The following is a 572,585-nucleotide window of genomic DNA, read 5'->3' as shown; positions in this document are numbered from 1 at the left end:
GAAGGCATTAATGTATTTTACTTTTGATCTTGGACCTGACTGCAAGTCTCAAAAATTCACTAGAGTGCTAAGGATGTATGTGGTTAACCTGCCTTGTGTAGGATCACAAGGAAAAGTATGAATTACCTATGGTCCCTTCTAGCCTCAAGTTCGCTGAGACAAGTAGACGGTGAAAGTTAAAAATAACTACTGTCTGTCTGCATTCCATTATTAGTGTCCAAATTGAAAAATGCAAAAGAATTTTGAATTTAAGGGTTTGAATAAAGTTGAGGGTTATGATATCTACTACGGACTGAATCGTATCCCTGCAAAATTCATTGCGAAAGTCCTAACCCCCACATGACTGTATTTGGAGATGGACTTTAGTAGGTAAGTAAGGTTAGGACAGGGCACAGTGGCATATGCCTGTAATCCCAGTGACTCCAGAAGCTGAGGCAGGATGATCTCGTGTTCAAAGTCAGTCTCAGCAATTTAGCGAGGCCCTAAGCAACCGCAGGGACACCCTGTCTCTAAATAAAAATACAAGAAATAAATAAGGGCTGGGAATGTGGCTCAGTGATTAAGTGCTTCTGGGTTCAATCCCCAGTACAAAAAAAAGGGGGGGGGGGGGCGGTAAGTAAGGTTCAATGAGGTCAAAAGGGTGAGGAATTAATTAATCCTATAAGATTAGCGATTTTATTTATTTATTTATTCATTTGGTGCTGGGGATCAAACCCAGGGCCTTGTGCTTACAAGGCAAGCACTCTATTAACTGAGCTATCTCCCCAACCCCATGATTTTATCTTTAAAAACAAAAAGAAAAACGCGTTCTCCACCATGTGAGAACACTGAGAGAAGACAGTCTTCTGAAACCAGGAAGAAATCCCTCACCCAAAATCAACCATGCTTGATCTTGGACTTCCAAGCTCCCTTAACTGTGAGAAAATAAAATTCCTATTGTTTAAGCCACCCAGCCTGTAATATTTTGTTATGGCAGCCCAAGTTAACATAATGGTTTCCTTGTTACTTGATACATTTTATAATGTTTATGAGTTGACAAACTATTATATTAATTTTGAAGAAACCATTGTCCAGAAGTTGAAACTAGTTCTCCAAAATCAGTGAACATAGTAGAACCTGACTCCACTTCAGTTCAAATTCAGCATGTGATGGAGGCAGAAGGTATGCATACAAAAATGACAAATAAAATACAATACTTGAGTTGACATAATTTATACCACTAATTAACCCAGAAAAAATATGCTTAAATCATAAATTTAGTTTTTATTTTGGAAAAGAATCTGTATATTGAAGGAGCCATGATCTGAGTAGACCCTTCCCAAGATTTTGATCCAGATGCGTTAGCTACTGTATGCCACCTAGTCAAGCAATAAAAGATGTTTGGGGCTGTAGGGTAGAAGCTCAGTGTAGAGTGTTTGCCTGGCTTACACAAGGGCCTGGGTTTTATCCTCCACACCACAAAAGAAAAAAAAGCAGATGCAAATGAGGGAGAGGCTCGAGGCCAGTCACCAGGACTTGGTGAGACCCTATCTCAAAAATATATTTTTAAAGAAGCACTAGGGGCTGGGCACACCTGTAATCCCAGCAGCTCTGGAGATCGAGGCAGGAGAATTGCAAACTCAAGGCCAACCTCAGCAATTTAGTCACACCCTAAGCAACTTAATGAGTACCTGTCTCAAAAAAAAATTTTTAAGGAGTTCGGAATGTAGCTCAGTAGTAAAGCACCTCTGGGTTAAATCTTCAAACCAAAAAAAACTGGGGATGTAGCTCAGTGGTAGAGCACTTGCCTTGCCTACCATGTGCTAAGCCCTCAATTCCCAGTACTGCCAAAAAAACAAAACGAAAAGACAGGCTTTTGTGCACACATGCACACCCACCCACACACACACATAAAACCTCCATCAAAAATATATGAGCAGGGGATTAGGTTGTGGCTCAGTGGTAGAGCACTTGCCTAGCATGTGTGAGGCACTGGGTTCCATTCTCAGTATCACATATAAATAAATAAATAAGTAAAATAAAGGTTCATTGACAACTAAAACATATATTTAAAAAAAAAAAAATATATATATATATATATGCAAGAGGAGTTGATTCTTGAGTCACCCTCGCACAGCCTAGGTGTTGCCAGCAAGTCATACACTGTTCTGGCCCACCCTACTCTGTAATACTCAAAGTCTTTTCTCTTTGAGATGCTTAAGGAAATGGAGACCTTTACCTTCAGGCAGAAATTGCCCAACTCATGTCTCTCATCAATACCTTCTATTCCAACAAGGAAATTTTCCTTCAGGAATTGATCTTGAATGCTTCGGATGCCTTGGACAAGATTCACAATGAGAGCCTCACAAACCCTTCCAAGTTGGACAGTGGTAAAGAGCTGAAAATTGACATCATCCCCAATCCTCAATAAAGGTCCCTGACTTTGGTGGACACAGGCATTGGCATGACCAAGGCTGATCTCATAAACAACTCAGGAACCATTGCCAAGTCTGGTACTAAAGCATTTTTGGAGGATCTTCAGGCTGGTGCAGACATAACTTTGGGCAATTTGGTATAGGACTTTATCCTGCCTATCTGGTGGCAGAGAGAGTGGTCGTGGTCACAAAGCATAATGATGATGAACAGTATGGCTGGGAATCTTCTGCTAGGGAACTCTTCACTGTATGAGCTGATCATGGTGAGCCCACTGGCCAGGGTATTAAAGCCATTCTCCACCTAAGAGGAGAGGTGGGTCAAAGAAGTGGTGAAGAAGCGCTAGCAGTTCATAGGCTATCCAATCACCCTTTATTTGGAGAAGGAACGAGTGAAGGAAATCAGTGATGATGAGACAGAGGAAGAGAAAGGTGAGAAAGAAGAGGAAGATAAGGATGATGAGGAGAAACCCAAGATTAAAGATGTGGGCTCAGATGAGGAGGATGACATTGGTAAGGATGAGAGAAAGAAAATAAAGAAGATTAAGGAGAGATATATTTATCATGAAGGACTGAACAAGACCAAGCCTGTTTACCAGAAACCCTGATGGCATCACTCAGGAAGGATATGGAGACTTTTACAAGAGCCTCACTAATGTCTGGGAAGACCACCTGGTAGTCAAGCACTTCTTCATAGAAGGTCTTTTGGAATTTCAGGCATTGCTGTTCATCCCACAGTAGGCTCCCTTTGACCTCTTTAAGGACAAGAAGAATAACACCACTAAACTCTATGTCTGTCGTGTGTTCATCATGGACAGCTGCGATGAGCTGATACCAAAATATGTTAACTTTATTCATGGTGCTGTTGACTCTGAGGATCTGCCCCTAAATATCTCCTGAGAAATACTGTAGCAGAGCAAAATCTTGAAAGTCATCCGCAAAAACATTCTGAAGAAGTGCCTTGAACTCTTCTTTGAGTTGACAAAAGACAAGAAGAACTACAAAAACTTCTATGAGGCATTCCCTAAAAATCTTAAGCTTGGAATCCATGAAGATGCTACTAATCGGCGACACCTTTCTGAGCTGCTGCAATATCACACTTCTCAGTCTGGAGATGAGATGACTTCTCTGTCAGAGTATGTCTCTTGCATGAAGAAGACACAGAAGTAATCTATTAAACATAGAGCCGGTGGCCAAATCTACTTTTGTGGAGCATGCGCAGAAGAGGGTCTTTGAGTTGGTAGACAATGACTGAGGCTACTGATGAGTATTGCATGCAGCAGTTCAAGGAATTTGATGGGGAGAGCCTGGTCTCTGTGACCAAGGAAGGTCTGGAGCAACCTGAGAACAGGAGGAAAAGAAGAAAATGGAAGAGGGCAAGACAAAGTTTGAGAACCTTTGCAAGCTCATGGAGGAAATCTTGGATAAAAAGGTTGAGAAGGTGACAATCTCCAGTAGGCTTGTGTCTTCACCCTGCTGCACTGTCACCAGCATCTATGGCTGGACAATCAATACGGAGCGGATCATGAAGGCCCAGGCACTTTGAGACAATAATACAATGGGCTACACGATGGCCAGAAAGCACCTGGAGATCAACCCTGACCACCAGATTGTAGAGACACTGTGGCAAAAGGCAGAGACAGACAAAAATGACAGCCTGTCAAGGACCTGGTGGTGCTGCAATGTGAAACTTCACTTCTCTCTTCTGGCCTCCCCCTTGAGGACCCTCCAGACCCACTCCATTCACATCTACCACATGGTAAAGCTAGGCATAGACATTGAGGAAGATGAAGTGACAGGGGAAGAACCCAGCAATGCTGTCCCTGATGCGATACCCCCTCTTGAGGGTGATGAGAACGTATCTCACATGGAAGAAGTAGATTAGGAGTTGCCACTGAGAAATCTGCCCTCTGTATAGTTTCCCTTGGCTCCTACAGTAGCCTTGAATGGCCCTTTCCCACCTGGCTTCCTCTGCTGATTGATGTTCTAGTGGCTTTTCTCCTGTCCTTGTGTCTTAAGGCAGGAAACAAGGGCCTTAAACCCCCAAACCCTATCTAGTTTGGCAACGGGGCTGGATGTTGTATAGTATTTTTGGTTGTTTTACTTTGTTCCAAAATTAAAGTATGTAAAATAGAGAAGATGCAGTTTTATACAAAAAAAGAAAAAAGAGGAGTTGAAGGAAATAAGGTAACCGTGAAAGAGAAAAGCACAGACTGGAAGGACAGAAAGTCAGAAAGTCTTCTTCAAAATTGGAAGAAATAAAGTTGTGTTCTTATGGAGTAGAAGTTGTCCCAGAGACTTAGTTTCACATACTCTTATCTTCCTAGCTTCCAAACAAACATGCAAGTGGCTCTTCCTCTCTCTCAGGAAACTCAAACAAACTCTGTGTCATTTGCAATGGAAATTAACACTTCACAATCACTGTGTGTTAATAACTGTAAAGACACCAAGTTCATGACATATTTCTCATATTTAATATCTGTTTAAATATATTAGACTATATAATAATTTTTCTGCATCTGACTATATTAATTATATATTATATAGCACTCTGAGTTATATAACATAAAGACATTTATAAGTAGGTAAACATTAAATTGGCAGTGTACATATTAGTAACTGAACATTAACAAAATAATAATAACCAGATATTATTTAATGGGAGAGTCTAGTATTTCCTGATAATCTTGCCTTTTTAAATTCCTCCAGTAAAGTTTATAGCCAGCAAGGACAAATACACTGATCATAATGATTACCCCTCCAAAGACATCATAGACACTAGGAAATATGTGTAACACTAGAAGCTGCAGGACCATAGCTACCACAATCTCCAGATGCTGTACTGTGCTGACCAAAGCTGGATGGAATTTGTCCAAGGCATAATAAACTCCTAAAAATGCCACAGTGGAACAGACGCATATAGCAATGAGATAACTCCATGTTTCTCCATCTAATGGAATGATAGGTTCTTGAAGAACAAACATAGTAGATACTCCCCAGATTGTCCCAGTCCAACCGAAGGTAAACAGGGCAGTCCACATGCTGATCTTCTCCCTGATGGACCTGTATACTATCATAGAAAGAGCAGTGGTCAGTCCAGCCATCACAGTCATAGTGTACCCAAAGGCTTCTTTCCAGGCATTTAACAAAGAATTGTCTTCATCTACAATATTGGGGATCATGACAAGACAAACACCTAAGATGCTGCAAAAAACTGTAGCCATGTCAACATAAGCCATTTTCTCATCTACAAGTAGAAATGCCAAAATGGCACTGAACACTGTGGTTGTGGCTCTCCACATAGTGGTGCCATTGCTGGGAGGAACTATTGAAAATGATGTATAAGCACAGGTAATAGAAATGACATTGCATACACCATAAAAGAAGAGCCGTAATCTGTATCCACTGGGTCCAAAGGGAGGCTCCTGGTAGTAACACACAACTAAAACAGATAAGACCTGCAAGACAGAACGGATAAAAATCAGTTCTAAAGATGGAACTTTAGAACGGTCAGAAACAAGCCTAGTGATAAGAGCCACACATCCATGAGCCAAAGCAGATCCAAACAGCACTATCCACATTTTTCGGGATTGAAAAATATTTTTTTCTGCAAAGCTCTGGAATTGTCCAATCTCATTAGTCATTGGGTCTTCTGTTGGTGGAGGCTGAGGATCCATGGTTCCGAAGAAAGTTCTACCTTTTCTTTTCATTTCGCTCAGCAGACCTTTCTTTGGATTTTCTTCCATAAAATTTCCATAGTCTTCATTGATTTCTTCATATCCATCTTCCCCAGGCTGGGGATAATGAGAAGTATATTTCACCATCACTGTGTTGGGATGTATTTTCACCCGTTTTTTTACTGGATACTTTTTGGATGGAGAAGTATCCATTTCTTCAATCAATTCTATTAAAAATAAAAGAGACAAATGTCATATTCATTCCATTGAAAAAAGAATTTCTATTCTGATAATATGCACCACTTCAATGACAGAAAGTAGAGGTTATAACAGGAGCCTAGGAAAAAAAATATAGGAAAAGATGATCTGGGACTGGGGTTATGGCTCTGTGGTAGAGCGCTTGCCTAGCACGTGTGAAGCCCTGGGTTGGATCCTCAGTGCCACATAAAAATAAAGGTACTGTGTCCATCTATAACTAAAATAAAAATTTAAAAAGATGATCTGGCACTATGCTTATCACATCTAAAGAACACAGTGGAATCATTCACCCTTCTTCACTCACATTAGATTTGTCCCAATTTCTCATCCTGCTTGTTTTTCATTTATTTAGCTCTGTTTCTCAGCATTACATAACATACTGATATTTTTTCCATCCTACTCATTTCTCTACTCATCCAAAAACACAGAGAAATAAATAACAACTTAGACCAAACTTCTATTTTTCATTGTGACCAGTTGTCTGTATTATAAATTATAAGTGGATGAGTCCAAAGTGTTTTGTGCAATCAATTATAAGTTATAGTAATTTCACTCTATGCTTGCCATATATTTTCAAATATAAAAATACACTGAAATTAAAAAATAAAATGCATTTAGTAGCACATGCATTGTTGGTAAGAATAAAAAAATGTACACACTTTCTGATAAGTAGTTGGGCAACATATGTTGAGATTTTAATTAGAAATGATCCTGTACTAAGCAATATCACTTTTATGATTTTTACCATGAAAAAGTGATTACAAGATGCTTTTTACATTCTGAATAAAAAGAAAAGAAAAAGAAGAGAAGGGAAGGTAAAAGAAAAGAACTAGTGGTTGTGATGATGTGTACCTATAATCCCAGCTACTTGGAGACTGAAGCTGGAGGATTGCAAGTGTAAAACCAACCTGGGCACTTAGTGAGATCCTGTCTCAAAATCAAAAAACTTTTAAAAGAGGGTGGGTTTGTGGACACCCTGGATTCAAACCAAATTACCACCAAAAAAAAGGGAAAAAGATAAGAAAATTTATTTATATTTCCTTACATAACAAAATTATGACTGAACATCAACAAAAGAAACTAATAGTGTTTGGGGTAGTACAAGGAAGAAGAATAGAAGAAAACCATTTTGCAGTGTACTTTTATATATTTTTTTTTGAGTCATGGTATTGTTAAAAACTAAAGAAAATTTTCATCTATTATTTAAGAAGAGAGCATATAAAAAGTATGAGGAAATGTATGCAGGAGAGGTCTTTGTAGCTAACAATAATGAATCTTTATACAGTGGAATAGTATGCTATGGATCCATTAAAAATGACAACGTGGATCTTTACTAACATGGAAATATGTCTACCACATCTTGTTGAGGAAGAAAAATATCACTTTATTTTGTTAAATAAGAATTAAAGAAATAATGCCTATAAAAAAAGCCACAGTGCCAGCACACCATAAACTCTCAATAAATATTAGCAATAAATCTGATTTGGGGCTGGAGCTGGAGCTCAGTGGCACAGCGCTTGCCTAGTATGTGTGAGTCCCTGGGTTCAATCCTCAGCACCACATAAAACTAAATAAATAAAATAAAGGCATACTGTCTACCTACAACTACAATTTTTTTAAAAATTTTGATTTCTTTTCATCTATAATTATCTTATAGATGTGTTTTTACTTTGGGTGATTCTTTTAGACCAGTATTTGCTCATTCAGTTATCTTTCTTTCCTTCCTTTCTTCCTTTGAAAAAATTCCTAATTCCTTTCCAGTGACTCCTCTTTTCCCCACTATAAGATAGGAAGGGAAAGAGAAGAAAAAGAAAATTTTTTTTTGTACTCATGACTCCCTGGACCCTTGCCAAAACTCATCAGTTCCAGGATCTTAAACCATGGCCCAGAAATCAAATCTAATTCTGTTCTTTGACACCATCTGGATAACCAACTGTTCTATTCTATTTACTCTTTTTTTCTTCTAAAAGGGACTGCCTTTGGCTGGAAAGTCATGGGGAAAAAAACACCACCATCTACATCTATGCCTCCAAGTCCTTCAGTCTCCTAGCATGGACCCCTCCCTTGTGACCCTTCCAACATGCCCCTATCAGGCTAATCTGACTATTCTTTATCTCAAACTTCTAGAACATTTCCGCTTCAACTCATCGTTTCACTTCAATAAGCTCAAACTGAATTAATAGTCCTGATCTCTCAAGTAGATTTTCCTCATTTATATTTGTGACGTCCCTCAAACCAGAAACCAAAGAATACTCTGAATTATCATTTTTGCCATCACACTCCCATTTGGTCATCAAACTTACTGTTTTTATCTTTGAAATATTTATCAGATTTTGCCTTTTCCTCCAACACTATTTTACCTTTATGATTCTGGGACAAGTTATTGTCAATTCCTATCTAAAGTAACTGCATCCTATTACAGTTGTATGTGAAAGTAGCCCTTGAAAAGCTCATGTGTTAGAAACATGTCCAATGTAGTAAAGTTCATAGATGAAATGATTAGATTATGATGGTTGTAACCTCATCAATGGATTGATCCATTTGATGGGTTATTAACTTAAATGGACTACTGGGTGGTAACTGTAGGCAGGGGGAGCAAGGTTGGAGGAAGTAGGTCACTGGGCATATGCCCTTGGGGATTATATCCTGTCCCTGGATCTTTGCTCTTTTTCTCCTTCCCAGCCACTATGAGCTAGCAGCTTTCTTCCACCATGATTTTCTTCCTCATTTCAGACCCAGAGCAATAGAGCCAGCTGACCATGGACTGAATCTCTGAAACTGTGAGCTGAAATAAACTTTTCCTCCTCTAGTTATTCTTGTCAGATATTTTGGTCACAGTGATGAAAAGTGAATTAACACAGAAACTGATATTGAGAGTAGGATCATTGCTGTGACTAACCTGATCATGTGATTCAGAAGCCTCTGGTACTGATTTATGGGAAGAGTTTGGAAAAGTTCAGATACACAGGCTGGAGAAACCTCAGAATCTTGTAAGCAAAGCTTACAATTCTGTTGAGAGCTCAGAAGACCAGAATACAGATAGGAATGCAGACGGTAAAAACTGTGCTCATGAGGTTTCAAAAGAGAACGAGGACTCTTGGGAATTGGAGAGAGGCCACATATGATACATTCTAGCAAATGACTTATCTATATTTTGTTCATGTCTTGAGACTTTGCATATGAGACCAAATTTAAAGGTGATGATGGACTTGTGAATCTGGTAGAGGAAATTTCATAGCCAGCACAGCATACAGGCACTGGCAAGAGTATTGCTGGATGTTTTTTTGCTAGGTTTACTATGTGAATAAGCAGCAGAAAGCAGAGAAGATTTTTAAAACTTGCAGTTTGACCATAAAGGTGTGTAAAAACCTGGATCCCAGGAAGTTATGGTTATTGAAGAAATTACCATCACTAAGAAGAAGCTAAGTACCTTGTACAGAGACAATAGAAAATATGCCTTGAAGGAATCTCAGCAATCAGCAAGACCATACCCACAGCAGGCCCAGGAGTAAAACCTCTTCCTCTAATAGAAGACCATGGGGGCAACTGCTCACACAGGCGTTCCTAGAAAGTTATTTCTCCAGAATTAGTTTTACTGCTTTCAGTTGCCCAGGCACTCAGAGGCCATGGTCCAAGGAGATCTGGCTACTGCTTTATCTGGTAGTATATCTTCTTGTCAATCACATGGTACTGATTCTGCAGGAATGCAGGATGCTGGAGTTTTAGGGTTACAAAGACTTCAACCAAGGTTTCAAAGAAAGACCTGTGAGGCCTGGCAAAATGTGGCAGGGTCTAAATCCCTTGAGCAGCCCATGAGAAAGAAATGCATGAAACTGTGAGAATTAAACCAACACTGGAATGAAGACCCCAGGGATTAAGACATGCCAGTAATGTGGAATATCTGCAAAGAAAAGCTTTTGGTTGCAGAGAGAGCCAGCCTAAGAAGGGAGGCCACATGGGCTACAACCAACAAGGCAACAAGGGCAGGGCAGCCCAGGTCCTTTGGAGTTCATATCTCACCACCGTGTACATGAGATGACAAACAGGGATTTACAGGACCTAATGTTTACCTGTCTGAGTTTTGATCTTGTGCTGTTTCTGTGCCTTCTTTTTAAGCACTTATTCCTTCCTTTTGGAATGGGAATGCTTACTCTGGGCTACTATATATTGGATGCATGTAACTTGCTTTTGATATTTTCAGGGCCTCAGAGCCAAGAGTTTGCTTTGAGTCTTGGGGAGACTTTGGACTTAAGACTTTTGAGCAATGCTGGAACTGTTAATACTATAAGGACTCTTAGACATGGACTGAATGCAATTTGCATTGTAAGATGGACATGAGATTTTAGGGGTAAGGGTAAACTGTTATGGTTTGGATATAAAGCATTCCCCAAAAAAGCCCATGTGTTGGAAATATGATGTCCAATGTAACAATGTTCAGAGATGGAATGATTAGCTTATGAGGGTTTTAGCCTCATCACTGGATTAATCCATTTGATTAATCTATGTGATGAATTAATAATTTGAATGGACTACTGGGTGGTAACTATAGGCAGGTGGGGCAAGGCTGAAGGAAGTAGGTCACTTGGGGTGCGTCCTTGGGGATTATTTCTTATCTCTGGGTCAAGCTGCTCTTTCTGTTTCCTGGTTGCCATGAGTTGGGCAGCTCTCCTCTACCACACACTTCCACCATAATGTTCTGCCTCATCTTCGGCCCAGAGCAATGGAGTGGCCAACTGTGGATTGAATATGAAAAACTCTGACCCCAAATAAACCTTTCCTCCTCTAAGTTGTTCTTGTCAAGTATTTTGGTTACAATAATGAAAAAATGCATCCTAACTAGCCTCTTTGAATCCCAATCTTTCTCTAAAATCCATCTGTATGTTCCCACTGTCACATTACTCTGTCTTTAAAACATTCAAACAAATCAAAAACTTCCCTCAAGGCTTTCCTATTCAAGAATCTAGAGTTCGCTACAGACCTACTCTCTACCTTATCAAATTTCAACTCCTCTGCCTAGCTCCCAATACCCTGCCTAATATAGCACCTATCAATACTTAGCTCCTTAACACAAACACTTTGATCGGAGCAATCAGTCTAGTGGCCTCCCTGACCTCATTCTATGTGTGCATATTTTATTTCCCTAAGCCTTTATTCTCACCGACTCCCTTCTGCTGGAACTTTTTAAACACTGCTCATCTTTTAAGGTCCAATACAAATTCTATCTTTAGAAACTAGCCTTTCCTGACCTCTCCACTCACTTGTTTCCTCCTTCTTCTCCTCCTCCTCCTCCTTCTTCTTCTTTGTTTAAACATCTGCAGTTGTTCTTCCAATCTAATTTTCATAATCTAATCACTTTGTTATCTAGTTGACTCAACTCAGGGCAAGTTTTGTTTCCAGTTACTAAACTCAAATATGCTATGTCATATCTCCGTTCCTTGATGGACAAAAATTATCTTCTTCCTAACTTAGATTCCATAACTTTCCATTCACCATTCATTGTTGAATTTTTATCTTATATTCATTCAAAGCTTTCCCTTGCCCACTGCAGGCAGATCTATAGGTCCAGCGACACGAAGCAGGGGCAGCTGTGGTCTGCTATTTCACTCCTCCTATTCTCTCCCATTGAAGGCCATGGGAAGGAGATATATTTCTCTCAGATGCTTCTGTCTCATTCTTTTAGGTTCTATCTCCCCTAGTGTACTGGCAAAGGGAGGAAAGAAATGGAAAGGGACATATGTCTCATAAGTTGGCTGCTGTTATATAATGAATTTTTGATGTATAAATTTAGCTAGACTGAACTACAGTTCCCAGTTACTTAATCAAACACTAATCTAGGGCTGAAGATGTTGCTTAGTGGTAATGTGCTTGGCTAGTGCTGACAACAAACAAAACAAAACAACACTAATTGAAGTAACACTATGAAGGGCTTTTGCAGATGTGGTAAAAGTCCCCAATCAGTTGACTTTAAGTTTATGAAAAATAGACTATAGTGGGAATAGGCCTGACTCAATCAGGTAAGTCCTTTAAAACAGTACTAGGCCTTTCTTAAATTCAGAGAGTCAAAATATTGATGCTCTTGGAGTTCTAACCTGCTCACAATATATCTTTTCTTACTGCTTGTGGACAAAAAGCTTCAGACATACTTATGGGCTTCCAATTTGCTTTCTGCCCACTTGCCTGACTGAGGATTGAACCCAGGGCCTCTAGCATATTCAGCATCAACTAGCTCCTAATATCCCCTTCCCACCCACCTGCCGGCCCAGACTTCAGAGTTACTCATCCAGCCCCACAATTGCATATGCCAATTCCTCATAATGAATCCCCTGCTGGTTCTGCATCTCAGATTGAGCCCGGATGCTGATACCTGTTGGAATTCTCCCTCTGCTCAGCTCTTTGTTTCTCTGACATCCTCTAGGTTGCAAGTATGCAAATGCAGTTTATCTCAAGTAAATTCTCCAGGCTCTCCTCAATGCACACATCCCCAATATGGGAAAACTGTATCCTGAGGCTTATAGTCCACAGATTTTTGCTGTTTGGCCTGCTTGCCTGTTGAGAAGCTCTCTTGGGAAGACACTAACAGTATTTTCTTAGCCCCAGGAAACTCACCTCTCCCTGCCACTCTAAACAGACATGATAAGGATCACTTATCACTGAACTCCTCTCATACTTCCTCTGTGTTCAGGAAAGCAAAGGGCAATTAAAATGTGCTATCTAGGCAGTCTTCCAACTGGGGAATGAGAAGGCACACCCAACAGTTACAAATAACTAGTGACCTTCGCGTCAGTCAGCTTAAGCAGGGAACATCCCTCTCTTTTCCCCAATACGGAAAAAACATATTCTTCTTAGAATAAAGTCCCATGACTGCTAATATGATCCCTGTGACAGATGTACCTTCCAGAGAGAACCACAATAAGTATGTTTGGGGTTTTATATATTTTTAGTTGTCAATGGACATTAATTAATGTATTTATTCTTATGTGGTACTGAGAATCAAACCCAGTGCCTCACACATACTAGGCAAGTTCTCTACCACTAAGCCACAACTCCAGCCCCATGTTTGGGCTTTTTTAATGTTTGACATATTTAGAAGGAGAGGCAGGAAGGCGGGAGATCCGTGTCCCCTCCCATTGAAAGTAGATAGGCTTTCAAGACTGGTTCAGCCAACAGAATATGGCAGAAGTGGCACACTGATCTTCCGAGACTGGGTCCCAGAACTGTTCCTTCCTGGCTGGAATACTGATGCATGGAGCCCCGAGCTGCTGCATAAGCAGTTTGACTGCTGAGGTCACAATGTTGTGAGGAAGCTCAAACGCACCCACGTAGAGAAACCACATGAAGAGGCTGTGAGAGTACAAGAAAAGAAAGAAATGCCTGGTCAGCCCCAGTTGCTACAGCCACCTGCTATTCCAGCCACCTACCTAGCTGCAAGTACATGAGATGCCCAGAGTCGGAATCCCTTACCCATGCCCTTCCCAAATCCCTGATCAGCAGAAATCACAACAGATAATAAAGTACCTGTAACTAAAAACATTCTACCAATTGAGCTACATACCCAGCCTTCTCCCCAATATTTTAAAGAATAAAATAGGAAGGTGAATATTCTTCAGTGATAGTTAAAAGTAGAAGACCTCTTAGGAAATGATATCTAGTCTTTGTAATGTATAAAGCTGCTCCCCCGCCCATCAGGTACAACTATTTTCCCTGCCTCCCAACCACTTGTCAATCTGAGAACATCCTGGCTAGCTATTGGTTCATCAGTCAGCTTGCAAGTATCCTTCTCCCATATTGGTCCCCTGTTAGCCCAGCAGAATTCAACTGTTTACTGTAGCTTCCCCGCCCTCTTTTTCCTTTCTTCTGTCTGTCCTACTCACTTTTCTCTATCCTCCTGGCTTTCCACTCTCTCTAGTGCACACCCTTTCTTTTCCTTTCTATTTTCCTCTCATTTTCTCTCTTACCCTGCAGGGAGACACTCTGTTTGCTTAATAAATTCCCTTATGTGATTTCCCGGGTCCGGCGTGGTTTCGTGGAATTTCCTTACAGTCTTAATTGATTGATTTTGGAAAGTAGAATATTTTGTCCTCCTTTTGTGGGATCCTTCTGAAGCAAGAAGAAAGTCTTATTCAACAAACTCTTAGGCATTCCTGAGTTTCTTTGTTAGTCCAGTAACATATATTAAACTAGCATTTGTATTGTATAATTTGTGTTCATTTCTCTCAGTAAATTAGTTTATAACAGATTCCAGAATTTCTCAAAGATGCTACCATTATATTGAGTCCCACTGATGCAAAAGTCTTCCAATCTAAAGGGATATATACAAATTTTCATCAGTCTCTCAAGTATTCATCTAATTCCTGGCTTTCATGAATAAGTTCTTGAAAAAAACCTGGAATCCTGATGGGCTTTTACATTTTGCACATCTTTGAGTCTTTCAACTCAATTAATAAAACCAATTGTGGTACCATACACTTAGCACCATGGTAGGTGCTAGAAATATGAAAATAAATAAAAGAGATAATCTCTGTTCTCATAGATCTTACAGACTAGTAGGAAAGATGAGATATAAGTTCAAATGTAGTATTTTAAGAAGTGAATAAAGAAAGCCAGGGAAGTACAGGGAGCTGTTGGAGCACAGGCAAAGATTGTTTTCCAGGTGGAAAAGGCACCTGAATTAGAACCTTAAGCATATGTAATAAGCAGTCAGGTAAAAAGAAGAGGAAACCAAAGAGAGAAGAAATTTAAGAGTGAGAAATATTGGCTTTTAGTTCTGGCTCTGCTCCCAAGAAGAGTAATAAGAATTATGTCTATTTTAAGAAAGTTTGGGATGATAATTTGTGTTTTTTGTTTTTTGGGTTTTTTTTTTGTTTGTTTGTTTGTTTGTTTGTTTGTTTTTGGCAGTGCTAGGGATTGAACCCAGGGCCTTGCACATGCTAGGCAAGTGCTCTACCACTGAGCTGTATTCCCAGTCCACAATTTGTCTTTCAAATGATTTCACACTTCTAAGTGTTTCGATACCTCTCCCTCCCATGCAAGATCACTTTTGTGGTTGAGTGATCACAACTTTCTGGGCACTGCTTAAAGTATTCAGACCAACGTGCCACCTTCCTCACAGGGTTCCTTTAATAGGGGTTTACAGAGGGAGGGTCCTCCAAGGCACAGGGCTCCATTTGGGCCAAAGAGACCAGCTTAGTCAAATAGAGATAATATGAAATAGAACCAAAGGCCAGGCTGGTGGCGCATGCCTGTAATCCCAGTGGCCCACAGGGCTGAGGAAGAAGGATTACAAGTTCAAAGCCAGCCTCAGCAAAACTGAGGTGCTAAGCAACTCAGTGAGACCCTGTCTCTAAATAAAATCAAAAATAGGGCTGGGATGTGGCTCAGTGGTTGTGTGCCCCTGAGTTCAATCCCTGGTAACCACCCCACAAAAAAGAAATAGAATCAAAGGAGAAGCCTGCCTAAGTACAAATGTATCAACATGAAATGCCAGAAACAAATGGATTAAAAGGGTACATTGTTGGGCGTCCACTTGAACAACAGGCACAATCCGACAGGCACAATCCAGAATGGAAAACATAAAACCAATATTTTTGTCCACTATCTCAGTTTGAATCCTTAGGACAATCCTCTAATAATGGCTGCAGCAAACAGCACTGGTAATAACTTCACCAGAAACTATGCCTCCAGATTGACACCTAAAGTTGTAAAATCCTTTGATATAAAGGTTAGCCAGCACTCTGCAGAGGAACAGAATAAGTGTGGGTGGGTATATGGAGGAGGGAAAGAGGGAGGCAGGGAGGAAGAGAAAGAGGTGAGGGAGGGTTTTAGAATGGTGAAATAGAGATGGTCACTTTCTTGGCTCTCTGTGGCATGAAACCAAGAAAGCAGTAGGCAAGTTCTCAGCAAGGTGAGTGAACAAAAATAAAGGGGGGAGGATACATTACTGGAATTTAATACTGGATATTCAAAGCAGATTGGGGACTCAAGAGGTTGGATATAATAAAATAAGGAAGAAATCCCCAGGGCCACAGCCACTGCCGCAGCCAGAGGGACCAGCAAGAGAAGTCCCTCCATGAGCAAAGTAGAGGGATAAGGGAATAAAGGAATATACATTTCTAGGAGGCTTGAAGTGTGTCTGGGTAACAGAGTTTAGAGATCAAAGACAACACTCTACTAAACTCAAAGAAACTGCCCAGCTAAACTTCTCCTTATGCTGGAAAGAAGCCGAATCTATCCCAACTGCTTGTAGTGGACAGAGGAAAGAACCATTTTGCAGCTTCAACATGGGGCCAGCAGCTGGAGAAGCTGATTTCTGGCAAACCTGAGTTTGACCCAAAATATAGAAGCTGATTTCTGGCAAACCTGAGTTTGACCCCAAAAACCTGGTAAACCCACACTGCATGACACAGTGTGCCTAAGTGACCAGGAAAAAATAAAACACTGAGAGAGGTTTACACAAGGAACAACTGGTTGTGGAAAGGCACCCAGCTCTCCCTCTCCAGCTCCAATCTAGCTGCTTACAGAATCTGGCCAGGAATTTGAAAGGGCGGGAGCAGGAGAGATTGATTTTGGAGACTAAACCAGAGACCAGGGAACATAGGGTCCACAGGTGATGTAGTAGATTAATAATTGGCTCCTCCATCACATGGAAGCCAGGGGAGATTTTTAGGGTACAGTCTTCCAGTATGGACTGGCAATTGCTGGTTATGGAGGTGCACTGACTTAAAATCTTCAGATCAACTGGCATTCAGCAAAGAGGTGTTCTGCTTATGGGATTACCTCTCCCACTATAGCAACCCCACCCTGAGGGTGCAGCAAGCATCAACTCCAGATGACCCACCTAAAACTGCTGAGAAGGGAAGCTGAGAATATTTTGAACTCCAACAGAAACAATTATTTAACTTTTCATCAAGATCTTTTTTTTTTTCCCCTTTTCTTGTTTAATCATGACCTTAATTGTTCATGGATATTTATACATATTCATATTTGGTTTTGTTTCTCATTTCTAGCATCTTTTTTTTTTTTTTTTTTTTTTTTTTTGCAGTACTGGGGATTGAACCCAGGGCCTTGTGCTTGCAAGGCAAGCACTCTACAACTGAGCTATACCTCCAGCCCCCTCATTTCTAGCACTTTTGATGCTAGTTATTTTTCATGGATTAGTTTCTTAAGGACTAGAATGTTTGATTAGTATATTTCAGTTTTGTTTTGTATTCTTTTATTTTTATTTTTTATATTTTTACATTATGTATATAAATGCAAGTGTGTATATATATATGCGCATATACATGTATGTATGTATATATGTTTTTTCTCTCACCTCTTTCTCTTGATTCTTTCTTTGTTTTCTTTTGCTAACAGCCAATCTCTGGTGTTCTTGTTTTGACTCTTACTTTAATTTTTTACTTCTATCATCTCTCCTCCTCCCTCATAATTATCACATCATATAGCACTTCTGTTCTTTCCCTGTCCACCATTTGAAATTGTAAACCTTTTTGCAAACTTAGTGTTTTTATAGTAAGCAATAACTGAACATATCATTTCTCTTGATTGTGATAATTAACATTGTAGATGTCATAGTAGGAACTATTTGGTTTAATGTTGAATATTGTTTGAATTGGTTGTTGTTATTATTTGTCTCCCCTGAAATGGTGAGGTACTGGAAACATTCAGGGACACTGTAAGTCCACAGTATAGAAACTCTACTGCCTCATATTCATAGTGTTAGATGGGTAGACACAAAAAAATGTGAAAAAGCAAGGGAAAAAAATCACCCCCCCCAAAAAAGATACTTCAATAACAGAATTCATCAACACCATAATGGAAGAAATGTCAGAGAAGGAGTTTAGAATATACATAGTTAGACACCTGCAAGGTAAGAGATGATGTAAGGAGTGAAATCAGAGGAAAATTACAGGAAGTGAAAGATCACTTCAATAAAGAGAGATTCTGAAAAAAAATCAAGCAGAAATCCTCAAAATGAAGGAATCATTAAATCAAATTAAAAATTCAATGGAAAGCATCACCAATAGACTAGAACACTTGGAAGACAGTTTCAGGCAATGAAGACAAAACATATGATCTTGAAAATAAAGTTGCTCATGGAGAAAAGATGTTAAGAGACCATGAACAGAACTTCCAAGAAATATGGGATAATATGAAAAGATCAAATTTAAGATTTATCAGGATAGATGAAGGCTCAGAGATACAAACCAAAGGAATGCACAATCATGTCAATGAAATAATATTAGAAAATCCCCACTAAGGCACATTATTAAGAAAATGCTTAACATACAAGACAAGAATAGAATTTTGAAGGATGCCAGAGAAGAACAAGTCACATTTAGAGGGAACAATTCAGATCTCAGCTGACTTCTTAACCCAGACCCTCAAAGCTAGGAGGTCTTGGACTAATATATACTAAGCTCTGAAAGAAAATGAATGGCAGCCAAGAAAACTATACTCCAAAATGTTGAACTTCAGAATTTATGATGAAATAAATCCTTACACAATAAACAAAAGTTGAAAGAATTCGCAGCTAGAGAGCCTGCACTACGAAACATATTCAATAAAATATTTCATGAAGAAGAATTGAAAAATAAAAGTGAAAACCAGCAAAGGGAGGAACTACATTAGAAGAATAGTCAATCAAAGGAGAAATTAATTCAAGTAAAAACCAAAAATAAATGAAAATGACAGGGTATAAATTTCATTTACCAATAATAACATTGAATGTAAATGGCCTAAACTCATCAATCAAAAGGCATAGACTGACAGATTAGATTAAAAAACAAGACCCAATATATGCTGTCTCCAAGAGGCTCACCCCATAGGCAAAGACATCCCCAGACTGAAAGTAAGAGGATGGGTATCATTCACATGGATAGTGTAAATAAGCAGGGGTTTCCATCCTCATATTAGATAAAGTGGACTTCGAGCCAAAGTTAATCAGAAGGGATAAAGAAGGACATTCCAAACTGCTTAAGGGAATTATATACATCAAGAAGACTAAGATCATAACTATTTATGCCCCAAACAATGGAACACCTACTTAGATCAAACAAATCCTTCTCAATTTCAAGAATCAAATAGACCACAACACAATAATTCTGGGCAACTTTAACGCACCTCACTCATCACTAGATAGATCCCCCAAACAAAAACTAAATAAAGAAGCTACAGAACTAAAAAATACAAATAATAATTTAGGCTTAACAGACATATATAGAATATTTCATCCATCTATGACTGAATATACTTTGTTCTCAGCAGTACATGGATCATTCTCTAAAATAGACCATATCTTAGATCACAAAGCAACTCTTAGCAAGTACAAAAAAATAGATAATATGGGGGGGTTTGGAGTGAGCGAAGAATGCGGGAACTTTATGTAGAAGGAAATGTGACGGAGGGGGGTATGAAAAATGGTGGAATGAGACAGACATCATTACCCTATGTACATGTATGATTACATGAATGGTATGAATCTACATCGAGTACAATCATAGAAATGAAATGATGTACCCCATTTGTGTACAATGAATCAAAATGCAGTCTGTAAAAAAATTAAAAGATAAATTTTAAAAACAGAGATAATGCCTTGCATTCTATCAAATCATAATGGGATGAAACTAGAAATCAACAGTAAAATAAAAAAAATAGAAACTACCCCATCACCTGGTGATTAAATAATATGCTACTGAATGACCAATGGATAGTGGAAAAAAGCAGGAATGAAATTTTTAAAAAATTACTTAGAGGTAAATGAGAATAGCAACACAACATATCAAAATCCCTGGGACACTATGAAGGCATTGCTAAGAGGAAAAATTCATTGCATTCAGCTCATTCATTAAAAGAATAGAAAGTCAACAAGTAAATAACCTAACATTACATCTAAAAGTCCTAGAAAAAAAAAGAACAAATCAATATCAAAAGTAGTAGAAGAAAGGAAATAATGAAATCAATGAAATTGAAACAAAAAAAATCAAAGAAACAAAAAGTTGGTTCTTTGAAAAAATAAATAAAATTGTTAAACCCTCTGCCAAGGTAACAAAGAGGAAGAGAGAGAAAACTCAAATTTCTAAAATTTGTGATGAAAAAGGAAATATCACAATGGACACTACTGAAATACAGACAATAATAATAAACTATCTTGAAAATTTACACTCTATAAAATAGACAATTATGAAGACATCACAGATTTCTAGAGACATATGACCTACCCAAATTGAATCTGGAGGACATAGAAAATTTAAACAGATCAATTTCAAGCAATGAAATTGAGAATGACATTGAAAGTCTACCAAGAAAGAAAAGCCCAGGACCAGACATATTCTCAGCCAAGTTCTATCAGACCTTCAAAAAACTAACACCAAACCTCCTCAAATTATTCCATGAGATAGAAAGAGAGGGAACCCTTCCAAACTCTTTCTATGAAGCTAGTATCACCCTAATACCAAAACCAGACAAAGACACATCAAGGAAAGAAAACTTCAGACCAATATCCTTGATGAACATAGATGCAAAAATTCTTAATAAAATCCTCACAAATCATATACAAAAACATATTTTAAAAATAGTGCACCATGATCAAGTGGGGATTGTCCCAGGGATGCAAGGTTGGTTCAAAATAAGGAAATCAATAAACATAATTCATCATATCAACGACTTAAATACAAGAATCACATGATTACCAAACCCAAGGCTAACATCATTCTAAATGGAGAAAAATTGAAAGCACTCCCTCTAAAACCTGGAACAAGACAGGGATGCCCTCTTTCAACACTTCTGTTTAACATAGTCCTGGAAACTCAAGCCAGAGAAATTAGATAGAAGAAATTAAAGGGATACAAAGAAGAAAAGGAGACTTCTATCGCTATTTGCCAATGATATGATTCTATATTTAGAAGACCCAGAAAACTTCTAGAACTCATAAATGAATTCAGCAAAGTAACAGGATATAAAATTAATAACCATAAATCAATTGCATTCCTATATATCAGTGATGAATCAAGTGAAAGAGAACTTAGAAAAACTATCCCATTCACAATAGTCTCAAAAAAAAAAAAAAAAACTATTTGGGAACCAATCTAACAAAAGAGGTGAAAGACCTCTACAATGAAAACTACAGTACACTAAAGAAAGAAATTGAAGAAGAACTTAAAAGATGGAAAGATCTCCCATGTTCCTGATAGGCAGAATCAATATTGTCAAAATGACCACACTACCAAAAGCACTATATAGATTTAATGCAATTTCTATTAAGGTTCTGCTGACATTCTTCATAGAAATAGAAAAAGCAGGCAAGAAATTCATTTGGAAAAATAGAGGCCCAAAATAGTCAAAGCAATCCTTAGTGAGAAAAGTGAAGCAAGAGGCATCACAATACCAGACCGTAAATTATACTACAGAGCTATTGTAACAAAAATGGCATGGTATTGACACCAAAACATACATGAAGACCAATGATATGGAATAGAAGACAGGACAAACCTATATAAATACAGTTATCTCGCACTAGATAAAGGCACCATAAAGGTACATTGGAGAAAAGACAGCTTCTTCATTAAATGGAATTGGGAAAACTGGAAATTCATATGTACCAAAATAAAATTAAATCTCTATCTCTCACCCTACACAAAACTCAACTCAAAGTGGATCAAGGACCTACACATTAGATCCGAGACCATGCACCTACTAGAAGAAAAAGTAGGCCCAAATCTCCATCATGTTGACTCAGGAACCAAATTCCTCAACAAGATTCCTAAAACACAAGAAGTAAAATTAAGAATCAATAAATGGGATGGATTCAAACTAAAAAACATCTTCACAGCAAAGGAAACAATCAAGAACATAAGAGAGAGCCTACAGAATGGGAGATCTTTACCACCTGCATCTCAGATAGCATTAATCTCCAGGATATACAAATAACTCAAAAAAAACACCAAAGGGAAAAAAAAAAAAAAAAAAAAAAGAATAACCCAGTCAATGAATGGGCAAAGGGACTGAACAGACACTTCACAGAAGAAGAAATATATGAAAAAATGGTCAACATCTCTAGCAATTAGAGATATGCAAATTAAAACTACACTGAGATTTTCATCTCACTCCAATCAGAATGGCAATGATCAAGAATACAAGTAACAATAAATCTTGGTGAGGATGTGAGGAAAAAGGTACACTCATATATTGCTGGTAGGACTGCAAATTGGTACAACCACTCTGGAAAGCAGTATGAAGATGCCTCAGAAAATTTGAAACAGAATTACCATTTGACCCAGTTATCCCACTCCTCAGCATATACCCAAAGGACTTAAAATCAGGAGACTACATCAATGTTGATAGCAGTTCAATTCACAAAAGCTAAGCTATGGAACCAACCTAGGTATCCTTCAACAGATAAATGGAAGAAGAAAATGTGGTACATGTACACAATGGAATATTACCCAACCTTAAAAAAGAATGGAATTGAAATTATGGCATTTGCCAGTAAATGAATGGAACTGGAGACTATCATGCTAAGTGAAATAAGCCAATCCCCCAAAAAAACAAAGGCCGAATGTTCTGATATGTGGATGCTAACACACAATACAGGGATGGGGAGATTAGAAGTTTGTTGGATTAGACAAAGGGGAATGAAGGAAAGGGAGGTGAGATGGGAATAGAAAGACACTAGAATGAATAGGACATAACTTTCCTATGTTCATATATGAATTCTACATCATGTACAACCACAAGAATGGGAAGCTATATTTCAAGTATGTATAATATGTCCAAATACAATCTGGGGGCGTGGCTCCAGGAGGGTGCTAGGCTCCTGGAGCCTTGGGTCTCCCTTGCTGTCAGAAGGCAGCTGGCTGACCTTTGTTCTTTTGAGACAAAGCTCTGAACTTGGGTCCTTCTGTTGTTCAGGTTTCTGGACTTGGTTGGAAAACAGCTATGAATGATAATATGCTACAGTTTCATGAAAGAAGCTGGAAGAACTACTTGAGCAAAATAAGGAAATAAAACAAGAACATGGAAGATGTAGAAAAGAACATCCAATAAAGAAAAGCAGCAAGGAAAAATCCTAAGGTGGCACAAGGGGATATCTCAGAACCTCAAGGAAACAATAGTGCAAGAGATGAGGAGGAAGGAAGAGGGCTCCAGAGGCAGCTCAGAAAAAATAATCTTAAGTATTTTCAGCATAAAAAAATGGAATTGGGAGATAGGGTTGTAGCTCAGTGGTAGAGTGCTGGCCTAGCCCGTGTAAGGCACTGGGTTTGAGCCTCAGACCACATAAAAATAAATAAACAAAAAGAGGTATTGTGTCCATCTACAACTAAAAAAAAAAAAAAAAAAAAAAAAAAAAAAAAAAATGGAAATTGCTCAGTATGTAGCAGAGATGCTGGAACATTGGGGGAAAATTAACAATAAGTAAATTTAAAAAATGAGAAAATGAGGCAGTTATTAGCTTCAGAAAAAATGAAAATGTGGAGGAAAACAGGTTGCAATGCATTAGTTGGCTCTGTAAATAATATTGATATTGGCAGTGTAACATTGGCCATTGGTTTAACAAAAATATATATATAATTAGGGCATGGGGTAAGAAAAATAAAGTTGAGATAGGTGAGAGATATTTAGACAAGGATTAAAGTTGACAAATTAACAAATATTGGTATAAGGGGCTGGAGATTTAGCTCAGTGATAGAGCAGTTGCCTAGAATGTGTAAGGCCTGGGTTTTATCCCCAGCACCAAAATAAAGAAAGAAAAGAAAAATGGATATATACATACAATTTTTCAAAGATATGGAGAAGAATATTAGTGAAACTAAATAAGTTGAGGGTGGTAATCTATAGGGATAAGACTGGGTATTGAGAAAGTAGGCATAAGAGAGACTTGTTTTAATCACAACTAATACTGTTTGACTTCTAAAATGATACACTTGGTTGTGCTTATTTCTCTGTGTGTTCTCCTTTCATAAAAAAGTTTATTTTTAAACTTTTAAAAAATCACACTCTACTGTCATGTATAACTAAAAAGAACAAATAAAAAATTTAAAAAAAAAAGAAAGAAAGAAGTGAGGGGAGAGAGACAGATTGATGTAAGGAATGGGCTCATAAAATTTTGGAGGCTGGCAAGTCCAAAATTTCCATATTAAGTAGCAAGATAGAGACCTAGAGAAGATCCAGTATTGCAGTTCCATTTCAAAAACTATTTGCTGTGGGAGGTTAGTGTTTTTTTGTCCTGCTTTGGTTGTCTGATTGATTTTGTTGTTGTTTCCAGTACTGGGGATTAAACTCAGATCTTCAGACGTGTTAAACAAGCACTCTGCCACTGAGCTACATCCCCAGCCCAGTTTTGCTCTATTTAGGTTTTCAAATTATTGGATGATGCATACCCACATTATAGCAGGCAATCTGTTTTACCCAAGGACCACTGGTTTTATTTTTATTTTTTTCTTGCTTCTTTTTTCCACATTTTTTGATTGGTGCATTACAGTTGTACACATTGATGGGATTTTTTTTGTTATATATTCACACATGCATACAATGTGACATACAATTTGGCTAACATAACTTCTCAGAATTTCCCTCTTCCCTCTAACCTCTCACTCTTTGGTCCCTTTGCTCTATCAAATCTCCCTTTGATTTTTAGGAGATCCACCCCATCATTGTTTTTTCCTTCTTCCTTTCTAGCTTCCACATAGAAGAGAAAACGTACTGCTGGGCCCTTAACCTTCTCAGTTTGACTTATTTCACTTAACATGATGACAACCACTGATTTAAATGTAAATCTCACCTAAAAACATAATTACAAAACATCTAGAAAGATGTATGACCAGCCAAGTTGACACATAAAATCAATCCTCATAACCTTTTCCCCTACTTATCCTCCACATGTAGAGAAGTTCTGGATATTCCAAATTCCTGGGAATTCTTTGATTCTGCCATGCTCTTTCCTTTTTTGGTACCAGGCATTGAACTCAGGGGCACCCAAACACTGAGCTACATCTCCAGCCCTATTTTTGTATTTTATTTAGAGATAGGGTCTCATTGAGTTGCTTAGTGCCTCGCTTTTGCCAAGTCTGGTTTTTGAACTCTCCCTCCTCCTGACTCAGCCTCCTGAGCTGCTGGGATTACAGGCGTGTGCTCTGCCATGCTCTTTCATGTCTCTGGGATTTTACGCACACTGTTACTTCTTTATGGAATGCTCTTTCTCTGTGTGTGTGTGTGTGTGTGTTTCACCTACTTAATTCCTATTCATTCTTCAAAGTCCACATTAACTATTACCTTTCAGAAGAGTCCCTAGCCCCACTTCTACCCAATCTGAGTTAGATGTCCACACCCAGGTGCTAACATCGTATTGTCAATTGTAGGATTTTTCATATGGAATCACAATTGTATTTTTAGCTTTCTCTCTGTGAGGGTTCAACTGCAGAGACCACACATTACTAATTTTTTTTATTCGTTGCACCTAGCATAGTACTCGGGAAGAGATGTGAGTTCAATAAGTGTTTTTTTAATCAATGCATGGATCAGTTTTTTTTAAATGAAGCAAATTTAGATAGAGAACAAAATATAAGGGATATAAATAAGTGAATTTAAGTGGTTAATAACTCAAATAAGAAATCTTATTCATTAAAACACATTGAAGTCCTTAGTAATAATTCCAGAATAAAACTTCAGGGAATACTTTTTGGCTATTCACAGAATTTGTATATTTAGCTTCTCTAATGCTTGATACTATTTCTGAAGGTAGATCTTCCAGATTTCCTTTAATATTAAGTTCCTCAAGTATAACTGAACTGCTCCCAAAGTAATATGTATGGGCTTTTCAAAATTAAAGCATTTGCAATCAATTATGAAGCACACTGGAAATCCACATCCTTCAGCAACTCCAGGCTGACTTTAAGTTGCTAGTTCCCTGCTTCCCAGTGCACACCTCACATTGTGACCCAGTCAAGTGAATCCCAGCACCCGAAATCCACAGTGGCTCTGCTTCAGGACTTCCCAGTGGTTCAGCATCTGGGTTGACTTAGAACAAGCATCTGATTCAGGCCTTATTTACCACCATCAGATTTCTAAATAAGAAAAAGACACTTTGTTTATTCCTACTACAAAAGCAATATATGATTATTATTAAAAAAAATCATAAACATGGGAAAGCAAAGAAAATAAAAATCACTCATAATCCCTGCCACTTGGATATAACTATTGACCCTTTCATGAATTTGTTTTTCAAAACTGGTATGGAAACAAGGTATACTATTTCACTGTTTTTTATTTATTCCACGTTTTCCTATGTCATTAAATATTCTATAATGTTGTGTGTGTGTGTGTGTGTGTTTTGTGTGTGTGTGTGTGTGTGTGTGTTGTGTGTGTGTGTTATGCCAGGATTTAACCCCTAGCGTGTGCTAGGGAAGTCCTTACCACTTAACTGTATCTCCAGTTCTATGCTATCCCTTTTAATGGCTGGCAATGAGCTCTGAACACAACAGACCATTCATTAATTTCATCCTTTTGATAGCTGAAAAGCACATGGGATGACCAACTACAGCCACTCCCTTCTTTAAGGATAGACCACACCACAGGAAAAGTCACATGTGAAGTGAATGCATAGCCATCTCCTAGTTTTTCCTTTGAATGTAAATACTTTTTTTTTTATGATCAGGGGAAGATTTCTACTGTAAAATAGAAAAAAAGAAATCAAGAATATTCATGTTTGCCTCTTTGTTCTGAAAAAAATTAGCTGTGACTAAAAGTGAACTAAAGTGTCCTCATTCATGTTTTGTGTGTTTATTTAGGGTCAATACACTGTTTTGATAAGGATTTGAGGCAACCATTCAGTTAAAGGAAAAATGAAACCACAAGAAATATCAAGCACAGATGCTCCAGAGCTCCTGGGATGTGCTTTTTGGATTGTACAGTACTGACTATGGCTCTAATTATAATAATAGCTATGTTTATTTAGCACCTTCTCTGTGCCAGGCATGTGCTAAGAACTTTATTTATTCATTTAAAGGTCAAAACAGGAGCTGGGGTTGTGGCTCAGTGGTAGAGCACTTACCTGGCATGTGTGAAGCAGTGGGTTGGATTCTCAGCACCGCATATAAACAAATACATAAACAAATAAATAAAATAAAAGTCCATGGACAACAAAAAAATAAAGGTCAAAACAACTCTACGGTGTACAGTTGCAATCTTTTTTTTTTTTTTTTTTTCCTCCCAGTTCTGGGGATTGAACCCAGTGTCTTGCCTTGCACATTTGAGGCAAGCACTCTACCACTGAGCTACATCCCCAGCCCTGTAATCATCTATTTTATAGGCAAGGAAATAGATTTTGAGAAGTTGAGTGACTTGACAGTGGGTGACATCCAGTTGATAGTAGAGCCAATGTTCAGATCAGCCTTATTGTAAAGCCTGAGCTCTTCCATACCTACTGCAAAGCAGCCATCCGTGGTAGGCAGAATAACCCCCGACCCCAACCAATATGTCTACCTTCAGATTCCCAGAACGTGAGAATATATTGCCTTATGTGGCAAAGGCAATTAAGGTAGCTGACGACATTAAGGCTGCTAAATTAGCTGATCTTAAAACAGGGGGACTATCCTAGATTATCTGATTTGACCCTTATAAGAGGAAGATAGAAAAGTCAAGGCAAAGGCAGAGTGACCCAACCTAAGGACTCAACCTGCTGCTGCCAGCGCTGAAGTTAGAAAGGAGTTGTGAGCCAAGGAATGAGGGCAGCTGCTAGAAACTGGGAAAGGAGAGAAAATTGATTCTTCTTTGGAGCTGGCCAACCCCCGGGTTTTAGCCCAGTGATATCCATGTTGGACTTCTAATCTACAGAACTGCAGAATACATTGTGCTGTTTCAATTCACCATGTTTGTGGTAATTATATACCATCATTCTGTGAATGTCTGAAAATCAGACAGAAGACCCACAGTTGTAGACAAAACAACTTCAGGTAAACCCATGATTTTACTTAGACTTTTTTTTTTTAATCTTTTTTGGTGCTGGGTATTGAACCCAGTGTCTCACACATACTAGGAAAGCATGCGATCACTGCACTATACCCCAAGTCCTGAATTTTCTTATTTTCTGAAGTATCTATAAATGAGACCACAAAGATGTGGGTCAAGAGATACAGACACGATGATTTTAGCCTGCAATAAAATGATTTGCTTGCTTGCTAGGCCCCTGTAACCTTGTGAAATGCCTGAGGTTTTTTGTTTTTATTGTTTGCAGTTCTGGGAATTTGATCCATGACCTCTTGTATGTTAACCAAGTGCTCTCCCATTGAGCTATACCCTACCCCTGAAACATCAAGTTTTCAACATCTGTTTTTAAAAACTACATCCTCCTGTATCATCTAGAAAAAAAGTGAATTGTAAAACATGTTTCAATACCTAAATGAACTGGTTTACTGAATGTAGTTATTGAAGAAAGATCTTTGGTTGGATGTCACTAAATTAGAATTTTGCCTCATTTTCTACCTGTGCATACATGACATGACATTTCTTCCTTCCTACCTTCCTTTCTTTTTTTTTTTCCCTTTGTTTCTTTCTTTCTTTGTGTGTATGTGGGGGCAGGGGGCAGTTCTGGGGATTGAACCCAAAGCCTCACACATACCAGGCAAGCCAAGCACTTCATCACTGAGTTACATAATTTTTCTAAACTTCAATCTCTTAATCTGTCGAATGGGCTGATATTACCAGGTTAAAAGATGGTTAATAAAGATTTAATGATATGACAGGTCAAGAGCACTACTCAGTGCCTGGCACAGAGTAGGTACTCAATAAACACTAACTTTATCACTTTGTTAGTTAAATACTATGCAGATTTTGTCACTGACATTGAAGAAATGCTGATTTTTCTCTGAGCTCTCTTTCTATAAGAAGAAGCTTTCATACAGTTTATGAAATGCTACCAATATTTTAGATTAGAAATAAAGGATAAAATCATGCATTCTAGGAATTACATATGAAGGTCAAGTTAGAAACCTCCTCCTCCAGAATTTCCAGTGATTTGGAAACTTTTGGTTTCTTATATTCTATCTGATCCAAAAGGCTGGAGTGATATTTGTTACTACAACTAAACCTTGTCAGATACAGAGATACATTGGCATACGATGTAACATTTAAAAAATGAAACTCATTAATCAACAAACCTCTCTTACTTCTTAACAATATTATTTTAATACAAATGTTAAAGCATTCATATTTTGAAGTTTATGAAAGAGTATTCACTCATATATAACGCCTGTCTAATGTATCAAAGACTGACAATAATACAATGATCTTTAATGGCCTTAGTTATTAACTGTTTTCTTGATAGGATATGGTATAACAGTAATTCACTATAAACAATTTGCCTACATTTTGTTTTGATGTGGTTATTGTTTGGGGAAAAAAAAAACAGTCTACAATACATCAAGAAACTGAGAATGAATTTTTTTTAAAGAATCAGCTGGGTTGGGTTGGTAACCAAACTTTGGTTAGTAACATAGGATTTCCTTAAAGATGAATAGATGGCACTTTGAGCTCATACTGAAAGAATATACATCAACTGTGACAAATAAAGATTTATAACCACCAATTAAGAGTCTGAATAATTCCTCCAAGCAATCTTTTAGAGGGGACCTTTTAAAACTTAGGTGATTATTTAGATAATTCTCTGGAAATGCAGTTGTCAAGACCAATTTATTTCCTCATAATTCTCTTGCACATCCTGTCCACCTCTCAACCACTTCCACTCAAATCTTCATCTAGGCTCCTCTAACCTTGGGGGAAGAGGGAAGGAACAGAAAGCAAGAACTAAAATTCACTCAGACCTCTGCTTTTTAACTTGCTCCTTCTGAGAAGACTAACAGACACAAGGAAGTCAAGGACTATCACACTATGACTCCACTTCTTCCCACATCCATGCTAAGCAGGATTTATCAGCACATTTCAAGATTTCTGGGTGTATTACGAGGCTCCTTTAATCAGTCACATCCACTCTTCAATAGGTCCAGACACCATCTAATGGGAATAGGCCAAAGCATAGCCTCCTTTGTGACCTGTGTATTCCATGGAGAGACTTTAAATTTGTATTTGTATTCCTGGCACACAGAGCACACTTAATAAATGTTGACTGAGCAAAATTACTCAGTCATGAACTGCAGCAATCTACCCCTGCTTCTTGAACTTTGTCCCATCCTGTTGTCAGCTATTGTTATGGTTTGGATGTGAGGTATCCCTCAAAAGCTCACATGTGAGGCAATGCAGGAAGGTCCAGAGGAGAAATGATTGGGTTGTAAGAGTCTTATCCCAATCAGTGAATTAATCCCTGATGGGACTAATTGAAGTGGTAGGGTGTGGCTGAAGGAGATTGGAATTGGGGCATGGTTTTGGGAGGTGTACATATATATATAATATATATGGAAATAGATATATATATTTTTTTATTTTTAATCTGGCGAGTGGAGTCTCTCTCTGCTTCCTAATCACCGTGATATAAGCTGCTTCCCTCCACCACCCTTTCCCTCCATGATGTTCAGCCTCACCTTGAGCCCTGAAGAATGGAGCCAGCCTTCTATAGACTAAGACCTCTGAAACCATGAGCCCCTCAAATAAACTTTTCCTCCTCTATAATTGTGCTGATCGGGTTATTTAATCACAGCAGTGAAGTAGCTGACTAAAACAGCTATCATAGGCTCTCTACTCATTCTCCCATTTCCATCCTGGCCTTGCCTTTGATATTGTCCTGACAGTGTTAGCTTTGCCACTCCACTGCATTCTGACTCTCTGTGCTGGGAACACTGGTTCCAGATCCCTAAGGAACCACTCTTCAGTCTGCAGAGGACTTCCCTGGACTCTATACTGGTCCCTTGCTGATTCAAGTTGATCAGAAAGGTCCAGCCAGGATTCAGGAGGAGAATCAGCAACTGTACAAAGTTTGGGGGTTGAGAAAACTCTCATTTTAAGATATATCATTGTATCAGTCAACTTTTTGTTGATGTGACCAAAATACCTGAAAAGGACAACTTAAAGGGGGAAAAGTTTATTTTGGCCCAGTTTTAGAGGTTCAGTCCACGATAGGCTGACTCCATTCCTCTGGGGCCCGAGATGAGGCAGGACATCATAGCAGAAGGGTATGGCAGAGGAACACTTCTCCATTCATGGCTGGCCAGAAAGCAGAGAGAGAAAGAGGAAGGAGCCACAGGAAAGATGATCACTTCCAGGATGCATCCTCAGTAACCCACTTCCTCCAGGTACAGCCCACCTGCCTACAGTTAACCATCCAGACAGTCCATTCAAACTTAGGTTGGGCTGATAGGTTATAGTTTTCATAATCCAATCATTTCACCTCTAACCATTCCTGAATGAACACAGAATCTTTTGAGGGACACTTCATCTCCAAAGCATAACAATCATTTAAGAAACTGCAATCTGAAAACAGGCTTTGAATCCCATTATTCACACCTCCTTGTCATGTGAAGCAGATCCCAAACTGCACAGCATGGAAGAAATAAGGAAATAGCAATGGAATTGGATCAAATGACTGGGGTAAGGGAACTCACTGAAAGGTTGGATGTATCTGGTATATTAAAGATAAGTTATTAGTTTGCACCAGTTCTTTCTATTTTCAAAATGTTTTTGTGGCTAGAATTAAACATTCTTGGAATTCACTTAAGAGCAATAAATGTAAGCATATTCATATTAGAAGTAGTTTATAAAATATGGAAAGTGTCTATTTCAAAGTAAGTCTTCTTATTATTTACCAAAATATTATGACATATTAAATATTATGACCATATTAAAAGTGATTGCTTAATTACTTAGAATTTTACTTATAATAGCCAGACATGATTATATTCCCTATTTTCGATTTTTCAGAGTTAAAAAGATAAAACTGTAGACTGGATTTTAAATTGGCTATAAACTGGGGGCTTTCCCACACAACTGGGCATTGAACCCAGGGATGCTTAACCACTGAGCAATATCCCCAGCCCTTTTTCTTTCTTTCTTTCTTTTTAAATATTTTTAGTTGTAGATGGATGCAACATCTTAATTTTACTTATTTTTAACGTGGTGCTGAGGATCGAACCCAGTGCCTCCCACATGCTAGGCAAGCTCTTTACCACTGAGCTATAACCCCATTAACCCCCCTTTCTATTTCTTATTTTGGGACATAGTCTTGCTAAGTTGCTGAGGCTAACCTTGAACTAACCTTCTGCCTCAGTCTCCTGAGTAGGTGGGATTAAAGGCACCTTGCCCAGCAAATTCTGACCTTTATATAAACATTATTGAGCAATAGGAAACTGACAATTGGTTCAAAATTGGGCAGGACATTGGACCAGGTGAGGTAGCCTATGCCTGTAGTCCCAGACGCTCGAGAGGCTGAGGGAGGGAGATTGCTTGAGCCCAAGAGTTGGGAGACCAGCCTGGGCAGCATAGCAAGACTCTGTCTCTTTAAAAAAGTTGGGGGAAGGAGCTTGGGATGTAGCTCAATGGATGAGCATTTGCCTAGCATGCATAAAGGCCTAAATTTGATTCTCAGTACTGAAAAATAAAAAATAGTAGAATATGAAGTCCTTTACTCTATCCCTGAGCTTCCTGTTCTTGAGAAAAAAAATTACTGAGTCAGAAAGGACAAGCTTGTTGCATTCTGCAATCTGGCTTTGGCCCTCTGACCCTAATAGTCTGATAGGATGCAGCTCTGTCTTATTGAAACATTGGCTAACTTTTGTTTCCATAGCCACTGACAGACCTCCTGACCTTGATAATCATCTTGCAAATACATCTTCTTGCTTAGAAGAACTGGGGGAGGAACATGAATGAATTAATACAAATCTATCATCCTTGTACCTTGCTGGTGACAGGTCAGTGGTGACATCCTATATAAGGATGGCTCCCCGCAGGTTTAACAGATGTACAATAATACTCAGAACTAGACGACAGCTTGCTTGATCCAGGTTAGAAAAAATTCAGGGCACACCAGGCTGAAGAAGCTCTTTCACATTCAGCTAAAGTCAGCTTAAACAAGGGTCATCAGGGTGAAAGAGAACTCTTATTCTGGACTGAAAAGCAGAAGCTTCCCCAGAGAGTGTGGGTCAAGGCTGCTTTAAGGGAGTTGAGCTAGGTTTATGCTGGGGGCATCACCAGCCGAGTTGGGGGTGAAGACTGCATATCAGTTGAACTAGGAAAGGTAATAATGGACTCCAGGGTGGAGGAGACTTGGAGGAGCAAGTGGTATGTCATCTAAGAGGCTGATCAGGAGAGTTGGGCTGAGCCGAGCTACAGGAGAATGGGTCTATCTGGGTTGTAGGAGGGGAAAAAAAATAATAGCAAAGGGACTTGTAGATGAGAGGAAGTAAGGAGAGAGGCCGGATGGGATTGGGCAAGGAGAAGAAGTGAGACGGGATGCACCAAACAGGAGGGCTGGCCCAAGTTTGAGTTGAAGACTTGGTGACAGTTGTAGAGCAGAAAGTTAGGGAAGGGACATCCAGGAGCTGCCTATCAACTGTGCAAGAGCTCCAAAGTCAACAGCTAGGGGCTGGGACTGTAGCTCAGTGGTAGAGTGCTTGCCTTGCATGTGTGAAACACTGAGTTCAATTCTCAGTACCACATAAAAATAAATAAATAAATAAATAAATAAAACAAAGGTATCGTGTCCATCTATAGCTGAAAATATTTTTTAAAAAGGTGAACAGCTAGCCCTAGAAGGAAAAAGACTCAAAAAAAAAAAAAAAAAAAAAAAAAAGGAAAGAAGAGCAGAACCTATTGAAAAGGGGAGGTAGATATATGAGTTATCAATCTGGTTAGAGTTGGGTTAAATATTCAGTTCTTCATCATCTTGAAAGCAGCTGAACCTGTTCATTGATGAGTGAAGCCTGAATACTCACTACTCAGTGGTTACTGAGCTCAGTAGACCATGAACCTTGCATTAACAGGAAAGGAAAAGGTTAAAAAGGCCTATGTGGCAGTTTTCAAACAAGTTGGGCGATTTGGCTTGTGTGAAGGTGATGATGCCTGATTTGGAACAGAGCAATTTATGTTGTGATGCTTTGAAATCCATCCTGGCACTGCTGAATGTGTTGGCTGGCAGCTAAGAACTTGCTGGAATGCAAGTGTTTCACCGTTTATAATCGACATTTCCCCTTCCAGAAAAGAGGTTTTCTAATCTCTTAAGTAGTGGATTTACCAATTTGCATAAAATATGCCATTCTCAACGAACACATATTTATCATTTATCACTTTCCTACTATCTTTAAAATAAAGTTGTTTTAAAAAGCAGATTCAGTTTGCAATCAATCAGCACCTTTAAATTCAGCTATGCTGGGTGAATCTGTTCAGGGTGAGAGGGTGCCATCACTAGAAGGGGGGGCATGAACAAAATACTCCTTTTCTATTTCATGATCTTTTTTGAATGTATCAAAATGGGCAAATCGCCAATTAGGTTTGATGCTCATTAAGTGTAAAAGAAGTTGCTGGGCTATTCCAATATGCCCGTTAAAGTTGTACTTCTTGGTTGCTTATCATTTACCTTACTATTATGAGAGAGCATCAAACAGCCCAGCTGAGTTCAAAGAAGCTTTCCAACCCTCCACAACCCCAGGATCAACAGAGCCTGTTCCGGAATCCATCAAACACTACATATACCACCTGCTTGAATTTATCCTGTTCTTGATGCTGTTTATCTATGTGAATGCCAAGCCTGAAATCCTTCTTGGGGGTCAAGACTTATGGAAATGCTCAATGAATCAGTTCAAAATTTTACAAATTTAGTTTGATTCTTCACAGAATAGATAATACTCACTAAAATTACAACTCAGTCACCTCTTCCCATATATCATATTTCATTAAAAATCACTTAGGAGGGGCTGGGGTTGTAGCTCAGTGGTAGAGCCCTTGCTTAGCATGTGTGAGGCACTGGGTTCAATTCTCAATACTACATATAAATAAACAAAAGAAAGGTTCATTGACAACGAAAAAATATTTTTTATAAAAACCCTTAGACCATTAAGAAATGGTCATCAGATCCTCTCTTCTTTCAGAACAAAACATACGCCAATTTTTAAATGAAATGATAGCATCTGGTTAGTTAAGTAGTCTATCTAGATTTATTAACATCACTCCGCTCCTCTAATGTTCATAGGACAACACACACATATACACATAAATGTAGTATGTGGTTTAAAGGGGCTAATAAGGGTTGTTTTTTGTTTTTGTTTTTGTTTTTGTTTTGTGTGTGTGTGTGTTTGTAAATGCTACTGCAAAGTTGAAAAGAGACTTTACCAAGGACTGTATAATATAAAGGACAAGTGTAATATCATCAAAAGTTAACTTTGCTAGCAACATGTATCAAAATTTTAAATGTGTGAACTCTTTGACCTGGTCATGCCATTTCCAGGAGCAGCTTCTGAGGTCATTATAAAATACAGAAAAGATACATGAACGAATATTCATCATGGCTTCCTTTACACTATGAAAAATTGGAAATAACCTAATTACCCAACAATGGGGGAGGGGTTAAATAAAACCATCAATGTAATTCTAAAATGATATCCAAAAGGATAATATATATGTATGTATATATTTACATAAGAAACTTTCGATGGCATATTGCTGAGTAAAAAGAAAGGTATAAAAGAGTATTCATGGTGTGGTTTTATTTATATAAAATAATTTTTGTGTCTATGCATATACAAGCATATAGAATTTCAATTGCTCAGTATTTTCTTCTTTTTATTTTTTCTATATACAAGCATGTATTTACCTTTTCTATATATAATCATCTATTTAAAATCAGAAGAAAAACTATTTTCATCCAGGAAAAAATGAATCACTACTCTGGATTTTAGTTAGACAAGAATAGTCACCCAGAAAGCCAACTGTAGCTCTTGTATTTCTGTGCCTTCTGTGGGGAAAAAAAAAAAAAAAAAAAAAAAACTGTGGATAAACAGACCATGTTACAGAGGAAATTTGAATGAATGGAATCCAAACCAAAACAGAGGTGAAAGACTTCACAAACTGAAGAGGTTGCCTTTACTGTTGTGTTTGAAAGACTTCAATGTGTGCATGTGCATATGGTACTATATTTTCATGACTAACCAAAATATAATGTAGATTCCAAACGGCAGCAAGGAATATAACGTAATTACCATTGGCTTTTCTTACATAAGTTACCACCCCATAAATCTTCACGTTAATGTGGAAAAATATGACCTGAACAGATGGACTTCATGCTGTTCTCCAAAACATGCACAGATTTCTAATCTTCCGGACCAGGAAATGAAGTCAGCACTAAAGCAGGAGACACCATCACCCAGCTCCTAGAATTTCAATTTAAGAAGAAGCTAACAAAAGCAACATTTCCCTCTTTAGAAACAGAGTACAGTGACATGTTTAGTTCTTAATGGAATGTGGTTTTTTTTTTTGTTTTGTTTTGTTTGTGGTGCTGGGGATTGAACCCAGGGCCTTGTGCTTACAAGACAAGCACTCTACCAACTGAACTATAGCCCCAGCCCGGAATGTGCTCTTGATATAATAAAACATAGTAGAATATTTGTGGCACATGGATGCTAGTTGTCTGATTTCTGAACCCTACCAATTTTGGAGAATCCTCTCAAAGTGGTTCTTGGCAGTGTTTGGCTGCCTCTACCCTTGATCCTCTGTTTCTTAAGGAAGGCACATCTAGGGCTGGGGATATAGCTCAGTTGATAGAGTGCTTGCCTTGCAAGCACAAGGCCCTGGGTTCAATCCCTAGCACCACAAAAAAAAAAAAAAAGACACAGCTCTGTCTAGTTAAATCTTCATCTCATTAGCCCAAGGCGTCTTTTCCATGAGAATCTTCATAGAAGCAGTTTCATAAATAGATCCCCTTTGGGCTGGAAAACCCAATAAAGGACTCTTTACAAGTAATTAACAATTTTGAGATCTGAATTTCTGCTCCACAATTTTCTAGTTGTTTAATTTAAGACTATGAAGAGACTGGTGGGATGGTCTGAGAAGAAACTGGGACCAAGGAGGTGACTGATGGGTCAGGAGATTGGTTACATAAAGGGAGAATGAACAAAAAAATATATTGAGTGGGGCTGGGGTTGTAGCTCAGTGGTAGAGTGCTTGCCTCGCACGTGTGAGGCACTGGGTTCGATCCTCAGCACGACATAAAAATAAATTTTAAAAATAAAGGTAGTGTGTCCACCTATAACTAAAAAAATTTTTTTTAAATATATTGAGCATAATGGGAGCCAGATTATCACCATCAGAAAAGGAAGTTACAAGGCCATTCATTTACAATTTGAGATGATTAACTACTTAGTACTGAACAAAGCAATCTCTGGCAAACTCGCACTCATGCTTACAACCCTCCTGATGACCTACTTAGAGAAGGCTCTCTGAGCTCTGAGACCTTTTTTTTCAGGGCTCTGTTACTGTCCTTGGCATTCTCTTATCACTGGGCATTGTGTGTATAAAGGTAACCCCGGACAAACTGTTACCACTCCAAGAACAGGGATTACATCTCTCTTATTTCTTAGTATCTCCAGGTCCTAGCTCAGTACTAGACCCAATAAATACTGGTAGAACAAATGAGCCCTGTGGTTTAGCTGGTCTACTTTGAAGAACATCACCCTCCTAACTGAAGACCTCTCATTCCAGATCTAATTAATTGTGCTGCTGAGGTTTAGTTGTCACAATTCTACAGCCTAAATTCACTGTGCATCTCCTAACTCTAAATTAAAGGAGTCCAAGAAGTAATGAAGCACTATGAGAATCTGGCTGCTGTCCATTACCATACTCAACAGCTTCATTCACCTTGGATATCCTCATCCCCGCTCAGAACAGTGGCTGAGTCAGAGTTACACAGACACCAGAGGTTTAAAAAAATGGAAAAATTAGATCACCAAATATTTCTTCTTTCTTTCATCAAGTTCTTAAAAAGTCCAGCAAAGTTGCTGATACTTTGGTGTCTGAAATTAAAGAGAGATACAAAAGGAGTAATTTTATATTGTCAGAAAAACAAACACACTTTAGTAAAAATGGCAGGCTTGTGGGTTGAGTTCATAGGTAGTTATACATGTGAAATAGTATCAAGTGCACATAAAGTCTTTTTTAAATAACTTTTTAATTTATTTTTTTATTTTTTAGTTGTTGATGGACTTTTATTTTATTTATTTATATGTGGTGCCAAGAATCGAACCCAGTGCCTCACACATGCCAGGCAAGCGCTCTACCACTGAGCCACAACCCCAGTACCTCAAAGTCTTTTTCTCTGCACATAAAGTTTTATACTATATATGCCAAGTGATCACACATAATTCCACTACAGTTGATTATAAGTGAAACAATTTAACATACGTCATGTAAGTGATCAAAACTTAAAATATATGTGGGGCTGGAGATATAGCTTAATTCGTAGAGTGCATGCCTGTCAAGCACAAAGCCCTGGTTCCACTCCCTAGCATGGCAAAAAAAAAAAAAAAAATATATATATATATATATGTATATATACATATACATATATATGTGTGTGTATGAATATATGTATGAATAAATATATGTATACATATATTTATTCATAAATAATGTGTGAATAAATATATGTATACATATATTCATACATACCTATGTGTGTGTGTACAGATATATAGATATAGATATAGATATATAGATATATATAAAACATTTAAAAGGCAAAATAAAGTTTTGGTTCAGAAAAAGAAAAAAAGCTCTGAAATCTCAGCTCATCTCTGACATTTCCCTACCTAGTGGAGGGTAAGTACAGACCAGAAAGTAAATGGATGAAATCTGAAGAAGGAGAAGGACTGAAGTGCTTATCATTCTCCTTCCCACATCCAAGCCAGTGGCCAGGAGACAGTAGTGTCAAGGCAATAGCTTTGCTATTTAGAGAATCTGTTGCTAAGAGGTGAATAGCAGAAATAAATTTTTAAAAAGCATAGTGTTGGGAAAGGAGATAGAGCCTGATTTTATAGTCCAGATATGCAGGAACATAAAATAAAAAGGAGGATATAGCTGTGGTCCACAATATCCTGGAACAGCAATTTACCAACGTTTAAGTTCTAGGGTACAAGATGGTCCCAGGCAGGGAAATGAAACAAGACGGTCATCACCAACACAGTTTTTGAAAGTGTTCAGGAAAAAAGTGCTCAGTTAGAATACGATTAGTGCCATCACCATTTCTCTCATCAACAAATTTCAATTACAAAGTGGAAAAGTATATTTTTATATATGTCAAAATTATATGTCACCAGGAAGCAGATTTTTTAAAAAATTATATATATGCATATAAATGTGCATATACATATATATAAATTGTCAATGGATCTTTATTTTATTTATTTATTTGTATGTAGTGCTGAGAATCGAACCCAGTGCCTCACACATGACAGGCAAATGCTCTACCACTGAGCCACTAGCACAGATGTTTTAGCACCTAATATTTGGGAGAAACTAATCCTCATTGTTATAATCACAAACCATTACATTGTTAGATGTTATGGTTTGGATATGAGGTGTCCCCCAATAGCTGCTGTGTTAATGTGGGGATATTCAGAGGTAAGGTGATTGGATTGTGAGACATATAACCTAATCAGTCCATACTAGTTTGAATGGACTGACTGGGTGGTCACTGTAGGCAGGTCTTTGAGGGGGCGTGGGTCATGCCCTGGAAGAGTTCATTTTCCCTGCAGCCCCCCTCCCCCTTTCTCTTTCTGCTTCCTGGCCGCCATGAAGTGAGCAGCTTTCCTTTGCTCTGTCCTTTGGTCACAGTGTTCTCCCTCATCTTGGGATAAGAGCAATGGAGTTGGCCACCTATAAACTAAAACCTCTTAAGTCATAAGCCCCAAATAAACTTTTCCTCCTCTAAGTTGTTCTTGTCAGGTATTTTGGTCACAAAATTTAAAAAAGCTGACTAGGGGCTGGGGTTGTGGCTCAGTGGTAGAGCTCTTGCCTAGCATATATGAGGCACTAGGTTCGATTCTCAGCATTGCACATAAATGAATAAAATAAAGGTTCATCAACAACTTAAAAATATATATAAAAATACGTTAAAAAAAGCTGACTGACACACTAATACAACAACTACAGAGATGAGTTGAGAGATCTGAAGCATAAATATAAATGCTAAGTTAAAAGATAGTGAAAAATCCAACCATTCATTTGAATAAAAAATTTATGAAAACTAGTGTTATAAGTTCCAATTTAAATTATATTTGGTTATTGAATATATTTACGTTTGCATATGGCGTCATGATTTCCTAAGTCTATTCCTTTGAAAAGACTCAAAATTATGTTAAGGCGTTTTATAAATTCATGATTTGTGGTCTACGGGTATAACTCAGTGTTTGAGTGGCTATCAGGGGTGAGGTCCTGGGTTCAATCCCCAGCATGGCAAAAAAGAAAAAACAAATACAAAATATGTGATTTGTTCATCTATTAACAACCTGCCACTCTTCCAGTAATGTGCTCCCCTACCCCATGAATTTGTCTGTTGAAACCTAATCCCTAATGTGAGAGCATTTGGAAAGGAGCCTTTGGGAAGTGATCTGGTCACAAGGGCAGAGCTCTCACCCTTTCCACCACATGAGGATACTGCAAAGGGACCACCATCTATGAACTAGGAAGCAGGCCCTCACCAGATGCCTAACATGCTGGTGCCTTAGTCTTAGACTTCTCAGCCTCCAGAACTGTGAGAACTAAATTTCTGTTGTGTATAAGCCAACCACTGCATTATAGCAGCCTGAATGAACTAAAACACTCCCAAGTTTTATTTTATCATGCAAATGAATCCACTAACTCCCATTTTAATAGCTAAAACAGAAGTATCAGTCACATTAATCAAATGAAATCAGTGTGATTGTTGGGCCCTCTTCTTTTGGGCTCCTCTGCTTGATACTACCTACTCCAGACAAGCTGACTAACAGGTCTACTAACACAAATAGATAAAGTCTATTAGAGTTTGTTCAGAAGCAGAATTGGTGACTGGATAAATGCAATACAACTACCATGAATAGGTAATCACAAAAGAAAAAACATACACGACAAGTAAACATCTAGAAAGATGCAGTTTCTGTAAAAGACACAGACATAAGAAATAAAAGAAAAACGCATTATCTGTTTTGCTTTTTGGATGAAGATGGCTAATTATTTCTAACATAAATAAGCAAAGAAGCTAGAACATCATGCACTGTTGGTTGCAAAGCAAATTGTTACAAAATTCTTGGGAAATTAACGTGGACCAAAATGTAAAATGTGCATGCTCCTTAACTCATTAATTTCATATGAGAATTCATCATAAGGAAATAACACCACTGGATGAGGTAAACTGAAAGAATGTTCAAGACAGCATTGTTTTTATTAACCGAAAGCCATTAATAATCTAAATGTACAAATATGAGGTTTTGATTCATTCAAAACTTCCCGTAACATTCCAATGAGCTGACACATCTTAAGTGAAAAATAACAGAAAGAATATGTATCATGATTCTGTATATGATATATTAAATTTAAGATCACATTATCACATTTCTAAAGTGAAAATGCATTTTATACTTGATAACATCTTAGATTCAATGAAAGGTATGAGTATTTATGAATTTAATAATCTGGGAGTATTTACACCAAACTAATATTTGTAGTGGTTACCTATGGAGACAGGCTCGCTAGGGCATTTTTAATTTCTACTCTGATTTTTTTCCATTCCTTATAATTAGCTATATTTAAAATATATCCTATAAAAATAACAAAATTATTCCCATTGAGCTATTCTAAAATGGTTTTAAACCCCAGGAAAAAAAATACAGCATAGTTCATCAATACCTAAATAACCATTCTTTTGTTTTTGGGGGGGTTAAGTAATTTTGATTCATAATGGATAATACAAAAAATGATGTTTTATTTTTAAGACATTTGATCAACCTTATATAGACACATTCTTATGGATAAGTGACTTCTTTTTCAGAACCTCAGTGACATAAATTCTCAGTGTGCTAAATAGTGAACTTTACCACATTTTCTTTTAGCTACAAAAAAAAATAAAATAAAGAGTAGCTCTTGTCTGCTTATGCCTGTAATCCCAACAACTGGGGACACTAAGGCAGGAGGCCAGCTTGGGAAATCTAGCAAGAACCTGGGGACTCAGGGATGTAACTCTTTGGTAGAGCACCCCTAGATTCAATTCCCTGTGAAGAAAAATAAAAAATAAAAAGCTCCTTTTGAAGATCTGGGGTTGTAGCTCAGTGGTAGAGTGCTTGCCTTGCATGCATGAGGCACTGGGTTTGATTCTCAGCACCACATAAAAATAAATAAATAAAATAAAGGTATTATGTCTCTCTACAACTAAAAAAAATTTTTTTAAAAAAGCTCCTTTTGAAAAAGGATGCATACTAATAATTTTAAAATACTACAGGCTAACCAGCATTTTAAGTAAAAATACTTTCATTAAGTACTTAAAAATTAAATACCTCACACTAAAGGATTCAAACTAAGTAACATATATACTCCTCATATAAGATAGGATTATGAATATATGGGCTAAAAATAAGTACTTCTTAGGAAGGAATCACTAATTGAGTTTTATCTAGCAATGAACCAAATCCAACTAAAAAGGGAAATGGGGGAATAAACCTAGAGTTTAAAATGTAACCTCTTTTACAAGACCATAAAATATGGTATATTAGTTTTTATTATAGAGGATACAAGACAGATACATGTGCCTGAAAATAAAGATATTTATTATGTAAGATTTGAAATGTTCTGTAGAGCACAAAATACCTAAATACAAAGTTAAAAATTTTTAAATGAAAAAAATTACAACAAAAGTAATATAATCCTTACTATAAAGAGTTCTTAAAACGTAAAAAGTATGTAAGAATACCAATAGAAAAATAAAGATCTGAGTTAGCAGTCACAAAACAAGAAGTAAATATTTTAGTTGGGTGCGTGATATATATATACCTGTAATCCCAGTTACGAGGGAGGTTGAGGCAGGAGGATCCCAAGTTCAAGTTCGACCTGGGCAACTTAGCAAGCTGTGTCTCTAAATAAAAAATAAAATAGGGCAAGGGATATAACTCGATAGTAAAGGATCCCTGGGTTCAATCCCCAGTGCCAAAAAAGAAAGAAATATGGCCAAAAAGATGTATGAATAGGTGTTCATTTTCTGTCTGGCCAGTTGGGAAAGACTTTTAGAAGACTGATAAACCCTAATTTTGGTGAAAGTATGGGATTACTAGCACTAATTCAGTGTTTGTAGTGGTACATGTTGGTATACATTTTCTTTAGCACAATCTAGATATAGTATTATTCCAATAAATATTTCCTGAATATCCATATATGTGGCACTGTTGTAGAAGCTAAGAAGAATAATACAGAGGAGAAAAAGAACATAAGGAACTGAACAAACTAATATATCAAAAAGAAGTACCTCTCTTTGAAACATCAATTTCACATCTAGGAATTTATTCTAAGACTATAATCAAACAAGTGCCCAAACGATTGTTCAATGATGCTATCTGCACGAAAACACAATCTAATGTCCATCAACACATGAATGAATACAGAAAATGGATATATATACTATATATAATGGAATGCTACTCAGCCTTTAAAAAGAAGGAAACCCTGTAATATGCAACACATGAATGAAACTTGAGACATTATGCTAAGTGAAATAAGCCAGTCACAGATGGACAAATACTGCATGAGCCCACTTATCTGAAGTATCTAAAATGACCAAATTCATAGAAAAGAGTAAAATGGTGATTACCAGGCACTGGGAGGCAGGGAGAAATAATTAATAATAATAATAATAATTAATTAATAATTAATAGGCAGAAAATTTCAGTTAATCAAATGAATAAACTCAAGAGAGCCACTGTACAAACGCTGCACCTACAGTCAGCAATAATGAAGTGAACACTTAAAATTTCAAGGGGGCAGAACCATAATAAAAATTTTGAAAAAGATGGTATTTGCAGAATTGACTCTAATACAAAAATTGGACATAAAAGCTCATGATTATAGAAATACATAAATAAATATGTTCTATCCACATAGTGAAATGCAATCCTTGTAACAAACTAGTTTTATGATAACTAGTTTATGCAATATTATGCAATCCTGTAATGAACTAGTTATTACAAGGATTGCATAATATTGCAAACTAGTTTTATGATAACTAGTTCATTACAGAATTGCATAATATTTCACTATATGGATAGAACATATTTATTTAGGTAATCCCATAATCATGAACATTCATATCTAATTTTTTGCTATTCTAATCAATTCTGCAAATACCATATTTTTCATAAAAGTTTTTGTCATGGTAAGAACACTCAACGTAATTCTACCCCCTTGAAATTTTAAGTGCACAAGGCAGTATGAAAAATTATACAGTGAAAATTTAACCAAAAGGAGACTGATCCACTTAAAATGCATGTGTGCTCATCTAAAAGAAAATCTGTTTACAATGTTTTTTTCCTGGTTTTAACATTTCTCCATTATCTAAATTTCTCAAAATGAGCATGCTTTTTTTGACAAAAAAAAAAATCAATGCTTTGAAAAATACAAATATAATCTTTAAGAACTTCACAAACCACATACCACATACATATATTACATATTGGCAATTTTCTTCATATTGCAAATTTCTATAAGATTATGCAGATATTGCTCTTCAAATTAAAATTTACATTAATTCTTTTTTGCTTAAGCTCCCTTGGAGATTTTTTTTTTTTTCACCAATATGTTTTACATGTTCCCCACTCACCATACTGGGAATTGAACCCAGGGTCTCTATAACACTGAGTTATATCTCCAGCCTTTTTTATTTTATTTTTGAAACAGGATTTCATCAAGTTGACTAGGCTGGCCTCGAACTTAGGATCCTCCTGCCACCATCTCCTGATTTGCTGGGATTGGAAGTGCGCACCACCACCATGCCCAGCTTTCTTTGCTTCTTTCTCTCCCCTTTCCCTCTTTTCCTTGCATCCTAAACAGGGACTCTACCACTGAGCTACACCCTAGTCCCTCTAGACTAGCTTTGCTCTGAATATATACTTAAGTATATGTACTTAATTGCTCATCTAAATATCAAGCACTTGAATCCACAGGCCCTGTGCCTTTTGAACAGATGATTATGAAAATTAATGGTACTAAAGAATCCAGAAACACTAGAGGTGTCAAAAAAAAAAAAAAAAAAAAAAAAACAAAGATGGAGCCGGGCATGGTGATGCATACCTATAATCCCAGAGGCTCCGGAGGCTGAGGTAGGAGGTTTGCAAGTTCAAAGCCAGCCTCAGCAATTTAGTGAGGCTCTAAGCAACTCAGTGAGACCCTGTTTCTAAATAAAATACAAGAAAGGGCTGGGGATGTGGCTCAGTGATTAAGCGCCCCTGAGTTCAATACCCGGTAGCAAAAAATAAATAAAAATAAAGATGGATTACAAAAAGTTCTGGAAAACGTGTGCCTTGTGGTCCGTGATGGCTTTGAAGAGGGAAGTGCGTTATGTTTATGAGCATGTACACATATATGTTGCCTACATATATGTGAGGGTATATATAGGTAATCAAGCCTGCTATCTACATGCTTTATCGGAGTCTCCAAGGTGAGTTACATCTGCCTTCAATGTTATCTTAGGGAAATCGGTGTCAACCCATCTGCAAAGGATTTCAGTGCCTGGCTGGCTCCACTCTATCTTGGATATGGACTATTTTGAGCAAAGGTGCAGATTAGAAGATAAGGCAGGCCGCGCGCGGCTCAGGAAGTCAATCCATGAGGCACTTCAGCACCACGGACACGGGCAACCCTGATCAAAGTCCTTTCCGTCGGAACAGGAGGCAGAGCTCAGGAGCCCCCCACCTCCGCCCTGGTCCCCCGCTCCCCAGCCTCTCCACCCCGCACATTACTATCTCCTGGCCTTCTCCCCCCGGCACAGTCCGTCCCGCCCCTCTGCGAGCCAGGTGAACGTTTGGACCCAGATGCGGGTCCGCACAGCGCCCCACCTCCGAGGCGGGACCCTTCTTCTCTCATCTCCTCTCAAGGCAGCGAAATGGGCGCACACGGCGTAAAATTCTACACCAGAGGACCCTCAGGGAAGATTCGCGTTTCCCTCCCCGTGGCTGGAGGAGGCTGAGCGGACTTGCCCTGGGCCTCCGCCTCCACACCCGGCCATAGCTGGGCCCTTCCTCCTCCACTCCTTCCTCTTGTCTCTCCTTGGCAAAAGATTTCTACACACTGCTTATTTATCCCGAAAATCTCAAGCCACATACAGTGGCGTTCAAGAGTTATGAACGTGAGGCAAGAGAGTAAAGGCAAAAACAAATTCTTGGCCGTGTTCCCAAAACCATTCAGGTTTTTTTGTTTTTGTTTTTGTTTTTTTAATTGTGTTTGAAATCGATCCCACGACGCCACAGGGACTCACCCTTGTTTGGGTAGGTTCCTGGGCGAAAGGAAAGCAAAAAGTTCCTGACCTTTACCATGGAGCCTGGGGGAGGGCCCAATACCTGCGACGGTGGCAGGAAACGGGGAGCAGGAGATGGAGCCAGTTCTGCCTTTACCCACTGGTGTTCCGGATCTCCACCAGAGCGACCCGGAGATCTGGGACTGCGGGACCCCACGCAGGCGTGGTGCAGACACCCCGCGCAGGTTTACAAAGGGGGCGGGGCCCTTCGCTCCCAGCCCGGCCTTTACCCCCCAAAAGACGAGCTCTGCCTCTTAGCTGTCAGGGCTAAAGGCGGGTTGGGAGGTTCGGGGTCCGCTCCCAGGCAGGGTAAAGGTCCCAGTCCGTCCGCTGCTGCCGACGGGCCGCAGGAGCCCGATTACCTGCGTGTGGCGGCGAGGAAGGTGCGCCCTAAGCTCCAGCCGGGTCTGCCGGGGACCGCGTGCCTGGTGCAGCCTCCGAGCCACTGAGGCCGCGGCGCACTCGGCAGGGAAAACCGCGACCGGGGCTGCCAGGAGAGGCGAGGAGCAGAGGGGCGCCGCCGGCGCGGACACTGCGCCTGCGCTCGCCACTGCCCCCACCCCCACCCCGGCTTTTGCGGGAGTCGAAGACTGCTGGGGGCGTCCGGGATTAGTGCCTAGACTGTGGGGGCTTTTACTTGCGTGGGGGGTGGGGGAGTCTAAGGCGCATAACCCACACCCTGGGAGGGGGCGGGTTTGAAGCAATCGCCTGTCAGCCGGGAGGAGACAAGGAGGCAGTCTCCGTTTATTTCCACCCAACAGTTTGCGTTTTAAAGTCGAGTCCTTAAAAAAAATGTGTCCAGCAACAGTAAATAGCACCCCTGAAAGGCCTTCCGTCATCCCTGAGTAAAGCAAAATCCTCAAGCCAGGTCTCTATATCCCAGTACCAGGTCAAATGAATACAGCCTTCTGGAAACAGACCTGGTCATCAAAGCATTGGCTTAGATGAGTCAAAGGACAGGCAGGAAGGCCATGACTGTAGGCCAAGCAGACCGGGCAAGGCCTGAACAAGGGTGCTAGCTGTGGGAAAAGACGGGCAGTTCCTGCTGATTTTCCCTCTGTCCCTTCAGATCTACCCTCCACCCTGCTCTGTGACTCAGGACTCACCTTTATGGACCACACCACATCAACTGTCCTCTGACTTAAGTGGGTTTTGGCAAGTGGGAGGCACTTGCAGGAGATCAAAAGGCAGGATATTATTCAGGTCGGTCTCTTCACCAGCAGTGGGCCACTCTGTTAGCAGTGCTATACTGTTCATCTGAAAACCAGTCCTTCAATCCTGTGACCCTCTCCTAGAGTTCTCTTCTTCAGGACTGGGGTTGGTAAGGGCTTCCAGAGGTTTCCTTTAACCCTGTCCTAGACCCCACTCCTCCTCCTTTTCCTCCTTTTTCTGGACCCAAGAATGGCCTACCTCGGGGCTGCATCCCCAACTCTTTTTATTTTTTGTTTTGAGATAGAGGCTCATTGAATTGCTCAGGCTGGCCTCAAACTTGCATTCTCCTTCCTCTGCTTCCCCAGTTGCAGAGATTACAGATGGTATACCCCTGCACTTACCCTGTCCACACTTCTAAAAAGTAGTCCTTTTATTAAACTCCCCTCATCTATTTCACTTTTTTCCTACATTTCCAGTAAACTATCATGGATTTTAGTTCATCTGTAGTTGACAAGATCATGAGGAAAAAAAAGATATGTTAAAGAAACATGGGCCTTTTTTCTTTTTTTCTTTTTTTTTTTTTTTTTAAGGTGAGATGTCTTTTACAACCATCTTGACAGTTTCTTTGGCTCTAGGCAGTGGTCATGTTAAGTGGTCTTTCCACTGGGTCCCCTAACTCAAGGGTGCCAAAGACAGTGAACAAACCCAAGAATAGAATTCTGGCACTTGCAAATCAATGTGTTTACAAAAGGGCTAGAGACTTCTGAGTGTTCAGCATAAACCAATTTTGTATGCCTTTTATGTCAGGAAACATCTAGATCTTTAAGGAGCAAGTTCTGGTGCTCTCCTAACTGCCTCTGGGCCCGATTTTGAATGAGTCAATAGTCCTAGGACACTTAAAAGAGCCCTGGGAAAAAAGGAGAGAGAGAGAGAGAGAGAGAGAGAGAGAGAGAGAGAGAGAGAGAGAGAGAAAATGCACGCCCTGGGCACAGCTTATAATAAATGTGCATAAGGAGAAGCTGTTGAGTGACGCAAATATTGATTGAGAGTCTTCAGTTGTTTCTGTAGAAAACCTAAAGAATGTTCCCGAAGAGGAAAAAATAAAAAATAGAGTGAGTAACGGCCGTTGGTTAAATTGTCCCTAGCACTGCATTTCAACTTAGTCTGAATCCAGAACCTGACCATTTATTTCTCAGGCTTGACTTGGTAAAACGTACCCAAAGAACACCCAGGCGTGGCTGTTTATAAATAGTTATTGTCCAAGTAAACACACTATTTATTCTGAATACAAATGAGTCCAGAACAGAACATTTAACATATATTTTTGGACTTCCACTCTTTCTAAGAGGAAAGATCATTTACAGTTCAGACAGGCAATAGTTGTGCTGATCTAGGTAAGGAATAGGGAAGCAAAAGGAACCTCAGAAGGCTGGACTGATCTGCAAGGCTCAGTTCGATTTTATGTTTCTTTTAGAGGGAGGAAGGGAGAGAGGAAGAGAACCAGAAGCATTATGAAGATGAGAATGAGGAAAAAGAATAATCTGACTTGAGGAGAAAAGCTTTCTGGGAGTTTTGAGAGAATAACACTAGGGATTAGCACAACTGGCATTCTGAGTGACACTGAGATACTAAGAGATAGGAAAGAGGATTTTTAGACTTTTTGTTATGTGTAATAACTGGAATTCTTGGGCTGGAGTTGTAACTCAATGGTAGAGTGCTTCCCTAGCACATGTGAGGCACTGAGTTTGATCCTTGGCACCACACAAAAATAAATGAAAGTATTGTGTCCTTCTACAACTAAGAAAATATATGAAAAAATAAATAGATGGAATTCTTTTGTTAAGGACTTTTCTCTGTTAAAAATGCAAACTAAACAGAGTTTAGAAAAGAAATGTATTTGGCTTAATAACTGAAAAATCCATGAATGGGTAACATACAAACAATATCATTGAGAGATTCTTTCTTTTCCTATTTGTTGATGTCAGAGAGTCTGTCCCCCGCAGTGATCTTTCCACCTCCCCAGCTTTCCTGTGTTCAACTTAAAGCATCCTTGTTGCTAATCATTCCAGGAGAAACAAGCATTCAATACCCAGGAGTTCCAATAAAATCTCAGGATTGGGTCTCATTGGCAAATTCTGAATCAAAAGACCCTACCATTTACCTTAGTCCAGAGACCAAGAATGAGGGGAAGAGTCATTCTACTGAAATGACTACTTAGAAGAGTCTACTACTACTTAGAAGAGTCATTCTAAGAAAAAGCAAGGTTCTATCACCAGAAGAGACATATAGTGATGGTCAGATGAAAAAAAAGAAAATGCCTACTGTAGGCACCTCCCCAAAAAAATTCAGTGAAGATTTATATTGCTTTAATTTTTTTAATTGTTTAGTTGTAGATGGACACAATACCTTTATTTTATTTATTTATTTTTATGTGGTGCCGAGGATCGAACCCAGTGCCTCGCATGTGCTAGGCAAGTGCTCTACCACTGAGCCACAACCCCAGCCCTGCTTTAGTTTTTTTAAATCCTCCTGACTCGGTCTCCTGAGTAGCTGGGATTCCAGGCATGCTCCACTATGTCCTGCCAAACTAGTGTTTCTTTTGAGAAGGACATCATGTTGACATGAGCAGCACAACAGTTGAAATGCTCTTTTAACCTAAAATAATAAGGCAAAATGTTTTACTGTTTCCATACAAAGAGAAATCAGAAAACATCTTTAAATGTATTTCAGTCTGCATTCCCATGTACTCAGAGCTTTATTTAAGAAAGGAGGCCCCTTTTCTGATTCCAGCAAACAACTCAAAGCCTTGAATATGTTTCCATAGTTCCTGGTTACTATTGTGGAAATATTGGTTTTCTCCATCAGTACCACCCACTTTACTATCGCAATCAAACACAAAGCTCAGTACCTGTAGCACTCCAGGCTAATCAACCAAGAATTTGTCTGTACACCCACATGGAAAGGCAGAGAGCGATACCCCATTTCAGGACCATCCATACTTTTATCAACTTCATATACTTGGCACAAGGCCAGGTGCTGTGGTACAGCCTATAATCCCAGTGGCTCAGGAGTGTAAAGCAGGAGGATCACAAGTTCAAAGCCAGCCTCAGCATCTTAGCAACTAAGTGAGACTCTGTGTCAAAACATAAATAGGGCTGGGGGTGTGGCTCAGTGGTTAGGCGCCCCTGGGTTCAAACCTCAGTACAAAAGAAAGGAAAAAAAAAAAAAAAAACTGGCACAAAAACACAAACTTTGAAATGAGAATGAGGAGGAAACTTGCTCTTACAAAGTTCAAGTTCAAGCCTTAGTCTTCAAATTACCTATAAAAGTAAGGGCAGCTGAGGTTGCAAATTAGTGCAGCCACTCTGGAAAGCGCTGTGGAGATTCCTTAGAAAACTTGGAATGGAACCACCATTTGACCCAGCTATCCCACTCCTCGGCCTATACCCAAAGGACTTAAAATCAGCATACTACAGAGATGCAGCCACATGAATGTTCATAGCTGCTCAATTCACAATAGCCAGATTGTGGAACCAACCTAGATCCCCTTCAATTGATGGATGGATAAAGAAACTGTGGTATATATATATACAATGGAATGTTAGCCATAAAGAATAATAAAATTATGGCATTTGCAGGCAAATGGATGAAATTGGAGAATATCATGCTAAGTGAAATAAGCCAATCTCAAAAAAACCAAAGGACGAATGATCTCAATGATAAGCGGATGATGAAACATAGTGGGGGGTTGGAGGGAGGTAAGAATGGAGGAAGGAGGGACTCTATAGAGGGAAAAGAGGGGTGGGAGGGCTGGGGGGGAAGGAAAAAATAGCAGAATGAATCAAACACTATTATCCTATGTAAATGTATGACTACACAAATGGTATGCCTTTACTTCATGTACAAACAGAGAAACAGTATGTATCCCATTTGTGTACAATACAAATAAATTTTAAAAAAAAATAAGGGCACCAACATTAAGCATGTTTTCTATTTTCCACCAATTAATTATTTCTCCATCACTACTTACTACTCTACCAGTACCTTTGCTCAAAACACCATTTACTATCCTGTAGATTCCTTATTAGAAAGAGGATAATAACCTACAGTCATGACCACATAGTGATATTTTGGCCAATAAGGGACTGCTTATGCAATGTTATATACCACATTACCTAGGTGTGTAGCAGGCTACACAAGCTAGCTTTGTTTAAGTACACTATGTGATAGTCACATAATCGCAAAATTGATTAATGATGTATTTCTCAAAATATATCCCTATCATTCCTAATATTAAATAACACAAGACTGTTGTACACAGCCATTATGAGAATTAAATGAATTAATAGATGTGGTTAAGATAATGTCAGGCACCAAGGAAGTGCTTAATTTATGATTATAGGGACCAAAGAGTAAATCCTTCTAGGGACTAAGTAACATGAAATGAAAGTGCTAAGCAACTCAGTGAGACCCTGTCTCAAAATAACATACAAAAGAGGGCTGGGGATGTGGCTCAGTGGTCGAGTGCCCCTGAGTTCAATTCTCAGTTTCCCCCCGCATCCAAAAACAATAGGCAAAAAATTTGAAAAGGCTTTTCCTTAATGGTGCAGACCATTTCTAAAGAGCATGTCAATAGAGAGTAGATATTACTTCAGCCTCAAGACCAGAAGGAAATGTGAATATAGTGTTGATGGATCTTTTATGTAATCTATCACTATTTAAACCTGATAATTAAAATAATAAATGCATTTGTGATTAAAAAAAACTTTCAACAAACTAGGAACAGAAGAAAACTATCTCAATATAATAAGGGCCATATATGAAAAAATTGCAGCAAATACACTCAGTGGTAAAAGACTGAAAACTTTTCCTCAGGAACAAAAGAAGGATGGCTGCTTTTGCCATTTCTATTCAGTGTAGTACTAGAAGTCCTAAATGGAGCAATTAAGTAAGAAAAAATGCATAATACCTAACTTGGAAAAAAAAAAAAAAAGAAATGAACTTATCTCTATTCACAGACAACATGCCCTTAAATGTATGAAACTCTACATATCCACAAAACCATGTTAGAACTAATAAAGAAATTCTGCAAAGTTCTAGGATTCAAAACCAAGGGAAAAATTTAGTTGCATTTCCATACAATAATGGTGAACAATAAGGAAAGAAAAATAAGAAAACTGTTCAATTTACAATAATATCACAAAGAACAAAATATTTAGGGATAAACTTAATTGAGAAACAAAAGACTTGTAAATCAAAAAGTATAAAATATTACTGAAAGAAATTAAAGATACAAATAAATAAAAAGATATTCCATGTTCATGGATAGTAAGACAATGTTAAGATGTCAGTACAAACCAAAGTAATCTACAAATTTAATACAACCCTATCAAAATTCCAAAAACATTTTGAAGAAATAGAAAAATCCATCCTAAAATTCATGTGGAACTTTAGGGAACCCTGAATACGCAAAATAATCTTGAACACAGTTGAAATTCTCACACTTCCTGATTTTGAAACCTAACAGAAAGCAACAGTACTCAGAATAGTGTGGTACTGACATCACAAAGACAACATACAGGCCAATGGATTAGCATAGAGACTCTAAGGTTGGTGAGATAGCTCAGTTGGCAGAGTGCTTGCTTCACAAGCACAAGGCCCTGGGCTCAATCCCCAGCACCAAAAAAAAAAAAAAAGAGAATCTTGAAATAAACCCTCACAAACATTATCAAATGATTTTTCAAGAAGGGTGCTAAAGCCATTCAATAGGGAAAGAACTGTTCTTTCAACAAATGGTACTGGGAAAACCAGATATCCACATGCAAAAATGTTAGTCTGGACCCTGTTCTTATACCATATACAAGAATTAACTTAAAATGAATCAAAGACCTGCATGTAAGAGCTAAAACCATTAAAGACCTGAATGTAAAAACTTAAACTATAAAACTGGTAGAAGAAAACTTGGGGAAATGCTTTATGACATTGGATTTGACAATGATTTATTTATTGGATAGAACTCAAAAGCACAGACAACATGGGAAAAAAATAGACCAGTTGGACATCATCAAATTTAAATGTGTGGGAGCTGGGATTGTGGCTCAGCGTAAAGCACTTGCCTGGCACATGTGAGGCACTGGGTTCTATCCTCAGCACCATAAAAATAAATAAATAAAAAATGAAGATATTGTGTTCATCTACAAGTAAAAAAATATTTAAAAATAATTAAATGTGTGGATCAAAAGACACTATCAATGCGAGGCACAGTGGCACACACCTGTAAACTCAGTGACAGAGGAGGTTGAGGCAGGAGGATCACAAGTTCAGGGCCAGCCTCAGTAATTTAGCAAGATTTTGTTTCAAAATAAAAAGTAAAAAGGGCTGGGCATGTAGCTCAGTGGTAGAGCACCCCTGGGTTCAACCCCCAGTACTGCAAGGAGAAAAAAAAGACAATATCAACAAAGCAAAAAAGCAAACCATGGAATAGGAGAAAATACTTGTAAATCATGTATCTGATAATGGATTGATATCCAGATACATAAAGAACTCTACAACTTTACAACAAAAATAAACAACCGAGTTTAAAAATAAGCAAAAGAGCCATGCGCGGTGGCACACTCCTGTAATCCCAGTGGCCTGGGAGGCTGAGACAGTGGCTTGGGAGGCTGACACAGCAAAAGTGAGGTGTTAAGCAACTCAGAGAGACCCTGTCTCTAAATAAAATACAAAAGAGGGCTGGGGATGTGGCTCAGTGGTACAGTGCCCCTGAGTCAATACCCAGTACACCCCCCACCAAAAAAAATAGGCAAAAAATTTGAAAAGGCTTTTCCTTAAAGAAGACACACAAATGGTCAATAAGCACATGAAAAGAAGTTCAACATCACTAATCAATAGGCAATGCAAATCGAAACCACAATGAGCTACCTCTTCATTCCCGTTAGGAGTGTTGTTATAAAACATAAAATAAGAAAGGTTAGCAAGGATATGGATAAATTTTACCCTTGAGTATTATTGGTAGGAATGTAAAATAGTGCAACCAATGTAGAAAAAAGTGTGGTGAGTCCTTAAAAGATTAAGAATTACCATAAAATTACAACACGATAGAGAAATTCTGAGTACATACTCAAAAGAAAAAAAGGCAGGGACTCAAACAGATATTTGTACACCCATATTCATAGCACTATTTGCAATGGTCAAAATGTGAAAGTAACCCAAGTGTTCACTGATAGATGAATGAATAAACAAAATGTGATATGTACATACAATGAAATGTTACTCAACCTTAAAAGGGGATAAAATTCTAACACATACTATTGAACATGCATGAACCCTAAGGTGGAAGAAGCCAATCGTGGAGGGAAAGTTATCAAATGATTCCATCTATGTGGGATACCTAAGAGCAGCAGTCAAATCCATACAGACAGAAGTAGAACAATAGTAGCAGGGGATGGGGGTGGGGAATGATAACTCAGTGTTTAGTGAGGACAGTTACAGCTGGAGAAGATGAAAAAAGTCTGGATATAGATAGTAGAGATGCACAGATATAGTCTGGATATAGATAGTAGAGATGGTTGCACAAAAATATCCTGTATCTTTTTTATTTTTATTTTTGATAAGGAAAATGTGATACACAATGGAGTTCTACTCAGCCATGAAAAGAATGAAATTATAGCATTTGCTGGTAAATGAGTGGAACAGGAGAACATCAGGCCAAGTGAAATCAGCCAGACTCAGAAAATGAAGGGTTGAATGTTTTCTCTCACATGAGGAAGCTAGAGAGAAAAAAGGAATAAAAAAGGGATCTTATGGAGATGGAAGGGAAATCAGTAGAGTAGAACCGGGGGTTCCAGGGGGAAGAAGGAGGGGAGGGAAGAGGCAGTACTGGGATTGAAATGGAGAAAAATATGTTATATGCATTTATGAATATGTTAAAATGAACTCCACTATTGTGTATAACAATAATGCACTAAAAAATGTGAATATACTTAATGCCTAAGGAACCATATACTTAAAAATAGTTAAAATGGTCAGGAACAGTGGCACATGCCTGTAAACCCAGTGACTCTGGAGACTGAGGCAGGAGGATTGTGAGTTCAAAGCCAGCCTCAGCAATTTAGCAAGACCCTGTCAAAATAAAACATAAAAAGGGCTGGGGATGCGGCTCAGTGGTTAAGTGCCCCGGTTTAATCTTTGGAACAACAACAACAACAAAAAGTTAAAATGGAGCTGGGGGCTAGTTTAGCTGTAGAGCAGGTGCTTAGCATATGAGAAGCCTGGGCTTCAATCTCCAAAACTGAAAAAGAAAGAGAATAAAGGGGTAATTTTTGTGTTGAATATATTTGACAACAATACAAAATATTGACTTAAAATGCAAATGCATGAACATGCTGTCAAACATATTTACCACCCACAATACAGAGCACTCCCAGAGAAAAATACAAGCTTACCAAAAAAAAAAAAAAAATCTTTTTATCACATGAAGATCATCAACAGGGAGAGACAAGTAGATTCTCTCTCTCTCTCTCTCTCTCTCTCTCTCTCTCTCTCTCTTAGGTTGAATAATCAGTTTAATATTTTGGGTGCCTTTTTTTTTTTTTTTTAAGTAGGCAGATACTACAATAGTACCCATGGGGAAACTGCATATAATGAGGTTTGATAGTATAGACAGGTGTCAAATCTCAGATCTTGATTGATATTCTTTGTGGCGATTTTTTTTTTTAATTTTGACACATTGTACACAAATGGGATACAACTATCATTTCTCTGGTTGTACACGAAGTAGAGTCATACCATTTGTGTATTCATACATGTACACAGGGTAATGTTTGTCTCATTCTATTCTCTTTCCTTCCCCTGCCCCTCCCATCCCTCATTTCCGTCTACACAATCCATCCTTCTTCCATTCTTCCCTTACCTCCCTGCAGATTATCTCTTGGCACTACTTGGTTCTCGCTGGTTCTAGTCTCACTCAGGAGCCCCCTGACATCTGGGTGGGACACCATGAGGATTCCCAGCCCAGGTAATCTGCCCGAAACGTCTAGCTACAAGGTCACATTGCTGCCACCATGTTGACCTTCTAGCCAAACCAACTAGCAGCATCGGCTAGTTTCTAGATTTCTCATGGTGCATGCAATGAGTTTCAGATGCCTGCCATACCATTCTGGAGTCAAGAGGGTCAGGAGTGTCAGCTGGGCCCTCATTCTGCTTGCCTGTACCCGCTTCTCTCCCCTCTGCGTTCCCATTCCGTGTTGGTGCGAAACAACCCCATGAGGCTTTCTCCTCCAGTATTTCAAACAGGGAGTAGAATCTAAACCCAAACTACTTAGAGCTTTCTCCACAGTCTATTCACTGGAATTTCTGGGTGGAAGGTTAAAGTCATAACTTCTTCTCACTGTCTTTTCCTCTCTTTATTCAAAAACACTGAATTTTCACTTTTTTTTTCTCTCATTAAATTCCTCTGTTTTTTTTTTAAGAGTCCTAATCCCACCCCATTCCCCCAGTCATTGGTAGTTACTTTGGTCTGATCATACAGAAAGTCATATAAATAGAAATACAAATAAGAGCATGTTGATTTATTCTTTTAAGGGAAATACATTGATATGGGTAATAAAGGAATATGATTACTCGGGTAACTGGATAGCCTAGAATTCCAAGGCAGGTCTTATTTGGTTGCTAAAATCATGGGATCAGGACCCAGTTTTTGTGTCTCAATTCTTCCCTGTTGCTGGTTCCATTCTTGGCAGTTCCAAGATGACTGGCAGAAGCTGCTGGGCCCGCATGCTTCCTCGTTCACATGAGGGGAAGAAGAGCACTTCTCTGCCTCCAATTGTTAAAGTCCTGAATTCAGTCTGGTTCAACCTGTGTTTGCCTGATCCAGTCATTGTGGTGACTGGGATAGTGTTTATTTTCTTAACAGAAACACTGTACCTCATATTAATATTCGGTCTCTAAATCAGAAGAGAGTAGCAGAAGGTCTTCCTGGAGCACCTGGATTATGGGAATAAATATGAGAAACCATTACCAAGAAAAGGAGGAAATGAGTGTTGGTTGACTTAAAAGAGCAAATATCCACCACTTCTGATATGTAGCAGATAAGATTTGACTTGCTGCTCAACAAGCATTCATTAAACAGAACACTAAAAAATAAAAAATACAATCAGAAACTATTTAATCTTGGAAACTCTTCCCCAGTCTCTACTTCTCTATTGATATCCTTTCCTCTGGGAAGTTTGACTTAAGTGATTTCCTAGCACCTGCACTTGATGCACCTAAATTTATTCCTGGGAATCATCTACTCATATTTGATGACGAAAATACAAACATACGGCAAGTGGGGGGTGGATTATAGTCAGCTTTCTGTTACTTTAACAAATTTCTTAAGATAATCAAGTTAAAAAGAGGAGAGGTTTATTTTGACTCAGTTTTAGAAGTTTCAGTTCATGGTCAGTTGACACCATTTCTTTCTCTTTTTCTTTTTCTTTTTTCTTTTTATTTTTTGGTTCTAATTAGTTATACATGACAGAAGACTATATTGATGCATTTTGATAAATCATACATAAATGGAGTATAATTTCTCATTTTTCTGATTGTACATATTGTAGATCACATTATTCATGCACTCATATAGGTACATGAGGTAATAATATCTGTTTCACTCTTCTATCCTTCCTACCCCCATACCTCTTCCCTTCCCTTCACTCTCCTCTACTTAATCTAAAGTCACTTTATTCTTCCCTAGCAGCCCCCACCTTATTGTGAATTAACCTCCACATACCAGAGAAAACATTTGGCCTTTGATTTTTTAGGTTTGGCTTATTTTGCTTTGCTTGATATTATCCAACTTTATCCATTTACCAGCAAATGCCATAATTTCATTCTTTAAGGCTGAGTAATATTCCATTGTGTATATATACCACAGTTTCTTTATCCACTCAACTGTCAAAGGGCACCTAGATTGGTTCCACAGTTTAGCTATTGTGAGTTGAGCTGCTATAAACATTGATGTGGCGGCATCACTGTAGTGTGTTGATTTTAAGTCCTTTGAGTATAAATCAAAGAGTGAGATAGCCACGTCAAATGGTGGTTCCATTCCAAGTTTTCTGAGGAATTGCTTTTTGAGTCTGTGGTGAGTGGTATATCATGGTGGGAACACATGTTGGAGCAAAAACATTTACCTCGTGGCAGCGGATAAAAGAAAGGAAGAAGCAGGGACTGAGCCCCACTATCCCTTTCAATGTCATCCCCCAGTGACTGGAAAGCCTCCCACAAGGTCCCACCTCTTAAGGTTTCTAGTACCTTCTAACAGCACCACACTGAGTACTGATCCTTTAACACGTGGTCTAGGGGACACTGAAGATCCAAATTATAAGGGGTCATTCTCTCTTCTGAGAGGAGAGAACCACCAGGTCTAGGCTCTTTGGAGTACTGGGGTACAGGAAGCTCACTCTGCCTTCCAGCTTCTGCTACTCCACCCCTTCACTTCATCACCACCCTCTCTTTCTCTCTGTAGTACTGGGGATCAAACTTGGGGCCTTGCACATATACCATTGAGCTACACCCCCAGTCCCTTCTGCACCCAACCAGCCTGCCCACAAATTTCTTATATGCATTATAACTTTCTCTTTCCGTTAATCCCCAAAGACTTTTTCATTTTGAAACTTAAGAAGTAACTGCTTGTGCTGGGTATTTTATATTATATGTAATAATAATCAATGTGATAAAAATTAAAGTGAACTCCGCTGCAGCCATAAGGTAGTTTATGAACCACTTTAATGATCTTTAAGAGATGGAGACATGCAGACTGGCAGTCTGCCCACACAGCAGGTGGTGTTGGGCACAGGCTCCTGACTAAGGATGAAAGGCCTGAGTGCTATTGTTAGTTCTGCTGCTAGGTCACTGTGTGACCTTGAACAAACCAATTAACCCCCCCCCCCAACTACCAGTTCCTCAACTTTAAAGCGGCACAGCTAAACTTAAGGTTCTCTAAGCTCTTTTCACCTCCAGCACTCTAAGATTTTCTAAGAAATTGATTTTGTCTTTAACAGTTCACACATGAAAAGTTATCAGTAAAGAGTTTTTATTTTTTCTAGAGCAGGAAAGATTGCCAGGAGATACTCATTCAGGCTTTATGAGGTTAAAGAAGAGATATAAGTACATACAAGGTAGGGGGCTGCAAAGTCATCTGGATCTTTAAGGACAAGATCCTGATGGATTCTGTACAAGGAAAAATCATTCAGTGAATACTCATCAAAACACAATAAGGAAAACGTTATTAAAGCATGATACCCATTAAAGCATAATAAGGAATACTTCATTCAGAACCATTTTGATAAGTGACAAGCAATGAGATTTTGCAATGGTGGAGAGAGATTGGGTTCAATTCCAAATGCAAGTGGGAATTTACAACCAGGGAGCAGAATGGGGGTCAGCAGATGGAAAATTACTAGGAGGAAACATGAAGGGCCAGGGGAGACTGTCCTAACCAACCTAACAGGATTCTTGCTGCAAACAGGCCTCCGTCATCAGACATCACATAGGAGATGACCAAGAATGAGAAGCCCAATCAGATATTGAGAGCGATCAGATATCGAGGCTGGGGGTTCTTGCTGAACTGACTTACAGGGTTCTTTACTAAAATTGGATTTTACAAGAATACACAAAGGGGCCTAGGGAAAGGTTCAGGAACCTGACTGAAGTTGAGCCATGCAAAGAATCTTTGTCAGCCCTGAACCTTCTCTAGAGACTCCAGTGAACCTCCAATAGGAGACATGGTCTTGAGAGGCAGCATGGATTGAACTGCAGGAGTCCTCATCCTTTTGAGGCTGAAGAAAGGATGAATTTTCTAAGTTCCCTGGATTCTCTTCTGAAGCTCTTCAGAGATTCAGGTCTCTCTTGAGACCACCTGTTTTCTAGAAAAGGGCCCAACTAGGGAAGAGCATCCAAGGATTTGTCCAGCTCACCTCAGTTGAGAGACAAATAGAACCAGGCACAGTAGAACACACCTATAATCCCAGCTAGGCAGGAGGATCACAAGTTGAAGGTCAGCCTGTGCAATTCAGCAAGACTCTAAAGAGCTAGGATATAGCTCAGTGGTACAGCAGTCTGGGCTTAGTCCTCAGGACTGCAAAAGAAAGGAGAGAGAGAGAGAGAGAGAGAGAGAGGGGGGGGGGGGGGGGGGGTAGGAGGGAAATAGAAAGCATGAACTAACCTTCACTCTCTCTCAAAATCTCGCTTAAACTGCGCATAGTGGTGCATATCTGTAATCCCAGTGACTAGGAAGGTTGAGGCAGGAGGATTGCAAATTGCAATTTAGATAGGTCCTATCTCAAAATAAACAAATATAAAAATGGTTGGGGATGCAGTTCAGTGGTAGAGCACACCTGGGTCCAATCCCCCAGTTCTGGGGAAAAAAACAAAAACAAAACAAAAACTCACTTAAAATAACCAAGAGGGCCAAGCACAGTGGTGCACACCTGTAATCCCAGAGACTTGGGAGGTTGAGGTAGGAGGATTGCAAGTTTGAGGCCAACCTCAGCAACTGAGGCCTTGTCTCAAAATTTAAAAAAAAAAAAAAAAAAAAATAGAAAGAAAGAAAGGCAGGGGATGTGGCTCTGTGGTAAAGTGCCCATGAGTTCAACTCCCAGTGCCAAAAACAAAACAACAAACAAGAAGGGATTTAAAAAACAAACAGGGCTGGGGCTGTGTAGCTCAGTGGTAGAATGCTTGCCTTGCACTGGGTCAAGCACTGGGTTCAATCCTCAGCACCACATAAAAATAAATAAAGATATTGTGTCCATCTACAACTAAAAATATTTAAAAAATAAAAATACTGGAGCTGGGGTTGTGGCTCAGTGGTAAGAGTGCTTGCGTGGCATGTGTGAAGCACTGGGTTCAATACTCAGGACCACAAATCAATAAACAAAATAAAGGTCCATTGACAACTAAAAATTAAAAAAAAAAAAAATAAAGATACTGTGTCCATCTACAACTAAAAAAAATTTTTTTAAGCAAACACATGAATCCATAGGAACTAAGAGAAAAGGCAGAGATAAGTCAATGTTGGAAGTTAGAAAAGGCCTTAGCAAGTGCTGAATCAGCTTAGCAGACTGGTTTAGCAGATTAGTAAAGTAATCCTAAATCAGTGATGATGAAAGGTAAGAAACAACCTGATTTCCACCTCAAAACCCAAAGTGCTCAGAAATTGGCAGCACCAGACACCCCTCTGCCAGTGTGGTGGCACAAAAGGTTGAGATAAAAGGGATTCAAAGCTCTTTTGGGAGGCTGGCAGGTGCCCATTCCTCTCCCCAGTTCATGAAGCAGGGAAGTGCTCTCCCCAACCCCAGTAGAAGACGGAAGGCCTGAGTGTTCTTGGAGAAATGTTCTTGGAGAAGAATGATCTCAGTATCTCTGCACTGAGAGACATCGGGCACACCTCAGGACAGGGAGATGCAGGTGAAATCTTAGAATCCCAAGGACAAAGAACATCTTCAAGTTGTCTAGAAATAAAACAAAGGTATGACATGAACACTTGCATCCTGAGTATTGAAACCATCAGCCTTCTTCTTCCTCTCAACTCCTAGAGCACTAATAGCCAGACCTGACTTGTCCAGGAGCCTAGAAAAGTCTTCTATGAGCATTCTGACAAGTTCAAAAGAAAGCCTTAAAATTCTAACATAGTAACTTTCCAAATGATTGGTTCTGCTAGACCAATGTACAGAGAAGTCCAACCTAGGCTCTCAAAACTTCCAATTAGTTTTTTTAATGCCCAATCCTTAAATAAAAACAGAGGCCGAAGATCACCATCCATCTGAGGAAAGCCTTCGCGAGACCAAATTAAACAAATAGGTGATGCTAACTTTGAGGCAACAGACTATCTAGGGAGAAGAAAATAGTTTTTTAAATCACCAAATTCCTCAGAGAGATGGATATTACATCAATGAAGGAGAAAAATGGTGTGTTTATAAGAATATTTAGAGAACACAAAAGAAGTCTTGAAAATTCGAAAGAGTAGAAATTAAAACAGTAAAAAGGTGGAAAGAGAGAGTCTCTCGTCAACAAAAGAACAAAAATGTGGAATGTAGGACAGAAAAGGTAAGAAAATTAGATGATGTAATCAAAAAATTCAATACTCACAGAGTCCAGAAAAAAAGGAACAAAGAAAACAGAGGGGAGGAAATATTCCTCAGAATAATTCAAGACCATATCCCAGAAGTTGCAGATTGAAAAGGACTGAGAGAGTATCCAGCATACTGCTCCAAATTAGACCCACATCAAAGCAAACTGTAGTGAATTTTAGAATCATGAGGACAAACAGAACATCTTCAAGCTTCTGAAAAGAAACCAAACTTTGGAAAAAAAAAAAAAAAAAGATCATATGAAAAAAGATCAGGAATCAGAATTCTTAGGGCTGCTCATCAAGCCCCTCCCATGTGCACAGAGCTTCCAATAAAATTTCTTTGGTGCTCTTTACTTTTGTTGTTGTTGTTGTTGTTGTTATTGCTGTCCTAGAAATTGGTAAGTGGAAAGTGCTAAACTACTGAGCTGTGTTCTCAGCCTAAGTGTTCAATTTTTTTTTTTTTTTTTTTCTAGTTCTGAAGATCAAACCAAGGGCTTTTTGCATGTCAGGTAAAAGCTCAACCACTGAGCTAGACCCCCAGCCCTTTCAATGTTTGTTGGTGTGTGTGTGTGTGTTTGCTACTGGAAATAGAACCCTGGGCCTCATGCATCTTAGGTAGGTGCTCTACCACTGAGCTATATCCTCAACGCCCCCCCCTTTTGAAAAATATCTTTATTAGTTGTTGATGAACCTTCATTTATTTATTTGTATGCTGCGCTGAGAATTGAACCCAGTGCCTCACACATGCTAGGCAAGTGGTCTACCAGTGAACCACAATCCCAGCTCCCCAAACCCCTTTTAATGTTTTATTATGAGACAGGGTCTTGATAAATTGTTCAGGGCCTCATTAAATTACTGAGGCTGGCCTCAAACTTGTGATCCTCCTGCCTCAGCCTTCCTGTAATCCCTGGGGTTACAGGTGTGCACCATCACACTCAGCTCCCTGTACTCTATTCTTAACTATGAATCAAAGATAGAGCCAAAGAAAATTTGCAATGATGATTATAAAAGCTGAAAATTTGAACATAGTCTAAAAGCTGAAAATTCCCTCCCTTCCCCAATACTCCCTGATGAGCCAGAACAAGAAGCTGCTGCTTGCTCATCCCTCACTCCTCCCTTCCACCCCAGCTCCAATACCCCACTTGCTCCTGCCCCCACCCCAATCATATCCCTCTCCATCTCTCTCTGTCCTCCCGCCCACCCGCCCCACGCCACACACACTTAATTTGAGGGCATGCATCATGCTGCCTTTCTTGAGAGCAAACATTGTTAATTATCTCCCTGCCCAGGAAATAGGCAAAGATCCCAAGGGCTCAGGCCTTGCCAGTAGGGAGCTGCACTTCTTTCTGGACAGAGTCAGACCAGATTTAGTGACAAATTCTAAATTGGTATGAGACTTTCCCATTTCCTTGAAGCATAATGCTCCATTGATTGCAAGCTGAGTCATATATTGAGCCTACTTCTCACACTGTCAGCGGGAAGTGTAATTCCTGAATGACTCCCAGCAGACATTTATAGATTTTTCAGTCTGTTGAGTTATAAAAGATAACCAAAGTCTTTTTTTTTTTTTTTCCTGAAGGCCTTTAAATAAATCTTGATCTCAACTACTAAGTCATTGAACATAATTACATACAACACACTGGGAATAATCTGCATAAAAACAAGAATTGAGGTAATGAGGATAAAAAAAAAATCCAAGCCAGTGTGCAAGGGAACAAAGAACAGAGGGCTAAGGACTGAAGTTCCACTTCCCACTTTGCTCTTGTTTAAGAGGTAGAAGAAAGAAAAATAACTATACCAGGGAGGTCAGAGAATGGAATGAGAAGAGGTTAAGGTACCAGGATAGGAATCAAAGACAGAGAATACTTCAAGAAAGGTGGTAGGCAGAATGTGATGTTTTGGTGCACACACAGTGCCAGTCCATACAGTCTCAGTTCTTAAAGGGCAGGACTCCTGACTCTAATTGTCTGAGGACTTTTGGCTGCTGGAACCCACTCTATCTCAGCAGTGTTAAGCCAGAAATGCTGGGAAATTAATGCTTCCTCATCTTCATCCTGATGCAGGAACCCCCAACCAAGGACTGACCAGAGGTGGTGTATAAATACTGCACATACCTTCCCTCTTAGCATAGCTGTGAGCTCATTATGTGGGGACCCTCTGAGTTCCCCAGAAGAATTAAACTTCAGTTACTCACAGTGGTAACTGACATTGAGGGACATGTAGAGCAGCCAGGGCAAGATGGGGAGTGAGGAAGTCAGCTCAGGACCAGAACAAAAGAGCACAGAGAGGGACTTCTGGTAAGGTCAACTTCCTGGTTGACATAGGTACTTGTGGACACAAGCAGGTGACTCAATCAGACAGAACATACTTGTGCTCCTAAGCAAGGGATCCAATAGAAAAACTAACAGACACATGGACACTAGAGCATCAATCAATAATAGTGAGGAGCACGTGGACAGGGAGAAGATAAGGAAAGGAGAAAATTCCAGAGACCATAAAAAGAACAGGCCCAAACTTCTCCCACTGGATTCCCAGATCTGGGGCCCCTTCTCTTCTGAGAAGTCTCTCTGTTGCTTTTGCAATAAACCTGCTGCTTGTTTGCTATCTCTATGTCCTGTTCTTTGATTCTTTGCTGAATGAAGACAACAAACCCAGCACCCCTAGATGGTAACAACTTGACAAAACACCATTTACTGGTTTCTTTACCTTTCCTTTCTTACTCCCGTATGCTTCTTATAGCATCTCCAAAAGACTGGGTTAAGGAAAAATCACTAATAAGATAACCTAAAGACCTTTAAGAAATCAAGGTCAGTACAATAGAAAAGGCAGAAACCAAACTGCTAGATTCTAAGGCAAGAGTTGAGATGAAGAATTGGAGACAGAAATTGAAAACAGTTCTTTGAAAAAGTTTAGCACTTAGAGGAAGAAAAGCAAAGACAGCGACTCCACTGGAATCTCTTTGGGGTGCGGGGGAGGGGGGGTCAGACCCTGTGAATCAGACAATCCCAGTATTTTTCATTTGTTAATGATAACCACTAGGGAAGGGCCCAAAGTTAAGAAGTTAAGCTGAATGAGAATTATGATAAAGAAAGAGAAAGCTCAAAGTTCAGAAGGAACCCTCCCTTGAAACAAACCTTTCAAGGTTAAGGCAAGATACAAGATACAAGAAAGGAATTTCCTGTTCTTAGAGACTTTCTTAGAAACTTTTTGTTTGGAAAGGCTCATTCTGGAGCAGGGCAGAAGAACATTCCCATCCTGGCTCCCACACAAGACCACAATTACATCTCCTAACTTGAGGCATATGTAGCCCTAGAGGCACATGAAGACTTTCCAAGGGATTAGAAAGCAACAGGATTCTAATATAATCAATTTTCAGATCCTCAATTTCCTTAAAATTTTTTAAACGAATGATTAATATGGGTTTGTATCCTGCAGGCTCGTCTTTCCTATTCTACCATCTCACAGTCATTCTTACAAAAGAGAAGCACACACCTCACTCATCCTGAGTCTCACTCTGCACCAAAAAGGTGTGTGTGTGTGTGTGTGTGTGTGTGTGTTTGATATTTTGGTGTTGAGATAATGTCTCACTGGAATACAATTATTTTTGTAAGCAAGATGTTTTCAATTCTTTAATCGCAACAAAATTGGAGAAGGTCTGATTAAATTGTCAGCTGATAGTGCAACAAAAGAATTGTCAATAATATGTCATATGACTTTCTAGCATAAAACAAGCAGTATTTGAAGCTGGGTGACATTTGTTTATGACAAAATGTCAACTATTCCTATCATTTTCTTAATATAAGTATTTTTCAGTGTTCACATGTATATAAACAAACAAAAAAGGAATATGATTGATGCTGGATGCTGTCTCATTCCAGAAACAAGAAGTTTTCACCCAGCTGGGCAGGTGGTGCACACCCATAATCCTAGCTACTAAGGAGCTTGAGGTAGGAAGATCCCAAGTTTGAGGCCGGACTGAGCAACTTAGAAGAATCCTGTCTCAAAGTTAAAAATTAAAATTAGAAAAGGCCAGCTGGGGATGTAGCTTAGTGATAGAGTGCCCCAGTTTGAATCCCCAGTACTGAAAAAAGTTTTCATTCATACATTTATGAACCAATTTTTAAAAATAAACTTCTAGGATCCAAGATGGCGGACTAGAGGGTGACTGCATCTCCAGTCGCTCCAGAACCCCGGATTCAAGAAGGGGAGGCATTGAGAGACTCTGACTAAAATAGAGCCTCAGGGTGAGTCTCCCCTACCCAGTGAAGCAGTGAAGCGCTGCCTGGGCGGCAGGCCCGGATTTGGGTGGCTTATTAGAGTAAGGCCTAAAATAGAGCCTCGAGGTGAGTCTCCCCCACCCGGTGAAGCGCTGCTCGGGCTGCAGGCCTGGATTCGGGTGGCTTATTACAGTAGGGCAGAGCAGCTAGAGTCCTCCCCAGGCAGTCCTGCGCACTCCGGCGGTGGGCTCCTCCCACAGGGCCAGATTCTCCAGCATCTTGGAGCAGGCCCCCCAGTGAGAGCCTTTCTGCACAGAACCAAGCTTCAAGTCCCTGAACCAGGGCAGCGAGTTCCTGCCCACAGGTTGCTTCAAGGACCAGGACAGGGCAGCCAGGAACTTCCCCAAGCAGCCCGCAGCCTGGCCCCCTCCGGCGGGAAGCACCTTTCCAGGCTAGCTTCTTGGAGCAGACACTCCAGTGAGAGCCTTTCCACACAGAGCCAGCTCCAAGTCCTAGAACCAGTAGAGGACTAGGGGCAGCTTTCCTTGGAAGCACTGCATTATCAAGTTACTCCAAGACTTCAGGCTACTGAAGGCAGGAAGGTGATACACTGGAAATCTACAGGGACACTATAAGCCAATAGAAGAATTCTGAAATATCACAAAGTCCCACTGACATCTGACCAATATGAGAAAACAAGGGAAGAAAATGTCCCAAACAAACCTAGATACTATATCAATAAAACCCAATGACAGCACAGCAGAAGAAATGTCAGAAAGGGAGTTCAGAATGTACATAATTAAAACAATCAGGGAAGCAAACGAGGAGATGAAAGAGCAAATGTAGGTATGAAATGATCGCACCAATCAACAGTTAAAGGAGCAAATACAGGAAGCAAGAGATCATTTCAATAAAGAGTTAGAGATACTGAAAAAAAACCAAACAGAAATCCTTGAAATGAAGGAAACAATAAACCAAGTTAAAAACTCCATAGAAAGCATAACCAATATGGATGAAATTGGAGGATATCATGCTAAGTGAGATAAGCCAATCTCAAAAAACTAAAGGACGAATGATCTCACTGATAAGTGAATGAGGACATATAAGGGGATGAGGACATAGGAGGGGTTAGCATAGTTAGGGTTAGGTTTAGGGTTAGGGATAAGGAGGGTGGTAAGAATGGAGGAAGGAAGGACTGTATAGAGGGAAAAGAGGGGTGGGAGGGATGGGGGGGAAGGGGAAAAAATAACAGAATGAATCAAACAACATTGCCCTATGTAAATTTATGATTTTTAATTAAAATAAATAAATAAGCTTCTATCTTATTAATCAAATTATTTCCAATAAATTTTAATTTTTATGTTTGATATTATTTACCAAAGTTGTGATATATTTATGTTGGGTTCTCAAATGTGCACATATATTAATTTTCTTGGTAGCATAATCAGAATAAATTTTTAAATAGCTAAAGTCTAGTGGTCATAGCAAATGTTTTAAACTTAATTTTAGTTTTATAATATATTATTTTTTTTTGTAAAGAAATATGGTAGTGTTATCAATAAATATTTCCAAGCATAAATAAATTCTGGGGGCTGGAGTTGTGGCTCAGTGGTAGAGTGCTTTCCTAGCATGTGTGAGGCACTGGGTTAAATTCTCAGCACCACATATAAATAAATAAAATAAAGGTCCTTCAAAAACTCAAATATGTATTTAAAAATAATAATAAAAAATTAAAAATAAATAAATTCTGTGGAGGAAATGAAATAGAGATTTAAGTTCAAGGAGTTAAAAAATATAAAATTCTTGCTGAAAAAGTTGTTCCTGTATTTTAAAATGAATATTGATTGGGGAAGATATTGAATTACTATGGTATATAGATTCTACAAAATTCACTGAAAAGAGTAATATAACAATTTATCTTAAAATGATACTATTTAGCCTGGCATCGTGGTACATGCCTGTAATCCCAATGACTTGGGAGGCTGAAGCAGGAGGATTGCAAGTTCAAGACGAGTCTCAGCAACTCAGTGAGGCCCTAAGCAACCTAGAGAGACTTTTTTTCAAAATAAAACATAAAAAGGGCTGAGGATATAGATTAGTGGTAAAACTTCCCTGGGTTCCATCGCTAGTACCAAAATATGTGTGTGTGTGTGTGTGTGTGTGTGTGTGTGTGTGTGTGTGTGTGTGTATTTACAAAATATCAGAAACTATATCCTTTATCATGATTAAAATTACCAGAAAAATTTTAAATGTCAAGTTATAATATGCAAGGGACACATAGTTTTCAAATTATTTTGGGGAATAGCTAAGTCAAAATGTTTGAAGAACACTGAGTTAAGATTCTGCAAGGCAAACACATTTTTATTTTGCTTTCTTTTATTTTTAAGTTAACCAAGGCTCAAAAGGACCACAATCACCAAAAATCTCCTAGTACTGACAACTGCCCTTTGGCTCTGAGGATAAACTTCTTGGCATTGAAAGCTATATGTACCCATTCAAACTCCATTGGCCTCATATCTGTCCAGCCATCTCCCTCCCCTCTCATTTCCTACTCTGCCTCCTCCCTCAATTTCAAACTGAAGCCAGTAGGCATCCTTGCAACTCCCCCAAGCCACCACAGTACATCGTATCTCTAGGCCTTTGCTTGGCATGACCTTTGCCCCTCACTACCCTCAGTTCCCCTTCTCCACCCAGCAGGGATTTTCTCCCAGAAATCGTCACTCATAACTGGCCCTTAATTTAGGGCAACACCATCCCAGTTTTCCCTGACTGAGGAGTTTCCTTGGTCAGAGGAAACCAAGTGTTAAATTCAAGACAGTCAAAGGAATCACAATTTGGCCTGGGGAGAGTGGCCCCAGTCTTCTCCCTGCTGAAAGACCTGCAGAAGACAATCAATCACTCTTTCATAGTCCTAGAGCACTTTCTTAAAATAATAGGATCCAAATTCTTCAAACATTTGAGTTACAGTGTTCTCAATTACCTGCTCATACTTCAAATAGCAGTTATTTTGTGATCTTAAGTCTCCCCTAATTAATTGAACTCATTATGCTTGCATATTCAATTCTGTCAATGTATGCCTTAGAGCATCACTTCGAAATAATTTGTCTATGAAGATTCAGGGTTCCTAGTCTCCTAGGAATAACTTTGAGAGAAGCATGATAAGTCTCCTGTGAATATGTGTATCTGGGTTTTGGGGGAAGTGGGAGATGAAAAGGTCAATTCAAAGACCCTAAGGAAAGTTCCTAGAATTTTCATAAAATGACATGTAGTCAAGAGCAGAGAAACCAAAGAGATGTGTTATCTGATTAAACTCCACTATCCAATTTGTCCAATCAGTACAATTCAATAAGGTTTTCTTCTTTTTTGCTGTGCTGGGGATTGAACCCAGGACCTGGGGCTTGTGAGGCAAGCACTCTACCAACTAAGCTATATCCCCAGTCCCTCAGCAAGGTATTTTTAAAAGTCTGTAAAGCAACTTGGTTTGGAGCACAGATTCTGGAGCTAGGCAGCCTGAGTTTGAATTTTATCTCAAACTAGCTATGTGACCATGAACTAGCCGTTTAACCTCTCTATTCCTAAATTTCTTCATTTGTAAAAAGGGGATAACACTAGAGGCTACCTCCTAAGCTTGTTTTGAGGATTATATGAATTAATATGTGTAAAGTACTTGGAAAGGAACTGAGAACCTAGTAAATGATATACGAGTATTTGTCAAATAAGTCTATGTGAAGTACCTGGAGCATGAAAAGCAACCTAAGAAACAGAAACTATTGTTGTGTTTGTAGGCATTCTTTCTGAGCTGGAATCTCTAAACTTCCAGAGAATAACTGGATTCAACAGAAGTTCAGGAATTATTGAACCATGAGAACAGATTTCCTCACTCTCCATAGAGAGTCCTTTGTTCAAATTGTCTAGGGTTCACTGAGAAAAGATTTGGTGAGGTCAGGTTTTTTCTTTTCCTTTTTTTGAATTGCTAAGAAAATCTGACAATGGACAACAGAAATGTCTTCAAAAAATTGTTGTGTATTAGCCAAGGTGCCATCCCACAGCTTTCATCCCAAGAGATTCGTTTTCATCATTGTTCTGCTTGCCCAGGAAGGGAGGTCGGAATATGCAGCATGGTTCCGAGTCCAGGTCAGCAGGCAGCCTTCCTCAGCAGGGCTCCCTTTGGTACACAGGGCTGTGAAACCAATTTTGGGTTACCATGGTAACCAAGGGAGCTTCTAGAAAATTTTCTAAGTGAAACATTCATCAGGACATCAACTGGCATAGCCTGGGGGTAGGGGTGGGGGAGGAGAAGGCCAAAAATATACTCCTGTCCCTGACTCCTTCAAATCTGTGGTGAAAAAAGTGTAGAAAAATCATTGAATTATTTCTTCAATTTTTAAATATGCCCTTTGTTTGATGGCTTCACATTTTAAAGCTTCCAAAATCAGATGCCTCCATAGATAAGTTCATTTACTGTTAGAGGGTCCCCTGAAACAAATCTGTTATTATTAATGGATCAGAAGGTGTCTTGCAATCTATAACTTTTTGGAACTGAAGAAATTTGGGATGCTGGTGTGCCAGGTGCCATGTCAGAAGCACATACAAATGACAGCAGGGAGCGAGAAGGGGAGGAGGGAGAAGCACCATTACAGCACTCAAGCTCCCTGGGAAACTTTTTGCAAGCTCCTGTCTTTGTTTTGAATTATTTGGACACAGAAAAAGATACAGGATTCTGCCAGTGGGATGCAAATCAAATTGCCTTCTCTTTCTCTTTTGATCAAGTAAACATAGCACACCAACTTTACCTTTACCTTGTGGTATATAGATGCCAGGGTGACCAGTAGAATAGGGATTGGTGGTGGCCAGGCTTCTGCATATTGAGGACCAGCATGTGAGCATTCCCTGGCCCTTCTAGGTCCATGCCCAGGCGGCAGGGACAGACCTGGTTGAGGGGGCTCTATCTGAACTGCCAGCTTTTAGCATGGCAACTCAGGGGCATGATCACCTCTAGCCAAATGAATATTGAGCCCTATAATGGGGACCCTTATACATACTATTGTGTCTGCACTACATTCTTGCTTAGGGACTGTAGGGATAGTACTGTCTCAAAACCAAGAGCAGCAAACACAACACTTTCCATATCACACTTAAACTGTTCTAAGAGCCTTACATCATTAGCTCATCTAATCTGAACAATCTCTTTATAGTAGCTATCATTATTATCTCCACTGTAACAATGAGGAGATTAAGACACAGAGAAGTAACATAACCTACTCAAAGCCTCCGCAATTAGTAAAAAACTGAGATTTTACTTGATTGGACTTCAGGAGGTAAAGGTGGGAAGAGCTTATGTTTAATTTTAACATCTAGCTGCTCAGGTGTGGGATCAGGTGGAGCCAGTGTTCTTGATTCTCAGGCCACCACATATGATCAACTGCTGGTAGACAAAAGAGAAACCCTCTCCTTTGCATACTTTATAGTTCCCCTTCACAATCTGTAACAGAAAACTGACAAACAGCTGCTGGAACTCAAAAAACAAACAAAAACACCTCAAATCCACGCCTGACAAAGAAAATGTTCCTGGAGACAGAATGTGAACTAGGGAAGCTGTCAGTCTATAGATCTTGATCCTTTGTTCCCCGCCCACAACCCTCTGGGCAACTGGCATGTTGTTGTTCTGCCCCCATCCTATTTCTTTGCAGGTAAACAAAAGAAATATCATTGATCTGGAAATACTTGAATAAGGTCTTGAAGGATGAGGAGGAGTTTTTTAGAGGGAGTTTAACAAGGGGAAAAAGTGGATTCCAGGTAGAAAGAAATAATAAGAGCTATTTCTAGACTGAGAAGCAGAAAGAAAACATAGACTTTGTGGATCTGGGAGTAGTTTCATGTGACTAGAGCATGGATGCAAAATGAAGCTGGAGAGTTTAAGTTGGAGAGTAAGATGCTCTGATTTGTGTTTAGAACCTTCACCCTGACAGCTGCAAAGAGGGGGTGAGAACCAATGGGGAGCTGCAGGCAGGCCAAACTGCTTGAACTAAAGCAGAGATTCCAGGGAGAGAAGGCAGAGGTCCCAATGATATTCAATTGGTGGAAATGACAGTGTTTAATGATTAGAGAGGAAGTGAAAAGGAGATTGAAGAATGAGTAATGTTAGAAGCAACTGAGGAAAATAATCTAGAAAGTGGTACTACTGGTGGTTTTTTATTTTGTTTTGTTTTTAAATTTTTTTGTAGTTGTAGATAGACAGCATGGCTTTATTTTATTTGTTTATTTTTGTACGGGTGCTAAGGATTGAACCTGTAATGTACAAAGCTGCTCCCCCCGCCCCGCCCTTTCCGGTGCAGCCATTACCCCGCCTCCCAACTACTGTCAGTCTGTGAACATCCTAGCTAGCTATTGGTTCATCAGTCAGCTTCCAAGTATCCTTCTCCGTTATTGGTCCCCTGTTAGCCCGGCAGAATTCAACTGCTTCTCGGTAGCTACCCCGCCATCTTTTCTCATGCTTCTCTCTCTCCTACTCACTTTCTCTATCCTCCTCGCTTTTCCACTCTCTCTAGCACACGCCCTTTCTCGTTCCCTTTCTTTTCCTCTCATTTTCTCTCTTACCCTGCAGGTAGACACTTTGTTTGCTTAATAAACTCCCTTATGTGATTTCCCGTGTCCAGCGTGGTTTTTGTGGGATCCCTTACAGAACCCAGTGCCTCACACATGCTAGGCAAGTGCTCTACTACTGAAGCACAGCCACAGCCCCTTGTTTTGTTTTTAATGTTGTTTCAATTCTAGAGTTTTGTTTTTGTTTTTGTTTAGGTCTTTGTTTCTTTGGATTTTGTGTGGATGTGTGTGTTCGGTTGTGCTGGGGAAGCAGCCCAGGCCCTCATACATGATAGGCAGGGACTCTAGCACTCATCTGCCCTCCCAGCTCCTGGTTCTGAACTATTATGATTGAATTGTTTCAACCTGCTGCGAGCAAATTCTGTAGAAATGTTTCACTCATTCTGCTCTAGTCCTCTAGTAACTGAGATGTCTCCTAGAGAAAACAGAGAACCCATCTTTGAGGAAACATGGGGCTGGATTTCATAGGCAGTTTCCTGTGGCAGTGTCAGGTGGGACATAGCCTGTGCTGCCCCTAAGGTGCCCGATTCCCAGGCACTGGTACCTCTCTCATGGCAAGATCTTCCAGCTGGTGCTTCCCTTCTTCAGTCGTTCAGCCTTTAATTGACTCGATCCTCAGAAGCAGGCACCTGTGGGCATCTAGTCAATGTCCCAGAAGACAGAGCAGTATCTTATCAAGGCAACTCCCTATCTCCAGATGGGAGGGAGAAGTGGCAGATGGGTGTCAGGGAAAACCGCTCATTAGGTCAAGGTCACCCTGGGGAGAGAAGCTGTGGATAACCCAGTGCTCAGAGGCTTTGTTCACAGCGAGCCACAAGGGTTGATTTCAGAGGTTGGAAGCTCTGTTTCATGCCGCCTCCCAAGGCACAACACCTGTGGTTCAACAGGTAAGAAGCAAGATCTTTGACTGGAAATCCAACTGCCTACAGGGACAAGACAAGAGTGAAATGGGCTGAAGCAGACCAACATCCTTGGAGTATTTGTGCCTCATCTAAAAGGGGTAGCTCCCCAGCTGAGGTCATGTAGGAACACAAGCCAGGGAAGGAAGAGCTGCCAACTTTTCAAGAGAAGGCAGAATTTCAAATTTTTATAAGCCATCTCCTGATTTTTGGATGTTGACATTTAATGCATTTTTAAAATGTTGAGTGAGCCAAATGAAGTTTGCCTGTGGGCCAGATTTGGCCCTGTAGCTACCAATTTGCAAATTCTCCTCTGCAACTTGGGTCTTAAACTCTGAATTTCAACCCTCTAGAACTAGAGCAGGAAAAAGCCTGGAGCCACCAGGAAGCTGGAAACAGGGAGATAGGTTCATTTAATCTGAGAGGTCACTAATTCAATTCCTAACTGCATAGAAGGGGAAACTGAGGCTTGGAGAGAGGTGCTCAAGGGCACACAGTTAGTTCCAGGCAACAGTGCTTGTAGCAAGATCAAGGAGACTCAAGTCATGACTTTACACAGCAGTATACAAGTAAATTAGTGTCCTCATTTACTTGTATGTTCTCCATTCAGTAGTTGGTGGCTATGACTCCTATGTATGTCCTCAACTGAACCCTGGATTCTTGCTATTGAGCCTGGGATTGTCCTGGCTTCATCTGGAGTCTCTGTTCCTCCCTCTTGCCTGGAGCTCGTGCCATTTCTAAATCTGTTGGCCCTGAGCCCCTGGGCTCCTTGGCTGCACCTGTCCAAGCCCATGTTGTGCTGGGTGTGACACACAACTAGTCAAGAGCAAAAACAGGAATTGACCTCAGTCTGTCTGAGTCCTGTGCTCGGCCCATGCAGATACACTGCTTCTCAGTATTAACATCTCCCTGCAGAAAGGAAAGGGAAGTTTGAATGTCATTTTGTACATGCAAACTATAAAATGAGTGAGTGCATTTTGATTTTGCTCTTTCTTTCCCTTCTTTTTGGCAAATAATCAGAACCTACTTATCCAGTAGGCACAGCAAGCACAGCATCTAGGATCCACAATACTTTTAAGGGCCTACAAAAATACTTTACTTTTAATTTCTTTTAAAATCATAAATATAATAATGAATATATAAAACTGAATTGAATGTATTTAATGTCACTGAACTTTATATTTTTATTGTTGTTTTTTTTAAATAGTAAAATTAATAGATTTAGTTGGGCATGGTTACACACACCTGTAATCCCAGCTATTCAGGAGGCTGAGGCAGAAGGATAGAAAGTTCAAGGCCAGCCCTTGGTTGACTTAGCAAGACCCTGTCTCAAGGCAAAAAATTAAAAAGGGGCTGAGGATGTAATTCAGAGTAAAGTGCCTGGGTTCAATCTCAGAACTGAAAAAAAAAAAATAATTAGCCTGGATTATATTCATCTTTATATGAGCACAGATATAAAGTAGAAATTTTAACATTTTTTTCTGTGGAAAAGGGACTCACAAATTCATTATTTTCCAGAGCTCATGAAAATCAGAGTTTGACCCTGAGTATTTGGATAATTCATATTAATGACAAGTTTTGTACTAATGGACCAAATCATAAGAATCGTACTTGTCTCACTTGTTCCTGGCTGCAAGGCCTGACTATGAAGGTTACACACTCTAACCCAGGTTTCTACGACTTGCTACCTGCTGACAGCTACAGAGGTCATTCAGGTGAGAAGCGGAGTATAGTTGTTCTAAGAGACTTGTTTTGGTCTGTTGGCAGGTCTTTTCTTATTTAGCACAAAAGAGACACTTAGAGAAGGTCAGTTTCACTCCAAAGGGGTTTTCTGATCATTTTCTTTATTAAATCCATCTTTCTCTTTGAATTTCAAAACAGCCTTCTAGTGACATCCCCCGACATGGCTTTTGTTCCCATCCAATCCAGAATGCTCTTCGGAAATACATGTCTCCCTGGAATAAGATTATTCAGTGACTTCCATCATTTTCATTATTTCAAAAGCTTGATTTTTGCAGTTTGGATGTGGAATCCCCTACCTCACCCCCACCCCAAGGGTTCATATGTAAAAGGCTTGGTCCCCAGTGCAGCGGTGTTCAGAAGTGGCACTTTTGGAAGTGATTGGGCCCTGAGGGCTCTGACCATCGATGAGTTCAAAGTCAAATGAGCCATTAGGAGCTGGGATCTAGTTGGAGTAGGTAGGTCACTGGGGGGTATCCTTAAAGGCTATGTCTTGTCCCCAGCCCCTCCTCACCCCCTCTGCTTGTTGGTTGCATGTGGTAAGCAGCTTTGCTCTGCCACACCATCCCAACCATGATTTTCTACCTCACCACAAGCCCACAGTGATGGGACCAAGAGATCATGAACTAAAACCTCTGAAACCATGAGCTAAAGTAAATCCCTCCTTTCAGTTGTTTTTCTGAAATATTTTGTCACAGCCATGGAAAGCTAGTTAAATTATTGATGGAAATTCCACTTTTCCTCATGGAAATGCTTTATAAAGTAACTAAAAATTTCCTTGGTTTGACCTGGAATGGTACCAGTAAATTAGTAAATGTTGAGAAAACAAACGGATTATTCTTTCGGATGCAATGAGGTCTTTCACCCATGAGCCCTTGGGGGAAAGATCATGAATGGGTCCTTGGAAGTGAGCAGGTGTGGGGATGCCTGGGAGTGTCTCTGCAGTTTGTCTCAGCATTCTAGGTGGCAATGCCAGCCAGCCAGAGAGAAATTACTGACTAGCTGAGCACAGGAGAGGGGGTGGGGGAAGATGAAGAAACATCACATTAAAATTCAATGCAAAGTGAAAGCTTGTCTTGAGCAAGGGTGAATGACTCAGCAAGAAACCTGTTTCCAGGATTGTAGTTACTGCTCTCTGCAATTTCTATATTAAAAAGAAAAGCAGAGTCTCATTATCTGCTGGAAGTAATTCCACTACTCACCAGATGGCAAATAAGCAACAAACACATTTCCTAGAATATTTTTTAAACCCTAAAGTGAAAGCACTGTTTAGGGTCATAAATGCTTGGCACATTTGGTCATTGACAAAAATTTGGCCTTTGGCAGAATGAAAGAAGTTTCCTGTTGTTTGTTTAATTTTGATTTTGAGAGTCTTACTGTGTTGCCTGGGTTGGCCTCCAACTTAACGATCCTCCTGACTCAGCCTCACAAGTAACTGGTTTTACAGGTGTGTGCCACCACACCTAGCTCAATTTTTAATTTCATTTCTAAAGTGTATTTATTCATTGTTGCAATGCATAGTTATCATTTCACATTCCTACACTCAAACTCCTTTCTTCTGGTAGCAGTTAGACCACACAAACACATACCAATTTTCATAAGAAATCAGCACTTACCCACATTTAATCCATTCTTTCCTTAATTGAAATTATATGTAATAATTTCTATTATATACACGCACATCACATATAAATGTCTGCTCTATGCTATTCTGGACATTGGGGTTATAGCAGTGAATAATAAAAGTCCTCAATGAAACATTCAGTTGGTCGTGGTGTAGGAAGGCATGTGACCTGACTTGTCCATTAGCATAACACTTAGCCACTCATTCAGTAACTGGTTCAGAAATCTGCCTGTCTTGCCTGTGTTCCTTAAAACAGAGCCCAGGATTCAGCTGTAAGAAACACAGAGTATTTTATTTTATTTATTTATTTTTGGTACCAGGGATTGAACCCAGGGATATTTAACCCCTGAGCCATATCCCCAGCCCTTTTAATTTTTTATTTTGAGACAGAGGCTTGCTAAGTGGTTTAGGGCCTAACTAAATTGCTGAGGCTCGTCTCAAACTTGGGATCCTCCTGTCTCGGCCTCCTGAGTCACTGGGATTACATGTGTCCAGCAACATGGAGTATTTTAAAGTGACATCTATAAGGGAGCAAGATAGACAAGGGCAGGAAGCCAAGCGAACACTTGACATTAATTGGCCTGGTTAAAATCAAGACTTGGCCTGGTTTTGTATGTGGAGGAGAAACCTTGTCTCTGAAACACAAATTGCACTCAGAGTTGTTTCTGCTTTGAGACCAGGGGATTGGCCTTTTGTGGTTCCTGATCTGTCAGTCTTCTGGAGAGGGAGGCATCCCTGGGCTCTGAGGCTCTCAGCAGCCAAAGGCAACTCTCATTAGTCAAGGTCACAGGTCTAAACTCCAAGCCACAGTCTGAAGGCTGCTGTGGATGGTGGGAGGAGGGGTAAGGAAGGGAAGGAGTGCACCTGAGGACAAAGAGGATCTGCATGGAGCACCAAGGCATTTATGACTACAAGTGCTCCAACCAGGTTAATCTTAGATTCGATTCTGGAACTTCAGTTAGAACCATTTGGGAAAATAATCTCTCCTTTTGCTCATCATGAAACTAGTAGGATGCCTGCATGGAACTGTTTGTACTCAGGTTGGGAAGAGTCAACTGAGAGAAAGCAAGAATAATGCAGAGACAGAGTCCTAGTGACATTTTTTTGAGTCTCAGACCAGCTGGACAAATAGGCAAGTGGCGTTGGCTACCAGTGATGTCCAGTCAAACAGATTGTGAAAGTAGTGGAGCCCGAGAGCACCAATGTTTAAAATGGGAGCCAAGGAAGAAGTACTTGTGGAAGATGCTGAGAGGTCAGAGAGGTCAAAGTTGAAGAAGAGGTTGGGCCATCTTCGGGGAATTAGTTTTATGAAATATTTTCAGGTGGCACATTCCCTCCCTGACCTTTTCTTTTTTTTTTTTTTGGTGCTGGAGATTGAACCCAGCATTCTCCCACTGAGTTACATCCCCAGCCCTTTTTAAATTTTATTTTGAGACACAGGATATCTAATTTGCTGAAGCTGGCCTTGGACTTATGATTTTCCTGCCTCAGCCTCTGAGTTGCTAGGATTATAGGCACATATTACCAGGCCTAACTCATCCCCTCTTTTTCTAGATCTTCTAGGATTGTGAAAGAGGCATGCCCATCTTCACTTCCAAGCCAATACCCTCTTCTTGGAAATTCTGACCCCTTGCCTAGCTATTGCTAGCTTTTATGCATTATATGATTCCATCTACTATGGTTGTAAGGAAATCCCACGAAACCACGCCGGACACGGGAAATCACATAAGGGAATTTATTAAGCAAACAGAGTGTCTCCCTGCAGGGTAAGAGGGAAAAGAGAAAGGAAAGAGAAAGCGCGCGCGCCAGAGAGAGTGGAAAGCGAGGAGGAGGAAAAGCAAGTGTGTAGGAGAGAGAAGAGAGGAAAGATGGCAGTTGAATTCCGCCAGGCTAACAGGGGACCAATATCGGGAAGGATACTTGCAAGCCGAATGATGAACCAATAGCTAGCTAGGATGTTCACAGATTGACAAGTGGTTGGGAGGCGGGGAAAATGTTTGCAACAGAAAGGGCGGGGAAGCAGCTTTATACATTACAATGGTCACAAGAGATTAGAACTAATAGAAACCAATCTAAATGCAACCAAATTCCCTATATAATCTGAACTGAGGTCACTAATAATCTCTGATGGATATTTGAATAAAAAGCCACAGATTGTAAGCCCGAAGCAGCAGAGACATAAGCCAGTACCACCACCAGTAGGCAGTTAAAATAAGGGAGAAGAGGCATCTTGGGAAGGCAGAAAATACTCCTCACAGAGAAACAGGTTAATGATACAGATACAAAACACAGTAAGAAACCAAGAGTCACAAAACTTCATGAGAATTGATGGATAGCCTCACATCTGCCTTCTCTTGTTTCAATCCTGTGTCACCAGCTTAGCCTCATTTTCTGCCCTTGGAAGCATTAGATGTGGTCCATTGGCCTCCATGCCTTCATGAAAGCTAATTCAGATCATCTTCTGTTTTATTATATGTCCTCCTGAAAAATGGGACAAAATGCCTATCACATGTATCTGGTCCATAAAACACACATGTATTACATTTGTATACATGTATAGCAGATTGAATCATTGGTACCAATTCTTTACTCCTGCCTGTATCCACACTCTGCCATGTGACTTTGCTGCTCCTTCTGTTAGAAACAGAACCTTCTCTTTACTGTGAACTCAGCTTCTTGACTTGCTTTGATCAAAAGAATGTCAACAGACAGTATAGTGGCATATACTTGTAATCCCAGCAGCTCCGGAGGCTGAGGCAAGAGAGTCATAAGTTCAAAGCCAGCCTCAGCAACTTAGCAAGGCCTTGTCTCAAAATAAAAAAATAAAAAGGACTAGGGATGTGGTTCAGTGGTTAAGCGCCCATGGGTTCAATCCATGTTATCAAAAATAGCCAAAAAAAAGTTTAAAATCTGATTATGCAGTTGGGCTTGCCCTCTGTTCCTGCCGTGAGAAGAACTGCCCCCAGGTAACTACTGCCCTGACAGCCTGAGCCTGAGAAGAAACACATGTGGAGCATATCTGAGCTCTACTCTTAATGAGGAGTCAAGAACAGGTGAGCCCACAGCTTGAGGCAGAACCAGCCAGCCAAATCCAGCCAAGATCAACAAATTCCCAGACATAAAAGCATTAATAAATGAGTTTGGAATAATTTTCTATGTGGAATTATGTGACTCTAACTCACTGATTTATACACTGAGCATTTCTGGAACATTCCAACCTGGCAATGTTATCACACCCTTCATACACTTACCAAAACTCCTTGGCCTTTCCCACCATTCATAGTGGAAACTGTGAGGTGAGCTTGTGTCCCAGCTGTTAAGAGGCTCTGCCACTCTATGAACTTCCATTCTCCTCAGGGGTTTGCTCTAAAATCCTTTTTTTTTTTCCCCTTCCTTACTGGAGATTGAACCCAGCGGTCCTTCACTCCTGAGTTACCTACCCACAGTCCTTTTTATTTATTTTTATTTAAGGTCTCCCTAAATTGCCCAGGTTGACCTCAAACTTGCTATCCTGCTGCCTCTATCTCCCAAGTGACTGGGATTACAGGACTGCGCTACTGTGCCTGGCTAAAATCATTATTCCTCAAGCCCATGACTCAACCCACTGTGCTAGTCAGCTTATTGTCACTATAACACACACCTGAGATAATCAACTTATAAAGAAAAAAGGTTTATCTTGGTTTACAGTTGTAGAGGTTGCAATCTGTGATCTTGGCCCTATTTCTTTTGGGCATGTGGCGGCTCATTATGGTGGGAGCAGGTGGAGGAGAAAAACCACTCACTCTCATGGGCAGGAAGGGAAAGAGGGAGGAAGAGGATGTGGCTGGGGTGTCACTATTCCCCCATGACCTGAAAATCTCCTACAAGGTCCACCTCTTAAAGGTTCCAAAACCTCCCAATAGCGCCATGCTGGAGACCAGGACTTTACCACATGGACCTTTGGGGGATACTGAAGGTCCAAACATAGCACTCATTAAGGTGGAGCTTACCTACAGAAGTTGCTAAATTTTGAAATTTAGTAGCAAACCAGTGCCAACTACCATCTTTCTGCCACGGGCCAGAACGAGCCCATAGCACCTTCTGTACTTTTCTGCTCTGGGAACCAGTGGGCAACCTTCTTTTTTTCCCCCACTGGTCAGACAAGATCTATAATTATTAAATTGGGGGACCAGACAGCCATTGTTAACCATAGTGAGAGCAGTTGCAGAGGAGTAAGTCAGAAATCAAACTAATAGATTAAGCAAAAATGAGAGATGAGGAAGTGGGTACGTGAGCATCAGGTCACCATCTCAAACCTCCCCGTGATTCTCTCCCTTCCCAGCCTGGACTCTTTTCACTTCATTCTGTTTCTCACAACTAAAATTAATAAAGTGTTCTACATTTTGCAAAGCCATTTTTAGGCAGAAAAAAAAAACCTCATTTAATTGTCACTTCTAAAAGATAGGTAAGAAAACCACCTGACATTAACAGGTAATTTACATAAATTATCTAATTTAGTTCTCAAAGTCATGAAGTATGTTTTATAAAATGTTATGTTGTCTCCATTTTCCAGTGGAGATTAAGAGAGTTTGAGTGACATGCCTAAGGTCACCCAGTGGGTTAACAGGAGTGAGACAATCAGGAACCACCAGGGTGGGACACAAGGCTGGAACAATGAAATAAACCCCTGGGCACAATAAACTGTCACTCTTCATAGCGCATGTTTCCTCCACTCTTGTGCTCTTTTCAACAGATCCTCATAAAAACCACAGAAGATAAATGTTTGCACATGATGAAATTGCAACTGGGGGACCACACTACCCCACCAAAAAAAATAAAAATAAACCCTTTAGTTTCACTTATTTCTTGTCAACTTAAAAATCACTAATCTTGGAGGACACACAGCAGGGCAATACATTATTAGTTTCCCACTAGCTTCGATGTAGGTAACACCTCTGCTATGTGGGTTATGATGATAATGATTGCCTAGGTTCCTTTGCAGGGACTTGAAGGCCACTTTTGATGAAGAGCATTGACTCTTCATTTGAGCCTGCAGATGTCTGGTGGGTGATTGGAAGGGAATCTGTCATTATATATGTCTGTGCCTTTTGCTCTTAGCTTCTGGGTCAGGCTCTACCTGTAGAAAGGTTGATCACTTGTTGGAGCTGGTATGTTTTCTCCTACCACGCCTTTACACGCCCTTGTTCCTTTACTGTAGGTATCACAGTCCAAGCACCCGAAGTCCTTCAGCCCCATCATAAGACCCAGATCAAGGCGCCAGGCTAAGAGGTTTGCACAGGATGAAGGTGCCAGCTACAAGAACCCCAAGAAAGTTGATCATGAATGCCTGGTGGTTCAAATCTTGCAAAAGAACAAACATCTTTTGGAACTTTGTCCCTGGCTAATGGAAATTACCAGACTTTAGCTCACCCCAGCAAATCAATAAAAGCTTGTGTTGCCCTTTGTTCAGAGAGCAGCCTGGTCCCTTGATTAATGCTGTCTCCCTTCAGCTGAAGCCCCAATTAAAGACTTGTCTCTTTACTTGTGCTCACTTGACCCTATTTCATTTCTATTTTCACCAAGTCAAAAGTTTCTGTCTCTGATATCAGAAGAATTGAACCAGAACTGAGGACTTGTAAATCCTGGTTAGTGTTCTTGCCTCTGCATATAAAAGTGTCCTCCCAACCCAATGTGTCCAGTTCTCATCAGTACTCAGTAATCAGAGTCTTATTTCCTTACTTCAGAAGACAGATTAAGTGAGATTAAGGTGCCAGAAGATCTAGGATTGGAATCCAAACCTCGTGACTCAAGTTGAAGGCATGTTCCGGAGTACCAGGCTGCCACAGTTCTTGGCAGAGACTAAAAATTCTTTTGCTGAGGCAAGAATATTTGTTCTACAAGGTCAGCCACACTGTAAGAGAAACCCTGCCTGGTGACCATCCAGTGTATCCTCATTTGCACATCTGGAATACCCCTAGAGACTCTCATCAGCTTTGGAGAACCCCAAGTTCTGTACCCTCTGCCACTTCTTGGAGTGTCAGAGTGATCGTGTGTTCTACTCGAAAGAGAATTTGGACAGAATGAAGGCCAGTTTCTGTGCTGACCTGTCAGTTCTGCCCCCAACTACTTGCTGGCAGCAGCCTGAATGCAAGCTGCCTGCACTTGCTCACAACCCCTGTTGGCACTGTGTTTCATCCGTCTCAAGGAGCCAGCAGGCGGGGGGCCAGAAGATCCCATTAGGGAACATGAAACATGCCTCACCGCTCCTTCGTTGCCATCAAGAAGACTGAATTAACCGTCAATGAATTTCTGGAAGTAGAGAATAGTGCCTGAACCAAAAGTTCCAGAGAAACCCTCGTTTGTTTTTTGTTTGTTTGTTTAAAAGATGATAAAATCCAAATTTGAAGAGAGTATAAAGTTTCAAGTTGTTGCTCACCTGGCTTTCTGAGTGATGCCTTTTTCCACACCCCACAGTTTGAAAATGTTATTTCTGAGACATTCTCCAAATATTAACAATATTTTTCTGGGGCCACTTCGTGATGCATTAGAAATCAGAATAGAACTTAAAAATTTTGGAACTGAGAAATTTTTTTTTTTTTTTTTTTTTTTTTTTTTTTTGACTGGGGATTGAACCACTGAGCCACATCCCCAGCTCTTTTTCGTATTTTTTTATTTAGAGACAGGGTCTCACTGAGTTGCTTACAGCCTTCCTAATTTTCTGAGGCTGACTTTGAACTTGAGATCCTCCTGCCTCAGCCTCCCAAGCCTCTGGGATTACAGGTATGCACCACCATGCCCAGCCCCAGAATTAGAATTTTCAACTATATTTTTGTTTTTCTTAAATAACAATGCCAAAAGCTACCTCCTTACATCTAGACAACTGAGCCAGTTCTGTTGAGATTCTCCTTTGTGAATGTCCCCAGTATTCACAGACTCCCCGACAATCATTCTGCACCAGAGTGGTTCATTGGTTACAACTGACGACTCTGTCTTGACATGTCATTACCACCCAAAGTCCACAGTTTATGTTAGGTTTCCTCTTGGTGTTTGTTGTACACCAACAACACCAAGAAACACTTGGTAATTTCTGTGGATCTTGACAAATGTATAATGATATTATATACAATATGATAGTATCATACAGAGAAGTTTCACTGCTCTAAAAATCCTCTATGCTCTGCCTACTCATCACTCCCCGATCCCCAATTCCTGGCAACTGTTTCTTTTACTGTCTCCATAGTTTTGGCTTTTCCAGAACGTCATATGGTTGAAATCAAACAGTGTGTAACTTTTTCAGATTTCCTTCATTTGCTTGGCAAGATGCAGTTAAGATTACTCCATGTCCATTCGTGGCTAGATACCTTATTGCTCCTTAGTGTCAAATATAGTTACATCGTTGGAACATTGCAGTTTATCTTTCCATTTATCTGCTGGAGGACATTTGAGTTGCCTCCAAGTTTTGGCAATTATGAATAAAGCTGCTATAAAAATCTGTGTGTAGGTTTTTGTGTAGACATAAATTTTCAACTTATTTGGGTAACCACCAAGGAGTGCAATTGCTGGATCATATGGCAAGAGTATGTTTAGTTTTATAAGAAACTCCAAACTCTTTTCTATGGCATTCCTTCCAATAGTAAGTGAGGGCTCCTGTTTTTCCACAACCATGTGCTTTGGATTTTGGTTATTCTAATAGGTATGTAGTAGTATCTTGTTGTTTTAATTAGCAAATCCCTAATTCCTTAATATGGTGTTCAGCATCTTTTCATATGCTTATTTGCCACTGTATATCATCTTTGGTGGGTGTGTTTTAAGATCTTTGGCCCATTTTCTATTGGATTTTTTATTCTCTTATTATAGAGTTTTAAGAGGTTTTTTGTATATTTCGGATAAAGTCTTTTATTAAAAGCGTCTTTTGCAAATACTTTTTTCAGTCTGTGGCATGTCTTTATTTTCACAACAATGTCCCTCATGGAGTAGAAATTTTTTATTTTAATGAAGTCTAGCTTTCAATTCTTGTTTTCATTGACTATGGCTTTGGTGTTGTATCTAAAAAAAAGTCTGCCCTGCTCAAAGTCATCCAGGTTTTCTCCCATATTGTCATTGAAGAACTTTATAATTTTCTGTTGACTTTTAAGTCTATGGCCTATTTTGATTTAATTTTTTGAGAATATAAATTTCTGTGTCTAGATTTGTTTATTTATTTTGCAAGTGGAGATCCACTTGTTCCATAACCATTTTTTGAAAAGGCAATCTTAGTTCCATTGCATTCCCTTTGCTCCTTTGTTAAGGCGCAGTGTGGGCTTGTTTCTGGGCTCTCCGTTCTGTTCCACTACTCTGTCTATTCCCTCATCAGTACCACATTGTCTTAGATTACTGTAGTTTTACAGTAAGTTTTTTTTATTGTCTTTTACTTTTTTTTATTTTTAAAAATTTTTTTACAGTAAGTTTTTAAATTGGGTAGCACCTGTTCTCTGATTTCATTCTATTCCTTCAATGTTGACTATTCTGGATCTTTCTCTCCATATAAAGTTAGTTCGTCAATATTCACAAAATAATTTGCTTGAATTTTATTTGGGGTTGTGTTGAATCTATGCATCAAATTGGGAAGAAATGGCATCTTGGTAATACTGAGTCTTTACCTCCATGCACACAAAATATCTCTCCACATTATTGTATGGTTTTCCTCATATAGATCTCATATAAATATATATTGTTAGGTTGATTCCTAAGTATTCCTTTTTTTTTTTTTTTTTTTTTTTTGGTGCTAATATAAATGGCGTAATGTAAATTAGTTCCTGAAGCATGTTTTGCTTTGTTTGTTTATTTGTTTTTATTTCTTTCACACTTCTTTTGGGTTTCTACACAAACCATCATGCCATCTAGGAACAGAACCAGTTTAATTTCTTCCTTCTCAATCTGTATACTTCTCCTTCTTTCTTTTTCTCCTTCTTTCTTTGTTTCCTTTCTTTTTTTTTTCCTCCCTTCCTTCATTCCATCTTAATACATTACTGAGGATTTCCAGTCAATTGTTGAAAAGCCGTGGTGAGAGACATTCTTCCCTTGCTCCTGATCTCAGTAAGAAATTTTCAAGTTTTTCATTAGTAAGTATGATGGTAACTGTAGGTTTTTGTTGATGTTCTTTATCAAACTAGGAAAGTTGCCCTCTATTCCTTATTTTTTGAGAGTTTTTATCACAAATGGATTTTGGATATTTTCAAATGCTTATTCGGTACCTATGACTGCCTACAAACCAAGGAGGGAGGCCCAGAAAAGGCAATCCTACTGACATCTTGTTATCATACTTCTAGCCTCCAGAATTGTGAGAAAATAAATTTCTCTTGTTAAAGATACCCAGTCTATCAGTTTATGATGCTTTATTGTGGCAGCTCTAGATTTAATCTTAAATTCTTTCCAGCTCATGACACTCATTCATTGACATGTTGTCAATGTCTTAGTTGCAGTGATATGTTGTCTTTGTTCATGTCAATATCTAGCATCAAATTATTAAGAAATTTAAATACAGCTGAGCACAGTGATGCATGCCTGTAATCCCAGTGACTCAGGAGGATGAGGTAGGAGGATCCCAAGTTCAAAGCCAGCCTCAGCAACTCAGCAAGGCCCTAAGCAACTCTGTGAGACCCCTCTCTAAATAAAAAATAAAAAGGATTGTGGAGCTCAGTGGTTAAGCACCGGGGTTTAATCCCGAGAATCAATAAGTAAATAAATAATTTTAAAAATTTAAATACAGGGGCTGGAGGTGTAGCTCAGTGGAAGAACACTTGCCTCACACATGCAGGGCACTGGGTTTGATTCTCAGCACCACATAAAAATAAATGAATAAAGATATTGTGTCTATTTACAACTAAAAAAGTATTTTAAAAATTTAAATACATTCTAATAAGTTTTATCTCATATAAGTCCAACCATAAAGATTTTATAAGTGTATTAGGCATTTATACATGCAAATGTTATATTGTTAAGACTATTTTCAACATTCATGAATCACAACAGAATTACCTGACCAGGAGCATTGGTGTGCACCTTTAAAACCAGCAGCTTGGGAGGCTGAAGCAGGAGAGGATCATAAGTTCTAGGCCAGGTTCAGCAACTTAGACCCAGTCTCTAAATAAAAAATTAAAAGGGCTGGGGACGTAGCTCAGAGGTAAAGCTCTACGGGTTCAATTCCCAATTACACTCCCACACACAAAAAGTAGAATTACCTCCTTACGATTGATTATGTGTAATGATTAGTAAGATATTCCACAGACTAACATTTAGGTATATACATTCCAATCCATCTTCCTACTACCTGTTCACTTCCATTGCCAGGTTCTGTAGACAACTTCATATAGTGATTCATCTTCTACCCTGAATCTTCATCTCATGACTCCAGTTGAGTAAGCATTGTGGGTAATAGAAGTTTCCCTGGAAGATGTTGCTAACCAGAACAAGTAATAGCTTACTATTTATGGAACTAACTGAGGGGAACATAAATATACCTCACTAAATACAAACTAAATCCACTCCCAACTCACCTTTCCTTTAACTGAATCCCCAATGTACTTTTGAGCACTCTTACACTACACGATTCAAGAACTGTGACAGGAGAATTTCAAATGGAAAGAGATGTTAGTCTCTTATTTTTCAAGGCTTACCACAATACATGACTATAAGAATACTACTGGGGTTCTTCCTAGAGTTCTGGAAGTCCTGAAACTTGTACTTTAATGGTTTCACAATAAGTCAGCCTTTGCCATTGTAAGAATCTCATGCCTGAAGCTAGTCAGGAATATACAAGATGGTCCTCTGTGTTAGTCAGCTTTCTCTCATTATAACAAAACACCTGAGCACTTAACTTATAAAGATGAAAGGTTTATTTTTGGCTCATGGTTTTGGAGATTCCCACTCACAACTGAGTGGTCCCATTTCTTTGGGCCTCTGGTGAGGCAGCACATCATGGTAGAGCAAATTGTTCACCTCATGAGCCAGGAAGCAAAAGAGGAAGAGGAAGAGACCAGGGTCTCATAATCCCTTTCAAGGTCATGCCCACAAATGATATAAAAACCTCCCACTAGACCCCAAATCCACTGTGCCTCCCAATAACATCAACCTGGAGACCACACCTTTAACACATAGATCTTTGGGGTCATTTATACAAACTATAGTGTACTCTGACCTGTTTTCTCCTACTATTTACCTTATGATGTTTTTTTCTCACTCAGATCAATATTTATTCCACTATAACAGTATCCAAATCAATGGATATGTCAAGAATTTCTGCTTTTTATCTTTACCCATACCCTCTTTCTGTCTTCCCCCTGAGCCTTTCGAGTTTGCCTCCTGAACATCCCTCGCTATTCTCAAAATAGGATGTGACATCTTTGTCCCTCACTTTCACACTTGAACAGACCCTGACAGGAGAAGAATCATGGAGGAATCAGAGTCCAGATGACCAAGGATGGGGACCTTAGCTAGAAGCAAAACAGCTTGTCAGGAGGAATAATTGACTGGGTTTAAAATGTGATCTTCTTTTTCATTTATTTTATTTTAAAATTAATCTTACACTTACAAAAAAAAAATAATGTAGATAGTATTAACTTGGAAAATAAAAATCTCTGTCACTCCAAAGCCCTAATCCTTTACCCCAAAGTTAATCATTAATCATAGTTAGTGATTTCTTGTGTGTGTATTTGAAAGATTAGTTTAAAGGGAGAGATGATCACTCTGGCTTGAGACACATTAAGTTGAGAATAATGATGATACAGCTTGGTGGCAATGTTCCAAGAAACAGCTAGATATTTTAAATAGGCAGTTGGAAAAGTGAGTACTAACAAGGTAGATCTAGACTTTTTGTTTGTTTGTTTTGCATTGCTAAATGATGTGAGAGAGAGAAATGAGAAGTGGGGGTAAAGAGGCAGACAGTTCTTATCCCTAGGGAACACCCATATTTAGGGGATGACCAAGGAAAGTGGGTCTCTTGAAGGAGACAAAACCAATAGTCAGTAAAGTGAGAGAAATTAAGAAATGCTTTTGTGTTTTAGTGTCATGGAAACTTTGCTTCCCTGTGAAAATACAATATACAGATAGCTAACAGCCAATAATTCTACTGACAAGAAAACTTGGAGCAAACACACTGTTTTCTGCTGTATTTTATTGCAGAACTTTCTGCTCCTTGAAGTTCTCTTCAAGCCTCAGCTTTTATATTCTGCTCTACCACAAATGTGAACACTTCCCTCCTGTTCAATATGGTAGGAAGTCTCCTAAGGTGGTCCCTGATGGTCCCCAACTTGTGATATTCAGAGCTGTGCATAATTTCCTCCTTGGAGTGTGAAACTTAGTGATTTGATTCTATGGCATAGATTATGGGATGCCACTTCAATGATTGGGACAAAGGTCATAATTTGGTCTTCCTAGCAGAATCTCACTATTGCATTTTGTGTTGATTTTTTTTTAAATTTAAACAAATGGGATACATGTTGTTTCTCTATTTGTACATGGAGTCAAGGCATACCATTTGTGTAATCATAAATTTACATAGGGCAACATTGTTTGATTCATTCTGTTATTTTTTTCCCTTACCCCCACCCCTCCCACCCCTTTTCCCTCTATACAGTCCTTCCTTCCTCCATTCTTACCACCCTCCTTATCCCTAACCCTGACTCTAACCCAAACACTAACCCCTCCCTCCCCCCATTATGTGTCCTCATCCACTTATTAGCGATATCATTCGAACTTTGGTTTTTTGAGATTGGCTTATCTCACTCAGCATGATATTCTCCAATTTCATCCATTTGCCTGCAAATGCCATAATTTTATCATTCTTCATGGCAGAGTAATATTCCATTGTATATATATACCACAGCTTCTTTATCCATTCATCAACTAAAGGGCATCTAGGTTGGTTCCACAGTCTGGCTATGGTGAATTGAGCAGCTATGAACATTGATGTGACTGTATCTCTATAGTATGCTGATTTTAAGTCCTTTGGGTATAGGCCAAGGAGTGGGATAGCTGGGTCAAATGGTGGTTCCATTCCAAGCTTTCTGAGGAATCTCCATACTGCTTTCCAGAGTGGCTGCACTAATTTGCAACCCCACCAGCAATGTATGAGTGTACCTTTTTCCCCACATCCTCGCCAACACCTATTGTTGCTTGTGTTCTTGATAATCGCCATTCTAATTGGGGCGAGATGAAATCTTAAGGTAGTTTTGATTTGCATTTCTCTTATTACTAAAGATGTTGAACATTTTTTCATATATCTGTTGATTGCTTGTACATCTTCTTCTGTGAAGTGTCTGTTCATTTCCTTAGCCCATTTGTTGATTGGATTATTTGTATTCTTGGTGTAGAGCCTTTTGAGTTCTTTATAGGTTCTGGAAATTAGCACTCTATTTGAAGTATGAGTGGCAAAGATGTTCTCCCACTCTGTAGGCTTTCTCTTCACATTACTGATAGTTTCCTTTGCTGAGAGAAAGTTTTTTAGTTTGAATCTATCCCAGTGGTTGATTCTGGCTTTTATTTCTTGTGCAATGGGAGTCCTGTTAAGGAAGTCTGATCCTAAGCCAACAAGTTGAAGGTTTGGACCTACTTTTTCTTCTATAAGATGCAGGGTCTCTGGTCTGATTCCGAGGTCCTTGATCCATTTTGAGTTGATTTTTGTGCAGGGTGAGAGATAGGGGTTTAATTTCATTCTGTTGCATATAGTTTTCCAGTTTTCCCAGCACCATTTGTTGAAGAGGCTATCTTTTCTCCATTGCATATTTTTGGACCCTTTGTCTAGTATGAGACAGTTGTATTTCTTTGGGTTTGTGTCCATGTCCTCTATTCTGTACCATTGATCTACCTGTCTATTTTGGTACCAATACCATGCCGTTTTTGTTACTATTGCTTTGTAATAGAGTTGAAGATCTGGTATTGCGATACCCCCTGCTTCGCTCTTTCTACTGAGGATTGCTTTAGCTACTCTGCCTATCCAAGAACATGGGAGATCTTTCCATCTTCTAAGGTTTTCTTTAATTTCTTTCTTTAGTGTTCTGCAGTTCTCATTGTAGAAGTCTTTCACCACTTTTGTGAGATTGATTCCCAGGTATTTTATTTTTTTCAATGCTATTGTGAATGGGGTAGTTTTCCTAATTTCTCTTTCTGAAGATTCATCACTTATGTATAAAAATGCATTGGATTTATGAGCATTGATCTGGTAACCTGCTACTTTACTGAATTCACTTATGAGTTCTAAGAGTTTTCTGGTGGAATTTCCAGGTTCCTCTAAATCTATAATCATGTCATCAGCGAACAGGGATAGTTTGAGTTCTTCTTTTCCAATTCGTATCCCTTTAATTTCTTTGGTTTGTCTAATTGCTCTGGCTAAAGTCTCAAGAATGATATTGAATAGAAGTGGTGAAAGAGGGCATCCCTGCCTTGTTCCAGTTTTTAGGGGGAATGCTTTCAGTTTTTCACCATTTAGAATGATATTGGCCCTGGGCTTAGCGTAGATGGCCTTTACAATGTTAAGGAATGTTCCCACTACCCCAATTTTCTCTAGTGTTTTGAGCATGAAGGGATGCTGTATTTTTATCAAATGCTTTTTCTGCATCTATTGAAATATCATGTGATTCTTAACTTTAAGTCTGTTGATATGGTGAATGACATTTATTGATTTCCAGATGTTGAACCAACCTTGCATCCCTGGGATAAAACCCACTTGATCGTAGTGCACTATCTTTTTAATATATTTTTGTATGCAATTTGCTAAAATTTTGTTGAGAATTTTTGTGTCGATGTTCATTAAAGATATTGGTCTGAAATTTTCTTTCCTCAATGTGTCTCTGTCTGGTTTAAGTATCAGGGTGATATTGGCTTCATAGAATGAGTTTGGGAGGGTTCCTTCCTCTTCTATTTCTCCTCTTTGAGGAGTATTGGAATGAGCTCTTCTTTAAAGGTTTTGTAGAACTCGGCTGAGAACCCATCTGGTCCCGGACTTTTCTTTGTTGGTAGGCTTTTGATGACCTCTTCTATTTCATTGCTTGAAATTGATTTATTTAAGTTGTGTATGTCCTCCTCGTTCAGTTTAGGCAATTCATATGTCTCTAGAAACTTGTTGATGTCTTCGAGGTTTTCTGTTTTGTTGAAGTATAGATTTTCAAAATAGCGTCTAATTATGTTTTGTGTTTCACTCATGTCTGTTGTGATATTTCCTTGTTCATTCCGAATTTTAGTGATTCAAGTTTTCTCCCTCTTTCTCTTTGTTAGTGTGGCTAAGGGTTTATCAATTTTGTTTATTTTTTCAAAGAACCAACTATTTATTTTGTTAATTTTTCCGATTGTTTCTTTTGTTTCAATTTCGTTGATTTTGACTCTGATTTTAACTATTTCCTGTCTTCTACTACTTTTGGTGTTGGTCTGCTCTTCTTTTTCTAGGGCTTTGAGCTATAGTGTTAAGTCATTCATTTGTTGATTTCTACTTCTTTTGTTAAATGCGCCCCATGAAATAAATCTTCCTCTAAGTACTGCTTTCATAGGGTCCCAGAGATTTTGATATGATGTGTCTTTGTTCTCGTTTACTTCTAAGAATTTTTTAATTTCCCTTCTGATGTCTTCTGTTATCCATTCATCATATAATAGTGTATTATTTAATCTCCAAGTATTAGAGAAGTTTCTGTTTTCTATTCTGTCATTTGTTTCTAATTTCAAATCATTATGATCTGATAGAGTACAAGGTAGTATCTCTATCTTCTTGTATTTGCTAACAGTAGCTTTGTGGCATAAGACATGGTCTATTTTAGAGAAGGATCCATGTGCTGCTGAGAAGAAAGTGTATTCGTTCTTTGTTGGATGGTATATTCTATATATGTCGGTTAAGTCTAAATTGTTGATTGTGTTATTGAGATCTATGGTTTCTTTATTCAATTTTTGTTGGGAAGATCTATCCAGTGGTGCGAGAGGTGTGTTGAAATCGCCTAGTATTATTGTGTTGTGGTCTATTTGATTTCTGGAATTGAGAAGGATTTGTTTGACGTACATGGATGAGCCACTGTTCAGGGCATAGATGTTTATGATTGTTATATCTTGCTGATTTATGCTTCCCTTAAGCAGTATGTAATGTCCTTCTTTATCCCTTCTGACTAGTTTTGGCTTGAAGTCCACATTATCTGAAATGAGGATGGATACTCCAGCGTTTTTGCTGTGTCCGTGTGCATGGTATGTTTTTTCCCATCCTTTCACCTTTAGTCTATGGGTATCTCTTTCTGTGAGATGAGTCTCTTGCAGGTAGCATATTGTTGGATTTTTCTTTTTAATCCATTCTGCCAGTCTATGTCTTTTGATTGATGAGTTCAGGCCATTAACATTCAGGGTTATTATTGTGATATGATTTGTGTTCCCAGTCATTTGACTCATTTTTGTTTTTTGACATGATTTGGTTTCTCCTTTATGTGGCTATTCCTTTAGGCTAGTTCCTCCCGTTGCTGATTTGCATCGTTGTTTTTCATCTCTTCCTCATGGAATATTTTGCTGAGAATGTTCTGTAATGCCAGCTTTCTTTTTGTAAATTCCTTTAGCTTTTGTTTATCATGGAAGGATCTTATTTCATCGTCAAATCTGAAAGTAAGTTTTGCTGGGTATAAGATTCTTGGTTGGCATCCATTTTCTTTCAGGGCTTGAAAAATGTTGTTCTAGGCCCTTCTAGCTTTTAAGGTCTGGATTGAAAAATGTGCTGATATTCTTATTGGTTTCCCCCTGAATGTAATTTGATTCTTTTCTCTCGCGGCCTTTAAAATTCTGTCTTTATTTTGTATGTTAGGTATTTTCATAATAATGTGCCTTGGTGTGGTTCTGTTGTAATTTTGTATATTTGGAGTCCTATAAGCCTCTTGTACTTGGTTTTCCATTTCATTCTTAAGATTTGGGAAATTTTCTGATGTTATTTCATTGAATAGATTGTTCATTCCTTTGGTTTGTTTCTCTAAGCCTTCCTCAATCCCAATAATTTTTAAATTTGGCCTTTTCATGATATCCCATTATTCTTGTAGATTCTGTTCATGATTTCTTACCATCTTTTCTGTTTGGTCAACTTTGTTTTCAAGATTAAATATTTTGTCTTCAATGTCTGAGGTTCTGTCTTCCAGGTGTTCTATTCTATTGGTTATGCTTTCTATGGAGTTTTTAACTTGGTTTATTGTTTCCTTCATTTCAAGAATTTCTGTTTGTTTGTTTGTTTTTTTTTCAGTATCTCTAACTCTTTATTGAAATGATCTCTTGCTTCCCATATTTGCTCTTTTAACTGTTGATTGGTGCAATCATTTAATGCCTGCATTTGCTCTTTCATCTCCTCCTTCAATGCCTGCATTTGCTCTTTCATCTCCTCATTTGCTTCTCTGATTGTTTTAATTATGTACATTCTGAACTCCTTTCTGACATTTCTTTGTGTCACTGGGTGACACTGGGTTTTATTGATATAGTATCTAGGTTTGTTTGGGACATTTTCTTCCCTTGTTTTCTCATATTGGTCAGATGTCAGTGGGACTCTGTGATATTGCAGATTTCCTCTATTGGCTTATAGTGTCCCTGTAGATTTCCAGTGTATCACCTCCCAGCCTTCAGTAGCCTGAAATCTTGGAGTAACTTGATAATTCAGTGCTTCCGAAGAAAGCTGCCCCTAGCCTGCTACTGGTTCTAGGGCTTGGAGCTGGCTCTGTGTGGAAAGGCTCTCACTGAGGGGCCTGTCCGAGAAGCTGGCCGTGTGGGAGGAGCCCACCGCTGGAGTGCGCAGGGCTGCCTGGGGAAGACTCTAGCTGCCCTGCCCTACTCTAGTAAGCCGCCTGAATCCGGGCCTGCCGCCCAGGCTGAGCTTCACCCGGTGGGGGATACTCACCCCGTGGCTCTATTTCAGTCCAAGTCTCTCAATGCTTCCCCTCTTGAATCCTGGGTTCTGGAGTGACTGGAGATGCAGTCACCCTCTAGTCCGCCATCTTGCATCGCCCTGTGGAAAGAGCCTGCAGCCGGAGAGGTCAGGGCCGCCTGGAGAAGTCTCTGGCTGCCCTGCCCTGGTCTCAGAGGCTGCTTGTGGGTCGGAGCTCTCCGCTGGCTTGGGGACTTGTGGCTGGCTCTATGTAGAAAGGCTCCCACTGGGCAGTCTGCTCCGAGAAGCTAGCCTTGAAAGGTGCCTACTGCCTGAGGGTGCCGAGCTGCTTGGGGAAGTCCCTGGCTGCCCTGTCTGGTCCCTGAAGCTACTTCTGGGCTGGAGCTCACTGCGCTGGCTCAGGGACTTGGAGCTGGTTCTGTGCAGAAAGGCTCTCACTGGGGGGCCTGCTCCGAGAAGCTGGAGAAGCTGGCCGTGTGGGAGGAGCCCACCACTGGAGTGCACAGGGCTGCCTGGGGAAGACTCTAGCTGCCCTGGCCTACTCTGATAAGCCGCCCCCATCTAGGCCTGCCACCCAGGCCAAGCTTCACTGGGTGAGGAAGACTCACCTCGTGGCTCTATTTTAGTCCGAGTCTCTCAATGCCTCCCCTTCTTGAATCCTGGGTTCTGGAGCGACTGGAGATGCAGTCACCCTCTAGTCCGCCATCTTGGATCCGTGTTGATTGTTTTGATGAAGTAAGCAGCCAGGAAGGAGAAGCAAGGAACTGAAGTCAGCTTCTGGCTAACAGCCAGCAAGGAACAGAAGCCCTGAGATTAATAGCCCTATGGGAACTGAATGTCACTAACAACCACTGAATGAACTTATCCTTCAGATGAGAGCTACAGACCTCTGGCCAATGGTCCAGGAGAATAATGCTGAGACTCAAAGTGAGACAGTGGCAGAAGGAAGGAAGGACAGTGGTGTATACAAAACTAGACCAGCTGGACTTGATGATCAACTGGATGGCGGGGGATGACAGAGAGAAGTTGACCAGAGCTCCCAGGCAGAGAGTAGGGATGTCCACTAAGCAGTGGTACACAGGAACCTGGCGGGTTTGGGGAGATGGCTTAGATATTATAATCGTGTTCTTAAGCTAGAAAAATAAGTTTACATTTTCCTTGTCTGTCCAAGATGGGTCATGGGTACATGAAATGTAATCTACGTACACAATTTTCTCAACATTTATACGTTTGAACTTTACCATGTTAAAATTTATAAATATAAAAAGTTAATAGGTAGATCATTTAAACTGACTTAAAGAAAAGATGGCGAGAGAGAGAGAGGGAGAGGGAAGGAAGGGGGGTAAGAGGGAGAGAGAAAAAAATAAATATTAAAAACAATAGAGTTGGGTTCCGTGGCACACACCGGAAATCTCAACTACTTAGGAGGCTGAGGCAGGAGGATGTCAAGTGTAAGGCCAGCCCTGGGTAATTTAGTGAGACCTTGTTTCAAAATAAAATAAAGTTTTTAAAGGGCTGGGGATTAGCTCCGTGGTAGAGTGCTTGCAGTGGTACTAATCACAGTACCACAAAAAGAAAAAGAGAAAGAGAAGAAGAAAAGACAATAGAAGAAATGAAGGCAAATGCAAGCATAAAAATTTAAAGCAGGGCTGGAGTTGTGGGTCAGTGGTAGAGCGCTTGGCTGGCATGTGTGAGACCCTGCGTTTGATACTCAGCACCACATATAAATAAATAAAATAAAAGATCCATTGACAACTAAAAAAAAAAATTTTTTTTTTTTTTAATTTAAAGCAAAGTGGAGCACGGGGAGCCTGAGTAGCTAAAGTTGCTTTGTTGTTGTTGATATTGTTCACTGAACCCAGGACTTCACCCATGCTAGGCAAGCATCTTATCACCTAGTCACGTCCCTAGCACTTAAAATCGTTTCTTATTTTGAGACAGGATCTTGCTAACTTGCCTAGCCTGACCTAAACTTGTGATTCTCTTGTATCAGCTTTCCAAATAGCTGGGATTTCAGGCATGCTTTACTACACTAGGCAGTAGCTAGAGATTTTAACGGGATCCTGTGCCCTTGCCACTGGAGGTCCTGAGTCAGCTTGAACTCCCAACTACAAGGACAGACCTATTCTATAGTAAGAGACTTAGGATATTTCATGGTAGCAGTATCACCAGAGCAGGGTTACTGTGGAAGAATCTGCAAACCAGATGGGCCAAAAAAAGAAAATGCCAAAAAATGGGCCCAATTTAGGGGAAGCATCCAAGTAGGTTCCAGTAAACTTCTGTGGTGCAAGGCTGGCTTGGCATCACTGGTTGAGGTGGAAACAGAGTGGACTTTGTAAAATTAAGTGAATAGCCCTTATTGACCTCAGAGATATACTCACTTCTGCCACCTACTCATCCTGCCTCTCCTTTCAGGTGTGAATAGCATCTGTGTTCTGCAACTGAGACCTTACGTTAGCAAAATGTATTTACAGGAGTGAGTTGCTGGTATATTTAACAACTAGATCCCAAGGACAGGGATGGGGAGAATTACTGATTTGTAGCACTTGCAGTTATCTATCATGTAAATAATCCTGACTTCAGCTTGACATCATAGAACACAGAGTGGGGGAGAGATGTGTGCAATTAGTTTTTATGAACTGGTGGGAGCTGGCTCCAGCATGCCAGGGTGAGGCACTACAAAACATTTTGCTGAACCTAATCATCTCTTGGAATTCACATCCCTAATTCTTCATATGTTCTAATGGTTATAATGCACGTCTGTGGCTATTTGCACAGCATACCACAACTTCTTTGGTTATTTCTCTTCCCTTACTCCCAGGACTTTCCCACCCGCTTCCCCTCTTTTTGGTCTTTCTAAGTGGAAATCACAGGCCACCCCGTTACCTTGGGGGTAGATTCAAGACTCAGGCTAAGATGATCAAATTCTCTCTGCTGGGCATAGAAGATTGAAGTCAAATCATTATTTAATGCTAGTTTCCCAAAAGTGGATATCTGAGATACCCAGAAGTATGGGAGCCCCCTCCCTTTGTGACAACAGTATGTTCCTAAGTTCCTTCCACTCTGTGACATAATATATTTTTTCTCCTATAAGTAAAATGTCATTGTGAAAATAGAGAAAATGGTATTTTTAAAATTCTAACTAGAATTTCAGTCAAAGGTCATGTCTGGTTAAAAAGGAAATCAGCAAGTACCAACTATAAGCTCCCGGCAAACTACAAGTTTCTCTATATAATTAGGGTGATTGAAAGTGCATGTTTTGCGTTTACACTCCTGAAATTATTCCACATTCCATGCTTGCAAAAATGCTGGGCTAGATAATGCACACTCTTCCAAGAGGTGTTTGGACTGGCAAGCCACCAATTGGTCCAGCCCCCTTTCTTCCCCTGTTCCTGCTTATAAGCAGAGAGGGACAGGAATCCCTTTGGCTGCTGGAGGAGGTATGTGATCAGCTGGCTCAAAGTAGCCACTGTGAGCTCTAGTTGAGAAGGACTTTTGGATTTCATGAGCAGTGTCACAGGCAATTCATTTCTTATGGAACAACTATGGATTAGATTAAAAGGATAATGTGTTATGATAAAGTAACATTGCAAAATTGAATTTGCAACCGTTTCACTGATTATGTTGGCTCTTGGCCATTACAGCCATGTCCCGCATTTGATGACCAGGTCATGTGCTTCACACATTGATCTATTCTGGTTGCCTATTGACAGTTGAGTAACAGCAAACATGGTATTCCCTCTGTCTTCCTATGTCTTGCCAATTAATTGTTTTTAGAAATGTCAATGGAACTGGGGCTCCGGAGGCTGCCTAGGGGAGGAACGGCGAGGAGAGCTGTGTGGACTCAGGACACCCGGGCCTGCCCTGAGGAGGAGGAGCGTGGCCGCTTGGATTCGGAGTGACTATACCAGAGCTACAGGCAGTTGCCAGAGGAGAAGCTGCGCAGTGAGCTGTTTGGACTTAGAGCGACCGCTTCTGAACCCCGGGGCCTGCCCTGAGGACGAGGAGGAGGAGGAGCACGGCTGCTTGGATTCGAAGTGACTGAACCAGAGCTACAGGCGGTTGCCAGAGGAGGGGCTGTGTGGCGAGCTGTTTGGACTCAGACCACTTCTGAACACCGGGGCCTGCCCGGAGGAGGAGGAGGAGGAGGAGCGCGGCAGGGCGTTTGGACTCGCAGTGACTGCATTGGAGCTCCAGGCGGCTGCTCAGAGGAGAAGGCGAGTGGTGAGTTGTTTGGACTTAAAGTGACAGCTCCTGAACACAGGGGGGCTGCCTGGAGGAGAAGCGCGGTGGGTCACTTGGTCTCCAGTGGCCGCACCAGAGCTCCGGGCGGCTGCCCAGAGGACGCGTGCAGTGGGTCATGTGGATTCAGAGCCACTCAGAGTGACCGCTCCTGAACACCTGGGGGGTTACCTGGAGGAGGAGGAGGAACAGGGAGGGTCATTTTGACTCGGAGTGATTGATTGCCCCGGGCTACGGGTGGTTGGTGGGAGGAGGAGGCACGCAGTGAGTTTCTTGGACTCCTAGTGACCGCACCGGAATACTGGGCGGCTGTCTGGAGGAAGAGGCATGTGGAGGGTCTCTGGGACTCAGAGCGATTGTACGGGGCCCCAGGTGGCTGCTCAGAGGAGGGGCCGCATAGCCAGGCGATTAGGTGCAGAGCAGGGTCCCAGGATCTAGGAGGCTTCTTGGTGGAAGAGCCGCACAGAGATAGGCTTAGGGGCGGAGCGATGGTTCCAGGCCTGCGGGCAGATTCTCTGAGGAGGGGCAGCCTAAGGAGATTCATCTGCGAAGGGTGAGGCTCCCAGGCCCGGAGGTAGGAACTTTGCAGAGGAAGGCAGCCCAGCCCAGGCGGTAGCTGTAAATTGAGGGGAACCTCTAGGAGGGAACTGACCAGCGAGACCTCCCCACCGGGTGAGTCTTCCCTGCCGGGAGAGGTTTCCCCACAAGGACGGTAAAACCAGAGACACAGGCCCAAACAGGCCTTGCCTCAGCCTGCAGCCTAGTTCCCCTTTGGATGACCATTGGTCAACAAGTGGAGGCACCTCTGCCCACTAGCAGGGAATATACCCCACCTGAAGGCCACCACTCCTAGAGAGGCAGATTCCTTGTGGAGCACTGCATTATCAACTTCCTCCAAGACTTCAGCCTACTGAAGGCTAAGAGGGGATATATATAGGAATCTTCAGGGACATTGTAAGTCAATAAAGGAAATCTGCAATATCTCAGCAGTCCACTGATACCTGAACAATGTGAGAAAACAAGGAAAGAAAATGCTGCAAACAAATCTAGATGTTACATCAATAAAACCCAATGACAGCATGGCAGAAGAAATGACAGAAAAGGAGTTCAGATTGTACATAATTAAAATGATCAGGGAAGCAAACGATGAGATGAAAGAGCAAATGCAAGCATTGAATGATCGCACCAATCGACAGTTAAAAGAGCAAATACAGGAAGCAAAAGATCATTTCAATAAAGAGTTAGAGATATTGAAAAAAAAAACCAAACAGAAATCCTTGACATGAAGGAAACAATAAACCAAATTAAGAACTCCATAGAAAGCATATCCAGTAGGATAGAACACCTGGAAGACAGAACCTCAGACATTGAAGACAAAATATTTAACCTTGAAAACAAAGTTGAACAAACAGAGAAGATGGTAAGAAATCATGAACAGAATCTACAAGAACTATGGGATATCACGAAAAGGCCAAATTTAAGAATTATTGGGATTGAGGAAGGCTTAGAGAAACAAACCAAAGGAATTAACAATCTATTCAACGAAATAATATCAGAAAATTTCCCATATCTGAAGAATGAAATGGAAAATCAAATTCAAGAGGCTTATAGGACTCCAAATACACAAAATTACAACAGACCCACACCAAGGCACGTTATAATGAAAATGCCTAACATACAAAATAAAGACAGAATTTTAAAGGCTGTGAGAGAAAAGAACCAAATTACATTCAGGGGGAAACCAATACGGATATCAGCAGATTTTTCAATTCAGACCCTAAAAGCTAGAAGGGCCTGGAACAACATTTTTCAAGCCCTGAAAGAAAATGGATGCCAACCAAGAATCTTATACCCAGCAAAACTTACCTTCAAATTTGACGATGAAATAAAATCCTTCCATGATAAACATAAGCTAAAGGAATTTACAAAAAGAAAGCCAGCATTACAGAACATTCTCAGCAAAATATTCCATGAGGAAGAGATGAAAAACAAAGAAGCAAATCAGCAAAGGGAGGAATTATCCTAAAGGAATTGTCAAATAAAGGAGGAGCCAAGTTGTGTCAAACAAATAAATAAATAAAATTTTAAAAATGAACCAAATGACCTGGAAACCAAATCATATCTCTATAATAACCCTGAATGTTAATGGCCTGAATTCATCAATCAAAAGACATAGACTGGCAGATTGGATTAAAAAGAAAGATCCAACAATATGTTGCCTGCAAGAGACTCACCTCATAGAAAAAGATACCCATAGACTAAAGGTGAAAGGATGGGGAAAAACATACCATGCACATGGACTCAGCAAAGAAGCTGGAGTATCCATCCTCATTTCAGATAATGTGGACTTCAAGCAAAAGTTAGTCAGAAGGGATAAAGAAGGTCATTTCATGCTGCTTAAGGGAAGCATAAATCAGCAAGATATAACAATCATAAACATCTATGCCCCAAACAGTGGCTCATCCATGTATGTCAAACAAATCCTTCTCAATTTCAGAAACCAAATAGACCATAACACAATAATACTAGGTGATTTTAACACGCCTCTCTCACCACTGGATAGATCTTCCAGACAAAAATTGAACAAAGAAACCATAGATCTCAATAACACAATCAATAATTTAGACTTAATGGACATTTATAGAATATACCATCCAACCAAGAGCGAATACACTTTCTTCTCAGCAGCACATGGATCCTTCTCTAAAATAGACCATATATTATGCCACAAAGCTAATGTTAGCAAATACAAGAAGATAGAGACACTAGCATGTATTCTATCAGATCATAATGGATTGAAGTTAGAAATAAATGAAAGAGTAAAACACAGAAACTATTCCAACATCTGGAGATTAAACAATATGCTATTATATGATGAATGGATAACAGAAGATATTAGGAAGGAAATTAAAAAATTCTTAGAGGTAAATGAGAACAAAGAAACATCATATCAAAATCTCTGGGACACTATGAAAGCAGTACTTAGAGGGAAATTTATTTCATGGAGCGCATTTAATAAAAGAAGTAAAACTCAACAAATAAACGACCTAACACTACAGCTCAAAACCCTAGAAAAAGAAGAGCAGACCAGCACCAAAAGTAGTAGAAGACAGGAAATATTTAAACTCAGAGCTGAAATCAATGAAATTGAAACAAAAGGAACAATACAAAAAATTGACAAAATAAATAGTTGGTTCTTCAAAAAAATAAACAAAATTGATAAACCTTTAGCCACACTAACAAAGAGAAGACGAGAGAAAACCCAAATCACTAAAATTCGGAATGAACAAGGAAATATCACAACAGACAGGATTGAAATACAAAACATAATTAGAAGCTATTTTGAAAATCTATACTCCAACAAAACAGAAAACCTTGAAGACATCAACAGGTTTCTAGAGACATATGAATTGCCTAAACTGAACGAGGAGGACATACACAATTTAAATAGACCAATTTCAAGTACTGAAATAGAAGAAGTCATCAAAAGCCTACCAACAAAGAAAAGTCCGGGACCAGATGGGTTCTCAGCCGAGTTCTACAAAACCTTTAAAGAAGAGCTCATTCCAATACTTCTCAAAGTATTCCATAAAATAGAAGAGGAGGGAACCCTCCCAAACTCATTCTATGAAGCCAATATCACACTGATACCTAAACCAGACAGAGACACATTGAGGAAAGAAAATTTCAGACCAATATCCTTAATGAACATCGACGCAAAAATTCTCAACAAAATTTTAGCAAATCGCATACAAAAACACATTAAAAAGATAGTGCACCATGATCAAGTGGGTTTCATCCCAGGGATGCAAGGTTGGTTCAACCTTGATCAGGAAATCAATAAATGTAATTCACCATATCAATAGACTTAAAGTCAAGAATCACATGATTATTTCAATAGATGCAGAAAAAGCATTTGATTAAATACAGCACCCCTTCATGCTCAAAACACTAGAAAAAATAGGGATAGTGGGAACATTCCTTAACATTGTAAAGGCCATTTATGCTAAGCCCATGGCTAATATCATTCTAAATGTGGAAAAACTGAAAGCATTCCCCTAAAAACTGGAACAAGGCAGGGATGCCCTCTTTCACCACTTCTATTCAACATCGTCCTTGAGACTCTAGCCAGAGCAATTAGACAAACCAAAGAAATTAAAGGGATACGAATTGGAAAAGAAGAACTCAAACTATCCCTGTTCGCTGATGACATGATTATAGATTTAGAGGAACCTGGAAATTCCACCAGAAAACTCTTAGAACTCATAAGTGAATTCAGTAAAGTAGCAGGTTACAAGATCAATGCTCATAAATCCAATGCATTTTTATACATAAGTGATGAATTTTCAGAAAGAGAAATTAGGAAAACGACCCCATTCACAATAGCATCGAAAAAAATAAAATATTTGGGAATCAATCTCACAAAAGAGGTGAAAGACCTCTACAATGAGAACTATACAACACTAAAGAAAGAAATTAAAGAACACCTTAGAAGATGGAAAGATCTCCCATGTTCTTGGATAGGAAGAATTAATATTGTCAAAATGGCCATACTACCTAAAGTGCTATACAAATTCAATGCAATTCCAATTAAAATCTCAATGATGTACCTTACAGAAATAGAGCAAGCAATTATGAAATTCATCTGGAAGAATAAGAAACCCAGAATAGCTAAAGCAATCCTTAGCAGGAAGAGTGAAACAGGGGGTATTGCAATACCAGATCTTCAACTCTACTACAAAGCAATAGTAACAAAAACGGCATGGTATTGGTACCAAAATAGAAAGGTAGATCAATGGTACAGAATAGAGGACACGGACACAAATCCAAATAAATACAATTTTCTCATACTAGACAAAGGGGCCAAAAATATGCAATAGAGAAAAGATAGCCTCTTCAACAAATGGTGCTGGGAGAATTGGAAATCCATATGCAACAGAATGAAACTAAACCCATATCTCTCACCATGCACGAAACTAAACTCAAAATGGATTAAGGACCTCGGAATCAGACCAGAGACCCTGCAGATTATAGAAGAAAAAGTAGGTCCAGATCTTCAACATGTCGGCTTAGGACCAGACTTCCTTAACAGGACTCCCATAGCACAAGAAATAAAAGCTAGAATCAACCACTGGGATAGATTCAAACTAAAAAGCTTTCTCTCAGCAAAGGAAACTATCAGCAATGCGAAGAAAGAGCCTACAGAGGGGGAGAATATCTTTGCCAATCATACTTCAGATAGAGCACTAATCTCCAGAATCTATAAAGAACTCAAAAAACTCTACTCCAAGAATTCAAATAATCCAGTCGACAAATGGGCTAAGTAAATGAATAGACACTTCATAGAAGAAGATCTACAAGCAATCAACAAACATATGGAAAAATGCTCAACATCTCTAGTAATAAGAGAAATGCAAATCAAAACCACCCTAAGATTCCATCTCACCCCAATTAGAATGGTGATTATCAAGAATATGAGCAACAACAGGTGTTGGCGAGGATGTGGGGAGAAAGGTACACTCATACATTGCTGGTGGGACTGCAAATTAGTGCAGCCACTCTGGAAAGCAGTGTGGAGATTCCTTAGAAAACTTGGAATGGACCCTCCATTTGACCCAGCTATCCCACTCCTTGGCCTATACTCAAAGGACTTAAAATCAGCATACTACAGAGATACAGCCACATCAATGTTCATAGCTACTCAATTCACAATAGCCAGACTGTGGGACCAACCTAGATGTCCTTCAATTGATGAGTGGATAAAGAAGCTGTGGTATATATATACAATGGAATATTACTCAGCCATAAAGAATGATAAAATTATGGCATTTGCAGGCAAATGGATGAAATTGGAGAATATCATGCTAAGTGAGATAAGCCAATCTCAAAAAGCCAAAGGAAGAATGATATCGCTAATAAGTGGATGATGACACATAATGGGGGGAGGGAGGGGTTAGTGTTAGGGTTAAAGTTAGGGTTAGGGAGGGGGGCAAGTATGGAGGAAGGAAGCTCTGTATAGAAGGAAAAGAGGGGTGGGAGGGGTGGGGGGAAGGGAAAAAATAACAGAATGAATCAAACAACATTACTCTATGTATATTTATGGTTACACAAATGGTATGCCTTTATGCCATGTACAAACAGAGAAACAACATGTATCCCATTTGTTTACGATAAAATTAAAATAAAGAAAAAAAAATATAAGATATCTACAACTCAGGGGAATAAAAATGTAAAATGTTTTATTAAAAAAAAAAGAAATGTCAATGGAAAACATTTCAAGTTTCTGCCTTTGAATTCATTTTATAAATATTGAATTAGCCTCTTTTCATTGTAGATACTCATATTTAATACAAAAGAGCAATTAAAGTGTATAAAACAGTGATGGGAAGAGAAATAGTGATGGCAAAAATTATGACAAAGTTCTCTACTTCATATCATACTTCATATGTTTCTACTTCATATCAGTTTGGGCATCTAGTTGAGGCTGCAGACCCAATGTGGACAGCGCTGTCTCCTCTGTGTATGTCCTTAAAGCCTGGGCCAGGGGAGCAATATCCATCTACTTCTGAGTGGAGGGACTGCTCTTACCCCTCTGGCTTCAGCCACGCCACCCTCCCCAAGTCCATCAGCACGTATGGGTGACTCTAGCAACTCTTGCACGGATGCAACTCCTTTCAAGAGACAAAGCAGAGGAGCCTGCCTACCCATTTCCACCCAGCCTAGACTTTGCTGTTCCTTTGGAGCTGCGTTTTTGACTGCTTATTCTTACTGCCGCTGCTCAAGACCACAGCTACGGTCACTGTGAGCATATATTCTGCTGCTTCCTCAAGTAAGAGTCCCTTCCCGGTCTATCAGTCACTTGACTCAAGAGGAAAAAAGGGAAGGAGTCCATCTTTTCATTACTTACAATTGTCAAACGCACCATTGAATATTACTGAAAGAAGTGATTGTTATGATTCTAGATAGGCATGACTCTGTACCTCCCTGACAACCACCAAAAAAGAAAAGAAAAAAAAAAAAGAAAGAAAAAAGTCTGGTTCTCCTTTTGTAAAGTTTCTCAGTAAATGATATCACTCTCCATCAAGTTGCACAGTTAGAAATTACAGAGTAATTAGTATTCAATTACCGTGCCTCTTGGAGGTCAGTTTACTGCCAAATCATCTCTTAAAGACACCTACTGTTTGATATCTCCTCTAATAAAACACTAGTCTATGCTATCTTCCATTCTAGCCTGACCTACATCAAGACTTTTCAAAAAGCCAGGCACAGTGGTGGCACATACCTGTAATCTCAGTAACTCAGGAGACTGAGGCAGAAGGACCACAAGTTTGAGGCCAACCTCAGTACCTTAGTGAGACCCTTAGCAACTTTGCAGAACCCTGTCTAATAAATAAATAAATACATAAATAAATAGATAAATAAATAAATAAAGCTGGGCATGGTGGCTCATGCCTGTAATTCCAGCAGCATGGGAGGCTGAGGCAGGAGGAAGATCACAGGAGGCTCAGGCAGCCATGAGGCTGAAGCAGGAGTTCAAAGTCAGCCTCAGTGAATTAGCAAGGCCCTAAGCAACTTATTGAGAATCTGTCTCAAAATAAAAAAATAAAAAGTGCTGGAGATATGGCTCAGTGGTTAAGCTCCCCTAGATTCAATCCCTAATACCCCAAAATAAAATAAAATAAAATAAAATGGACTGGGGATATAGCTCAGTTGGTAGAGTGTTTGCCTCTCAAGCACAAGGCCCTGGCTTCAATCCCCAGCACCGTAAGAAAATAACATAAAAATAAATAGAATAAAGAGGGCTAGGGGTATAGCTCAGTGGTAAAAGTGTCTGGGGTTCCATCCCCAATATCCAGGAAGAAGGAAAAAAGAAAGAGAGAGAGAGAGAGATTTCTCACATCTACCTTGAATTCATCATTCACACAGCAACTAGTGATCTTTGTAAATCTGATCAGATCACTCTCCTGTTTACAACCCTTTGGACTTTCACTGTTGTTAGAATAATAATAAAAAGTGAGACAAATATGGTCAGGTTCATCCCTCACGTTCACTAAACTGGATCAAAACCAGAAATGGAGGTCCACATACCAAATTTCTAAACACTAAAAGGCTATAAAAACAAGTTCATGGGCTGGGGTTGTGGCTCAGTGGTAGAGCACTTGCCTAGCATGTGTGAAGCATTGGGTTTGATTCTCAGCACCACATATAAAGAAATAAATAAAACAAAGGTTCATAACAACTGAAAATATATTAAAAAAAAAAAAAGCTGATGAATAGATCTAAAAAAATACATAGTATCCTCCTCTTCTGACCAACCCATCTTCATGACTCCCTAAAAGTTCAGGTTTGCATTTTGAATTCTTAGACATGAAATTTCTGACCCAGGCAGAGCTAAGCCCCAAGCCCCAACTCTGCCTGCTTTCCTTCCTACCCCAGGTTCTATTCACTCTCATGGGGTCTCACATACACATATGCAGTCACCCAAGTCTACGTGTTCCACATTTCTGATAAACAGTGTCCTTTGAACAACTTTTGAGCCCACGAGTGTGTATTCTAGTAACTAGGTCCACATTCAAGAGAACAGACCAGGGACAAGGCTTGCACAGACGCCAGGCCCAGGGACACATGGCCAAGGGATTTCAGAGTGCCTTGAGTATGTTCTTAAAAGGAGGGTGGTGCAGGCTTGAGGTGGGTATGAAAATTCCTCACCCCATTGGAAAAAGTGCGGCTAGAGAAGGGCCAGTGTGGATACAGAGCTGTTGTCTGCATTCTTCTATGACCTTCTGCCTTTTATTCATACGGGTTTTTAGTTCCTTCAAATCTCCATGTTCCCTTTGGTTACAGGGCCTTTGTACCAGGGGTTACCTCCTCCTTGGCAACTCATCTTTTTCAGGTCTCAGCTAAAACGTCTTTTCCTTGAAGTTCTTTCTGATAGTCCTCACACCAGTCAGGTGGCCCCATTCTATAGGCTCACAGAATCCTGTACTTTTACATAGCACTAATAACAATTCTAATAGAATTACTTACCTAGTATTTATATCATTACTAAGTTATTATATAAGTAGTTATTATATATTTAGTGGCTTAATGCTTTCATCCTCTGCTAGAATGTAAATCTCCAAGAGAGAAGGGACACTGTGTCTATCTCCCCAACACCTAACATGGTGCCTTACATATAATAGGCACTCAAATATATTTGTTTGTTTGTTTGTTTTAGTTGTTGATGGACCTTTATTTTATTTATTTATATTCAGTGCTGAGAATCAAACTCAGTGCCTCACACATGCTAGGCAAGTGCTTTACCACTGAGCCACAACCTCAGCCCTCAAATGTATTTGTTAAATGAATAAAATCGTGCCTTGTGGGACTGTCTCCAGGCTCAGGTTTTCCCTGCCTTGTCATAAGGGAAATCCCATTTAAGATTCACATTTATCTTGGTCTCAGCCTCTGAGAAGCACAGGCAGATTCTCAATGTCATGGACATTGGCCTTAAGGCTGCCCCATTCTAGGTCTAGATGTTTGCTCCTGGCACTTATTCTTAGAGACCATTCAGTGAAAAGGATCATTCAATGCGTTAACTTTAAGTCAAAAGAATCTTTTCAGAAACAAAACTTAGATGCAGTTATCTTATTATTATTATTATTATTATTATTATTTTGGTATTGGGGATTGAACCCAGGGATGCTTTATCACTGAGCTAAATCCCCAATTCTTTTTATTTTCTATTTTGAAACAGGGTCTTGATAAATTACCCAGGCTGGCCTCTAACTTGCAATCCTCCTTCCTCAGCTTCCCCAGGAGCTGGGATTGTGGGCATGTACTACTGTGCCCAGTTGCAATTATTTTAATAGATCTTTCATCAGTTAAATATCAATGTTAGTATTTTAATGTCATCCCTTTATGTTATATGTTGTAAAATATTAAATGCAACTGTTTTACAGATTAGGAAATAAAAAATGATGTTTGCAATTCTGTTTAGTTTTCTAGAAATAAATATATCAAAATAATAATATAATAGTATTGTTCAGTTTTAAAACTTTTGTGATTCTAATAGTGCATGTTTACTATAGAAAATTTGGAATGAGTGGAAAAATATAAAGAAAATAAAAATTATCTATAATTTGAATACCTTAAGATATCTACTGTTAATGTTCTTGTGTACTTTCTTCTATTGTTGTTGTTATCCATATCATATAATTTTTAGAAAGAACAAAATAATATGCATTTAATTTTGCATCCTGACTTTTTTTGTTTTGTTTTGTGATTGTGGAAATAAATTGGTACTCTTTGAAGTCAATTGAAAATATTGATACAAATTTAGAACTGATGCAAATTTTAAAATCACTTCCACCCAGAAATTCCATTTATCCTCCAAATGTACATCTGTGTGCTTGAAAAGGTGGATGTATAAGAGGGTTTTCATAATGTCCATATGGTACATCCACACAATGAAATACTATTCAGTCTTAAAAAGAAAGTAAATATATAGATAAAAATTCCTAAACTTGGCTGTTGGGGGGGTAAAAAAAAAGGTAAACACAATACAGTGCTCATAGAATGCCCTCATCCATGGGCACAGGATATTTCTAGAATCCTACATAAGAAATCTATAAAAGTAGACATGCCTGTAATGCATGACTGTAATCCTAATTACTCAGGAGGCTGAGGTAGGAGAATCACTTGTGCTCAGGAGTTGAAGATCAGCCAACATAGTGAGACCTGTCACAGAAAATCTAAAAAAAAAAAAGAAATTTGTAAAATTGAGTTTTTTGGGAAGGGGTGTAGGGATCCAGAATACACACACACACACACACACACACACACACATATGTCTCCTTGCACAATGTAGTTTTTTAAATGACGTGCAGGTATATTACTTTTTTAACTAGAAAAGGTTAAAAATCTATAAAGAATCTGCAATTCTAATATTCATAAATATTCATCGTTAATATTTTGATATATTTTCTACTAGTCCTTCATTCTGTGTGTATATCATACAAAGCCATGTATATGTTCTGATAAAGAACAATCCTCAAGATAATGTCAAAATTGATATGAAACTATATGTATATATATTCTATTTTTTTGGTATGGGGGGATTGAACTCAGGGGCACTCAACCACTGAGCCACATCCCCAGCCCTATTTTGTATTTTATTTAGAGATAGGGTCTCATGGAGTTGCTCAGTGCCTTGCTGTTGCTGAGGCTGGCTTGAGATCCTCCTGCCTCAGTCTCCCAAGCTGCTGGGATTACAGGCATGTGCCACCATGCCTGGCTATGTATATATTCTTATATACTAATTTCTACCATTTGCATTCTCATAGTGTGATTTTTTATATCAATGAATATTCTTTGTAAACAGGCTACTTTGAATAGCTATTAAAAAATGTGCACATACATACATGTACATGTGCGTCATTTGTTTCTTTACTGTTTTTCTTTTTGACTAATAAACTGTAATAGATACCTTTGCATATAGTCAATTCTACTAATTCATTTAATTCCATTTTGAATTACTTTTTTAGTATGAATTCCTCTAGTTAGAACTGCTTGGAATTAATAGTCTTTACATATGGTTAAATTATTTTCCAGAATGTCTGTATCACTTTACCATTCCAGCTGTGTAAAAGCTTAGCTATTTACTATAAAATTTATTTTTCTAAATGAAAATAGATTTGTTGTTTTTTATCATACAACTTAGATATACTAAATATACAAAATCCAGAAACTACAGTAAAGTTGTAAAAAGGAAAATTGAAGTCTACTTCAGTAGGTAGAGATACGTATTGGTAACACTAAGCTATATATTCTAGATTCTTATATTTGTACATACTAGTATGTATTAACCTAATTTTGTTTAACAATGTATCTTGGGTTTCTTTCCAAGCCAACAGATTACATGGAAGTATTACATCTTTTTAACAGGTACCTAGTCATCTAACATAAGTATATACTGTAAATGGCTACCGCAGATTGTGTCCCCCAAAAAGCAGACTCTGAGATAAAGTTTAACAGGCAGGCTATTTAGTAAGTGTCCTTGGCATCGACATCTGTGGAAGAGAAGGGAAGGAAGCAGATTTGAACAGAGAGAGAAGTTAAACTGGGCCACAAGCCCAATACTAGCCTCAGGGGACTTCACAGGCAGTTCTGGAACTGGAACACCCCCTCAGAGTTATCCCTAAGTAGTCAGAGATGACCAGGTCTCTTTATGCTGGCAATGACCATTGGATAGGGATCATCCTGGGAAGCTTATGTCTCTCTGCAGCTGAGACAATCCCTGAAGGGGCTAACAGCATTCCCACAAATTGGAGTAATCCTTCACTGAAGGGGGATCTGGGCAGCACATCACAGTGTCCACCGCAGTCTTGATTGGGTCAGATCTATTTCTTATGTGTCTTCTAGGAGCATCAACACCAGGATTAGGGTGGGGTATATTTTTCTGTAGGAAATTCAGAAAAGTAAAGTTAATGGAACAAATTATATTCCCTGTCACTGCATCTAGTTTTAGAGCCACAACTGATGCTCATTTCTCCCCCCGCCCCCTTGTCCTCCAACCATTCTTGATTCTTCTTTTCCTCAGCTATTACCTCTACTGGTCTCAGTGGATTACCTGGTGGCATGACTCATAATCTTGTCCATGAAGGGTCTGAATCCTTGGTCACCATGTCTTTCTCAGGTTGGGGTTGCTATACTTGTCCACTTATGGTCAAAAAACTGGACTGGGGCAGCAGAAAGTGCCTCGTTGGACCAACTGAATGCCAAATATATTCTTCCATGCCTCTATTGCATAACTTTCTTCTGATGCCAGAATAGCAACTCTTCTTTTGGTCCTCTGGTTCCTGGACATGAAGAACTAAAGGTTCCACCTTGGCAGACATGACTTGTAACTCAGTGGGAGTTTGACTGTGTTCCCTGGTAACATTGTATTCCCTTTCGGGGGTCCTGCATCTCCAACCCTGCCATGCTCAGACTTGGGAGAAAATTATCCATGGATCTATTCCATGAGATCCAAGTCTTGGTAGCAGAGACACTGACAGTTTTTATTCTGAACACTTTTCCAGCATGTTCATATAATGAACAGATTAAGAAGATACAGTGTATGTCTTCTATGTTAGATTTCCATTGCTGAGACAAAATACCTGAGAAAATAAACTGAGGAAAGAGTTATTTTGGTTCATGGTGTCAGAGGTTTTGGTCCATGGCCACTTATTTTTGTTGTTTCTGTGCACGTGTGGTGGTGGTGGTGGGTGGAGGGTGGGAGAAAGAGAGAGAGAGAGAAAGAGGGAGAGAGGGGCCAGGGACAAAACATAGCACCCTGTACCCTGACAGCAAGGAAATGCCCCTCAGGACCCATTCCTTCCAACTAAGGCCCCACCTCCTAAGTTTCCATACCTCCCAATATCTTAGTAAACTTTGAATCCATCAGTGACTTAATCCACTCAAGAGATCAGAACCCTCATCATCCAATCACTTTCCAAAGGCCCCACTTATGAACATTGCTGCCTCAGGGACAAAACCTTCAACACATAAGCTTTTGTGGGACATTTAAGATTCAAAATAACATCAAAACAAAAAAGGTTTGTTTACTGTCCAGTATAAAAAGATAAAATCTCCCTCTGAGGAAAAGTTTGGACTTCTCGTTTTTAAAGTACTTTTAGTTGTAGATGGGCACAATACCTTTATTTTATTTATTTATTTTTTATGTGGTGCTGAGGTTTAAATCCAGTGCCTCACATGTGCTAGGCAAGTGCTCCACCACTGAGCTACACCTGCAACCCCAAGTTTGGACTCTTGATAAAATATTTGAGAATGCATACTGGTGGGTACCAGTGAATGAACTTGGGCACTCAACCACTGAGCCACATCCCCAGCCCTATTTTGTGTTTTGTTTAGAGACAGGGTCTCACTGAGTTGCTTAGTTCCTTGCTGTTGCTGAGGCTGACTTTGAACTGGAGATCCTCCTGTCTCAGCCTCCTGAGCCTCTGGGATTATAGGTGTGTGCCATGGCATCCTGCTCAAGTTTGAACTCTAGATAAAATATTTGAGAATTCATGAGTTTCTGTCTAGACCATACCCCATCTTCCCTGTGATATCTAGAAGGCAAGAGCGACTAGTACAAACATAAAGGTCATGCTGCTTGCATGATGAGGATCAGTACCCTTGAATCCTTTTGATCTTTTAAAAATTTTTCATTATTATTATTTATTTGTTTGTCTACTTTTTGGTACCAGGGATTTAACCTAGGGGTGCTTAACCACTAAGTAACACCCCCAGCTCTTTAGGGTCTCACTACCTTGCTTTGGGCCTTGCTAAGGCTGGCTTTGAACTTGTGACCCTCCTGCCTCAGACTCCTGAGCCCCTGGGATTACAGGTGTTTGCCACCATGCCTTCCAACACTGTTGCAGTGGGAATTAAGTTTCCAATATGTACTTTTTAGGAGACACATTTGAACCATAGCAGAGTGAAACTACTTTATACCATTTCCATGACAATATTATTTTTAAATTTTTATCTTGACTAGGGGAGGGGGCAGTTTTACAGATTTCCAGTTGGTCTTCTCCATTATGTTAGTTATTACTTAATAGGTCAATGACCCACCCAGTGAGGAGTTTGTGCCAACTATAATAGAGTACATCTATTCTGATTATATATTTGGGAGCTGGAGGAATGACCAACATGTGGGTCTGCAGACCAGTGGATCTACGTGACCTTAACCATGTGCCTTAGTCCTTTGGGGCTGCTATAACAAAATACCATATAATGGGTAGCTTATAAATGATGAACATTGATTTCTCACACTTTGGAAGCCTGGGAAGTTCAAGATCAAGGTGGTGTCTGGTGAGGGTCTGCTCCTCATAGACTTCATGTGGTGGAAGAGGTAAGGGTAGTTTTCTCAGGTCTTTTCTATAAGAGTACGCATCCCTTCATGAGGTCTCTTCATGATCTTAGCACCTCCAGAGGCCCCACCTCTTGATACTATCACATTAGGGATTGGGTTTCAGCATTAGAATTGGGAGTGGGGCACAAACATTCAGACCTTGGTGTCATACACCGCCCCATATGTACTTACTCTAACAGAGGACCATGATGATTCTTTTGGTCTCTGAGTATGAATATCAATTTGGATCCTATAATCTACGGTCCTTGAAATGTTTAGGGATTCCCAAGTTCCCAGTTATTTGAGTAAATGGCTTTAGGTCCAAAGGTTCTGAAACAATCTTTGGGGAAGTACTAAGGAAATTGATACTATGTACATTCATCATGGTATTTCAAGTTCCATCTTTCAGGGGATCTGTCTTTCTTTGAGTCATGGTTTTAGATCTAAAAACAGAAAACTTGGAAACATGTCAAGGAATAATTATTTTAATTGAGGAGACTACTTCAGTCTCCTGGTTATATTCAGTCTCCTAGAATTCATCTAATGGTACAAGATGAGTAGTACCCTCATTAACTGCCCATTTATTTTTGCCTTAGGAAAATATATTAATTATCTCCACAGTATTCTCTGTGAGTCCCTTTCCCCTCGCTGCACCTGGGACCTAATAGTAATTTTCCAACTTGACTTCTGACAGTTAATAACCACTACGTGGCCTTGATCACTTTAGGATCCTGTTATCCCTATTGCTATCAATGAATCTCATTCTTCCATGGCTTCTTTTACCATCAGTTCTGGCCTACAGAGAGTCACTACTCAAAATCTTAGAGACTCTGGTGCCCCAACAGCAGCACATTTTTTTCTTTTCTTTTCTTTCTTTCTTTCTTTTTTTTTTTTTTAACCATGATGATGGGAATTGAACCCAAGGCCTCATGCACGTTAGGCAAATGCTCTACCACTAAGCCATGTCCCCAGTCCAGCATAACAGTGCATTTCTACTAGCCTTGAAATGTGTCCCACGGTCTTATGTAAACTAATCATCTGGTGGGTTTTCCATCTTTATAAGTATATGTTCTTCAGCATTATCAACTTTCTGACTTAAACTTATTCCACTCTCTGCCATGGTAATGGTGGTATTTAATCTCACTTGATGTGGATCATCACTTTTTTCATGCTTCTAGAACCCAGTCCCACTCACTCTTGGGGGTCTTGATATAGTTTTAAATCCTTAGTTACTGGGAGGGTATTTCCAAATCTACTTCTCCCTTGTGCAATCTGATGTTCCTTTCATTATTGTTAAGTGCCCTCAAATTTAATCCTATACATTTTTTCCCTAGTTTATGCTGCCTGGGTATTGAAGATTCTTTGGGATATAGGTCCTTCCCTGAATTATCATATCTAGCACATTGAGACTTAAAGCTAGTTAAGTCCTCCTGGACAGAGAAAACTTAAGAACAAATTTTGAGGGCAAAGGGGAAACACTTATTATTTTGATAAGAAGACAGTTCTGAATCATCTCTGAGCAATGGGGGAACCATGTCTGGAAATGTCCTCATCTGACGTGTTGAGCCCCATTCTTTCCCAACTAAGGCTCTGCTCTTGGCTTAATGAACCTGTCTTGACTGGGGTTTAGCTATTCTGACTGAATTCATTCTTTGGCTTATTCTGGACTCCTACTTCAGGATATATATATATATATATATATATATATATATATATATATATATTTTGGTTTTTTTTGTGAGCTACTAAGAAATCACTTTAAGCTTTCACTTGGAGATTAGTCACTCTCAGCCTTCCATTATCTTTTTTTCCAGTCCATTCATCTGGCTAAACAATATAATCTTAGTCACCATGAGCTACCATAACACGATGCCATAGACAGATTGCTTAACCAAGAGAAATTAAGTTTTCACAATTTCAGGAACTGAGAAAGTGCAAAATCAGGGTGCTTGGCTCACTTTGTTCCTGGGAAAGGCTCTTTTTCTGGCTTGCAGATGACCACCTTCTTGCTTTGTCCTCACAAACCTTTTCCTCAACGTGTGCACACAGGGACAGAGCTCTCTTCCTCTATCTTTAAGGCCACCAATCCCATTATATTAGGGCTCACTGCTACAATCTAATTTAACCTTAATTACTTCCTAAAAGCCCTATCTCCTAATAAATCACATTTTTAGTCCAGAGAACTACCCAATTCCATTGTCCTTATAGTTACTACTTTCCCATACCAGTAAATATATACCCTTCCACTGGTGTACGACCCCACTAACCACACATAAAAATTTCAACACCTGGCCTGTAATCTTGTGATAGGGACCCTCAGGTGGGCATCTAATGGTCATACCCCCAAACCCTATCTTATTGCTTGCTTCTTCAGACCTTACTCACCCTCAACAGTCACAGACTGGGCTTCCTGGGAAGCTTACTACATGACATGAACAGGTAGAGTATTTAGAGAGTGCCCTCGGGATTTAAACACTTGTAGAAAAGTGGGAAAGAAAGCAGGACTGGGGAGAGAGATTATGCAGGTCCCAACGGGAGTACTGGAGGTTCAAATCGACCATTATAGTTGTCCCAAGTTGTGCTAAGATGGCCAGTCTCTTATATTCCCGCTTCAATCAGCAATCATTATGTAGACCAGGCTGATAATGCAGCCTGCAAATGCAGCAGTCCTGAAGGTACCAAAGACTCAGTTAACAGCAGGCTCAATAGCTGAGACAAATCCTTACTTGAAGGGGGATCATGACAGCATATCACAATGTTCATGAAACATTTAAATCTCTTGTTGCTTTTGTTTTCATAGCAGGGAGAAAATTTCCATTCCCATGGTGGGGAGGGGAGATAAGAGCTCAGTCTCTTACTCTCCAGGGAAGTAGGAATAATTTCTCTAATAGATGAAATCAAGAGAAGGAACCAAATTTGAAAGGCTAAGTCCATTCTGGGCTTTTTGTTCCTGTCTCTGTTTCTGTTTGGTAATTTTTTTTTTTTTCTCATCTGTAGGATTTAAAAGTTTTTCTATTCCTCCATGTTATAAGTTTATGGGGCAGACCCAAAATCTATGAGGTTGTTCAGTCCTGCTTTTGACTGAATGATATATTTGGTTGTGGGTAACAAGTACATTTACTGAACCTAACCTCTTTCTTTAATTGGTTTTATCCAATGTAATTTTTATAAATTTCATTTATTGTGAAAATTTCAAACATGATCAAAAGGAAAGAGAATAAATCAATGAATACCGTATATATTTAATACCATATATATATTTAATGCCATATATATTTAAATATATTAAATTAAGTAAATATCAGGATTTTTATACTTGCCAATATTTTGATTTCTTCCTGTCAAATTTTTAAATCTTATTTTTCATTTGTTTCCATACTTGGGAATGGAGGAACACTATATTATCTTAAACATAAAAACCAAAACAAAAAAAAAACACTGAGAAACTTCATATGAAATCTGGATTTGTGACAGCTCTTGTGGTGATTAAACAAACAAACAAAAAGGATCTGGCAACATGGCCAGGGTGGTGACTATCAGCTGGCTCTGAGAAGCAGCTGCTGGCTTTAGTCTGAGTGTGAGCTCTCCTCTTTGTCACAGCGTCCACCGCTCCCAGTGTGGAGGCCTAGTGCCACTTCACCACTCATCATAGAGCTTATGTTGTTGCTTGTATTATATCTGGTTCCCCTTCCCACTTTTTAATGTTACCTCTCTGGCTTCTGAAGACCCTAGCTCTATAAACAGCTAATTTTAGTTTACCTCAAGACCAGATCAGGTGATACATGATCAGTGTGTAAGTGTTTGCAGCAGCTTTACTATAAGACAAAAATTGAATACAAACATCCGTCAGCAGGTAAACTGACAAATTGTGGTACAATTATACAAATACATCTACAGCAGTACTGAGAAGGAATGAACGTTTAATGCAACGTGGATGAAACTCAAAATAATTATATTGAGTAGAGAAACAATACAAAAAAGCAAAACCAAACCAAACCTAGTACATGATGTACTATTCCATTTATATAAAATTCTAGAAAATTCAATTAACCTATTGTAACAGAAAGCAGACTAGAGGACAGACAGCAGATGCGTGGTTGCCTAGGAATGGGATGAATAAAGGGAGAGATGGTTTACAGAGGCCAGTTAGGCAACTTTTAGAGATGATAAATTCATCATCTTGATTGAGTTTGGTAATGGTTTAATGGGTATGCATACACATCACAGCTCATCAAATTATACACTTTAAATATATGTGGTTTATTATGTTAATCCTATACCAATAAAACTGTACCAAACAACAACAAAATAACAAATGTCTGCCATAAATGGTACTAGCTACTCAAGTAGCTACCAAGTCTACCCAAGTGTCATTGACAGGAAGTATTTATATTTAATTTTTATTCACTGATTGTTTCCATTGATTTAGACGGAAAGGCCTGGAATTCTGATCCTGATAACTTGTTATTTTCTTTCCTAGGATCATTAAGATTAAAGAGAAAACCTAAAGGCTTTTGGACGGATAACAGTGGCTGCCTCTGGGGAGAACTAAGAGTAAAGGGATAGGCAAGTGTTTTAGTCAGTTTTGCTGCTGTGACTAAAAGACCTGACAAGAACAGTTAGAGGAGGAAAAGTTTATTTGGGGGCTCACAGTTTCAGAGGTCTCAGTCCATAGATGGTTGATTCCATTTCTCAGGGTGAAGGCCCTCATAATCCAATCATTTCACTTCTAAGCCTCCTTGTACTGTCTCCTTGCACTGTGAGCTTTTGGGGGACACCTAACATCTAAACCATAACAGCAACTAACTTTTTGCTGTTTCAACAGGGTCATTCATATGCATGTGATATTTATAATAAAAGTTCCTTTAAAAAAAAATAAGCCTGGGACTGGGGATATAGCTCAGTTTGTAGAGTGCTTGCCTGTCAAGCACAAGGCCCTCGGTTCAATCCCCAACACTGCAAAATAAAATAAAATAAAATAAAATAAGCCTGGTTATAAGATACATGCAATACAAGGTTATAGGAAATCATTTGAATGTTTTCATAAAATATTTTAACACAGAGATGATTTACATAGGTGGGAAGGGTAAACATCTGGTAATGATGAGGAATTAAGAAACTAATCATCTATTAAATCCAGGAAAACAGGTTGAATATTCCTGCTGTCAGGCTCAGAGAGGAATGCTTTTGTTGCAATTGTTCATTCTCTCATTTTCATATGTACACAGTAACATTTATTTTATTGTTAACACTTTTCAATCCAGGGCTAGATAGAGTACTTGCCTATTATGAATGAGGCCCTGAGTTCCATCCTCAGCACTACAAAAATAAGTAAATAAAAATAAATAAAGATCAATCCATACTTCCATTCAGTTTCACTGAGTAGTAGACAATGCCTTGGAACTTCTGAGGGAAAGAAGATTCAAACTCAGTTATACTGACTGACTAAACCTGAGGTTTTGTTTCTTCTCTTTTCTCCTCTCCTCTCCTCTCCTCCCTGCCTCTCCTCTCCACTCCCCTCCCCTCCCCTCATCTTCCCTCCTCCTCCTCCTCCTCCTCCTCCTCCTTCTTCCTCTTCTTCCTCCCCACCCTTTTTTTCTGTGATACTGGGGATTGAGCCCAGGAGATACATCCTTAGCCCTTTTTAACTTTTATTTTGTGACAGGGCCTCGCTCAGCTATCAGTTGGAATGGTTTCTCTGTCTTATGGAAACAATGTTTTAGACACTAACTTGATATAGGATGATTCCCAAAAGTGGGCCAGGCCTTTTGAAATAAGGTGGAAATTCCAAGGACACCAAGAAACTTGGACTAAGCAAATAAATGGTCATTCTACTAATACTTTAATCTCTACCTTAAATACTGTGTAAAAATCCTTAGTTCCTACCCACATTAGTTCCAGTCCTCTGCCTGTGAGATTTCTTTCCTTTTCCTTTTAATGTCTGAGTAGTTCTGGTCTTCTACATTTTTAGGGATAGAAATTTGCCTGCAACCAGGTTATTTATTCTAAAAGGAAAGGTAATTTGGATACCTCTTATTAACAACATTAGGGCAGAATTGATTTGTCATTTTTAGAAAGAATTATGTTTTGGTTTTGAGTATTTAAAAAAAAAGGAAAAAAATTTATGATTTCACCCTATTATGGTCTGGTAGTAGGACACCATGGCATATTACTGCCACCAATTGGCAGCACATCTTAATTGCAAGAGTAGAAATAGGAAAATCATTTCTGATTTTTGCAATGTAAGCAATGGCAAATGTCCTGTAACCAAGTGAAAAAATATTAAGAATACTTCATTTGGGAAAGAAAAATGAGACAGTTGTCATTATCCCCAAAACACAGGGTTTGTAGAAGTGATAAAAGTGAAGAGATGAGGAAGCATGATCAGATGACAGGAGAGCTCTCTTTGGTCTAAATATTCGGTGTCTGCTTCAGGAACTATATCTGCAAAAGAGTAGTAGAAAGGAAGAGTAATTCATAAAAATGTTCCTGTAAAATGCATTTCTGTGAAAGGAACTTCACCATTATCATCATCAAAAGTTGATTGAATATCTTTAATTTTGAGCCAAACTGTAAGGTCAATGGAACAACTGAATTGTTTTGTGAGCTAAAACTATATAGAGAGAAAAAAGGCAAAAGTTCAGCCAAAATTTCAAGGAATCATGCTCTCTATATGGTCCCAAACTAGTTCTTTATGTTATAAAGCAAAGTTTTTCATGTTATTGGTTAATTATATTAAATACATTGTTAAACACATTATGATTTGGTATATATGCAAGGAAAATATCAGAGGCAATTCAAGACAACAGTCTATAAAAAGTCTTAAAAATAAACCACAGGGCTGGGATTGTGGCTCAGTGGTAGAGTGCTTGCCTTGCACGTGCGAGGCACTGAGTTCAATCCTCAGCACCACATAAAAATGAGTAAATAAAATAAAGGTATTGGTTCATCTATAACTAAAAAATATTAAAAAAAAAAAAAATAAACCACAGAAACCCCGTTGCGGGCTGGCTCAGTGGTAGAGCACTTGTTTAGCATGTCTGAGGCACTGGGTTCAATTCTCAGCACCACATATAAATAATAAAATAAAGGTTCATCAAAAACTAAAAACCAAAAAATTAAAAAAAGAAACCCCTATTCAATGTCTACCAATTTCACAGAATATGGAATGCATTTTTCTGTTTATAATATTAAATGTCAACTTTGGATGAGGTGGGCCAAGAGACTAAATTGAAATAAAGGCCTAATGCGCATGTATCTGAAAAGACATATCCTTCTTTTTGATATTTCAGTCATATCTATGGCTTGTTAATGAAAAAAGCAGTGTTTGAAAATCTTTGCCAAGGGATTTGGAATCTTAAGAATTTCTTAAAAAGCAGAGGCTTCTGGGAAATATGTAATTCTGCAACTAATTCATCATGTTATGGGATCTCTATTACTTAATTTTACCAAATAGCTAAAGAATGAATGAATCTGCCCTTTGCTTACATTTGATTGATTAGACAAAATCTGCTAGTATGAAGAATTTGTGACAAAACAGAGATAAATTGGAAAAAGATCAAGGAACTCCTTGAATGTCATTAAGTATTTTAGACAATATTTTATAATCCATAGAAACCACAGAGAACTTTTGTGTAGGTATACAATATCACATTTTTTAAAAAGGGAGGAAAATGAAGGATCTTAACTGTTCTGGCAGCTATTACAATATTGGAGTAAGGCAGTGGGAGGAAATGGGGAGGGAAGGGCTTTGATGAAGAGAACTGCAGAAGAAAAAGCAAGGGATTTGAATGAGTATATGATGGGACTTTTTTCAAAGAAGACTCAAGTCTGGCCTCACAATTTAGAGTCTGAGGACTACGTAATTATTTTACAAACACCAAGTAAGTGTGAGGGAAAAATAAAGTAGTGCTGGGTTTCTACGTACTCAGAAAGTTGATTACTTATGCTCTTGGATAAAAAAAAAAATTTTTTAAAGTGCTAGGCTGGGGGATATAACTCAGAGGTATAAGCACATGCCTCAAGAGGCCCTGCCTGGTTCAATTTCTAGCATGAAGTGAGGGGTAAATGGCTAAGGGGGAGAAGGGAAGGTAAAAAATTCTTAGCAAAATAATATCAATGGATTTTTTTTTTGCGGGGGGGGGGGGATACTAGAGATTGAATTCAGGGGCACTCAACCACAGAGTCACATCCCCAGCCCTATTTTGTATTTTATTTAGAGACAGGGTCTCACTGAGTTGCTTAGTGCCTCACTTTTGCTGAGGCTGGCTGTGAACTCATGAGCCTCCTGGCCACTGGGATTATAGGTGTGTGCCACTATGCCTGGTCAGATGGATCTGATGGTGGTGGTAACTGGGGATTGAACCCAGGACCTCACACATGCTAGGCAAGCACTATACCACTGAGCTATACCCCTAGCCTTCTCATTTTTAAATTTTGGACAGGGTCTCCCTACGATGCCAGATTGGCCTTGAATTTGTGATGCTCCTGCCTCAGCTTCTGGAGTAACTATGATTACAGGTGTGCACCACCATACCTGGCTACAGATGACATTTTTAAGTATTAAACAGTTTAATACTCAACAATCCTGTGAGATAGGTTCTATTGCTATTTCCATCTTACAGATGAAGATATGGAGACACACAGATCTACCCAAAGTCATACAGCTTTCCAGAACAGCCTGGTTTCAGAGACTATGTTCTTAATCACTATACCATGCTGAAATCATAATGTTATTAAGAGATTAGGACATTCAAATAAGAGAGATGAAATTTTATTTTATTTTCCAGTACTGATGATTGAATTCAGGGGTGCTCTACTGTAGAACTACATCCTCAGCCCTTTTTTCATTAATTCCGCTTTTGAGGCAGGTTCTTACTACATTGCTGAGCCTGCTTCACCCTCCCCAGTAGCTGGTATTAACAGGCGTGTGCCACTGAGCCTGGCTGAGAGAATAAATGATTTTAAATGCTTGATTTTGCGCTGGAGTTTTCTGGAAAGTACCTGTAAGGAAAAATAAGGAACAAAGATTAATTTTGGGCAGACTCTCTAAGAGAAAGAATGTAGAGAACAGAGAGCTACGGGTTGAACTACATGATGAAAGAGTGAGGTAGAGTTAGAAAAGGAATCAGAGACCCAGTAATCCAGATAGGTACAGATCCAGGGAAGTGACTCAGGGAAAAAGGTTTCAAGGAAGGGATGGGGATTGATGAAGGCTGTGACTGCTTGTATTGAGACGTGTTTACTGAGAAGGAAGGTTGATAGTAACTGGAGGGAACTGACAGAACTGATTTTTTTTTTTTTTAAGACAATGGACTGAAAAACAGAAAGGAAGAAGCCAGATAATAAAATTCTGAAGATGTAACGCCACAGGAAAGTAGCGTTGGAACAAGGAACTGGGAAGGCATGACATACATAATTTGGGCAGGATTGGCTTTGGAGAGAAGGGCAGGGGGAATGCCTTAATTTGGTGAGAATTTCTGAAATCCTGATCAGGATCATGGCTACAGATATCTGAAGATGGAGAGAATGTCAACCCATTACTGGAATCTCACACCTTTGAGCCCTGGGAACTAGATGAAGTCATCCATTAGCTTGGCTTGGGACTGGCACGTTTAACAAGGAAAGCTAGAAACAGGCTTTGAAGAGTAACAATAGGAAGTCAACCAGAGACTAGTAAATATCTATCCATAAAGAGTATATCTAAAAATCTGTGAAAGTCCAGTCACACATTCATACCGACTTCCTTCAGTGAGAAGCCACCACACACCCTCCAACTCTCAACAGAAACCAGAAAGCCGGATGACTTTAGAGACGAGCCCTCAAGCATCCCAGGGGGTTGCGCGGGCATAAGGTCACACTGGAAGCGGGGCTGGCTGTCCTGAGGGAGACTGGGTCATAAATGGGGCTGATGACCTGGGAGAGTAAGGATTCACTTCTGGAGTAAAAAGTTCTAAGCAGGTGAAAGGCAGAAGCCATGGTCAAGGCGAGGCAGGTGGAGAGCAAGGGCGGCCCTGAGGTCCGACCGAAGAGCTGGGTCAAGATCTCTCGGCGGTGGCTACGGCCCTTCCCGCACCCGAGGGCTGGGAGCCCCGCGTGCGTTTCAGAACCACTGACAAGAGGCGCAGGCTGCAGGAGAAGCCGAGCCTGCTTCCCAGCCTAGCTGCACTCCCTGCTCACTCACTAGCCAATGCTGCCGCCTTATGCAGAGCCGGCACCACGGAGAATCCGCCTCACCGAGGCAGGACGACGCCACTCGGCCTGGAGCGGGCAGTGTTCCGTCTAGAGCCGCGGCGAGGGAAGACCCGAACGGTTCTGGGGACCTGCGCCCCCGGGCTCGGGGGCAGCCCCTCCCCAACAATAAATCGCTGATACAAAGCTTTAAGCTCGGGCTTCTCCTTCAGTCCGGGAGGGGCGGGAGCAGGGCAACGCGCGGCCGCTCCCTCCCGCTCCGCAGCGCGCCAGGCGGGCGGCGCGCACAGGCAGCGGGAGACGGGAGTGGCGGGAGGGCAGTGCGAGCCCCCGACCTGGGGAGGGGCCAGGGTGAAGAACCGGGGGCGGGTTCCTTCCCAGGTCTCCGAGAAGCTCTGAAAATGGCGGGCGGCAGCTCTGCGAGCGGGACGCGCAGGCGCCACAGTGGCTGTCCTTCCGCCCGCCTCGGGCGGCCCTCGAACCGTCCACAGCGGCCTCATCCAGAGCTATCCGCTGCTCGCAATTGGCCGAGCTGGGCGAGCGCTCCATGCGGGGGCGGAGCCGCCACGCTGCGGCCACGTTTCCCGCCCCGCTGGCGCGCGTGCGCGCAATCCCCTCAGGAAAGCGTTTGCGCGCGCCCCCGCCGCGGCCCCCAGCTCGCGCCTCAGCTCCCTCCCCTTTCCGGGCAGGCCCGTCCTGTCAGCAAGGCAGTGAGCACCGCGGCCAGCAGAGGGCGGTCCGGACCCAAGTCTGCAGCGGCGCCATTGGCGTGTGGAAAATGCCACCAGATGGCGGGTTAGGATTGCAGCTCCGTTGAAGGCGCGGCCCCCGCTCCCGAACCCCCGGCGACCACCCCGTAACAACCCCCCCACATCGGGAATAACACACCGGAGACTTTTGGGGGGAAACTAGGTCGACGGCCGGCAGCGCCCGGATGGGCAGCTGAGGTGAGTGCGGGCGGCGGCGACGGCGGCGGGGGGCGGGAAAGAGGGGGAATGCGGCGGCAGCGGCGCGGGGGCTGGAAGCGCCGATCCAAGATGGAGGCCGGGCGAGAGCTAAAGAGCGCGAGCGGGGAGCGGGCGGGCCGGGCGCGGGCCCCGCGCGGGGGAGGGAGGCCGCGCGGGCCTGTGCGGGGCGCGGCGGTCGCCGGCCGTCCGAGCTCCCGGGGAGGCGGCTGTGGGCGCGGCGGGCACCCCAGTGCTCTCCTCTCTGCCCACCCCTCCCGCTGGCCCCGAAAATTGTGCCCCCGCCCGCCCGGGCACTACGGCGACAGGCGCGGAAGCCTTTGTGGCGCGCTCGGGCCCGCCGCCAAGCCCGCCCTCCGCCCCCCCGCCCAGGCTCTCGGGACTCGCCCGCGCCCGGCGGGGCCGGGCCGAGGCGGGCTGGCGCGAATGTCTTCCGCCGCCCGCCGCCCTGCGTTTCTGCGGTGTTTTAGCGGCGGCGGCGTCACATGACAACGAGCTCGCCTCCGCGGAGGGGCCTGGGGGTCGCTCGGCGTGGCAGCCGGCCCAGGCCTCTCGTTGGCCGGGTGGGGCGAGGGCTGCTGACCCGGGGCGACCGGGCGTCGAAGCCGGGCTTTCCCGCTATTTGCCTTCCCCGCCCCCGACGGGGGCCTCCTGGCGAAACGTGTCCAGGCCCGAGCTCTGCCCCGCTAGTTTGCCAATCCCCCGGGAGACGAGGCCAATAAAAGTTGTTTTCCCTCCTTTCTCGGGGTGGGGGCGGGGTGAAGAGCTGGGAAACTGGAGAGCCTGGAGTTGGACCCGAGCCCCACTTGCAGGGTCCGAACTGCGTGCTGCTCGTGTGCTGTAGGGACCAAGAGATATTCATGTTTTTAGGATTGTCACGTCCCCCCGTCTACCTACATTTGAAATGTTATCGATTCTCTTCACATTGCATGCAGTCGTGCCCCAGGCGTATAAGTCATGGGATGATTTTGGAAGCTCGCAGACGCACAACAGTGCTGTTTGTGATAGCTGATTATCTGCTGTTAAAGTTGGTGTAAAGAGGGTGGATGTAGTTTATCCTTTCTGGGGGTTGTGACTGGAAACGACTTTGTTTTGCAGTTTAGCAAAATTAGCGTTTGTGCAAAGTACCTAAATTGTCATGAAGTTGTGTGACTTTTAACTTATCTGGAATTTGACTGTGACTTCCTACCTTGAGTTTTTTGTATTTTAAGAAAATTGCCATCTCTGATGAAGCACTTATGGAAATGCACAGAACAGCGAAAATAAGAACGACTCATTTCTTGTGTAATACGTTGTAACATGTTTTCTATATTGTGTGAATTCAGACTAAAAAAATTTGACCAAAGAGGGAAATATTAAAAGACCCAGAAATGTTATTTCCTTGCTTTAGTTTTTTAGAGTGTATCCCAAATTATTATCCAAAGTTCTAGGAAATGTACAGATGTTTTGCTAATTTTTTTTTCTTTACATTTAAAAGTGTACTTTGAGTTAACCAAGTTTATTTAGACAAATGGTCTACCAATGGTCACTTTTACAAGAAAACTACTTTCCAGCAGAATACTTTCTGTATCCACTTTAGTTTTAACATTCTGAAAAAGTTAGAGGGAATTAAATAGATGTGAAATACGGAAAATTTGTTACTAGGATTACCTCTGTGAAGAGAGTGATACAATTATTGTTGATTTGAATGGCTCTTCTACAGCTTTAAGGGAACTGTAGCAGATGGGAGAGGGAATCTGAGCTGAAGTTATTTGGAACATCCGCATGGTTTGTAGTCTTAAGGGATTTTACTTTTAGAGTCTTACTTACCTCATCTCTAAAATGGGGGTAATATAGTGGGTGTTTATCAAGATGTGTGAAAAAGCCTTTTTAAAGTGTTAGAACTTAAAATTTATACAAATTCATATAGTTGTGATATATTTTCCTTGATTGTAGACCAGTATAACTTCATAATCTCAGTGCTATATAGGGAGATATAATGCACTCTGGAGAAATATACTTGCCTTTCCCCTTTTCTTTGTCTTATATCCTTACTGAGAAGTGTGTATTAGTTTTGTCTTGATGCATAACAACACAAACTTGGTTGCTTAGTAGCCATTTATTTCAGTGTCTATGGATCAGAAATCTGGGTGTGGCGTAGCCTGGCTCTATTCAGTTTCAGGATGAAATCAAGGTATTGTGTGTGTGTGTAGCTGTAATTCTCATTTGTGACTCAGGGTCCTTTTCTGAGGGCACTTCTTGTTGGCCGAACCAGTTTCCTTGTGACTGTGTGACTGAAGTCGCCATCTTGCCAGCTGTTGACTAGGGACTGTGCTCTCAGTTCTTTGCTATGTGGCCACATAGGCAGCAGTTTACAGAGTGGCTATTTGCTTTTATGATGATAACCAGGAACTATTCTTTCTGACTCTTCTCTCACCTCTAGACTCCTCTTTAAGACTATTTAAAAGTAACCTGACTAGTTTAGGTTTACCCAGATAATCTTTTTGCCAAATTCAACTGATCAGTGATCTTAATTACATAGGCAGAAATCTTTTTGCCATACTACAGTCATAGGAAATCTGTTTCATTTTATCTACAGATCTCTCCCACAATTAAGGGAAGGGGATTATATAAGTGTGGGTCATTAGTTGGTCTAAGAATTTTGCTTACCTTGGAGAATGAAGTATCTTCAAGTTTGCCTCGTTAGAGGACATAATAAGGACAGGGCACAGGCAGAGCAATAACCCCCTACTTGATCTTACTTAATTTCTTTACGCGTAATTATTTTGTCTTGTCTTTTCTTAATTTCTTGGTACCTCAGCTTAAGTGACTCCTTCTGTCTAAAGCATTTGATTGCATTGAGAGGAAATTATAAACAAAAACTAAGATTAAACAAATTTAAGGGGGAGGAAGACAGTGGGAGAAAGATGTAATTCTTGTTCCTAGATACTTGTTGTTTTACCCATTTGATATGTGATACTGAGTCTTAGAAAAGTTAAGTGATTATAATGCTTTAGATCACACTTTGGTTAAGTGACAGGTACATTCACATACTCATTGCATCAGACAGTTGTGTGATTGGTCCAGAAGCTTGGAGAATTCTTAGGAAGAATTATTGGAAAGTACCAGAGGTAGCAGAAGTTTAGTTGTAGTACGTGCCTTGACAGTCCAAGGAATATCATTTTCAGGAAGAGGCAAATATAGGGGACTGGGGATCTGACTCAGTGGTAGGCACTTTTCTAGCATGTGCATGGGTTTGATCCCTAGCAGCAGCAACACAAACACACCACACAGGCAAGTAGGGTAGTTGTAGCTAAGGATACCAAGCTTTAAAGAATTTAAGTAGGAGTTAAAATTGTTAGAGCCATGGTTGCTGGTATAACTTGGAGGCCCTGGTTTTGATCCTCAGCACCACCAAAACCTTTTTTTTTTTTGTTTAGGGAGATAACTGCTTACCTTAATATAGAGATCATATAGTAGGGACTTGGTAAATTTTTTGTTGACTGAAGAAAAATAGAATTCTTTGAAATTCCAGTGATTCTTGCTACTGTAGGACTCTGTAGAGAAGTAGGAAGCAGAGACCTAAAAAAGATACTCTTGTATAAGCCATAGAGTGACATGATTCTTGAGGTAGGATTACAGTTGTGTCTCCAGAGTAGGAGGACTTGGTTTTCTCTCATTTTGCTAATTAAGAGGACAGGATCCCAGCAACCACCTTAGTGCTGAGAGAAACCAGTATTGAAAAATATATGATGCTTTTAAAATGAGCTTTAAGTAGGTCATAGATAGATCAATTGGTTTTATGGAACCTTCTCCATATAAGACATTTCTTTCCTCATGTTTTTCTTTTTCTGAATCTCTTACCAAACGCTATTTGAAGAACATCTCAAGTCCTGCTTTGTGTAATCCTTTGTGCTATGGGCTTAAGTTATACTTCAGTTAGTTGCCCAACTACTCAATGGAATTTTGCCATAATTAAACCAATAGCAATTTCTTTCTTTAACTTGCTAGAAGCTGACAGTTGCAAAAACATTTTGCAGTGTGACTTCCTATAAACACATAAAATAAAAGGTTTTGTGAAACAATTTTTAACCTTTATTCAGGGCATGCTAATAAAATTCTGATCTTTTTTTAGTTAAGAATGGTGGTTGCAACTAGTGATACATTTCACAGCAGCTCATATCTTGGAAATGTGTTCATTTGTAGTCTCATTAGTAATCAGGCAAGTGCAAAGTAGAACCATGAAAAGTAATCATTTCACTTTGATCAGATTGACAAACATTAAAAAAGTTTGATAATATCAAATGTTGTCTAGAATGTGGAAGAAATTATACTACCACTTTTGGAAAGAGCGTAAATTGATAATCTTTTTATGAAAGAGTTTCTTCTTTTTTAATAAAGTTGAAGATACATGTACTTCAAACCTAGTACTTTATATTTCTGATGATGGAAAATCTTGTTCTGCATACCAGGGTATGTGAAAATGTTCACAATAGCCTTATTTGCGGTAGCTGAAGTTGAGAAATAAACTAAGTGTTCTTTCATGGTAGAATGGATAAATAAATGGTGCTTTTCAAAAGTTAAAATAATCTTGGTTCTTGAGATAATCCAATTTAGCATATTCTCCTTTTATATTTTGTTAGAAGACCTTGTACATTTTTTTCCGTATTGTTTTGTAGTTTTGTCTGTCAGGTTCTGGTGTTAGGATTTTAATGACCTCATAAAAAGGGTTAGGGAGTGACCATTATTTACTGGAAGAGTTTGTATAATATTTGTCTTAATTGCTCCTTGGATGTTAGAATTTACCAATGATAACATCTGGATCAGATTTTCTGTGTGGGAAAGTTCTGGTAACACATTCAAATTCAGTTTTAGGGCTATTCAAATTTTGTTTCATCTAGTGTCAGTTTTTTGTCACGTATTTTATTTTTTAAATTGTACATTATATCTAATTTGTTGACAGAAGTTGTTTGTAGGTTTCCCTTGTTATCTTTCTCATGTCCGTAGGATCTGTAGGGTAGCTCTTTAATTTCTGATGTCATTTATGTATCAGGGATTGAACCCAGGGTCACTTACCCACTGAGCCACATCCCCAGCTTTTTTAATGTTTTATTTAGAGATGGTCTTGCTAAGTTGCTTAGGGCCTGGCACAGTTGACGAGTCTGGCTTTAAACTTGCAGTCCTCCTGCCTAAGCCTCCCAAGCACTGAAATTATAGGTGTGCACCCACCACACTCAGTTTATGTGTTCTTTTTGACCAGTCTAGTGATTTAACTTTATTTTTTGAAATCAACTTTGCTTATTTTCTCTATTGTCTTTCTATCTCATTGGTTTCTGCTCTTTTGATTTTCTTTCTCCACTTCCTAAGTGAAGCCTTAGGTCATAAATTTTAGATATTTCTTGTTTTCTAATGAAAACATTTAAAGGTATAGATTTTCCTCTAAGCACTGCTGCATTCCACACATTTTAACATTTTAATATATTTTTATTATTCAGATATAAGTAGTTTCTAAGTTACTTTGCAGTTTCTTTTATCTGTGAATTACCTTAAAGTGTGTTGTTTAATTTTTACTTGAGATTGTTTTTATTGGTGCTTTTCAATTTTGCAGTATGGTGGGTTTCATTGTGGCATATTCACACATACATAACACAGTTTGATGAATTTCATTCCCCAATAACCCTTGCTACACCCCTCTTGCACCCCTACCCTTTCCCTCTACCCCAGTGGTCACCCTTCTGGTTTTTGGTATCTGTTTCATTTCTTTTTTTTTCCCCTCTGCTTCCACATGTGAGGGAAAGCACACAATACTTTTCTCTATGAGTCTGGCTTATTTTGCTTAAAATTACAGTCTCTAGTTCCATCCATTTACTTGCAAATTACATAATTTTGTTCGTTGTGGCTAAATAAAATTTCTGTGTGTGTGTGTGTGTGTGTGTGTGTGTGTGTGTAAAACATTTTCTTCATTCATGTGTTGATGGACACCTAGGCTGATTTCATAACTTGGCTATTGTGAATTGTGCCGCAATAGACATGGGTATGCATGTATCTCTAAAGTAGGCCAACTTTAGTTCTTTTGGTTAAATACCAAGTAGTGTATAGCTGGATCATATGGTAGTTGTATTTTTAGCTTTTTGAGAAATCTCTGTTCTGATTTCCATAATGGTTGTACTGATTTACATTCCCACCAACAGTGTATGGAAGTTCCTTTTTATTTGGAATTGTTTTTGATATCTTATTGATTTCTAACAATTTCACTTTGAGGCCACTCTGCATGGTTTTAATTCTTTTGAATTTATTAAACCTTGGTTTATAGGCCAGCATATCTAGTTTAGTATTGAATGTATTGAAGGAAAATGTATGCTGCAGTTGTTGGGTGCAGTACTTTGTAAATTATCAATTAGATTATGATGTTTTGATAATGTTTTTCAAATCATCTGTGTCTTTACTGATTCCCTTTTTTGGGATGGGGGTCTTGTTGTATCAGATGTCGAGAGGAATGTTAAAATATCCAACGAGGACTGGAATTATTTCTCTTTTCTGTTAGTTTTTTCCCTCATATATTTTGAAACTGTTACAAGACCCAATTTATGGATTTTTTTTTGTCATTTTGATAAGACCTGTTTATCGTTATGAAATGTTTCTCTTAGCTCATGGTAAAAATCTGTGTCTTGAAGTCTGCTGTATCTGGTATTAATACAGCCACTCCAGTAAGTCTTTTTGAAGTTTCTTTAAAACATGTTTCATTACATTTAAAGAATATCTTTTGATGGCAGTAAATAGTTCAGTATTGCTTTTTTTCTTCCTACCCATTCTACCAGTATGAAAGTGAAATCTCTCAGTTATGATAAACATTGTGTGCTAATGCCTGTCAAGAACTATGAAGTTCTGGATTTTCACCCTGCTTGCACACTACCAGGTTAAGCTGCCATAGTTTAATGATTGCTGGCAGAAGCCATGAGACTCTTAAGTCAGATGAAGAATAATGCTTTATAGCAGTAGCCATAGAATTGGCATTTGCACATGGCAGTAGAAGGAGGTCCAGGTAAAACCTGCCCAGGCAGTGGTTACATTACAAGAGAGAACTCCCAAGGTTAGAGGAACTCAGATCTTTCATAATGGATAGTTAAGTATGCCTTTTGTTCTGAGGGAGACCCTATAGCTCTTCCTAGTCTGTTTACTAGGGAGTTATTTCCTCTGTTTTCAAGATGTGCAGGAAACTGAAAAACTCAAATATTGTCAAATTAATTTTCTCATTTTTTTAAAATTTTTAAAATTTGCTCTAATTGGTTATGCATTACAGTAGAATGCATTTTGACACTTTGTATATAGATGGAGCACAACTTCTCATTCCTCAGTCTGTACATGGTGCCGAGTCATACCAGTAGTGTAATCATACATATATGTAGGGTAATGGAGTCTGTTTCATTCTGTTATCCTTCCTCTCCCCTCTGCACAATACAAAGTTCCTTCATTCTTCCCTACCCACCACCCACTATGGATCAGCATCTACTTATCAAAGAAAACATTCTTTGGCTTTTGGTTTTTTGGGATTGGCTTATTTCACTTAGCAAGATATTCTCTAGTTTTATCCATTTACCTGAAAATGCCATAATTCCATTCTTCTTTAAGGCTGAGTAATATTCCATTGTGTATATGTACCACATTTTCTTTATCCATTCATCTGTTGAGGGCATCTAGGTTGGTACCATAGTTTAGCTATTGTGAATTGAGCTGCTATAAACACTGATGTGGCTGTGTCACTGTTGTATGCTGATTTTAAGTCCTTTGGGTATAAACCGAGGAGTGGGATGAAGAATAATGCTTTATAGCAGCCAAGTTTTCTGAGGAATCTCCATACTGCTTTCCAAAGTGGTTGCACCAATCTGCAGTCCCACCAGCAATGTATGAATGTACCTTTTCCCCCACATCCTTGTCAACACTTATTATTGCTTGTCTTCTTGATAATTGCCATTCTAACTGAAGTGAGGTGAATTTTCTCAATTTCCCCTATGTTATTTGCTTTTTAATTTTTCTACATCATCCCAATCTGGTTTTCCTACATTATCTATGCACTGTATTTTTCTATGGATTTTCTGTTCTCACCAAATTGGTTTGCATACTTGGGTCCTTTCTTCCTACATGTCTTTGGTTCTGGTGTGTGTAAGAAAAATCTCATTGAACATTTGCTACATACCAATAAGCATTTTACAATAATGCTGCAAGGTAATTATTGTTATGCTGGTATTATTCCTGTATTAATAAATTTAGATTAAATTTCCCAAGTTTGTAATTAAGAACACATTGTGGAGAAACTTGTAGTATCTAATTTTCAATTTTAGTGTTAAGTACAAGTAGTGTTTGCCTTAAAATTTTTTAAGCTGTAATCTAAACTTTTGTATTTCCTGAACACTTGATATAATTCACAAACAAAACAAAACAAGTGTACAGTGAACTGTAGGATCTGTGTAAAATCTTTCCTCATAACCTCAGCGAACATTTACCCTCTTTGCCACCTATTGAGTTTATTGTTGTCATGAGGGTTAGTATACGATGGTGGTTCAAAGGCACAATATCCTGTATAATGTTTGAGACTAATTGTCCCAAGGTCACATGGCGAACAAATGATAGAACTAGCATATGAATGCAGGCTTAGTTGTAGAACCCTTAAAAGGTCATTATTCTTTCAGTGTCATTTCTGTATGTTGAGTTCCTTTGCATTTTGAAGTTTACTTCATGGAGATTTGGTTTTCTTTTCTACTTCTCATCTAATAGTTGTGTTATCATGGATAAGATATTAAATTTGTGGAGACCTCAGTTGTCTCATTTCTCTTTTTTTAAACTTTTTTAGTCATCAATGAACCTTTATTATTTATTTATTTATATGTGGCGCTGAGAATCAAATGCAGTGCCTCACATATGCCAGGCAAGCACTTTACCACTAAACCAAAACCTCAGCCCCAGTTGTCTCATTTCTACCATAGAAGTAGTTAAGATTCTTATTTCAAAAATATTCTTCAAAATTATTTATTTATTCATGTGGTTCTGAGGATCGAACCCAGTGCCTCACATGTGCTAGGCAGGCACTCTACCACTGAGCCACAACTCTAGCCCTCAAAAATATTTTTAGAATTGACAAAGATTGTGTATATTTAATGGGGTGCATATGATGTTTCGATATGTATATATAAATATACAACTAATTATATATATTGCCTCTTAAGTCCCCCCTCCCCTCGTGAGAATCCTTCAAATCTACTATTAGGGTTTTTCAAGTATACTTGTTACTAACTATAGTCACCATGTTGTACAATAGATCTCTTGATTTAGTTCTCCTATTTCACTGGAATTTTGCAATATTAATTTTCCCAGTCCCCACTTCTACTCCCCAGCCTCTGGTAATTACCAGTCTACTCAGCTTCTATGAGTTTGAGGTTTTTAGATTACACGTGAGATCATACTTTATTTTTGTCTTTCTGTTCCTGGTTTATTTTCTTTAACATAATGTTTCATAGTTTCCTCCATGTTGTCTCAAATGACTGGAATAGTTAAAGTTCTGTCACATACCTTTATTTGTGCGTGTACTAGGGATTGAACCAAGAGTGCTTTACCACTGGGCTGCATTCCCTGCCCTTTTTATTTTTTTGTTTTGAAACAGTGTCCCCCAAAGTTGTTTAGGGCCTCATGACTTTGCTGAGGTTGGCCTAAAACTTGGAAGTCTCCTGTTTCAGCCTCCTAAATCTCTGTGATTACAGGCATGTGCCACCATACCCCACCTCAAATGTTTGTTTTTAAACAAAAATTTTTTTTAGTTGTAGATGGACACAACACCTTTATTTATTTATTTATTTGTATGTGGTGCTAAGGATGGAACCCAGAACCTCACATGTGCTATTCACGTGCTCTACTACTGAACCCCAACTCCAGCCCTCAAAGAAGTTTAAGATTGCCTACCTCTGAGAATATAGGGAAAAAACAAACCTGTTTTTGTTTTCTCATCAATCAACATAGAAGATTTATATGCTCCCTAGTATGTGGGGATTTCATCTTACCAATGACCAATCAATTAATTCTGCAGTGGACACCAACTGGATATCTTCTTATTCAATTCTGATACTACTTATCAAGAGATAGTGTCAGATCCCACAGGTTGTGGTCTTAGTTCTGTAACAGTGGTCCACTTTATGGTTTAAACATAACCCTTGCTGCTCTGCCACTGCAACTCATTTTTAAAATGAACATGTTTCTTTCTCTTCCTCTCTCCCTGTTCCTCCCTAATCTCAGGGGAAACAGGATTACCTCTTCTCCCCGATTCTAGACAGTTATCTGCCCCTGAGTACACACCCACCATAGGAATGAACTAATCCAGACTTTGGGGATGGTACCAGAAGATCTCAGAAATGACTTTCTCCCAAATTAACAAGTGAATCATAACTCCAGACAGAGAATGTAGCCTTTGCATCACCTCTTTCAAAGTCCCCTATTCCTGCTGATGGGCAGAATCACAGCCTTCAGGGCAGGAGTTCCCCTTTGCTAGCAAAGTAATAAGCCTTCTTTTTCCTTTTTCTGAATTTCCTTTCTCAAAACTGTCCTCATTAGATTAGCATCAGGGACAAGGGCTGAACTTTTGGCAACAGTTCTACAACACTGTCCCCACTACTTTCAGTGCCAGTTGCAAACTATAGATTGTTTTCCCTGTTCTTCCCATGACCTTCTCCTTAAGTTTGATTTGTTGGCTCACAGAACTCTGGGAAGTTCTTAGTTTATTGGTTACAGAGGATACAATTGAAGACATGCACAGGGCCAGGCATGTGGGAAGGGATATGGAGCGTCTATACCCTCTCTGGACTTGTCACCTTCCAGAAATATATGGAGGACCTGTTTGGCTATCTGGAGGCTCACCTGAGCTCTCTTTTGGGCTTTTACAGAGGGCTTCATTATTCATGATTGATTACATCATTAGCCCCTGGTGGTCAGTTTGACTTGAGCGCCTCTTCTCTCTTGAGGCTGAGGAGTGAGGTTGAAAAACCCTAGTCCTCTGATAAAGCCATGGGCTTTTCTGTAATTAGCCTCCTTTCTGAAGCTATGGTAGGGGCTGACAGGCCACCAGTCGTTTCATTAGCACACAAAGACATCACTTTGGAGATTCCAAGATTTTAGAAAAGACCAAATACATATTTTGCATTACTCAGTGTCTGGTAGTGGGCAAACTAAAAGTTGATAAAATATGTAGCTTCTGCTCTTTAAAAATGTCTACTTTGTTGAGAGTGGTTAAAAACCAACCAAACAGGTCTGGGGTTGTAGTTCAGTGATAGCGTTTGCCTAGCACTTGTGAAGCACTGGGTACATCCTCAGTACCACATAAAAATAAATAAATAAAATAAAGGTGTTGTGTCCATCTACAACTAAAACACACACACACACACACCAAACAAAAACCTCAAAATAATAAAACGAAGTATTGTAGGTGTGGGAAGGTAGATTCAGGATACTTTTGCAAGCTTCAAATACAAAGGTAAGAGGAAATACCCTTCTGTCAGGCCCTCCCTTTACATAACAGTAGATTGATTGGTTTTGTGTGTTAGGAAGTGACAAACATGAGTCAGTTTTTCAGCAGTCTTTATTTTCTAATCAAGATAACATTAATAATTAATTACTACCTGTACTGTTTTCTTTGGCTGTATGTAAAGATTTCTCTTCATAATTGTCGAATTAGTTTAAAGGTCAAGGTGTAGATTGAGACATCACTATCTCCTCAATCTTAGAAAGGCAAGGAAAAAAGTGTTTTTTACATAATCAAGTATGAATATGACTTACATCTTTCACGTAAGGTACCTGATAGCCTTTCTTATTGTAAAGCTCAGTTGTCCCTGATTATGTCAGTTAAGTTTTTCCCATCTAATTTAGTATACCTCATTAATCTATCTCAAATGAGAGGTACACTTCCTCTTTAACTATTTACAAAGAAAGCAAGCATGCAGAAATTCTTGTGACTTAATGCAAGGTATAAAAGTTAAAGAACATTTGTGTTCGCTTGTAGCTTAAATTAATTTTGGGGAAGAAAGCGCCTTACATTATAAACTGCTAGTTACAAATTAAAGAGCTTAGATGTTCACAGATTAAGAAAGTAAGTATGGTCATGTAATACATGACTAAGAAAGCCAGTGTCAAAGACAGTTTGTCAAATTGTGTCAAATTCAAACTCTACCTTTTTAACTCTGTAAACTTGAGCAAATTCCTTAACTTTTTTTAAAAAATATTTTTAGTTGCAGATGGACACAATACCTTTATTTTGTTTTTTTATTTTTATATGGTATTGGGAATCAAACCCAGTGCCTCACATGTGCTAGGCAAATGCTCTCCCACTGAGCCAAAACCTTTTTAAACCTATTTTCTCATCTGCAAAATGGAAATAAGAAGAGTATTTCTCTCTCATGAGCTCTTGTAGGGGTTAAAAAGTTAGCTGTCCATTGCTAGACTTTTTTGTATTGTACATAGATCCAAAGTACATTGATCTTAAACTTGAAAGGTGAATACAGTTATAATCTAGATAAATGGTAAAATTACTTACCAGAGGGAAAGAATTTGGGTTCACCATAGAACTAGAAACAGAAATCCTAATGAGAGTGATCAGAGGATTAAGAACTCTACCATTTGAGTGATAAAGATAATAAGTAGTATTTTCTGCTTATTGTTAAGTATATTTAAAAATTTAGACTCTTTAAATATGTTCTGAATCCTGGCAAGACTCTGTAATACTTTCTTGATAATTAAGTTTTTAATGACTTTATCAAGGTTATTTATGAATATTAGGCCTTGCGTGGATAATCCTGCAAACAAAAGCAGTAGGAATCAATCTTTACCCAGAGCAAAATGTACTTTATAAGTTACCTCCTAGAGTGAGTTCCTGGATAAAATAAGTGCCTTTTTCCTCATAAAAATGGGATACAGAGAACAAAATTGTGGTTAACTGTTTTCTTTTAAATTTGGGTATTTAAATTTTTATTTTGTAAATATAAGGGTAGCATGGTGTAGAAGAGATAAGTCTAATACAGGGTACTAGATCACAAGATCCAAGTTGGAGTCCTGCCCCTGCCCATGGCCATGTGCATGTTAGGCAAGCATTCTGTCACTGAACTACTACATCCTAGCCTGAAATATGAATTTTAATTATAGCTGTGCCACTAACTAGCTTTGTGTGTTTGAGTCATTACTTCTCTGGGCCTCAGTCTTTTTATTTTTAAAATTAATGTCTTGGATGAAATAGCAGATTTCTAAGATTCCTATAAATTTAGTTCCTGTGAAAATAGTCATGACATCTGTCTGAATTAAGTAATGCAGTTTTTGATTTGAAAGTCTTTCATTTTCAAAGACATAAGTGTGATATTTTGCTTCTCTGTACCTCCTAGCTGTGTATTAGAATAATTCATGCTTTCCCCTAACTGGTAAGTCTGTAGACCAAAGACAGTGTTGATACCTAGTATTTATAGTTTTTGGTGCCAAATGTAAGAGTGTGTTTTCTTTATTTACTTGATGAAAAAGAGATTAGAAAATGATCTCATATAATTTATTTGTTGTGTCATTTAATAAGCATTTATTGAATATATACAGTGAACCATACACTGGTTATTAAAAAAAAAAAAAAAAAAGCACAGTTCTTGCAGTTCTGAAGTATAGAGGAGGCACATTAAGACTCACAACCCTAAAACTACTTCCCCCCAATTCCTTTTCTGATAGCTTTATTACCTCACTTTTCCACCCAGGGTTCATCTCTTTCTTTTGTGCTTCAGTGGTACACTGGGCCAGGACTGCCGAGGTTAAGATACCTTTTCTCAGTGTTAATAGCGAGGAAGTGGTGAGTTTGAATACAGCTTTTAATGCCTCTAAAGTCTACTCTCAAGCAGTTAAAAACAAAAAATACCAGGAGTTCATTGGCTTGACTGGAAAAAAATCACATCTTTATTTTCTCAATCTCTAACTGAAAATTACCATTTTCTTCAAATTCGAATGTAAACAAAAAAAAATCACTGTTGTATTTGTAGTGCCTGTTATTTTCATATTATATTACTGATGTTGCATATAACTCAAAATATAATTTTTCCTAAACAGTACATAAAAATTAGATAGATAGCTCTAGTCTGTATCCCAGATACTGGGGAGGGGAGAAGACATGCTGAGGAAAGAGAACTGAATTGCTTGGGGCCAGAGTTTGAGACCAACCTGGGCAACGCAGACCCCATCTCCAAAAAAACTTAGCCTGTTAGACAGATCTGGATATAGAATCTGGCAGTCTGACTTCCTTTATGCTCCCTTTATAATATAATCTTTTATGATATATTTTTTCCCAAATGTATGTACAGAATATAGGTTAATTTAAAGGTAGATTCTGAAATTGAATTATATGCTTATCTTGCTTTCTGAAACAGGCAAATGTAATTTCAAAGTCATTTTGTGGTGAGTTGAGTTTGGTAATGAGGCCCTCTGGCTTTTCCTAATCATCATAAAGTTGGCTCTCCCTGCCTTTGGTTTCATTCATGATTTCAACCAACATTAAATTGAAAATATTTGAAAGAAAAAAATTGTGTACCTTAAATAATGTGTGTTTAGTCTTTACATTATATTATATATTACAGATAATCTTAGAGATTATTTAAAGTATGTGGGTATATGTGTGTAAATTTAGTTTACAAGTAGATATGTCATCTTGAGTTTCTGAAATATAAGGAGGGGGACTATCCTGGCACCAATCTCCCCGTGGATACCATGGGGATGACTGTATTTGAATAACAAGCTTGTGTTAACCTCGTATGGTCTGTTCCTGGAAATCCAGAAGGGGAAAAGTGTCTTTTTGAGTTCCATTCTTAACCATATTCAAACTAAACTGGTGGTAGATGAGATCAAAAGGAGCAACAGACTATCATTTCTCAAGTATCCTTTACAGACATAGTGCTTAATGTTTTAAATACATAACTATCACTTATTAAATATAGACTGCTTATTAAGTCCTTTGAGTGGTTTAGATTCATTACTTATGTTATTTAATTTGTATATAGCCCTTCAGAGAACATTGTTCTCTCCTCTTCCTCCTTTCCCCCTTTTTTCCCCTCCCCTTCACTTCAAGGATATAGTGGTCATAGATATAGGTGAGAAATGAGATGGAGATTGTACTGAAGTTATCACTGATGCCAATTCACCTATTACCTCTTTGCAGCTTCTCCAAGTTGTAAATTTGTTCGTTTAATTTTAGTTATATGTAGGGAAATAAGGCTGACAAGGAATTCGTCCTCATGCGTGAGAATAATAATCACATAAGTAAAAATAATCATCTACTGTGATAAGTGCTATGAAGGGAATAAATGAGGTATTTGATGGGTAATAATATGAGTTGTATATAAGTATATTAGTGAATCAGGAAAGACATCTGAGAATGTGAAATGTAAGCTGAGACATACACAGAACTTAGCTAAGAATGGTCCAAGCACAGGGAAGAACAAAGAATCTGCAACACAAATAGCTGTGGTTTTTAGGAACTGAGAAAAGGCAATAGTTACTGGAGGGAGTATGATACAGGAAGAGTCTGATGGTATTATGAAGTTAGAGTGATCGGCAGAGTCAGGATTATGTAGGTATATTTGGGATAGTTAGGACTTTAGAGTACGTGTTTATTATAAGTGAAGTGTAAAAACTGTGGGAGAGTTTTAAGCAGAAGAATGTTTTAAAAACATCCTATCTGGCAAATGTATCCTGGGGTTATACAGTGCTTGCTGAGCATGCATGAGGCCCTGGTTTGATCCCCAACCCTGCATAAAAACAAACAAGACTGAAAAATCCTTCTAGATCTGTGCATCTCAAACTGATTTTGTTTCCTGGGGGGTATTTTTGTAATGTCTGCAGATAGTTTTGATTGTCATAACTTGGGGTGGTGGATGCATTGTTATAATTACTGGCATCAGTGGATAGAAACCAAGGATGCTAAACATTTTATTATATGGAGAACAACCCACTTACAATAAATAACTGTCGAAAACTTCAGTAGTGCCAAGGTTGAGAACCCTTGCTTTCTCTGTTCTTTGAATATTGGACTGGGCAAGGAGGGTATGGAATAGGAAAGGGGAAGGTTAAGTTGTTGTGGCAAATATGTAGTGTCTTGGACTGTGATAGTGATAGAGGTGATAGTGAGAAGTGTTCCGATTCTGAGTTTTGGAGCTACGCAAATGAGAAAAGGCGAGTCAAGGATGATCTCTAGAGCACTTGTCTAACGTGTGAGGCACTGGGTTCAATCCTCAGCACCACATAAAAATAAATTTTAAAAAATAGTTATAAAAAAATGTACATATTAAAAAAAAGGATGATCTCTAGGTTTCCGACTGGTAATTAAGTGAATGATGGTGCCATCCTAAAATGGGGGAAGTACTGAGGGGAAGCCCAGGGATGAAGGGTTGTGATTTATAAAGTCTTACTTCATTGAGTCAAGTTGCTATTAATAGAGGACACAATACTATTTTAGTACTGTTAAAAAAAATTACCATGTACCTTATTGTAGTAGTCATGTACAGTCTATAATTGCTGTGAAATCTTTTATCTATTCCTATGGTTTGACAGTTTCTTCTGCCTTCATTTACATTGCTTATTAAATGACAGGATGCCCTTTTGCAGGTATCCCAGTAATAAAACATAATGCAACTAAATCTACTTGTAGCTGTTCTCCTATCCCATAAATCACTTTATTGTTGTTTTGCAAGAATACATGGAATTGGAATTATTTCTAGAATAATGAATGTCTGATTTGCTAATCTCATTTTTCTATCTTTATGTGGTAGCTTTTCAATGCCAAATTATACAGTCATATTTTAAAAAAGATTTTAAAGGTAGTTAAACTCAATATGCATGGAACCAACAGTGCATCAGCTTATTGATGATATTTGGTCAAGCTAGACAGAATTTAGAAATAGGAAATAATTCTTTTGTCACCTTCAGACATATATATATATATCTTTTTCCTAATTCTTGATGACTGATTTGATTAAGATTTTTGGATAAAGGTTCATTAAGAAATTTGGAAGCTTCCTTAGTTGATTCAAAATGTTGGAAAAAAATCGTAGGATTTACATAGTAATGTTGAGGAACATCTATATTTGCAATTATAATACTTTAAGCATTTGACTGGTTCCATTTGGAAACTTTCTAGTTTTGTGAAGAAAGAAATTTGAATTGTCAGCCAGAAGTGTTCCATTTTCTAAAATAAGAGCAAGAAGTAATATTTTGCTATAGACCTATTCATGATATTTCAAATATGCTGACCTTTTAATGTTTTTTGAACATAGATATTTGACACTTTTGTTTTCAGTTTTGTAGAATATAGCCTCCTAGTTCGTTTCTTTGTCCTTTCCTTTCTCTCTTTTTCCTCTTTTTGTTGGGGATCAAACCCAGGGCTTCAGGAGTGCTAAACAAGTAGTTCACTGATTGTACTTCCAGTTCCCCTCTAGTTTTGGTATCTCTTTGTTCCAAGTATCACCTCTTCATGTTTTATTTTCTTACCTTACCTAGAACTTTATCTTTAGATAAGTAAATGCTTTGCATCTTTCTGTCTTTGTTGCATATGTCTAAACAAAAGCCAGCTACAAATCAGTTTCTAAGTTCTGTGTTCTTGGCCTTGAGCCACTGAACACAGTTGGAAAAAGTAATAGTCTTGTATACTGGAGCCACTAAATATTTGTGCCCTCCAATTTTAATTGTACCCTCTGCATTACCCAGTAATCCTCTTTGATTCCCAGTCTTTTCTTATTCTTCATAGCAATTATTTAAAAACTTGTAATTCTCTGTAGCTTCCTTACCGCACCCCTTCTCTTTTTCTCAGTAGATGATTTCATCTATTCACTGAAAAACTTGGATTTAGTTATTTTATTTCTGGAAGAAGTAAAAAAATTATTGAAATGAGAGCAGGAGAACACCCTGATGTTTACTATGTCTATCCCTTGGAGACATATAGCAGATTTTGTTCTAAATTTTAGAAAAAAAAATTGAAAGATACATCTTTGTGAAAAAATGATTGAATGTTCCATGAGCTAATTTTAGTTCAAAATCACTTTTTTTTAATTATAGTAAAGTTCTTGGAGTAGTTTTATCTTAGAATTTGAGATTAAAAGAAGTTCTTTTATGTTTTATAAAAGGTACCAAATAAATGTGTCAGCTTTTTTGTATATAACATATTAATATGTGGAGTAAAATATACTACTCAAGTTTGATGGATAGTTACTCATTAACTACCTCCCAGTCCAAGAATATAAATACTTTCAATATCCCAGGAGGTTCTCCATGTTATTCTCCCTTCTGCACTCCCACTCTAGCTTCTCTAGTCAAAGTTAATTTTGTATTTTGCTGTCTGGTGGTAGAATTTGCTGCTGCTTTTTCTTTTTGGTACTGGGAATTGAACCCAGATGCATTCTACCACAGAGGTACATCCTCAGCCTTTTCAATTTTTTTTTTTTTTTTTTTTGGAGACAGTGTCTCACTAAGTTGTTGGGACTGGCCTTGGACTTGCAATCCTCCTGTTTAACCTCCTGAGTTGCTGGGCTTATAGGTGTGAATCCCCATGCTTAGTCTTTTGGTCAATATGATGTCTATGAGAGTCATCCATATTGTGGCAGGTATCAGCAGTTCAGTTTTTATTGCTATGTAGTATATTACTGTAGGAATATGCTTTTGTGTGTGGATGTTTAGGTTACTTTTAGTTTTTGACTATTACAGTAACATTACTGAGAACATTCTTATGCAAATCTTTTGGTGAATATATATTCTCATTCTTTTGCATACATGTACCTAGAGTGAAATTGCTCTCATAATGTAATTCTTAATAATACTTTATAATGGAACTTAATTATTAACGACCTATTCCTGCCTATAAGCAATTTTATTCTTTTGATAAAGAATATAAAAAGAATTATTAGGTTTTTAAACAAGATTCTAAAGGAAGATACCTCTTTGCTTTCGTTTACATACAAAAATTGACATGGTGGCACATACCTATAATTGCATCAGTTTGGGAGGGGAGGCTGAGGCAGGAGGATTGCAAGTTCTGGGCCAGCCTCAATAACTTAGTGAGACCCTGTCTCAAAATAAAAAATAAAAAGGGCTGGGATATAGCTCAGGGTTAGAATTCCCCTCCGTAACTCCTAATACTGCAAAAACAAACAAACAAACAACCTATTTGGGTCTGGGGTTGTGACTGAGGGGTAGAGGGCTCATCTAGTATGTGTGAGGCACTGAGTTAAAATCTCAGCACCACATAAAAATAAATAAAAGTTATTGTGTCTGTCTACAACTCAAAAATATTTTTTAAACCCCTATTTGGCTCTCTTAGTACTTCCAACATTATTGTTTATAAACCTTGTATTTCCATCTGTGTATCCAAATTCTGAGCATTTTTATTACAGTCTGTCCTGATCTCTTGTTTATGTTTTATTATTTGGTAAAATGAGGACTTTTTCTGCTCCTAAGACTGCAGAAAATAATTATTGGTTTCCCTGACAGAAACTTAAGTCTTTCATGGATTGGTTGTGTCTAAAGAAGAAACTACTGGGTTAAGATATCAGTGACATGGATTTTAATCCAGATTAGTTTATATACTAGCAGTGTGTCCTTTTGTAAATTAATTTTATCTTACTGCCTCACTTGTGTTTTTTTCTTTTGTGGGGCACACTTTGTATATTTGTAGATTTGTCAGTATCATTCATCCAGTTTGTAAAACATACGAAATATAAGTTGCTTTTAGAGATAACACAATAGTGTCTCTAGGGAAGGCTGACTGCCTGTCAGATCCTGATGAACTGTAGTTCTTAGAATTATGATTAGAGATTAAATTTATTATTTACATCTAGAAGTGATTAAAGTTTCAGGTGAATTCAAGTTTGAGGAATGAACTAGGGTGTCATATTTTTGTATACATTGAGAAATTAACTTTTAAATGAAATAGACTGCCCATGCTGACCAGTCAGTGCATTTTCCTTTTGTATGGAGACCTATATCAGATTCAGATTATAATCTGAATACTGATATACATCCAGAATGAACCCAAAACAAGTTGGATCATTTTTAGTTATTGGTATTACTGAGCTCTGATACCTGATAAATCTGTTGGCAATGTAGTAAATCTGGGTCAGGACACTCTCCAGGGACAGTGTTGGAGACAAACTGCCAAATGTAATTTGAATGAACATCCTCACTATTCAGTTAGTTTGGTTTTAGCTTCATATAGTCATGAACAATATCTGGGTCTTGCTTCCCATGCCTCCCTTTTTGGATTTTATGTATGTATTTCTCCTACAGTTTATCTTATACTTTGTAATGTGAATCCATTTTTCAATTTTAAAAGAACCTTTTTGGTGTGTCGCATATACTGGTTCATGTATGGATTTGATTTATTCTTTAAAAGTTGAGAAAGATAAATATTGTTTCTGGTGTATTCTCACTTGTGAATGTATGGATTTTGCAGTCTAGTTTAGATTTCAGTATCTGCTCTGCCATGTATTTAGCTGAGTTTCATCCATCCTCATTCATCCTCATTCTAGCGGTACCATAGTCCAGGTCTTATTTCATCTTGTCTTTCTTTCATAGATATAGGGAGGTATAATTTATATAATGTAAAATTGGTAAGTTTGCAATTCAGTCATTTTTAGTTAATTTGGAAAACTCTACAACCATCACTATAGTCTAATTTTAGAATATGTCTGTCTATGTAGAAGATCTTTGTCCGTTTGCAGTCACTTCCAATTACTATTCCCACCTCTAAGAAGTACTGATCTTATATTCTATCCATATAGGTTTGCCTTGTTTTGGGATAATTGGAATAAAACAATATATGGTGCTTTGTATTTGACTTATTTAACATAATGTTTTTAAGATTACTCACGGTATTGCATGTTTTGTACTTTATTCTGAAGAATATTCCATTTTCTTAATCCACTCTCCAGTTGACAGACATTTGGATTTCTAAATTTGGCTATTAAAAATACTACTACTATGAACATTTATATAAATTTTGGTATAGTTATGTTTTCATTTGTCTTCTGAAGGTACCTACGATTGGAATTTGTGGGTCATATAGAAATTCCATAATAATTTAAGAAACAGTCCGACTGTTTTCTAATATATTTGTAATATTTTACATTTCTACCATCAATATGAGGTTTCATTTACCCTCTTTTTGTTTTAGTATTTAAATGTCTGCTTGATTGGATTTTAGTATCACATAGCACAATAGCTGCTACAATGAAACAAGAATCATAGCATTACAGGATTTTACTACTCCATCTAGAAAAATGCAACTTATGTCACATAAAAATATAAAATTAATAATTCAAAACAGATTAAAACTTGATGAAGGTAGGGCAACTGTGTGACGCATTGTAGAGCGCTTGCCTAGCATGTGTGAAGCACTGGGTTCGATCCTCAGCATCATATGAAAATAAATAAATAAAAAGATTTTATATGCATCAACACCAAAAAAAAAAAAAAGGTTTTAACTAGACAAATGTGATTGCTTAAAAGGTTTCATTTATTGTTCTAAAGACTGTCAAAATTTAGTATATAAAAATCTGATTGTGGAACATTTCAGATGTGCAGATGAAGACAAAAGTGTTTTAATGAATCCCTACATATTTAACACAGCTTCAGAATTGTCATTCCAGTTTTTTTAGAGCAGGGGCTGTCAGCATTGTGGATTGAACTCAGGGTCTTTGGCATGTGAAGCAAACACTTTACCACTGACCTCTAGTATCTGCTATTTATTCACTTAGGATTGTCCAAAGGATAAAATGAGAACAAAAAGGTACACAGATTATGTTGGTAGTGGTGGTGGGGTGTAGGTGTTTGGGCTGGGTTAAAAGTATTTTGTGGCTTTATGCTCCATGCATTTACAAAGCAGAGTAAAGGGAAATGGGGAAAACAGAAAACAACTATATTGTGTAGGCCTTTTGTATACAATTTATTGTGATAAACCATTTGGTGCATGTTATTTTCATCCTAAATTAAGGCTTAGAAACTTGGAGTCATTTATAAAAGATGTATATTGTTATCCTCACTGCATGTGAGGAAACTAAGGCTTGAAAAGTGTACCATTTTTCTCCATTTGGTTGAGTAGATTGGTTTTATTGCATATATGGCTTTTATCTATTTTTGAAATTAGTTGCTTAAATAAAATGATTTATTTAGTTACTGTTTCCGAGTTTTCTGTTTTTTTTCTTCATGGCAAACTTATTTCGCATTAAGTAGTTTCTTCTGGTCCATGGTTAGAGTGGGGGAAGGTGCTATTACCTGAATCAATATTAAATGAATTGAAGTATACACATTGCCATCTTATTGCAGTATATACAAAGTATAATGATGTTCTAAATTCTGTACTGTGGAAAGGAAGCAAAATACAGTGTAGGATTAATTCAGGATAGTGGCATGTAAGAGGAGAAAATGTGTACTTCTGAATTCTAGGACTGGTGCCCTGTAATTGGAGCCCTGAAATAGAGATTAAGGAGAGGATAAAGGGGAAATAAAATAACCTGAGGAAGTGAATGATAAAACAAGTGTTTTAATATCTATTTTCTGGAATATTATTATATATATTCAGACTCTAGTACTGTGAAAATTGTTCTTTGAAATATGTATTTTTATAAAAACTTACATTGTTTTGGGTGAACCTTTATAGATTTAAAAAACAGTATTCAGAAAGAAAGGAAAAAGAACAAAAAAATCTAGCAAATTTCTAGTGATATATAGACCAAAAAAATATTGCTGCTTCATTTGATACTTTTCTGGAATTCAAAACTTTCTTTGATTAGGGAAATTTTTATTTAAACTTATAGAAATAACCATATTCATCTTTATAAATGATACTGTAGCCATAATTTCCTATATTACAAATTTGTCTCTAGGGTATTTATAAAATAGGTATGCGAAATACACTTATGCTTTGAATAACTATCAGGGTTTACCACACATTTTCAAAGTGATTTTTTTTTCTTGCTTGTTGATGGACCTTTATTTTATTTATTTATTTATATGCATGCTGAAAATCAAACCCAGTGCCTGACAGGTTAGTCAGTGAGCAGTGAAACTGTCTCAGTTGAATATTTGATAGTTAATATTGGTTTTCTAGCATTATCTTTTACATTTTCTTTTAACAATTTGAGGTGAAATTCACATAGCATATAATGAACCATTTAAAATGTACAGTTTAGTGGGATTTATTGTAGTTATTTTGAAACCATCATTTCTTGTTTTGGGATGTTTTTATTACAATAGAATATCCTGTACCCACTAAGGAATTGTTCCCCATTACCCCTTAACCCTCAATCTCCTGACAACCTCAAATTTTCTGTCCATGGATTTGCTTATTCATGATAGGTCAACCTGTTGAAACCATTTACTATGTGTCTTACATTATGCTTTGTATAATGTTTTTGGGGTTTATCCAAGTTGTTGATGAGTCAGTATTTCATTCCTTTTTTAGGCATGAATACTATTCCAAAGGAATTAATACTATTCCATTGTATGTATATACCACATTTATTTATCTCTTGATGTATCTTTTGGCTATTGTGGATGATGCTGCTATGAAACATTTGTGTACAAATTTCTGTGTGGACATATGTTTTTATTTATCTTGGGTATATTCCTGGGTGTGGATTATTGGGACTTGTGGTAATTCTGTGTTTAATTTCTTGAGGAACCACCAGATTGTTCTGAACAGTGGCTTCACCATTTTATATTATCACCAGCAGTGTACAGAGTTCTTACTGTACCACATCCTCACTATTACTTGTTACTTTTTTTGTTTTTATTTTTTTAAAAATGACCATTTTGATTGGTATGAAGTAGTAGCTTATTGTGGTTTTTAACTTGCATTACCTTAATTACCTGTGATGTTTAACATTTTTATGTGTGTTTTGGACATTTGCATATCTTCTTTGAAGAAATGTCTTCTCAGGTTCATTGCCTGTTAAAAAAAAAAAATTTTTTTGTAGTTGTAGATGGACAGCATGCCTTTATTTTGTTTATTTTTATGTGGTGCTGAGGATCAAACCCAGTGCCTCACATGTGCTAGGCAAGTGTTGTGCCACTGAGCTTCAGCCCCAGCCCCTCATTGCCCATTTTAAAAAATTTCTTTTTATTTTTTCTTTTTCACTAACCTTTAGTTTTGCTTTGTTCCCTTGGAGAATTATGAATCAGTTTACCCAACACGTATGCTCAGCTGCTTTTAGGACCATTCAATGTATGTAGAGACATAAATATACAAATGTACATATTCATATCCATAAGTATTATATACAGTTCCAAGTACAAAAGAAGTAGACTGAAAGTTGGACACCTTCATGTTAAGTAATCGGTAAATAATAAAATAATTTTCATTTTTAAAATATTACATAAATTGGAAGGTAAGTGTAGATAGGTATGTATCTCTGTGGGTGTTTAGGATCCATTTGTTCTGTGTTTTCAATTTTTTTGTCCCCCTAATAACTTTGACATGTAAGAATGAACTTAGACTTTAGCCCCGCTGTACTGGAAAATGCCCAGGGTGACCTTAAACTTGGGGCCATTAACTGTCGATTCTCCTGCTTCAACTTAAGTAGTTGGAATTACAGGTGTGTGCTACTGTCCCCTGTACATGTGTTCTTAAACAAAAATATTTAGTGAGTTTTGTTGATTTCCCCTTTTAATTAAAAAATTCAACTGATACACAAAACCATATAAATTATACATATTTAAGATGTAATATATGATGTTTCAATATGTATATATTGTATAATGTTTAAATCAGGGCAAATATCTTTATCATTTCTGCAGAGTGAAAACATTCAAAATCCTTTCTTACAGCTTTTTGAGGGATACTGTACATTATTATGATCTATAGTCATCTTATTGGGCAGTAGCACTCCAGAACTATTTTTATCTAACTACTACCCATTAATTTCCCCACTCCCCCCAACACTTTTCCTAGTTCTGGGAGCAACTTTTTCTGCTTCAACATATGAGTGAGGTTATGGAGTACTTATATTTTTGTGCCTTATTTCACTTAACATGATGATCTTCAATTCTTTTCATATTGTAAATGATAGGATTTCATCTTTCTTATGGTGAAACCATACTCTATTGTGTATGTTTACCATATTTTTCTGTTCCTCCATTGATGGACATTTAGGTTGTTTCCATTTCTTCATTAATTGTGAATAGGTCTGCAGTAAGCATGGGAGTTCAGATGTTTCTCTGATGTACTGATTCTGTTTCATTTGGATATTTATACTGAGAAGTGGGATTGCTGGATCATATTGTAGTTCTGTTTCTGAATTTTTGAGGAACCTCCATACTGTTTTCCATTATGACTAGTACTAATGTACATTTCTCCACTAGTTCCCTTTTTTTTTACAAATTCATCAGCAGTGGTTATCTTTTGCTTTTGCTTTCTTGATGATAGCCGTTCTTACTGCATTGAAATGATCATCTCATTTTGGTTTTTATTTGCATTTCTCTGATTATTAGTCATGTTGAGCATTATATACCTATTTGTCATTTACATGTCTTTCTTCCTTTGAGTAATGTCTGTTTCTCATTTTTTATCAGTTTTTTTTTTCTGCTGAGGTTTTTGAGTTTCTTCTGTGTTCTTGATGTTAACACTTTGTCAGATGGTTAGATTGCAAATATTTTCTCCCATTCTATAGGATGTCTCTTGACTCTTGTTTCTCGTTGTATACAGCTTTTTAGTTTGTAATAGTCCCATTTGTCTGTTGTTTTTTTTTTAAATTGTTTTCTGTGCTTTTAGAATCTTGTCCAAAAAATCCTTGCCCATGCCAGTTTCTTGAAGCATTTCCCCTATGTTTTCTTCCTGTAGTTCCCTAGGTTTTGGTCTTTAATCTATTTCTTTAATCTGTTTTGAATTTTTGAATTGTTTTTTGTAACTGGTGAAGAGATAGGTGTCTCACTTCATTCTTCTGCATGTGTCTGTCTAACTTCCCCCCACCGTTTATTGAAAAGACTGCCTTTTCTCAGTGTGTATTCTTAGCACCTTTGTTGAAAATCAGTTGGACATTGATATATGTGGGTTTCCTTCTAGGCTCACTTACTCTGTTTCATTAGTCTGTTTTTATGCCACCTTAGAAATACTGAACAATTTTCCAGTCTGTGAACCTGGGATGTCTTTCCATTTATTTAGTTCCTAATTTCATTCGGCAGTGTTTTGTACCTTTCAGTTTATTAATCTTTCACCCTCTTAGTTTTTAAGTACTTTAATTTTTGGATGGTATCATAAGCGGAATTGTTTTCTTAATTTCCTTTTTCAATTCTTCATTGCATATTGTATGTAGAATCACAACTGATTTTTTTATATTGACCTGTATCTAACTACTTTGCTCCATTCATTTATTAGCTTAGTGGTTTTGTGTGTGTGTGTGTGTGTGTATTCTTTGGGATAACCTGTAGAAAGGATCATGTCATATTCTAATAGAGATATACTTCTTTCCAGTATGTCTTTAAATTTTTCTTTTCTTGCCCAGTTGCTCTGGCTAGGACTTCTGTCCAGTCCAGTATGATGTTGAATAGCATTATTGAAAGTGGGCATCCCTGTTTTGTTCCTGATCTTGGAAGGAAAGCTATTAGTCATTCACCATTGTGTATAATTTTTGGGATTTTCATAAATTCCTGTTATGCTATAGTTCTATTCCTTGTTTTCTGATTATGTGTGATTTTGTTTTATTTGGAATCAAAAGGTGTTGAACTTAATTTTGTGTGTGTGGGTGTCTATTGAGATGATCATGTGAAAATTCTTCATTCTATTAACATGTAGTCATTGATATTTTTATGGTGAACCATTCTTGCATTTCTGGGATTTTTCCCGTTTGTCATGGTATATATTCCTTAAGGTGCTATTATGTTTTGTTTGCTTATATTTTGTTGCGGGTTTTTGCTTCCACATTTGAAAGATATCAAAGAATTTCAAGGGATTTTTTTTTTTAATGGTTTTCATATTGGCATTATGTTCCTGGCATGAAATGTGTTAGGAATATTAGGAACTATTATTTCATTGTTTTCATTTTCTAGTTTCTAAAAGAGTTTGAATAGAATTGGTGTTAACATCTTTTTTAAATTTTTTAAATTTAGTACAATTCACCAGTGAAAACTGGTCTTGGACTTTTTTTTCTCTTTTTTTGGTGTGTGTGTGTGTGTGCGCGCGCGCAGGGAGTTGAGGGTGGCAGCAGTGGTGAGTTTTTGATAATCCAAAGAATAATTAATTTTCTTTTTATAGGTATTGAAATTTTCTTAAGTTAGTTTTGGTAATTTCTGTTCTAGTACTTTTTTTTTTAAATTTTTATCTAAATGATCTAATTTGCTGTACAGTTGTTCATGGTTTTCTCTTACATTTTATTATTCCCACTTTTTGATCTTAGTTATTGGCATCTGCTACACTTTTTTCTTAAGTCTAGCTAAAAGGTTTGCTAATTTTGTTATCTTTTACAGAATCAACTCTTTATTGACTGTTTTTTTTCCATATATATATATATATATATATTTATCTCTAGTCTAGTCTTTATTATTTCCTTTTATCGCTGCCTTTGGGTTTAGTTTGCTCTTTTTCTAGTTTGGTAAGTTATAAAGTTCAGTGAGGTTCTCCTCCTGCTTCTGTCCATTTCCTCACCCCCGCCCCCCTGTTTTTCTTCCTCCTCCCTTTTGTGGTGCTAGGGATGAAACTCAGAGCCTCATGCATTGTTTGCAAGTGCTCTACCACTGGGCTACAGCAGCCAATTTCTCCTCTTTTGTTATGTCACTTTTACAGCTGTAATTCTACCTCTGAACACAACTTTTGTTGAATCCCATAGATTTGGAGTTTTGTGATATCATTGTCATTAGTCTGAAGTTGTTCTAACTTTACTTGCTTTGATCCATTGCTATTTTAAGATTGGTTTATCTTGTAAAATTTTCAGTTTTCCTTGTGTTGTTGATTTTTAGGTTGATTTTATTGTGATTGGAGAAAATACATTGTGGAGTGTAGTGATTTAAATTTATCTGAGTTTTTTGTTGCCTAACATATGGTTTATCCTGGGTGATGTGCACCCCCTGCTCCCCCAGTGTATTCTTGCGAAGAGCGTGTATTCTGTGGCTGTTGGGTAGAGTGTTGTAGATATGTCAGGTCTAATTGGCTAATAGTATTGTTCTTTATCATTCTCCTTTGCAGATTATTTAGCCATTATTGAGAGTGGAGTTTTGAAGTGTCTAAATGTTGAACTGCCTGTTTCTCTTTATGGTTCTATCAGTGTTTTGGGACTTTATTACTTAGTGTATAATTGCTTATAATCATTATAGCTTTTAAATGAATTAACCCTTTTTTGTTTTGTCTACGTTTTCTCTTTTTTCCCCCTGGTACTAGGGATTACACTGAGGGCTTTCTCTACTACTGACCTATGTCCTCTGTCTTTCCTCATTTTGAGACAGTCTTGCTAAATTGCCCAGGCTCCCCTTGAACTTCCAATCCTGCCTCAGCCTCTCTAGTAGACGGGATAGGTGGACATTACCATATCCATCTTGTCTGCTGTGAATACTGCTACCATAGCTCTCTTTTTGTTAGAACTTACATGATGTGTATCTTTTCTCATCCTTTCATTTTGAAGCTATTTGTATTTGATTCTATTGTGAATCTCTTGTAAAAACATCGTTTAAAAAAAAATCCATTCTGCTAACTTTTTTTTTTTTTTTTTTTAGACAGAGTCCTCCTGAGTTGCTGGGGGTCTCATTAAGATATTGAGGCCAGTCTTGAACTGTGTGATTCTTTTGCCTCAGTCTGCAAGTCACTGGGATTACAGGCTAATCTTTGTCTTTTAATTCATGGGTTTAAATTATTTTCATTCAAAGTTTTTGCTGATAAGGAAGAACCCCTTACTTTTTTATTTGTTTGGTTACTCTCCTGTTCCCCTATCTTTGTGATTAGCTGGTGACCAGTCAGGTCTTTGAGTGTCTGAATCTATTAAAGGGACAAAAGGGTTTTGTGTTTTAAATTTCTTTGGCAGATACTGCCCAATAAGCCACTTTGGCCCAGTAGGGTTGAAACAATGGTTAGTTTCTGTGCAGATGTATAGGTTTCTCAATGATTTACCAGGCAGATCAAAACACACAGCCCAGATTTTGGATAGAGTATTTATTCCCTATTTTGATACTAGTAAGCTATGCCAGAAATGTGGGCTACTGTTTCCATACATGCCTGCTACATAGCTGCACCCTCAGAATGCTTACAACTATATAAAACATAACATTTCATCAAAGTTAACCAGTACCTTTATTAAGTCCTCTTATGGACAGTGCAAGTGATCATTTAGTCTTCACAGTTCTGGAATACAGTAATAATACTCATTTATCTGTGGGGGCTGTATTCCAATACTGCAGTGAATGTCTGAAACTGAGGGTAGTATTTAGCCTTATTTTTTCCAATTCATGCATATGATCAATTATATTTTATAAAATAGTACCCATAAAAGATCAACCACAATAACAATATCAGAGTAGAGCAATGAGGACTGAGGTTGTAGGTTAGTTGTAGAGCTCTTGCTTAGACGGGGGTAAGCTATGGGTATGATCCCCACGAATGCAAAAAATAAAAAACAAACATACCCAAAAAAGGTACAATTATAAAAATATGCTTTAATAAAATTGATTGTGGTATCTCTTTCTCTCCTGTTAGTGTATTTTCACTTAACAAAAGCACTCTATGACTGGCTTTTCTTTGTCATATCTGAATTACCGGTACCACTACTGTTGTTCTTTAAGGCTGTTGTTAAATTAAAGAAGAGTTATTTGATCACAAGCACTGCAGTACCATGCAGTCAATCTCATAAATTTTGGGATTTTTCTTTTTTCTTCTTCTTCTTTTTTTTTTTTTTTTTTTTTTGGTACCAGAGATTGAACCCAGGGATGTTTAAACACTGAACCACATCCCCAGCCCTTTTAAAAATATTTGGAGACAGGGTCTCACTTAGTTGCTTTTAAGACCTCACCAAATTTCTGAAGCTTACTTTGAACTCGAGATTTTCCTGCCTCATCCTTTTGAGCAACTGGGATTACAGGTGTGCCAGCTCAATCTCATAATTGAGATGGCTGCGTATTTACAGCATGGATATGCTGGACCAAAGGATGACTCACATCCTAAGTGAAATGGAGTGGGACTGTGCCGGATTAGATCATACTACTAAAATGTGCAGTTTTGAAATCTGTTAATTTTTTATTTCTGGAATTTTTCATTTTAATAATTTTGGACTACAGTGACTATGAGGGTAACAAATTGTGAAGAACAAAACCTTGGATATCTAGTTGATAACTGATAGCTCTTGCCAGATTAGTAATTATTTCAGTGGAGGAACTTTTTCTTTGAGCATCTTACTCTGACAGCTTCCATAATATCACCTCAGCCTTTATTTTCATATGTTGTTACTTCATATAAACAATTTCCTAGCCTAAAATCTGTGAATAAACCTGAAAATTAAAGTGAATTTTAAGTTCAATTTTAAGTGAATTTTAAAATTTTTATTTGTGGATTTAATTTAGTAATTTATTCTTGATCATTATTGGAAATAATTTTGACAAGTAGTGATTTTTATTTCAAAAAATATAAAAGAATAAACTTCATTTTGAACTTAATTGAATTTGACTTGTACATTATAACTGTGGGGGCAGAAAAATAGCTCCTCATATTTTTGTGATTTAAAAGACTTCATTTGAAGAGTCAGGGATTGAAAAAAGGGATTTATAAAATGATTCAGAAGTAATCACTACCTTTTATTGAGTGACTTCTGTATTCTAAGAACACTAAAGGATGTATTCGATGGTCTATTTTAATCCTCAGAGCATTCCTATAACAGGTATTTATTTTTTCAGTTGAGAAAATTGATGCTCAGAGAGGGTAAGTATATTTATATTCAGGGAACATACCAGCTGTTAAGTGGCAGAGGTTTGGTCCTTCTGGCTCTTTTTACTTTACTGTGATATTTTTTGATTATAGGATATAGATACTTTCAGGTTATATCCGAAAAGGGTAGAAGAAGCACTACTTATTCTCTAGATACTATTTTTCTATGATGAAGTAATGGTTCTTTCTTAATAGGATTTTTATATTTATCTATATGCAAATTTGCTCTTAAGGATAGAATGGGGGTGGTGGTCTGTCAGTGACAGTGTAAATTTTAATCAGGAATCAAGTTCATGGAGAAAAACCAGTTTGCATAAAATTTTTTTAATGTCTTCTGAATGTATTGGTTTTTTTGGATATTCAAAAGGACTAAAGTTTGCAGAAGATGCGCTAAATCAGTAGGGATTTTTATGTCTGTTTAAAATATTTGTGATAACAAAATGAATCAAACAACATTACCCTATGTAAATGTATGATTACACAAATGGTATGCCTTTACTCCATGTACAGAGAAACAACATGTATGTATTTATTGTTTACAATAAAAATAAATTAAAAAATATTTGTGATAGTACGTTTATGTCTTTTGAATTGTGTAGCTCTAAGGATCTTTTGAATTAATTTAGTACTGTGAGCTTATTTAACATGAGAAAATTGCATTAGTTTGAAAGGTTAACTTCTAATTCTTTGGTATGCTGAGATTAGAAACCTGGTTTAGTGATCCTTTTTCTTTAAATGTTTTATTGTTCAAGATCAGGAATACAGAATAACATGAGCATCCAGAAATTATTATTTTTTTATAAACACCTCCCTAGGCAAAGCTATCTACACAGAAAAGAAACAATTTGAAAAGTATACTAGAATGAGGAGCTGTAAGGACTGTCACATGATAGATGTGTAGAAGAACATAACAGCATAGAAAGGGAAGAATAAATGTGTCTCCAGTAGGCAGTCAATTTTGAATATTCTAAAATAAATAAGCATTTGCATGCAAGAGGAAGAGTGAAAGGTTGTAACGTTGTAACAGGTATAGGATTTCCAAGGTGGTGGAGTAGATGTGACATGACTGCTTGGGAAGGTCATTATTTTTTAGGCTTCATCAAACTACTTGCAATTAATTTCTTACTGGTTCCTCTGAAGATATTTTTCTTTCAGAGAAACCAGGTATATAGAGACTTAAAGATGACAATGAATCAAAAGCCATAGTGTCATTTTGTTAATTTTAATTTAGAGGTTGTCAATCTAGTGATTGGGATTGTGTTATATTTGTATCATCCAAAGTTTTCCCAGATAGCATATATTTATTTATGTCTGTCTCTGGTAGACCAGAATGTTTTTATGTAGTGTTGGAGTATAAAGGAGGATACTATATTTTGGCAAAAATTACCCAGGTGATTCTTCTGCATTAGCTGTCTTCTTATTCCCCCCAAAAAGGGATTAAAAAGGGAGGGAAGTGTCAAACTAAAATCTGTCAGAGACAAGAAAATAATTTGGTAGGATTTAGGTAATCAAGAGAGCAGCTTTAAAATAAGGGCGAGTTGAAATAAGTTAATGTAAAACTGAAATTAAGGGGCTGGGAGTAGAGTTAATTGGTAGAATGCTTGCCTGGCATGCACGAAACCCTGTAACACACACGAAGTGGGGCAGGTGATGGTAGTATATATTGAAAGATTAGAAAGTTCTTTTGAGGCATTTTGCTATAAACATGAGTAAAGAAATAGTATGGTATTTAGAGTAGAAGATGGGCTTAAGGGAAGGTTTTTAAAAGATATCGAAAACATGTTTCTGTGCTGATATGAGTGATGTAGTATAGTGAAAATTGTGAGGAAAAGTTTTAGGAATTGTGGAAAATACTGTCTGACAAAGTAACTGGAAGAGAGTTGAAGCTTGTAAATAGGTGCTAGTGATTAGGTAGATGTGAAGTTTTAAGCTTGTGGAAAGTTTTTAGATGTTCTCAGTTTTCTCAAAAATGGGAACTGAGTAAAAATGGGTGCAGATTTATTGGAGGATTGAAGAGATTAAGCGAGGGTAAAATAATCGTTTAGGGTAGTGAAAAAGTAGATGACGACTCATTATTTTTTCAGAAATTTATAAAATAAAGTATGAGAATTTCCCTTCATTTTTTCCCCCTTCTTCCTAAAAGGTAATCACTATTAATGGATTTCTCTGTATCTGTATCCGTTTTTTTCTATCTACTTACAAACATATGCATATAGATGATTAAAAAATGAGATATAACTGGATTTGGTAGTGGATTAAATAATGACTCCCAAAAGATAGGTCCACATTTTTGTTGCTGAAACCTGTGAATGTGACTTTGGACAGTCTTCTCCGACTTTGAGGTTCTTAATTCAGTAACAAGTTTCCTTATATGAGAAGACATGTAGAAAAACAGGCTATAGGATGACCCCAAAAGGAAAAGGCCATGTGAAGATGCAGGCAGAGATTGAAGATATGCAAACCACAAACCAAGGACCGTCTAGAGCCACCAGAGACTGGAAAGAGGCAGAGTTTTTTTTCTGTACAGAGGGGAACCCTACTGACACCTCGATTTTGGACTTATGGGTCTATTGGATTGTGAGAATAAATTTTTATTAAGGCACCAAATTTGTGTCAGTTTGTCACACTAATCCAAGAAAATGAATATAGTCTCATAATAATATGAAATTGCTAAACTCACAAAATGTTGGTATTATATGATCATTAGGAAACCACTTTTGTCATAAACTGTAATTCTGACCACTTAAAATCATGGTTTCCAAATAAAACGTCTCATACTACTCTTCTATGCTTCAATTTCTGATTTTTGTTGTATTTCAAACTCAGTTTTCTGTGTGTGTATGTGTGGATTTAATACTTGAAAGATTACTTTTACCATTTACTCACAACTTTTAGGAAATCGTATTTTATATTTTCTTCAGAAAAATTATGTTGTACTTTTTAATGTAAGAAATGCAACTGGGTGCATTGTCACATACCTGTAATTCCAGCTACTCAGAAGCTAAGGCAGGAGGATTAAAAGTTGGAGGCCAGCCTTAGACCCTGTCTCAAAATTCAAAAAAAGGGGACCGGGAATACAGCCTGTTGGTAAAACACTTGCCTAGTATGCATGAGACCTTGGGTTCGACCCCTGACATTGCAAAATAAAATAAAACAAAATAAAACCCAAAGGACTGGGGATATATCGCTCAATGGTAGAACAACTTTGAGTTAAAATCTAAAGACATTCAATGCATCTTACATGGTTTTAAATGAAAAGATAAATAAAAGAAAAAACTTTTTGCTCCTTTATAGGTTTTACAGAAAATATTATCTGTGAATTGAACAGCAACTTAATCTTCATTCTGAAATTGATGAATTAACTTCATTGAGAAACTCTAGTATAAACTACCTCTCCTGACACTGAGGATTTGATTCATATTATTCTTTTAAATAATTCTTATACTCTTAGGATGGACTATTGCTCCTATTTTTATAGGTCTGTGAAAGACAACCCAGATTCGATAGTTCTCCCTTAAGTTACTCTTCAAGTGTAGAGTAAATTTAATTTGAAATGTAAGTTGAATGAATTTTGTTCAAGTCTTGAAAAAAATTTTTTTTAATTTCTCTTTTTTCTTAGATTTGGCCAGAGAGTAAAAAAGGACATTGCCATAGAATTAAAAAAGGCAAAAACTACTTTGGAGATGGTCCATAATTTGGCAAGTCAACAGTATTTAGAAAAGAAAGCGCATGAAGTTAGCTTTAAAATTTCTTGTCTTGAGCTGGGTATATAGCTCAGTTGGTAAAGTGCTTGCCTTGCAAGCACAAGGCCCTGGGTTCAGTCCCCAGCACCGCAAAAAAAAAAAAAAAAAAAAAATCTTATTGGGTGTGAACATGGTTATGAAGACTGAAAAACATTGAAGGAAGTGAAGACCATCAGGTCACTGTGGTCAACAGATGATGAGAAAATGATTGGTTAATTCTCTAGATAGGAACATTCTTTGATTGTGTGGATAAACAATTAGAATGAAGAATATTTAAGTATTTGAATAAGGTAGTAGTCTTAGCAAAGGTCCTATCTTCCTTTAAAATCAAGTAGTCTAGTGAGACATTAAAGAAAGACATTTATAACAAAGTGGGTTGATCTTTCCAGTAAGACAACTGGTAGGCAAATCTGGTGACTATAAAATCTATAAGCACCAGTATACAAACATTAGAGTGTTTTCCAAACTGTTCAGGTATTTAATGTAGACAAAATAGGAAATAGTTTCTTAATTCTTCACTGTAAAACAGGTGTGATTGAATTGATACAGGAGCCCAAGAATAAAGATTTTTGCTGAAGAGTCTCCGTGGGAACAGCATCTTGGCCAACATTTGTTATTCTCAAACCTTCTAAAACAATTCTGCACAATGGATTTTTAAAAAGAAGAACCCTTGCCAGGCACAATGGTGCATGCCTATAATCCCAGCGGCTCAGGAGGCTGAGGCAGGAGGATTGCAAGGCCAAAGCCAGCTTCAACAATTAAGCGAGGCCCTAAGCAATTTAGGACCTTCAAAAGGGCTGGGAATGTGACTTAGTGGTTAAGTACTCCTGGGTAATCCCTGTTACCAGAAAAAGAGAAAACGACCCCCAATTTTATAGGAAACTGCAGTCCTTGAAACAATGGATTCCCATGCCTTATTTAGGTAAAATAACAGGACAAGCAAAACCATGTGTTTGTAGATAATTCATTTACTATTTAAATATATGAAACAGAATTCCAAGAAGAAAAAATTATGGCTTCAGAAAATAAGCATTCATCTTAAGAAAAATTACTTTGCAACTATTGTTCCAGAAAGATCTTGAGGTGTGGGTAGCAATTACTAGTCTTCAGGAATTGATCTGAAATATAACATCAGGAGGCAGGAGAGTTAGGAATTTAGGTTTTGACTTTGTCACCTGTTATTCAGTCTTGCTGCAGGACAGTGGTAAAAGTGCTTACCTACCATGTATGAAACAGAACCTGGGTTTGATTACTTAGTACAGCTGTAAAAACAAACAAATTTGGTGGGATAAATCATGCAACTCTTGTAAGTCACAGTTTCATTCTTTGTAAGTTGATAATATGCCCCCCCCCTTTTTTTGGTGGTGCTGAGGATTGAACCCAGGACTTTGTGCATGTGAGGCAAGCACTCTACCATCTGAGCTATAGACCCAGCGATAATATGCCTTTTAATGGAGAATGTTTCTGAAAGGGATTTGTAAGTCACCAAATAATATGAAGAATTTTAAAAATATGCTTGTAAAGATTTCAGGTGAAAAGTTGGGGGAAAAGGAAAAAAGTATTTTAAAAAGTAGAGTCTGTCAATATTAATGCATCTAATTTTGAAATTTCAAAATAAAATTCTAAAAGTTCTAAAAAAATTATTAATGCCAGGATGGATGTTATGTATAGAAAAACTTGACTCAACTGTCAACAAATATTTTTCTTCAGCAAATGTTTATGAACAACAACAAAAATGAACAGGACCTGTTATCAGTTCTAAAGGATGATAATGGGGTTTTCTTATAATAATTAAATTGTATATTTCATAAGAAAACAGTAAATATGACTGTGGCTATATGATTTGTGTTAAATGTACTTTATTCTTATTTAAACATTAGCTGTGCAGTAAGTACAATTACTATATATAGTACTTCTAAATCCTTTATTAAAATTAGGTATACAGCTGGGTGTGGTGGCACATGCCTGTAGTCCTATGGCTCCAGAGGTTGAGGCAGGAGGATAGAGAGTTCAAAGCCAGCTTTAGAAAAGTGAGGCACTAAGCAACTCAGTTGGACCCTGTTTCTAAATAAAATACAAAATAGGACTGGGGATGTGGTTCAGTGGTCAGGTGCCCCTGAGTTCAATCTCCAGTATCAAAAAACAAACAAAATAAATCCAGATATATACTGGGGAATGACAATCAGTTGATGAAATTTTGGTTTATTTTCTATTTCTCCCTGTTGGAGAACTCCAGATTTTACAGTGTAAATGAATGCCCAAGTAGGCATTTATAAAAAAAGTATATCACATTGTGGCAGTAGGTGGTAATATTTGTGAAAGAAAGTATTTTTGTTTTGTTTTTTAAATATCCTTAGGTTACTGACATTATAAAAAACTGGAGTGTTAACATCTGATATCTGATGCCCACCTAATTTACTGAATCAAAATCCACCTTGGCTGTACATCAGAATCATCTGGGGAGATTAAAAAAAACTGATGGCTGGACCCTGTCTCCTGGAGAATCTGATTTAATTGGATGGGTGTTATGGTAGTGAGACTTAACTGTTTTAGATTCAGACTGAGAGTTTGTGATTCGTTTGGAGTGGATCCTAAGATTCTGCATTTCTAACAGGTTCTCAGATGATTCAGATGCTTCTAATCCAGACCACCACACTTTGAGAACTGTACCCTGGCTGGGGTTGATAAACTACCTGCTTTGTTTGGGAGACAGGTACAGACTAAGTTCCTAATAAGCAAGATATGAAATATGGTAAGTTTCAAAGTATAATTTGTAGAAATCCAAAAGTTAAAAGGGTATCACTATGTTTACTATGAGTCTAAAATAAACTTTACAACAGTAAAATCCCAAACAAAAACCAATAATATACCAAAAGAGTATCCTCAGAGATGTTCCATGGCAGATGTTCTATCAGCCTTCAGCCCTCCTTACACTTTCGCTTTTATCAAGTTTATTGAGGTATAATTTACATATATAAAATTTACTCCCCCCCCCCATTAAAGAGTTTAGTTTCATGAGTGTTTTTTGGTACTGCAAATTGAACCCAAGGTATTAGGCATACTAAGCTTGCACTCTACCATTGTGTTGCACCCTCAGTCTCTAGTTTTGTGAGTGTGTGTTTCCAGGGGCACTCTACCACTGACCTATATGCTTTACTTTTTTTTTTTTTTTTCTTTTTTCTTTTTGGGTACTAGGGTTTGAACCCAGGGGCTCTTAACTACTGAGGCACATCCCCAGCCCTTTTTAAATATTTTATTTAGAGACAGGGTCTCGCTGAGTTGCTTAGGGCCTTGCTAAATTGCTGAGACTGGGTTTGAACTTGATCTTCCTGCCTCAGCCTTCTGAGCCACTGAGATTACAGGCATGCATTGTGCCTGGCTCCTTAGCCCTTTTAATTTTATTCTTAAGAGATTGTATCATTAAGTTGCAAAGACTGGCCTCAAACTTGAAATTCTCTTGTCCCAGCCTTCTGAGTAGCTGGGTTTATAAGCCTGCACCATTTGACAGGTATATCAGTAGCCATCAACAGAAAGAAAATGTGGAAAAGTTTTGACAATTTCCTTATGCTGTATGTGGCGAACCCTTCCTCAATCAGGTCCTGGTGTCCACTGATCTTTTTTGTACCCTGTAGTTCTATCTTTTATAGAATGTCTCAAATTGAATCGTCCACTGTGTGCTTTTTGATTCTGGATTCTTTCACTTATCATAATACAGGTTGTTCACTAAGCATGTGTTGTTGTGTTTATTAATACTTCATTTCTTTTTAAACATTTTTATTTTTTTGTAATTTGTGGTGCTCGGGATCAAACTTGGGGCCTTGAGCATGGGTAGGTAAGTGCTCTACCACTGAGCTACATCTCCAGCTCCATTCTTTTTTTTACTTTTGTTTTTAAATTTAAAAAAAAAATATTCTTAGTTGTAGATGGACGCAATACCTTTTAAAAATTTACTCATTTATATGTGACACTGAGGATCAAACCCAGTGGCTCACATGTGCTAGGCAAGTGCTCTACCACTGAGCTACAACTCAGCCCCTGTTTTTACTTTTTTAGGTTCTCAGCAAAATTGGGCAGAAGTGCCCTTCTTCCTACATGCACAGCCTCTCCAATATTAACTAAGTGATACACTGTTATAGTTGATGAATCTAAAATGACACATTTTTATCATTGAAAGTCCATAGTCCCCCCCCCCCCCTTTGGGGTGCTGAGGATTGAACCCAGGGTCTTGTGCATGTGAGGCAAGCCCTTTACCAACTGAGCTATATCCCCAACCCTGAAAGTCCATAGTTTTATCTTAGGGTTCTCTCTTGGTAGTATACATTCCATGGATTTTGACAAGTATATATCATGAATCCATCGTTATAGAATCATGGACAATAGTTTTGCTGCTTTAAAAGTCCTCTGGGGGGTCTGCAGTGGTTTATCCTCAGTACCACATAAAAAATAAAGGTATTTTGTCCATCTACAACTAAAAAAAATGAAAAATCCTGTGTTATCCATATTCATCCTTCCTGTACCCCCATCCCTTAGTAATAACTGATCTATTTATTGTGTTCATAGTGTTTCCTTTTTGAGAATGTTGTCAGCTGGAATCATATGACATATACAGACTTTTCACATTGGCTTCTTTCATTTAGCAGTATACATTTAAGGTTGCTTTTGACTTTTATGAATTATAGCTGATTTATTTTTAGCACTGGAAAATACTCTGTTGTCTGGGTATCTCACAATTTATTTTTCTATTCACTTGATCCTTAGACAAGAAACACATTTTGATAATTATGAGTATAGCTGCTGCAAATTGTATAGGATTTTGTGGATGAAAGTTTTTAACTCATTTTGGGTGAATTCCAAAGAGTGAAACAGTTGGATTTTATAAGAATTTGTTTAGTTTTGTAGGAGAAATGCCAAATGAATGAGGTGTCTTCTGGTCTTTTTGCCCATTTTTAAAATTTGGGCTCATTTTTCTTGTTGGGTTTAAAATTATGTTTTGGATAGCTGCTCTTTATTATATATGCCATTGGCAGATATTTCTCCTTTTCTGGGGCTTGACCTCTCATTCTCTTGACACTCTTATTTTGAAAAGCAGAAGTTTTTAACCTAATATCCAATTTAATTTTTCATAGATAGTGCCTCATATACTGTTTTATCTAAAAAGTCATATCCAAACCCAAGATTATCTAGATTTTTCCTGTTACTGTCTAACAGTTTTATATTTTTGCCTTTTATGTTTAGATCTTTAATACATTTTGATTTAATTGTTTGAAGAATATAAGGTTTGTGTCTAGATCATTTTTCTTTTCTTCTTTTTTTTTTTTTTGGCATGTGGAATCCAGTTTTGCCAACACCACTTCCTCCCTTTTTCTGGAAATACCCTCACAGACACACCTAGAAGTGTGCTTTACCAGTTTTCTAGGCATCTCTCAATCTAGGCAGGTTGACAACCAAGATTAACATCACAGGTAATGTACATGGTGCTAGATTTTTAATTTCAATTTTCACTTGTTCATTGCTGGTATATAGGAAAGCAGTTATTTTTGTATATTAATTTTGCAAGTGTCACTTCTTAGTTCAGGAAATTCTTTTTGTCTCTTGAATTTTTTAAATAATTTATTTGATATGATTTATTGTAAACAAATGGGGTACAACTTGTTTCTCTGGTTGTACATGAAGTAGTGTTGTAAAATTTGTGTAATCATACATGTACATAGGGTAATGATGTTTGTCTCATTTTGTTATTTTTCCTTCTACCCATCTCTCCCACCCTCTTTTTCCTAGATACAATCCATCCTTCCTCCATTCTTGCCTCCCTCCCATTCCCGTGTTATGTAGCATCATCCACTTATTAGAGAGATCATTTGGCCCTTGGTTTTTTTGAGATTGGCTTATCTCAGCATGATATTCTCCAACTTCATCCATTTGCCTGCAAATGCCACAAATTTATTCTTCTTTATGGCTGAGTAATATTCCATTGTGCATATATACCAGAGTTTCTTTATCTATTCATCAATTGAAAGGCATCTAGGTTGGTTCCACAATCTAGCTACTGTGAATTGAGCAGCTGTGAACTGCTCATTGATGTGGCTGTATCTCTGTAGTATGCTGATTTTAAGTCCTTTGGGTATAGGCCAAGGAGTGGGATAGCTGGGTCAAATGGTGGATCCATTTCAAGTTTTCTAAGGAATCTCCATACTGCTTTCCAGAGTGGCTGCACTAATTTGCAACCCCACCAGCAGTGTATGAGGGTACCTTTTCCCCCACATCCTCGCCAATGTCTATTGTTGCTTGTATTCTTGATAATCACAATTCTAATTGGCGTGCATGGAATCTTAGGGTAGTTTTGATTTGCATTTCTCTTTTTACTAAAGATGTTGAACTTTCTTTCATATATCTGTTGAGTGCTTGTAGATCTTCTGTGAAGTGTCTGCTCATTTCCTAAGTCCATTTGTTGATTGGGTTATTTGTATTCTTGGTGGAAAGTTTTTGGAGTTCTTTATATATATATATATATATTTTTATCATGTCCTCTATTACCTATTCTTTTTTTTATTTTTTATTTTTATTTTTTATTTTTTTTATTGTAAACAAATGGGATACATGTTGTTTTCTGTACATGGCGTAAAGGCATACCATTTGTGTAATCATAAATTTACATAGGGCGACGTTGTTTGATTCATTCTGTTATTTTTTTCCCTTCCCCCCACCCCTCCCAACCCTCTTTTCCCTCTATACAGTCCTTCCTTTCTCCATTCTTGCCCCCCTCCCTAACCCTGACTCTAACCCTAACACTAACCCCTCCCTCCCCCCATTATGTGTCCTCATCCACTTATTAGCGATATCTTTCGAACTTTGGTTTTTTGAGATTGGCTTATCTCACTTAGCATGATATTCTCCAATTTCATCCATTTGCCTGCAAATGCCATAATTTTATCATTCTTTATGGCTGAGTAATATTCCATTGTATATATCTACCACAGTTTCTTTATCCATTCATCAGTTGAAGGACATCTAGGTTGGTTCCACAATCTGGCTATTGTGAACTGAGCAGCTATGAACATTGATGTGGCTGTATCTCTGTAGTATGCTGATTTTAAGTCCTTTGGGTATAGGCCAAGGAGTGGGATAGCTGGGTCAAATGGTGGTTCCATTCCAAGTTTTCTAAGGAATCTCCACACTGCTTTCCAGAGTGGCTGCACTAATTTGCAGCCCCACCAGCAATGTATGAGTGTATCTTTTTCCCCACATCCTCGCCAACACCTGTTGTTGCTCGTATTCTTGATAATCGCCATTCTAATTGGGGTGAGATGGAATCTTAGGGTGGTTTTGATTTGCATTTCTCTTATTACTAGAGATGTCGAACATTTTTCCATGTTTGTTGATTGCTTGTAGATCTTCTTCTGTGATGTGTCTATTCATTTCCTTGGCCCATTTGTTGATTGGATTATTTGCATTCTTGGTGTACAGTTTTTTGAGTTCTTTATAGATTCTGGAGATTAGTGCTCTATCTGAAGTATGATTGGCAAAGATTTTCTCCCACTCTGTAGGCTCTTTCTTCGCATTGATGATAGTTTCCTTTGCTGAGAGAAAGCTTTTTAGTTTGACTCTATCCCAGTTATTGATTCTTGCTTTTATTTTTCGTGCTATGGGAGTCCTGTTGAGAAAGTCTGGTCCTAAGCCGACGTGTTGAAGATCTGGACCTACTTTTTCTTCTATAATTTGCAGGGTCTCTGGTCTGATTCTGAGGTCCTTAATCCATTTTGAGTTTAGTTTCGTGCATGGTGAGAGATATGGGTTTAGTTTCATTCTGTTGTATATGGATTTCCAATTCTCCCAGCACCATTTGTTGAAGAGGCTATCTTTTCTCCATTGCATATTTTTGGCCCCTTTGTCTAGTATGAGAAAATTGTATTTATTTGGGTTTGTGTCCGTGTCCTCTATTCTGTACCATTGATCTCCCTTTCTATTTTGATACTAATACCATGCCGTTTTTGTTACTATTGTCTTGTAGGAGAGTTGAAGATCTGGTATTGTGATACCCCCTGTTTCACTCTTCCTGCTAAGGATTGCTTTAGCTATTCAGGGTTTCTTATTCTTCCAGATGAATTTCATAATTGCTTGCTCTATTTCTGTAAGGTACATCATTGAGATTTTATTTGGAATTGCATTGAATCTGTATAGCACTTTAGGTAGTATGGCCATTTTGACAATATTAATTCTTCCTATCCAAGAACATGGGAGACCTTTCCATCTTCTAAGGTTTTCTTTAATTTCTTTCTTTAGTGTACTGTAGTTCTCATTGTAGAGGTCTTTCACCTCTTTTGTGAGATTGATTCCCAAGTATTTTATTTTTTTCGAGGCTATTGTGAATGGTGTAGTTTTCCTGATTATTCTTTCCAAAGATTCATCACTTATGTATAAAAATGCATTAGATTTATGTGCATTGATCTTATATCCCGCTACTTTTACTGAATTCACTTATGAGTTCTAAAAGTTTTCTGGTGAAATTTCCTGGTTCCTCTAAGTATATAATCATATCATCAGCAAATAGGGATAGTTTGAGTTCTTCTTTTCCTATTCCTTTCGCTTTAATTTCTTTGGTCTGTGTAATTGCTCTGGCTAGAGTCTCAAGGACGATATTGAATAGAAGTGGTGAAAGAGGGCATCCCTGCCTTGTTCCAGTTTTTAGGGGGAATGCTTTCAGTTTTTCACCATTTAGAATGATATTAGACATGGGCTTAGCATAAATGGCCTTTACAATGTTAAGGAATGATCCCACTGTCCCTATTTTTTCTAGTGTTTTGAGCATGAAGGGGTGCTGTATTTTATCAAATGCTTTTTCTGCATCTATTGAAATAATCATGTGATTCTTGACTTTAAGTCTATTGATATGGTGAATTACATTTATTGATTTCCTGATGTTGAACCAACCTTGCATCCCTGGGATGAAACCCACTTGATCATGGTGCACTATCTTTTTAATATGTTTTCGTATGTGATTTGCTAAAATTTTGTTGAGAATTTTTGCGTCGATGTTCATTAAGGATATTGGTCTGAAATTTTCTTTCCTCAATGTGTCTCTGTCTGGTTTAGGTATCAGTGTGATATTGGCTTCATAGAATGAGTTTGGGAGGGTTCCCTCCTCTTCTATTTTATGGAATACTTTGAGAAGTATTGGACTGAGCTCTTCTTTAAAGGTTTTGTAGAACTCGGCTGAGAACCCATCTGGTCCCAGACTTTTCTTTGTTGGTAGGCTTTTGATGACCTCTTCTATTTCATTACTTGAAATTGGTCTATTTAAATTGTGTATGTCCTCCTCGTTCAGTTTAGGCAATTCATATGTCTCTAGAAACCTGTTGATGTCTTCGAGGTTTTCTGTTTTGTTGGAGTATAGATTTTCAAAATAGCTTCTAATTATGTTTTGTATTTCAATCCTGTCTGTTGTGATATTTCCTTGTTCATTCCGAATTTTAGTGATTTGGGTTTTCTCTCGTCTTCTCTTTGTTAGTGTGGCTAAAGGTTTATCAATTTTGTTTATTTTTTCAAAGAACCAATTATTTATTTTGTCAATTTTTTGTATTGTTTCTTTTGTTTCAGTTTCATTGATTTCAGCTCTGAGTTTAACTATTTCCTGTCTTCTACTACTTTTGGTGCTGGTCTGCTCTTCTTTTTCTAGGGTTTTGAGCTGTAGTGTTAGGTCGTTTATTTGTTGAGTTTTACTTCTTTTATTAAATGCGCTCCATGAAATAAATTTCCCTCTAAGTACTGCTTTCATAGTGTCCCAGAGATTTTGATATGATGTTTCTTTGTTCTCATTTACCTCTAAGAATTTTTTAATTTCCTTCCTAATATCTTCTGTTATCCATTCATCATATAATAGCATATTGTTTAATCTCCAGATGTTGGAATAGTTTCTGTGTTTTACTCTTTCATTTATTTCTAACTTCAATCCATTATGATCTGATAGAATACAAGGTAGTGTCTCTATCCTCTTGTATTTGCTAACATTAGCTTTGTGGCATAATATATGGTCTATTTTAGTGAAGGATCCATGTGCTGCTGAGAAGAAAGTGTATTCGCTCTTGGTTGGATGGTATATTCTATAAATGTCCGTTAAGTCTAAATTATTGATTGTGTTATTGAGATCTATGGTTTCTTTGTTCAATTTTTGTTTGGAGGATCTGTCCAGTGGTGAGAGATGTGTGTCAAAATCACCTAGTATTATTGTATTATGGTCTATTTGGTTTCTGAAATTGAGAAGGATTTGTTTGACATACATGGATGAGCCACTGTTTGGGGCATAGATGTTTATGATTGTTATATCTTGCTGATTTATGCTTCCCTTAAGCAGCATGAAATGTCCTTCTTTATCCCTTCTGACTAACTTTGGCTTGAAGTCCACACTATCTGAAATGAGGATGGATACTCCAGCTTTTTTGCTGAGTCCATGTGCATGGTATGTTTTTCCCCACCCTTTCACCTTTAGTCTATGAGTATCTTTTTCTATGAAGTGAGTCTCTTGCAGGCAACATATTGTTGGGTCTTCCTTTTTAATCCAATCTGCCAGTCTATGTCTTTTGATTGATGAATTCAGGCCATTAACATTCAGGGTTATTATAGAGATATGATTTGGTTTCCCGGTCGTTTGTTCATTTTTTAAATTTTATTTATTTATTTATTTATTTGACATGACTTGGCTCCTCCTTTATTTGACAATTCCTTTAGGATAATTCCTCCCTTTGCTGATTTGCTTCTTTGTTCTTCAACTCTTCGTCATGGAATATTTTGCTGAGAATGTTCTGTAATTTTGGCTTTCTTTTTGTAAATTCTTTTAGCTTTTGTTTATCATGGAAGGATTTTATTTCATTGTCAAATTTGAAGGTAAGTTTTGCTGGGTATAAGATTCTTGGTTGGCATCCATTTTCTTTCAGAGCTTGAAAAATGTTGTTCTAGGCCCTTCTAGCTTTTAGGGTGTGTAATGAAAAATCTGCTGATATCCGTATTGGTTTCCCCCTGAATGTAATTTGGTTCTTTTCTCTCACAGCCTTTAAAATTCTGTCTTTATTTTGTATGTTAAGTATTTTCATTACAATGTGCCTTGGTGTGGGTCTCTTGTAATTTTGTGTATTTGGAGTCCTATAAGCCTCTTGAACTTGATTTTCCATTTCATTCTTCAGATTTGGGAAATTTTCTGATATTATTTCGTTGCATTGATTGTTCATTCCTTTGGTTTGTTTCTCTAAGCCTTCCTCAATCCCAGTAATTCTTAAATTTGGCCTTTTCATGATATCCCATAGTTCTTGTAGATTCTGTTCATGATTTCTTACCATCTTCTCTGTTTGTTCAACTTTGTTTTCAAGGTTAAACATTTCGTCTTCAATGTCTGAGGTTCTGTCTTCCAGGTGTTCTATTCTATTGGATATGCTTTCTATGGAGTTCTTAATTTGGTTTATTGTTTCCTCCATGCCAAGGATTTTTTTTTTTTTTTTCAATATCTCTCTTTATTGAAATGATCTTTTGCTTCCTGTATTTGCTCTTTTAACTGTCGATTGGTGCGATCATTCAATGCCTACATTTGCTCTTTCATCTCATCATTTGCTTCCCTGATTATTTTAATTATGTACATTCTGAACTGCTTTTCTGTCATTTCTTCTGCCATGCTGTCATTGGGTTTTATTGATGTAACATCTAGATTTGTTTGCAGCATTTTCTTTCCTTGTTTTCTCACATTGTTCAGGTATCAGTGGACCGCTGAGATATTGCAGATTTACTCTATTGACTTATAAAGTCCGTGAAAATTTCTAGTATATCCCCTCTTACCCTTCAGTAGGCTGAAGTCTTGGAGGAAGTTGATAGTGCGGTGCTCCACAAAGAAGCTGCCTCTCTAGGGGTGGTGGCCTTCAGGTAGGGTATATTCCCTGCTAGTGGGCAGAGGTGTCTCCACTTGTTGACCAATGGTCATCCAAAGGGTAACTAGGCTGCGGGCTGAGGCAAGGCCTGTTTGGGCCTGTTTCTCTGGTACCGTCCTTGTGGGAAAACCTCACTTGACAGGGAAGACTCACCTGGTAGGGAGGTCTTGCTGGTCAGTTCCCCTCCTAGAGATTCCCCGCAATCTACAACTACTGCCTCGGCTGGGCTGCCTTCCTCTGCGACGTTCCCAGTGGTCTGGCCCTACCTCCTGGGCCTGGGAGCCTCACCCTTCGCAGATGAGTCTCCTTAGGCTGCCTCTCCTCAGAGAATCTGCCCGCAGTCCTGGAACCTTTGCTCCGCCCCTAAGCGTGTCTCTGTGCGGCTCTTCCACCAAGAAGACTACTAGGTCCTGGGACCCTGCTCTGCACCTAATCGCCTGGCTATGCGGCCCCTCCTCTGAGCAGCCACCTGGAGCCCCATACAATCGCCGAGTCCCAGAGACCCACCGCATGCCTCTTCCTCCAGACAGCCGCCCAGTGTTCCGGTGTGGTCTCTAGGAGTCCAAGTAACTCACTGCGAGCCTGCTCCTCCTGCCAACCGCCCGTAGCCCTGGGCAGTCACTCCAAGTCGAAGTGACTCACCGTGTTCCTCCTCTTCCTCCTCCAGGTAGGCACCCGGGTGTTCAGGAGCGGTCACTGTGAGTCGCTCCGAGTCCACGTGACCCGCTGCACGCCTCCCCCGGGCAGCTGCCCGGAGCTCTGGTGCGGCCACTGGCGACCAATCGACCCACCGCGCTCCTCCTCCAGGCAGCACCCCGGTGTTCAGGAGAAGTCGCTTTAAGTCCAAATAACTCACCTCTCTCCTCCTCCTCTGAGCAGCTGCCTGGAGCTCCAACGCAATCACTGCGAGTCCAAGCGACCCGCCGCCCTCCTCCTCCTCCGGGCAGGCCCCGGTATTCAGGAATGGTCCCCGAGTCCAAACAGCTCGCCACGCAGCTCTTCCTCCAGCAACCGCCTGTAGCTCTGGTATAGTCACTCCGAATCCAAGCAGCCACGCTTCTCCTCCTCCTCCTCCTCAGGGCAGGCCCTGGTGTTCAGGAATGGTTGCGCCGAGTCCAAACAGCTGGCGAGCAGCTCCTCCTCTGCCAGTCGCCTGTAGCTCTGGCGCAGTCGCTCCAAGTCCAAGCACCTTGCTGCACTGCTACTCCTCCTCCTCCTCTGCACAGGCCCCGGTGTTCAGAAGTGGTTGCTCTGAGTCCACACAGCTCTCCTCGCAGCCCCTCCTCTGGGCCGCTGCCCGGAGCCCCAATGGTGGCTCCGAGTCCCAGCGCTGTGCTGAGCGGCCTCCTCTACGAAGCTCCCAGTTGTCCGAGTTCACTGCTCCAGCGGGGGGAGGGGCGTCTTGCTGGCAGCTCTACTTCACAAAGTTCCCTGCGTTCTGGGAGGACCGCCCCATCCGGGACGCCTCCCCAACGGGAGAGACTCACCCGGCTGCTTTGAGTTGGTCCCAAGTCCCTCAATTTCTCCTCTTTTGAATCCTGAGCCCTGGAGCAACATGAAATGCAGCCACCCTCTAGTCTGCCATCTTGAAACCTTTCGAGTTCTTTATATATTATGGAAATTAGTGCTCTATCTGAAGTATGTCTGACAAAGATTTTCTCCCACTCTGTAGGCTCTTTCTTCACATTGTTGCTAGTTTCCTTTGCTGAGAAAATGCTTTTTAGTTTGAATTTATCCTAATTATTGATTCCTGCTTTTATTTCTTGTGCTTTGGGAGTCATGTTAAGGAAGTCTGGTCCTAAGCCGACATGATAATGATTTGGACCTACTTTTTCTTCTATTAGGTGCAGGGTCTCTGGTCTGATTCCAGGTCCTTGATCCATTTTGAGTTGAGTTTTGTGCAGGGTGAGAGATAGGGGTTTAGTTTGATTTTGCTGCGTATGGATTCCCAGTTTTCCCAGCACCATTTGTTGAAGAGGCTGTCTTTTCTCCCTTGTATGCTTTTGGCACCTTTGTCTAGAATGAGAAATCTGTGTTTATGTGGGTTTGTGTCTGTGTCCTCTGTTCTGTACTGTTGATCTACCTGTCTATTTTGGTGCCAGCACCGTGCCATTTTTGTTAGTATTGCTCTGTAGTATAGTTGAAGTTCTGCTTTTGTGATACCCCCTGCTTCCCTCTTCCTGCTAAGGATTGCTTTAGCTATTCTGGGTCTCTTATTCTTCCAAATGAATTTCATGATTGCTTGCTCTGTTTCTGTGAGGTATGTCATTGGGCTTTTAATTGGAATCGCATTGAATCTGTATAGTGCTTTTGGTAGTATAGCCATTTTGACAATAATAATTCTGCCTATCCAAGAACATGGGAGATCTTTCCATCTTCTAAGGTTTTCTTTAATTTCTTTCTTTAGTGTTCTGTAGTTCTCATTGTGGAGGTCTTTCACCTCTTTTGTTAGATTGATTCCCAAGTATTTTATTTTTTTTTTGAGGTTATTGTGAATGGGATAGTTTACCTAATTTCTCTTTCAGAGGATTTATCACTTATGAATAAAAATGCATTAGATTTATGAGTGTTGATTTTATATTCTTCTACTTTACTGAATTCATTTTTGAGTTCTAGAAGTTTTCTGGTGGAATTTTTTGGCTCCTCTAAATATAGAATCATGTCTTCAGCAAATGGGGATAGTTTGAGTTCTTCTTTTCCTATTCATATCCCTTTAATTTCTTTGGTCTGTCTAATTGCTCTGGTTAGTTTCAAAGATGATGTTGACTAGAAGTGGTGAAAGAGGGCATCCCTGCCCTGTTCCATTATTTAGGGGGAATGCTTTCAGTTTCTCTTCATGTAGAATGACGTTGGCTGTGAGCTGAGCATAGCTAGCCTTTACAATGTTGAGGAATGTTCCTGCTATCCCTATTTTTTTCTGGTGTTTTGAGCATGAAGGGTACTGAATTTTATCAAATGCTTTTTCTGCATCTATTGAAATAATCATGTGTTTCTTAACTTGAAGTCTGTTGATAAGGTGAATTACATTTATTCATTTCCGGATGTTGAACCAATCTTGCAACCCTGGGATAAAGTCCACTTGATCATGGTGCACTATCTTTTTTTTTTTTTTTTTAATTAAAAATCATAAATTTACAGAGGGCAATATTATTTGATTCATTCTGTTATTTTTATCCCTTCCCCCCCACCCCTCCCACCCCGGTGCACTATCTTTTTAATATGTTTTTGTATGCGATTTGCTAAAATATTTTAAAGAATTTTTGCATTTATGTTCATTAGGGATATTGGTCTGAAATTCTCTTTCCTCAATGTGTGTCTATCTGGTTGTGGTATCAGGGTGATATTAGCTTCATAGAATGAGTTTGGAAGGGTTCCCTCCTCTTCTATTTCATGGAATACTTTGAGGAGTATTGGAATGAGCTCTTCTTTGAAGGTCTTGTAGAACTTGACTGAGAACCTGTCTGGTCCCAGATTTTTCTTTGTTGGTAGGCTTTTGATGACTTCTATTTCACTGCTTGAAATTGATCTATTTAAATTGTGGATGTTCTCCTGATCAGTTTGGGTAGATCATATGTCTCTAGAAACTTGTTGATGTCTTCGAGATTTTCTATTTTGTTGCAGTATAGATTTTCAAAATAGCTTCTAATTACGTTTTGTATTTCAATAGTGTCTGTCATATTTCCTTTTTTATCCCGAATTTTAGTAATTTGTTTTCTCTCTCCTTCTATTTGTTAGTGTGGCTAAGGGTTTATCAATTTTGTTAATTTTTTCAAAGAACCAACTTTTTATTTTTGTCAATTTTTTTGTTTTGAATTTTTGACATATACAATTGTATTATCTGAAAAGAGTTTGATGTTTTTTCCCTCCCCCCTCTGGGTACCTTTTATTTCTTTTTCTTGTCTTAGTATTAACTGAGATGTCTATTACATTGTTGAAAAGGAGTAGTGAGAGGGGTCATCTTTGCTTTGTTCCTGGTTTTAGTGGGAAGAATACTGTTTTCCCTGATAACTGATATTAGCTCTAGCTGTTTTGTTTTGTTTTGTTTTGTTTCAGTGCTGGGGATTGAAGCCAGGGCCTTGTGCTTGTGAAGCAAGCACTCTGCCAACTGAACCATGTCCCCAGCCCTCTAGTTTTTAAAACACATCGTATGGTATATATTACATAATCGTATGGTATATATTACATAAAAGTTACCATCTTACAGTTCAGTAGTGTTTACGTATATTCAGTTTGTGGTGCAGCCAATCTCCAGAATTATCTTCTATCTTGCAAAACTGCAACTGTACTCTCATTAAACAACTGCATTTTTCTCTCCACACAGCCCTTGGCTACCACCTTTTTACTTTGCCTTCATGAATTTGATTAATCTTGATTCCTTATATAAGTGGAATTATATAGTGTTTGTCTATTTGTGATTGAATGACCTAGTATATATCCTCCAGGTTCACTATGATGTAGCATGAGTCACATGATTCAGAATTCTATACTCTTTCTACGACTGAATAATAAATTCACTTTATGTACCATTTAGTTGTTCATTCGTCTATTACGGTATGCTTGGGTTGCCTTTACCTCTGGCTCTTGTAAATAGTGCCTCTCTCTTTTGGCTGCAGTGTTGCTTACCTGTAGTCCCAGCTGCTCCAGGGGGTTAGGCAAAAGGATTGCTTGAGTCCAGGAGTTCAGGGTCAGCCTAGGCAACCAGTGAGACCATCTCAAAAAAAAAAAAAAAAAAAAAAGTTTCTGTAGATGTGGATGTACAAAATATCTCTTTGAGATCATGCTTTCAGATCTTTTGAATGTGAATGCAGAAGTGGAATTACTTCTTTCAGCAACATTTGTATTTTTCAGTATGTTTTGCTTTTTTGATTTTATTCCCATTTTATCCTTCTTATGGTATTGTAAAATTTTTAAATTTCCTTTTCAAATTGTTCATATTTAGTGTGCAGAAATGCAGTTGACTTTTGTTTCGTGATTTTGTATCCTGCATTGTTGGTGAATATTTTAAAAGTTTTTATTGTGTGTGGAAGCTTTAGTTTTCTCCATATAAGACCATGTCATCTGCAGGGATAATTTTACTTCATTGCAATTTGGATGCCTTTTTTATTAGTGGGCTTCATGTTACTACAAGATACATGAGACAACTAATTTATAAAGAGAAAAAATTTATTTAGCTCACAGTTTTAGAGGTGCAAAGTCATTGCGCCTGCAATGGCTCAGTTTTGCCACAGGTGGCAGTTGGTGGCACATTGTGGTGGGAGTGAGTGTAGTAGCCAGCAGTTACAACATCTTGATCCAGGAAGCAAAGAGACAGAGGTCAGGTCAGGGTCCTGCAATTCCCTTCATCAGCATACCCTAATGACTTAAGGACCTCCCTCAGGGATCTGCCTCCCTAGATAGATCCATCACCTTCCAGTAGCACCTCCACACCAAGGCTTTATTTATAGTAGATCCTTTGCACCAACTCCCAAACTATTAAATGATATTCAAACTATAGTGCCTTTTATTTTATTTTCCTAATTGTTCTGACTAGGACTTCTACTACTGTGTTGAATAGAAACAATGAAAGTGGACATCTTTGCTTTCTTCCAGGTCTCAGAGGAAAGCTTTTAGTATTTCACCTTCTAGCATGCTGTTAATTGTTATTTTTTCATAGTGCCTTCATTATGTTGAAGAAATTTCTCTTTATTCCTCATTTTCTGAGTTTTTTTTTTTTGGGGGGGGGCGGAGGGAATCATAATGGTGTTGAATTTTGTCAAATGCCTTTTCTGTAGATGGTTTCCCTCTTCATTCGGTTATTATGTGGTATATTGCATTGATTGATTTTGTGTGTTGAACCATCCTTGTATTGCAGGAATTCTCTTTGGTTGTTGTTGTTGTTGTTGTTGTTATTATTTCCATCTCATTTGTTTGTTTTAGTGGTGCTAGGGATAGAACTTATCCATGCTAGACAAATGCTGTACCGTTGAGATATATACCCTCAGCAGATCTACAATATAACTGATGGGCATAATTTTAAATGGACATACATATATTTATTTACTACTAGTTAAATTTTGTTGCATTTAGTTATTAGTATTATTCTGTGTAAGTGTAAATCATTCAAATCCTTCATTTTTGAAAAAAGTTATGAACTGATGATGTGTCTGCTTAAGATTGAACAATATTTGTTTTTGTCAGTTCACATGAAAAGGTAAATGAGAGTTTATCCCATTCTTTTTTACTTGGGGCTCAACTTTGCTTCCTGCTGCATTAGAAATACCCTCTCCCTCTTGCCTCAGATTTTTATAAATATTATCTGTTAGTCTATTTTTCTTATATAATCTTTCACACTTATTCGTGTTCCTACTTAAAAATATGTAAGGGTTTTGTGGTGAGGATCGTTACACACATACTTTTTTCAACTCACTTTTTCACACATAATACCTTAGAGGGAATTTCCCCCATGTACAGTATAACTCTAATTCTTTGCGTGGCTCTATAATGAATGCTTCATGTTGTTACATAAAACTTGTTGAGCCATTTCTATATTTGTGAGAATATATTCCTTTTCTTGTACTTGGTCATTTTAAATAATATTGAATCTTTGAATATGTGTCATTACTTCATGACACTTTTATATCTGTGGAATAGATTTTCAGAAGTAGAATTTCTGGGTTTAAGAGTTTTTATAGTTTTTTATTCCTGTAGATGTTATCAAATTGCTGTCTCCAAAAGTTGTCCACAAACATGTGAGAATTGTTTCTTCTACATCCCTGGTAGCAATAGGGTGTAGCTTTTATAAAAGTTTACTAGGCCAATAGATTAACATTTAATCTCATTGTTATTTTTAATTTGAATTAATTTGTTATTTTTAATTTGGATTTCCATGGGTTATACACATTTGGTTTGTTCTTTCGTGAAGTGTTGTTTGATATCCTTTGCCTGAATTTTATTTGAATTGTCTTTGAAAGTATAAAAGCTCATTACATTGTAAAAACATTAACCATAATCCAGCAGTGGTGGCACAGGCCTATAATGCCAGCCATAAGGGAGTCTGAGGTATGAGGAAGATCACAAGTCCCAGGTCAGTCTGGATAACTTAGTGAGATCCTGTCTCAAAATGAAATTTGTAAAAGGATTGGAGATATAACTCAGTTCCCCCAAATAAAATTGTTACCTATGTTACATATTTTCCCTTAATTTTAAACATTCATCAATAACTTTTAATTTCAAGTTGTGAGAAGTGTTTTCCAGGCTTTCTTCATGGAGTATGTTTATTGCTTTCAATTAATATTCATCTTGAGTTTACTCATTTATTTTTTGTATGTTGGATAACTGTAAGGCATCTTCTTTTTTCTAGAAGACTACCAGCATTTAAAAAAACAAATTAAGTCGTTTCCCAGTGACTTGAGAGATTACATTATTTTATTTAAAATTTTCATATTTATAGAGATCTTTTTCTCAATCGAGTACTGTTTTATCTCTTCATGTATTCCTATATCAATACTATCTTATTTTCTCTGATAATCTATTTTGTTCTTTGTAGCAGTTTCCAACTTCTAATCTTTGACTTTCCTTAGCAGTTTTTTCTATATATTAACTTGATCACTTTTCCCCTTTAAATAGTAAGACCTCTTTGGATTCTAATTTGAATTACATGAAATTAATGAATTACTATAGGGAATAGTTGACCCTTCTGTGACACTGCTTCATATGATAGTGTTTATAACTTTAAATAAAAATGTAGTTTCTTCAGGTAAGTGCCTACTTATTAAATATATTCCAAAGTCTTATGTATATACTGTTGCTGTAGGGAATATTTTAATTCCATTCTTCTTTCTTATATTTTTTAACAGTCCAGTTGGTCAACTAAAACAAAATACTTTAGACTGAGTAAGTTTATCAACATAATTTATTTGGGACTGGGAAATACAGGATTAGGGCACTTGCAGGTTCAGTTACTTGTGAGGGCTTAGTCACTAGGTGCTTTCTTGTGTCCTTAATTGGTAGAAGGAACAAGCAACTCCCTTTACTTAAAAATAAATAAATAAATAAATAAATAAATAAATAAATAAGTAAATAAGTAAATAAATAAAATAAAGACAGTAGTTCTTTTCATTAGGGCAGATCCCTTATAACTTAATTACATCTCAGAAGTCATTGGATTTTAGATTCAAACATAATAATTTTTTTGGGAGCGGGGGCTACGACCATTCAGATCATAGCAGTTATTCTTTTTCTTATACAAAAGCTGTTGATTTGGGAGGGATACCAGGGATTGAATTCAGGGATATGTGACTGCTGACCCATATTGCCAACCCTATTTTGTGTTGTATTTAGAGACAGGGTCTCACTGAGTTGCTTAGTGTCTTGCCATTGCTAAGGCTGGCTTTGAACTAGCAATTCTCCGGTCTCAGCCTCCCAGCCACCGAGTACAGACATGTGCCACCATGCCTGGCTAAAGCTGTGATTTTTGTGTATTTCTCATTTTTGCAACTATCACCTACTGAATGGATAAACAACGTGATATATTTATGCAGTGGAATATTATTTAGCCACAAAAAAGGAACGATGCATTGATGCATGCCACAATATGGGTGAGCCTTTGCTAAGTGAGCCAGGCATGGTTGCATGCCTGCAGTCTAGCAATCTGCAATCAACCCAGAGGTTGAGAGGGAAGGATTCCAAGTTAGAGGCCAGGCTGGAAAACTTAGCAAGGTCCTAACACCGCCCCCCCCCCCCCCCAAGGAAAAAAGAGAGATTGAGAGAGAGAGAGAGAGGGAAAAAGATGGGGATGTAGCTCAATGTTTGAGTGTTTCTGGGTTTAATGCCCAGGAAACTCCCACCCCCCCAACCAAACTGTGAAGCTAAACACAAAAGTTCTTATAGTGTGTGATTCTATTTATGAGAAATACATAGACTAGGCAAATTCAGAGAGATGGGAAGAGGAGGATAGTGATGATGGATCATGGGATATCTTTAGGATTATGAAAATGTTTTGGAATTAATGATAATAATATACAACCTTGTGAATATAGTAAATATTGATGAATTCCATAGTTTAAAGGATGAATTTTATGGTATATGAATTATAACTCAATAAAAAAATGAGTGACAGTAGTTGTATCAGGGTTGAATTTGGCATTAGATAATAGAAAAACAGGCTTCATTGATTTGATAAAAGAGGGCTTTATTTTTCCTGCATAATATGCAGTTATAGTCTTTTTGTAGTATTAATTCACTGGTACAATGATGTTTCTATGATCAGTTCTTGACCTGTCTCTCATGTTTGCAAGTGGCAGTAGTAACTACAGACATTGGAAAAAAGAGTTTAGGAAGTGAACAGTGATTGTACCAGGAACTGGAAAGACTGTCCCATGCCAAATGGTTCTTTTGTGGAAGTTTTTTAACACATCAGTTGAAAATGCTGTTTCCATTTTATCTGATACATTTAGAAGGAATGAAAATTTTCAGTTTATAGGTTTTCTTTTTGTGGTCACTTCTGAATTCTCATGATACTGTTTATTGTTGTTAGGCTCATGTGTGGACTATAGTGAATGCCATCTCTACAGGTCAAGGGAATCTTTGCTTTGGTAAACAACAATAGCAGCAAACCCCAAAATAGAAAAGTATTTCTGGCTATTTGAGTGACACTCCAGAAATATGCTTTATTGATATTTGAATTATATGAACCAGTTTATGCCACATTTTCTACCAGCTCATAAGTCACTGAAGAGTATTAGTATATAACTTTATTGTTTTGGGTTCTGTACTTATGTCAGTGAATGATGATCTGTTCTTCATTTTAGTACATTGCTTTCTTATTAAACTTTTTCTTCAGGAACTTTCTTTTTTTTTTTTTTTGGGTGCTGGGGATTGAACCTAGGGCCTTGTGCTTATAAGGCAAGCACTCTACCAACTGAGCTATCTCCCCAGCCCCGGAACTTCCTATTTTTAGAGCTTTTATTTATTGTCTATCTTAAAATTTTCATTAAACCTACCAAAGGAATTATCTAGAGATAATGTTGGATCTAGACAATAGCTTTCAACCTTTTATCCCTGTCCTCCTGCATTTGTAAAGATAGTAGGTTTTATTGAGAACCAGAATATGAGCATTCTTATAACAGGTATACAAAGCATGTTGAAGAGAAAAAATATGACATATGGTATATACAACTTTTTAAGTTGATTGATTGCAGTGTTGGGGCTCATACTCAGGCTTTATACATGCTAGGCAAGCACTGTACCACTGAGCTAAACACTCAGGCCCCATTTTTATTTTTTAGGAGATGAGGTAGGGGATGTAGCTTACTGGTAGGACACTTGCCTCGTGTGCTTTAACATAAATGATTAAATAAATAAAATATTTTGAAGAGTAAAAAGTCTTGAAGATTTAGAACCTCTTGTTTTTAAATATATATATTGACAAATTGTTAGCTGTACATATTTATGTTTATGATGTATGGTAACGTTATATCTCTCCTCTCACCCCACCCCCCACTTGTGCTGGGGATCAAACCTAGGGCCTTGGACATGCTAGGTCAGTGCTCTGCCATAGAGTTATGTTTCTCAGCCAGTATACTGATTCTTCCTGAATAATGTGCTGGGGATTGAACCTGGGGACTTATACATACTAGGCAAGCGCTCTACCACTGAGCCATACCCCAGCCTGGTGCAATGTATTTTAGAACTCCAGAGCCAAACCAACCAACCCATCCATTATCTCAGACATTTTCTATAAGGAGATTTGGAAATCTTCAACACAATTGAATACTAATATTCAATAACACATTGATCATTCGCCATGATCAAATGAAATTTATCCTTGGGATGCAGGTATGGTTGAACATTCACAAATGAATAAATATACTTACCAAATTAACAAAATCAGGGCAAATATAATATGATCATATGATGGTTTTTTCATATATTGCATTAGCTATAGAAAATATTTGATAAAACTTGATAACATCTCCCAATGAAATAGGTATAGAAGGATTATACTTTAACATTCTAAAGGCCATGAATAATAATGGAACCAGAGTTTGAAGATCATACTCAATTCCCTGCTTCTGCTTGTGCATGGGGTCTGCGTAAGGTCGCAGGCCTCTGCGGTGAAAAAATGTTGCAGCTCTTAGTGGTAGGCCATGTCCTTCAGTGTTGACCAGACTCCAGCAGCTCACTGTCAGTTTTTTCTTTCTGGGTTCATGTCTTATAAATTCAAAGAATGAAATCCACAGACCAGGATGAGTGAGTATTAAGAGTAGGATTTATTGAAGAATGGAAACAGGAACAGAACTTTTGTGGTACAAGGGGGATTCGATAAGCAGATTTTCTCCACTGAGTGTGCTAGTCTTGGGGCTTATATAGCACATGGGAGCACTGCTATTGGTCCAAATTTATGCTGATTAGGGTTTGAAAATCTTCTAATGCTGTTGGACAATTCTTGAGTTCCAACTTCCATTCAGGTCTGCCCCATTTCATTTTCTCTCAGTTAGGAAGTGGGAGGTTGAGGTGATTGGATGGGGCTGTAGTGCTGCTTGGCTTGCCTGAGTGCTGGCATTTGTGCTTCAAGGCCCACCAGTCCCTGCAGGTGGGCTTCATGGAGCCTTGTTTGCCACCTGGGACAGACACTCTGCTGCTCCATTGCTGTGCCGCCACTTCTTGGTAGGGATCAGTAGGTCAGCTGTGCAGCTTGTAGCAGGGGAGCTGTGTCAGTAAGATCATAGGTAACATTATATTTAGTGGTGAAAAATTTGGACTATTGGAACACTTTCCTGTGAGATCCAAACAAGACAAGGGATGCTTTTATTTATTTATTTATTTATTTATTTATTTATTTATTTTTCCCAACATACTACTTTACATAATACCAAAACAGTAAGGCATAAGAACAAAATAAAAGGTATCCAGATAGAAAAGGAAGAAGTGGAACTGGTCACTGTTTCTTGACAGTACAGTTTTATATATAGAAAACCCTAAAGAATCAACCAAAAATACTGTTGAAACTGATAATTCAGTAAAGTGGTAGGATACCAAATCAGTATGTAAAAATCAGTAGTTTTTCTACATTAACAATGAATTTTCCTAGGAGGAAATCAAAAGAACTACAAAATCAAGGGAAACCACAAGACATGAGTGAAAGAAATTGAAGAAGACAAACAAATGGAAAGATATTCTGTGTTTGGGTTGGAAGACTTACTGTTAAAGCGTGTTATCCCAAGCAGTATACAGATGATATAGATATGTCAAATGAATTTTCATCGTATGTGTGTGTTGTCATCTTAGTCTTAGAAACAGGAAAGTTAAATGTGCTTTGTTATCTTTTTAATCAAAAGTTCTTTTTTGTGACACAGATGATTTCCCAATCTTTTTTAGAATTGCAGCCCTTTTGTCCAAACAGATTTTATGAAAAGAGAATAAATAAAACCAAACTGGAAATGTGGTAGTTGAAATGGAATGGAAGTCCCTGTCAGAATTCCAGTGTCTAACCAGGCACAGTGTCACAGAGCCTCCTCAGAATTACTTCTGGAATAGTCTGAATACATATAAGATAAAAACAGATAAACAAAATCCCCTCATACCTGGAAAATCCAGCCAATATTGAAACTGCTGGCAATATCAATTAGCATTTATCCCAGCATGTACTTATACACATGATTGTAATTCAAAGTTCCAGTTAATAAAAAAAGACAAAAGCAAAAATGAGTTTTTCCAGGTCTTTTTTCTTTAAAGGATTGTACTTTTATTCTGATGAATTATGGTTCTTATGAGGGATTAGGGGTATAGCATGTTCAAAGCCCTAGGTTTAATCCCCAAGCAGCACCTTTAAAAAAAAAAAAAAAAGTCAAAGTGCTGTTTGAATCCAAGAATTCTGCAAGAGCCTTACCAGCGTAGTTTTAAAATCACTTAATTATGAATCAGTGTTTTTCCCTGGCTTTGCTACCTTTTCACTTGATATTGACCTTGTACATCAAATTCAGCATTTATTTAATGAGAATACTAGAAGCTTTTTGATGGGAAAGGCAAGAGGGTATTGGTCATTTAGGTAATATTTTACCATGGATATTTCTGTTAATACTGAATGATACTATAAAATAGAAATATCAGCATTTATTTAATGAGAATACTAGAAGCTTTCTGATGGGAAAGGCAAGAGGGTATTGGTCATTTAGGTAATATTTTACCATGGATATTTCTGTTAATACTGAATGATACTATAAAATAGAAATGATTAGGAAATAATTTGACTGGATTACTGGCATTTGCATAATGAAGTCATTGAAAAAGTGTGATATATTTTAGTTATTTTTGTGCTCTTATTAAGTGCCATAATTTTGTTAGTTGACTGTCTTTTAAGTATTAAAGTTGTTAAATGGGTAATTTAATACATGTATTGTGCCTTAACAGGCAGACTACTCTTTGAAGTGAAAGTAGTAATTTGTAAATGTGTTTTTTCCCCTAGGTAATAAGAGGCCGAATTATTTTCATAGTAACACCCGTCTGAAGTTAAAAGGAGTGTCAGTTTTTCAGTTCAGGCCTTTCTCTGTCAACCATAAAACTTATAATATCAGTTGTAAAAAGTATGTAAAATACAAGGAAGATGAAAAAACTCATGACCCAATAGGTAAACACTGTTAACATTTTCATTTAATTAAAAAGAAAATTGTGTATGTGTTATGTGTGTTGTAGTGTCAGGCTAATACACAAAGAGGGAAGGTGAATACACTTTGTTATCTTTTTAATCAAAAGCTCTTTTTTGTGACAGATGATTTTCCAATTATTTCTTATCATTGCAGTCCTTTGTTCAAACATTTTATGGAAATAGAATAAATCAAAACTGGTACTGTGATAGTTGAAGATGGGATGGAAATATAAAAATCTCTGTTTGGCATTTCTTCTGAACTGTCTTTTGAGGCATAATTGAACTCTAGAACTTAGTATAAGAAACATTAACCTGGGCACAGTTGTTCACACCTATAATCTTGTTACATGGGATGCTAAGGCAGGAGGATCACAAGTTTGTGGCCAATCTGGGTAACAGGGTGAGAAGTGACACTCTGTCTCGGGAAAATAAGAACATAGTTGGAAAAATTTTTCTAACATTTTTTAATGGCTGCAGAGTATTCCATTATATGACATCTGTGACAACCGTGGAGGGGTTCTGCTTACAAGATTGCCTTGTAAGAGTTCTGCTTTGAGGAATGTTAGTTGACATCCTTCAGCACCAGAGCCTTTGAGATTTGCTGCATCACTGATCCATGGTTGCATTCTCCCTGTTTATTTTTCCCAAGTTACTGAGCACAGCAGGGCGCCAGCTTCTGCCATTTCTGCTCAAGGTGAGACTTCTCTAAGGACAGTCTTTGTATATGAGGTCTGTTAGACTGGTAGACCAGAGCCGTAGTGGTTTGAGGCTGTTCTTAACTCTTCTTTCTTTTCTCATTTCACACAATTGACAGGCCTGGATCATATCCTGAAGTCTTTCTCTGCTCATTCCTCTTGCTGTATCTTTCTTTATTTTCCCGTAGGCATTTCTCATGATAAATTATTTACATTTGTAACTCCATCTTGGTTCTGCTTCCTGGAGAACCTAAACCAACACACATCAAGTTTTTTCTTTTTTCTCTCTCCTTTTTCTTTGCAGACTGAGGATTGAACCCTGGGGCACTGTACCACTGAGCTACGTTTCCTGTGCTCTGTCTCTTTGCACCCCCTTTTTTTTTTTTGAGATAGGATCTTGCTTAGTTGCTGAGGCTGGCCTTGAATTTGCCATTCTCCTGCCTTGGTCTCTACAGTTGCTGGAATTACATGGGAGTAACAGTATGACCTTGCCTGAACAGTTTTTTTTTTTAATATATAAATATTTTAAGAAGTTTTAATACATACCCATGATTTTCAAAAGCATAGAAATGCACCTAATGAAAAGTAAACTACTTACCCTTTCTGTAAAACTTCATTAAGTCATCTTCATGTGTTCACATCATATTCTCACTTTCGTCTTAATCTCTTGATTTTACCAACTTTTAACTATTATCTTACTATTCTGAAAGATTAAGGGAATTAGTGTATCATTTCACTTTTTTTTACAAAGATTTTGTTCACCAGCAGCATTATTCTTACCTTGCAATAGCTTACATTTATCCTTAGTTATAGAATTAACTATAATTTAGACCATGTTTTGACTAAAATTGTTTTTAATACTTACAAATTGGTAATATCATTTTCTGTACTACATAAATGTAATTTAGTCCTGAATCAAGTGATTTGGTTGAATTTACATAGGAGGAATATAATGGCTCGTGTCTTAACTCTGCCAAAGTGTTCAAGTCTCTAGGGTCTCATCTGTCTTTGTTCCCTTTTTTTCATTTTGTATTCAGTGATGAAGAGCATAAGCCACACTTCATGGGTTTGAATCCCAGCATCAACAATTACTTATCATGTGATCGTGGGCAAGTTTAGTGACTACAAACTTAGTGTAACAGTTCACATAGTTGTTTTTGATACTGCTTTAACAAATTACCGTAAACTTAGTAGCTTACAAGGATCTTTTTTTTTGCGGTACTGGGGATCGAACTCAGGGCCTTGTGTTTGCGAGGCAAGCACTCTACCAGCTGAGCTATCTCCCCAGCCCGCAAACTTAGTAGCTTAAAACAAAATCCTTGCATAATTTCATACTTCTGTAGGCAGAAGTTCAGTGGGCTAGGTTGGGTCTCATTCAGAACTCATAGGGCCTAAATTAAAGTGTCTGCAGAGGCTGGTTATTTTTAGGAGGTTCTAGGGGGAGAATCAGTTTCCTTGATGATTCAGAGTGTTGACAGAATTGATTTCTGTTTGGTCAACGGACTGAAGTCCCATTTGTTCGCTATTGGTTAAGGGACTGGGGGGCCCTGCTTATCTTCTTTGTTGAGCTTGTTTCTTTGGTGTATGGTGCCTTCAGTTCAGAACCAATAGTGCAGGATGAAGTTACTCCCAAGCTTCAGATTTCTCAGCCTCTTCTGTTGCTTCTTGTTAACTGAGTCTTCTGCGTTCTTCTTTCTTTCTTCAGGGTCAGTGTGATTATACTGGGCATACCTGGATAACTTCAATAATATCCTTATTTTGAAATCTACTACCCTTTTGCCATGAAATGCAAAATATATGAGTGTAAAGATGGGGCAAAAATATAGGGCCCCAAACCCTGCTTAGCACAATCCCTCTGCAGGCCTCTGTGAGCCCTATCTGTCTCATATATAACATGTATTCACCCTATCCTAAGATTGCTAAACCATCTCACCCTAATATAGTTCAAAGTCTAATCTAAATGAAATGTAGGTGAGTCTATCTGTGGACCTGTGAAACATTTTAATTCCTCCCAAAGTACAATGTTGGGACCGTTGAAGACATTCTGGCTCAAAAAGGGAGAAGATATAAAGAAATGAGTTAAAAGTTCCAAGCAATTGAAAAAATCTACTGGAGAAACTTCAGTAGATGTCAAGACTTGGGATTAACTTTATGATTTGCAGCTTCACCCTTTGGGCTTGCAGCTGAGCCTTCTCTCTGAATACTTTTATGTTTTTTTTTCCCCCATTTTTTGTTTTTCCTCAGCTTTATTGATTCTTGGTTGTCCATCTGTATTCATGAAAGAAAGATTAAGTCCATCAGTTTAGTAACTGGACTGAAATTCTCTGCTGCAGGTCTTTCTTTGTGGCATGTGATAGGCTTAATTCTCAAATACTTCTCAAAGAAGTATCCTCAAAGAAGTCATACATTAAAAAAAAAAAAAAAGGTTGGGGAGGATACCACTCCCAAATCAAACAACTGATTCTTCTTGTATGTTTACCACTGATATCCATGCAGTGTACAAAGGTACATGTAGTATATCTGTGGTATTGAAATTTATTGCAGGGGGTTAGGGGCCAAAAAAAATCTGAAACAACTCCTTTGATTTGGTAATGGAAAGAAAGAAGTGTATGGTTGCCCTAAGGTGTATGGTTGACTAGGGTATTGGCTTTTAGGTACCCATAATTGCCAAAATAATCATGCCTCATCTGAGGAGTAGAATACCTTAATGTTCATGTGCTCTGCTTTGCTTTAAGGCACTTTTATTTAGAAAGTAGCCTTTGACTTTAAGAATTGTGTTCCATTGTATAATATTCTTAATAATCACACTCATCCTTACTTTTACTTCTTTCACTTCTTTTCACTTCTTTCCGCTTAAAAAAAGTGAAATCTCAACTATTTTATCCTCTTCTATGGTTTTATTTAACAATATATATTTAAATATAAATGTGTATATGTGTATATTTTTAGTTGTAGGTGGAAACAATACCTTTATTTTTTTATGTGGTGCTGAGACTCAAACCCATTGCCTCACATGTGCCAGGCAAGTGCTCTTCCACCAAGCCTCAACCCCAACTCCTCTTCTGCAATTATGTTGCCTTCATAGGTAAACCAGTTTCTCATTTGTTGTTCATGTTCAGCTGATTTTATTTTTGTTTTAAATCTAATGGTGTTTTGCTTTGTTGGAATTGTTACTTGCTGGGAAACTGGCATAGCTAAGACTGAGTCATCAAACTAAGAAAAGGAGGATTGTGAGATGATAAAAGAAGTATTAATTTGTGAGGATGAAATGTTGATTACAAACCATATTTTCTTACATAAACTTTGTGGATAATAGTCAATGGTATAAAATATAGTCAAACTGTCTGAATTAGAACATTGTTTTCACAACTTGCTGTCATTTCTGAGCCACAGTTTCACTTGTCTATAAAACGGAGATGATAATATTTACCTCATGAGAATACCTATGACTGAGTCTATGTAAATTACTTAGAAGTGCTTAAGAGATAATAGTTGTTGGAATTAATATTGTGCTTGAATTTTGAATTCAGTGTTTGATTATGTTTTAAGTTTGTGTAAGTACAAGGCATATGGAATTGAAAAAAGGGGTGAAATTTTTATATTGAAAGGAGAAGTATAGTAGAGATGGAGTAACATTTGGGACTAACAGAATTATCTGGGAAGTTAATGAATACTTCATTAATAAAACAATACTTCAGTCGTTGAGCCACCTTCTAAAGTGCTTATACAATGTTTGGGGCCATATCAAGGCATTGCTATGGTTGCTAGTTTTCTTACTAAACAGCCATGAAAGCAATTTATCTTTGTCATTCTTACTATACTGATTTCCTAAATTTCTTCTTTAGTATTAAAAGTAGTCCCCAATTTTTAAAATGTCTACCTTGAAGTTTTGGAAAACTTAAGTTAAGGTGTATATGAAACAAAATCTCCTATCACAAAGTCTCTTAAGTCTGTCACACAAAATATTTTTCTTTCTAGTGTTTGAGTGTTAGAGTATAATTATTAGTGATTTGAGTGTTTTATCTAAATATCCTGTAAGTTTTTATTTTCTTATTAAAGCCACCTTGAGTAGTAGTATTTATGCATTGTTTATTTGAACTTATTGGTTGATTGTAGTTTTCGAGCTTGATTGCTCAATACTATTAAATTTTATTTACTATGTTTTTAATTGTGTATATTCAGTAAGTATAATGAATACATAATACTGTGGAAAGTATTAGCTTTGAAATTATTTTAGAGAGACAAGTTTTTTGAAAAGTTTCTTACTGTAGAACTGAACACTGTTCAGATGACTTTGCTGGTAAAGTCTGATTGGTTGAACATCTCTTTATGATGAGTTTTTTGGGAAGAGATATATGTCTTCAATGAATTGTGAAGAGAATGAATTTTTTGAAAATAGTCAAATGCTTTTGTGTATATTATTTTCATGGAGTAGTCACACATACACACAAATTATATATGTTGCAAGGCATTTTTATACTACATTTAGGCTAATTATCTCATTACTATGGTTGCATGATAATTTGCTAGTATATTATAGTACATACTCTTAATGGTCCATTGCTAAATATAGTCCTGATTATTTTTCTTTACTGTATCAATTTTATGCATTAATAAACATGTTTAACTATTATATGTTATTAATTGAAGGCTTCACTTTGAATTTATAAACCATGTTAGCATTTCCAGAGGTCATGAATATCAAACATCCTTTTTGTTAAGAAGTTCCTCTCTTAAGGTAGTTGAATTTTTCCTTTGATTTGGATAATGGGCTGTGTTGAGCTTTGGTTGTTAATTGATAGATGTGGTATCCTCTCTGTGAGAGCTTTTAAAATGCATAACGCGTATTTCAGAAAGCAGCTGTTGCTATGGCAACTCTCAGGTCACTTGCAGCTCAGCTTACATGATTGGCTGCTAATGGAGTCTAATATGCTTGAGAAGAGAACTGAGGAAATGAAAGAGGGTTTTGAAGGAATCCCCTTAAACCTCTTGAAGTTTAACAGAATAGCACACAAAAATTTAACACTTTATGTTAAACAGTTTTGCTGGAGGCAGTTTTATGAATGATGAAAGTAAGTCTGGACAGATGTTCAGAAAAAATAATTGTAGAATCTTCTTAAGAATGTTGGAATCTTTTATGTTGCCACTTTTCCGCATTTTTCTGTTTGTTTAAAGAATCACTTTCACAGCTATCAGTAACATTCTATGCTCTACCCTCTGAAGCTTGAATCTCAGAGGAGTTAATTGGATTGAGTAATGAGAAAGCTGTTAATTCTGCATGTCAGAAAGACTAGTAAAATCAGAAATAGTATCTAAATTTACTCTGGCTACCTGAATTACATTAGAGACACCTCTCATTTGGATTCTTACGGTAGCCCATGAATACCTGCCTCTCTTTTAAGGGCATTTGGATGATATAAAGGGAGGTAGTGGTATATGCTTTGGATTTTAAGTAAGTGAAATCAAGCATAATTAAGAACTGCCATAAGAAAAATTAATAGAGCCATGCAAAATGGCACAGTAATAGTCATTAAATGACAGTTTTCACCACTATCTCTTTTGCAACTGTAGTGCTAAGATGGAGGCTGTTCTGCCAACTTTGGCAAGTAAATAATAGCAAATATTCAAATACAATTATGAATTTATAATTCAGATGCAGTTTATTCAATAATAAATTAAAGGGCTGGGGATATAGCTCAGTTGGTAGAGTGCTTGCCTCGCAAGCAAGAGGCCCTGTGTTCAATCCCTAGCACCGTTAAAAAAAAAAAAAAAAAAATTAAAATCACCCACAGTAATAATTTGACTTTGAAAACCATCTTCAGTTGGTTACTTCAGTAAGCATAGGAAATAGGCTTAAGACATGTAACTTATTATAAGTATCTGCTGCTTTTACTTACTAGAGCTTTAAAAAATTAGATTACAGAGGTGTTGAAACTGATACACTATTAGTAGTAGTAGTTGGTATGTTTATAGCTACATTTGATTTTGATTTTGCTAACAAAAGTGACTACTGACAAATTACCCCAAATGCAAATTTTTATCAAAATTACCTTGCATTTATTATTTTCTTTTAAAGGAACACTCAAAAGTGTTAAAAGAAAAACTTCATAATAGATTTACATAGAAAGTGAGGTGTTCTATTACTTCTTTAAGAAAACACCTTTGAAGTTAAGTAAGTGTAAACACTAATGACCAAAATCCAAGAAACTATAATCAGTATGAACTTTTGGGAATATATTTTTAATTATTTTGCTTTAAAATGATAGTGTCTAGTGACCCGGTGGAGATAGGTCCTAGAGACCTTATATCCTGGTCTGCCTTTGGCAGTCCTAGTAGTACTGGATTATGCTGTTGTCTCATATAATTTTTTAACAATAGTCCCCTTTTATATTTAACACCGGGAAATAGAAAGAAAAGTCTAGGAAGTTAACTTGTAGACCTGCAATTTCAGATAGCCACTAATGTTTTCAAACATTTCCTTTTTAGTTCTTTCTGTGTGTATTAGTATATATAAAACGTATAGGAGAAGTCATTCTTTATATATAAATCTTATATATATAAGTCTATATTTTGGTTACTTTCCTTTTCTGTTGTATCATAAGCACTGCATGTTTTGTTCCTCTTGAACTTTATTTTAATGGGTATAAAAATTTTTGGTAGTGATTACTTTCAGTTTAGTACATTAGGTTATTATAAATAGTTCAGGGCATGTGATTATTTTAAAATGTAAACATATTTGCCTATTTATATATTTCTTATGTACTTATTTATTTTTTGCTTTATTACTGGTTCTTTTTTTGGGGGATGGGGTACAGGGGGTTGAACTCAGCCACATCCTCAGCCTTTTTTTGTATTTTATTTATAGACAGGGTCTCACTGAGTTACTTAATGCCTCACTTTGCTGAGGCTAGCTTTCAACTCTGGATCTTCCTACCTCAGCCTCCCAAGCCACTGAGATTACATGCTTGCACCACTGCGCCTGGCTTTATTGCTGATTCTTGAGGAATTTCTAAATAAAAGATGATTTATTTCAAAGTTTGAGATTTTATATATAATGTGTGTTGCTTTCTAGAAGAACTTTGAATTTTTTTACTGTTAAATTATTTTATTACTTGTGGGGTCTCAAGTGCAGAATTGAATCAATCATGACTATACTTCCTTACGAAGAGTAATTATTGACTCCTTCAAGATCTTGCTTTCATATTACCTTCTTTTATTATTAATGTTCTCCTCTCATACGCATGAATATTTTGATGTGCTTGAGACACACATTAGTTTATTTGTATTCATTCTTGTAGGATTGTCCTATTGTGAGGATCTATTTCCAGTCACACAATAATATGGATTGGCATTCCTTTGTTTTTCACCTTTTACCCCCTCATTGACCACTGTTCTACCCCAATTTTTTTGTGATAAAATCCACTAAGATGCCATCTTAAACATTTTCAAATGTATAATTCAGAAGTGTTAAGTATATTCATATTGTTGTGCAAGTATCACCACCACCCATCTCTAGAACTCTTCGTCTTGCAAAACAGAAATACCATACCCATCAAGTAATAACTCCCTAGTACCATCCTGACCCCAGTCCCTGGCATCCACCATTCTACCTTCTTTCTCTGAATTTGATTACTCAAAGTACTTTAGATAAGGGGAATCATATAGTGTTTGGGTTTTTTGTGACTGGCCTATTTCAATTAACAAAATGTCATCAAGGTTTATTCATATTATAGTTTATATTAGAATTGCCTTTTTAAAAGTGAATAATATTCCTTCGTACATTGTGCTTTTCTGTTGATCTGTCAGTGGAGACTTGGGTTGCTAGAGCTATTGTGAATAACATTACTTTGAATATGGGTGTACAAAAATCTCTTAAAAGACTGCTCTTTGACATATACTTAAATAGAATTGTGGGACCAAAATGGTAATTCTATTTTTAAGTTTTTGAGGAACCAGAATACTTTTTTCCACAATGGTTGTACCAGTTTTCATTCCCACTGACAGTATACTAGGATTCCAATTTCTCAACACCCTTGTCACTCCTTGTTTTTATAGGCATAAGATGTGCTATTTTGCTGCCGCCATTATCCTGCCTCCCTCACACCACTTTACAACCCAGATTGTTAGCCAGTGAACCTCCTAGCCAGTAAATGGTCCAGATGGTTAGCCCACAAACCTCCTCGCCAGTCATTGGTCAGTTGTTATTAGCCTGTGACATTCCACTGCTGAAGAATGGCTCCACCGCCATTCCTTTTCTCTCCTCCTCGTGCTCGTTCTCGCTCTTGGTCTTGCGGAGTGCGCTCTCTCTCTCTTTCTCTGTCTCTCTGTCTGTCTCTGTCTCTGTCTCTCTCACCCTGCGCGGCAGACACTCTGCCTGTCCACTTAATAAAATCTCTTGCATTGGTTCCCGCGTCTGGAGTGGTTTCTGGGTGCTTTTCAGTTATTTCCTGCTCTTTTGGGTAGTATCTATTCTAATATATGTGCGATATCTTACTATAATTTTGATTTTTCTTTTTCCTGTACTAAAGTACTTTCATGTGCATATTGGTCACTTGTTTTCATTCTTTCGAGAAAGTATCTCCAAGCTCTTTGTCAATCAGTTTGTTTAAATTTTCACAAAGTCCAGTTGGTCTGCTTTTTCTTTTGCTGCCCTGACTTTAACGTCATATCTAAGAAATCATTGCCAAATCCAGAGATGTGAAGCTTTTGGCCTCTAAGAGTTCTACAGTTTTAGATTTTACATTAATGTCTTTGATCCATCTGAGTTAATTTTTGTATATAGTCTTTGGTAAGACTTTAATTCTTTTGTATATGATCAGATTTTCTGATCACTATATGTTGAAAAGGATGTCTTTTTCTCATTCAATGTGCTTGGCATTCTTAAACAATTTGAACATATATTTGAGGGTTTATTTGTGGGCTTTTTCTATTTCATTAGTCTATATGTTTATATGATAGTACCACATTACTTTAGTTATTGTAGCTTTGTGTTGAAATCTAGAAGTATGAATTTTCCAGCTTTGTACTTCAAGACTCAATTTCTTGTTCTTCATTTTCAAGATTGTTTAGGTTATTCTTGATCCCTTGAGATTCCATATGAAATTTAGAATGGATTTTTCTATTTCTGCAACAAATGTTATGGGGATTTCGATAGAGGATTGCATTGAATCTGCAGATCACTTTACATATTGATATTTTTAATAATATTGTCTTCAGTTCAGGGTGTGTTTCTGTTTATTTGTGTCATCTTTAATTCTTTCTACAGTATTCTGTAGTTTGTATTGTACAAGTCTTTTCACCCTTTTTATTAGGTTATTTATAAGTATTTTTTTTTTTGTTGCTATGGTAAATGCTATTGGTTTTGTAATTTTTTCTTGAGTTTTTTCATTGTTAGTGTGTAGAAATAACTGATAATTTTTTGTTCATTCACTTTGTATTCTGATGCATTTATTAGCTTTGAATGGTTTTTTAAAGAGTATTCAGGGTTTTATACATACCATTATCTATGAACAGGCATAATTTTACTTCTTCCTTTCCAATTTGGCTGATATTTTTATTCTTTTTCTTACCTGATTGCTCTGCCTAGAACTTCTGGTACTATGTTGAATAGAAATGGCAAAAGCAGGTATGTTTGTCTTGTTCCTAATCTCTGAAGAAAAGCTTTTAGTCTTCACCATTGAGTACGATGTTTGCCATGGGTTTTTCACATATCACCTTTATTATGTTGAAATTCCCTTCTGTTCCTAGGTTGCTGGGTGTGGTTATCATTCATAGGTGTTTAATTTTGTAAAATTTTTGTGTATGTTGAGATGATCATGTGATTGCTCATCATTTTGTTAATGTAGTATATTGCTATTGCTGTTTATTGATTTTCATATTTTGTATTCCAGGATTACATCCCATTTGTCCTAAATGCACTTTTGCAGTGTTTTGTTAGGCAACATAGTGAAGTGGTTGTGCTCTAGATATGTTAGCTTGAATCCTAGCTATGTCTTTTAGTAACTGTAGTATCCTGGGCTTCATCACTCAGTGCCTCAATTTTATAATTTTGAAAATGGGATTAAGAGTAGTTCCTTCTTTTGTAAGAATTAGGCAAATGCTGTATTTTTAATTTTTTTACTTTCCCCCCTTCATGCTGCAGATTGAAATTTGCCTTGTGAATACTAGGCAGTTGCTCTACCTCTGACCTACATCCTCAGCCTATTGTGAGGCTTGGATTAGTTTTTATGTGTATAGTGTTTAGAACAGTGATTGTCACACACTAAATACTATAAAAAGTGGGTTATTACCAAATTAAAAAAAATTCAGCTGGAATTTTGAGTTGAACTGATACATTTCTAGAAAAATCACATCTTGAGGTACCTCATCTAAAAGCATAAAATAACTCCCCATTGATCAAAACTTTTATGCATTTTAATAGAATAAGACTTTTTTCTTCTTGGTATTCACTATTCTTGATTACTAGTTTGTTCTTAGCCAGGGGTCAGTATTGCCACAGTGTGGGAAATTTGAAGATGACCAGAGACATTTTTGGTTGTCACAACTTGGAGATTATTACTACATCTAGGGGGTTTAGGCCAGGGTTGCTGCTAAACATCTTAATATGTACAAGCTAGGCTCTTTAAAAAAAAAAAAAAAAAAAGTTAAGATATCAGTAGGACTAATATTGAAAAACTGTTTAAGAGATAAGGTTTTTGTTGACATTATGAATGATCTTTAACTTTTGATTGGTTATTGGGCAATATTAATGATTTTCTGTTACATTGCATCTGGGAATTTTGCTGAATTCTTTAGTCTTAATCATCTGATTTTTCTTTATAGATGATCTGGTCTCTCCCTTATGACTCTTATGTGTGTCTCTTTTAATATTGGCCATTTAACTCTTTGGTTACCCAGCAGTAATGATAATGGGCATTTTTGTAGTGTTGTCAATCTTTTGCAGCAAGTTCAAAGTTCAAACAACGTAGGAGGATGCCACTCTCATTTCACCTTGCCATCCTTGAGTATTATCCCTTAACACAAGCTTAACTGTTGGTCAGAGAAACACAATTTAAAGCAATAATGACATGATGTCTGCATTTCACTGGTGATGTTGAAGAATTTTTTTTAAAACCACATTAGCCATTTTTCCTTTCATTTGCCAGTTCCTTCCCCCTTTAATATTTTTCAAATTTGTAATATTTTTCTTGGTGTGTTTTATGTGCAGATTTTTAATTGTTATTGACACTTGTGTGTTTTTCCTTTGTAAGATTCTTTGTTGGTCTTATGCACGTGAGCTAATTGCATGAAACATTTTCCTGAGACTTTACCTTGTGCAATCTTTTTACTTCCTTTTGAGACTTTTCCTAGTGAAACAAAGGTTTTCTTATCAGTCCTTTTTCCTTTGTTCTGAATCACTCCCCTGAGGGCTGGGTGGGTGGTGGTGCAGCTCAGAGAGAACTTGCCTTGCTTCTGTGAAGCCCTGGGTTGGTCCCCAGCATAAAAACAAACAACTTCCCTGAATCATTCACATGACTTCAGATGCAACCTCTTGCCCTGATGTACTAAAATTGAAGGTGATGATCGTTATTTCTCAACTTTGTGCAATGTACCCCCCATAATTTCCACAGAGTTTAATATATAAGTGTCTCAGAACCACTGGAAATGTAGCACTGAGGTCAACTTGTTAAGTGGGCAGGGCTGCAGGTTTCCTTATCCCTTCTTAAGTTAGTTTCAACTTTTATGTTGATGGTTTACATATAATTATCTTTACACAGGTTGTATGCATTAAACAGAAAAGAGTTTTCTGCCATAAGAAAAACAAAAAAGCAATAGTTGAAAATGGATACAATCATACTAATCCAGTATGAGAAACAAGACTTTGCCAGTTCACATGTAGTTAAAGTCTAAGTCAAGATTAGAGTCCATGTTTCCAGAATCTCAGTTTCTCAATTTCCTGCACATTCATTACAAGGTACTTTCTACCTTGGTATTAGACATTTCTGATAGGGTGATTCCCTTCAATTCTTGAAAAACAGAGCTCCTTGTCTTTACCCATTTTCCTATTAGGATAATGCTTCCCTCCCTAAATTTTCATCTTTACTTTTTTTCCTCCCTCCCTCCCTCCCTCCCTCCCTCCCTCCCTCCCTCCCTCCCTTCCTTCCTTCCTTCCTTCCTTCCTTCCTTCCTTCCTTCCCTTCCTTCCCTTCCTTCCCTTCCTTCCCTTCCTTCCCTTCCTTCCCTTCCTTCCCTTCCTTCCCTTCCTTTCCTTCTTCCTTTCTTTCTTCCTTTCTTTCTTTTTTAAATGTTCTACGACCATTCTCATGTGCGGAATTTAAAAGAAATCATGTTGGGGCTGTGGTTGTGGCTCCGTGGTAGAGCACTTGCCTAGCATGTGTGAGGCACTGGGTTTGATTCTTAACACCACATAAAAATCAATAAATAAATCACTTTTTAGTTTACTACATCAAGTTCATCTGCTTAGAACTACCAGTATGTATGTACAAACACACACACACACACACACACACACACACAAACTCATCTCTTCTGTTACTTGTTCCTGCCATCATGGTTGAGTCCTTTAACATCTCTTGACAGCACTATTATAATAGCTTTATAATTGCTTTCTTTATAGCTAGACTTTAAAATCTTTGTTCTTTCCTACATCTTACCTGAAATAAATTTTTATAAAATATGACTTCACTGTACAAAATGAAGTCCTAAGTTCCCTGGATGGACACTGAAGACTTCTTTGTAAATGTGTGTGTGTGTGTGTGTGTGTGTGTGTGTGTGTGTGTGTGTGTGTGCGCGCGCGGTTATTTAGTTGTAGATGAACACTACCATTATTTTATTTATTTATTTTTATGTGGTGCTGAGGATTGAACGCAGTGTTTCATATTTGCTGGCAAGTGCTCTACTACTGAGCCACAACTCCAGCCCCATTGAAGACTTTTAAAAACAATTTTGAGTAGGTTCTGGGAAGTGTTAATATGTAGTATATGTATCTATAAGTTTTTAGTAATTTGTTATTGTCTGATAAGATATTTAGGTCCATACAACTGGGAGGGAAACAGTTTTTTCTTATTACATATACAGTGTTCTGTTAACTAGTAAGTATAGAGAAAAAAGGAATAAAAGTTGAAAGGAGTAATTTCACTGTTCAGACATAAATTAGTGGTCTCCTCACCCCTCCTTCTCCTCTCCCCCCACCCCCTCCTCTCTCCTCCTCTTTTTTTTTTTTTTTTTTTTTTGTACTAGAGATTGAACCTAGGATGCTTAACCACTTAGTTTTATCCCCAGCCCTTTTTTATTTTGAAACAGTCTGGCTGAATTGCCTGGGCTGTCCTTTGAACTTCTGATCCTCCTACCTCAGCCTTCCCAATTGCTGGGATTGTAGTCATGCACCACTATGCCTGGTGATTAGTCAACATACCCCCCCCCCCCCGTTTGTTTTATTGGTGCATTATAATTGTACATAATGATAGAATTTATTGTTATGTATTTGTGCGTGTACATGATATAACAATATAATTTGGCCAGTATTCCAAGTGTTTTCTCTCTCTTCCCAGTCCTTCCTCAGGTCCCTTTCCTCTTCTCTACTGATGTCCTTTTGATTTTCATAAGGGGGACTGCCCCCCTTTTCCTTTTTCCTTATTAGCCTCCACATATAAGAGAAAACACAACCCTTGACTTTGAGTTTGGCTTACTTCCCTTAACATGATGTTCTCAAGTTCCATTCATTTTCCTGCAAATGAAAAATGACATAATTCTTCTTTATGGATGAGTAAAACTCTTGTGTATATAATACCACATTTTCTTTCATCCGTCTACAGGCATATAGGCCGGCTCCATAGTTTGGCTGTTATTGATTATGCTGTAAACAGATATGAATATATTGCTGTAGTATGATGACTTTCATTCTTTAGCATAGGAGTGGTATAGTTTGGTCATATGGTGTTTCCGTGTGTAGTCTTTTGAGGAACTTCAATACTGATTTCCATAGTGGTGGTTGTACTAATGAGCAATCCTATCAACAGTACATCCTTTCCAGCATTTATTATTGTTTGTATTCTTGATGGCTGCTGTTCTCACTGGAGGTTGATATCTCAATGTAGATTTGATTGCATTTCCCTGATTGCTATTCATGTGAACATTTTTTTTTTCACAAATTTGTTGACGAATTTGTATTCTTTTGAGAAGTATCTGTTTAATTCATTTGCCCATTTATTAGTTGGGTTTTTTTTTTTTTTTTGGTGTTTTTTGAGCTCTTTACATATTCTGAATACTAATCCTCTGTCAGAAGGGTAGCTCGCAAAGATTTTCTCCTGTTCTGTAGGTTTTCTCTTTATAATTTTGTTTCTTTTGCTGTGCAGAAACTTTTTAATTTGATGCCATCCCATTTATTAATTCTTGGCGTTATTTACTGAGTTCTAGGAGTTGTATTGAGAGAGTTGATGTTTGAGCCTATGTGCTGAAGTTTTCTTGTAGGAGTTGCGTCATTTCTGGTCTGAATTTTAGGTCTTTTATCCATTTTGAGTTGACTTTTGTGCAGGGTAAGAAATAGGTGTCTACTCTGATTCTTCTATATGGATATCCAGTTTTCCCAGCACCATTTGGTAAAATGGCTGTTTTTTCTCTGACGTATGTTTTTGAACATTTGCCAAGGATCAGATGACTCTGTATGTGTGGATTTGTCTCTGTATCTTCTATTCTGTACCATTGGTATATGTGTCTGATTTTATACCAGTACCAAGCAGTTGCCATAGCTCTGTAATATAATCTGAAGTCAGGTATTGTGATTCTTCCAGCATTGGTTTTTTTTTTTTTTTTTTTTTTTTTTGGTCTTAGAATTACCATGACTATTCTGGGTGCTTTATTCTTCCAAATGAATTTTAGGACTGTTTTTTCCTAGTTCTGTGAAGAATGTTATTAGTATTTTGATGTGGATTGCATTGATTGTATAGTCATTTTAACAATATTGGTTTTTTTTTGTTTTGTTTTGTTTTGTTTTTGCAGTGCTGGGGATTGAACCCAGGGCCTTGTGCATGTGGGGCAAGCACTCTACCAACTGAGCTATATCCCCAGGCCGATTTTCCATCTTTTTATTCAATTTCTTTCTTCATTCTTGTATAGTTTTCATTGTAGGGGCTCTTTCGCTTCCATGGTTAGATTTAGTCCTAGATATATTATTTATTATTTGAGGCTGTTGTGGATGAATGGGATTTCGTTCCTGATTTTTTTTTTTTTCTCAGTAGATTCATGATTAGTGTATTAGAAACCTATTACTTTTTGTGTATTGATTTTGTAACCTGCTACTTTGCTAAATTTGTTTAGTAGCTCTAGTAGTCTTCTGGTGGAGCTTTTTGTATCTTCTAAGTATAGGATCATAACCTGCAAACAGTGGTAATTCAACTTCTTCCTTTCCTATTTTTATCCTTTATATTTCCTTCTATTGCTCTGGGGCTAGAATGTCTAGTATCGTATAGAATAGAAGTAGTGAGAGTGGACATTCTTGTCTGGTTCCAGATTTTATTGTATTTTATTTCATTTTATTTTTTGGTATTGGGGATTTAACCCAGGGGTGCTTTACCACTGAGCTACATCCCCAGCTCTTTTAATTTTTTTTATTTTGAGACAGGTAATATTTTTCTAATATTTTTTGGGCCTCGATAAGTTGCTGAGGCTAGCCTTGAACTCGATCCTCCTTCCTCAGCCTCCCACGTCACTGGGATTACAGGCATTTGCCACCATGCACAACTGGTTCCAGATTTTAAAGGAAATGCTTTCAGTTATTTTCCACTCACTGTGATGTTGACTTTGATTTGTTAGGTATTCCTTGTATGATGTCCAGGTAGGTTCTTTCTATCCGTAGTTTCTTAGTGTTTCTATCATGAGTGGGTGTCAAATTTTGTCAAAGGCCTTTTCTGCATGTATTAAGATGACGTAAGTGATTTTTGTCCTTAATTCTACTTATGTGATGAATTACATTTATTGATTTGTATATGTTATTCATGCATCCCTGGGGGAAAAATCAACTTGATTATGTTGTATAGTCTTTTTAATGTTATTGAATATGACTTATTGAATATGATTTGCTAATATTAAGGATTTTTGCATCTAAATTCATCAGGGATATTGTCCTCTAATTTTCTATCCTTGATGTGGCCTTACCTAATTTTTGATGTGAGTGTGATACTGGCTTCATAGAATGAATTTTGAAGTGTTCCATCCCTTTGTGTTTCATGACATAATTTGAGGAGCATTGGCATCAGTTCTTCTTTAAAGGTCTGGAGGAATTCAGCTGAGAATCCATTTGGTCCTGGGCTTTTCTTTGTTGGAAGACTATTTATTATTGCTTCTATTTCCTTGTCAGTTATTGGTCTGTTTTGTGTGTTTTATTGTTTCAGTTCAGTTAGGTTGTATTGGAAATGTATCAATTTCTTCTAGGTTTTTCAAATTTTTAAATCGTAAGTTCTCAGAATAGTGCCTAATGAGCCTCTGGACTTCTGTAGTGATTTCTTCTTTCTCATGTTTAATTTTATTAATTAGTTTCTTCTTTCTGTTAGTGTGTCTAATGGCAAATCAACCTGGTTTATCTTTTCAAAGAACCACTTGTTTTATTCTTTTTAATGTCCCCCCCCTCAATTTTATTGATTTTTGGCTCTGACCTTAATTATTTCCTTCTGTCTATTGGTTTTGGAATTGCTTTTTAAATTTTTTTTTATTTTTATTTTTTTATTTTGAAGTGCCTTGAGATGTATCATTGGGTTCTCTATTTGGGATCTTTCTGGTTTTCTTTTGTAGATACTTATAAATTTTCCTCTTAGAACCGTCTTCATAGTGTTTCAGAGGTTCAGTCTCTTGCAAACCACATACTGTTGGGTCTTGGTTTTTAATACATTTAGTCATATTATGTCTTAATTAGAGAGTTGAGACCATTTATACTTAATGATATTATAGAGAAATGTTTATTCCTACCATTTTGGTTTTTTTCTAATGTATAATTTGATCCATTTTCTCATTTGCTTAGCTACTTTTCAAATAAGATTTGTTCATTTGTGAGCTCTGTTTTTTTTTTTTTTAATTTCTTGATGTGTTTCATTAAGTATTTTCTTTAATGCCATCTTACTCATAAATCATGCTAGGTTCTGCTTATCTTGGAAGGTTTTTAATTTCTTATTCAGTTCTAAAGAATAGCTTTGCTGGATATAAGAATCTTGGGTCACCATTATTTTCTTTCAATATTTTAAACACATCGTTCCAAATCTAACTGGATTTTAGAGTTTGTGATTAGAAATCAGAAGTGATTCTGATTGGCTTGCCCGTAAGTGGGACCTTACATTTTTCTCTTGAGGCTTTCAAAATTCTATCCTTGTTCTGTATTTTAGGCATTTTAACTATAATGTGTTGTGGAGAGGTTCTTTTTGGATCTTGTCTATTTGGGGTTTTGAATGCATCCTATATCTGAATGGCTGCCCCATTCTCAAGGTCTGGAAATTTTCCCATTATTATTTTTCTGACAAGGTAGTCAATTCCATAACTCTTCATCTCACAAAGCTCTTTAATTCTAGTTATTCTTAAATTCGATCTCTTAATTTTGTCCCAGAGTTCTTGTATATTCTGGTCATGGTTACTTATTTTCTTTTCTTTAATACTGTCTCAAGTTCAAGTCTGGCCACTTTCTCTTCTAGCTCTGAGATTCTATCTTAACCATGGACTAATCTCCTTAAAGAGACTTTCTACTGAATACTTTATTTGATTTATTGTGTCTTTCATTTCCGGGATTTTTTTGGTTCTTTTTCAGTATCTCTCCTTATCTCCTTACATTCATATCCTGTATTGACTTTCTCGACTCATTTTTTTTCTCGACTATGTTCTCTTGGAATTCAAGATCATTTTTATAATCACTTTTGAATTTTGATACTTCATCCACTTTTTATCTTTGGAGTCAGTTGCTGGTGCATTCATTGTAAACACTAGGAGGTATGTTACCTAGTTTTTTCATATTTCTTATATTCCTGTGTTGTGTTTTTATATATCTGTTGGGATGAATTTCTCTTCCATTCTTAATATGTGGACCTTTTAAGGGCACAACCTTCTCTTGTGAAAGTGTCCTAGATTGGTCTAAATTGATACCTTTCCTAGGTATGATATCTTTGTTTTAATTATTTCTGTTTTTGCTGTAGAAGTGGATGTTCATGAGTGAAACCTCAAAATCTCTCTCACTGGGGGGTTTTCACTAGTTTGGGGTTTTTGTCCCTTCTGTTCTTTGTAGTAAAGTATAACTGATGTTTGTGGTTAATTTGTAGTGGAGGAAGGTACACTGCATTTTGGCTGGATTTAGTTCATTAGCAGAGTGTGTACCTTGTGAACTTGTAGTGTCCCTGTGGATATCCAGCACATCACTGAAAGGGGGGAATTAAACAATAGCAGTTGCCAAAGCAAACAACACATAACATTAAAATAAATAGTGCCTACTATGACATCTTCAAAAATAATTTCCACAGAAACAGGAATCGTGGTATCATAAGTTGCCAGTAGCAAAACCAATAAATAACGGTGAACTAGATCTCACATTAAACAACAGATGTCGACTATGTTATCCATATTACTTACAACTGCAACCAAATGAATATGGGGGTAAGAGTTATATAAGCCAAAAAGTTCTAAAAGGTGGTAAAAATACTGTTCATTTAGACACAATACAATGTAATAGAAAGGTAGAAGAAAGTTTAGAATGTTCAGACTACGAACAGATTGCAAAAGAGATTGAACAAGTAATGGTTGTAAAGGAGGAGGAGAGAAAAAACGAAGAATAGAATATGGCTGTTAGCAGGACTTCTGCTAACAGGAGAGAAGGAGAATCAAACAAAACAAAAACAATAAATCAAAACCCCCAACCCTCAAAAAATGAGAGAATGAAAAGTACTGTAAAAGCAATGCTAAACATGAGAAGAAAAAAAAAAAGAACCAATTATATGTGTGTGTGTGTATGTATATATGTATATATATCTCCACAAACCAATCAGCACAGCAAAGTCCACCAAAGAAAAGGGAATCAAGATTCTTAATGAAATAATGGAAGAATTATCTCCACTGAGGAGGTCAAAACAGTTAACAAGGATGGATGGTTACTGCCTGAGTCCTTCTGTCCTTTGAGTTTTTTCGTGGGCTTTATACTGGAGTCCTGGAGGTTATTAATCCCTACCCCTTTTTGTGTTGTCTCCTCAAGTTTCTGTTTATTAGGCCTAAAACCGAAACTGGTTGAAATAGCCCCCAACTTACCTTCTTACCCCAGTGTAAGGTTGGATGAAATGGGAGGTACTATTGATTGGAGATTTTTCAGGAGACACCAGATCTTTGCACTCCCAGGATGGTACTGCTGCAGAGTTCTTTGGGTTCTGGTGGCTGGGGCTTAGGTCTAATCAGGTTTTAGGGGCTTTGATGGGTGGTATCTAGTCTGGAGAAGTTATATCACATGCTTCTAGATTCCAACAAGTGCTTGGAATTTGGATCTCAGAAGCTTCCTGGGGATTCTACTCATGGAGCTAGGGGAGCCAACCCTCCCCCACACATTCTGATGCCTCCAAATATGGCCTTCTCAGGCTTAGTCTCTGAGTATTTTCACACCCACCTGTTCAGTTTTCCAACCCCCTTCAGCTGTTCTCCTTGTGAGCTGCCAGATTCAGAGCAAAAGTAAGTTGCATTCCCCTCCATTTCTTTTCTTTTTTTTCTTTTGACTTTAATTCCCTTGGGTACAATCTTCTCTGTGTCTCTTTCACTCATGTTCTGCTAGGTAGGCCATAGAGTAAGCTCTTGCTGGGACACTGTTGAATGTTTTGCTGTGTTCTCCTGGCTCCCAGTATAGCAAGTATGCCGAATAAAGAAAAGAGACACTATCAAGGTGGCTCCTGCCTCAGCTCTCTGTCAGTTGATAAATAAAGAGCACTTTTCAAACACCAGTTCACTGTATGTCCTCTGGATCAGCCAATTTCAGGCTGTTTATCTTACTTTCTACAGAGTTTTCCATGCTACATTTGTCCCATGTTTCCTTCTTTGTTATGCTGCCAATTACTGACTTGGTTCTAAAGTATTCTTTCTTGTTCTTTGTTCAGTGCACCCAAATTTCTGGGTCTCTATGAGATTAACTGTCCAATATTGAATTTCAGTCATTTCTCTCTTTCACTAACCTCACTGACTCCCGCTGCTTAAGTCCCAAGTTAGGGAGCAAGTAGGAATGCAGCCTTCCTCTACTCTGCCATCTTGATGCTCAATACATCAGTTCATAGTTAACAGTTTCTGCAGACCCTATTTTAGTCATTTTTTCCCCCTCTGTAATCAAAAGACCTGACAAGAACAATTAAAGGGAGAAAATTTATTTTGGGCCTCATGATTTCAGAGAACTCAGTCCATAAATGGCCGACTGCATTCCTTGGGGCCTGAGATAACACAGAACATCATGGCAGAAATATGTAGTGGAGGAATAAGACTCGACATGATAATCAGGAAGCAGAGGGAAAGAGAGTAAACTCAGCTCACAAAATATATACCCTAAAGACATGCCCCCATTGGTCCCCATTGTCTAGTTTATAGTCACTAATCAGTTAATCCCTAAATGGGATTAATGTACTGATTGGGTTAATACTTTTGTAATCCAGTCATTTTACCTTTAAACCTTCTTGCGTTGTTGTACACATGAGCTTTTGGGGGACATAATACCTAAAACATAACACGACTATAAAAAACCAAAAGTCAAATGTTTTCACTGCTGTGTGGGAGCTAAACCAAAATAAAGGGAATTGAGGAAGGAGAGAAGGTCAGTAGATTAGACAAAGGAGAACAAAAAGAACGGAGTGGGGGATAGGAATAGGGAAGACAGAATAAATCTTAACAAAATTTTGCTGTGTACAGATATGAAAATGCCTAAGTGAATCCCACCAATGTGTCCACTCACAAGAATGGGATCCTAATTAGAACAGGATATATCCCATGCTTGTATAATTTTATCAAAATGAATTCTATGTTGTGCATAAATAAGAAGAACCAATTAAAAATAGAAAAAAAACAATTCATTTTAATAGGCATAGTGTTATCTGTAGCAATATCCCTGTGCATTTTATTATTGATTACTTTGATTACTTTGCATTTTATTATTGATTAATGATCTGGGACATCTTTTAATCCAGTTATTTACCATCTAAATATCTCCTTTGGTGAATGGTGTCTTTTAACAATTTCATTCAGGTAGGAAAGTTTTTAATTTTAATGAAGTCCAACATACTTTTTTAAAAAAAAGAATTTGCTGCTTATGTTTTGTACATAAGTTTTAATTTTTGTATTATTTTGGATGGAATTTTGATTTTCCAACATTTTAATCAGTTTGTATATAAACACATAACTTTTTCAGTTTTTTGTTGATTCCCTTATTGTAGATTTTATTAAAAGATACTGTTTAAAGTGAAGATGCAACTAAAATAATGAATAAAATGTTTCAGGAAGGAAATGATGTGAGCAGAGACTTGACAGTGTGAACCATAAAGGTGCTTGCAATGAACTAAAGTAGTTTGGTAATAAAAGATGTAAATTACAGTATTATGAGAGAATGGATGTGAAGCTGGGGAGGAGCCAGTTGTTAAATTTTGGACCTGTTACACTTAGGAATTTGATTTTTATCTTAGTAATGATAAGTATTTAAAGATTTTAAACTAGGAGCTTGTTTGACTAAATTATTTTAAGTCACTAGCTGTAGGGAGGAGGATTGAATTGAGAAAGTAAGAGAAATTGGAGACTACTGAAATACGTGGGGACAGAGGGACCTTTTTTAGGGCAGTATGAATAAGGTTAGAGAAGAGATGGATTTACATTACATTTTATTGATGAAATCAGCAGTATTTGAAGTAGAAGGGGGAGTCATGGCTGATTTAAGGGTTGGAGATTCCCACTTGGGTGACTGCATGATTCAGTGAGATGAAATGAGTAATTTGAAAACAAAACCATAATCTATCTTTTTAATTAAATCTGTTTTTGATGGGGCAAGGGAGGTAGGGTACAGTTGAAAAGCTCAGTTTCTGGTCATCATCAAGATGATAATGTTGCATCTGAGAAAATGTGCACAGGAGTCAGTAGTGAACTCAGGATCTAAAATAAAGATTTTGAAAGTCATCAAGTATTTATAAATTAGCATTAACAACCTTTGTACTGCTTAACATAACTTAAAAGATCACGTTGTGGTTATTGAAAGCAATTTACTGATGCTTGAAGGTAAGGATTGGTTGGTTATTTGGGAAGGTAAAGGGAAGGGAATATTTCCCAAACTCAGGTGACTTGGTAATTTCTGTTTTGGTTAAAAACCAAATCTGTGGTTTTATTGTTAGTTGTAACAGCAGTAATAAATTTTTACCATGGAAAATTTCAACCAGAGTAGATGGAATTGTATAGTTACCCCTTAGGTACTTATTATGAAGCTTTCCTTAAGTACCTTTTATGGAGTTTAGCAACTCCTGGCTAAATATTGTTTAATCCATACACCTTTCATCCTGTATTTACTTGAAGTGAATCCTGACACGTCATCTGTAAATATTTCAGTATTGATTTCTCGAAAAGATAACTTTAAGAAACACCTAAAACATCAATAATAATTCATTAATATCTTGAAATAATTCCTATTGATTTTTTTTTCCCAAAGAGTAATTTCAGTGGAAACTTGGGGGTCTAAAGTAAGATCTTCTCTTCTTTTAAAACTAGAGGGAATGAAAAAGGAGATGGAAGCTGCTTATATGAAAGCAGGGAAAACAAGAGTGTGGTTCCTGTTAAGGAACAGGAAGTTACAGTCTTTATATGTTTTATCCGATAGGGACAGTTGAATGGTGTATAGGCGTTGGGAAGGAGTAAAGAATGAAATATTGACATGGGGGCATGTAGCAAGAACAAGAAGTTTATCTTGTTTCCTGAAATACTATTAAAGGATAAAGAATGAGAGAGAGGCAAAAAATTGAGCATTTGAGCAGATAATTTCTAACTAATAACCTCATTTTATTATGCTAGGTAAGAGCATAAATGCTCTACCATGAGCTACACCTTCAGCCTGCATGGGGCATTTTATTATGAGCTCCATGTACAATGCCTGCCATTATTAAAAGTCAGAATAGCTGGGTGTGGTGGTGCATGCCTGTAATCCCAGGGACCAGAATGAGGCAGGAAGATCCCAAGTTCAAAGCTAGCTTCAGCAGTTTAGCAAGGCCCTGAGCAAGTTAGCAAGACCCTGTCTCAAAATAAAAAAAGGCTGGAGATGTGGCTTAGTGGTTAAGCGCCCTGGGTTAAATTCCCAGTTTACCCCACCACCAAAAACAAAAAACAAACAAAACCTACCAAGGAATGCCTGGGGCTTTCAGAAGCTAAAAAGAGTGTGGTGTAGCAGGGGATACTCCCCTAGAGGCTCCCAAGGGAGCTTTGGCTCTACAACACATTGATTTTAGACATCTAACTGCTAGAACTATGTGATGATAAATTTATGTTGTTGAAGGCTCTCCAGTTCATGGTACTTTGTTATGGCAAAACCTTGGAAACTAATGCAAGGGAAGAGCCTTGGATATACAAAGTATAGTATAAGATATTAAAGAAGAACTCTACTTATCTTGTTGTAGTCTCTTGACTTTCACCATTCTTTGTTTAGTAATTTTTGTAATGAGACTGAACATGTGTTGGCATTTTCAGGCATATAAAAATATTACTGGTTTCAACAGATGAGTTTATTTTTCCTGACAAAGACTTTTTGAAATTTTATTGTTTAGTACATTCTTGTTGTATTCTGTAGGATATGCAGATAGTTTTGTTTAAGTGCAGTTTGATTACAGTGAGTAGAGTAGTTATTGTAGTTTTGACATGCAAGAGCTAGAAATTCTATTGGGTAAGAGAGGGGAACCTAGATAGCACTAATTCCTAGGATTAATAAGTGAATTACCAAGACTAAAAGAAAATGTTTTGAGCCCTGGGAAGAAAGTTGTAAGGTCATTTGATAAAACACTTAACCTATTTTTCCCTTCAGTTTCTTGACTCTTTGAGTTGTATTTTAGTGTACAGTGTGGGAGTTAAGAGTTTTTCTTCTTTACTCTGAAATAAACCAGTCTTTTTAAAAAAGTTTTTATTGATGTATTATAATTATACATAATAGTTGGATTCCTTGTGACATATACATGCATAGAACAGTTAGATCAATTTCATTCCCCAGTACTTCCCTTTTCCTTCCTTTTTTCTTCCCCTTCTCCTTCCTTCTGATCCCAGTCCTTTATTCCACTGGTCTTACTTCTGTTTATTTTTAATAGGTACATTATAACTATACTTAGAAATGAGATTTATTGTGCTAGATTCACACATGCAGGTAGTATAATTTGGTCAGTGTCATTTCTAAGTACCTCTTCTTTCTCTCTCCTTCTCCCTCCTCACTTACCTTTGAATCCCCTTCCTGTACTCTACTGTTCTTCCTTCTATTTTCCCTGCGGTCCCCTTTTAAAAATTACTTTTGAAAATAAGGTTGTAAAAATAGTACAGAGGTTTCCCTGTTATCCTTTTTCTGTCCTCTCCAAATGTCAGTATCTTATATAACCACAGTACAGTTACTAAAACCTGAAAATTAACTGACCTACTAACTTCAGTATAAAGATTTTATTCAAATTTTACTTCTAATAATTAATTCTCATTAATATTCTTTTGTTTCTGGTTGTAGGATCCAATGTAGGATCACAGTGTTTGTAATTGTTATGTCTCTGGGACAGTTCTTCAGCTTTTCTAAGTGTTCATGACCTTGGGATCTTTGAAGAATTCTTCTCAGTTTTTTTGTAGAATGTTCTTAGTCTGGTTTATCTGATTAAATTAAGATTATGAATTTCTGCCATGATACCACAAAAATGAAGTTGTACCCTTCATTATCAGAGTAGAATACCCTTGTGGATACTTACATTATTGGTAGTGTTAACTGTAATCACTTGGTTAAGGAAGGAGTCTGCTAGGTTTCTCCACTGTAACATTACTTATTTTTCCTTTTATAATTAATGAGTATCTTATGAGATACATTTTAATTTATTTATTTTAATTATTTGTTTTTTAAATTTTACAGATTGCATTTTGATTCATTGTACACAAATGGAACATCATTTCGTTTCTCTGACTGTACACAATGTAGGTTCATACCATTTGTGTAATCACACATGAACACAGGGTAATGATGTCTGTCTCATTCCACAATTTTTATTACCCCCCCCCTTTCCTTCTCATAATCTAAAGTTCCTCCATTCTTTTCTCACTCCTCATTATATGTCATCCTTAACTTATCAGGGAAAACATTCAGCCTTTGGTGTTTTGAGATTAGCTTATTTCACTTAGCATGGTATTCTCCAGTTCTATCCATTTATTTGCAAATGCCTTAATATTATTATTCTTTATGACTGAATAACATTGTGTATATATACCACAGTTTCTTTATCCATTCATCTGTTGAAGGGCATCTTGGTTGGTTCCACAATCTAGCTATTGTGAATTGAGCTGCTGCAAACATTGATGTGGTTGCATCTCTGTAGTGTGCTAATTTTAAGTCCTTTGGGTATAATCGAGGAGTGGGATAACTGGGTCAAAAGGTGGGTCCGTTTCAAGTTTTCTGAAGATTCTCCATAGTGCTTTCCAGAGGCTGCACCAATTTCCAACTCTACCAGCAATGTAAAAGTGTGCCTTTTTTCCCACATACACACCAACATGAGATACCTTTTTATTGTGCATAAATTTCTTACTATACTTTTTGCTCATCCATTTTAGTATTCACTAATGAACCTCACCTGAAAAAGTTACTGTTGCATATCCATTGATGATTTTCACATTTCTATCATTCCTTCTATACTCTTAAAGTCTGTGATAAGAAAGAGCTTTCTCTTCTCCCTCATTTATTTTTATTCAGATATTCATTTATATCTATATGGACTCAATTCTCTTATTTTATAGGTTAGAGTCCATTATAGTTCAGATTTTTCTATAGATGTAATGTTTTTCAGATGTTAAAGTAAAATGTTACTTGATGCTGGAATAGTTTTGAGAACTCAAATACAACTTTCTCTATTTAAAGTAACAATACAAAATTAGGTACTTCAGTTATTGTTCAGTGAACAATATTATTCACAATTGTAGTTATGGAAAAACGTACTAAATAGATCCACAAAATAATGAAATTTATATCTTTTCTCTGACTTGGACTTCATTTTTCTTTTTCTTCCTTTTTTTTTTTTTCCCCCCTCTATTACTAGGGATTGAACCCAGGGTGCTTAACCACTGAGCAGTATCCCCAGCCCGCCTTTTTCAGTGTTTTCTTTTGAGGCAGGATCACGCTAAGTTGCTTATGGCCTTGGTAAATTGCTGAGGTTGGCTTTAAACTTGTGATCCTCCTGCTTCAGCCTCACTAATTACTGGGATTACAGCTGTGCCCCACTGCACTCAGCTTAGACTTTATACACACACACACACACACACACACACACACACACGGACACAATGCCTTTATTTGTTTTTTATGTAGTGCTGAGGATCAAACCCAGTGCCTTACACGTATTAGGCAAGTGCTCACTGAGCTACAACTCCAGCCCCCTGAATTTCAATTTTAAAAGTTCATTTATATGTAGGATTTATTAACTCATTTCTTTCTGATCTTGGTCCCAAAGATTTTGTTCATTTACTGTGTTGTCAAACTTAATAGGCACATTTTATTCTCTTACAAAATTTAGCCTGCTTATCACAGACTGTATTCTTTTCTTAGTGAGTTTTAAGTTTCTTAAGATTAGTTGTCATATTTTAAACATTTTGTGATAATATCATTGTCATGCTTTTGGCATTCAGCAAATGTTAAATTCCAGTGGAAGTTTATGTGATGGAGGGGGCCAAAAAAAATGATCTTGGTTTTTAATGATTGTCTCCTCCCCTTTATTCTTGAGACTATAGCACATAGAAAATAATTTTATAATGCATGCTGGGTTAAAAGAAGTTTATTACATTGTTCTTGTTTCAGAAGAATTAATATTATAAAGCCATTTTTGCAAATTAATCTTGTACAAAGTGAGTTAATTGAAGATGAAGATAGTGATTGTGTAGAAAGGGTGTCAGTTAAACTTTAAAATTTGAGCTATAAATTATAAGAAAATCTTGTTTAGTAATTTTAATTTTGTATAGTTAAACTTCTTGTCATGTATTTTTATTAAATTTTGTGTTTTTTCAGGACTGTGGTACGATGGTAGTGGTTTTTACACTTTTGAAATGATTTATATATGAAAATCATGGGGTTATGTAAATTTTGGTAAGGAATTTTGGTTTTTGCGATTATATTTTAAGAACACATTTTCTCATAACTTTTATTTTTTTCAGACTCCCTTTAACAGTAGATTTTTTTGTTGTTGTTGTTGCTTTAGCCAAGGACATATTTAGAATAGTTTTATTGTTCTGCTCATATAGCTACTACATTGATGATGGGCCTTTCTTTCTTTCTTTCTTTGTTTCTTTCTTTGTTTCTTTCTTTCTTTCTTTCTTTGTTTCTTTGTTTCTTTCTTTCTTTCTTTCTTTCTCTCTCTCTCTCTTTCTTTCTTTCTTTCTTTCTTTCTATATCTATCTATCTAATAGGCATTTCTTGATGAAACTATTAGTTATCAGACAATTTTCATTTGTACAAGTACGTAGGTCCATTAGTAAAATATTTTAGAAGGTTATAATTTTTTGCTGAGGGGAGGTTTGTGGTAGTGGTAGTGTTCAAATTTGGGTAAAATTTAATTTTTAAAAATCAATAGTTTTCTTTAAAAAGCACATGGAAATATAAAATCTAGTAATTTTGACAGGTTTGTCAGTTTTTTATTTGCATGTATTCTTTCATATTTAGTGTGAGGCAATTTGGAATAAGGCAAGTTAATTCCCATGTGTTTCTTTTTGTTTTTGTTTTAACATACTGTTTTTTTAAAAATTTTTTTTAGTTGTTGATAAACCTTCATTTTATTTATTTATATATGGTACTGAGAATCGAACCCAGCGCCTCACACATGCTAGGCAAGTGCTCTACCAATGAACCACGACCCCAACCTCATTGGGTTTCATTCTTAACTCATTAGCTATTTTAAAGACTGATGACATGTTTAGTGCACTTAAAATTTAGAGCAGTCCAATCAATAACATTTATTTCTGATCAGTTGTATGATTTATAGAGTAGAACAGCTTTTGATATAAGATGATTGGATTAATATAGAAAATTGAATGAGTGTCCTTATCACAAATCCACATATTAAATTCCTTCAGTCTTCCTTCGGCTTTGATCTTGATCTTTTAGTTCATATCAGATTCTTTTCTCTGGACTCAGTTTTCATTTATAATGTTCTTTCTGTTAGGTTTATTATTTTGGATTTGACTTTTGACTTCAGTTTCTCATCAAGACTCATTTGGATCTGTTCAACTAATGGTTTTAAATTTTTTCTTCCTTTTCAGATAGTACACCTTCCCTAGTTGGATTCCTAAAACCCAGCTTATTATCTTGGCAGTATTCTCCAGACTGGAACTAGGGGTGGAGATTGCCATAATTTCACTTCCTTTTGTAGCTGTAACAGTTGATAGATTTCAAGAAAAAATTTTAGTCAATTAAAAGGTAAATTATAAAATTGGTGGTTATGTAACTAGTTAGAAATCATGAGATGATCCCATTTACAATAGTATTAAAAACAAACTTACTAATGAATTAGTAATTTATTTCTCCCCTATTAATTAATATCAAGAGGCATGATCTATCTCCCTTCCCCTCCCTTTTGTGACCTTGGGGATGGAACCAGGGTCTTGTGCATGCTAGGCAAATGCTGCATCACTGAAATGCATTCCCAGACTCTATACTTTGTTTTATATTTGCTAATTATTAAGCCCCCTTTCTGTTTGTCAGGTACTAGCACTTCAGTTCCTTAAGAATAGAAAGAGAAGACAGTTCTCCAAAGTGTTCATAAATCTCCTGACCAGATAGAAATGCAAATAAATCACTAACAATGTGGTGAATTATCATGAACCTAAAGCTGCTTAAAAAATAAAGTTGATTTTGCAAAACAGTAGAATGATATAAATAAGGAACTGAATTAAATTTGTAACACTCCATTTAAAAAATACAAATACAAATGCATCAAAAAATGTGTATTAAAAAAAGCACAAAGAGTGTTACAGAATGGCATGTATAGGGTGGTATAAAAACTTGTAAGTGTGGACTGGAGTTGTGGCTCAGTGGTAGAGCGCACCCTAGCATGTGTGAAGCCCTGGTTTCAGTCCTCAGCGCCATATAAAAATAAAATAAAGGTATTGCGTCCACCTACATCTAAAACAAAATATTAAAGAAAAAACATAATAAAAACTTGTAAGTGTGAGACCTAATACAGCCTAGATTTCAAGCTTAGAAATTTCCAGTTTGCTCCAGGCAGAGTGGGGTATGAAGGGTGAAGTAGAATTTGTATATATACGGAAGTGGTAAGGAGTGAGTTTTCTTAGAGGAATATTTAGTGCTTTGGAATTATTATGAACCAAATAATGGGAAAGAAACAAGGTTGAGGTGGTAGGAGAGAGTTAAGGTTCTTGGTGCCTTTTATTTTTTTTGGGTGATGGAATATAAGAAGGTAAATTTAGAACAATACTGAATTAAAGAACGATGTGGCTAGTGTGTTTATGAGTGTTTGTAGCTGAGATAATGTGTAGGCAGCATTTGGGGAAAAGGTATGGCTACAGTGGCATTGCATTTTCAGAGATTAATGTAAAGCCTTGGGAAATACTGGTGAATAAACAGTTCAGAGCTCTTTGGACATGTCGTATTTTTTTGCTTTCATTTTTCCTTAAGTCCAGGGACAGTCATCTGTGTTGTGGGACCGTATGTGTATTTAAGGTCACTTGGAGAGGAGGCCTCTCAGTCTTGCCACTCCATCGTGGATGTATTGTGTTCTTTTTCTTAACCCGTTAAGCCCTGTGCAAACCCCTTCCTCAACTTTGAGAGTCACAGCTTTAGTGGATCAGTTTTTAGGAATGCATCCATCAGCTGTTTTTGTTTTTTGTTTAAAAGAAAAAGTTGATAACTTTGGTTACTTGCAATTCTAAGAGTTCTAATGCTTAATTTTGTGTACTCTCCTTAAACCCTCTCCCCCCCCCATTTCTGGGATACATTGTGGTGTTTTGGTACATGTATACAAAGTATTATGAGCAAGTCAGGGTAATTAGCATATTCATCACTTTAAACATCACTTCTTTGTGGTGAGAACATTCAAAATCCTGTTACAGGTATTTTGCAGTATACAATATGAAATTGTTAACTATAGTCACCCTCCTTCCATTGTGTATGTATACTGCATTTTCTTTATGGACAGTTAGGTTAATGAAAAAGAGTGCAGATATCATACTTATTTTATTTTCTTGGGATTGTGTGACAGTTTTGTTTTTAATTTTTTGGAGAAATCTCTGTATTGCTTCCATAATGGCTGTAGTAATTTATATTCTCACCAACAGTGTAAGGGTTCCCTTTTTCTACTTCTTTTCTAATACTTAATTCATTGTCGTACTTTTTCTTTCTTTCTTTTTTCATTTTTTAATAGTAACTATTTTGACTGAAGTGGGGCAGTATTTCCTTGTAGTTTTGATTTGTATTTCTCTGATGACTAGCACACATGTTTTTAATTAAACAGATGTTTACTGGGTTTTAGACACTATTAACAGAACAATAAGTAAAAAGGGCTAAAAATACCTGCCCCTCAAGGAGCTTACATTCTTTTATCTGCTCTTCCTTCCTGTACTTAAGAATACTCATTAAAGAGTTCGAGGTATTCTTATAGTCACTCTCCACAGCAACTATAATGAAATATGACTTTTTAAATTATTCATGTTTGACAGATAAGAATGCCAAGGCACAGGGGGTTTTAGAACTAGAAAGTAGCATACTTAGTGTAAGTACCCAGGCAGTCTGGCTCTAGAACTCAAACTCTTTAATCACTCTGTTCAATTTCTTTTTGATTTTAAGGTTTATTATTACCAAGAGATTGTATTACTAGCATTTTACAATAAATGGTTAGGTGAGATAGTAGAATATGATCTAACTTGTAAAGTTCTAACAAATGAACTTTATCGCTGTCCCACTGAGCACATGATTAAATTTTGGTTAAAAGTATCCTGTGTGTTTAATATTTGAGAGTTTCCAGATTAATGTTATCAAAAGATTTACCACTCTCCCTTTTCTTGTATCTTAATGTTGCCTGGTTATTTGGGTTACCTTTTAGTGTAAATTGCTATGTAACTTGAAAGATCTAAATCTATTCTGGCAGTCATTCCTGAAAGAACTACAAAATCTTTCTCATTCACAGGTTCAGTTTTACTGGGAAGAGACATTGAAATGTTTTCTGGGTTGAATACTATTTCCACTTTGATATTACAGAGAATTTAAGTATATATTCATGTATATTATATTGGACAAAATTTTTTCTCTTAATATACTTAATTTGATATCATAAACATATGTGACAGTCACAATTCAAGCAAAAATTGTTAGCAACCATATTACTTCTATGTAGCTACATAGTACCACTTAACAGAAACTGTTGAAAAGCATCTTCTCAATAATCTCATTGTCACTGTAATGATTGATTTGCTTAGCAAGTTTTGTGGTGCCCTACTACCACCATCACCTGTGTATTTTGTGTGCATGCTTATGCTGCTATGAAAGTCTTTATTAAACACAAGTCTTGAATTAATAACATTGTTATATAGTCTTTAACTTGATAGTGAATTCCTGTGATAGAACCTAGTGATTTACAAATAAAACTGCATGTAACTGTAAATAATCTGTTTCCTTTAAATCTTGCTTTTGATTCAGTTAATAACCATGTGTGAAACTATGAGTGTTATACTATGAAATGATTAGGCTAACAGTTGTATTCTGAATCATCCCTTTACCCCTTGTGATTTGTGATGTGGTACATGACAGACAAATATTCCTTGTTTTAGTAAATGGAGTATTGTGTCTGTGTTTGCATATGCTTATGAACTCTTACATACACTTAAATCTATCCAGGGCCATAACATTGAGTAAGGAACAAAGGAATGTTAAGATATGAGGGCGTAAATTAGCTAGCATGTTAGATGCTTTAATCTGATACATTTTTTACTTTTTTTATGACTGTTTTTTGGAGCAATTTCAGGTTCATAGCAAAATTGAGCAGAAGGCAGACTGATTTCTCTTATAACCCCTGAGCCCAGCCCAATCTCTCCTACTATGAACAGTTATCAAAGTGGTACCTTGTGATTAGAACCTACATGGACATGGCATTACCACCCAAAGTCTGTAGATTTGAGTTTGAATTCACTCTTACTAAGGTACATGCTATAGGTTTTGATAGCTGTATTACATATCCACCATTACAGTATCATTCAGGAAAGTTCCACTACCCCTGCCATCCTGTAACCACTGATCTATTGTTTCCATAGTTTTGTTTCTTTGAGAATACCATATAATTGAAATCTTGCAGTATGCACCCATTTCAGATTGACTTCTTTCACTTAGTAATATGCATTTAAGATTCCTCTTCTTTTCATGGCTCAATTGCTCATTTCTTTTAAACAACAAATAATAATCTGTTGTCTGGATGTACTACAGGGTGTTAATCTATTCACCTACTGAAGGATATCTTGGTTGTTTCCAAGTTTTGGAAATTATGAGTAAAGGTGTGGTAAACTTTCTTGTGCAGGTTTCTGGGTGGATTCAACTTATTCGAGGGAATATCAAGTAGTGAGATTATTGGAGGTACTGATTGATTATAGTCTATGTATTTGGCATATCACTTTATTTTTAAATAATTTTTATTTTTTTTTTCAATTAACAGGGTTACCTTTGTGGTTGTTTTAAAAATTTTGAATTATACAGAACTTGATTCTTTTGCTGCATTGTGGAACAACCTCTCTAGCAATGATTACTTCAGAGTTACCAGTGTTACAGTAAGTATTAGAATTTTCTTTCCTGTTTTAAAAAGAAAGATGGGTATAATATATGTATTACAGGGTTCTCTTTGATGAGACACATTAAATATGTTCTTTTATGTTAAGACAGTATATTTGAAAATTTAAGTATTAGGGTATATAATTACCATATCCATTCATGTCCTTGCTATGAGAATGCCAGCATGTTCTCTAATATTGAACAAAAAATATGTTAAAATCCTATATCTGGGCTCAATAAATTATGACCCACGAGCCAAATCTGGCATGCTGCCTCTTTTTGTAAATTGTGTTGGATTAGAGTGACACTGGTTATGCTTTATGTACTGTTCTTTACATACATGTTAGGGATGCTTTGTACTACAACTTATGATGATGAGTATTATCTCAAAAGCCAATAAGTATTCAGTCTGGCCATTTACATGGAAAAGTGTATTAATTTCCACCCTCTCCTTGTTGTCCTTTAAATCGTTCATTAAGATTCTTTCTTTCCCCCAAGATTGAGATTGTTGAACTATTCTGATTACTTGAAGTAATCTAAGGGAATACCATTTGGTATTTTTGGTGACATCTCCTTAATTTTGTAGGACACATTTAGAATTGGAGTTTCTTTCTGAATCTCTGGGAAATGTGTTAAAAGTAATAGCAGATACTGTTCATTTCATTGCTACAAATCAAGTATACTTTGGCTCTATATGATAACGATGGTTCAGCTATAATGAAAGTGATGAATTTAAACTTTTGTGTTATTACTGATTCTGTTCATCTTTATACTTCTTTTCCGATGGACAAACTTCTGATTACTCTTCTGGCTTTCTTTTTTCCCACAGTTCCAAGAAATAAAACTTCCAAATTCCTTAGCTGACCTGAAAGATGGTCAATACCTTCCTCTCTTCTTTCTCTCTATTCTAGGAAATAAAATTTAAGTCTTTTCTACCTACTTAACCTCACCCCTCTATATCCCTTGACTTGAATATAACACTGATTTTTGCAGTCCCCACATTGTGTTTTTATACACTTCTTTCCTTGTCTTTCCAACACATTGTCCAGCCATATATGTCTTAGTTGAAGTATTCTGCCTCAAGCAAAACTTCTTTGAACCCTCAAATTTGGGGTAGATGTCCTTCTGTACTCCTACATTTCCATATGTTTTTTTCCTTTCACCATACTTAAAATAATATTCCCTCTCTTATTGTTTCTGATGCAACTCCTGAACTGCATTTTTGTGTCTCATTTTTTTGTATGGTATGCTTCTGGCACACACCAATACTAGACAGGCCCTCATGTTAATAACTGATAAAATATGAAACAGGTTATATTTAAATTGTGTTAATATTTAAAGATGATGTTTTGATGTTTAGTGTCATTATGCTTAGTAACTGAAATATTTTCAGAAAAATGTAAATCTGTGATGTCCATAGGTATTTAGTGGGAACTGGATAAATAACTCTGGTTTAAATTTGTCATCTAGAGATAAAGTTGAACACTAATAAACATGATTTTCTGGAAATTTTGTGGTTGTGTCATGGTGACAAAATACCTGAGACAATCAACTTATGAGGAGGACAGGTGGATTTTTGGCTTACAGTTTCAGAGGTTCTAGTCCATGATCACTTGTCCTTGTTGATTTGGTGGAGATCATAGTAGAGAATATGTGATTGAGCAAACTACTTATCTCATGGCCACCAGGAAGCAAAGACAAAAAGGAAGGGGCTGTAGTCCCACTATTCCCTTGAATGGCATGCCTTCACTGTCTCCCACTAGGCCCCCCTGTCTCTTAAAGTTCCATTACCTCCCAGTAGTCACAGGGTTGGTGACCAAGCCTTTAACATATGGGCCTTTGGGGACATATGTCCAAACCATAGTGCCTGTTTTCACTGTAGAGGAAAAAAATCTTCAATGTCTACCATTTGTAAAGTAAAGATAATATGTGGATATATTGTTGGAAAATAGCTATATTCATTCATTTATATGTTGTTTATGATTGCATTTATGCTATGGCACCAGAGATCTGAAGACCTACAAGTCTAAAATATTAATCGTTTAATCTTTTAAGAAAAGTTTGCTGAATCCTGAATATCATTTATAATATTTTTTACAGTTTTAAGGAGAAGATTTACAAGTAAAGATTAATATGATATGAGAGTGTTATGGCAGTAGTGTGTAGAATGCTTGGATAGGGGAGATGATAGAAGCAGGGAGATAAATTGAGATCATTTTGGGGAGTGGTGATCATGAAATTAATAATCATGGAAAGAATGAGTGATAGATTATTACACTGAGAAGGATGGCTGGAAGGACTTGGGTTAGCAGAAGGCACAAGAGGAAAAGAGATATAGTTATGAATTTGAATAAGAGAATAATGGTGACGATAGGAAGTTTGTATAGTAATTTAAAACACGCACTAACTTCAAAATCAGTTTTTTTCATTTTTAAGAATTAAAATTAACACATTAATTATACAGATTATTGGGATTCATTGTGGTATTTCCATACATGCATATGTTATGCATCAGTCATGGTCATCCATTCTCCTTCTACCTTGTACCTCTTCTCATCTCTCCCTCTTCTCCCTTTCCTCCCTCTCCTCCTTCCCTGCTTTGAACTAATTTTAAATGTGGTATTCGTTACATGTGAGGTGGCTTTCAAAGAAGCACACATACAAGTTAATAACCTTGAATTAGAGATCTGAAATGTGGTCAGGTCTACTGATAAGGTATCCAAGCAATTTCATAGAAATTATACATTAAGTGGAAGAGAGCTACAATGGAGGGAAGAGCCGATACCAAGAACTAAGCTTTAAGGAAGCAAAACAAGGAGGGATTGAGACTAAGAAGAATAATAGTGAAGCAGATTGCAAAAAGTAGATTGCAAATTAGGTTTACTCTTGCTATTACTTGTATCCTTCCTGCTTTTTGTAGTTTTATGCAGGTCCTTAATAGAGTTAGTAATGTAGAATTTAGTGAAGAGATTCTTGTTCATGTGATCTGTCCTTTTTCAGTGCCATGTTGGAGCCAGCCTTTATTGTGTTGAGAGCCAAAATTTTCAGGAATTTGCAAGCCCGTTAAATACAACCATAGCCATTATAAATAATGTCAAATGACATAAGCTTAAAATTAAATCATACTAAAAATAAAAATAAGTATTTAAAATTCATCACTTTCTAATTGTTTTGGATATATCATGATTGAGGTTGTAATTTACTTCTGTTATACATGTATGGTGGAAATATGGTCTAATGATATACCGCTTTTATCACTTCTTAACTCTTTAGGCCACTTTGATAGTTTGAAGTTGGCTATGGGGAGTATTTGTACCATGAAAATGAGCACATACCACAGATTATGATTTATTGTTTTATTTATTGTCTGTGGAGTTAAGAAAATGATAGAGTTGTTGTTAAGAATGTGGTTTAAACTTAGAGGTGTGTTAGATAGTCTTTAGCCTTACATTGTGAATAGCAGAAGAAAATCAAGGAAATATTATTCTACTATTGAGAATTATTATCTGATTCAGCAAATAAGTTGCTTGCAGTATTGACTAATGAGTGAAGTTCCAACAGATATCTTTCTCAATTCACTTACATCCTGTTCATTAAAGTGAAGAACAAAAAATATGACTTTCATGGCAAAACTGGTTTAACATCAGTGCAACTGTAAGTTAGATAAGGATGAAAGAGTTTAGCAAAACTTACGTAAATCATTTTGTGAGAATTAGATTGCTATGTGGAATTTACAGTAACGAGTAATGTATATTATTGTTTGTTGACTGCATTCTATGAATCCTTTATATTGATAATATTTGTAACATTTACAATAACTTACTTTTTTAAAAGAGTTACTTGGTAAACATTTACTAGCATACCTCTGACTTTAAGGATTTTATAAAATTCCTCCCAATCCTTCATTTTATATGGAAGAATTTGTCTTTTGCAGTTGTATTTTGCATTTATATTTTATCTATAAACTGCCATTTCCACAGTCATTTCCTTCTAATTTTCCTCTCTGGGAGTTATTTCATTCAATGTTAATGGAATATTAGGCAGGAAGGATAGCATTTTTGGTGTAATGAAGTTTTTCTGCAAGTAGAAGTATTAACCACTTAATCACTTATAGTTAGTGATACAGCAGAAGGTAAGGAAAGTAGTAGACTAGAACCGCATTGTATTTATCAATTAATTTGTTTACTAAAATAATATAACATTTTCTAGGGATTCAACTAATGAAACTACTGCCCATTCTGATGCTGGCAGCGAACTTGAAGAAACAGAGGTCAAAGGAAAAAGAAAAAGGGGTCGTCCTGGCCGGCCTCCAGTATGTATTTTACTTGTCTTCTTTGTTTCTTAAATTGTCATGACATAAATAGGCTTGGTATAAGCTATTTGCTAATTCTATTACTAGTGCGGTTAACTTTTCTATTATTATTTTAAAAAATTCCAGTGAAGCCTTAGAAATTTTTGGAAACTTTACTTTGTAAATTAGCTTAGCAGTGATAGAAAAATGAAATTATCATAGTATCTTTTTTTGCCCTCCATATTTAGTGATTCATTTGAAGGTTTAGAAATAGTTCTGACATTTGAATGGGGCGTACTTATTTAAGACTCCTGCTTTTCACCTGCAATTCTTGATTACTTTATTTTTTTTAATTCTTGATTTTGTATGTGCTCTTATGTGTGCAGTTTGATAGTACTAGTTTGAAGATCTGGATTAGATTCAGAATATAGTCTTATTGATACATGATTGAGAATTTTTGAAGACCTTTTCATAACCTCCTTTGAGGATATCTGTACATGTATTAAGACTTTCAGTTATTTAAACATGCATGAACTTTTCAGAGATAGCAGTAATAGTATGCTAAGAGATTAAGGGTTGTAGCATTCTATACTCATGAGTGACATGATCTGCTACTAATAAAGTTTTTTTTTTTTCCTATTTGATGGAAGTTCTTATGAAAAATTTTAGCCTACTTGTATAGGAGACATAGTGTATCATGACCCCCCCAACAATTTGTCCATTATTTGTCTTCAACAAGTACTATCATGACCCCTCCTAAACCTCTACCATAATACCCATTGTCCATCTTCAGCCATTCTGAGTATGACCAGTCTTATTTAATTTCTCTGCCTCTTCCCTTTCTTTCCTTCTCATGCTATTTTTAAGGCCACCCTAGACATATTCCATCTGTATATCTTTTAGTATTATTATTGTGTTGGAAAATCCAAACCATGCTTTTCCTCTATTTTTACCATAACTGCCAACACAGAAGACTTCAGTGATCTCAAAAAGTTTAGGAATTTTTTCCTTACCAGTAAGCAAGCAAGTATTTTGTAGAAGCAGACTTCAGCTGGGTAACTTGTAATCCGGTTTAGTTCTGACACCACCTACCTAGCAAGCATGATGACCCCAGTCTACTGTCTGCCTGAGGATAGTATCAGATCCCACAGGCTGAGGATTCAGTCCCCAGACTCCCATCACCAACAGTTAGATGCTCCACGTTGTTTTGCCTGTGCTTCTAACCCAACTGTCTATAAATTGGGCTTCTTTTACCCCTTTCCTCTGATTAATTTGCTTGAGCAGCTCACAAAACTCAGGGAAATACTTAGCTTTACCAGTTTATTATAAAGGATATTATTAAAAATGCAGATGAAGAGAACCATAGGGAGAGATGTGAGAGAAGGGGCACTGAGCTTTAATACCTACTGAGGTGTGCCACCCTCTGGGAATCTCTGCATGTCCTACTGTCCAGAATCTTTCTGAACCCTGTTCTTTGGGGGTTTTATGGAAACTTCATTGCATATCTAATGCTAGTAGACTGGGTGGGGAAACCCAGCAAGGACTGTCTGCTTCATTATTCTTTCTCACCTCTTTGTGCAGCATTCCTCTCTCCAGGGTATGGGGCAAGAACCCTCTGGAATGAGATGACAGTCTTAGGACCTACTACCGGGCAAGGATAATTTAGATTGGGAATGGAGGTGGGCAGCTCCAAGAGAGGAATGCAAGGGAAACAATGTTTCTATGACCTGCTTTAGGGAACAGAGATTCTACTTTCTATAGCCTGCCTCAAGGTCAGAGATATGATATCAGGAATAAATGAAAACAAAAAAATATTGATCTTAATACTATAGTTACTTTAAAAAAAGTAAGGAATTACTTTCTTTTAATCTTTTTTTTTAAACCACACTATTATTAGTATCACACCCTGAGATAACATTATCTTATTAATATAACCAAATAAACACTTCTACAGTTTATTGGTTAGAACCATGATGCGAATTTTACCCACCTGTTGTAATTTATGATTATGTTGTTTTAACAGTTATTGTAGGTAGATAGATATAGAAGTTTTTCATAGTGAGTCAACAGTATTCTTTGATACAATTGTTCAATCATTACTTTTCTGTTGGAGCTCTTAATTACTTATTTTTCAAGACAATTGTTTAAAAAAAAAAAGATGGAAGGCAAACTTCTTCCATTTGACTATATACTTGTTACACCTGGTTTTATTTTCCACCTTTATTTAGTGAAATTGCAGCTACATAACCTAATAGATGAATAGGATGAACTTTGGAAAAAGTGTCGGAATAACAAACAATATAGACTTATGTTAGTTATTCCTCAATTCATATATTCACACTCAGTAGTTCACAAGACTATCTACTCCTTTTCATGATCAGGGAGACAACACAATACGACACTACCTCTTGAGTTGTTACCTTGGGCTTTGCATTGAGTGGTGGTTTTTATGTCATTTAATCCTTACACCACTGCTATGAAGTAGCTCTTTGTGCATCTTACACAGCAGAAAACAAACTTTAAAAGGGGAAATTGCTTAAGATCACACACAGTGAGTAGCAGAATTAGGATTTGAATGCCTATCCCAATTCCCATACTCTTTTTCTTAAGAAAGACAGAATACCAATCTGTTAATATTGAAAGAAATTACTGTCAGAATGATCATGTTTGACTCATGCATCAGGTACTTGTTCTGAAGAATGATGGGACATTTTCTGTCAACTAGATCCTTTTTGAATAAATGCAGTTTGATTATATATTACTTTGTTTAGCTATGTTTCATTACATTCTTTATTTATGACTTTCCCTCTTCTGCTTCTTTACTTTAAAAATTTTTAATTGACACATAATTTTATGCATTTATGAGGTACAATGTGCTATTTCAAACATGTATACAATGTGTAATGATAAAACCAGGGTAATTACTGTATCTAGTTCAATTTGGTAAGTTGTGTGTATTCAGGTAATTTTCCATTTATTGCTTTTTAAAAGGGGTTTATCTAATTAGTGTTTGTTAATGGATTACTTTTTAAGGGTACTTATTCTACCTGTTTTTATTCATTTGGTCAAGTGTAGATGGTGTAAGGGTGTACTAACAGGAACAGTTTTGCTTTCCTTATTAACATATTCTTAGGGGTTCTTATTTTTAGGGGACATTTCAGTATTGTTTTTAAAAATAGGCTAATTTTTCAGAAAATTTTGTTGCTGCTAGTCCACCTCTTATTTGTTGTTATTGTATCTCTTTATGCAAATAATTACATACCTCAGAGACATTGCAGATTTGGTCCTAGACCACCACAATAAAGTGAATCATACCAATTTTTTGGTTTTCCAGGACATGTACAGATTATGTTTATACTAGATTGATGTGTGTTAAGTGTGTAATAACATTATGTCTTAAAATGTATACTTTGGTTAAAATATTTTATTGGGGAAAAATTCTAAGTCATTTGAGCCTTAGTGAGTCATTTTGCTTGTGTTGTTGGAGGATCTTACCTACCTACTGATAGCTGCTGACTAATCAGGATGGTGGTTGTTGAACCAGATTGGTGATTGCTGTTGAAAGTGACTCTGTAAATTTCTTAAAATAAGATAATAATAAAGTTTGTCACTTCAGTTGACTCTTCCCTTAATGGACAATTTCTTTGTAGCATTCATTGCCCTTTGTTTTAGTATTTTACCCACTCTTTCATAATTGGAGTCAGTTCTCTCAAACCCTGCCATTGCTTTATCAACTAAGGTTTTTTAATACCAAATCCTTTGTTGTCATTTAAACAGTGTTCACAGCATTTTCTTTCTTTTTTTTATATATATATATTTTTTAGTTGTTGATGGACACAGCACCTTATTTATTTATTTTTATGTGGTGCTGAGGATGGAACTCAGTGCCTCATGTGTGACAGGCAAGAGCTCTGCCACTGAGCCACAACTCCAGTTCCTGTTCACAGCATTTACATCAGAAGTCATTTCAATCTCTTGAAAATCTTTGCTCATCTCTAAGTAGCAAATCCTCAACTACTAAAGTTTTATCATGAGATAACAGCAATTTATTCACATCCCCAGGTTTCAACTCTGATTGTTCTTATTATGTCTAGCACATCTACAGTGATTTCCTCTGCAAAAGTCCTCAACCCTGAAAACCATCCATTAGGGTTGGAATTAACTTATTTTAAACTCCTGGTAATGCTGGTGTTTTGGCCTCCTCCAGTGAATCACATATGTTCATAATAGAATGTATGATGGTGAATCCTTTTCAGAAGGATTTTGATTTTGCCCAGATTCATCAGAGGAATCATTCTGTGTGGCAGCTCTAGCTTAAGTATTTCTTAAATATAAGATTTGAAAGTCATAAATACTCCTTGATCCACTGACTGCAGAATGGATGTTATTAGCAAGAAAGAGAACAACATTAATCTCATTGTAGATTTTCATCAGGGTTCTTAGATGACCAGGTACATTTCAATGGGAAGTACTAATTAATGGGAAGTACTAATTACAACCCCCCATCCCCCCCCAAAAAAAAAAAAAAAAAAAGCAGTAGGTCTGAACTGTGGGCCTAAAACATTCAGTAAACCATGCTATAAATAGATGTGTTGTCATTCAGGTTTCATTGTCGTATTTATAGAACATTGGTACAATGGGTTTAGTATAATTCTTAAGGACCCTAGGATTTTCAGAATGGTAATTGGGCATTGGTTTCGTCTTGAAGTCACCATTTGCATTAGTCCATAGCAAGTCAACCCATTCTTCGAAGCTTTGAGTGCAGGCATTCCCGCATCCTCCAGCATCTTCTTCCAGTTATAAGGCTATTTCGTTTACATTGGAAACCTCTTGTTTAGTATAGTCATGTTCATCAGTGATGTTTTCTAGATGTTTTTGGTAACTTGCTACAGATTATACATCAGCCTTGCTTTACCTTGTGCTTTTATGTTATGGAATTGGTGTCTTTCCTTAAAACTTATCAAATGGTGTCCTCTAGTATCACACTTTTTTTTTTTTTTTTTTTTTTTTTGCAACTTCCTTAGTTCTCTTGGTATTCATGCAATCTGAAGAAGGTTAGGGCCTTGCTCTGTATTTGGTATCTATCCTGGAACCAATTTTCCACAGATACTTAGGGATGACTATACTATCATAGACAGCAATTAAGCCCTATGGAAATAGGGAGTACACAAATACATACATGTACAACCAGAAAAGGTAACCAGGTTGGGGTGAGGATTTATAATGGATTTTTTAATTGTAAATACCATAGTTAGGGGAGGCCTTAATGAAAAAAATGACCTGAGCAAGAACTGAAAGAAGTGAAGAGAGGAAGCTATATTGATAATGGGGGGTTGGGGGGGGCACACACAACAATTAAGATTTTGAAACAGATCTTAAGACAAAGAACAAGCCTGAGAGGTTTGAGCAAAAACACGGGTTAGCTGAAACTATTTTCACAGTTTGAATTTTAAAAAATGGCAGATAACATTTTCAATTAGAATAAAGAGAATTTACTAACAGACTGGATACAGACAGAGAAAGAATGAATCAAGGATGACTCCAAAGTTAATAATCTGAACAACTACAGGGAAAAACCTGCCATTATGGAAGAGATGGGAAGAAGACAGGAAACTCGGGAGTTTAGTTTTTTAAATATTTTAAGCCCATTAAAGATCTAAATGAAGGGCTCAACAGGTATCTAAATACAAGTCTGCAAACAAGGGGTAAGGTCTAGATCAGAGACAAATCTGCAAGATGTCAAGTTTGTCATGAGATTGGATGTAATCACCAAGGAAGTGTTGTGTGTAGACAGATAAGATGTTTTATCAGTACAATCACAATGTTATAAGCATGATACACATAGTGTTTTTATGGGATACATGTTGTTTCTCTATTTGTACATGGAGTCAAGGCATACCATTTGTGTAATAATAAATTTACATAGGGTAATGTTGTTTGATTCATTCTGTTATTTTTTTTCCCTTTCCCCCACCCCTCACACCCCTCTTTTCCCTCTACACAGCCCTTCTTTCCTCCATTCTTACCACCCTCCTTATCCCTAACCCTAACCCTAACGCTAACCCCTCCCACCCCCCATTCTATGTCCTCATCCGCTTATCAGGGAGATCATTTGTCCTTTAGTTTTTTGAGATTGGCTTATCTCACTTAGCATGATATTCTCCAATTTCATCCATTTGCCTGCAAATGCCATAATTTTATCATTCTTCATGGCGAAGTAATATTCCATTGTATATATATATGCCACAGTTTCTTTATCCATTCATCAATTGAAGGACATCTAAGTTGGTTCCACATTCTGGCTATGGTGAATTGAGCAGCAATGAACATTGATGTGGCTGTATCTCTGTAGTATTCTGATTTTAAGTCCTTTGGGTATAGGCCAAGGAGTGGGATAGCTGGGTCAAATGGTGGTTCCATTCCAAGCTTTCTGAGGAATCCCCATATTGCTTTCCAGAGTGGCTGCACTAATTTGCAACCCCACCAGCAATGTATGAGTTTACCTTTTTCCCCACTTCCTCGCCAACACCTGTTGTTGCTTGTGTTCTTGATAATCGCCTATTGTAAATTCTTGATTGGTTGAATCCAGTATGGATAAGGAGGGTCAACTGTGTACATATTACTTAATGTGCTTATTGTCTGTCTCCTTCAACTACTAGGCAAGCTGCATAAAGGAAGTGATTTGTGTGTGTGTGTGTGGTTTATTTACTAGTGTCTGACCTTTATTAAGTGCTCAGTAAATGTTTATTGAGTAAATGATTAAATCAGCACTTTTTCCTTACCCTGGTGTTTAAGAAATCCTTTTATTTTAAGATAATTTTAGATACAGAAAGATTCTAAGAATTTTACAATTTCAAGACATTTTCTGTATGAATTTCCCAAAAGTTAGTACTTTTTTTTTTAACATTTGCTTTATCATATTTTGATTTTTGTGCATGTACTTGTGCACAACTCTTTCTGTGTACGCACATTGGCTAAATAAGTCTATATAGTGTATATAAAACGTTATGTACCTATTATATTTTTGAATTGTTTTAAAGTAAGTTAGACATGATGCCTCTTTATTTCTTATACTTTAGTATGAATTTCCTGGAAATCAAAAATATTCTACATAATAATAATGATGATAGTACGGTTAGGCAAATGAGGACAATATTGACATAATACTGATCCTGTACTGGCCTCATTCAGATTTTGCTACTTGCCCTACTGATACCTTAAAAAACACTCCATTTCCCCACCTAACTTTGAATTCAGTAGTTTCATGTTGCTTTCAGTTGTCATGTAAGTTATTACTTCTATAACATAACTCATCTTGGATCTCTTTGCTCTTGTGTTTATTAAGGATTTTGTTCTCCTTGTCCTATTTTAAATGAGAACCAGTACTTCTGGATCTTCCAACATTATTGAACTTTCATATTGCCATACACTGAGTGGGAGAGGTAAATAAAAAGATGCAGTTCATCATTTTTTTATATTCTCCTGTATGGATGAAGAGACACATGTTTAAAAATATAAATGTGGGACTGGGTTTGTGGCTCTGTTGTAGAGCACTTGCCTAGCATGTGTGAGGCACTGGGTTTGATTCTCAGCACCACGTGTAAATAAATGAATAATTTAAAGGTCTATCAACATCTAAAAAATAAAGAAAGCACCAATTGTGGATTTCACATTATTTTTAATGACTAGAGAGAAGTACCATAATTAATCAATTCCTTATTATTCACTATTCTAAACCAGGCTGACATAAACTATCTTACAAATCAATTTAGCTTCAAAGCCACTGGTTTTGTTTATTATAAGTTCCTAACAGTGGAGTAGTCAGAAAGTTAGGCCCATTTTTTTCTCTGAAGCTGTCTTTTTTTTTTTTTTTTTTTTTTTTTAAATAACTCTTTTTGTGGTCCTGGGGATTGAATTCATGGCCTCCTGCATGCCAGGCAAGTGCTTTTACCTGGGATCTATATCCCCAGCCCTTTCTAAAGATTTTGATATGTATCATTTACCATCACAGAGCAATATATATGACATTGCCCATTTTACCTTTACTTGTAGTGATTGTAAATCTTTGCTAACTTTTAAATGGTAAAGCTTTCAATAATTCCTAAAATATTTGTCAATTGTGTTTCTTTTGTGAATTCTGTATTCATCATTTTCTGTATTACCTTTTGTTTTTCATTTTTCAAAGAAACAAAAAGCCTCTTTACAAAATAATTTTTATAGCTTTAAAGTATATGTACTTTTGATATTATATTTGTCAGTTGAACTTTCATCTCCTTATCTCCTGTCAAACTAGCTTTATTGACCTATTTTCTTATTTTTAATTTTTCCTTCTGATTAGTGCCAGACTTCCATTAATAAATTAATTTGTTTGGTAAGCACTACCAGTTCTCCCAGAAAACACAGAATTAAAACCTGAGTCACTTTCCAATTTTCCAACCCCCAATTTTCTTTCATAAATCTAAGGAAATGCCATATCTCCTTTTTTTACAAAACAGAACAACTCAGTATCTTTCACATATTTCCCATATTGCATATTTCTCAAGTTCTTGTACTTAGGTCTTATTTTATTAGAATTTGCATCATTACTTCTACTATTATTCTTTCTTCTGTTTTACTCTTTTCTGTTTTTTAATGCTATCATGTTCAGATGGCAGGCAGTGCTTTTTCAAACTACCTTACAATGTAATGTTTTGCTATATTTCTTGAATCATAATCAATAGAATACATCTCTCTTGTCCTTCTGTGTATGGCTTTTGCTTTTCCTACTTCCTACATTTGCGCATTGATGTTCTTTTCTTTCTTGAATCCATTCTTCCTGAGTTATATCTAGCTTATCTTAATAATACTCATATTACTATTTTGTGAAACAAGTAAGTCACAACTTACAGGTCATTTTTCTGTGTATGTGTGTGTGAAACATTCCCTGGTGACTAATACTAAAGATAATTGTTCCCTTCTTAAATCCTTTCAGCACTTATCTTAAATCAAATGAAAGGTATTTTTCACAGATTTTTTTTCTGTACCTGATTATGTTCATCTCTTAATCTTTTATACATATATATACACTTTTTAAATCTTAATCTTTTAATCTTTTATACATTTATACACACACACACACACATAGTGTTGTACATGGGCACAATACATTTATTTCATGTACTTATTTATATGTGGTGCTGAGGATAGAACCCAGTGCCTCACACTTGTGCTCCACCACTGATCAACAACCTCAGCCCTTCCTTAATCTTTTAATTATATGTATGTAAACATTTTGTAGTAAATTATCCCAAACATTAATATACATTTTTGGGGAAAAATAGGGTTTTTAAAAACACATTCATAGTTTATGAATAAGGTACACAGGTTGTCTGTGTATTTGTGTTTCTTAAAATTCCTAAGACAATAATTGCACATTAAAACTGTAATTTTCTTAGAGCTTTCGGATAGAGTAATTTTGGATAATTTTCCTACCTTTACTTAAAACAGATTACCAGAAACTCGGATACACATGTAAATTACATAGCTTATAGTTGTAGTAAAACAGTTTTTCGAATCATTATTCTAAATTCCAAGGTTAACTTACATAATTTTCATAAAGGTATATTGTGACTTCCTAATTATATGTAAGCTTTTAATGAAATTCATTACTTAATATGTTGCAGCAGACTTTGTTTCAAATGTTATAATTTTATATTCCTAAATAGTCATTGGAATCTTTTTAAAAACGTTTTTATTAGTGATTATAGTTATACATAATATTGTGGTTCATTTTGACATGATCATGTATGCATGGAATATAACTGTCCCCAGTACTTTATGTTTACCACCCTCCCTCCTCACTCTCTTTCCTCTACTCTGCCGGCCTCCCTTCTGTTCATTTACTGGTTTCTTAATTGGTGCTTTATAGATTTACACAAAGGTAAAATTCACTGTGGTATATTCCTGTATGTGCATAACATAATGGTCAACTTCATTCTGCATTTCCTCCCCTTTCCCATCCCTCCACCCTCCTTCTTTAACAGCTTCCTTTATTCCTCTGATCTCTCTTCTGTTTTCATGGGAACTGCCTCACCCCTTTAAACTTATCTTGGTCTTTTGCATATGAGAGAAAACATTCAGTCCTTGACTTGCTGAATCTGGCTTATGTCACTTAGCATGATGTTCTCCAGTTCCATTCATTTACCATCAAATGACATAATTTCATTCTTTAAGATTGAGTAGAACTCCATTGTTTTATATATATATATATATATATATCTCACATTCTCTCCATCCATTCATCTTTTGACAGGCACCTCGGCTGATTCCATAACTTAGCTATTGTGAATGGCAGCGCTGTAAACATCAATAAGCCTGTATCACTGTAGTATGCTGATTTAGTTGTTTAGGGTAAATACCAGGGAGTGGGATAGGTGGGTCATGTGGTGGTCCTATTCCTAATCTTTTGAGGAACCTCCATACTCCTTTCCTGAGTGGTTGTAGTAATTCCCAATCCCACCAACAATGTATGAATGTTCCTTTCCACCACCCCCCCACCAGCATTTGCTGTTATTATTTGTATTCTTGATAATTGCTATACTGACTGGTGTGAGATGAAATCTCATTGTAGCTTTGATTTGAATTTCTCTAATTGTTAGGGACATTGAGTTGAACATTTTTTCATGCATTTGTTGGCCATTCTTATTTCTTCTTTTGAGGAATGTCTCCTTAGGTCTTTTACCCCTTTGTTGAATGGGTCATTTGTTTTATTGATGTGAAGTGTTTTGAGTTCTTTATATGCTCTGGATGTTAACCCCTATTGGAGGATCAGCTGGCAGAGATCCTCTCCCATTCTGTCATCTCTTTCTTCACAGTTGTAATTGTTTTCTTTGCTGTACTCAAGCTTTTACATTTGATGCTGTCTCATTTTTTGTTCTATGGTTTTATTTCTTGAGCTGTAAGGGTCTTGTTAAGGAAGTGAGTGCCTGCACCAGTGTATTGGAGTATTGAGCCTGTTCCCTCCAGTTTCATGTTTCTGGTTTAATTCCTAGGTCTTTGATCCACTTGAGTTGACTTTTGTGCAGGGTGAGAAATAGGGATCTAGTTTCATTCTTCTATATATGAGTATCCAGTTTTCCCAGCACTATTTGTTTATAAGACTATCTTTTCTTTATGTATATTTTTGGCACCCTTTTGAATATCTATGTAGATTTGTCTTGTGTCTTCTCTTCTAGTCCATTGGTCTTCATGTCTTTTAATACCAATACCATGCTATTTTTTTTTTTTTTAACTATGACTCTGTAGTATAATTTGAGGAGCAAATATATGATGCCTCCAGCATTAATCTTGCTTTGAATGACTTTGGTCATTCTGGGTCTTTTTTTATTTTTACTTTTTTGGTACCCAGGGATTAAACCCAGGGCTACTCAACCACTGAGCCCCTAGCCCTTTTTATATTTCATTTTGAGTGCCTTGTTAAGTTGTTTAGGGCCTCACTAAGTTGCTGAGGCTGACTTTGAACTTACAATCTCCTGCCTGTTTCCCAAACTGCTGGAATTACAGGCGTATACCACCATGCCAGGCCTGTTATTTCAAATGAATTTGAGAACTGTTGTTTTCTAGTTCTGTGAAGAATGTCATTAGTATTTTGATGGGGGAATTGCATTGAGTCTCTAGTTTTTGGTGTTATGACCATTTTAACAATATCAATTCTGCTTTTCCATGAACATGGGAGATATTTCCATATTCTAGAATTCTCTTCTGTTCATTCTTTCGCTGTTTTGTACTGTACTGAAGGTTGTTTAGCTTTGTGACTTCCTAGGCGTATATAATATTTTCTGTGAAATTCATTACTTAATATGGTGCAGCAGACTTTGTTTCAGATATTTCAGTTTTGTTTGACTAAGGTTGTCAGTAACATCTTTTTTTCTCATTGTTTTCCCTTGGAATTAGCTGTAGCAGTGAACTTTCATTTCTGTATTACTAGTCCTATGGACTGAAGACATTTTACTTACCCCATTGTTTATGGTATATAAGCACAAGTGTTTCTTCTTCAACACCATTTTACAGAATTGTATTAGGATGCGAAATGTACACCTTAAATACTACAGGTTCTTTGAAAACCTTGTCTAGTACCAGGTAGAAAGATCAACTTTTTTATGTGTCTGATACATAGTGACTATATGATGAATAAAGAAATAAAAAAGTGTTCAGTGAATGCAGAAATATTTTCTAGTAAATTATATTTTGTGGATTGAGTTTTTGAGGTGACATTGGGGATTGGAATAGCCACAGAAGTGTTTCAAGACACTAAATTTCTTAGAACTGGCTTTAAAATTTGAAATATGTTGCTTTGTTGAATCTTGTCTTTTAAAATCCTTTCACAGAATCCTTTAAATGATTAAAGATAACATCATATGGACATTTGTAATTTGTCTACTTTTCTGTTTGTACTTACCTTTTAAGTAAATTTTTATTGACGAAAGATTGCTGTTTTCTTTTATCTTCCATTTCAGAACTGTTTATTAACGGTTCCTAAATCATTTGTTACTTAGCGAGAAATGTCCCTTGGGGGTCAGGAAATTGGTTGTATATGAAAGGACTGAGCACATAAATATGTTGAGATTAATGGGAGCCAAGGTATTTGGTGTTGTAAAAGGGGATTCAAATCTGGAAAAAGTTAGAATGAACTTGGTATTTGATTAATATTGGCATCAGCAGTGAATTTAAGGTTTTCTCTATATGTAAGTGGATACAGAGACAATATGAGTGTGGGTGTGTATGAGAGAAACACTACTGAAAGAGCCTAGAAAATCTTATCTCAGTAGCAGTAAGCATACTTAGCATCCCTGTCTTGGTTTCTTTTTCAGAGGGGTTGGGTTCCGGGAAGAGGCTGAGTCAAGAACATTACAAGTTAAAAGTCAGCCTAACTTGATTTCTAAATAACATTTGGCACTAAAAACAATCAGCACTTCTTAGAGAAATTACTGGTCTTAGGTCTTGGCCAAAGAAAGTTCAAAATGTGCCTGGGACATCTTTGTGTAATAGAAATGAAGAATGTACTTCATGAATGATATGGACTTGTCAAGGTGACACAGAAGCCACTTTGAATAAGACCCTTTCTGTGAAAAATTGAGAATAAAACTGAATAATGCTAATAATAAACTGTAATCCATTGATTAAAGTGAGAATCCCTGGGCCACATTGACATATATAAGGGGAATGCCAAGTAATGAAAGCAGAAGGATGGATGGAATTAGAAAATCTCCATTTGTTAGCCATCATCGTAATAGCTTATTTAGGAACCACTAGATGGATCTCAAAACAAGTAGAATATTGTTCAGTGAGATATATTTACCAATTTTATTCTTATCATCTCACAAAATACTTGTAGAATTAGAAAGTGAGAAAGAGTAACTTTATATTGGAAAAATCAGGCATATATTTCTTTAACCAAGATATTAAAATTAACATGGATGGTGGCGCCTGCCTCTAATCCCATCTGCTCCAGTGGATGAGGGAGTACAATCATAAATTCAAACCAGAGTCAGCAACTTAGTAAGACCCTGTCTTAAAATAAAAGGCTGGGTCTGTGGCTCAAGGGGCTAAGTGCCTCTGGGTTCAATCCCTGGTAACCCCCCCATAATATGGTGATTAGGCTGATTCATGTCATATTTGTTCTGATAAAGGATGTACATAGAAAAATGGACTGCTATTTCTCCAATATCCTTGCTGAAAATACATAAGTGAAATCTAAGCTTGGAGAAACTCAGACTAAACTGAGGAGTACTGCACAAAATAATTGGGCAGCATTCAAAAATATGTTTAGTTTTAAAATATTCCCCCATGCTTAAAATAAAACAGTTTAACCATACTGTAAAAATCCCGATATCCAACATGTTCTAGGCATGTATTGTGTGTCAAGCTGTATTTATATAATCTTTATCAGGAGAGACAATACTTTTCCCATATAACAGATGTAAAAAAAATTGGGCACAGTAGAATTAAGTCACTTGCCTAGGCTCACTAGGAAGTTGCTGAATCACATTTATTATCACATTTTTTTTCTTTTTAAATTTTATTTTGAGACAGGACCTCTCTTTGGTTAACCTTGAATTTGTGATACTCTTGCCTTTGCCTGTCTTGCGTGTCTAGATTTCAGACATGTACCACCATACCTAGCTTTGCTGAGTTTTAGTCTTTTCTTTCTCCTTCTTATAAGTAAATGTTTGCTGAATAAATAAGTGAACAAATGAACCATGAACTACGAACAAATCAGTGTATCGGGTGAAATATTTAAACTTATTAGTTGTTGAAGTATTTCTTAAGTTGTGCTGCATTTTTTGCTGAAGGTATATACATAAGTTTCTTTCTTTTCTCTCTTTTTCTCTTTGCAGTACTGGGGATTTAAACCAGGGGAATCTCTAACCGTTTAGTAATACCTCTCAGCTTTTGATTTTGATTTCAGAGGCTTTTTTGGGTGTTTGGGGGTACTGGGGATTGAACCAGGGCCAGGGCCACTTTACCACTGAGCTATATCCCCGGCCCATTTTATCTTTTTATTTTATGATTTTAATTTTGAGACAAGGTCTTGCTCAGTTGCTGAGGCTTGTCTTGAAGTTGGGATTCTCCTGGCTCAACGCCCTCAATTGCTGGGATTACAACCATGCACCTCTGCATGCTACTGCAGGGTATTCTTTTGATGATGATAGGAGGTGTGAGAGGACTTGGATCTATAGGATTTTCTTGAGTTTGTATTATTATATAAAGTATACAGTATTTACATGTATATTAAGTGCTGGTACTTTTTACTCTATACAATTCATATAACTGGAATCAAGATACACAGTTGGCCCTCTGTATCAGAGGACTCTGTCTAAGGATTTGACCAATTTCGGATTGAAAGTTTTTTGAAAAAATACAGTATAGAAACTACTTATGTATTGTATTAGGCATTATAAGTTATCTAGAGATGATTTAAAGTATATAGGAAAATGTACATAGGTTGTATGCAAATACTACCCCATATAAAGGAATTGAATGTAAACCAATACTAAAACGCTTCACTGATACCAAAGTTCAACTCTGGACCACCTCTAGTGCTCTAGAAAAGCTTCTTTGTGTCCTTTTCATTCTGTGTTTTCTATACGTACACCTGCTGTTCTGACTTTTTCAAGATTAGTTCTCCATGCTTTTGAACTTCATGCAAATACATTTGCGGTATTTTGTTTTGATGACTTTGACTCATTGTTAGGTACAGGAAACTTATTTGTGTTCTCAGTAATCTGATCTTGTTAAATGCTACCTAGTGTTCCATTGTACAAATATACTCCTATTTATTTAGTTATTCTGTTGTTTATGAACATTATTTTTCCAGTTTTGGGTTATTATACATAAAGGTACTATTAACATTCTTATACAATTCTTTGCATGGATATTACTATGCATTTTGTTGGAATATATCCTGAGGAATAGAATTAATGATTCATAGGATGTATGTGTAAATTAATTGAGCACTTCTGAAGAAAAAATCCAAAATGATTATTTCTGTATCCTGCCAGCAATATGGAATGAGTCCTTGTTTCATATTCTTACCAACAGTTGATTTCATCAGTCATTTCTATTTTAGCCTTAGTTTTATTATTATTATTATTATTATTATTATTATTATTATATTTCAAGTACCTTACAGTTATACACAATAGTAGAGTTTATTGAGACATATTCATATATATTTATGACATATTTTGTTCCAATTGATCTCCTAGTACTTCCCCTTTCCCTCCCTCCGCCCTTGCCATCCTTCTTGTTCTGCTCTTCTGGTCGTCCTTCAACTTATTTATGAAAAATAAACACAGCACGTGTATACACACACACACACACACACACACACATTTTCCATTGCTACATTATAATTACACATGAAGTGAATATCAGTTTGATATGTCTATATATAAGAATATAACATAATTTGTTTATTCCCCAGTTCTTCACCTTTCCCTCCTTTATTCTCTTCCTCTGCCCCCTACCTTTACTTTGCTACTTTCAGGAGATTCCCTGTTTTTCATTCCCTTTTTCTCTCTAGCTTTTGCATATGAGAGAAAATGTGTGACCTTTGACTTTATGAGTCTGGCTTATTTTGCTTAGCATGTTCTTTAGTTCCATTCATTTACCAGCAGTGATATAATTTCATCCTTCTTTATGATTGAGTAGAACATTATTTTTTTGTATTAAAAATCATAAATGAGTAGAACATTATTGTGTACATATACCATATTTTCTTTATCCTCTGTCAAAAACCTAGTCTTGTTCTTATAACCTGGCTGTTGTGAATTGCGCTGCTATAAACATTGGAATCCTTGTATCACTATTATAGCTTTTCTGGTGTAGTGTGGTATCTCATTTTTGTGTTCATTTGTATTTTTCTGATATTAAATGTTACCAAGCACATTTTTATAATAGCTATTTTTACATTGTGATTTTTTTTTTCCCTCAAGCTTCTCTGAGAAAGTTTCTCTGTATATTTGTAATCCAAATTGATTCCAGCATTGTGTTTTTGAAAATTGGTCATTCTGAAATGTCCACAGAATTTCAGTGTCTCTAAAAAGAGATAAAGCAATAAGGAAGAAGTGCAAAGCTGGAAGACTTTCATTATTAGATTTCAGATCTTTCTGTAAACCTACAGGAATGAAGGTAAATTGATACTGGCACAATGACAGATCTGTGTGACACTCGCATTCAGAGACACGTCAACTCATTTATGATAAAGACTCCTAATTCAGTGGGGAAAAGATGATTCTTTACAAAAATGATGCTGGACCAGTTGCTTTCCTGTGTTTAAATTCTCTGTAATTTTGATTAAGGCTATCTTGTTGATTATTTTCCTTTGTGTTCTGTTTAAGAAATTGTTGCCAAGCTCAATCCCCACGCCCTTTTTTTTTTTTCTGCTATTTCTTGTAGGTCTAGTTTTGTATTGAGTTTATTTTGTATGTAGTGTGAGGTAAGGATAATAGTCTTTGAAATATTTCAATCTTTGAAATAAATTGCAGAGATCATGACCCATAATCCCTACATAATTCATGGTGTATTTTCTAAGAGCAAGAACATTCTCTCATCTAAGTATTATAATTATCAAAACCAGGAAACTTAATATTAAAGAATATCATTAAGTAATAGCTATACACATAGCTTAACAGTTGTTTCAAGATGTCTTTACATCTATTTTTCTAGTCCAGGATTTAACCAAATACATTATTTGTTTATTATGTTTAATATCTGCTATCTTCAGTAGTTCCTTGTTTGGTCTCTGATTTTTATCATCTTGATATTTTTGAAAAATATGGAAAAGGCATTTTATAATAGTCCTCAATTTATTTGTTTCTTCCTGATTAAAGTGGGACTAATACATAATTAGCAGTTGCCTCTTAAACATGAATTCCATGAGTAGAATAAGTCTAACTGTATGAGACAATACATAGAAAGAGACATTCCCACTAGGTTGAGACAAATATCTACTTGTTTTTGAAATAATTTCCTAGGCTACAATATTTGGGGGAGATGAGTTACTTTATTCATGATACATGAGGGAAACGATGTAGGATTAGGTTTTAGAGATCTGTGTTGAGCTATGTCTATGATGGAGCTAGCATGTTGATGTGACAGCCTGTTTTTGGGTTCCCACCTAATGGACTGGATTCAAGGAATGAATTGAGGCCTGAGGATATAGCTCAGTTGGTAGAGTGCTTGCCTTGCAAGCACAAGGCCCTGGGTTCAATCCCCAGCACCGCAAACAAACAAACAAAAAAAAGATAGAATTGATAATGGTGGAGTAGAACACTGGAAACTGGTTACTCTCTAGGATAGTAAGGTATTAAGATAGAGACTCAGTAATTCACATTTAAAAAAAAAAATTTTAATTTTTCAAGTGTTGGGGATCAAAATCATACTAAGCATTCTTCCCCTGAGCCAAAATATTTTTTGGCAGTGTAGGGATCAAACTCAGGGCCTCATGCATGCCTCGCAAGCATCTCCACTCTTAAAATTCTTGTTTTATAAACTCTCCACCTCCAAGCTGTAAACAAACGTGATTTGCGTGGGATAAGTAGCTTTCTCAGAGAAGCTTGAGAAAAACTCTTGAGGGTTCTCAGAAATGCAAAATCATACTTCTAAAGTACAAGCTAATGATTGCATTTGCTCTGTTGTATTATGATCCTCTCTCTTCCTTACTCTATATATTAGGAACAGTCTTTCTGAATAACACTTTCTTTGGTCTTTCTGTTTCTTTTACTGTGTAGTAAAATCTTATGTAGGAGGAAAATGTTCTTGTGATAGTGTAGATAAAATATAGATAGGCTCTAATTAGAACCAGTTGGTTTTTAATTTCTTACATTCTTTTCCACCTTTATAACTCATGCTAAAAGGTCCACAGATGAGATCTACAATTTTTTAACCCCTTTTTCATGAGGGTTTTCTTCATACTGCATATATACTGTACATGTATATTGATGTATGGTGTTTGCAAACATTCTTACATATACATAGGTTTATTTGTTGCAGTATTATTTGTAATAGTAAAAAATTGGAAGCAAAATAAATGTCTATCAACAAGTTAATGGATGAATAAGTTAATATTCTAAAATATAAGCAGCCTTCAAGAAAGAACCAAGACTTTAAGTACTTCCATAGTGGAGTACAATATTCATTGGTAGTGAAAATAGAATGCTACAGTACTCTGCATAAACAAAAGTAATAGATAACATGAATAGACATGTATTTGTTTCTGTGTTTAAATGTCTCTGGAAGGACATATAAGAAATTAGTGTTGCTTGCCTTTTAGGTAAGGAATTTTGTGGCTTTGGAACTGGGCTGGGAAAACAAGTTTTCATAGTGTAATTTTTATCACCCATTGAATTTTGAAGAATTTGAATTTATAATCTACTTAGTAAAGAAAAATAACATTCTTTAACATCCTGTCTCCACGAATACAGTGCTACTAGGAAGATATCTGTTACTCTAAAAAGTGAGCACAGACTTAAGACTTATTAGAAGGGACTGTACTCTGAAGTCCATATAAACAGGATGTATGTATTAAAGCATGATGTTTTAAGACACCTTTAAGTAGATCAGTATGCAGAATTATATTCTGTAACGAGGAATGTGGTGTAGTAAATGATTAAATAGGTTAATAATTGATAACCTCACTTGCCATTCCAAGGAATTTGGATTTTAACTTGATGAAAAGGTCACATAGTAAATAAAGATTAGATTTGTGTTATAAAGGTTATTGTGATTATAGTATTAGAGTGACTCTATCCAACAGAAATAAGTTATAAATCACATGCAATTAAAAATCGCTAAATAGCAAATGAGTGAAATTAATTTTAATTATTTATCTAATTAATATTTGATCATATATTCAGTTTTGATTTCATTATGCAATCAATATAAAGTTATGAGGTATTTTATATGCTATTTGAGGCTAGTGGTTACCAAGCTGGACAATGTAGGTATGATATAAAGAATTAGTACGGGTTCAGTCAGAAAACCGTCATCACCAATAATTCAAACAGTGAACGTTTAAAGAATTATTAATTAATTAAACATCCTTAATCATTTGTCATTTGGGAATGGCAGATTAAGACAGCAGTGACAGATACCACTGTATACCTGATAGAATGGCTGAAATCCAAAAAGCTGACATTATGAGTTTCCTGACAAGTATGTGAAGCAACAGAGTCACATTCATTACTAGTGGAAATGTAAAATGATACTGCCACTTTAGAAGATAGTTTGGCAGTTTCAGAAGAAACTAAACAGTCTTTCTGAACATTCCAATAGTTGTACTCTTGTGTATTAACAACTGATTGTAAAATTATGCACATACACACAATATAAAATTATTTCTACACAAAGACTTGTTTGTGAATGTTTATAGCAGCTTCATTCATAATTGCTAATCATTAACGATCAAGATGTTCATCATTAGGTAAGTGGATAACAAAATGTGGTACATATTATTGAGCAATGGAAAGAAAATGACCTGTTCAGCCATTAAAAGACATGGATAATTCTTAAAATACGTATTGGTCAAGTGAAAGATGCCAGCCTGTAAAGGCTACCTACTATATGATTCCTGGGAAAGGCAAAAACTATTGTAAAGATTGTTTGTTTAAAAAACTTAGTAGTGGCAAGGGGATGGGTTGAATGGATGAAGCACAGGTTTTCTTTTTGTTTTTTGCAGCACTGGAGATTAAATCCAGGGCCTCATCTATACTAAACAAGTGCTTTACTCTTGAGCTGTATCCCATCTCTCTTTTTTTTTTTTTTTTAAATCTTTTTACATTGTTAATGAACCTTTATTTATTTATATGTGGTGCTAATAAGTGAATCCAGTGCCTCACACATGCTAGGCTAGTGCTCAACCCCAGCCACAACCCCAGCCTTCCCATCTCTTTTTTAAGTTTTATTTTGAGATGGGGTCTTGCTAAGGCAGGTCTCAGTCTTGTGAGTACAATTGGGATTACAGGATTACACCCTTCCTCGCTAGCACATGAGGGTTTTGATGTGGTAGAACTCTTCATGGTGATATCATAATTGAGAATACAGAATGCTGTGCATTTGTCAGAGCCCACAGAGCTTTACAATACAGTGAATGAATTTTGTTATCTATAGTATGCCATACATGTATTTCCTTGTTTTGTCTACCTTAGGACCTAGAAGCAAAGACACTTCAGTAACAAAGAGCAAAACCTAGTGCCCAGATCTTCATCTCTAAAATCATTCTCTATTTAAAGGAACCATGTCTTTTTGTAGTATTGGTTAATTCTAGGACTGGGGCAGGGAAGATACAAGGTGAGCTGTCTGAAGACAGCTTGTAGGTCACTTAAGTAATCAAAGGTTAAAAGACAAAATAAAAAACCCACACTCGATGATAGGGAAATAATGAACACAGAACCAACTGAAATTGTTCTTAATGGACAAAACTTGAAAAAAAATTTAAAACAAAGAAAAATGATGTCAGACTATATCCCAAAGTATAAAATAAATGTTGATGAGTCCATATTGATTTAAATGATCAAATAAATAAGTGATTAAATATAAATGGATGACTATAGACGTGGAAGTAAAATAATTTATGGAAATTGACTCTCAAGGAGGTGGAGCTTAATTCTTTACTCCTTAAGTGCGAACTATGTTTAGTAACTCTATTCCAAAGGGTACAGTAAGATAAAGGGAGGAAAAGTTACTTTACAGTGGAGAAACCTAACAAAGACCACAACAGATAACTGATTAACTTCAACATCAACGATGATATATCATGTTAATAGTATATGTCATTTAATGTTAAGTTAATGTATCCTTAATATGAGATGATAAAAATGACACCTTATTTTTTCTGTCTTTTCCCAGGCTTATAATCCTAGTCTAGTAATGATAAAAATGCTAGACAAATCTAAGTGAAGGACCTTTAGGAAAATACCTGATTATTATTCCTTAGAACTGCTGAAGTCATCAAAAATCAAGAAAAGCTAAGGAACTTTCCCAGATAAGAGGAGCTAGAGAAAAGACTTGATGACTAAATGTAATATGGTGTCTTGGATGACTTTCAGGGGGGCAGAAAAAGGTCATCTGGCAAAAAACAAGAAAACCTGATAAAGTATGGATTTTTGTTGGTATATCAATATTGGTTTATTATTTGTATCAGATATAATATACAACTATGTTAGTAATAGAGGTTACTATATGTGAGATGTATGGCAATTGCCTGTGCTATCTTTATACTTTTTTTTGATAAATCTAAAACTGTCTAGGAATAAAATTTATTTAAACACTAATCAGTTAATCTTATATTAACCCGCCTACAACATTGGTTTTAGGTCCATTAACTACTAAGGGAAGTGAAGAGAGTACTAATGAGGAGCACAGTAATACCAAATATAGGGTGTAGGTATTGTAACCAGGAATAGAAGCCCTCCATTTTATCTTTTGTAGTTTCTCAGTGCCCTCCTCTGTTTTTAAAGCCTGATACTGCAGTAGATGGTAAAAAAGTAATGTTTCCAGGGTCCAAATCCAGAATCACAAAACAAGACAAATAAGGGTGGATTTGGAGACAAGGGGCCTTAGATAATTGGAAGAGGGCTATAGAGAGAATGAAGTTACTCAAAAGAAAATATTATGATTGAGATGAAAAGATGCATGAGAAATACCTGTGGGTAACACTAACAGGTAAACAATACAGTACAGGGAAGGAAAAGGTATCTGAAAGATAAGGAAGAAAACCCTGTCATCTATTAAGAGAGTTTTAAGACTGTCTGTTGCATTTAGCAACATTGATGTCATTGATGTGTTTGGTGATGTGCAAAACATGCAATTAATATAGATAGGAATGAATAAAATTATAGAATTGGATACAGTGACCCCGAAACTGTTTTTCCAAATTACCCTTGACTCTTGATGAGACATAGATATGGTATAACTAGTATTAACTTAAGAAAAAATTGGGGGTAGAGGATGATAGTACGTTAATTTAAAAAAATATAAATTTCATCAGGGCAATAACATTTCTATTTTCTTTATTGTTGTATTCCCAGTACCTGAAATAGTTGCAGATATGTTCATTCTGTATTTGTTGTATGACTAAGAAACATTTGAATATTTCAGTACATGGAAGAGTTGAATAAATGATATTTCTCTGAAATATTTTATTGAACAAGATTTCTGAGGAAGTAGGAGAGCATTGAGGATGGTTTAAGAAGGACATGTCAAGAGTGGGCATAGTTAAAACATAGCATTGATATTATTTTACAAAACTAATTAGTTTTTAAACTTTATTTCATACTCTATAGGTGTAAATTTGTTTTATTGTTTGCACTATATTTTTATCATTGAAAACAATATGTAAAGCTTTTTTTGGTTAGGGAGTTACCTTATTTTGCACTTTTTAAACCACCAATAATCGACAGTATGTTTATTTTTTTTCTATTTGATATTTATTTGCTATTTTTTTCATTTTCCATTATGCACGAAGATACTTAGGTAATTTATGAAACAGTTATCACTTTTAGAACAAAGGCCAGTTTACATTAGTAGTGTTTATGAACATCTTTCACAGGATCAAACATAATTTGAGATCATTTTTTATAAAGTAAAAAGTAAGCTTGCATTTCATGTCATTTTTCTTTATCTTTTAATTTAGTCTACAAATAAGAAACCTCGAAAATCTCCAGGAGAGAAGAGCAGAATTGAAGCTGGAGTGAGAGGAACAGGCCGTGGAAGAGCTAATGGGCACCCTCAACAGAATGGTGAAGGGGAGCCTGTCACATTATTTGAAGTGGTGAAACTGGGGAAAAGTGCAATGCAGGTAAATTTAAAGTGTTTTTGCTTGTTGTTTGGTTTTTGTTTCATACATAAAGTGAGATAGCCAGTAACCAACTTGGAATGTCTTAGTGTATATATTGACACTTCATATACTTTTTTTTTTTTTCTTGCTGAGGATACTGGAGATTGAACCCAGTATCTTATACTTGCTAAGCATACACTCTTCCACTGAGCTGTATCTTCAGCCCCTATACTTTTGATTATTGTAAAACTATATATTTTATTCTTTAAGGTTTTTGATTTGGTTTGGTTCATAAAGAGCATTGGGAAAGACATTTTGTTTAATAGTAAGATATACCTTAGGTTGTGTTCAGTAAATTGACCAGTGTATAATAGGAGATGCCATACAGGGTTTTTATTGCCTCATTAGAGTTTTTAAATTTGATTTTATTATAGAGTACTTGTCAGAAGAAAGGGTGATCTTTTATAACCTTCTTTCTTTCTTTTATCTCTTCTCACTTACTCAAGAGATATTTTAATTATTCTGTAAGAGTATTATTTTATAAGCTGCTTACTAATTCTCCATAAGCATAAACCATAATTATTTCACTATTTCTTGAATGTCTTTATATGCTTCACTATTATAAAATTTATTATTCATTATTCATTTTTGTATCTCTGCATATGTTTTCATTTTAAAATAGAAGTGAAATTATTTGGTTAAAGAGTAGTGGTTTTTTGTTGTTTGTTTTTTGTTTTGTTTTGAGGCAGTACCAGGGCTTAAACAGAGACTTGCACATGGTAGGCAAGCTCTTTACCACTGAGCTTTATCCCTAGTCCTTTTTAAGTTGGTGGCCTAGAATTTGGGATCCTCTAGCCTCAGTGTCATGAATAACAGGGATTATAGGCATGCATCACCATGCCCAGTTAAAAAGGGTTTTTGTTGTTGCTTTTTAAAAGCAGTATTATACAGAAATTTCTCTGCAAGGATTTAAACTAGTTTACCTTTCACTAGAAGTGTAGCAGAATGTCCATACTAGAATACTAGTGCTAACAATCAAGTATTTTATATTTTAAAATATAAAATGTGAAATAATGTGAAAAATTGGTAATTCACTATTTTAATTTGAACTTTTTGGTCACCAGTGATTGACATTATGTTAAATCTATTTGATAGTTGACCATTTTATTTCATTTTTCCAGTAAGTATTAAAATCATTTAGGTAACTTATAAAACAGGAATCACTTTTAAAACTAAGGCAGGTTTTCATTAGTATACCTTTTATTTTTAATCTGTATTTCATTCTAAGTCCATAAAGGAGCTTAGTGTTTATTGCTTTTTCTGTAGGTTGTCAAATTGATATGTACAAGGGTCTTGGAATTTGTATACTGAGGGAAGATTGTGGAGTAGTGGTATGATTCTAAATGGTAAATGCTGAATCCCCAGCTATCTAAAACAGGTGACAATCTGAATTACACATGTATAATTTAAAAAGAGATGAAGTGATCTTTTGCCACTTTAATCCTTATCATTATATCTAAGAGAAAAATTGTTAACAAGCTACAAAAATATTAATTTTTGAGATTTACTTTAATACTTCCCACCTTTATGTAGAAATACAAGTAATAGAAATATGAAAGAAGTGTTTTATGTACAATTTTAATAATTTCACTTCAGTATTTTACTTTTTATGTGAAACTTAATTGTTCCAGATATTTTTATATTGTAATGATAATTTTAATGCATATTATATTTAAATTGAATGCCAACTTTTTATATGAATGAAATCTTATCATTTGTATATGGAACAAAATATTGACCAATAGAAATTTTTTTGTTTTATCCACATGTTCTGTTCTTCATCCAGATTACTTTTCCCTAAGAAAACTGTTTGATACTATTAATTCTTTTACTTAAAAATCTTTGGGCCATATTTTCTGAATGATAAGAATTAATAATCAGAACTCTAGAGACTTCCATAATTTGGTTTTAACCTACTTTTTCAAGTTTTCCTGACTATTCATCTTTTGAAGTCTACTCTGACCTTTAAAAAAAAAAAAAAAAAAAGAACTTTTTCTGTGATTTAATATTATATTTTTCCTACGGGGCACATTCACATTAATCTAAAAACTTACCCAATTTAGTTTTTCACTCAATAAATTTGTGAAAGTTGTTGCTGAGCACAAAGGGGATGCATGTTTAAAAAACTAACAAGTGTCTTCCATTGACAGAGGCACAGCAATTTCACTGTTTTGCATCCTGACAAGGTAAAATAATATTAGCTGAATATTAAAAAGAGAAGATAAGCAGATATCATTGTATTCAGTAATAAATGTTTCTGTGGTGTATATAGAAGAAAACTACAAACTGAGGCAGAATTTTTCTTAGGATAGAGAAGGACATATTTACATAAAATTTTGGTACTTGTTTGTTAAAATTGCATTATGAAGAATAGTGGAATAGACTCAGGCTCATTTCATGAAGCCACAGCCTAACGTTAGTCCCCGTACCTATAAAGGAGTCTGAAGAAAGCCACTGTTAACTACTGCAAAGGCTTATATTTATGGTGACCATGTTTTTCAAGTTGTCCTTCACTTTCTTTTTATGCCTATTGCCCATGAAGTTATTTATTAATATAGACTCCTTAAATACTCAGACGGATCTTAGTTTGGATTATAATTCATATTAAAATTCAATTTTTAAGAAATCAAAGGATGATGAAAGAGAGAAGACAGACATAGTCCTCATAACCAGCCCTTGATTGAAATGACTGCTAACTTGGTGACAGGGTCTGTGAAAATTTCCATTGTTATTTTAGGAAAGGAAGATCTAACCCTATGTTGTATAATCTGAGTATGCAGTGGCAAGCTCAGTAGCAACAGGTAACCATAAAAACATTAGATAGAGGGCAGAGAAATAAGAAAGTACTAGAAGAAAGTTAGAAAATATGTAAGAACTGTTTCAGAGACTTTGGTATGGAGTAGATGGTTCCAAAATAGGCCAGAGGAAGAGATCAGAAGGAATTAAAGAGACAACCAGTTTTGAACAAATAGTTTAAAAAAAAACTTCTAGATAGGGCTGGCACTTGCCTAACATATGTGAGGCACTGGATTTGATCCTAAAAGTAAAGAAATAAAAGTAAAGAAATAAGACAAAGGTATTGTCTCCTTTACAACTTAAACAAAAGAACAACAAAAAAGAAAAACTTCTAGAGAAATTTCCTTAAATCTAAATTTTTTTCTGAGGCGTGAGCAAGAAAAGTGAAAAGAATCACATAGCTATACAGAGTATATTATGACCACAGAATATTGAGGAAATCTTAAAAGATTTCATTAAGGTTTGTCTTATTGTGTTCTCTGATTACAATGTAGTTAATATTGAAATACACAATAAAATAAATTCCAATCATATTATACTTGGAAGTATAAAAATGTACTTTTTAAATAACTTGAGTTGAGAAGGAAATATATAGTGATGAAATGTCAGTGTATTAATGTTAAGTGACAGCAGTAGAAACTAGCAAAAGAAAAATGAAAAACCTGAAATAATTAGTAAGAAAATAATAATGAAAGTATAAGTAAAAGTCAAAGAGAAAATGGTAGAGAAGGTCAGCTGAATCCAAATACTTGAATTTATTAAAATTTTAAGATATTGAGGTTTTATTTTAGGAATAAAAGAATGGGCTAGGTGCAGTGTGCATGCCTATAATCCCAACAATTCAGGAGTCTGAAACAGTAGGATTACAAGTTTGAGGCCAGCCTGAGTGAGAACCTGTCTCAAAAAAATAAAAAAAATTGAAAGGGATGTAGGTATAGCTCAGTGGTAAAGCACTCCTAGATTCAGTCTACAGGACTGGTAGGAGGGGGGAAGGAATGCAAGAATGGTGATGTTAGAAAATATTTTGTACTATAATGTACCAAATAATCATATTACAGTAGAAAAAAACCCTATACTTACCTGAATTGATATACAGTGTTTAGAGAAATCATTTGATAAAGTAGATCTGACATTTATGATAAACAAATTTTGATGAATTGGGAATAAGATTGTACTTCTTAGCCTAGTGAAAATTATTTTCCCCCAAATCTGTAGTTCACGTCATGTCATTTAAAAAAGAATTTTTAGTTGTAGATGGACACAATACCTTTATTTTATTTATTTAATTTATTTATGTGGCGCTGAGGATTGAACCCAGTGCCCCACACATGTGAGGCAAGCTCTCTACTGCTGAGCCACAACGCTGGGCCCTACATCAGGTCATTTTTAATAATGAAATGTGGATGTAGTCCCAGGATCCAGCATTATCAGTATTCTTTGTTATTTACTGGAACCCATAGCCAATAGATTAAAGCAATAATAATTGTAAAATGATTATAATAATATTCAAGAAGAGTTGTAACAATTGAAACAAAGATGGAAAGGAAACAATTGTTTATATTGTAATTTCAAGAGAAACTCCAGATTATGAGATTGTTCAGTATAGTTTCTGGATAGAAAATTAGCATTTAAAAAATCAGTATATTTCTGTGTAGTAATAATAACCAATTAGAGCAAGTAACCAGAAACAGCAACTTGTTCAGTTCAAGGTAAAAATAAAAATTAAAAATCACTAAAGAAAAATCTTAGAATTCTGGGTAGAGTGGAATAAAATACTATTCTATACCCATCTATCATATTGAGTAATATAAAAAAGGTCTGACAACACCACCAGGAAATAAGCTATGGAATAGCACCCAGTACAAGTCAAAATCTATTTAACTACTTTGGAGAAAATTTTATTAGTATCAGGGTAAGTTGAATGATCAGGTTTCATTCATTCAGTAAATAATGAGTCCTACATTGTGGTAGGCATAACCTCTCTATCTCCTTCTACTCCCTTTCCCCCTTCCTCTCCGCATTCCCTCCTCTCCTTTCTACTCTTTAAAGAAAAGCAATTTTTAAAAGACTACATTTTTTTTAACCTTTTTTGTTGTCCTGGGGATCAAACCCAGTGTTTCATGTATGCTAAGCAAGTGCTCTACCACAAACCATATCCCCAGTCTTTGTAGAGAAATTGTTTTTTTACATGTTTATAAAAGAGGTCTACATAAGGAATGTTTATTGCTTATTTGTAGTGGCCAAAAAATTAAAAGTATAAATGTCTATTAACAAGAAAATTTGTAAATAAAACATGCCATAGTCAGATATTTAAATTCTCTATAGCATTTGGAAGTGAAGTAGTGCTATAACTGGGAAGTAAATGAAGGTTCAATATTAACATTATGGTAGATTTCAGAAATGCATTTTAGGGAAAAAATGCAAGTTGTAGAATGATGCTTAACATATGATAGCACTTACTTAAGATAAGCACATGCATAAGGTATTTTAACACCATGTTTTAGATAAGGGCTACTAACAGAAGATAGGATAAAACTAGACCTCGAAGGTATATGTAGTATGTATGTGTTGCTTTTAACTGAAAACGAAGCAAAAAACCAAAATAAAGAAAAAATACGGTAGCAGAATATTAAGAGTTGCTGAAGCTGGGTGTTTTATATCTTCACCTTTATCTTGTTTAGTTTATTATTTGAAATAAAAGTAGATGTTTTTGAGATGCCTCCCTAGAGTTGGACTTACGTTGTTAGTATATTTGAAAAATGGCCATATTTCGTGTCCCTTGAAAGAGACATGGAATGTGAAGACTTTGATTTAGTTTCGTATGAAAAGGCCTACTAACATTAGTTTATCCATCATTCCGCAAACTCTTGATTCCTACAACTATTTATGACCATTCTGTTTTTCAGTCTTTTCTCCCTATCAAAATTATAATGAATCAGACTTACTACTTAAGATAATTATGCATCCCCTGTACTCAGAGTTTGTGCCAGATAGTTCTTAAATATAGTTCTACCCTTATGGAACATAGCTTATGGAAAACATATTAAAAGGTGTTATTGATACTTTAATAAAAAAGACAGAAACTAGTTGAGTTGAAAACACTAAAAATTCGGGCTGGGGAGATAGCTTAGTTGATAGAGTGCTTGCCTTGCAAGCACAAGGTCCCAGGTTCAATCTCCAGCACTAAAAATAAACAAACAACAACAAAAAAACAAACCACTAAAAATTCATGTAGACCTGCCTAGAGGATAGGATTGTGGAAGTCTTGCCAGAATATGTATGTATGTATGTATATTTTGGCATAATAAAAAGTCACGGGAGTAACAAAACCACTTCCCAATAGAAAATAATGATTTGCAGGGAGAGAGTAAGCCTGGGATCAAAGACACCTGTTATAAAGCTTTCTAATAGGTCCAATTAGTAAGTAATGAAGGTTCAATTTTACAATGTCAGTGAGGATGGAGAGAAAATGACAGACTTTATAAATATTAAGGCTGTGAAATGATTCTGAAAGATAAGAAAAAGGAAGGAATCTGAGGTTATCCCTACTTGTTTGACTTGGTATATTCAGTGAAATTAAGTTTGCATGTGTGTAAGCATTTGAGGATTGACATGAGATAGTTTGGCTTGGAAATTTTGACTTTTTTAATACACTAAAGTCAGCTTTTTTGATACTATGACTAAAGGACCTGACCAGCATAATTGTAGAGGAAGAAAAGTTTATTTGAGGGTTCAGTTTCAGAGCTGGCTCCATTCCTCATGACTTGAGGTGAGGCAGAACATCATGGCCTAAGAGTGTGGCAGAGGGAAACAGCTCACATCATGATCAGTAAGCAGAGGGAGATTCCACTCTCTAGATACAAATGTATGCCCAAAGCCATGCCCTGATTCCACCTCCAGCCACACCCTACCACTTCAGTTTAATCAGAGGATTAAATCACTGATTGGGTTAAGACTCTTAAAGCCCATTCATTTCTCTTCTGAACCTTCTTGCATTGTTTCCCATGTGAGCTTTTGGGGGATACCTCACATCCGAACCATAACAGCCACTAAATATATGTTGAATTTTGGGGCATTCAAGCTTTTCTTTAATTTAATTGGTGTTTTTTTTGCTATAGTTGTTATGAGTTAGTAAACACTTGATTATTCATTCTGTAATCTGTTAGTATTTGCAATTTGTACCCCTAGATATCAACTTAAAAAGTTCATTTGTTCAACAAATATCCATTGAAAACAATTATTCCAGGGATTGAGTTAGGCACAACAGATAGAATATGAAATAAACTCACCTGATCCTTCATGAACTTTCCAGTTTTTGTAGGAAGAAAAAAAAAAACCCATAGTGATCAAATGGTCTATAATTTATAATTACAAATTATTGGTTAACATATTGATTAAAGCTAAGCTAACTCCCTTTGATCTTTTGTACTGATAGTATCAGCTTATGTGAATAAGGAATTGGTGTTAGCTGAACAAAATTTACCTAGTGAGTGAGACAATTTGATCTTCCATTTGCTTTTGACTACCAACTTTGAAGGTAAAGCTAACTTTGTCCATTTAAGTATGATTGTAAAAAGAGAGAGATGTCTTAAGAGGATGATCTGTGAGTACTAGCCATTCTTTCTCCCATAAGGAGGTAGTTCTGTTCTAGTGTCAAAGATTAGTATGGATATTTATAGTGACACTGATTTCTTCTAGTCTCCAACTTACAAATGTATTAGATATCAAATCTCTACATAGCAAATAGAAAGGAATTTGCGCCATGATTTAACTGGGCATGAATTTACCATGTGTCTACACTAAGGAAAATCAAAAGCAGTAGTGGGAGTATTTAAAGCTCACCTGTTCTGTTTGAGCTGACAGTTATATAGTAACTGTTACTGGAGATGTTTCTATTTCGGAACCATTATTAGAATAGACAAAAGTGTTCATAGTACCTTTTTTAATGTTCATTGATGGAAAGACCTAAGATTTTCAAGAAGTATTTAAGTGGCTGAAGAATGTTTAAGAACTGTAATTATAATAGAAGCTACTGAGAATTTTGAAAGAACAAATATACTCTTGACTGAAATGAAACTTCATTACAAAGATGAATCAAAGACTTTGAAGAATGGAAATACTGCAATGAAGATGAGGAGTAAAACTTATAGACTAAGCAAATATAAGTACTTGAATAGAATTGATAAATATATGAGAGTATAACAAAAGAATGTGTTTATAGCTATTAGTGTAAAATGTTAGGTATAAGATTTAAAATAATAAAATAATGTAAACATTTAGATTCAATTTAGCTGAGGATAAATGTGGAAAATTGAAAACAGCAGTTGTTTAAACAATATAGAAGCTTATTTGTCTCATGTAAAAGATCATAGGTGATCTTTTCCATGGGGACAGGTGGATTGTCAAAAAATTGAAATTGTTAATATCTTTGTGATCATTGGCATACATAATCATAACTTTAGCAGCTGTTCATTTTGATGTTTTAAGGACTTTATAGAAGGATGAAACTGCTAAGGCAAGACAATTAAAAGACTCTGGGTCCTTATTTTAAGCTCTCTGAATATCCTCCTGCCCTCTCTAATTCTCTTTGCTTTGACTTGAATCAGAGCCTAATGTTCCTACTACTGGTGAAAAATAGCCATATTACACCTTACCTGTATCATGAACAAATGTTTATGCTACAACTGGGGTGAGGTGTTGTGGGGAAGTGCTGTGGTCATAGGCACTGGGCTCTTGAGGTGAACTGCTCCATTCTGAACTCTTTGTTTCCTGCTAGAAACATATGCATGAGTGGAAAGACTGATGAACCCTAGAGAGCATATCTTTGTGGATGTGAATTGCCTGTACAATTCCACCTACAGCAGAAAGGGTATTTGAAAGCTCACTGGCATAAACTGGTATCATTTCATTGTTGGCTGAACCTAATGGCATTCACAATTTGGAAAAAGAAGACCTGAGCCTATGACATAATGCCCTTGCCACAAAATATTACTGCCAGGATGTTGTGTCTTTAAACAGTTCAGGGATGCTGATAGTCATTGACTCTTTTGTGGTGGTTACTGGCTATATTCCAAGTACACGGTAGTTGTGTACTATGAGCATCCCACTATCAATATCAGATGATAGCAGAATACCTCTCAAACGGGCCTTGATAAGGTTGGCATTGCTAACTCTGCCAATATTGAGAGGAGAGCTTAGGGTTGAATCACTCTTCCAGACTGGTAGCAATCTCAATATGCAGTTGTATGGAGACCCCTTGCTGGTAATCTCAAAGTGAATCAGAAATCAACCACTATTCTCCAACCCAAACCATTATGAAACATTTGTCAGTTACCTTCAGTGTTTTCTTTCTGGTGGTCCTTGTGGTCATTGTTGTTGGCATTGTGATCATCATAAGGGAGAATTTGGGAGTGTACCAAAAGGCAGAGATCAGGGAATAGAGGAGTTGATGATAATATAACTAGGCATAGGTCTGTAGTAGGGAGGGTAAGCTCGTGTTCAGAATAACTTCAGAGTGATACTTGATTATTGGCTCAAGGCAAGTAATACTGTTATCTGTCAACACAAATTCTCTTCTTTCCTTTTCATCCCTCCAGCTCAGTAGTTTGGATCCAGGCTTATTTCTATTTGTAGTTTCATTTCCCAATCTTCCTTGAAGAGCTATTTCTAATAGTTCTCATTGGTCAGTAGCCAAGAAGCCTGACTCTGGAATTAAGTGAAGCCAGGCACAAGAGGTCTCCATTGAATGATATTTTTGATTATGTAAGATGAATATATGTTGAAATTGCTTATTGGTGGTCATTTCAAAGCTATGGAATGAATACCTTTGAAGGCTTAAATGAGAAACAGTGCTTCTCTTTTCTGGGTTTAAGTTATCTCTATTAGCTTTCTCTAGTTAGAAATGAAAGTCATGTTCATCTTGCATTAGCTACTTTATTGTGGTCGTTTTATTAAGAAATTTGGCTTTATTTGGACTTTCATGATGACTCCATTTATTGTGTATGAAACCATCAATGGCTTCTCACTTAAAAGGAAATATTATTTGTTCTTACACACATTTCATTTTGGTGGGGGGGTTGTGTGCTTGTTTTTTCAGAAGAGACTATTGATGATTAGTGATGTTTATTATATAAAAATGTTTGTACCTATTTTATCTTAGTTAAATGTTTATGACTCAGTATAAGAAGTCTAATGAAATTTAAACATGAGGAAAGTATAAAGCTAAGAATAGAGTTTAAATTTGGATAAGATTATTTAAAAAGCAACATAAAAGCTAACACTACTTTGGGGAGTCCTGATAAGAGGTTGCATCACATGCAATAATTGGAATGTCCCAAGTACAAATTGGATAAATGAAATGATTATATCAATAGTTTGTGTTATCAAATTAAGGCATATGTCTTGGAGTTAATGCCATTTTTAGGAATGTTGTAATACTGCATAGCCCCTGGCTTCCCTGAATTGATCTTATTTTTGTTTAACAAGTATTGTTGATTCTCTTTAGAAATTCAGCTTGGTTACCTTTAAATTTCTTTCATTTTAGATTCCAGTCACTTCTTTCATGTCTTAAACTGATATTTGGAACTGGTCCAGGATATTTCACGATAAGTTTGGTACCATGTCACTATCACTTAAATCCAACTCTTCTAGATTATTTGAGAATAAAAGAAAGTAAGTTCTAAATATAAACTGCATTTCTCCCAGTCATTTGTTTTTTAGTTAAGTAGCATTTGACTAATTTTTTTCTGTTTCTCAAAGATATATGTATAACTACATGTATCTATTGATTTTATTAAGCCTGGTAGACAAATGAATTATAAGCAAAGGAAATTATCTTTTACTATTTCTTGAACAATGTGTTAAAAATAGTTTATGCGAAAAGATGTTAACAGAAAACTATTTGTCACATTTATGATTCTTCCTTGGATTTAACTAATCTTTTTCTCTTGCTTTGACCAAATAACTTGTGACTAATATAGACAAAAAAAAAAAAAAAATGTTAACACTTTAGTTTTGACTTTCCCTTACTTTCTTAGAGTGAAATGTATAGTATATACAGAATGTTCTCAGGCAGAAGTTTTAAACTATTATTTCATTTCATGGCTATTTGAAAATCCTCAAGTGATAGATTAATTTTAAGTATGAATTTATGCTTTTTTACATAATTAGGAAGTCTCTAACTCTGTGGATATTTTAACTTGTCTCAAATAATTCTAGTAGCTACATGTATAGTAAAACCATATGGTATTAAAATAATTAAATCAGTAGCTTATCACAGTAGATGATATCTCATTCATGTAAACATCCAATACCAGAGTTAGTGGTAGGTATCTTTTCTTCATAGGATGCTTTAGGTATCCAAGCTCCTCCAGTTTTTGTTGCTTTTACCTGTAGAGCTCACATGTTGTTACATTCATTTGGTGGAAGGCTAGAGACAGTGAAGAAACAGCATCTACTTCTTGGAAGCCTTTGGTCCCTCTGTTTTCATTCCTTTTGATGGGTACTTACTAAGTGAGCTGAGTAAAGTAGTGGCTGGGCATTTGTTTCTTTGTTTATTGGTACATGCTATGAAAGGGAGAACACATAATTGTCATACTTTTAGGTAGATTGTCAATTACTTTTAGGTAGAGAAAAAACATGCAGTAAAATTTTGCTTTTGTTTAATTTCCACAAAACACAGTAAATTATAAAGTCTTCAGATTAATGAGAGGGCCAGAGCATTTACTTAGAGCTAGTTTTAAAGGAAGTTAGAAACTCTAGGAATTTTCCTTGCCTGAATTCAATTACATTTAAAGGTATCTACCATTTTTCTTCAGTTTAACTTTTAAAAACACAAATTTGTGACTTCCTGATGTTAAGCCTTTGGCTTTAAATTAACTTGGGGTTTTAGATAGTATTAATTCTTTTTATGATCTCCCCTAAGCCATCTTCCAAAGTCATATAATCCTCATGTGTATTACACTGTATGCAGATAATTGAGGGCAGATCAAGTAAGTAGAGAGATAATTGTTGTTTTGTGATTGATTACCATATGTGTGGATATGTACATAAAAGATTGTGTATATAGTGATTTTGTTTCATTGAGTAATTTTTAGGAAAAATGATCTTTATGTATATACTTATGTATTGATATTATTTATGAACCTTTAAATATATGATTTTTACTACTATGAATTGAGAAGAAGGGTCCTAACATTTTAGTGCTTCCAGCCTAAGGACCCTGTTTTTACTATCAGTTAAGAATTGAAATACAGAAAATATCTTATGAATAAAGCTATATTCAGGTAAGTGAGATATCTTAAGATTTTTTCCTCAGTAAATTTGGATTGAGTGTGCTTGTGCATTTTTTCACTCTTTGCATATGCTTTGATTATAGATAAAACAGAACTCTTCCAGAAACAAACCCATAGTTTGTTTTAGACCACTAAAGCAAATTGAATGTATGTTGATATAATTCCTTACTATTTTAGAGGGGTTAGTCCAAAGCCTTCAGAATAGGGAGACTAAAGAAATTTCCTCCTACTGGAGAGGACCTAATGCAGGATTTCTTTTCTTCCTTCCTTTTTTTTCTTTCTTTTTTTAAAAATCAGTACCAGGGGTTGAACCAGGAGGCTTAACCACTGAACCACATCCCCAGCCCTTTTAAAAAAGTTTTTTGTTTTGAGACAGGATCTCTCATTTGCTCACTGCTGAGGCTGGCTTTGAACCTGTGATCCTCCTGCCTCAGCCTAAGAATGTGAATTGTGCCAGGACTCCTTTCAATAGTTGTAGTTCTTTGAGAACTACTGGAAGAATTTTTTTTCTCCTTTTTTAAGATGTTATTGAGAGTCCCAAATTTCTTGAAACAAGACAGTCAAATTTGGAATGCATATACTGGTATTTATAAATGTCATTACTGTTTGAAGCATCACTGGACTAAGATATGAATGTCTCCTAACTGCCAACATGAAGTACTATCTGAATAAACATTTTTAAGAACATTAGATACCCCCTTATTCCATATTAAAACTTCAGCCTTTACCCATCACTCTGGCATGCCTGCCTTGATAGTGTTTGCTAGTGTTTCTCTGTGAAATCTCTCATTTACTAACATTGAGCTTGATTATATTTAGATCCTTTTTCCTGTTCATCTTAAACAAACCTGAGCATTATTAGTTTATGATTTTATCTGTATTTTAACTAGAATTATTAAAACTAGAGATATTAGAACTAGAGATAACAGCAGGGTTACTTTGTGTGATATGACTCATATGCAATATTTATAGCCTAATATTATATACTTGTTGAGGTTGTTTATGACTTCAGATTAACTCGGGTGTATTGGATATTTTTAATTCCCTTTATTATTTTCCTTAAATCATTTTCTGTGGAATAATATTGTATAATTTAGGTATTTTGGTCTTAGAAAACATTAAAGGGAAATATTCTATGCTTTCAGAGTTTTTTACCCTTTATGACAGCAGCTCATCCATTAATAACAAGATAGGTATATTTTCACTACACTGGTCTGTCATTATTTATGCTAAAATACCTACCTATGTATCTTAGATTTGTCTGCTGCAACATCATTTTCTGGTCATGCAGAGCCAGCTGTTTCACATTGTTTTCCATACTACATACAATAGCAAATTATTTTTCACTTTTTAAATACTGGTATGATTCTTAAAAAGTTGTTATTTTAAAATTCTTTTAGAAGTTTTTGGTTCATAAAATATTTTTGGTGTTTAAAGTCTTTATAATTACAGAAGGAATTGTTCAGTGCTGTATTAAAATGAAGGAGAAAAAATAACTAGGATAAGATAAGCTCCAGCTTTTTTGCAACTTGAGCAGAAATTATAGATAGCCTTCCATTTGTCATTGAAGCCAACCACAGTGCAGGGCAGTTAAGAGTACTGGTAGGAGTTTGAAATGATGTACTGTGAGATTTAGTACGTATTTTACCTCGCTTAATATTGATGGCACCCTTTTTCATCCTATAAAAGTGTCCTAGTTTGTATAGTAAATTGTAATGACACCCATTAATTAGGTAAGGAGATAAAACAAGATACAGAAAGACTTTACAAAACTAAAGTTCTTGATGAGGATGGAGAGACACTTAACTGAAGTGTTATAGGATAAATGGACAGGGGCATGAGATTATACCAGGTAGTGTGGAAATATATGATTTCAAAGATGTAGTGGTTCCTAGGTGTGTACAACGTAGATGTAGTGTTTGAAGTAAAAATACTGACGATTTTAAGATCTACAAAAGTAAAAAAATTGTGAATCTTTAGATACAGGATGTATCTTTAATAATACCAGAATGCCTCAGGTTGATACCTCTCATTAGGATAGAGAATTCTGAGTACTAATAAACAAGGCTCCCATGACTGAAAGGGGAAGGAAAAGTGACTTAGGAGGCTAATGTATCATAAGAAGGAAGAGTCTTGGGACTGGGGATATAGCTCAGTTGGTAGAGTGCTTGCCTCATGTGTACAAGGTCCTGGGTTTAATCCCCAGCATCACCCCCCCCCCCAAAAAAAAAAAAAAAAAAAAAAAAAGAATATAATCTACCTGTCAAGAGTCTTGAAGATTGATTGGAATATTTGAATACTAAGAGAAACAGGATAACTTGGATATGATAGACAGTAGCTAGGAGACAACAGTAATCACAAAGTACTTTTTTTAAAAAGTAGTATTTTGAGACCATTGAGAGAATAGCCAAGTTTCAGTTAAGGCCAAGGAGATTTTGTGAACTTTTGAATTTGTAGAGGCATTTTATAGTGAATTGTTTGTTCACTGTTTTCAGTTAGATGTTTTTAGTATAAATAGTTGAGAAGGAATATCAGTGAAAGAATGAATTAAGAAAAGGAATCAAGAGCTGGATGGTATTTTAGAGTACAAGAATGAAATAGGATAACTGCTTTTAGTGGTCATAGATGATACAAATTACAGAGTCATCTTAAGAGACTTATTGTCTTGGAAATTCAGAATAAATTAGCCTTAAAATCAACAGTCATGAAGGCATTTTTAGCTTCGATTGACTTACGTGTGATCCCCAGTATCCTATAGTGGGAAAAAACTTGAACTGTTCGAAAACAACAAGAAAACTGTCATTTTTTAGCTGAGCTGGTCATGGGCAAGCCCTGAACATCTTACACTCCTAGTATCCTTATCAGTATTGATGATTTTGTCCATCAGGATTGTGAGAATCAAATGATGTATCTTGGCGTATTATTGTACAAATTAATTTTATATTTGATTAAATACAGAAAAATCATGATAATTTCAGCTCAATTTCAGTGGGTTTAATGTACCTCTGGTCCTATAGATGTTATTTTTTTAAATTTGTAGGCATTGTATTGATTTATACAATACATCATTAAAATTAGGTTAAATCTAGAAAAAAGTTTTAAGGAGAAATATTCAGAGTAAACGTGTTTTCAAATTTTGTCAAATATATGTGATGTCCCTTATCATATTCTTTTAAAATGTATTTTAGAAAATTTACCTAAGGAATTATAATAAGATGCTCAGGTTAATCAAAATAACACATTTGGATATTCTTTCTTTTATTCTTTTAAATATCATTGTCAGCCTCATTTGGATGTAACTTTTTTTTTTACAATAAGTCATTTAATAGTAAACATGATATCAAAGAGCAAAGAACTATGACTGTCTATTCAGAAACTGAGTTATTTTTTTTAAATTTTTTTTTATTGTAAACAAATGGGATACATGTTGTTTCTCTGTTTGTACATGGCATAAAGGCATACCATTTGTGTAATCATAAATTTACATAGAGTAATGTTTGATTCATTCTGTTATTTTTTCCCTTCCCCCCACCCCTCCCACCCCTCTTTTCCCTCTATGCAGTGCTTCCTTCCTCCATACTTGCCCCCTCCCTAACCCTAACTCTAACCCTGACACTAACCCTTCCTTCCCCCCATTATGAGTCATCATCCACTTATTAGCGATATCATTCGTCCTTTGGCTTTTTGAGATTCGCTTATCTCACTTAGCATGATATTCTCCAATTTCATCCATTTGCCTGCAAGTAACTTTCTTTTGATATCATTATATCTTTCTCCCCCATTTTTTGGTACTGGGAATTGAACATGGACAATATTCCACTGAGCTACGTATTCACCCCTTTTTTAAGAAGAAAGTTTGTTTTTGAGATAAGTTCTCACTGTACTGCTTAGGGCTTTGCGAATTTCCTAAAGGTCGACCTTGAACTTTTGATGCTCCTGCCTCAGCTTCCAAGTCAATGGAATTACAGACTTGTGCCACCACACCTAGTGATAACATTATATCTTGTAATTAATGAGGTTGTATGAAGAAGATTGGTTACTGAGAATTGTTCACCGAATTCTCTAATACTAATATATGTAAAAAAATTCAGTAATATTTCTTTTTACTTTTTGTTTTATTTATTGACAACCATTTGCTCATCTTTCAGATTACTTTTTGAGATTTGCTGGTTTGTGAAATATAAGCATATTGGAATCACTAATTTATATAATCCAAACTTGAAGTCTGACATTATACCATTAACAACCAACAGAGGACCTTTTTTTATTCCTTTTTCCTTTATCAGCTCCCACTGTTAGGTCTCTGAGAAACAGGTGGTTAAAATAATTCGTATTGAAAAGCATCTGTTCAATGTGAGACAAACTCCCTCTACTCTTCTTAAAATATGGTGAACCTGTCCCAACAGTATGATACATACACTCACTATAGTTTCTATCCCTCTTTTTCTCTCCCCTCTAAAAAATTTTTTTAAGTGTTTTTGTTTCAGGAACTAAGTCAAGCACTTTTTAAGTCTTCCGCCTTTGATAGTAAAATATGTATTATCAGTACAGAGTAGATTTGCTAAGAAGACAGCAAATTATTTCCTATTGTGTGCGTAATTTAAAGAACAGCATTTATTGCTTTTCAGTTTAGACTCTATATACTTTTTTCACCCAGGTAAAATTTTTATTTTTTAAAAATTGTTCTTATTAATGCATGATCGTTATGCATAATAGTGGGATTCATTTGGATATGCTCATACATGTATGAAATATAATTGTCTCCGTTTCAGTCCCCAGTACTTTATGTTTACCACCCTCCCTCCTCACTTCCTTTCCTCTATCTCCCTTCTGTTCATTTACTGGTTTCTTAATTGGTGCTTTATAGATTTACACAAAGGTAAAATTCACTGTGGTATATTCCTGTATGTGCATAACATAATGATCAACTTCATTCCGCATTTCCTCCCCTTTCCCATCCCTCCACCCTCCTTCTTTAACAGCTTCCTTTATTCCCCTGATCTCTCTTCTGTTTTCATGGGAACTCCCTCACCCCCTTTAAACTTATCTTGGTCTTTTGCATATGAGAGAAAACATTCAGTCCTTGACTTGCTGAATCTGGCTTATGTCACTTAGCATGATGTTCTTCAGTTCCATTCATTTACCATCAAATGACATAATTTCATTCTTTAAGATTGAGTAGAACTCCATTGTTTTATATATATTTATGTCACATTCTCTCCATCCATTCATCTTTTGACTGGCACCTCGGCTGATTCCATAACTTAGCTATTGTGAATGGCAGCGCTGTAAACATCAATAAGCCTGTATCACTGTAGTATGCTGATTTAGTTGTTTAGGGTAAATACCAGGGAGTGGGATAGGTGGGTCATGTGGTGGTCCTATTCCTAATCTTTTGAGGAACCTCCATACTCCTTTCCTGAGTGGTTGTAGTAATTCCCAATCCCACCAACAATGTATGAATGTTCCTTTCCACCATCCCCCACCAGCATTTGCTGTTATTATTTGTATTCTTGATAATTGCTATACTGACTGGTGTGAGATGAAATCTCATTGTAGCTTTGATTTGAATTTCTCTAATTGTTAGGGACATTGAGTTGAACATTTTTTCATGCATTTGTTGGCCATTCTTATTTCTTCTTTTGAGGAATGTCTCCTTAGGTCTTTTACCCCTTTGTTGAATGGGTCATTTGTTTTATTGATGTGAAGTGTTTTGAGTTCTTTATATGTTCTGGATGTTAACCCCTATTGGAGGATCAGCTGGCAGAGATCCTCTCCCATTCTGTCATCTCTTTCTTCACAGTTGTAATTGTTTTCTTTGCTGTACTCAAGCTTTTACATTTGATGCTGTCTCATTTTTTGTTCTATGGTTTTATTTCTTGAGCTGTAAGGGTCTTGTTAAGGAAGTGAGTGCCTGCACCAGTGTATTGGAGTATTGAGCCTGTTCCCTCCAGTTTCATGTTTCTGGTTTAATTCCTAGGTCTTTGATCCACTTGAGTTGACTTTTGTGCAGGGTGAGAAATAGGGATCTAGTTTCATTCTTCTATATATGAGTATCTAGTTTTCCTAGCACCATTTTGTCTAAAAGACTATTTTTCTTTTTCTTTTTCTTAAAATATCATCAGTTTAATATTTATAAGTCATAATATAATTTGTCAGAAATTCTAAACATTTCTAAAGTTTAGAGTGACCATAAATCCAAACAATATTCCTCAGAGGCTTCAACTGACTAAATGACATTCCACTGGGAACAATGGTCAAAATGTTCTGAGGCCACAGCCCCTGGCCTACCTGCCAGTGACCTTTCCTCCTGGCTGCACAGCCTTGAGTGAGGGAGCAAGCCCCACCCACACAGCCAAAGACACCTGCAGTGATAGGTCGTCTCTCCACTACCACCAGCTCTGGGCAAATGGGGAAAGACTTCCAGCCTCACTGCTTTCCCCTTTCTTAGACTGTAGGCACAGCAACCAAGGCAGCTGGGTCTAAAATGTAAAAGGTAGTCAACCACCACCAGATGTGTTGTTCACTGGACACCAGCAACTGAAAGCCTGGAACCACCCAGAGAACCTCCTCGTATATACAGGAACTGAATATAGCACCTCAGGTGTTTCCTAGTGAATGCTGTTGGGATGGTCCTCTTCTAAATGTAGGCAGTCATTTCCTGGCTGGTTCTGTGTGGGTCTACTTAAATCAATCATGGTCTGGAAGCTTCCTGAAGTGAAATGGCAGAAAATTCCAGTCACCAGTGGCACTAGGCAAGGTACGGGAGATATGGGGAAAGTAGTAGTGTGACTGCCACACCCAGATAACAGACAGTCCCTGCAGCCAGCAAACCATTCTTGAATGAAGACTACTCACAAAAAGAGCTTAAGAGTGGTAGGAAGTGGGGGTGTGTGTTGAATGCACAGACCAACACTAGGAGCACGGAGCGCAAACTTAACAAGTTCATGAACTGCATTTCTGTTCCCTGCTTCAATTTTTTAAACCAAAACTTCGTTTTCATTTAGATGTTAGATTTTACTAGAATAATTAAATTGCAAAGTAGAAAAATAAAATACAAGCATATAGTTCTGCGAAGTGCTTAGGCGTCTTCCCTGCTAGGAATATCTGTGGGCCTCCTATCTCACCAACACCTGTGCACACTTTGTGGCCTATTTCATTAATATGCAACTATAAGAATGTGGAACAGAAGAACAAAATTAAGTTTTGTATGAGCCTTTTGGTGGACAAGTTACCCAAGGACTGTTTATTGACCCCAGCACCTAAGATGGTGCTACAATCCTTGAGAACAGGCCGTCTTCTTCATCGACAGTCGGCATCACAGGATGATTCACAAGATTTGAGAATCAGTGGTGGCTTTCACTCAGATCACCTGAATCTTCTCATAAAGTAAGACTTTTTTGATGGAATCTGGCAGAGGCTATGAGGGAATTACATGAAGTCAGTGTTTGCCAAGAGCTCTTCCAATGGCCACGCACAAACTCTGCCACAGGTGCTCAGGCTGTGCCTTTGGTTCCTGACCACCCTCCTGGAGACTTGGGGTGAAGAGTAATCATCCCCTATCTTTTCCTTAAGGTGTATTTTTGGTACCTTCTCAAATATCTAATGACTGACTGTGGATTTGTCTTCGTGTCTTCTCTTCTTTTCCATTGGTATTCATGTCTTTTTTTTCTTTTCTTTCTTTCTTTTTTTTAATGCCAGTAACAAGTTGTTTTTGTTATGATGGCTCTGTAGTATAATTTGAGAAGCAAATATTATGATGCCTCCAACCTCACTCTTAACTCAGGATTGCTTTGGCTATTCTTGTTCTTTTATTCGTTCAAGTGAATTTTAGTACTGTTTTCTTGTGGTTGAACAATATCGTTGGTATTTTAATGGGGATTGCATTGAATCTGTAGATTGCTTTTGAAAATATGACCATTTTAATGATATTAATCATTCCTATGGAGAATTAATACATAATTGGCAATGTTACTTATACCTCTTATGTATTAATTGCAATATGCACATAGTTGTTTCCATCTTGTAAGGCCTTCTTCATTTTCTTTTTTAGGTATTTTATAATTTTTATTGTTAGAGTTCTTTCATCTCCTGAGTTAATTTGTTCTTGTTTATTTTTTTAATTGAATGGAATGATTTATTGATTTCTTTTTTGCAGATTATAGGAAATCTAGTGTGTTCTTCTTGCATCCTACTTTTGTGTGTTTTTATCAGATCTAAAAGTCTTCTGCTGGAGTTCTTGGGTTCTCTTGTTATAGAATCAGGTCATAAATCAGCAGAGATAATTTGATTACTTCTTTTCCTATTTTTCTTCTCTTGCCTGATTGCTCTGGCTAATGTTTCAACAACTATATTGAATAGGAGTGCTCAGAGTAAATATCCTTTCCTTGTTCTTGATTTTAGAGGAAATGCTTTCAGTTTTTCTCCATTCAGTCTGATGATGTTGTCTTTGGGTTTGTTGCAAACAGCCTTTATGATGTTGAGGTATGTTTCTTCTATCTCGAGTTTCTCCTGTGTTTCTAACATAAATGGGTGCTGAATATTATCATATCCTTTTCTCTGCATCTATTGAGATGATGTTGTCCTTGGTTCTATTTATGGTATGAATTTCATTTTTTATTCTTGTATATTGAACCAACCTTGCATCCCTGGGATTAATCCAGCTGTTCTTGTTATGTACTCAGTGTGGTTTTGAATGTGGCTTACCAATATTTTATTAAGGATTTTTGCATATATATTCATTGAGGATATTAGGCAGTAATTTTCTTTCTTTGATATGTCTTTTTTGGGTTTTGTATTTTTTTCTTTGATGTGTCTTTTTTGGTTTTTTGAACCAGGGAAACACTGGTTTCATAGAATGAGTTAGGGATTAATTCTTGCCTTTCTATTTCTTAGAATAATTTGAGGAGATTGGTGTTAATGCTTCTTAAAGGCCTGGTAAAACTCAGCCAAGAATCCATCTGGTCTTGGGTTTTTATTTCTTGGAGGCTTTTAATTACTGCTTTGTCTCATTGCTTGATATTGGTCTGCTTAGATATTCTATTTCCTCATGGTTTAATTTGGGTAAATTACATATTTCTAGAAATTTATCAATATCTTGGTTTTCCTATTCACTGTAATATGAATTTTCAAAAATAGTCTAATGATTGGATATCAAAAAGTATCTGTTGGTATCTCCTCTGTCATCTCTAATTTTGTTGATTTGGGTCTTTTGATATTTTGACTAAGGGTTTATCAATTTTGCTTACTTTTGATAGACTGCTCTTGGTTTCATTGATTTATTGTATTTTTTTATTAATTTCATTTATGTTAGCTCTAATCTAAATTAGTTTCTTCTATTGGCTTTAAAATTCGTGTGTTCCTGCTTCTCTAGGGCCTGGAGACATAGCATTGAAATGTGTTTTTGAGGTCTTTATTTATTTATTTTTTTAATGTTAGCCATGAGTGCTATAAACTTATTTCTTAATTCATGGTGTTCCAGAGATTTTGGTATGTTGTATTGCTGTTCTCATGTGATTCTAGTATTGTTTGGTTGTTGTTCCATTGTTTTAAGTGATCCATTCCTTATTTAACAGAGTATTGTTTAATCTCCATGTGCTTATGTGATATCTATGTTTTCTTTTGTTGTTTTCTGACTTTCTTTTATTATGATATAACTCATGTTTTGGGAAAGATTCTGTAAATTGCTAAGAAGCAATTGTAGTCTGCTGGATGAAATATTATACTGATGATTGTTAGGTCCATTTGGCTTATAGTATTATTTGTGTCTGAAGTGTCTTTATTGATTTTATATCTGTGTTTTAGTCAGCTTTTTCATGCTCTGACTAAAAGACCTGACCAGACCAATTGTAAAGGAGGAAAAGTTTGAGGGATCATGGTTTCAGAGGTCTTAGTCCATAGCTGGTTCCATTCCTTGGGGCTTGAGGTAAGGCAGAACAGCATGGCAGAAGAGCATGGCAGAGGGAAGCAGCACACAGGGTGATCAGGAAGCAGAGAGAGAGAGAGAGAGAGAGAGACAGACAGACAGACAGACAGACAGACTGACTCTATTCTCCATATACAAATATATACACCAAAGCCACACCCTAAACCCCACCTCCTCCAGCCACACTTTGCCACTTTATTTACCACTCAGTTACCCTATCAGGGGATTAATTCATTGATGGAGTTAAGACTCTCACAACCCAATCATTTCTTCTCTAAACCAACTTGTGTTGTCTCACATGTGACACCTCACATACAAACCATAACAGTCTGGATGATCTGTTTTTAGAGGGGTGTATTGGAATCACGAAGTATTACCGCATTGTGATTGTAAATTCATGAAGTATTTGTTTCATGTAATAAGGTGCATCTACATTTGAGGTAGAAATATTTGTAATTGTTTTATCTTGTTGGGTTTTTCCCTTTAGCAGTATGTGTTTGATTTTTTTTGTTTCTTATGATTAATTTTTGCTTAAATTTTTTGTCAAGATGTAGCCTTTAAAAAAAAAAAAAAAAAACTTCCATTTGTAGAGAATATTTCTTCCATCCTTTTGCTTTCAGTTGGTGAATATCTTTGCCTCTAACAAAGTAAGTGTATTGGAAATAACATATGTATGATGTGTTTGTTTTTGTTTTTGTTGTTTTTTCCATATGGTGCTGGGGATGGAACCCAGGACCTTGTACATGCAAGGCAAGCACTCTACCACTGGGCCACATCCCCAGCACTGAGTCTTAGGTTTTATTCCATTCATTGTTTCTAATTGTAGAGTTTAAACGTTTACATCAGAGTTACTATGGGAAGATTATTATTTCCAATCTTTTTCTTTTGTTTCATAGTTTTAATTCATTCTTGTATTTCATCTGCTTCATGCACTTCTGGAAATCTATACCTTTGAAAGTTCTGGGGTTTTCATTTCTCTTTGCATAATATTTCTTTCGGTATTTTCTGTGGGTAGGTTTAATGCTCATGAATTTTTAAATTTTATCCTTATCATGGAAAGTTTTTATTTTTCCTTTCATTTTAAATGATACTTTGCTAGATATAACAACCTTTGTTGGCAGTTGTTTTCTAATTGATTGTCACATTCCATGCTGTCCTGTGTTTTTAAGTTTCTGAGTTGAGGCATTTGAAGTAAGTTTTATTGGTCTACCTGTAACTATCATCTGATGTTTTTCTTTTGCATGTTTTAATATTCTATTCTTATTCTCTGTATTAGGCATTTCGATTACGACATGGCTTGGAAAGATTAATTTTTGATTTTGGCTTTTTTAGTGTCCTGTATACCACCAGTATGTGGATGTTCATCTCATTGCTAGGGTTTGGAAAGTTTTCTGGTATTATTTCACTGCAAAGGTTCTTAATGCCATTAACGTGTATATTTGTGTTCTTTTCCATCCCAATGACTGTGAAGTTTTGTTTCTTAAATCTTGTTCCCAAGTTCTTACATATTTTGATCGTGTTACTTTCCTTATCTTACCTTATGTGTCTCTTGAATATTCCAGCTTGAATACCTTGTCTTAAAGGCTCAGGATTCTGTTTTCTCTGCAATCCAGTACATTGGTGATATTTTTCAAGTGAATTTTTTATTCAACTTCATTTTGTCTTTCTTTTCTGGAAGTTCTGATTGGTGTTTCTTCAGAATCTATTCCTTTATTTAAATGGTCATTCGCTTCTTGTAATCACTCTCTGCATTTCATTCCTTAATTCATTTCTCACATCTTCTTTGAACTCATTTATTGCCTTAATAATCAATTTTTAAAAGCTTTTCTCTGGAATTTCATTCCCTTTCATAGTTGTGTATCCTTTGTTGAGGGATTGTAAGTTTTCTGGGGAAACTTTTTTCCTCTCTCTCTGTTTGCAGAGGTCTTGTATATGCACATCTATTGAGATGGATTCCTCTTCCTCTCCTGTGGATATCCTATGGAGTGTAGTTGTCTGTTTTGTTGGTATCTCTAAGCTTCAATAAATAAGCTCCGTGTAATTCAGTTGTTTCATCTGCCATTATCTCTCAGTTTGGTGCTACAGAAGTGCTAAATTATTCTTATAGAGCTGTTGTAATACTGTGGGGTTTACATCCTTCTTATATGTTGTAGGAGTAGGGAATTGATGCCTGTCTCCAGTGTTGCTACTTGGGACTTAGTGTTTGATTTAGCGTTTTTTTATTTTTTATTGTAAACAAATGGAATACATGTTGTTTCTCTATTTGTACATGGAGTCAAGGCATACCATTTGTGTAATCATAAATTTACATAGGGTAATGTTGTTTGATTCTTTCTGCTATTTTTTTTCCCTTCTCCCCCACCCCTCACACCCCTCTTTTCCCTCTATACAGTCCTTCCTTCCTCCATTCTTACCACCCTCCTTATCTCTAAACCTAACCCTAACCCTAACACTAACCCCTCGCACCCCCATTATATGTCCTCATTCGCTCATCAGTGAGATCACTCGTCCTTTAGTTTTTTGAGATTGGCTTATCTCACTTAGCATAATATTCTCCAATTTCGTCCATTTGCCTGCAAATGCCATAATTTTATCATTCTTCATGGTGGAGTAATATTCCATTGTATATATATGCCACATTTTCTTTATCCATTCATCAATTGAAGGGCATCTAGGTTCGTTCCACAATCTGGCCATGGTGAATTGAGCAGCTATGAACATTGATGTGGCTGTATCTCTGTAGTATGTTGATTTTAAGTTCTTTGGGTATAGGCCAAGGAGTGGGATAGCTGGGTCAAATGGTGGTTCCATTCCAAGCTATGGAGGAATCTCCATACTGCTTTCTAGAGTAGCTGCACTAATTTGCAACCCCACCAGCAATGTATGAGTGTACCTTTTTCCCCACATCTTTGCCAACACCTACTGTTGCTTGTGTTCTTGATAATCGCCATCCTAATTGGGGTGAGATGAAATCTTAAGGTAGTTTTGATTTGCATTTCTCTTATTACTAGAGATGTTGAACATTTTTTCATATATCTGTTGATTGCTTGTACATCTTCTTCTATGAAGTGTCTGTTCATTTCCTTAGTCCATTTGTTGATTGGATTATTTGTATTCTTGGTATAGAGTTTTCTGAGTTCTTTATAGATTCTGGAAATTAGCGCTCTATCTGAAGTATGAGTGGCAAAGATATTCTCCCGCACTGTAGGCTCTCTCTTCGCATTGCTGATAGTTTCCTTTGCTGAGAGAAAGCTTTTTAGTTTGAATCTATCCCAGTTGTTGATTCCTGCTTTTATTTCTTGTGCTATGGGAGTCCTGTTAAGGAAGTCTGATTCTAAGCTAACAAGGTGAAGATTTGGACCTACTTTTTCTTCTATAAGATGCAGGGTCTCTGGTCTGATTCCAAGGTCCTTGATCCATTTTGAGTTGATTTTTGTGCAGGGTGAGAGATAGGGGTTTCGTTTCATTCTGTTGCATATGGTTTTCCAGTTTTCCCAGCACCATTTGTTGAAGAGGCTATCTTTTCTCCATTGCATATTTTTGGACCCTTTGTCTAGTATGAGAAAATTGTATTTATTTGGGTTTGTGTCCATGTCCTCTGTTCTGCACCATTGATCTACCTGTCTATTTTGGTACCAATACCATGCCATTTTTGTTACTATTGTTTTGTAGTAGAGTTGAAGATCTGGTATTGCGATACCCCCTGCTTCGCTCTTTCTACTGAGGATTGCTTTAGCTATTCTGGGTTTCTTATTCTTCCAGATGAATTTCATAATTGCTTGCTCTATTTCTGTAAGGTACATCATTGAGATTTTAATTGGAATTGCATTGAATCTGTATAGCACTTTAGGTAGTATGGCCATTTTGACAATATTAATTCTGCCTATCCAAGAACATGGGACATCTTTTCATCTTCTAAGTTTTTCTTTAATTTCTTTCTTTAGTGTTCTGTAGTTCTCATTGTAGAGGTCTTTCACATCTTTTGTGAGATTGATTCCCAAGTATTTTATTTTTTTCGATGCTATTGTGAATGGGGTAGTTTTCCTAATTTCTCTTTCTGAAGATTCATCACTTATGTATAAAAATGCATTGGATTTATGAGCATTGATCTTGTAACCTGCTACTTTACTGAATTCATTTATGAGTTCTAAGTTTTCTGGTGGAATTTCCAGGTTCCTCTAAATATATAATCATGTCATCAGCAAACAGGGATAGTTTGAATTCTTCTTTTCTAATTCGTATCCCCTTAATTTCTTCGGTTTGTCTAATTGCTCTGGCTAGAGTCTCAAGGACGATGTTGAATTGAAGTGGTGAAAGAGGACATCCCTGCCTTGTGCCAGTTTTTAGGGGGAATGCTTTCAGTTTTTCACCATTTAGAATGATATTGGCCATGGGCTTAGCGTAGATGGCCTTTACAATGTTAAGGAATCTTCCCACTATCCCTATTTTTTCTAGTGTTTTGAGCATGAAGGGATGCTGTATTTTATCAAATGCTTTTTTGCATCTATTGAAATAATCATGTGATTCTTAACTTTTAGTCTGTTGATATGGTGAATGACATTTATTGATTTCCGGATGTTCAACCAACCTTGCATCCCTGGGATAAAACCCACTTGATCATGGTGCACTATCTTTTTAATATATTTTTGTATGCGATTTGCTAAAATTTTGTTGAGAATTTTTGCGTCGATGTTCATTAAGGATATTGTTCTGAAATTTTCTTTCCTCAATATGTGTCTGTCTGGGTTAGGTATCAGGGTGATATTGGCTTCATAGAATGAGTTTGGGAGGGTTCCCTCCTCTTCTATTTCATGGAATACTTTGAGAAGTATTGGAATGAGCTCTTCTTTAAAGGTTTTGTAGAACTCGGCTGAGAACCCATCTGGTCCCAGACTTTTCTTTGTTGGTAGGCTTTTGATGACCTCTTCTATTTCATTACTTGAAATTGGTCTATTTAAATTGTGTATGTCCTCCTCGTTCAGTTTAGGCAATTCATATGTCTCTAGAAACCTGTTGATGTCTTCGGGGTTTTCTGTTTTGTTGGAGTATAGATTTTCCAAATAGCTCCTAATTATGTTTTGTATTTCACTTGTGTCTGTTATGATATTTCCTTGTTCATTACGAATTTTATTAATTTGAGTTTTCTCCCTCTTTCTCTTTGTTAGCGTGGCTAAGGGTTTATCAATTTTGTTTATTTTTTCAAAGAACCAACTATTTTGTTAATTTTTCCGATTGTTTCTTTTCTTTCAATTTTGTTGATTTCGGCTCTGATTTTAACTATTTCCTGTCTTCTACTACTTCTGGTGTTGGTCTGCTCTTCTTTTCTAGGGTTTTGAGCTGTAGTGTTAAGTCGTTTATTTGTTGATTTCTACTTCTTTTGTTGAATGCACCCCATGAAATAAATCTTCCTCTAAGTACTGCTTTCACAGTATCCCAGAGATTTTGATATGATATATCTTTGTTCTCGTTTGCTTCTAAGAATTTTTTAATTTCCCTCCTGATGTCTTCTGTTATCCATTCATCATATAATAGTGTATTATTTAATCTCCAAGTATTGGAGAAGTTTCTGTTTTTTATTCTGTCATTTATTTCTAATTTCAATCTATTATGATCTGGTAGAGTACAAGGTAGTATCTCTGTCTTCTTGTATTTGCTAACAGTAGCTTTGTGGCATAGAATATGGTCTATTTTAGAGAAGGATCCATGTGCTGCTGAGAAGAAAGTGTATTCATTCTTTGTTGGATGATATATTCTGTATAAGTCGGTTAATTCTAAATTGTTGATTGTGTTATTGAGATGTATGGTTTCTTTATTCAATTTTTGCTTGGAAGATCTATCTAGTGGTGAGAGAGGTGTGTTGAAATCGCCTAGTATTATTGCGTTGTGGTCTATTTGATTTCTGGAATTGAGAAGGATTTGTTTGACGTACATGGATGAGCCAGTGTTCGGGGCATAGATATTTATGATTGTTATGTCTTGCTGATTTATGCTTCCCTTAAGCAATGTGTAATGTCCTTCTTTATCCCTTCTGACTAGTTTTGGCTTGAAGTCCACATTATCTGAAATGAGGATGGATACTCCAGCTTTTTTGCTGTGTCCGTGTGCATGGTATGTTTTTTCCCATCCTTTCACCTTTAGTCTGTGGGTATCTCTTTCTGTGAGATGAGTCTCTTGCAGGCAGCATATTGTTGGATTTTTCTTTTTAATTCAATCTGCCAGTCTATGTCTTTTGATGAGTTCAGGCCATTAACATCAGGGTTATTATTGTGATATGATTTGTATTCCCAGTCATTTGACTCATTTTTGTTTTTTGACATGATTTGATTTCTCCTTTATTTGGCTATCCCTTTAGGCTAGTTCCTCCCGTTGCTGATTTGCATCATTGTTTTTCATCTCTTCCTCATGGAATATTTTGCTAAGAATGTTCTGTAATGCTGGCTTTCTTTTTGTAAATTCCTTTAGCTTTTGTTTATCATGGAAGGATCTTATTTCATTGTCAAATCTGAAAGTAAGTTTTGCTGTGTTTAAGATTCTTGGTTGGCGTCCATTTTCTTTCAGGGCTTGAAAAATGTTGTTCCAGACCCTTCTAGCTTTTAGGGTCTGGATTGAAAAATGTGCTGATATTCTTATTGGTTTCCCCCTGAATGTAATTTGATTCTTTTCTCTCGCGACCTTTAAAGTTCTATCTTTATTTTGTATGTTAGGTATTTTCATAATAATGTGCCTTGGTGTGGTTCTGTTGTAATTTTGTATATTTGGAGTCCTGTAAACCTCTTGTACTTGGTTTTCCATTTCATTCTTCAGATTTGGGGAATTTTCTGATATTATTTCATTGAATAGATTGTTCATTCCTTTTGTTTGTTTCTCTAAGCCTTCCTCAATGCCAGTAATTCTTAAATTTGGCCTTTTAATGATATTTCATAATTCTTGTAGATTCTGTTCATGATTTCTTACCATCTTCTCTGTTTGGTCAACTTTGTTTTCAAGATTATATATTTTGTCTTCAATGTCTGAGGTTCTGTCTTTCAGGTGTTCTATCATATTGGTTATGCTTTCTATGGAGTTTTTAACTTGGTTCATTGTTTCTTTCATTTCAAGGATTTCTGTGTTGTTTTTTTTTTTTTTTTCCAGTATCTGTAACTCTTTTGAAATGATCTCTTGCTTCCCGTATTTGCTCTTTTAACTGGTGATTGGTATGATCATTTAATGCCTGCATTTGCTCTTTCATCTCCTCCTTCAATGCCTGCATTTGCTCTTTCAGCTCCTCGTTTACTTCTCTGATTATTTTAATTATGTACATTCTGAACTCCCTTTCTGACATTTCTTCTGCTGTGCTGTCACTGGGTTTTATTGATATAGTATCTATGTTTGTTTGGGACATTTTCTTCCCTTGTTTTCTCATATTGGTCAGATGTCAGTGGGACTCTGAGATATTGCAGAATTCTTCTATTGGCCTATAGTGCCCCTGTAGATTTCCAGTGTATCACCTCCCAGCCTTCAGTAGCCTGAAATCTTGGAGTAACTTGATAATTCAGTGCTTCCAAAGAAAGCTGCCCCTAGCCTGCTACTGGTTCCAGGGCTTGGAGCTGGCTCTGTGTGGAAAGGCTCTCACTGGGGGACCTCCTCCGAGAAGCTGGCAGTGTGGGAGGAGCCCACCGCCGGAGTGAGCAGGGCTACCTGGGGAAGACTCTAGCTGCCCTGCCCTACTCTGATAAGCTGCCCCTATCCAGGCCTGCCGCCCAGGCCGAGCTTCACCTGATGGGGGAGACTCACCCCTTTGCTCTATTTTAGTCTGATTCTCTCAATGCCTCCCCTTCTTGAATCCTGACTTCTGGAGCAACAGGAGATGCAGTCACTCTCTAGTCCACCATCTTGGATCGTCCCGTGGAAAGAGCCTGCGGCCGGAGGGGGCAGGCCGCCTGGAGAAGTCTCTGGCTGCCCTGTCCTGGTCCCAGAGGCTGCCTGTGGGTGGGAGCTCTCCGGTGGCTCGGGGACTTGTGGCTGGCTCCGTGTAGAAAGGCTCTCACTGGGTGGTCTGCTCTGAGAAGCTAGCCTGAAAGGCGCCTCCCACTGGAGGGTGTTGGGCTGCTTGGGGAAGTCCCTGGCTGCCCTGTCCTGGTCCCTGAAGCTGCCTGCGGGCAGGAGCTCGCAGTACTGGCTCAGGGACTTGGAGCTGGTTCTGTGCAGAAAGGCTCTCACTGGGGGGCCTGCTCCAAGAAGCTGGAGAAGCGGCCATGTGGGAGGAGCCCACTGCCAGAGTGAGCAGGGCTACCTGAGGAAGACTGTAGGTGCCCTGCCCTGCTCTGATAAGCCACCCCTATCCAGGCCTGCCACCCAGTCCGGGCTTCACCCGGTGGGGGAGACTCACCCCGTTGCTCTGTTTTAGTTCGAGTCTCTCAATGCCTCTCCTTCTTGAATCCTGTATTCTGGCGTGATAGGAGATGTAGTCACCCTGTAGTCCGCCATCTTGGATCCTGGTTTGACGTTTTTGTCTCCCCTATTCTATGTTTTAATATTGTTGAAGTTTAATCAGTATTGGTTTGTGCATGAAGGAAGATGTGCTGTCACTTTCCTGACTTGTGGGTATATTTCCGTCTCAAGAGTCTCTACTCTATGAGCTATAGTGATTCAGGCCCTTCCCGGCTTTTCTCAAATATAGGAGAAACAAGCAAAAGCTATGATCATAGTGATATTGCATTATGATAAATTTATGTTGTCTACTGTGACATGTACGCTTTTAATTATTCCACGAAGAGGAATGGCAGGATTAGCATTTAATAATAGCACTAACAGCAAATAATCATTGACCAGATCTAGGATAAATGTAAACAGTAGGTATCAACTGTGCTGTCCCAAGTATGAATAACTTCAACAGTGTGAATGATGGGGCAGTAATTATATAACATAAATTATTGTTAAAGATAATATAATTGTAGTTCATTAAGAGGAAAGACAGTGGGGACAATGTAAACAAAAGTTTAAAATACTCAAAAGACAAACAGGTACAACAGGAGAGTTTCAACAATGATTCTAAAGAAGGAGGAGTAATTGCCTCCTTAGGGCAGTAGGCAGCGGGTCAGTCTCATAATCTGAAGAAGGAGGATTAAAATGGAATTGAAAGAAATAAGCAAACGAGAAATAGATAAGCAGTAAACTTGGCTGTTAAAGGAAGAAAGGTGAGAAGGAGTACTAAGAGAGAAAAACAAGAGCCAGAACTACAAGTCAAACCAAAACATATTAACAGAAGACTTTACCCCTCTAAGGTCCAAACAAGGTGAAATAACCTGTTTTGAGGAAAGAAAAGTAGAAAAATTATAAAGGAAGAAGAGAAAAAAAGTGATAAAAATGAATAGAAAAACATGAGAGCGTCTGTGTTTCACTCACACAACTAGAACATACACCCCCACAAGAATATGCACTTTGACACATGCTCAATTGAAAAAGAAAAGAATTTTTTTCTGTTCCTTCACAAATTCAGTCTTCTTGTGTTGTCCCTTCCCTGCACAGTAGGCCAGAGCCATGCCTTAATGATTGTATACATTTCAGATGTATTCTTTCCTATCCTTAGTTCAAAGCACTTGAATTTCTGTCTCTGATTCTTATGTTAAGTTTAGGTGAATTCTTTCTGTCACCCTTCTTGCTGGGGAGCAATATTTGTGCTCAGAACAAACATATTTGTGCCCAGTCACAGAACATCTAGAAATGGCACCGTCCTCTACTCTACCATCTTTTACCTCTAGTTGGTGATAGCAATTTAAATGTCAGTTTAATGTTAATATTGCCACCTTATCCTTTCTACAAGTTACCAAGTATTGATTAATTTCCATGTTTTTTATAAACAATTTTATGTACATGATTTTTTTTAAAAATCAAATGATATTTTGATCAACATAGCAATCCCCTGCCCTGCACTCTTTACCCTGAGTCCACCTGCTTGGAGGAGTTTTTTCATTTCTTTAAACTATCCCCAAGTATTAGATGATTATTTACTGTTTTTATGGGAAGTGGGTGGGTGGGGGCAAGGTGGTAGTGCTTGGAACCCAGGACCTCATGTGTGCTGAGTATGCACCCTAACTTATTGCTCTTTTTGATAGCATTGTGCTAGTGTCTTTGGTGAACAGAAAATATATCTGATGCTTTTGTAAAGCATATGCAGTATAGAGGGTAGGATTCCCCCCTACTTCAAAGTCAGGTGTATGTGGCCATCTTCAGTAAAATTACTGGGCATTCAGTGATTTGGAACATGTCCTAAAAGTATGTGATATTTTGTGGAATATAAAGAGAATAAGTATATCTCCAGAGTATTGTGGAGGACAGAGTAATTTATTGTGGAGACAAGTCCTTCTGAGTCTCATCTACCAAAAGTCATCCTTTTGTGTTGTCCTCTTGAGTGTATTAAAGCCTATTAATTGCTTTTTGGGAGGAAGGGATACCAGGGATTGACCTCAGGGGCACTAGGCCATGGAGTCACATCCCCAACCCTATTTTTTAAATTTTATTTAGAGACACAGGGTTTCACTGAGGTTTTTAGCACCTCACTTTTGCTAAGGCTGGCTTTGAACTCGTGATCCTCCTGCCTCAGCCTCCTGAACTGCTGGAATTATAGGCGTGCACCACAGTTCCCACTGGGCTTTGTTATTTGCTTTAAACAACATAATACAGCAAAAATGATAAGGCAATTCCGTGATTACGTTATGTTGTGAATGATTGTCTTGCTAACCTACTTTCTCTAGGGGTTCTATTTGCTGGCTTGACAATGTGACCGTGTTGGAGAAGTGTGTATGACATAGAACCATGGATGATTTCTTGGCCCTGAGGAGCCCTTCTTTAGCTATCAGTAAGCAGAATATCAGCAGCTTCAATTCTGTAATAATAGAGAAATGAATTCTGCCTTTGACCTATAAATTGATTCTTTCCCATTTGAACATCCAAATGAGAATGTTGAGAATACATTGCAGCAAATAACACCTCCTCTCCCCCTGCGATGCTGCGATGGGATTGAACTCAGGGCTCAGTCTAGGCAAGCACTCTGCCACTGAGCTAAACCTCCTCAGGGAAAACCTTGACTGCAGCCTTTCAGAGAATTCAAGAGCTGTGTCAGACTCTTGAACCTGCAGAAATTGTAAGATAGTGGGTAACCTGTACACTTACCTATATAGTGGCAAAGAACAGGAAAATTGACATGGTGCTAAAGCAGTGCTGTGGAGGTTTTTTTTTGTTTTTGTTTTTTTTTTTTATTCATTCTAGGTTAAAAAAAAAAAAAAAAACTTGCATTGAGTGATTTCTCCTAATTGAAGTAAATGGTTTGTGATGAGACATTGCAGTTTCCTCAGGGATGTAGTATTCTAGTTTATTTTCTTGGTAGGGAAAGGAATTTCCATTACATTCCCTTTAGTTATTCTTTCCATAATGACCTTTCCCCAAGGGTCAGTAAAGCTGATGTGGGAATTCTGCCAGTTGCCAAGTATGTCTTTTGCAATTATATATTCAGAATTGAGGAAGTAACCACAGAATGAGTATGTAGTTTGGGGTTCAAGTTCATTGGACTTCACTTATAACCCAGTCGCTGTAAAACCCTAATTTAACTGGTTGATCACAATCGTAGTTTGAATCTCCAGAAACTTCATTTCAGACAGTGTCCTATTAATACATGAAAGGTCCTGATGTTTGCTTTTTAACAATGTATAGTACCTCTAATTAAGGGCTGTAAATTCTTTTGAGGAAGTATTAGAGGAAGATACATGGCATGTAATTGCAGCTGTTGTTGGGGTCCTTCTTCAAGGTACCTTGTCTCAGTCATAGTAGAGTCTATGAATTGACCTAGATCTTAGAAACTATGTATCTCGTAAGTCGGGATTCTAGCTATCAGACCTAGAATTTCCCTTGTTATTTAATATATACAGTACTCTAGTAGACTGCTTTTGTTACTGGGGGCATTGGTAATTATCTGTTGCTGGAGATCTTTGTAGACTAACATTCTAATTATCAGTATATATATATTGCCCTTTACAGATTATACATCCACTTTATTTTTGATGGTTAAGTGTAGTAATTTGGAATGTTTTACCTTGGGATTTCATTATCTCCATTGAAATCTAGAAGCTCTTTTTAATGACCATATCCCATATAGTTATACCTGGCTTACAAAAAAAAAGTAACCATAGAGCTATATACAGCTATATATGTACTTCCTTCCTTCACTAATAACAGTTTTCATTGCTTTTTGGTCCTTTTTGTAGAGCACAGTAGAGGAGTAGGGGTATACACGTGCAGTTTGTGCATGATACATTCAATCTTCTGGGTTTGTAAGGTATTTCTTCCCAGTTTATCAACGTGTACTTGTCCTCCTGGAACATGCTAATTTCACCTCAATTATGAATCAAGCGTCAACGAGAGCTGGGTTACATCTGCCCATGGAAAGAGGATTTTCAAGCTAAGAAAGGCCCATCTTCTCAGACACTGGAAAGGAAGGAACTCCATAGGTATGGGAAGCTTGAAATTACTTGAAAGTGAGCAAGAGTTGTTCAAAATCATTAGTTTCATCTAAGACAAAACACAGTTCTCTGTTCCATGTTTTGGGATCCCATTCATTGCCAGTTCAAATCATAATTTTCCAGATGAGAGAAGCTTGGTGAGACTGAATTAACCACTCAGTTGAAATTTTAGGGGTTCGGTAGTTAGCTCAGTGGCAGAGTACTTGCCTAGCATGCACAATGCTCTGAGTTTGGTCCTTGGCCCTGGGGGAAATTTTTTTTAGCTTGATTTTCAGCAGTTTTTAACCCCATAACTATAAGGAGGAAGAGATTCTTCTAGGACAATCATGGAAGTTTTTTGATTCTCAGATTGTGATTTAAGCTGAGAGTTAATGGAATTGGGCTTGTCATTTGCTCTATGTAAATGCTATAATGTACGTAATAGGATCTATGTTACACTAATGCCCTAACAGTCATTATTACTGCCATAATCAAATACACCAGGCACAAAGCTCCCAAAGTATGTGCTTGAGTTGGCACTTCATTATAACCAACCACAGGTAGCAACTTGGTTAACTTTCGAAGTTTCTATACTACATCCAGTTTTCCCTGACAAGGAGCTTAGCCCTGTCTTTAACCCCAAGGGTATGACTTAGCTACTCGAATCTCATTTCTACTGTTTTATCTCCGGGAAATAATTATTTATCAGTCTGAGTTCAGTAAGGAGCCATTCATTTGAGTTGGTAAAACTTATTATAAATAATCACTAAATTACAGAGGAATAACTATATGTAATAATCTGAGGATAATTCTAAAAGGCATTATAAGGTTGAAGCACATTTCTCAAGGAAAGACATATTTGAAAGGGGGAGGCCCTACTCCCTCATGCTGAATTTCCTACTCTGTTGGAAAAAGTAGAATTGCCATCCCTTGGATGGTAGAGTTCACTGGATTGCCTTGGCTGAAACTGGGTAGCAATTGCTGGGTAACAGGAAATAACACTTTGTGGTGGTACTCTTGTTGAATATAGTAGACAGTTGTAGAGAGATGGGGCACTTGCTGCCATCATGAGACCTGGAACATACCAGTGTTCCTGTTCAGATGACTGTATCAAAAAGGTAATCATCAGTCCCAGACTGGACAGAAGGTCAGTGAAGGACTGTAAACTCTTGGCATGAGGCTGAGGTAGACCAACATAGTATTTCCTTATCTATACTCATCACCAATAGACTATACAGTAAGAGCAAAAAATGCAAAACTTAGCATATCAGAACCAGGAAGAGAAGTCTCTTACCTTGTGTAGTATCCTTCCACAAGTTATACTGATAAAATTTACATAGTTCTTAATGTGAAGGGAAAATGCTTACAGAACAGAACTGATATTGAAGGATAAATTTGGAACTGAAAAGCAGTAGATTGATAATAAATTCAGAGACTTTCCTTATGTTTGGTGTTTGTTGGCTATTCATTTATCTTAAGAGGTATTGATTGCTTAAGGTGAACAGAGAGCCTACAAAGTGGGAGAAAATCTATACCACATGCACATCAGATAGAGCACTAATCTCCAGAATTTATAAAGAACTTAAAAAAAAATCAATAAATGGACTAAGGAACTAAATAGACACTTCACAGAAGATATATGATTGATCAACAAATATATGAGAAAGTGTTCAACCTCTCTAGTAATTACAGAAATGTAAATCAAAACTACTATAGATACTATCTCACTCCTGTCAGGGCAATGATCAGGATTTTGGATAGCCCTAGTCTAGTCTAAAGTTACAGGCTTCTCTTTCAAGAACTAGGGCTATAGTTTCCAAAATGTTTTTGAAATTATACTGTGTACCTTTCCTACCCCACAAAAAAGGGCAGTCCATATTGGAATATTATGTTTCTTAAGATGGAATCTTAGACCACTGATTTAGATTTTTTAATAAGTATGGAATCTGTAAATTAGAAGTACGTGTATGTATGTATGTATGTATGTATTTATGTAGTACTGGAGTGGATTGGGCCTTGTATATGATAGGCATGCACAGTACCATTGAGACACACTTTCAGTCCAATTATAAGTAACTATTTAAAGTTCTAAGTTTCTTCTTCAAAAGCACTGCTTTAGCTATATTTTGCAAACTTAGATGTTTTCATTATCCTTAATTTAAAATATTTTCTAATTACCAAATATTTGAGAATATTTGTTATCTATCTCTAACTTGAATCTGTTATGCCCAGAGAACATGTTCTTTGTTATTTCAAGCCCTTAAGTACTTAAAAGATTTGATTTATAACCTGTTTTGGTGAGTTCTATGTGTGTTTAAATGTGTATTCTGTAATATTTGGTGTTATGTTTTATTCGTATTAGTTTGGTCACGTTAATTTATAATTTTATTCAAAACTATATAGTTATTGTTTTGGTCTCTTTGCTTCTTTCTTCAGCTACTAAGAGATGTGTATTAAAAATCTCAGTATGTAGGCTGGGACTATAGCTCAGTTCATAAGGCCCTGGGTTCAATCCCCAGCACCTCCAAAAAAGGAAAAAAAAACTCAGTATGATTATGAATTTGTCATTTTGTGGGGAAAGGGATACCAGGGATTGAACTCAGAGGCACTTAACCACTGAGCCACTTCCCCAACTACCCCTATTTTATATTTTATTTAGAGACAGGGTCTCACTGAGTTGCTTAGCATCTTGCTTTTGCTGAGACTGCCTTTGAACTCGAGATCCTCTTGCCTTAGCCTCCTTAGCCACCTTGCCTGGCATGAATTTGAATATTCTTTTAGTTCAGTTTTTGTTATATGTGTTTTTAGGCTTGTTATATGGTATATGCAAATTTAACATTCTTAGCCTCAATAAAGAATGTATCATTCTGTTATTATGGAATATGTTTGATAATATTCCTTGGTCTTTCTGTTTTGTCTGATACAGTGTAGCCATATTCTTACTGTCAACGTTGCATGATATATATTATTATCCTAATATTGTAAACTATCTGCGCACTTATATTTAAAGAGTATCTCTTTAAATATCATGTGATTGAGTCCTTTTTTTTTTTTTAAATAGCAACGTTCTTTATAATGACAACATTAGTGAACTATTTAAAATCAGTATGTTGTATTGGGCTCAAATATAGGGCCTGGGAAGAGGCATAATTAAACTCTAATAGTTCTCAGACTCTTATAAAAGAGGAAAGTTTTTAGGGGAGTGGTGCTGCTATAATACAGCCTAAAGAAGCAGAAAGTTGGTAAGAAGCTTAAACTAGGTGACTTCCAAGGATTAATTACTGAACGTATGAGGCTAATATAATTCTTCCTCTATAATTTACTTGTCCTGTAACATGTCTGCATGGTGTCTGGGGCTTGCTATTCAATCTAACAATTTTTTCTTTCAAGAAGAGTATTTAGTTCATTTGCTTGGTTTTATTTGCATTTTTCTGTAGTGTTTTTGTTTTGTTTAGAAGTTTATTTTGCCTTTATTTGGAAGATTTAATATGGGTAGGGACTAGATAAAAAATTCTGGTTGGACAGGTTCTTTTATGTTACTTGTCTGCTATTTCTAGTTTGTTTTGTATTCAGTACCTTTGTAGTAAGTTTTAGTATTTCTAATGCAAGTTCTAGAATACTAGTTTTTCTCAGAATGTTTTGAGCTCTTCATATATAACTGGTGGAACTATAAGTCATTACTGGGAAATTAAAAATTATGTCACCATGTTCAGATTGCTTTCACAGTGCTGGACCCACATAGAAATGCAGAAACAGATTTTTCCTCAGCTTTTTGCCTGTTTTGTTAATTAGGTCTCATGAAGCTTTTTAGCTTGGGCATCAAGTCTTAAAAGTTGCTCTATTTACTCACTAGTTCTCAGTGTTATCCTGAACTGGTGATGGGACCTAACATTCAGCAGAGCTGAATTTTCAACAGATACCATGATTCTTTCTTCTTTTTTGTCTTTTTTTCTCCTATTGTCATAATATTTTTCTTAATTTCTGTTCACTTTTAAAATAAAACTTTCCAGATTCTTGTGTAATGAGGTAGAGAGATAAGATTATGTACAAAAAAGTCTTCTGTTTTTACTTGGAAGAAATGGAAGTGGTTCTTCTCAATAAAAGAAGGGTAACCCAGCCAGGATGGAACTAACTTAAAAGGACTAAAAATACCTAGTATTGGTTAGGACTTGGAGCATTTGGAAATCTACATTGCTCCTATATTGTTGGAACTATAATTACTATACTTGTTTTGGGAAATTGCTTGTTATAGTCTGCTAACCCTTGACAGATATATTCTGTGTTTTAACAAGTCTGCTGCTGGTTATATATAAAGTAGAAAAGAATGTGTATGTTCATCAGAAGATGTGTACATTTATGTTTATAACAATTTTGCTTGTAATTATCCTAATCTGAAAACGACTTCATGTCTATTAACAGTAAAATGAATAATAAATTATGATACATTTATGAAGTAAAACACTAAGCAGTACAAAATAGGAATTACTAATATGAAAAATAACATAACTGAATTTTGCTAATATAACTTTGGTGGAATGAAATACAAAATATGCCAAACCAATTTTTGGTAAATAACTGTCAGAATAATAGTTACCCTTTGGACTGGAAATGATTACTTATAGGAAGGTATCATGAAGTAACATGTTTTAATTCTGGAAATATATTCTATCTTTATCTTGTTTATTATGTAGCTGTATTTTTCAAAATTTATTAAGTTATAAGTTAAGATTTATGCATTTTACTGTACACAAACATACTTCAGTATACATGTAAAATTTTTAAAAATGTTTGTTTTTATATATTTACTGTGATCCCATTTCCAACTCCCACCCGAGATTATCCCAGTTCTGCCAACTAGGATGCCAAGTAGAATCTCATAAACTTGCCTCAGGAGTTAAAAAGATCTAATACTTTGTTGAGATAGCACTAAATCTTTTTGTTGTGTTGCTTTTTAAATTCAGAACATGACATTTATGTCATTTTTTATATCCTGTTTTTTATTTTATTTTTTCTATTTAGTTATACAAGACTGCTGAATGCATTTTTATTCATTGTACACAGATGGGGTACAATTTTTCATTTCTCTGGATGTACACAATGTAGAGTCACACCATTTGTGTAATCATACATATACATAGAGTAATGGTGTTTGTCACATTTCACCATCTTTCCTCCTGGCCCCCCACCCCGCCTCCTCTTCTCATTTCCTTGTACACAATCCAACATTTGACCATTCTTCACGCACCCTCCCCATTATGTATCAGCATCCACCTATCAGAGAAAACATTCAGCCTTTGGTTTTGGGGGATTGACTTATTTCACGTAGCATGATATTCTCCAGCTCCATTCATTTACCTGCAAATGCCATAATTTTATTTCACTTTATGACTGATTAATATTCCATTGCATATATATACCACAGTTTCTTTATACCTTCATCTATTGAAGGGCATCTAGGTTGATTCCATAATGTAGCTATTGTGAATTGAGCTGCTATAAACATTGATGTGGTTGCCTCACTGTAGTATACCAATTTAAGTCCTTTGGGTATAAAAGGATGAGTGAGAATAGCTCGGTAAAATGTTGGTTCCATTCCAGGTTTTCTGAGGAATCTCCATACTGCTTTCCAGAGTAACGGCACCTCAAGTTGTAGTCCCACCAGCAATGTATGAGTGTACCTTTCCCACCACATTCTCACCAACACCTATTGTTCCTTTTATTCTTTTTTTAAAATTTATTTTTATTGTAATCCTTTTATTCTTGATAAAAGCCATTCTAATTGAAGTGACATAAAATCTTAAGAGTAGTTTTGATTTGCATTTCTCTGATTACTAGAGATGTTGAACTTTTTTAAATATATGTGTTGATTGCTTGTATGTCTTCCTCTGTGAAGTTCCTTAGCCCATTTATTGATTGGGTTCTTTGTATTTTTGGTGTAAAATTTTTTGAGTCCTTCATAAATTCTGGAGATTAGTGCTGCATCCGAAGTGCGTGTGGTATATATCCTGTAATTTTAAAAAACATTTTCCTTATTAAGTCTGTACTTACCTTGAATTTATTCTTGGTATTTTTGTGAATAAACCTTTCTTCCATTTATGTTGTCTAGTTATTGTCTAAGCCTTATTTTTTCATTTTTTTAAAATCAGTGACGTCAGTTTTCCGTTATTAATCTGTTGAATCATTGTAGTAGAGCCTTAAGTTTTCTTATTTGTAGCGAGACTTGTTTTTATTATTAATTTACTAATATTTGCATTAAGTCAAAGGTTCAAACCTGCATTGAACGACTAGAGTGGTATCCTTGCTTTGTTACTTGTTTAGTTTGAAATGTACTAAGTATTTCAATAACAAATGTTTTTCAGTCTGTTTTCTCTTAGTAGATTCCATCTTACTCTGGTTTTTGTAGAAAATTTTTTTATTAATATTGTCTTAATTTTATCAGATACTTCTTTTAGGTCTAATGATTCAAACATTTCATTTTTGTTATTTGTTGATGAATTTGATCATTTGATTTCCAAATATTGAACCTTCTTATTTCTGAAAAAATTCATTTTGTTACATACGTTCTGCACTCTTGATTTAGTAGGTTTTCTCAGAAAGCTTATATCTATAAGGAGTAAAGTTGGCTTAATTTTGAGGTTGTTTTTATAATATAGTTTCCATATAATTATATTTGCTTGACTTGAGGGGATTGGTAAAATCAGGTTTGTTTTGTGGTGTATTGTGAATGAATCTTTGAGAACTAGTAATGTACATTTTATTGACCTTTTAAAAAAAGAGTGATCTTTGCTTTTATTTGGCTACAGAGAAGTAGTATCAGGTAAGTAGTTTTCTTATTCAAATAGACCCACAAACAAACTTTTTTGAAAATTTATTTGCTTTGATATCAAAATTTTTTGAAGTTTTCATTTTTATATTTTTTTTTCCACAGTCTGTGGTGGACGACTGGATTGAATCATATAAACAAGACAGGGACATCGCACTTCTGGATTTAATCAACTTTTTTATCCAGTGTTCAGGATGTCGAGGTACAGAATATTAAATAAACAATGTACATTGAGCCTGTCAGCCCAGCAGTGTGACTTTTTACTTCACGTTCACTAGTCAAATATAATTCTTCTAGAATTATGTACTCATCTTTTTCTGATAGAGAAAATGATTGTTAAATTATTTAAGGATATTCATTTTCATTCTAGTTCCATTTTGCTTCTATAAAATAACACATTTCTGAAATTTTTTTTAAACTTTGGGGAGGAAATATCAGATTCATGCAATAGCTTCTTGAATTGATATTTTAGATCATAACATTTTGCTGTTTTTACTCATTTTTGTACATAAGTTTCATGTTGGAAAATGTGGTAATTGCTAACATTCACTATTTTGTGTATTTGCAAACATTTTGTTTGTCATTTTATATATAAATAGTTGAAACTATTGTGATTTGCTGAAAACAGTATCATAATTGATCTTAGGTTTACAGTTTGTTGGAAATTCATGACAATTTGTTTTTATCATTTTAACAGGTAATTATTAGATACATTTCTCATCTAGAATAGGTAGAACTTAGATTAAAAGAGTATAATTTTTAAAGGAGTCTTTATTGTGAGGCATAATGAAGCAAATACATGACTTGTTCAATGAAATGTTTTGAGTAATAAAACTGAATACTATTTAATGATTGATTAGATATGCCAAACTCTGTGCTTTTCTAAACTACATTAGCTAATTTAACTGTGTTAACAGCCCTATCAGGCAGTTGTGATCCTTATTTTTATAGACCAGAATCTGAGATTAAAGGTTTTAAGTAAGTTTATCTGGACTCATATAGTTAGTGCCAAAATAAAAATTCAGAGTTAGGCAGTTTCATCTATTGTCTGTGTCCCTAACCCATAGGACCATGAGAATAATAGGGAGGGACTGCTGATCCAGCTGGGCTATACCTGTATGTATAAATGTAGGGAGATGGTACAAAATAACAAAACACAGCCTAGAGGAAGCAGACCCTAAAATGAATATAAGTCCATTTGAAGAGAAAGGCAAAAAGTAACAGTGTGCAAAAAGACTTTCAGACACAAAAGCATAGTTGACTGCAGGTCTGAACTTTAGAGCTTAGAGACTGGCAGGGTGTGGGAAGAGATTAAGCTACTTAAAAAGTAAGCAAGTTGATTCATTTTACTCAGGTAACATAGGTGGAACAACCACTGATAATGCTCTTTACATATATTATCTCTTCCATTTCAAGAGTTCTGGGTTTTAATTTTTTAAACTAGTTAGGTAGTCTTTAATTTTACTTCTGGGGCTGGGATTGTGGCTCAGTTGTTGAGCGCTTGCCTAGCACATGTGAGGCACTGGGTTTGATCCTCAGCACCACATAAAAATAAACAAACAAAGGCATTGTGTCCATCTACAACTAAAAAATTTTTTTAAATTTACTTATGCATGGCTCTAAAAATAATTTTTAAGTGATATGATAAAAGTCTTTATACTTTTTGTCTTCTAATTTATCTCCACACAGTAGATGACTCCTAACTACATTATTACATGTCCTCCCATCTATTTTTCTCTTTAGCCTTCTAATTTCCATACCTATAAGTTGAAAATGCATACTATTTCTTCTTCACACCTAATAAATAAAACACGTTGGTATATAGAGAGCTTTCATGTTCCCTTTTAGAAAAAATACAGCAGTTTTGCAGTCTTTTAGTGTATATACAATAATTTAACTATTCCTTCTATTAACAGACCATTGCATTATATTTATTTTTTGTTATTATAAACTATGTATTTATCAAAATTTTCAGTGAGTCTAATGATTTAAAAATGGTATCAGTGTGTTTTTTTAAAAAACTAATATGAAATTTATATAACAACCACTTTTAAAGTATTAAGTTTCATAGCATTTAGTACTTTGATAATATTTTACAACTGTCTTAGTGTGGGTGGCTATAACAAATTATCATAGATTGGTTATCTTATTAACTATTTTCATGAACTGTTGTGAGGGTTCTTTTCCAGGCTGTTCATTGCTGACTTCATATTGTATCCATGTACTCTCTGGGGTACCTTTTATAAAGTCACTAATTCACATAATCTAATTACTCCCATAGTCCCTACCTCCTAATAACAGTGCATGGGGACTTAAGATTTCAGCATAAGAATTTTGGGGAGGACACATAAAGAATTTTTTCTTACCCTGTATTTTTGAGGATTAGACATGTTGTAGCGTGTATCAGTAGTTCATTCCTCTTATGATTGAATAATATTCCATTGTATGTATTATATCAAATTGTTTGTGAGTTCATCTGTCATTGAACATTCAGGTTTTGAACATTTTCTATTACCTGGTGCTATTGTGAATACTGAAACAAAGCATTCATGAACAAGTCTTTGTGGTATAGCTACACAGTGGGCTTTTGTGGCACTGTAAACAAATAAAATGAGGATTATCTCTGCTAACTTGAGTTAATACATTTTAAGGGCAAAGTGCAAAAGAAAATTTGAAGTATACAGCTTCCCCACCCCCACCCCTAAGAAGGGGAAATTGGGATATATACATGTATCTGCTCCTACGACTAGAAAGAGATATAGGAAGAATAAACTTGATTTTAGTACTGAGGATTGAATCTGGGGGTGATTAACCACTGAGCCACATCCTGAGTCCTTTTTATTGTTTTATTTTGAGACAGGGTCTTGCTAATTTGCTTATGACCTAGTCTCCTAAGCCACTGGAATTATAGGCATGTGCCACTATGCCTGACTGAAAATCCTTTTTGAATAGTCCTGACTTTTGGTACTATCTCAAAATTTTGCATACTTAACAAAAAGAAAATGGGAATCAAGAAAGATAAAGGTCCTAAAACTGAATGCAAGCAAAACAAATGAATTATACCATTCCATGCTATAAATAAACTACACTAAAAAAAGAACTGAAAACTTTTATAAAGCAGGCACAGTATAGTGAAGGCCAACAAAGGACAAATGAACTGTATTTCTAATACGTTGAGGTAAGATTTGTTTTATATGAGCCTTTTTTTATGCAGATTAAATTTCCAAAATGCAGGTTCTTGTTTTATTGTATCAGCTCATTTCCCCCTAATGCTGCATAAGATCCAATAACTAATCGATCTTTAAAAAAAGTGTCCTGATAGAAGAGGGACTATTAAGGAATTGGAAGGTCTTGGGAGGAGGATAGAAGGGAGGATTGGATATGATCAACGTATGATATGTGCATGTATGGAAATATCATAGTGAAACATTTTAGTTTGTACAATTAATACAATAATAAATAAAAATGACTTGAAATAGGAAGAGTGCAAGGGCATAGAGGGACTTTTTTTTTTTTTTAACCATTAGCTGGAAGGGATACTACAACCATTGACAAGACAAATGGAACATCCTACTATGACTGAATAACATGGGCAGCCCCTCCTTCATTTTCTTCAGTATCATTTTCTCATCTTGGATCTTGAACTCTAGGGTACAGCAGTATTGGTTTCCCACTTTAGCTAACTTAGACTGCATCAGAACCACTAGTTGCCTCCCTAACTGCCCATGCATCTGTGGTCTCTTCACTGACGTCTCTTCCTTTAGAATGATTTTTGTTTACTGTTGGAGTCTTCAATCAAAATGGACCAACTTACTCAATAATAGCATATATTCAGTATCAATGAATAAGGAATGATGGCAAAGGAAAAGTCTAAAACCTGTTAACCTTGTGTTGCATTCTGAAGTTGTATAACTTCATAAGTGTTTATAAAATAAATTATGAGAAAGCTTCGAAGACTTGTCATAGAACTATGGGATATATTAATATAATTATGCTTGAAAAATGAATGTTATCCCTGTTCAAAAGTATTATCATACTTACTAAATATGCAGTATTGATGCAGGTATACATATATTTTGATATACACCAATAGATAACTGATTTAAATGTATGTATCAGGGGTATTGATAAATATCTTTCATTGACAAATGTGTTTTTACATGAAGTACATGCTTGAAAAGTGATGATTAGAAATAACCTTTCGTATTTGGGTACAACAAGTAATATTTCTATTTTGCAGTGCTTATTTTGACTTCCAAATGCCTTAGGAACTTCCCAGGAGTGCAGGATTGCACCTAGGAACAGTTAATCAGTTTCCTGAATTTTCCTAATTTATAGGCCCATTAAGTGTCTCCCTAACTTTTTTGTGGCACCTCTAGGCCAGAAGAAATAGTTTCTTTTATGAAATAGTTATATCCAAACTATTTATGTCCTCACAACTTAAAATGACTGCTATTCAAGAAAGTGATATATATAATTGAGATAAAATTAAAATTATGTTACTCTCATATAACCATAATTTATAATGTATGTATTCACCTATTAGACATTGTATAAGTCCCCAAACTTCGGATTCACTCTCCTTTTTGGTTCCATATTTGTTTTCTGGCAGTACTTGTGAAAACTAAGCTCCCTAAAGACTGGATACTATCAGAAGGAGCTTAATTAGGTTCCAGTTAATGACAGTAGTAATGGGCTATATAACACATTTCTAATTCTGATTTTCTTTCCTTATTTCATATCCCTACTGCAATACCTATGATTTATTGTCTCCTCCCAAATAAATAACTTGGAGTGGTATCCTTGTCTCAGTGTGTGTACCCGTGACTTAGAAATTAACAGGTGTTTATTATGTATTAATCAGTATTCTATTTAGAATTAATGAACTTATCTCTAAACATGCACAGGATATATAGATGGTTCACTCACTTTTCTTTATTTTTATTTATTTATATGTGATGCTGAGAATCGAACCCAGAGCCTCACACATATTAGGCAAGCTCTCTACCATTGAGCAACAACCCCCACCCTCACTTTCTTAAATTCTTTTAAATTGTGACATTTTACATATATAGAATATGTAAGTATAGATTATATAGTTTAATATATTATGAATTCCAGTGTTACCAGTACTCAGGTCAAAGAAAAGAATATTTCCAGGACTTCAAAGAACCTTTCCCTCTCTGTTGAGTGACCCTCCCCATCAGAAGTTTACATTTCCCACAGAGAGAAGTGCTACCTTGATTTTATGAGAACTATTTCTTTGCTTTTCTTTATAGCTTTAGAATTAGTGGTTCTGTCCTTAAATAAAATAGTTTTGACTGCTTTTCTCTTCGTATAGTTGAATCTACCTACTCTTTTGTTTTACTTTTTCTGCTTAATCATTATGTTTATGAGATTCATTTGTTTCTTGTAAGGCCCCCAAAAAGGAAACCCCAACTCTGTCCCATGGATGGACGGCAACCCCAATCAACCGCAGGAGGCGTCACTTGATGCAAACCGCAAGAGGTGTTTATTCCAGCGCGCTGGGACCCAACTCAAGGAGTCGAGTCCCTAGCAGAAAATCTTGTAGGTTTATGAAGGCAGAAACCACACATCGGGAGGGGTCGCACATGAAAGGGAAAAGGGGGACAAAGCTGCCGGGAAATTTCAAAGGGGGTCTGGGTTTGCTGATAACATACAACATGTTTCACAATGTTTTACAACAGGGCGTAGATTCTGGTCAATAGTTTCTGGTAATCATTCTGTTTGATCACTATCTGGCTATCTGGCTCAATTTACCCTTTTATTCTCTGTTTGGGGCTGTTTCTTGGAACAGTTTTAAGGGCTTTGTTCCCATTCCTGGGAGGGTGACCTTAGGGAGTTAAGATAACTGGGAGGGTGACCTCAGACAGCTTAAAAAAATGTCCATTCTTTCACTTGTACTGTAGTTATTTATGTACATTGATGGGACAAAGACAATGCTTTGTTGTTGTGGTTTCTCCTGTGTATTGTAGAACAGTTAGTCATATCTTTGACCTGTAACCATTAGTTACCAATAACATATTTCTCTCCCAGAGTTTTGACAATCAAAAATGTCTATAGAGGTGGCTAAATGTCCCTTGAGAGGCAAATTGCCCTATTTTGAGACCTCTTTATTTATAAAGTATCCATTTTGTAAGTAAACCAGTTTATTTATACTTGTACCCTTGAAAGTAATTGGATTGTTTCTAGCTTTTAGATACTATAAACAATATTACTATTAACTGTCTTTCCTACATGTTAATTTGGTGTTCCTGTACAAGATGCTTGAGTTTGTGTACTCACAAGTCAAAGAGGTGGGCTGAGAAAATACAACTTCTAAATAATGTCCTAATTTTATTGAAGTGGTTGTAATCACTTTTAATGCTCTAACTCGTCAGTATCACTGAAATCCGATGACTTCATATCTTTGCTCAAATCTAGTATTGACAGTATTTTTAGATTTGTCTTGGGAGGTAGGTTCTGAAGTATCACATTGTGGTTTTAATTTTCATTTCCTTGCTTGCTTTTGAGATTGTGTACTCTTTCACATATCAATTAACCATTTTACTCTTGTGATGTTGGTCTTTTTCTTTGTTGATTTGTAAGATTTTTCTGTTAATACCAGTCCCTTGTTGAAAACACACACACACACACACACTCTTTTCCTACCTTGCAGTTTTTTTCCCTATCTTTGTCATAATTTGATATATTATCCCTTGAAGAAAGTGATTTCCATCTGTTTTGTTCTCTATTATATCTCTAGCACCGATAAATATTTGTTGAATGAATGAATGAGTCTACATTCTTAATTTTAAAACATAATGAAATTTGTTAGTCTTTTACTTTATGTGCATTTTGTGCCTTATGTAAGAAATTCTCATTTGTTTTCCTTCATTTTTTTGCAGTTCTAAAGATTGAGTCCAAGAGCATTTTACCACTTTTATATCCCTAGTCCTTTTTTTTTTTTTTTTTTTTTTTTTTTTTTCTGTTTTTAATATGATAGTGTCACCAAGTTGTCAAGGCTAGTATTGAGCTTCTGATCTTCTTGCCTCAGCTTCCCAGGTTGCTAGGTGTATAGGCATGGAACTCCACATGTGGCTTATTGAAGAAATTTTTTATACCATAGTTATGAAAATGTTCTTTTTTTTTTTTTTTAACTTCTAGTTTATATGAAGTTTAGTTATACACAGTTTAACCTTTAAAACTTAGGTCTTTATTCCATCTGGAGTTAAGATGTTTTAAGTGAAGTTCTTCAGTTTTTTTTACTATTTATACAATAATACCATTAGCATATACTATTTACTTACAGGAAAGTCTTCTGGATTCTCTATTCTAATAATTGAATTGTTAGATTTAAAAACTCTGACTAGAAAATTCTTGCTGTGCATGAGAGTTTGTGTGTTTTGTAATTAGTTCTATCAATTCGCTTGTTGGAATTTAAATAGAATTTTATATTGAATTTGTGTATCAGGGTTTCTCAGCTTGGATAGACACTATTGACATTGGGGGCTGGATAATTCTTTGTTTTGTGGAAAATTTCTCCATCATAGGCTATTTGGCCAGTGTCCCTGGCCTCTACCCACCAAATGCCAGTGGAAAATCTTCCATACCATCATTGTTCATATTAAAGTGGTTGGCAGGTGGAAGAACAAAGAATAATGATACTTTTATACATCAGTGGGTGGTGAATTTACATTGTTATAAAATCAAATCTTGTAATTCATGGTCATTTTATTTCTCCATTTATTTAGGTTTATTTTCTTTTACTATTTTATAGGGTTGGGGGTGAAAAGGTTTTATACATCTGTTATTAAATTTATTTTGGGACTTTCACTATTTAAAAATAGCTCATTATAAGTAGTGTGTTTTTTCAGTAGACTTTAATTTTTAGAGCTGTTTTAGACTTACATAAAAATTAAGCAGAAAGTACAGATAGTTCTCATATTCCTTCTACCCCCATTTTCTTTTATTAAGATCCTGCAGTTACTGTAGTAGTTGATGAAATAATATCAATACATTATAATCTATTGAAGTCCATAGTTTATATTAGAATTCACTTGGTGCTGTAATATTCTTGAGTTTTCACCAATTCATAATACACCATATGTACTGTTACAGTATCTCATAGGATAGTTTCACTGCCCTAAAAATATCCTATGTTCTTGCAGATCTCTTCTCATTCTCCCATCAAATTTTAAAAATTATAACTCAGTTTGATTTGCTAATATATATTGTTCAGGATTTAGTGTGTGTACACTTATTGTTTGTTCATTTGTTTATGGTACCAGGGATTGAACTCAAGGCCTTGTGCTTGCTTGGCAAGCACTCTCTACCAGTGAACTACATCACAGGATCTTTTTTTTTCTTTTTTTTTATTGTAAACAAATGGGATACATGTTGTTTCTCTGTTTGAACATGGAGTGAAGGCATTCCATTTGTGTAATCATAAATTTACATAGGGTAATGTTGTTTGATTCATTCTGTTATTTTCTCCCTTCCCCCCCCTCCCACCCGTCTTTCCTCTCTATACAGTCCTTCCTTCCTCCATTCTTGCCCCTCTCCCACCCCCCATTATGTGTCATCATCCGCTTATCACTGAGATCATTCGTCCAGGATCTTTTTAAAAATTTTAAAATTCTGAACCTAGGTAGGGTCTCCTAAGTTGCCCAGCCTGGCCTCAAGCTTCTGATCCTTTTTCCTTGACCTTCTAAGTATCTAAGATTGTGGGCATAGACCACCAATCCTGGATATATCTATAGTTATCAATGAGATTGCCTATACTTTCCCCTTTTTATTTTTTCCATTTTTATTATCAAGGCTTTGTTATCTTGACAAAAATGAATTGTAAAAATATCCTTTTTTTTCTGATTTTAGGAAGTGTATGTGGGATTCTGCTTATTTCTTTTCAGAATGTTTTGTAGAAATTCATGGATTTGGGCCTGAATTTTCTGTTGTTGGTGTCGTTGGAAAATTTTAAAGTACTGTTTTATTTTTTTAAATGATTTAGCACTATTCTAGTGTTTTATTATTTTGACAAGGCATATTTTTCTGCATAATTCTCCATTTTATCTCTATAGTTTATGAAGTTGTTTATATATTCCTTTATATTTTAGATGTATTTATAGCTCCTTGTAATGTCCCTGTTCAGTAGTTTGATTTAAAATATTTTCTAATTTCCAATTATATTTATTATTCAACTCATTAAAAGCACTTTTTAAAATTTACAAACATGAAAGTTTTCTGGTTAACCTCTGTTATGAATTTATGGATTGATTTTCCTACCTTCCTTCCTCCCCTGCTCCCTTTTTTTCCTTCTTTTCTTCCTTCCTTTTTTTCTTTCTTTCTTTTTTTGATTTGATGTTGGAAAAAATGGTCTATGTAGTTTCTTTTTCTTTCTTTCTTTTTCTGTACAGGTATTGAACCCAGGGGTACTTTACCACTGAGCCACATCCTCTAACCTTTTAATTTTTTATTTTGAGCCAGGGTCTCACTAAGTTGCCTAGATTGTCATTGAACTTGTGATTCTCCTGTCTCAGCCTCCCTAGTTGAGTTGCTGGGATTACAGAGTTATTTTAAGAGGCATCATCAACTTTGGCAAGTGTTTATGTGCCCTTGAAAGTCCTACGTATTATGCATTTTTTTAAGTTGTAGGTTGTCCAGTGTTAAGGTGGTTTTATTAATTTTGTTTAAATATTTTACCCCTATTTATTGTTTGCTACTTCTGACAGTTCCTGCATGTGTATTAAAATTTCACATCATGATTTTAGATTTATATATTTGTCCTTGATTTTATTTGAATTTTAATGAGGCCTACTACTTTTCTTGTTTCTCTGGCCTAGCCTTTCTAATCTTGTTCTTTTGTTCATGCCTCTTATGAACACCATAAAACTGAATTGTGTTAAATTCTGATTGAAAAGTCTTAACATGATATCTACTATCTTACCAGATTTTTAAGTGTATGATCCAGTATTATTAATTATAGTGCTATGTTTTATAGTAGATTTCTATCTTTATTTTTTTCTGTATTTCAGATGTATCTGACATCACTTCTGCCCAAAGAACAGCATTTAGAAATTCTTTTGAGGTTTTGCTACTGAAAGACTTTATAGAACCTCTTCTGAATTTTGTTTATTTCTTAAAATATACTTTGATATACATATATGCGCAGTTGTTTTCATTCAGCAAATTGAGAACATTGCGCCTTGCAGAGAATTCAGAATAAACATTTTTCACTTTCTTAATATTACTTTTCCTAAACTTGAGTGTTTTCTCTTTGTTTCTCTTCTGATTTTCCCTATGTTGCGTTCTAACTCTTGAATATATTGCTTTGGATTGATGTCTTCCAACAGTTCCAAAATTTCTTGATTATTATCTCTTTAAATATTACCTTTTCCCATTTTAGTTCTCCTTCAGGAATTTTGTTTAAACTTTGCATGTAGTCGTCTATGTACATTTTCATATTTTCAGATTTCTGTGCTTTCTTAATATCCATCCCCTACATCCTCCAGTTTACTTATTTTCTTTTCATCTGTACCACTCCCTTAAGCTTTCTTATTTCAATTGATGTATTGTCTATTTCTGTAAATTATAGCTACTAGGTTCCTTGCAAGGAGAGAGAATTCCATGGAATTTTTTCTTTGTACATACTCAATCTTATATATTCCTTTTAAACATTGTTTTACAATTTTTACCTGATAATTAGAATGTTTTAAGCCTTTGTGAGCTTGTTCCTAGTCTTGCTTTTGCTTATTCTTTTGCATGTTTGTTTCTTTCTTTTTCTTGGTATGTTTTCATTACTTTTTATTTCAAGCTCTGTTTTCTTCTCTCATTTATTTGAAACGTAGGATAAAGGTGTATTTCTCTAAGAAGGGTATTGCCCCAGGGTACTACCAGCTAAGGCCATTTGCAGTTTATTATAGAGTTCAGTGTTTTCTGAATCAGAATATATCAATTTAGGATATTTTTGAGACTATCAGTTTTTTATTTTAAATTTTCAGATAATGTTTGTCTCCTTTTATGCATTATGAAAAACACTGTGTTCTCTAAAATGAGATATTATATTTCTGGTTGTTTAGCCTGTACCTGAGGATATAATACTTTGATGTCCCTCTTTATGAGTTTTTTCACTTTGATTCTTTCCATAAGAACTCCCATCTCAAGAATGCAGACAGAGCAAGTGTCATCAGAGAAAAAGTGATTTTGATAATTCTTCTGTATTTTGAATTTGTACTTTTAATTATTTTTATTCGAATGGTTTCCTAATGCTTTATAAATTTACAGGTGCCTTTCAAAATGTTTTTTGTGTGTGTGTATGTGTGTGTGTGTTTAGATTCTTAGCATTTCAGGAATAAGATTTACATGAATAATATTGTTTGTAATACTATTACAATAATCAGTACCTACATATATTATGCATTTAAAGTAGTTTCTTCCTTTGGATGATGGTGTGAGAATGTGTGTTTAAACTATAAGTCATAGCTTTGAACTTTTTAAAATTTTTTATTTTTTATGGAAATGAGTGATTTTGAAACATGCACACTTTTTTAAATAGCATCATTTGCATATTTATCTTTTTTTGTAATTTCATTCATGGAGTTTGAGTTTTTTGAAACTACTTGAAAGCATCCATTGCAGTTAATGTAGATACCTATATAAAACTTCAGGGAAATGCAGCACAACTCCTCACCCCTTAAGTGTGGCTGTCCATACTATCTTTCTGTAGAGTACAGTAAGGAAAAAAGGGGGAGAAGTATAATTGTATAGTAAAGAAAATTAACAAACTACTTCAACTGCATGATCAAAATTAATAATCAGACGTGTGTAGTCATGGTTATTGCACATATCTTTTATTTGGATATGATAAAAACCATACTTTCCCCTTTTGGTCATCCATTCCCCCAAAGTGTAACACCAACAAGAAAATAAAACATAAACCCTGTCTAATAAGGAGCAAATCATCAAAGAACTCCAAATTGGAGGACAATGTGTAAAATATATAACTTCTTTTTAAAAAAAATTTTTTTTCAGTTGTGGATGGGCATACTACCTTTATTTTATTTATTTTTTATGTGGTACTGAGGACTGAACCCAGTGCCTCACATGTGCTAGGCAAGTGCTCTACCACTTAGCCACAACTCGAGCCCATACCTGTTATTTTTAAAATTTTTGTATCATCAACAAACAAGTAGAGTCTGAAGTAAGATCAGAAATGAAAGAGGAGACTTTAAAACTAATACCCCAGAAACAGAAACAATCATAAGAGAATACTGTAAACCATCATACACTCAGTTCTCCAAAGAATTGGATACCCTAGAAGAAATGAATAAATTCCTTGAACTTTGCAATCTACCAGAAATGAGTTACGAAGACAGAAAATCTGAACAGACCTATAGCAAGTAGTGAGATTGATTCAGTAATAAACGAAGAAAAGCCCAGCACCAAATGGCTGCACTGATGAATTCTACCAAATATGCAAAGAATAATTAATACCAATTCTTCTCATTCTCCTCTAAAGAATTGAAGGGGCCAAAATGCTTTCAAACTAATCTTTAAGAGGGCAACATTAACCTGATAGCAAAGTCAAAGATACCACAAGAAAACTAAAAGCCAGTATCTCTGATGACTATACAAAGTAATTCTCAACAAAAGACTTAACAAACCAATTTAACAGCATATTAAAAATAGCTGTACATCACAGTCCTGTAGAATTTATCCATGGGATACAAAGATGATATGTGAAAATCAGTTATGTGGTACACCCCAGTGACAGAAGAAAAGATAAAAATCACATTATCTCAATAAATGAAGGAAAAATGCTAAAATTCAGCACCATTGGGAATACCCACCATTCCGGACTTCTATTCTGCATAGTACTGGAAAACCTGGCCAGAGCACTTAGGCAAGAAAAAGAAATAAAAGGCATCTAGGTCAGAAAAGAGGTAGTAAAATTTTTCCTGAGTGCAAATGACATGAGTTGCATATAGGAAACTATAATGACTGTGCAGAAAAGAGTTGATAAATGAAATTGCCAAAGTAGCTGGATACAAAATCACCATGTAGGAATTAGTTGCATTTCTGTATCCTAATAGTGAACTGTCTGAAAAGGAAATTAGGAAGTATTCCCATTTGCAATAGCATCAAAAAGAATAAAGAACTTAGCAATGAATCCAGAAGTTAAAGACTTAATCACTGAAAATTATAAAACATTGATGTGGGAAACAAAAGAAGACATAAACAAATGCAAATGTATCCTGTATTTATATATTGGAGAAAACAAACATATCCTGTATTTATGTAGTAGAAGACTTAATACTGTTAAAATATCTGTACTTCCCAAAGTGATCTACAGATGCAGTGCAAATCTTACCAAAACTCCAATGGCATTTTTTATAGAAAGAGAAAAAACAAGTAATAGAATCATAAAAGGCATTGATTAGCCAAAATAATCTTCAGAAAGAAGAACAAATCCGTAGGTACTACTCTTCCCAATTTCATAGTATGTTACAGGAGCTGAAGGTTTAACTTAGTGGTAGAGAACATCCCAGCATGAAGCCTTGGGTTTAATTTTCACACATCCTACTCAGAACAAACAAACAAATACAAAGCCACATTAAATAAGTCAAAATGGTTTTGGCATGAAGGACAGAATAGCTAGAAATAAATCCACACACAATACGGTGATATAATCTTTAACAAGAGTGTCAAGGATGCACAATGGGGAAAAGAAACGGTGTCGGAAAAATTGGATGTCCTCATGCATACAAATTAAATTGGAACCTTAATCTTATGTCATTTATAAAAATTGACCAAAAATAGATTAAATGCCTAAATGTAGAACACAAGACTGAAATGAGAGGAAAACAGGGAAATCTTCATAACATCGTTCTTGCCAGTAAAATCATAGACTCAAAAGCTTATATAGCAAAGGGGCAACACTCAACAGAGTGAAAAGGGAACTTATGGGATGGAAACTAATATTCATAAACTATATCATATTAGGGGATAATATTCCAAAGTATGTAAGGAACTCCTTTATCTTAGTAGCAGGAAAAAATAATAACTCAATTAAAAAATGGGCAAAGAATTCAAATAGTATTTCTTTCTTTTTTTTTTTTTTTTTTTTTTGGTGCTGGGGATTGAACCCACGGCCTTGTGCTTGCAAGGCAGGCACTCTACCAACTGAGCTATCTCCCCAGCCCTCAAATAGTATTTCTATAAAGAAGACCACACAAATGGTTTTCACGGGAATATGAAAAGTTGCTCAGCATCACTAGTGATTAGGGAAATGTAAATTAAAATCACAATGAAATATTCTCACATCCATTAGACTGAATATTACCAATAAAACAAAAGAGAACCAAGCACATGTGTGATCCCAGTTACTTGGGAGACTGAGACTTGAAGAGTGCAACCTTGAGATCAGTTTTGGCAACTTAGTGAGGTCTTGTCTCAAAAAATAAAATGGACTGGTGTATAATTTAGTAGTAGAGGGCTGTTGGATTCAATCCCCAGTACCAAAAAAGTGAAAAAATAAAAGACAAGTATTAGTAAGGATGTGGAAAATTAGAAAATTAGAACCCTACATATTGGTGTGAGTAAAAATGGAAAACAGAATAGAAATTCCTTTAAACATTAAAAATGTAATAGCTTAAAGTACTATCTATATCCCCAGGTTCATTGCAATATCATTTACTATAGCTAGGATATGCATAGCAACAAGTATCCCTTGAAGGATGAATGGATAATGAAAGTGTAGTAAATGCAAACAATAGAATATCAGGTCTTAAAAAAGAAGGAAATCCTGTAATATGTGACAACATGAATGGCCATGGATGATGTTATGCTAAGTGAAATAATATAGTCATGCATCAAATACTGCATGATTCCAATTGTATGAGCTACTTAGCTCATAGAAGCAGAGAGCAGAATGGTGGTTGCCAAGGACAGGGTAAAGAGGAAATGGGTAGCCGGTTGCTTAACAGTGCATATAAAGGTTCAGGAATGCAAAGTAAGTTTTAAAGATCTGTTGTACAACTTTGTGCCTATAGTTAACACTATTGTACTGTACACTTAAAAATTTGTTGGATTTAATAAAAAATAAAGGTTTTCAAATCTGAGAAAGTATCACAGTTTAAAGGCACTTCTACAGTATAAGTAGACTTGATGAATATCACCTTTTGTGGTATTTTGGATGGGATCCTGGAACAGAAAAATGACATTAGGTAAAAACTAAGGAAATACAAATAAAAGTACAAATTTTAGTTCTTACTGGTGTTACTAATATTGGCTTATTATTTGTGACAAATGTACTGTAACAGTGTTAGATAATAGCAGAAAGTGCACCTGGATGTGGTGTATGTGGGAACTCTGTACTCTCTTTGTAACTTTCTTTAAGCCTAAAACTATTGTGAAATAGGAAATATATTTTTTAAAAAGTGAGAATTTGGTTGTTGAAGGAAATTCCCTGAGATTAAAATATTAATAAACCCAGCCAATTAATGTTTTTCTCATTAATCATATACAGAAAAGCTTGACAAAATAGAAAAAGATATTCTAGGTAAAGGATGAGTTAAAAAATTTGTGCCACATGAAAAAATTCATGTGAGAAACTTTATGAAAATATATTTGATGTTATTTGGGACCTCTGTTGATAGAGCCTTAAAAATTATTTTTAGATGTAGATGGGCACAATAACTTTAATTAATTTATTTATTTTTATGTGGTGGTGAGGTTTGAACCCAGTGCCTTACTTGTGCTAGGCAAGTGCTCTCTACAAGTGAGCTAGAACTCCTGCCTTATTGACAGAGCTTTGAGGCACAGGTTGAAGGAATAGTACTTGGTCATCTGTTTGTAGTGGGGGAGAGGGGACTACCACAATATCTTAATCTCAAATATTTAAATCTTAAATTGTATAACAAGTCAAATATACAGTGTTATCTAAGAAGTAGGATACATTGACAAATAGATACTTGTTTTACAAATCATTCAGTGTATCATTATAGGCAAATCTTTGTGTCTTTTTTCTTCCCCCTTAGAAATGAAACCTGTCTTTCCCTTTATCTCAACATTTTACTCATAGTCTCATTATTAGAAGAAAACGTTCAGCCTTTTATTTCTAATTTTTATGATTCTATACCATGCTATGAATGGTATCAGCCTTCTGTGTTTTGGGATGGGGACAGAGTGGGGTACCAGGCATTGAACTTGGGCACTCAACCACTGTGCTACATCCCCAGCCCTATTTCGTATTTTATTTAGAGACAGGGTCTCACTGAGTTGCTTAGCATCTCGCCTTTGCTGAATCTGGCTTTGAACTCTCAATCTTCCTGAGCCTCCGGAGCCACTGGGATTACAGGTGGGTTCTACTGCGCCCAGCAGTGTTGGTGTTCTGTAGAACCATTCTTTATTGTAGCCATTTAATTTCTTCCATCAGTCCTGTACAACTAAAATTCTTTGGTTGATACTTTTCCTTTAATGCCTACTTATTGCCTTTCTGAATTCTCAAATTCCTTTAAGAATTTTAAGAAAGGTCCCCAAATTTGGGGCCTTTCTCTAAAACAATGTAAATAAATATTTTCATACAGTTTCCAAAGATTAATAGATACTTAGGAATCTGTGTACCCTGTCTTTAACCATATTAGTATTAGTAATAGAACTGAGGTAGCAAACAGACATTTTAAAAAATAAATATTTTCTTTTCCTCACTATCATTTTTTCTGATTCTTCTCTTACATGAACAGCATTAGCATTGAAGATGAGAATATTCAGTAATAAGGGTTCGAAGGTTTGGTAGAAATACTTCAGAGATTGTTGAAAGGAATAGATCTAGGACAGTGCTTAGTTTGGGCCATGAACTATATTAGCATGGCTGAACCCAGTTCCACAATTTGATATCCTTATATTTACTAAAGTTATATATTCTTGGTGTGGATGGAATGACCCTGTACAGTCTTGAAAGACTAGTAAACACATATTATATGCCAGTAAGTGATATCTCTTTTTTGAGTGTTTAGTTTTATTTTTTGCTTATCTTTTACAAAGGAAGAAATGTATTCATTTTTTTTTACAGGGATTGTTACAAAGTACAGGCTGCCATCTAGAGACAGACTTATCACTGGAGATGTAATCACAACAGTTTGAATTTTTAAGGCATTCTAACTAATTTGCAAGTTTTCAAAATGTATTTTTATAATACCTTGAGATAATCCCCCAATTTTTCCATTTACTACCCAGAGAGATCACATATATCTCAAGATATTTATGATTGAAATGCTCATTGAAAGGCAGTCAAGTGTGTGTCCTTTTCTCTTAACTTTCTCCAAGTACTCCTCAGATCTTCAGATAGATATATATAGATATTGAATTACTGGGTCACTGAAGTTCTACATTTCTTGTAAGCAGTTGTTTGTTTTAGTGAATCCTAAACTTTAGTAGTTTTGGCACTTCCCTTTACTAACCAAGATTTACTCTGGCAATTCATTCATATTTATAATATTTCTGCATTTTATTTTGATTTATAGTGTTCTCTACTTTTTACTTTACTAGGTAAAGTAAAAATGAAAAAAGGTGACTACAAAAAGCTGTCCTCTCATATTCTTAGATTATCTTTGTAACTTAGCACATTAGATTTCACTTATGAAAATTCTGTATTAAAGCTTTAAAATAAAAAGTTGATCCATACATGGAATAGTTATTTGAAACATATCTACTATTCAGAATGCTCTTTGCTCAATGTGCTAGGCGTTGTTAGTGTACTTCAGCCACACCCAGGTTTCAGTAATTTGAGTGAGCTATAATGTTATATCATAAAAACCATAAACCTAAGAAGTTGTTATTTCAATATTTGGAACAAGTAGTTTTGCTGCAGAGTTATGTTCTGCCTGCTTCTGCTTCTGCTTGTACTGGTACCCACTACTACTTCTGTGTATAGTTAGGATTCAAAGAAGACTAGCCTTACAGAATAGGGAGAGGGAGAATTAAAAGTGAGTAAGGAGGATAGGGTAAGAGTGTTCTATGCGCTTTGTGGTTCATTTGTGTGTGGGGAGTGCATTTTGCTGGTTCCTTCTTGGCTTTTCTGAAATTTAGTTCTTCATTCACTTAAATTATCCCTGTGGTAGATTACAGGTGTTTGGACAAGGGTAGTTAGTATTATTGGACCTAATCTCTGTTCTGGAGGCTATAGGTCTGGATGGTAGAAAAACTATTAGGAATGACTTTTCCTGGTCCTGGCATTTATAAATAAAGAAGGAAAAAAATATAAAGAAACAGAGAAATAGTCTCATTCTCCAAACAGTATTAGCCTAGAAAAGTTCATACGCGGCAATTTGGCTTCCAGTAAGGTCAGGTTAAGAACTAGAGCTTTTTGCTTGATTCCAAAATTGACAGAATAATTTATCAAAAAAATAGCCTCTTGTTTCTTGGCCTTTTGGTTAAGGTCAAAGGTAAAAATGAATGACCAAATTAGGGAAACCTAATATCTAATACTAACTGGAGCATCTTGTATGCTGTAGGCATAATGTAAAATATTTTATTATCTCATTTAATTATCCTTATTTCTTTAACAAATTTTTTAATGCCTCCTGTATGTTAGGTTCTATTCTAGGCTTTAGGAATTACAGTAGTATCTTTGTTCTTTAGTGGTACCATCACCACTTTAAAGATTTAAAATCTCAGGTTGAGGATGTAGCTTAGTGGTGGAGTCCCAGCCTTGCATTCAAGAGGCCCTGAGTTGGAACCCCCCACCCCCCAGCACCACACACACAACACATGACTGAGTACAGAGATTCCGTTTAGAATAAACAGCAAGAAATTTAAAATGAAATAAAAATAAAGGTAAGAAATCTGAGTTTCCTGGAGATCAGGAGATTTTTCCATTGTGCCATGTTGTAGTAACTGGTAGAAGAGAATTACTACTTTGTGTCATTCCAAAGACTCTAAACCACTCTAAGATGACTTTTTGAGGGTTCTGCTCTATGTTGTGATAACTCTATCCATAATTGCAGTCTTTTTAAATTATCCCTAATCAATAATTATGCAAGCACATGTTTTCCAGTCCTATTTTCATATTGCTTTCAATTTTATCTTTTGTATCCTGTGATAGCATATACATAAACACACAATTTTGCATTTCTGGCAAACTTGGGTTAAACATTCTTGCCCCTACCCTCTAATGAATGCATGTTGATAGTGACTACATAAATGCCCCATAGGCAAGGTTTTTGTTTTTCCTCTTTGGTACTGAACTCAAGGAAGCTTTATCACTAAGCTGTATCCTCAGCCTTTTTATTTCGTATTTTAAGATAGGGTCTTGCTCAGTTGCTTAGGACATCACTAAATTGCTGAGGCTGACTTCAAACTTGTCATTCTCCTGCTTCAGCTTCCTGAGTTGCTAGGATGACAGGTGTATACCACTGTGTCTAGCACCCATAGGCAAGGTTTAAGAACTGTCATTCAGATTCATCTTTAACATTTTTTTGAAATGGCCTAATGCAATATTTTGTTTGAGTAATATATTCATGTAGTTCAATTTTTTAAATGCAAAGGATATGCAATGGGATGTCATCCTTCATTCCTGAGCCTTAATTACACTTTTCTGTTTCCCTGGCAACCAATTTTGGCAGCTAGTTATATATCTTTTCAGAAATTTTTTAATGCATGCACAAAATATATATCAGTATCTCTCCTTTAATGTGTTATGACTGTATCCTACAGATCTTTCCAGATTAGTTAAACTCCATGGATTCCATTGCCTTCGATAGCCAATAAAGAGCAGTGGTTAGTTATAGTCAGTCTGCCTGCACATAAACTATAGATGAGCTACTGAGAAACAACTTTTGTAAGTTGCTAAACTTTTACGTGCCTGAGTTTTCTTATCTATAAAGTGGGAAAAATAATAGCAGTTCTTCGTAGGATTATTGTAAAGGCTAAATGTATTAACATTATGTGCTTCTTAGGAGGGAGTAAGCCCCAAATGTTAGTTGGTGCTCCCAACTATTACTATTATTATTATTTCTTTTATTTAATCAGATATTTATGGACATTGGAGTTTTCATTCCTTTTTTCAAATAGTTCTCAAGGAATAACCTTGTATATTCTTTATTTTGCACACGTGTTTATGGATGTTTTGCCATAAATGTAATCTCAGGACCAAAGAGTATCTAAATTGTGAGGCCAGGCACGGTGGCGCACACTTGTAATCCCAGTGGCCCCTGAGGCTGAGGCAGAAGGGTCACGCATTCAGAGCCAGCTTCAGCAAAACTAAGATGCTAAGCAACTCAGTGAGAACTTGTCTCTAAATAAAATACAAAATAGGGCTGGGAATGTGGCTCAGTGGTGGAATGTACCCCTGAGTTCAATCCCTAGTACCCCTCCCCACAAAAAAAGTATGTAAATTTTGAAATTTTGATAGACATTTCCAAAATTGCATACCACAGAGGTTGTACCAAGTTATGCTTTCCCTAGCAGCTTAACAAAATTTAAGTACATAATAGTAGCTTTCTATTGTTCACTGCTAATTCTGGAATTATTTGTTAGAAAAGTCAATTTCACAATTCTTCCTTTATTGGAAATATTATCTTGTCAAGACTGCCTATTCAGACAGCCTTTTATGTTTTTATATAAATTATGTATGTTGGTAATTAATTTTTTCAGCATTCTCATAGATAACTTGTTACTGTTTAAGAGATTAAAATGTAATCTCTATTCTTTCCCACTGTTTTCAAATATTTGTTTCTTTGAATGTATATAATTTCACATCTTTGTCTTTATCCATAATCTTATGATAAACTTCTATTAGAAAATGTGTACCTTTTGAGAACCAAAAATGTAAAAGTGAAGTGAGATTAGCTCTTTGAGTGATAATCCTGAGTTATAGACAACACATTTTTTCCTTTTTTTTTTTAAACCTTTTAAAGAGAGCTTAATAGTAAGAGAGAAGAATAAAAGATGTTAGCTGTTTTTCATATAACTGAAGGAATGAAAAGTTTAATAAGTGGTGGTTTCTACCATACGTTTCTCTTACAGATGTTCACAGAATACAGTGGAGAGGAGTATGATGCTATAGAAATCAATATAATGAACAAATGCTTTAAATAGAAAAGATTACTACTATGAAAGCAGGACAATTTGGTATATCAACTAAGAGATGACTGATGTTAGGAAAAAGTTTTAGTAGAGTCCCAGGATCCAGCTGGAAAAGAATGAATAGTTTGAAAGTAAGTAAGTAGACTTATCTTTGGAATAGTCATTGTAGCAGCACAAGGATTTTCCTCTTAAAAAAAAAAAAAAAAAAAAAAAAAAAAAAAAACCTCAGTATTCAGTTTTTGTTTATTTTCAAAATTATGGTTTTTAATATTAATGTTTATTTGTATATGAATAATCACCTTTAAAGATGTTAAGCTTGAGGTTGTCTTTTCATAGTACTTTCGATACTAGTCATTTTGTTCCTTCTTGTTTTATTACATTAAATTAATGCAGGAAGGTAGTCCTCCCTTTATGAAAAAACATAACTAGGTTATTCAAAATGTAGGTAAGACTCCACTGTATATGATGGCTGACATAATGGGCATGAAAATAAGAGTTGAGCATTATTTATAGTTGAATTATTAACAGTAACATTTATAAGTTATTACTGAAGCCATAGAATTAGCATTGTCCTTTTTCTTAGGATTAAAAAAAATCAATTTTACCACATTATTTACATACATTAAAATTTACACATTTTAAGTGTATAAATTAATGACTGTTTACATTAATTTCTTTTTGTTACTTAGTAGTAGTACCCCCTAATTTAATTATTCTGTTGGATCTCTATGCTTAATTTTCTTTGATGGAAGATACTTAATTCAAATAAATTTGCAGTGACCTTTCATTTACAAGTCCTTCTTTTCATCAGTGTGTTTGCATTTCTCAAGAATAGATAACCTAGGAATATAATTCCTGAATCATTTATGAAAATATCCTTGAAATTATGGCATTACACTATTACCCTTTTCACCAGGTGTGGTGGCACACACCTGTAATCCCAGTGAGGCAGGAGGGTTGCAAGTCAACCTTGGCAACTTAATGAGGCCCTGAGTAACTTGGTAAGACCCTGTGTCAAAATTAAAAATAAAAGGAGCTAGAGGTGTAGCTCATTGGCAAAGTACCCTGTTATTCCCCAGTACCAAAAAGTAAAATAAAATGTTGAATAATTTTAAAAATAGCATTAACCCTTTATTATCTCTGTTTTTGTGATTTAAGAATTTGTGAACAGCTTAGGTAGGGAGAATCTGCTTCACCACATCTATTAAAAAGTTGTAGTCAAGTTGTAGGACAGGGCTGCGGTTACTTAATGCTTGTCTATGGGAGGACCCTCTAGACTTATTCATGTTGCTTTGGGCCTCTGTTTACTGCCTGAGTCTCTTCATAACATGCTTCCCTCAGAGCTCTAAAAAAGAAAAGGTGTGATAACACAACTGCTTTTATGATCTCTTTTCCAAGTCACACATAGTCACTGCCTCTTTATTCTGTTTGTTAGATAAGGGTCACTAAATTCAGCCCATAGTTAGTAGAAGAGTACCTTACACCTTGAATAACAAAAGTTGGGGGATTATTGGCCAGGAGATTATCTTGGAGGTGGAGTACCACAGGCATTAAAATAAGAATTGTCAGAATGTTTAAAATGATATATATTAATGTGTATCTGAATATTTCTGAAAGGTGAACTCATGAAAAAAATGAAATATTTTTATAGACATTTTGGAACTTTGAAACAAATTAATGCCTTGTTTTTCAGATTCCAGGGAGAAATGAATGGAAAAACAAGAAAATGTTCACTGTGCATCTCTCTCTTTTTTTTTTTTTTTTTCTTTCTTTGCGGGGAGGTGTACTAAAGAATGAACCTGGATACAATACATTTTACCACTAAGCTACATTCCCAACCCATTTCATTTTCTAGTTTGAGACAGGGTCTTGCTTATTTGCTGTGGTTGGTCTGAAGTCTGTGATCTTGCCTGAGCCTCCTGAGTTTCTTGGCTTACAGCTATCTGCCACCACACTCAGCACTGTGTATCACTGTGTAGCTTAATAAAAAAATTAGCAACAAATACATTTTATATACAGTATAGCATTTTATGTTAAAGTATGATCCTTCTATACCTAATTTATTCAGGGGTTTTGTCATGAAAAGGATGTTGAATATTATCAAGGTCTTTGTTGCAACTATTGAGATGATCATGCAGATTTTATCCTTGATTCTGTTTACGTCCTGTGTTATGTTTATTGATTTGTATACGTTGAACCATACTTGCATTCCTGAAATAAAGCCAACTCGGTCATGATGTATGACCTTTTTAATGTATTGCTGAATTCTATTTGCAAGTGATATTTTATCTAGCATATTTTCATCTATGTTCATCAAGGATATTGGCTTATCATTTCCTTTTTTGTGGTGTGCTTATCAGGTTTCAGTATCAGGGTAACACAACCTTGTAGAATGAGTTTGGAAGGGTTCTTTCCCTTTTTTATGGAGTAGTTTGAGCAGCATTGGTATTCTTTAAAAATCTAGTAAAATACAGCAATAAATCTGGTCTGGTTCTTGGCTTTTCTTTGTTGAGAGACTTCAGTCTCATTGCTTGTTTCTGATCTATTTAATTTTTAATATATTTTCCTTGTTCAATTTTGAATGTTATATGTTATTTAGAAATTTATCTTTCTGGATTTTACAGTTCGATAACAATTTTAAATCATATTTCATAGTGATTGGTATTGACTTCAGTGATGTTATAATTTGTTTCACAACTTGTTCTATTGTAGTTTCTCCTTTTCCACTTCTAATTTTATTTATTTGGGTCTCTTTTTTTTTCCTTTGTTTATTTTGCTAAGGATTTTCCAGTTTTATCTTTCATAGAATCAACTCTTTTTTCACTTATCCTTTGTATTGTTCTTTTAGCCTCTGTTTCATTTATTTCTTCTCTGATCTTCATCACTTCTTTCCTTCTATGAGTTTCTCCCCCTCCCATTTTGTTTTTCTGGGACCTTGAGATGCATCATTAGGTTATTAGAGGTTTTTCTGTACAATGTAGGCTCTTACAGTTGTAAACTTCCCTCTGATAACTGGTTTCCCTGTATCACATAGATTCTGGTATGTTGTGTTTCCATTTTCATTTTATTCTAGGAATTTAAAAATTTACTCCCGATGAAAAAGAATGCCCCCCATTTTCTTCTGTGACTCACTATTCATTCAAAGTGTATTCTATCTCCTCATGTTGTATAATTTTTATAGTTTCTCTTGATCTGTGTTACAATTTCATTCCATTATGATATGATAGAATGCAAGAAAATATTTCACTTCCCCTCTCCTCCTGTGGTACTGAGAATCAAATCCAGGAACATTCTACCTCTGAGTTGCTTCCCCAGACCTCTTTGTTTTATTTTGAGTCACATTCTGTATGTGTTGCCCAGGTGGCCCTCAAACTTCCAATTCTCCTGCCACAGCCTCCCAAGTAGCTGGTACTACACATCTGTGCCGCTGCTCCCAGCTTCAAATTTGTTAAGACTTGTTCTTGGCCTAAAATGTGATGTACTTTGGAAAAACCTTTCATGTTTTGATGAAAAGAATGTGTATTCTGATAGTATCGGGTAGATTATTCTGTAGATGTCTATAATTCCCTTTTATCTATAGTATAATTTAATTCTGGTGTTTCTTTGTTGATTTTTTTTTTTTTTTCTTCATTGATTAGCTGTCTTTTGGTGAGAGTAGGGTATTAAAAATCACTGACTGTTATTCTTGGAACCTCTCTCTTCCACTATGTGCAATAGTGTTTTTTAATATAAAAACCAGATGCTCTTATGTTCAGAGCATATAGATTTATAACCATTATATCTTCCTAATTAATGGATTGTTCTCTTCATTAATAAGAAATGACCTTCTTTGTCTCTTCACCAAGTTTGGCTATATGTCTGTTTCATCAGATATGCATATAACTACTTCTGTTAGCTTTTACCTCCATTTTCTTAGAACATCATTTTCTATCCTTTCGCTTCTGTGAGGTTAGTCTTTGCTAGTGAGGTTAGTTTTTTACAAGCATCATACTACTGGGTCTATTTTAAAAACCAGGCATCCAGTCTGCTTCAATATGTTTGATTCTGTCCTATTTCTTGTTTGCTTATCTTCTAGTGAGGTTTATTCTTTACTTTGTTCTCATGATTGTGTTTATCTTGCTTCCTTTTCTGGATTTAGGATTCCTTTAAGTGTCTTCTGTAATGCTGGTATAGTGGTCATGAATTCCTTTAGTTTATCCTTTTCTTGGAAGGTCTTTATTTTTCCTTTGATTCTGAGGGAAAACTTTGCAGGATATAGTAGTCTGGTCTGCAGTTATTTGCTTTTCAGGATTAAAATGCATAATTCCATGCCCTCCTGGCCTTTAGAGTTTCTGCTATGTTGTATCTGCCTTTATATGTGACTTAACATTTTTCTCTTGCAGCTTTTAATATTCTTTCTTTGTTCTATACTTTTGGCAGTTTAGCTGAATTTGTCATGCAGAGGTTTTATGTTTTTCTGGTCATGTCTGTTTTGGGTTTTAAATACTTTTTGTAGCTGAATATCTATTTCTTTCCCAATATTTAGGGATTTTTCCTGCTATTATTTAACTGAATAAGTTTTGTATACCTTTGCACTGTAGCTTGTCTCCATTGTCTCTTCTGATATGTTTGTTTGATCTTCTAATGGTGTCCCATAGATCTTGTATGTTCTGTTCATTTTTTTCTTATTTCTTTCTTTATTGCTGATGGAATGTGATACTTCATCAATCTTGTCTTCAAGCCCTGATGGTATTTTCCCACTTCATCTAAGCTGTTGGTGAGGCTATCCACTGAGATTTTTGACTTACTGAACTTTTCATTTCCAAAATTTGATTCTTTTCCAGAATCTGTCTTTATTGAAGGACTCTTTCATATCCTGCATTGTCTTCCTTAATTCACTCAGCTATTTATTTTATCATCTTTGCATTAGTTGATTCTTTTTTAAACAATTCTTTTTAAAAGTTAATTCTTTGACCTTTTATCCCCTTTGTTATCTTTGGTATCAGTTTCTAGATAGTTTTGAACTTTTAGAGGAATCATGTTGCATTGTTGTCATATTCCTTTCTTTTCTCTATGAAGATTTGTGAATCTGTTATGAAGAACATCTCTTCCATCATGTTGTGATGATCTTTCAGTGAGACAGATTTTTTTGATGATGTGCCCTGGAGTATCAGTTTGTTGCATTTAGCTCCAAATGGACTAGGTAAATAGTGTTTGGAATTCTTTGTGAATTCTCAGGCTATGATTAGTGACTTTTGCTGCAGTTGAACTCAGAAACTCAGGGACTTGCTTTCTTTGTAGGTCTCAGTAGAGTAGGGTCTCTCTAGTAGTTCATACAGGTGTGTTGTTGACAGTGGAGTATTTGAGATGCACACTGTGATTACTCCACAGTGTGCAGTTTGAAAGGTTTCCATGAGAGTGACTTAAGGGAAGGTAGGTCTTTTGTAGGTGTGGTGTCAAAAACAGTGTGTTATTTATGTGTGCTGTTGTGGGACTGAATGTCCAGGAGATGGACATTAGATCCCTGTAACCCTGCCTACTTTGGGCCAGGTCTTTCTGGACTGTCAACTGAGGACATTTTTCTCATATATTCTTTTGCAATGATTTGAGTGGGACTAGGTTTTCCCTAGAGTAGGCTGTGATTTCTCTGAACAGGAGCAGGTTTAGGTTAGTGACAAAACCTGCCATGAATGGAGGTGCCAAACATGAATTCTCAGAATGACTTAGAAAAAAAATAATAATAATAACAGTAATAACAACATAAAAACAAGCCAGGTGTAGAAATACAGAAAAGAAAACAAGTAAAAGAAACAATGTCAGGCTGGGGATATAGTTCAGGTGGTAGAGTGCTTACCTCTGCAAGCACAAGGACCTGGGTTCAATCCCCAACACCATAAAAAAAGAAAAAAGAAACAATGTCTACAACAAGAACAATGGAAAAGTGTAAAAATAATACAGAATTGACTAAAATGTTAAAAATTGTTAAAGGTACAGTTAATAAAAAGATAACATGATACTACAGAAGGAGAAATTGGGACGAAAGAAAATTTTCAAACAGAAAAATATATAATCCAGTTAAGACATATAATAAAATAGCTGTAAGGAAAATGAGAAATAAAAATTAATGATAATAGAAGTTAGAATACATGGGTGAGAGGAAGTTCCTCCTAGCCTGTACTTGGATTGAAGATGCTTCTTTCCAGAGCTTTACTGTTGGAATCTGCCATGTATTGTGTGGGTAGTGTGTCCCAGCTGAAATCTGTTGTTTCCTATCAGCTCACATTAAACACATTGGGTGGTATTCACGCTGTGCTTTGTGTTTCTTACCAGGCAGATTCAGGGAATGTTGTCTGTGCCAGCATTGTGTTCTCTCCACAAGTTTTTCGTATGTGCCCCCAGGTTCATGGTGAATGTTGGAGCCTCCACAAGCCCTTCTTGCTTTCAGCAGTTTTGTTATAATATAGATTTATATGGCAGAACTCTAAACTTGAGGCCAAACATGAAAGATATTCTGTGTAACCATTTTTTAAAAAATATTTTTTAGTTGTAGATGGACACAATATCTTTATTTTATTTATTTCTTTTTATGTGGTGCTGAGGATTGAACCCCATGAGCCAGGCAAGCACTCCACCACTGAACCACAACCCTAGCCTTTTTCTGTGTAACCTTACTGACTTTTGCAGCATTATAGTCCATAAAATCTATGTGTGATTAATATGAATGGTTAATCATTTAAAATTTAATTTTAATTATTTTAATTTTATAATATTTTTGAATGTCAGTTTACTTATCTAGGGTGCCACTAAACAACAACTAGCAAAATAGTAGTTATACAGTAAATACGATAAAAAAAATTTTAAAAATGTATTATGTATTTATCTGTGGAAATCTATTTCAAATTGACAGGATAATTCATAACCCAGAGAGGGTTAACTTTGATTGACTTACGTCGTTAAATCAGTTTTTGTTTTTGGGTGCTTGAATGTCTTCCAGAGACAGCTTTTATTTGTGATTATTAATTTTATTTGTGGCCTCAAATTTAATTTCAGATTTCCTCTTTAATTTTAAATCTTGCAAAATTAAGCTTGTATTGTAATGAGTAAATTATCTTCATGATTTTTTTGTCATTAACATAAATTCACAATACAAAAATTTCCCTTTTTTTTTTTTTTTAAGAAGTTACATGTTTGGAACAAAATCTTTAAATTTTTTTTTTTCTTCTTCCCTAACTTCCAACCTCAACTTTGTTATCTTTACTCTTGGATATAGGGAATACCTGTTATTGATACTTGATAGATTAATATTGATAAATTCAGCATCCTGTAGTGAATTGAATTTAATGTGCCAATATAGTCGTTTAGTTTGGTTTAGTTTTTTTTTTTTGTTTTGTTTTGTTGTTGTTGTTTTTTTTTTTTTTTTTTTGAGGTACTGGGAATTTAACCCTGGGGGTAATCTACACCTGAGCTATATCTCTAGACCTTTTAAAAATGTATTAATTTCATTATTTATTTATTGATTTATTTTAATGGGGCTTGAACCCAGGGGTGCTATACCATGGAGCTATAAATCCAACCCTTTTTTATTTTTATATTTTTTAGTTTAAGAGAGGCTCTAAGTTGCCTTATCTTTTCTTGAACTTGCTGTCCTCCTGACTCAGCCTCCTCATTTGGTAGGATTGCAAGCATGTGCTATTGAGCCCAAACTTTTTTTTAATCCTTTGAGACAGGGTCTTACTAAGCTGACCAGACTGTCCTTGAACTTGTGATTCTCCTGCCCCAACCTTCTGAGTAGCTGAAATTACAGACATTCACCACTCTTATTGGTTATTACTCTAAATGAAGGCTACACTTTCTTGACTTCTAGTAACTATTCTATTGTTCCATGCTCTTTCTTATAAAAATATGGTGCATTTTAGAGACACTTCCCTCTTTTTCTTTATTTTCTTTTTTTTAAGCATAAAACAATAGGATTTATTCAAGTGAGAAGAAAAAGAGGTAGAGCTTGTAAAAGGTGGGAGGAGACCCAATAGGAGTAGTTCCCCTCTTTTCTTGAATGTTTTTTGAATTGGAGTTGATAATTTCTGACAAGAAGTCTGTCAGAGATTATAATTATTTTCTGATTAATTCTTAGAGTCTTAATTTTGTGATTTTTTAAAACTTGAATATTTTATATTTATGCTGAAGAAACAGTCATATTTAATTATTTGGCCAAGATTTTCTGTATACTAGATTGATTTTTGGATTACATTTCAGTTTTTAAAATTATGTTGATTTTTAATGCAAATTTTCAACTAAACCACTTTTTTCCTTATTGGTATTAGTGGTAAAGTTTGCATAATCATAGTTGAGGTAAAAATAAACTAACAAATATAGAAATATTATGAAAGAATAGGATGAAAAAGTAAATTTTTCTTTGTTGATAATTATGTAGAACTTAGGAACTTTTTATGTTCAGAGAAAACAGGTGTGAGTGGTATTATATCAATAGACATTTTAATTTACTGAAGAACATTCTGATGATAAAGAATATCAGAAACAGGGGCTAGGATTGTGACTCAGTGGTAGAGTGCTTGCCTCGCTGTGTGAGTCATAGTGTTGAATCCTCAGCACCACATAAAATGAATAAAATAAAGGTATTGTGTCCATGTACAACTAAAAGAAAATTTAAAAAAGAATATAAGAAACAGCCACAAGAGAAATATATTTTCTATACTTCAGACATTTTTAATACAAAGGCAGCTAGCTATGTGTTTAGATATCACCAGTGTAAGTTTAACTCAATCTTTAGTGCTCTCTTATAGCATAAACTTAATGTTTTATGTCTTTGTCTTCTCCCTCCCCAATACTCTTTTTCTATACTTATCATCTAGTTCATTAGATATTCAGATTTTTGAAAAATGTCTAAACAAGTCTGAAGTTCCTACATAAAAGGTTCCTTTAGAATATAAGGTATAGGAATTTGAGGAGGAAAGAGAAAACATAAGTCTTTATAATTTTTCAAACAATGGTCAGATTCAATTTTATGTTTAGCATGAGGTAGATAAAGAATAACTGTAAAATCTGTTGTTTCACAGGTACTGTGAGAATAGAGATGTTTCGAAATATGCAGAATGCAGAAATCATCAGAAAAATGACTGAAGAATTTGATGAGGTATAGCATTCCAATATTTATGCAGATTGCCTACTTATACTTTTAAATGGTTGATATGTTGATTATTTCAAGTTTTGTTTTGATTTGGTGTTTAGTATAAGAAAAGATATACTATTACTTATTTATATTAAATATCAGTCTATGCTCCTAATTACAAAATTAATAGCTTTGGGGAGTCGATTACGTAGTTTGGCGTTAGCATTAAATAATGTCTGATGATTTGATAAGGATAAGAAAATTAATGGTATGAAGTTGAAGTTGATTCTTGACATTTATTCTTGAAAAAACGTTCTCAAATTCCCAAATTTATAACTGCATCTCCAACACTTCTCTTCTGTGGAATGCTAGTCCCATTAAATGCTTTAGAGGAAAAAAAGGTTTGGAGCTGAAAGAAATCTGAGTCGGGTTCTGTATTATACCTTTCTTAGTATCAAAGCACATTTCCATGTTTAAGATTCTTAGACATCCTAATGAAGTAAAACCTGCTTAAATTTATTTAACTCAGAATTTTCCACAGTTATTTAAAACAGAACTTTCACTGACCTCCTATGCCCTACTTGTGTGTATTTGTGAAACTTAACCTTCTGTTTTGGACATTCTACTTCAGGGCATTCCAGTTTTCATTCAGAATACATGTTTGTTTTGTCTTCATAATCTCCTTTCCTATTTTCACTGAAATATTGTCTCAAGCAGTTTTACATGGTTGTAAATGCTGAAACATTTTCAGTTTTACCCTTTTCATTTATGCTTTGGGCCACTGCTAATTATAGTTTTAATATTCTTTCTTTTGATTTAAATATGATTCTATTTTCTGGCAGATGTTCCCTTTTATTGACTTTCAACAGGAAAGATTGCTCTTTTTTTTTTTTCTCTATTTGCAAGTGGAGCCTTTCTTGTTATTATTGTTACTAATTTTCAGTTGAATAAAGTAATACAAACATGATAAAACAAACACACTCAAACATACATAACATCATGGGTGTCTTTCTTGTCAAATGTTCACCTTCTCAATAACAGCTCACAACAAAAATATTTTACATGTGCTTCTTTACAGAAACATTCTGCTAGTGACTTTCAAACTATTAATCCAGTTCCATGTTAGGAACCTTACATCATGATCCATGCATATGTATGTTTATAATTCCTTGTCTTCAATTTTGTAATCCCTAAAGCCTTTGACATTGTAAAGTTTTTTTTCCTCCTTCACTTAGATAAGATTATTTACAGTTTTAATTTTTCTCAGCCAGTGTGAGTATCTATGTTTTACTTAATTCTTGGCTTGATACTAGTCAGATTTCTTTAATGCAAATTCCTGAGATAACTATGAAAGGATAATTTTGAGGGTTTCAGTCCATGATTCGTTGACCCTATTATGTTTGGGCAGCACATCATGGCAGCCAGCGTATGGCAAAACAGTTTATCTCATGGTTGGGGAGCAAAATAAAGAGAAAGAGTCTGACTTTGCCTTTAGGGGCATGCCTCCAAGGCCCAAGATCTTTACCTAAGCGCCATCTCTTAAAAGATTCCACAGCCTCCCCAACAGTGCCAGTCTGGGAAACAAACCTTTAAAACTTAGGCCTTTAGGAGATATTGCAGATGCAAACTGTAGCAAATGTTAAGATTCTTAGAAATTCTTAATTGAAAGGGCATGCCCCAGATTCTGTTTGGATTGTGTTAGCATATAAGGCATATCAACTTATATGAAATTAAGTATGTTAGCATTCTAAAACTAACAAACCTGGATTTCGAGATATTCCTGTTAGGCTTCTATTCACCAAAAAATAAGCTGGTTATTTCAAGAGCTTATATGTGCCAAACAGAAGCTAACAAAACCAGGTTAAGGTGTGATTGGGAGGTTGCTTCATCAGCTGCCAGATTTTACCATGCTAAACCTTGTATCAAAGGTGGTTCAGATCACAAATTAAAATGTATTAGGTATCTTGGACCTTAAGGATATTTAACACTTGATGGAAAGATCATTCACAAGTTTGAGATAATAGTTGCTAATCTTTGTTGCATAATAGCATCATCAGGGGATCTTTAAAACATACTGGTACTGGATTGTCTCCCACATCCCTTGTTACTCTGATGAATTTGTAAAGTGTGTGATCTGGGTATGGAGACTTTTAAAATTTACCAGTTGATTCTAACAGTACACCAAAGTTTGGAATTACTGGTTTAAGGTAAATAAAGAGAAGAAAGCCAAGAATTAAGTTATTAAAACCCTTCACATGTGAGAACAGATGGAGGAGAAAACAAATGAATATATTCTAAAAATGCATGATAACAAAATTCTTACTTTTGTTTGTTTATTCGTGGCACTGGACATTGAACCCAGGGACACTCTACCACTGAGCTATATCCTCAGCCTTTTTTATTTTTAATTTTGAGGCGGGATCTTGCTACATTGCCAGGGCTATCCTCAAGCTTGTGATTCTCCTACCTTAGCCTCCCATAAATTTCTAGGATTACAGACCTGCACCACCACATCCAGCTCAAGAAAAATCATTACTTTTGTCTTAAGATTTTAAACAACTAGAAGATGACAAGAAATTCATGGAAATAAAGGTCATGATATGCCAATATGGTCAAATATTCAGGATATATTGAAAGACAGTAAACTGTTACCAAATGTGATAATGAATTACATAGCAAATGAAATAATTATTCAAAAAGCATTTATTTCATTTTTCAAAATATTTTTCTCTAATATTTGAGATAGTGATCTAATCAAAGATGGCTTTTTAAAATCACCATTTAAATTTTTTTCCTATTTGTACAAGTAACATTTGGTTACAATAGGAATGTGTTCATTTAGAACAGAATTCTTTATTAGATATCTTCTAAGACGTATTTTATCTTCAGCCACTTCAGGAAAATATGGCTCTTTTTGCTGCTGTGTTTATACCCAAGAACTTGGGTTTAAATGCTTGTATATTACTAGATATACCATATTTGATTGTTTTTTTTTTTTTTTTTTCCCTTCAAAATACTTTTTTGATTATTTATTTCCTGGGGGTTAAGGGAGTGGTTTCTTGGTGCATTGTATTTTTGGTAAAATTTTAAAAGATTGGATAATAAGAACTATTAAATTCTAAGAAACTTTTAACAGTGACTCTCAAACAAGTAGTGATTAAAATATTATTGAAAACAAATATAGCAAAGTGTAGTAAAGGTCAGATGAGTTAGATCAAATATAGATAGATTTTAAAGGAGTTGGTCTAAAAGTATGTTACTGCCTGAGAAGTACACTAATGTTCGTATTCTTTATTACAAATAGAGAATAATGTTCATTAATAAACTTTTTTTAAGCCCTGCAAACTTGCATATAGCCAGAAGTATTAAATAATTGTATCAACCTAGTTTAGAAACAAATTAATTCTCAGAACATTCTGACTCTTCAGTCAATAGATACATATACTTGGTTCTTGTTGGAATTAGCCTTTCAGAGCTAAGGCAAAGCATAACATTTCTTTCTCAGATTGTTAGACTCATATCTCTATATATAAGCTTTTAGGAACGTTTTTCCAAAGTTAACTGACATAGTTTTCATATATATAAGTATGACTTGTACATAAGGAAACCTTTGTAACAACACATTTAATATATTCATTTAGCTCCTTTCATTCTTTTTATAAATCATAAGATTATTGTGATGATTTTCTATAATGATTACAAGTTACCCTGTAGCTTTTTTCTCTTCTCTTTTGTAATCATACATACTTCCCTAAATTTCTTTATTTATACTAACTATAGAACTTTGATCTTATTATTTATATGAAGTTACTTAAGGGATTAAAATGTTTAATAAACATAAAAGTGGTTAAATAGCACACAAACCTAAAAATTATAAAAGAAATTCTTCAGAATATAGAGAAAAGATCAAATTATTTCCATTCCCAAATATATTCTCTTAATTTTTTTCATTTGTACATTCCATCAAGAAAGTATTTTTCAGCCCTAAACACCTAATAATGAAAATTTGGGATAATGTTAATTTGACATGTAAAGTTCCTCTCTCCTCTTTGCCCTCTTTCCCACATTCCATCTCAAAAAGTAGCTAGATTTCTTATGGGAAGTATGTTTAAGTAACTGATAATTATTTCACATTTTTTTTTTTTTAAGTTCTGATCTATGTCTAATTTTAAAGTATCTGATAAATTAAAATAAATAGATGAAAGTATTTTTTTCCTTCTACCCTTGGTAAGTAGAAGACTGTGTAGTCCTCATGTGTTGTATTAAGGTATAGTTCACAGCATATATATATATACATATAAATATGTATATATATAGTTATTCATATAATTAAATGTTCATATTATTGTATTAACATTATTCACATAAAAGTAATCTTTGAAAGACAGACAACAAAAGGAATATTTTGTATACCTTTTAAATATTTTAATTAAATGCCATAATTACATGTTTCAAAATATCACAATCTAATATCTCAAGATTCTGTATCCATTTATACAAAGTTCCAATATTGGTAATGAATTTACATACCTTGTGAATGTGACCTTTTCAAGGTTAGATTCTTATTAGATCTCATTAGTTCATCATGGCTTTAACTTTTATAGTGATATTAGAACATCTGGTAGAAGTATCAATGCAATGACACTTATTGTTCACTGTTGATTACATATATTTAGGTTTTAGTTTCTTTTTTTGTGCTTAGTACTTTTATTTTGCAACGAGTTAAAATAGTACAAATTATAAAATCATTGAAATTACATTAGTAATTTACAGTAAGTAAATATACTAGTAAGGAGTGCCATTTCTACTGTCCACCCTCTTCAGTATTGAATTCATATTACTCTTTCCCTTGGGAATACCTGAAATATCCTCTGTGTTCACCACAATAATCTGAAACTAAAACCCAGTTAAGGAATACCCAGCAATAACACATTGACATGTTTAATAGTTAAGAAATATGCAATATCCAGATGAGACCCCAAAGGATGATTTAATTATATAAGGTGTGAGTTCTTCACAAAGTATCCCTAAAACTAGACTTTTCTTTCTTTCTTTTATTATATTTTGCAGTACTGGGGATTGGACCCAGGGCCTCACACATGCCAGGCAAGCACTCTAACACTGAGCTGCATCCCTAGCCCTAAATCTAGATTTTTAAAGATGAATAGAAGTTCACCTGTAAAGCCTGGAAGGAGTGTAAAGAAAAGAGAGTTTAGAATGTTTGAGAGGAAGCAGAGACTGGGGAAAATGACCAGACTGAGGAGAGATTGGCTTTGATGCTTATAAATTAAGCCTTGCTAAAAACATTGTGCTCCTAAGTACACTAGACAGTGTTGTAGATAAGTACTAAAGAGTCGAAGATAGAAAGGATACACGGTATGAAATTTATAAAAATTTTGTGGTATTGACTTTTCAGTACTGTTTCTTAATTGCTATAACTTTGTATAGGCCAAATGAAATCAGTTAAAATTCATTAGGATTTTATATTAACGTACCCTTATTTTAGTAGTATAAAGTTTTGCCAGAATCTAAAAAGTTAGTTCTGGCTTAATTATAAAGGTCAATTTCTCTTTAAATGCATCATGACAATCAGCTGAAATAATCAAATTATTGTTAAATATACAGTAAAACTTCAAAAGTTCAAACATTGTTTTGTTTTGCAAAATTATTTTCTACTGGAGTGTCCCAAGGGTGAGTAGTATATAATTTTCTTTGCTCCCTTGACACACAGTTCTTATGCATTCTAACTTTTTGAGGCAAAAATAAAATGAAAACTCTTTCAGTCATGGTTTACATAAATTCACAGATGTGGCATAATTTCAGACATTTTTAAATACACCCATTATTTTCCATATAAATCACTTGATATATGCAAAACAATATATGTAACTCTTGTGTAAGATATGTGAGTATGCTGTTGCCAAATGTAAGAACTCATTTATTGCCAATACTACCAAAATGACCTCTGGTTTCCTGTGCTTTATCCCAGAGGTAATCAGTATCCCAATTGTTACTATTTTTGGTTTCTTCCTCCTGCCTCCCGCCCATAAATCCATTGATAGATTGTTGCCCTTTCTAAATGAGATGTTTGTCAAGATTCATAGATGAGAGTAAAAGACAAACATTTGTTGGTATCTCATTTAACTAATTGATAACAGTTTGGGGCAAGACATATTTAAAAGGAATGATACTGCCAATCTTTATTGCTTTGACTTTACATACTCGTATCTGTGACTAAGGAAACAAATTGTCAAAGTGGATGATTAATTAAAGACTAAGCATGGATAAAATATTTTATATATCCCTATCATGATTTTTAGAACCATTTTGAAAGTAGCATTCTTGTGGTGACATATTCATTTGATCAGTACATATTTGAATGTCTGTTACATTCCAAGCATTGAGGATATACCCTTCAATACACCAGACACAAACCCCTGCCCTCGTGGAATTTGCATTTTAGTTAGAGGAAAAAGTCAAAGAATAAAAATAAAACACCTAGGCCAACTACTGTAGTATGATAGATGGCAATGAATACTGTGCAGAAAATTGAAATCAGTAAGAGATTGACCCAAAAAGGATAACCTAAAGTAGTATATTCAAGAACACCTATCAAGAATGCGACACTGAGCCAAGACTTCAAGAAGTTGATAGCAATCATTGAGCACACATCTGAGGGAAGAGAAAACAAGGGCAAAGAAGCGGAAACATAGCCAGTGTATTTGAAAGACCACAAAGAAGCTAGTGTAACTAAAGCACATTGATTGTCATTATTGTATTTAATTGTTGTGCCCTCCGAACGTTCTGAAAATATAAAACAGTTCCTCAACTTTTTTTTTTTTTTGCCCTCTTTAGGTGACATTAACTTTTTGACAACATCAAACTAAGTTGTCTTGTAAGGTGTCCCACAGTTTTGTTCCCAGATTTTTTTTTTCTTTCTGTATTATTTAACATGTTCCTATATCCTTTTTGTTTTGTAATTGAATGTTAGATCTAAAGACCTCTTTAGATTAGCGATACATCTTTTTGGAAAGAAATTTCATAGGTGAAATTTTGTGTACTTCATATTGTAGGCAGTACATAGCAGGCTATTTATTAGCAGTGCTAAGATTGAGCCTTTTTTAAAGTGCATTGCATCTCTGTAAAAGTACATTTTGCTTTGCATTTATCAAGTAATGGTTTGACAACCATTGAAAATTTGCCAGATAATGATTTCAGTGTGCATTGATAATCTATTCCTGATACTTAGGGTTTATTTTGAATTTTGAAATCAGTGTGGCTTGAAATCTGCAAATTGGATATTGTACATAATTAAATGTGACCATCTGTTTTTATGGGACAGAGTAATTGGGCAATCCTAAACAAAAAAAAAAAAAAAATGGGCTTCCTATGGGATGTCAGGAGCAATGAATTTTTTGTTTCCTGTTGTGGAAAAACCCAGTCAACCAAACCAAAAACATAAGACTAATTTTTGCCCGTCATTTAAATTGACATTTAAACACTAATTCAGTGTTTTATCACATTCCTCCCATTATCTTCCTCACCATTGCTACTTCTTAAATTCCCTGCTCCACCTCTCATTTTGTTTTTGAATGTGTAAAATGGTAAGTCTCCTTAACCCTTCTTCTGTTCCTTTGCTGAGTGACTACTATTCTCTACATTGCAACCAGATATTTGTTTTTAAAGCTCACATCTACTCAGGTTACTCACTTGAACAAAATCTTTCATTGGCTACCCACTGCCTCCAGAATGAAGTTTGACTTCTTAGCTTTATTTATGAGTCTCTGTGCTCTGGCCCTTACTTTGTTATTGTAACACCAGAAATTCTATTTTAGTTTATGAAACTTAATGTAGCTCAACAGTCCCATTACTGTGACTACTAATTGTATTGCCTACAATTTTTGTTCCTCTTTCCCATGCTGTTTCATCTGCAGAGAATTGACAATCCTTTTAACAGCTCTTGTCACTTTGTATGTTTATATATCTCCTTAATTAAAGCAGAAAATCTTTGAAAGAGAAGATCCTTGTTTTACTAGTTTTTGTATGTCAAGGACCTGGTACAGGAGCATGTTTATTGTTCAATAAATTGTTTAGGTAGATGGTAGGTAGACGATTGGGCTGGTAAGTCGTTTCTGCCTACTAAACAAGGGTTCATAAATTACTGTTTTAAGCAATAGTAGTACAGAAGCCCTTCCTTACTTATTCTTGGGGAATATGTTGTAAGACCCATACTAGATGCCTGAAATCACCAATGATGCAAACTTTTGTGTATATATGCATCTCAGTTTACATTGGAGTTACGTCCTGGTGGCTTTATAATAAGCCGGAAATATCATAAGTTGAAAATGTGATTACTAAATACACCTAACCTTTTGATAACATATAGCTTAGTAATATAGTACACTATAGAGTAACATTTATTAACCTTTTTTTTTTTTTTTTTTAATTACTGGAAATTGAACTCAAGGGTTTTTTACCACCAAGCTACATCCCTATCCCTAAATTTTGAGACAGTGTTTTGTTAATGTGCGAAGACTATCCTCAAACTTGCAAACCTCCTGCATCAACTTCCCAGGTTGTTGGGACTGTAGGTTTAGGCTGTGAAGCCCAGCTCAGTTTTTTACCCTTAACGATTGTCTCAATGGAACTTGTGTCCACTGCACAGCATTGTGAGAGAATATCATACTCAAGGTCACTAGTATGGGAAAACAGAATTCAAATTTCAAAGTTGATTGCAACTGAATGCATGTCATTTTCATATTATCATAAAATCTAAAAGTCATGAAATGAATCACTATATGTTAGGGACTATCTGTACTTAAGTTTTTTTCTGATATGTACATACCTATAATTAAATTTTGTTTATAAAGTAGGTGCAGTAAAAGATTAATAGTAGGTGCAGTAGAAGATTAATAATAACTAATAAAGTAATTATATAAAAATACATTTTAAAAAATTATGTGAATATAGTCTCTCTTTCTCTCCACTATGGTGGGGCAGGTCTTGAATACAGCATGGATATTCCAGAAAAATGGTTGTCTCATGTCCTGGGTAGGGTGGAATGGGATGGTTTAATATTTCATCACACTACTCAGAACAAGAATTTAAAACTTAAGAATTGTTTATGTCCTTAATTTTTCATTAATATTTTTAGATTTAGATTGATTGACCACAGGTTGACTCAAACCATTGAAAACAAACCCACAGATTTGGGGAGGGGGTACTGTGTGTATCTTTGGGTAAGTGTGTTGAAATTAGATAGCTAAAAGCATGTCCCTAAAAATAGGACAACATTGTCCATCAGCTTGTTTTAAAAGCAATTCTCTTAGATTTACTCCTAGAGGATGTTTTATCTCGTTAGCTATCGGTTTTTGACCAAATTGATTAAGCTCTCAAATATCTGTAAGGGACTGTTCTTTGCTATTTTAAATTTATGTAGATCATTATTGGTTGTTATTAAAAATTCAGATTCTTAAAGATGGTATAGTCAGTTCTTTCTACCTCTGCTAGCTATAAAAGCTCTACTGTGTAGTGAACTTCTTAGGAGATTATCCTAGTCTGGGATCTAAATCTAGTTTTCTTGCTGACTTTTTAAGCTTGGCATTGTTTTCTTGTTTGTTTGTTCTTTCTTCACCCATCAGGGTTCCTGAAACATCTTTTCCATAAGTCGGTTGTCTCTCTAGTTGACAACAGAACTTCCTTTGCCTCTCTGTTGAAAGAAAGATCACCAACCAACCAATCCTTCTGTCCTCCAAATTTCCTTTAGTAAACCATGTGAAACTCCAATATATAGACTTAACAGTACCAGGACCAAACAACTATAGCTCTAGGATCTAGAACAAATTCTTTATTTTTTTTAAGGTCTTCTCTTATAATTATGCCTATTAGTAATCACTAGTGCATGGATACAAATTCTGCTTGTGCAAAGTATATGCCATATAAATGCATGATACATCATGTTTTGTGACACAGATTTTTCTACCTATATTTTCTGAACACACTTTGGGGAATGGCTTTTTTACTACACTTTTTTCCTTCAACTCTGTTATTAGTCTTCCTATAGATTTCTGCCTGATATTCTTCCTAAACTAAACTTACTTCTGCTTTCTTATGCCTATTTTTTTGTTTGATATTATATACCTTTACATTTGTTTATTGAATAAATTCTTTGTTCAGACATCATAAGGCGTTGCTCAAAGATTTAAATTTTAGTTTTGGATGAAGCTTTTTAAGGTACTTGATAATTATCTCTTTTAATTTCCGTATTTAGTTACCTTAGCTTCCCTGAAAAAAAAGATACTCCTTGTTTTTCAGTACCCATTGCCAGTTTTAAAAAATGTGGCATGCCTAAGTGAAGAAATTCAAGAGAAATTTAGAACTACTATTAAAGAAACTTTTGTCCTGAATACAATAAATTTTTTTTCGAAAATGTTTTTCCACATTATTTTAAAAAATTTTTTAGTCGTAAATGGACATAATACCTTTATTTATGTTTTTATGTGGTGCCAAGTTACAAACCTAGTGCCTCACACGTGGTAGGCAAGTGCTCTACCACTGAGCCACAACCCCAGCCCTGTTTTTCCTCTTGATAGTAATATTTGTACAAGGTTCAAAAGCTAAAAAGAAACAAAATGGAATACATTTTTCACTCTATTCAGGAAAAGAGCTAGGTTTTGTTTTTATAATACGTTTCAGATTTTTTTAATGGTGTACTGCTGTTGCCTTCTGCTAAGGATATCAGAGGATTTTTTTCTTTGTGTTCATGCTCCATCCTCACAGACCTCTGCCATCTCTGGGTCCAGTGCCATAGAGGAAGTCTCTCACCACACCCTTATCCCTTTATCAGTGGTAGACTGGTGTTCCTAGTTGGTTGATGGAATAATAGGAGTATCTGTTGTCCATGTCCTACCTAAGATTTAACCATACCCTTTGTTTCTGAAGCTACCGAGAGACCTTCTCAGTTTTCGTCTTCCTTTTTGTAGCAGCGGACCTCCACCTTACAGATGTAGGATTGGACTTGATTGGGAGTTTGCCACTCCTTTCCTTGTGTTAACACACCTTTGATCTGGTATAGATTTCAGAACCCAAGACTGTTTTGTCCCCTGTCTCTCAAGTAGAGAGTTTAAATTTACTCTTCTTCAAACCCCAGTGTATCTTTAATAGTGCCATAGGGATAACTCAGTTTGCTCTTCCTCTCTTCACTAGATGAAGGCTTTCTGATTTGTAAGAAGGAAAGATCTGAAAAGAGAGCTGGGATTCTTACCTTTTTCTTAGACATTGAAGATTATACCCTACTGACTTTTCTCGCTAGAGAGAGGTTCTCTGTTTTCCTTCTTTGTCCCCAGGTTTGGTTTTGAGTACAAGGTTATGCAAAAAGAGTTTTGAGTGAGTGCAAACTTCCCTTGTTGTTCTGCACTGACAAGCTAACACGTAATTGGTATTGGACATTTCATTAAATTTTTAGTTGACTTCTTCTTACCTACTTTAGTAGTGGTCATATTTCTGCCTTATGAATTTCCATTTCTGTACGTAAGTGTTTTAGGCTATAGAGAGAAACTCTTTAAAAAATGGGATTCTTTTTTTTAAAAAAAAAGATTAAGTTTATAGTAACATTGGAATAAATGATGTTGGCATTTCATACAAGAAAGGTTAGTTTTGGGTTCTTCAATGAAACGCTTATGTTTTTGTAATTCTTAAATAGTCTTAAAAATACTGGAAGGGTTTTGTGACAAATATCATTATTACATTGATCTGAATTCATTGGCAAATATTCTTTCTAGTCTAAACTTTAATTTTTTAAATTTTCTTCATCAAAGTGTCTAAAATTTAAAAAGTAAAACAATCCATATACTTAGGAAAATCACATCTTATTTTTGTCCACATGTACTCTGAAAAATAGGATTTCTACTTATGTAGTGTGGGGGGAACCTTTGACCGCATGTGGTAGCCCTACCTGTAATCCCAGCAGCTCAGGAGGCTGAGGCAGGAAGATCACAAGTTCAAAGCCAGCCTTAGCAACTTAGCAAGGCCCTAAGCAACTTAGGGAGACCCTTCTCTAAATAAAATATAAAATAGGGCTAGGGATGTGACTCAGTGGTTAAGGCCCCCTGGGTACAAATCCCTGGTACCAAAAAAGAACCAAAAACAAAGAACCAACTTTAATCAATATACTATCATGTCATACTTAATGTTCTTTTTATACCTTTTAGGACAGTGGTGATTATCCCCTTACCATGCCTGGACCTCAGTGGAAAAAATTTCGTTCAAATTTTTGTGAATTTATTGGAGTCCTGATTCGACAGTGTCAGTATAGCATAATTTATGATGAGTATATGATGGACACAGTAATCTCCCTTTTGACTGGTTTGTCAGACTCCCAGGTCAGAGCTTTTAGGCATACAAGTACCCTTGCTGGTAAGTAACCAACATTTTCTTTCTTTCCATTTGGTTTGTTAAATATATTTTGTTTTAATTAAACTTTCTTTAGAGCAAATATTAATTTAATCGCAGTATTCTGGAAAATAACACTTTCTGCCGAATTCATCACAGTGATTTGTGTTATGTGTTAAGGTAAAGTTTATGCCTGTTTAGTTACCTGGCATTTGATAGCCTTAAGAATAAAAACATGTTAAGTAAATATCTTTCTGAATGTTTTTTCCTACATCTTTATTTTACAACCAAAGAAATTTTAAGAGGCTACTATGCCATATTCTTTGGTAAACCCAATTAATGATAGTGGAAATTCCAAATTGACAGTTTTTTCCTCCACTTAATTACATTGCTTTATGGCTCATTGTTGTTATACTTGTTTGCAAATATTTGTTTATATATTTGAAACAATTCTATCTAGTGAGGAACAGGCATTCTTTCTATAACTAATGCTTTGCTGACACTTCAACATATCTAGACCTCATGTCTCTAAAGTCAGTTCATTCAGGTACACTAGAGATAATCTGAAGAACTGATAGAAGGAAGTTTATACTTTTGCTTTTTTCATTTTAGAATTATTATTAACTTGTCAGCCAAGTATATTCATTTTTTCTTGTTTTTCCACAAGGTAATTTGTTAATTGAGCAATTGTTCTGTTCTTCCTTCACTTCTTTAACTGTGCTTACCTAAAATGACTATTTCTTTTCATTCATGTATGGAATGTGCATGTGAGTGCACATTTGTGTGTGTGTGTGTGTGTGTATATATATATATGTATATATATACATACATATACATATTTATTCCCAACTTACATCTTTTTGTAGCAGTTACTTTATCTTCATCTTAATTTTTACCATGACAAACCAGATCTAGGTTCATTAAATACATTTCATCTCACATTTAAATTTCAGTATTTCATTTATTTAAAGCATTGATTCTCAAACATCAGCATGCATAAGAATCATCTAAAAACATGTAGAAACAGATTATTGGGACTCACCCTCATGATTTAACAAGTTTCTAGATGATGTTGATCCTGGTAGTTTTACAAACACCTGATTTAAAATTGTGTTGTTCTCTGACTTGACCTGTTACACAAATTCAGTATGATGATGATAGCTGGAGTTATTTGAAATATTCCATTTTTTTCCAATTTTCTTTTTATTTTACTTGCTCTATACAGCTAGTGCATAATTAGTGTTCATTATTCGTCTAGTTCTATGCCAAACAAATATGAAATACAGTTTATTTTCTTTTACTATCATCCTTTTTGTCATTGTTGAGAGGGATATATTTTATTTAGTTTTAGCTTTTTATAAAAGATAAAATCAAAATATCATTTATTATTGAAGAGGTTTCTGTACAACAAACATGGTTTATTCTGTTTTGAGAATATTCTCTTCGTTATTATTAGGAAGTAAAAAATTTTTTACCTTGTATATTTTTAAAAATATAATAAAATGTTTATTCAAAAAGTTGTGTGATACTACACATTGCTTTCTAATTTCATGACCTTTAATATCTTCTACATATGTCTGCTTTTTCTTTTATTGTTTTCTGTTTCCTTTTAATCTTTCTTCTTTCTGTGTACAGTAATGCCCATTTACCTGGTTGTCAGATACATAAAGAATTCAATGATTTGAAATAAATACAACTTAAACATAAGGTAGAAATTGCTTCTGAATAGCCAAAGTTGCTATCACAAAAAATTAATGAACTTGCCTTCAAAAAGAAGTTATTATCTCTATCTTCTTAAAGCCAGGAGAGACGGAGAAGCAAAAAATTCAGATTAAACTTACATGCTGTTCTGCTGATAGTAGTTTAAAATGACAATTCATAACCAAAAAAAAAAGACAGAAAGGTTAGTCTATAAATCGTATGTTACAGAGCAATCTGGGGCTCTTCTGTAGGGGTAGACTACCTCTCTTCAATCCAGAAACCTTTGTGCCACATAACTCTTTAAGAATAGAAGTTGGGCTCGTTGGCGCATTCCTCTAATCCCAGTCACTTGTCCTGCTGAAGCAAGAGGATGGAAAGTTCAAAACCAGCCCAGAAATTTAACAAGGCCCTGTCTCAAAATAAAAAGTATGGTTATGTAGCTCAGTGGTAGAACTCCTTGGGTTCAGTCCCTACTACTGAGGGAGTAAAAAAAGGAAGAAAAGAGAAAGAGTACTGTATTATAGAAATATGCAGAATATTTTCACTTTTAAAATATCGACTTGAGACTAGGGATATATTTCAATGGTAGAGAGCATGGTTAGGCACAAAGCCCTGTCTTCAGTCCCAGAACCAAAAATAGCATGTTGTCTTAATTTTTTGAACAATATACTTTAATTCATTTGCATTTGTCCTTCAATGCCATGTAAATGATGTATTTCTGTATTTTAACTGCCTTTATTATGATGATTTATTTAGTTCTTCTTTCTGTTGAAACTATCCCTTTAGTTGCTAATTTCATATATTTTTAAGTGTATTTTCATTATGGCTTTTCTCCTATTTGAGTTGAGTAGCTCCCTCCTAGTTTTTTCTTGCCTCTTCCCATGATTTGCTTGTGTTCCTGATAGCTTTTAAAACTGCTTGACAAATGTCATTTTGTTTTCACCCAAACTCTTTTTATTTCATCATGTAGATTATTTGCATTTGAAATTGTTTTCCAAAATCAAATATTGAAAAGTGGAAGTTATCAACATTGTTTTACTGATTTTTTTTAAAAGCATAGACCTATTTCTCACTCATTCTCTAAATTCATTTCAAGATATTACTATAATTCCCATGTGTCTCTACTAATCATCATAAATTCTAAAACTTAGCTGGATAAAATGTGTGAGACATATCAATCACCTATCTTTCAATAAAGCACAGAGGGCTTGCTGAGAACTTAAGTCTGTCTAGGTTGGACAATAATTATCCATAATGTCAAGGATTTTTTTGTTCTCATCTTTGCCCTCTTTTTTTGTGGTATGTATTGAGGCATAGATTGAAAGATAATCATTTTTATTCACTTTGCAGGACAAGTCTTGGGGACTAGATAAAATGGGCAGGAACATTTAATCCTCTGCTTCAAAGACTATGTGCATGGACAGTTACCAGGCAGTTATGGCCAGATATGATTATCGGCTTTGGAATAAAATGCTCCTTGACATTGCTTATATCTTAGCTGAGAAGAGAGACAATCAGGTTAGTTATTTTGTAGGGTACAGATGTGATGAGTTCCATAGCTTCATAAGTTACTAGAGTGATCTTATCAGTAGTACTTTTAATCTGTTTTCCAGTTATCCCACTTACTTATGATGAATTAACTAATGTGTCCCTATTATCAGTGTTTATGCATTGCTTTAAACTGTATACTACATTTTTATTAAAAGTTTTCAGCATTCTATAGTTCTTCAGGTCTGTTTAATCCTGTTTATAAGTATTCTGATTTTTCCATTGGAGGTTAACTCTTTGGAATACTTTTTATTATTAAATTGAAACAGGCTGTTAACAATTACATTTTATTTCCTTATTTTTCTTTTCTCTTAGTTGAAATTTTAAAACATAGTGTTCTATGTACTCAGTCCATTTTAATAAAGAAGGCTCACATTGCAGTACAGTTATTTACTCTTAATCTACAGAACCAAGTACCCTTATTTCTCTTTTAAATAGCTATCTCAGTTGGACATATTAGAACCTAGTTTGTGGATTTAATTTATTTAAGAAACATTTCGTTATAATTATTTTTGTGGCGTTATAGTCTGAGACTGGGAACATTCTCCCCCAATTTGATGAATTTTTTATATTTTAGAAGAAAAATTTTAACATTGTCATAAATAGATAGGACTCTCTTTGATTTGCCACTTTGTTGTTTGGTGTTATGAAAATAATGATTTCTTCCAATAATCTTTCTCAGAATTAGTTATCTCACTTTTAATCAGTTGCTTTTAAAATGTATACCAATACTCCATAACTTGTTGACTTCAAATTTTTGTTAGATAGCAGTTTTCAGGATGAGTAACGTTGGTTTAACTTTCTTTTTCATTATTTTCTCACCTATGTAATTTTCTATGATGTTGCAAAAAAATGTTAATCTAATACTGGCTACCTCTCACTTTTAAGGTGAAAGTGCTTATTTGAAGAAAGTAGGATAAAGAATTAAATTTTTGTATTAATAATGAGGTGACTTATTCTGTTTTAATTTTTTCCAAATTGAGTTTGGGAAAAATTTTTAAATGTGGTCAAGATCATCATATAAGGGTCTTGATAAGTGATTTATAATAAGTCATTCTAAAACTCTTAAAGGATTAAACATTTCTTTATATCTTATTGTTTAACACTATTATGTTGACTTGTGGTTGATTTTATATTTGCATATGGTTTATTATTGTTTAATATTTCTTAGAGAATTACCATCTCTAAACTTTTTCCTTGAGGAAACACATTACATATGTGAAATTGCTTTGTTTATTAATCATATTGTGAAAATCATTTTGCTTTAGAATATTGACACTTCTTTTCTTTGGCTTTTAGTTGCTGAAACCATATATTAGTGGTTGATAGAATGGGTTTTGGATCCAAACTTTCTGGATTCATATTCCTCTCTTCCTTTTACTAGTTGGGTAACCTTAATGTACCAGGTCTCATTTTCTTCATATGTAAAATGGAAAAGATAATGATAGGTACCTCTTACTAAAGAGATTAAGGGAGCTTGGAATGGTGCCTGGAATTTTGTAAGCTGCTGCTCTTAATTCTGTAATGACAAGAGGGCTAATAGTATTTGCCTATGTTCATACAGAATGTATGAATACCTACTCATAGTAATAATAGGCATAGCTAATGGGGAAATCAGAAAAAAAAAACAAGTTAATAAAATTTCAAAAATTACTGCTAGGAGAACTAATAGAGTGCATTTTCATTTCACTTATCTGTTGATTCTCAGAATACATATTGTTTATTAAATTCACTGTTCTATAATTATTATTTTTTTTTAGTACTTCTTAACCAGACAGATTATTTCTGTTTTTTTATGGTTAGGACTTGAAAATTTTAGGACAATCTGTCATTGTCAAAAAACAGACCATAGAGTATAAATAATCTCTTCATTTTTGTCTTTATATTTTATATTTCTTATTCATTTTTTGTTTTTCTTAAAAAATACAAGTTTTCATTGCCTTGTTCTTGTATCCCTTATGTTATTTTGCTTTATCACTTGTCTTTCTCACCCATACTGTAGGTATAAAACCTTGATTCACCTTCCCAGGATTTTTAAATAGTGAGCTTGTGGTATTCTCAGGTTATTGTAATACCCAATAGTTGGCCAAAGTCGCAAATACCTACATTTAATTGTTCCTGTAAAAGAAAAGTATAACTTTTGTGAATGTAAATTATATATATGTGTGTGTGTGTGTATGCATATTTGGATGACTCCAAATCTCTGACTTATTTCCTTCAAGGAATAAATGTCTGGACTTCCAAAATGAATATGTGGTAGAAAAACTGCCTTATTGCCTATGTTTGGTGAGGATATGGGAATTTAATTGCATATTTTACAGTCTATATATCACTTTCCATCTTCTGTGGAACAGATGCAGTCTGTTCCTGGGTCCTGCAGAGCAAAATAGCTTTTTGTTTCATGTTTTTCTACTCCTTGGTTTGATTTGAATGTTCTTTGCTCATCTTCTTGTTGTCCATATTCATATATTTGTGGTTTGAGACTGCAGGTATTTTCTGGGTTCATTGAAGATGAAAAATTTTTTTTCTCCTTGCTAATTGCTTCAGATTTAAAGGGATCAAGGAATTAGTTAGATCTTTATCATTTGAGAATGATAAGGTTTGTCATAGCCCTCTTTTAACATAATCTTTGTAAAGTAAAGCTTATGCAGAACTACTTATAATCAGCCTTCTCTTAATAATATAATTTGTCCCATTATAAAACATTTTTAGACAGTAGATATGGTAACACATGCCTGTAGTCCGAGCTACTTGCAAGGATCACCTGAGCCTACAAGTTTGAGACCAACCTGGGCAATATAGTGAGACCCTGTGTTTTTCTTCTGTGTTTCTACTCGTCTATTTTTTTCCTTCTATTTGGGCCTGAAATGCTTTTATACAATGTTTTTAATACCATTCATACAACATATCTCTATTTTCCTTTCATCATTTATTATTATCACATCCTTCTTCATACCCTTAACTTTCTTGCTTGTCTCTCTTCATTACACTCCCTAGGAAAACCCTGTATCACCTCAGGCACCACACTTGCATCAGAGTACCTGAGAGTGAGTGGCCATTATAAAGACTGGACTTTCTGTTATTTTGTCAATGGAACCTTTTCAATGCTGCCTAGCAAACCCTACAGAATTCCATTACAGAGTTATTTCCACTTCCTTACAAGCTTATACTTTACCCCCTCAAAACTATAAAACCTCCTTTCCTATCTTCACACTTAGCTGATTATCTTGTACTTTAAAGGAGACAGTCAGAAGAGGATCAATCATTCAAGGATTAAATCTACCTATCTGGCTACAGTTATAACATCTATACACTGTCTTTTCTCTTACTACAGTGCCCTCTAAGTCCAGTCCTTGTACTTGGGCAATGAATCTGATCCCTGTATACTTTAGAACATTGTTTTTCAAATTGTTCTCTTTTTTCTGACTTCAATTTGTCCCCTGGGATTAGATAATTCTTATCATTATGCTAATATACTATAATGGCTCCCATCTTTTAAAAATCTTTTGTGTTAGTCTGAATTCCCTCCAAATAACAAACCCAGTTGAAGATATTACACACACACACTATTACACACACACACTCCATACGTACACACTGAAGTAAATTGGCCTAATCCAATTATGAGAACTGGCAAATTGAAATCTGTAGAATAAGCAAGCAAGCCAGTTGGAAACTCAGGAATTATACAGCCTTGAGTCAGATCTGCAGGGCAGGCCAAAAGCTCAGTATTTCATGCTGCAATCATCAGAATTTCTTCTGAGAAGTTTGTTTTGCTTTTAAACCTGCAACTAATTGGTTGAGACCCACTTACATTATTGTGGGTAATCTCCTTTGTTTAAAATCAACTGAATTTAGATGTTAACCATATCTACAAAATACCTTCAAGGTAACAAGTTGATTAGTGTTTAAATAACTGGCCAAGGTCATCTAGCAAAGGCTGACATATAAGATTAATTATTATAAATCCCTTCTTTCATCATGCCCCTCTAGCTACAGTCCCATTTCTTTACTTTTCTTTGCTCGAAATCACAAATAATTATATATATTCATGGTTTCTGCTCAGTATCCTTGTAACTCTCTTTGCACCTGCTTCCATCAGGTTTCTGTCTCTACCGCTGCACTGCCTGTGTTGTCTTCCAGTCAGCAGTTACCTTTTTCATTGATTTATTTTACCACTACCCCCTTTTTTTAAGGGGCATTATAATTATACATAATGGTGGGATTTGTTGTTACATGTTCATGCATGCATACAATATAACAGTATAATTTGGTAAATTTTATTTCCCAGTGTATCCTCTTTTTCTTCACCTGGTTTCCCTCCTCTGTTTACTGGTCTTCCTTCTATTTTCTTACAACTCCCACACATTTTTTTCTTTTTTTTTCTCACTAGCATCCATATAGGGTAGAAAACATATATGACTCTTGACTTCCTGAGTTTGACTTATTTCACTCAACATCATGTTCTCCAATTCCATCCATTTACCATCAGATTACATTATTTCATTCTTTATGGCTGAATAAAACACCATTGCATATGTATACACATTTTCTTTATCCATTCATCTGCTGATGGGCTCCTAGTCTGGTTGTATAATTTGGCTTGAATTGTGCTGCTATAAACAAGAGTATGCATGTATCACTATAGTATGATGACTTGAATTCTTTAGCATAAATAACAAGAAGTGATATAACTGGATCATAGGGTGGTGTGGTTTCATTCCTAGTCTGTTTTATTATTATTATTTTTTTAGTTAAATATTATATTAGGATACATTTTGACATTAATCACGAAAGCATGGAATATAATTTGCTCTAATTCAGCCCCCAGCACTGAGTCTCCCCTTATTCTTTCTCCCTTCCCCGTTACCCTCCCTCTCCCCTACTGATCTGTCTTGTAATTTATTTATTTTTTTTAAATTAGTGTCTTATAGATACACTTAATGTTGGAATTCACTGTGCTATATTCATGTATGTGTTACATGAAAGTTTGGTCAGATTCATTCCACTGTTCTTCCCTTTTCCCATCTTTCCTTTCTCCTCCTCAACCACCTATGTCTTCTCTGTTGATCTTTCCTTTATTTTGGTACAATTACATTTTTTTGTTGTTGTCCCTTTCTCTTTATTTACAAACACACACACACACACACACACACACACACACACACACACACACACACAACCTGCCCCTGCTTATTTTGGATTTGCTTCTACATATCAGAAAACATTTGACCTTTGACTTTTGGGAACTGGCTTATTTTACTTAGCTTGTTAGTCTCCATTTTCATCCATTTGCTGGTAAATGCCATGATTTCATTCTTTATGGTTAGTACACCATTGTGTATATATACCTCATTTTCTTTATCCATTCCTCTAAAGGGCACATAAGTTGGTTCCATATCTTGGCTATTGTAAATTGTGCTGCTGTAAACACTGATGTGCTATATCCCTGATATATACTGGTTTTACATCTTTGAGATAAACACAAGAAGTGGGATAACTGGGTCATATAGTAGTTCTATTCTATAGTATTTTGAGGAAACTTTATCTGATTACATAGTGGTTATACTAATTTACAATATTGCCAAGAGTGTAAAAGTGTTCATTCCCCCCTGCCCACATATCTTTTTCACTTATTGTTCTTTGTATTTTCCATGACTGACATTCTAACTGGAACAAGACAAAATCTCAATGTAGTTTTGATTTGCATTTTCCCAGTTGCTACTGATGTTGAACATTTTTTCATATATTTGTTTGCCATTTGTACTTCTTTTAAAAAGTATCTGTTTAGTTTATTTTTCCATTTATTGTTTAGATTATTTGTATATTTTTTATTTGAGTCTTTTATATATTCTGGATGTTAATCCTCTGTCAAACGAGTAGCTATCAAAGATTTTCTCCTGTTCTATAAGGTTCTCTCTCCACATTCTTCCTTTCTTTGTTGTGTAGACACTTTTTAAATTTGAAGCTGTTCCATTTCTTAACTCTGGGTGCTATTTTCTGAGCTTTAGGAGTCTATGGAAAAAGTCCCTGCCTGTACCTGTAGGTGAGAATATTGACCCTATCTTTTCTTCTAGCAGTTGCAAAGTTTCCAGTCTAATTTCTAGTTTTTTGGTCCATTTTGAATTAACTTGGTTCAGGTAAAAGAGAGGAATCAAGTTTCTTTCTTCTACATATACATATCCAGTTTTCCTACCACCGTTAGTTAAAAAGGCTATCTTGTCCTCAGTGTGTTTTTGGCAATGATCTGTCTGGGTTTTTCTGTGTCTTCTGTTCTCTTTCATTGGCCTATGTTTTTATGTCAGTACCATGCAGTTTATATTATTATAACTATGGTATAATTTGATGTCAGGTATTGTGATTCCTCTCCAGCATTTCTTTTTTGTTTTTGAGAGTCTCTTTGTTGAAATGATCTTTTGCTTCCTGCAGTTGCTCTTTCAACTGCTTATTGGTATGATCATTCATTGCCTGCATTTGCTCTCTTATCTCATCCTTTGCTTCACGAATCATTTTAATCAGGTGTAATCTGAAGTCCTAAGTCCTTTCTGACATTTCTTCTACCATACCGTCACTGGATTCTCTTAATATAGAATCTAGGTTTGTTTGGATCATTTTCTTCCCTTGTTTTTTCATGTTTTTCATGTATCTTCCCCTCTAGCAGTGCAGATCCTCCCTCTAGGCTTTTTTTTTTTTTTTTTTTTTTTTTTTTTTTTTTTTTTGCAGTGCTGGGTATTGAACCCAGGGCCTTGTGCTTACAAGGCAAGCACTCTGTCAACTGAGCTATATCCCCAGCCCCTCCCTCTAGGCTTATAGTGACCCTGTAGGTTTGCAAAACCTTTTCTTTAAGGGGGAGATCAATATTAGCAGTGCCTAGTTCAGACAGTATGCAACCCAAAACCAGATAGCCCCTATGAGGACATTAACAATATTGTTATAATAAACAGAATGAGTTCAAGTATTATCTTCAGTAAAACAAGTAGATTTGCAGTAAGGTCTGCAGTGTTTTTTTTTTTGTTTTGTTTTGTTTTGTTTTGTTTTTTTGTGGTGCTGGGGATTTGAACCCAGGGCCTTGTGCTTACAAGGCAAGCATTCTACCAACTGAGCTATATCCCCAGCCCAAGATCTGCAGTTTCTAATGGAGGACAAAGAGGATGCAGAGGGGTGTAGGATGTAGCTGTTAATGGGATAAGAAAAGAATATAAAGAAGTTCTAGATCATAGAAAGAGTGAGAGTGTAATCATAAGAAGTTGGTTGTTAGCATGGGGAAAGGGAGAAAGAGACTCTGAGGGAACAGTTACGTAAACAAAAGGAAAATAGAGCAAGAAAAGTAAAGAAATAAAAACTTAAAATTTTTCAATAAGGAGAACAAAGAAAATCTACACTATAACAGTCTTATAGTATTCAAACCTCCCAGTCTTCAGTAGCCTGATGTGTGAGAGGTACCTAACAATGAGCTGCAAGTCTCCAACAGGTGTCTCAGGATGAGATCTGCCCCATCTAATGATGGGAGATATGGCTTCCAAGATAATCCAAGATGGCTGCTCTGGCTTCCAAATGTGTTTGCAAATGGGGAGCTGCAGCGTGGGGTATGGGTATGGTCGGCTGGATGTCCTGGAGGCGGGGTGCACTTGGTCGGGCAGGGATCCTGGAGGTGGGTGCAGTCAGTCAGTCTGGGGGTCCTAGTGGTAGGACAGTCAGTCTGGGGGTCCTGATGGTGGGGAGCAGTCAGATGTGAGGGCCCCGGAGACAGGAGTGATCAGTCGGGCTGAGGGATCCTGGAGACAGGACTCAGTCAGTCCGGCCAGGGGTCCTACAAGTCCTGGCTGTTGTCTTAAAATGGCGGCATCCATGTATATCCAAACCTGCAGGTACTGTGACAGTGAACTTCCAGGCAACAGCAGGCAGCTGGTGTTCCACTTGTGGTCAGTCTGTTGACTGCTGTCGGTCAATCGGGAGGTGAACCTCGGACAGTGGGTAATGGGTAGGTGAAAGGCAGGCAAATGGTGGATGGTAGGCACCAGACAATGAGCAATCTGCACTCAAAAAGTAGTTGATACAGCATTGGTTTTTTGACTTAGAATTGCTTTGGCTCTTCTGTGTCTTTTATTTTTTCAGATGAATTTTAGGACTGTTCGTTTCTTTGTTTTTTAGTTCAGTAAATAATGTCATTTGTATTTTGATTGAGATTTCACTGAATCTGTATGTTACTTTTGATAGTGTGACCATTTTAACAGCATTAATTCTTCCTTTCAGTGAACATTGGAGCTCTTTCCACCTTCTTGTGTCTAGTTTTTCAGTGTTCTGAAATTTTCATTGTAGAGGTCTTTCACTTCCTTGGTTAGATTTATTCCTAGTGCTAATTTTGGGGGGTAGGGGGAGCTATTATATAACTAATTGTTTTCCTGACTTTCTGCAAATTGATTATTGATATGTAGGAAGGATTAATGTTGATTTTGTATCCTTATCAATTATTTTCTTATTGCCTAGGTCATTGAGCAACTCATAGATGTCACTTTTCTTTCTTCCTAGAACACGTCTATGCATGTTTTCTGGAAATAAATACTATCCTAGTAGGCTTTAATTAAGCTGCAAATATTGAATTATCTTTAAGACTCAATCTTCAGATTTGTTTTTATTAAGTAATGAATAAAGTGTAAAGTAGCCTGTGTTAACTTTTTGTCACTGTAAAGGAGTATCTGAGAAAATCAACTACAAAGAGGAAAGGTTTGCTTTGGCTTACGGTTTCTGAGATGTGGGTTTGTGGCTAGTTCATTTGTTTTGGGGCTTGTGGTCAGGCAGTACATCATGGTGAAAGGGCATGGTGGCGCAAAGCTGCTCATCTGCTGGCAGCTCGGAAGCACAAACAGAGAGGGGTGCTTGGGGAAGAGTCTTGGGGAAAAAATATACCGTCCAAAGTTATTCCCTCAGCTCTTCCAAGTAGAGCCCACCTCCTAAAGTTTCTACCACTCCCAAAGCTAGGGACAAAGCTTTCAACACATTACAGATGACAATCATAGCACAGTTCCATGGCTTAATTATTTTTCTGAAAAAATAATCATTGTGAGAGGCATAATAGTCATGAGTTCATATTCAAAGTAAAAAACTTTTACATGGTGAAATATTCCTTATCTACCCCGACCATCAAATTCATTTCACTGAAGAAAACCAAAATTCCTAGTTTCTTATATGTGTTAGCAAAAATATTTTATGCCTCTAATAGCAAATACAAGTTCAATGAGAGACAGTGTGCTATAGTGATTGAGAGCTTGGGATATGGAACAGTTCTGCCTGTAATCAAATTCTACCTGTCACTGGTTGTGTCTTAGCTGATCTGAATACATATGTGCAGAGAGCTTAGAAGAATGTCTGACTTATGAAAATAAGTGACATATTTCTCCTTTCTGCATAAATGATTTCCTAATATAAATAACATTTGGCATTTTAGCTCCCCCACTCTCCCAAAAAAACAAAACACACATATAGGGCAAGCTTTTTTTTTTTTTTACAACAAACAAATCATACTACCCCACTTTTTTCCCTTTAGCCAGTAATTTTTCATTAAATATGTGCCATCCAGTTATGGCTCTAAATACCAATGTCTTTTATAGCAGCTTCCAGAAGTTTTGTTTGGTTGACATGGCCACTTAGATATATAATCAGCCAAGAAAAAAACAAAACAAACAAACCAAAAAAAAAACACTTTCTACATTCCCTAGTTTCTATTTCTCTCATTTCCTTCATTGTAATTTTAAAAATTTGTTCAGCTATACCCTTAAATATACTTCATATGTAACCATTTCTCTCTACTTCTTGTTGCCACTTTAATCCAAGCCATCATCACTTCACTGAATTACCCAAGGGCAAAACTTTTAAATCATCATTTTAAAACTTTTTAAGCAAAAGATTTTCAGTTCTCCTTTACTCTTCTCCTATTTGGTTTCCCTTCTTCCACTTTTACTCTTATGTAGGGGCAGGTACTTTGTTTTGTTCTTTTTTTTTTTTTTTTTCCCTATGTCTCTAACACATTGACCAATGCCTAGTATATGTTGGATTGGTAGGTGAGTGAGGAAGCACTAAATAAGTGCTTTGTGAACTATGTGGAGTAAAAAAACCAGTTTTTGTTTACCAATCTGTCACAATCTAGTACTTTTGTAAAATGCAATAAAATAGAATTTAGGAAAAATGAAATATGTATTTATTAGTGTCATTTTAATATTAAATAAAACAAATTACTGTCAGATTGCTGTAAAAATTTCTAAGCACTTTCAGATTTGTACTTATAATTAACTTATAATAAACCTTTTTTGGTAAGCAGCTATTTGTTGACCATACTGAGTAGCACATTACTAGATCATATTCATCATTCTATAGCTCACAGTTGAAATGTAAAACTAAATGAAGTAGTCTCCTTCAAGACTGCTTCAAGAAGGCACTTCAGAACTTCTGTCATAATATGAAAGCTGAATCCCCATGGATTATATAATAAATTATTGGTAATATTAGTAATACTTGTAAAATCTAATAAATACTCTATATATTACAGTCTTTTAAAGTGGACTAAAGAAAACATAATTGTCAAGTAGTATCTATCTCATAATTAGAGGGCTACCTCAATACCTGTTTATGTGCTGATAAATGAAGTAAAATGGTGAAATCTTTAAATTTACAGATTTAGAAATATTTTAACAGTGTAAATTATTTTATATTATGTATGGTACTTTCCTGAAAATGTTTGGTCATTTTGCATTTTTTGTTTATTGTAGTAAGTTGATTATTTTCTTGTTTAATATATCTGGGCTGAGAAGAGGGTCATTTCATGACAGTTGGAGTTTGGTATCTGGGGTCACAGGAAGACACATAGTGGAAAGCTAAAGTCACTAAACTCAAAAGCCGTGCCTCATCTTCTACTGGTAAATTCCAGCCAGGGTTTGTGATAATTTTAGTGCTTTCCAAATCCTTATATTTCAATTCATTTTACTTTAGAGATCCAGAAGTTTATACTGAACCCCTGTTAGTTATCACTTTGTGTGGTCAGAATGCCTCACTCAGTTTGTCCCAGATCCTTTGGTCTTTGAGCTGTTTACCTTCCTAATACAGATTAATTTTGAAAGCATTTTTATCCTTCCTTATAAAATCAAATATTCTGTGATTGACAATATATAAATGAACTTGCAAAATCACTAATTTGTGTTTTGAAACACACAAATATTTCTCAATGTATTATTTGAGATATTGTATCTTAGGAAAAGAAGTATTAGATGCATTTCTAAATTGTCATTAACTTAAATGGTGCATTCATTTTCAGAATTTTTGTTTTATATTTTGGTTTTAGGGCAGCATCAAACACTGTTAACATGAAACTAGCCAAAATGTAGTTTTAGAAGAACATTGGGTGTGTGCAGATAGATCAGTAATAGATTAATAGATAGGTAAATAGACAACAATCCAGCATTATTTATGTTTGTTACATATGTAATTAAAGGGAAATAGCAGAATTTTAAAAGACAATGTTTCCTCCTTTTTAGTTAAATTGATATGTTAGCAAATACATGAATCAGTCCCAAAGCACTGAACAGTTCATTTTTTATTAGTGAACATTTATATTTGTGGATGAATTACCTAAAAGGAACAAAAGGAGAAATTATTTACCAGCACAAACTGTCTTATTCCTTTACCGTTATTTCCCATACTCTATCTCAACAGTGAAGATAAGCATGAATGAATAGACAAATCAAAAATTGAGATTTAAGTTCATTCCTGTTGAATAGATGATTTAAAAACAGAAGTTTGAAAATATTTAATAGGATTTACAAATACTAAGTGAACACTTAAGAATACATTAACACTGTGACTGAAGAGAGTAGGTCAATTAGAAGTTCACAGAATGCATTTTTTTTTTTTTTTTTTAAAGAATTCAGTAGGATCGGTGTGTTTTTTAGGAGTCAGAAATTGTGCGATTCATTGAGGTGAAGAACAGAGGGGAGAGGACTATCTTTGGGGATAAGGATCATAATCATAAACATTTAAAGGAACTTTGATGTGTGTACATAACATTAAGGAAGCATTTGTACACACAGATCTGGTGGGTCAGAAGAGAGAGATAAGCTTGATTAGTATGCCAGCACTAAGGTGTGTGTATTTGGAAGTAGAGGGAAGAGATTGTTTAAGGTGTTGCTTAAATCTTTCTGACTGACAGGATAAAGCTTTTTTTAAGTAGGCAGTGTTAACAAGCCCATCAGTTCTCTCTCGAAGTTGAGAAAATTATGTTCAAGACTAAGAAAAATGAGTTTATTTCTATAAAATTACCATTTTGAAAAGTTTAAATTATCCCTGGGTTATAATGCAAATAGATTTTTTTCTTTCATTTATTTGCTTTATAAATTTGTAATCTTTTGGATGAAAGTTTTGTTTTGTAGGCGAATATTATAATATTCCTTTATTTCATAGCCATGAAGCTCATGACTGCTCTGGTGAATGTTGCCTTAAACCTCAGTATTCATCAAGATAATACACAGAGACAATATGAAGCTGAGAGAAATAAAATGATTGGGAAAAGAGCCAATGAAAGGTTGGAATTACTACTTCAGAAACGCAAAGAGGTAAGTAAGTTTTATTATGTAACTGATGGAATATGTAGTAAATATAAGTAGGGGGTTTTTTGTTCTCTGCCGAAAGGTTTATATTTTTAAATTTTATTTTTAATTTGTTTAATCTTGAAGTTCTCAAACGAAACTGGCATATTCACTGGTTATTGGCTATGTGCCCTTTGATGGCAGACAAGGATCAGAAACAGTTTTTCAAAGAAGGCCATCTGAACCTTAGTAAACTCAGAAAAGTTGTCCAGCAATGGACTCAGAACACATAGTAAATACTAAAACCACAACTGTAGGCCAGCAAAGCTGTATTTCTAGGAGAAAACCAAAGTCTGCTGACATATAAAGACATTCCTGTAAATTAGATTGGTCCAGATTTTGTTTGTTGTTGTTTATGTTGTTCTCTTTTGTTTTTTGCTGTGCTCATGATTGAACCCAGGAACTCATGCAAGCTAGGCAGGCATTCTACCACTGAATTGCACCTCCATCCCTTGGTCCCAGTTTTAGAATGACCTTTTTTTTTTTCCTTTTGGGTACTGGGGATTGAAACCAGAGACACTTTACCACTGAGCTACATTCCCAGCCATTTTTATTTTTTATTTTGAGACAGGGTCTTGCTAAGATGCTGAGGCTGGCCTGAAACTTGCAATCCCTCCTGCCTTAGCCTCCCAAACTGCTGGGATTACATGCATGCACTATGGTTCCTGGCTTAGAATGACATTTTTATATATATGTTGAAACTTATTTTAGACTGGATTTTTAATAGGAACATTTTTTTTCATCAAATTGGAACTAAAATTTTTAGAATTGTAATGAACTACCTTGTAACTTGAAAAAAGTATCACATTGCTGAAAAGGAACTGTATATGCATATTAATAATGGGTTATTAATGGGTAAGAAAAAACAATATATCTGTGATGTCTTTATTTTCCATACCGTATAAGTTTAATAGGACTGCTAAAATGAAGTACCACAAATTGAGTGACTTAAACAAGAGCAATTTATTTTCTTATACTTTTGGATGATAACTATCCAAAATTAGAGTTCTGGCAAGGCCATGTTCTCTGAAGGCATTAGGGGAAGATATGTTCTAGGCTTCTCTCCTAGCAGTGTGACTCCAGTCTTCATATGTTATTCTTCCTGTGTTATGTGTGTCTGTCTTCAAATCTATTCTATTTATAACAACATAAGTCATGTTGAATTAGGGGTCCACTCTACTCTAGTATGACCCCATCTTTAAGAATTCTATCTGCCACAAACCTATTTCCAAATAGGGTCATATTCATAGTTACTGTGCATTAGAACTAAAACAGAGAAGTTTTTGAAGAATATGTTTTAACTTCTAACACACTGTGCTTCAAATGTAGTGGAGGCATATACTGCAGCAGGGTCTTATTAAGTATTGCTGACTAAAATGCAGGACTCTTTTGAATTAGTTTTCTATAGTAAATAATGCAAAAGTAATATTTACAATTTATAGTAAGTTATAATAATTTGAATGGTATATTCAAACAATACAAATGGTCTCCTGTATGATGGTATTACTTAAAACTATTTTTACTTTACAGTGGAACATAAGCCATATATACTTAGCACAAAACTGTGCTTTGAATTTTGATTTTCAATTTTTTTTCAGGCTAGCAATATATATATATAGTACCATACTCATTCTTTCCTTATGCTGGACAGTAGTGATTCACATTCAGCTACATAATTATAATACTTTCTGTAGTATATTATATTGCCAGTAGTTTTTAGATTTTTTTTAATTTAATTTATCATACTTTATTCCTTGTATCAATAGGTTAAGAAAGTAAAATTTTCCCAGGTACCGATTTATAGATACAGTTTATAAGTGGAATCAAAAAGTTCAGTTTCACAAACAGTAACATTCAGTGATCTCTTTAAATGCAATTTTAATCCTTATTTTAAGCTAAGGTAAATAATTTAATGCAATAAGCAAACTACACACAAAACCTGTATATTCTGAACTACAACAGTGTTTTCTGTAGTTACATATGGTTTTAGTCAACTACACTTTTCCATGAGTACTTACAAATATGTTAATAACGCTACCCCAAATGTTTATCCTGCCATTAACTCATTGAACATTGTCATTCCTGCTACTGAAAATAGATGATTGTGAAAAATGAGTTTTAAAACTTAAAAAGTAATATAAGTCCCAAAAGGTTTTAAATCAAAAAGGCCTTTCAACATGGAAGCATCAACATGAAACTTAAAGTTTCTTAAAAAAAAAAAAAAAAAAAATCTTTAGATAATAATATTAAAACGAATTATCTTTTAAGACACAAATATTCTTAGAAAAACTTGTAGTTTCAAATATCATCTCCTTAAAAGAAACACAAACCAGTTCACTATCTTTACTAACCTCTCAGACCACAGTTTTCTAAAAACTTCAGAATGTGTAAGGCATATGTCTCAGCTGGCATAGTCGAAATGACATTTAGATTTCACATATTAAAAAGCTATAGTATAGCTTATAATGGCACAAATATACCTAATACATAAATACTGCTTCATCCTTTAGATAGTCAAAAGTCAGAAGGAACTGCATAATTTTCAAGATACTTTAACATATGTGTAGTCATTAAAACCCAGTAAGTAATTCAAGTATAGTTGTATAAAGGCAGGCAATTGAAGGCTCAAGTATCGATCTAAAATCAAAGACATGAAAATAAAGACTGAAAACTTTGTTTCTCCATCTTTCATTCACATGCCTAGGTATTAGAACATTACTGTAGAAAATACACAGTTATTTTATATGATTTCCACAGAAGATAACAAAATTTCATAAAGTACAGAAAGTATCAAGATCCATAGTTTGCTTCATCAAATGCTTTTCTAGCTGGTTTCAACTCTTCGTTCGTACTAAGCAAGTCTTTAACCCTAGCAAACTTCCTTGGGTCCTTTCGAATCAAGAAGACGATATCTTCAACTTGTACTCGACCTTGTCTTCCAATTGACATTGCCTTGTGAGTCTAAAGGGAAAAGCTGGTTACAAGACTATGTATACCATACGATTCCAATTTTACAAAAGGCTTCAAAATATGTACAAAAAGACAAAATGATAATCACCAAAATGTCAGAATTAGTTGTCTCATTTCAGTGATGAACTCTATGACGAGGTCTTCAAGAATATCCACTGACTCTGTGTAAGGATCTGGTCATCCCCAAACCCATACATCATACATCATAATTCTTTAGAAAAAAGTCTCTTTCTTTTACCCTGCCCACCTTCTGCACCTCCTCCAATTTCTTCATTTTCCTCCTCAAAGGTGGGGTCTTCTTCCTCATCTGCCATCCCACTAGCCCACCAGCCTACAGTAGTTTTTAGATATTGTGTCATCAGTTTTTTTATCTCATCATGGCTACAAAATGCCTAACCATGTATATGCATTAAATGTTCAACACTCTGTTATAAAATAGGCTGTTAACTGATTGCCCATCGGTAGGCTAATAGTGTAAGTGTTCTGAGCATGTTTAAGGTGGGTTAGGCTATGCTATGATGTTTGATAGGTTAAGTGTGTTTAGTGCATTACTGTCTTAACAATATTTTAAACTTTAAATGGAGTGATCAGGACATAACACCATCCTAAGTTGAGGAACATCTTTCTCTGTTCTCAACCTTTTTTCAGTAAAATCTGAAATACATACAGCAAAGAATAAGTCTGAAGGAATTTTATTGTCACATTTGTGTGTGTGTGTGTATAGCAATAGCAAATGTATTACTGGATATTACTTAATACACAGCAGATTATAAGACAAATTGGAATAATAAATGCCATATTGAATGTTACTTTATAGCAGTGCTTTCGAGTAGTAAATAAAACTTAACTGATCAGTGAAGTTGCCTGAAACTTATCTTTCCTGTAGTATTTTATTTTGTTCCTGCATTACACCACTGGTGGCCAGAATCCTTTCTGTTTCTTTTCCGCCTTCTATTTGGGGAACCTGGCCTACTTTCAGTTGTGAACTACTCAGATGGAAAATAATATTTGGATACTTTAGATGGAAGTAGGAAGTTCTTGTAGAATGACAAATATGTTGATCATTGATGATCCCTCATCTAAGGAAGACAACACTAAGCCAAGGACCTGATTTGGTGAGATGTGTAGAAATTCAGTCCTGTTCATAAAGATGATGATACTTTGGAGATAGGAGCCTGATCACCTCTCCTCATTTGTTACTGTGTAGTACATGACTATTTTTTCTTCTTCTTTTTTTTTTTTTTCTTTTTTTTTCTTTTTTTGGTGAAAGGAGGTTGAACCCAGATGCACATTACTACTGAGCTGCATCCTCAGTTCTTTTTTATTTATATATATATTTCTTTAATTTTTTGGTACCAGGAATTGAACTCAGGGGCACTCAACTACTAAACCATATCCCCAGCCCTATTTTTGTATTTTATTTAGAGACAGGGTCTCCCTGAGTTGCTTAGTGCCTCACTTTTGCTGAGGCTGGCTTTGAACTCGTGATCCTCCTGCCTCAGCCTTCCCAACCACCGGGATTACAGGCACGTGCCATCATGCCCAGGTAGTTTTTTAAATTTTTTTAGACAGGGTCTCACCAAGTTGCTGAAGGTCTTGCTAAGGTGCTTCAGCTGCCCTCAAACTTGAATTTCTCCTGCCTCATCCTCCTGAGTCCTTTAAATTACACTGCTGTGATGTGCACTGCTGTTCCCAGCTAGTGTATGTCTAGATAGAGACAGGAAGAGATTTCAAAATCAAGGTGGTAAAACTGTAGAAATAATGCAAGTATACTGGTTATTTCAGACATCTATTGCATAGTGAGAGAAAGGATAGCTAACTACCCAGAATAATGATAATTAGGATTTTAAAACAGGTGGAACTGTTCATTTCAAATAAAATGGCCAATATTTCAATTTACATTTTTTGCTTTTTTTCTTTTTCCCCCAGCTACAAGAAAACCAGGATGAAATTGAAAATATGATGAACTCTATTTTTAAGGGCATATTCGTTCATAGATACCGGTAAGGGATTTTTAAAGTCATTTAGAAAGTCCTTAACTTAAATAATTGTTGCTTGTTTGTAACACAGGCTAACTGTAAAGCCATAACGCTCTACCAATTATTACTTTTGTTTTCTGGAAAACAACTGTGGCTATAAATGCTGTGTAAATGACATGTGGAGGATATGCACTTACTACTGCCACATTCTTCCAAACTCAGAACATCTAGTGTTGGAGGTAGCCTATGTGCTTGGCATTTGTACTAATAGAATATTAATTAATGTGATCATTAAATTAATGTGACCTTACTAATTTTTTCACATTTGAAAAAAATTAAATGCTCTACTTCTTGACCTGTGTTACTGTCTTGTTTAATGATCAAATTAATGACTAATCTTTTTTAAACATGTCTGCTAAGATAAGAGGAAAGAGTACAAGAATGGACTACTTCTGAAGATAATGGAAAACTGTTTTCACTCAAACCATCAGTTGTATACAAGAAAGCAGGAATTGTTAGCAAAGTATATTTTGTCATACTCCATTACAAATGAGTTTAGTTTGTCTTTCTGTGAAGTCATAAAACTTTGAAAATACTGCCTTATAAAAGAGCATATTTGACATAAAATTAATGGATCATATAGTACCTATATTTCTGTTACTTAGATGCAAATATATGTATAGGTAGATACACTCCAATAGAAGAACTATTTTCAGATAGATTTGAAACTGTAGTGGGTAAATTAATATAAATTGGTAGTTTAAAAGAGGAAATTGCGTGTAGGTGTGTGTTTATATATATAGCTTTGAAATTTTAGCTGAACTTAAACATTTTAACTCAAAAGTATAAAAACATCTTTTGAAACAGGACCAAGGCTTTTAGTTTTTGTATGAATACTCTAGTTAGATCTTTATATCCTCTTTTTTGCATATACCATGTATGTAATGCATTATTGACCTATTTATTTAAAAAAAACCAAGAACTTACATATACATGGCTTGTAGTCATGTAATCTTTTGTTCTTTGCAAATGCATAATTGAGGTAAAATGCATATTTAATTGTATAATTGGTAAGTTTTGATATACTGTGTACCTGAAAAACCACAAGATAATTAATACATCTGTGATCCTTAGAAGTTTTTTCTTGGCACTTTGTAGTTCCTCTCTGCTCCTTTCTGGTCACTTTGCCATCCCATCATCCTTAAGCAATTGTTGATTGCTATTTGATTTATGGTTTTCTTTTAGACTGTTATAGCAATAGACTTATACAATATACATTTCTCATTTCTGTTTTGATCTTTTTTTCTCTAGGAAATATTAGAGTCTTTCACCATTAAGTGTATTGTTTATTGTAAGTTTTTCATAGATGCCATCTGCCAGATTGAGGAAGTTTTTTCGTTTGTTCTTCAGAAAGTTGTTTAAAATATTTTTTTTGTTGTCAATAGATCTTTTATTTTATTTATTTATATGTGGTGGTGAGTATTGAACCCAGTGCCTTGTGCATGCTAGGCAAGTGCTCTACCACAACTCCAGCCCCTTTTCAAAAAGTTTTAATTCAGAATGTATGTTGAATTTTGTGAATTGCTTTTCTGCGTCTAGAGATCATTGTGTAATTTTCTTTTCTAACATTGTCAGTGTGATGAACTGAGTTGAATTGACTCTCAGATGTTAACATTAATTCATGGGTCAAAATCCACAATCATGTTATATTTTTTTCATTTACTTTTTTCATGATATATTTTAAAATATTTATTATTGGATGTTATTTGCTAAATATTTTCCTAAGAAGTTTTGCATCTTCAATATATATATTAATCTCTTTATTTTAATGAATGTCTCTGACTACTTTAGGTATAAGGATAACAACACTGACCTTGTAGACTGAGCTGCGTTCTGATCATACCACCTTCTTTGAGTAGCTTTTAAGTAAGCTTTTTAAATTAGGTAATATAGTATTCCTACTTTGTTCTTCCTTTTCAAAATTGATTTGAGTATTATAGGTCCTTTGCAGAATACAAATTTGGGGATGAACTTGTCCTATTTGACACAGAAGCTTCTGAAATTTTCATAGGAATTATAGTGAATCAGTTCATTTCTAATTTGTTTTCATATTTTATCTCATAACTCAGATTTTATTATTGTATTGATTGTTCCCTGCTGTTACATTAAAATACAGTTTTTAAAAAAATTTCTGTGAAGTAATTTTATTCTAACAATTTTGGTCAGGGTGTGGTGAGTTTTGTTTCATTCTGGTTTTTATAGATTGTGTAGAACTTTCTACATAAAGACACTGTCATCTTTGAATAAAGAGAGTTTTAGTTTTTGCTTCTGTTATCTCTCCATTCTTTTCCTTAAAGGTATCTTTGATTCTATTTGACATATCCTAATTGTAAAAATTTATGGGGCATCATCTGACATTTAATACATGCATACCAGTGTAATGATGATGTCAGTAATTAGCTTACCTGTCACTTCAGACACTTATTTATTTATTGTGTGTGTGTGTGGTAGGAACATTTAAAATCCTCTCTACCCCCTACTTTGAAATATTCAATTAATTGTTGTGAACTATATAGTTAGGCTACTGTACTATAAAACATTAGGAGTTCTTTTTCCTAACCAACTGTACCTCTCTACCTGTTAATAATCCACTCTCTATCTCATTTTCCCACACCCTAATCATGCTCTGGCAACCACCATTCTATTCTCCACTTCTTTGAGATCCAACTTGTATTCTGTATACGTCAAAGAACATAGAATATTTGTCTTTCTGTGTCTGATTTGCTTCATTTAACATAATGTCTTCTATTTCATCTCTGGTGTCACAGAGGACAGGATTTCATCCTTTTATGAATGAATGATATTTCATTGTATACACACATCACATTTTCATTATCCATTCCTCTGTCAGTGGATGCCTAAGTTAATCCTCTGTTGACCATTTCTATACTGTCTTTTTCAGAAAGTCTATTTGTATCTTTTACTCCTTTGAAAATTAGATTGTTTTTTATTAACTGGTATATTTTAGATATTAGTACCTTGTCAGATGAGTGGTTTGCAGATATTTTCTCCTGTTCTGTCAGTTGTCTTCATTTTAGTGATTGATTTCACTTTCATGCACAAGATTTTAGTTTATGATAAACTATGATATTTATGACATTTATCACATATTTTGTTGCCTGTGTTTATGAATTGATAGCAAAAACTATCTTTTCCTAGACCAATGTACTGACACATTTCTCTATATTTTCTTCTAGTAGTTTTATAGGTACTGGTCTTACATTTAATTCTTTTATCGTTTTTAGTAGATTTTGTTTAGATAGTCATAGTTTTATTACGGTGCATATGTATATCCAGTTTCCCTGCTAGAGTTCAAGGAAGAAACTTTCCATTCCTCAGTGTATGCTGTGGTACCTTATCCAAAATCATTTGGCTGTAATTATGTGAATTTATCTCTAGAAGCTCTGTTCTGTTGTACTCTGTATATCTTTATGCTGGCACCATTCTGTTTTGGTTACTATAACTTCGTAATATCTTTTGAAGTCAGGTAGTGCCTTCAGTTTTATTATTTTTGCTCAGGATTGCTTTGGCTATTTGGTACCTTTTGTGATTGCATAAAACTTTCAAGTTTGTTTTTTCTATTTCTGGGAAACATATTTGTTTTGTTAGGAATAATATTGAATTTGTAGATTAGTTTGACTACCATGTACATCAATTCATGAACAGGAAATGTTTTTGTATCTATTTGTATCCTCTTTAATTCATTTCTCAGTGTTTTGTAGTTTTTGTTGCAGAGATTAGTCACTCATTGCTTTAGTTTATTCCTAGATATTTTATTTTACTTCATTTTGTAGGTAATATGGATGGAGCTATTCTATTGATTTCTTTTCTCAGCAGTTTTGTTTTTGGTATATTAAAAAACACTACTGATTTTGGCTAATTTTCATATCCTGCAACCTTAATGAAATTTAACCCTTTTTTAACAGTTTTGAGAAGAGGCTTTAGATTTTTCTACATATAAAATTATGTCCTCTATAAACAAAAATAATTTGACTTCCTTCTTTCTTCTTTGGATGCCCTTTATTTTCTTCTCTTGCTTTATTCCTCTGCCTAAGACTTCCAATATTGTATTGAATAAGAACAGTGAAAATAGACATCCTTATCTTTTTCCTGCTGTTAGAAGTAATAATGTCAGCTTTTGCCTATTCAGAGTCTTGGTTATAGTTTTGTCATATGTGGCCTTCGTTATCTCGAGGTACATTACTTTTTTATCTATTTTTTTGAGAGTTTTTATCACAAAGGGACATGGAATTTTTTTTTATTAAAAATCATACATTTACATAGGGCAATGTTGCTTGATTCATTCTGTTATTTTTTCCCTTCCCCCTCACCCCTCCCACCCCTTTTCCCTCTATAGAGTCCTTCCTTCCTCCATTCTTACCACTCTCCTTATCCCTACCCCTAAACCTAACCCTAACCCTAACGCTAACCCCTGCTACCCCCCATTCTATGTCCTCATCCGCTTATCAGCGAAATCATTCGTCCTTTACTTTTTTGAGATTGGCTTATCTCACTTAGCATGATATCCTCCAATTTCATCCATTTGCCTCAAATGCCATAATTTTATCATTCTTCATGGCGAAGTAATATTTCATTGTATATATATGCCACTGTTTCTTTATCCATTCATCAACTGAATGGCATCTAGGTTGGTTCCACATTCTGGCTATGGTGAATTGAGCAGCTATGAACATTGATGTAGCTATATCTCTGTAGTATGCTGATTTTAAGTCCTTTGGGTATAACCAAGGAGTGGGATAGCTGGGTCAAATGGTGGTTCCATTCCAAGCTTTCTGAGGAATTTCCATACTGCTTTCCAGAGTGGCTGCACTAATTTGCAACCCCACCAGCAATGTATGAGTGTACCTTTTTCCCCACATCCTCACCAACACCGACTATTGCTTCTGTTCTTGATAATCGCCATCCTAATTGGGGTGAGATGAAATCTTAGGGTAGTTTTGATTTGCATTTCTCTTATTACTAGATATGTTGAACATTTTTTCATACATCTGTTGATTGCTTGTACATCTTCTTCTGTGAAGTGTCTGTTCATTTCCTTAGCCCATTTGTTGATTGGGTTATTTGTATTCTTGGTGTAGGGTTTTCTGACTTCTTTATAGATTCTGGAAATTAGCTCTCTATCTGAAGTATGAGTGGCAAAGATATTCTCCCACTCTGTAGGCTCTCTCTTCACATTACTGATAGTTTCCTTTGCTGAGAGAAAGCTTTTTAGTTTGAATCTATCCCAGTTGTTGATTCTTGCTTTTATTTCTTGTGCTATGGGAGTCCTGTTAAGGAAGTCTGATTCTAAGCCCACAAGGTGAAGATTTGGACCTACTTTTTCTTCTATAAGATGCAGGGTCTCTGGTCTGATTCCGAGGTCCTTGATCCATTTTGAGTTGATTTTTGTGCAGGGTAAGAGATAGGGGTTTAATTTCATTCTGTTGCATATGGTTTTCCAGTTTTCCCAGCACCATTTGTTGAAGAGGCTATCTTTTCTCCATTGCATATTTTTGGCCCCTTTGTCTAGTATGAGAAAATTGTATTTATTTGGGTTTGTGTCCATGTCCTCTATTCTGTACCATTGATCTACCTGTCTATTTTGGTACCAATACCATGCCGTTTTTGTTACTATTGCTTTGTAGTAGAGTTAAAGATCTGGTATTGTGATACCCCCTGCTTCGCTCTTTCTACTGAGGATTGCTTTAGTTATTCTGTGTTTCTTATTCTTCCAGATGAATTTCATAATTGCTTGCTCTATTTCTGTAAGGTACATCATTGGGATTTTAATTGAAATTGCATTGAATCTGTATAGCACTTTTGGTAGTATGGCCATTTTGACTAATTCTGCCTATCCGAGAACATGGGACATCTTTCCATCTTCTAAGGTTTTCTTTAATTTCTTTCTTTAGTGTTCTGTAGTTCTCATTGTAGAGGTCTTTCACCTCTTTTGTGAGATAGATTCCCAAGTATTTTATTTTTTTCGATGCTATTGTGAATGGGGTAGTTTTCCTAATTTCTCTTTCTGAAGATTCATCACTTATGTATAAAAATGCATTGGATTTATGAGCATTGATCTTGTAACCTGCTACTTTACGGAATTCACTTATGAGTTCTAAGAGTTTTCTGGTGGAATTTCATCAGCAAACAGGGATAGTTTGAATTCTTCTTTTCTAATTTGTATCCCTTTAATTTCTTTGGTTTGTCTAATTGCTCTGGCTAGAGTCTCAAGGACGATGTTGAATAGAAGTGGTGAAAGAGGGCATCCCTGCCTTGTTCCAGTTTTTAGGGGGAATGCTTTCAGTTGTTCACCATTTAGAATGATATTGGCCATGGGCTTAGCATAAATGGCCTTTACAATGTTAAGGAATGTTCCCACTATCCCTATTTTTTCTAGTGTTTTGAGCATGAAGGGATGCTGTATTTTATCGAATGCTTTTTCTGCATCTATTGAAATAATCATGTGATTCTTAACTTTTAGTCTGTTGATATGGTGAATGACATTTATTGATTTCCGGATGTTCAACCAACCTTTCATCCCTGGGATAAAACCCACTTGATCGTGATGTACTATCTTTTTAATATATTTTTGTATGCGATTTGCTAAAATTTTGTTGAGAATTTTTGCGTCGATGTTCATTAAGGATATTGTTCTGAAATTTTCTTTCCTCGATGTGTCTCTCTCTGGTTTAGGTATCAGGGTGATATTGGCTTCATAGAATGAGTTTGGGAGGGTTCCCTCCTCTTCTATTTTATGGAATACTTTGAGAAGTATTGGAATGAGCTCTTCTTTAAAGGTTTTGTAGAACTCGGCTGAGAATCCATCTGATCCCGGACTTTTCTTTGTTGGTAGGCTTTTGATGACCTCTTCTATTTCATTGCTTGAAATTGATTTATTTAAGTCGTGTATGTCCTCCTCGTTCAGTTTAGGCAATTCATATGTCTCTAGAAACCTGTTGATGTCTTTGAGGTTTTCTGTTTTGTTGGAGTATAGATTTTCCAAATAGCTTCTAATTATGTTTTGTATTTCACTCATGTCTGTTATGATATTTCCTTGTTCATTACGAATTTTATTAATTTGAGTTTTCTCCTTCTTTCTCTTTGTTAGTGTGGCTAAGGGTTTATCAATTTTGTTTATTTTTTCAAAGAACCATCTATTTAATTTGTTAATTTTTCCGATTGTTTCTTTTGTTTCAATTTTGTTGATTTCGGCTCTGATTTTAACTATTTCCTGTCTTCTACTACTTTTGGTGTTGGTCTGCTCTTCTTTTTATAGGGCTTTGAGCTGTAGTCTTAAGTCGTTTATTTGTTGGTTTCTACTTCTTTTGTTGAATGCACCCCATGAAATAAATCTTCCTCTAAGTACTGCTTTCATAGTGTCCCTGAGATTTTGATATAATGTATCTTTGTTCTCGTTTACTTCTAAGAATTTTTTAATTTCCCTCCTGATGTCTTCTGTTATCCATTCATCATATAATAGTGTATTATTTAATCTCCAAGTATTGGAGAAGTTACTGTTTTTTATTGTCATTTCTAATTTCAATCCATTATGATCTAATAGAGTGTAAGGTAATATCTCTATCTTCTTGTATTTGCTAACAGTAGCTTTGTGGCATAGAATATGGTCTATTTTAGAGAAGGATCCATATGCTGCTGAGAAGAAAGTGTATTCGTTCTTTGTTGGATGATATATTCTGTATAAGTCGGTTAAGTCTAAATTGTTGATTGTGTTATTGAGATGTATGGTTTCTTTATTCAATTTTTGTTTGGACGATCTATCCAGTGGTGAGAGGGGTGTGTTAAAATCGCCTAGTATTATTGTGTTGTGGTCTACTTGATTTCTGGAATTGAGAAGGATTTGTTTGACGTACATGGATGAGCCAATGTTCGGGGCATAGATATTTATGATTGTTATGCCTTGCTGGTTTATGCTTCCCTTAAGCAGTATGTAATGTGCTTCTTTATCCCTTCTGACTAGTTTTGGCTTGAAGTCCACATTATCTGAAATGAGGATGGATACTCCAGCTTTTTTGCTGTGTCCGTGTGCATGGTATGTTTTTTCCCATCCTTTCACCTTTAGTCTATGGGTATCTCTTTCTATGAGATGAGTCCCTTGCAGGCAGCATATTGTTGGATTTTTCTTTTTAATCCAGTCTGCCAGTCTATGTCTTTTTTGATTGATGAGTTCAGGCCATTAACATTCAGGGTTATTATTGTGATATGATTTGTATTCCCAGTCATTTGACTCATTTTTGTTTTTTGACATGATTTGGTTTCTCCTTTATTTGGCTATCCCTTTAGGCTAGTTCCTCCCGTTGCTGATTTGCATCATTGTTTTTCATCTCTTCCTCATGGAATATTTTGCTGAGAATGTTCTGTAATGCTGGCTTTCTTTTTGTAAATTCCTTTAGCTTTTGTTTATCATGGAAGGATCTTATTTCATCGTCAAATCTGAAAGTAAGTTTTGCTGGGTATAAGATTCTTGGTTGGCATCCATTTTCTTTCAGGGCTTGATAAATGTTGTTCTAGGCCCTTCTAGCTTTTAAGGTCTGGATTGAAAAATGTGCTGATATTCTTAGTGGTTTCCCCCTGATTGTAATTTGATTCTTTTCTCTCACGGCCTTTAAAATTCTGTCTTTATTTTTTATGTTAGGTGTTTTCATAATAATGTGCCTTGGTGTGGTTCTGTTGTAATTTTGTATATTTGGAGTCCTATAAGCCTCTTGTACTTGGTTTTCCATTTCATTCTTCAGATTTGGGAAATTTTCTGATACTATTTCATTGAATAGGTTGTTCATTCCTTTGGATTGTTTTTCTAAGCCTTCCTCAATGCTCATAATTCTTAAATTTGGCCTTTTCATGATATCCCATAATTCTTGTAGATTCTGTTCATGATTTCTTACCATCTTCTCTGTTTGGTCAACTTTGTTTTCAAGATTATATATTTTGTCTTCAATGTCTGAGGTTCTGTCTTCCAGGTGTTCTATCGTATTGGTTATGCTTTCTATGGAGTTTTTAACTTGGTTTATTGTTTCCTTCATTTCAAGGATTTCTGTTTTTTTTCTTTTTCAGGATCTCTAACTCTTTATTCAAATGATCTCTTGCTTCCCATATCTGCTCTTTTAACTGTTGACTGGTGCGATCATTTAATGCCTGCATTTGCTCTTTCATCTCCTCGTTTGCTTCCCTGATTGTTTTAATTATGTACATTCTGAACTCCCTTGCTGACATTTCTTCTGCTGTGCTGTCATTGGGTTTTATTGATATAGTATCTAGGTTTGTTTGGGACATTTTCTTCCCTTGTTTTCTCATATTGGTCAGATGTCAGTGGGACTCAGTGATATTGCAGATTTCCTCTGTTGACTTATAGTGTCCCTGTGGATTTCCAGTGTATCACCTCCCAGCCTTCAGTAGCCTAATATCTTGGGGTAACTTGATAAAGCAGTGCTTCCGAAGAAAGCTGCCCCTAGCCCGCTACTGGTTCCAGGGAGAGCGACCTGGAGAGGTCTCTGGCTGCCCTGCCCTGGTCCCAGAGGCTGCTTGCGGGTTGGAGGTCTCCGCTGGCTTGGGTACTTGTGACTTGCTCTGTGTAGAAAGGCTCTCACTGGGCGGTCTGCTCGGAGAAGCTAGCCTAGAAAGGCACTTCCTGCCAGAGTGAGCCGGGCTGCTTGGGAAAGTCCTTAGCTGCCCTGTCCTGGTCTCTGAAGCAACCTGCGAGCGGGCCGGAGCTCCCTGTGTGCTGGCTTAGGGACTTGGAGCTGGTTCTGTGCAGAAAGGCTCTCACTGGGGGCCCTGCTCTGAGAAGCTGAAGAACCTGGCCTTGTGGGGGAAGCTGGAGAACCGCAAGAGTGCTCAGGGCTGCCTGGGGGAGACTCTAGCTGCCCTGCCCTAATCTAATAAGCTGCCCAAATCCGGGCCTGGCGCCCAGGCAGAGCTTCACCGGGTGTGGGGAGACTCACCCTGTGGTTCTATTTTAGTCCGAGTCTCTCAATGCCTCCCCTTCTTGAATCCTGGGTTCTGGAGCGACTGGAGATGCAGTCACCCTCTAGTCCACCATCTTGGATCTGGGACATGGAATTTTATTGAATATATTTTTTTCTGCCCACAGAGAGGAATTTAATCAATTTACATTTAAGTTAATATTGATGAGTAAAGACATCCTCCTGTTGTTTTTATTTTTGTTTTTGTACTGGGGATTGAAGCCATGGACACATGACCTCTGAATCACATCCCTAACTCTTTTTATTTTTCATTTTGAAAGAGTCTCACCAGGTTGCTTAGAGGTTCCTAAATTGCTGATGCTGGCCTCAAACCTAAGATCATCCTAACTCAGCCTCTGTAGCCACTGGGATAGGAGACATGTGCCACCACACCTGACTTGTTAATTTTTTTCTAATAGTTTTGTATATTCTTTGTTCCTTTTTTCCTCTCTTGTGGTGTGATATTTTCTGTATTTATAAGACTTGGTTCTCAGTCTACGGATGTAGTTCAGGAGGCAGGGTGTTTGCTGGCATGTATAAAACTCTGGGTTAAATTTCTTTGGAAGGAATTTATTTCTCCTTCACATCTGAAGAATAGCTGATAGATATGATACTCTTTGTTGGCATGTTTTGTATCTCATTCTTTCCTCAACTGGATGATTTTATTTATTTTTATTGGTGTATAATATGCAGAATAGGGTATTTTATTTTGGGCCTATTGGTACCTATATAACAATTAAATCAGTTTTATTCCCAAGTACTTACCCTTGGCCTCCCTTTTCCCCCTTCCCCATCCTCTCCCTCAGCCCTTATAGTCTCCCTTATACTTTCATAAGATCCCTTTTTTCCCCCTTTTGTCTCCATATATGAGAGAAAAGATAACAACACTCCACATTCTGATTCTCAATTGGCTTAATGTTAGGCTCACCAATTTCATCCATCTTTCTGCAAAATGACTTGATTTCATTATTCTTTATGGGTGAATAAGAAGTGTATTGTGCTTTTATATCACATTTTCTTTATTAGTTCATCCTTTGATGGACACCTAGGCTGGTTCCATAACTTGAGTATTGTGAATTATACTGCTATGAACGTGGGCATGCATTACATTTTTACAGCATGCTGACTTTTTAGTTATTTAGACAGATAACAAGGAATGCTATAGCTGGATCATGTGGTGGTTGCATTTCTAGTCTTCTGAGGTCTTTCGAGGAACCTTTATACTGACTTCCATGGGGACTCTATATATAGTATATTTGCACCAATGGTGTATAAGAGTTGATTTCCCTATGTCCTTACCAACATTTATGGTTGTTTTTATTCATGGTGATTGTCATTCTGACTAGAAAGCTGAAATCTCACGATAGTTTAGATTTGCAGTTTCCTGATAGCTAAAAGATATTGAACATTTATTTCATTTATTTGTTGACCATTTGTCCTTCTTTTGAGCAGTGTCTGCTTAACTCATTAGTTCATACTGACTGGAGTTTGGTTTGGGGTGTTTTGTTTCTGGGTTTTTTCACTTGTGTGTCTGTTTCTTGAGTTCTTTACAAATTCTGAATATTAATCCCCTGTCAGAAGACTAACAGGCAACAATTCTGTCCATTCTGTTGCCTGTTCCTACATCATATTGTTTCATTTGCTGTTCAGAAGCTTTTTAATTTTAAGCCATCCCATTTATTTTGGAATTATTTCCTGAAGTATAGGAGTTCTGTTGAGGACGCCACTGCCTACCCTATTTGTAGTGTTTTCACTGGTTTTTCTAGTGATTGTCCAGTTTCTGATCTAATTTCTAGCTCTTTTTTTAAAAATATTTTTTAGTTGTAGACGGACACAGTACTTTTATTTTATTTACCTTTTTTCTCATGCTTATGTTTATTAAAAACTGACAAGCAAACAAAACTTGTACAGAAAATATCCCAAGTCATTTATCACTTTCAAACAGTTATCATGAGACACATTATTGCCTAGGGTCCCTTCGGCCTCGGACTCCTTGTGCAAAGTTTCCCTTTTCTTAGATTTCACCTTAGATTCAATATCCATAAGCAGTGTGTCCAGAGGTAAGCTGTCTGGTAGAATAAACTATATTGAGTGTTATTTCCCCGAGTACTCACAATGTTTCCAGCTGAACAGGTTCTGTTTTTCACTCATTTTCACAGCTTTAAGATGTGTATTCATGCTGACATCTACACCTGTAATTGTTCCATGGACTTGTTCCATTCTTCATTTCAGTGGTTACAGTCTCATGGCTCAGTTTCATCAAAAATCTCACAAGCTTCATCCTAGTGGTGCCAATAATGCACAATATCAGACAACTGAAGACCCACCAACTAAGAGTTATGAACGGCTGGATTTATTTATTTATTTTTATGTGGTGCTAAGGATTGAACCCAGTGCCTCACATGTTCCAGGCAAGCATTTTACCACTGAGCCACAACCCCAGCCCCTAATTCCTAGCTCTTTAATCCATTTTGAGTTGACTTTTGTGCAGGGTGAGAGATAGGGATCTAGTTGGTTTTTTTTTCACTTATGGATGTTGTTGTGGTTTGGATATGAGGTGTTCCCCCAAAACTCCTCTATATTCAAGCAGGTATATTCAGAGGTAAAAATTATTGAATTGAGACCTGTAACCTAATTGCTGCCTCCTAGTTAAATAGACTAATTAGGTGTTCACTATAGAGAGGTGGGACATGACTGGAGGAGTTGGTGCTTGAGGGCATGTGCTGGAAGGGTTCATCTCTCTGTAGCCTCTTCTCTTTCTGCTTCCTGCCTACCACAGTAGAGCACTGCTTTTCTGCCATGCCATTCTACCTTTGATATACTGCCTCATCTTCATCTGGGAGCAATGGAATTGACCCACCATGGACTGAATCTCTAAAACTGATCCAGAATAAACTTTTTCCTCCTTAAAGTTGTCTTTGTCTGATATTTGGTCATGTAACAAAAAAACTAACACAGGTAGGTATCCAGTTTTTGCAGCACCCGTTTGTTAAAAAGTCTACCTTTTCCTCATATATTTTTGGCATCTTTTGTCATGGATCATATGACTGTATCTGTTTTGGTTTATTTGTATTCTATTCTGTACTGGTCTAGTTGTCTGGTCTTATGCCAGTATAATGCAGTTTGTGTTACTATACTTCTGTCATATGAATTGCAAGCTCCAAATTGCTTTTGCCATTCTTATTCTTTTTTGTTCTTCTATGTTAGTTTTAGGCCTCCTCTTTTCTACTGCTGTGAAAAATGTCATTGGAATTTTGATGAGGATTGCATTGAATCTCTAGACCACATTTGTTAAAATGCCCATTTTAGTTGTATTAATTCTGCCTATTCTTGAATACTAGAGGTCTTTCCATTTTCTAGTGTCTTCTATCTCTTTCTTCACTGTTTTGTCGTTTTTCTTATAGAAAAAACTTCTATAAGTTTTTCTATAAGAAGTTTCACTTCTTTGAAGAAACTTATTCCTTGTAGTATTTATTTTTTAGTGATATCATGAATGAAATAATTTTCCTAATTTCTTTTTGATCAGGTTTCTTACCTGTTTACAGAAAAATTATTGGTATTTTGAAAAGTTATTAGTCCATTGTTATGCATAAAATGTAATTCATTATGTCATATTCATACATGTACATAAGATAATTTGATCACTCTATTCCCTAGTAGCTTCTCATTCCCTTCACTCCTCCCTATTTATGGTACTGATCCCCCTGCCATCATTGTCATCATCATTGCAATTAGTACATTCTCTCTCTCTCTCTCTCTCTCTATATATATATATATATATACACACACACACACACATACATACATACACATGTGAACCTATATATACGTATATAAATGAGTTTCATATTAGTCTCCTTCCTGTTTTTTGGTTTTTTGGTTTTTGTTTTTTTTTTTTGTTTTTTTTTTTTTTTTTGAGATTCCCTCCCCATTTTGTTTTCCTTCTCTCTACTCCCTCCCCACCTTCTTTCACATAAGAGAAAAAGCATTCAACCTTTGACTTTCTGAGGAATCCCTCTTATTTCACTTAGCATGATCTCCAGTTTCATCTGTTTACTAGCAAATGACTTAATTTCATTCTTTTTTTTTTTTTTTTTTTTTTTTTTTTTAAACAAATGGGATACATGTTGCCTCTCTCTTTGTACATGGCGCAAAGGCATACCATTTGTGTAATCATAAATCCACATACAATAATGTTGTTTGATTCATTCTGTTATTTTTTCCCCTTCCCCCCACCCCTAATTTCATTCTTTATGATTGATTAAAACTCCATATACCCCATTCTTTAAATCTATTCATCTGTTGATGGACACACAGGTTGGTTTTGTAACTTAGCTATTGTGAATTGTGCTGCTATAAATATTGGTATATATGTATCACTATAGTATGCTGATTTTGGTTCTTCTGGATAAATACCAATAAGTGGGATAGCTGGGTTATATTTGTATTCTTGATTACCAACTGGAGGAAGATAAGAATCTCAATGTAGTTTTGATTTTCATTTTAATAAGGATGTTAAATATTTTTTATGTATTTGTCCTGTCAGAAAAGTAGTACATAGAGATTTTTTTTTGCCCATTCTTTAGGCTCTCCATGCTCTCAGTTGTTTTCTGTGCTCTGCAGAAGCTTTTTAATTTGATGCCATTCTAGTTACTGATTCTTGGTTTTATTTCTTGAGCTTTTGAACTCTTAAGTAAGTACCTACATCAATATAGTTGGAATGTTGACTTCCAGTAGTTGCAGTGTTTCTATTTTAATTCTTAGGTCTTTGATCCACTTTGTGTTAATTTTTGTGCAGGATGAGACGTAGTTTTATTCTACATATATGTGCAGTTATTCCCGATACTGTTTGTTAAAAGGGCTGTTTTTCTCCAGTGTCTGTTTTGGGCCCCTTTGTTAAAGATTATTTGTGTGGGTTTATTTCTGTGTCTTCCATTCTGTTGTCTTTTTTTATGCCAATATCATGCTATGCTGGTTGTGTTAATTGTAGCTCATCGATATAACGTGAGATCAGATATTATAATGCCTCTTGTATTACTCTTATTTCTCAGTAATGTTTAAATTAATGATTTTTGGATGTTGATATTATATTCTGCTGCTTTGCTGAATATATTTTATAAGTTCCAAGAGTTTATTGATAGATTCTTTAGAATGTGGTAAGTATAAAATTATAGGAAATGTTGATGGGAATAATTTGATTTATTCCTTCCCTGTTCATATGCATTTTATTTTTTCCTCTTGATCTAATTGCTGTGGCTAAAATGTCCAGTACTATATTGGATAGTAGTGGCAAGAATGTACATCTCTGTCTTGTTCCTGATTTTAGAGGAAATACTTTCAGTTTTTCCTCATTACATGTGATATTATCTTTGGCTTTGTCATATGTAACCTTCATTATTTTCAAGCTAGTTCCTTCTATCCTTAGTTTTCCCACCATTTTTATCATGAAGTGTGTTGAATTTTCTCATAGACCTTTTCTGCAAGTTTTGAGATAATCATGTGATTTTTGTCCTTGCTCTATTTATGTGGTGTATCACATTTATTAATTTGTGAATGTTGCATTACTAAGATGAAACGAGTTGATCATCACATATGATCTTTTTGACATGTTGCTGAATCAAATTTGCAAGTATTTCTGTTAAGAATTGTTGCATCTATATTCTTTAGGGATATAGGTCTATAATTTTCTTAAAATTATAATTATAAGAATCCCAGTCTGGTTTTGGCATCCATGTGATAACTGAATTTGTAGAATAAGTTCAGAAATGTTCTCTCCTTTTCTGTTTTATGGAATATTTTGAGGTGTATTGGTAATAGTTCTTTAAAGATCTGATAAAATTCAACTGTGAATCCGTTTGGTCCTGGGCTCTTCTTTGTTAGGAGGTTTTAAATAACTGTTGGAATGTTACTGTTTTTTTGATCTAGGTTTTCTGTTTCTTCCTCATTCGTTTTTGGTAGATTGTATGTGCTTAGAAATTTTTACATTTCTTCTAAGTTTTCCTTTTTATTGGAATACAGATTTTCAAAATTATCCCTAATAATCCTTTGAAATACAGTGGTGTCTGTTGTTATGTCCTTTTTTTCACTAATTTTATTAATTTGGGTCTTCTCTCTTCTTTTAATGAATTTGACTAAGAGTTTATCAGTCTTGTTTATCTTTTAAGAGAAGAAACTCTTTGTTTCATTAATCCTTTATATTGCTTTTGAGGTTTTAAAATTTATTAATTTTGGTGGTGGTTTTTACCATGTCTTTCTTTTTTTGGTTTTGGAGTGGTTAATTCCTCCTGCTCACTGGCTTTTGTCTTATTCTTTTCTTTTCTTCTCTTTTCTCTTTTCTTTTTCCTTCCTTCCTTCCTTCCTTCTTCCTTCCTTCCTTCCTTCCTTTTTTCCTTTCTCTCTCTCTCTCTCTCTCTCTCTCTCTCTCCCCCCTCCAATACAACCAAGTGTTATAGGTTGTTTTTCTATTCTCATTTGATTCTAAGATTTTATTTTCTCTCCTGATTTCTTCAGTGACCCACTCATCATTCAGAAAAGCATTATTCATGTCTATGTGTTTGTGTAGTTTCTGTAGTTTTTCTTGCTGTTGATTTCATTTTGTTATGATCTGATATGACGCAAGGAATTATTTCAACTTTTTAAAATGTTTTCTAAGACTTGTTTTGTGTCCTAAATTAGGGTTTATCTTGGAGAACATTCCATAAGCAGCTTCAAAGAAAGCATATTCAGGTGTTGTTGGATGAAATATTCTGTAGATGTCTCTTTAGTCCATTTAATCTGTAGTACTTTTATTTATGTAGTGTCTTTGTTGATTTTATATCTGGAGGATGTATCTATTAGAGAATTGTATTGAAGTCACCATGATTATTGTATTGAGCTTTAACTGAGTCTTACTGTCAAATACTGTTTACTTTTTCTAATTAGGGGCACGGGTATTTGGGGGATAAATATTTTCAATCGTTATTTCTTCTTGTTGTATTTTTTTTCTTTACCATTGTGTAGCAGTCTTTTTAGCCACTTATGATTTTGCCTTGAAATTTGCTTTGTCTGATGTGAGAGTAGCTACCCCTGCTTCCTTCAGGCTCCATTTGCATGAAATACCATTTTCCATCATCTCACTTTCAGTCTGTGGATGACTTTTCCAGTGAGATGTACTTCTTGCAAGGAACATGTTTTGCTTTTGTGTTATCATCAGATCTGCCTGTCTGCATCTTTTAATTTGAGCCTTGGGATCATTTCTTTCACTGTTGTTATAAAGAGAAATATATTATTTTGTGACTTTATGTCTAATGTTTGATTCAAATTCTCTTTTGCTTATCTACTCCTCTAATGAGATTTATTCCTTTCCAAGTTCTCTTTGTTAAAACTTCTATCATCTTCTATGTGTAGAAGTCTCTTGTTTTCTCCAATACTTGTTTAGTGGTCATGGTTTCCTTTTGTTTATGCTTATCACAAAAAGTTTTTATTTCTTCTTTGAGTCTGTCATGTAGCTACTGGAAATAGCAATCTAGGTTTGTAATTATGTTCTTTCGGGGCTTGAAGTACATTGTTCCAAGCCTCCCTGGCCTTTAGGGTTTCTGCTAAGAGATTTGCTGCCATTTTGATTGGTTTAGTTTTATAAGTGACCTGGCATTTCTCTGTTGTAGCTTTTAGAAATTCTTTCTTTGGTCTGTATTTTTGACATTTTAGGTATAATGTGTCTTTAGGTATAATGTGGCTTTTCTGTTCTTGTCTATTCAAAATTGTAAATGCTTTCAATACCTGAATGTCTATCCCATTCCTCAAGTTTGGGAAATTTTTTCTTTTTTTTATTACTTCATCAAATAGATTATCAGTGTCTTTAGTCTGTTTCTCTTCCTGTTCTTAAATGCCTGTTAGGTCTTTTAATGTCTGATAGTTCTTATGTATTCTGATCATGGTGTCTTCTTTTTTCTTTCCTTTTCTTTTTTTACTTTATTGCCCTTTGAGTTTTCACATTATAATTTAGTCTTCAAGGCCTGGAATTTTGTTTTCTACATGACCTAATGTATTAGACATTCAAATGATTTTGTATTTGAGATTTTCATTTCCAGGATTTCTGTTTGGTGCTTTTTATGAACCTGTATCTTTTAATTGAAATGCTCTTTCATAGCCTTCATTCCTTCCTTTAGTCTCATCATAGATGTTCTTTTACTTCAGTAATCATTTTAACACGTATTGAATTCTTTATCTGGCATTTTCTTGATTTCATTGTCTATGAATTCTGTTATTAAAGAGGTATGATCTTTTGGGGGATCTTATTACCTTGTTTTCTCACATTTCCTGTATCTCTGTGTTGATATTTGCTCATCTACTGGGATGATTATCTCTTCCAATGTTATGTAAGGACCTTTTTAGTGAACTGTTTCTCTTAACTGTGTGCCCTGGGTTGGGAGTATACATGATTTTTATATTCAATCCCTCACACTGTTTTGAGAGGAGATAACAATCAGATGTTGCCATTTTAGAACAAAGCCATATGCTAATAACCCTTCAAAAATATGCTAAACATGTTCTCCACAACTCATTAATCTAAAAGTGAAAGTGTGGAGTGATTTTCTAGAATAAGTTGAGAAATTAAGTATTTAACTAAAGTAAAATTGCTATTAAACTGTGGAAGACATGAGGAAAGAGGGCAAAGGAAATGGCAATGGAGAGAGAGGAGTAGAAAACACAAGAAGAAAAAGAGGGAGAGAATATAAAATGAGCAAGGAGAAAAAAGAATGAAATTGATTTAATTCATTAAAAGAAATATATAAAATTGGGTTAATGAATGCAATATTAATAGGGAGAAACCTAGCAAATCAATACAAAAATAATATCTGCAATTAAAAACTTTTAAATTATTTCAGACTAAACTATTTGAAATGCAGAGATTTCTTATTGGGGCTTCTGGATTTGAATTTTATTGGGTTTTAGCAGGTTTAGTAAAGGCCCACACCTCCTAGTTTGACCTGTAAGTTTCTCTGGATGTGGAGGTAGTAACTCCTTCAGCCTACCCCTAATGCAGATCTAGTTGACTCCCTCTATTGTTTGGTATGCTGGGTGCCTATTGACTTTCTTTAGGATCAGAGGAAAGAATCCCCCCTAAATATTTTGTAGTTTAGCATCCGTGTCTCTTCCTGGTTGATACTGCAGTATGATGTGCCTACCTGTAAACGTGCTTCCTGCACCCAGAGCTGTCAACTGAACTGAGCTCACCTGTGTAGATTTGAGGATACACAAGACATGGCAGCCCTGGACAGAAGTGCAGAAGCCCATCCGTAGTAGCACTGGGTAACCCGTGGGAGGTGCAGAGTAGATGCCTGTGGCTGGGACACAAGTATGAGTGGGCCTGAGTCTACTGTTGCCAGCACTGGGATTGTATAAATATACAGGCTGCTCTTGGGGCATGCATGTGCAGTGGCAGTACGGAATGCTTCTGTCAGCTACTAAAGAGGTTACAGCTTTGGCCAGGGGCTGAAATGTATGTATTCCCAGAATGGTGCTAGTGTGTGCTCAACTGTGGCCAGTTTCTAGGTTGTGTGCAGCACTGCTAGGCCTCAGGTGGCTTCTGCTGTTTAATGGTACACACTCTGTAATCCTATATGTTTTCTCCTGAGACTTGTTAGTCCACCTAGGATTACCCTATATGTGATCTGATGTTTTCTTTTTTCTTGTTGCTTTTAGAATTCTTTGTCTTTTGAAAGTTTGAGTGTAATGTCTCAGAGAGGATCTTTGGGTCATTTGAATGTCTTAGATATGGATATCTGTATCTTTCCCAAGATTGAAAAAGTTTTCAGTAGTTATTTCACTAACCAGTATTTTCTGTCTTTTTTCTTTCTCCTATGCTTTTGGAATATCCATAACATGAATTTTTGCTTGTTCAGTAATATACCATAAGTCTTGTAGGCTTTCTTTGTTGTTTTTCTTTTCTTCCATTTTATTTATTGTAACATGTATTGATTTTACGTATTTATGAGGCTTAGTGTGATACTTCAGTATAGGCATACAGCATGCACTGATCAAATTCAATCTCCCCTTATCCACAACTTTCTAACACACATGACCCTAACTAACCTGTATTAATTACTCTTCTGTATTCAGGTTGTTTTTTTTTTTTTTTTTTTTTAATGTCCTCAACTTTCATCAGTTTGCTGCAACTGACAGGATTTTACTCTATACAAATATGCATGCATTCATATTTACATGTGTACATGCATACCCCATTTCCTTTATCCATTCATCCTTTCTGGGTATGGTATTCTTGGTTGGCAGTTTTTTCCCTTCAGAATTTATAATACATCATCTTCTTCCCTCTTGAATTGTAAGGTTTCTGCTAAGCCATCTGCTGGTCATCTAATGGGGATGCCCTTAAATGTGACATGACATGATAATCTCTCATAGATTTTACAGGTTTTTGTCTTACATATTTGACAGTTTGACTATAATATACCTATGGTGAGGTTTTTTTTCTGGTCATGTCTACTTGACATCCTGTGGATATACACGTGTACTATATTATATTTTGTCATGTTTCTTATTTTCTTACGTTGAAATTTGCACACCTGGTGGATTATTTATCTCTACCACTTGTATGGGGTGACCATAGTAAGCAGCTTTCTCTTGAGGGATATACCTTTAGGTGTTGTATTGTTATGCAGTACTAGCTTTGTTTCCTGCCTGGGCACCATAACTCTTTTCATTGTGATTAATGACTTTGGACACAGCATGATACCACAGAGTTGAAGAACCCACTATCTGTGACCACACAAGAGTGGGGGCACTCTTGTGGTTCAGGCAGGCGTGGTACAAGCATAAGTGTACCATGTGGGGTTCTCACCATGTGACTGTGCATACAGTGGAAGTGGTGGCCCCTATTAGGCAGTGGGGTTTTCCTCGAGTACTGTTGATGCTAGCTGTGCTACTACCAGCGTCTCTGACATCTGCATGGAATGGGCTCCTCTAAGCCCGCTTGTGCACCTGAGGGTAGGGCTATAATTTGAACTGTGGAGTTGCTCAGTGTGCCTCAGTGGGTTGGGCAGCAATGGGAACTGCATTGTTTCTTCCCCACCCTGTCAGCAGTGGGTGCCTGAGGGTTGATGGGGAGGTGGAGGCATGAGGAACAATGCAAATAAGTTTCCCTGATCTTATTCTCAAGGGCATTATTCCCTATAGTGCAGTGCAACGACAATCACTGTTGAGTTCAGTTAGGTTCCTAAAGCACTCACCTTTGCAAGATAGCTCCCTCTTCCATCCCTCTTAGCCAGTGCAATGAAATGTCTTTGGAGTCCCAGAGACTGGAATATGCAAGGGGTTTTGATCCCTAAAGGAGCCCCAAATCAAAAAAATAGCTTAACCTCTTAAAATTCCTCTAGCTACAGCAATATGGGGGTTTGAGGGACACAATTTGGAATCCTTTTCCAAAGCTAAGCTGACTATTCATATTTCAGATTACTTATCTATGTGAACTGTAAGACCATGAGTACTGGGAAACTTTCCAGTAGCTAGAATTAGCAGTGTTCACTTTGATAGTTTGCTGGGACTCTTCCTTTCACCCTTACCCCTGCAAGAGGGAATCTCCCACTGTCCACACTATGGAGCCAGGGTAGCAGATGCCAGGGTGTTTTGTTTCTCTTTCTGTGCTATTGTCCCAGGTTTCTGAATCTTACAAGATTCCAGTCTCTCTTGCTGATTTCCAGTGTTCTTCCACGGTCACTCACCTCAAAATACAGCCTTACACCTGTTACTTTGGTTCTTCTTTTTGAAGGAGGTGAGTGTACAGCATCTCTGTTTAACTCACTTGAATCCCCCTTCTTCATTCCTTCCCTCACCTTCCTTCTCCCCTTCCCTCATCCCCACCCCTTATAGGTTTATTTTGAAGTCTTGTCTGTATCTTCTCTGAATTTCTCATTCATAAGAATTAGCTTCATAATTTCATTGTATTGTCTGCCTGTATTTTCTTTCTCATTGAGTTCCTTAAAATCATTACTTTTGCATTCTTTTTAGGCAATTCATCAATTTCCTTTTCTTTGGGGGCAGTTTTATATCAATTTTATATGGCAGCTTTTATTGAATAAGACTTTCTTGGAAATGTGTCTTAGGATGTTGGTTGCATGGTCTCTGCTGGCTTTGGTTTTAGGTGAGTGTTTTTTTTTTGTTTGTTTGTTTGTTTGTTTGTTTTTTTTTTTTTTTTTTTTTTTTTTTTTGTGGCAATGTAACTTCTTTGGCTAAAATCAACAACAGCAATATTTGCAGTTGTGTCCATGGCCTAGGCTGTAGAAGTTGTAGAATTATACCACCTTTTGTGGTATTGCTCTTAGTTGAGCTGGGATTGCCTAGTAATCATGAGCACAGTGTTTACTGTTGAAGTTGTGGGATCCTGTAGTTTCCACAGTTCTAATGTTGGTGGAACTGCTCTGACAGGCCCAGCCATGCAAGGCATGGCTGGACCAGTAGCAGAGGCATAGCACCTGTCACTTCTAGAAGGCTCATGGAGTTGAAGTTGAACCAGTGGGTCCAGGTAAGTGCAACTGAGGGCTTTACTGGTAACTTCTTGGGACCTCTTGGGCCTAACATAGACAATTTGGGCTACCCACCTGCTTCCCAGAGTTGTATGTGTTAGCAAGGGTACCTGCTTTCCAGTTCATCAGCAGGTTGTGCTTCTGAGAATGAGCCTCCTGACTGTTTTGCAGGAACCTCAGCTGGGCCAAGTCCTCAGGGTAGGCTACTTAGGTGCTTCCCAGTACCATGTGAGACTGGGCAGCTAGTTCAAAGGGCTTGGTTGGCCAGGAGAAACTGCTATATGAATTCCTAGGTGGGTGGAGTCTCAAGGTGATGTTCTGTACCAGGAACCTGGTAGAGTGGGTACAGTGTGGGCTGGGGTCTTTTTCTGGGAGTTGTGTAGTGTTATGGTAACCCAGCAGCTCCCCAAACTGTGCTCATGACCTTAGAGGGCTGCAGACTTATCTAACAGCAAATGATTCAGGTGTCTAGAGTGCTAGGAGCCTCTTACTTATTAACCTTTTTCCATGCTGAGTGTCTTGGTTAAAGGCCAATCTCGAAGAACAGGGTAAGACAGTATATGCCGATTGCTTAGTTCTCTTCTTTAAAAGGCCATCACATATCTTCATAATCCCTATTTGCTCTTCCATGTCCACACACAAACACTCCAGTGAAATAGCTATTTTTTCTGCATTTGGCCCTTCCTTTTGGATGGAAGTCTAGCACCTCTTTCTTGGTCAACCATCTTGGTGAAATCACCCTTAATTACTTTTTTTCTTTTGCACTGACTATAATTTCCAGTACAGTTTGAATAAAGTCATAAGGAAAAAATACTTGTTTTTGATCTTAGCATCACTATCTAGGAAATACAAAACAAAAGCACAATGGTATCACCTCACCCTAGTTAGAATGTCTATTATCAAAAAGATACAAATTTATGAGAACTTGGAGGAAAGGAATTCATATGCTTGTTGTGAATGTAAATTAATACAGTCACTAAGGAAAAAATTAATTCCTCCAAAGTTAAAAGAAGTACCATATAATCCAGTAATCCAACACATTCATAGTTATATATTCAGTAGAAATGAAATCACTGTGTCAAGAAGACTGCTATGCTTCCCATGTTTATTGCAGCAGTATTTACAGTATCTAAAATCTGGAACCATCCCTAAGTGTCCATTAACAGAATAATGGATAGAGAAAATGTGGTATATGTATATACTAACAGAATACTACTTAGCCATGAAAAGGATGAAATTTTATCATTTGCAAAAACACGAATAAGCCTCAAGGACATTTTGAGTGGAATAAACCAGGTACAAAAACATGGTCAATGGGTACCATGTTAAATTTAGGAGAAATAAGTTCCCATTCTTTAAGACCTTTGCTGTATAGACACTTAGTAATTTGATGTAATACCATTATTTTATTTTGTTTCCTGTACTATTTCTCTTCTTTCCTCCATTTTTGGGATCATCTTCAAAATATCCTTGACCATTCCAATATCCAGAAGCACTTCTCCTACTTTCTTGGTATGGTTTCATAGCTTCAGATCTTATGAAAGTCTTTAGAACATGTACAATTGATTTTTGAATTGGGTGACAAATGGGATCTCATTTTATTCTTCTACATGTGGATATCCAACTTTCCCAGCACCATTTATTGAAAAGACCATCCAATCTCCCATGTGGGTTCTTTTTGTCTTTGTCAAAAGTCAATCAGCTACATATGCTTGTGTTTTACTTCTAGTCTATTTTGTTTCATTGATCTATGTGTTTCTTTAAGTCTGAGATAGGTTCTTGCTATATTGCTGAGGCTGGCCTTGAACTTGCAGTCCTCCTGTCTCTGCCTCCCAAGTCACTAGGATTACAGGCATGTGTCACCATACCCAGCAGCTCTGTAGTATATTTTGAAGTCAGTAGTATAACGCATCCTGCTTTTTAATTTTTTCCCAAGATTGCTTTGGCTATTGGGGGTATTTTGTAAGCCCATATAAATTTTAGTATTGTTTTTTCTAGTTCTGTGAAGAATATCATTGGTACTTTTGTAGGGATTGCTATCTTGATTCCTATTTCAGATAATTTGCTGTTGTCGTATAGCAGTACTGCTGAAGGTTTGTTTGTGTGTGTGTTTAAGGTTGACTTCATATCCTTCAACTTGCTGAGTTAATTTATTAGTTGTAATTGTTTTCTGGCAGAGGGTTTGGGTGTTTTTTGGTTTTGGTTTTTAAATATATAAGATCATGTCATCTGCAAACAGTGACAATATGACAATGATTTTTCAAGTTTGTTTGCCCTTCATTTATTTTTCTTGCCTGATCGCTCTGGCTAGAATTTCTAGTACTTTGTTGAGCAAATGCGATGAAAGAATGGGCATCCTCATCCTTTTCATTTATATATTTTTGACTTATTTGTTTTTCATGATTTATTGTTAATTTATTTTACGATGTTTCATTTAATTATTCAGATATACTTTCCTTTAATTCTTTGGTTATATTTATTAGAGCCTCTTTAAAATGTCTTTAGTAAGGCTGGGCATATAGCCTAGTGATAGAGTACTTGCCTAGCATTCTTGTTTTGGTACTGGGGATTGAACCCAGGGATGCTTTACTACTGAGCCCCATCCCCTTTTTATTTTTTTTATTTTGAGACAGGGTCTCACCATGTTTCTTAGAGCCTGAGCCTCCAGAACTACCGGGATTATTGGCATGTGTCACCATGGCCAGCTTGCCTAGCATACTTGAGGCCCCACGTCTCATGAGTCCCTAGTATGACCAAAAAAGAAGATTCTTGGTATTTGACATGTGAGCTCACATGTGTTTCAGATCCTTATTATGGGTTATACTTTGCTGTTTTGTTTTTGTTTTTGTTTTTGTTTCTATTGGGAGGTAAATGTCACAGAGCTTTAGCTTTTTTTCCCATTTATTTTCTTATAGAATGTGCTCTTTTAAATTGACTTCTTTCATGCATGTGGGTATTTAGTGCTTGACTTCCAACAAATCAGCTCCCTGAGCATCAAAGCTGATGGTATTCATAGGCATGCTCAACCTTGGCCCCTGATCTGTCTTAGGACTTTTGAAAAAATCAGTTTCATGCCAGAATGGCATAGGTGTCTGCTCTTTTTATCCCAGGTTCATTAAATTTTTATGAATAAATGTTCTTGCCTTTTTTAAAAAAATTGATTTCCAGAAGACTGAAGTGTGAGTGTTTGTGTTTTTTGTTGCAGGTTTTGTGGGTTTTGTGTTTTGTTTGGATACTGGAGCTTGAACTCAGAGGTGCCTTATCTCTGAGCTACATCCCCAGCCCATTTTGATTTTTTATTTTGAGACAGGGTCTTGCTTAGTTGCTAAGACTGGCTTTGAACTTGTGATCGTCCTGCCTCAGTCTCTTGACAAACCTCCCCATTCCCAATCCCATGCGCCCCCTCAGGGAGTGAGGGAGAATTTTGATTCTACCTTCAAGTCTGCAATATTTTGCATCTTGGTTCAGAAGTCTAGGTTAACATTTTGAAATTCCTTTGTGTTTTGATTCTTTAAAGTAATAGATTCCCTATTTCTGATTTGCCTTATTGCCACCTTCTAAAGGAAGTCTCCTGTCATTCTTTTTCTTGCATCCTTTGTAGTTTAGTTTATCTTTTTGCTCTGGCTACCTTTTAGATTTTTCTCCTACCAGTTGTTTTTAAGCAGCTGTCTTATAGTGTTTTTTGGTGTCATTTTGTCCTCTTTTCTTTCTTATTGATTTTCCTTAACATTCTGTGCTTTCCTTTAACTTCTTGAACATACGTACTTTTTCCTAATGATTGTTTTATTGGTTTTGTCATGTGTATCATTTCTTGTTCTATTTGTCTCCCCATTATGGGTTGTTTTTCTTCTTCCTTTCAGGACTTACTTTTTTTATTGAATGCATGGCATCGTGGGTTTTTCCTTCTGTTCTGGGTAGTTTTATATTCTCACCAATATTATTTCTGCTTTTTTCCTGGGACACAGTTATGTTTTATCTTTTCATACCGACTTTAAGGTTCATTAAATGGACCAAAAGAGCATTTAGTTTAAAGGTAATTTTCCCTTCAGTATTCAAATGATAAATTTTGTTCTCTATTTAGTGTCTAGTGAATTGTAAGGTATTCCCACCCTGGCTTATCAGAGCACAAACTTCCTAACCATGTGTTTTGCCCCATGATCATTCTCTTTGGTCCTTTTATTCTTTCTCCATCCTAGAGTAGTTTCTTCACATATACAATATTTACTACTGAAGAGACTATAGGGTTCTTTTGCAGATCTTCAGAACCTATTCTTTCTGTTCAGCCGTCCCTTTTAACACTGTGCTTTATATAGTATAATCACATTAGCCTTCCTGGAGTCCCAGCTCCTTCTCAACTCTGATATGTCCTAGCTCTACTCTGGTTTCCCTGCTAACTATGCTGCCTGACAAGTATAGAACTGGTCCAGTTTTAAGGTTTACCTTTTGTAACCCCTTGTTCAGAGATTATTGTCTATAATTTCCCTGAATCTTTAACACCAAATAAAATAGCATTTACTATTTAATGATTCATTTTTATCATGTCTTTTATTTTATTTTGTATTTTATTTTGTCATACCTTATATAAATTTGTATTGGATCTTTCTTAGCTTACTACTGATAAAGAATTCAGTCATTCAAAACTAGTGCCATTATAATTGACAATGTAATCTACCATCCAGATGTGAACAGTACACCATGAATATCACTCATTAATTTTCCATAAATATCATTCAGTTTCCTTCATTGATGAAAGGGAGATGTTACTGCATTTATATTCCTGAAATAGTGGGTGCTATGAGAGATGGCACTTGAACATCTTGGTCCCACCCAACAACCCCAACTTCAAACACAAGATGAATCTCAATTGTATTTTGCTGGTCTACTGTTAATTTATAAGACATGCAGAAAATAGTCTGACTGAAGTTCCATGGTACCATTTAATCTACAATGTGAGAATTGTACAGACCAGATGATCCATTTGCTTCATCAAATGTGAGTGGCTTATAGTAAAAACAAGTGAATATAAAATCATCCATTTAAAATACTGAATATTAAAAAATTATATATTTATATTTAGCAACTAGGGTAGCCTTTAGAATATTGAAGAGGTCATTAATCAGAATATAATACTTTGGAATTTAACCTAGATTACATTTATAAAGGATACAACATATAGAAGGTTACTTCTGGTTTCACCAGTCCTTATTTGGGGGTGGGATCCTGGGGACTGAGACACACTCCTTGTCCTTTTTATTTTTTATTATGAGACAGGGTCTCACTAAGTTGTTGAGGCTGAACTTGAACTTATGATCCTCCTGTCTCAGCCTCCCAATTGCTGGGTTTATGGGTATGTGCCCTCATGCCCAGCTTCATCAATCCCTTAGAAGAAAATTTGAAAAGAAGATTGGAGAGAAATAGTATTAATGATGTAACCAATATTTTTTAAAATTATCTTTAAAAAATTAGAATCTTGGGACTGGGGATATAGCTCAGTTGGTAGAGTGCTTGCCTTGAATGCAGAAGGCCCTGGGTTCAATCCCCAGCACAACCAAAAAAAAAAAAAAAAAAAAGAATCTTCGGATTAAATGATTAATTCATATTAAAAATACAAGAGAACTATTATGGGTGGACAAAGAACCCAATTTCAGTGCTTTTGAGAAGATGAAAAATGGTAAATATTTATTTTCTAAGTTGAGTCTTCCATTTTTTTGTATTATAGTAAAACCTCTCAGAAATCATTTTAGAACTATACATATGATATCATTATATAGTTTATTCTGAGCAAAGTGTCATTCTATTACTTCAATCTCACTTATAGTTCATCTGTAACCTAACTTGTAGGTCTGTTTGATAGTTAAAATATGTGTTAATTAGAAGATTTCTTTCTTTTAAAGGAAATGTGTCTTTGACAGTGTATTTTTAGTCTTATTTACACCCAGAGTTGAGTTTGTTGTAAACTTCTGAGGAGTAATACATGGTAATAGATAGCCATGTCAGGTTTTCTGTGGGAGACTTAATGATGCAATGTCTTTTTCTTTTTTGTCACTATTTTTACTAATGAATAATGCAACAAAAATGAGAGGAAAACTAGCTTCAATTTATTTGACCTATTTTTCTTTTCTTGTTTTGCTGTGCTGGGGCTTCAACCCAGGGCATTGTGTATGCTAGGCAAGTATTCTACTGAGCTTCAAATCTAGTTGTAAACCTATTACTTTATTATTATTATTATTATTATTATTATTATTATTATTATTATTTTAGTTGTCAATGGACCTTTATTTTATTTATTTATATAAGCTGCTGAGAAACAAACCCCAGTGCCTCATTCATGGTAGACTAGTGCTCTACCACTGAGCTATAACCTAGTCCCCTATTACATTTTTAGTGTGTTTAAAATAACTCTGGTCAGGGACTGTAGCTCAGGGGCAGAGTGCTTGCCTAGTATGTGAGAGGCACAAAATTTTTTTAATAATAATTATAAAATAACAGATCAGACTGAAATAATAAATAAAAGAATTAGCTTTAATTAGAAAACAGGAGAGTTTTATCTCTTCAGGTATATACTTTACTTCTCAGAAACCTTCCTCTTCTTTCCTCTATCATTTTACATGCTTCTGTGTTTCCTTTAATGCCTTTACTAATGTTCAACACTCCTTAAGTTAATACTTATTTTTATGATCTTACTGTAAGTTATGGTCTCCAATTCTTTTTCACAATCTAATAACGTATTGTTTTTCAGAAACTCTTTCAGCTATTCTTTCATAGGCTGCTTCTTACCAAAACAGAAAACCCTCTATAGTTGGTCTGCTGTAGAAAATATAATTTTTTACCCAAATCTTATCTACAGAATTAATTACTGTATGAATTCATTTTGTGCTGCAATTTAGATAGTACACCATTTTTAACATTCTGAATTACTTCTCATTTTAGAGTCCTTGTGAGATTCCTTGTATATGAACAGTGATTGTGTCAATATCTCTATATTTGCCAAGAGTTTTCCCCAAAATTTATTTTACAGTCATATTTATTTTTTCTACATCCTTACTAGGAAAGCGTCCATAGGGATAGTGCAAGAAGCATTTAAGATAGAGTCCATTTTTTTTGTAAGCAGAATATCATAAATTTCCATCTGCCAAGAGTTCAGACTTTAAAGGGTCATGTTTCCCAAAAAAGATGTGACAATCTGTAAATTGAGTTTTTCATAAAAACAAACATGATTACTTTTTATGCTATAAAATAGTGTTAGAACAAAGAATTTTTGTAATCGTACAATTATAGTTTTCTATTTCTTGTTCTTTCTTTTTTTTATTTATTTTCATTGAAAACAAATGGGATACATGTTATTTTGTTTGTACATGGAGTAACAGTGTACCATTTGCATAATCATACATTTACATAGGGTATTGATGTTTGATTCATTCTGTTATTTTTTCCCTCCCCCCCACCCCTCCCACCCCTCCCACCCCTCTTTTCCCTCTATACAGTCCCTCCTTCCTCCATTCTTGCCCCCCTTACACCCCCCGTTATGTGTCACCATCCGCTTATCAGTGAGATCATTCGCCCTTTGGTTTTTTGAGATTGGCTTATCTCACTTAGCATAATATTCTCCAATTTCATCCATTTGCCTCAAATGCCATAATTTTATCATTCTTCATGGCAGAGTAATATTCCGTTGTATATATGTGCCACAATTTCTTTATCCATTCATCAATTGAAGGACATCTAGGTTGGTTCCACAGTCTGGCTATTGTGAATTGAGCAGCAGTGAACATTGATGTGGCTGTATCTCTGTAGTATGCTGATTTTAAGTCCTTTGGGTATAGGCCGAGGAGTGGGATAGCTGGGTCAAATGGTGGGTCCATTCCAAGTTTTCTGAGGAATCTCCATACTGCTTTCCAGAGTGGCTGCACTAATTTGCAGCCCCACCAGCAATGTATGAGTGTGCCTTTTTCCCCACATCCTCGCCAACACCTATTGTTGCTTGTATTCTTGGTAATCGCCATTCTAATTGGGGTGAGATGGAATCTTAGTGTAGTTTTGATTTGCATTTCTCTTATTCCTAAAGATGGTGAACATTTTTTCATACGTTTGTTGATTGCTTGTAGATCTTCTTCTGTGAAGCGTCTGTTCATATCCTTAGCCCATTTGTTGATTGGGTTATTTGTATTCTTGGTGTAGAGTTTTTTGAGTTCTTTATATATTCTGGAAATTAGCGCTCTGAAGTATGAGTGGCAAAGATATTCTCCCACACTGTAGGCTCTCTCTTCGCATTGCTGATAGTTTCCTTTGCTGAGAGGAAGCTGTTTAGTTTGAATCTGTCCCAGTTATTGATTCTTGCTTTTATCTCTTGTGCTATGGGAGTCCTGTTAAGGAAGTCTGATCCTAAGCCAACAAGGTGAAGATTTGGACCTACTTTTTCTTCTATAAGATGCTGGGTCTCTGGTCTGATTCCGAGGCCTTGATCCATTGTGAGTTGAGTTTTGTGCAGGGTGAGAGATAGGGGTTTCGTTTCATTCTGTTGCATATGGATTTCCAGTTTTCCCAGCACCGTTTGTTGAAGAGGCTATCTTTTCTCCATTGCATATTTTTGGAACCTTTGTCTAGTATGAGAAAATTGTATTTATTTGGGTTTGTGTCCGTGTCCTCTGTTCTGTAGCATTGATCTACCTGTCTATTTTGGTGCCAGTACCATGCCATTTTTGTTACTATTGCTTTGTAGTATAGTTGAAGATCTGGTATTGCAATACCCCCTGTTTCATTCTTCCTGCTAAGGATTGCTTTAGCTATTCTGGGTTTCTTATTCTTCCAGATGAATTTCATGATTGCTTGCCCTGTTTCTGTAAGGTACATTATTGGGATTTTAATTGGAAATGCATTGAATCTGTATAGCACTTTAGGTAGTATGGCCATTTTGAAAATAGTAATTCTGCCTATCCAAGAAATGGGAAATCTTTCCATCTTCTAAGGTCTTCCTCAGTTTCTTTCTTCAGTGCTTTATAGTTTTCATTGTAGAGATCTTTTACCTCTTTTGTTAGATTGATTCCCAAGTATTTTATTTTTTTTGAGGCTATTGCAAATGGAGTTGTTTTCCTCATTTCCCTTTCAGCTGTTTCGTCGCTTGCGATAAAAATGCTTTAGATTTATGCGTGTTGATTTTATAATCTGCTATTTTGCTAAATTCATTGATGAGGTCTAGAAGTTTTCTGGAGGAGGTTTTTGGATCCTCTAAATATAGAATCATGTCATCAGCAAATAGTGACAGCTTAAGTTCCTCTTTTCCTATTCGTATCCCTTTAATTTCTTTAGTCTGCATAATTGCTCTGGCTAGAGTTTGGATGACAATTCTTGTTCTTTCTTTAAATTTCCAAATAAAGGATAATCTTACCTTCATATTTAGTCATTCATTTCAAGGCCCCAGTGATACAATGCAGTGAATATTAGTCTATCTTATGATTGTCTTTATACCTTTCTCCTCGTCTTAAAAATGTTTTTACCCCCTGCTTAATATTTGCCTTGGAAGCTGTCAAATGCCACAGCTCGATATTACCATTTCTAAATGAGATGAGGCAATGAGAAATAGAGATTGCATATTAAAAAATAAATTTCATATGAACTGGAAATTGGAAGGTCTTATGTATGAAAAACTTATCTTTATATAAAAATATAATCAAATCAGAGAATATTTAGAAACATATTGCACTGTTACTTTACAACCTACCTTCTTAAATATAAATTTTAGTTCCTGGAGTGCAAGAATATTTTGTCTAATAGTAGGAATGTAGGACAGGAATAATCAAAGCATAGATTTCAGTAGAACTTGAAAGAATAATCAATGTAGGTAATCTAATAGAATTTAGAGTATTTTAGACATAGGGATGACTACAAACATGTATGTGCTGATACACTTGCTGTTTGAACTAAAGGAGAACTAATTTGTGATCCAGACAATAAGACAGTTGGTTACAATGAGCGTGATAAGGATTATTAACAATAATAATAAAAACTAATGTTAGCTACTTTTTACCATAACTCCCAAGCTTGGCAGTGTAAAACATTTATACTTTCATAATTTTATGGATCCAGAATTTGGGAGTCCCAGCTAGGTAGTGCTCGCACAGATTTCTCAATATTGATCACAGTTAATATCATACAATAGAGTGACTATTGGTAATAATATTGTACTGTACATTTCAAAAAGTTAAAAAGGATTTAATTTTTTTTGCTACAAAGATAAGTGAGCATATAGATATGTTTAAATTTGACTTAAATATTACACAGTATATACATAAATCAGTATCACTTGTTACCCCGTTAATTTGTAGAATTTTTATGTATCAGTTAAAAATTAATCCAAAAGTGATTTCTATTTAGACATCCCTTGAGAATTCAGGTGTCTTAGACCTTAACTACAATTGTAGGATCTGCTTCCAAGATTTATTTATATGTCTGACAAAAGTCCCCAGTTATCCCACAGAGGTTTTCGTAGGGCTGCCTGAATGTCATCAAAACATGGCCAATGGCTTTCTGCATAGAGAGTTGTTCAAGAGATAATAAAACAGAAGTCACAAGATCTTTTTTACTTACCTTCAAAAGTAACAAGTCTTCATTTTAACCATATTATATTCATCAGATATAAGTTATTTAGTATATTCACACTCAAGTAAAAGGAAATTAATCTTCACCAAAGAGAATAGTAGAGTTAAGGTGAAAAGGATCAGATTGACACCTGAAGTTAAACAAGCCCTGGAATTCCTAGGAGATATGCTGTTTCCAAGTATTGGCAGTCATGCAGAGAAGCTGTATTCCAAGAATGAAAGCTGTTTAGGAGTCTAGTTGATGAAACAAAAATGGCATTAGAGGCTCAGTAGTAGCAGGGTGCTTCCCTCACACACCCAAGGCCCTTGATTCAATCCCTAGCACTGCACAAGACAAAAACAAGGGAAAAACCCAAAGCATTAGAAATTAGGAATGTATAGAGAGGTAGCTGTAAGAAATGTTTTAAACAAGATTTTTTTTCCCTTAAATAAAGCTAATTAAGCCTTTTTATCCTCTGACCTGTGGAAAATAGCCACGCTGAATCCCATTGTTAATGGTAATTCTAAGAATTAACTTAATTCTAAGTATAAAGGAAGAATGAGTGAAGCTGTTCAACCTTATTGTCATGGTAGTTTTAATAAGAATACCATGCCTATTGATTTGTTCTCAGGCTGCTTCCATGAGTTTGTATAATAATACTTAGCCTGTTGTTGTTTGTTTTTGTTTTTGTGTGGTAGCATTGACTTTTGTAAAGGTGGTATAATAGTAGTCAGATGGATTCCTTATAGAGTTTATGTTTTATAATTGTGTTTTGTTTTGGAAAGGGATTATGTTTTCTTTTGGGAATCGTTTTTTTTTTTGTTTGTTTGTTTGTTTGTTTTTGTTTTTCCTTTCTGTTATCATTTCTTTTTATTTGAATAGCCCTTTAGAAAATAAAGTATGTAACCCTGCACCTTGCAGAGACAGAAGTCTATATTAAACAGCAAGATATAATCAAGTGACAGGGAAGGATCTGAAACACTGATTTAGAGAGAAATTTTAAAATGTCTAATAAAGTTGAAGATATATATTCATTCTCACCCAGTAATTTAACTTCTAATTATACACCCATTGTCTAATAGATGCTGTTGACCACATCCTACAATGGGTGCACAGTTGTTTTCAAGAGAGAATATTTACTGCCTTACAACTTGTATTAGATTCCCATCACTGTGACAAATATCTGAGATAAACAACTTTAAAAGGGAGAAAAAGTTTATTTTGGCTTACAGTTTCTGAGGTTTCAGTCCATGATGACTTGACCCTGTTGCCTTTGGACCTGTGGTGAGGTAGTACATAAGGATAGGGAGCCACATGATAGAAGAAACTTCTTACTTCATGGCAACCAAGTAGCAAAAACTGTGAAGAAGGACCCAGGGTCCCAGTAATCCCTTTGAGAGTATGCTCCCTATGACCTTCCCTGAGGCCCCACTTCTTAAAGTTTCCCCACCTCCCAGTAGTGTCTCAGATTGGCAGCCAAGCCTTTAGCATTGGGTCCTACAGGGGACATATAAGATCCAAACCATTATAAAGATGTAAAACATTCTGGTACTTTCTTACCTACATATTTTTATATATTTGTTGTAGCTCACTAACTTTATTTTATAATGTACTAGTGGATGTTGATATACTGTTTGAAAAACTGCTGTGGACAAACACTCATGCATGTGCACAAGAAGATAAGTACATCAATACTCATGGAGTCCTTGTTAATAAGAGTAAAAACTTGGAAATAACCTAAATTCCTATAAGTAAGAGATGTATAAATAATTTGTAATATGCTCATAGGAACACTGAGTACCAGTTAAAATTAATGTATTAGAGCTATATGAATTGGTATGTATACATTGTAAAACTTGTTTTATGAAAAAGCAAGTTGGAGAAGAATATCTACAGGATGTTTATGTGAAGTTTGAAAATATATGAAACAATATAACAATATGGATGAAGTTAAAACAAAGATAAATATAGGAATGATATTCACTAAATCAAGGATTGTTATTTACTTTTATGTAGGGAGTTGCATCAGTAAGAAGGATATAGAAAATTTTATTTATAATATTCATTTCTTTGCTGAGCAGTAGATACATAGTTATTCATTACATTGTTTCTATACCATTTTATATCTGAAATTTTTTGTTTTAAGAAAAAAGAAATTTCTTTGAGTCTTTAGTGCTTCAGAATAGCATAGGTATCATCTCATACTTGTGGTAAAGTTATTTGGGGGGCATGTACTGGGGATTGAACCCAGGGGCATTTTGACAGGGTTACATTCCCAGCCCTTTTTATTTTGTATTTTGAAACAGTCTTACTAAATTGCTTCAAGCCTAAATTACTGAGGCTGGCCTCTGATTTGTAATTCTCCTGCCTAAGCCTCCCAAGTCACTGGGATCAGAGATGTACTCCACCACTCCTGGCTACATTTTATACTGTATTGTCTTCTTGAGTCTAGGCTGATAAGACTAAAATGATAGGTTATAATGACTTGCATTTATAGGAAGTTTATTAGGAGTATTTTACTTGTAGTAAGTGACTTCATTCTCACAATAGACAGCACAGGTTCTGGACAAAACATTCAGAGTTCATTCAGAGTTCAAATACTGATTCTGCTATTTACTAGTTGCATGAACTTAGACAAATTACTTTCCCCTTTCTTAGGTTTCCTTATATAAGGAAAACTTGTTTTATGAGAAACTTGTTTTATGAAAAAGCAAGTTGGAGAAGAATGTCTACAGGATGTTTATGTGAAGTTTGAAAATATATGAAATAATATAACAATATGGATGAAGTTCCTTATATAAGGAAACCTAAGAAAGGGGAAAGTAACTTGTCTAAGATCATGCAACTAGTAAATAGCAGAATCAGTATTTGAACTCTGAATGTTTTGTCCAGAACCTGTGCTGTTATGCACTATGTTACAGAACCTCTCCGTGAGAAATAGGTAACAATCAGAAATGTAGGGAAACTAAAATTTGAGGTTGGTAATATAGTTTGGGAAGAGAAAATTTCCCCCATTTTTATTATTGAGCAAGAGAGTGGCCTAGAAGGAACTGAAATTTATTAGAGCAAGGAATGAAATATTAGAATTTTAGCATTCATTACAAAAGAGAAACAAGTGTGCTTTATATTAAATTTTCAATTAAAATAAGATGATTGCCTTGTATAAGTTAGTTAAAATTTCTTATAATTATTTGTATGTGGTAAATCAGAAAACTTGAAGATTGATTTACAAAAGAAAATCAGGATTCACCATATTACCTTAATATATATATATTTTTTTAAGTTACAGCTAATGTGGGCTGGGGCTATAGCTCAGTTGGTAGAGTGCTTGCCTTGCAAACACATGGCTTTGCGTTCAATCCTTAGCACCGCAAAAACAAAAAACTATGTTAGAGCTAATAACCTGGTGAACAATGAGGTAAAAGTGTTAGCACTGTATTTGTTCATGATTCATAGATCTTTAAGTAGGAAAGTCATCCCAGAAGTATTGTATTAAATGCTTATAGCGAGGCAAAGAGCCATCTCTGGGCAGTGAGCCAGAATCCTGACATTTGGAGTTGTTCTTCTGTCACTTCACAGTATATTCACCAAGATTGGTCTCTTTTTAACTATACTAGATTATTATTTCCCATTCTTCAGCCTATAAAATAAATGAACTAAAGATGAAAGACCCATGATTTGAAGGAAGAGATAAACTTCATTCTACACATGTGTAAGATAATTATATAATGCAGTTTAATTTACAATAAATTACTTCATGATTTAGACTTTGTAAACTATTGCACATTTTCAAATAATTTTGGCTTTTGCATGAGTTTGCCTCAGATATATAACTAGTTTCTTAGTCATAAAGATTACTTTAAGTTCATTAGATGTGTGCTAGTTTATAAAGATTAACAGTTCTTTAGAGAAACACTTTTTGAACTGTACATTATTCTGTACTTGGATGTTGACACTTTGGTTTTCTCAGGAGATTTAACATGTTTGTTGGCTCTATAATAATTGTGAGGTTCTCACAAAGTTCTCAATGTCATTGTCTGCTCCAGTGAAAACAGAGCACTTGGACCAAAATAAGATGTTTTCAGAATGATATTGGTAGTTTTTATTTCACAGAAACTATATGTAAAACAAGATATTTGAGTTGGAGGGCTTTGAGACTGCAGATACATATACAAGTGTTATAAATTATATTTGTTACTTTTTGAAAGTGAGTGTGAATACATTCCAGTTTTGGATATTAATTCTTTATTTTATTCCCTACTCTAGAGATGCTATTGCTGAGATTAGAGCCATTTGTATTGAAGAGATTGGAGTATGGATGAAAATGTATAGTGATGCCTTTTTAAATGACAGTTACCTGAAATATGTTGGCTGGACTCTTCATGACAGGGTAAGTAATAGCTTGTAAGCTTTGGAATATATGTTTGTATCAAATCTAGCATGCTAGGAATCAAAACTGCAATAGTTGATTTTTTAAGAGTTTTAATAATATTAAATTTAAGGTGATGCAACATAGTAACTGTTTATTTGAAGAGCATGAGAAAATTTGCATCATTGGCCCATGTGTAAAAAGTTGTCTTATTTAGATGCAATGCTCTCTTGAATCAAGATGACCTGATATATCTGAACTTACAAGAGAATTCTTATCATATCCCAAGAAGATAATTATGCTCTTTTTCTTACTTGGAATAAAAAACAAAAACAAAAACTCTTGTTTCTCTTAATATATAAAAACTAAATAGCTTGTTTTTTTCTTGTACCAGGAATTGAACCCAAGGGCACTTAACCTCTAAACCATATCACCCGTCCTTTCTTAAATTTTTTATTTTAAGACAGGGTCTTGCTAAATTGCTGAGACTTGCTTTACATTTGTAATCCTCCTACCTCAGCCTCCCAAGTCACTGGGATTATAGGCTTATACCACCATGCCTGGCTAAAAACTAAATAACATTCATGTTTTGAATTTCCAGGGTTTTATCATAGTAGAATGTTTTAAAAGAGTTAAATAGATTTGTTGAAATCTAGAATACTTAATCTAAAAATCTTTTTCTACTTCTAACGTCTTAGAAAAGGCTCTCACTTTAACATGACATTATCAAATCCTGAATAAGTAATCCTCAACATAACCAAGGCTAAGAATGAGAAGTTATTAAAATTTTTATTTAAAAAAAAAAAAAAAAACAACCCTGACATTCTGTAACTCTAACTGCCAGGTATTCATAAACATGATGATCCACCCCCATCCCTTCAACCCACCCCCATTCTGCATACTCATGGTAGGTAGTAGCTCTACTACTAAGTTACAACTGTAGCCTCTTTTTTATTTTTACTTTAAGACATCCAGTCTGACCTTGAACTTGAGATCCTCCTGCCTCAACCTCTCAAGTAGCTGAGATTATAAGCATACACCACTGTGCTGGCATAAGTATAGAAATCTTATAATAATTTAAATTGTTGTATTTGAACTCTTAAAAGTGTCATAGCTATCAGAAGTCATTTTATTTTTTTAAATGCAATTATATACTTACTTTTTTTTTTTTTTGGTACTGTTATTGAACCCAGAGATGCTTCATCACTAAGCTATATCCCTAACCCTTTTTAATTTTTTATTTTGAGACAGGATCTCACTAACTTGGCCAGGCTGTCCTGGAACTAGTGATCTTCATGCCTTAGCCTCCCCAAGTAGCTGGGATTACAATCATGCAACTCCCAAGCCTAACTAACATCACAGTTTTTTTGTTATTATTGTTGTTTTTTTTGTTTTTTTGTTTTGTTTTGTTTTGTTTTTGCGATACTGGGGATTGAACCCAGGGCTTTGTGCTTACGAGGCAAGCACTCTACCAACTGAGCTATATTCCCAGCCCAAATGTCACAGTTTTTAATTGATGATAAAAGAAAAGAGGTTCTTACCTCTCCCTGCCCCCAGCTTGTCATTTGAAGGGAAATCTAATTAGTATGTAGTGAGTGTTTTCCTGAATCTGTATCTTCCCTAACTATCTTAATATCCTTTTCTTTGCATTAGTAAATTCAAGCTAGATTCTGATTTTGTCTTGTTTTGTTTTGTTTTGTTTTGTGTCTAATCCTCATGAGGAATTAGAACCTTTGCATCTAAGTCCACCTCAAGTTAATCCAACTAGATTTTACTTCAGTGTGAGAGAATGTAGAATTATACAGTGCACATTCATCACACATATGCACACTCCTATATTCAACAAGACAGTCTCTTTTGTAGGATTGGATTTAAAGTTTTTCAATTTTATTGCCCACCACTGCCATCCCAGTTCTTTCCCCTATTCTCACAGTATTCTTCTGAATTTATGTAATGGTTTTCACTTTTAACAAAGCTTCTCGTATGGCCAGAGTCTTGGGAAACCCAATTTTTTCACATGGCTTACCACCAATTAAAAAAAAAAGGAAAAAAAAAAAAAAAAAACCACTAAACTGTTTTTATAGAAATTCACTGTCCAGAAAAAGGAGGTCGATTTCTCTTGTACATTGTTGATAAAAAATAATACAAATATTCAATAAAATGATTTCTTAAACCTCTGTCACCCCAAATTATTTTACTTTTAAATGTTGTAAGTATTAAGTATTAAATAATAATCCCTTCTTTTTTTTTTTTTTTGGTCATTTCTACTCTGATCCCTCTGCATCTTTTTTTTTTAATAAGAATAAGAATTAGTCATTTTTCTTCTTGTTTTAGTCATCTGATTGAAACTGCACCTTCTTTAGGCTGTGGTCTCTGTCTTCAGATTCATCCTGTGCCTCTTTCAAATGAGCTAATAAAACTTTTGTCTTGATTTTAGAACTTTAGAGGTTATAACCTAGTCCACCCTCCTGAATAAAATAAACTTTTTTAAAATTGTAAGTTTTATACTATAAGTTTTGGTCAATAGAAAGAAAATCCCTAACAACTAAAGTAGTTGTTCTCTAGGTTCTCTACCTAGCCATTTTAGTTCTGCACAATAAGCCTAATTTGCCTAATTCTGACATAATATTAGTAATTTACGTATTTTGGACTAAATATCTTAAGATCTGTGGGAATTTATGCTCATGATTCTAATTGCCTTGCTCTTATGCTTTATTTATATTGCTCTTTACTGCTTTTGCTTTTACCATGTGTGTTATTCCATTTTGGGTTGCTATATCTGAGACAGAATAATTTATAAAGAAAAGGGTTATTTTGACTCACAGTTTAAGAAGCCCAAGAGCATGACCCTGGCATCTGCATGGTTTCTAACTGCTATGAAGTTGGTCTATACAGAAGAGCAAAAAAGCAAGTAAAATTTCCACAATACTTAACTCATTCCTGCAGGAGAAATATTCATCCACTTATGAAGGCAGACCTCTCATGGTCTGAAGGCCTTTTAAAGATCCCACCACCTTTTAACACTATCACGTTAGAGACCAGTCTTTGGCTTGTGTTTTTAACAGGGAAAAACTACGTCCAAACCGTAGCACCTGTGTGTACAACTATTTTTATACTTCTTAGCATATGTTGATTCCCCATATCAGAATCTTCGTAGTATTTAACAATCTGTTACCCATCTCATTTCTTCTGTTTCTGTTGACTCATCCTGTATCCTGTTTCTCCTGAGGATACCCAGACTGACCCTCTCAAGGAAATCTTCTCTCTACCCCTATACCCCTGCTACGTACTAACACATCCATTTCCCGACAGTTCACTTGAATTTGGTTCTTTTTAACTTTCACAATATTTCCATTTAAATATTCTCCTGGGAGCATAAATTATTGTCCCTTAAAGATATCTCATTATGAAATTGTGTTTACCATTATTTACACAATACTTGTTATAGCACTTAATTTTTTTTACAAAAGTATTAAAGAATCTCTGTTAATACCCAAACCTTTCCCCTAATAAATCATTTTGTCATTGTTGCTTTTATTTTCATATATTTATGTAGTTATTCAGTAATATTTATTGAGCAGGTAATATGCATTAAATGCTGTTAAATAGCATTCACATTTCAAAACAGTTTTTTTTGTAATGGGAAAACAAAACATTAAGGATACTATAATAGAAATAACTGCAAAGCATAGCAGAGCACCAGAGTAGACCACTTAGCAAAAAGGCAATTAGAGTTTTCATTCCAACAATAGGTTGTTTTCTAATTCTCTGAAGTGCTTTCATGAATACCACCTTACTTATTTAATTTTTAAGGTCCTATGGTGTAGGCAGGACACATTATAGGTAAAGAATCAACACTTGGTAAGAGAGATGGTTGCTTGGGAATTATAGCTGGACAAGGTGAAAATGAAACTCAATTCATGTCCTTACTATATCTGTATCTATAGTACCAAAAAAATTGTTGAGCAGCTAATATGCACTAGATGCTGTGTTACATATCATTCATATTTGAAGATTTTTTTTTAATCTGTTTTTTTTTGGCAGGGATACTGGGGATTGAACTCAGGGGTGCTTTATCACTGAACTATTTCCCTAGCCCCCCACCTTTTTTTTTTTTAGATAGGGTCTCACTAAGTTGCTTAGGGCCTTGCTAAATTGCTGAAGCTGACCTTGAACCTGCAGTCCTCCTGCCTCAACCTCCCTAGTCACTGGGATTATAGATGTGCATCACCATGCCCAACTTATATCTATAATTTTTAATGTATGAATTTGGATGTATTAATTTCATTTTTCTTGGCATTGGTGTCAAATCAGTGTCATGTCAATGGTTAGGGAGAAGTCAGTCGTGCTTCCTTAGATCTGAGGTTGTGACTAGACATTGAGACATCCATCTTCAGCCTTTTACTCATCCATTGTTGATCTTGTTTCATTTTATATGTTACATAATAATTCCACCATTGACTTTCCACTTACCTTTCATCCAGGAATACCATATCCTTTGAGCCAGTTCTGTAGATCCCCATTGGTTATTCTTGAACCTTGCTGCTCTTTACAATATCATATTCTGTCCCAGTTCATTTTTTGTTGCTATAAGAGAATACTAGATTCTGGATAGTTTATAAAGAAAGTAGGTTTATTTAGCACATATATGAGGGCTCAAAGTCCAAGATCAAGCAGCACCATCTAGTCAACCCCTCATGAGGACCTTCTGGTTATAATATGGCAAATGACATCCCATAGTAGAAGTGGGTGTGAGAGAGTTCACATGGTAAAAGTTAAAGAAGGAGAGCAGGAAGGAGCCAGGCTCTCTATTACAGCCCAATCTCTTGAGTTATAATAGACCTAATCCACTTCTGCAAGACCAGCATTAGTCCTTTCACAAGTGTGGTCCCTATTCACTTACCTCCCACTAGGCTCCACTTATGGGTTTCACCACTTTCAATGCCATTACACTGGGGACTGGGAACCAAACTCCAACATTTAAAGTTTTGGGAAAGAAACCATATTCAAACCATAGTATGCTTCTCTTGCATTGAATGATTAGGTGATACTTCCTTATCTGTGCTGTTGTAATCTTATCACCTCCGTTGCTACTGGGAGCCAAATTCCCTATTTTGTCTGATGAGGTTTAACCTTAATCTAGTGAAAATGTCTCTGTAGATCATGAGAACAGCTCCTAGCATTGGCCTTAAGATAACTGCCAAAATTGAAACTCCACAGTCTTTCAACAAAGGGATGGACAGGGAGGAGTCATGTATCCTCTACCTAGGGGTATGAGTCATTTTCAGGCTCACAAACTCAAAAAAAAAAAAAAAAAAAAACAACTAGTAATTAAAGGTCCTCACCTACATCCACCCAGATATTTTTTTTAGATCTCACTTCTTTTCTATTGTATTTCTGATTTTGGCATGGAAGAATTGCTTAAGTTCACCAAAGAAGCAACACTAGCCTTGAACTCACAATTGAATGACCTGACCTTGTTATTTTCTCTTTAGGATCACAGTGCAGTATAGCAACAACTACTCAGTTACACAGTTCTTAGAGTTACTGTTATTCACCCTGCTCCCTCAAATGTCAGGATAGTGTACAAGCTAGTAGTAGTACACATTCCTTTTCACCAACAGGTGAAAACCCTAGCAAAATACAATACTATTTCGTATCAGGAGTTGTCAGTACTAATCCCATTGGATTCTTCCTCCAAGCAATTCAGTCTTCAAGTAATTCAACCCCAGAATCTTAACAAAAACATTAGATACCACCTATTTTAGGTCACAATCCCTAAAAGCCACACTTGTTTCTTTTGTTTCAATTTCGTTGATTTCAGCTCTGATTTTAACTATTTCCTGTCTTCTACTTTTGGTGTTGCTCTGTTCTTCTTTTTCTAGGGCTTTGAGCTGTAGTGTTAGGTTGTTTATTTGTTGATTTTTTTTTCTTCTTTTATTGAATGTACTCCATGAAATAAATTTTCAATTTTCCTCTAAGTACTGCTTTCATAGTGTCCCAGAGATTTTGATATGATGTATCTTTGTTCTCGTTTACCTCTAAGAATTTTTAATTTCCCTCCTGATGTCTTCTGTTATCCATTCATCATACAATAGCGTATTATTTAATCTCTAGGTGTTGGAGTAGTTTCTGTTTTTTACTCTGTCATTTATTTCTAATTTCAATCAATTATGATCTGATAGAATACAAGGTAGTATCTCTATCTTGTATTTGCTAACATTAGCTTTGTAGCATAAAATATGGTCTATTTTAGAGAAGGATCCATGTGCTGCTGAGAAGAAAGTGTATTCGCTCTTTGTTGGATGGTATATTCTGTATATGTCTGTTAAGTCTAAATTATCAATTGTGTTATTGAGATCTATGGTTTCTTTGTTCAATTTTTGTTTGGAGGATCTGTCCAGTGGTGGGCTTGAAGTCAGGGATTTTTGTGATGACAGTATAGTCATGTGTCACTTAACAATGGTGATATGTTCTGAAAGATGTGTCACTTGACCATTTTTTCAGTGAATAAACATGAGAGTATATGTGCACAAACCTAGATGGTGTAGGTCAATAATTGCATGTGACTTCTTAGTGTAAACTTGAGACATGGTAAACACAAGATTGTGGAAAGCTGCTGCCAGTTAAACATAAGCTTATAAGTAGATGTGTGCACTAAAATAATGATAAAAACATAGCAGATGCAAAAGCTAGTAATTTATTATTTTCAAATATTACATACTGTATGTAATTGTATGTGCATAGTAGGTTTGTTTACATCAGCATCGACACAAACAACTCCTAAGTTGTGCTGTGATGTTAGGATGGCTACGAGGTCCCTAGGTAGTAGGAATTTTTCAGTTCCATTACATCTTCTGGGATTATCTTTGTATTGTAATCCCTGATTGACCAAAGTATTGTTTTGTAGCACATGGTATCACTGAGGTTTGTATTCAGGAGTATCCTATAAGAAAATGAGGAAAATATGATAAAGCAGGAAACAGACTAACAGAAAGCTGGTTTCAGATTAAGTCTAGTCTCAGCATGATCTAACAGTGAACTCTAGAGAATAAATTACATCTTAAAGTTTGTCTTGCCAGATTCAAGACAGTTGGACTGTTTTACCATTATGTCTTTACTCTGGTATGGGCCTTAGTCTGGGAAAGGAGAGAGTGAGGTAGAGTGAATAGAGAGAAAAGGTGGAGCCATACCTCTTAGAAATTTCTGTTCCAGGTGGGTCTTGTCAACCATGGTGGTTTCTTCAGAGAAAGGTGCAGTTAGGGACCATTAGCAGTCCACGGAGGATGAAGGATTAACAAGTACAATTCCTCCTACATGCTAGAGCCTTAATAGGAAATACTGCTTAATTCAGTGCTGTGCTACAAATAGTTGAATTTGTTTGCTAGAGCGTGATTATACATATTTATCCATGAATGAGTTCAGTGGTATTCCACTGGTACCTCACTATCATCTATGGAAGAGGTATTTATGTTGTAGATATCTGCATATATAACAAAGTGGGCCCTTTTCCCCAGAATGAGTTGCTAAAACTTTTACCAGCACACCCCTGCACTTAGTCTTTTCAACAACTTTATAAATATGAGTGCTGAGTATCAGTGTGATTAATATACTTGCCTTTTCACGTGCTCCAAAGAAATGTAGAACTGGAAATAAAATCTAGAATTATCTGATTTCGGGACTGGGGCTTCTACTGCTATAGCACATTACTTCTTGTGAAGCCTAGAAATTTTAGTCTCTTGAATCCTTTGAGAGTGTTGACTAAATTTCTAGATGATGCTGTACACACTTTGTGTACCTAGTGATTGCCAGCATCCTGTATTTCTAATTAATAACTTTATTAAAGATATTCTAGCAAATAGCATCCCTAGGACTCTTCACTGTATCATTTTCCTGGTGTTTTAAACATTCTGCTGTTTATTACTCTCCTTAGAATTTAAAAAGCATCCAGTAAATATTTGTTGCATGAATAAAATGATGACCTTTAATATGAAATTGTTTTTCCACAGGATTATTCTATAATTACATATAGAACAAATGAGCATGCCCTTCTGTAATTAATGATCATAGGTTAAAAATCTGAGTATCAGAATAATATGAGAGATACTCATTATTATATGATCAGAGTTGATAAATGTTTGGCAAAATTATATTCACAAGTAACTAAAGGATTCTCAGTGTGTTTTAAAATAAATCTAAGTTCAACACAAACTATACAGTTGCTCAGTCTTGTCCCATATTGAATTACAAAATAATGTAAGTTGAATGATTAAACTGAAATTATTTTATTCTTCATAAAGACTTCAATATTTTTATTATCTTTCTGGTGTGGAATTAACTGCTGCTTTTATGTTTTTATTTGTATCTCTGAAGCAAGGGGAAGTCAGACTGAAATGTTTAAAAGCCCTACAAAGCCTATATACCAATAGAGAACTATTCCCCAAACTGGAGCTCTTCACTAACCGATTCAAGGTAAGCATCAAGAACAGTGAGCTTATTTTCACAGTACCTACATTACACCTACGTTATTCCTCATTATAACCTTGTAGTAAAGCTAGTTTAGCAAATGACATTACTGTAATAAGTGTTTAGTTCATATTCTTTAAGTAAACTCACACAAAATAAATGAATGAATCTCCGCTTTACCATAAGCACAAAAGTTACTGTTGCCTTAAAAAAGTCTTTCTTGCTTAAAATTATTTCTTTATATATTATTTTTAATGAATGTATTAATTTTGTAACTAAAGGTTTCCCTGTCACAGTGTTCTGGGAGTGCCAGTTGATGAGAAAGACTTTAAATTACAAACATTTGTATTAGCATCTCTTTTGCAAGAGTAGAACTATGAGAATATGGTTTCAAAAGTAAAACTTCCCATTTAACCTATCTTTAGTGTGGCATATATGCCCCAAAATACATAACCTTAAGTCTCTTTCAGCTTATTTATGTTCATGATTGATTTGTTTTATAACTGTTATTTTAGGATCGCATTGTATCGATGACACTTGACAAAGAATATGACGTTGCTGTGGAAGCTATTCGATTGGTTACTCTAATACTTCAGTGAGTATATCTTTTAATATTTTGATATTTTAATGCCCTTTTCTCTGCTTTATTGATGTCCTTTCCTGTATAATACCCTTAAATATGTTTATCAGTTTAGGTTCTACTCTTAACACCTTAACGTTTTGTTTAGAACAAAGTATTCTCCGTTTTTCTTTTCTTTTTTTTTTTTTTTTTTTGTGTATGTGTATATGCGTGTGTGCATTTGTTTTATTTTTGTTTTTCATTTTGACTGTTGTCTCTTCCATGTAAAAGTTCTTTCATACAATTGAGTGAAAATATCAATGACGTGACCTATCTTCCTCTTTAAAACAAAAACAAAGAACAAAGGAGGCTTCAAAAGGAAGACCCTTAGGATAGGTTTTTCCAGTAGGCTTTTTGGAATGTGTCTAAAACCAAAAGAAAGAAAATAAAACAGATAATTGTTTTATTTACAAAAGAATCTAAAATAGATTTTAAAATAGCAATTTAATGGAAAGCTATTTTAAGGAAAAGGGCTTTTTCATTATAGGTTTGACTATAAACATAGAATCTGTGTGAGAGAATGTGATTTCTAGCAAAGTTGTTACATACTCTCCTCTACATACTTGATAATGGCACACCTGTGGTGAACTAAATAGTTATACTGGGGTCTACTGTTGCTTGAGCTCTTTATACCTTTTTGCTTTTATACCATACTTTTTATTATTTTGGCTTTATACTATATGTTAAAATACAGCCTCTTCTCTTATTGGTAGATTCTCTTTTCCCTGTCTCTTTAAAAATCCTTTTTTCTATGATAAGAATGTTTAAAATATACTTGTCAGTTGCTTCAAAACTTCAGTTAGAGAATATCATGCTAAGTGAAATAAGCCAATCCCCAAAACTCAAAGGCTGAATGTTTTCTCTGATAAGTGGATGCTATACATAATGGAGGGGGGGGGGGGGCGGGCAGAAGTGTGGGGGAGAATGGAGAAATGTTGCATTGTATAGAGGGGAGGAGAGAAGGCAGGGGAGGAAAGATGGTGGAATGAGACAAACATCATTACCCTATGAAAAGTTGTACTCCATTTTGTGTACAATAAATCAGAATGCATTCTGCCGTCATAACTGAATAGAGCAAACTATTAAAAATAATTTTTAAAAAAGTAAAAAACCTTGGGTTAGTATTTTAACTATTAGAACTTCATGGAACTTAAGGAGAAAATGGAGGTTTTATTATATCATATCATTTTATTCATGAAAAGATGAATTTCTTTATTTAGATATCATTAAGTCTTATACATTTAACTTAATTTTCCATAGTGACCTTTTGTGTTATTTAGTAGGTTAATTCTTAAAAGCTTTATAGTTTCATTGCTATATGATTAGTATTTAGCATTTTCTACTTCTTGGTTTTGATGGGAAGGTTTATGTTTTACTGTGAGACAGGGTCTCACTGAGTTGCTCAGGGCCTCCCTAATTGGTTGAGTCTGGCCTCAACTTTGCTATCCTCCTACCTCAGCCTCCTGAGTTGCCAGGATTACAGGCACATGCCACCATGCCCAGCTTCTACTTATTGCTTAGGTATAGAAATCTTCAATTTCTTATAGGTATACCTGTAGTCTTATAGGTGTACCTGATTAGAACTCTGACTTCTTCAAATGATTTGTTTATTCTATTACTTGTCCTATGTTACATTTTCTAAAAACAATTTCAGTTCCTAACCTTGTAACTTTTCATGCTCTTGTCAAATTGCATAGCCAGGACCTTTTGTACTGTTAACAGTGTCACTGATAGAAGATATTTTTGTTCTAGGAAAGCATTTAAAGTTTTTAGTTTCTGTGTATCTTTGATAAAAGTCCCTTTGTATTTAGAGTTTTCTGAGGTTTTCTTTTTATACGCTAATGAGTCTGACTTAAATGAATAGATTTGTCTAATGGTAAGCTACCCCTTGTATTTTTATATATATATATATAGTTGATATCTTTATGTGATGTTGGGAATTGAACCCAGTGCCTCATCACATGCTAGGCAAGTAGTCTACCACTGAGCCACAACCCCAGCCCCAACTTGGATTTCTAGAATAAATTTTGTTTGATTTTGATATAGTTTGTTCTGTTTAAATACAGTATTCTGTACACATCTGTGTTCACTAATAAATTTGAAATTTTTTGAAATTAAATTTATTTTTTAGCAGATACATAAAAACAAAACTTGTAAGAGGCTAGAGGTATAATTCAATGGTACAATGTTTACCTAACATGGGCAAGGCTTTGGGTTTGATCACCATCAACAAAAAAAAAGTATAAGTAAAATAGTACGCAGTAATGGAGTAATGTGATATTTCATTACGTATATACATTGTGTAATGTTGAAATCAGATTAAATATATGTATCTCCTCAGTCATCATTTCTTTGTGGTAAAAAACTTTGAAAATTCTTTCCTCCTTCTGAAATGTATACATTATTCTTATCTATTGTCATCCTACTGTCCCATAGTATGCTTGAACTTATGTGTAACTAACTCAATAGCCATTGATTAGGGTCTCTTCATCCTTCCCTCTCCCTTACTCTCCCCAACCTCTCCTAACTACCATTCTGCTCTCAACTTCTATATCTGCTTTTTTATATTACACATATGTGCCTGGCTTATTTCAACTAACACAATGATTGCTAGTTCTATCCACATTTTTCATGAAGCACAGGAATTCATACTTTTTCATGGCTGAACTGTTTTCCATTTTGTATACATATCACCTTTTCTTCATCATTCATTAGTTGATAGAAACTTTGTTTGCTTCCATTTCTTGTCTGTTGTGAATAGTGCTGCAGTGAACTTTACAGGCATCTCTTCGATGTAGTGATTTCATTTCCTTAGTATATATACTCAATAGTGGGATTTCTGGATCATAGGAAAGTTCTATTTTTCTGTTTTTTTTTTTTTTTTTTCTAGTTTTATATTTTTAGTTGTAGATTGACCCAACACCTTTATTCTGTTTTTTAAATTTATTTTTACGTAGTGCTGAGGATTGAACCCAATGCCCTACGTGTGCCAGACAAGCTCTCTACCATTGAGCTACAACCCCAGCTCCCTGCTTTTTATTTTTTAAAGAATGTGCATACTGTTTTCCACAAGGACTGAACTAATTTACATTCACACTAACAGTGTGAGTTTCCTTAATTCTTACCAATACTTGATACCTTTAGTCTTTTTGATAGAAGCCATTCTTACCAGGATGAGCTGACAACCTTATTGTATGGTTTTTTGGTTGTTGTTTCTCAGTACTGCTGATTGAACCCAGGGGTGTTTTAATGCTGAATCACATCCCCAGTCCTATTTTATATTTTTATTTTTAAAGAAAGGGTCTCACCTCACCTTTGCTGAGACTAGCTTTGAACTTGTGATCCTCCTGCCTCAGCCTCCTGAGCCACTGGGATTATAGGCGTGTGCCACCACATCATCTTATGTCCCATTTTTTAATCAGATTGGATTTTTGCTGTTGGCATTTTTGAAGTTCATTGTATGTTCTGCATATTAGCCCCTTGTCAGGTATATAGTTTGGAAATATTTTCTCCCATTCTTGAAATTGTCCACCTTCACTCTTTACTGTATTCTTTGCTGTTCAGACAATTAGTAGTTTGATATAATACCATTTTTGCTTTGTTTCCTATACTTTTCTGCTCTTGTTTCCTTTGTTCTTGAGGTCTTCTCCAGAATATCCTTGACCATTTCAGTGTCCCTAAAGCATTTCTCCCATTTTCTTTTAGTAGTTTCATAGTTTCAGATCTTACATAAATCTTTAGTCCTGTAGAGTTGATTTTTGAAATGAGTGTTAAATTGGGGGGGGGGGGGGTCGTCTCATTTTCTTCTGTGTGGGGATATCCAATTTTCCCAGCACCATTTACTGAAAATACCATTCCTTCTCCCATGTGTATTTTTCGCATCTTTGTTGAAAGTCAGCTAGCTATACATGCTTGTTTACTTCTAGTCTGTTTTGTTCCATTGGTCTATGTCTCTTTTTTACCAGTCCCATGCCATTTTGATTACTACAGATTTGTGATCTATTTTGAAGTCAGGTAAAATAATGTCTCCTGCTTTGTTATTTTTACCCAAGCTTGGTTTGACTATTGGGAGTATTTTGTGAACCACACATACAAATTTTAGTGCTGTTTTTCTAGTTCTGTGACAAATGTCATTGGTACGTTGATAGGGATTGCATTGAGTCTGTTGATCACTTTGGGCAGTATGGACCTTTTAAAACTACTAATCCTTTCAACCTATGAACAGGGGATCTCTTTCCACTTACTTGTGTTCTCTTTAGTTTCTTTCACTGGCCTTTTATAGATTGCATTGTAGAGATCTTTCACCTTTTTGGTTAAACTTATCCCTCGGTTTTTTTGTTTTGTTGGTTGGTTTGGTTTGGTAAGTATTATAAATGGAATTGCTGTCTTCATTCCTATTTCAGATAATTTGCTGTTGGTGCGTAGCAATGCTACTGAAAACTTTTTATGATGATTTTGTATCCTGCAACTTTGCTCAGTTAATTTATTAGTTGTAATTGTTTTCTGGCAGTGTGTTTGGGTTTTTGTTGTTGTTACTGATTTTATGTTTAAGATCATGTGATCTGCAAACAGTGACAATTTGATGATGACTTTTCCAGTTTGGATGCCCTTCATTTCTTTCTCTTGCCTGATTGTTCTGGTTAGGATTTCTAATATTCTTTTGAATAAAAGTGGTAAATGTGGGTATCTTTTTCTTGTTTCAGACCTTAGAAAGCTTTCAGCTTTTCCCCTTTCAGTAATTGTTATCTGTTGTCTTATTATAAATGGCCTTTTTTATGTTGAGGTATGTTCTTTCTGTACCTAAGTTAGTGTTTTACCATGAAAAGATGTTGCATTTATCAACTGCCTTTTCTGCACCTATTAAGAGGGTCATGTGGTTTTTGTCCTTCATTCTGTTGATACTGTGTTTCACATTTATTGATTGGCATATGTTGAACCAGTTTGGCCTCCTTGAGATAAAGCCTACTTTATCATGTGAATAATCTTTCTAATGTGCTATTGGTTTTGGTTTGCTAGTTTTGTTAAGGATTTTTGTATCTGTATTTATCCAAGATATTGGCTTAAGTTCTCTTTTTTGGTTATATCATTGTCTTGTTTGGTATCAAGGTAATACTTGTAGAAAGTGTTAGAATTCTTTCCTCTTTTTTTAAATACATTAAGGAAAGATTAGTATTAATTCTCTTAAGTATTTGATAGAACTTGAGAGTAAAGCCAACTGGTGCTTTAATGTGAGACCTTTATTTTACTGATTCAATCTTGTTATTTATTATTGGTCTTTTCACAGTTTGTTTTTTCTTGATTCATTTTTGGTAAGTCATGTATGATACAATTTTTTACTTGTTTTTATTCATAGAAATTCAGTAAGTAAATTTATTACCTTTTACATCCTAACAGATTTATTTTTTAAAGGACTGGATTAAGGTTAAAACATGGGGCATATAGTATAGAATAAAAAATAGAAACTTAAGCTGTTTTGGGGGGATTTTTGTTCGTTTTTTTCTTTTGATTTTTGTTACTGTTACAGGGATTAAACCCAGGGATGCTTAACTACTGAACCATATCCCCAGCTTTTTTCATTTTTTATTTTGAGACAGGGTCTTGCTAAGTTGCTTAAGGCCTTGCCAAGTTACTGAGGCTAGTCTCAAACTTATAATCTCCCTCCCTCCTTCAGCCTCCTGAGTTGCTGGTATTATAGGCATACACCACCATGCCTGACTTAAGCCATTTTGCTATTTGTTTTATCACCATAATGAACTGGTGCAGAGAATGCCCTGTACAAAACACAGTGAATGTTCAGAGATCAGACTGTTCCCTTAGCAAGACAGAAGAATTCAGTCTTCGGTATTTGAAATTTAGGCTGCAGTCTTCATTTTTGGATGAATCATTGGGTATGTATGGCACAATCCATGCTTTTAGCCAGATTTGAACAGAAAATTGGCCACTTGACCCAGTTGGAAATTGAGGAAATTTTGGTTTTGTCTATCATATGACAACTGAAGTTCCTCCCCACAACATAGTATCAGTGAAGTTGTACTTCTTGTCGGACTCCTTGATATAGGCTGCAGAATTCTTTTCTATATTTCTCCAATGCCTCAGTAGTGTACTTCACCAGATCCTGTTGCATCTCTTCCTTTAAGTCCGTATTTTTTGATCATTGCCTTGCCATACGTGGTTACTTTGGAGCAGGATCTGACTGACTGCAACAGTCTTCAAAGGGAGGTGATGGCATGGCTCAGGACCAGAGAGAACTGCTGAAGCTACAGCACATCTCTGTTTTCCAGTTTTATTATAGAGAGTTTAGTAGTATATTTTTGCTTTCCACCAAAAAAAAAAAAAAAAAAACAGTTTATAGCTTTCCTCTCTCTTTGATTCTCTTACTGCAGAATATGTTCTGAATGTTTTGATCAATTTTTTATATTTTCTTAATATGTTTAGAGACAATAGGGCTGGAGAGGTTAATCAGTGGTAAAGCACTTGCCCAATATGCACAAACCCTGGGTTTGATCCCTGGCACCACAAAATAAGTAAATAAAAAATAAAAACAATGTACATCTATATTGCATATAATTATAGACTTATTTATTATGTTGAATTTATATATTGTTTCATATTATTTATACCTTTGCTTAGTTTTTGTCTATTTTTTAAGAATGTTGTGTAAAAGTCTCTAATTGTTGCCTTACCTTTCCTTACAGGTGTTGCTCATAAAACATTTTTCATAATCATTTATGAAGAGTTTTTCCCCCTCTAAAATCTATTTTTAAGTACTAGGTTTTGCTGGTGAATTCACCAGCTTATTGAAACCTTTGCCCTGAATAATACAGTATCCTGACATTCTAACCACTCATCTATTTCAGTGGTATTATCTGGAATTTGAGATGAGATCTGTATCATTAGAGCATTTGTGTGTGTGTGTGTGTCTTTTTTATTTAGTTTCAGTACTTGGTCATTTAGATAACTCATTTATTTTTTTACTCTGATATTTCTCCTTCCTTTATTTCCAGCAAAGAGTAATTATCTCAGTCTTCTCCACAAAATATCTAAGTAAGTTAGATTACTTCCTTCAAGAGTGTTTGCAAACTTCTGACACTTGTTTGCCTAAAAAAAAAAATCCTACTTTCACCACAAATGTACAAGATTGAATGGTTTTGTAAGTGTGTGTTTAAGGTTCTTTTCTGCGTGTTTATTTAGGTGGTAAGAGCAGATGATGTCTTAATTTAAAGATACAATTGTAGAACTATAGCTGTGTCAGATATTCCAAATGCATTGGATACACTGGTGCTTTTGTGAATTTCTCATAGATCTCAACAGCTCCCCGGAGTAAACAGTGCCTCCTCTAGCTATTTACTTTGTGACCTAGCCTTTGACTTTCATGTTTTCTGTGTGGAAGTTGCTTGCCCTAAAGGTAGTTCTATGGGGCATAGTGTTTTAAAAAAAATCTACTCACACTGATTCCTTTTCAGTCTGACTGACTGACTCCTTATATTCCATATAAGGCCTGCAGGAAAACCAAGACTGGATGAATCAAGTATCATGCACTCCCTAGGAGCCTCTCTTATTTCTGCTACCATGGACTGCTCTAGTCAAAATTTTACCTTGAGAACTCTTTAAACTCCTGCACCAGGTTCTAATTCCTAAAATTTCTTATAACTTTAAGGAATATTCATAAAGTTTTCTTTGAAATTTTTTGAAACTTGGTGTTCCAGATTGGCTGGGGAAAAGGCTTCAGAGTACCACACACTCTGACATCTCTCTCTAGTTGTATATGGACATAATGCCTTTCTTTTATTTATTTTTATGTGGTGCTGAGGGTCAAACCCAGCGCATCACACGTGCTAGGCAGGTGCTCTATCACTGAGCTACAGTCCCAGCCCTGACATCTTCTGTCTCTTTAAAGAAATCGTATTAGTAAGGGGTAATGGAACCTGCTTGTAATCCCACCTGCTCTAGAGGCCTGAGGCAGGAGTATCACAAGTTCAAGGCCAGCCTGGGCAACTTAAGCAGACATTGTCCCAGAATAAAATAGAAAGGCCTAAGGAAGTAACTCAGTGATAGTACCCCACATTCTGTCTCTAGTAAAATAAAGTACTGAGTAAAATAAAGTTAGAAATGAAGAAATATTCTCTACCAATTATGTTGCTTAGTCTCCTTATTTCTAGCTACTTATTATTTTGTTGGGTAATAAGCTAAGCATCCCAACCCAGCTTCCCTATCATAGCATGTGCGTGAAATAAATGATTTGACCTTATTTTACTTGACTTGTGAGATCTCTACCGTACCAAAACTTCGAATACTTCAGGTAAAGTCAAATATCCTGTTACATTCTGTTCATCTCTTTATTCTCCGACTTTTGATACAGATTATTTTCCTTTCATTTTTGAGCTTGAATTCCATGTAAAATTGTTTTGTTCTGATGTTGAAACTCTTATTTCCGGAAGGTATTAGCCAGTGAACTAATGATATTTAACTTGGGAAATGACCTAGCTTTATACCCTTCCTTATAATTTAGGAGTGGAGTATAAATTGGAAATAGAGACATTTGTGCTTTAAAGCAAAAAGCCTGTTGTTAAAATCTAATGTTCTTTCTTTCTAGTCTTAAAACGGTCTCTCTCAATTATAATCTCATAACCCCAAGAATGTGAATGGATAAAGTTGGTTAGTTCATGGTCTAGCCAGTCTGCCTACATCTACCTTTATTTCCCAGGGAGCATTGACAGGCTTGTTTACTCTGTTTTTCTGGCTTGCAGTATTGGAACAGACATTGAGGGGAGGAAGAATATACTTAAAAAAATGTTTTTAGGCTGTCTATCATCCTTGACAACTAGCAGTTTTTTAGTCAGGACTGAAGGTTCTCCTTCATTATGATGCAATTACCTTCTTTTGCTGACCAGATCATTCTAATTTTATTTGATAGATTCCTCAACATCCTAGCTCCTGAGGCATCTCCAGATGTGAATTTGGTGCATGAGCTCTAAAATTCCTACTTCTTGTCAAAAATGTGTATAGTCCAAGAATTGTTTCCCAAATAGTTGTTGTTAATCTTTAATTATATCAGATATTTTAAAACATATTAATAGTCATGAAATGAATATTCTTGGGGTGGGAGAGTATTTAAAGACATTATGACTAACTGAGAAATGATGCAGACTGTAAGAATGCTTAAATGGAAAGTGGCAAAAGTTGTGTTAATAAAGGAATGATTATTCCTACAGAAATTCATTTATTAAGAAAACCAAATAATACTAAGAAGGCCAAATAATGCTGTAAATATGGCATTAAAACATAACTTCAAAGATACACTTCTGGAAAGAAGACTTATATAGCATAATAATTTCTCTGAAACAAGAACAAAAGTATTCCCAGAGCCTATCATCAAAAATCTTATGCACATTTAAAGAGTTTGAGTTAATTTGGGCTGATACATATCCCAAGATATTAATAGTCATTGTCTAAAAATATGAGTGTGTGGAAGAATTGTATACATTTTATTTTCTCTTTTTATCTGTATACCTTATGATGATTGTGTCTTTTATAAAGTGAAATCATATTACTTTCAAAGTAAGATAAGGGGAAACCAAAAGCAGCATACTTGTAACTTTTATGATGAACTTTCAAATTTTGAAATAATGTTAGAACTGAAAATAAATACTTACTTTGATTCAGCCGTTAACTTTCTGAATTTTTCAGTGGAAGTGAAGAAGCCCTTTCCAATGAAGACTGTGAAAATGTTTACCACTTGGTATATTCAGCACATCGCCCTGTTGCTGTGGCAGCGGGAGAGTTCCTTCATAAAAAGTGAGTTATCTTTCAACACTTACGTGTTTTGTTTTGTTGTTGTTTTAGAGTTAGTAGAAGAGAGTAGTAGTGACTGACCAGAGTACTGAAAAATATCCATTTACTCTGGGAAGTTATCATAGCTTCATGACCTTTGTACATGTCATGAATCATATCCCTGAGAATGGTATGTTTTGTGATAAATTCTGTTTCCCTGATGTCTGAAAGGATGGTTCTCAGCTGGGTGGTGAGATTGGGAAGTATATGAAGTTTATAAAAATTCCTCAGGTAATGATACTTCATTTTACTAGATATTTTTTTTTCTCTTAAAATTCTGAATTCTGATCTTACCTTTTCAATTTGTAATTTAAATGTTCTGTAGTATCATCTTTAAAATGCCTTCATATTTTTTTTCCTCATTCTTTCCATGGAAATAAGGATCATTTGAAACAGTAATCTGTAGTGATTATGAAAGTTACTGTTCAAGTTTTTTTTAATTTTTTTGAATTTATTAAATTTATTTTGGCAAAGCATCAAATTAATGATAGTTTGTAAGCATAAACTTATAAAATACATTTCTATTGTAGCTTACCTAGTATATGTTTTATAGTAGGATAATTCATTTTCATAATATAAACATTGGTTAATGTGTATCTTTTGCTTTGTTTTATTTTTTGATTTTTTGATCATGGATTTAAATTAATGTCTTTGATTATTGGCAGGTGAACCTAAAAGTCCATTGTTTACTAATTTGTGATTATGCTGCAGCACAAATGTAAATCATACACACTGGGCAACTGTTGTACCTCGATGATCAACTGTGATATTGAGCAGATCTGTGCCTTCATGAAGTATCTGCATCTCAGTGCTGCAAAAACAGATTGTTCTCTAAGTAGTTGTACTACTCAAAGTGGGAAAAATTGTTACATCATGATTTTTTTTTTTTTTTCTTAAATGGAAACCAACTGTTAGTCTTCCCTGGTAATGAAAGTGAAGAGGAACAAAGTCAAAAAATTGAGACCTGATTTTTTAAAGTAATATATTGAATTGGCCATTCAGACATACATATGTGACTAAGAGAATAATGCAATTTCCCTATTTAGCTTGAGATGTCATCTGTCACACATGTCAAGGATATATTGTAGCCTTAAGTTCCTTTGTTTTCATGATTGTTATTTTCTAGTTGGTCTCTAGAATTTGCAACTTCTACAGCTTCAAAGAGAAAATAAAGAGCTTGGTTCTTTATAGAAAAGAGAATATAAACTCTAGCATTTAGAAAGAGCCTGGGATGTATTTATTTTATGTGTGTCATTTGACTAAATGAGATATTTGCTAACCTCTTTTAAATTGGGACACTTCACATAAAAATCCAGAAGGGTATGCCTCCATTATTTATTATTTGCTTGTGAAAATGAAGCATATTCTTGTGCAAATAAATGAAGACTTCCTTAATAAACTGATTTTAGGCCCCTGCCCTGAAGAAATTCACATTTTAATAACTTTTGATTTTTAATGACTTCTTTAAACATTCATTTACTTTTAATACAGTGATCTTTAAAATTTTTTTTTCTTTGCTTTAACATTTTATTTTTTAATTAAAATCTTAACATTATATAGTAGCCCCAGAAATTCTAGGATTATGTCTAAAGTACTTGCATATGTGCACACAGTATCTTATAGTCTAGAAACTATGCATAGTCTTAACCAGTCATCCAAAAGATAGACTTAACTGAAATGAATATTTTAAAATCATCCAAAAAAACCCACATTTTTTTACATTAGAAACCTAAGCTAACTTCTGAGTAATTATAAATAATAAATGCAGTCATCCAAATTGGTATATTTAGTTACCAAGGACCCTCAGGTTTTTCATTTGCCACCCCTCTGAAAGCTACCCACAAAAAAAAAAAAAAAAAAAAAAAACCCTTCTGTGAAACTATTGTGATAGCTATATTTATATAGCTACAAGATAAGGCTTATACCTCCCCCAACCAAAAAAACCCTCAACTTTTCTATTGTCATTTTCTACTTTGGATAATGTTGTTTTTATATCACATGAAATTATTCTTATTTTCTTCAGTTATTTATCCTTCATATGAGAGGCATACTTTGACTTGCATATATAAACTAGCACATGCTATTGTCTGTCTCCATGTTCTTATTTTTCCTTATTAAAGCTGAGATGGTATATATTTATCTAGTTTATTTTCATCCATTAGAATGAGAGTACCACAAGAATCGAAGTTTTGTCTTTGTTCACTGCTGTATCCATTTTGCCTAGAGCAATGACTGGAAATAAAAGACTTAAGGACCTTTAGCAGCCAAGTTTTATTAAAACAAGTCTACTTAACACTTGAAATTTTTCAGATCATTTCTTGGTAATATTTTAGAAATTTAGTCACTAAATGATACTCTTCTGACTGTAATATGAATGTCATTTTATTGAAAACAATTGGGTGAATATTGTTTGTAGGTAATATTCTGTAAGTAAGAGGTAATGATTGAAAGTATATTTGCTGGAACATTTGGTTAAATGCTATAATTATGTGATTGTGAAATCAATATTTAAGAAAATAAAACTTAAAATTACAGGACTAGAGGCATAGTTCAGTGGCAGAGTACTTGCCTAGCACACACAAGGCCCTGGGTTCAATCCCTAGCACCACCAAAGGTAAAATCAATTTATACAATTATGTACTCCAGTATTAAACTTATAGGATATTAGTGGTGCTTGTATTTTTCATAAATATTTGAGCATTGATTATTCATCAGTAAAAAAGTTCCTTCTACATTTTATATATTGCTATTCTTTATGAAAATTTTCAAATCCAACCAATTTTTGACCTTTATATAAAGGCATCAGTTACATATTTTTGTTGAAGTAGATGGGTAATCTGATCTCAGATTTTTTTTAAATGCTAAAATAATTTGTGTAATGAAAGAAAAGACTAACTCATGTCCATGAGAATTTGTAATGTTCTTATTGTTTCTCCCCCCAGGCTGTTTAGCAGACATGACCCACAAGCAGAAGAGGCATTAGCAAAGAGGAGAGGAAGGAACAGTCCAAATGGAAACCTCATTAGAATGCTTGTTCTTTTTTTTCTTGAAAGTGAGGTAAAAGAAAAAAATAACATTTTATTTTTATTAGACTTCATATTGAATAAAATTGTTAATTGAATTTAAAATCAAATGAAAATAAGACAAACTTGTCTTTTTAACTTGCTTCATCATGGAATTAGTACTCTACCTTTTGTGGGAGGAACTTCTGAATATATATGTGGCTTTTTATCAATACTGAATATATAATAGTATTTGTTAAAACTTATATACTATTACAGGGTTGCAATATTACATACTATTTTGTTTTTCCTTTTTTCTCTTAAATTTGGATCTTTAGCTTTTAAATTATGTTATCAAACAATTTGTGAGTTGTCAAGTTGTTGAAACCATTAGTTCAATCTTTGTTGAAAATTGCATTATTTAACAAGGAAAAGTATGAATTTAGGTGTTTTAATTGTTAGTTCTACAACTCCCATAGCAATATTTTTATTGCTGTAATCAGTTATCATGTAAAGAGTTTTATAATTATTTCTCAATGTACAATTAGTATCTGTTTTTGCAGGGAGACTATAGTTTTCTCACCAAAGTACTGTTTGATACTTTAATCTGTTTTTTCTGTTGCTCGCATGACATTGACAGAATGATAAACTAAACCTAAAGAAACCCTGAGTGGCCTGGCACAGTGGTGCATGTCTGTAACCAGAGTGACTCAGGAGGCTGAGGAAAGATTTAGAGTTCAAAACCAGACTCAGCAATTTAGCAAGGCCCTAAAAGCAACTTAGTGAGACTCTATCTCTAAATAAAATATAAAATAGAACTGGGGATGTGGCTCAGTGGTTAATTCCCCTTAGGTTCATTTCTCAGTAAGAGCGGGGGTCAGAGATAGGGATGGACCTGAATGAATAAACTACTAGATTAGAAATAAGTGAGAATAGAGTTGTAAAAGAAGTAAAGAAAGTCTAGAAATCTAAGACTCAACTTTATTTGGGGGAAAAGTGTTTTTGGTTTATGTTGGATTGTCAGGAAAGAGCAATTTAAAAGATTCTGTGAATGCTCAAGCTTGAGAGTCCTGAGGAACTGTATAGGAATGACTTAGAGAAAGACAAACAGACAGCTTATATGAAAATTAAAATCAGATAACCGAATCATTGAAATGGAGGGGTGGAGGTTGTCAGGGCAAAGCAGGGCAGAAAGGAAAGTTGCATAGATTTTTTTTTTTTTTTTTTAGTTGTAACTCAATAGACAAAGTAAAATCAGAAACAAAACCAGCTGGAGAGTTTCATTTGAGTAAAGAACATATTTAAGACTATATATAATTTAAACTATATTTAAACTGTATTTAAGAATATAGTTTAAAATGTGCATACAGATAACCTGGGGATCTAGTTAAAATGCCAGTTCAGATACAGTGGCTCTAGATTTTTGAGAGTCTGCATTTCTAACAAGCTTCTATGTGATGCTTATGCTCTTGGTCCAAGAGCCGCACTTTGTATAGTAAGGGTGCAAAACTAGTTTCTTTATAAAGCAAGTTTGGATACATTATAAAATAAAATGCAAAATGTGAATTTTTGAGAAAAAATACTGAATACTTAGGAAATACCACACTTAGGATTACCCATTTCAAATTTTACCATGGGTCCCCTTAGGTTTTAGAGGAATAGAATAAAAAGTAATATGAAATAGTCAAATCTTATATAAATTCTAACTATTAATGTTAACAGTAGGCTTAAATATTGGTAGGGTTGAGGCATGCAAATATTTAAATTGTTGAAAAGTTCAGGGAATCTAATGGTGTTCACTAATTTAATTACTAATTAAAGGAATTGTTTTAGGTTTCTGGAAGCTCAAGAACTTTGACTTTATTTATTAAAGTCATAAGTACTTAGTTTTAGGCAATTTAGACATGTAAAGCAGTAATTTATAGTGTTTATTACTGCTCTGTTTTCAGATGGCATTGCTATATTCCTTTGTTTATTGCCATTCACTAATGTGTTTCACTAGTATTAAAATGAATTTCTCAGTTCTCCTGCATGGCATTCTTTTCAGCTGCAGAAGCAACTGCAAATCAAATTTAAGGATTTCTGGTTGATTCGTGTTCATTATATTGGCCCTTATGGTCTCTTGTGTTTCACAATGATCATTCTTTGTAGAAATCTTTCTTATCCTGTTGTACTAGTGTGCACTCAGAGCTGAATGCTTTTTGAATTCATATTCTTAAAGAATGATGGGATTCCCATTGTGTCCTACTTTGAATTTTTTTTATTGTAACACATTAGTAAAATTTTAGAAATAATAAGTAGATTCAGCCTCTTATAGATGAATTACAGGTCACTTAACTAGAATTAACTGAACCAATTATCACTCTTTTACTGGGGAATGTGAAATAGAATTATAAAATATCAAAAGATATTTACAGTGAAGGAGAAATTATCTAGATAAAGAGATCTACCTAAACTAGTTGTTAATTTTCTTTTGATACTCAATGGTGACATTTGTAAGCTACCACAACCTTTATGGTAGTCGTTAATTTCAAGTGACAAAGTACCTTATAAATATATTCCAGTCAATAGGATAAATGGTATTTCAATGTGATGAGTTCAGATTTTCTTATAGGTAGTGTACATAGAGTTTATTGTACATACTGTGTACTTTTCATAGAGGTAAGGAAGCTATTAATATTATTTTAGAACATTTTTGTACAGTCTAAAAGTATGGTCATTCTCCTTATAAGCTTAAGGAATAATGAGATTAATTGTGACAGTAATTTAAGTTAGAAAATTGAAAGGTGTAATCTCCCCTAGAATGTTCATTCTTTGTGCATAAATAAATTCTTTTGCTTGGGTGTGTGTGTGTGTGTGTGTGTGTGTGTGTTCTTTATGATTTACCAGTGACTGGCTCTATTTTAAAAGAGGTAAATCCCAAAAGAGGAGTGTTTAGAAATTGTAGACTTAATAACTTGGAATGATTACTTGAATTCTAAATGATTTGTCATAAAAGGAATCACTATAAGGTACCATTATATTGTGATATCCTTTAATATATTTGTCTGACATGTTAGCAGTCAGAAGAAGCTTGAGATAAAATATTGTAAGTAATATTGTAATATTTGAAAGATGAATCGGAATATGCATAGAAAATTATAATTAATGTCACCAGGAAAATGAGTTTAGTTTTTCTTAGAGGAAAACCAATAAAATAAATTATACTTTGATCTAGCATGCAAAATATACCTAAATATAATTATAGATAATTGAAATTCAAAGTTTTGTTTTGTTTTGGATTTTTTAAAATACCTTTATTTGTTTCTTTATGTGATGTCAAGATTTGAACCCAGTGCCTCACACATGCTAGACAAGTGCTCTACCACTGAGCCACAACCACAGCCTTGGTTTGGTTCTTAATAGCCACTGAAAATGCCTCAAGGCCTTTCTTCTCATCGATTCATCTCTTACTCCTTGGCACAAAATATATGAATAGTGATTGTAATGGCCTTTTACCTTTATCAGCCATGTTAGAATTTTTTTTTCCTCTTTTCCTCAAACATGTCTTTACCTGGTATTCTAATAGAAATTTGAGAACAGAAAGTTCTGTGGCTGTACAGATGCCCAAACACATGTCAAATCATCTCCCAACTGACCATATTGTTCTGATTATTGTTACTAATGTTAGTAAATTTACATCGCTTATCAGAAAATGATCCAATTTATTATCTTGCTTTACTGATGTATGCATTGAATTTTAAACTACTGGTTATTGATTTTAACAAAATGCATTCTACTACACCACTACCTTAGAGTCAGGTGACTAAACTCTCAAAGAAGTTAGCACCTACATTAAGAATATTTGCTACCACTGACTGAGTCCTCTTGACAGTACTAAAGTTCTCAAAAAAAAAAAAAAAGAAAAAGAAAAAGAAAAAAATCAGTGACCACAAACACAGAATTTGTGATAGAAATGGTGACTGCATGTCAGAGATGAATTTTATTTTAATATCCCTTGGTTCAAAACATGAAAAAAAATCATCCATGAGAATGCTAATGTTGATAGATTTATCCTAATTAAAACATTGAATTTTACCTTCAGCTCCTCCACCAAAAACCTCAGGCTAAATTAGTCAAGATGAAAGAGGTGTCTACCAAGAGGGACAGGAAATTTTTGCATTTTAAAGAGCAATTGTATACCTGTACCCTGGAGGGAATTCCTGCCTGATCACAGATCCCCTTTCCTTTTCGACCAAGGAAGCCAGTACCTTGCTATCAGTCTCAAGGAAGAATTCTAGTTAAAACTGTTCTTGAGGTGCATCCATGTACTTTAAACAAATCCTTCTCAATTCCACAAAACAAATAGACCACAACACAATAATACTAGGTGACTTGAACACACCTCTCTCACCATTGGACAGATCGTCCAAACAAAAATTGAACAAAGGAACATAGAACTCAATAACAATCAATAATTTAGACTTAACAGACATATAGAATATTCCATACATCAATAAGCAAATACACTTTCTTCTCAACAGCACATGAATCCTTCTCTAAAATAGACTATATGTTATTCCACAAAGCTACTCTTAGCAAATACAAAAAAAACAGAGATACTACCTTGTATTCTATCAGATAGAAGACATCAGGGAGGAGATAAAAAATTCTTAGAGGTAAATGAGAACAACAATACAACATATCAAAATCTCTGGGACACTACGAAAGCAGTACTAAGAAGAAAATTCATTGCGTGGAGCACATTCAATAAAAGAAGAAAAAGTCAACAAATAAATGACCTAACATTACAGCTCAAAGCCCTAGAAAAAGAACGGATCAACACCAAAAGTAGTAGAAGACAGGAAATAATTAAAATCAGAGCTGAAATCAATGAAATTGAAACAAAAGAATTCAAAAAATTGACAAAAGTTGATTCTGTGAAACAATAAACAAAATTGATAAACCCTTAGCCACACTAACAAAGAAGAGAGAGAAAACTCAGATTACTAAAATTCATGATGAAAAAGAAAATATCACAACAGACACTATTGAAGTACAAAACATAATTTAGAAGCTATTTTGAAAATCTATACTCCAACAAAATAGAAAATCTTGAAGACATCAGCATGTTTCTAGAGACAAATGATCCACCCAAACTGAATCTGGAGGACATGAACAATTTAAATAGATCAATTTCAAGCAGTGAAATAGAAGTCATCAAAAGCCTACCAACGAAGGAAAGTTCGGGACCAAATGGATTCTCACCCGAGTTCTACAAGGCCTTCAAAGAAGAACTCAATCCAATACTCCTCACAGTATTCCATGAAATAGAAAAGGAGGGAACCCTTACAAACTCATTCGGTGAAGTTAATATCACCCTGATACCAAAACCAGACAAAGACACATCAAGGAAAGAAAACCTCAAACCAATATCCCTAATGAACACAGATGGCAAAAATTCTTAACAAAATTTTAGCAAATTGCATACAAAAGCATATTAAAAAGATAGTGCACCATGATCAAGTGGGTTTCATCTGAGGGATGCAAGGTTGGTTCAACATACAGAAATCAATAAATGTAATTCACCATATCAACAGACTTAAGGTTAAGAATCACATGATTATTTCAATAGATGCAGAAAAAGCATTTGATAAAATACAGTACCCCTTCATGTTCAAAACACTAGAAAAAGTAGTGAAAACAGGCTATCTATGCTAAGTTCATGGCCAACATAATTCTAAATGGAGAAAAACTGAAAGCATTCCCCCTAAAAACTGGAACAACGCAGGGATGCCCCCTTTTACCACTTCTATTCAACACCGTCCTTGAGACTCTAGCCAGAGCAATTAGACAGACCAAAGAAATTAAAGGAATATGAATAGGAAAAGAAAACCTCAAACTATCGCTATTTGCTGAAGATATGATTCTTTATTTAGAGGAGCCAAAAGTTCCACCAGAAAACTTCTAGAATTCACAAATGAATTCAGTAAAGTAGCAGGATATAAAGTCAACACTCATAAATCTAATGCATTTTTATTCATAAGTGATGAATCCTTTGAAAGAGAAATGAGGAAAACTACCCCATCATAATAGCCTAAAAAAATAAAATAAAATACTTGGGAATCAATCTAACAAAAGAGGTGAAAGACCTCTACAATGAGAACTGTAGGACACTAAATAAAGAAATTAAAGAAAACCTGGAAATAAAATTAAAGAAGATGGAAAGATCTCCCATGTTCTTGGATAGGCAGAATTAATATTGTCAAAATGGCCATACTACCAAAACTGCTACACAGATTCAATGCAATTCCAATTAAAATCCCAGTGACATCCCTCAGAAATAGAGAAAGCAATCATGAAATTCTTTTGGAATAAGAAACCCAGAATAGCTAAAGCAGTCCTTAGCAGCAGGAGCAAAGAAGATGAAATCACAATACCAGACCTTCAACTATACTACAGAGCAATAGTAACAAAAATGGCATGGTACTGGCACCAAAATAAGACAGGTGGACCAGTGGTACAGAATAGAGGATACAAAGACAAACCCACAGAAATACAGTTATCTCATACTAGACAAAGGTGCCAAAAACACTCAATGGAGAAAAGATAGCCTCTTCAACAGATGTAACTGGGAAATCCATGTACAGCAAAACGAAGCTAAACCCCTATCTCTCACCCTGCACAAAACTAAACTCTAAAATGAATCAAGGACCTCAGAATTAGAACAGAGACCCTGCACCTAATAGAAGAAAATATAGGTCCAAATCTTCATCATGTCAGCTTAGGACCAGACTTCCTCAACATGACTCCCAAAGCTCAAGAATAAAAGCAGGAATCAACGATAGAGATAGATTCTAACTGAAAAGCTTTTTTTCAGCAAAGGAAACAATCAACAATGTGAAGAGAAAGCCTACACAGTGGGAGAAAATCTTTGCCACACACACACTTCAGATAGAGCACTAATCTCCAGAATCTATAAAGAACTCAAAAAACTTTACAACAAGAATACAAATAACCCAATTAACAAATGGGCTAAGGAAATGAGCAGACACTTCACAGAAGATCTACAGGCAGTCAACAGATATATGAAAAAATGTTCAACATCTCTAGTAATAACAAATGCAAATCAAAACTACTATAAGATTTCATCTCAGCCCAGTTAGAATGTTTATTATCAAGAATAGGTCTGGGCGAGGATGTGGGGGAAAAGGTACACTCATACATTGCTGGTGGAGTTGCAAATTGGTGCACTCTGGAAAGCAGTGTGGACATTCCTTAGAAAACTTGGAGTGGAACCACCATTTGACCCAGCCTATTCCACTCCTTGGGGCCTAAACCCAAAGGACTTAAAATCGGCATATTACAGTGACGCAGTTACATCAGTGTTTATAGCAGCTCAATTCACAATAGGTAGATTGTGGAACCAACCTAGATGCCTTTCAGTTGGTGAATGGATAAAGAAACTCTGGTGTGTGTGTATATATATATATAAAATGAAATACTATTCGGCCATAAAGAAGAATATTATGGCATTGCAGATAAATGGATGGAATTGGAGAATATCATGCTAAGTGAAATAAGCCAATCCCCAAAAACCAAAGGCCAAATGATTTCTCTGATGAGTGGATAATGATACGAAATAGTGGGGAGGCAATAATGGAGGAAGGATGCATTATATAGAGGAAAATGAGGTGTAGGGAGGGTGTGGGGGGAAGGAAAAATAATAGAATGAGACAAGCAGCATTATCCTATGTACACATGATTACACAAATGGTGTGACTATTTCATGTACAATCTGAGAAAAGTTGTACCCCATTTCTGTACAATGAATCAAAATTTTTAAAAAAAAATGAGAAAATTAAACAGCTTATTTATCAACAGCGGCAACTTGCTTATAATACTCACTTTGAGATGCTCTTTTTATTGGATTCACTAACCTAAAGTTAGTGTGCCATAACTTCTGACATTCCCAGTTATTTTCCAGGTTTTAAAAACCTGCTTTAAAACCATTCAGTCCAAGCATAAAGCTCCATAAATATCTTTCCCTGATTTCTCCCTTCGGAGATAACACATTTGTGAGATGGTATTCTTTATCTCAGTAAAACTGAACTGAACTATGTTAAAACAAAAACCAAAACAACTTTCTTGAGTCAACATATATGAACTAGCAACCAAGAGTCTCTAAAACTTGACAAATAAACACAAAATTCAACAGATTGATGAAAAGATTTATGTTCCCAGATAGATGACAAGGCTTATGAAAGTGGAAGAGAATTAATAGGAATTGAAACAATGTCTAAAATTTAAGAAGGGAAATCAATAAATGACCTCAATAGACACAACCAAGGATTGACTATAGATAGAACCAAGAAATTTTTTTCTAGAAAGCCGTACAAATAATTAAAGGAAGGAAAAATACGAGAGAGAGGCAGAAAGAATGGAGGAAAGGAACTAACCAAAGGACAGAAAATTAACTACCCATGAGATCTATATGTCAAATATTACATGAGTATGTTTTGTTTTCTAGCAAAATGGGGAATGGATACAATAAAAAGAAAACAGGAATATAAGAATCTTGGGGCAACAAATAAGTCCAAAAATTAAAACTACGCCTAAAAATTTAGTATGACTGTGACATTTAAGGCAAAATCTTAAAATTATTAAAATGTAAAAATAGTAATGTTCAGATTAAATGAGGAGAAATATGCTCATGATCTTTTTTTATTATTTTATTTTTTTAATTTGTTTTAATTAGTTATACAGGACAGTAGAATGTATTTAGACACATTGTACACAAATGTAGCATAACTTCTCCTTCCTCTGAACATGGTACAGAGTCACACTGGTAGTGTGTTCATACATGTATATAGTATAATAATGTCCATCTCATTCCACCATCCTTCCCATCCCCCCACTCCCATGCCTCCCCTCACTTCCCTGTGCATAATCCAAAGTCCCTTCCCAGCCCCCCTCCCCTACATTATGAATCAGCATCTGCTTTATCAGAGAAAACATTTGGCCTTTGGTTTTTTGGGTTTGGCTTATTTCACTTAGCATGATATTCTCCAGCACTGTCCATTTTACCTGCAAATGCTATAATTTCATTCTTCTTTATAAGTAATATTCCATTGTGTATATGTACCACATTTCTTTACCCAGTCATCAGTTGAAGGGCATTTAGGTTGCTTCCATAGTTTAGCTATTGTGAATTGTATGCTTATGATCTTTAATGGAAAAATATCAGTCAAAATAAAACTAAGAATGAAAGATAAAATACTCAAGAAAATGTCACATGTAAAGCACAGAGAATAAAATGCCAGAAGTATTGCCAGCATCAGTAATCCCAGTAAATGTAAACAGGCTATTAAAAGACATATTCTCTATTAAAATATATATTGTCATTTGGAGTTGAAATAAAGAAATAAAACATAGCTATATGCTGTTTACAAACACACCTTAGTCAAAATAATACAGAGATTTACCAATAAAAGGGTGGCTATAACAAATGCTCTCAAAAAGAAAACAGGGACAATATCATAAAAAAAAAAACAGAACAAAAGCAATTAAGAGAGATCAAAAGTGAATGTTTTATATTTAGAAAAGGTATAATCTACTATATATATAATTCTGAATATATGCCTATTTTATGGAAATATGCATCTACATATTCCAATAAAAGCATACTTATATAGTATGTTCATTTTTATAATAGTAAACTGTACATAACAATTTTTTTATGTGTACAGTTCAGTCACACCAAGTGCATTCATTTGCTCTGCAGTCATCACTGCCATCCATCTCCAGAACTTTTTTCAGAATTTTCCCAAACTAAATATACATCCACTAAACTGTAACTCTTCATTTCAGCATAGTCCTTAACACAGAAGTTTTGCAACTATTTTTCTTTTTTCTGCTTTCATTTTCATCTTTGACACCTAGTTGTATATCACTTGTGCCTGTCATTGTTACTGATGGTTCAAGGATAGTTTCTCATGCTGTGTGACTTTGAAAGTTTGGAGATACCTTACTGCAAATCTTTGCCCATGTTCTTTCCAAGCAAAGATGATCATCATTGTTATTGTTTCCTCCTCTGGCTTTAATAGAATTCATTGGGATACTGTGGTGTGTGTGTGTGTGTGTGTGTTTCCTAATGCATGTCAGGAACCAGTGTATAAGATTTAAAATGCAGTAAAAATGAAGTACGGAACTAAAGTCAAAGAAGTCAGAGCATTAAACAAGACACTAAAATTTACATTGAAGTTAAAAATACGATAGAATTAGGAAGTGAGAGAGAAAACTTAACTCAAAAAGTGCTGATGAGAGATACATTTTCTCAAAGATAAGTACAAGCATATACAACAAATAACAGTTAAGAGCTGGAATATAGCTAAGTAGTAGAATACTTGTCCAGCATGCATGAAGCCATGGTTCAATCCCCAGCACTGGGGGGGAACAGTAACATGAAATAATATTTACCCTTTCTAAATGCTATTTACTGTTGTTTCCTTCTCTGTTTCAATGCATTGAATTAGTTTAACAACCCAAGAATGAGTTGCAATCTATAGTTTGAAAAACACTGATCTCTAGGATGATTTATGTGGAAATTATGAGGAACAGAAACTGGAACAGTGCTGACACCTTCTCTCTTCTCTTCCCTGAAGAGCTTCTTTGGCAAATACAGTATTTAATGACTAGCAAGTGGTAGAATTTGTCATGAAGTATTTGATAAGGAACTTCAGTGTGTTTGTTTACTGTGGGATCATGGGTCACTCACTTGTGTGAAGAGCGTAATGACCAACAGAAGATGAGGGCGAGGTGATAGATATAATGAATTAAATGGAAATGAAAGTAGATAAAGAAGAGAAAAAATAACATATTTTTTACTTTTTCACCAAGTTGAAGCTAGTAGTGAAGTTTCAAGTAGAAATCTGGGAGAAAGTGATTAATTTCCTAAAAGAAAATAGTTAAAAGGAGGTGACCAACAGTAGTGAAAAGTGACCTAGATCCAGCTTATAATTTCAGATTCTGCTAACTAGCAGCCTACTCTCAGTTTCCTCATCTATAAATGATGTCATTAGACTTAAAAGATCCTTAATCTTACTACTATTCCTGTTTTTAAAAAAAAATGATTCTACATACTATATCTGCATTATTGACAGTGGAATATGAATATATATGTTATTTTCCACACAGTTCTTAGAACCACTGAGACCAAGCCATTTTAATTATTAATAAAATAGTTTATTAACTTGCAGTATTAACAGTGATTTCTTTATTAAATAGTCACACTTGATTTGTTAATTTTAGTTACACGAACATGCAGCCTACTTGGTGGACAGTTTGTGGGAGAGCTCTCAAGAACTTTTGAAAGACTGGGAATGTATGACAGAGTTGCTATTAGAAGAACCTGTTCAAGGAGAGGAAGGTATAGTATTTGACAAGTTGGTTCACAGATTGTTATGTTTTCATTGATAATCATACTATCCTATATAGATTATGTCTTAAAAACTAATATATGCTAGTATGCTATATGTCTTTTTCTCAACAGAATGATTTTCTGTAACTAGGAAGTCTCTTGGTTCAACATCTTTCCATGTTAGTGCTGCTACCATGCTGCACAAATGCTTTAAAAATCCATGTGTCATGTAGTATTCAAAAAAGTTTTCTTTATACTGATTTGAGAAACAAAATGCTGATATACGCAATATGAAAAAAAAAAAAAGTGCATCCTGGATCTTTTTGCTGATTTGTAAACTTGGAAAAACTTTAATACATACTTTTTTTTTCCTTCTCTTTTTTGGGGAGAGAGTGCTAGGGATTGACCCCAGGGACTGTGCTTGCTAAGCAAACAGTATACCACTGAGCTACATCCCCAGCATTGATTTAATTAAAACACAAACTTCACCTTTTGTTATATATTCTGATCCTTTGTATCCTGGATTTCTCTAAAATGTAGAGATTATTTTCCTTATGTAATTTACATACTTGGGAGGATTAAAAAAGATAGTATACTGTTCATTCTTTGTTCTGCTTCCACTACCCTCCTATGTGCTTCAATCCTTTGAAATATTATGAGAACAGAATGAGCCTTCCCCTGCATTTGTCACCAACAGAGTGACCATCCCCTAGTATTCTAAGCCATGATGCTTATTATTATGTATTCCAGCTTTTATTCAATGAGAAAAAAACTGGTAGACATCATACCTTGATATGTTCCAGTAAACAAACTCAAATTGCCTTTCTTAAGTATAATTCAAACATTTACCTCACATTCTCTTCCTTTATCTTCCCAAACTTTTCCCAGACCTTCTTTCTTCCATGATAAACCTTAGTTAGAGAATGACCCTACTATTAAGTTGACAGGACCCTCTGCTCACTAGATTGAACTCTTAACTGCACTTCGCATTCCTTTTACTTTTGTGATCAGATAAATGTGAACATATGTTCTGCATTTTCTCCTTGTTCTTTTTAAAATATTTTTAGTTGTAGATGGACCCAGCACCATTATTTTAGTCACTTATTTTTATGCGGTGCTGAGGATCAAACCCGGTGCCTCACACAAGCTAGGCAAGCACTCTACCACTGAGCTACAACTCCAGCCCCCTCTCCTTGTTATTTTACTTATCCATTTTCCTGCTAAATTTACTGACTTCATACATTATATTTTTAACAAATCTTAATATTTTTGCTGTTGAAATAATTTGCCTTTCTAATCAGTAGTACCCGAACGACACTAGCATAGTATTTAGTGGTATATCCCTTCCATCTTTTCCTCACTTAGGGCCATAAAGTTAACAAACTACCAGAATGTCTTATAGTTTCTTATTTCTAATTTCAAGTCATTTTTCTTCATATCACATCATGTTTTATAAGGCTATGTCTAAGAACAAGGGAGGCAAGGAATGCAAATTAAGGGAAGAAGTGCCAAGATAGTATGCTTTGGTATTGTTAGCATTTTACTTTTGTGTAGGATATGCAAATCAATAAATAATAATAAGTCTTTGAGTCATCAAGATGATCTAGATGGATTTACCTTCTTGAAATAACTATGTGCTTTTAGATATTTCATTGTGGCTTAAATTCAGTTAACATTGAATTTCTTTGACTTTCAGTCAAGAGGTAGGTTTGGTTTAGCTTGTATATAGTTGGTCTGATTTTAGCTACAAGAGTGACTTTTATAAAATGGGATCATTCTTTAAAGTAAATCACAGTTTAAGGCTATGATTGAATCTGAGTAGGGCAAGCCTGAGAAATTACCAGTAATAAATGCATAATTGTATATACAAAATAACTGAACTTTTTTCTTCTTCTTCTCTTTCTCTTTTTTTTTTTTTTTTTTTTTTGTATGCATGTTATGTCACATATAAGGCCTGACATGGATTGACATTCAAATCATTTTTCCATGCTACTCTTTTGCTGTGTTTTCTGACAAAAACCTACCTGAAACTTACTTTTGAAACCGATTGGAATTTAAGTTATTTATTAGATAGATGAAGTGTGGCAAAATTTCAGTGAAGGAAAATTTAGTTAAAAGTTGAAGATGTAAGGTTTGAAATTTGGAGAAAGAGATACATTATAAAAGACTAACACCAGCTTAAATCACAGTAGTCTTAAGACTGTCTTGAAGTGTTTTTAAGGGGCTGCTGTGTGTGCATGTGTGTGTGTTTACTTTCTATAGCAGAATAAAAATTGGATAAATGTTTAATATAATGTAAGGATCTGGGTTCTTGTTAACAGCTCTATTGTCAGATTACAAGTTATTTAACTTCTGATTTTCCACTTTAATATGTGAAGTTTTGTCTAGATAATCTTCTTTCATTGCTTCTAGTGCTAAAATTCTGTGACTCAGTTGATTGAAGATGCAAATGATGAAATTTCTTCAAAGCAGGAATCTTGGACTAGGGATGTATCTCATGATTGAGCATTTGCCTAGAATGCCCAAAACCCTGAGTAGATCCCTGGCACATCATTCAGTAACAACCATTCAAATCATTAATTCGTTTATAATTTTAACAATATATATATACCAAACATTATGCTTGGTATTGAAGGTACCGAAGGTACAATATTAAAGTAGGCCCATATGGCTCTTACATTCTTATGAGAAAAGCAAACCAAAAATCAAGTTATGTACTTCAAGTATTTGTTAATTTCAGGAGTTAATAAGGTCTGTGATGGATAATAATGAGTTTATCTTTAGATCAAATCCTGATGGAAGACCTTTTTGAAGAATCCCACTTGTGAGCCAAGAAATAAAGGATAAGGGACTAGCCATAGGAAGTATCAAAAAAAGACATGTCTAGATAGTGGAAATACCAATTGCAGAGTGTCAGAAGCACGAATGATAATTTCATTCTCAGAGCTGCAATAACTAGAACATAGTAAGCCATTGGTAATAAGTTGAGATAGAGACAGAGGTCAGATAATGTAGAATATTTTAAGTTTATATGTGAATATTTTTAGTTTATTCTAAGTGTAATTAGGGTTCCACTGAAGGACTTGACATGAGAAACACTGTGATCCAATTCATATTTTAAGAAAAATGTCTTTATATATAAAGGCATAAACAGAAGATTAGGTATGTAATTATTGCAGTGGTCTCTATGAGAAACAATAGTAAAAAATTAAAGGGGAAGAGAGCTTATAAAAAAAGTAAAAAGAACAAGAGAGAATAACAGCTAAGAAAATGTTGAGAATCATACCCTTTTACAAACCCAGTAAAGAGAATGATCAGGAGACCTATGTTTAATAATATCATATATCAGAGAGCTGTGGTCAATATTAATATTGTTTTAAGGGTTACACACAGGTCATTTAGAAATTTTTTTTCATCGTTGACTTCAAAGCATTTGTTTTTAGTGATTAAACTAAAACCAATACTGAGGAAATAGAGATGATGTGCGAAAAGGGTTCCCAACAGTTAGAAAGTTGTGTAATTATCTAATAGTTCAGAGTGTAGGTTCTTACCTATTTATTTCAGTTAGCGTGACTATTTGGCTCTTGTCAAAAGAGCTTTTAAAGCTTGCTTTGATCTCATTTTTATGTAGTTTTGCTGTCATATCCCAAAAGGGATTTAATTAAATTTCAACTGCTTTTGATTTTACCCTGCCTTTCCATTTATGGAAACTTTCAATTATTGATAAAATAAATTTGACAAAATTGATGTCATTGAACATTGTGTAAAGTTGAGTTCTACTTCAACAGTACTATAGTACTATGAGTTTTACTATATAGTGGAAGAATAGTGGAAGATATATTCTTCTCTGTTCACATTCCATAGATCCAGATTTTGTTCCTGAATTTAAAAAGATATATATATTTAGTTCACAGATAACTTTGTGTTCCTTTATTCACAAATTTTTAAAAGTTATGAAATTCTAGAATTGGAAAAGTAAAAACTTTGCTATCGAGTGGAAAGCTTTTTTGTATTATTAGACATTGGATTATGGGAGTAAAGGTAGAAAAGTTTAAATTATTTCATGTGTTTTTCTAAAACAAGCTGAAAGTTCATGTGTTTTTAAAATTTTAAGAAATGATTGAATTAGGATGTATGTATAAGCTGGGTGCTATTGTGCATGCACCTATCATCCCAGCTACTTGGGAGGTTGGAGTAGAAGAATCTAGGTTCAAGGCCAGCATGGGCAACTTAGTACGACCCTATCTCAAAATAAAATTGTTTTAAAAGGCTCGGTTTGTAGTTTAGTGGGAGAACGCTTGCCTAGCATGCACAAAGTCCTGTGTTCAATCCCCATTCTGCAAATTAAAAAAGAAAGAAAAAATGGTGTATTTACATATTCTTATGCAGGATAAATTTGCTATAGACTAAAGGACAAGGTGTCATTATGTCTTTGTTGGCCTCAGTTTAAAAATAATCATTGTAGACTTTTAAACTTCCCTAGGTTCATTGTATTTTTTCCTTCAAAAGTGCTGTCTCTATAATCCCTACTATCTGTTGGTTTTCAATATAAATAAATATATTCATATTATCCTCAAAAATAATGTTTAAAAACACATGGGATGAATTCAGAAGAAAAGTTTGTATTTTCTGTGAAGGAAAACTGTGTTTTCTTAAATGACATAAAACAAGATCTCAATAATGAAGAACTAAATTATGCTTCTAGCTGAAAAGACTATAAAAAATGTCAGCCAGGCGCAATATTGCACCTGTAGTCCCAGTGGCCCACGAGGCTGAGGCAGGATGATTGTGAGTTCAAAGCCTATCTCAACAACTTAATGAGGCCCTAAGCAACTCAGACCTGTCTCTAAATAAAATATAAAAAAAAGGGCTGGGGATGTCACTTAGTGATTGAGTGCCCCTGGGTTCAGTCTCTGGTACAAAAAAAAAAAGTCATTTCTCCCCAGACCTAACCAAAAAAATTTTAAAGTTTATTGGAATTTTAAACATGTTAAAAAGGCAGTATAACATAATGCTTGAGAGCACTACTCTAGAGTCAGACTGCCTGGTTTAATATGTAACGTGAGGATATTAGTTCCTATTTCTTAGAATTGTTTGTGGATCAAACAAGTTATTAACTAACCCACTTATCATTTATTTGCCTCATGAATAAAAAATGCTTAATAAGTGATTTACTGCTAGCATTATAGAAATTAGAAAAATGACAGAATAAGGCAAACTTTAATTAATTGGATTAAATTGCATAATGTTATATTTTAATAAATTATAAATCTGCTATAATCAAAATCGGCATTCTTATAAAAATATACAAATATATTAGCAAAACTAAATAAAGAATATACTTAGAAATAGGGGCTAGAGTTGTGGCTCGGTGGAGCTCTGGATTCAGTCCTCCACACCACATAAAAATAAATAGAATGGAGGTATTGTGTCCATCTATAGCTAAAAAAAATTTTTTTAAAGTATATACTTAGAATAAAGATCTAAGTATATTTGAGAGCCCTACAGCATGTTTTAAAATGGCATTTAAAATCCTTAGATAAATCTGGTTTATTTAGCAGTGGTGGACGTGTAGTGTAATTGCCTGTTTATTTGGTATAGGTAAATAGGCCTGCGAAGGCCATTACTGTGTACTTATTTATAAATAAATGCCAAATAGGTTAAAGATATAAAAGTGCATGAAGCTGGGCATGGTGGCGCATGCCTGTAATCCAGTGGCTCAGGAGGCTGAGGTAGGAGGACCTTGAGTTCACTGCCAGCTCAGCAAAAGTGAGGTGCTAAGCAACTCAGTGAGACGCTATCTCTAAATAAAATACAAAATAGGGCTGGGCATGTGGCTCGGTGCCCCTGAGTTCAATCCCTGGTACACCACCCCCTCAAAAAAGTGAATGAGCAAGAAAGAACAAAAGAGAGCAAATGACAATGAGAGAAAGAGAAAGAAATTAGAAGAAAATGAAAAATATATTTCTCTAATCTCTAGGATAGAGAACTCTTGGAATGCAATACGAGAAACTCAATAAAATTGATTAAAGTGTTTTATGTATGCACAAATGTATATACCACAAAAAACAACCATTCTGTATAATTAATATACACCAATAAACAAAACCATAGGGAGATACAAGTGACTTTTTAAAAGGTAAAAAATTCTAACAAAAGACACTAGAAAGAGTCAGAAGACAAAGGGACCTAGGGGGAACTAGGTCTTAATAACAAAAAGGGTGGAATAAGAATAATGAGAAATCTTGGGAGCCATGTGCTGTGAAATGTGCCTGTAGTTCATCCCAGGTACTCAGAATGTTTAGGTGAGAGGATCAGTTGAGCCCGTGAGTTAGAGACCAGCTTGGTTTACTTAGAAAGATCCCATTTCAAAAAAAAAAGATAAATCCTAGGGGATGTGGGTAAGGGGAGAGGGAATACTCCACTTGACTGATCAGTAGATAAAAGGAACAAAATAACAGTGAACTACCATTTCACAACCCATAGGACTGGCAAAAATTAAAGGAGTTTATAAAACCCAGTGCTGGCAGGGATATGAAAAACCAAACATTGGACTGGGTCTGTGGCTCAGTGATAGAGCACTTGCCTAATATGTGTGAGGCACTGGGTTCAATCCTAAGCACCACATATATAAATAAAATAAAGGTATTATGTCCATTTACAACTAAAAAAAATTTTTTTAAGCCAAACATTATCATAATTGTAACTGAGTGTGTGAACTACAATAAATAATCTTATCATACATTGTTATTGAGATTTTGCTCTTTGACACATTATTCTCACTCTTGGAAATTTATTCCCAGAAATAAATTTATCAGTTACATAAGTATATATCATAATGATGCTTATTGTAGCAATTTTTATGGTGTCAAAAATCTGGAAATAATTTGACCATAGACAGGAGATTGACTAAATTGTGGTATATTAACTAATTATAATAATTTATAATTATTAAAGATATAATATGTATACAGATTTTTTTAAGTGTTAATTTTTTAAATGTCATGATCTTTTTTTGTTAAAAAGCTTTAAAAATTTGTATGAGCTTTCAAATAACATGTAAGGAAGTAAAATAAAATTTTAACATTGCCTAACTCAGAAGGAGGGAATTAGAACTGAGACCAAAATTTTCACTTTATATACCTCTTTCTTGCTTGACTAAAGACAGCAAGTATATATTACTTAAGTAAAACAAAAAGAGGAAAAAAACAACAAAATACATAGTTTAGCTTCGGTCTTCTTCATAGTAATACATTATGTTTGAAGTTTTTTTATAATTGCATTCACTTTCAGCACATGGTCATTATAAAACTGTCTGCTCATATTCATGTATTTTGTTTCACCTTAGCAATGTCTGACCGTCAAGAGAGTGCTCTTATAGAGCTAATGGTTTGTACAATTCGTCAAGCTGCTGAGGCACATCCTCCAGTGGGAAGGGGTACCGGCAAGAGAGTAAGTTACCTTAGTGAGAAATCTACAAAAAGCTTTTAATGTAAAACTGTCTTAAATATTTGGAAATTTTACTGGAATTTACATCCCTCAAACATATTATTTTTTGTAAATGATACATTCTATGATACTTCATCTTCATATTGTATCTACTAGGCTCAGGTTGCAAAAATTGATTTTTTTCCTTCATGCTCCCATAGCATCTGTCCCTGCTTCTATTATGGTATGTATGTAAGTACTTTAAGAATTTTCATATTTATATCAAGAGTGCATAAAGGCTCAGGAGGAAGACTGCTTAACTTGAAAGCTCTTCTGTTTAGCAGCTGTGTAATTTTTGGATAGGTAAATATTTGTGCATGTGTGTGTGTGCCTTAGTATTCTTTTCTGTAACATGGGACTAATAATAAAAATATTATTTATTATTTAGACATGTTGAAATGATCACAGGTAGAGAGACTGTTTTCTTTCGTAGTATAAAAGGGTAGGCAAATTCTTTCTGCAAACACAAGTGTAAACTGGAAAATTTTATCCAAAACATCCAAAATTTACCAAAGATAAAAAACAGTTAAGAAATATTTGTTTTTCTTTAAAAAGTGATGAAGTTTCAGGTAAAAGCAGCAGAATCTACAGCCTTCCGTTTTAGGTTTACTATGTACCCATACCACTCCCATAAGTTTGGTTGGTAAGATCTTTTACCAGGTGGACTACCTGCAAAGCCAGCAGTTTTGTTGTCAGAGAACTGATACAGTATGGACAAGTGATAAAATCCCATTGCTTTGTTGACTGCAAACTTGACAGAGATAACAGGGAAGCACAGTTCTTATAATCTGAGTTGGTGGTTCAGGTGGATCAGCCACAATGTTAACTGAAAAAATCATGGAAATGAGGAAGCTATAAAAGGGTTAGATAAGCTCTCCACACATTCCTGACTAACAAGGAAACCTTAGAAAACCCGACACAAAGTAAGTCAAGCCAGTTGTAACAACTGGTTTAATTTTTGAACATGCTCTCTAATCCGCAATGAATCTTTTCTTAAAAGGAAGATATCCTTGCAATTTATGTATCAGAGCACAATCTCTGCCCAGATCTCTGGGTAACCACTAATCTATTCAAACAGTTTCCTAAGAAAATGGACTTCAAAACAAAAGTAAAAATAAAATTTGGGAGCAGAGATAGCAGAAGCCACATGCCACAGAGGAAATAAGTTACATAGTATGTGTGATTTTTTTTTTTTTTTTTTTTTTTTTTTGGTGGGGAGGTACCTGGGATTGAACCCCAGGATGCTTAACCACTGAGCCACATCCCTTTTTATTTCTTATTTTTGAGACAGGGTCTTGCTAAGTTGCTGAGGATGACTTTGAATTCAGTTCTCCTTCCTCAGCCTCCCAAGCCACTGGTATTATTAGGCATGCACCACCACACTGAGTGAGTTGATGAATTTTAAGTACCTCTAAAAAAATATTAAACTGATAAAAATAAGTTAAAAGTCATAGTTACATATATTGTCTAAGAATGTCTACTAAGGGAAAAAAGGGAAGATAGTAGAAATGTCTTCACAGTAGGTGAAGATGTTGGATCACAAAGTCTTCAAGCCCTCCCCCCCTTTTAAAGTGAATTCAAAATAACTGAAGGAAAATACATTCAGAAAGTTTTAAGAAAATTGAAAACAAGAAATAGACTCTTAATAAGGAAGAAACAAATGAAAAATCTGTATTTGAAGAATACAATGCGAAATTTAAAATTTACTAGAGGAATACTGTAGCAGATTTGAGATGACAGAAGAAACAGTGAACATGAAGATTAATAGGAGCTGTTAATTCTGGGGGGAAAAAAAGAGGAAAAAAGGTTGAAGAAAAGTGAACAGAGCCTCAGAAATATGTGGGATAACATCAAGTGCATTCTAATATGTGTAATAGAAGTTCCAGAAAGAAAGAAGAGAAATATTTGAAGAAGTGAATTATCAAAAACATCACAAATTTGATGAAAAACATTGATTCACAGATGTTAGTAGAATAAACACAAGTGGTCCCTACCTAGACATAGCTGTCACCCTGTTGAAATACAAAATGAGAAAATCTGGAAAGCAATAAGAAAAAAACAAGTCAGGTGGAGGGCAACTACAACAGGATTTAGCAGCTGACTTGTTATCAAAAACAGTGAAGGCCAGAATACTCAAAAAAATTGCCAAGCAGAATTTCTTTTTAAATACCTTTTTAGTTGTTGAGGGATCTTTACTTTTATTTAGTTATTTATTTATATGTGGTGCTGAGAATCGAACCCAGTAACTCACGTATGCCAGGCAAGTGCTCTACCACTGAGCTACAACCCAGCCCACCAATCAGAAATTTTAAACCCAGTAAAATTATGTCAAAAATGAAGATATTTTAAGACCATTTCTGAGGAACAAAAACAAGAATTGAGACTGTGTTCTTAGCAGACCTGCCTTACAAGAAATTTTGTCTTCGAGGCCATATAAAGAATTATCAAATGGTAACTATAATCTGTGAATGAATATACAAAGGCAGTGTATACATATATTTTTCCCTTCTGTTAATTTTTTAATGGACATGATATTGTGTGAATAAGTATAGTGCTGTTGTGTTGAGATTATAATATAGACATGATGTATTTGACAGTAAAAACACAAAAGAAGGGAAAGGGTATGGAACCAAATTGGAGCAAAATCACTACATTTTGCTATAACTAATTTAGTATTAAACTGAAGCCAATTGAAAGTAAGGAAGTATATAATAATCCCTATAGCAATCATTCCTATCTAAAAAGAAAATGAAGATTATGGTGGTACATTTACTTTAAGTAAAGATAGAAAGGAGGAACAAAAGAAATAGGCATAAAGATAACAGCGAAGTGGATGACATTTTTTGTGAGTTAAAGCCCTTTATTTTTTTATTGATGCTTTATAATTACACATAACAGTGGGATTTGTTATTACATACTCATACATGCACACAATAGAACAATATAATTTGGTCAATTTCTTCCCTTTTTCCTCCCCTCCTCTCTCCTCCTAGTCCCCTTCCCTTCTGTTTTACATAATTTTAGCCATAACAAAAATCATATTGGATATGAACATGGGTGAAATTTTCAGTCCCCAGCACCTGCCCCCCGCAACAATAAAGGTATTGTCAGACTGTCAGGTTTAAAGACATAAATATGTTTGAAAAAAAAGGATGGCAAAAAGGTATTGTGCAATGAATAAGAGAGATGAAGAGATTATTTATATTAGAAAGACTTTAATGTTACTAAAAACCAAAAGAGACATTTTCTTAAGACAAAGGGGTCAGTAATACATTGGAAAAATACAACAATTAGATACATATAGACAAGAGTCCAAAATACAAGAAATTGAGACATTAAATGAATGCTTAAAGTAATATTTTAGAGGTTTTAATGTTTCTCTTTCAACTGAGAATAACTAGATAGGAGGAAAAGCATATTTTTCCTTCTGGTTTCTCTTATTACTACTTCATAGCATTTTTTAGTTGTTCTTTCCATCATAATTTTTTTTGTAATCTGAAAGTTAATTTTAAAGGCTTAATCAGATAAGGTTGTAGATTTTGTCAGCAATAAATTTTTATGCTCCATATTACATCATATCAGAAAGGCACACAATGTTTAGTTTTCCTGTATTAGTAATACTGAGATTTCTGGGTAACTAAATATTTGAGACAAACTTTTTCAGTAGAAATGTCACTGGTAATAAGTAGAGGAATAGTAGAATTAAAATGTTATTTTGTCACCCAAATGAAATTATCTAAATGACACTCATCAGTGACATGTAGTTAAATGAAAGGTTGATGAGGAACTCCATGACAGATTGGTTTGGGTTATCTGAATGCACTGATTAAACTTAACACTGTTGAAAGTGAAACTGTTGCCACTTTTGAAGTATTCCTAGACTGGTTTAGGGGAGAAAAGAATTGATGTAATCAAGCTTCCAGAAACTATCACTTTTCAAGAAAATATGGGGATGAAGGAATGTTTTAAATGAGACTATAGTTAGACAAATTCAGAACGCAGAAAAGGAGTAACAGAGATTACAGAAATTAAAGGATATAGGGACATACCAGCCACATGTGTTTGAATTCTTGTTTGAACCAATTGTAAAGACAATTTAAGGTCTCATCTATTAAAGATATATATTAAATATTTAATGGTAAAATTATATATAAAGTCCTGTCTTTATTTTGTATGTTAGGTATTTTCATTATAATGTGCCTTGGTGTGGGTCTGTTGCACATTATAATGAAAATACCTAACATACAAAATAAAGACAGAATTTTAAAGGCTGTGAGAGAAAAGAACCAAATTACATTCAGGGGGAAACCAATACGGATATCAGCAGATTTTTCAATCCAGACCCTAAAAGCTAGAAGGGCCTGGAACAACATTTTTCAAGCCCTGAAAGAAAATGGATGCCAACCAAGAATCTTATACCCAGCAAAACTTACCTTCAAATTTGACGATGAAATAAAATCCTTCCATGATAAACAAAAGCTAAAAGAATTTACAAAAAGAAAGCCAGCACTACAGAACATTCTCAGCAAAATATTCCATGAGGAAGAGATGAAAAACAAAGAAGCAAATCGGCAAAGGGAGAAATTATCCTAAAGGAATTGTCAAATAAAGGAGGAAACAAGTTGTGTCAAACAAATAAATAAACAAAATTTAAAAAATGAACCAAATGACTGGGAAACCAAATCATTTCTCTATAATAACCCTGAATGTTAATGGCCTGAATTCATCAATCAAAAGACATAGACTGGCAGACTGGATTAAAAAGAAAGATCCAACAATATGTTGCCTGCAAGAGACTCACCTCATAGAAAAAGATACCCATAGACTAAAGGTGAAAGGATGGGGAAAAACATACCATGCACATGGACTCAGCAAAAAAGCTGGAGTATCCATCCTCATTTCCGATAATGTGGACTTCAAGCCAAAGTTAGTCAGAAGGGATAAAGAAGGACATTTCATACTGCTTAAGGGAAGCATAAATCAGCAAGATATAACAATCATAAACATCTATGCCCCAAACAGTGGCTCATCCATGTATGTCAAACAAATCCTTCTCAATTTCAGAAACCAAATAGACCATAACACAATAATACTAGGTGATTTTAACACACCTCTCTCACCACTGGACAGATCTTCCAGACAAAAATTGAACAAAGAAACCATAGATCTCAATAACACAATCAATAATTTAGACTTAACGGACATTTATAGAATATACCATCCAACCAAGAGCGAATACACTTTCTTCTCAGCAGCACATGGATCCTTCTCTAAAATAGACCATATATTATGCCACAAAGCTAATGTTAGCAAATACAAGAAGATAGAGACACTAGCATGTATTCTATCAGATCATAATGGATTGAAGTTAGAAATAAATGAAAGAGTAAAACACAGAAACTATTCCAACATCTGGAGATTAAACAATATGCTATTATATGATGAATGGATAACAGAAGATATTAGGAAGGAAATTAAAAAATTCTTAGAGGTAAATGAGAACAAAGAAACATCATATCAAAATCTCTGGGACACTATGAAAGCAGTACTTAGAGGGAAATTTATTTCATGGAGCGCATTTAATAAAAGAAGTAAAACTCAACAAATAAACGACCTAACACTACAGCTCAAAGCCCTAGAAAAAGAAGAACAGACCAGCACCAAAAGTAGTAGAAGACAGGAAATAGTTAAACTCAGAGCTGAAATCAATGAAATTGAAACAAAAGAAACAATACAAAAAATTGACAAGATAAATAGTTGGTTCTTCGAAAAAATAAACAAAATTGATAAACCTTTAGCCACACTAACAAAGAGAAGACGAGAGAAAACCCAAATCACTAAAATTCGGAATGAACAAGGAAATATCACAACAGACAGGATTGAAATACAAAACATAATTAGAAGCTATTTTGAAAATCTATACTCCAAGAAAATAGAAAATTTCGAAGACATCAACAGGTTTCTAGAGACATATGAATTGCCTAAACTGAACGAGGAGGACATAAACAATTTAAATAGACCAATTTCAAGTACTGAAATAGAAGAAGTCATCAAAAATCTACCAACAAAGAAAAGTCCGGGACCAGATGGGTTCTCAGCCGAGTTCTACAAAACCTTTAAAGAAGAGTTCATTCCAATACTTCTCAAAGTATTCCATAAAATAGAAGAGGAGGGAACCCTCCCAAACTCATTCTATGAAGCCAATATCACACTGATACCTAAACCAGACAGAGACTCATCAAGGAAAGAAAATTTCAGACCAATATCCTTAATGAACATCGACGCAAAAATTCTCAACAAAATTTTAGCAAATCGCATACAAAACCATATTAAAAAGATAGTGCACCATGATCAAGTGGGTTTTATCCCAGGGATGCAAGGTTGGTTCAACATCAGGAAATCAATAAACGTAATTCACCATATTAATAGACTTAAAGTCAAGAATCACATGATTATTTCAATCGATGCAGAAAAAGCATTTGATAAAATACAGCACCCCTTCATGCTCAAAACACTAGAAAAAATAGGGATAGTGGGAACATTCCTTAACATTGTAAAGACCATTTATGCTAAGCCCATGGCTAATATCATTCTAAATGGTGAAAAACTGAAAGCATTCCCCCTAAAAACTGGAACAAGGCAGGGATGCCCTCTTTCACCACTTCTATTCAACATCGTTCTTGAGACTCTGGCCAGAGCAATTAGACAAACCAAAGAAATTAAAGGGATACGAATTGGAAAAGAAGAACTCAAACTATCCCTGTTTGCTGATGACATGAGTATATATTTAGAGGAACCTGGAAATTCCACCAGAAAACTCTTAGAACTCATAAGTGAATTCAGTAAAGTAGCAGGTTACAAGATCAATGCCCATAAATCCAACGCATTTTTATACATAAGTGATGAATCTTCAGAAAGAGAAATTAGGAAAACTACCCCATTCAAAATAGCCTCGAAAAAAATAAAATACTTGGGAATCAATCTCACAAAAGAGGTGAAAGACCTCTACAATGAGAACTATACAACACTAAAGAAAGAAATTAAAGAACACCTTAGAAGATGGAAAGATCTTCCATGTTCTTGGATAGGAAGAATTAATATTGTCAAAATGGCCATACTACCTAAAGTGCTATACAAATTCAATGCAATTCCAATTAAAATCCCAATGATGAACCTTACAGAAATAGAGCAAGCAATTATGAAATTCATCTGGAAGAATAAGAAACCCAGAATAGCTAAAGCAATCCTTAGCAGGAAGAGTGAAACAGGGGGTATTGCAATACCAGATCTTCAACTCTACTACAAAGCAATAGTAACAAAAACGGCATGGTATTGGTACCAAAATAGAAAGGTAGATCAATGGAGGACATGGACACAAACCCAAATAAATACAATTTTCTCATACTAGACAAAGGGGCCAAAAATATGCAATGGAGAAAAGATAGCCTCTTCAACAAATGGTGCTGGGAGAATTGGAAATCCATATGCAACAGAATGAAACTAAACCCATATCTCTCACCATGCACGAAACTAAACTCAAAATGGATTAAGGACCTCGGAATCAGACCAGAGACCCTGCAGATTATAGAAGAAAAAGTAGGTCCAAATCTTCACCTTGTTGGTCTAGGATCAGATTTCCTTAACAGGACTCCCATAGCACAAGAAATAAAAGCTAGAATCAACCACTGGGATAGATTCAAACCAAAAAGCTTTCTCTCAGCAAAGGAAACTATCAGCAATGCGAAGAAAGAGCCTACAGAGTGGGAGAATATCTTTGCCAATCATACTTCAGATAGAGCACTAATCTCCAGAATCTATAAAGAACTCAAAAAACTCTACTCCAAGAATTCAAATAATCCAGTCGACAAATGGGCTAAGGAAATGAATAGACACTTCATAGAAGAAGATCTACAAGCAATCAACAAACATATGGAAAAATGCTCAACATCTCTGGTAATAAGAGAAATGCAAATCAAAACCACCCTAAGATTCCATCTCACCCCAATTAGAATGGCGATTATCAAGAATACGAGCAACAACAGGTGTTGGCGAGGATGTGGGGAAAAAGGTTCACTCATACATTGCTGGTGGGGCTGCAAATTAGTGCAGCCACTCTGGAAAGCAGTGTGGAGATTCCTTAGAAAACTTGGAATGGACCCTCCATTTGACCCAGCTGTCCCACTCCTTGGCCTATACCCAAAGGACTTAAAATCAGCATACTACAGAGATACAGCCACATCAATGTTCATAGCTGCTCAATTCACAATAGCCAGACTGTGGAACCAACCTAGATGCCCTCAGCAGATGAATGGATAAAGAAAATGTGGTACATATACACAATGAACTATTACTCCATCATAAAGAGGAATGAAATTATGGCATTTTCTGGTAAATGGAAGGAACTGAAGACTATCATAGTAAGTGAAATAAACCAATCTCAAAAAACCAAAGGGCAAATGTTTTCTCTGATAAGCAGATGCTGATCCATGGTTGGAGGCATGTAGGGAAGAATGAAGAAACTTTGGATTATGCAGAGGGGAGTAAGGGGAGGGGTGAGGCTGTGGGGATGGGGAGAAAACTAATTAATTTAAAAGAACAGATTTTTTTTAAGAAAAAATGTCTTTAAAAAGTATATTGTCCCAACTTTAACTCATGAGACCCCCCCTTAGGCTAATTCCTAGTTCTTTCAGATATTATCATTCTTGAGCACTTTCTTTCAGAATAAGATGCCCCAGGTTCACTTTCAGAGAAGTCTTATTTATAGAACCTCCCTCTACACCCCATTCCTACTAGAACCAGTTTTATTTCTGGTTTATCCATCCAGTGTTTGTAAATTAGGGAATTATACATACACACACGCACACATACACATATTCTTATTTCCAATTCTTCCCACCTTCCAACTTTTTACAAAAGATAGCATACTTTATACCCTGTTCTGTATATTTCTTTTTGTATTTAACTGTATGTCTTAAATATCACTCCATAACTTTATTTAGATATCTTCATTTTTTTATGGCTGTAAGGTACCTATTATATGGATGTATCACTGAAAGTCACCTACTAACAGACTTTTGGATTATTGCTAGTTTTTTGCTACTAGAAAAATTGTATAGTGAATAGACTTGTGTATAGGTCATTTGTTACTTATACCTGGTATACTGATGGTATAAATTACTAGAAATGGGATTGCTAAGTCAGAGGAAGAATATGCATAAAAATTTGTTAGATATTAGCAAATTATTTCTTTGTAGGTGTCAGACCAGTTTTGTTATCTCATCAGAGGTATTGTGATGACCAGATCAGTTCATGTATGTAGAGTGCCCAACAAAATTATCATCTAATCAAAAATAGCTTTTTCCCTAAAATTGATGTCCTTAGACTTTTGATCAATTGTCAGATGAATTTTCAGAACTCCTTGATATCCTGAATACATTCCTAAACATATATTTGACTTTGTTTGGTCACTTTAATTTTTTTGTGCAGAGGTGAACATAGTAGTTGGTAGATCATTCCAAAGTGATTGTTGTTCAGCCTCATAAGCATATAAAATAATCAAATAGGAGGCATCTACTTTCATATATTCTCAAACATTGGGGTTCGTGTTTACATTAATAAATTTCTGTTCTATATAGCCATCCAATATTACAATGGTAAATTCCTTCAGAATATTAACCAAATGCAGAATACTTTGGGGAAATTATCTTAAACTGAGCTTGCATTTTAATATTTTTTTGAAAGCACCTATGTTTAACAAGTTGTATACAGTGATGAGCATTATCAGTTTAAATTGGTTCCATGACCACAGGCTTTACCACTCTCTTTCTCTTAATTGCTGCCTAGATTTATGAGCATAGTTACAAGAAGACTTAAATATAAGTGAATCCAGAGGTATCATTAGTATATGCCTTAAAAATACATGACAATTTATTAGTTTCTCATGGTTTTTAAATAGGATTACTTTATAAAGTATGGGTGTGTTTTTAACATAGGAAAAGTAACTGTTAACACATTGAGGTTAAATCTCCTGAAATATTATGTTTTGTTTCCAGTATTTTTATATTCCTAATTATGGTTTTATAGACATGTTTATATTTTTATATAAGTTAAGCTAGTAATTTAGTTATTTAATAAAGTAACAGTGAATGTTAAAATTTCTGCATCAGATTATATTTATTTCAGTAGTTTGTTTCTCTTAAAATTCTTGGTTTTATTATATGCCAGTTCTTCATCCTTCTGTATAACATCTTAGACATATAAATTAGTACATGGCACTCTTTATTCTTTTACCCTTTTAATTTATTTCTAGGTGCTAACTGCCAAAGAAAGGAAAACTCAAATTGATGACAGAAACAAATTGACTGAGCATTTTATTATCACACTTCCTATGTTATTATCGAAGGTATAGTCACATTTACAGTTTTTTGATAATATGCCTGAGTTTGCTTTCAACACACTATTAAAGTAGTTACTGCTTTTTTCTTTACTGTTTCTTCTCCTAGTATTCGGCTGATGCAGAAAAAGTAGCAAACTTGCTGCAAATCCCACAGTATTTTGATCTAGAAATCTACAGCACAGGTAGAATGGAAAAGGTAAGCTACTATGAGATTGAAATTCTGAATTATTTTATTTGCACCTAATCATACAGTCTTAACTGAATTATTTTATTTGCACATAATCATAGTCTTATTTTCATTGTTGACAGACGCAAATTTTTATTTTCGTTATAATTCTGAATGTCATAGTTTTTTCTTTTTTCTTCCTCAGCATCTCGATGCATTATTAAAACAGATTAAATTTGTTGTGGAGAAACATGTAGAATCAGATGTCCTAGAAGCCTGCAGTAAAACCTATAGCATCTTATGCAGTGAAGAGTATACCATCCAAAACAGAGTTGACATAGCTCGGAGCCAGCTGATTGATGAATTTGTAGATCGATTCAATCATTCTGTGGAAGACCTACTACAAGAGGTCTGTTCTAAAGTTAATGTGTACATGTAATAATAATTTTAGTTAATAACCAGATATTCAAGAGAGCTGACTATGTAATCATTTCCATTTTTAAATAAAATCTAGAATTTTCATTATTGCAGTTGATGTATCCTATAAAGCTCAATCTTAGTCATATTTCCTTTTAATGCTACATTTTCCCCCCCTTTTAAGAAAAGTCTGAGGTTTAATTTTTCTTAACTCATCGCCTTTTCTTGGGACCTAATTTGCATTTTAATATTACTAAATTATTGTGATATGCTAGTGAGTAGAATATACAAATTAAGTATGCTTTTAAAGACTACCCATACCTGAATGGTATGCTCGAGATAGCAAGCTCCTGCAACTGGTTATTTTTCTGATTATTTTTAGGATCCTTACCTCTTGACCTCTCATCCCAATCTACACAAGGCAATCTGGGATTCCTATAGTTCTCTGTGCTCTGGTGTCCAGGCTAATAGAATTTCCCTTTTTAATCCATGTAATTGACTTTTAAAAGACTTCTTCCTGCTATTTGAACTTACCCTTTTTTTTTTTCAAACATTATTTATGATTTTTAATCTTAGTTGACAGTAAGATCTATGAAATAACCATTAACAATCTTTGAGGGCAGGGCTATAACTGTAGTTGTGTTTGCCTTGTATTCATTCATAAAGCCCTGGGTTCAGTTCCCAGCAGAAAAACAAAATTATATAGAGTTAAACTTTATCCTTTCACTCAGCAATTTCAATTTCAACAAATTTATCATAAAATATTTAAAATTAGAAAAGTGTATAGTTGTGTTTATCATATTATTTAAAATCTAAAGATTAGTTATTTTTTGATCTTTGGATTAAGTTTTTTTCTTATTTGTATTATTTACTTCTAGGAAATGTATACTATTTATATAATGAAGAATTTTTCTTTAGGCAGTTAAGTATTAATAGACTTTAGTGTGAATATGAGTTAAGGTGTGATAATGAGGTGATCTTTACTTTTTAATTTGTAGGGTGAAGAAGCTGATGATGACGATATTTACAATGTTCTGTCCACCTTAAAGCGATTAACATCTTTCCACAAGTATGTTGTTTAAAGTAGATTTAGTGATTAAAATCAACATAAACTGATTGTAATTTTTGACATTCGTATATTTTTTTCTTTTTTTGAACCCAGGTGCCCGTTACCACTGAGCTACACCCCCAGTCCTTTTTGTTTTTTCAATTTAAGATAGGGTCTTGCTCAGTTGCTGAGGCTAACTTCAAACTTCAGCCTCCTGAGACTACAAATGTGTGCCAATGCAAACAGCAACATTCATGTATTTCAGTAGGAAATTTTAGAGAAATATTGAGATGGTGGTGTTTTTCTTTCTTATTCAAATTTTCTCCAGATGAATTATGATCTGTTGTTATTTAATTAAGATGTAAGATTTACTATTAGTGCAGTGAAAATATATCATTTAATGTGATGAGTATACACTATAAAAATTGAAATACATTAGTATTATTTAACAAATTAGATAAGTTTATTTTTATAAGCTAGACTTTTATGGATATAATTTTTAATTGATGGCTTTTAGAAGCCTTACTAAATAAGAAATAAGATTGGTGATGAGTTGGAGATGTTGGTCAAGAGATACAAAATTTTAATTAGATAGGAATAAATTCAAGAGATCTGTTGTAGAGATCTGTATATTCTGTAATGAATATAGTTAACAACAGTATCCTTAAAAATTACTGAAAGCAGATTTTAAGTGTTCTTACCACAAAAATAAATATATGATATAATGCATATGTGAATTAGTTCTAGTTAGCCATTCCATAATATGTGCATATTTCAAAACAACATCTACATGGTAAATATATACAAAATAATTTTCATTTGTCAACTTAAGTGAAAAAAAAAAATTCAAGGGAAAGCCATGAAAGTCAGTCTTGTAGGCTTTTTCCTGAATTATTTTTGTTTGGTTCTTTATTATGGTATTCTTACTATGTGAGTTTGAATGAAGAAAAAAGGTTCACGTGAATGAAATGTATTTTTTCAAGCTATAATTTGTATGTATCTTATAATTATGCCCTTCTCAATGAAGAAAGGAAAGTAGAACTTGATTGTCAAAAAAAAAGTTTCGTTGAGGCTCTTCATGAATTCTACAGATTTCTAAAGCAGTTTCAGAAATCTAAGGTTTTAGCCAGATTCAGTGACTCATGCCTGTAATCCCAGCAATTTGGGAGTCCAAGGTAGGAGGATCCCAAGTTTGAGACCAGTCTCATCAACTTAGCAAGAACCTGTCTCAAAATAAAAAAATAATTAAAAGTAAATTTTAAAAGGGCTGGAATGTAACTCAATAGAAAGTGCCTCGGGGTTGATTTCCCAGTATCCCCCACCACCCAAAAAAGATAGGTAGATTGTGTGTGTGTGTGCGTGTGATTATAAATTTTAAAATTGTAAATGGATCTGTTTAGGGTATATTTTAAAAAACTAAAAATTGAAGTTACCCACGTATGGAGTTTGAGCTTATGTTGACCTCATGGTAGAAACCTTCAGTTAAATGATTGAAGTTTTATTATTGATTGCTTCAGTGAATTCCTAGTATCGGCTCTTTTTCATTCTGTGTGTGTGTGTCTGTCTGTCTGTCTGTCTCTCTGTCTTTCTCTGTCTCTCACTTGAACATTTCCTCAGTGGATCTTATTTAATTCTTAAAGAAAATCATGTTTTATTTTACTCTTCCTTTTACTGGAACTCAGCTCAAGTATATGTTTTCTTCCACTCTAGAATGAAGTTAATGCATCTTTTGTTTATTTTAGTGCTCATGATCTCACAAAATGGGATCTGTTTGGCAATTGCTATAGATTATTGAAGACTGGAATTGAACATGGAGCTATGCCAGAACAGGTAGGAATTATCGATATTCTTTCTCTGTTTTAAAATTAAACTTCTCTGAAGTTACAATTTTAAAGCCCTTTATAGAAAGTAGTTGATAATTCTTTAATGCAGCCCTCTCCTTTGAGAATTATTACCATAGTGATTGACTGTTACTGTTAGTATATCACATATTCAGATGTGTTAGAGTCAAAAAAATTAGAGAACTTTTGCTATGATAATGCTCTTCTAGGGAAAATATGATTAATTACTACCATAACATAATGTAATGAAATTGTTTGATCATGACTGTATTCCAGGCTTTGTTCCAGGTATTTCATATCAGGCCTTAGGCATGGCTTAGCTTCTGTAGTTAAATAATTTTGGGAGCCTTTAGCAGATTTTAGAATTTTTTGTGCTCATGTGTTATAGTACATTAGGCAGGAATTGAGTAAACTTTGCCTAGTCTGAAGATGTGAGGAGAATAATTAGTTCAATTCTGCATGAGAAAGGAGTGGTTTCTGTATTCTGCAGATACTCATAAAGACCAAAATAACAACTTTATAGTTGAATTGTGAGTGTAGGTCATATTTAGAGATTCTCTCTCTCATTCCCATTTGGTAATATAGAATGCTGCAGTGATACTTCAGTACTGTAAAGCAATAAGAATTTCAACACATATAGCAAAATGACAATTTCATATTAAAAATCGATCACAGAAGCCAGACATGGTAATGCCTGTAGTCATAGTGACTTGGGAAACTTAGAGAGATCCTTGAACCCAGCACTGCAAGGCCTGCCTGGTCCACATGGTGAAATCCCATGTCAGAAAAAAAAAACGGTCTGGAGATGTAACTCAGTGATAGAGTGCTTGCCTAGCATACACAAGGCCCTGGGTTTCATCCCCATACCATTTAAAAAAAAACAAAATTTTTTTTTATATGTCTCACATACCAGTGTTTTATTGTGACAAAGCACTTTCCTTGTAATATGAAAGGCCTTGGGTTCGATCCTCAGCATCACCTCCAGAAAATTGCCTAACATTCACCTTTTTGAACCCTGCTTCATGTAAAACCACTCTTAATACAACAAATGTCCCTGGTTATGTTAGGTATTTTTATTGTAGTTTATGGTACAAGGTTAAATATTTGACTTTTTTTTTCTCATTTATTACTGGCACTTCAATTTCCCATTTTTGTGATCTGAGTTTTCAGTACCCTATAACAGTTCACTCATTCTCAAAATACTCTTCAGGTTTGCAAGGAATTGAGAAACATAAGCTACTCCCTTTTTGCTTTCCTCCTTTTGTTCAAGGAGAGACTAAAAATACATAACTCTCTTTCATTTGGGACTATAATGATGTCTGAAGTTATTTTTTAATTCACTACCCCATCATTATTACCTTAATACTGACTTGTGACGGTCTCACAGTGCTGTATTCTGATGTTATTTTGCTTTTTTATTACTTACTTTCACTGCATAGGTGTTATTTTCCTCATTTTGTATTAATTTGTCAAATAAAACATTTATGTGATATTTGTTTTAACTCTCTAACTTCTTAGACACAAATTCTAGTCTAGCTATGTGTACAGAATTTGAGTGCATGATTTGTCCATTTTAGCAGTTCTTGGAAACATCTCTTAAAATACCCAGTACTGAAGATATAAAAACTATATTCAACTAATTCTTTTTCTTTTTCATGGGCACATTATGTAATTTTACATACGTGGAATTCATTATGCCATATTCTTACATGCATAGAATATAATTTGCTGGATCTCCTTCCCTAGTACCTTCCCTTTTCCTCTCTTCTGCCCTAACCCTGATCTCCTTGTTCTACTCTTCTGCACTCTGATCTCTTTTATTATTATTAGTTTAATTTTTACATTAACATATATATATACAGAATTTAGTGTTATATATTTGAAAACGGACATAGCATAATTTGATAGATTTCATTGCCAGTACTTCCCTGTACCCTTCCATCCTCCCTTCATCTCAATCTCCTTCCTCCCCTTCCACTATTCTGTTGGTCTCCATTCTGTTATCCTGAGCACCCCCACACACTTTTTTTTAATATTCCTTTCTCCAAGCCCCCCCACTTCAGTATGTGACATAAAACATTTGACCCTTGACTTTCTGAATCTATGACTGAGCATGTTTTCTATTTCCATCCACTGACCAGCAAATGTCCAGTTTTATTCATCTTCATGACTGAGTAGAATCCCATTATGTATATATAGCATATTTTCCTTATCCATTTTCCTGTTGACAGGTACCTAGACTGGTTCCACAACTTGAATATTATAAATCGTGCTGCCATAAATATTGATATGCTTGTATCACTGTAGTGTGGTGATTTTAGTTCTTTTGGACAAATACAAACAAGTGAGATAGCTGATGGGTTCATTCCTATTTTTTTGAGGAAGCACCATATTACTTTGAGAAATAGTTGTATTAATTTGCTGTTCCACCTACAATGTGTGTGTCTTTTCCCCCATATACTTGCCAGCGTTTTTATTGTTATTTATATTCTTGATGATTGCCTTTCTAATTGGAGAAAAATGAAATCTCAAGTGTAGTTTCAATTTGCATTTCTCTGATTGCTAAGATTATTGAACATTTTTCATTTATTTGTTGACTATTTGTATTAATTGTTTTGAGAACTATCTGTTTAGGTCATTTGTCCCTTTATCAGTTGGGTTATTTGGTTTTTTGGTATTAAGTTATATGAGTTCTTTATGTAGTCTGGATATTAATCCCCTTTCAGAAGAAAAGCTGACAAAGACTTTCTGCCATTCTGTAGGCTTTCTCTTTGTGCTCTCAATTATTTCCCTTACTATCTAGCTTTTTAATTTGATGCCATTTCACTAATGATTCTTGGTTTTATTTCTTGAGTTTTATTAAGAAAGTCAGTGCCTAAGTCAGTATGTTGGAATATTAGCCCTGTGTTTTCTCCTAGCAGTTGCAGTGTTTCTAGTCTAATTCCTAGGTCTTTTTGATCCAGTTCATGTTCATTCTTGTGCAGGGTATGAGATAGGAATCTAGTTTCATTCTTTTACACATGAATATCCAGTTTTCCCAGCCCATTTGTTTAAAAAAGACTTTTCTCCAATGTATGTTTTTGACCCCTTTGTCAAAGAGCGGATGACTGTGTCTGTGGATTTGTCTTGTGTTTTTTGTTCTATTCCATAGGTCATCATATCTATTTTTAAGGCAAAAGATGTTTCATCATCCCTATCTTGTTTTGTGACTTTGTACCCGTTTCCTGTTGGTATAGTTTTAATTGTGATCTTGAATAGCATCTGAAAAAAAAATAGACTATCAAATTTCTGCTTTAATGTATTGTTTCCAGAACTCCGAGTAAATTCTATAAATTGAAAATAAAAAGAGTATTTACAGAATTTTTTTAAAAATGTTATTGCTATATATGTAAATATACCAAAGAGAATTTTATCTTTATATATATGTAAAAATACCATTCAAAAATGAATAAAATGGGGCTGGGGAAATAGCTCAGTCAGTAGAGTGCTTGCCTTGTAAGCATAAGGCCCTGGGTTCGATCCCCAGCACCCTAAAAAAAAAAAAAAAAGAATAAAATAAAAGAGAAAGAGAAAGACCAGTAGAGCAGAGGAAGGAGAACAGAGGAAGGGGAAGAAAAGGGGAGAGGAGAATGGGGATTGAAATCAAATTCCTTGCATGTATGATTTTGTCAGAATGAACTCAACTATTATATATAACTATAATGTTTCAATTTTCAAAAAGAAAAAAGATTGCTGTAGAACACAATAGTATGAGTAAACCCATTTAAAAAATGTAATCATACAGCACTAACTTTGGGCCTCTCTGGGTATCAATAATAGAAAATTTTCATTTTGTAGTTAGAATTTAAGTTGGTACATATAATTCATTTGTTTAAACTTTAATGAAAACCATATGAGATATATATGTGTATTTTCATCATATTGGTAAAACTAAAGCATAGGGATGTTAAATAATTTGCCTGGCACACCCACTCAAACCAAGCTTTTAAATTCTTTTCATTCTCTTCACATTTTCTGCTATTGATTTTCTACTACCACTGATACTAAGGAACTTGAACTATACTCGAACTATGCCTTCTTAACCCCATCCCATTCCTTCAGATATATTCTCCATGTTAGATTTTTTCTGTATTTATCTTTTTTCTAAGTATCTTTTGGGCTGTTTTATTGGAAATAGGGGACAGGGAGAGGGAGATTAGATGCTGATTTTCAGTCCATTAGCATGAACTAGAAATTATCACATTACTTATATAGTGTAGGGAGTGGGTTTAACTTAAGTCAGATTTTTTTTTTATAGATTATGACTTGTATGTGTTAATAGAGTATGCTTTCATTGAAGACTATATACTTATATCCTTGCTAACATAGAAATTATTTCAGTTACCCACTTCCAAGTTCCTTGGGCTTACCATATCAAAACCTTTCAGGATTCCTCTATCCATTAATTATTCACCAAGATTCCTAGGTCAAAAAGCCAGGAATCTGGTGTTATGAACCTTTACTTCACCATCACACACATATACAAACACACATCCAACTTGCTACCTGCCTAGTCATTATTTACAAAAATATTTGACTGGTCCTAAAGATATGTTTTATAGTTAATTTTATTAGTTTAATAGGTTCATTTTGACATGTTTATACAAGCATGGAATGTAATTTGCTCTAATTCAGTTCCCGGTACTTCTCCTTTTCCTCTCCTCCTGTGTCCCCCTATTCCCATTCCTCTACTAATGATCCTTCTTCTGTTTATTTATATATATTTTTAATTATTGTCATGTGACTATACAAAAAAGTGAGATTCACTGTGGTACAATCATATATATATACACAGGAAAATTTGGTCATATTCTTTCTACAGTTCTTTCCTTTCCCCATCCCTCCTCAATCCCCTTCCTCTGCTCCATGGATCTGTCTTCTATTTTCATAGAGTTCTTCACACATTCCCAACCCCCTTTCCTTCTCTTCCAGCCCCCTCTAGCTTCCACATATGGGAGAAAACATTAACCTTTAACTTTCCAGGTCTGGTTTATTTCATCTAGCATCATGGTCTCCAGTTTTGTTTACTAGCAACTGTCATGATTTTATTCTTCTTTATGGTTAACTGGAACTCCACTGTGTGTGTGTGCATACGTGTGTGTGTGTGTGTGTGTGTATGTATCACATTTTCTTTATCCATTCGTTTACCAGCCCCTAGGTTGATTCCATAACTGGCCTATTGTGAATTGTGCTGCTATAAATGTTGATGTGGCTGCATCCCTATAGTATATTGATTTTAGATCTTCTGGATAAATACTGAGGAGTGGATTACTGAGTCATATGATTTCCATTCCTAGTGTTTTGAGGGGTCTTCCATGCTTCTTTCCAGACTTGTCATACTAATTTACAATCCCACCAACAATGTTTGAATGTACCTTTTTCTCTATATCCTCTCGAACATTTTTTATTATTTGTGTTCTTGGTAATTTCCATTCTGATAGGAGTAAGATGGAATATCAGGGTTGGTTTTTGTTTATTTGTTTTTGTGGGAATTTTTTTGTTTTGCTTTGGCTCTTCAGTTTATTGCATGAAGGAGTTACATTAGTCCAAGTTAAAAGCAGACCCCAAATGGTTAAATTATACAAGTTCTGAGGTGTTTCAACTTATGACAAGGAGCAGAACGGAAATTCTACTCATTGCAAGGAAATACTCACTTAAACTTCAGTGAGCCACAAGTACTTAAAACCCATGACCCTTCAGCTGTTCATCCTTAGCCCCACTCTATACCAGGAACTGGCATATGTTCTTGCACAGGTCACCTTGTAGCTGAATTACTTCTCCTTATTCTGGATGCTCGATTACAGTACCATTGCATGTAAATTTCTTCTTAAGCACCTTCACTAATTTATTTTTATCATAATCATCAGTGCTCCCTTGGACAGTAGTAAGGGTCTTTCTGCTGTTTCTCTGAATTTTTATGTGAATATAATCCTCAGTGCCAGCAGGAAGCAGGTCATCACTCTTACTTGCATCAGCAAAGGTGTCGAAAGAATGAGGATTCTAAATAGCAAACATACAGTATGATTCCTTTCCCTTGGTAGAAACGTCCTGCAGAAGGCAGCTGTTAGACCTGCAGAAGGCTGAGAGGGTTAGGCTGCTTGAGGTCGAGGGGGAGGCTGCTTGGTTCTTGGCAGAGGCTCAATGACTAGGGCTCAGCATAGTTCTTATTTGCATTTCCTGATTAATAGATATTCAGCGTTTTTTCACATATATATTGGCCATTTGTCTTTCTTCTTTTGAGAAATGTTTGTTTAGTTCTTTTGCCCATTTGGGTGTTTTTTGGTGTTAGGTTGTTCTATATTCTGGATATTAATCCCCTATTTTGTAGGTTGTCTGAAAATGCTCATTTCCTTTGCTATGCAGAATCTTTTTGACTTGATGCCATCCCTCTTATTGATTTTTGGTTTTATTTCTTGCACTTTAGGAGTTTTGTTAAGGAAGTTGATGCCTGTGCCAATATGTTGAAGTGTTGAGTCTACATTTTCTTCTAGCAGTTGCAGTTTCTTAGATCTTTGATCCACTTTGAGAAATCAGTTGAAATCTGAATTGGTTTACCTCTAAAATGTGACTTGCTGTTTTTCTCTTGCAGCTTTTAAAATTCTATCCTTAGTCCATATATTAGACATTTTCATCATAAGATGTCTTGGAGAAGATCTTTTTTGATCTTGCCTATTTGGACTTCTATATGCCTCTTGTATTTGGATTTCCATCCCATTCCTAGGATTTGGAAATTTTTCTAGTATTATTTCATTGAAAAGATTGTATATTCCTTTAGTTCGTATTTCAGAATCTTCATCTACCCCAGGGATTCTTAAATCTTTGTCTCTCAGTGTTTCTCTCATGTTTCTTGAATATTTTGATCATGGTTCCTTAACATCTTTTCTTTGTCAACTTTATTTTCAAGATTATATACTTTGTCTTCAGGGCCTAAAAATCTATCTTCAAAGTCATCTAATCCATTGATGATGTTTTCCATCAAACATTTAATTTAATTTATTGAGTCTTTCATTTCTAGGATTTCCATTTGGTTCTTTTTCAGAATCTCTATCTCTTGACTGAAATAATCTTTGACTTCCTGTATTTTCTCTAATTTCACTCATTATCTCTTATATTAACTTATTGAACATTTTAACTATGATCTTCCAAAATTCTTTCTTGGGTATTTCTTCCACTGCAGTGTCAGTAGAATTAGCTGTTAAAAGTGTGGGCAGTTTGGAGTGGTTTCTTCCTTGTTTTTTAATATTACTTGTATGTCTATTGATCTATTGAGGTGATATTCTTTTATGCTTAGGGACTATTTTCATGAGATTCCTTCTTTTACTAGCCCTGTGCTGAGTGAATATCCAGGTATTGATACTTAAGCTCAATGTGTATCCTCTGCTGTTTTCAGTATCAGCACCACTTTGACAGAAGCCACTGAACCCTATTTACTACAGTCACTTTAGAGCAAAACCACAATACTCATCAGTCTTATGAAAAACAAATAACTTGTTGATACTGTTCTCCACAGTTCCATTAATCCAGGTATACACTTCTAGTAAAGTTGTCTTTGGTCAGCTCTTCCTTCATTGCCTCCTTTCTGCATTGTGGAGAGATCAGGAATTGCCACTTAGCTCTGTTCCACCATCTTCTTCTTCCCCTAAAGATATTTTAATAGCTTATTAAAAGCAGTTACTAATTTCAAAAGACTTTTGTTCATTTTTATAAATTCTACCTTCTGAATATCCATTTGCTATATTCCTCCAGGCTCTACTACCTTAATTCCGTCTCACATATTTTCTCTTGTTAATTACTGAAGAAACTTCCTATTTGTCTTAGTAACCACAGTGTCATCCTTTCTCCAATCTAATCTCTGTTCCAGTATTTCTAAACTGTATGTGTACATCAGAAACCCTTATGAAACTTTTCTTAACTACTTGATTCCTCTCATACTGTGAGAATAGTTGGTATAACCCCTTTAGAAGATTGTTGGCCTGTCTTTATCAAATTGAAAGTTGGATATATACATCCTCTGAGCATTTGTAGTTCTAGGAAATTAGACTACAGATACATACTTGAATGTATGTATAAAGGTATAGCTACAAATTTTTATTAAATTTAAAAGTTGAAATAATTAAATGTTCGTGAATAGAGAACCAGTAAAATTAGTAGGATAGTTTTGATTCTTTCCAATTCTGTATAACTATGAATTAAATAATGAGGTAGATTTTTTCTTATGATTTACTGCTATATTGAATGAAAGGAGCAAGGAAGAGATCAGTATATGTAATTTCAAAGGGTGAGATGATCTTTATTTATACACATCTAATTGACAGATTATTTCTGGGATATATAAAAACTATTAACTAAGGCTTTCTCAGTGGAAAACTAGAGATCTATAGTGGTTAGAAAACAATTTGAATTGTATATCATTTTATATTATGTAATCTGATGTTGATACTTTTTAAATTTAAAAATCCATTGTTTTACACTGAACAATTAGAAAATGAAATTTTATAAGATGTGTCATTTACAATAGCTACAAAAATATGAAATACTTAGATATAAAACAACAAAATAGGGGCTGGGGTTGTGACTCAGTGATAGAGCACCTGCCTGGCACATGTGAGGCACTGGTTTAGATCCTCAGCACCACATAAAAATAAGTAAAAAAAAATAAAGGTATTGTGTCCATCTACAACTTTAAAAATTTTTTTGAAAACTAACAAAATATGTGTGCTGAAAGCTATAAATCAGTAGTAAAAGAAATCAAAGAATGAAAATTATATTTATGAATTGGAAGATTCTATAGTGTTACTGTCAGTTCTCCTCCAACTGATCTGTAGATTTAACAGTTCTAGTTGAAATCTGAGTAGAATTTTTTTGTAGAAACTGACAACTTGACTCTAATATTCATATGGAAAATATTCACATGGAAGGGCAAAGAATTTTAAAGAGAAAATTTTTTTAAATTTTTAAAGAATTTTAAAAGAGAAGTGGAAAGGAGATTCACACTACCTGATTTCAGGATTGCAAACCCTAAGCAATATGATGTGGTATTAAAGAAAGGATAGGTAGCCAGCCACAGTGCGACGTGCCTGTATTCTCCACTGCTTGGGAGGCTGAGGCAGGAGGATCTCAAATTCAAAGCCAGCCTCAGCAACTTAGCGAGACCGTAAGCAACTCAGGAAGACCCTGTCTCTGAATAAAGTATTTTAAAAAGGACTGGGGATGTAGCTCAGTGGTTAAACACCCCTCAGTTCAATCCCCAGTACCAAAAAGAGAAAAAAGAAAGGATAAATATATATTGAAGAAGCAGGATAGAGTCCAGAATAAGATTCCTACCTACATGGTCAGTTGATTTTTTTTCACAAAGATACAAAAGCAATTATTTAGAGAAACAATAATCTTTCATCAAAAACATACATGAAAAAAGAATTCATACTTATACCATATACAAAATCAATTCAGGGACTGGGATTGTGGCTCAGTGGTACAGCACTTGCCTAGCATGTGTGAGGCACTGGGTTCGATTCTCAGCACCGCATACAAATAAATAAATAAAGGTTAAACAACTTAAGAAAAATATTTTTTTAAAAAATTAAGTCAGCCAGGCGCTATGGAAAGCTGAGGCAGAATGATCACTGGAGCCCAGGAATTCATGATCATCCTGAGCAACATAGTGAGACCTGTTCTTAAAAAAAGAAAAAAAAAAATCCCAAGATGGATTATAGACCTAAATATAAAACATGCTACTATAAAACTTCTAGAAGAAAACATGACAAAAATCTTTGTGACCTTGGTTTAATCAGAGATTTCTTAGGTATAACACCAAAAGCACAGAGAAAAAGAAATACAGACATTAATCTTCATCAAAATTAAAAACAAAGGCCAGTTTGCTGATGAATACTTATAAATCCCATATCTGATAAAGAACTTCTATCCAAAAATAGAAAGATCCCTCAAAATTCAATAGTAATAAAACAACCCAATGTTTTAAAAATGAACAAAAGAATTGAACAGATACTACCAGATGAATGGCAAATAAGCACATACAAAGAAACATCATTTGTCATTAGAGAAGTGCAGGTTAAAACCACAGTGGGATACCACTACAAATCTATTAGAAAGACTAAAGAAGAAATAAAAATCTGATGTTACCAGATGCTTGTGAGGATAGAAAGCAATTGGAACTCTTACAGGGGCAGAAAACAGATTTTCAGGTCCAGGGAAGAGCCTGACTACAAAAGGATCTGGGGGAATTTGAGGAGTGATCAGTCTGTTTTATATCTTGATTGTTTTGCTGATTACATGACTGTGTTTATCAAAACTCACAGTACTATATGTCTAAATTACACAGTGAATTGTTTTTGATTGAAAAAATAAAAGAGGAGTGATTCTTTCTCATCTAATGAAGATTTTTTCAAAGTCAGACCAGTGTGTATTTCTAGGTTTAGGAAACCCCAGAGGGTAACACAACCTGAAGAACAAAAGAAAAACATCACATAGTGGAAATTTCAGAACCAAGAAAAGTTTGATATAATATTTATTCCTGTGGTACAAAACTCAAAGTTATATAATGATTGCAAAAAAGTACTTAAAATAAACTAAGAATGTAAGTTGTTAAACTATTTCTATTGAATTAATTTTCAGGGATGGAGCATGAACATTTGTACTTTAAAGAAAAAAATCTCTGTGGGTCGTCCCTCTGAGGGTGGCTCAGGTGAAGTACATCTGATTTCTCAAACTACATCTAGCATGACACAGTATATGAAAGGCTCAAAAACTAGCAAAGTTAAACAGTGTGTCATCTAATGATGTGTGTAAATGATACGTGATTTAAAAAAAAACATTTTTAAGAGCAAGGGCGGGCTGGGGAGATAGCTCAGTTGGTAGAGTGCTTGCCTTGCAAGCACAAGGCCCTGGGTTCAATCCCCAGCACCGAAAAAGAAAAAAAAAAGAGCAAGGGCAATGATATACATGAAATTTAATAGAATGGTTAACCAGAACATGAAGAATGGGGACCTGCTCATAGGTTAGAAGCAAAGTTACTGATATTAGGGTTGGGGATGATATAATACAACATTTTTGAAGTTCCAGGTATTATGTTTAAAAAACTGACCACAAATGGAACTACTACTTTTTGCTATTGCTAGTATGATTGCATGATTTTTTTTAAACATCTAATCTTAGCACTCTGCTGTTTAGGATCTCTCTGCATTTTGTGACTTTTTTTTAATAGCATCCAGATTTCTTTTGTCCTAGAAAGGTGACCATTGTATTATCCAAAAGAGTTTTCTCTTAAAAGTAAAAGGAGATACTATTAATAATTGGTCTAGGATGTAAGCATAAACAAGAATGTATGTTCACCCTCCTGTAAGGTCCTCTGATCTGCTTTCTTCTCATTCAGCCTCATTTTATGTTTATACATGGGCTTTATTATTTATTCAGTTTATCAGAGCATTCTTTCAAATTTCCATTTTTTTGTTCCTATGTCCCTTTGTTGCAAGATTAGATCTTAACACTTTCAGATTTAGTATAGAGGGCTTGGGGTGTAGCTCAGTGTTAATAGCAAGCACTAGGTCCTGGGTTCAATGTTCAATCCCCTACACACACACACATATACACACACATATATATTTATTACAGTATTATATTTGTTAACAAATATATATACATATGTATAATAGATGTTCAGACGTTTGCTGTCTAGGAATGTTTTCCTAGGATCACTTTTTTTTTTTTTTTTTTTTTTTTTTTTTTTGGTACTGGGGGTTAAACCCAGGATGCTCTACCACTGAGCTACATCTCCAGTCCTTTTTAATTTTGAGACCGGATCACGTTAAGTTGCTGAGTTCCTGCCTAAGTTGCTGAAACTGGCCTTGAACTTCCTGCCTCAGCCTTCTAAGTCTCTGGGATTACAAGCGTGCACCACTGTGCCTGGCCTATTATCACTTTTACTTACTGTCTAGTGTGTGAGCCTCTTCTTTCCCCTCAAAACCTGATCCTGTATACATATACTTTATCTGACCAATTATTAAATTGTAGTTGATATTTATTTATCTTCCCATTAGGTCAGGAATTTGTTTTTTAGTTCTTGTTCCTAGCAGAAAAGTTAGGTTCTGAACTTATAGCTGTTTGAAAAATAATGAGTGGTGAGATACTGTTTTGTATCTTTTCATTTTAGTATATTTTGCATGGCTACTGTGGTATATATCATTTTGATATTTTTGTTTGCTTTTTTTTTTTTTTTTTTTTTTTTTTTTTTTTTTTCCACTACTACTTCTTATGGAACTTGGGATTGAACCCAAGGATGTTCTAACACTGAGCTGCATCCCCAACCCATTTCATTTTGAGACAGTCTTGCTAAGTTACCCAGGATGACCTAATGCTTGAGACTTCTGCCTCATCCTTCTAAATATCAGGGATTACCTGCGTGTGGCAATATAACTGGCCATTTTGTTTTTGAAATGGTGGTTATTTTATGTTTTCACAAATTTATATATTAGATCATTATCTGTATATGTCTATAAAATTACCTTTCCTCATGTTATGCCTTCTTTTGAGTTTTTAAATTTAGATTTAAAAATTTCATCTGATCCATGAAGTCATAAAAATTGTACATATTAATGGAGTAACAGTTGATGTTTCTATACATATGTGGGTTGTCTCAGGTTATATCTGTGTCTTCAAACACCATTTCTTTATAGTGAAAACTCTACATATACTTTTCCCAGCTTTTTGAAATGTGTAATTCATTATCATTATCTGTACTCACCTTGGGGTTTTTTGTTCTGTGTTGGTTAGAAAAAAAAAAAAACAATAGCATGAGATCTAGTTAGTTTCTTTCTTTTTTCTTTTAATTTTCTTTTGTTACCAGGGATTGAACCCAGGGGCACTTAACCACTGAACCACATCCTTAGTCCTTTTCATTTTTTAGTTTTAGATAGGATCTCACTAAGTTGCTTATGTCCTCACTAAGTTACTGAGTCTGGCTTTGAACTTGAGATCCTCTTGCCTCAGCCTTCTGAGCTGCTGGGATTTTAGGCATGTGGACAAATTTTTAAGTATGTTAACTACGAGCACAATGATGTTGTATATCGGATGTTTAGTTTCCCTTTAGTTTCCCTTTAATTTATAGACTTTTTTGATGTTAATTGTTCTTTATGTCATTTGTTGCATATTTTACTACTAATAATATTAATTACATATTTTACATTATGTTATCTATGTATTTTTTGATTTTTTTTTTTTTTTTTTTTTTTTTTTTTTTTTTTTTTTTTTTTTTTTTGTGGTGCTGGGGATTGAACCCAGGGCCTTGTGCTTGCAAGGCAAGCACTCTACCAACTGAGCTATCTCCCCAGCCCTGATTTTTGTTTTTAAAAATTCAGAAGTATCAGTTGTTTTCTGGATTGTTTGGGTTTTGTTTGTTTGTTTGTTTGTTTTGTTTTGTTTTTCTCTGTTCTCATGTTTACTTAGCCTTTCCAATGGGGAGGGAGGAGAGGAGAAAGAGGAGAAATATTGGGGAATGATAGCCCAATTATATTGTTATATTTTGTATATGTATGAATATATAATAACAAATCCTACCTTTATGTATGACTGTAATGCACCAATTAAAAAATATGGGGGCGGGAGCTTTTCCAAATCATTTAAAAACTCATTAATAGTCTTATTTTTTAAAATACTTTTTTTCCCCAAGTACTGGGAATCAAACTCAGGGCCTGGCACAGGCTAGGCAAGCACTCTACCAGTAAACTATATTCCCAGTCTTATTTTATTAGATCTAAATCTTTCAAATTTATTTGCATGAATCTTTTTAAGTAAAAACTTATCTTGAAATTATGGTATGCCACACTTCCACCCTTTTACATGATCCTGTTTCCAAAAAATATCATTATTATTATAATGGTTTAGATGTATATTCTCTAGACAACTGTTTGCCTGTGTTAATCTCAGCTTTCACAGATACCAACAGAAATTGTTCAGTGAGTCTTATAATCGGATTACTGAGATTGGAAGTAACAAGATCTTTTTAAAATATAGCTTACAGTATGTTTGGGGAGAAAAAAATAATGCCAAGAACCTTTTATAAGTAGGCCTGAAATTGTATAATGTAGACTTCTGGTCTTGTACTGTATACAAAACCTCCTTTTGGACATTAGTAGAGAGAGAGATTACCAAAGAAGTGTCTAATATTTACACTGAACTTATGTCAATTTATTCTTCATATCTTTCCTTGCTTCAGATGCTTGGAATTTGTACATAAACTTGATAGTGATATACTAGAGCCCTGAATTGTCAAGTATTGATGTGCTTTAACCCTTTATGTAACCAATCTTTGGGAAGGCTTTTAATTTTTAAATGACAGAAGTTAAACTTGTAATGCCTGAATTTTTTACTTTAGTTTTTCATGCTTCTAAAGATTTTATTTACTTAAATTTATGGTATAGTATGTCTGCTAATCTATTAGTGCTACTAACGTATTAGTACATTGAATAGGAGTTAGGAATATTTCTTCTTTACTAAATTATTTGTTACTTTATCTTATTTTTGCATCAGTATTGTGCTTTTCTTAACGTTTCTTCAAGAAAAAAATATGTATCACTGCCAACTGTGGCTTTTGCCCTATTAGTTGCTATTGTTTTTTAATTACATATAATAGGGTTGTTTTTCCTTTTTATGTACAGTCTTGTGAAGTTTAACATGTGTGTAGATTTTTAAAGTCACCACCACAATAAGAATACAGAACAGTTTCACCAGTTCTGCATACTATTCCTTTATAGTCATATGCTTTCCCCACCTGCAACTCTTGGACACCAGTGTTTTCCATTATTACCATTTTTTCTTTACGAGATTTTCAGATCAGTGGAATCATATAGTATATAGCCCTTTGGAGCATGATATCTTCACTGAAGATAGTGACTTTGAGATTAATCAAAATTGTAAATTAACTTCTTTTTACTACTGAATAATATTACAACTTTTTTTCTGCTCAGTTTCTTTTTATTGCTGAGTAATAATATACTCTTTAGATATATCACAGGTTATTTTATCCATTAACTCACTGAAAGATATTTTTGCATTATTTCCAACTTTTGGCTTTCACAACTAAGGCTATCATTAACATTTGTGTACAGATTTTTGTTTGAACATAAGTTTCCATTCCTTTAAAGTAAATGCCATGCATATAATTGTGAGGTCTTGCTCTAAGTGTATATTTAATTTTATTAGAAACTGCCAGACCAGTTTTCAGAGTGGCTGTGCTATTCTGCATTCCTACCAGCAGTGTATGAGAGTTCCAGTTGTTCTGCATCCTTACCAATGTTTGATAATGTCAGTAATTTTTACTTTAGCCTTCCTGCTAGGTACATAACAGTGTCTTGCTGTGTTTAACAGATAATTTATTTCCCTAATGCTAATGATGTTAAACATTTTTTCATGTTCTTATTTGCCACTCTTATATCCTCTTTGGTGAAGCCATATTGATTATTTTATTTGCACCTAAAGGATCTTTTCAAAGAGGACGTCATCACTCATATTAATCTAGTCTAACAATGATAGAGTAGTATTGAATATCAGTAACAGACTGGCATTTAGTCCCTCTTCTGTTACAACCATGTCCACTATCTTCCTTCTCCTTAAGGTCTCTTGAAAGCAGAAAACAAGAGTGGAAATTTATCAACTCTTTTTATGTAGATTTTCTGAATTTTTATATAGATAGATAGATGTACATATATATTACATGTATATAATCATTTTTTCTTACTGTTATCCATAGTCTCAAGTCAGACTTGATCTTCCATGTACATTTAGTTTTTCTAGACTTAACTACTCCAGAAGCTTATTTCTCAGTATTAATTTACATTAGTAACATTTCATCTTCAGGATATGTGATATCAGTAACTGAAAGCTGATTGATTCCCCCTGGTTCAGTCTGCTAATCACAGATAAAAAGCTGTAGTTCCTTTAAAGACATAAAGTTAAGGAAATTTAGATGAAGTTAAAAAGGCTGATAATTTTATATTAGTTAATATGGTACTAGCCTCAGTAATAGATTAATCTTCAAAATTTCAGTGGTTAGCACAGTATAAATTTATTTCTCACACCCATAACCATAAAGTACCATTAGGTAAAGCAGGTAGTCACTGCTCCATTTACTTTCAGGAACTGACATTTGCTGGAGCATTGGTATCCTGCTGGCCAAAAAAAAAGTCTGGGGTCAAGATAGAAACGATACTACTGCTTTTTTTTAGTATTTTTTTAATTAATTAATTTTTTTAGTTGGTAGATGGACACAATACCTTTATTTTTATGTGGTGCTAAGGATCAAACCCAGTGCCTCACACATGAGAGGCAAGCACTCCACCATTCAGCTACAACCCCAGCCCCTCCTGCTTCTTAATTTACCTAAAAATGTGCAATACACCTTAGTGTTTCCTCCCAGGAAAATCATTTCCTTGTGGAAACATGAAGACAGAAAAATGGGGTTGAAAGAAATTCTTAGTCATCAGACTTATATTTGCTGCTATTTGAACATCCTCCTTAGGGTCAGAGCATTGTTAATCAAGTAAAAAACAGAAGAGGAGGGTAATAATCACAGGCTAGAACAATTTTGGCCTTTTTAGTTTCTTATTGCTTGTCCTTGTTTTATCTGTGCTCCAAAAATTATGAAGTTACTGAGTAAATGGCTCCTGGATAAGTTAGTATAACATTGCTAGTGTGAAGGATAAAATATCCAAATGACTGATAGTGAAACTTGAATGGAATAATTCTGAATTTTCTTTTGATATTTGATTTTCTTTTGACATTGGCCTTATGTAACTATGCTATTACAAAAAGGTACCTGTGAGAAAGCAAAATCCGTTCCAGGCAGTGAGAGCAAACTTTTTATTTTAAAATAATGCATTGAAGCTCCTTTAAAAGTCGACTTACGAACCTGAGCACAGTGGCTCACACTTATAACCCAGCAACTTGGGAGGCTGAATAGGAGTATAGCAATTTAGCAAGACCCCTTTTCAAAATAAAAAGTGGGGATAATAAAGTGTTTCTGGATTCAATCCCCCAGTACCAGTACCACCACCACCACCTCAAAAAAAATTAAAAAGGACACCAATATGTGAGACATTAAAATGGGAATTCTCTATTTGAAACAGGTATTAGAGTAACCAAATGTATTTCTCCATAAGCACCATCAAGAAACTTCTATAAAACTATGGAAGAGTTTGAAAAATTCCTAATATATGTCAGTGGAAAAGTAAAAGGAAAGAAATTTATATTGGTGGAGATTTGAATAAATGATGCAACCAAAATTAAGCAATTCTTCAACCTTATTTTATAGATTTTATTCTCCCATTTATTGTTATTAATTTGAATGTTATTCTCTAGTAATTTAATAACTGGTGTTTCAGACTCAGTAGACTTGTTTAGTGGGGGAGTTTCTTTTTGTTTTTGTTTTGTTTCTATTTTTTGTTTGTTTATTTTGCAGTGCTGGGAATCAAATCCAGGGCCTTGTGCATACTGGGCAAGTACTCTACCACTAAGCTACACACCTGCTAAAATTTGAGAGATTTTTTAAAAAATCTTGCCTTTTCCTTCCACAAACCCCTTTTACCATTGTACTTGGCATTATAAATGACAGTTTATCAAAAGGGTCTCAGGACCATTAAGGTATACTATCTTTGAGCATCTTCTAAGTATACTAAGGTGATTTATTTAGCACAAATCTTTACAGTGTGTTCATAGTCTTGTTTCTGCATTTTGACATGAATGAGTCATTTAATTATTATGTTTATTGAACCCCTGACGTTGTCTCATCTGGGTACAGTGCTGCACTCCTGTAATCGCAGCCACTTGGGAGGCTGAGGCAAGAGGAATTGCAAGTTCAAGGCCAGCTTGGGCATTTAGCAAGATCCTGTCTCAAAATAAAAGGTCCTGGGGTTCAATCTCCAGTACTCAAAAAAAGAAAAGAAAGGAAAAGCACCCCTCAGTCCTATAATTCTTACGAGTTATTTTCAGTGTTCAAGTAGGCACTTTGGAGATATGTTTTGCTTAAATGTTCTGAAACATGGTAATTTTAAAGTAAAACTAGCAAAGCTTGCAACTACTTTCAGCAGCATTCCATTTATGGATTTCTCTCAACTTATTCTCTATATATGTTTATTTTTATGGTTTTTAGTTTACCATAGGGAGATGATAATAGAGACACTGAAGTTATCAAGTAAAATAATAGAATATCATTTTATCAGATATATTTTGTTGCAACAGAGGAACATTATGGATTTAAACAAAAATTTACTAAAAGTTCTACCCAAAATGGAATTCTCTTTTGTTATGAATCTTAATTAATTTTATTTTCCTGAATTTATTATTTGTCTCCCTAAAAAATAAGGACCAAAGACTTAAACCAGATATTTCAAAACTGGAGAAATACAGATGCCAAAAATAAAATTTTTGTAAAAAGGCAGCCATTTTCATTGTAATTTTTAAAAAAAAGTAAATTAAACCCTCATTTAGATCCTACTCATAGAAAATAGAATCACCAAACATAAGACATCTGATTATATCAAATGTGGAGTCTCAATTAACTAGTAATAATTACTACATATAATCATTTTACATACAGTTTGATAATATCAAATAAAGTTAAATCAATCCAGTTTCTAGAACAATGGTTCTCAAAATATAGTTAGGGGACCATCCTTAGGGGGTTTTCAGGGGAGATTCATGAAGTCAAAACTGTTTTCATAGGGAAACGAGTTCTTACTTGTATTTATTCGTTTTCATTCTCTCAACTGTTATTTAGGGAAGTATTGGTATTATAACAGAAATATCCATATTTACCTACAGAAGATACTAATACTTTATTTCAGCTACTTATCTGTGTGACACTAGATTTTCTTCATATACTTCAATTAAAACAATACATTACAAAAGAAAATGCAGAAGCAGATAGGAAAATCCCCTTTTCTATTAAAGCAGACTAAAGAGATTTGCAAAAATCTGTCATTCTTAATAAAATTTTGTGTTTTATAAATTTTAGTGCATTTTTGGGGGCTGGGGTTGTAGCTCAGTGGAGAGCACTTGCCTAGCACATGGGAGGCACTGGGTGTAATCCTCTGCACCACATATAAATAAAGTATTGGGTCCGTCTACAACTAAGAATAAAAAAATTATTGCTTTTTTCAGAAAAATTATTAAGATATAGTCAATGATATTTTTTATTTGAATTAAGTATTTTATGAAAAATTTCTTGGTTTTCTAATATGGTACTATTTATAGGTATACCCCACATAAACAACAACCCTGTAACAAGATCCTGAGAACCTCTAACCTAGAAAAATCCCAGACTTACGTAGTTAAAATATTCTGATTGCCAGATATATCAGAATAACTTACTCATGGGAGAAGAAAGAGATTACATTGAGATGAGATGCTAGTAGTGTTCCATTTCTTGATCTGGAGTTTGGTTACACAAACACTTTTACTTTATGTTCATTCATTAAACTTTATATTTGTTCTATGCACCTTTGGTATAAATATTACTTTTCACATTAAAGACACTTTAAAACAAAGTGAGTAGAATATTTAAGTTTTAAAATTTGGATAAAAATAATTTCGTAGATTTCCTTTAAAAGATCTACATAAAATATTTATAACATTATACTTGTATTTTAACATGTTATTGAGGTACATATTATCAAGATATGTTCTGCCCTGGCACACCTGTAATTCCACCAACTTGGGAGGCTGAGGCAAGAGGATTTCAAGTTCGAGTCCAACCTCAGCAGTAGCAGACCCTGGCTCAAAATAAAAAATAAAGAAGGGGGGTTGGAGGTAACTCAGTGGTAACATGCCCCTCGGTTCAATCTCCAGTACCCCTAACCAAAAAAAAAAGACATTCTGTTTTTATTCTCTAGGTAAATATGTTGGTTTATCTTTTGTTTAACCAAGTATTTTATCCATTTTCAATAGTTCTGTAAAAATTGGACTTGAACTTTATTTTATTATAAATAAAAAACATTGTATTACTCTCTTAATATTGTGAAAACATAAATTGTCTCACTTGTTTGAATTTTTTATTGAATAACTTTTTTTCATTTGATACAGATAGTTGTACAAGCACTGCAATGTTCCCATTACTCGATTCTTTGGCAGTTGGTGAAAATTACTGATGGTTCTCCTTCCAAAGTAAGTAAAGAGTTTCTGTAGGCAGAAAGGTTATTATTGTAATAATAACCTTGCTTAACTCATTGTTAAATAATTTATCAGTTATATAAATTATTATAATCTTTAATAAAAATATGGTAATTTGTTGTTAGCATTTCTGGCTTTATGAGTATTGTGTTTAACTCTTTTGGAAAATATCCAGTCTTCAAGCAACAGACAGACACATAATTTATACATATGCAAACATAAGCACATACAACATACAGTCAAAATACTTATAAGAAGTAACCATGGTAGACACAAGAGCTCTATAAGTGACATGCTATATAGAAGAACAAATAGTGAAGGTAAGTGTAGCTTTTGATTCTGGCTGTATGGCATCTATGAGTTCAAAGCACAGCTCTCTTTTAAGTTAAAAACAACTTAAAATATTAGCTACTTTGTTTATTTATTTGTCTTGTTTCAATCTATTCATAATCATGCAAAACTAAAAGGAAAACAGGCCAGGGATTAAGTGTAAGTAGAATCAAAGAAAATTTAAAAAGTACTGAAAGCTTTATTTCACACTGAAAGTCTTTAATACAGAGAAAGCACAACATCCTTCCAAAGTAGTATGTCTAGTATGTGGCCATGTGTCTCTGAAAAATTGAAATCCTAAAGAGCTATGCCAGGCACAAGGGTAAACAAATAAGTGCATACTTGATCCATTCATGAAGTGGGAGTTAAGGAAAATAGTCTGTCTTAAAATTTTTCATTGATTAAAGGTGGGGACAGATAAATCTCCCTGGAAAGTTTATAACCATGAACTAGTTTTCACTCAGGTTTTATCCTGGATTCTAACTATTTTAGTGGTTTAAAAAGAAAAGAAAAGTAATAACAATTTGTTATTTTTAAGTGTTCTAAAGTGGTATTATCCCCAAATACCTAACAGAATCAAATCTAAATCTCTTGTGAAGGAACATGCCTTCAAGAATTTCCACAAATAAAATTTTAACAAAAGTAAATTCACAGTAAAAAAAAAAATCACTTAAAAGAAAACAAGAAACCATGAATAGAATCATGAAGGGAATCAAGACAAAAAATACCTCACATATTATAATTACCTGACAAATATAAAAATAAGTTTTTCAATAGTTTCATGAAATGAAAGAGGCTTGAACATACCAGTAAATAGTGAATATTTGATAGAGAACCAAATACAGATTCTAAAATGTTTACCTATCCTAACAAAACAAAAGCTGTTTCATCCTAAAGATAACTAATGTTTGCATATAAAACCAGCAGCTTAATATGGAGCAGTCTTTCTCAGAGAAACAATCTTTTTTCTTTTTTTCCTTCCTAATTTGAGGATTTCTTTACATTTGCATCTGTAAAATAGATATAATAATTCCATATATAATAAATCATTTGAGTCTCAACCTCGTGCTTACTGTTAGTGCTCTTTAAATTATTGTATTAAGCTTTTAATACAACTAGTTCTGTAGAGTTTTGTTGTAGATTTTGTTTTTAACAAATTTTTTAAGGGCCCATTTGTTGATGCCTCTGATCACAAATTCATAGTATTTGTTAATCATTTGATTGTTACACAGGTACATTTCATTCATCATTCTTTATGCCAGTGTGCATTTAGATGGGAAATTACTATGACTTTAAATGTCGGAGTTATAATGCCATTTAAAAGTGTATGGAGGAATCAGTAATGATGCACCTGAAACTCTATCCCTTTTTTCCCTTTAATTTTTCCTGAAGTTTAAATGTAATATAATAGATATTAGGATATTTATAAGTGTTAAATGAAGTTAACATTTGTAATGTCATTTGGAAACAACCTGAAAGTATTACATGAAGTTATATTGTTGAAAAAAAAAATGTTAAAATTGAATGGGTCTTTTAGTGAGAAAGCAAGCCAGGTTACCATCATGTTTTTGGTTCCCTAGTAATTAGTAAATTTACAGAAATTCATTTAAAACTCTAAAGAAGTCACTTCTAATTTTAATTAATAAATTATGCTGATTGATTTTTTTGGTATAAATTACAAAGTTTTCATAAATTTGGGCTCTTTTGGGCATATGCTCATTGTGGGGAAAAAAAGAGAGAAATAAAACTACCAAATGGTATCACCTGTGGATCCACTTTTAGTATTTTGATATACTTTCTTTGTTTACATATTTATTGCTATATTATAAGACATGGGTTTTTTAATTTTTTTAAGTTTTTTTTTTAAGTTGTATATGGGCACAGTACCTTTATTTTATTTTTTTAATATGGTGCTGAGGATAAAACCCAGTGCCTCACACATGCTAGGCAAGCACTCCACCACTGAGCCACAACTCCAGGCCAAAATGTAGTTTTTTTAGTTCTGTTTCTTACATGTATTTCTTATTTTACTGAAATCCTATTTACAATTTTGTGTCTTTTCAATTGACATTTACTTTAGGTAAGAAATGATCATAGAAAATATTCTAATGTAATACTGTACATACATCAGTAATCTGCATCATAATTGATTTTGCCACTCTCCTCTTGAATGGTTTTAAACATTTTTACAAAATAAAATTAATGCTGTGATGGGCATTCTGGCTAAAATTTTGTTCTGCATTTTCCTTATTTCATCTTGTATTCTTAAAAGTGGAATTGCTGTGTTAACAATTATACATATGTTGAACATTCTTTATACATACTGCCAAATTGCTTTTTAGAGAGTACTTGTGAAATTTATTTTTCTTCTCTACTGTCAAGAATACTATCATTCAGAAGATTATGGATGGTAGTTACATTTGAACCTCAATTTCAAGATATAATTTAACTCAACAGTAAACATTTCATAAAACAAAGTATTTGTATAGACTTGATCAAGAACAGCATTAGATCTTTATTTGAAATGGAAGTGAACTGGGTTTTCCAATGGGTATTTCCTCTGTTCCCCTCATTTCCAGAGTTGCAGCCCTTTGGCAGTCACACAGGTCATGCTCAGTATTTTTGCTACGGTGCCCCCTAGTGCTGGGTCCTGTAGAAGCAGCCTTCAGTTTCTTTTCTCTAGCAGAAAGCATCTTTCTAACTTCAGTTCCTCTGGACATATACAAATACATTTAAAAAGCAAGGTAAATAAGAGTTGGGGCTAAAATAATGCTCCTGTTGCCTTATTTGGCCTGAAGATCTAGAATTTATCCTCAATTTTTTTTCCTTCTGAAAGAAGCTGTCCTCTTTTCTGTAATCTTAAAATTATACTATTTTTCCACCTTATTCTTCATGTTTCTGTTCTGGACTGCAGTAGGGAGGGAGCAGACATCCCTGCCTTCTGAGTCAGGGACCTATTCCTAAAGAAAATCAACATTCCCTACGTAGCTGCATGTGAAATTATTAGAGATGTTCAAATGACAAATGTGTTTGTCACCATCTTGCCTAGAAGTTGTCCTCTGAAAATTCCAATTTTCACTTCCAAATGACTGGAAAGGGGAGGAATAAGGGTGAAGGTGTAACTGATGGTGACCAAGTCCCTTTAACCTTTCCTTCCACAAACATGCTATTCTTTCCACAAACATGCTTTCCTAGAAATGAACTCAAATGCATAAAAACCTGTAGTCTTCGTTCTCTTTCCCTAATCCTTCAGAGTAGCAGTAGATGATAAAGAAATAGTTTAGCTATGTCCTTGCCGAGAATTCCTGTAACTCATAGAGAACACCTCTTCATCTACAGAGGTGAAGGGAATGGGGCCAAGGATGACAAATAATAACTATCCCCATAGGGACAAATTTTTGTATATAACCATTGTGTATAACCATTTTATTTGACTTATTTTCTTCTAGAATCTTCCCCTTCCACCTTACATTTCTTGAGAATTCTGTCTTGGTTAACTATTCAGTTAGTTTGAAGGCTTTCCTTTTGGTCATTCGGTGACTCCAGAGTTATTCTTTAATAGAGATGTTTCTGTTAATATATCTCCAACAAAAATTGTCTGATTGGTCTAGAAGGGTTAGGAGAGAAAGAACTTATTTAATACCATTCCTCATTCAGCTCTCAGAATGTTCTTTTAAAAAAAAATCTGGAATACAGAAATAGGTGACTATTCATAGTAAGTTCTAAACTTTTAATTTTATCCAACCCTAACATTTTAAAATTCTGTACCAGAAATAAATATATTCAACTTAGAAAAGTAAAAACTTAGAAGTCATGGTTTCAGCATTTCATTAAGTGTGTCATGCTTTAATTGCAACCCTGATCCCTGGCCTCCAGGTCTGGTAGGGAAGTCACTTCCCCCCACTCCCTTCACCCCGACTTGAAGGATAGCATAAAATCAGCCTCAGAAGCTTATCCACCTGGATGCTGTTCTTACCTTCGAAGAGACAGTGACCTTTAAAGTACGATTTACAAATCCTTAAGATATTTAGATGAGATAGTCAGAGACCATGACAGGGACAAGGACAGATGTACTCCGAAGGCCATCTGTACATAGGCATTTTAATCACTTGAGGAATGTCTATCTAAAAACTGGTAATTTTTTTTTTATTGTAAACAAATGGGATACATGTTGTTTCTCTGTACATGGTGTAAAGGCATACCATTTATGTAATCATAAATTTACATAGAGTAATGTTGCTTGATTCATTCTGTTATTTTTTTCCCTTCCCCCCACCCCTCCCACCCCTCTTTTCCCTCTATACAGTGCTTCCTTCCTCCATAAAACTGGTAATTTTAAGGTTTATTATCTTTAAACTCACTTAACCTGTCTCATCCCCCTTTAGAACTAAGGACACCAAAATAAGAGTAACTTATTTTCAAGATTTGTGGGAACGTTCAACTGCCAGCTTTTATAATGTCTTGTTCCATACCTGTCAGTGTATAGACATCTTCAGTCATTCCCATACACCTTCCAGGAACAGTGGAACCCTACAGGCTGATCAACCCTTAATGAGATCACTCCCCCAATCTTCTCAAAGGAACTGGATTGCCCAGCCTCAAGCAATAAGGATTTCTCTGGAACCTCTTGGCAAAACCAGAACTGAGATAATTATCAACCAGAATCTAGCCCACCATAACTGGTAAAAGGCTTGTCCCTTCCCTTATTTGGGGAACAGCCTGATCTCTCTCTTAGTGCTGTCTCTCCTCTCCTTGAGGTTAAACCTCAAACTTTACTTGTGTATTTGTACTCTTTGGCCCAGTTTCTTCATTTGTATTGTCAGTGGGTCAGAAGTTCCCATATCTGACATCATATTCTATGTAGTAATTATTACAGTGCAAGAATGTTTTAACTGAGCTTATCCAGAAATGTAAGGTGATACTAAAAATAGATAAAACATAACACTTTTCACTTTCTAGTACAGACATTGGCGATTTTCTCCCCAAAAGTTAATGATAAAAGAAGACTACTTTCCCGTTAGGCCCATTTATTTGAGTAGAAACAAAACAGATGTCTTATCCTACTCAATTCCCTGAGTGATAGACTAATGATTTTCTTTCCTATAGTACATTTTTTATTTTGGAACCAAAAATATTCCCAGTGATTTATAATTGCTAGGTGTCTGTTAAATGATGACTTGTTGCTGATCCAATTTATCTATATAAGAAACTCACAATTCTTAGGTTTCCAACATTTGTATTTGTGTGTGTGTGTGTGTGTGTGTGTGTGTGTGTGTGTGTGTGTGTGTGTGTTAGAGCATGGTTGTCTTTGGAGTTAAAACCGGAGTTTGAATTTTGGCTCTACCTCTTACCAACTCTGGCAACATAAACAAAATACTTCACCTGAGTTTCAGTTTCCTCATATATAAAGTGAGAATGATATTTACTACTAGTTAGGTTTGCTGAGAATATTACATTGAGAAAAATGTTTCAGTTAGAAGTAACTTATTTCATTGGCATTAAATCTCAGCCCTGGTCTCTGGTTCCCTGTCTTCCCTGCTAGAAACAAGAATTGAAATTGAGTGATTTATTGTTTGAGGCTGTGGGAGTACCTAAATATACTCAGTAGTGTACGTTTGTGATACAGCATGGTAGATTTTGTTCTTCATCTGAATTTTGGGATAGTTTTGGGGATTCAGGTCTCTCTCTTTGGTCCTAACAGTCACTACTTTTCCCCTGTCCCTCTGACTCCTTTAGCTTCCTTCATCTTTGTACACTACAGGAAAGAGAAAGCCGGAAGATGTTTTGGAACTACAGTAGGCATCTTAAGGGTTCCTGGATCATAAATGGATTAGCCTTTGAGGCAATGGCAGGAGTCAGCTGGTGGGGATTCATATTGCCAAGAACAGCAGCAACATTGAAAACTAGGTATTACATTTGGGGTTTAAATATCCAGTAGTTTTATTGTGTATTTACAGAAGTTTCTATCCTGTTGGGACAATATCCATGATTCTCCAAGAGCTAGGTCCCCAGCCCTTAATTATTTCTTAGTTTAAAATTTTCTACCTTCCTGGGATGAGTCCTTTGAACTCTCCCTTTTTGTCTTTACTTATTCTCTTGTTAACTTACCGGATTTTTTTAATTAGCATCTGTAAAATCAACTTGGGGAAACTGAGATAGCAAATATGATAAGGCTTCCTGAACTGTTTTCAGTTTTGCAACATATGAAATAGTCCATAATAGGATTGCCCTTAACAACAGCATTTACCATGACCTGAGTAATGGCCATGTCAGCTGAACATCCAGGTCATCATAAATAAAGTGTCTCTCACATAGCTTGCATACAAAGGATATTGGCTGCTTTATCTGGAATGTTCTATTTGGCATTTATTGGTGGAGTTCAACAGTCCCCCTTTTCAGAGTAAAACAGACCTACCAGTGACTTTTGTCTTGTTCACCAGCCTGACTTCCCTTGGGAGTAAGCTCCTGTGTCTGCAGGTATACTTATCCAGGTATACTCATCTGTGATTGTTACTTAGTGAGTTATTGTCCTGTATCAATTCTGACAGGACTTTGTCTCCATAGCATTTTAAACCAAAGATACTGGTCCTAAATTTTTATCCTCAAAATTCTTGTTTATGACTGGAGTTGTGGCTCAGTGGTAGAGCCTTTGCCTGGCATGTGTGAAGCACTGGGTTTAATTATCAGCACCACATCTAAATAAATAAATATAAAGGTCCATTAATAACTAAAAAAAAAAAAATTTAAGTCCATTTTAGTAGATTCTCCTCAGGAAATGGATGATGCTGACATACACAATAAAACAGTCCCTTCGCAATATACCCCATGGTCTCTGTATTTTCTTGGTTTTGCCCTCCCCTAACATGGACTACCTTTTTGACCTTTGAGGTATTTTCATTGTCCTGGCATAATTTTGCTCTGTGGATAGCTGTGAGGCTGATGGCCTTGGCCTTAGTTCTTAAAGACTAACATCTGAACTCGTTCCATCCTCAAGTCCTGACCCAGCACTCTTACTTAAATTTTAGCTGTTACAGATAACAGTAACCAAAGGATTGTATTTAACATGCTGCTTCTTATTTTGCTTTTCCTTATGTGTCTAATGTGCCTACTCTTTTGAGATTTGGGTCTACAACACCTCTAAATTTCACTGGTAACTTTTACCAAGCATAGAGTGGCATAGGTGTCATACCATGGATGACTAGTAGTCTGTGGATCAGCGGTTCTTCATCATCCACCCTTGACAAACCACATATATCCATGAGTAAGGGCTCTTCTAGCAAATCTTATCACTGCCACCAAATGTAAGAATATTAAGGAAAAATACAAACTCATTTTCTTCCCTTACTCTCACAACAGAAAATACTTCTATGACCAAAGAAATGTGAGGATTTCTCCCAACCAGAAACTAATCAGTTCAACAGTGGACACCAGCTGAGTGTCGTTTGATTCGGTTTTGACATTACCAAGAGGCAGTATTGGATCCCATGGTTTAAGGGTTCAATCCTACAAGATTGCCTCTGTCAATGCCAGCTGCAATCCCCAGTTGTTTTACTTTCTGACTGACCTACTTATAAATCAGAGTTCCCACAATACCCTCCTTGGGGTAAATTAATTTGCTAGAATGGCTCAGAAAACTTAGAGAAATACAATTCAAATTAGAAAGGATACCCATGAACACCAGATGAAGAAATTAATAGGGCAAGGCATATGGAGAAAAAGTATAGTACTTCCATGCCTTCTCTAGGTGCATCATCCTCTGAGAAACTCCACATATTCAGCTATTTGGAAGCTCCCAGAAACCAGTGTTTTGTGGATTTTTATGGAACTTTAATACATAAGCTTGCTTGATTGCATCACTGGTCATTAGTGACCAACTCAACATTCAACCCCTCCACTCCCTGGATGGGGACGGGGCAGGACTAACCCTCTAACTGTGATTTGGTTTTTCCAGTGACCAGCTCCTATCCTGAAACTACCTAGGTGATACCAGCCATTAGCCAACTCATTAGCATACAAAAAGACAGCATTTTGGAAAGTCCCAGGATTTTAGGAGTTGAATACTTGGAAACAGACAAAAGACCTAACTATGTATTTCAAAACATCATATAGCCCTCCCATTTAGACACTTCTCTTTTAGAATATATGAGTACCCTGGATTTCAGTTTCTTTGTCTCTAAAATGGGAATGTTTACATTTATTTCACAGAGTGATTGTGAAATTTATATTTATGAACACAGAACATAGTACTTGATACACAATAAACTCTAAACTAAAGGTTGTATCTACCTTTAATTGACCTATTATATATCATTGTCCATTCTGTTTAGAATATGATTCTAATGCACAGAATTTTAACACTTATAAAAATCATCTTTTGATAGTTCCTTATTGTCATCAGGATAATATCCAAACGATTTAACATGACATTTGAAATGTCCTTTCATTTAAGTGGAAATGGGTCCTGTTTTCCTCTTTTGCTTTCGTGTCACTCCTGATTATATCTGCGCTACAATTAAATTGGCTTCCTCAGAAGTACCTTAAAGCTTTTGAACAATTGGGGCCCTATCTGGAATACCTTTTTTAATAATCCTTGTCCTCTGGATTCAACTTCATGTTAGTTTTTTGTTCTCCTTTTATGACTACCTTTGACTCTGAGTTAGGTTTTCCAGCATTTGGCCCATGCTGTCTCCTACCATAGCACTCTGCACTCCATTATAGTTGCCTTTTATCTCAGCTGTTTTCCCCAATGCATTGTGAATGTTTGAAATTAAAGTTCAAGGTATATTGAGGTTTGGTTATTGAATATTCATCCACAGGAGCATTAGTCTTCAAGACATTTTCCTTTTTACTACTATGCACAAGATGAGCTCATTTTTTCTAAATATGTGCACTCATATTAGCAATAGGAAATATATATAACTTTTGAAGTATCATTATTTTGGTTTCGAATATCCCAAAATAGTAAGTGCTGTCATCTCTACAAAATAGAAAAGCCTAAAGAATTTTAATTTAAGAGTACCTTGTTAAAGTGATTTTTAATTTGTTTAGGTAATTATTCTTTATTGTTTTAAATACAATATAATACTGAATTATCTGCCTCTGTCTTGCTCATTTGTCAGGAAAATATAAGCTCTGGTATCAGTCCTGGTTTCATGACCTTTACCAATAACTACTTTTTTAGGATCTATTTTGTTTGTTTTTGAGACAGTGTCTCACTATTACTGCCCAGACAGTTCTGGAACTCGAGGTCTCAAAGAGATCCTCCCACCCTCAAATCCATGCTTGACACATTGTAGATGCTTAATAGATTTTAGTTTTTCTTTCAAGAAGAGGGGACATAGCTCAGTAGCAGAATGTGTATTTACGTATGCTCAGGTTCACTCCCAGTATGAAAAAAGAAAAAGTAAATTTCCCTTTAAACTTCTCAAATGTTGTTTCAGTGGGATATTATCTGGCCATCTAATTAAATCCCATTTACTCATTCACTCTTAGATTAAACCCCATAGTCCTATGAAGGTTTATCTTACTTCCCCCAACATTCAGTACTTATTGTTTTGTTTACTCTTGTCAGTATGCTGCTGCGCTATGTGATCTTACTCTGAAACATACTAATGTGTCATAGAAGTGACCAGTGATTTTAATATCATCCTAAATAAACCATATTTGTAAAGGATACTCTTGGGAGCAATCACAGTGGAGCAGTCTATGGCTAAATAGAAATAAATGTTCTGGATTGTCAGCTTCACTGCCCTTTCCTTTAGGTCAGACAACTAGAAAATAACTATACTGACTTTTAAAGATAAATTTGGTTTTGCAAATTTCCTTCACAATAAACCAGTTTGGCTATTTTCTGTTATTTCTTTTGGCAATTTTCTAGGATACTAATTTGCTTGCATCTTTGTGTCTTACAGGAAGATTTGTTGGTATTGAGAAAAACAGTGAAATCCTTTTTGGCTGTTTGCCAGCAGTGCCTATCTAATGTTAATACTCCAGTGAAGGAACAGGTAAGAAATTGTCAGTTATGACCTCTCAGTAAAAGTAAGCCAAATGTATTAATGAATAGTAAGAAAGTAATTTTTTTATGGCAATTCTTGGCATACATGTCTGTCCCTAACATTCATGGGACCTAGAATCAATAGTCTTGATATCTGAATGTTTTAAGTTACAAAGCAAACAAATTCATCATGTTTTTGTTTAGGTTTTTTTTCTGGCTTTTTTTTTTTTTCAGCTCACAGATTTGTATATAAATATATTCCATTCTTGTATTTCAACAAGTATACTCTCCATCAACTTTAAGACCAAGTTCTAATTTAGAAATCTTGATTCCTAAGAATTCTTTACCAGAACATTGGGGGTCTTGGGAGCAGATCTATAACTTGCCCTCTGTCATCTCGTTTTTGCCTCCTCACACCAGAAAATTTCTTATACATGCATGTGAATACTTCAACACACATGTATAAACTCTTGTCTCCACTACCTCTCTGAGGACTAAGAATACACAAACTCCAGATGTGATATGCCTAGGGAAGGGGCCTTTTTAGGTTTTCACAACTATGATCAGGTCTGTTAGAGCAAGAAATTCCTAAGTTTCTGTACCTCCACAGTAGTGTAGAAGTCGGGTTTGAGTAGGGATGTCTTTGGTTTAACAGACTCTTTACCCCTTGAACAAGGTTAAAACCCAGAGTGGGTCCCAGGGAAGTACTGTTTCCATTAAGTGGTTTTGTAAAATATTTCTTTAATCATACTCTTCTATTAGGAAATAAAAATAGATTGGACCTTTTATATACTGTTTCTTTGTTGATATTGGGCTAGAATAAAAGTCTTATTAGGTTAAAGTATGCACTATTATTCATCCTTTGCTCTTCCTTCCTTCAAATAGGTTGTCGCAAAATTTCTTTGAGTTATTAATATATAACTTAAAATGGAAACATAAGATGGTCTTCCCTAAACCTTATTCTCTAGATGTTCAGAACCCCACCAGTGCTGTTTAGAAATACCCATCTCTGGCCATTTAGAGCAAAAATTCATTGTTTCTGTCTCAGACCTGTTTGGTGATACTCTAAATGACCTGTGTAAAAAATGTTCCCCTGGATTCTCTTTAAACTTCCCTCCTTTCAAATGACTCTTCCTAAATATCTTAATATATTTCATGATGGTACAATCCCAGGGCATAAACTACATTATTCTTCCTAATGCCAGACAACTGGATAGGCAGCCATCCACAAATGCCAAAATTGTATTTTTTCCCTTAGAAATCAACTTTTAGGGAATGAATTTCAGTGAATTGTTCAGATATGTCACAACCCTCAATAATCCCACAACAAAATCTTCAGATTTTTTTATAAACTGATATGTATTTTGCCCCATCTATTTAAATAATGCATATTTGGTAAGATACCTATAATACTTAGTTCTGGGGGGAATGTGTTGAGTTCTCTTATGATTTAATTTTTTGAGAGGTTTTTAGATACCAGTTTTGTATTAATGGTCCAACCTACTGTTAAGAGAATTTTTTAATATGAGATTTTAAAAAAAAAATTCCAAATAGTAGCTCACAGGTTTTGAGTACTGTATTATGTCTAATCATAGTTTCTCTTAAATTTATGCTAATTACTTGATTAAGCCATATATAATTGATTTCTAACATCTGTCATAATTTGTGATGCCACTGTTACATTTCCAGAGTTGAGGTTAACTTATTTTTTTAGAGTTCAGGGGGAAATCTCCTGTTCAGCTATTTTTGAGTTAACAAAGCCAAGTAAAGTAAATATATTGGGAGGGGGTCTTAAATGTGACTATGTTTAATGAGAAAGGGTAATTAGGTAAGAAAATTAAAACCAAAGAGTTAGAATTTAAATACTTAAAAATTATGTTAAGGTCTTGCTGTTGAACTGTTGTTTAGTATGTTTTCATTCACATTGGCATGCAGTCATATTCATGCACTATTTTGCTAATGAATTCCCTTTGCATTCTAGGCTTTCATGTTACTTTGTGATCTTCTGATGATTTTTAGCCACCAATTAATGACAGGTGGCAGAGAGGGACTTCAGCCTTTGGTATTTAATCCAGATACTGGACTTCAGTCTGAACTCCTTAGTTTTGTGATGGATCATGTTTTTATTGACCAGGATGAGGAGAACCAGAGCATGGGTATTTATTCCTATCACCTTGTTGATATTGATTTTATTTTATCAATCCCAAGACAGGAGGAAAAATAATCAAATTTAATCCTTAGAGTTACTAAGATTTTCTCCCTAAAAAATGTTAATAATAATAGTCATATATTTCATAAACCAGCAAGAATAAAAATATACATAATGATGGCTTCCTCCTTTAAAAGTACCTTAGAGTTCTTTCCCTATCCTTATGAGCTTCTTCACTCTTTTTCAAACAGCCAGTTAGTATTTCTTTATGTAGATACAGCATAATTTATATAATCTAGCTCGCATTAACTAACATCATTTCCAGTCTTTAGTTATAAAGAATAATCTTGTACATCTGCCATTTCCCCCATGTACAAATGTGTATGCAGTCTAGAGATTGTTTCTGATTGACCGCATCCAAGTTTACACTTTTTTTAAAGGAAAGCATCCAGGTTCTTTTTATTCCTGAGTAGTTGTCAGATATTATTACTTAAATAAAATATAGCTCTGAGATATTAAATGGTGAAAGATAATTATCAAACCTCACTAGTCAAAATTGCGCTGAGCCTGCAAAATAATAGCTTACCAAAGTCAAATAAATTGATAATGCTTAGTTGTTAATAAATATTATTTAGAATTAATTGTTAGTGAAATAGAGGATTTAAGCTTTCTAAAATAATTTGAGGTATATTTGATCCACACATCTATTTGGTGCTATTAGGATTTCTTTACAGGGTTGAGGGTATAGCACAGTTGCTAACACTAGCCTAGCATGCAGACGGCCCTAGATTGGATCCATAGCATGACCAAAAAAACGGAAAAAAAAAAAAAAAAAAAAAATCATGTTCTTAACATTTAGAAATACTGTGTGGAACACAGTGTTTATTTAAAGAATCTATCAAGAAATAAGATTTACCTGCTATTTTAAGCAAAAAGATTTACAGTTTCTCAAAGCACTGGTGCCTCAGAATTTATCAGGACTTACTAGTAAAAAGAAAGAGATTGAGAGTAAATTATTTTATGAATATATACATGTAAAGAAAAGAAAGAAGACTGATCCCAAATACAGAGCTTGAAATAAATGTTGTCATCTGGAGCCTTATAGGAAAACTTTTTCTAGGATTAGAAATACATTACACAATGGATTATGTAAAAAAAAAATTTTTTTTTTAATGAGAAACAGTCCTTATTTTGAAAGTTTTTAATAGGGTTAATTTTTTTAATATATTTGCTTAACATGGTTTGCAAAATAGATTTCTCAACTGATAATATAAACCATGTTTAGGACAAGCACTGAAAATTAACTGCTCCTTATATTTCCTTTACCCTTCTTTACATTTTTCTAAAATAAAACTTTTCTACCTGTCTCAGAAATTTCCAGAAATTCTTTTCTGCGGGAATGTATTAGCATAAGAAATACTGAGATTAGGCAGGCACAGTGGCACACACCTGTAATCCCAGATGCTCGAGAAGGTGAGGCAGGAGGATTGAGAGTTCAAAGCCAGCCTCAGCATCTGATGAGGCACTAAGTAACTCAGTGAAACCCTATCTCTAAGTAAAATACAAATTAGAGCTGGGGATGTGACTCAGTGGCCAAAGTGTCCCTGAGTTCAATTCCCAGTACCAATCCCCAACACACACAAAAAAAGAAATATTGAGATTAGAAATTGTAAGGTAAAACAAGTTGACAATATTGTTATGACAAAAGTTTAAGAGTATGATTTGCTTACCTTAATCATTGCTATGATAATCTAGAAGATAGGACTCTTAATGCCTACCAGTATTTGATAAACATGTGACTAAATAGCTCTCTAAAATAATTAATCATTATATAACTATTTTTGTTCTATCTAAAACTGAATTGCACCTATTTGTGACATTATAATGTTAAGGTAGTTTTCAAATATGCAGGTTTTCTACATTGTTTTATTGGATCAAGAACCAAATTCATAACCAATTTATTTTCTGTGGTTAGAGGGTGATGAAGAAGATGAGGCTAATAAAATTGAGGCCTTACATAAAAGAAGGAATCTACTTGCTGCCTTCAGCAAACTTATCATTTATGATATTGTTGACATGCATGCAGCTGCAGACATCTTTAAACACTACATGAAGGTACAGTTTCATATTCTTACTTTTCTCCTTCTGAATACCAGAGAAATTTGCAATTACAATGAACGAATGATGAGAGAAGCTGAAATTGACAGCCTTGACCTATGTGTTGTGGATAATTTTCTCTCCTTTATATTAACTCTGTATCATTCTGCACCATTGTATCAATCTGCACTCCCTGGAGTTAGGGGTTCCTAGCATTTACATGAAAAACACTCACTTTCTAGCTGCTCTCTTTTCCATAAATTTCATTTTGTTCCCGGTGCTCTGAAAAAACAGTGCTCAGAATTCTTCATGATATGGTTTAACAGGCTTAGATAAAAGGGAACACTTGTTAGTTTTTGTGTATTTGCTTTGTTCCCAGGTCAAAGAGGATGTTCTTTTTTGCCATTGTGCAGAATATTGTATGCCATTTGATCCATTTGTATCTTTATTTGGGTATAGTCCAATTCCAATTGTGATACGTAAGTTGAGCGTCTGTGGTCCTAAACAAAATCTGAAGTTTTTGGAGTGCCATACTCAAAAAGATTCAGATTTTTGAGCATTTCAGATTTCAGATTTTCAGATTTAGGCATACTCTACCAATCAAGTCTATGCAAATGTTCCAAAATCTGAAAAGCCCTCAAATACTTCTAGTTTGAAGCATTTTGGATAAGGGAAACCACCTATAGTTGCTAATGCATCCTAATTTCTAAACAACTGCAATGTGATGAGTGGTGTGCTAATAACCAGTGGTTTAAATAAGACATGGTTTCTGCACTAAGGAATTTATAGAATAGAGAAATTAAAATATAAACATAATGTAGCATTTAATAATGAATGACTACACATTCATTCTGTGCCATTGAAATTTGAGACACAGGCTTTCACATTATCTTTGATCATTGCAGGACATTGTATCTGCATTTAGGGAACCTAAGACTCTTACTTAAGAGGTTAACTTTTCCTAGGCCACACAATTATCAGAGTAGTAAACACTGACATTTGATTTTAGTTTGGTCTAGTTTGAACATGTAGCTTTTTCCACTGAACCACAAAAACTCAGCATGATTATTGTAGTGATACAGGTACAAATTGCAAAACAACACCAAATATAAAGAGATATTTCAGTGAGAGGAACCAGAGAAATCTTCTCTTGAAACTAATGTACACACAGGGTTTGGATGGAAGAATTTGCACTTACTATTAAGCTTGCAATGGATGAAAAGCCCATGCCAAGATAACAGCATAAATATACATATCTGTCTCTGCCCATTTTTTTCTATGTGATCTACAAAGAAATCATGAAAGAACTTGTCAAACTGATTATTCAGAGTAGTTTTTCCTTATCCTATTATACATCAGTCATCTGTAGCATTATTCCAAGTTAATATTCCTAGGTTCCACTCAACCTGAATGAGAATGTCATTAAGATAATGTCAAGTATTTTAAGGAAAAGGGTCATAGAAATTTTCACATGACCTTATTCCTCTGAAAAATCTATTCTTCAGCACCTTTCCTATTTTTTATCCACTCCTTAAATAACTCAGTGTTTCCATAATCTCTACAAATTTTCTTAGGACATGATTTATCTGATCTAGAAAACTAATTTATTTGTAATGACTCCATGCTTTCATTGGTTCTTCACTAAATCTGGCTTTCAGTATCATTTTACAAGTTATTCTACCATTTTTAGGTAGTTTTTCTCATCAGAAAATTAGAGAATCATTTAATATGTTGAGTTTTGGTTTTAGTTTTGCCTTGTCATTTCTTAACAGTACTGCATCAGTTCCAAAAAATAAGCTTTATTCAAAAATTTTATCATCCTTAGCATTTTTTTCAAACCTCTGTTCATTGTAGGCTCAGACCTTTATAGGAGTATTCTGATAGAGTTTTGCTACTCTGATACATGGCTCTGTGACTTTTCTGTACATGATCAGTTCAAAACTGAACTTACAAAAGATCTCTGTGCTAAGCTACTCTGGTGTCCTAAAATAATAAATGAAACATTATCTGTTACTATAATCCATCCTCCCCATTCAGCCTCAATCTCCAGAAATAAGCAATTTTAACTGTTTTGTTCTTCAGTTTCTACCCACCTTTTAGATGGTGTTTATTCAGCCCTCCTCCAAAGAATGAGAGATTTTTCTCACCTATATCACTTCCTCTCCTCCTGGAATTTCCAGCTTTTTTTAGTTTTTATTATTATTACCTCATAATTTAATTATCAAATGTGCATTGCTTTAACTTAGAAAGTATCATTTAACTCTCACTGTTTAAGATGAAGAAATTAAATCCTTTTTGTTGGCATCTTTCCTTTCTTTCACTAGCCCATTCTTTATCTCATGAAATTTCAAAAATTTTAAAGCTGTTTTCTTTTTTTCCCTCATAGTATTACAATGACTATGGTGATATTATTAAGGAAACATTGAGTAAAACCAGGCAGATTGATAAAATTCAGTGTGCCAAGACCCTCATTCTCAGTTTGCAGCAGGTAAGTAATTTGGAGGGGAAGGAGACAAAGAATAGATGCAACTTCTGTGTGTTAAAATGAGGTATCTTACCTCATTTTAAACTAACTCATTAATGTATTACTGTGGTTACTTTCTAGTCAGACATGGGTTCCATGTCCTCTTTTGGAAGATAATCCTTCAGTTCACATTTCAAAAAGATGAAATCCTGAGGTGATCTACTCTTAGGCCAAATGAAGTATCAAATTGGAAATTTCATAAAGCAATAATTTATAAAATAAGAAGTAAATGTAAAAGGTATTTAATGATAAAGGGACACCAGTAATATCCAAATAAGAAAATATATTGCATAAATAAAATTCTAAATACATAAATGCCTAGTAAACTAAAATAGAGATTTTAGAGAGTTCAGAAGTATGTGCATATACATTTCTACATATATGTGTAGTTGGTGATAAAGTTCTCATTTTTTCTCATCAGTAGGAAAAGGATTACTCTTCAGTTCACAGTGATGAGTTAGTTGACTATGTATTTGGAAAAATAACTATTTATGGGCTCACCTAATGTGTACCCAAATAACTACTAGGTGGATTACATATAAAGGGTAAAAATTAATCATTTTTAAGAAAATAAAGGAATTTTAAAATATCTTTTTCTAAAGAAATATAAAAAAATGATCCATATTAACTTAAATAGGTTTATACATCAATCAACACTTAAAGTTTAAAAAATAAATAACTGGGGGAAAATATTTTCAATCATAATTACAAATCAGTAAAAAAGACAAAGTGAGCAAGAGGTTTGAAAAAAGTACTTTTAAGAGAAGAAAACCAATAAACATGAAAAGAGGCATAATTTCATTAGTAATTAATGAAATACAAATTAAAACAAGGTGATATTTACCACCACTGAACAGATTAGCATAAATTGAAATGACTGATAAAGGATGTAAAAGCAAAGGTTCCTTTTAGACTAAAGAAATTACTTTCTTTATCTATATATTTTTTAGTTGTGGGTGGACACATACCTTTATTTTATTTTTATGTGGTGCTGAGGATCAAATCCAGTGTTTTCACCCATGCCTGGTGATCATTCTACAACTGAGCCACAACCCCAGCCCCCAAGAAATTACTTTTCTTAAAAGAAATTTAAGACAGTGTCTCACTATGTTACCTAGGTTGACCAGTTTCGGAATCAAGCGATCCTCTGGCCTCAACTTCCAGAAGAGCTAGGACTCTGACAGGCGCACACCATTATCCCTGGCTGTTTGAAATTTTTATGGCAAAATATTGAGTGAAAAATATAAAACTGCAGGACAAAATAAGGAGTGTAGTGCCATTTATTTAAAAATAAAAATTTTATATGTACTTGTACTGTGTCTAAGCTGATGTAGGAAATATTCACATTTTTAACACTATTACCTTTGTTATTTGGGCCAGGCGCAGTGGTGCATACATATAATCCCAGCAGCTCAGGAGACTGAGGCAGGAGGATCTCAAGTTCAAAACCATCCTCAGCAAAAGCGAGGCACTAAGCAACTCAGTCTCTAAATAAAATACAAAATAGGGCCCATGTGTGAAGCACTGGGTTCAGTCCTCAGCACTGCATATAAATAAATGAATAAAATGAAGGCCCACCAACAACAATTATATATATATATATAATTACTTTGCAAAAAAAATAGTGTGTGGCGGGCAAGAGAAAGGAGGACTTTTGCTTTGTTATTCCTTGAATTTCTTTACAATAAAATGTATTCTTTGAATTCACTTTAAATTTTTTAAAGTTTAAGGCTTTTAAATACAGCTATCAGTAAAAGGAATTTTAAAGCTTAAGAATTTATAAACAGGGCTGGGATTGTAGCTCAGTGGTAGAGCGCTTGCCTAGCATGTGCGATGCGCACTGGTTTTGATTCTCAGCAACACATATAAACAAAAGTAAATAAAGGAAAAGAATTTATAAATAATTGTGTATTATTTGAAAATTTTTGCAAGAACCATTCCTTCTAGTAATGGCATAACAAGTAGTTCTGGCCAATCCATTGCTGAAGAACACTTTAAACAGAGAACAACATGGTAGAACACAGGAGTTATTTCAGTGAGTGTTAAGTGAAAGAGAGAGTGAAGTGATGGTTACCAGAGGCTGAAAGTGGGGGAAACAAAGTGAAGGAGACAAATAAAAGACCATGTTAAGTAGTAAAGAAAACAAACGTAAACAATACTTTTTGGGACCTGTGCCACAAAATGAATCAGAAAGGGACTGGTTGCTGGCAAAGGAAATGGAGTCAAGAAGTTAGTCGTATTTTTAAAGATGCATGCATTTAGTAGAAAAGGAATAGTTAATGATGCAAGAGAGTGCAGTAAGCATAGGAGCAAACCCTTGAGTAGGTGAAGACTTTATTCTTCCTCTGTATTCAGTGCATAAGGAGGGAATAGCTTTTGTTTAAAGGTTGTCAGTTCACACCAATTTCAGGAAAGAAGATAGATTTGTACAGATAAAATTAAGTTTCTAGATTTGATGGTAGAGTGAGGATTTTTTTATATTAGTTCTCTGGGGTATTTATTGTTATTTTGTAATATATATGTAACTTATAAAACCCCTCCACTCAGTTTAAGAACTTTTAAGTGTATTTTGTGACCCAGTGAGAAATCATAGCCCCATATGTTCAAATATATGTGGATATTTACATAATGTTCTTTTATATATAATGTTCATTTCTATAGTGTAATAAGTGAAAAAACAAAGTTCTGAATCCTATATTTCATATATTGGTATATCTGTGAAAAGACTATTGGTATTTGTAAATATGTCCTATATTTCTGTAAATATATTACCTTTTCCCTTTCCAACATGTATTTTTTAAAAATTTGGCATTAAAAAGAAACAAATTTCTCTCTGCACTTAATCATACTAGTAGCACGAAAGTGAACAAGAAATTACTAATACAAAATGACCAAATAAGGGAACAGAGTGCAAGGAAAGAAACATTTATTTCATCTTATGCCTTTTACATATTTTTAAACTATACTGCCTACTCTTAAAAATAAATAAAATCTCTTAAATTTTTTTAGCTGTAAGGTTTTTCCTTTTTTTTTTTTTTTTTTTTTTTTTTTTTTTTTTAATTTCTTTCTACCAGTTGTTTAATGAACTTGTTCAAGAACAAGGTCCCAACCTAGATAGGACTTCTGCCCATGTCAGTGGCATTAAAGAATTGGCACGTCGCTTTGCCCTTACATTTGGACTGGACCAGATCAAGACACGAGAAGCAGTTGCCACACTTCACAAGTGAGTGACATAAGCAAACAGTGTTATATAGAATCTGGTTTATTGGAATTTAACTGAAATAACTGTTGTTTGACCTATTTTTAAAGCAATAAATTACAGAATTTTCTAATTATAAGAATTTTAGCTATTAATCTAGTTTAGAGATTCTCAAGTAGGAGGGCATTGTTTTATTTAGAAAAAAAAATTATCAGGGGATGTAGCTCAGTGGTAGAACACATGCAAGGCACTAGGTTCAGTCTCCACCTTAAAAAAGAAAAAAAATTATTTGAACTATGAATTTTCTTTGTCTTACAAAATATAAAATGGAAAGTTTATTAACTTTCTTGTCTGATCTATCAGTGAGAAAATGTGTAAAACATAGGTTTAAAAGAGACTGTGCAGTACTGATTTGGTCAATCTCATTTCATAACTGTGAAAACTGAGTAACAGAAAACCTCAACTAACTTCATACAGCTGCTTGATACCATGACTAGCTCCAAGAAGCAGATCTCTGACAGTTCACTTATCTTTCCAATGATGTTGTATTACCCCTAAGAAATACATGTAGAAATTTAGCTTTATATATATATTTTTAGAACTTACAATTTGTACTCTAAATAATAAAGTTAAATGTATGCGATACATCATAAAAATTCACATTGTTTTGAATTTATCAGATTTTACTGCCTCATGATGATTTCACTACCTTCCCAAATGGTTTTGTAATTTTAGCCCATTGAGAGAACTACATGAACTATCTAGGAAAAATAAGATGCTGTGTGGGGGGGGGTATATTTGTTTCGTTTTGTTTTGTTTTTAACTCCAGGGATGGCATAGAGTTTGCCTTTAAATACCAGAATCAGAAAGGACAAGAATATCCACCTCCTAATCTGGCTTTTCTTGAAGTACTAAGTGAATTTTCTTCTAAACTTCTTCGACAGGACAAAAAGACTGTGTAAGTTGCACATTCCAAAGGAAGTGTTTTTATGATGACCGTATTGAAATTTTGAATGGTTTATTTCTTGAAAAATGTTTAATCATATAGACAAAATAACTACTGATTAGGTTCTGATAGTTTTAAGGAAATTTAAGGAACTTTGTTTTCTTTCAAACTTTCATATAGGCTCACTTTTAGTATCTTAGAATGTATAAGATGAAATTAAACAAGTATTGAATTCTGAAATTCAAAGATGTATGAGCATTGAGACATTGTGTAACTTTTTCTTTAACATTAATATCATTTTAGTCTTCTGGGTTTTTAAAATAATTTTGTGATTAAAAGCAACCTAAAGAAATACATGTAGCTTTCAAAAGAAATTTTTTTATTATTTTTATATATGACAATAAAATGTATTTTGACATATCAAACATATATGAGAGTATAACTTCCCATTTCTGTGGTTGTACATGATGTGGAGTTATACTGGTCATGTGTGTTCTTATATGATCATAGAAAAGTTATGTGCAGTTCCTTCTGTGGTCTTTACCATTCCCATCCTCACTTTCTGTCCCCGTCTCCTTCCCCTCACCCACGTTGTGAGTCAGCATCCACATATCAGAGAGAACATTCAAATTATAAGCTGTAGATTTGTCGTATATGGTCTTTATTACATTCCTTCTGTACCTAAGTTATTTAAGATTTTTATCATAAAGGGATGTTGAATTTGATCAAATGCCTTGATCATATGGTTTTTGTCCTTCTCTGTTGATGTTTGTATTACATTTATTGATTTGCTTATGTTGAACCATACTTGTATCCTGGGATGAATCTTCTTGATCATTGTGATTATACATTTTTTTTATTAGAGCCTCGTAGTAGTTGGATTTATCATGACTGATTATGCTTTTTAATGTGCTGTTGGATTTGGTTTGCTAGTATTTTGTTGAGGATTTTCACATTTTTTTTCATCAAGGATATGGTCTTTAGTTTTCTCCTTATATTGTACCCTTGTCTGGTTTTGGTATCAGGATGATGCTGATCTTATACAGTGTGTTTGGAAGAATTCCCTTCTTCAGTATTTTATAATAATTTAAGAAGGACTGGTATTTGTTTTTTAAATTTTTGCTGTAACTCAGCAGTATAGCCATCTATCCCTGGGCTTTTTTTTAATGGGAGACTTTTTATTACTGAATTGTTATTCATTATCAGTCTGTTCAGATTTTTCTTTCTTCATTATTCAATCTTAGTAAGGTGTATGTGCCCAGGAATTTGTTCATATCTTCAGGGCATCAAATATGTGTGTATATAGTTGTTCATAATAATTTTTAATAATATTTTGCATTTCTGTAGTGTCGGCTATAAATGTCTCTCTTTTCATCTCTAATTTATTTGAATCTCTTTTTCTTAATCTAAAGGTTTGTCAATTTTATCTTTTTGAAGAACCAGTTTCTTTTTTTCTTTTGATCTGTCTATATTTACTTCTGATCTTTATTTCTTTCCTTCTATTTGGGTTTGGTTTGTTCTTATTTTTCTAGCTCTTTAAGATTCAGCATTAGATCATTTGAGATCTTTTTGCTTTTGTGATGTACAGATTGATTGCCATAAACTTCCCTTTTAGTACCGCTCTTGTTGTAACCCATAGTTTTTGGTATGTTTTATTCCCATTTCCATTTGTTTCAAGACTATTCTCTTGATTTCTTCTCTAATCCATTGATTATTCAAGAGTAACTTGTTTAATTTCCATGCATTTGTACTATAAAGATTTTCTTACTGATTTCCTTTTTTTTTTTTTTTTTTTTTTTTTTTTTTGGTGCTGGGGATTGAACCCAGGGCCTTGTGCTTGCAAGGCAAGCACTCTACCAACTGAGCTATCTCCCCGACCCCTTCTTACTCATTTCTAATGTTGTTATTTTGTGGTCATAAAAGATACTCAATATGATTTCAAAAGTTTTTTAAATATGTTGAGTCTTGTTCATCCTGGAGAATGTTCCATGTTCAGTTGAGAAAAATGTACATTCTGCAGTTGTAAGATGGAATGTGAGATATATTATATTTAGGTATAATTTTAACTCTGCTGTTTCTTTGTTGATTTCTGTTTGGATGATCTGTCCATCGTACAGTAGGAGTGCAAAATTCCTCTGCTATGATTATATTAGAATCTAACTCTCCCTTGGGACTATTAATATTTGCTCTCTATATTTGTGTACTGTGATATCATGTATATATTTAGAATTATTTCCTCTTGTAGAATTGACCCATTTATTATTATAATGACCTTTCTTGTGTCTTTTTACTGCTTCTGATTTAAAAGCCTCTTATCGAATTATGGCTACTCCTGCTTTTTTTTTTTTTTTTTTTTTTTTTTTTTTTTGCGGGAGGGGGCAGGTACTGGGGATTGAACTCAGGGGCACTGGACCACCAATCCACATCCCCAGCCCTGTTTTGTATTGTATTTAAAGACAGGGTTTCACTAAGTTGCTTAGCACCTCGCTTTTGCTGAGGCTGGCTTTGAACTCGCAATCCTCCTGCCTCAGCCTCCCGAGCTGCCAGGATTACAGACATGTGCTACCCTGCCTGGCTACTCCTGATTTCTTTTGAGAAAGATATCATGGAAAATATTCCATTTCTTAGTTTTCAGTCTATACACATCCATAGTGAAGTGAGTTTCTGATTAGCAACATGTAGTTGCATTTTGGTTTTTCATCCATTCAGTCATTCTGTGTCAGTTAGAAAATTCAGTCCATTTATATTCAAGGTAGTTATTGATAGGTTAAGCCTTATTCTGGCTATTGTGTAACTTGTTTTCTATTTTTATTATAGTTCCTTTCTTTCTCTCAACGTCTTCATGGTTAAATGATTTACTATAATAGTGTGTTTTGATTTCTTGCTCATGATCTTTTGTTTGTCTACTATAGATTTTTGCTTTATGGTTACAATAAGGCTTACAAAAAGCATGTATTGACTATAACAACCTATTTGAAATGGTAGGAATATAATATGATCATAAAGATAAGAAAAGAAATGGAACCAAGTGCAGTGCTGCATGCCTGTACTCTCAGGGACTCAGGAGGTTGAGACAAGAGGATCACAAGTTCAAGGCCAGCCTGGGCAACTTAGTGAGACCCTGTCTCAAAAGGACTGGGGATGTAGCACAGTGGTAAAGCACCCCTGGGTTGAATTCCCAGTACCTGCCCCCCTGAAAAAAAGAAACAGGACTGGGAATGGTAGCTCCAGTGATTCAGTGCTTTCCTAGCATGTGCAAGGCCCTCATTAGATCTCCAACTCTGCAAGAAAGAAAAAGTGATAGAGAAAATATTATTATTTAAAGCCCTACCCTTGTATTTCATTTTTCCCACATTTCAAAAGTCTTATATCCTGTTTTTCATCTTTCTGTATTATTATTGCCTCTCTTGACACAGTGATAAGGTTAATATTTTTAATAGATTTGTCTTTTAGTCTTTATACTAAAGACATGAATGTTTTATATATGTTGCTTACATTACAGCATTCTAATTTTGTATAGTTACTTTTACCTGTGAGTTTCATACCTTCCAGGTTTTTCTTCTTACTAATGTTTCTTTTCTTTCAGTTTGAGTAACTCCCTTTACTATTTCTGGGGGAGATTTAATTTGCCAGCTTTTGTTTGTCCAGGAATGTCTTTATCTCTTTTATGTTCCTAAGGGATACTTTTGTTGGGTATAGTTGGCAGTTTTTTACCTTTAGTACTGTGAAAATAACATGCTGTTCTCTTCTGGCCTATAAAGTTCTTTCTGAGAAGTCAGCCATCAGGAGAATTGGGACATCCTTTTATCTTTTGTTTCTCCTCTTGCTGCTTTGAGAATCTTCTCCTTATCTTTCACCTTTGAGAACTTGGGGTAGACTTGGTTGGGCTAAATATAACTGGGAGCCTCTGACCTTCCTGTATTTGTATATTTGTGTTCTTTTCTAGGTTTGGGAAGTTTTCTGTTATTATTTCTAGAAGTAAGTTTTCTATCCCTTTGACATTTCAAGTCCTTCTTGAATCCCAGCATCCCAAATATTTTCTCTTCTAATACTGTCCCAAAACTCCTATATGCTTCCTTCATTTCTCATTTTTTCTTCTTTTCTCCTCCAACTGTGTATTTTTAAATAACCCCATCTTCAAGCTCTTCTTTCTTCTGTTTGATCTATACTGCTGTTGAAGACTTATATCATGGTTTTAATTTTATTTAGTGTATTTTTCAGTCAAGGATTTCTATTTTATTTTAATAGCTTTCATCTGTTTCTCAGAGCACTGAATTATTTCTCTGTGTTCTTAAAACACAGTTTCCTTAAAATAGCTGTTTTAAATTCTCCATCTAAGATAACTGTATGGTCTGTTCCTGGTGCTTTATTCTGACCATTAGGTATTGATGATAGTTTCATGAAAGTTCTTGATGGTTATTGGTGTACAATGTCGTCTACACTTTAAAAGAGCAGATATTCATTCCAGTCTGTAATCTTGCTTTGTTTTTGTCCAGAAATTCTCAACTGGCAGCTTATGTTTTCTAAGTCTTTAGTCATTTTTGCTATTTTAGCAAGCACCCTATGTTCAGGTTTGATGGGAGTCTGCTCTTAGTGTATTATTGCTGTTTTAGCACTGAAAGACCATATATACTAAATCTGTAGTTGATGTGTTCTTTAGTGAAACTGGGGACGTTCCTAAAAGTGGTATTCCATCCCTGCATCCCTCCCCCTGGGACCAGAGCACACTCAAATTCCTCATCCACCATCAGCAGTCTGGTCAGGAATTCCAAGATTCTTCCCTGTCTGGGCAGAATTACCATAGAGAGACCAGCCCCAAGCTCCTATGACACATGCAAGACTTCCAGTGCCACAATACTGTGTCATACCCTGAATCTCAAAGCCGCGAGGAACTACATAGTCTTTTGGATTTCTGTTTTCATTCATCCCAAACTTATCTTTTTATTTCACTCATTATTTCTGTTTAACCTTTTGGTTACTCAGGAGTATTTCATTTATGAATGTTTAACTTTTTTTTTTTTTTTTACTGGGGAGTGAGTCAGGGGGCAGTTTTATTACTGAGTTACATTATCCCCAGCCCCACTCTTTGGTGGTAGTGGTGGTAGTGAGGTGTGTGTGCAGGGTCTAAGATGCTTAGGGCCTCAGAAATTTGTGAATTTCTGAATTTTCCTTTTTTTATTGATTTCTAATTTCATTCTTTTGTCAGAGATCATATTGTATAATTTTAATTCTTTTGAATTTATTGAAGCTTAATTTTATGAAACATATGGTCTAACCTGGAAAATGTTCCATATTACTTGAGAAGAACATATTTTTCTATTTTTGGGTAGAGTTTTGTTCTGTAGATGTCTGTTTAGTCTAGTTGGTTTATAATTTTGATTGTGGTGTTTTAAGTCTTCAGTTTCCTTGTTAATCATTTGTCTAGTTCTGTTTTTTTGTTGTTGTTGTTGATGTTGTGTGTTCACTGGTACTTGGGATTGAACCCAGAGGTGTTTGACCACTGAGCCACGTAAGTCCTTTTTGCTACAGGGTCTTGCTAAGTTTCATAGGGTCTCACTAATTTGCTGAGATTGATCTCGAACTTGCAATCCTCCTATCTTAGCCTCCAGAATTCCTGGAATTGCAGGCATGCATCACTATACCCAATTGAAAAGTGGGATATTGAAGTCTGTTATTATCAAATTGACTGCCTGTCTCTTCAGTTCAGTCAGTTTTTCCTTCCTGTATTTTGGGGTTCTGTTAAGTGTATATACATTTTTAATTGTTATGCCTTCCTGATCATTTAATCATATCATTTTAAAGTGTCATATACTATGTCTACTAATTTTTATCTTGACCTCGGTTTCATCTGATATTAGTATAACCCCTCCAGCTCTATTTTGGTTGCCATTTGCATGATATGTCTTTTTTTTCCCCATCATTTTACTTTCTGCCTTTTTGTCCTTAAATCTAAAGTGTGTTTCATACAGACAGCATAAGGTTGTGTCATACCATTTTAAAAAAATCCATCTGATAATCTGCTATTGCACTTTTTGTTTTCTATATATCTTGTGGGATTTTTGTTCTTTCTCCTTTACTTTCTTTTTATATTAGGGATGTTGTATATTTTTAATTCTTTAATGATCTTTGTGTTTTTAGGTTTATTAGTGGTTTTATGAGTCCTTACAGTATACATCTTCTCAAAATTTACTTCAGGATGGGCATGGTAGTGCACACCTATAATCTGAGTAACTTGAGAGGCTGAGGCAGGAGGATCAGGAGTTCAAAGCCAGCCTCAGCAAAAGCAGGGTGCTAAGCAACTCAGTGAGACCCTGTCTCTAAATAAAATACAAAATAGGGCTGGGGATGTGGCTCAGTGGTCGAGTGCACCAGAGTTCAATCCCTAGTACCAAAAAAAAAATTACTTCAGATTTATTGTAACTTAATTCTGAAGGAATATTTTCTTTTTTTGTGCTATTGTTATAATTATTAGTTGATATAATCTTTTTTAAGATGAGAAAAGAAAGTAAAAATTATTTATGGAGGTTTACATTAACCTGTTTACTATTTTTGATTCTTTTAATTTCTTCCTGTGGATTTTAATGATCATCTACTTTCATTCTCTACTGTCATGCATCTTTTCTCCCACCTACCTCTTTTGTGCTTATCAAATATATTACATTTCTATGTTATTGGCCCCAATGAAACAGTAATTATACACACACACACACACACACACACACACACACACACACACACAGTTGCTTTATAATCAGTAAAGGAAGTAAACGTGGATTATGTTGTCTTTTATCATAAAATCTTTTACCTACATAAGTATCTTTACTGGTTTTCTTTGTTTTTTATGTATATTCAAATTATCCTCTGTTGCTTTCAACCTGAAAAACTTCTAATAATATTTAATATTTAAGGCAAGTCTGCTAGCAAAAAAATCTCTCCACTTTTGTTCATTTGGGACTGTCTTTGTTTTAAATTTGGCTTGACATAAGATCCTTGAGGGCTGGGGATGTAGCTCAGGGATAGAGCACTGCCTAGCATGCACAGCCCTGGATTCCATCCCTAGCACTTAAAAAAAAAAACTGGTTTGATAGTTTTTTACTTTCAGCAATTTGAGTATGTCAACCCACTGCCTTCTGGCCTCCCATTGTGCCTAATGAGAGACCATCTCAGTTTTATTGGATTTTATTCTTTTTTTAAAAATTTTAATGTATTTTTATTGTAAACAAATGGTATACATGTTGTTTCTGTTTGTACATGGAATAACAGCATACCATTTGTATAATCATACATTTACATAGGGTAAGGATGTTTGATTCATTCTGTTATTTTTTCCTTCCCCACACCCCTCCCACCCCTCTTTTCCCTCTATACAGTCCCTCCTTCCTCCATTCTTGCCCCCACTCCCAGCCCCCATTATGTGTCATCATTCGCTTATCAGCGAGATCATTCGTCCTTTGGTTTTTTGAGATTGGCTTATCTCACTTAGCATGATATTCTCCAATTTCATCCATTTGCCTGCAAATGCCATAATTTTATTATTCTTTATAGCTGAGTAATATTCCATTGTATATGTATACCACAGTTTCTTTATCCATTCATCAATTGAATGGATCTAGGTTGGTTCCACAGTCTGGCTATTGTGAATTGAGCAGCAATGAACATTGATGTGGCTGTATCTCTGTAGTATGCTGATTTTAAGTCCTTTGGGTATAGGCGGAGGAGTGGGATAGCTGGGTCAAATGGTGGGTCCATTCCAAGTTTTCTAAGGAATTTCCATACTGCTTTCCAGAGTGGCTGCACTAATTTGCAGCCCCACCAGCAATGTATGAGTGTTCCTTTTTCCCCACATCCTCGCCAACACCTATTGTTGCTTGTATTCTTGGTAATTGCCATTCTAATTGGGTGAGATGGAATCTTAGTGTAGTTTTGATTTGCATTTCTCTTATTTCTAGAGATGTTGAATATTTTTTCATATATCTGTCGATTGCTTGTAGATCTTCTTCTGTGAAGCGTCTGTTCATATCCTTAGCCCATTTGTTGATTGGGTTATTTGTATTCTTGGTGTAGAGTTTTTTGAGTTCTTATATATATTCTGGAAATTAGTGCTCTATCTGAAGTATGAGTGGCAAAGATATTCTCCCGCACTGTAGGCTCTCTCTTCGCATTGCTGATAGTTTCCTTTACTGAGAGAAAGCTATTTAGTTTGAATCTATCCCAGTTATTGATTCTTGCTTTTATCTCTTGTGCTACGGGAGTCCTGTTAAGGAAGTCTGATCCTAAGCCAACAAGGTGAAGATTTGGACCTACTTTTTCTTCTATAAGATGCAGGGTCTCTGGTCTGATTTCAAGGTCCTTGATCCATTGTGAGTTGAGTTTTGTGCAGGGTGAGAGAAATAGGGGTTTCGTTTCATTCTGTTGCATATGGATTTCCAGTTTTCCCAGCACCATTTGTTGAAGAGGCTGTCTCTTCTCCATTGCATATTTTTTGGCACCTTTGTCTAGTATTAGAAAATTGTATTTATTTGGGTTTGTGTCCGTGTCCTCTATTCTGTACCATTGATCTACCTGTCTATTTTGGTGCCAGTACCATGCCATTTTTGTTACTATTGCTTTGTAGTATAGTTGAAGATCTGGTATTGCGATATCCCCTGTTTCATTTATTCTTAAGTAATAAAAATTACTTTTCTCTTACTGCTTTCAAGATTTTCTCTTAATTTTTTACTTTCAAAAAGCCCATTTTTCATATAATGATTCTTGTTTTGGATTTCTTGGCATTGATTCTGTTTTAGCCCATTGAGCTTTGTAGATTTTTAATTAATGTTTTTCCCTTAAACTTGGGAAATGTTCAGCCATTATTTCTCTACTGTTTTTCAATTTCTTTCTCTTATTTTTATTACATTGGCAGTGCACTTCATGGTATCACACATTTCAGGCTCTAGTTCATTTTTCTTTATTCTTTTTTCTCTTTCTCCTTTAGATTGCTTAATCTCTTGATTCAGTTGTTCTGGTTTGGTTTGGTTTAGTTTGGTTAGGTTTGGTTTGGGGTTTTTTTTTTGTTTGTTTTTGGTTTTTTTGGCCTGTTCATATCTACTGTTGAGCCCCTGTAGTGTTTTTTTAATTTCCATTGTTGTACTTCTCAACTTCAGAATTTTCACCGGGCAGCTGGGGGTGTGGCTCAAAAAGAGTTCATGCTTAGCATGCACAATTCCCTTGGTTCTATCCCCTGCACCAAAAAGAAAAGGAATTCCCATTTGTTTCTTTCATTATCTATCTTTTCTTTCTGTACATATTCTCTATTTGACCATCACACTTTTAATTCTTTAGATTTTTTTTTTTTTTTTTAGCTCTTTGAATGTATTTGCAATAATTACTTTGAAATCATTGTGGGCCATGTTCCTATTTGCTTGCTTTTCCCCCCTCTGTATACATTATATTTTCCTGTTATAAAAGCATATCATAATTTTTTTTTCTTGAAAACTGGACATTTTAGAAAATATATTGGAAATATATTATGAAGTAATTATTTACTTCTGACACTGATTCCCTACCTTCCTAGAGGTTTATTGGTTTTTGCTTGGTCATTTGTTTAGTTACTTGGATGAACAAATTCTGTGGTATCTGTTTCCTCTGCCATGTGCAGCCTCTGATGTCCCTTTTTCCTTTGTTTTTAACATTTGACTTAGCTAACCAAGAGTCATCCCCGGGTTGGGTTGTATTTTGGCTTCCTGAGCTAGTTAGATTTTTACCCTTTATGGGCAGATGTGTGTGTGTCTTGAACTACTGTCATAATTGTCATAATTACTACTACTGTCATAATTCAGGTTTACATTTTTACCCCATGTTTTAAGCCAGGGACTAGCAGCTTTGAAGATCCCTCTCTGATAGTTCCTGAGAGGGGCAAAGTGTGTACAGTTTTCAGAGGACCAGGGAAGCACATGATTTTTATTTTTAAGCCTGGCTTCCTAGGAGTTGCCCCTAGGTCAGAATAGCTCATTGTTCATCATTGTTTCAGAGGCTGTGTTTAAGCCCCTTTTGCTGTAATAACTGAATATTGATAGATCTGTGTGTGGCTTAGAGAATGCTTTCAAGTCTTTCCCATTCTCTACCCTATTTGCCCTCATGTGGGTGCAGCTTAGCATATGTGCGTAACTTTGCCAACTCCCAGGATTTTTATTTTTATTTTTTAAACCTTTTCCAAATCTGTTTAATGAATAAACTCACAAAATTTGAAGTCTCTAAACAATAGGTTCTTTCTTTAAGCACAGCAGTTATATAAGCAGAACAATAACAAAAAGTTATCCTTCTTTCATGTAAGAATAAATGTGCGGGGCTGCAGTTGTAGCTCAGTGGTAGAGTGCTTGCCTGGCAAGTGCAAGGCCCTGAATTCAATACTCAGCACCATATGTAAATAAATAACATAAAAGATCCATTGACAACTAAAAAGAAATTAAACAAAGAATAAATGTATGAAATGCCTGATTATTCCAGCAGCCTATTAATATGCACCAAGAATTGGTGACAAAGCATTTTCCCATTTTGAGATGAGAGAAGGGGAAGGAAACCAGAACACTGCAAGTACAGTGGAGGACATGGTAGGCTGTACTCGAATGAATCCATTAGAACTCTTGAAATGAAGAATCATTTTGTTTGGTGGGTGAGGTGGAGGATTGAAGCTGCTCCTTTTCTTAAAAAAATTAGAATATATGTATCTGTAGCATAATGTTTTGATATATGTATATGTTGAGAAATTATTATTACATTCAAGCTAATTAACATATCTTACTGTCATCCAAGAAATCACTGTCAACCCAAAAAGGCTCTTCTTGGCTCTCTTTTCTTGGTTTTCTGGATTCTTATCTGTCATTTGTTACTGCTAATATCAAAGAACTGTTAGCACCCTCTTACTTGCCTTTCATCAAGATCCCATTGTTTTCAACAAGGCCCCAGGAAAGGAATTTTCTATACTCCATTCTAAACAGTGTCATCCCTGGGTAGACAGCTACAGAGATTCTTTATAGTCTGCCCAGCCCCTGAACAGAACTTTTAATACTTAATCCACTAAAAGGAGGAGAGAAGGATGGGGTGGGATAGAAATAGCTTCTCCCAGAATAGTTACTCCCAGAAACTTTTCTCTTAAAGCAGAGGGAGGCTGAGTAACCATTGGTTCTCAGCTTACCCCTACAGTTAAGAGTTGAGATATTCAGAGCCCTAGTATTCTCATCCTGCCTGTGCTTGGAGTTCCTACCCCACAAGTTGAGACTGGGTGGAAAAAGAAGCCTCATTCATTCCAGCTTTTGCTCAGAATAGAGCTTCTGATACACAGGACTGAGAGGAGATGCAAAAGGCAAGCAGTATGCGCCTTCCTTTCAGGGTAACCCTAGACTGGAAGCTAGAAAGAGGGAGCCCAGCTCTTCTTAGCCACTTGCCTGGAGTAGTTTCCACAACATGGAACTGTAGTAGCAGAGAAGGAACAAGAGGAGAAAACAAGTTTTAGTTCAAATGCTTACAGACTCTTGCTGTTCTTAACAATACTTAATAGATTTTCTTGAATAAATTTTTCTTCATTTGCTGAATGCCCTGAGGATGATTTGTAAAGATTTTTTTTTTTTTTTTTTTTTTTTTTTTTTTTTTTTTGCAGTGCTGAGGATTGAACCCAGGGCCTTGTGCTTGCAAGGCAAGCTCTCTGCCAGCCGAGCTATGTCCCCAGCCCATTGTAAAGACTTTATTGTCTTTTATAATTTTTACCAGTTAAAAGTTGTTTTCCTAGGGAGAGGACATCCTAATTTCCTCACTCCACCATTCCAGAAATTCTGCCCTGATCCGAACACTTTAAAAAGAAAACACAGTAATCGTTTTGAGGCAAACTTCTGATTTTTTTTTAACCATTGTTGTTTAAAAGTAAAAGAAGAAATGTAGAAGAGACAACACATACACACATATATATACACACACCAATACTGATTTAAATACACCCTTGTCTGATTCAGAAGTATCCCAGAGGGGCTGAGGCTTTAGCTCCGTGGTAGAGCACTTGCCTAGCATGTGCGAGGCACTGGGTTCCATCCTCAGCACCACATGTGAATAAATTAAGATAAAGGTCCATCAATTAAAAAAAAATCTTAAGTATTCCAGAAATATGTGAAGTAAAACCTTAAATTCTCAATCCCTCTTTTTCCAAAGGTAACCACTACTAATGTCTGTCCTTAGGGTTTTTTAGAACCTTCAAAAAGAGAACCTCAGATTGAAAAATTAAGGAAGTGATACAGTAACTGCTCACATGAAAATCATTGCTACATTTCTGTTATGTTCTAGTCATTCATACCTAGAGAAATTCCTTACTGAGCAGATGATGGAAAGGAGGGAAGATGTATGGCTTCCACTCATCTCCTATAGAAATTCATTAGTCACTGGAGGTGAAGATGATAGGATGTCTGTGAACAGTGGAAGTAGCAGCAGCAAAACCTCCTCAGTAAGGAATAAGAAAGGACGACCCCCACTTCACAAAAAGCGAGTAGAAGGTAAGTCTGCATTTTCATATGAAATAAATGGTTTGCCTGGCTTAGGAAGATAGATAGGAAGTAATCTGTTGAACCAAGGTAGTGTTAGACACATAGGTCCTTGTATATTTGATACCCACTAAGTTATACAGATAAAAAAGTTAGAATAGACAAAGGGGGGCAGAAAAGGGCCAAAGAAAAGGAACTTGAAAAAGCATGGAGTATAGAGAGGACAATACACAGAGAAAAAGGGGAAACGTTTATGAAAGTCTATAAAATTGATCCCTATGCCTTATGCCTCTAATACATTAAAATTTTAAATAAAAATGTCAATGCCGTTCTATTAAAATTCATTTTAATAATGGAGGCTACTGGTAATTTGAGGGTAGACCCCTGCAACAAATTTAATATGCCAAAATAGTGTTCCAGTTCTGTCATTTGGTTGGTTAATTTATTTCTGTACCATAAGACATTGATAGTAAAAACTGGTTTTATAACACTCTTGGACTGTGGGGAACAATCATGAAAATCTGATGAAGGTAGGTATTCCTGTACATATCCAAAAAGAATAAATATTGTATTAAAGCACTTCTCTTAAATTTACTGAAAGAAGCATCAAAGTGAACATACTTATTGCCTCAAATGATCTTCCTCTTCTCCGTGCTTTTCTAAAAATAATTAATATATTAATAAATTTTCTCCTGTTCTCCTTTTTATAGCTTGCTATTTGGCTCCCAATACCTCCCCTCTGCTACCTAAAAAAGTGACTTACCAAAGGTTTTTTCTAAAGGCTAGAGCCAAATTAATTTGAATTTAAATCTAATGTGTATTTCATTCTTAGGGAGAATGTATTGACAATTAATAAAGAACACAAACTCTAAAATCAGAGTTCCAGAATTCAAACCTGACTTTCTCATTTATCAGCTATATTAACTTGGAGGATATTACTTAACCTCTCTAAACTTCAATAATTGATCAAAATGAAAGATGATCAGAATACCTATCCTGTCAGATACTGTGAATTTATAATAAGCTATTCCAAATAAAGAAATGTAGTACACATAGTACTGAGTACAATGCTTGGCCCATAGGTAGCATTCAATAAATGTTGGCTGTATTATCAGAATGTTATCATGATCATATAAATAATGCCTCTTATCAGTGTATTAGGTAACATCTGTATTTCAAAGAGAATAAAAGAATTAATGTTAAAATTTTAAAAAGTCTTAACAAAGTTTAAGATTTATTTTTTTTTAAGTTTTAGCTTTGGAATTTAGTCTTTTTAGTCCAAAGAATAAAGATATAAAATCCTGTCTTTGTATTGTAGGATCCTGGACTTTTCTGTAAAGAATGACTCCAGTCATTTCCCTATGAAAATACCTCTACAGCAGTCTTATCAGGGTGCCCATGGTGATATATAGGGTGTTTTCCTAGTCGCAGCCTTTCTTAGTAGCAAACATTCACCAAATCTTTGCTATGTGTTTTACATGCATTATATCATTTAATTGTTTATAAATGTTTTATAAATCAATGAGTTTAACACTTGTCTAGATTTTACACAGAAGAAACTAAGGCTGAAAGAATAATTAACCATGAATAATTCACTAAATTCACTAAACCAAGTCTTACCTTTAAGACTTATAGGAAGTAGGTATGGACCAAATAACCTAATTTGGTAATCATTAAATTGCAATAACAACAAAAAAATGTTTGCTCTGTGAATTTGAAATGTACAAAATGACTACAATAGTTTGAATGCCTAGAGCCTTTAGGCAGCAGTTTCATCTGTTTGGGATCAAGATGAGAATGCATTACAGAAGCATATTCACTGAGAAATCTTTAAAGGATTAAAAGGATCCTTTTAGTGTGAGGTCTTCCTGAAGTTATTCACTAAATACTAAGCACCTTCTCAAGAACTGGGCTAAGTGCTGCCGATTAAGAATTAATAAAAGAGCTCTTGGTGCAGATGGGGAGATAAAAAGAGAAATAGGCAATTCGAGTTCAGCATGATCATGCCCTGATGAGCTAAACATGGAGACATGGCAATATATAAGGAGTGACCAAATTTTTAATGAATCAGGGAAGATTTTCTGGAAAAGATGACATGAAGTAGAGAGTTAACAGATGATTTTATTAATTTAAAAATCTAAATGATATCAAGCTTTTGATGATAAAACATAGTGTGGAATAAAAGAATAAAAGTTTTGAAAGTATATGTTGAATGAAAAGTAGTATGCCTAGAACATGATTAAACATACTTCGGTTGATTGATTCAATGGTGAGTTTCAGCTCAGTACAATGACCTTAACCAGACAATGAATGGATATTTTTCAAGGACAGAAAAGCCAATCTAGAATATTCACATGTCTGAGAAAATATCAAATATCTGAGGAACACTGAGATGAAATGCTTGCTGGCAGATTAGGAACCTTACACATACACATCTCTGAGACTTAATAGGAAGAAGAAAAACAATGTGATTAATACTATACTTTGTGACTTTGTGATTATAATTCTTCAGAATTCTTTTTTTTTTTTTTTTTTTAAGTACTGGGGCGTAAACCCAGGGACACTTCCACAGAGCTACATCCCTGGCCCTTTTTAAATTTTTTTTATTTTGAGGCAGGTTTTAGCCAAGTTATTGCCTAGGCTGGTCCTAAACTTGCCATCCTCCTGCCTCAGCTTGCCAAGTAGCTGGGACTACTGGCATGTGCCACTGTGCACAACTTTTTAGAACACATTTTTTAAAGTCTTCTCATATTAAAATAATATGTCTGGGTTGTGGCTTAGTGGTAGAGAACTTGCTTAGCCTGGGTTAGATGCTTAGCACCACATAAAAATAAATAAAGCTATTAAAAAATATATATAGACTTTTAGGTAGAAATATTATGATTAATGCCTTATTTTATCAGGATGGTTTAGGTATGCAAATAATGCTTTAATCTGCTTAGGTCTTTATAAACCATCTTCAGAAGGAGTCAAAAATAGTTCCTGGCCCCTTTGAGGAACTTAAAGCTAATTACAGAGAAAGCATGTGCATATGAGTGATGACCTACTAATGTGGGATAGTGTATAATTAAGTCCTAAGTAAGCAAAAATTATTATATTCCCTCTAGAAGTTAAATGAGAATTGTTTAAATGGGGGCTGGGTGGGGGGAACAATGAGAGAAGGCTTCCTTGGAGGACTCAGAAGCATAAAATAGCCTCCTCCTGTGTCACATATACAATCTGGCAAAAAGAGTTACTTTTGGTAATGAGTCCAGTTGTGTACAACTTGCTGATTTCCCTGTAAAGGCCAACCAGTCTAAGTGCTGCTGCCTAGGACCCCTGTGAGGCCCAGGAGATACATCCTTCATTGCTTGAGGAGAGAATAGTGGGAGAGGGCTCTGGCTGACCCCACTCCTTCCCATTCTAAGATGAATGAATCCTCAGAGATGAACTTGAGAGACATGATAATGTGGTAATAGCTAAAATGGGATGGTTATGCATATTACCTCATTTAATCCTTACAACTGTGAAGCTAGGTAAATTTAACTATAGAAGTTTAATAACGTTGGGGCTGGGGATATAGCTCAGTTGGTAGAGTGCTTACCTTGCAAGCACAAGGCCCTGGGTTCGATCCCCAGCACCACCAAAAAAAAAAAAAAAAAAAAAGTTGTTTAATAAAGTAATACAAAGTGGACAAGGAAGTGGTGGAACTGGGGTTCAGACTAGAGTCTTCAAGTCTAGTCTGCCGTGAGTTCACTTCTTCTGTGACATTCTGAGATGCTAACTGGAATTTTACAGATGAAAGTCTGGATAACACATGGCTCAACAGGACTGACACCATGATTCAGACTCCTGGCCCCCTACCAGCCCCACAGCTCACTTCTACTGTATTGCGAGAGAATAGCCGACCCATGGGAGAGCAGATTCAAGAACCTGAGACTGAGCATGGTTCTGAACCAGACTTTTTACACAAGTAAGTACTAAGTTCTCATTTTCTTGCCATAAAACTTTAAACTGTTAAAGTAAGAAAAACTTTTAACACATTGATGATCAGATCTTTCAAAAATGAAGCCACAAAAAAAAAAAGAAAAAGAAAAAAAAAAAATTAAAAAAAAAAAAAAAATGAAGCCACAAAGAGAAGATATATAAGGACTGAGGATGTAGCCCAGTGGTAGAATGTTTGACCAGCACCCTCTGGGTTCTATCCCTATACTGACCAAAAGTTAAGTAGCCTCAGTTTTCTTATCTTTCAAGATACAATGATAGTTTTCCTCACCCACCAACATCACAGGAATGTGTTAGAATAAAACTGAACTATTAGGCTGAAGATGACTTGGGAGGAGAAGCTGAGAACATTAAATATCAGTTGATATAATTACTAAATTGCATTCTCCTTGTGTGTCTACCCACACAGACCTGTATATTGCCATGGAAGTGTCTTCCATTCTTTAATATATTTTTCTTCTTAAAATAAGTTCACAGACCTTTAAATGCATAGTGTCTCACTAAGTCCTAATTTCAGTTAGAATTCACATATTCATTGGGCAGGTCTGTTTTTTCTCAGGGACTTCCAAGAAGATAACACAGGTTAAGTCCTTGGCAAGACAGCCTATGAATGCCTCTGCTGGTCTGTCTGAAGTCTGAGCAAACAGACTTTTTCATACACTACCTTTATCATCCATTTAATTAATTAATTAATATTTTGTCTTGATTACATTTATATTTTAAACTGTTCATGGATTAAGAATTTTTAAGACCTTATTTGATAAATGCTGAGAATATTTGCCCTCTGAGAATCAACATCCTGCCTTTTACACACATTGGCATTCAGAATGTTTTATGGTACACAGGGCTCTGAAAAACTGTAGAGAAGGCAAGGGTGATGCTGTGAGTTTTGCTATAAAAATCTTACTTTTTTTTTTTTTTTTTTTTTTTTCTTTCTTTCTACCTAGCCTTGAGACTAGATCCTCATTTGTGGTCATCTGAATATAGTGGGGTTATGCTATGAATAACTGGATAAGAGAGAACTCAACTAAGTAGATTGAAATGGAAAAAGATTGGAAATTTAGTAAGTTACTAAATTTAGTAGGTTACTAAACCTGAAAGGATAGCCATTGTTATTTTTGTTCCTTAGATGCTTGTTGTCCAGCTAGGCACATCTGTAAATGGTGCAGCAGCCTGAAAGGGGTCTGAGAATCATTCTTTAGCAGGGATTCAAAGAACAAGGGTGACAGTTTAAAGCATTAACAACTAGTCCCAATCTACTTCTCTTAGAGATCTTTTTGGGCAACTTACTGCCTTTTTTGAAAAGAAGCTGGAATAAATCCAACTAATTCCCCCTGTGGGAATTGAGTCAGCCAACCATGACTTTCTTAGCATGGGGCTGGTTAGTAAATACATAGTCTGCTGCCACAAAATGAATAACAGTACCCTTTCATAGTCCTCAGATGCAGATCTCTTGGTTAGGCCAGCCGAAGTTAGAAGACTTAAATCGGAAGGACAGAACAGGAATGAACTACATGAAAGTGAGAACTGGAGTAAGACATGCTGTGTAAGTTATACTTTGTTATATTGTAACAAAGTATATTATAAGTTATAATTGTTATATTGAGTATCTCGAGATCATAACATAATAATGTGATACTAGTCATTTTTTGTATCTCTGATGTTTAGTGTTAGGAGTTAAAATTATAATTCCAGATATGCTGTGCAGCACAGAATAGGAATAGAGTGCTCTTAAGCTTCAGGCATTTAAATCCTAGCACTTAGCGGTTACATGGACTTGGGCAAGCTCTAAAATACCCTTGCCTCAGGTTCCTCATACGTAAAATTGAGGTAATGTAAAATTTGGAGAGAATGACACATAGTTAAATAAATGTTCTATTATTGTTGCATTTACTTATACTTCCTTATAATGAGTTGAAGTGAAATCTGAGTGAATCAAAAGGAGTGATCCTTAAGTATCTTGAAGTTCAGTATCATAATTTATGTAGTCTGTCAGTCATAATTAGAAAGTGTGCTTTTGTTGGTTAGAAGAGCCAAAACTCCAAATTTGATGCTTATGAACAGCTTTCTGACTCTACCTTTTCTTCATCAGTCGGGGCCTGATGGAGGAAGATGCTGAGCCCATCTTTGAAGATGTGATGATGTCATCCCGGAGCCAGTTAGAAGATATGAATGAAGAATTTGAAGACACCATGGTTATTGATTTAGTAAGGAAATTTCTGTTAAAATATATGAGGGCATTGGGGTAAGATGATGCTTCTGTTCTCTTAATGCAGTGATATGAAGAGTGGGTAACATTGACTAACAGTGGGCAGCTACATGTGTTTGGGTTTCTTTGTTGTTTGGGGGGTTTTTTTGTTTTTGTTTTTGGTACTGAGGATTGAACTCAGGCACTCGGCACTAAGCCACATCCCCAGCCCTATTTTGTATTTTATTTAGAGACAGGGTCTCACAGAGTTTCTTAGTGCTTCAATAAGTTGCTGAGACTGGCTTTGAACTCTCAATCCTCCTGCCTCAGCCTCCTGAGCCACTGGGATTATAGGCATGCAACCACCACATCCAGCTACCCTGTGTGTTTTAAGCCTGCTTTGAAAGCTGTCATATTTGGAATTCTGGCAATAACAGGGACTGATTCCTCTCCCTCACCCCCCACCTTCTTGAGAAAGAACTCGATACCACATATTTTGGCATAGTATATCTGGCATCTTGTACTTTCAATTGGAGTCTGACAATATACACTGTGCTCCAACATAACCAAATACAGAATATGGAACTTGTATAAACAGTATAAAAGACTGTTTGAAATAAGAAAATTTGAGTATGGACTAGGTATAGGTGATACAAAAATAATTTTTTCAGGAATAGTAATGCATACTGTTAAGGTTTTTGAAAAGTTTTCGTTAGTTAAAAATAAAATTGAATATAGGTAAAATGACATGGGAAAGAAAAAACAGGCAACTCAATGAAGCAAGATTGACCAAACATTTGACAGTTGTTGTAGCTAAGTGATCAATACCTGTAAGTTCATCATACTGCTTTCCCAGTATATTAGTAGGCTGAAACTGCCATAACAAATACAGACCGAGTGACTTAAATAGCCAGGAATCCAAGACGAAGGCATCAGCCAAGTTGATAGCACTTTGAGTCCGCTTTCTTTGGCTTATAGATAGCTGCCTTCTCTGTTTTCATGTGGTCTTATAAGGAAACCAGTTACATTTAATTAAGACCTACTCATAGAGCCTAGTTACTTTTTTTTTTTTTTTTTTTTAAACCCCTTCTTGGCCTTACTGGGGTTTGAACGCAAGGCCTCACACTTGCGAGGGAGGCACTTCACACTGAGCTATATCGCTAGCCCTTTTTATTTTTGAGATGGGGTCTTGCTAAGGTACCCAGACTGCCTTGAAATTGTGGTCTGCCTGCCTTAGCCTTCTGAGTAGCTGGAAGTTGCAGGTGTGGACTACCACACTGGGCTTACTTACCTCTTTTTAAAGGCCAGGCCTCCAGATATAGTCACATTCTAAGGTTCTAGGAGTTGTAAATTGCCAGGGAAGGGGGCATAATTCAGCCCATAACATTCTGCTTTGTGTGCTTTTGAAGTTTCCATAATGAAAAGTTTTTATAAGAAATGTCATTCAATCCATAACCTTCCTCTCCCCAGCCCCAGTAGCTTTCCAAACTGTCTACTTTGAAGAATTCACTGAAAGTTATCACCTCCTATTTGTTAATTTTTATAATGATTCTGTGACATAAAAGGGAAGATACATTCTGTTTTGTGGGCCCAAAATTAATATTTAAATGCTTAGTTTTTAAAAATCTGTGCTTCATAAAAAAGCCAACTTCTCATTCTCCTTTAAAAATCTACCCTTGCCGGGCCCAGTGGTGCACATCTGTAATCCCAGCAACTTGAGAGGCTGAAGCAGGAGGATCACAGTTCAAACCCAGCGTAAGCAACTCAGCAAGACACTGTCACTAACAAAATATAAAAAAGGACTGGGAATGTGGCTCAGAAATGTTAGCTGATTTTTACATTTCATTGTCTTAGTGATCTCAGGAAAAACATTTTAATTTCTCTTTTTAGCCCCCATCAAGAAATCGGCGAGAGAGAGCTGAGCTGAGGCCAGACTTTTTTGACTCTGCAGCTATCATAGAAGATGATTCAGTAAATATTAAATTACTGCTTTTTATTTATGGTTTCTTGGGTCCTGTAGATACATGAGATTAATAATTGTGTTTCTCATTTTCTAGGGATTTGGGATGCCTATGTTCTGAAGTCTGAAGAAAATTTACAAATCTGGAACTCTATTATTTAGAGCTAGAGGCCTATATACTGTGATAGCTTGTATGGGAAAAAAACACTTTTGATGTGATCTGATTTGTTTTTTAATCAAATGATTAAGGTCAATCCCTTTTTGCAGTGACAGAGAAGAGGAGCATGTAAATTACCCAAGGAAATGGTGAATGTCACCTCAGAAAGACTGACCCAAAAAATCATTTGTGTCCTAATATTGGACGTAGTACAGATGTGTGTGTTTTTCTGGAGGGAGGAAGAAATTTTAAATTTTTAAAACAGCTGTCAAGAAACACTGTTATACACCTGTTTTATGAAAACTCAGCATTGAGTAAAAAAAAAAAAAAAAAATATTTTTAACTTTATTTTCCTGTTGTACAATTTAAAAACCGTTTTAACATTTTGCCTTTTTATGTTTTAAAAGCTAACCATTTTTATTAAATATATGAGTAAGCAGCTCATCCTAATCGCCGAAGAGTGTTTTTGGAGCTCACTGGATTTGGTTGACCTTATAGAACACAAACATGAAGGAACAGAACATTGACAAGCTAAGATGAAATTCCAACATTGTGCATCTCTGCCAAAAACCACACACCCTCTGTGGATATGGATATGAATTCAGATTTTATATACTCTTGAATAAAAAGGTTTATTTTTATTTATAAGTGGGCATAAAATAAATGTCCATGCAGCCATTTTTCCAACAGATGCTGTACTCGGTTCATTTTATATAGAATAGGGAAATTCGAATACAGTGCATTTTCTATTGGTATTTGTTCTGTGCATTTTTAGCAACTTCTACCAGCAAATAAAGTATTCTCAGTAAAACAAAAATGGTTCAAGTTTATCAGTTTGCTGTTTTTACCACTTATTTCATGCCCTGCCAAATTCAAGTTACACAGACTTTCATTTTTTTTATGAAGAATCCTTTGCCATTCAAAAGTAATTTTAAGTGTAACATAACTGTGTCTACTTCCCATGCACTTAATATCCTTATGCGCTAATTTTGTGAATTAAGTTTGCCGATTATAGAAGTATGTGCTGCATAGAAGTCTGTGCTTAGAGGGTGAAGTTCCTAAGATTACCTTGAAATACAGCTACATTTCAGTGTTAAATGTGCATATTGAGAATAATTCTTTTGGGGGGAAAAGTCTTGACTCTTCAGGACAGTCTTCAATGGTTTAGAGTTATAATCTGATTAGACTTTTATGACTTGCTGCTGCTGTTTTTTTAAAACACCCACTTAGTTTCTTCCTTCTGGTTTTTAATATAAGCCTCAGTATTTCCAAACCAATTCATCCACAGCTGTTTCTGGGCTGGTTTTTAAAGTAGCTGCAACAGAATCATGAGGCTTTCCCTTTTTACCAAAAATTAAAAGCATTTTTTAAAATTCTGTGCACCTCTAATAATTATATTTTGTGCGGGAAAGCAAAACAGATTATTTTATTCATCCTTTTAAGCAAACATACAGATTTTTCTCAACATTTGTACAGTTATTTAAAAAAAAAAAAAAAAAAAAACTTGGTCACCAAAAATGTTTTATCTGCTAATTCATCAATTCTTGGGCTCTGGTTAAGAGAGCCAGGGCCTTTTTCCTAGAAATGTGGGCTTCACTAGAAGTGAAGGGGCTGGAATGACTGGCCTGTCCATGCAGCCCTGCCTGTGGTTCTAGTCAAGGAGCAAACCAGGAGGGGTCCTGACACATGCACAGACTGATCCTTTGCTTGTAGTCTCTTGTGGAAGACAGATGCTTCGATTTACAGACTACCATGCAACAACAACAAAAAGTCTTAATATCTACTCCAATGGGTTTCCAGTTCAGTTTAAAGTCAATCAAATTTTTGTATTTTCAGTGTCTCCTTGATTGGTTTTGCTAGTAATTCTGTAAATTGTACATTTGCAATATGAGGTTTTTTTCCTTTTGTACAATTTGAAACTGATGCTTCACCTTTCCTTTAATAAACTATTCAAAATCAGGTTTGTGGCAGTCATCCTGTTTTTCCTAGTTGGTAAAGCTTTAAGGAGACTTTTCCTTTCTGCTCAAGAATTTGCTCTTTCAGATGATTTGTTTAATAGTGGTAAGATTATATTAGAAAGGTGTTTTTTGTTTTAAAGGCAAGAAATAGGATGAGCCCACAGGTTTTCTTTCATACCTTTAATTTCCCTGGAGAGTAAGGAGGCCAAGGCCTCTGTGGTTTAAGGAGGCATGCAGTGAATCTGCACTGTCACCTGGGTTCTTGCCCTAATTGCGCTCATGGATGGTTGCCCTAGCAGTGGCCCTTTTGAAGACCACCTAAATTCTACGTGGCTGCAAAAACAACTTCTTTCAAGAAGTCACATTTCCTATACATTTCATAGCCTGGCATGTCCTTTGGGCCAAGCTCATTAAATAGCCTAAGAGGCCTGTGCAGTAAAGACAGGGACTTAGGAAATAAATGAGCACATGAGTTCTCCAGGTGGCCAAGGAGGGAAGGTGAGGAGCAAGGCTAAGACTTTCCTTTGGGAAATCTGAGCCACGACCTGATCATGACTCCCCAACTCACCTTCACCACTCTTTGGCTGTGTGACTCAAGAGGAACTGGTTTATGGAACTCATCACAGGGGCAAGTCCAGCAAGATCCTAGCAGTGCCTCCTAACTCCATGACAGCTCAGTCTAAAGGCAGATACTTGACAGTCCTCAACTCAGTGAGCCCAAGTTGTCTGGTTAAGAAATGCAGCATTTTTCTTTTCACCTTTTAAGGTGAGGGCATCTGTTGGGAAAGTCAACAGTGAGAATACTCACCTGCCACCATACTCAAGGCATTCTGCAGTCCCCTTAATGAGGCTTCCAAGGTCCTGGAGCTTCATGGAGCTGCTTTGGCCAGCTGGGTTTCTGGATAGGACAGTCCTACCATCCAAGGCTTCCCCAAAGCCTCTAGCCCAGGGAATTTCCTGGGCTGGTTCCTTTACATCTTCCGTCAGCCTCTGACATGCCCCTCCCAGCATCCAAATTCCACAACCTGGTGAAACACTTCTTGTACTTTCTGAGGAAGGGAGCTTAGCCAGGTTTGGTGGTGTGCACCTATAATCCCAGCTACCTGGGAGACTGAGGCAGAAGGATCACAAGCTCAAGGTCAGCCCGTGCATCTTAAGAAGACCCTATCTCAAAAAAGAAAAAGTGGGGGATTATAGCTCAGTAATACAGTATCCGCCTAGCATGTTTGAGCCCTGGGTTCAATTCCCAGTACTGCAAAAATATAATGAAAGTTAAGTGTGGTTAGTTCTTACTTGAAATCCAAGCTACTTGGGAGGCTGGGGAAGGAAAATTTCAAGTTCAAGGCCAGCGTGAACAACTTTGTAGGACCCGTCTCAAAAAAGGGTTGAGGATTTAGGTTGGCAGTAAGGCACCCCTGGGTTCAATCCTTACCATAAAAAACAAAAAAAAAAGTGTGTACTATTGTATGGATGAAACATGGTATCACAGCAGTCATGACCAAAGCAGGGTCTGAATCCCAAATTGGCAGACCCCCAGGAACTGGATTTGCCAAGCAGTTTTAAGCTGCTGAGCCACGGTCATTCAGGTTGGATAGCCATCTTTTTCCCAGTGGCTCACGGTCTTTCAGATGATTATGTAGTAGGTGCCAAAGTACAAAGAACCTCAAATGCGCTCTCTGCCAACCTCACTGCCTAGTCAGGAAGAAAAATACATATAACAATATAGGAAATACACAGTCAGGTATATTTAAATACATGCCTGCTATAAGAGGAGTCAGCTTCAGCTCAAGAGCTCAGATAATACAGAGAAGTCAAGCCCTTGAACATTAAGCAGACCAGAGCGCCTCAAAGCAAGTGTCATAAGGTGGAAGTGATAGGACTGTGGACTCAGAAAACTCACAAGGCAGGCAAGGGAAGGACAGACTAGAACTTTAATGTGGGCTAATGACTTCGGAGAGCAGGATGCTATCCTCTGGAAGAGCTGGAGCAACAAAATCTGGACATGGAACTACTGGGGGAAAAAATTTGGACATGGAATGAGAATGGTCACTGAGAAGAGTTCCAGCTTACAAAGATGCCATAAAGACCATTGGAGAGGCTGCTGCAAAAGTACTCCTAGGATTGTGATGGGAAGAGTGGAAGATGGTCTACGTACTCAGCGACAGAGCGCTTGCCTAGCATATGCTGGAAGCTCTATGGGTTCAACACCCAGCACCATAAAAACATAAAACGACTTTTAAGGACTACTTGGAAGGGAGCAGAGCTCTTCATATTAGTCAGCTTTCTATTACTGTGGCAAAATACCTAAGAAAAAACTTAGAACAAGGAAAGTTATATTTTGGCTCGTGGTCTCAGAGGTTCCGGCCCATAACTGCTTGGCCTTGTTGTGATAGCACAACATATCATGGAGGGTTTGTGTAGCTTAGCAGGTGCCTATTCACCTCATGGCAGCCAGGAAGCAAAAAGGAAAGGGCCGGGATCTCAATATTCCCTTCAAGGGCCTGTCCCCCATGACCTAACTTCCTCCTGCTAGGCTCCGCCTCTTAAAGGTTCCATCACCTCCTAAGAGTGCCACAGGATGGTGACCAAGCCTTTGGAACACATCCAAACCATAGCACTACTAGAAATGAGGGAAGTGGAGTGTACACAGCCACATGTTAAGGTGACCCGGAGATAATGAGTCAACATCCGAGTGGTACTTACAGTACAATAGGTCGGCTGGAGCCACAGGCCTGAAACAAGGGGAAGTCCCCTACAGTGGGAAAACGCTGGGCCTTTCGCCACAGGAAAAGCACACCCTGGGGCATCTTAGAGTGGCATTTCCTGAATGACCCTTAAACAACTTAAAATCTCCAACTTTGGTATAAAACTCATTAAAATAAAGTTAACAAAGAACTGGGGGAAAGCTTTTAAATGGTCTACAAAGGGCTTAAACTCATATTGATAAACATAACTACTTAGTAATACAAATGACTTAACCATGCGCCTTCAGTTCAAAGAAACAGAACTAGAAACAGTCTTGAACTTTATGTTTATTATTGACACAGTTGTAGTGATTCTGAAGCTTGTTGGTTCTGAAGCACTGAGCAAATAAGCTAAATATATTTAAGGCAACGGGAGTCCAAGGTTGAAATCGGAAGTTTCACTATGAACTCACAATTTTAAAACAATATTTACATATACACATATCCCCTCATACATAAACACACATTTGTGTAAATATTTCCTAGCTCTTGCAGGAAATAGTAGTGCACACCTGTAATCCCAGCAGCTCAGAAGACTGAGGCAGATTTCAAAGCCAGGCTCAGCAACTTAGTAAAGCCCTAAACAACCTAGTGAGGCCCTGTCTCTAAATTTTTTTTAAGGGGCCAGGGATGTGGCTCAGTGGTTAAGCACCCCTGGGTTCAATCCCTGGTACCAAAAAAATATATACATACATATAATGTAAATACATATATAAACATATATGTATAATAAATAAATTTTTAAAATTTTTTTTCCTAGCTCTGGCTGCTAATGAAACCCAAGTATCAATGTGAATATCTACTGCCAATTTTACCTTCTAAATGACATACCTACTAAAGGAAACCAAGGCTCTGGAGAAACTTCTGGTTCAAGGGCTGAGCAAAGAAGACGCAAGATGAGCCTGGAACATTATCCCGTTTCAGAAAATAAGGAAATGCTAAAAAAAAAAAAAAAAATTACTGGGACATAAATGGCCTGGGGGACTAGCTTAAAGGAGTTTCCATTATCCAAATCAGGAAATTCTGAGCATCAAAATGAGTAATGCAGGGGCTAGGGTTGTGGCTCACTGGTACAATCGCTTGCCTTGCGTATGTGAGGCACTAGGTTTGATTCTCAGCACCACATATAAATAAGTAAATAAAGGTCCAACAGCAACTAAAACAATTTTTTTAAATGAGTAATGCATGAAATTTTCAGAGTCTAAACTGATAGTAAGAAAAAAAAAAAAGTACAAAGCTCTTAAGAGCTCCAACTAATCAACATAGACACACAAAGTTAGAAACTCAGCATTTTACAATGATCACAAACATTAAGGCAAAAAACCATCAATGGATCCTAAAACCACCAGGTAAGTGTTAAAAGGACTAAAAGAAAGCCCCACAAATTAGTTATTCATTATAAAGTGAAAATTGTAATAACCATGGTGGAAAAAAAACTGCAGTCACATGATTAGAGACGATTACCAATAACAGGAAAGGCTGAATGCACTTCCTTACTTGACAAAGGGCACACTTGTATAGAACTCATTTGAACTTAAACATCAGGACATAATCAGACAAATCCAAACTGAGGGACTTCTACAAACTAACTGGCAAGCATACACCCTCAAGTGTGTCAATGTCCAACAAAATGAAAGAAACTGAAGGACAATGGGTTTTATTCCTAGGAAATAACATACTAAAGTTTGAGGCCAAAGCATCATGAATCTGAAATTACTCTCAACTGGATTAATAAAAAGAAGTATAATGTTTACGAAACACATGAAGCAAACTACAACATGTAAACAAGCTGAGAACCCAGGTGAGGGGTAGATAAAGCAATTCTTACAACATTTCTATGGATTTGAAGATTTTTACAATAAAATGTTTGAAAATGTGAGGACATTTCTGGAAATAGCTGAAATCAGTGTGGGGTACTATGTCTTACTATCCATTCTGCTAGACACACACACCACAATCACAGCTCAACCTCAACAATCCACAGGGGATGAAGAGACTGAGTATATTATTCCTATTTTAATAGTAAGGGGGGCTGGGGAGATAGCTCAGCTGGCCTCGCAAGCACAAGGCCCTGAGTTCGATCCCCAGTAGTGAAAAAAAAAAAAAAAAAAAAAAAAAATAGTAAGGAAACCAAAGCCTATCTATGAAATTGCCCTAAAAACATTAACACATTATCTCACTGATAGATTAAAATAATCAATCTTGGAGGAAAAAAGGAAAAGAAAATACAAAGAGCTATTGTATTAGTTTTTCATTTCTACAACAAAATGCCTAAGGTGGACTCATTTTACAAAAAAAGAGGTCAGGCTGGGCATGGTGGCACGTGCCTGAAATTCCAGCAACTTGGGAGACTGAGGCAGGAGGATCACAGGTGCAGGGCCTGCCTGGGCACCTTAGTGAGACCCTGTCTCAAAAATAAAAAGGGCTAGAGTACCCATGGATTCTATTGTACCAACACAAGGAAAACAAAAAAAGAGAAAGTGAGAAAAGAGGTTTATTTCCCTCACAGTTCTGGAGATTCAAGGCATCGCACTACCACTGGCTTGGCTCTGATGAAGCCCCTGGTGGCTGAGTCACATGGTGGGAGCACATGTGAGGAGATCCCATCACCGAACAGTAAGCGAGAGACTGAGGTCCCACAATCCCAAATGCATCCTCTCAGTGATGCTGGGAGGCTGCACCTCTAGACTCCACCTCTCAAACGTCCAGCCTCCCAACATCGCTGCACTGAGGACCAAGCTCCAACTCATGGACCTCTGGGGAACACTAGCCATATCCAGACCTTGGTGTCCCATGAGGATGGCTGGCTCAAGGTGATAACTCTCTATTCTGTTTTCTTTCCAGTTTTCTTGGTTTTTCAGACTTCCACCATGAAAAATAAAATTTATACTCAAAACAACACCAATCAAGATTTTTAATAAAGCAAATAATTTTACAGAAAGGCACAATGAGCTCTTCTTAGAATTTAATAAACTTAACTATTTCAAATTATTACTGGTATTTGGAGTCCCAGGTTTTCATGAATGCATAAGGCAGGGCTGGGCTACAAATAGCCAGACAGTAACACAGTCCTCATTGACTGTCCTTTGATGCGTTTACAATGGAATATTTGCATGTTTCCTCCAAGGACGCTGTACCTTCTTGCTGGCCAGTATGTCCAGGTCACAGCAGATTCGGGCTCGAGTGGAGGAGGGTTGGATGATGTCATCCACAAACCCTGGTAAAGGACAGAAAGGAGATTACTGGGTGCCCCTTGATGCCATCATACCCCAGCCTTGTACGCAGCCTTGGTACATCCACAGGGCCAACAATGTGAGCACGGCCAACCTGATGTGGAGGTGCTGGGCTCTGTGACCCTCCCCTGCACCTCAGGGCTTATCTGTTTTTCTGGCAGGTCCCCAACTTCTAGCCTAGGAGTACTTCCAAAGAAAAAGAAAACCTGACTCCCTACCCAGGCTGCTCCAAGGCCTCCACCCTGCCAAGATGAAGTCAATGGTAATGAAATTAAGAAAACGTATCTCTATTTTCAAAGATGGCTACGACAGCTCTCCCCTCCTGTACAGACCCCCCTGCAACCTAACTGCTGCTTCTCCCCCAAGAGGCAGATTCTGATTTTTATCTGATCTGCAATTTAAACATTGTACAAGTCACACTGGCAACTTCCCAACCTAGGCTTCAGGGGACCCTGCAACTTGCCCCTGCCCTTCTGCTACCCTTGGGACACCATGCACACAAATCTGGACAAGGCTCCTTAAGGGCCCAGGGTAGCCAACAGCCAGTGCCCTCCACATGCGGAGACCACCCTGCTCCATTGAGCCCCAGATCAGCCCGGGTCGACCAGGCTGCCCCTGTCGGTCCCCACCTCTCACTGCTGCAGGGAAGGGGTTGGCAAACTTCTCCATGTACTCCCTCTGGGCAGCGTCCACGTCCTCGTGCCCTTTGAAGATGATCTCCACAGCGCCCTGTGACGAGACGGGGAGCCAGCTTCACTGGAGCAGGGCCCGGGACCGAGCACCCTGACTAGCTCACCACCGTGTGGCTGCAAACCCGGCAAACCCAAGAACACCGCAGGGGGCGTCCGCTCCGGGGCCAGGGCGGCACTGCCTGGGGTGGACCGCCATGACTCCAAGGGCTCCACGAAGGGACACTGCCCGAGGCCCTTGTCCCATCCTCCCCTCTCCCCCGCACTCCTGGTCCTTCGAGGCCAAGGTATCCAGCCTCCTTCCACCTTGAAGTTCACTGTCCCCTGCATCAAGGGGATCACTTTCCTTCTCCGCTACCCAGAGCACACAACAGCGACAGCACAAAGGGCTTGGCTTCAAGTCAGCACCTGCCAGTCCCTCCCCGGGGACCCCAAAAGCGCTTTCAGAACAGGGAGGGCGGAGGGACTAGGTCAAGCAACAGGATGTCCCTGTCCCAAAGTCGGCAGGGTCCGCGCTTCAGGTCAGCTTCTCACAGGCCGAGAGTGGCTCTGGGTCCGCTCGGGGCTGCGGAATCCCGCCCGCCAAGGTCCGCTCGCTGGCCGGTCCTCTCCTTCCCTGTCCCCGCAACCTCACAGCCTCCCACTGCCTCGCCCGCCCTGCCCGAGGCCAGCAGCATGAGCGGGCCTGGGGCCCTCCCTCCAGCCTGGCCCCGGGGACCACGGCCTCTTTCCGGCTGCCCGGCCGCGCTCTGAGCTCCGGCTCGCCCGCGGCCAGGCAGGGGCGAGCTTCCAAGGCCCTCACCTTGGCTCCCATGACGGCGATCTCAGCCGTGGGCCAGGCGTAGTTGGTGTCACCAAGAAGGTGCTTAGAGCTCATGACGTCATAGGCACCGCCATAGGCCTAGGACAGACCCAAATGCACATCAGAGCCTGAGGCCACCAGATCCCGTCCCTGCAAGACCCAGGGAGACGGTGAAACGGGACAGAGAACGAGAGCGCTCCGTGGCTCCTGGAGGCCAAGTCGAGAGGCTTTCGCAACCAGGGCGGCGCCTCCCCGGCTTCTGCCCACGGCGTCCCGGCAGCCTCCACTGAGAGACCGGGCGGCTGCAGCGGGGAGGGCCGCCTCCACCGGTCTCCACAGGGATGGGCAGGATGAACCCCGCCAGGCTCTGGAGGGCGAGCGGGGTCGCGGACTCCAGTGCGAAGGCCTCACCTTCCTGGTGATGACTGTGACTTTGGGCACAGTGGCCTCCGCGAACGCGTAGAGAAGCTTGGCGCCGTGCCGGATGATGCCCCCGTACTCCTGCGCTGTGCCTGGGTCGTGAGGAACAGTTACTGGGTACACAGGCAAGCCTGCGGAGGCGCGCCCGCCACTCGCAGTCGTGGGGTCTCTGTACCCTCAGAGCGGGGCGTCCAGCCATCCTCGCGGAGGCCCGTCTTCTGGCACCCAGCACATGCAGAAGCCCCAACTCCTTGGGAGACTGTGCAAGATGATCTCCGACTACCGGGCAAAGCCACCTCTCCTGGCCCCCTCCTCGGTCAGTGACTTACCAGGAAGAAAGCCCGGGACGTCGACGAAGGTAATGAGGGGAATATTGAAGGCATCACAGAATCTGACAAAACGAGCCCCCTTCACGGATGAGTTGATGTCCAAGCACCCTAGAAAGAGAGATCACCATGCTAAGCTTCTGGGCAATTCCAGTTCTGACCCAGACAGTGCGTGTCCACCTACCATCCAGAGCGGGTTTCTGTGAAGGCCCCACAGTCTCATTCTCAGATGGTGCCAAGGAACCCTCATGCTCCCAGACAACCAAGGAGGAAGAGAATAAGCCTGGCACTTGCCAAAGAGGGCCCAGGAGCAGCCTCAACCCACAGGCTCCCTGCTGGGACCCAGCCCAGCACACCTGGCTGGCCCAGTGGGAGCATGGATGTCAGTCGTCAGTCGGTGGCTGGCCACCAGAGGCCTTGGAGCTCAGTATCAGACTCTGGCTCCATGATGTGCAGCTACCTATCCTCAGGAGAGGCTTTGGCAGCAAGCAAGGCTCCCCAGCAGGGTCAGGAGACTTGAGGTCTGGGGATCTGCAACGCAGCCACGTGAGAGCCCCAGACCATTGAGCGTCCCCCAGAGGAGTTCCCAGCCTACTCCCCAAGGCCAGCATGAGCTGAGGCTGAAACAGTGTAAGGGCACTGGGAGAGAAGGACACAGGCCCAAGGACACAGATGTAACACCCTTACTTTTTAAGTAAAGCATATTGCTAAATCGAATCCAGCAATATATAACCAGTAGCACCGCAAGACCAAGCGGGATTTACCAAATGTATTCAAGGCTGATTGTAACACAGAAAACCAATAAAACCATTAAAAAATGAAGACAAACTTCTTCTACAATCATCTCAACAAATACAGAAACAATACCTGACAGAAGGCAATATCTACTCGTGATGAAAAATGAGCGATCATAAGGGAATACAAGCTGATAGAGAATGAAATGGAAACAGATAAACAGGACATGAAATGTTTGAAAGTCTATGCATCAAAAAACACCATTAAGAAAATGAACAGACAAGTCACAGACCAGGAAAGAAATGTGTGGTTCATATACCTAGAAAGAATTCACATCCAGGACAGGTGCAGGGGTGCACCCCTGTAATCCCAGCATCTCAGGAGTCTGAGGCAGGAGGATCGCAAGTTTGAGGCCGGCCTCAGCAACTTAGTGAGACTCTGTCTCAAAATAAAAAATAAAAAGTGCTGGGATGCAGCTCAGCGATAGAGCATCCCTGGGTTCAATTCAAGAAAAAAGGAAAGCAAAAGAAATAACACAATTATTTATATTTACAAATAGAACTAACAAATTCTAGAGCTGAAAAGTACAATAAATGAAATAAAAATTCTGTGGGCTCAATAGGAGAGCTGAGCAAACAGAAGAAAAATGAGGGAATATGAAGATCAAACAACTGAAGTAACACTATCTCAGTAACATCAGCAAGGAAAAAGAAATTTGTGAACTGAGCCACCGGGACCTAAAGGGACACCCCCGAGTGACCCACCTTACACAGCATGGGTGTACCAGGAGGAGACTGAGAAAAAGGTCAAAGAGGCGATTCTAAGAAATAACACCTGGGGGCTGGGGTTGTGGCTCAGTGGTAGAGCACTCGCCCAGCATGGGTGAGGCCCTGGGTTCGAGCTATAGCACCCCACAAAAATAAAGGTATTGTGTCCACCCACAACTAAAACAGAATATTTTTTTAAAAAGAAAGAAAGAAAGAACATCTGAAAACTTCCAAACTTGATCCAAGAAATGAAAAGTACAAGAAACTCTACAAACTCCAAAAAGAATAAAATGAGATATCTATATTTGGTCAAATTGTCAAAAAGAAAGAGAATCCTGACAGCAGCGAGAGAGAGGCAACTTGTCACAAATAAAAGGGATTCTCACTGAGATTATCAACTGCCATTGCAGCAGGAAACCCTCAAGGCCAGAGGGGTGATGTACCTAAATGATAAACAAGTAAAACTTCCAACCATGAACTCTGCAAATGATGAGGGAAAAAACAAGAATTAAGAACTCCAAGATAAACAGAAGCTGAGGAGTTCACTACCTCCAGATGTGCTAAGAAGTGCTTTCTGCTCGGCACAGTGGTTCACCTCTGTGATCCCAGCTACCTGGGAGGCTGAGGCAGGAGGATCGCGAATTGAAGGCCAGCCTTAGCAACTTAGCCAGCCCCTGTGCCCAAAGCGGGGGGAAGGAGGGGGCGCCAAGAGGCTGGGGATAGAGTGTGAAAGGCCCAGGGTTCAAGGTGGGAGGCAAGGAGAGGGAGAGAGGGAGAGAGGGAGAGAGAGAGGGAGAGGGAGAGGGAGAGAGAGAGAGAGGAAGAGGGAGAGGGAGAGAGGGGGAGAGAGAGAGAGGGAGGAAGAAAGGGGGGGAGGGAGAGAGAGAGAGAGAGGAAGAGGGAGAGAGAGAGAGAGAGGGAGGGAGAGAGGAGGGGAGGGGGGGAGGGAGGGGAAGGGAGGGGGAGGGGGAGGGAGAGGGAGGGAGAGGGAGGGACAGGGAGAGAAATGTCTACAAGAGCTCCTGAAGAAAGGAATCCTTTAGCTGAAAAGAAAGGACTCCAGAGAGCATCAGGAAGCTTTAACAAGAAACAAAGACCTCCAGCACAGGTAACACACAGGCAATTATAAAAGCCAGTGTATTTGTTTGTAACTCCACTTTTTATTTCCGACATATAAAAACAAATGAAGACCAGATGGTTTCACTGCTGGATTCTACAATTAAAGAAAACGTACTTCTTTATATACTTTTTCAAAAGATAAAAGGAGAATGAAAATGTCCTAACTCATTCCAGAGGCCAGCATTGCCCTAATACTAAAAGCAAAGACACTGCAAGAAAACCACAGCTCAATCTCTTAAGAACAAACTTTAGAAAATAATCACAAAATTCTAGCAAACCAAATCTAACCATGCATAAGAATTATATACCACGAGCAAGCGGGCTTTACCCCGTGTACGCAAGGCTGGTTCAACAACTGAAAATCAATCAACGTGGTCACTGATCATATGAATAAAGGCAGAGAAAGCATTTGACCAACACTGTACTACCCATTCGTGGAAAAATAAAAAGATGTAAAAATTTAAAAAATGACTTTCAGCTAACTAGAAACAGAGGGAACTTCTCCAGCTTTACAAAGACACATCTATGAAGATACTCCAGCAGCGTGGTAACAGCGACAGGCTCCAAGTCCTCCCACCGAGAGCAGGAAGAAGGCGAGGCTGCCCACCTGTCACTGCTCTTCAGTACCATCCTTGCTACTGCGAAGAGAAAATGAAATAAAAGGAATAAGGACCAGGAAGGAAGAAATCTGTCACTGCTCACACACGACATAACTGTACAGAAGAAAGTCTAAATCAACCCATAAAACTGCTGGAGTAAGTGACATAGAAAAGATGTAGGAGGAAAAGTCAACATACAAAATCCAATCATTTTCCTACACATAATGAATAAGTAGAATTTGAAATAAAAACAATACCATTTATAAGAACCAAGGAAAAAAACAGGTAGAGATCTGACAAAACACATACCTAAGTTATACGAGGAAAATGACAAATTCTAATAAAGAAACCAAAGAAGCAAAAACAGCATAGCTGTTAAGGAAAACAATATAGAACTTCCTCAAGAAATTAAAAATAGCCAGGCGCAGTGGTGCACGCCTTAATCCCAGCAGCTCCGGAGGCTGAAGCAGGAGGATGTCAAGTTCAAAGCCAGGATCAGCAACTTAGTGAGGCCCTAAGCAACCTAGCCAGAGTCTGTCCAAAATAAAAACAAACATAAGAAGAGCTGGGGATGTGACTCAGTGGCTAAGCACCCCTCGGTACCCCTCAATGCCAAAAAAATAAAAATGAAAAATGAAACTACCACATGATCTGGCAATTCCACTTCGGAGATAAATTCAAAGGAAATGAAATCAGCATCCCTAAGAGGTATCTGCACTGAAGTTCAACACAGCACCGTCCACAGCATCCCAGACACACAAACACCACCACCGTGCAGAGCCTGGCAGGCACGCGCAGGCCCTGGGCTGTCCTCCATGCTAAACAACAACGGAAGCTGAAAGACTGGCAAGAGGAGGGAAGGACAAGGCACAGACTGCGAGGAAATATGTGCGAATCACATATCTAATAAAGGAACGTCTCTCCAACAGACAGCTCTTAAACTCAACAAGACGACGACGAGGCTGCTGGGGTGAGCGGGCAGCAGAGCGCCTGCCTGGCACCAGAGCGGCCCGGGTGCACCCCTGGCACCACAAAAGGAAGAAAGAAATGTTTAAATGAGCAAAAGATCTGAACGGAGCCCTCACCAAAGAAGATAACCAGAGACGTAGATGCTCAACTTCAAGTCACTGGGAAATTGCAGACTGAAGCAGGACCCCACCGTGCACCCATGAGAACGGCCAAAACCCAGAACAACGGCAAAAGCAGATTCTGAGGAAGGACGTGGAGCAAGAGGAAGCGGCCAACAGGAACACAAAATGGTCCGGTCACTTTGGAACAGTCGGTGTTTCTTAAAAAACTCAACATGCCCTTGCCACACAAGCCCACAACCAGCCTCCTGGGCATTCGCCCACCTGAGTTCAAAACTGGGCTGGGGACACAGTCTAGCAGCGAAAGCTTAGGCTTGGCATGAGCACGGTCCTGGGTTCAACGGCCAGAACCATGTACATGCACGCAGAGTGGAAAACGCACGTCTAAAAAAACCTACATGTGAAGGTTTCTGGCAGCTTTACTCAAGTCAAAACTCAAGGAACCCGAATCACAACACTGTTCTGTCCATGAATGGACAAACCAGGGTACCACGGGACGGTGAGTATCATTCAACCCAAAAAGGAAGGAGCTATTAAGTCAGGGAATGAGTTAGAAGAACCTTAAAAATATATGTTAATAATGAAATAAGCCAATTTGAAAGCTGCACACTGTAGGATTCCAACAGTTGACCTTCTAGGAAAACTGCCGTGGCAAAAATAAAAGATTAGGCGGGTAAATAGGGAGGACAGGTTCTTCCCACACAGGGATTCAAACCTAAAATCCCAGGTACCTGGGAGGCCGAGGCAGGAGGATTGCAAGTTCAAGACCAGCCTCAGCAGCTGAGTGAGACCCTGTCTCAAAATAAAAAGGCCAGGAGAGAAGCTCAGAGGTAAAGGACCTCTGGTTCATCCCCAGCACAAAAATGAAAAACGGACACTAAGAGGAAAGACTGTGAAGTGGAAGCAGTGCCCTGGTCCCCACCCCACCATCCCCACGGAGAGTCCCACCACCTGTCACTCACCCTTAGAAAGCTGTGGCAGAGACACAGCAGGATGCCACACCGTGTGCCTATGGGCACTGTGGAAGGTGCTGGAGACGCTGGTGGCTAGGACCCCCAACACCAGAGCTCACAGCTTAGTGATGATGTGCTATTAAGTGGCAGGGCAGAAAGCCAACCTCTAAAAATTAAAGACCCTGCAGCTAAGAAGGATTATGTGCACACCCTTAAACAGGGAGGTACGAAAGGAGCATGCTGAGGACACTTAGTATCAAAAGAGAAACTGCTTTTAAACATCCCCATTTGAGTTTTTCTTCAGGTCATGGACGGCCACGTCAGAGGAAAGGGCAGAAAGCGGACAGGATGCTGTGGGCCCAGGCAGCCCTGGCAAGGTTTGTGCGACCTTCCCCTCCTACCTGAGGCCACCTTGGGTTGGTTGCCAACAATGCCAACGGTCCTCCCATTCATTCGCGCAAAGCCCACGACGATGTTCTTGGCATAAGCGGGCATGATCTCAAAAAATTCTCGCTCATCCACCACCTGTGGGAATGAATTTACTCCTGAGCTCAAAATGATAAAGACAAGAACAAGATGCAGCCGCAGCTCAGGAGGAGACACTCCTGTTCCCGAGTCACAGAGCTGGACAGCTCCACTCCCCACCAGCTTCCCAGGAAACAGGCCCCAGGGAGGCAGCAGCCTGCCCCAGGGGAGGGGCGGGACCCCTCCCAGAGTGCAGCTGCTGATAAGTTCTAAAATTGGGCAATTTGAATTTGGAATCATTCATGACCATTTGTTTTTACCTTTGGGTTTTGAAATCATTTCAAACTTAACATAAAAATTTCAGAAACAGTACAGGAGCTGGCAGTAGCTCAGTAGGAGAGAGAGCACCTGCCCAGGGTGCCATTGACCCTTGGTCCATCCCCAGCACCAAACAAAACACCCCACGCAAAAAATACAACTCTCCACCCAGATTCCTCGCTTATCTGCATTCTACCACCTAAGCCAGCTGTTCTCTCCACCCCTCCTCTTCCTCAGACATGCCTCTCCACCCTTAGCCGATCTCCCAAGAACAAGACCATTCTCATCACAACTGAGGTGACAGCAAAACCAGAAGGCTGATATCAACACTGTTTTCTATTATAGGGCCTTATTCACTTTCTGCTAGATGTTCCAGGAATGTTCCCTGCCACCATGAAACACTGACCCGGGGTCATGGGCACTTTGGGTGGTCACACCTCTGTCCTCCTGTTTTTTTCTCCTAGGTCTTTCATGACCCTGAAGACAAGAGACCAGTCATCTTGTAGAGTGTGCCTTCTGTTTGGGTTGGTTTGCTGGTTTTTCATGTTTGAATACAGATTCAACACAGAGGTGACCGTCTCTCACAGCCAGCAGTAAATGACGCTCATCTGTCTGTTAATGGTGGTGACATCTGTAATGTTCTCCCCCGAAACGTCACTACTTTTCTAGTGTAGTCACTATCTTGTGGGGAAATACTCTGAAACCATGTAAAAATCCTGTCCTTTATCAAATGTTCCTCAAAACTGCAACCCTTTGCCCGCTGGTTCAACACCCATTGCCGGCTCCTGCCCGGCCCAGGAACTGCCATGGCAGTTGCCGAACGGTGACCTTTCTCCTTCCAATTTTCCTTCTCCGTTTATCAGTCAGCATGTGCTCTAGAGAGATCTCTGCCCTCCCGTTGTTCACACCGTGCTTCCTGTGCTCGCCATCCTTGGCCATCATTCGGCGTCCGGATGGCCCCTGTCAGTCAGTGAGTGCCTTCGCGGGCTCCCGGTCCCGGGTCCCGTGGACTGTGAGCACTACCCTGCTGGGACTCATCCCTCCTCCGGTTCCGTCTGCCTTTCCTCCTGCCCCCGCCCTACAGGCAGCATCCCTCCAGAGGCCGCGGGTTCCACTGGCAGGGACGCGCGTGCTGGTCCCCGCGGTGCCCCAGAGCCAGACTGGAAAGCACGCGCGCCCTCGCGGCCCTTCCAGGGGCACACACGTGTGGAGCGCCACAGCACTAACGGCGACTCTAGTCCAGTTCACCTGCAGTCCGCCCTGGCTTCCCCCTTGCTGTACCCATTACTCCATTTTCCGACAGCAGAAATCTGGCTCCCATCAGCCTCAGAATGAACTTACTTATTCGATCCTCAAATACCGAGAAATCGTCTCAGGATTGCTGACCCAGCCCCTATGGCACACAGACCCGCGACTGCAAGCCAACTTTTCCTTCCAGCTGTGTGTCTTTAAAGGGATAGAGTCAACATACGTGTTCAAAATCATTCACCTGAAACAAGTTCATGTATTTTCCTACTTAAAGTTTGTTGCATGGTCTGGATTTTATTTATTTATTTTATATATTTTATAATATAATAATGATAATTTTACTTTAATAGTATTCTTTTATTTATTTTATTATATATATATATTTTAGTTATTGATGGACCTTTATTTTTTTTTTTATTTATTTATATGCAGTGCTGAGAATTGAACCCAGTGCCTCACACATGCTAGGCGAGTGCTCCATCACTGAGCCACAACCCCAGCCTGATTTTATTTTTTAATACATAAAACATTAATATTTTAACATTGTCACTTCCCATCCCCCCCACCCAAATCCCACCCACCCTCTGATACTAACCTTATTATTTTCTGATTTGTTTTTACATAGGTGCTTTTTATTTCCTCCGTCTTTCATAGAAATAACACAGTACTGATAACCCTTTACACAACTGGGGTTTTTCACTTAATGTATCTTGGAATCTTTTCCTCCCAGCTGACAAAGCCCTTCCTCATTCCTTCTCACATCTGTATGGTTCTGTGTTGTATGACGTACCAAACTGATTCAATCTCCCATATGTGGTTTTTATTCTGAAAATTACATTTAGGTCTTTCAGCATACCTTGCAATTACAAATGACACTGTAATGGTAGTAGACTCATATGTCCGTAACATGCCATCATGGGAAGTACATCTACAGGATAAACTAGAAATGGGTGGCTGGGTCGGGCTTATTTATTTAGTCCTAGATAATGCGGGATTCCACGACCAGCAATGTGTGAGTCCCTGCTTCCCACAGGCTTGATGACGGAAGTGTTTTCAGACATTTTTGGGGGTCCATCTGTCCTAGGAGAAATAACTCGATGTACTTTTCATTTGTATTTCTAGCATTATTAGTGAAGATGAACATCTTCCTACATGCTTAAGGTCCATTTATATCTTTTTTGTGTGTGAGTTACCTATTCATGTTTTTGCCCACTTTTCTATCAGTTTTGCTCTTTATTCCCTCAATTTATCTACCAAAGTTCTTTCTCTACCAAAGATTAATATTTTGTGATATATGTTGCAAATATTTTCTCCCAGTTTACTGGTTGTCTTTCAGCTTTGTTTATAATTTTTTGCTCTAAAGAATGGGATTTTTTTTCTTCTTCGTCTTCTTTTTTTTTTTTTTTTTTTTTTTTTTTTTTCCCTTTTTGGTACTGGGGATTGAACCCAGGGGCACTTAACCACTGAGCCACATCCCCACCCCTTTTTATTTTGAGACAAGGTCTCACTAAGTTGCTTAGGGCCTCACTAAGTTGCTGAGGCTAGCTTTGAACTTGAAATCCTCCTGCCTCAGCCTCCCAAGTCTGGAATTACAGGCATGCACCACTGAAACCAGCTTAAGGTTGGAATTTTAAAATTTTTGTATAGTCAGTTTTACCAATCTTATACTTGAAACCAGACCTGAGTTCATGTTCAAAAGCACTTCTTTATCTTCTCCTAAGGTTATAGAGAAATTCAACTATGCTTTTCTTTAGTGCTTGGATAGATTTGCAGGTTTTATGTAGTTCTCTGACCCATAGTTACCCACCCCCAAGTCCCTGCTATTTCTTATTTTGAGACAGGGTCTTACTAAATTGCTGAGGCTAGTCCAAACTTGGAATCCTTCTGTCTCAGTCTCTGAGTCACAGGGATTACAGAGCGTGCACCACAGCACCTGGCAATTTATTTTTGCATATAATGTAAAGTTATGGATCTAATTTTATATTTTCCTAAATAGTTACCCAGCTGTCCTAGCATCATTTCTTAAAATGTCAATCTTTGCCCCTGGGATTTGAGATTTAATATACCATATACTAAAACTCTCCTGAGTCTATTTCCAGTTTTTCTGCTCTCTTGCTCCGTTCTATTTATGTGTCAGAACCACACCATCTTAACTACTGAATGCTTTAACATAAAACAGAAATTCCCCACCTATAACTTTTACAGTATATTCCTAACGATTATTGTACTTTCATTTTTCTGTATGTATAAACTTGTCTAGTTCTACAAAAAAATTTTCCTGGGATTGTTTTAAATTTATAAACAAACTTAAGAAGAAATGACATTTTATATGAACCCAACAATCATCCAACAAGGGCTAGCTCTCCAATTATTTGAGTCTACCTTTGTATTTTTCAGAAGAGTTTCTTAAAAATTTGCCCCATATAGCTTTTGCACATTTCCTGTTGACACTATTACTAAATATTTGATCTTCTCTGCTGCTATGCAGAAGCTATCATGATTGGTTACTGTTTGTATTTATGAAGACTTCATTTCTGGATGTAAGTTTTATATCCTGCTGCAATTATTGTTTCTTAGTATAATCATGAATTCTCCAGAGCTTTCTAGTACGATATTTAATCTACAAACACAGCTTAGCTCCCTTTCCAAGGCTTATGCTTCTGATTCTCCTCTCATCTGCCTTAATCCTGCAATCCAATGTTAAATAACAGTGAAAGACAATGGGCACCCTTGCTCCCAATCTCAGAGAAAACTAGCATTACCTTATTAACATGCTTGCTTTTGAGAAAGTGTACACCAAATTTTGTCATGTTAAGCAAGCAGTAAAGAGCTGCTTAGTGTGGCTCAGCACTAACATGCTGAGCACTTCCCTAACATGCATGAGGCCCTGGGTTCAATCCCTAGCACAGTCACAAAAAGAAAGAAAATATTCAAGCTGGGCCTGGTGGTGCATCACTGTAATCCCAGCAACCTGGGAGGCTGAGGCAGGAGTACAGCAAATTCAAGTCCAGCCGGGGCAACTCAATGAGACCCTGCTTCAAAAATAAAACAAAAGGATTAGGGATGTAGCTCAGTGGTAAAGCACCCCTGGGTTCAATCCCTAGTACCACAAAAATAAAGTGTTCAAGCCGGGCACTGTGGCATACCTGGAATCCCAGCTACTCAAGATGCTGAGGCAGGAGAATCACAAGTTCAAGGCCAGTCTCAGCAACTTAGTGAGACCCTGTCTCAAAATAAAAAAGGTTGGAATATAGAGTGTTCCTGGGTTTGATTCCCAGTACTGCAGAAATTTAAAAAAGAAAGCACGCATTCATCAATTCATATTTTCTTATTTCTATCAGGAATGGGTATTGAACTTTTTGGCGGTGGGTGTGATCCCGGGGATTGAACACGGAACCCCGAGCGTGTTAGGTAAGCACTCTCCACTGAGTTACACCTCCAGTTCTTTTTATTTTGAGACAGGGTCTGGCTAAGTTGCTGAGGCTGGTCTCCAACTTGCAATGCTCCTGACTCAAGCCTCCCCGAGTAGCTGGGATCACAGGCATGAACTACTGTGCCCAACTTGAACTTTCTTAAAGGATTGTTCAGCATCTAGAGAATATGATTTTTCTCCTTAATACCTATTAATACAATATATTGTTGGACTTTCTAGAACCAACTTTGCATTTCTACAATAAATTCCACTTAGCCATGGGAACAATATGACATGGTGTTGCAGTTTGTTAGCTAATATTTTATTTAGCATTATTACATAAATACTAGAAAGTAATATTCTGAAATCTTAATCACTCTTTATCAGAAGCTGGTACTGATGTTATCATGCTTGTATCATAAAAAGAACTTGGGAAGTGTTTTTGTGATTTGGTGGGGAGGGGTGTTTGTATTTCCCTTTGTTCTGTTGGTGAGACTAACAACAGAACTGTTGGTGGACTGGACTAGGGCCACTTCACCGCTGAACTACATCCCCAACCCTTTCTATTTTTTGAGACTGGGTCTAAGTTGCTGAGGCTGGCCTCAAACTTCCCATCCTCCTGCCTCAGGCTCCCAAGTTGCTGGGATTACAGGATTATTTGGTTTTCTAACTTTCTTTTCTCTGCAAGAATTTATGTAACATTGCTTCTGTAGTTCATGAAAGCCTCAGATTTCCCACACAAAAGTGGGCCCAGGACTTTGTGAATTCCTCCCTTAGATGGAATTTAGTCTACTTACACTTTCTGCGTCTAATGGGTCACTTTCTGTTACACACTATTTTCCAAACAAATTGCTCAACTCATCTAGACTTATGATTTTAACTTTGTTTTTTTTTTTTTTTTTTTGGGGGGGGGGCGGTACCAGTGATTGAACCCATTTATTATGTTTCATTTAGAGACAATATCTCGCTAAGTTGCTTAGGGATACCGAAAGGCTGAGTCTGGCTCCTGCCTCAGCCTCCCAAGTTGTTGAGATTACAGACGTGCCCCAGCCCCTAAATTTCTCCTTTTTCAATTGCTATTCTCCATTTTCACTTCATGCTCTATTTATGCTTGTCTTCTTTAAGTTACTGTTTGCTCTAGTAATTACAGCTACTATTTCCTACATCATATATTTCTGCATCTATCCTTAATTATTTCTTGCAATTAATTCTGGAAAGTTTTATAAGGATATTTTTCCTCTGGCTTTTAGAGTTCAGAATTGAATTTGTTTCTTTTTTTTTTTTTTTGGGTGCTGGGGATCGAACTCAGGGCCTTGTGCTTACAAGGCAAGCACTCTACTGACTGAGCTATCTCCCCAGCCCCTGAATTTGTTTCTTCACTAAGTAGTTCAGGATATAAATTTTCCTCTGTTCACTGCTGTAAGTCCAGTCCAGTGGTTTTGTTATGTAGTGTTTTGTTCTCTTTTAGAATCCTGTCCTTTGGTTTATATTTTCCCCTTTCATCCAAGAATCAATACAAGCTTTATTTCCATGTTGGAGAGTGCTTTTGTTTTAGCTGTTACAAATTTCTATTTTTAAGCGGTATTATTTGTAATATTTTTTCCTTATGGAATGTAACATTTTCTTTCTGATCAGTTTCTGTGACTGCTTCCTGTGTGCTTGAGAATTAGATTTACACCAGAGTATGCAGTCTGAACTAGGTCTGTGAGATCTACCTACTAAAGGTCTCCCGTGTCTTCTCTGTGTCCATCTGACCTGAGTCTGGCCGTGGCTGCAGAGCCCTGTGAGCTCCCCAGGGCAAGGGAGGAGGACGCACATGCAGCCAGGAGAGCCAGGACCTGGGTTGGGCTGAGTCCGCAGAGCTACCTGTGTCCCTTAAGCAAGGACTGCCAAGGGCTATGACGTGAGGAAGACGAGGGCCTCGGACAGTGCCCCCAATTAGCCCAACACTGTCCCTTTTCCTCAATGACTAGGAACCAAGAAAAAAGTACAAATGACACTGCCCAGCACAGACTTCCACACAATGTCCTCGTCTTATGACAGGATACCCCACGGATTCCCCTTTCTCTAAAAAGACAAGGTGGCTTGAGCATAACGTCCCCAACAAAGGTCCCTGACAAGGATATCCTCACCCGACTCGTCTCGGGAGGTGGCGCGTATCTGTGCACCTCAGCGTGCCCTCTGAAGTGCCAGCTCTGCGGGCCCAGCAAGCTCCTCCGCCCTCTAGTCCCCAAGTCCCCAAGTTCAGCTGCACCATCAGGACGCCTACTGCCACCAGCTCCTCCCAGAACATATTATCAGTGGCCCCTGGGAGCCCACCCCAGGCCAACTGCACCAAGGTCAGCTCCAACATTCCCCAATGGGCCAAAGCACACCGACCGCAGATGTGGCTGGGCAAGGGCAGGGAGCCAGGGAGCAAGGCACTCACAGAGTGGATGATGTCCAGCATGTCGTAGGCTTTGGTCGATTCCAAAGGGACAACGGTGTCAAGCTCCGGAACCAGACGGTCACTAGAAAAGAGGCACACACGGTCAAGAGAGCCAGTTACCTTCTGCAGGTGGGAGGTAGGGAAGGAAATGGAGGAGGCTCAGCGTAGGGACTGGGCTCACAGAAGTCACCTTCACCACTGCACTGATCAGAACCTGAGTCCAACACCAACCAGGAGACCGTCCTGTTTCCTTTTAGAGGAACAAATGACCTCATTCCCCCTGAATGGGATTCTTTTAAGCTCCGATTACCTCCTGCATTCTAGACACTGTGGAGCACTGAGGTACACTGAGCGAACAGGATGCAGGCAGAGAGAGCCCAGTCTAACATCCTGAAAGATTAAAGCAACAGGCAAAGTTGGACCTCTGCAGAAATTTCCCATGGGATGCTGGAGCACCTTTAAGAAGCACAGCCATGCTGGGCACATGCCTATAATCCCACTGGCTTGGGAGGCTGAGGTAGGAGGATCGGGAGTTCAAAACCAACCTACGCAGGCTGGGGAGATAGCTCAGTGAGTAGAGTGCTTGCCTTGCAAGCACGAGGCCCTGGGTTCGATCCCCAGTACTGCAAAAAAAAAAAAAAAAAAAAAAAAAAGCCTACACAAAAGCGACACTCTAAGCAACTCAGACCCTATCTCTAAATAAAATACAAAACAGGGTTGGGGATGTGGTTCAATGGTAGAATGCCCCCAAGTTCAATTCCTGGTTACCCCCCCCCCAAAAAAAAAGAAGAAAAGCCACACCAGGCTGGGTGCCCTGGCACATGCCATAATCTAGCCACTCAGGAGACCGAGGCAGGAGGATGGCAAGCTAAAAGCAGCCTGGGCAACTTGGCAAGATCCTGTCTCAAAATAAAAAGGGCCAGGGATGTATCTCAGGGTAGAGCACATCTGGGGTCAATCCCCAGTACTGAAAAGAAAAGAAAAGAAAAGAAAAGCAACCCACAGACAGACGCACAGGACTGTGGCTCTCTCCTCCTGCCTGCATCCAGGTGGCTCATCAGGGAGGCTAAGCCAGCATCCACTCCCACCACACAGGGACACAGCAATTGAGACCCTCTGACCTCCTCTCTCCATCAGATTCTCAGTCCTCCCTGTCCCATGTGCACAGCCAGGGGCTGCAGAGACAGAGATATGGCCTGGCTCAGATCTGGCTTGGTAAGGCCATGTGCCCAACAAGCCCCCTCCCAGAGATCTTTTTGTACCTGGCATGGCCTGAGAAGTCCTCCTTCAATCTCCATTACCTATTGTCCCCCTGGGCCAAAGCAGGGTCCTGGGCCAGAACACCTTCAAGTGACCCCCTAGGCCCCTCCAGAATGCCAAAGAAGAGGCTCTGTTTAGTTTCTAGGCCCTCAGCAACCCTTCCCTCTAGGACTACCCACGTAGGCCTCAGTGGGGCCTGGGACATGACCTCAGGTCGCCCCTGGCCTATGCCAGGCCCCACAGATGGAGCTCAGGTCCAAGCCACAGGGTAATGTCTAAAAACAGCCTCTACCCGCCGACTCCAGACCCTATCCACTGAGCAGGCAGTTCCAACCCACGGAGGAAACGGGGACAGGCGGGGAGCAGCAGTTCCCTGCTCTGCCTCACCTGCTGAGGACTTCCCCCATGTCCAGCTGCGACCCCAGAGCAAGAGGGAACAAAGGGCTTTGCTAGGTGGCCAGCGGCAGGCCCTTCTCCAGGACTCGCCAGGACTCGCCGGCCTCTGGCAAGGACAGTGCACAGGGATGAGTTCCTGGGGCCAGCTGTTTGCGACCTTCATGTTTATTTATTTCATGTCACAACAAAAAAAAAAAAAAAAAAAAAATCTTTTCCCAACCCGCGGGGACAACTCAAGTGTCTCTTAAAAGCAAATGCATGGTCCCCACCCCTGTGAGGTACCCATCAGACCACCAAGATGCAGGCTGTCAGACCCCTCTCTGCTGCTGGACCCAGAGGCGCCACCGCCTAGAAGCCGCACTCACCACGCTCATGGCCTCTCCCTGGAGCCGCCAGGACAGAGGAGGTCGAGACAAGGTGAAGCCCAAGGCCGAGCCCAAGGTCGAGCCCAAGGCCGAGCCCAAGGCCGAGCCCAAGGTCGAGCCCAAGGTCGAGCCCAAGGCTGAGCCCAGGGTGGAGCCCAGGGCGCCGGCCCACCACCCACCTGCGATCGTGGCACTCCCGGACGGGAGCAGGGTCCCGGTTGCTGAGCGGCAGGTAGTTGAAGAACTCCCGCAGGCTGCACAGGGCGTCCACGTCGTTCTCGAAAGCTCTGTGGGCCACGCCTAGGAAACGGAGGTGGGGGCCGGCGGCCGTCAGCGAGGGGCGGCTGCCCGCCCGGTGCCCTCCCTGGGGCTCTCAGCAGACCATGCCACTGGCTGAGGACCGGACACTGCGCCTCGGACCTGCGCCTGAGCTGCCCAGTGAGCGCAGCCGGCTCCGTGCTCCACACGTCCCTCCACCGGTCCCTGCGCCTGTCACCTCCTGCGCGTGGGGCTCTTCACACCTTTCCCGCCACCCGCCTTGTCCTGGTCCCTGTGATGGCATCCCACTGCTGCCATCCCCTGGCAAGGCCAGTGCCTGGCCCAGGACGTGCTCAACGATGGTGAAGGGGAAGGAGAGGACTACCTGAACTAGCGAGGGATAGAGCCATTGTTCCTGAGGAAAGTTCTGAAATAAAGACCAGCAAACAAGGCCGTGGATGCAATGCAGAAAGTGACTGAGGGTTCTCGGGTTGGCCTTGCCAGACTCCCTGCTTCCACCACTGCCCCTACAGTCTCCTGTCCACACAGCAGCCAGAGAGGGCTTTAGGTGAAATCATATCATGTCTCTACTTCTTGATGTCCACTGAATAGTCACACCCCTACCCCAGGGCCTTTGCACTGACTATTCCAGCTGCCTGCAATGCTCCTCCCTAGACACCCAGAGTGAACTTCCATCTACTCAACCATTGCCCTCACAGGGAAGCCTACCCTATGCACCCCACCTGAAACTTCAGCAATCCCAACTCCCTTTGCCCTGTTCTACTTTTCCACAGTATGTATCGCCTTCTGACATACTATATGATGTACTTATTGATAATGTTTGTCATTATCTATCTACTCTACTAAAATACAAGCCCCATACTGGCAGGATTTGTTGTTGTTCTGACACAGATGCATTCCCAGCCCCTAGGACAACGCTTCCCACACAGACGCCCAATGGATAAAAAGTGTTTTCAACATAACAAAACTGTTTCAGCCAAGAAGTATTTATAAATTAGTGCAAGCACTTTGAAAGAGAGTCTGGCAATTCCTCAAAAGTTAAACATGGTGTTATCATCTCACCCAGAAATCCTCTATCTAGATTTGTATCAAAGAGAAATGAAAACATACATTCACACAAAAATATTTTAGTAGTATACCTAGGAGAGCAGAAAAAGCGGAACAACCCAAACGTCCATTAGCTGATCAACAGACAATAAAATATGGCAGGGCTGGAGATGTATCTGGAACACTTGCCTAGCATGCACGAGGTCCCACATTCTAGTCCCAGCACTGCAAAAATATTCACTAGAATATTATTCAGTCATAAAAAAGAATGAAATACTGACTCATGATACAAAATGGATAAACCTTAAAAAACTGATGCTAAGCAAGACACTAGTCCCGAAAGAGGACATGTTATAGGATTCCATTTATACGAAATGTCCAAAATAGGCAAACCCACAGAAACAGAAAGTGGACAGGTGGCCGTTTTGCCTGGGGGCAGGGAACATGGGGTGCAGTGGGGTGGGAGTACTAATGGGACAGTTCCTTCTGCAGGTAATGGAAATTTTCCAAACAACTTTGAACGCTTTAAAAAAAAAAACAACAACAAAAACACGGCACACTTCTTTGGTCAAATGCCTAGAAAGGAGACAAGATGGAAGTCCGATGTACAGAGCATCTCTGAGGCCTTGCTTAGGGGATACAGGATCAGGTATGTGCGACACAGTCCACCAAAGAGGCTCAGGCCTAGCCAGGTGGGTGGCACATGCCTGTAATCCCAGAAGCTCAGGAGGCTGAGGCAGGAGGAACGCAAGTTCAAAGCCAGCCTTAGCAAAAGTGAGACCCTGTCTCTAAATAAAATACAAAATAGGGCTGGGAATGTGGCTCAGTGGTCAAGTGCCCCTGAGTTCAATCCCCAATAGCCCCTCCACCACAAAAAAGGAGGCTCAGGCCCAGAAAGATCAACACATACTGCCCTTAAAAAACAAAAAATTTCCTAAAATCATGTTGCAAAGAAAATCCAATGTCATGGTCAGAACTTCATTACTGTAAGCTATCAAGTGAAAAAACAGGCTATAGCAGAATGTGCATCCACCTGTTTGGATGCACATATATGTGTTCACATTCACGGGCCTGAAAAGATGTCAGAAGTATCAGCAAACACTCAATGGTGATTATTTGTGGTCGATGGAATTCCTATCTTTACTACTGTATTTTCTACATTTTGGACCATAACATGAAATACTACTGAAATTAAGAATAAACAGCGTATTTTATCAAACCAAAAACATCACCAAGAATTAACATATTTTATGCCCCAGTGAGAAAGTGCCAACTATGCCCTGAGGTAACACATCTTCCCTAATATCAGAATCATGTCCTGCTCTCCATTCTGGGCCTTTCTAGACCAACAAAAACTTTTGGTTTCAATGCCAAAGCACAGAATCGTCACACATTTTAAACTCGGCAGGAGTGGAAGTAACCCCACAGGGGTGAAGAACTATGAGCAAATTCATAAACACATGGGTCACGCAGCAACATGAAGACCATACGTGGCCAACGGGAATCGGCAAAACACTCTCCTCTCCAGACGTTCTCCAACTTTGGAGTAACTCATCTTTTCATTAAAAGCTCAGCTGCACATTCATAAATCACACTTATGACCACCATTCCAACAATTAGTTTTAAAATTAAAGAACAGCGAGGCAGGCACTTGGGTGTGGCCCAGTGGTGGAGCACTACCCTGTGTGTGGGAGGGCCTGGGTTCCATCCCAGCACACACCAAAAGATAATTACACAAAAGCATTGATAATACCCAGCCCTGGTCTCATGCCTGCAGGCAACACCCCGTATTACAGTCTTCCCAAGTCACTCCAGCCAAGTACACGACATTTTTAGAAATCTGTCGCCATTCCCTTTGCCAATGCCCTCCCCTGGCTGCCTGCTGTATAGTAAGCCCACCCTCGGGCCTCTCACCTGACATGGTGGTGTGGGTCTTGGCACCACCGAGCTCCTCCTGGGTGACATCTTCATTGGTGACAGACTTCACAACATCAGGGCCAGTGATAAACAGGTAGGAGGTGTCCTGAAATCAGATTCCCAGAACTATCAATCTCTGATCACCAGAGCAGTTCAGATGTTGAAGTTCACTCAGCAAAGCAGATAAATTCAGGGAAGATAGAGGTGATGCGGCAGAACAAGGCTGGGAGCAGAGACCCATCCAGACTGACTCGCCTTTTCCACGCCTCCTCATCTGATCCGTTTTAATCTCTGTTGCTCGGTTCTGTCTCAGCAAATTAACTCACAGTGTGACAAACACCTTAGGGTCATTCATTCAAAGAACACATTAACAGGAGAACCAAGTGCTTTTCTAAGCACTTCACAGGACTATGTCAGTAAAATTGAGGTACCATATCACCCCCATGTACATCTGAGGAAACTGAGGCCCCCAGGATAGTATGCAACCACTCACTTTAAGTGAAGACACTTAAAGACACTGATAATCAATACTTTGGACTTAGAGCAGGACAGGTTTTTAATTTTTAGTTTCTAAGATATAGATAATAAAGGGTTTACTATAAAAAAGGTAAACACGAGAATAGGGAATACAGTGCAAAGTAAGTCTAAGCCCAGTGCAGTGATGCCAGCCTGTAATGCCAGCTATTTAGGAGGCTGAGGCAGGAGGATCTCAAGTTGGAGGTCAGCCTGAGCAACTCAATGAGAACTTGGATCAAAATAAAAAGGTCTGGGGACATAACTCAGTGGGAGAGCATCTGCCTAGAACTGCGGGGGGGGGGGGGGGGGGGGGATGTGGGAGAGAGAAGAGAGGGAAGAAAGGAGGGACAAAGAAAGTCCAGGCCTGTTTCTAAGCCTCCAATCTCCTTCCCCCCATGTACATGTGAGCATTTGTGTGTGTATTTATATATATATATATATATATATATATATATAAATACACACACACACATATACCTGCCCTCTTATTTTATAATACAACAGGGATTTAGAAAAACTGCCTTTGCTGAAGGCAGTGACTCTGCATTTAGGCCTGCATATGCACAATGGGCCGCCGGAAGCAGGATAAAGCTCTGGGCACCACTATTTTCTACGTGCCTCCTTTCTTACCTTAAACTGTGGGTCAGGCCCCTGCTGAACTCCGGGCATAGACATGTTAATCACTTAAGGAGTATTCATCTAAAAACTAGCAATGCAAAGTTTACTTGCCCTAAACCTTTCTCAACCCTTTCGTATGCAGCATCCTGTTACAGACCCCTGCAGTGGGGCCTAGAAGCCTTCAGGCACTGACCCACACCTTCCAGGAACAGCAGGAGCAATTGTCTCATGGGAACTGAGCTGCCCCCTTCCAGTTGGATAAACATCCTGAGCAACAAGAGGAAGCTGCCCCTCCAGCGATAAAGACGTCTCTCAAGCCACCTTGCGGAAGCAGAGCTGAGAGAAAGATCAACCAGGCCACAGCTGGATGAAGACTGCTGGATAATTCATGCCTCTCGGCCCCCATCCCAATTTTTCCTCTATTTAAATCTCAAACTCACATCAGCACCCAAAGACAGGGCTGAGATGCTGGAACTCACTTTGCCTTCCTAATATGGAATATTGATATTGATTAAAGTTCCTTTCCTGCTTTTTCACCATTACTTTTTCAGCTTGGTGTTTGAGGCAAATGACAGGATCTGGTGGTGTTTTGTTGTTGTTTTCCTTTGGCAGAGGGTTGGGGGGGCACACAGGGGCAGAGTCAGGCCTCAGGCCTAGGATGCTGGTAACACTAACACATTTTCTTTCTTACATAGTATCTTTTTCATTTATAACACAAACAGTGTCATAGCTATGATATGCCCAAATCTGTTTTCTTTTTAAACCACAGTACTATAGCTTGAAGATCTTTATTTAGATCAATATATTAGGACATGTATCATAATTGAACTGTCACCTACAGATGGACACTTGTTTTCAATATTTTATTAAATAAGCAATTCTACAATAAATATTTTACTACAGTCATCTCTGAACTGACTGTTCATTTTCTTTGCCCATCTTTTTAATGGACAGGATTTTTTGTTGCTGGGATTTGTTTTTGTGTTTGTTGGTACTGGGGATTGAAGCCAGGGGTGCTCTACCACTGAGCCACATCCCCAGCCCTTTTTATTTTTATTTAGAGACGGGTGTGACCAGTGTGCCCAGGTTGGCCTTGAACATAGCTCCTCCGGCCTCAGCCTCCAGAGTAACTGGGGTTACGGGTGTGAGCTACTGTGCTCAGCCAAGTGACATTCTGCAAACTAAGGTTCATCCTTAGTCTGCTACCTGTACTGTATCAGTCTTTTGTGGTTCCTTTGTTTGGAACCTTGCTAGAAAGATCTCACCAATACCACCAAATTTCTAAACAAATGTTCAGAGCAGCAGTATGAACAGTTACAAAACTGAGACTGGCCAGTCAGCAAGTAAGAAGCTGGACCCAGAAATTTTTTTTAACTAGTAAAAAGCTGAACAAACTGGAAAATCAACAGTTCTTAGATCCATCAGAGAGATGGAATCACAAGGCAAACCACTCCAAAACTGAGACAGGCAGGCAAACTGAGGCTTGCCAGAGCAGAAATTCCAAGTCCAAACTTCCCGGGAGCCAGGCCATGGAGGGAAACGTGACCTTAACTGGCAAGCTACCAGAGGCTCAGCAGATAATCGGACAGATGGAAAGCCCAAGAGGGCCCAGTCACTGAGGTTTTGGTCTTGAAGATTTTACCTTCAGCAATTTGCCCAGGGTCTCAGTAACTATTAGTGAAAATAATCCTGCTGCTTCTGGTAAGGGGAGGGGACAAAGGATCATTCTGAAACGGCCAGCAGAGCATTCTGTTCCTCTTAACAAGGTCTGCCCTCAGGAGACACCATTAACTACAGTCTAACCAGCTGGAGATTTATCGAGATCACTGACCCAAGGAAAGAAAATATCCAACTCCACCCCAAACCAGGACCAGGATAGGGCGAGAGAGAGGGGACTGAGAAACACATGGGGTTCACAATCCAAGGCTCAGGGTCACTGGAAGATAGCTCTACTATAGGACTACAGAATGCTCCCCCACCCCCACCTTACCACCATGTTCCTCAAGGCATATTGATAATAGATTTTTTTTCCACTCAGTGTATCATGGCCAGTTATCAAGAAAACCAAAAGATCGCCAAAAGGCAGAAGTAGTCTAAAAAGACAGATCGTAACCAGAATCAGACATGACAAGGGTGTTGGAATTATCAGACCAGGAATTTAAAACTACATTAAAACACTAAGCATGGGTACAACACATGCAAGAACAGATGCACAGTGTAAGTAGAGAAATGAAAATTCTAAGAAAGAACCAAAAAGAAATACCTGAGGTCAAAAACACTATCACAGAAAAGAGTGCTCTGATGTGCTTATTACTCTGAGAATGGATCTCGATGTGAGGATACCTCAGTGAAAACAGCAGCAAAGAGGAAAACTGAAAATCAAAATTGAAAAGCAAAAAGGAAAAAAATCTTAGGGGAAAAAAAACCAACAGAATATTCCAGAACCGTAACATGCACATACTGGAAACTTCAAGAGAAAAGAGAAAAGAACGGAATGTTGAGAAACAATGACCAAGAATCTCTCTAAATTGTCAGACACCAAACCCAGATCTAGTAAACTCAGTGTGAAACGAGATAAATGTCAACAATCACACCCAGGCACACCATTCTTCAACTACAGAAAAATCAAAGATAAGGAGAAAATCCTAAAGGAAAGCAGAGGGGAAAAAACAATTTAGCTACAGAGGAGCAAAGAGGAAGAACATCCCACATCTCTGCAGAAACCATGCAAGCAAGAAGAGAATAAATATTTAAAGTCTTAAAAAAAAACTCGCTGACTTAGAATTCTGTACCCTACAAAATCATCTTTTAAAAGTAAAGGATAAAGACTTTCTAAGGGGCTGGGTTTGTGGCCCAGTGGTAGAGCAGCTGCCTAGCATGTGTGAAGCACTGGATTCATCCTCAGCACCACATAAAAAATAAATAAATGAAAGAAAGATACTGTGTCCACCCACCAAAAAAAAAAAAATTTTTTTAAACACTTTCTTTAACAAGCAAAATAGTGATGGAAACTATTGTTAGTAGATCTGCCTTTCAAGAAATGTTAAATTACTTAGAATATCTTTCTGAAGGGAAATGATAAAAGGTCGAAACTTGGATGTACATAAAGGAAGACTATCAGATAAGGAATAAATGAAGATAAAATTATATTTTTTATGCTTAGTTGATCTAACATAATTTGTTCAAAATAACAGCAACAATATGTTCAATTATATATGTATATATACACATACACATGCGTACAGAGAAAATGAATCACAGCAAAGACCCAAGAGCTGGGAGGAAAGAACAACTGTGCACTACTGCTACCCAGGAGTGGTATGTGTTATTTGAAAGTGAACTTGGGTTAGTTGCAAATATATATTGCAAACTCGAAGCTAACCAGTAAAGTTAAAAAAAAAAAAAAAAAAAAAAAAGTAACAAATGTGCTAATAAAGGAGAGAAAATGGAATCATAAAATGCTCAATTAACCACAAAAGGGCCAGGCACCTGTAATCACAGCAACACAGGAAGCTGAGAAAGGAGGATTGCAAGTTTGGGGCCAGGTGGGCAAATCAGAACTGCCTCAAAATAAAACAAACAAAAGGGCTCAGTGGGAGCACCCCTGGGTTCAATCCCAGTACTCAGAGCGGGGTTTCAAGGTACAAGGTCATTACCCAAAAGTAAATCACTTTCCTATACCAGAAATTAATAAGTGGAATTAGAAATTAAAAACAATACCATTTATATTAGTGCCACCAAAATTAAATACTTAGGTATTGACCTAACAAATATGTATAAAATCTATATGAGAAAAACTACAAAACAAATAAGAGACACTCCACATTCAGAGATTGGAAGACTTAAGATTGTCAAGATTTCATACCTCCCATACTTCATCAGCATATCCAGTACAATCCCAATTAAAAAAAAAAAAAAAAAAAAAAAAAAACTCAGGTTATTTTGTAGCTATCAAAAAATGATTCTAGACATTTATATGGTGAGGCAAAACACCCAAAGAGCATAATACTGAAGGAGAAGCAGAGCAGGAAGAATGGCACGATTTCACAACACACTGTCAATCTAGTTACCAGGGCACTGCAGGGCTGGCTGAGAATAAACAGAACAGAACAGAGAATCCAGAAGAACACACAGAGGCTATGAATCTTTGCAAAGGAGCAAAGGCAATATGTTGGCGGAAAGAGGCACTTTTCAAATTATGGTCTGGAGCAACTGGATATCCAAACTAGGGGGAAATAGTCTAGAAGATTCAACACCCTTCACAAAAATTAACTCAAAATGCCTAAATATAAACAGTAAAGAAAGTACACACCTCCTAGAACAGAATATAGGAGAAAATTTAGATAAAAAGTTACTTCCCAAACAAAGATTATTTTATTTTTATTTATTTGTTTGTTTATTTTAATTGTAGATGGACACTATGCCTTTATTTTATTTACTTATTTTTCTGTGGATCAAACCCAGTGCCTCACACATGCTAGGTGAGTACTCTACTACTGAGCTACAACCCCAGCCCCTAGGGTAGTGACTTTTTAAAAGAACACCAAGGGCATAATCATGAAAGAAATAAGTTGTACCTGTTAAAATTAAAATGTTCTGTTCTGAGAAAGATACTATCAAGACAATGAAAAGACAAACCACTGACTGCAACAAAGCAAATGCAAAAGAAACATCAACTAAAGAACTATTACCCAGAATACAGAAAGAACACATAAAACTCAACAAGAACACAATCTATTTAAACAAACAGGCCAGAGATCTGAACAGATAGCTCCCCAAAGAAAATATACAGATGCCAAACAATCATGAGAAGATGCCACACACCGTCCATCAGCAGGGAATTGTAATTTTAAATAAGATATCAGGGCACACCCAGTAGAATGGCTAAAACCCAGAACTCCGACAATGCCAAATGCTGGTGAGGATGTGGAATAACAGGAATTATCAGTCATTTCTGGTGGGAATGTAAAAGGTGTGGTCACTCTGGAAAACAGTTTGGCAGCTTCTTACAAAACTAAATGTATTTTTTTAACATATGATTCAGGAATTGCACTCCTTGGTATTTACCCAAATTAGCTGAAAACTTATGTTTTCAAAAACCTACACATGGATAATTACACCAGGTTTACTACAAGGTACCAAGGTGTCCTCTGGCAGGTGAATGGGTAACGTAACCCCCCAGCATCCAAATAATGATTATTCAGTACTAAAAAGAAATGAGCTGCTAAGCCATTAAAAGGCATGGTGGAAACTCAGACATGCATCACTAAGTGAAAGAAGCCAATCTGAAAAGGCTCCAGACCAGATGATTCCAACAAGGTGACCTTCTGGAAAAGGCAAGACTATACAGACAGGAAAACAGCAGCCAACAGGGATCGGGAGAGTAGGAACAGGCAGAGCACAGAGGATTTTAGGGCAGTCAAACTATTTGTATGAAAAATGTATTATACTTTTCTCAAAACCCGCAAAATGAACACATCATAAGTAAACCCTGAAATGAACCGTGGACTGAGAAAGATGTGTCAGCGCAGGTTCACCAACTGCACTGCTCTGGTGGGGAGCAGCAACAGCAGGAGAAGCTTCGCATAAAGGCGAGAGCAGGGAGGACACAGGAAACCTTGTGCCTTCTGCTCAATTTTGCTGTGAATGTTAAACTTCTCTTAAAAAATAAGGTTTATTGGAAAAAAAAAAAAAAAAAAAAAACTAGAAACAACCCAAATGTTCATCAAAAGATGAATCTCTCGGGGGCTGGGGTCATGGCTCAGTGGTGGAGCACTTGCCTAGCACATGTGAGGCACTGGGTTCGATCCTCAGCACCACATAAATATATAAATGAATAAACTAATGTTATTAAAAAAAGATGAATCTCTAAATAATTATCCTAAAAGAAGACAACACTCCCCCCACAAATAAGTACACACTTTTCCCTATGATTTTCGTATACATAAAATATAATTTTGTACTATTCCGTTGATACAAAATCCTAGAAAATGCCAATTTACTAGTGACAGAAGGTTGTGAATTTATCTGTAGTGACAGAATGTATGTCAATGGCTACTAGACAAGCAGGATGTTAAACAGAGGAGGATGGATTACGAAGAAATTTAGAGGTGAAGGATGTTCGTCATCCTGAATCATGTGGTAACTGCCTTACAGATGGATACAAGCATCAGGCTGAACACTTTAAGAACGTACAGTTTATCTTACGTCTCAATAAAGTTGAAACAAGAAGTTTAGAGCCAGATTTGGTGATATGTGCCCATAGACCCAGTTTCTCAGGAAGCTGAGGCAGAAGGATCTCTTGAGCCCAGGAGTTCAAGACCACCAGCCTAGGCAACACAGACACCCTATGCAAACACGAAGGGTCACAAACAGCTCACTTCACCTGAGAACAAGGTGGGCCAACCTGCAACCTGCTCCACCAGTTATCAACATCTCCTATGGCCACCCTGACAGGCACTGGCATAGGAACAGGCGCACCGACCACCAGAGCTGGATTCAGGACACACGTGGCATCACAGAGCAGAAACAGAGGCTCTCTTCTGTAACAGGCTCTAGATCAACAAGGTCAATACACTGGGGAGAGAGAGAGGGAAAAAAAAAAAAAAAAAGAGGAACAGACTCCTACGTCGAACCTCCTAATTCCAGATGAATATAGGTAGGTATAAAAGGCAAAACAATAAAGCTTTTAGAAAATTAAAAACTCCTCCAAGAACAAAAACCATATTACCCAGAAAGGAACGTACACTTGTAAACTTGATTCACATATCAAAGCAGAATGGGGGTGGGGGCCCGGGCTCAGTGGTACAGCACTTGCCTCGCATGTGCAAGGCAATGGGTTCCATCCTCAGCGCCACATGAAAATAAAGATATTGTGTCCATTTACAACTAAAATATTAAAAAATAAAAAATAAAAAAAAGCAGAACAGGAGCCAGCTTGAAGCGCTCCCCCTGGCCTGGTTAAGGACAATACGAGAGCATCAAAATAAACAACAGTGGTGGATTATAAACCATGGGGCAAAACAGGAATTCTTGAATCCACATTAATAATACATGAAATAAACACATCTTCAAGAAAGGAGGGCTTTTTCTTAGAGTAAAATGAGAACTGAGGGCTGCGGTTATATCTCAGTGGCAAAGCGCTTGCCTAGCAAGTGTAAGGCAATGGGTTTAATCCTCAGCATGACAAAAAAAAAAGTAATAAATAAAACAAAGATATGTCCATCTACAATTTTAAAAATATAGTAAAACGTAATAAAAATTAATTTTTTTAAATGCCAACTGATAGGAAGTGCACTATGGAGCTGGATAACCACTTTTTTTAAAAAAAATTAGAGTATGGATTAGTTTAGAAAAGAAGCCAATCAAGGAGAAAAAGTATCATGCAGAGTAGAATGTTCTCAAGTTCTCAAAACATCTCTCCAAAAAGTACTATTAAGTTCCAAAGAGAAAATCAGGAACTCCACAGGGCAGAAAAACACCTTGAACTGGTTATCAAAGTAGCATCGCTCACGCAGGAAACATGAGCATCTCTTGACTCTAGATGGAATAACCTGAGGACAACACAATATCCCTTACACAGAGACAAACCCGGCTACAAAACCCATATCTAATCCTCAGGAAATATCAGATAAACCCATGCTGGAGAGCAAAATAATTTACCTATATCCTTCAAAACTGTCAATATCATGATGAAAGTCCGAGAAATTGTTTCAGCTTAAAGGAGACCAACAAGATGTAACATCTAAAGGTAATATGTGATCCCATGGTAGGCCACAGGTATGGCCACAACGCGACACTTGATCAACTCTGAGAGTGAAATCAATCACAATAGAATGCAACTAAAAACAGAAGGAAACCAGAAAATTCATAACATGTGAAAAGTAGGTAATTTTAAATAATCAATGAGTCAAAGAAGAAATCACAAGGGAAATTTAAAAATTCAAGACAAATGGAAATTTAAAACATTATAGGAAAACCCAGAACAGTGAAAGCAATGCCAAAAGAGAAACTCAGCTGTAACATATTAAAAAGAAGAAAGGTCTCAAAACAACCCAACTTTACACCTTGAAGAATGAGAGAAAAAAGAACTAACGATGGCTAGTAGAAGAAAGGGAATAGTAAAGATTTGAGATAAACAGAAAAACAGGAAAAGCTAACAAAACTAAGGATCAGTTCTTTGGAAAGGTCAATAAAACAAACAAACCTTCACCTAGATATTCAAATGTCATCATCACCCAAAGTCACCCAGAGATCCAAGGCAATACCTATCAAAATCCCAATGAAGGTTTTAAGCAGAAAGAGGAAAACCCAGCCTGAAGTCGATATGAGACTCTGCAGGACTACACATAGTCAAAACGATCTTAAAAAAGAAGAATGAAGGTGGAGGTCTCGCTTCTTCATTTCACAACTTACTACTTGGAGACCATAATCAAGATAGAACACATCAATGGGAGGGAAGGAGCCCAGAAATAAACCCTCGCGCATGGAGTCAGGTGACAGCCTGATGCAAAAGCTGGTATTATCAGTGTCCCTAAGCAGAACAACATCTCCTTCATTGTAAACTAAATGTCCAATATTTTTAGACCCATTTCTCAATTCTGTTCTTCCCTTGATCTGTCCACTCACTGCAAGTTAATGAAGCCATTTTGGTCACTGTGGCTTTATAACATCCCAGGGCACCAGCAGGCCAGCCCCTCACGACGCTTCTTCCTGCAGTGCTTATTCATGCATGATGTTTCTTCACCCCACCTGCACTTCCCAATTACCTTTCAGAGTCCTTTTTAGAAAGATGTCGCATGGAATATTTAAGATGTCAAATGATTAAGGTCTAACAATTAGTTGCAGGACAAGAACACAGTTATTAGCTCAAGTTTTGTGAGCAGAATATGCAACAGTCTAGGATTTTTAAAAAAGCAGAGAAGGGAAAGCAGTTTGGACCCCAGCAGCTAGAGGCTGAGCTGGATAATGGAAACCAAGAAGGTATGGCCAGAGATGACGGGAAATGTCACAGAGGCATCTCCGGAAGCATAAGAAAACAAGGGTGCTGAAAGATGGAGGGAGATGAGCATGAACCAGCATTCACAGTGACAAGAAGTCACCAAGGACCTTAGAGAAACAGTTAGTGGACAGGAAGACAAAGTTAACTGGCCATGAAAAGGAAAAAGGTGGGCACAGAGGCGCACAGCAGTCATTCCAGCAGCACAGGAGGCTGAGGCAAGAGAATGGCAAGTCCAAGGCCAGCCTGGGTAACTCAGCGAGACCCTGTCTCATAATAAAATAAAAGAGGCTGGGGCTGTGGCTCAGTGGTAGAGCATTTGCCTAGCATGTGCAAGGCCCCAAGCTCATTCCCCAGCACTGCAAAAAAAGGAATTAAAAAAAAAAAAAAAAAGGGAAGTTAGACCATACCTACCAAGGACCGCTTTCATTTTTGAAGACAGAAAAGACCTGAACATGATTAAGTTCTGATAGACGGATACAGTACCAAGGAAGAAAATGGAAGCAGTAAAGGGGAACTGGGGCGAGCCCAGTGACAGAGCACTTGCCTATATGCAAGGCCCCAGGTTCAATCCCCAGCACTGCAAAGAACAAAGTTCCCCTTTCCCACATTCTTGCCACCCTTTAAAAAAATAAAAAGAAAGTAGTAAAGCAGTAGAGGGAAGGGTCAGTGAGGCTGCCGACCAGGCACGGAGAACTGTGTTCAGCAATGTCACAGCCAGGGGGTGGGAGGGTCTCCAGAGAGCTGCTCCTGCACCTCTGGGCCTGTGGCAGGAGAAGGCAGCAGCAGCAGCCAGGTGTGTGCACCTGGGCAAAGTTCAGGAGATTCTGCTGTGTGAGGGAGCAAAAGAGCTGGTCATCTGGATTTTGTATACCCACCCCTTTTGTTGAACATTTATGTTGCTTTCAGTCTGACACTAGCAGAACAGCTGGGTTAGGGGACAAGGACTTTCGAAATTTTTGAATTCCTACTGCCCTTGAGAAACGAAGCGTTTCCCAATTAATACTCCCTTAGAACTGCCCTCTCATGTTAAATGGTTATTGTTACTCTGCACCCCCAACCTTCCTGTCTTAGGATTCACTGCCCATTTTTGTTAATATTTTAAGAAGGAGAGGCTGATTTTAAAGTAATTGATTAAGGGTAATTGCCCACGTTAAGTCTAAGAAAGCTTCGTTTACAAATAATTTTAAATGTCATTCCATTAAAGTCATGTAATAAAAATATACCTCTCAAAATGAAGTTAGAGATCAATTTATTCAAAACCATTACAAAAAATGAAATAAAATGGCAAATAGTTGAAGAAATAAATGTGGGACATCAGAAACAATTTCCTAATTTAAAAAAATGCCTCCTATGAGAAACCTTTTGAATAGGAGTTAACAGAGGGTCACCTGTCTGGGAAGAGGACAAGATCCTGTAATTATCTGAAAACCATTTCAATTCAGATAACAAGTAAAATCATCCCCCATTGAAGCACATGAGCACCTCCTGCCAGTGAACTCCACGAGCTACAGATTTTGTGCCAAAACCTTCTCTCCACTAAGGCCTTATCATCCCTACACTGAATGCCAACGAGAACACAGATAACAACCTAGATTTGGGTCAGGAATTATTTTTATTGCAGATAAAGGGCTGCAGGACACTCACAGGCCACCAGAAACAGGCCCTTCTTTCTTACCTTCACCATGAACGTGAAGTCTGTTAGGGCTGGGGAGTAGACGGCCCCACCAGCACACGGGCCCATGATCAGAGAAATCTGAGGGACGACTCCGGATGCCGTGACATTCCTCTGTCAAAAGAGAAAGGCAAAGGCATCTGGTTACCGAGGTGTGAAGGCCTCACCTGTGGTAAGATAAAGGAAACAGTAGTATTTGGTTTCACCTGCACAGAGAGTTTATGCAGGAGGCGACACCTGCTCAGTAAAGCTCTTCCAGAATTATGTGTGCAATTTCCTGCCCCAACTTGTGGGACAGTCAGCAGGATACTTTCTGGGGCAGAGATCTTCTCTCCTCTCCCCTTCTTGGCAGCTCACTAGGATATGAGCTACCAGAGAACGGGCTGCCCTCGCTCCAGTTCCAAACACACCTCAGCCCCAGCACCCTTGTCCATGCACAGCCAGCTGGAAGAACAAAAACCTCAGTGAACAGAGCCAGCACTTACCCTGAACTCTGGCCTCTATTCGGAGGCTCTTCACACCCTCCACAGAGGGCACCCAGCAGTCACAAGGTAAGGCTGCGAGGCAGGTCTGTTTTACATAGTCTTCAATGTCTGCCCATTCCAGAGAGGAAATGTCAGGGAGGGGAGATAGGAGGAGCCAGCCCTTGACCCTAAGGTCAAGTGTATTTTGAAGGGTTAAGTTCAGGCTACCTCCTTGAAAAAGACTGGATGTGAGGGCTTGAGGACACAGGCAAGGTGACGGAGCCCAATCACGACTTGCCCCACTCTCAACCCCTTTCCTTCTTCTAGCCCCAACAGCTTTGGAAAAGTGGGTCCACTTTTCAGCCTGCCTTGGCTCTGAGCCCAATCTCTATAAACACAGCTAACTGTAGCACAAAAGGTCATCTATACTCTCTGCAGAAGTGACGAGTTAGATAGGTACACTTCCAGCTATAGCACGGTGAAAAGCTTGAAAAATTCTCTCCCTTGAATACAACTACAAAACTGGACAAAATGGTCAAAAAAAGTATTAGCATTCAAGGTTCCAGAAATGAACCAAATTTAAGTTGGAAAGTGTTCTTTCATATTAAAAACTGCTTAACTTGAAATAAGAATGTTAAGAGTCTGAGGCATTTTTTTTTTTTTTAGTTGTAGATGGACACAATACTTTTATTTTATTTATTTATTTTTATGTGGTGCTGAGGATCAAACCCAGTGCCTCACACGTGCTAGGCAAGTGCTGTACCACTGAGCCACCACCCCAGGCCCTGAGGCATTCTTTACTAAGAATGCCACCAGTGCCCACACCAGCTCAGGATGTCCCTCCAGGTAAAAGTAACACCAGACAGTAATTCAAATCCACAAGAAACAATTAAAGGCACTGAAAACAGCAAATATATGATTAAATACAAAGTACTGCATGAATATAATCCTCTCAAGACTTAAAAATACAAGAATATATAATGTAATAATTATGCACTGTAATTTGGGATTTATGAGATACATAACAATAATGGCACAAATGAAGGGGAGAAAAGTTATATTAAAGCAAAATTTCTACCTTTTACCAGAATTAAGTCAGTATTAACTTGAAGTACATTGATAATTTAAAATTTATATTTAACCTTTAGAGCAACCACTAAATACAGCTAAAAAAAAAATAGCTCCTTACATAGAGCTGTGGGATATTTCTGGTTTGAGACAAGGTCTTGCTATGTCGCCTGGGCTCAAGAGATCCTCCTGTCTCAACCTCCTGAGTAGCTGGGATGACAGGTATGTGCCACTACACCCAGCTCTACGTAAGAGTTGAGTGACATCTTCAAAAACAAAAGAGGAAATTCTAAGAATCTGGGACTGAAACTATAACTGAGCTGACAGGGACTGCCTGAAGTAACTATTTTGGAACTTTGGAATTTAGTTGAACACTTGCAGAATCCAAGGAAGAATGTGAAGAAGCAGCAGGTAAATTTTAGTGAATTTCTGCATTTGGTGTAACTGCTATCATTCCCCAGCCCAAAACCATGAGGTAAACCAGGTAACTATGAGGTTGCCAACCCATGTTCCTGGTGTGGCTAGCTGGTGCCAAGATGGACATAAGAACCTTGTCCTTCAAAATTTAAGGTTGTATTTTTGGGGTTTTTTTGTTTGTTTGTTTTGAGATACTGGGTATGGAACTCTGGGCCTCATGCTAGTTAGACAAGTATTCCACCACTAAGCCACATCCCCAGCCCAAGGGTTGTGTATTTTGATTGCTAATCACTGCTTTTGATGGCCTAGGGGCCAGCATGGAGGCCAGTCATTGTTTCAATTCCAATGAATTCAAATGGCAACCCCAGTAGAAGGCAAAGAAATAAGTTTCCAAGCTGGTGTGCCTTCTGAAACAGACATTTCAGGACATTTGTATCAGATCACTGGTTGGTCACAGAGACAACTAAAATTTCAGTGACCATCTTCAACAAGGAAAAAAAAAAATTTGACAGAAACTATCCCCAAGGAAACCCAGACACTGAAGTTATTAGTCATAGATGCTAGAGTAACTATCTTAAATATGTTCAACAGGCTAAAGGAAACCAAGGAAAATGAACTCAAGGAAATCAGGAAAACAATGTCTGAACAAAATGAGAATACCAAAAACCATAAAAAAGAAACTAGAAATTCTGGAGTGTAAATGAAATGAAAAATTCACTAGAATTTTCAGCAGTAGATACAAACTGGCAGAAGAAAAAGATTGCAGTATTTCAAGATTAAACTACTGAAATTATCTAATCTGGGGAACTGGAAAAAAAGAAAAATGAATAGAGACATACCAACATGCAAATTTTAGGAATCCCAAAAGAAAGAGAAAAAGTCCGATAAAATACTTGAAGAATAGCAAAAATCTTACCAAATTTGATGAAAGACATGCATACACACTTACAAGAAGCTCAATGAAATCCAAGTAGGATGAACTCAAAGACATTCATAGTGAGACATATTATAGTCAAACTCAAACCCAAACACAAGGAGAAAATTTTGAAATTAGTGAAACAGGAGCAACTTATCACATACAGGGAATCTTCAATAAGACTAACCATGTAGGCCAGAAGGCAGTAAGAAATATTTAGAGTACTGCAAGAAAAAATTGTCAACTAAGAATTCTGTACCCAGAAAAGCTAGCCTTCAAGAATAAAAGAGAAAATAAGACATGTCCACATAAACAAAGCTGAGGGAGTTCATTCCCAGTTGACATGTCATACAAGAAATTCTACAGGGAATTCTTTAGTCAGAAATAAAAAAAAAAAAACTACAATAATATGAAACCATGAGAGAAAAAAACACTAGTAGATATAATTTCCTAGGTAAATATAAAAGACAGTAGGGCCATATTTCAGTCTATGACATTTCTATTTTTTCCTATATGATTTAAAAGACAAATTCATGAAACAATTATAAATCTATTAATGAGTACATCATGAATAAAGATGTAATCTAGAAAATAACAACCTAAGAGAGGATGCAGATGTATAGAAGCAGTATGCTCCTATACTTCTGAAGCTAATCTGGTTTCATTCCAACTAGTTTAATTGTAATCACCAAGGTAACTATTAAGAAAAGGAAACTTTAAAATGTGATAGAAATGAAAGAAGTGAATTAAAATGACACAACCAAACCAAAATTTTAGAAGGCCACAATGGTGAAATTAAGCACAAAAAACCATCCTTCATACAGAAAACAAATAGCTGAATGGCAGAAGTAAATCCTTCTGTATTGGTAATCACATTAAATGTGAATAGATTATACTCCGCTGTTAAAAAACAGATTGGCTGATTGGATTTCACAAAAAAACCTATGTGCTGTTTCCAAGAGCTCCAGTTCAAATTCCTCAGAAAACCTGGAATGGAACCATCATATGACCCAGTTGTCCTACTCCTTGGCATATACCTAAAGGACTTAAAATCAGCACACTACAGTGACATGGTCACATCAATGTTTAAAGCAGTTCAATTCATAATAGCTAAGCTAGGAACCAACCTCGGTGCCCTTCAACGGATGAATGGATAAAGAAAATGTGGTACGTATATACAATGGAGTATTACTCAACCATAAAGAAGAATGAAATTATGGCATTTGCCATCAAATAGATGGAACTGGAGATTATCATGCTATGTGAAGTAGGCCAGTCCCAAAAAACCAAAAGTAAAATGTGGATGCTAATGCACAACAAGCCAGAGGGACACATAGACACATGCACGCGTGCATGCACACAGAACTTCACTGAATTAGTCAAAGGGGAATGAAGGGTCGGGGGATGGGAATAGGAAAGACAGTAGAATCAATCAGACATAACTTTCCTATGTTCATATATGAATATGTAACCAAAACTCCACATCATGTACAACCACAAAAATGGGAAGTTACACTCCATGTTTGATATGTCAAAATACGTTCTTCTGTCATGTATAACTAAAAATAATTTTTAAAAATTCAACTTCAAATTCCTCTAACTATACAGATTTTTGCAAAATTAAGTCCAGCTTTAATAAAGTATACTACTAGGCATTAATGTAAGCCTGAGATAATACCTAAAAGAAAAAGAGTTCCAGTTTAGATAAAAAGATGCAAAAAGACTAAAAATAATGAGAAAAAAATATGTGTCCTATGCAAAGGGTAACAAAAAATAGAGCCATGGTGGCTATATTATTGTCAGACAAAGCAGATTAAATCAAAAAACTTAACAAGGATGTTACATACCAACAAAGGTTCAATGCACCTAGAAAACACAATTACAAAAATATATGCATCCTTTCTCTTAAATATTAGCACTTAGTTCTTCCCATTATTGTTACGACGTTCAGATGTCCATTCTGTTTTAGACTTTTGAGCAGAAACCATGCTTTTTCTTTTTTGAAGTTATATATATATATATATATATATATATGCACCCAACAGAGCCGCAAAATATACGACACCAAAGTTGATAGAACTGAAGGGACAAATAGCCGTACAAGAGCTTGAGACCTAGCACTCCAGTTCTACTAATGAACAAAAAGATTAATAAGGATATAGCTATAAATACACATATTAGGAAAGGATCAGATCAATAACCTAGGCTTCTACCTTAACAGACTAGACAAAAGGAAGGAGGAAGAAGAAAATAATCAGAGCAGAAATGAAACTGAGAACATAGAAAAAATAGATTAAAAAGGTTGGATCACTGAAAAGATCAAAATTGATAAACCTTTAAATAGACAAAAGGGAGGGTAAAAGGGGGAGGGAAAAGAAAACCTCATGTTACTAAAGCTAGAAATGAGAGGACGCATCACCACAGAAATAAAATCTCAAGAAAATATATCAACCATCGTACGGCAACACATTACATCACTGAGATGAAATGGACTAATTCCTAGAAAGACAAAAACTACTAAAGCTGAGTGAAAAAGTAGAAGAAAATCTGGTAAACCTGTAACAAACAGAGACTGGGGGAAAAAATACCTACAAGGAAAAGTCAAGGACCAGATGGCTTCACTGGGGGATTTTACCAAACATTTAAAGAATTAGGGGTTGGTGGTGTGGGTTAGTGGTAGAGCAAGTGCTCAGCATGAAATCAACCCCCACCCCATCCCCAATTAACCAATTAACTAACAAAATGCATGTCAATACAAGTTCTTCTAGGCCAACAGGAGAGGAGGTAGCAGGGCAGCTAAGCCCAGTCTCAGACCAACCCAGTTCTCCCCACTTTCTCACTTGTAATGATCAGGAATAACTGTCGAAGGTACTGGAGATGCAACATCCTGGGATAAGGAGGCCAGGATATTCAGGCTGTTCTAGTCCCTAGAAATAGGATTTTCTAAACACTTTAGCCCAGTGTATCGCATGGCCCCAGAGTATAAGCCCAGGTGGACTGCTTGCCAGGGACCCTTGGCTGTGGTGCAGATGGAGCATGTGCAGTCAGGACTCCACCCCACCCACACGTCTTTCCAATTCCTTGGGGACTGGGCCTCAGTGAATCCTAGGCTCCTGATTTCTATCTGTAAGTAACAAATCCACTTCATACAACTTGTGTGTATGGGTGTTCTGTCTTACCACACTCAGACAAGGTGGTAACCAGCGCACAGTGGACCTTCTGCTCAAGAGTGAGTTAACCAAATTCCAAAACCAAAAGAAAATGTCATAACTGTAGACCAGTATCTTCTATTGATATCAATTCAAAAGTACATATCAAAATACTAGCAAACAGAATCCAGCACCATACAAAATTGATCATACACCTGACCAAGTGGGACTGCTCACAGGAATAAAAGGTTGGTTTAACATTCAAAACTCAATTAACATCATCCTAGACAATATCATTTGACTAAAGGACAAAAGCTACATCATTATCTTGCAGATGCAGAAAAAGCTTCTCATAAAATTAAACACCCCTTTATGATAAAAACACTCAACAAATTAGAAGTTGAAAGGAACTTCCTCAACCTAAGGAAGGGCATCTACAACAAAAAACAAAAATAATTAACATCATATTTAAAGGTTAGAAAACGAATGCTTCCCCCTAAGGTTAGGAACAAGAATATCCACTCTCAATTCAACAATGTACTGCAGGTTCTAGACAGAATGAGCAAGAAATAAAACACGTCCAGATTAGAAAAAACTAAGACCATCTCTATTTGCAGAAGACATAATCATGTGTAAAGGAAAGCCTAAGGAATACACACATACAACCCCCATTAGAGCTAACGGGATGGGGGGCTCGGCGGTAGAGTGCACAGGGCCCTGGGTTCCATCCTCAACACCAGAAATGAAAAAGCTAATAAACAAGTTTAGCCAGGCTGTAGGATATAAAAATCAATAAATAAAAATCAACTTTATCTCTATGTACTTGCAAAAAAAATCCAAAATCAAATAAATCCATTTATAATAGCATTTAAAAAAAAAAAAAAAAAAAAAAAAAAAACCAGCCAGGTGGTGCATACTGGAGTTTCAGGCAAGTTGCTCAGGCCACTCTGAGCAACTTGACAAGACCTTATCTCTAGATAAAATCATGAAAAAAGAGCTGGGAATATAACTCAATGGTAGAGTGCTTGCTAGCATGAGTGAGGCCTTGGATTCAATCCCTAGCACTTCAGGAAGAAAAAAAAAAAAAGAGTAAAACACTTAAGTAATGAAAGATGTGCAAGACAAGAATGTTATACATTACAAAATACTGCTGAAAAAAATTAAAGACCACCTGCAAAAATGGAAAAACATTCTGTCTACATGAAGTGGACCAGTCAATATGTAAAGATGTAAATTCTCATTAAACTGATCTAGACTCAAGGCAATTCCTATCAAATCTCAGCAGGAATTTTTGTAGAGTTAACAACTAATACAAAAATTCACATGGAAATGGAAAGGACTCTAGAACAGCCAGAACAATTTTTAAGGACAACAAAGTTAGAAAACTTTACTCAACTTCAAAACTACTATCAATCAATAGTAATCAAGACAATGTGGTTCTTGCGTAAGGAAGAGCATATAGATGAAAGAATTGAGAATTCAGAAACAAATTCTTACATTTATGATGAACTGATTTTTGACCAGTGCCACACAATCAAATGAGGGAAGAACAGTTAATAAATATTGGTACCTGAGAATGAATTTAAACCCTTATGTCACAATATCCATAAAAATTAACTCAAAAGAAATCACACACCTAATGTAAAAGAGTTAAACCTATAAAACTCTATGAAGAAAACACTGGGCAAAATCTTCATGACTTTGTTCTAGGAAGAATTCTTGCGAAATTCACAAAAGAAAATACTGACAAGTTGGAATTCAAAAATTCAGAACTTTTGCACTTTAAAAGCCACCTTTAATAAATAAATAAATAAATAAATAAATAATTTATTTATTTATTTAAAAAGCCACCTTTAAGAAACTAAAAGGCATTGGGAGAATGGAGAGTCTGAGGACAGCCTGGGCAACCTAGCAAGACACTGTCTCAAAATAAATAGGCAAGCCACAGACCAGGAGAAAACACAAATTACATCTGATAAAGGCTTTCTATTCATAATACACGAAGAACTGTAACAAATCCAAATTCCAATTACAAACCAGGCATGGTGACGTACACCTGGAATCCCAGCAGCTTGGGAGGCTGAGGCAGAAGGATTGTGAGTTCAAAGCCAGCCTCAGAAACTTACCAAGGCCCTAAACAACTTAGCGAGACCCTGTCTCTAAAGTATAAAAAGGGTTGGCTGTGGTTAAGCAGCATTCCTGGGTTCAATCCCCAGTATCAAAAAAAAAAAAAAAAAAAATTCCAATTACAAAATGGACAAAAGAAGACGCCCAAATGACCAACATGTACATTAAAGAATACTCAATGTGATTAGTTAGCAGGGAAATGCAAATTAGAACTGCACTGAGATACCACTGCACACCACTTAACTGGCTAAAATTCACACTTGACATTACAGGTGTTGGTGAGGATACGGAGACTCCGCACCCTTTGACACTGCTCATGGCAACATAAAATAGTACTTTAATTCTGAAAAACAATTTGGCAGTTCCTTAGAAAGTTACATATACACTCATAAAACTCAACAATCCCACTTGTACCTCCCCGAATACAAATTGGTACGAAAACAGTAACAGTCCAAAGAGTTAAACACAAATGTTCACAGTAGCATTATTCATGAGAGCCAAGAAGTACAAAAGCCGTGTCCCTCAACTGGGGTACAGATAAATGTGGAAACTATTCAGTAGAACACAGCTCAGCAATAAAAAGCAATAAACTCATGCACAATATGACTAAACCTCTTAAAACATGATACTAAGTGAAAGGAGACAGATGAGGAGACTATAGAAAAAGAAACATTACCAGTAGCTCTGTAGGCCCAGGTAGGGATTGATGTAAACAGGCAGGATAATTTTGAAGTGAGAGAAAGATTCTAAAACCAGATTATAGTAATAGCTTCACAACTCTAGACATTTAAAAAAAAAAAAAAAAAAAAACATTGAATTCTATGATTACATTGGGTAGGTATTTTGGCTCTTAAATGATACCTTAATGACGTCAGTTTTTAAAAATATCTAGGTCATACAAGACAAATTAAGACTAAGAAACTGCCCCAGATTAAAGACTAAAGAGACAGGACAACTAAAGGCAATTCTTAAACCTGGGCTGGATCATGGCCAGAAAAAAAAAAAAAAAAAAAAATTTTAATTTTAAAAAAGCTACAAAGGACTTTATTAAAGCCTTTTGATGAAATCTGAATAAGAACTATGGAAAATAGTAAACCTGGTGGACCAATGTTAAATTTTCTGATTTTATTACCACATTCTGGTTACATAAGAATGTCTTTTTCTTCAGAAATACTCAATGAAGCCCTTAGAAGTAAAGAGGTACAATACCTCTAATTTACCCTCAAATGTTTCAAAACATATAATATGCAAATATGTATATAGAAAGAGAATGATAAAGCACTGGTTTTTTTTAATACTTTTATTTTATTTATTTATTTTTATGTGGTACAGAGGATTAAACCCAGTGCCTCATAGGTGCTAGGCAAGCACTCTACCACTGAGCTACACCCCTGTTTTTTTTTGTTTGCTTTGTTTTAATTTTATCTTTTTATGGTATTGGGGACTGAACTCAGAGGTGCTCTATTACTGAGTTACATCCCCAGCCCTTTTTATTTTGAGGTAGGATCTTGCTAAGTTGCAGAGGCTGGCTTCAAACTTATGATCCTCCTGCCTCAGCCTCCAAGTCAGTGGTATTACAGGTGTGTGTCACCACACCCAGCTCAAGTGCTTTTTCTTTTATGGATGACCTTTAACTAATTATTCCCCCACACACACACCAGCAGCCCTGTATCAAGAAAAGGCAACTCTCCCATTCCCTCTTGCCTTTTGTCCACCCATCCTCCCATCCCCAGTGACACAGGAAAGAGTCATAGAACAGACACAATGGGAAGAGAGAGGGAAGCTCTGACCAGGACTCATCTTATAGAATTAAACCCAGCATTTTCTCACCAGGAAGATGTCTGCATAACCAGCCAAGGACTCCACTCCCTCTTGGATCCGTGCTCCCCCCGAATCGTTCAGCCCAATCACTGGAGCCCCCACTGTTATGGCCTGGTCCATGATCTGAGGCAGCAGAGAAATATCTTGTGAGACAACTGCTCTTATTATCAAAAACAGCATTCAGTGTTTTCTGAAAATGTTCTGAGTATACTTTTCCAGTCAGTAGGCATTAACCCTGGTTTCATTCCTCATGAGGAATGAGTACCTTCATGAAAGACAAAGGACCAGATATTTAAAAGGCTGATTACAGTCCCCATTTGGGGACCCAAGAGCGAAAGCACTTCCGATTAGCAGGGATAAGATTGCTCATGGCAGTTATTTCTAGAGCAAGAGGCTCAGGCTGTAAATTTTCAGCAGCCAGTTTTGTTCCCAGAACCACCCATGGAAGAACTGATAGTAGACAGAATGGCAAAGTGGTACTCTCATGAAAGCAGATGCTGATCCATCTATTAACCTGAGGCCTGAATCAAGCCTGCTTTTCCTTCTAACGTGCCAGATTTTCCTCATGGGTCAGTAGCTCTGACAGCATGTCGATCAACATTCCTACATCCCCTGACTGGTTTACAAAGCTCATTCACTTCCTCGATCTCATTTAACCATTATAACACAGGCACTAGAAACAGGAAAGTTCAGAAGGTTGAAAATTTAAGTGATTGCCCCAAGTTCTCAGGGGTCAGACAGGACAGGACAATGTCTAGAACTCAAGTGTTCCATTAAAGAAGGAAGCTCTGCCCAGTTCCAGTCAGTTCAACCTTTAATACCGAAATTCTCCAAATACGAGTCACACTTTTATTCCTCCTCAAAGCACCTAAATTCTAACAGGTCTTTCTTTGTACCCTCCAGTACCAGGGATCAAATTCAGGACCTTGAGCATGCTAGGCAAGCACTCCACTCCAGTCTTCCAGCAGTTTTTGAAATATCATGCTTTTGGGGGGAGGGGGCGGTACAGGGGATTGATCTCAGGGCATTAAGGGCTGCATTCCAGTCCTTTTTATTTTGATACAGGATCTTGCCAAATTGCAGAGGCTGACCTCAAACCTGCAATCCTCCTGCAGCCTACTGAATAACTTGTATCACAGGCGAGAGCCACCAGGCCCAGCTCTTGTACTGTTTTCTACCTCTTAGCACCGGTACTACCCACCTAGACTTCAGGTACTTTACCTAGAGCTCTTAGAATCCAAGGCGGGCAGCCAGGCAGGGTGGCACACACTGTAATCCCAGCAGCTCAGGAGGCTGAGGCAGGAGGATTGTTAATTCAAAACTAGCCTCAGCAATTTAGTGAGGCCCTAAGCAACTTAGTGAGAACCTATCTCTAAATAAAATATTTTTAAAAGGGCTGGGGATGTGGCTCAGTGGTTAAGTGCCCTTGGGTTCAATCCCCAATATTTAAAAAAAAGAAAAAAAAAAAAAAATTCAAGGGAATGAACTGATCTCAGTGGTCTATAAAATTGGAATAGAAAAAAAATTTCATCTTCGTCTTTACTGCTCCTATCTGATCTTCAGCATTTCCTTCAATTATGAATATAGGTGATAAATCGCAGTAGTTTTAGAAATATGTCACTTTGTCATCAATAGAAGTCAGATATTTTATGTTAAAGTTGTAGATAAACTGTCATTTTCATTTAAGTCTACCATGAAATTATACCAATTATTAGATCCGCTGTTAAATCTTGTTATTTAATGCATTAATAAAAAGTACATGTTACAAATGTTTTTAAATACCTTTAATACTTTGTAATCGTACATATTTTATGCATGTAAAAAATGAGGGTCCAGGCTTTGCCAGACCATCAAAAAGACACATGGTACAAAATAATATTAAGAATTCCTTCAGGTTGCACTCAGCAGCTCATACCTATAATCCCAGAAATTCAAGAGCTAAAGCGGAAGGATCACGAGTTTGAAGCCAGACTCAGTAAGTCTGCTAGGCCCTAAGCAACTTAGCATGACTGTTGACTCAAAATAAAAAGTTATAAAGGGTTGGGAGTGTAGCTCAGTGGCAAAGTGCCCCTGGGTTCAATCCCCAATACCACAAAAAAAAAAGAAAGAATCCCTTCAGGTCAATACCAAATCTTGACAATTCTGCCACAGGTCAAGTACTCAGCTCACTGTCTTATACTCCCTAAATACTCAATATGAATTATAAGTAGATATAAGCATTGGATTTATTTTCAATATTAAAAACTTACAGTATTTATGTGGTTCATCTCTGAGTCTTCTACTCTGTACCATTGGTCTGCCTGTCTATTCTGGTACCAATACCATGTCATTTTTGTTATTATTCCTCTGTAGTATAGTATAAGTTCTGGTATTGCAATACCTCCAGCTTCACTTTTTCTGCTCAGGATTTTTTTGGACTATTTGAGGTCTCTTACTCTTCCAGATGAAGTTCATGATTGCTTTCTCTATTTCTATAAGGAATGTCCTTGGGATTTTAATTGGAATTGCATTGAATCTGTATAGTGCCCTTGGTAGAATGGCCATTTTGACAATATTAATTCTGCCTATCTAAGAACATGGGAGATCTTTCCAACTTCTAAGGTTTTTCTTTAATCGCTTTCCTTAGTGATCTGTAGTTTTCACTGTAGAGGTCTTTCACCTCTTTTGTTAGATTGATTCCCAAGGTTTTTTTTTTTTTTTTTTTTTGGAGACTATTGTGAATGGAGTAGTTTTCCTAATTTCTCTTTCAGAGGATTCATCACTTATGAATAGAAATGCATTAGATTTATGCATATTGATTTTATATCCTGCTACTTTGCTGAATTCATGTATTAGTTCTAGAAGTTTTCTGGTGGAGTTTTTTGGATCTTCTAAATATAGAATCATCTCATCAGTAAATAGTGACAGCCTGAGTTCTTCTTTTCCTACTTGTATCCCTTTAATTTCTTTGGTCTGTTTAATTGCTCTGGCTAGTGTTTCAAGGATGATGCTGAATAGAAGTGGTGAAAGACGGCATCCCTGTCTTGTTCCAGTTTTTAGAGGGAATGCTTTCAGTTTTTCTCCATTTAGAATGATGTTGGCCATGAACTTAGCATAATTGCCTTTATAATGTTGAGGTATGTTCCTACTATCCCTATTTTTTTCTAGTATTTTAAGCATGAGGGATGCTATATTTTATCAAATGCTTTATCAGCATCTATTGAAGTAATCATATGATTCTTAACTTTAAGTCTATTGATGTGATGAATTACATTTATTGATTTCCGAATGTTGAACCAACCTTGCATCCCTGGGATAAACCCCACTTGATCATGATACATGGTGTGTGAAGTACAGAGGAACTCTCTGTGCAACTTTCAATCTCTTCTGAAAATCTGAACAGATTCTACAAATGTTTATGCAAAGTGCATGTGTTGGGGGAGGGAAGCACCTATTGAAATCTAGATAACATGGTGTTGGGGTTGTGTTCAGTTTCATTGGTTTGTCAAAGAGTTATTGGTTCTGAACTTATTAAATGGTTGTCACTGAGCTCTCTAATAAGCTCTGTCTTCTCTAGAGACTGCTTTTATGTTTTCTTCTACTATGTCAAGTCTGTAATCCCAAGAGCAGGATTAATTTGCTTTGTGCTCAGGTAAACAGAATTAGAATCACGATCGATGTGGTAGTATTGAAATAAAAAGTTGACTTTTTCTAAAAAAAAAAAAACCAACAACTTACTTACTTTGCAGATCTTTTGGGCATGTGCTCCCGACAGACTGCCTCCAAACACTGTAAAATCCTGAAAAAAAAAAAAAAAAAACACAATTAAATCAATAAGAAACAGAAAACTCATAGAAAAGTGTGTGTGTGTGTGTGTTTGAGGTACTAGGGATGGAACCCAGGGACACTTCACCACTGAGCCTTATCCCCAGTCCATTTTGTATTTCATTTTGACACAGCTCTAAGTTGCCCAGCTGGCCTGGAACTTGAGATCATCCTGCCTCAGTCTCTTGAGACACTGGGATTATAGGCATGCAACACTGTACCCAGCTAGAAAAGTGTTTTTAAAGGAATTTCAGAAGTTGGGGGGCGGGGGGAGCAAATCCAATTTAAAGACTATTCCATCGATGAGCAAATTAAATTCCTTAAAGGCAGTTCGTGTATTGTCAAGAGCAAAAGACTTCATCTTCGCTTTAGGAAAAATGACTTGCAGTTCTGAGACAATAACAAATGCAGAACCTTAATATCAGATTCCATGGATGTCAAATAAGTGCATGCATTTCTAGGAAATGTGCTGCTTTGACAAGCCAGGAGGGGAAATAGTGAATCAAGCCCTCACTGCCTCCTCGGCTTGTGGATTCTCATCACCTTCACATTAAGAGCTGCTTGTGAACATGGCCTCCCTTCCCAAACCCACCGTCGTGGGGAACTAAAATCAGAATCAGCCCAGGAGGACAAGAAAAGATGAGGAGACAACAGCAGAGTCTGAACAAACCTGAGGGAGACTGAAAGCACAAAAATACCTGGCAAAGGGAGGAAATGGAAGCCCACCTATCCGCAGAGGGGGTGACCAAGGAAAGTGGAGGGGTGAGGATGGGGCTGAAACCAGAGGTCAACAGGACATCTGTGGGAGACGGTCCCCTTCACCCTGAAAGCAGGAAGGCTTATTTCTCTAAAGAAATCTGGACTCACAACCAGGATGAGAGGAGGAGCTGTATACAGAATGAGCCAGTGCCATCACGCCCCACCCACCCAGGCCTTTCCCAGACAACACACCGAAAGCTGATTATCAGACGAGGAAATAAGGTGACTCCTCTAGAAAATCAAACTCCTCAGAAAACACACCTACATATAGTAAAATCTATCACAGCAAAAAAGGTGCCTCATCTCTCCCTCACTATCCTCCAGGGCCTGTCTCAAATGCCCTGTTTTCCCTGAAGTTTTCCACGACGCTGAGTGTGATGTCTCTTATCTTGACTCCACAGCATTGCCTGGAACTTCCTCACCCTGCTCTGTCCCTTTCTACCTACAAGGGATTAGCTTCTTCAGGGTAAGGACCCTGTCTCAGGCACCTCTACCTCTGCCTCACTCCCACTTGCCCATGGGCTCCAGAGTATCATTTTGATGAACACTTGTAACTACTCAAGTAGGTAGAACACCATGTCCAGAAAACACAATAACTTTCTTTGTTCTATTTTTTCAATGGCTCCTTCCATAAGTTTTTGCTTAGCTTATACACATTGCAAAAAAAGAAAAAAGTAATTCAATTAGTAAGAACCATTAAATACAATAAATTTAAAATTAGCCAAGCATATCCATTTTAATATTGAACTCAGAAAACATTTTAGGTTCACAGATAAGCTACCTAACAGTCCATAAAAAAAACTAAACACTTAGAATTATGTACACATTTTCATCTGTGGAGGGGTAAAATTAAATCCAACACAGTATACAACACATTCTATCAGTTTCTATTGCTGCTGTTAACAAATTAGGCTCAAAACACAAGTATTATCTCACAGTTCTGTAGCTTAGAAATCCTAGACAGGACTTGCTGAGCTAAGATAAAGCCTGGGAAGGCTCCAGAGAGACATCTGTTCTCTTACCTTTTCTAGCTTACAGAGAGAGTCTCCATTTCTTCACTCATGGACCCCTTCCCCTTTACCTTCAAAGCCAGCTACAGCGGGACACGCCCTCACAACAAATCACTCTGACCTCTTTCTGATCTCACTCTTCCATTTACAAGTATACTTGTGATTACATTGGGCCCACCTGGACAACCAGGGCCAATTGTAAGGTCAGCTGATTAGCAACCTTAATTCCTGTTTGTCATGTAAGGTAACACACCCACAGGTTCCCAAGATTAGGACAACTTGGGCAGGGGCATTATTCTGCCTATGACATTCTCCTACAGTCTCAATGTAACCAAACTATACTGTCCTTATGCTGTCTGACAAAACTTCTTTGAGCACTTCAATGAAAGCCCAAATCTCAGGGTCCCTGATTGAGAGTCAAGTCCCCTTTGTCCAGGTTGCATCTGGGGCACTCTTGAATCCATACACATTGCCCAGGACACAGATGCCCTCCAAGCACACACCCAACACTATCAAGAGGAATTTCACTTGTGGAATAAACTCCTGGTTCCTGGAACAACTTCATATAAGCCTACTGCCCTGTAATCCTCCTCCAAATAGATAAAGGACTCTTCCTTCCTAAGAACATAGACATGTGAAATGAAAAACAGAAAACAAATCCCCAAACTGTGAGCAAGATTTCGTTCCCCAAGATTGCTTTCTTTCACATATTTTGTTTCTGGTTCTGCCCCCCAGGAAAGCTCAGCCTGTTAGAGTTATAAAATACCTGACTGAAGATATAAACCAATCTTCCATTGATTCGGCCCCGGCCAGTGACCACGCTATCTCCAGGAAACTACCAGAGAAAGGAAAAACAAAGGTTAAAAAAAAAAAAAAAAAAAAAAAAAACACCAAACTTCTTTTAAATGAATTTGGAAACTCTGCCTTACTGAAAGACAAATAACAAATTGTTTAAAATTCAATTTGAACAAACAACGTGAACCCCTCTTCCCTGGCTCTGCAACAGCAAGTACTAGGCTACTGCTCCATCAACAGGAGTAAAGGGCACAGTATTCTTAGGCTTCATCTTCCTTCCGAAAAGCAAAATAATCGGGTTGGGGTACTGGAGTGCTTGCCTTGCATGCATAAGGCCCTGGGTTCTATCCACAGCATCACACCCCCTGCCCAGCTCAAAAAAAAAAAAAAAAAAAAAAAAAAAGGCAAAATAATCAAGAGACTCCCTAGGGTCACCACTGCCAGATACTCATGGGAAGAATAAGGATATACAAGAAACATGGCAACTTCTCCAAACCAAACACTCTGACCCCAAACCTACCGCAAACCCACCATTTTGCATGGAAACTCAGTAATCAGTGGTCCCCATGGCTCAAATGGAGCCAGCTGGTTTGCTGCCAAGTTTACAAATCTTTGGTCACAAATAGCATATATGCAGAAAACTGGATCAAAATTGAGTCCAAATGACTCTATGCATTCATGAAAGGTACTCAGTTTTGTATTTTATTTAGAGACAGGGTCTTGCTTAGTTGCTTAGCACCTTGCTTTTACTGTGGCTGGCTTTGAACTTGCAATCCTCCTGCCTCAGCCTCCCCAGCCGCTGGGATTATAGGCTTATGCTACCTCACCCATTAGGTACTCAGTTTTTACTGACCTCAAACATTCAGAGGAATAAAGCATGACAAAAGAGGCAACTGGGCAGTATTTAGGGGTTCCTGCTGTTTGGTTCCCAAACCACAACACAACCAAAAGACACTCTCTGACCCTCCTTACAAATTTGTCATATACCAGCAAGAACTGAATCTCCCACCAAAACCCTAGGAAATGGGCTTGAGTCCACTGCACAGGGTACTAGCAACCCACCCACATTCCCTCCGCAAGGGTAAGGGTGAAGAACCTGGAGTCCCCAGCAGTACTTCTCCATAGGACTTCAGAGAAAATCTTTGTAGACAGATTGCTATAATGGGAAGGGCAGCAGAGCCCCAGCTGGACATATTCATACCACCACTTGAACAGATACCTTATTTTTATCAGCGGCCATTCCGAAATCTGCACATCTGTGTTCCACAAACATATCACTCTCAACAAAGCTGCCAGGGTCCAGCAAGAGACTGATCCGCTCCCTGGCAGTTAGCTTTCCCTAAAAAAAAACAAAGATCACTCGGTGACATCATTGCAGACTTAGCTTTTTTGCTGCTGTGACCAAAAGACCTGAAAAGAACAATTTTAGAGGAGGAAAAGTTTATTTTGGGATCACAGTTTCAGATATCTCGGTCCACGGGTGGCCAACTCCATTGCTCTGGGCTCAGGGTGAGGCAAAACATCATGACAGTAGAGTGTGTGGAAGATTATAGCCCATAACATGGCCCCAGGAAGCAGAGACAGCGCATGAGCTCTACTCTCCTGGGACAAAATACATATCCCAAAGGCACACCCCCAATGACCCTCCTCCAACCACACTCTGCCTGCCTAGTTAACCACCCAGTTAATTCCTGTCAGGGGATTAATGTACTGATTAGTTTAAGGCTCTCATAACCCCATCATTTCATCTGTAAACTTTCTTGCATTATCTCACACATGAGCTTCTGGGGGACACCTCACATATAAAACATAACAGTAAGCAAAGCGAGGGATGTTCATGGGAAAGCCAGGACAGGTTTGGCCCCTTCATGTCTCCATCCCGTCTGAAGGAGGCAAGGTAGACAGGTTATTAATAGTCTTCATTTCACACAGTGAGGAAAGCAGGGTAGAGGTAGAGTGCTGCTGCAGGAACCACCGGACTGTAGAAGGTAAATAAGGAAGGAGGAGGAGGAAAAGGTGAAGAGAAGCAGGAGTAAGGCGAACCTGTCCTGGAACAAGGTAACCACTTCCACTAACTGGGAGCTCTGAGGGGCCTTAAGAATGAAAAAGATGGAAAACCCAAGCAGGCTTAGTGAAGGTCAGAGTCCACACCCTCAGCTTTATAGGCTCCTTCCAGGGAAGCCTACAGAAGTAACTGCACCAGGCCAAACCACTCCTTCCTGCCCTTAGGCTTCTACCCCAAGGGCACACAACTTCCTGTTCTCCTCCTGCCTCCAAGATGGGCTTTTCCTTTTCCTCCTACCACTATGTTGGGAGCCCTGCTTAGGGACCCCACAGTAGCCCGGCTGCTGAGTAAAATGGGAATGGGACAGAAGAGTGCTAAAGAGCTCATGTGAGAAGTTTTAAAAAATGTGTCTTAGAGTTGATGCTGAAGTCATTATTCCACCAAGGGCCTCCACTCCTTGATCTCCCAAAATCTCAACAGAAGCCAATACCCGAGCCCGCTGTACCTCCCCCACCAAAATAAATAAATAAATAAATCTCGAACTGGCTATTTTTTCCTCCTAGGAAAGGAGTCGAAAACAGTGAGGTTGTATTAAACAGGCAATCCTTTACACTGTGGTGTAAAGCAGAAGTTTGGGGGATAACAATTTGGCAATATATACATATACAGAATGTTTAAAATATTCATACCCTTTGACCCACTAATTCCATTTCTAGGAACTCTATCCTATGGAAATAATCCAAAAATAGTTTAAATGGGGGTGTCTCCTGACTAAGTCAGCTTTGGCAAAAGGAAAACAGCTCTGGAGGCTACATCTAAACCAACAGCAGGATCTGCCTGGGAAGGGGTGGAGAAATGTTCCAGGAAGGAATTGTGCAATAAGGCTGACAGAAAGAGGACACAGGAACACTGACAGGCCTCTCCAGAGGATGGACTAGCATTTGCTCACCCCACAGAGCTGCCCCAAGGGAGAAAATCATCAACCAAATTTACAGTTCACACCCAAATGTCAAGAAGAACTGTCAGGTACCTTAGCAAAGAAAAAAAAGAATTGTCACTTTCAGGACTTTGTCAGATAGGAATTTATGACATCTGAATCAATACTTAATAAGACTTAAATAAAGGGCTGCTCAAACCTCCTGAAGGATCTCAGTCCTCTGCAGGCGCCTCCCTGAAGCTGTGAGCAGTGCCTGAGTGTCCTTCACCTGTAATAGTGTTCACCTTCTTCATGATTACTTATTTAACTCACACAGCATTTTGGTCCAGACTCACCCAGGAGACAGGGATGCACTGAGCCAGCCTGGTTTCAAATCTGGGGTCATCTCTCCCAGCCTGTTTCTTCTGCTGCTAACTGACCCACCCAGCTGATCTCTGAAGGCCAACTGTGATTCTCATCTCAAAAGCTGGGCGGTGGATGGCAATGCCTCAGCTCTCACTCCAGCCAAAGAGCAGAGTAGCCTGCACATCTCCAGAAAGGCCGCCTGCTCCCTACCCACTCAGCGACCCTTAAGATGTTGACCTAGCCTTCGGCAGGCAGCAGTGCCACAAGCTCCCCGAGGGCACACACACTCCACCCCAGGCTAATACAACCAAGTTACTTCCTCTACCACATGCCTCGATTTTCCTGCTTCTACCATTAAGAAAGAACCTGCTACCACCTTTATGGGGCACGAGAAGAATAAGCAGGTCTTTTTAACTGACTATTGTCCAAGCTTCCCTAGCTCTATACGAACAGTAAGATTGGGGGTGGGGGGGGTGATTACCATCTTCTGTTTACGGTAAATTGATTCCTACAGATTAACTTGCCCAAAACTTTATAGTTAAGTGGTGAGCTGGCTGGAGCCCATCCACGTCGGCCTAGAATTCCAAGGGGACGACAGTGTGTAACAAAGCACACAGCTGCTCATTCTTGTTTTACCAGACGCCGGGCGAAAAGAGCCAGGTTCTCCAGGTGAACGTTCTCGCAGCGCCCCACCCGGCTCGACGCGGATTGGCTGGAAGGCCTCGGGCGCTGCGAGCCCAGCGCGCCGTGATAGGTCGCCCGCGAAGGGGCGGGGCTCGCTCAGCGGTCTTGACTCACTCGCTTATGCTGCGCGTCAATGCGGCGCTGGCCTCCTCCCAGCAGCGCTGCGCGACGCTTATTTTCAATACGCTCGTTAACGGAGACGGGCTGGCTGCAGAGGCTGCGGATCGCAGCGCGGAGACCACTGGCTACGACGCTGAGCCTTGCTCCGGCCGCCGCCACCCTCATTGCCGCCGCCATATTTGCTCTGCAGCAGAGCCTCCGAACAGCGCACCTGATTACGCATGTGCAAAAAGAATGGCCACAACGTAGTCTGCGCCTGCGCAGCGTCAGTAGGACGTCGTGAGCCTGGAGCATGGACTCAACGCGCCCTTGAGAATAAGGGCTGCGAGTTGGAGCCCCAGGCTCCTACAGGATTACGCAGAGAACAAATACAGGACAGGCCCTCGGATTTTGCAACCGCATGGCTATGCGGAGGAGGGAATTATTTCTTTTCTCAAGCCATCTAGACCCCTAGCTTCATAGTCCTACTTCCTCCAGAAAATGAATAGATGGAAGCTTTAACCACCATTTATTGAACACTATGCCAGGGATTGCCTTTTCCACTTACCATGCACAAGTTTATAACCTGAGTTCACAGATAAGGCACATAGAGCACAGAGGTAGAGTGATATGACCTAGAGCCAAGACCGAAGTTGTGGTAGAATCAGAATTCAAACTCAGAAACACCGTATATTGAGCCCAGAATCCTTAACTTCTAATAAGTGGGTCACTAAGAGGACCCTGATTTTAAAATACAGATATTAATGATACTCGTTTTAAAAAAAAAAAAAAAGGTAAGGTAGGTGCTTTGGCACATACCTGTTATCTCAAGGGCATGGGAGGCTGAGGCAGGAGGATAGAGAGTTCAAAGCCAGCTTCAGCATCATAGCAAGTCCCTGTCTCTAAATAAAATATTTTAAAAAGGGCTGGTAATGTGACTCAGTGGTGAAGTGTCCCTTGGTTCAATACACCAGACTAAAAAATAAATACATAAAAAAATTTAAAAAGGTAAACTTTTATTCAGGTGTATTATGGTGGATAACAGGACGGCGGCGATGGGGTTTTGCAGTAATGGCGATAAATTGGGCTCAACTCCAAAGACAACAAAGAAAAAGGAGGATTTATAGCCAAGGAGCAGGGTGGAGGGTCAATGGATGGAAAATTACTAAGAGGAAACATCAGGGATAAGGGAGAATCTGGCTAAACCTATCATTCTTGCTGAAGGCATCCCCTGGGGGATGGTGTTAGGTTACGACCTAATCAGATACTGAAGTCGGGATTCTAGCTGAACTGACTTAACAGGATTCTTCTTAAAACTGTACTCTATAGGGAAGGACATGGGATCCAAGGTCAGGTCTATTCAGAAGAGCTCAGTAAAGCCTGACCAAAGTTTGGTCAAGGAAAAGAATCTTGTCAACGCAGCAGCTTCAGCTTCACCTGGGAACAAGTTGGAAATGCAAACTCCCAAATGCTGACACTCTACCACAGACTTAATGAATCAAACTGAGGCTGGGGCCAGTGATCTGTTCTACCTGATGACCTTTAGTTAATTTTGATGCTTGCTAAAATTTAAGAACCACTGCTTGAGGAGTTTGAAACTGAACTGTTGAGAGTCTGTCCATCTGTTTCCCCAGCTAAGAGGTAGGTCTTTGAGGCAAAGTACACGGTGCATATTTCTCATTCTTAACCACAGAAAACTGCAAATATTGATCATTAACCCTTCCAAGATTCAGCTCACAGCCAGTACCTTCTTAAAGTCCAAATTCTGGCCTGAGACTTTATTGTTAATGGAATTCAGTTCAGCATTTTTGAACATCTATGTGCCAAGAACTGAATATTACCAATTGCATTCCCAGAAGTAGGAATTGTTCTCTTAGACACACATGGAGGTGAAGGTCCAAGACCTGAAGTCTTCTGGATAGCTAGACAAAGCCCTCTTGCATCTGTCTGAATCCACAGTGGGTGCTTTTGGTCCTGCATTTGTGTCCCTACTTTAAGGATCATGCCAACCTACAGAGGTAGACAAAGAGTTGACCATGGGAGAATGGGAGAATTTGAGCAATCCTGAGTGTGTCAAGGAAAAGTATCTGAGAAGATAACTGCCTGCCAGGGAACAAGAACAGTGTGAGCAAAAGCCTGGCACGTTCAGAGTCACACACATACATTTGGTTGTGTCCCTAACTTTTGGGGAAATGGTGGTAAATGAGACTGGAAAGGGACAATTTGTGAAAGGTTTTGCCATGTCCTGAATTGGGACTTGATTTGGGCAAGGGACAGTGGGTGGAACCACTTGTCCTACAGTGCCTTGTAGTTTCAACTCTAAAGCATATCTGGCACTGTGTTAAGACTGGTTAGCTCTTCCCAGTGAGAGGGCAGGGACTGCAGCCAGCTGTGGACCCTGTACTTGAAACAAGGCTAAACACATAGAAGGCCTTCACAATGCATCTGTGAAGTTGAACTGAGCTAACAAATAGGCAATTATACATGGGTCTGAAAGTTTCACCTGCTCCTATATCTGCTTTCAGGCTCTGTTCAGGTGTTCTCTCTTCCAGGCAGTCTGTCCTGATCATCCCTCTGTCTGGGTGGAGTAAGCATTGGTCCCTCAGGGAAGCAAGGGATTTTTAAATTTAACTTAAACCAGTTCTTAGCTTTAAACCCAACACAGAAGTTTTCACTGAACCTAACTGATCCCTCTAACTAGTCCTTTCTCTCTCGTCTTCCTCTTTCTCCTATTAGTCTGTTTTTCATTACTATAATGAAATGCCTAGGGTTGGCACTTTAAAAAGAAAAAAAGGTTTATTTTGGCTCACAATTTTGAAGGCTAGAAGACAAATCAGCATGAGAAGAACCCCACATGGCTGCAATCACATCATGGCAAGAGCATATTTAATCTCTATGTGGTCTCTGTCCCTCTCCTTAGAATTCAATCATGGGACTCCACCCAAAGACTTAATCAAATCACTTCCAGCGGCCCAACCTCTAAACTATAGTTAAGTTCATCTCCTCTTAATACTATTGATACATGACTTATGGGATTAAACTCCTGTATGAGTTTGGAGGGCACAAATCATATACAAATCACAGCATTCTCTTCCCCTTCTTCCTCCTTACTGCTCTAGTGGCCTATCAGCAGGCTTTCCATAGTTTTATAGATCTGTAATATTATTCCCCCCACCTAAGATGCAAGTCACAACCTGGCATTGAGGCGGGAGAGCTAAGGGGAGAGCTGAACTATCCAGGAATTGCCCTTTTGAATACCAGCTTGGTCTGGGTTGCTTTCCTGTCCTTAGTTCCCCGTCTGTTTTCAGGTATTTCTCCACTGTAAGACAGGAGTCACCATGATCTGTCTTTAGTTTTCTTTCTTTGTAAGACAGTAGAGCTGAAAAATCTGGAGTCAGAATACCTGGCTGCAAATCTTGCTTCTGCCCTGACTTCATGGATAACAGGGTAATTCACTTCTGAGCCTCAATCCCCTGTGTAAACATGAAGAGTGGGATAGTCTTTGGAACCCCTGTGTTCTTACCTCTCACCCATGACTTAATGATAAGAGCCCAATCATTCATGCCAGACCAGCCTGAGTTCCAACTCTTTCAGTTACCACTGTTATATTGAACAATTAACCTCAGTTTCCTCTTCTATAAAATGGGAATAAGAATTCTACCTCATAGAGATTTAAGGTTTAAGCAAAATGTACATAAAACACCTCACATAATGCCTGACAAATGTGAAGTGCTCATTAAATGTAACCTAATAGATTACTAGAGGTTTCCTGAAGTAGTCTTATCCATCTGAAATTCTCAAAAATCCTCCTCAGAGTGGAAGGAGAATGATATAATTCACGGTATTTGTTTACTTCCTTTCTCAAGGAGTGGGTGGACAGGACAGTGAGATGGCGACATTTTCTGGCCATTCCAGCCTGGTCAGTGACTGCTTTCAGCAAGGATGTGTGAGGGAAGAAGCAGCAAACGGAAGAAGTCACACGTATTTAGTCTAGAGCTTCGGAGGAGCAGCTGCCAAGAGGGGAACTAAGCATGCAAGAAATCAAATAAGAGAACCACCTGTGAGAGAAAATGTGGCACCACAGAGAGCTGGGAGAAGCACCAGGTTGCAATGCGAGTCTGACGTCCAGTGGAGGAGAGGGGAGAAGGAAGGAAGGCAGGTGGGAGCTTCCTAGGCTTCTGTGCAGTTTTAAGTTCAGCAAAGCCTTTGGGGAGTCTAGGGTCAAACCATTTCTCGGTTGAGAGCAGCCAGAGGAAGGTGTGGCCTCAGTGCAAATTCACAGTAAATTCCAGAGCAGCAGCTGGAGCTGTAGGTCAGTTCTGCTCAGTGCACTCCAGGTGTCTTCTCACCAAGAGTTTTGAGTGCTTAGGGATACAGGGGATGAGAGAGAGGAAATGTTGGAGAGCAGTTGCCATTCACATGGAAAGAGGAAATTTTTAAGATTTTTGTTGTTCATTAGTAATGCCCTTCTCACCTTTTTTTTTTTTCAATTAAAAAAAATGAAGTGTTTATATTCACATTTTTCTTCCTGACCTATGTTTCCTTGACTGCTGAGATTGGACCACAAGAGCTCTGATTTAAATTCCAGTTAAAACCTTACTAACATCTGGAACCTGACTTTCCTCAGACCATGTACATTTTCCAAGCCATCTTACAAAATCATCTTTTCTGGACTGGGATTGTAGCTCAGTGGTAAAGTACTTGCCTATCACATGTGAGGCATGGGGCTTGATTCTCAACACTGCATATAAGTAAATAAAGGTCCATCAGTATCTAAAACAAATATTTAAAAAATGAAATTATCTTTTCTGACTTGGGCTCTCTGGAAAATGAGCAGAACTGGCCTGTCCCTTTTTCCAGAACTACTTCTAGACCATGCTCCACTCTTGC

The 572,585-nt window shown here is 36.6% G+C and overlaps 3 protein-coding genes and 1 pseudogene across 17 annotated transcripts; 2 read left to right on the top strand and 2 right to left on the bottom strand.

The window, feature by feature from the left end:
- Positions 1 to 2,204: 2,204 nt before the first annotated feature.
- On the top strand, positions 2,205 to 4,412 carry LOC306637687 (heat shock protein HSP 90-beta-like; annotated as a pseudogene). The gene has a single exon. The product of its transcript is annotated as a heat shock protein HSP 90-beta-like (transcript).
- A 474-nt stretch (positions 4,413 to 4,886) lies between these two features.
- On the bottom strand, positions 4,887 to 47,359 carry SLC35G2 (solute carrier family 35 member G2). 4 transcript variants are annotated; one of them, XM_079101166.1, is made up of 2 exons: positions 46,837 to 47,065; positions 4,887 to 6,315 (listed from the first exon to the last, which is right to left on the bottom strand). In XM_079101166.1, exon 2 carries the CDS (start codon positions 6,299 to 6,301, stop codon positions 5,063 to 5,065), a length of 1,239 nt encoding a protein of 412 aa, XP_078957292.1. In that variant the 5' UTR covers positions 6,302 to 6,315; positions 46,837 to 47,065; the 3' UTR covers positions 4,887 to 5,062. The 4 variants fall into 4 exon arrangements, with proteins under 4 accessions (XP_078957292.1, XP_078957293.1, XP_078957290.1 ...); XM_079101167.1 differs by having other exon boundaries at positions 46,804 to 47,022; XM_079101164.1 differs by lacking the exon at positions 46,837 to 47,065 and adding an exon at positions 46,755 to 46,773.
- A 78,617-nt stretch (positions 47,360 to 125,976) lies between these two features.
- Positions 125,977 to 508,879, top strand: STAG1 (STAG1 cohesin complex component; the record flags this gene model as incomplete). 10 transcript variants are annotated; one of them, XM_079154998.1, is made up of 36 exons in its annotated part: positions 125,977 to 126,234; positions 144,733 to 144,808; positions 220,001 to 220,112; positions 224,323 to 224,425; positions 247,578 to 247,742; positions 289,197 to 289,293; positions 319,229 to 319,305; positions 331,491 to 331,695; positions 347,368 to 347,519; positions 352,452 to 352,525; positions 389,901 to 390,024; positions 398,377 to 398,475; positions 398,985 to 399,064; positions 408,776 to 408,883; positions 411,862 to 411,976; positions 423,211 to 423,328; positions 430,668 to 430,771; positions 441,117 to 441,209; positions 441,310 to 441,399; positions 441,575 to 441,778; positions 442,785 to 442,855; positions 444,577 to 444,664; positions 462,182 to 462,217; positions 464,803 to 464,883; positions 475,131 to 475,223; positions 477,195 to 477,369; positions 479,338 to 479,477; positions 481,846 to 481,947; positions 485,058 to 485,206; positions 486,012 to 486,140; positions 498,438 to 498,643; positions 502,409 to 502,583; positions 504,051 to 504,161; positions 504,708 to 504,822; positions 506,694 to 506,774; positions 506,861 to 508,879. In XM_079154998.1, the coding sequence occupies exons 3-36, from the start codon at positions 220,084 to 220,086 to the stop codon at positions 506,882 to 506,884; spliced, it is 3,813 nt and encodes a 1,270-aa protein (XP_079011124.1). In that variant the 5' UTR covers positions 125,977 to 126,234; positions 144,733 to 144,808; positions 220,001 to 220,083. The 10 variants fall into 10 exon arrangements, with proteins under 10 accessions (XP_079011124.1, XP_079011122.1, XP_079011125.1 ...); XM_079154996.1 differs by lacking the exon at positions 144,733 to 144,808; XM_079155000.1 differs by lacking the exons at positions 144,733 to 144,808; positions 462,182 to 462,217 and having other exon boundaries at positions 125,978 to 126,234.
- A 5,640-nt stretch (positions 508,880 to 514,519) lies between these two features.
- PCCB (propionyl-CoA carboxylase subunit beta) lies at positions 514,520 to 567,941 on the bottom strand. 2 transcript variants are annotated; one of them, XM_079101331.1, is made up of 15 exons: positions 567,711 to 567,940; positions 564,845 to 564,964; positions 563,597 to 563,665; positions 560,979 to 561,035; positions 557,267 to 557,380; positions 547,299 to 547,409; positions 535,486 to 535,594; positions 532,425 to 532,545; positions 530,225 to 530,306; positions 522,755 to 522,878; positions 517,096 to 517,203; positions 516,758 to 516,858; positions 516,347 to 516,445; positions 515,485 to 515,584; positions 514,520 to 514,839 (listed from the first exon to the last, which is right to left on the bottom strand). In XM_079101331.1, exons 1-15 carry the CDS (start codon positions 567,891 to 567,893, stop codon positions 514,718 to 514,720), a joined length of 1,620 nt encoding a protein of 539 aa, XP_078957457.1. In that variant the 5' UTR covers positions 567,894 to 567,940; the 3' UTR covers positions 514,520 to 514,717. The 2 variants fall into 2 exon arrangements, with proteins under 2 accessions (XP_078957457.1, XP_078957458.1); XM_079101332.1 differs by lacking the exon at positions 516,347 to 516,445 and having other exon boundaries at positions 567,711 to 567,941.
- Between the last annotated feature and the right edge of the window lie 4,644 nt (positions 567,942 to 572,585).

Source organism: Sciurus vulgaris, assembly GCF_902686455.1.
Source record: "Sciurus vulgaris genome assembly, chromosome: 10".
Taxonomy (NCBI): domain Eukaryota; kingdom Metazoa; phylum Chordata; class Mammalia; order Rodentia; family Sciuridae; genus Sciurus; species Sciurus vulgaris.
This window is presented reverse-complemented; position numbering and strand designations above follow the sequence as displayed.

What these genes read in the sequence shown, in the direction of transcription:
- SLC35G2 (XM_079101165.1), bottom strand. Translation starts at nt 6,301, where the DNA reads ATGGATACTTCTCCATCCAAAAAGTATCCAGTAAAAAAACGGGTGAAA.
- PCCB (XM_079101331.1), bottom strand. Translation starts at nt 567,893, where the DNA reads ATGGCGGCGGCAATGAGGGTGGCGGCGGCCGGAGCAAGGCTCAGCGTC. An exon ending in ACTTCACGTTCATGGTGAAG is followed by an intron (nt 535,595 to 547,298) that starts GTAAGAAAGAAG and finishes ATCTGATTTCAG; the next exon opens with GACACCTCCTACCTGTTTAT. An exon ending in TCACAGTCATCACCAGGAAG is followed by an intron (nt 516,446 to 516,757) that starts GTGAGGCCTTCG and finishes GGTCTGTCCTAG; the next exon opens with GCCTATGGCGGTGCCTATGA.